Source organism: Apus apus, chromosome 2 (assembly GCF_020740795.1).
Source record: "Apus apus isolate bApuApu2 chromosome 2, bApuApu2.pri.cur, whole genome shotgun sequence".
NCBI lineage: Eukaryota > Metazoa > Chordata > Aves > Apodiformes > Apodidae > Apus > Apus apus.
Genome location: NC_067283.1, coordinates 46,031,775 through 46,514,840, shown reverse-complemented (window position 1 = coordinate 46,514,840; position 483,066 = coordinate 46,031,775). Strand labels below are relative to the sequence as shown.

General features: G+C 39.9%; 2 protein-coding genes across 4 annotated transcripts; one reads left to right on the top strand and one right to left on the bottom strand.

Annotated features, from left to right (window-relative positions):
- Nucleotides 1–30,359: 30,359 nt before the first annotated feature.
- Nucleotides 30,360–257,741, top strand: ULK4 (unc-51 like kinase 4). Of its 2 annotated transcripts, XM_051612808.1 has the most exons (37): nt 30,360–30,502; nt 31,299–31,398; nt 33,609–33,748; nt 36,388–36,550; nt 39,172–39,273; nt 40,090–40,173; nt 43,307–43,382; nt 44,006–44,101; nt 45,917–46,041; nt 46,162–46,231; nt 48,487–48,586; nt 49,063–49,167; nt 51,181–51,241; nt 53,145–53,326; nt 53,837–53,883; nt 54,666–54,744; nt 71,863–71,970; nt 76,178–76,261; nt 84,376–84,537; nt 89,582–89,764; nt 96,086–96,213; nt 101,108–101,241; nt 106,001–106,122; nt 106,430–106,486; nt 109,613–109,664; nt 109,755–109,849; nt 119,042–119,093; nt 119,193–119,337; nt 123,964–124,056; nt 133,738–133,786; nt 166,997–167,102; nt 191,523–191,689; nt 195,099–195,197; nt 203,900–204,085; nt 254,602–254,690; nt 255,947–256,012; nt 257,608–257,741. In XM_051612808.1, the coding sequence occupies exons 1-37, from the start codon at nt 30,365–30,367 to the stop codon at nt 257,690–257,692; spliced, it is 3,930 nt and encodes a 1,309-aa protein (XP_051468768.1). In that variant the 5' UTR covers nt 30,360–30,364; the 3' UTR covers nt 257,693–257,741. The 2 variants fall into 2 exon arrangements, with proteins under 2 accessions (XP_051468768.1, XP_051468770.1); XM_051612810.1 differs by lacking the exon at nt 255,947–256,012.
- Nucleotides 257,742–259,643: 1,902 nt separating this feature from the next.
- CTNNB1 (catenin beta 1) lies at nt 259,644–282,627 on the bottom strand. 2 transcript variants are annotated; one of them, XM_051609727.1, is made up of 15 exons: nt 282,364–282,627; nt 268,066–268,126; nt 267,350–267,577; nt 266,966–267,219; nt 266,638–266,876; nt 266,353–266,554; nt 265,878–266,022; nt 265,337–265,440; nt 264,908–265,246; nt 264,499–264,657; nt 263,421–263,540; nt 263,119–263,269; nt 262,906–263,027; nt 261,682–261,742; nt 259,644–260,419 (listed from the first exon to the last, which is right to left on the bottom strand). In XM_051609727.1, exons 2-15 carry the CDS (start codon nt 268,076–268,078, stop codon nt 260,403–260,405), a joined length of 2,154 nt encoding a protein of 717 aa, XP_051465687.1. In that variant the 5' UTR covers nt 268,079–268,126; nt 282,364–282,627; the 3' UTR covers nt 259,644–260,402. The 2 variants fall into 2 exon arrangements, with proteins under 2 accessions (XP_051465687.1, XP_051465686.1); XM_051609726.1 differs by lacking the exon at nt 259,644–260,419 and adding an exon at nt 260,707–260,927.
- Between the last annotated feature and the right edge of the window lie 200,439 nt (nt 282,628–483,066).

Sequence of the window (483,066 nt, the reverse complement as noted above, 5' to 3'; positions counted from 1 at the left end):
ATCAAACAAAAGGAATGCAGAAAAGCAGAGAACTCAGGAAACTGATCTGTCTTAGCTCACACAGAGTCAGCATTGGGATTTACAGGTATCTGTCATACTGATGTTGAAGAGAAACACCTGAGATTTCCAAAGGATATGGTTAACAAAACAGTGTGATTGACTCTGTGAAGGTGAGAACAAAGAAAGGAACGTTTGGTGAGGTACCCAAGACTTTCATAACACTGCAGTCCACCGTCTCTCCTCTTTACTCTTTCATCTACACAAAACCATAGGTAGCTTCCAGCAGTCAAACCAGGCATGAGTTCAGTTTATTTTTTTTTTATGAAAAGCTAGACCTGACCCTGTAAATGACCATCTCTAGCACAGACAGGAGAGCTGAGCATCCTACAGCCAAGTTCAGTCACTGGCAAAGCAGAAGGGGTGGCTACTTTAGCAAATTACTGTATCCACAGGAACAACAGACTGAATACTGAGCTTCAAATTCCAAGGACAACCCATTTAATCAGCCCACTATAAAATGCCACTATGTGACACTAACATCCTCATCAAATAATGTTTTCACTCTCATTTCCCATGAGGGACAGAGGGGGCAAAAATGCAAAGCAGAAAAAGGCAACACTATAAATTCCCACACTGTGCAACAATGTTGGCCCACTTTAAAATAAGAGCCAGATAGCAGATAATCTTTCTTAATTTGCACCACATCACTGAACAACAAAGGGAAAAATAAGAGAAAATACAGAACAAATTACTTCTTAAGTGCTTTTATATAAAACTAAGTCTGAGAAAGGCTAATCCACGAGATTAGCCCAGTTACAGTACTCAATTCGGCTGTGAAAAACACATCATCATCATCATCAGTTATGTGCCCTACTTCTCTGCTAGCCCTCTATTTGTTCCATAACTTTTCTTGTCTCAGAGCTAGAAGACCAAGAGTTTTAGGCAGCATATTTTCCTCAAGTCTCACAATTCGACTACTAAACTATACACATGCCCTTCTTTGACTTCACTATAAACCCAGTATATTTTAAGAAATTAGGCAAGCTGTCTCACCTTTTCAACCAAAATCTAAACTTTAGCACGAGGTCAAAGGAGAAAAAAACCTGCAGCAGAAGAGCATCTACAGAAATAAGAGTTACACCCTCAAACAATGTAAGTTTGATCATGAATTTTTAACATTACTGAGAATTGCACAACACAACGGCCTACAGAAAGCTGTATGCATGCAGCCATGCTGTAGATTACTGACAGTGCAAACAAGGCAAGCCCACTTCACTCCCACCTTAAACTGCAACTGGGGAGCTAACTATGCAATGGCAGCAACAGCTGTGGCACAAGTGTTGACTGTGGCAAAGATCTGGGCTGGCACCAATAATGAATGACGCTGCTTTTTAAAAATAAATTTGACATCAGACACATTAAAGAAGTCTCCTGTTGCTGAGCTGATGCCCTTCAACTTGGCAGAAAAGACCACCGTTCACAAAACAGGCAGCAACTCTCAGAGGCACACTGTGCAGAACTAACAAAGCTCTCCCACGTAAATCAGCCCACAATTGCTGGCTCAAAGTGGGTACATAAATAATGTTGTCTCCAGATTTTGTGTCCTCACTTGCTACAGGCCCAAACTCCTCTCCCTCTCTGGTGCCACGTGCTGTAGCTCCAAGTCCGATGTGACAGAAATCAGGTAAAAACAAGGAATCCTTCTACATGGGTTAGTACTTCCATACTTCAAAGAAGCAGAGACAGACCTTAACCATCTATTCTGCAGCCACCCTGCACTGCAGTTGCATTATTGGACCAGATGATCCCTGAGGTCCCTTCCAACCTGTTATTCTACAATTCTATTTCATTCAATACAACAATATCTGCATACAATTTGCAAGTGCTCAGCCTTACTCTACTAACAAGATCAAGCTGTTGATCAGGAAAAGGCCAGGAATACTAACCTGCATGCTTTCTAGCCCACCTGTATGCTCTGTCCTATCTCTCAGCAATTTGCAATTTATCCAGAAAACACTTTTCCCTTCCTATTTCATCATATCCCTTATTAAGCAGCTGTCCTGATACAACTTGTACTTTGCTATTCAGGAAACTACAGACTGGGGTGTAGGACACATAAGTACATAAGACAACAAAGACAGACATAATGCAAACACTGTATAACTGCAAACTACAGTCACTGATAGAACAGTTAACACAATCTGTAATAATTCCTGCTTGGCCCGATTCCCATTTTTCTGGAAATATGTTTCTGACAGGCACTTCTGCAATGCAGTCTGGAGAAGATTGGGTATGGGATGAGAGAGCTGTTTTACCATTATAAACTAATCACAACACTCATAAATAACATATTATCACAGATGTATGCAGCTATAGGGTAGTCTAAAGGTCTTCCAAACCACAATTAAGCTTGGATAATGAGACAGTTCCCTACCTTACACAGCTTTAATATTCAGAGTTACAGTTTGATTTACACCAGCTGAGCACTTTATATAAACAGGTGATAGGCATCAGTGGAAGTCACTTAGCTAAACTTAGCTCAAAGGGTAACAAACCCTAGAAGCATACACCATGGAATGACGAGCTATTTCACTATGTCTGAATTCTGTACCAGCTGACACCCTGTTGTATAAATATCAAAGCAAGTGTTAACAGAAGTTAATATAACATTCACACAATTGCAACTTTGTACCGATTTTTGAGTTGGGCATGCGCTGTAGGCAAAAGGCAAAAGAACAAAATATACAAGACAGCATCACTATGCTCAGCTGCATTTACCAGCACTGAGCTGAGGCAGGTTAACAGACTAAATCTGCCCTCCTGTTTACACCACCTCCCAGACAAACTCCCTCATTTGTAAACCCACCCTTCTAGGTGTAAATGGGAACGGCTTCAAAGATAGTGTCAGCATTGCCAAGAAATAAATTCACTCTTTTTCCTACCTGCTTCTCATCCAAACTGCACATGTACTTCCACAGAGTGGAAAAAAAAAGTGGAAAAAGTGGAAGCATTAGTGTAAAAGTATTACAAGAGCCTTTTATGAGTGCAGAAGACAGTTGTTTCATGCTCTCATTTGCTTTGTGGTCATTTAGAAGTATGCAACTACAAAAGCTACATACAGATTAAAACAAACATACACTGGGGTAGAGCTCATCTCAGCAGGGATCTCCTAACCTGAAGTTCATACTGTCAGTGCTCCTGCAATTATTTCCCAAAAGAGGAAAGATAGTCCCAAGGCAAAAAAAATAATAATTTTAAAAATTAACCAGACAAACAAACAAACAAATGCAGGGAGAAAAAGTAGAAAAGGTTTGCCAAAACGTCAGAATTCATAAGGGCATGTAGACATAGGACAAGAGGTGATGGCTTTAAACTGGAAGAGGGGAGATTTAGGTTAGACATCAGGAAGAAATTCTTTAGGGTGAAGATGGTAAGACACAGGAACATCATGCTGCCCAGGGAAGCTGTGGCTGCCCCATCCTTGGAAGTGTTCAAGGACAGGTTGGATGGGGCTCTGAGCAACCTGGTCTAGTGAGAGTTGTTCCCTGCTCATGCAGGGGGTTGGAATTAGACGATCTTTAAGGTCCCTTCCAACCCAAACCATTCCACCATTCTATGACAAGATGCTTGCAAATGTCCTTATTGCCCTTTAAGAACATCCAATGCTTTAATACTTGGAGATCTCAAGAGTTCAAAATCCTTTCACTTCTCCAGTGGTAAGTGATAACACCATTGAACAAAGCAGTGTCCAAAACAGTCCCTCTCAAAAGTCTATCCTTTAGCTTCACTCATAATAGATTCCAAGCTGCCACACAGCTGTATTGTAAGTTTTCTATCACAAAACAACAGTTTCTAGTTAGAAATCAGGGCAACCAGGAATCACCAATTCCCATTCAGAACAAAAATTAATTGCCTGTTGTAGCATTCACATCAGAGCCAGAACAGAACTTCTGGAATTTGAAATAACTATTCTATAGCTGTTCAGTTTAAGAGTTCACTAAATTAAAAAATTAAGTATTTTATTGCCCACATCACATCAACTGCTTGCTTTTCTTTTCCAGAGGAAGGTCTGAGAAACAAAGAAACCAACACAGTATTACATCTGCTATAACAAGTCATATTATAAGCTGATCATTTTCCTGACTTTGCAGCCCCTCCTATTTCCTTTTACTCATTTCTCCCGCTACAATATCATATAATGTTTTTATCTTCAAGTTATTCCTGCTGGTCATAGGATCAAAAACAATAGGCTTGATGCTAGGTGTATTTAGGAATTTCCTCTGAGCCTTCTTGACGAAGCAACTAGTGCTAATTTAGCATCTCAAAGAACAGAAACAGGACAGAGTTTCTTCCCCATTCTATTCTGCTAACCAAGATTACCAAAATTACGATTGCTGCTTTTATTTAAAAAAAAAACCAACCAACCAAAACAAAACAAACAAACCTCCCACACAACTAGCAAATGATACAATCTTGATAAGTCTCATTTTTAAAGAGAGCTAGGTAACTTAATGCACATATGATAAAAGGTGTGGTGTTACACACCTTAATCAAACTACACACTCATTGGCCTTGCCTGCACACTCCTGCCTTGCCTTCGTGCCATATCCAGCATTCATCTAACTCCCTGAGAAGTACAAACTGGCAAAAAACTAAAATCAAAGAAATAAAACTATTTTTTCAAAACATGTTTTTCCAATTTGCCTCCCTGGCTTGTTTCCCCACTGGGTAACAGTCAGCAAGAAAGATGTGTTGTACTGCATTGCCCACACAGCTGGTGACAAGACAGGGCTATTCCCACCTGAAAAGGCAAACCACGAGACCAGAAAAACCACTCTGCTTTTAGGAGATATAGTCAGCATCCACACCCAGAATGCAGTTGCATCAACCTGTCTGCTCCACCAGGGCCAACAACTTTTTCTTTAGTTAGGTATCTGAGTGAATTGTTGGTTCTATATGTTTACTCCCTTCAAACTACACTTCGTTATGACCTTTAGGCAAACATCTCTAGCTCTAATATGTTGCATATTCCACAAAAGCAGTTATTTAAAATTTCAGGTTTTTAAAAGAGAAATCAGTACTCTCATGAACATCACAAAAAAAGATTCCTGTCCAGACATTTCAAGTCAAATTTCTTACTTCCCTCCTCTCTTTCCTCCTATGCAGTATATCAGTACGGTACGACATGAGTAGCAAAACTTTTCATTTTTCTTCCTTCATGTCAGCATACAGCAGGTATCCTCTGCAAGTTGATAAAACAGGTGCAGTGCTTACTTGTGGAGGGGGCAGGTTAGTAAGTCAGGCTCAAGATGCTCTGAGACTTCTAACTTCCATAGAACAGTCACCAGTGAGCAAAACGAGATGGCAGTGTGTGTTGGATGTACTGTTTTCCCAGACTGTCAACATCCCAGACACCTTTTTTTAACACTGACCTTTTCCTAGCAATTCACCATGGTTAGCTTAACAGCTCATCAGTTTCACACAGAAATTTCACTAAAATCACCAACCACTGCAATAGCAGCATCGTCTTATCCTGAAAAACCTGTCTGCCAAACGTATTTAAAACTTTCCTAAAACGCACTCAAATTACTCAAGCAAAATCATACACTCTTCAAAAAAAAAAGTCTTCTGGCCCACCTGGAGTTTTTCTGTTATAGTTATTCTTCGTACTGCAAATAGAGAAGTGCAGCTATAGCACTCACGTCTACTGAGGAGGCTGCCTGGTTCAAGTACTATACCATGCCAAGCCCTAAACTGCTAATACCACAAAAGGTGTGCATCTATGCTGATCCTAAAGAGACTGATAAGCTTATAACAGTGATTGACAAGAACTGGATTTAATTCTGGTACTGCCATGAATTCCTGAATTACCTCAGTCAAATGGTTTGATCTTGCTGACCCCTTTCATCATTTGCAAAGTGAGAGAAGACTGCTTTTTGTGACTCATCAGTGCTTAAAAAAAAAAAATCTCAGTTCATCAGAAGTTACATTGAATGTTTTGCAGATTTTGCAAGGTAAAAGGGCAAAGTATTCAGAAAGTCACATTTGCCTGAGGTACAAGAGTCCCTTAATGAAATCTCGTTTAGTAGATAAAAGCAGTACAACTTACTGTCATGGAGAACTCAAAGTTCTCTACAGAAAAATGACAGCACAACATCCATCCAACAGCATGACAGTAGAGACCACTTTGGACTTTTTGTATCTTGGCAGGTAAGTGTGGTACGTAGCCTTTCTCAGCCTTTTCATTCTAATGGTATTGGATACCTTGCAAAGTATTGTTTTTTAGAAAGCCATTATGGACTAAAACCCTAGGCAACAAACACAAGAGTAATCAAAGGTTATAAACACTTCAGACAAACAGAAAAAGCACTTTCAGTTCAGATTATTTTATATCAGAAATTCCTGGCTCTCAGGTCAGTCCCAAGTCCCCTGGGTCAAATCACAACACCCTTACCTACCACCTGACAAGATTACACAATTGTCAGGAAATACAGCCATAAAGGGCTGATCTTGCTATGACCTTCACACACTTGGGTTTGCAGAACTCATTACAAGATTGAAGCCTTTAAAGAAAGTAATGTTTTTTGGTAAACATTGACCACCACCCACTCCATAAATTCCTGTAAGTAATCATTACTGTAGTCTTACCACAACAAAACATAACTCTACCATTGCTTTCTGAAGGTGGGACAATTTTTGACTACAGGAGATGATCTATAATAAGAAACCATAATACCAGGAAGATTTATTTCCTCCTCATCACCTTACAGCAACAGTGCATAACTCCTCAGAAATAAAGCTAGTATGATCAGTCACCACCGCAGAGAAAGAAATTCCATTCAAGACAGGATTAAAGGACCATCTAAGGATTTTAATACATCTTCCAGTTCTGCTCATTTTACAGATACTACTGGGGGAACAGGTTTGCATGGCTCTGAACTGCACAGTTTCTGCTTACTGCAGAGGAGTGGACAGTGCCCCCTTGAGAAGCATGCAATCATGCAGTATCAGATGGTGAAACTAGGCTTTCTGGGACCGGCAATGCTGTTAGTAATACAAGCTCCGCTTATGCAAACATTACAGTAAGTGTAAAAGTCTCCCATTTCCCACAAGCTGCAGAAATCAATGTAATTTTTTAAAAATACCTCTGTCTTCAAAGAAAACTGCAGTTCAGTATTCTCTAGGACATCAAATTCTTGTTGCTGCCAGACTATAATCAATGCAGAGTCTGAAACTGCATTGAAGTCCAGTATGACATTACCAGCACCTACCTTTAAAAAGCAGAATAAATTATACAAATATACAATACAGAAATGGCATTGATTGGTTCTAATTTACAATAATCAACTAATCACCTCAGAGGTGCGTGTAACTATTTCAACGTATCCACAGTTCTCATCTTCCTCTCTAGGCCATAAATGTTTTTGCTGTACGAACATTTTCCTAACCTTTGCTTCCTATTAAATGTGTGACAAGTCAACTCAGCATTATTTCAAACTTTACTGAAAACTCATAAGCAGTTTTTCTATCTTCTCTCTGAAGCACTGGAATTCTACATAACAGCGGTTGGAGGTGGTTTTCTTATGTTTTTCCTTGAACAGCTGTTAAGACAGATGGGAAACTAGATGAGAGAGGTAATCCTTCACCTCTGCTCAGCACTGATGAGGCCACACTTGAGGTATTGTGTTTAGTTCTGGGCTCCCCAGCATAGGAGAGACATGGACATACTGGAGAGTCCAGTGAAGGGCTGCTCACACAGTGAAGGGAGGGAGACCACCCCTCCTGTGAGGAGAAGCTGATAGAGTTGGGACTGTTCAGCCTCAGGGGGATCTTATCAAAGCATATAAATACCTGAAAGGAGGGGGCAGAGGGCAGAGCCAGGCTCCTTCCAGTGGTGCCCCCCCACGACAGGACCAGAAGCAATGGGCACAAACTGAAACACAGGAAGCTTCCCTTGAACACAAGAAGTTTTTTCACTGTGAGAGGGACCACACGCTGGTGCAGGCTGACAAAGGAGGTTGTGGAGTCTCCATCTTTGGAGATAATCAAAAGCTGTCTGGACATGATCCTGGGCAATCAGCTGTATATGGTCCTCCCTGAGCAGGGGGGATTGGACCAGATGACCTCCAAAAATCTTTTCAAACCTCAACTGTGTTATGATCCATCAACCACAAAGTGGCACGCTTTTCACAGAGCTCCTATCTTCACACAGGATCAAGAAGCCAACTTTGTTCTTTTACAACACAGTGCCTGCAAAATCCCAGAAATACAAACTCTTAATCACTTTTTCTCTTCTTTGCACTTTCTCTCTACACCAGTCATTTCTCATCTTGGTGTCCACTGATTTCCTTAAATGGTCTGCAAAAAAGAAACTAAGGAAATAACTTTTACATGCGTTACTACAAATAAGACTTAAAGATCTTGCAGACCTCCTGCAAAGTTGCAAGAGATTCACAAATAAAAAGCAGTGGGGGTGGGGGTGAGAGAGGGGAGGGGAAGTGACTGTCTTAATAAAATCTCTCACTTCCACTTTCCAAATCCTTCAGGAACACTCCATATAAGAGAAGTTTGGTTGGTTGGTTTGTTTGTTTAAAAAAAACCAAAACCAACCAAAACAAAACACTCCTCCCCCTGAAAAAAAAACAACTAACCAAATAGAACATCCATGAGCAATTTTCACATAGTTATTTCCCTACAAATGCAACATTTAATAAAAAATACCTGGATATTTTTTCCACAGAGTAATTACAAACACATATAGGAGTCTAAACTCAGATCAAAATACTTCAGCGCGCAACCCTAAGCTCATAGAATCAATAATCAAACTAAATCACCTAGTAGTTCTGCCTGGTCTTATGGTCTATGAAAAACATTTACCTGCTAATGTTACAATACCTAAGGGAAAAAGAAAAAAATAGCTCTGCTGATTTCTTATGATTTTTAAAGAGAGAAAGCCTTTGCAAAGAAGCCTGCTCAGAACAAACAAGTGAAGAAGGCAGAAGGAAAGCAGTTGTTTTTTTAAGGTTAGTTCATATTGCTTCATAAATATAAAATCATACTGGTTTAGACATTACATTTTGAGGATTGCATTATTCACAATAGAGACTATAATTTGTGGGCTCAAGAAAGTGCACTCAGTAACGCAGACTGAACCAAAAGTTAGCAAAAATAAAATAATCAAATTTATTCTTAAGCATATTCTTATTCTGTATCATAAAGGACAATGTCTCTGCATATCAAAAACTCAATATTTCTCTATTTTGTTTAGAGGTGCTGAGAGTCAAGAATATTCCGCAAATATGTAGCAGGTTATTATCAATGTTAGCATTAGCATCTCATCTACCGGTACGCAATTGGTGTTGGTTATACCAAAGCTTGGAGTGCAGCAGTTTCAAAATCAGCTTATGTTCACTGAAGACTTTCCCTCCTGACACCAAAGCCTCAGCCACTTAATCCTATTGCTTCCTTTGCCTCACCGCTAACAGCTGCTCAGCTGCCCAGACAACAGGATCTGCTTGAAAATTAACCTTAAAAACAGTTCTCAGTTAAGTAATTAAGTTTATTCCCAGCACCATGATGTGGGAGAGGATAGGAGAAGGAATCCACAGCCAGGGAAAAATCTGCTCTGCTCGGCAGCAACACAGTCTTCGGTCAACAGAAGCCAATAATGAAACTTTTCAAGACCTTTTTAACCAAGCTCTTCTTACATTTCCTTCCTTCTTTCTATTTCTCTGACTGCTACAGTGTTCTAAACTTCTGCTATAAATGTAAGGAAATAACAACAGGCCTCTAATATGTTCCAGTCACTCAGAATACTTAAAAACAAGACAAAACAAAAACCAACACAAAACCAACACACACACACAAGGAAACATGACAGTTAAAAGAATAGCAGCATTATTTGGGTTTATGGCATCTAATGAACTACAAGGTTAGACAATCCTGTCCAGTGAAGCTGCAAGGTAAGGCAAGGAATCTACTCCAGTACAGTCACTAACCAATTTAACTAAAGCAAATCTGCCAACATAATTGAATCTAAGAATTATCTCTAGGCTAATCTGTTTGTGTTATCAATAAGCCTCTTAGCTGGACAACCATAAGCAGGATGACTATACAGCATTACTTTTTGCACTGTAATCAATAGGCTCAAATAAAAACAGAAATATAGATTCAACAAAGTTCAAATAAAGGGCAGTTTTGGACAATGAGTACTAGCAGTGAACTCCTGAAATTTATTTAGGAGACATCATAACAATTTTGTTGTTATTCACAACAAAATAAAGTAAGAGTGCTTGTAAACTCTCACAGATATCTCAGTCAAACCACAGACTTAGCAGGAAGGCTTTGAATCAGACACCAACTGGTATCTTGGAAAGCCAACAGTAACAGGAAGTTAATTCTCAAGATTTTTATCTCTTTCAGTAGCACTGATCTCACAACTGAATCCACAAAACTGTGCAGCATTCCAAGGGGGCAACAGCATTGCTGATGAAGTTTTAATGATACGAACATGACTCAGAAACATACCTTCACAGCACAGACATTGTAGACCATAAATCAGTTTTAGTTTCAGCACTACAAGGCTCCATAAAGTGAGCTGCCTACAACTGAGATGCAACAGTTGTCACTTAGTGAATAAAAAGCATTTCTCCTACTTCACACACTTTTATGGTAACACTGAAAGTCACTTGGTGTGCAGTCACTACTGAAATGTATTCCTTTTAATAGATCTTGTGCAACATGCAAGTGACTGTCTCACTCACAGCAGAAACAAGGAACAATATGACCATCACACAGGAAGATGCCAGTATGCCTGTGGTCACTTTACATGCAACTGAAGTGTATTCATTCTTTAATCTTGCTCTTAGTGGCATCACTAAGCTTCCTACAGGGGCAGAACAGCTGTGTACATCTAGAGACATGCACAGTTCAAAAGGAATACAGAACAAGTTATAACAGCATACCTACCAACAATAGTTCTCTGACCTTCAGGCTAAAACACAGCTCCTAATATCATATTCTAGTTATCACATCATACTGCTCTTGCTGTTCTTGCAGTAATATGTAAGTATTGTGAAATAAGCAGCACATGAAAGCAACTGACAGTTTCACAGAGATAAATTTGTTATTCAAAAAGTTACACTGTTGAATAAGCATCTTGCCTAATATTGAAGACTTGTTAGATGAGGCACCCATTTTTGCAAACAGAACAGTCATTATTTGGGCAGAGTGAAAGGCTTCAGTTTCAAAATGTGAAGCAAAGAACATACCACTTTTTGCAAACTAACAAGAAACACTTCACCAACATTGAGTACCACTCATAATATACAACACCCAGACAAAACAGAACAAATTATGTCTCACAAGTGCTACTTCTAATCTAGCAGTAGCACTAAACCACCCCAGTTCTGGAAATCAACGAAAACTATTTTAAAGACATTAGAAAGAAACAGATTTCAAACAACTGTAACTCATACATTGCCTTCCCCCTTATTATCTCTCCCAAGGGAATTTTTAAGTCACAAGGGAAATTGTTAAGAAAAACACATCTTTTAGAAAGGGTGAAAGTTTTGGTTTTAACTTCTTGCCTTTTGAAATTGCAGATGCTGCCTCAGTAACTCTGAGAATTATTTCTACTGAGCTATTAGGAAAAAAAACCTTGCATGCAGCTTACTGTCTTATCATAGCAGATACAGTGGGAAGTTCTAGCATTTTTCCTAGTCCTAACTTCATATTTATACAGTGACAACACTAAGAAACAGTAGCATTGATCAAGTGCACACTTAAAAACATTTAACCTGCACTCATTTCTACAATACTAATCTTATTCCTCTATCCCAAAGTAGATTGGCTAGAATATTTTAAAACTCAAAATCAAATCTTCATAGGACACGGAAAGGTTAGTGTCATGTTACTTATACAGAAGCAGCTAGTAATCCATTAAGCAGGAGAAAGAATGTATGAAGCAACAAGGAACTCCAGTATGAGATGCAGCAGAGAGAAACAACAGGAGTTCCTAACAGTTCCAGGCAAGTCTTCATCTGATCTTACTCGCTGGTACATGCAAGTTCACTTTGTCCTACCAAATCTCGCCAGAGTTCCACAGACTGATACAGTGCCGAGTTAACATCCATGAATATACATGGCAAAACTTGCAGATCACATGCTGGTACTGCTTCATTAGTCAGGACTCTGGATTAAACCAGTCAGCTGTTTCAGAGATTGCAGCAACAACTTCAGATTTCACCAAGATGTTATGCATACGCAAATCAACAACACACACACTTACATACACGCCTAATCACTTTAATGCTTCCTTAACATACCGGTGTGCTACCCAGTGCTCTTGAACAGGTATCAAGTTCAGTTATGAACTACTAGATTTTTGCTTGGTTGGGGTTTGTTTTGCACTAGATCCAGAAAGACTCTACTTCTTTTCACTAGTCATCCACCACACAGTTTTAACTCCACTAGCAAGTGGAAGTCCATTCATGCAACTGACAGAAACGTTTGTTTTACTTCAACAGAAACTTACTAACTATCCACACACACAGCCATCTGGTCTTCCCTTAATTCACTAGCTGACACTAAAAGCTGAAAATCCTTGCCTTCCATTAGGATTTTTTCCCTTCTGTATTTCCCCCCTTACAACGATGCTCACTGAAAAACAGAGCAGTAATAGCTATAATCATGGCTTAATTTAATTTTCTTATGCGCTTCTAAAATTATTTTCTTATCTTTTGTCATCATAGGTTGCACTGACTCAATTAAACGGGTTACAGTGCCTCAGATAAGGCAGAGCTTTGTGAATATGGCTCCTGGGCTGGGGGACAACACTCCTTTCTCCAGGTTCCTTCCTTATGGAACTCCAGAAGTGCCCTACTAGGAACAACAACATTTAAATGCAGTTCATTTCCAGTATGGCCAGAAGCCAGGGCGTTACTTACAGTACGTGAAGCCATATAATGCACAGCAGTAAAACAAGCACATATGGCAAACTAGTCATCATAACCGTTGTTTGTTTTAGCTTGGGTTTTTTCCTGTTGCTTTCCCGATTGCAAAAACCATTGCACTTGTGCTTTAACCTCGGCAGACTGAAAGGTTCAAATAAGGTTACAGATTGCACGACAGGAAAGTGTCCACATGGGAGACTTCTCCGAAAGTCCGAGCAAGGGAGGAAAAGCCTGGGCTCCCACTCTTGAATGAAACAGATGTTTCATTTTTGGGACATCTCCTAGTCTTGCCCAATTTTACGTGAGAAGAAGCTCATCTAAACATTAAGTTTAAAGTTACCCGCTGCAGACCAAAGCAGGCACTAGGATTTCAAACTTGCAGCAAACCACAAGGAAATATTTTAGTAATTTTAAATTGAGGTATACCTCCAAAAGCTACCTGTAACCCCGGACATTGAATAAACCAAGTCAGTATTTTTATGTCGCTCTCCGAAGGCTATGAAAGCTGCCTCTACAAGCCGGGGTCCTTCCAAGTGACAGCAGCAGCAGCTTACCTGTAAATAATTCACCGGCCAAAATTTTGCAAGCGGTTCTTGACCTTCGGTAAAGAACTGCACCCAACTAACTGCCTCTCATTCTTTACGGGGGAGGAAGGGACAAAAGAGCACAGGCCTCAGAGCCGCGGCCGCTCCGCCCGCCCCCCGAACCAGCCGGCTGTGAAGGTCGCGGGTCCCGAGGAGGCGGAGCCCCCGCACCTTGCTCGCCCCCCCCCGCACCCCCCGTGTGCCGCTCCCCAGCCAAGCAAGCAGGCCCGGCCCTGAGGGCTGCCCGCCCCGTCCCCGCCCGCCCCGAACCGCTACGACGCCCCACTCACCCCGCGCCGGGCCCCCCGGGCGCGCACGCCGCCGAGGGCAGCGGGGGGCGGGCGGCGGCGCCCCCGCGGGCCGGGGGAGCCCCGCTGCCGGCGGCGGCCACCTCCGGGCCGCTCCTCCCCTCACGGCTCGCCCCCGGCCCGCGCCGCTGAGGGGCCGCGGAGCGCGGCGCGGGCAGAGCGCTGGGGCTGCTGCGGCCGAGCGGCGGCTGCTGCTGCTGCTGCGTCCTCCTGCCAGCGCCTCATGTGCCTGGTCTCTCCAAGCCGGGCCGCCGCCGCTTCAGCCCCCAGCGGTGTCCGGGGACCGGTGCAAGCCCTCTCCCGCCGGCCGGGCAGCGATGCACGTGGGGCGGCTGCCGGTGGGTCTCCTCAGCCGCTCTGGGGCACGGCGTCAGGTCCTCCGCTCGCCTTTCCCCGCTCCGCTCCGCCGGGCCGGGCCGCGCGGCCTCCCCGGGAGGCGGTGCGGACACCTTAGGGGGGGCTGCGGCACCGCCCGCCACTTCGGAGGCCGCTGGCTCGGTAGTCGCAGCGCTCCCCGCCCCCCGGCGGCCATTACCTCATGGCCCAGCCCTGCCGCGGAGGAGGGGCCGTGGTCGCCCGGCAACCGGTCCCCTGCCGCGGCCCGAAGTGGCGGGACGGGCTGCCCCGCGCTGGGGGCGCCGGGCCCGGGCGGGGAGAGGGGGCTCTCGGCAGCGGGAGGAGTTTGTCGCTGCAAGGACCAGCCCGAAGGGGGCCGCGGGCAGCACCGCTCGCCCCGGTCCCGCCCGCCTTCTAAGTTACTTACTGCTGCTTCGGCTAGAGATGGCTGCGCTGCCTGCGGCCGAACGCCTCCCAGCTTTCGGCGCTGCGGCTGTGCGGGGACCCCCTGCAGAGCAGCCGGAGCGAGGGGTACCGGTCCCGCGCCCCTCCGGGGCTCCTACCGCCCCGACACGGCTACCTCCCGCTGGACGCCAGCGGGCGAGTCCCGCGCTTGGGGACGGTGTGTGTCTGGGCCGGTAGCGGTGGCCTCCAGAAGCCGCCCGCGCCGATTTGGGAGGCGTAGAGGGACCGGCTGCGGTGCGGTGCGGGGAGGGCCTCCCCGGGCGGCGGGGGCCGGGCCGCCCCGCCCTTCCTTCTCCCGCTCCGGCCCACCGCAGCTCCGCGCCCGCAGGGAGGCTGGTGCGCCGCGGCCCCGGCTGGTGTTTGGGCGAGTGGTGGGATTTCTTGAGGGAGAAGAACCTTGACGTTGCGCCACCTTTTTACGTCTCGCTTTTGAATGACCTGGGCTGGTGGTACAGTCGGCTGGCTGCCGCTTCCACCGGTTCCTGGCTTTGTCAGAATGAGTGCAAGAGCGCTGCCTGCCTGAGCTGGGCAAAAGGCTTGAACAAACCTCCGGCCAAGCACCCAGCCAGGCTGCGGGAACGCTGGTGGACACAGCAACCGACGTGGGAATAGGAGAGAGAGTCGTGGCGAAAGTTAAGACATTCATAATCTGTGTTTCTTCAAATTTGGTAGAAGAACGAAGAGGAGGAATCTTGCCCATGCCCTCCTAGAGAAGAAAGTGGCAGTGAGTGCAAGACGTATTAGATACTAGAAAATCCTTAAAGGGAAAGGGAAAAAATTTATGCCCCACCGACAGAGGAAAGCTTCAGTCTCGATCTTTTACAAATCTAATTTTAAAGAGGAGAAAAACAAAACAAACAACCTAGAGGAAATAACAACTTCTTATTTCTGCAGCTCAGAACTATTTGTTGGAGGACGGTTTGGTTATTTTTGTTTACTGGCAGGGGAAGAACAGAATTGTGTCCAAGATTACAGCTGGTGAGACAAAAAGTTGTGGTCCTGGTGACAGGATTCCAGAAGCATGAGACGTGTGTTAACCTCTAGTGATTTTAAATGCATTCGGAGTTTGACCCTGAACAACCGTTAAGAAGTAATGATCCAGTGCTTTACAGATGGAAAGAAAGAGTATCCCAGATGGGGGTGACTTGGCTGATAGAAAAGAGAGAAATGTTTCAAGAACAACAGGATTCACGGCTGCCTGAGGAAAAGGCTTGTCTTTAGAGGAGATCCCCTGGAAGTGACTAAGGGTGCAGTTACATATAGCATATGAGTCAACCTAAAAGCTTGCAGCTCCCTGAAGGACCAGGCTGCTCTCCCCACTTCTCCTATGGAGGAGCCAGGCACTCCTGGGTTCCCCAGGGACTGCCTCTGGTGCTCCGTATTCCTCAGACTCAGTTTACTAACCTGAGAGAGAACTAATTATTTATTTTCCTTGTTGGTTTTCTGCCAGATTAGTGAACTGAATAGATTCATTTTAATGTCATACAAGTATCAGGAGTGAGTGCTAAGGAAGAGTGGAAACTGTATGTCTGGGAGGAACAGAACCGTCCCTTTGGTAACACTGCACTCCTCAGTCATCTCAGGAGCCTCATCTAATTTCTCCCTAAAATAGAAACTTCATGTTACTGCGAGGAAGGAGGTTCTAGCAGTAAAAAAGTTGGTCCTTTCCAATTCTCACCCACAGTTGACTCCTCCCATTGTTTCCTTTGTGCCCAGTCTTGTATAAGTGTGACCTTGGGGCTAGCCAGTGAGCAAACTAAATCAGGGGACTCTAAAAAAGGATAATTTTCTGATTAATTCCTGAAACAGCTAACAACAGAGTCAGATGAGTGAAAGAAGTTGCACAAGAAAAGAACAAGTCTGTGTAGTTGCAAACAAGGGATCGAGCTTTTCAGCAGCAGCTGGGCACTTGTTACAATGTGTAACATAAGCCCAAAACAGCAGTGAGGAGGAAGGGCCTGCATAGTGAAGGAGAAGTAGTTTTGAGGAACGGAATTTGCTCTGTGCTTTACTGAATATCAATGAGAAGCAAAGATAGGCTGGGAAGGGATGGGAGGGGGGGGAAGAAATTAAAATAAAAAAAAAGCCTTAAGTTCCACAAAACCAGAGGAAGACAGAAAACAATGCCCAGGAAGAAAATCCAATGTTGAAAAAAACAGAAGGCAGAAGGAAAACTAAGTACAACAGTGAAAATGCACACCAGGAATAGAGAGAAACAAGTCTGCACAGTTGGAGACTTTTTACTGAGAGGAACCAATTTACCTGTCATGTCTGTAAGGCAGAAGGATTTGTGATGTATTGCTGAGACGGAAGAGAGTTGTGAGAGACAGAAGTCCCTTACAGTGGGACAAATGGCAACAACATGCAGTACTTACAGACTAACACTGTGTGGGAGAACATCAGTAGAGAGAGCTTGGGGCTACAGGATTGCCAGCCCATTGCATGCAAAGTGCATGTCTGTATGCTGGTCGGGGTATATGGTAGCAGCTGTTGGGTGCTTGCTGCTCCAAATCCTCATTTTTTGTTGCATGGTACTATACTGCACATAAGCATACTCTGTTGCATTCTTACTGCTATCTCTATTCATCCATCTAGTAATTCCACAGCTGGAAATTGACACAGTAACCAGATACTTCAACAACGTTTCCTAGATTTCTCAGCTTGCTTTCTCTTGTCAATATCCTCTCAGTTTCCTCTCTTTTATTATCACATTATATTTATCACATTCATCCTCTATTTTGCTTCCCTGATTACATCTCTAGAAGAGACTTCTTACTTCCACCCTGCTAAATACACTTCTCAAATACACTATTCAGTGAGCATGCTGTTGCATGTTCCTCACTTGCTGTCCCTAGAACTTCTTTTACAGTCCCTGTAAAATAATCGAAGAATACAATATTGCTTTAAAAGCATTTGAAAATTCAGTTTGCCACCTGAAGATCCCAACTGCAGCTATGATTGTAGAATAGATGGTTTTAGTCTCAGAAAACAAGCTAATTCCAATGGGCATGAAGAGATGCCCCGAGGGAAAAAAAAAAAAAAAATCACTAAAACATATCCCACAAATGTGTTTCTGAATAGCTGTGCTATGAATTTAAGAAGAAAGGAATTGTGGTGCTTCCTTTTTCTGTTCTTCCTGCCCATACCTGGTGTTACTAGCCCCATTTCTCACACTTTTTTTACCAGCGTGACCTAAGATACACTTTAAGTCCTCTAAAAGAATCTATGAAGTGTCTGCATAATGCTGCTTGTACAACTGATAGATTTAATTTTTGTTGTTGTTTAAATGGTGTTTTCTGTAAAGCTATCCATGCTTTTACTTGAATATCAGAACACATAGATTCTTGCGAGGTGCCTGACCGGGCATGTGAAAATTAAAATTGGGAGTACTTTTGATTATATTTTCTGGGTTTTGTTTGTTTTGTTTGGTGTTTGTTTTTGGTTGTTTTTTTCTTGTTTGTTTGTTTTAGTGGCTTTTTGTTTGGTTGGTTTTGTTTTGTTGGGTTTTGTTTGTATGTTTTGCAATCAGATATGCAATGTTGCCTTTGCTGGAAGAATCAAATCAGCAGAAAAGCTTTTCTTGTTCAAAGCTCTATGCTTTGTTCAGTTAGCATCAGCCAGCTCTATGCTTTCTCCTTCTACTGCTTCTTTGTTGGAAATTTCCACCTTTCAGGAGCAATACCAGCTTATGACAAGTCATCTGATTTGAAAAAAAAGTGAGGAAAATGAGAGGCTAAATCAAAAAAGTAAAGTTTACAGTCAAGCTAAAGTTAAAACACAGGCAGAGGATACAAACAAAGATAAAACCACCTTAAGGAGGAAGCTTATTTTAAAAGACCTGCACAGAGGATCATATTTAATAATTATGGCAAAAGACAGCATTATTCCAGAGTTTATCATCTGAAAAAAAACCCCATGAAGAAAACAGTGACTCAGAGGATGGGATTTTGCACATATTTGACATTAATTAAATGTAAATTGGAAGTTTGTAAAACTCAGATTAGCATTATAAGTGAAGACAAGTACACAAACAAAGAGAAAATTAAATGCAAAATAGTGGGATAATGACAAATATGCCAGGCATGCATTTTGCAAGGAAGGAAATAAATGCAATCAAGCAAAGCCAATGAAAATTACACTGTGGAATGATGATAATACCTTAAAGATATGTGAATTCTAATCAGAAGGCAAAGGATATCCTGAGTATACTGGCTGAATCTTCAGAAAATGCAACATAAAAGCCATTGCTTTTTGCTGAAACAGTGACTTCGTACACTTGACAGCAAAGCATTTGACTCTTGCGCGAGTCCAAATTAGTGAATGTATTTGAAGAAAACGGGATGTCCTCCCATATGAACAGATGAAAGTAATTCAATCAATACAGCATCTGCTTTACACACTACCTATTTCATTAGAATAAGGAATAATAGCACTGAAATACACAGAAAAGCAAGCTTCAATAATAATTTTATGTAATCTCAAAATTATATAAACAGCATGATAGTCACTGAAAAAGCAAGATTTTGACAAGCCTATTATGCCTTCCTAGATGAGCAAGTTGGTTGGTTGGTTGTCTTGTTATAGTTTGGAAGCCAGCAGGTAGGCCTAGGTGTTGAGAATGCTGGTAGTAGTGGACTTTGCAGCAGAAGAGTATCAGCTGTGCCAGCCAGTTTCCCAAAATCAGCATCTGACCTAAAGATACTCAGGAATGTTGTATGAGGAATGCATGGCAGAAACTGTTAGTCTATAATAATTAACCCCATCTCATTAGCAGATAAAACTCAATATAAACAAACAACAAAAAACAGGAAGTTGGTATCGACTTCAGTATCATATCTGCAGCAGTTGCTGACTTCCCAAGGAAACCAAATGATTGTTTTATGCCAGATGAGCTTGTATTATGCCAGTCTTTAAAGGTAATTAACTCAGGGAGTATTCACATTTGCAGATTATCTTACCACATCTCTTTCAAACATTTAACATATGCAAAGCATTGAGACCATAATGGAGGAAGAGGCAACACAAGCATGCTATAAATGCTGTCATGGTGACCTTACTAGCTGATCCAGCAAGGGGAGATTTGGACCCCTGTCCTTATAATAGAAACCACTTGTAGTATTTGCCTCATATCAAATATCAGCAAGGACTGTTTTACAAGAATATTTCCACAGTGAAAAGGTCAACTCTATTGTTGAGAAAAATTTCCAAACAGAAAAATCCCAGAAGTCACCAAAAACATTTACAAAATCATTGCTACTCCCAAATATCAACAGCGCACAATACTGAAACTGTAGCATTTAATTTACTCTGAGAAGGACCCAGGAATACAGCAGCCTTGTAGCAGAAAAATAAGGTGACTAAATAATGAGAACCCTAATGTTACCACAGAAATGCAGAAATAAAGGAAAACACACGAAGTTTCACTCAAGCAATGAAAGTACGTGCTAGTTTCAAGAGGATATTGGAAAGAATCTGAGAATGAAATGCAGAGGAAAAAGATGTGCTTATGTTCATGTCCATTGTTCTGCTAAAGTAGTCAAAGACCAGAAAAATAGCCCTCCCAGGAAAATACCTTGACAGAACTGTCAAATAAAAAGGAACATAAAAATATATGAGCAAATGAATCATCATACCCAGGACACTGAGAATAGAAACTCTCTTGAGAATGGAGTCAGTCGGGAATAGAAAGAAACAGCATGTACCAGCAAGATAGGATAGAGCACGAGTAAACATGACAGCTGGGAAAAAAACTAGTACTTGTGGCAAAATAAACCAGAAGTGTCTAGCATTTTCAACAGGCACTGGAGCAAGCTGAAGAACAGATCTTCTTACCAAAGGAAAACAAAACATGAAAAAATACATTAGTATTATAGGCTACTAGTCCCACTTCTGGGAACCAGACAAAATGTCAGCAGCTTCCATGGTACCTATGGAGGGTAGAGGAGTAAAGTGTTTGTAAGCATTCCTGAACTATGTAGTTTCAATCACAAGATCACAGTTTACGTTAAATTAGATCATATATTTATCTGAGAACAAGAAGTTGATTACATCTGACTGCATTATATAATAGCCAGGCAAATAGCAAGGCTGAGTTTGCTGTACAGATTTCTAAGATTATTGAAATGGTGCAAACAGTAGAGAGAATATTTTGCATTCCTCTCTTGAATGTTGAAAACATTCCCACAGAAAAGTTTACTGCAGTTAAGTACAACTTGAAATCATGTTCAGTAACAGACTAAAGCAGTAACAGACTAAAGAAGAAAGAAAAAGGCCAGAGTCTTATAGTTGCAGCTCTAATTTATATTTGTATTTAGATTACTTCTTCGAGGTATCTCTTGTACTGGAAGCAAGTGACATGTTTGAAGAGAGAATTCCAGATTCTTATACCAAATCAAAGAGAAAATTTTCCATCTGGAGTGTATTGACATTATGTGTTCAGATAGTGAGAAAAATACAGATGTGTAGTGAAGTGTGTACCAATAACCAAAAAGTACCATTGTTCCTGACTAGGAAGAATTGGAAAAAAAGAGCTATAAATCAACATGTCCCCCTGTGGCTGCTGTTAATGGCACTGAAAATTCTTCATCGTGATGACATTTGATTTGAAAGATTCTGAATCTCTGACTTATTTATTATTAAAGCATTTTTTGTGTTTCTCTCAGTACTCTGAAATGCTACTGCTGCTGTTCTATGAAGATCTTAAAAGACTTTGTTAAAGTTCATACCATCTCATTCCTCCAAAATAGAATATTTATCCCCTTTGCATAAAAACAATCCCTAACCTGGACTAATTTAACAGGAAACTGTATATAGGACAAAATACTAAAAATTTGGAAACAAAGGCAATAACTTGCTAGTTACTGTGGCTTGGTTTTGACCTCCTGGACAGGGACAATGTAATTAGGTGACTTTTCTAAGATCTGCCATTGAACTGCTGTCAGGACCAATTCTGCAATTGGGCTAATATTCTATTTCATCTTCTCTATATCGGTCACCCTTATCAGAACCAAAGATAAAATGCACAGTTTCCTAGAATCCAAATAAATCCCTCTTCAAAGCATACTTTTCTTGTGCTTACTAAAAGAAATGAGGTGATGTCTATGTATGCAGTCAGGTTATTTATTTCTAGTCAGCTACTCTTCTACATTTAAAAAGAAATGGAAAATTTCTTTTGCTTGTGCAGTTTCAAAATATCATCTTCATTAGTAATTACAGGTCAACTCTGTAATCACTAAAAACATATGCTGCAAAATGGGACAGGATCTGAAATAATTAAGAACTGAGCAATTTTGCCATGCATACGCACATGCTGTTTTTCAGTACTTATGAGTCCAGTCAATTCTATGTGGATATCCAATAAACCAGCAAAAATTACATCTATTTTTAGCATTGATCTCTTATCAGTTCTGTAGACTCTCTACCAAACCCCTCAATAGCTTTGCACAAGTCCAGGTAGATGATGTCAGCTCCTCTTCCCTTGTCCACTGACGCTGGGACCACATCATAAAAAGCCACCAAATTTGTCAGGCTGGATTTGACCTTGGTGAAACCATGTTGCTTGCCACCAACCACCTCCACATTTTCTATGTGTCTTAGCAGAGCCTTCAGAAGGATCTGCTCCATGATCTTGCTGGGCACAGAGGTGAGACTGACTCGCCTGTGGTTCCCTGGGTGTTCTTTCTTTCCCTTTTTGAAAAGGGGGTTATGTTTTTCTTTTTCCAGTTAGTGGGAACTTCACCAGAGTGCCATGACTTTTTAAATATGATAGAAAGTGGCTTTGCAACTGCATCCGCTTGGTTCCTCAGGAGCCACAGATTTATCTTGTCAGGTCCCATGAACTCATGCACTTTCAGGTTCTTTAGGTAGCCTCGGACCTACTGTGGGCAGATCTTCCTTTTCCCAGTTTCTGTCTTTGCCTTCTATGAAACATTGAATCCTTTCTGTTAGGTATACTATATTTTTTATCAAATATGGTTGACTCTGGTTTAAAAACTGTTAGCAGGTCAAGGTGAAGGTGGGACAACAGACAAAACATAATTCTTTACAACTTTTTTAGCAAGACATGCTAAATGTTAAATATTTTGTCATGTAACATAAAAGGACACATAGCTGACTTGTTCAGGCACCTTAAAACCACCAAATACCAGACCACCCTGGGATTAAAAATAATACTGCAAAAAATGGAAACCACTTGTTTCAAGGGCTAAATTTTGTCATAACAAAGTGCTCACCAATGAGAGGATAGCCTCCCTTGAACTGCTGGCCACACTCTCCCTAATGCACCCCAAGATGTTATGGGCCTTCAGGGCCACAACGGCACATTGCTGGCTCATGGTGAACTCGTCCACTAGGACTCACAGGTCCTTCTCTGCAGAGCTGCTTTCCAGCAGGTCAACCCCTAACCTGTACTGGTACCTGGGGTTATTCCTGCCCAAGACGCAGAACCCTTGTTGAACTTCATGAGGCTCCTCTCCGCCCAACACTCCAGCCTCTCCAGGTCTTCTGGTGTGTCAGCCGCTCCTCCCGGTTTGGTACCATCAGAAAACTTGCCGAGTTAGCCAGGTCGCTAACGAGAACGTCGCACAGCACCCAGGGCTGACCCCTGGGGGACACCCGCAGCTACAGGCCTTCCCAAGCAGCTGCAGGGCCCCCGCGACCGCGAGGCCAGCCCTGGCGGTTGCCTGGCAACCGGGCGCCTCTTCCCTTCGCCACCGCGCCCCGCAACATCCGGGGCCCACGGGCCCTCTCTGACGCGGCGGCCGCTTGGCCCAATGGCGGCCCCGCTCCGTTTCCGGCGTCTGGCGCCGTCTCCTGGATACGGGCTCGGGGTGGCGACCATCCGAGCGCTGCCCTGGGGGGAGCCAGGACGGACCCTCGCGGGACCTGTCAGCGTGTTCGTGCTAGAGTAAGGTTTATAAAAATCCCAAACAGTTCCCGGGATCGCTCTGCCTGTTGCGCCGATGCCCCTCGGGCCGGCTGTGTTCTGTGGCGCGCAGGGATAAGTTTCTCCTCGGGACGCTTCCGAATCCTGTCTCCCACCCACTGGGCTTTGGTAGGGCTCCCTCACGGGGGCGCGGCTCCGCCGATTTCGGTGGATGGCGGCGGCGCGGCGGTTAAGAGCGCTGCCTGCCCCTTGCCCCTCGCCTCGCAGGTAGGGCTGTCGCTTCCCTGTCTGCGCCCCCCAGCCCCACCTCCCCCACCTCCCCCCCCCCCCCCCCCCCCCAGGCTCCCGTTCCCCGCCCTTTCCCCTCCGACGACCAACGGCCGTTACCTGGCGGGGCGCGCACGTGCCTAACGGTCCCCGGCGGCCCCGCGCCCGCCTCAGCGCCCGCCAGCCGCCGCCCTGGTCGCCGCCGCAGTCCTGAAGCGTGAGTGCTGGGGCGGGGGGTGTAACCCCAGGTCCCTCTGGTACCGCAGCGGAGGGTTCCCCGGGGGGCAGGAGACCCGCCGGGGGAGGGCCTGCCTTGTGCCACCCTCACCTCTGCTGCCGGCCGGCCGGGAGGCTGCTGTGTCCCCGCGGCTGCCGAGCCGGCCGCTCTTGGCAGAGCTTTGACTGCAGGAGATCTCGGGTCCTGCACGTGCTGCTCTGTTCAGAGTGTCCCGGCCATTCTCTCACCAAGACAAGGAAGGAATACGTCTGGAACCGTGTCTCCTTGGTGTTGTGGTCCTGGAACCTGCTCAGTTCCCTTGCCAATTGCAGTCGGCTGCTTTGGTTGCTTCTGTCGAGTTTCAGATCTGTTTCGCTACAGGTGGTGCTGTGGCAGGCTTCCACAGCAGCCGTCTCACCTCGAGATACTTCTCTTTGTGTTTTATGTCACTTTACTGGATCTCTTTGCACTTTATTTCAAAACCAAAGACTGTACTTCAGCTGTTGAAAGTCTGTTCTGTGGGTCATGTTTTGTGTACTGAAATTGATGATGTAAACATTACTATTCAGGGATGCAAGACTGGATGCATCTCTTTTCCCTGGAGCCTCTTGCGGGGCAGCTAATGGAGACCTTATTTGTAAGTCATGTGGTACCAATGAAGGCTTCCCTGTCCTGTGACTGTGACTACTCTGTCCCAATGTGTGTTTGCGTGTTGTTGGTCTTGCTTTTGTCAGATAACTAGTTATTTCTGTACTTGTCATTGAGCCTGACTTATGTTTGTACGGTTTATTGCATGAGTGGATGATAAGGGCTTTCATATGACTAACATGAAGATATCTTCCATCTGTCTAACGAATATATGCTTCAGTCTTGTGGTGAGGTGCTCATGTCTGGTTTGAAATATTGTTGGGAAAGAAAAAAGGCAAGGAAGGGGCTGTACTGTAGATTTTGGGGGTGGACTGTGGTTTGACAACCTCTTTTGCTTGGTACTATTCTATTGCATTACTCTTCTGAAATCTTTGTATGTGAGAGGATGACATGTTCTTTTTGGTAATTTTCTAACCTGAAAAGGGAAAATAACCCATGAAGAATGGTATAATTACCTGCATCAATCAGAAAAGAGAGGAAGGGAAATAGAGACCCCAATCTGTTCTTGATGCTATATCATTGTGCCTTATTTGGGGGTGTTTGACAAACTGATCATTGTATAATTACCTTGTTCTCAAAGAGAACTGTAGAAAAAAAGGTCTTTCTATATTACAATGGCTGTCCCTAGCTGTTTGCATGGTGCTAGGTAAAAATCAAAACTATTTTACAGTATTAATCTCAAAGCTTTTGAATTGTAATGGTGATATTCTTACTTCTTGTGGGAATAAAACCTCTGTCTTGGATCTTTGGTGGACAAAATTCTGGAATTATGAGGATCCTATGTATGTTGTAAATTCTGGATCACCCAAATTGTACTGTGGCACCTGGCTGATGTTTGGGCAAGAGTGATTATTTTCATGACAGACACTGTTTTCTGTTGCTCCTCAATGCTTTGTTGTATTTTTACTTAAAATCCTCTCTGAAAACTTGGAAATTATCTGGTCTTCATTTTGGTCTTCGATTTGTCACTCTGGGAGTTTGGTGTTTCATGAAAGTGTTAAAATGAAATTGACTTGGTGTTTTGTGATTAGGTATTTGTCAGCTGTATTGCTTAAGCAGCCCTTTCTCTCCATCCTTGTTTGATTGTTCCTGTTGCTGCACAGCCCTCTCCAATATGCTGCTTCCCTATGGTTTTAGAGTAACTACATTGAGAACCAGTCTTGCTAAAGAAAAAACAGTTTTGTAAACAGAATAGAAGTCATGTAGAGATGAGAAAGAGCAACTCCAAATGACTTGGAACTAGACAATGGGTAGTTGGAAGAACTGGACACTGAAAGTGAAGCAGCAGAAATAACTTACTACAAGGTGGTCAGTGAGGACTACCCTAGTTAAACCCTCGGACTACTACCCATTATTGATTTTTCAGGTAGGCAGTGATGAGATTGCTGCAAGAAGTCCAAGGGCAATGAAGAGAGACTTCAGGGCCCTGGGACAGCTCGTTAGGGATTTGGGAGTGCAAGTAGCATTTGCCTCTATCCCACCTGTTGCAAGGATTGATGAGAGGATAAACAGGAGGAGCCTACAGATCAATGCCTGGCCATGTGAGTGGTGTTAACGGCAGGACTTTGGGTTCTGTGACCGTGTCTTCTAGACACCGGGGCTGCTGGCAAAAAGAGGTGTACACCTATCCCAAAGGGGGAAAAGGATCCTGTGTCAGCAGCTAGGAGCACTGATAGAAAGGTCTTTAAACTAGACTTGGAGGGGTGGGGCTAAAACTGGGCTTACTAGAGAGGAGCCTGGGAATGCCATGCCAGTACCAGAGGGAGGGATACAAAACGGCAGTGATCACACCACCATCACCACTGCAACCAATTGGGGAAAAAAATAGGCCAACCAGAGTAGTGTAAAATGTGCCTCAGTTGTCTCCTGAAATAAGAACCAAAAGATCAGCCACCTGAAGTGTATGTATATAAACACATCCAGTCTGGGAAATAAACAGGAAGAACTAGAGCTCTGTGCCCAGTCAGATAATTAGATCATATAAAATAACTGAAGCATGGTGGGATGATTCACGTGACTGGAGGACCGTGATAGAAGGAAAACCTTGAATGTATAGAAGTAAACTGTGGTAATTGTAGTAGCCCTATTGAATGCATCTAGGTCAAAATCAGAGGGGTCGTCTCCAAGGGAGACCTTACAGTAGGCATCTGTTGCCAACCTCCAAATCAAGAAGATGTAACCAATGAAGCGGCACTTGGGTTGCTCCAGCAAGCTTCAGGTCAACAAAACCTGGTCCTTATGGGAGACTTTACCTAGACATTTGCCGGAGGAGCAACATTGTAGTTCACCTGACATCAATCAAGTTCCTGGAATGTGTAGAAGACTGCTTCCTCACTCAAAGCTTGGATGTGCCAACCAGGAATGGGACACAGTGGGACTCACTATCCAAGAAAACCTGCTCTGTAATATCTTGATTAGTGACAAACTTGGCTGTAGTGACCACAGTATTGTGGAGTTTGGGATACTGCTGAGCACAATGAAGGTTAATTCCAGGACAAAGGTTTTAGATTTTAGAAGAGCAAACTTTAGCTTGCTTCAGGCTCGGTTGGAAAGGATCCTTTGGGAAGCTTCCATGGAAGGTAAAGGAGCTAGTGAGTACTGGGAGTTTTTCAAGAACACTAGTCTAGATAAGCAAAACCAGTTCATCCCTTCTAAAGGCAAGGGAAGTAGATGGAGCAAGAGACCCCCTTGGCTTAGCTATGAGCTTCTGGGTCTGCTCAGAACCAAAAGGGAAATGTACCAGAGGTGGAAAAGTAGAACTTTATAGGTTAAAAATTACAAGGGCATTGTCAGCGCATGCAGAGAGATGCCATTAGGAAAGAAAAAGATCAGCTTGAGCTGACATTGGCCAGAGATGTCAAAAACTTCAATGAAGGGTTCTTCAGATACATTAACAACAAGCAGAAACAGAGGAATAATATTGGCCCACTATTAAATAGGAGAGGTGAACTAGTCACAACAGTGCCGAACACGTTCTTCACCTCTGTCTTTACCAGTACTGTTGGGTCGCAGACCATAGGAAAAAAAAATCCAGTTTGATGCAAACACTGACCTGCTGTTAGTGAAGGAAGAGCTGGTGTGTCAAGTCTTACAGGAGCTTGACCCATACAAATTGGTGGTCCTGAATGCCATCCACCCTAGTGTGTTGAGAGAACTGGCTGATGTTGCAAAGCCTGTAACCTTTGAGAAGTCCTGGAGATCGGGAGACATCCCTGAAGACTGGAGGAAGGCTAATGTCCCCCCCATCTATAAGAAGGGTCCAAAGGAGGACGCAGGTAATTATAGACCCATTAGTCTCACTTGAGTCCCTGGGAAAGTCATGGAGCAAATCCTCCTGGGGACAGTCACAAGTCAATTGAAGCACGTGATTGGGAAAAGCCAACATAGATTTACCCCCTGGGGCAAATCGTACTTGACAAACCTGATCACCTTCTACAAAAAAGTAACCTGCTCAGTTGATGCAGAGTGAGCAGTGGATATTATCTACCTGGACTGCTTGAAGGCTTTTGATACAGTCCCCCACAGTCTTCTTCTGGAGAAACTGACTCATTGTGGCCTTGACAAGTGGTCTGTGTGGTGGATGGGGAACTGACTGACAGACCAGAGGTTGATGGTAAATAGTTTCTCCTCGAACTGGCAACCGGTCACAAGTGGAGCCCCCCAGGGATCGATATTAGGCCCAATGCTGTTTAATATCTTCATAAGTGACATGGGTGTTGGGATCAAGAGCACCCTGATGAAGTTTGCTGATGACACCAAGATGAGTGGAGAGGTTGACACTCCAGAGTGGAGAGCCACCCTTCAGGATGACCTTGACAGACTGGAGGAGTGGACTAACAGAAACCTTATGAAGTTCAACAGAGAGAAGTGTAAGGTCTTGCACCTGGGAACACATAACCCAGGAGTGCAGTTCAAACTGGGACCCACCTGGCTGGAGTACAGCCCTGTGGAAAGGGACCTGGGGGTCTTGGTGGATAAGAGGCTCAACATGAGTGAACAGTGTGCTGCAGCAGCAGAGAAAGCCAAGAGGATGCTGGGCTGCATCAACAAGGGCATCACCAGCAGAGATAAAAAAGTCGCCATTCCACTCTCCTTGGCGCTTGTCAGACCACACCTGGAGTATTGCGTTCAGTTTTGTTCCCTGCTCTACAAAAAGGATGTGGACAGACTGGAGAGGATCTGGAGAAAGACCACAAAGATGATCAGAGGACTGGAGGACCTGCCATATGAGGAGAGGCTGAGAAAACGGTTTGTGCAGCCTTGAGAAGGCTTCTGGGAGACCTTATTGCCATGTTCCAGTACTTAAAGGGTGGCTACAAAGAAGATGGAGACTCCCTATTTACAAGGAGTCACATGGGAAAGACAAGGGTAAGGGGCACAAGCTATTTCTGGGAAGATTCTGATTGGACTCAAGAGGTTAATGTTTCACCACAAGGACAATCAAACATTGGAATAGTCTCCCAAGAGAAGTGGTAGATTCCCCCATGCTGGACAGTTTTATGTCTCAGCTTGACAGGGTGCTGAGCCATGTCATATAAACTATAGTAGTACCTAGAAAGGTTGGACCAGATAATCCCTGTGGTCCATTCCAACCTGGCATTCTATCATTCTGTGACTAGTTAAGAATATATTCTGTTTCTGTAATACACCAATATTGGGATTCTGTGTCTTCCTGCTTTTTTTCTAATGGAAAATCTGAGGAGCAGAATGGAAAGCTGATGAGGAACTCTTACTTTATGTACTATAGTTTTTTCAATATTTTGCTGTCATTCTCCCAGTCCTCCAAGATTCTCAGATTATGGAACAAAGAATTAACCAGACTTATGAAAAGCATCCAACTATTTAAATATATGAATGTCACTTGCTTGGTTTGCAACAAATGACAATTTTTTTGTTTGTTTCAGTATGTAAATTGAAGTTTATAAAATTCTTGAGACAAAAATTATAATTACAAATATAAATTAAATTCCTGTGGAACTGCCTGATTCCCACAGTGCAGCATTTGCCAACCAATTACCTTTAAAGGTCCCTTCCAACTGGAATCATTATACGGTTCTATAAATCTACACAGCTTTTATCTTCAAGAAATTGTTTCTATCTATGAAAAATTCTTAACACTGAGTCCTATATCTGTTAAAGCTATGTTCAGCTTTGCATTGGAAGGAACACTAATATCCATAGTCCTGTCCTGTGTTTTTCAGTTATGCTGATGAAGTCAGTTATTTGGCAGCTGTAAATTACATTGTGAAAAGTTGCAGAGACACATTTGCCTGAAGTACACTTGGGTAGAAATGACAATCTTACTTGGCAAGGCTTTCAGTCTAGAATATTTTCATTTGGACAGCAGTTTTATGTAGAACATAGAATTTTAAGCTTTGTATTCTGATTTTTTTATTTACAGATGAAATATTTAGAATTTGTAGCTACTGGTCCATCTGTAACTTTTTGAATGTTTTAAGAGCTTTGGAAATGGGAAATTCTGTCATCTCTTCAGACTTTGGGGCACATTTCCTGAGAGGAGGCCTTCTTTAAAGTAATCATGATTGATGTTGCTGGAAGTATATAATCTCTATTTTTAAGAATGGGGAGAGTAAATATTATACATCAATTACTATTAAATTTGTATTCTTCTCCCCTTTAAATGTTTGTTTATTAGACTAATACCATGTTTCCAATCCATTACCTGTAAAGCATCCTTAAGTATGGAGAATTTCATTCTGTATGAAGAGATTGGAAGAGGAAATAAGACAATTGTTTACAAAGGGAGAAGAAAGGGGACAATAAATTTTGTTGCTGTTCTTTGCACTGAGAAATGCAAAAGAGCTGAAATACTAAACTGGGTAAGTTTTGGTTTTTTCCCTGCTAAATCTGATTAAAGATATAACTTAAAAAATCCTTGTAGCATAGGTAATACAAAAGAAAAATATCATGTACTTTTTACATAGAGTTTGTAACAATTTAAATCAGCTACTTAAGATTTTAAAATATACTTTAAAAAGAGTCTTATTTTAGTATATTTATTTCTGCATCTTATTTTGTTGTTGTTTTACACAACGTGCATAAGCCCGTGTTCACAGGCTTATTGTTTCTGTGGTATGTCAGAGAACTTGTAAAAACAGTTACTTGCACATAGTGATTTGCTTTACTTTGTCATCAGTTGTGCAATTCAGTGGTAGTAATACCTTCCAGTAAATGATCAGTTTCTTACTTATCCAGAAGAAATTATTTTTTATGAAGGTATAGCATTTAAGGTAAGCAGATTCTGGTTTGTAAAAGCTTGGCAAAGATTTAAACATAAAATACTTTCTGGAAAAGAAACTGTAACCAATACATTTAGATGTTTCAAATATTCTGTTTTTTCTAGTAGATAAGTTGTATTTTCTGTTCCCTCTCATTTTCTCAATGCTCATTTTTTGGGTGATAAATCAATCTGCTCAGTCTGTCTGTGAGAAAAGTTACATACATACAAAACAAAAATATTTGAATTGGAGAATAAATTTAGTGCACTGGAAAGGTAAGAGAACAAGTAGTTGATCTTGAGTATAGTTGTATTGTCTCCTGGCCCCTTAAGTCTATATGTATTGCTTTATTTTTTATATTTTTTTCTCAGTTAAGTATGTCAAATCTTTGTTCTAGGTTCGCTTGACTCATGAAATCAGACACAAGAATATAGTGACACTTCATGAATGGTATGAAACAAGCAACCATCTCTGGCTTGTAGTAGAATTATGCACAGGTAAGGTCATCTCCAAATGTAAAAATTTATGGAGTGACTGTAACCAATTTCTTATAACACGTACTTAGGCCATTGAAAAGGCTTAAGAGTTACCTGATTATTAATTTGAAAATTATATTTACCTATAAAAATGGTTTTGCTTTTGTAAACCATTTCAGAAATAATATTTTTTTCTCTGCTTTGTAATGTGTTTATGTATGTTAGATGTTAATTCATGTGACGTAATGTTGGTTTTTAGTAGCTGAAGAGATAGGGCTAATTGAGGGAGCTTAAAAACAAACTGAATAGTTGGAGGGTAGCTAAGTAAAAATTACTTAAGAAAAGTTTTCTAAGGACTGTCAGCTTTCATTTTTCTCTTTTCATTTCACAGTACACACTAAAAAAGAGAGCAAAGATCAAATCAAGTTATAGTGTACAAATTACATAGCATTGTTCAAATAATTTTTCAATCAAGGGACAATTTTGTAATAAGAAAGTATGTAATTTTTCTTCCTGTTCAGTGGAAGTATTTTGACTTTTATCTAAATATGTTAATTTTGGAGCTTAGGGAACCCATAAACTGCATGAATTTTTTTCACGGAGTTTTGATAGGTCTTCAGCAATCCACTAAAGAAATCTTTTATAGCTTACTTTAATTATGATGACTTCATGCTTTAAACTCCAGGTGGCATGCAGTTCTCCACATGGAAAGAAAAGGTGGCCAGTTACGCAAATGATCCATGTTAAGATTTTGGTATCTGGAGTTTGTTTCATAGTAAAAGTCAGTATTACACACAGCCTTTTTTTCTGTCCAGAATGGTTTCAAATTTCTGAGGAAGAGAAGCTACAAGTTCTGGCAAAAAATAAATCGGGTTATTCTGTGATTGAAAGAGAAGTTAATGACTCATGTGGAGGCTCTGGGCTATTTGCTTAGTCTAGCGTAGGCACATATGTAAGTTACTAAACAGGCAGTCTTTTATTAAGTATAGCTTGAAATATTAAAACCTAATTTTACCTTGCAGTGTTGCAGTTCACTGCAGGGAGAGTGTCTTGGAGCTAACTTAGAATAAGACGTGGATTTTGTATTCATTTTGTAGAGCCTTGAAAACTGTTTGAGATATTGAAGATCTCTCTCATTTGTCTTAAGGTGACAAAATGAGTTTCTGTTATCAGGTGCAGCATACTTCTGGGTTGCTGGTTTTGCTATTTTTTTACTTGTATTTGGTTATATTATGGATTTATTCAATCTGTAGTCTTCTAAAATACATTATAAAACCCAGTAATTGAACACAATGGGAAATTCTTTACTATTGCTATGTAATATGGACTTGGTTTTAATGAAGTGACTGATTTACTAACCAGGATAAAAAAAAACCCTTTGAAATAAAATAATTCTAAGATTCAGTAGCGTTAAATAATAGGAAGAATACTGTGGAGAAAAAGATTTTAGTCTTGCTATTCTCTGAAATAAATTACTGAGCAAAGGGAAATAAGCTCAGGACAATGTATTAAATAAATTGGAATAAAGATCTAGTATCTTTTTCTATGGAAAGTTTTCGTAATCCCTACTTTCATTCAGGGACTTAGATTTGTGTCTTTTTTGGTTTTTTAATTTGTTTTTAAACTGCATGATTTGGCTAAAATATAAATTAAAGATAACCCAGGAAACTGATAGCTAATTTGTGAAATAGAAATTGTAGTCTTAGGGGAACAGATTTGATGCAGGAGTAGTAAAGGACCAAATAAGACTGAGGAAAGAGACTTTGGGGGCAATGTGAATGTGAATTTTAGGATAGCAGACTAGGACACGGAGGAGAGACTGAGCAATCATTTTGTGGGAAATAAGTGTAGGAGAAGTCAAAGTCTTAAAACAGTTAGAACAGGGATGGGTCAAATGGGATGAATCTGACATACCTGAGAATCAGTGGTATTTGAGGAAGCAGGTGATGGGGGAAGAAATTTTGCAAATTTTCCTTTTGTTTTCTTTGTAAAACAAATCAATACTAAAATAATATTGAAGTCATGCACTCAATTTAATTGTAGTAAAAATTAAGATTTTTGTCATAGTATCGGAAACATTTTTTTTCTGTACATCTTGGATTTTGTAACTATTGGGTTATAACAAGAAAATTTTGTCTACTGAATGATTTTTGCTTGACATCTTTTAAAGAAGTTTGTATAACGGCATCTTTTTTATATGCAGTTGCTGATAATGTGTAAACATGTTTCAGGTGGTTCTCTAGAATCTGTTATTGCTCAAGATGAACATCTACCTGAAGATGTAGTGAGAGAATTTGGTGTTGACTTGATTACTGGTTTATATCATATCCATAAGCTTGGAATTATCTTTTGTGAGCTGACACCTGGAAAGGTAAGGAGGAGTATTATGTATAGGAGACACTGCATGTTACTTTGTATGCCATCAGCATTTCATTCACTATTTCTATTTTACTGTTTGGAAGAGGCTTACCTCAGGTTTGAGGCCACTTGAGCTTTACACTGTATGTGAAGACAGTGAGAGATAAGTGTATAGTTTGATTGTTTTATGATATAATTTATTTCTTTCCCTTTTGTATATTTGGTACAATGTGATAGATTCTTTTTAATCTGGTTTGAATTAATGAAGGATTTTAGTTCTCTGACCTTGGGTGTATAACTTTGTTATGCTACCTATTCTATCGTGCTGCAGAATATTTTGAAGTCATAGGAAATGCTAACGAGGGAGTGAAGTTAACTCAACTTTTTTGTTAATAACCCTGTGTATTGTTTCTGAATGCCATCTAAATTGTCATCTTACTATCACAAAAAAATACAAATCATAGAATTGTAGAATGGTTAGGCTTGGAAAGGGCTTGCCTAATCTCCTCTATTTCAGTTTAAAATTGTTGCCCCTCATCCTATCACTACATGCCCTTGTAAAAAGTCCCTTCCCAGCTTTCCTGTAGGCCCTCTTCAGATACTGGAAGGCCACAATAAGGTCTCCATGGAGCCTTTTCCAGCCTGAACAACCCCAGCTCTCTCAACCTGTCTTCACAGAAGTGCTCCAGCCCTTGGATCTTCGTGGCCCTCCTCTGGATTTGTTTCAACAAATCTTTCTTGTGCTGAGTACTCTAGAGCTGGACACAATACTTAGGGGTCTCAAGAGAGCAGAGTATAGGAAGAGAATCACCTCTGTCAACCTGCTGGTCACATTTGTTTTGTTGCAGCCCAGGACATGGTGTTCTGGGCTCTGAGCCCACATTGCTGGCTCATACTCAGCTTTTCATCAATCAACATCCCCAAGTCCATTTCCTTAGGGCTTTTCTCAATCCCTTCATCGCTCAGCCTGTATTTGTACACCTGAGCCGTGTTTGGAACCTTGCATTTGGCCTTATTGAACTTTATGTAGTTTGCACAGGCCCACCTCTCCAACCTGTCAAGGTCCCCCTGGGTGGCATCCCTTCCTTCCAGAATGTCAACTGCACCACACAGCTTCGTGTTGTCAGCAAACTTGTTGAGGGTGTGCTCAATGCCACTGTCCATGTCACCGATGAAGATGTTAAATAGCACTGGTTCCAGTACTGGTGCCTGAGGAACATCACTTGTCACTGGTCTTCATCTGGACATTGAGCCATTGACCACAACTCTTTGAGTGTGACCATCCAGCCAATTACTCATCCACTGAGTGGTACATTCATCAAGTCCACGTCTCTCCAATTTTTACATAAATCTCTAGTTTCTGATTTGTGTATGTATATGAAATTTATGCATAGTTTTGTAAAAGCCCATGTTTGTTTTTATTAAGTAGTAACCAGAATATAGCTAACTAAAATTTTTGCATAACAGTAATTATTTTTGATATTGCTCAGTCAGTGGTCAAGTTGCTCTTCTCTGAATTTTCTGTGAAAACTTCCACAGCTATACTCAGCTTCTGTCATTTGTACGTCTAAAAGCAGTAAAAAAAAATGTACGAACAAAGCGTAATGGAGATGCCTCTGTATTCTTCCAAAGAAGAATGTTGCTGTGAACACAAAATAGGGAGTGCTAAAATAAGACTCCTTTTTTCTTTTTTTTCCCCATCTAGTTGAAGGGGCTATTTCCCTGAAATTTTTTTGGATTATGAAGCTTTTAATTATGGGAATAAGCAGTGACTTCGTAGAGAAAACTCTCATGATCATTGGACAAAGTCTTTGGCATTTTCTGCTAAGTAAAATTGGAAAGTCACTTTTCTTTTTCCTCATGAAACAATGTTTCTTTATACTGCACTTTTATCTTCTTCTGTCTTCCTTTTCTGTAGTACCTTTTTGGAGCTGTTGGAGAGGGTCCAGACAAGGGCCACAAAGTTGATCAAAGGGCTGGAGCACCTCTGCTATGGAGACAGGCTGAGAGTTGGGGCTGTTCAACCTGGAGAAGAGAAGGCTCTGGGGAGACCTTATAGTGGCCTTCCAGTGCTTGAAAGGGGCCTACAGGAAAGCTGGGGAGGGGCTTTTCATCAGAGATGATAGTGATAGGTTTTAAAATGAAATAGGGTAAATTTAGGTTAGACATCAGGAAGAAATTCTTCACCGTCAAGGTAGTAAGGCACTGGAATAGGTTGCCTAGGGAGGTTGTGGAAGCCCCATTCCTGGAGGTGTTTAAGGCCAGGTGGGATGAGACCTTGTACAGCCTGTTCTAGTGGGACTTGTCCTTGCTCATAGCAGGGAGGTTGGAACCTGATGATCTTTAAAGTCTCTTCCAACCTTAACCATTCTATGATGTAATAATAAGGCAACAAAAGTGCACATTAAAACTCTTAAGTGTTCTATTGTGAGAATCAGTAATTTTTTTGGTTGTAAGAAAAAAGAATGTGTTGGTGTTGACTTAGAAGAGAAACTTTTCAGCATTTACAGTTAGTGATCACCTCTATGTACTTAAATGGCTTGAGATTGTGTGGTTTGTTTTTTTAATTATTTTGTACTTTGTATTGGAAATTTCAGGAGTCAAAGTTTTAGTATATGATACTTTTATGTTGGATTATGTTTATTCTTCTAGATTCTGCTGGAAGGGCCTGGCACTTTGAAATTCAATAATTTTTGCTTGGCTAAGGTGGAGGGTGAAAACTTGGAAGAAGTTTTTGCTTTTGTTCCATCTGAAGAAAGCAAAGAAGATATCAGTGAAAGCACTCCACAAAGACACCTGAACAGTATATTTCAAGGTATGATATTTTTATTAGTCAAAACTAATTAATACCACAGGGAGAGAATGTAATTTGGAAAAAGTCTTTGTTTGAAGTAGTTTGGAGAGAAGACCTTGAAATAAAATAGTCGTTCATCATTCTGTTGGGGCTGACTAAACTTGTAGAGAAACTAAAGAATAAATTCCATTGTGTTGTCATTTGTAAGGATTAATGTGTTTGCCTTTGTCTTTGCAACATAGAGCAAGATCTGTACTTTTTCTGTAAGCAGGTTTTCCATGTCCTGCATATGGGACACTTTTAAAGTAAGCTCAAAACCAAAATTGTGTTCTTAAGGAAGATTGTTCAGAGAGTTCATAACTCTCTGGGAACACCAGCTGCAAGTGAATAGAGAGAAAATAAACTGTTAACAGTAATTCAAAGTTTCAGAAAGACAATTTACATAAGAGCTAGAATAAATACACTTCTGTCTGTCATAAAATAAGACATATTAAAAATTCCTGACCCTTGGTGCTTTTTTGTAAATAGGCTATTTTTATATTAAAACTTGTATGTAGGTGATCATCAACTGTAGTGCACCTGTGTAATAAACTTTCAACATAAGGTAACCTGAGGTGGCTCATTTTAAATTCCTTTTTGCAGCTTGACATCGAATCCCTACAATACAGTAGGGATTTACAAACTGTCTGTCTGACCTGAGCCTGTTTTAGTTATTTTATTAAATGTTTTTGTTTTTTTTTTCTTTGTGGAAAAATAATAGAAGCAAAATTTAAAAAAAAAAAAAAAATTAGCAACCGAAACAAAAAAAACACCCCCTCAAATTGAATGTATGAATGAGATCTGAAATGTTTCAAAGTAGCTAATTAATTAAAAATACGTTTTGCTTTGTATTTGCTGAGGAGTCTTAATTACTTGCTGTTTGAGTAAAACAATGAAAATGAAAAACTCTGTGAAAGACTTTTGTTCCTAGATGCATATCACATGTGATCAACTAAGTATGAGTAAAAAAATGAGAAGAAAGATTAGAAAAATAAGACAATCACTAGAACTTTTTAATTTCAGAATTTGAACTGGAACTGGCTTTCATAACTGATGCAATTGTATTTCTGGTATCTAGTTTATAGGACAGTGTATTTTAATTAAAAAAAAAATAAAATAAAGGAAGTAGCAGAAGGAATAACTTACTTTGCAACCTGCTGTTCTCCAGTTAAAAAAAGTCATGATTGGAGAATGAAGATGTAACTGATATTGGAAGTATAAAAAAGAAAATAAGTGATTTAAAATTAGTCTTTGTTTTGTCTCAGAAAAATTTGAGCGATGGAATTATTTGTGAACTTTTTAAGTGTGCTGCACAGATGTTCTTGTAAGGTATAGGATGAAATTCTGTTTATTTTAAGTGTATGCACAAAACTCAGTACTACACAGACCTGCTGCTTCTTTCATTACAGACTTCATACTACTGCACCTTCATTGTTCTTTTTTATTCAAGTGATCCAAGTGATTTCTAGGTTGAAGCTTGCCTGTTTCAGTACCATTTACTTAAGATTTTTTTTTTTTTTTAAGTATGAGAAAGTTACTGTGCTTTAAGTTCAACAGACAGATCCATGCAAATGCAGTAGGCTGCAAATACTATGTTATTTTTTAACTCAATAAGAACAATTCAGAAGCTTGGTTTTAGTCTTCCATATCTTTTATTAGTCATAATCTCAGAGCATATCACAGAACTCTTGTTTCCAAGATAATGGAGTATCATAGCAGGTACTGTTATCAGGAACAGTGGAATTCTTGGCAATATTTTATGGGAACAAAGAGAGCTTTCTTAATACTTTGCTGTACAGACCAGATCTTTACTCAGGAAGAAATACAAATCTAATCTCTTTCCTGTTGCCTTTCAGAACAGCTGTTTTGATGTGTATGGTTAATGACCTTTTGTCACTTAAAAAATAAAACCCAAGAACAAAAGAATAAAAAAAAAAAGTTTTTTAAGGACTGTGAAAATGATGTATTTACTGAGTTTGTGTAATTTTTTAGAGATTTTTGAGAATCAAGCTAGAGTTTAGATGGGAACTACTGTAGAAATGGGAACTGTATATTTATTTTTCTTTATCAGGATAAAAGGGGTTTGTGAATAAGCTGCTGTAATTGAGTATGTGATATTTTCATAATGTTTTAGCGTGGAAATAGCTATTGCTAGTTTGGATCAGTTATCCAGCTGGCTTACTACCTTGTTTTTCTAACAGAGTTTTCTAATTTCATGAAACTTTGTCTTGGGTTAGCTTTTACAAAAACAAAAGCCTGGTGTAACATAATTATTTCTGTTACATGAAAATTATGTTGATTTACCGTTCGGCTCAATACGTTTGGCTCCGGAAGCTGTCAAGGTATATAAAAACATTCTTTGCATTAATCACTGATGTAGAAAAGTGCAGCACAAACCAGCTTGGTTAACAGACATGAAATAAACAAGAAAGTAGCATATCTAATCCTACATAATTTAGTAACTTTGAAACTTATATTTGGTATCTCAGTTTTATTATACTAAGTGAAGAGCTCACTGAAGTGTGGAGACAAAGTTCAAAATGTTGAACGGGATAAATGCTGAATGAATAATCAAAGTGCATTATACCTATTGTATTTTGTAGGGTCTCCACTATACACAGCTCCAGAAGCAATAAGGGGAGAGGACTTCTCCAAAGCCAGTGATCTGTGGTCCTTGGGATGTTTACTTTATGAAATGTTTTCAGGTTGTAAGTTTGTGTGTCTATTTAATATCTGTGGTAGTGGAAACATAGATTGTGGTCTCAGAATAGATTCCTGTTGACTTCACTCAAAAGTTAAAGCGTAGAAAAACTTAAGGCAGGATTTAAAGATTTCTTGAAGAATGTGCTAATAGTACTTAAAAATACCCCCAAACTTCCTCAAATAATCAAGTAAAATAATACTACTAAGTAGTCCTTTTGACTGTATGCTAACCAACCTGTATTGCTTGGATACTGTGTTTTAAAATTATAACAGTCCTCAAATTCTTACCATGTAATGTTTTTGATATCCTCAGTATTAAACTCTAGATGTATTAATTTGACCTTTCAGAGGGAAAAATGTTTCTCTGCTATAAAACCAGTCATTTGGTATCCTGCAGATGAAGTATCCATTAGCACTGGCTGCAACTGGAAGGAAAACTTCATCACAAAAGAAAATGACAGTGTTACCTTCTAAAGTCTTAAACAATACTCTGATGGATCAACATAGTTACATAGTTATTGAGATTTCTGCCTGGACCTTCTCCTCTTGTTCATTGCTGATTCACACACAGCTATCATGGTGAACTCCATCAAACCATCTTTGGTGCCTCTTCTGTCCTTGGTCTTTTTCTTGTTTATGGTAGAAGAATTTAATCTGGGATTTTGTATTTGAATTTGCAAGTGAACTTGATAAATAGAATTTGGGTATTTATTTCTTTGGATATTTCCTTAGTGAAATGGGCTCATCGTATATCATTGCACCTGACAGTAATTTTTAAACTTGCCTAATCTGTGAAATACACTTCAATTTGTTTGTAGGAAGACCACCATTCTTCTCAGACAGCTTTCCTGAGTTAATTGAAAAGATTTTATATCAAGATCCAATGCCACCTAGACCAGAGGGTAACATTCTGTTATTGTTTGTTTAATGAATCAAATCAGAGTAATACTTACAAATTTTAAGTTTGTTTTGCAGTATTTCTTCTGAGGCTGACTGCAGGAATCAGTTAGCTGTCCCAAGGAAATGTTAGAATTACTTTCCTTTGATAAGAACTTTCCTCGTTAAAGATGCTTTTTCCATTTTGACAGATAGGCATATCATTTAATGTTAAGAATTAAATCTACCTTCTGGGGTGAAATTTTTTATCTCAATGATTCTGGGCATCAGTGGTGTTCATGGAGATACTTAAATAATAATTTCTCTTTTCAGTTCATGATAATGTAGTGAAAATGGTGACCTGTAGAATTAAAATGGTTTTTACTTGTTTCAATTCTGAGAGGCTTTGTTTTTGAAGTCTATAAAGTGCATTCCATAGATATGAGCTCTTAGAAGTAGAGACTTTCTCAGTTAAATAAGAATATTGGAAACCTCTGTTGTTTAATGGAGTGCATAAATGGTCCTCTTAAAATTGTCATGGTTGGGGGAAATTTAATTTCAATTTTAGCAGATATCACTTCCATGCTATTTCTTGCTAATAGCTGTATGATAATTGGAGGATCACAGAATTGTCAGAGTTGGAAAGGACCTCTAGAGATCATCTAATCCAACTCCCCCACTAAAGCAGCATTGCTCAGGACTGCATCCAAGTGGGTTTTAACTATCTCCAGAGAAGGAGACCTCGCAACCTCCTTGAGCAGCTGTCCTGGTTTGAGCCAGGATGAAGCCGCTTTTCCTTTTACTGATTTTTTTTCTTTTTTTTTCCTTCAGTAAGCTTTAACTAGTGGTAAATGTTCCAGTTAGTGGACTGACAACACTGGAATGTTTATGCTATTGCTGGGACTTCAAGGTTGTGTCTTTGCTCTGCTGGATTAGATGCTACCGGGAGATCTGCGACCCCCCTGTGGGAGGCTGAATTAGACAGCAAAACTGGCCAGAGATATTCCATCCCATATATCTACATAAGCTCAGAGGAAGGTCAGAGATCACAGAAGACAACTTCCTTCCTTCTTCTTCCCTTCTCTTCCATCCATGGCCAGAGTCCAGGGAGGACTCCATCCATCCATCACCGTTGACCCCCAGGCTGTGCATCTCCTGACCCTCATCACTCTGTGCTCTCTCCAACAGCTCTGGGACTTTTCAGGACTGTTGGCAGCTAAGGAGAGTGCTGTGGGAGTTGCTGGGGGTGAGAGGAGGCGAGAGGCCTTTGGACATTCCTGAACACATTTGTATATAATTGTATATCTTTTCTTTTATCATTAGTGTTTAATTAAAGCTGTGTAGTTTAGTTTTCAATCCAGAAAAGTCTCTCTTGTTCTCTCTCTCCTTGCCTACCTGCGTGGGCGGGGAGGGGATTGAGAGCACTGTTGTTGATCCTGAGTGAAACTGTGACAGCAGCCTATTCCAGTGCTTTGTCACCTTCATAGAAAAGAAGTTTTTTATCACATTTAAATGGAACTTTCTGTGTCCCAGCTCTCTCAGCCTTTCCTCATAAGAGAGATGCTCCAATCCCCCAGTCTTTCTTATTGCCCTCCACTGGATGCTCTCTAGTAGTTCCCAGTCTCTCTTAAACTGGGGAGCCCAGAACTGGATGCAGTATTCCAGATGTGGCCTCACCAAGGCAGAGTAGAGGGGGAGAATGATCTCCCTCTACGTACTGGCCACACTATTCCTTATACACCCCAGGATTCCATTTGCATTCTTGGCAATAAGTGCACATTGCTGGCTCATGGATAATTTACTATCTACCAAGACTCCCAGATCCTTCTCCTTGGAACTGCTTTCCAGCAGGTCTCTAACCTATGCTGATGCATGGGGTTCTTCCTCCTTAGGTGCAGGATCCTACACTTCCCCTTGTTGAACCTCACTTGGTTCACTTTGCCCAAATCTCTAACCTGTCCAGGTCATGCTGCATGACAGCACAGCCCTCTGTGTCAGTCCCCCCTCCCAGTTTGGTATAATCAGTGAACTTGCAGAGGATACACTCTGTCCCCTCATCCAGGTTGTTAATATGTTGAACAAGACTGGACCAAGTATTGACCCCTGGGGGACACTGCTGGCGACAGGCCTCCAACTCAGCCCTGCTCCATTAATTACAATCCTCGGAGTTCTGTCACACAGCCAGCGCTCAGTCCACCTCACTGTCCACTCATCTAGCCCTTGGTCAAGCATGATTTCCCTTTGGTGAATGCATGCTGACTTCTCCCAGTGACATTCTTTCACTTGTTTTGTGATGACACCCAGAAGGATTTTTTCCAACACCTTACCAGGGATGGAGGTAAGACTAACCAGCCTGTAGTTCCCTGGCCCATCCTTCTTACCCTTTTTGAAGACTGGAGTGATGTTAGTCCTCCTCCAGGCCTCAGGCACCTCTCCTGTTCTACGTGATCTCTCAAAGATGACGGAGAGAAGCCTAGCAATAACATCTACTAGCTCTCTTAAAACTTGTGGATGCATCCCATCAGGGCCCATGAATTTATGGATGTCCAGATGGGCTATGTGGCCTCTAACTTGGTCCTACTCTACCAAGGGAAAGTCTTCCTCTCTCCAGACTTTATCTCTTATCTCCAGGGTCCAGGATTCAAGAGGGTCAGTTCTTTCAGTGAAGACTGAAACAAAGAAGTCATTCAATACCTCTGCCTTCTTTGTGTCTTCCACTGCTAGGGCACCCACCTCATTCATCAGCAGGCCTACATTTTCCCTAGTCTTCCTTTTTTTTTACTGATGTATTGGAAGAAAACCTTGTTGTCCTTGATACCTCACGCCAGATTTAATTCCATGTGGGCCTTAGCTTTCCTGGTTGCATCTCTGCAAGGATGTTTTTTGACAAATGAACAACTTCAGTTTGGTGACTGAGCATTGATGGTTTGTTTGGATTGTTGTTGGGTTTGTTTTGGTTTGGTTTTGTTAATTTGTTTGAGAATCCTTTGAAATGCAAAAAATGTGTATTTAGGATTCTTCATTCCCATTTTTTCAAATGAAATTACTATTAAATAAAACGGTTTTTTAGCATGATCTGTAGATAATTACTTCATCTACACTGCATGATGGTTGGCTTTGCTGCCCAACGCATGTCTTCTCAAGTGCTTCTGTTTACAGGTTCTGCTTTTCACAAACCTTCTGCTGAGTTCATACGTTTGCTTGATGGCTTGCTTCAAAAGGACCCTCAAAAAAGGTTAACTGTCTAATCCATGACAGTTTTTACATAATCTTTTTTCACCTATGGAGAAAATGATTGCTATCATACTTTATGTATAATAATTTGTAGATCACAGAGTATGCAAAAGTAATTTAATCTCTCATAAAAGAACAAACTGCTTTTTTATTATATGAAAATATATGTAATCAATGCTTTTATTAAGTGTATCTTTATGTTTTTGTCGCTGGCACTAAATACATAATTTTATAACAAAGTGCTGTACAGTTTTGAAATTAGACAGCTTTGCTTTTGCAGAATAATGGATACATCTATTTTATGAGGCTTTGATTTGTAGCTGATAAAGTCATATTGTTAGATAACATAAAATTATAGTCTATAGGGTGGCTCAGATAATTAAATGTTTGGGTTGGCTATTCAGTTTCCTTCATTCTTAGTCTCATACCTTTGTATTCCATGAATTATTGATTCTGATTTGAGATAGACAGTTTGTCCTATAAGAAAACTTGTTTGTTGACCAAATAAAAATGAACAGGATTAATTGCTCTGTATTGTCACTGGGTTAAAAACTTGTTCTGGTATCTCTCTGTGGAGCTGTACTTTGCCACTGCTTTTTCAGCTTGTTTGTTGCTTTTCAAAAGGCTGAGTTGGACAGACCTATTGCAGCATCCCTTCTGGAAAGGATTGCTTAACCATTGTGGTGGTGATTCTGCAGACAGACAAGGCACAAGCTCAAGGTACCATATGTTCAAAGGAAGGCTTCTTGTATAGTGAATCTAAGCAAAGAAATTTTTATTTATTTTAATTATGGTTTTCTGTACATTTTCCTACTTTGAATTTTTCTCAGGATTAACTAATTGATGAATGCAGTTTCACACCATTTAGTGAACAGTTTTGGTTACTTAGGAAATATCCTCTTAGTGTTTTACACTGTCTGCTTTCAACAGACTCCTTCCTCCTGGCTATAGAATGTATTAAAATTTACTTCTGAACTAACTGCTCTCATTTTTGTTTCTTTGTTTATATAACAATGGTGCACAGTGATTTGACTTCTTTTTTTAAAGCTTTTGTAGAATCCTGTAAATGTGGGTCAATCTTATCTCTACTGAGTTTTTTTGTTTTATATATTAGGCTTAGAGCATCACAAAGCCTATCAGTGCAGCATCTTGGATTTGTCGTTCAGCCTTATATCCTTGCAGCTGCAGTTGACCCGTAGTCTTTGCTTATGACATACAGCATTAATCTAATGGGTTTTTTCCTAAATTTGTAATACTCTATGCTGCTGTATATATACAGAAGAATCCAAACTTTTTCGGAATCATAGGTTCTATGTAATAAAAAGTTAAGTTTCTTCAAAACTGCAGTTACTTTGCTGGTTTTGGTTTTTGATTTTTAATTAGGATATTTGGTGTTGGTTTTTATGTTCTTTTGGTCTAAATATTTGAAAGATACTTTAGATTCTAATCTATGGAACAAGTGTGAAAAAAGTTTTATTTTAGAATGCAGTATGTTTTTGTGTTCTGTCTATTTTAAAATTCTCTCTTATATTGTTTAATGTCTATTTCTGATACCCATGCTGCAGTACTTTTGTTAGTAACATTTTTTGTAGTTTGAGGTATAGCTCTTTGTCTTTTAATTGTATTACTGTTTTAATTTTATTGCTGCATTACTGCATTTATTACATGACCAAGGCAGATAAGAAATCAAGATTTAAAGTTTATACCATAAAGTAAGAATTTATTCAAGATTTTAACAAGACTTAGCTCAGCCTCCACCACAGTACTCATCTTTGAGGAATTCTCAGAGAACCACAAGAATCTTAATCTGCTATGAAATCTTGGGCTATTTTAAGTAATTCTTGAGGGTTTTCTAATGCCTCTGATGTATCCACTGAGGTATGCACTAACTGACAAGTATGACACAGGACATGATCCTGACATGCAGAAGAAGTCCAGTACTTTTCCAACTGTGAAGCCTGTGTATTGATATTCTTCGCAATGTAGGTTTGATTAATATTTGATATCCTGGAGCCCCTTCAGGAAGGTTATATGATCCAGTTTCATGTGAATAATAAAGGGTTTATTAAAAAAACCCAAGCAACCAAAATCAATACACTTGCAATTAAAATGTGACACATGTATCATTAAGAAAAAAAAAAAAAAAAAAAGGTAGCTTTTGATCTGAGTTTTTAGGCTACAGACTTCATTATTGGAAGTATGTTATTGTGACTTTTTCCTGTGAAGTTGGAGTGGTCTCTAAAGCTTTTAAAATTTCTTTATATTGTTGGTATTATGGGATAATGTTTTAGCTTTTCTAGTTTCTTTTCCGCAAGTTATACTGAAGGAGCTAGATAATTTTAAAATTCTTTAAGTAATTGAAGAATATTAAACTTATTTTTCATTATTCCCATTATTAATATAAAAAACTATGTGCAGCACATATTACAATAGTAGGGTGGTGAGAATGACAGTGAAATTGTATGCTAATAATTGCAAGAAATAATGGATATGATCCCTGTTTTTTTTAATCTGTGTTTATCTTGTATTAAACAGCAGTGAAGACACAGAGTCATCTATGTCTTGGAGTGCCAAAGAGGCAATGGATACTCATAAAAATCTAGATAACCTGTCATCTTCCAGAGTAAATAATACGATACCAAGCAGTTCTTTCAAAATAGGTAATATCCTTCATTACGCTATTTTGAATTATTTTGTGTGCTGTGAATTTTGTCCAGCTTACTAGCAACCTTATTTCCTATATCTTATTTATTTTTTATTTTTTAATTTCTTTTCAGTAGAAACTCAGACTGAATTGCACCCAAAAAGTTCAGTTGATGGTGAACTAAATGAATCAAGATTTCTTCTAAGGTATGAAAATCTAAACCAATTAGAAAATCATTGAAACTTTTTAGTTTTGAGGTTTGTTTGGTTGTTTTTTTCCCCTGCCTCTTCAGTCATTTTGTTGTGCTGTTAAATAACATTTTGTTAGTGTATACTAGCTTTTGAGTTCTTAACTGTCTGTCTAAAGTGAAGAATTAACTTAGAAATTTCTGTGCTCCTTCATGTATATGAGAATATGCTTTGAACATGCTTACTTGAAATACAGAAGAATAAGCATACATCTTACAACCCACTAATAAATACTGCCTGCAGCAGTTAATCATAAGCTATTTGTAACAATCCATGAAGTACTATTTAGGTATTTAAATAAAAATGTCATTGGTTTAACAATTACTTAAGTTGAGGCCTGATTCTGAAACTTTGAATATGCTTTCAAGCTAAAAAATTATCTAGTAAAACAGGTTTTGTTCTTGTGCTCATCAAGCATAAATATTCCAGTTTAAAATTAAATACACTTTCGAGTTACTTTTGTATCATGAAATAGTGCTATTGTGCATGATAGTAAGTGTACTTTTCTTGTTATTTCAGTTGGTTTTAATAAAGCATGACTTCATGTCTTGCTTACAACTTCTACCATCACAGCTAAAACCAGGCTCTTAGCAGTTTAAAGTGACATTTACTATTTGCTTTAGGAATGTCTAAAGAAGAAGGGCTGCAATAACATTGCAAACACTTGGCATAACAACATATAATCCAAATTCTGTCAGGAATGAGAGTAGGAAAAAATGTGTTTTAAGAACAATGTGAAATAATTAATGCAAAACGTGAAACGTAATACCTAGGTGTTTGTTTTTTTAATTTATTTTTTTCTGAAATACTTTGAATGATTTAATTTCTCAAAGCAACTTGAGCTACCTGCAAAAGTTTTAAAGCATTGACGTGGAAGGAAGCTGTCAACCTGGCACTTGGCACCAGAATTCCCTTAGCTGCTGAAGTGGTTGACCAGCTTTGCACATCAGTAGCTTCTTTTACATTGGCAAAGGGAATAGATCTTACTAATTTCAACTAGCTCAATTCAGTGATCACTAAGAACCAGTTAAGAACTGGAAAAATAGGAAACATTTTTGTCTCATACACATATGAAACAAAACAGGTTTAAAAAAAAATGTTTAACAAATCTAGGTTGTTTGAAGCATGTGGGAATCTAGAATAATTTGTTAATCCTCCTAGCAGGAAATAATACTTTTTGTTTTTGTTTAGAAAATAAAACTGTTTGAACCTTGAGGCAGATCCTGATTTATTTGTACTGTAAGAAATTGGGACATTTCATGTAGTTTTTCTCTAGCTAGTAGATAACATTTTGGCACTTTTTCATTGTGCCTTTTAATTTTTGGGGTTTTTTTCTGTTGAATAGATAAAAGATGCCTTTTTTAACAAAATACAGATAAGAATGAGAATAATTATGTTGTTCGTTTGATCATTCGTTTTTATGAGAATCTTTAATTTTGTTTGCTATTTGTATTTTTAATTGCTTTTTTTTCTAATAAATTAAACTGATTTGCAGCTTTGTATTAGTTTCTGCTAATCAAGAAAACATGTTCATTTGAAGTTCTTGATTGAATTAGTTTACTGGCCTACCAGTCTTATTAATTCTAAAGTTGATTTAAAAAACTTTAATTTAAATTAGTGTATACTAAAAAAAATACATTCACTATCAGTTTTATGAAAATTGCAATTTTTCAGTGTTCTGGTCTCTTCTTTCTTTGTTTTCTAATTACCAAGTGTCATTTTTTAAAAAAAAAGATAAACTAAAAATAAACCCAGGTAACATGAATACACAAGAATCAGGTAGCTTTTAATTCCCATTACCTAGCCAAGAGTTGTCAGTCAGAAGAGAATAACATGAAATAAATTGCAAGTTTTTGTCAAGTTAATTCTCTTTGTATGCTGTTTGTAGTTGGGAATTAAGATAATAACTATTTAACATCTAGTTTGGAGAAATGACTATCGCTGATAAAATAATGGAATTACATTCAATTAAAAAAAAAAAGCCACCCAGTTCTTCCCATTTCTGACTGACAAACACGTCCTGACCCTGTCCTGAGACAGGAGCTTCATGTTTAGTTTGTGGAGCAGGCATAGTATAATTTGTGTTTGTCAACTTTGGAAGTTTACTATGTGGCATGAAATTTTCAAAATAACAACAAAGTAGTTTGCAGTGAAACTGAATCTGTGCTCTTTGTTGGTTTATTTTCTCTTTTTCTCTCTCTTTTATATTCAAGTTCTCGTCCTACTTCTAGAACTAGCATTGTAGTAGAAGTGAGTGATGCTACTACTGCCCCAATTAAAAATTCTCCACAAAGAGATTCATGCTTGAAAAAGGTGAGTAGAAAAATAATATTAAGGGATGCTGGTACCTTTATACTTAGATTATAGCCTGGAGTCTGTGGTAAAGGCAACTTTCTTCTCCAGCCTTCCATAATTATAACAGGAAAGTGGTGCATATAGTGTGCAAGTTACTTAGAAAAAAACGTTTGCCAAACTACAGATGTAGGAACAAGATGCTGAGTCTTTTTTTTCTTTTTTTTCCCTCAGTGTGTAAAAAGGATAATGGTATCCTCTTTCTTGTCAGTCTACTTTTTCAAACTTAGTTTGGAAGTTTTTTTTGATCCAATACTTTATCTTTCAAATATGTTTCTTTGGAATATATTTTAGTTGACCCTATATGCTACTGCATAATACGAAGTGATTTAGTATGTGTTGTGTGGTAAAATGTTGAAATGAAATATTGTGGGAATACACAGACTTTCTTTTTGTGTGCAAAACACTCTTTAAAAAAAACTTTGTCCTTGTTCTAGGCTAAAAATACGTGCTCAAGTCAGCAGGATATGGAGTCAACATTGAAAGAGCTCATTTACACTGAATCTGATCTTATCATAACACCAGTCATTGACAATCCAAAGGTATAGCAAAATAAAATAGAAGATTTAGGAACTTCTGGGTGAGGCTATTTTTGCAGACAAATATTTAATCAGGGTGAAACTACTTTCCTGTATTTTACAATTCTCATTTTAGAGCAGTTCCACCCAGTCATCTGGCAAGCTCTCATGCATTTTTTGGCAGCCTTTATAATGCTATTGTGTTGCTAATTTGGAGAACTGAGTTATATTGGGATTGAATACTAATATTAAATAATATCTTACAAGAAATAGAAACTGCTAAATGCCATGTTCAGTGCTTTTGTAGATTTGTTTTTTGATAATTTGCTTTGATATCTATTACTTAAATGAACACAAAAGTGTGTTTTCATATACTCAAAACAAGGCCATCTATGAGGCCTTCTGGATTAGGTTTTATAACTTTACAGAATAACTAAACTTTGGATGTTAAAATGTTTCTAAGAAATACAAACTTATTTTCTTTGGAAGAGAAGACCTGAAGTTGCAAGAAATGTCCATCCAATTTCTGTCCTGTGGATTATAATGTGATAACAGTTTGTGATGACACTCTTGAGCAGAGACTGACACTTGAAGACCAAAAAAGAATCACAGCTCTGCACTGCAATGACAATGTAATATGCTTGTATCATGTGTAGTATTGGTAGAAGGAGTGATAGGCAAGCACCCCTTTAGTCTTTTTTTTCTGTGCAAAAAAAAAAAAGAGTAGCTTTAGCAACTTTCCCCAATAAGTGACCAGTGTGGGTAATGCAACGTTTTCCATTGGAAGTGAGCATCTAGCTCATTAAGAATGTCTTACAGCTTTTAGTTGCTGTATTGTTTTAGTATAATAATTTGTTTGCTCATGTTTAATTCCTAACACTCTCCAACTAAAAATCTTACAAACCTAGATAAAGTAACTACCCAGCAATACTGTTTTAATGTGTTTAGGGTGGGGGACATTGTTGACAATGGAGACTTTCAAAGGTAATGACACATTTGAATGCCACCTCTGTAAATCCTCAGTTCTGTCTCAGGACTCCTCTAAGACAAAGCGTTAGCCTTTCACTGCTTCTCTTATTACTACAAGATAAAATTAGGGGGAAGTGTAGATACTAATGTGCACATGGAGATGAATCTCCTTGCCATGCAATGCCAGATTCAGAATAATGCAAAATAGCCCACTAAATTCCAGGGACTTGTAATCAGAGTCATTGCATACTTGGCAATCTTCACCCTGAAGGATGATACTGACACTGGGTAAAGCTGAAGATCTTGCAATTTAATCTCCTGGAAAAGTATTTACCAGATGCTGGCAGAATTCTAAAAGCTGAAATGTCAACTTATATTGTAAATTTCCCTGTGTTATGCATATCTGTGGAATTGAAGACCTTTTTTAGAAAATAACTTTCTAGTTACACCTAGGCTTCATCTGTCAAAGGCTAAATTCCACTACACAGTTATCTTTTTTGTATGCCTTAGTTACTGAAAAATTGCACTCAAATGATCAGTCACTGAGCAGTCATCCAATTTCATGATATACCAGAAAATTGTATGTTGCAGGGGAAAAACCCCATGCCTTATGAATTATTAATTGGTGAGAATATTACTTTTTATATTCTAGAATTATCTAGCTTATATGTATTTACTGCATAGCAATGAGTTGCTAAAACATTTAATGAGCTCTCAGCTGCATAGTTCCTTTCTGTAGCTTTTGAAATCCAGATGTAATTACTTTTCTGCATACAAGCAAGAGAAAAATGTAAACTGAAAAAATCCTATCATTTTATATTCCCATTAAAAAAATCCAACACTTAAATGGAAATGCTAGCAATCTAATTGTATTAAAAATAGAGAGTTAAATCTCAAATATCTGCTTTGAAAAAATAGATAGCAGGAAACAATGGAAAATGCCTCAGTAATGAGCAGTTGTTTGTATGCCTGTTCTGTTTTTGCACCTTTTTGTTTTCATACTGAACGACTTAGAGATTTCCAGAAATAGATTAAAAATAGTTGTAATGTGTTTGTTTATTTTTCCAGATAATGAAGCAAGTGCCAGTTAAATTTGACTCGAAAACTTTACATATACCAACATATTCGGGTATGGATCGGCTGAAGTTGGTAAAACTTAGGTTCTCTGTATGATGGTGCAACTTGCTATCACAAGACATATACCTTCCCTTTGTAGATGATGAGCTGTCATAGTTGGAGAACTCATAACTTCCTGAAACTGAAGTTGCATATGTAATGTTTTTAGCCAAATCAATTTTGAGTAGAGTTTTCAAGTGCTAATGGTTATATGCCCTTCCTTTCTCTTCTTCAGTTACAAGCTCATGCTCAAAAGCGTTTAAAATAGGACAGTCAACACTGTTTTAGTGTGAGAAAAACATAGGTTGTTTTTTTTTTCCCCTGTGTTATTTTTTGTAAACAGCTGAGAGATAACCGAAATATTCAGCCAAATGGATTAAAATTTGGCAATGGTAGCGAAGCAAATGAAAATAGGATCTTAAAATGTACCATGTTGATTATCAGTAATACTTTAATCCACCTTTAATCATGAAATGTTATGAGAATGATGACCCAAAAGACAGAGTGGAGTTGTTTGGAATTTGTTTTTTGTTTGTTATGATTCTACGATTCTAAATGTCTAGAAAGGCTGCTGTTATTTCTGAAAACCAAAGGCTGGTTTCTTCTGGAAAATTTCCTCTGGCATATTTAGGGAAGTATTATGACACATTACTGTGCTTGAAGAAGGATGTCAGCCAGATATATAGTCCTTCCAGAATTCACACAACACTTCTTCCTAGATATAAAAGCTCCTTTTTTCTTTCTATAAGGTGTGCACTTTGGAGAGTTAATTTGTTGAGGGAATTTTATAGTTAGAAAGGAGCAAAACGTCCCCCAGTCTCCTAATCAAGACTCTAGAAACAGAAAATGTTTTTAATTTGGCCAACATCCTAGGCAAAAATTATCAAATTTAAGTCCCTAAGAGGGTGGGATTTTACTTCGCAGGGCCTTTAAGTAGCTGTTTTCTCGCACTGATGTTCTGATATGTTTAACTGTTTTCTGACAATGTTTTTTGTGGTTGCAACACTTCCAGGGTTGTAGCTTTTTTCTGGATAACTGTGATTGGTTTTGAAGATACTGAATTTGATGCTGCTTGTCAAAAAAGATTAAAGGCAGTATGGGAAAATTAACATAAATCCCTGAAATATGAACCTTTTTTCACTTTTACTAATGTAAATGTAACTGCCTTCATTAGTAAGCATTGTTACTTGTGTGAAATTGGAGTAAAAGACAGAAGACATACTCATACTGTACTGGAGCATATCAAGATGGCTGATAAGTTATTAATAAATAACTAACCAAAATTGAGGGAATGTGTGGCTGCCAGCGTAAAGTTATCCATTGAGACCAATAAGGAAGTCTTTGAAAAATCTTTATTCATGTACAGTGGTCAATGAATTGAACCACAGGATTTGTGTTAATCATCGTACTGACTTGACTTCTTTGTGTTTCTCTTGAAGTCATTTGTGCTCTGATACTGCTAAAGCTTAACAGGATGAATACCTAGCTATATGAGTAACTCTACACATTTTCAGTTTATTGGTTCTGAGGAGAACTGACTTTCAAATTTACTTTAGTGAAACAATACTTTTTTATTTAGAATTGGTAATGATTAAGGATAACAGCTACTACCTTTCCTAAAAGTATTGGCAACAAATGTTTGCTTAAATGAAGTCCAAGGATGTAGCAGGGTTGCACTTTTGAAAAATGGTTTATAGCTTTTATTACTACATTTTTTTGCTTTGTTTATCTTCTTGTGTCTTTTTAGACTTCTTCAATCTTCATACATGAATTAAAATATGTTTATTATTTAAAGTACTGGAATTGTGATTAGATTCAAACTTTGGGGCTAATTTCTGTTGATGTTACTTTCTAGTGTGTTAAAGCAACGCCAAACATCTGTTATCTTTAACTACTTGTTTGCTTCTTATGGTTAGCTGAGAAGTTATCATCTATGAAAGACATGGACTGGAATGACTTCTTGCAACGAGTGTGTTCACTGCTTGGTTCCACTGAGAAGAATACAGGAGCAGCACGGTCTAAACTGAACTTACTGTACTATCTGTGTACTGTGGTTGTCCAGAAAGAAGTTGCAAGCAGGCTAATTGGCTCTCAGCTGGTAAATAATAAGGATTTGAAGGGATCAACATGGTTTATGTACTTGCCATTTTAGGAAAAATCAGCTGCTTTTAGTTTTATTTTAAGAGATGATTGTTGTGTTGACTCTTTGTCCTTTCACACAAAATACATTTTTTATGAAGTACGTTGGGTAATACTATATGATGATCTCTGTGTTTGTAGATGAAAAAATAATAGTTATTTTCCTCTTAGTGTTATTCATAATGAAATAAATGTTGTTGTGTTGTGGTTGTTTTTTACCATAGTGATATATGTTTAGCAGTTAAGGCAAGAATATAGGAAGAAATTGTATTTTTACTCTCTGCCATTTTTTTTTTTTCTAATCAACTTTTGCACAATACCTATACTTGGACAGTATTTGCCTATGATAATTTTTGCAAATGTTATCTGATTAGATTTTAATAAAATGACTCATATTTTTATTGTTTATTATTGGGACATACGAGGTCACTGAAAATCACTAATGACATTTATCTTCTTTAAACTATAGTTTCCTATATTGATACAACAGCTGCGTGCAGCTGCCAACTGGGATATGTAAGTAAAAATTATCTTATATTAATTTTTCACATAAGGAATTACCACTGAATTTTAAAAAAATATTATTTAGCAGGATCTTTGAGGAATTTTTTAGCCAGTCAGACTGCTATGGTATCTGACTAGCATTTTTCTGCATTGAAATAATATATTGCTATTTCAGAGGACCAAAGTTTATAAAAAGTCTGTAAAATTATATTTAGAAGTCGTATAATTTAATGTATCAAATAGTGTTACTTAAAATCACTACATAAACCAACTTCTACCATAATAGTAGTGGAATAACGATATGGCTAGTTGTTTTTTTTTAAGGTCTGTCAGATGTTTCATGGTGATAGTGCCCTCTGCTGTTTGTTTTAAAAATGTTGATTTTTATTCCAGAAGTGAAACACTTAACACTGATTTCTTGAAACAGATTTAATTTCCGTTTTGTCAGCTACAGTGAAAAGTTTAAAATTATCTGTAGGGATTTTATGTGTGATAAGAAAACCGAACATGAGCATGACTGATCAGTAAAACTATAAAAAAATTAAAAATCTTTATCAGTGCTGAAAGAAATAAATGTCTTTATGGGTTAATTTATTGCTAAATTGAGGTGAAGTACCGAAATACCATGATGGTACAAATAAAATAGAACTAAGAAGAAAATCTGAGCTGTAAATAGCACTATGGTCTGCCCTTAGCATCTTTTTAAAAAATAAACAAGGCATACTTGGTTTTGTGATATTTTGGAAATATGTACTGGATATTTTGCACCTATTCAAAATTTATTTGATATGCAGACGTGCCAGAGTTGCTCGAGTGATTGGTTTACTGGCATTACACACATCTGAACTTGGAGAAAATGTACCTGTTTCTGAGGTAACTTTCATTCTTTTTTTTCTTTTTTTGAGGGAGTTTTGTTAAAGCTTTTATTATTTGTGTAGTAACACATCACTACCATACCTTTTGTGCTTGCCACAAGAAGAAAGTGATGACATATTTGGTTATCCTGAAATGTAATTATTATAATTAGTATTAAAATAGTATAATTGTTTCTTAGAAATCCGTTTTTCCAAAATTAATTGAAATGGAACTAGTTTGAGATTCCTCACACTTCTTGAAGAATGCATTTAATGAAGGGCAAGTAATTTTCTTTGGAGAAGAAAAAAAAATTAATCCCTTTTTCATTTTGCATGTTTAAGAGTTGACTTATACAGAAAACTGACTAGAGAAAGTGATCTTACTGTCATTTTTTGCATTTGACTCATGCACAGAAGTAGTGTAAATTTGACAGAATCTGCTATTTAGTATAGGTTTGAAGTGTGAATGTGACATTATTTCTGCTTCATGAGATCAAGTCAAGATTTGAATGTACTGGGTGTTTGAATGTGAGAAGAAACTGCTAGACACTCATAGTAAATATACCTCTGTACTATGCAGGTCTGGCATGTAGGAATGTGTAGTTAATAGCTGATGGTTTTTGGCCATGGAGCTAAGGCTTTTTTGTTGTCCTAGGCTTTTCTGATTTCTTCTTAATGAATATCAAGAATAGTTGTGATTTATCTTGCTATGTTGCTTAACATTTAGATTCTGCAGTGAAAGTTGAACTCAAAACATTATTGTTATTACCTATGGGTTTTGTTTGTTTCATAAAGTTACAAAGCCAGGAAAGAATCCTTATGGTTACAGTCACTGAAGTTTGGACAAAGTCTTTCCAGTATTGCCAGTTGCATGTCAATTGAATTCCGGATCACAATTTAGTGCATTCTTGTATGTGGCAATTTTTATTGACATTTAACTTTTTAAAGTTCCAGTGAAAATACTGAAAAGTAATTTTGAGATGTCCGTATACCTTTTAGTTTTAGATGTTCGTTCAAGCATTTAGCACTAAGATACTCAGCAGTCATTTCCCTAGCTTCCCAGTTTCCATCATAGAAAATACATATCCTAGTCTGCTTTGTGTATGTAAAAGCAATAGTTTAAACTAGTTTTACTTTGAGGTATACATTGAGACCAGTGACATTTAAACTGAAGGACTAGAAAGGAAAATTAATTTTCATTGTAAGTTTCTGAATCCATTCCTATGTGAATTAAAATTACTTTTTATATAAATTCAATGGGAAAATAAGTACTTATTTTTATAATTACCAAATCTGGGCTGTTTTACTGTTCAAAAGGCATCTGTCTGCTTGCTGTAACCACATTCGCCCCAAGTTTTTTCTCCATTTGAATTTTAAAAATATTTTAGAATGCTGACACAAAATTAGAATGAAAAAAAAAACCAAAAACAACAACAAACATTAGTCCTAATATTTCTATGTCTTCAAATTTATTTTTGCATATGTAATCTAAAATCAGATAACTGTAATTGGTACACAGAACTTGATAGCTCATTTATAGAAAAATTAGGAAAGAGTAATTTGGGAATTTCTGACCTAGAGTTGTGTTCCCTTCTGCTCCCCTCAAAGGAATGAAACAAACACATGGTTTTATTGAACATTCTTGAGGACTATCAGCTATTTTATGTTGTGTGACACTTTAAAAAAAAACAACAACGACAAACCCCAAACCCATAAGCTAGCATTATATACTGTATTAAAATATAATACTAGAATTTATCTTCTTATATGAGCCAAGTAATGGTCCAGCTGAAGTTTCTTAGTGACTGCTGTGATTTAGAAAATATGAAAACCAAGCTGTACCTAGTCAGAACAACATAAACTAAAATGGCTGTGGTCCAGGTATTACAGACTACAGATATAAGTTATCTGTCTATTGGTGGTTGTTTCTCCGTTTTGATTCCTCCTCCAGTCCTAGTAACTTCTCATAGTCTTTGCTTTTTTTGCCCCCTGGTAGTCAAAAGTGATCTCCCTGTAAAACTGTATCCCAGTGTTTTGTTCCCAGGTATGAAAAGTCAGTCCAGAACTTGTGAAGATGTGATTCTGGAATTTTTGCCCCCTATGTGTACCATGCTATGTACACCAAGTTCTCTTTCCAATTTTTATCACTGTCACAGCCCCTTTGCAATTCTTAGCTACTTGATTAGGTGCTCATCCAGTTATTTGTGATTTCTTTTGTGCTTTTGAAGAACCACAAATACTAATAGATTTGTGCAGGACACGCCTGCTGGCTCTTACATTACAATCTGGCTTGTCATTTCTACTCACTACTGTCTCTTACTAAGTTATGCATTTATTTAATGATACCCTTTTGGCTTTGAGGTTAAATCTGCACAATTTACTTTTTAGTTGTTGTTTAAACATTTTTTTAAAATAGAAACATTACTTCCAGAAGAAGCAGAAAAACTTGATTTAAAAAAAAGAAGCCTCATTCTCACTTTGCTGGCTAAGGTAAGCTTTCACATACTGTATACCAAAAGACTTTAATTTATTGGTTTTTGAAGAATTAATGGCTTTCCCTTTTTTAAAAAATAAGTTCTTAGGTTATGAGTGAAGAACAATTTGTTTTGAATCAAAACACTAGAGGTCACTGAAACGCAGAAAATAAAATGCAATTACTAATTTACAGACTAGATGAAACTGTACTATCTTATTCTCCTGCTGTATTCTAATATGTAGGTCATATTAGAAAAATAATCCTAATAAATGAATATTCATATCTATGCATTCACTTACAGTTAATCTTTTCCCAGGCAAGTGTTTTTTAGAAGAAAACTGCATTGATGAGGAAAATTGAGATTAATCTTAAAAAATACAATGGGGAAACTGGTCTCATGTATATTTTTCTTCAAATCATGTTCTTATACAGAAGATGAAGATGTTTTATGTGTAATTTCTACTTGGCAGTTATAATAAAAGTTGTTGATAAGTCTTTTTTTTTTTCTAAGCAGTGTGTTTTTTCCCCTTGGAATTGCCATTTACAAATCTGAAACATCATTTCCTCTATTTATTCCTTCTTAATGTTGAAGTTTTATCATTGTATTTAGATTTTGAAACTGGTTCTTTAAAAAACTAGATTCTATGAAAACAGGATTTTTTCTTTCCAGGATTCTTGGAAAGAAATATGTACTTTTCATCTTATAGAAAGTAAAAATATTGTCAAGTTATGCACCTGTAAACTCCTATGTAGACTCTAGCTAGTCTGCTTATATATATACGTTGGTCTAGGTCTACAGTTTGTTGTCATTCAAATTCTTACAGAATGCCACTTTTAAGTTGTGTTCCTAACTTATCTCTCTGATAACTCCTGTTTCTGCATCTATCCATGTCTCCCTGTACTGTAAGGAGATTCAAATAAAAATGGTTTAATTAGGAACTTATTCCCAACCAATGTAGCTTAATATTTTTTTAAATGTAATACAAGTTTTTGAGTCAAGCTCATAAATCATCATAATTTTAGCGTACCTTTGTTTGTTTGCTCCAAGGACACTTTTCTTGGATTGTCCTGATACCTCTTAGTGAAAAAAATCCCAAACACAAAAAATAAATCCCACCCCAATTAAAAAAAGTAAAAATCTGTAGGCAGGGAATGAAAGCTGGAGCAGAGTGTATGCATGAATACTTTAACATGTGCACACAGAGATCTCTGCTGTTTTGTAAAATTATTATTTTAAAACCTTAAAATCATCTTTCTGGCATAATCAGGATTGTCATTTAATACTTTGGTGCAATGAGAGGAGATTCCATTTAAGTTTTTTTAGCGACTTTTAGTAAACTTTCAGCCTCTATAATTTCTTCAATTTATTTTCAACAACCTCCATATAACTTAGATACTTGTTGGAATCATGTATGAGGAAAACAAAGAAAACATTTCAACAATTTCTAGGAAAACAATTCAGTATTCCTCAGGTAAATTAGACTCTGCTGGCAGAAACTACTCATGGTGTGTTTGAGAAAAGTTATTCCAAGTTAATAAACAGAAAATGTAAATATAATCACATAAACAACAATTAATCTGTCAAGCATAGTTGTTCTGGATTGTGGGAAAAAATATTAAACTCTCTCATCATAATTGTTTTTTCCTCCCTCAAATAATTAATTTTGCCAATACAATTAATTTGGCTTGAAGTCCAAAAAGAAATTGTTAGTAGAAAACGAGGAAATTTTCATCTAGAGAATTGAAAACTTACATTGCTGATTGCAGGGTTAAATAACTTTTTGTGATTTTCTTAGATGAAGAAAATCCTGCTGGGGGTTTAAACCACCCCAACACCTGTTGGGAAAGTAGCACGGCAAGCTGTAGCCCATCCAGGAGACTCCTGGAAGTGCCTCAATGACAACTTCCTAAGACAAGAATTTGACAGCCCTACCTGAGGGGATGTTATTGGACCTGATGTTCATAAATGCAAGTGAACTCATCAGGGATGTCAAAGCTGAAGGCAGCCTGGGCCACAGTGATCATGCACTAGTGCAGTTCACTGTCCTAAGGGGTATGTGGCAGATGAGAAACATAGTCAGGACTCTAAATTTTAGGAGAGCAAACTTCCAGCTCTTCATGGAGTTAGTAAGTAGGATGCTGTGGGAAATGGCCTTCAGGGACAAGGGAGCAGAACAGAGCTTGCAGATGTTTAGGGATGCTTTCCATAGAGCACAAGACATCTCAATCCCCAGGTGTAAGAAACTGAGCAAGGGAGACAAGAGACCAGCATGGCTGAGTCGAGATCTGCTGGTCAAACTAAAAGGCAAGATGGAAGTGGGGATAGGTATCCTGGAAAGAGTGTAGGGATGTTGCCTGGTTGTGTAGGGATGAGGTCAGAAAGGTCAAGGTGCAGCTGGAGCTGAACTTGGCAAGAGTTGTAAGGAAAAACAAGAAGGACTTCTACAGGTATGTAAACTAGAAAAGGAACATTAAAGAAACGTATCCCCCTTGATGAGCAACGATGGTGAACTAGTAAGAACAGATGAGAAGGCTAAGATTTTCAACAACTTTTTTGCCTCAGTCTTCACTGGCAACCCCTCTCCTCACGGCTCTCAAGTTGATGGCCCATAAGACGGAGACCAGGGAGACAAAGTCCTTTCCATCGTAAGCGAAGACAAGGTTTGTGACCATCTGAGGAAACTCAATGTGCACAAGTCCATGGGACCTGATGAAATGCATCCCAGAGTCCTGAAGGAATTGGCAGATGTAATTGCCAAGCCACTCTCCATAATATTTGAAAAGCCATGTCAGTCAGGTGAAGTAACTAGTGACTGGAAAAAGGGAAACATTGCTCCTATTTTTAGAAAGGGTAGAAAGGAGGACCCTAGGAACTACTGACCTATCAGCCTCACTTCTGCGCCTGGGAAGATCATGGAACAGATCCTCCTAGAAGACATGCTAAGGCACATGGAGGAGAGGAAGGTGATTCAGGACAGCCAACATGGCTTCACCAGGGGCAAATCCTGCCTAACCAACCTAGTGGCTTTCTACAATGGAGTGACTCCATCAGTGGACAAGGGAAGACCTACAGATGTCGTCTATCTGGACTTCTGCAAGGCCTTTGACACGCTTCCCCATAATATCCTCTCGAAGTTGAATAGATATGGGTTTGATGGGTGGACTGTTCAGTGGATGAGGAATTGGCTGGGTGGTCGCATCCAGAGGGTAGTGGTCAATGGCTTGATATCCAGATGGAAAATGATGACAACTGGTGTCCCTCAGGGGTCCATACTGGGACCAGTGTTGTTTAGTATCTTCATTAATGATATTGACAGTGGCATTAAGAGTGCCCTCAGCAAGTTTGATCATGACACCAAGCTGGGAGGTGTGGTCCGTATGCCAGAGGGACGGGATGCCATCCAGAGGAACTTGGACAAGCTGGAGAAGTGGGCCCAGGTGAACTTCATGAGGTTCAACAAAGCCAAATGCAGGGTTCTGCACCTGGGCTGGGACAAGCAGAGATATGAATACAGGCTGGGGGAAGACATGCTAGAGAGCAGCCCTGTGGAAAAAACCCTGGGAGTACTAGTGGATGAAAAGCTGGACACGAACCACCAATGTGCAATTGCAGCCCAGAAGGCCAACCCCATCCTGGGCTGCATCTGAAGAAGTGTGGCCCGCAGATCGAGAGAGGTGATTCTGCCCCTGTACTCTGCCCTGGTGAGATCTCACCTGGAGTACTGCATCCAGTTCTGGAGTCCCAGCACAAGAAGGATGTGGACCTGTTGGAGCATGTCCAGAGGAAGGCAATTAAAATGACCAGAGGGCTGAAGCACCTCTTATAAAGACAGGCTGAGGGAGTTGTGGTTGTTCAGCCTGAAGAAGAGAAGACTCCAGGGGGACGTTATAGTGACCTCCCAATACCTGAAAGGGGCCTAGAAGGAGGCTGGGGAAGACCTGTTCATAAGGCCGTGTAAAGACAGGACAAGGCGTAATGGTTTTAAGCTAGAGAAGGGTAGATTTAGGTTGGACGTTAGGAAGAAGTTCTTTAATATGAGGTTGGTAGATCATTGGAACAGGTTGCCTAGAGAGGTGGTGGAAGGAAGTGTTCAAGGTCAGGCTTGATGGAGCTCAGAGCAATCTGTTCTATTGTAAGATGTCCCTGCCTATTGTACAGGGATTGGACTAGATGACCTTTAGAGGTTCCTTCCAGCCCACTACATTCTATGATTTAACACTGTTTTCATGGTCCATTACATTTACTCTGTTTTATTTAAGAGATGAAATAGTACATTTTATCTTCAGTGGATAAATATCTACATCTCTAGAAGGTGAAAAGCTATCTGGCAGACTTTTGTCTGTGTTTTCAATATTTCATTCAGAATTCTAAGCCTAATTTATATTCTTCCTAAGTCATTGTTATAAAATACCAAGTTGTTGTTCTCCTTCAGCTACTTCTGTTATAGGTACAGTAGTGACCTGGACTATTTTAAGTAGAAAAAATAAGGGTAACATACAGTAGATGGAAAATTCAGACCCTAAGTTGACATTCACATAAAGACTTCAGGAAATCAATTAATTATAATATTCTGAATCCATTATTATATATGAATTACAATTAATTTGCTTGAGTTTTGTGGGACTGGTGTGAACCTCTGATCTTCTGATCTTTCTGCGTTTCATATGTATGTCTGAAATTCACGCTCTATTATGCAATGGAGAGAAGTATTATACTGTATGTACTTACAGCTTTAGAGCAAGAGCACGTATTTTGGGCTTCTTAAGTTATATCTGATTACTCTTAACGTTGATCTTTGGGATATTTGTGTTTTGCATTTCTTTGTTTTGATGAGATTAAGTTTTTTTTGTGGCAGGAATAGATGTCTCAAAAAAAACCCCAACAGTCGAAATTTATGAATCGTCAGTATTGGCTTTGATCTTAAGATGAATAATCAATAGAGAACTGGTCTTGTTTAGAAGGAGCTTTTCTTTTTAGGTCAGGCACATGTCAACTTTGTATCCATTCTGTCATCCAGCTTAATGTGCAAATGCTAGTGCCAGCCCAAAGGAGGAAGTAGAGCAAAGCTGAATCCCTTTTTATTGATGGTAGCACCAGTTATACTGACTTAAAATTACCTAAATTATGGTATCAACCTCAGAATTAATATCTGCATGCAGTAAATAATAACATGTTATAGACCACTGAAGTGTGCATCCTTATCATTTTCTTACTCCTCTTCCATACAAGGCATCTTACAAATATTGTGAGAGTGGTCAATATTAAAAATTCCACAGCCAATAGATATTTCTGTGTGCATTCCTTTTCTCTGCCATTTGTTCTCCTGTCTTGCATTTAATTCTATTACTAGAATTTGATGGAGAAATGAGAGCTCATTCTTCTTTTTTTTTTTTTTCTTCTCCAGAAATACATCAGAAATACACCAAGATACATCATCCCTTGTTTTCCATTTCAGAACTAGAAATACACAAACAAATTTCTGCTGTGCAAAACCTACTAAGCAACAGAGCTTGATCCAATAGTTTTTATTGTTAAAAAAGTAAAATAAGCATAAATGTAAGGCTAATAAGTAATGCTTATAGGGTCACCACTGAGTTATTATTTTCCTTCAGCTCAGCTGCATAAAAAACTTGTATAAATAATTATGTATGTTTTAACTTTTCTATCCCTAATTCTCCTATTTCATGTTTGCCTGGGAGCAGAAGTTGTTCTTAAGCAGGAGTGTAAGACAAGAAAGTAAGACTTCATGGATTAGTTTGTGCAACCTATCTTTTTCTAGGGCTGCAAAGAGTAAAACCTGGAAGCTTCTTTGATTTGGAAGGCAGCTGAAGGATTCTTGCATAGGGTTTACCTTTTCTGTCTTGATCCCAAGGTGATAAGCAGTTTCAGGTTAACTTATGTCCAGAGGAGAATGATGGTTATGTGAAGTGTGCCATGTATCTGACAGCTACTTCTATTATGTATGTATTGTGCATAGGGAAGCTTAGTTTATATGACTGTTGTACTATGTGGGCTTTTAGTTCACTATGTGAACTAATTTCAGTTTGTCCCACCTTCAGCATCACTTTCCTCAGGCTTTAGAATATACTTTTGTTCTATTCTGTGTACTGATGGGATAAGTTTGCCTTTACTGGTTGTATTTGGGAATCTAAACTGAAAATGCTCCATTATTTCCTAGAGGTTTTTTTTTTAAATTCATGCACACAGAGCAATATGAATTGAGTATGCTTTTTTATTTCTCTTAAATTAAAGCCAAAAAAATGAAGACAAGTAAAATCAAATCCCATATGGGAAATTTAAGGTACAAGGCAGGTGCTATTATTTTCACAAAAGCATAAGGGTGTCTATCCTGCAGCATTAAAAATAGATTCAATCTGTCCACAGTATTAAATGAATGTGATATTAACAAATAAACTGTCAGCCCCTTCACTAGTTACCTCTGGGAATATACCCATAGTTTTCTTGGTAAAGCCTTTGAGTGCTCTTGAGAGCACTGAGAACTGTCTCACAGAGAGGATAAATTCCAAATATTCTGAAGACCCGAAAGCACTTACTGCCTGCAGTTCCCTCTCTCTGTTTAAAATTAGGCAGCTAATTTTGTATGTAATAGAAATTTAAATTGGATATGTTCTTTCACTAGTATTTTTAAGCATTATGAATAGACTTTGGTCTTGGCTTGTAGCATCAGTTTTTGTTGTTACTTTCACTGGCATACTGTGGGTGAATTTTGTAGAATAGAAAATGAAAATTGAATTAAATATAAAAGTGAATAGTTTGGAAATATTATTTTTCTCTCATTTCTTATACTGACAAAAGATCTTGCACTGCCAACTTTAATTAAATCATAGGCTTGTAACAGGAGAAAAAAAATCCAGCCTTTTCCTCTAAAGCACATACTTGATTGACACAATTAGGCTACAACATGGTTTTGTGATAGAAATTGCACACTGGTGGTAGCTAAAAAATCTAATTTCCTGCTGCCTTCTGATTACAGCATAAAAAGACACTCAAACCAGGCTCAGTGTTAGGTCAGATCCATTGTTTATTAATTGTAGTTCTAGCTTTTTCTCTAAATAACAGCCTTTTCGGCTATTATCTGGAAAAAACCCTGTGATTTTAGTCTGAAACACATTTTAAAAAGACTTCTCTAGAGAAGAAGGAAATGTCTAGCCAGATGTTGTTTGGTCTCATTGACATCTTCACTGAGCAGAATGAAGCAATTTGTAATAATCAATAAAGTAATTTCAAAGAAAATTTTTGGAAAATCCTTAGATCTATCGAATTTGTTAAAATAAAAGAAATTCTACATAGAGTTAATAAATCTAAAATATCTTATATGGGTATTTTCTTGGATGACATTGGTCCTCAAGGTTGTCATCACCTTCAAAATCATGTGGATAACAGGCCCACTGTCTGGAAGCAGAAGATGATTACTTAGAGTAACTTTTATATAGAGTTATGAAAAGAGTAAAAATCCAGAAATATGATATTCAGAAAAGCCAAGGATGAATAGTGGTAGAAACCTACGTATAATGATGGAGCATCTTTGGATTCTTCTGCCAAATCTTATTATTTGAAGACTGGCTTCTAGTTCCAGTTTACATCTTTTGATGATCTCCACTCAACTCAGTTTTGAAGGCAGAGATCTTTCTAATGCAGGGAACCTTTTTGGGCTCCTGTGCAATCTTTTTAATTCCTGCCCTTGGCAAAAATGAAAATAGGATCTCTCTTCTGATTGAAGCAAATGTTTTTACCTGGTCCTTCCTGTCATTAGAAAGCTTCTAACCTAAGGGCTGGAATGGAAATCAAGTACATTAATGAACATCTGCTACTGATGTAATGTATTAATACATCTGTCATGACAGACAAGAGGAAGAAATAATGAAGAAGATAAAGAGTTTTTGTGATGAATCAATTTTGCATTGTATTCCACCTGGAAAAAAATGTCACAACACTTCTATTGCTCCCTAGAGGCACTGCATTTCTACATAAATTGTGCAATATGTTGTACGTGTGCTTATAATTTTTTTCTTCACTCTGAACAACATTAATACTATGTCCATAGTCTGATGGTCAGACTTCTCTTCAGTCCTCCTCATTTCATGACCCAGTTTATGGTACTGAACACAAAATTTGCAAAACCTGAATATTTCACTGACTGGCCTTTTTTCTTGTGACTGCACCCCACTGAAGAGTTTGACAAAAGCATCTTTTTCCATCTTGCCACCCAACTCTTCAGTCAAGCCACTTGTCTGTTTCAGGATATTTAACCAGTGTTCACTGAGGTGCAGTAGATCACAAGTACATGTAGACCAAACTCCTGATTAAGTACAGTTATCTTCTGTAGTGTTTTAACTATTTATGTTCTACTGAAAAGGGAGGTAGGTGACATGCTCGAGATATTCAGAGAATGCTGGTCATACTTTTATTTCATACACCATTTTAAAGATGAGTACTTGATATAAATATTACTGTAGTTTCTTTTACGGCTAGTGGCTTACTTTCTCAGCCTAGTGAGAGTGCTTTTCTCCAAGGAAAGTGGGTTTACTTTAGGATTACTTGCACACATTACATTATGTGTGTATACTTGCAAGAAAATGAACTGAAAGTAATTTCCATTCTGTTTGAGGCACAGACAGTTTTCATCACTTTAAAGGTTTGCAGAATTACAAATATGGCTTAATTTCACAGAATCACGGAATTCTAGGGGTTGGAAGGGACCTGGAAAGATCATCTAGTCCAACCCCCCTGCCAGAGCAGGGTCATCTAGAGCACATCACACAGGAACTTGTCCAGGCGGGTTTTGAATGTCTCCAGTGAAGGAGACTCCACAACCTCTCCAGGCAGCCTGTTCCAGTGCTCTGTCACTCTCACAGTAAAGAAGTTTTTTTCTGATATTTACAATCATTAATTAATTTCCACTAATACTTGCTAATAGTCATACTGACAAATGAAGGATGATATGTTGCCACTTTACATCTTAAAGTATAAAATGCCTTCTCTTCTTGAATATGCTGTAATTTCTGCTTCTGGACTCCTTTAACTTCAGGGAAGTTTCTAGATATAGCTTGAAATGGGTTGAGAATCTACTACAGGTCATATATAAATTCCACATGGTATTGTTGTAAATGAGAGTAACAACTCTCTACCCAGATATGAGTCTTTCTTAATTCTTCTTTTGTTATAAGTAGACTATATCCATTCAGTTTGACAGCTAGTGTAAAAACTGTAGGTAATTTATTAAATTTAAGATGTTTTTACCAGACAGTGTAGGACTTGCCATTTGTTCCTGTTCACTGAAGGGGAAATGTAGGTGGGATGAAAAGAAAAAAAAAAAGTACCGTAAGTAAGAAGACTTTATTTGTCAGATTATGTAATTAAAAGTTTCTTTTTCTGTTGTGTATTTTTCCAGGTAATTAACTTTCTTTACCTAAAATGTATTACCATCCTTTAACTTTGAATCAAAGTCTTTGGACAGATTTTTTTCAAGTCCTAGATTTTTCCTTATGAGAGAGTAAAAGAGTATTTTAAGTCTTTTGTAAATCACTGTTGTCAACATTAGAAGTAATCTGTGCACATGACAGAGCAGGAAACAGCTTGCTTCCTCCCTTTAAGACATTTGAAAGATGTTCTTATAATTTAATATTCATAAATGCTTTATGGTCTGTAACACCATATAAATGTAATTTATAAAAATAGGCATAGATATATATAATTGTGCTTATAATATAGATGATGAATCACAACTTTGTTTCATAGCTTCTGTCACAGAGAACATGTGAAGATCTTAAGTCTGATTAATGACACAGACACTTTACCTGTTCAGTATGTGAGATATTCTGAGAGCTCCTTTTTCATGAACTTGTGTCATGTTTGGTTACTTAAATGTGTTCGGTGAACAAGGGGAAGTCATAGGGAAAATTTTGGTGGTATGGTCTCTAAAGAAAAAGAGTACATTATCTGATTATGGTAAATATAGACTTGTGTTTGACCATAATCACTTAGGAATAGTGAGTATTGTCTATAATTACTTAACCTTCAGTGTGTTTTGCCATAATACCCCATACAGTTCTATTAGTCTTTGGATTCTGGTAATTTAATTGTTCTTTTCTTGTTATGAATCATAGAATAGAATCACAGAATCATAGACTCATTAAGGTTGTAAAAGACCTTCAAGATCATCAAGTCCAACTTGTCAGCCCTATACCCTGGTGACCACTAAAGCATCTCCCAAAGCACCATGTCTACCTGTTTGGTAGACATGAAGTTAATGACATTAACTATTAATAGACTAATTTAACATTAAATACAAAGATTATCAGTATATACGTTCATGGAAATGAACTTGAATTTATTGCAGTATTAACTAGCTTTTTGGCAGATTTTGTTAGTGAAAAGAAAAGCAAATAATTCTAGTTTTGTGAACTCATTTTTAACACTTTTTCATTCAAATGTAAGAGAAGAGTAGGAACTGGACTATCAGGAAAATATCCTTTTCTTATCACTTCTGAATAAAAAGAATAACTCGTTCTGCTGGTCCTAAAGTCTTGAAGGAGGGTGAGAAACCATAATTTTTGTTCACCTATATAAAATATTGTTCTTTGATTTAATTTTCATTAATTTTAAATCTTAAATTTGATGAGCAATCAAAAAAACCCCACAAAGCCTGGATAATCTACCCAGTATATCTAATGTTATTGGTAGTTTTAAAAAACTTCAAATGAGTAGTAAGGCAGCTAGACAGATCTTACTACAAGTGAGCAAAGGAATGATTTACTAAATGCAACATTTATTTCACAATGTGATGTAATAGAACATAGGATTCTGAGAATTTTATGACTGCATACATGAATCTATTTAGATAACAAATTGCTAAATTTTGATGAAACACTAACCATGCTTTGGGAACATAAATATTACAGGTGAAAAACAAGATTAATGTTGATACTAAATCAAGTTTTTCTGCTGGTTGAGATATATCGATAAAAATTATAAACAGCCTGCCCTGATAAGAAGCAAGATGTATAGCAGATGTACAATTTGTTTTGTATTTTCTTCATGAAGTCCTGCCTGCACACAAACAAGCAATGTTAGGTATTATGATGGTATAATGTCCTTAGCTAGTCTGCTGGGAACATTGTCTTGTGTTACCATGTGACTCATCAATTTTGTGCAGTCAAAATGCTATTTCATGGTGTGTTCACCCTCAGTCTAAAGAGGAAAAATTGAGAGGTGTTAACTGAGTGTGGATAATGTATTCTAATGCCACAGTGCTGGGGTACTTTTAGTGGTATTGATTCCACAGTGAAAGGAGTACTCAAAATATGTATTTCATCACAAAAGCAAGACTATGGCTAAAGAAAGCAAATCTAATAAAGGAGAAGTGCTGTCATTATGTCTTCATCATGTAGTACAGAATTCCACTTGAACCAGCTTGACTTCTGCTTTCTCAAGCTGATATATTAGAAGCTTTAAACCTGATACATTTATTTCTTCCCTTAAATATGAAAGTAAAACTCTCTCTGGAATGGCAGGCTATTTAAAGTTCCTCACTAGCATCTGAAGAAATGTTCTGGAAGCTATTAAAGGAAACAGGTAATGAACGTAGAATTACATAAAAAAGGGGGGAAGGTCAAAGATTGTTTAGGAGAACTTTTTGCTTTGATTTGAAGAATGCATTTCCAGTTTTTATATGATTTCTTTGTACAAAGACTGGAGTTATGTTATGAAGCTGTTAAGGTCAGGAGGTGAAGGAGAATCAAGGAAAGTTGAGGATAAAAACTCTTTAGTTCTCTGAGGAGGAAAAAGTGCTCTCCTGCCAAATATAAACTATTAAAAAAAACAAACCAAAAACTAACAAAGAGTACGCTTTCTAACTTTTAGGACTGGAATGGTTGTTTCCTGGGAAGACTGTTAAACTTTCCAAGCTCCTGGGTTTTTTTACTTTTTTACTACCTGAGTCATCTTTGAATTTCCTATATACTTATGTGAATGTATGTGACAGGATTTTCACAGAATATTTTCTTGCAAAGTCTGCTAAAATGAGAGTGATTTTCACAGATTATTTTCTTTGAGCTTTTGAGGACTTTGTGTCAATATTTTGCCTTTCCATATAGATGCAAATGACAGTTGGAGACTGGAATCTAGCCTTTACGTGCAAAAATATTATGACTTGCAAAAATAAATTGCATTTACTATTAACAAAGGGTCTAGGAGTAGAATATTTGTTCACTGAGCCACAGATTTTATGCATCTGTGATTTTGTCATTATAAGAAATGTAAACCTTGTAATTAAAAGCAGTTCAGAATCCAGCAACATCTGTGAGTAGCTTTTCAGTAAAGATCTCTAGAAGATGATGTCTTGCAGACTTGTAAGACATGATAAGCCTTGAGGCAGTTTATTATGTCAGGATATTCTGATATTCTGAACTGCAAGTCAGGTATCATAATGAATTTATTTTGTGATTTCTCATGATTATACACATTTTATTGGTCCTCTCCCAGAAATTTTTGTCTCCTGCCTAGCATCTCAGTTAAAATACTAAGCTATACTGTTTTGCTATGTGTTTGTTCTTTGTGGAAAAAGCATCATTTATGTTTTTACTATTTTTCATTGGTGGATAGATAGTATACCTGTATTTGATCAAGGATTTAATAGTGTATCACATTTTTTTGTTGGGGTGTATGCATAATGGCAAATTTGCTCTCTGCTTCGCAGCAATCAGCAGCCAGTGTATGTGTTTTGGCATTTATATGCCTTGCTTTATACAGAATGGGATACATGTTCAAAATTTCCATTTTGCTTAGCTTTCTGAAAAATCTCAGAATAACGTCTTCTTTTTAGCTTCTTGCTCACTGACTAGATGGGACTGTGTTTGGCTAGGCCTTCTGAGGTAATGAGAGCGTGTTTTAAAAGTAGAGAGCAAGGACTGTTTCAGATAACATTTGCCTTTGGCCAAACAGTTCTCATGATTTGTTAGAAAACCACAGTGTTGCTCTTGTGGTTTCTTTGGTATTGGTGGTTTTCTTGGTGTTGATGGGCTTTGCTTGCTTTGTTTTTTAATTATTTTATTTCTGTGCTACCCAAAGTAAAGAATGTGTGTCTTTGTAACTCTGAAAAACTTCTGTGTTAGGTCTTTTCAAAGTCATGTCAAATCAAATCCTTTTCAGAGGAAGAACTGTAGATTGTTTTGTTCTCCCCTTTGGAAGTAAGTACTGAAGTGGCTTTGGCCCACAGTTTTCTAAGATAAACTGAGTCTGTTACATCAATCCTGTACATTTTTCATAATGATTTGATTAATTAGATGATAATTGCTGTCTAAACATTTATGCTTCTTATCAGGTATTTGTAGCATTATCAATGACCCAATGACTTTGGGATAAAACTGTCACAGAGTTTTATACAAATCTAAAGTAATAATTAAGTTTACTGTTTCCAAGGTTTAAAATAGAGTAGTATGTGCAACATTACTGTTTATTTAAAGTACAAAGCACATAAAAATAACTTCACTTAGTGTATCATGTAAACTTTTGGAAATCACTGACTTCACCAAAAATATCTGCATATTTGCTGTATCTTCTAAGTGCTTAAAATATATAAGAATCCTTCCTGATACTAAAAAACAAATACCTACTTAAGTGACATAGGTAATATATCAAATCCATATTTGCTGAACTGTGTTCTCTTCCTACTCTTGCAAGGCATGAATATTTTGTAGCAAGGGGTGCTTGTGGATCCCTCTTTCTTAAAGAAACAATTGGCTTCTCTACTGCTATATTCTTGATACATTGCTTGGTACATATTGGAGCCCATTGGGATTTTGGGGAGCACACTCCAGCCAGCAGATAGCATATTTTAAATTTAACATGTGGTAGCTAAATGATCCTTGATTTCTTGAAAAGTTAGGTTGAAGTCAGATCCAGTTGTGTATGGGAAAGTTGTTTCTTACTACATCACCTACACAAGATGAATCAGAATTTTCAATTTCCTTCCACCTCCTCCTTATAAATACTCTTTGTGTATATATATATGTGTGTGTGTGTGTATGTATGCATTTTGTGAATGAGGTTGGCACTGGCCCACCTCTCCAACCTGCCAAGGTCCCTCTGGATGGCATCCCTTCGCTCTAGGGTGTCAACCACACCACACAGCTTGGTATTGTCAGCAGACTTGCTGAGGATACACTCAATCCCACTGTCCATGTCTCCAACAAAAATGTTAAACAGCACAATATATCTACAATATATCTACTCAAATGACAGAGTTGTTTATTTTTGTTATTCTTTTTGTAATTGATGGTGAGAAGAGATGTTAGATTATCTGATAGAAACATGGGAATAGCAAATAGGTTTATTTTTTTTTCCCCAGGTAGATCTACCTCTACTGTCCTGAAGAAAAAGGAAGAAAGGATGGTGATAGTTTGTCACTTAGGCTATTTCCTTATTTCATTTTTCTCCAAATTGCATATATAAACTGTTAAGTAATTATTTTTTTTCTTTTCTTTCCATGCATGCTATATCTTTTGCAAGGGGTTCTTTAGCATAAGGAAAGAGTTTATCAGGATGATAGCATTGCAGATAAAGCCTGTTACCTTTAGCAGTACGTTTTGCTTGAGAAAAGGTTATACGTATTGTTCTATGATGTATTTTTTTTATATTAGGCAATTATACTTTTAACTGAACTCATCAGAGAGAACTTCAGAAATACCAAATTGAAGCAATGCCTTTTACCAGCACTTGGGGAACTTCTTTATCTCATAGCCAGGAAGGTAAGACTGTCTAGTGATCCTTACAAAGTTAACAAATGTGAAAAAAAGTTTCCCACTGAAAAGACCAAAAAATAAAGTTCCTTTTTCATTTGCATGCCTAGCAGTTTCTTGTCCTTGTATATTCTGGGATACTTTCTCTACGTAAGAAACATGTTAGTCTGATCATGTGCTTCAAGTACAGAGTTTTAACTTCATAAAATAATTTCGTCAGTCACCATAATGACTGCTGGCCTCCCAGTGGCAGATGTGTTAGAACATCTTAGTTAGAGACTGATTGAATAGGATATATGAATACAGCCTATGATATCAATAATGTTTCTAGTCCATTTTAGATCATATCCTAGCACAGTTGGATTCACATGCTGTGGAAAAGGAAATAGAATTATCCTGACTAATTTCAGATGGAATTACAGTGATTGCTGACTGGAACTGATTTAAACCTTCATTCTAGAAACAGTAGTTTCACATTAAAAATAAGCATAGGTTATTTGTAGAAAATAAATGCTATTCATAGTAGGTGACATGCTATTCATGAAGATGACAGCTCCTCTAAACCCTTGCCTTCTTTTCCCCTTTTCAAAGAGTAAAATACTTAATGTTACTTATTAGAAACAAAGGGGACTTCGAACAGAAGAAGCCTAGCCCTAGCTTCTCTGAAGCCTTTTTATTAACTGCATCATCTAATTGCTCCGAATGCTATCATGTTAGTTACCAGTCCACAAGGTCACTTGAAAAAAGAATGAAAATACCAAATGGATCTCTGTTTTGATTTACTGCAGTTATGGCTTTGTGCTGAGCTCCCATGATTTCTTGTCCTCATCCCGTAGCTCCTTTGCATGTTCCACAAGATTAAATGGTTGCCTTGTTTTCTGTGGAATAGCAAGCATCGTCTTAGTCTGGTTAGGCAATTGCCAAAATATCTGTCAAACACACAGTCACAAAACTTGGTCTAACGTTGAGAAATCATATTGTGGAAAATACATCAACAGTCACAGTTTAGTTTTAATACTTCCCCAGTTTTTGTTGGGGGGAATATTTTGCACCTAGCATCATCAGACAGATTGAAAACCATGAAATTTTGAACCACCAGTAAAACCAAATAATCTTAAAACTCCAACTTGAACATTTGGTGACATTATTTTGCAGTGCCTGCTTTTATTATGAAATGAAACTTCAGTGATTGAAACAAAACTGTTTACACTGCTCTATAACAGCAACATCATTGACATGCATTGACCCTAATAGATTTATTTTTTCCTTCTGAAAATGTGAACTGACAAACTTTTGAGTTTATATGTATTTATGAAATTGAGTGTTTGAAACAGGATAACTTGTATTTAAATGACAGCTCTAGCATGTTTCAGAAAGGTCTGTAGCTATGGGTTGCATTGCTTAGACTGTTTATTTTAATTATTTTTTGTTAAGAAAAAGCCCTTTTTAAAGCTTTTCATTTCTCTATACTGTAACTACCTGACTTCAGAATACTGAAGTGTTGTAGGCATTTAGTTGCTCATGAAACTGCAGAATAGTAGTATTGAATGTCCTTGTGAAGATCACACACTAAGTCAATTTTATTTAATAAGATGAAATAAAAATATTTATTCCCTATTTATATATTTAAACAGTACAGCTTTATGCCTTGTCTAATTTAAGACAAAAAACATAACTGCATCTGACTTGTTAAGAATTATGCACAAAATGTATTTCTTTTCTTTTTTCCATGTTCTCTTCCATTTTGCTGTTCAACCTGCTTGGTTGTTTTATCAAGCTGCTAAATATTTCTAATATAAGCTGTAATTTTTTAGGAATAGGGCTGATTTTATTTATTCATTCCCTTTGGGGTTTTGCTAAGTGTTTCTAGGTCCAACTACAATATTAATATTAAATAGTGCTAAAGATTATTTTTTTTTCATATGAACATTCAGTAAATCAGAGAGTATAAAACACTTAAAATCAAGTTCAGCTATCTAGGTGTAGCATGATTCATTAGAGTAAATACAGGATCACTGGTTGCACTTCTGTGGCTTAGAAGATATGGGGGGAAAATCCAGATAATTATTAAGGTTCTCTGCAATCCTAAGCTCTGATATTATGCGTGTACTTGCATATGAGATCTCGTAAGTAGATCTTATGCTTCATCTCTGCGTTTTTTTTTCTGAACAGAAGCCAAAAGCAATGCACAAGTAGCATGAGCAGACCCCAGGGAGGATGTTCTTAAGTGAATTGCCTTGAGGAAAAACTTTCAAGTTCTATGTAATATTTTAATTCATTTCCTGCTGTTTGTGTTATTAGGGTGCAGAACCTAAAGTTTAATCAAAATCAATGTGGGCTGTGAGCAAAAAATAGGAAGATGCCCAAGTGTTTGGTGATATATTTAAATTTAGTAAATGTCAAATTGTGTAGGTATGTTTAGGTACATTAATTAAGAATGATGCCAAGTTTTATGCACCTTCTGCCTTTTAAAAATGTCTGATTCTAGTTAGAGTAAACCTTGCAGAAAGTCATTAATTAGTCTGAGGAATGGAAGAATTATTAATATTTCAGGACTGCACCCTTTCTTAAGACTTTTTATTTGATAATACATTTAATATATATGGTTATGGAAAAACTTTACATAATTTCTTATTAAATTAGATTATTAAAATGAGAAACAGACCCATGCCAGTTCCAGCATAAGCTGTCATTTTAATTCAGTCTTGACACTTTGTCTTGTCCTGCTTTCTCCAGGGGAAGAAGATTCTACTGTTGCCTGTTAGAAAGTAATCTACCATCCTTCTTTGAAACTTGGGCTGCATTTTCTTAAACTTATACACTAAGTCTTGGAAAGTAAACTGTGATTAAATGTCAACATGTTGTTACTCAGATTAGATGAAGGAACGTAGTGGATCTGATGTCTGTTGGAGGGCTAAACACTTTGATTATTATTGTCTGTATGTTACCTCCAAGAAAAAATGTTCTGTACCTCATAATAGAAAGTTAGCAGAAATAAAAATTAAAATAATGGGATATTTAACATACTAATTTTCTCTGTCAATGCATGTTGCAAATAAAGTTTTGATTTATTTTCAATAAAGAATGAAAATTAATTTTAAAAGGCAATTCAGTAATAGTGTTTGCTGCTAGTGTGCCATGCTGTAATTAAATGCCTGACATTACTTCGTCATATATGCTGAATTAATGTATTAGGAGATTCAGATGTGTTTCTGCATCATTAACCCCAACCTTGCCTATCCTATGCTTGTTATTAAACCAGTTAATTAGAAAGCTAAACATAATTTACCACCATAGTTGATAGAGTTCAGGAAATGTATAATTTCTGAAGGAATGGTTGCTTGTCATCTTTTCTGTACTTATTAAGACAAGCCACACAATAATTTTGTGGCTTGTCATTTTCATATCATCCAATGCCTATTATTTCTAACTTTCTTTCCTAGAAGAGTAAATTTTTTTTTTTCACTTGTTAATGTCTCATTGTTACTAGACTAGACAAGTTAAATCTTAATTATATCCAAGTGTCCTCTTTTAAGCTTGAAATTTTACAGTAGGCTACTGGGGGGTGGGCGGGAGTGGAGTCCATTAATCTCTAATGGAAGAATCAAACCCCTAATTCAACTAGCAGTGAATTAGCCTCTGCAACAGGGTGGTTTCAGGAAATATACACAAAGATCTTGGAACAGTATTGATATGTATTAAAGGCTATTCCATACAGTAAGTTTTATTAAACACTTTGTATTTCCCTGTATGATTTTGAATACTTTTTTTCTGAAATAAAAGTTTTGTGTTTTTTTTAAGCTGCCAGATAAAAGTAATTTTGTTTGGTATAATTAAATCACATTTCAAGAGAAGCATTACTATTTTTAATAATCAATTGTCTCTTTCTGTAATAATCAAAATTATTGACAGGAATGCAAGAATATTTTTTGTGTGTGTGAATAAGAAGGAAGCTATGAAACCCAGAAATATTAGGGCAAACCCTGTTATAGATTTTGCAGTCTATTTAAATAAGCTAATAAAACATCAGTTTCTGTATTACACATGGAATAAGATTAAATAGTAATACTTCTCTGGAATTTTCTAACCATATGCTAATTTGAAATGTGTATAATAAGAACCTTATTAAGAATCTGTTCTTCAGTTTTTATGTGAGGCTATTGTGATTTATTTTTTTTTTTTAATTCAATAATTTGTGCTGTTGGCTTGATTTCAGGAGGAAAAAGTGGAGCACACCAGAGAATGTTGGGTTGTTCCCTTAGCTACTTACACTGTGCTAATGAGGTGTCTTCGGGAAGGGGTAAGGCTCTTTCATTGTCCTCAATAGAATTTCTCCACTGTAATAACCCTTTAGGCATTGTGTGAAGTTTGTAGCCTGCAGCACTGCGGTGTCTTGTCAACCGAATATTGCTCTTGAATTTAAGTAATTGTGATTAAGACCATGACCTAAGCAGAAGGTTAATTTAAAAATGCAGTGTTGTTCTCCGTACATTCAACATTTATGTATTGCTGCTTTATTTTTTATGAATGGGATAGTACTGTTAATAAATACGGAATTTATTAATGCTGTGGCTTTCTTTAGAGATGTTCTGCACAGTTTTTACTGTGCAGTCTGAAGTGGCTGATACACGGTTTTTGAAAACTGCGTTGCTCTTGTACGGGGTTGTTAGCATTTTTTTGTGGCCAAAAAGTCATAATTAGTTTTTTTGTATTGCACATGTGCTATGCTGTGTTTTTCACTTTTCTTGGTAATGACCTAGCTGTGTTTGAAGAGGAGAAGAAAAGCATGCATATAGTTCCAATTTGTAAAATGAAAAAGATTTGAGTAGAGGGTTGGCATTTACTGTTTATATTAGACCACTTGGCTTTTTCTTTGCCCAAGGCAAAGCTCAAGGCAGAAAACATGTGGGAGGTTGCTGGAGGGCAAAAAGCAAAAGAAGTACCTTTTCTTCTTTTTCTTCTTTATATATATGTGTGTGTGTGTATATATATATATACACATATATATACATATACACTATATATATACACATATATATATACATATATATATATAATTTTTTAGATCTTTATTGTCTACAGATTGTGATTAATAGAGAAAGAATCTAGATGCATTTTAACATCTTCAAACCTCTATGTGATCAAGAACACACAACTTTGTTTCTATTGTGGACTATTTCCATCTCATAATTCGAGTAAAATGTCATTCTAAGGCACATTAGTGAAAAGCTGTTTAATTCTAAATTTAATAATGGCAGACTTGCTATTTCTAGGTATTCCCTGTAGAGACATCCGTAAGACCCTAATTTATTCCTATAGAATAAAAGAAATTCTTAGTTCTGAAACATACAAAAATTTTCTTAATAGCAAATCTTTATATATTTTTTCTTGAAAAAAATAGCACAAAATAGAAATGCATTTCCAATAAGCTCTTACAAAACATGTAAGAGCAGGACTACTGCAGTAGATCCATCCAGATGATAGTACACTAGTCTCTTCAGTCTGTTGCATTATTTAGTGAAAAAGTGGATCTCACAATCTTCTGCGCGGTGGCATCACTGACTTGAAGCACAACCACATGTTTGAGATTTTTTCTTTAAAAAAAAAACAACAAACATATCTGTTGCTGTGAAACTGTAGAATATTTTAGAATGAAATGGACCTCCTGAAGTCATCTAATCCACCCTCCAGCTCAGAGCAGGTTGGAAGAGATCAGATTGCTCAGGAATATCTGTTTTACTCTGGAAATCTGTAATGGTGATCCCACAGCCTCACTGAGCAAGACTTGGACAACTTTCATACTAGAAAAGTTTTTCCTTGTATATGTCCGACATTTGCCATGTTGCGACTTGTGGCCATTGTCTCTTGTCCTATGGCTGTGTACCTCTGACAACATCTGTCTCCATCTTCTCTTTATCCTTTGATCAGGTAGTTGTAGACAGCAATAAGATTTTCTCTAAACCTTCCTTTCTCAAGGCTCAACAGTTCTCTCAACTTTTCCTCACGTCATGCGCTCTGGCCCTCTGACAAGCCTGATTCCTTTATATGATGTGGACATGAGTGGCAATGTATGTTGTATGCCTTGACTTTAGGGAGGCCTTTGACACCCTCTGACATACTCACTTTATCACCACATTGGTGAGGTACAGACTGAACAAATGGAAGATAAGGTGGGCAGGAAAATTCACTCAAATGATCAATGATGTAGTGTCCAACTGGCAGGCAGTAACTAGCAGTGTTCCTCTAAGTTCAATACTGTTTAATGCCTTCAGTAATGACCAGAGTGACCAAATGGATAACACCAAATTGGTGGTGGGTGCAGCATCAATATGCTTGATGTCAGGGCTGCTAGTCAGAAGGACTAGGACAGGCTGGAGAAATGGGCTGATAGGAACATCATTAAGCTCAACAAAAGTGAGAGCAAGGGCTTGCTTCTGAGATGGAATAACCCACTGCAGCAGTACAAGCTCCCTAGGAAGTAGCTCTGCAGAAAGGGTCTTGGGGGTACCAAAAGAAAATTGAACATGAGCCAGCAGCATGCCTTAGCAGTGAAGGCAGGCTATGGCAACACAGGCAGTACGAGCAAAAGAGTAGCCAGCAGGTTCAGGGAAGTGATTCTTCCCCTCTGTTCAGCACTAATCATAGAATCATAGAACTATTCAGGTTGGAAGAGACTACCATCATCCCTGCTCTACAGAATTCTCCCCTTAACCATATCCACCAACACCACATCCAAACGACCCTTAATGAGACCTCATCTGGAGTGCTATGTTCGGTTTTAGACTTCCTAGTAAAAGAAAGACATTGACATTCAAGAGTGGGTCCAGCAGAGTGCAACCAAGATGATAACTGGAAGAAAAATCCCTAATGTACAGAATTGTTATGTTGTATTAAAAAGCATAATAAACAATATTGGCCCAAATATTGTCCCTTGATAGTCCCAGCTGCCACAGCTGATCTTTGCACTGCTGATCACAATCCTTTGAATCTGGTGGTCCAACTAGCTTTCTATGTACTTGGTAGTACGCTTACGTCGAGGTCTTTGCTAATTGGTTAGATAGGAAACAGAGAACCTTGTTAAAGCTGAAGTAAATTAAAACCACTACTCTCTGGTAGTCTACCCATAACTGAAGCTTGTCCTTTTGATCAGTGGGTTTTGCTCTTGCTAACTTTTGCCCTCTATGTATGTGCAAATAGCTTCCAGGAGAATCTGTAATTTTTCCAGGGTCAGAGTTAGGGATTCCTCTTCTTGCTCTTTGGAAAGTGGGCATGCCCTTTGTCCCCTGCCTCCCACTGCCCCCAGTCACCAGGATTATTTCCTGATCACTATAAACATTTGAAGATGTGTGCTCCCTCACAACAATGCCCATTGGCTTCCTCAGCAGTTTGGTTGCATCTTTTCTGATACAATGGATTTACATGTGTCCAGTTTGCTCAAGTGTCCCCTACCTCTGCCTTTTTGCCCTGTAGGTATACTTCACTCTGCCAGATTTTGCTATTTGTCACATGGGTATGGAAGGCCTGAGAACAGTAAAGATTGAGGCTGGGAAGACACTGACGTCCTCAGCTTTTTCTGTGTCATAGAACCATAGAATTTTTTGGGTTGGAAGAGACCTTAAAGATCATCTAGTTCCAACACCCTGCATTAGCAGGGACACCTCTGCATTCCAGTGCTGTTGAGGTGGAAATTGATATTTGGTTCAAGCAGAGAACTAGTGTGTTCCATGATATGTCAAAATAAGGAAACTGGCGCATTGAAATAAATAAGCCCAATTTTATGTGTTTGGTCTTGGTATAATGTTGCAGTCCGTGAGAACCCATGCAGTAAATATTACAATATTTATTTACTAATCTTTTCCATCAACTCTTTCTAGCAGCGGCACACACTTCCTGTTCAAGGCATCTGTATTGATTGTCTGCATTCAACTTTTAGATACTTGTGTGCAATCTCTAAGATATCAGAGTCCTGATTTCTGCAGCTGAAGTGCTTAGGCCTTATGCTTCCTGTCTTATGCATTCATGAAAGATATTTCTATTTCAGAATGGATATTCTCATTTAATATGAAGTGTCTCATGCTAATGTGAATACCCTTTTCCTTTCAAGCATTTTACTTAGTTTATTCAAAACTCTTTTATTAAAAGTACGCTTGTCTCCTTCCCCTCAAATATATTGTCTGTTATTTGAATCTCCTCATTGACTCTGCATATATTTTTTTTGTCTTTCATTATCAGATCTAATGTTTAACCTAATATGAACTGAAATCTCAGCTTTAGATTCTACTTTACATTTGCCCCTCTTCACACAGTTATGTTCCAGTCAATCCTTTCACTTTTCTGCTTCCACTGTTTTCTCCTTTACATTTGCTCCTCCCTACCTTCAGATCCTCTTTTAAAAACAGTTTTTTTCAGATAGCCTTCTTAGAACTAATAATCATTCCCATATCCAAACTACTTTTTAATGTCTCTTATAGTATAGTTTTGTTTGACTTGGTCTGGGTTATGTTGCTTAGACAGGATCCTTCATTGAAACTAGATAGCCAATTCAGAAACAGTGTGCAAGGCTAATTTTAAGTCTTAGTGTGTGAAAGCAGAGAGGAACCATAGAAAAAGCTTTCAGCAGCTTGGAATCTGTCAGGGCTTGTGAATGTAAGGTACACAATTATATAGAATTCCAGTAATAACTGAATAGAACCCAGAAATATTATATATGGGCAATAAACTTGCATGGATAAATTAATATATAAAGCTAAGCTAATTAGCTGTATCTGACTTATAGAATGTGCATAGTTCCCTACTTTTTTAAGCATGACACCTGGAGAATGTATTTCAATCAGAAGAATTTTGTCTCTTGGATGTGCATTTTTCAAGGTACTATATAAACAAGACTTTTAACAAATTAGAGCTTGCCAGTAAGCTATATAGTACACTTTACCCTCTTTCATATGGCATTCTTCCTCTATAAGGGAGCAAGATATAAAGCCGGAAGTTCTGGTTCTGAACTGATGAAGAATTTTTATAATAAAAGATAACTTTAAAAATAATTTGAAAATATATACGAGAAAGCAGTATGCTTTATAATGTATATTCTTAGCCAGAGCCATTCCTTTACAGTGATTTTGGAGGAGAATAAAGTCATAACTGTTTTCTCAGGAAATATAGGACAGGCTATCGTACAAAAGTGATAGTCTGAGTCATATGCATTATCACTTCAATTTCTTCTTTACAACTTAATTGTCTGGTTTACTGACAGAATTTAATATTTTTTTCCGTAAAATGTATTCAAAAATTTTTATTTCCAGGTGATCGTCCTTCTCTGTGAAGCCTTTATTTTGCAAATTGTTACCAAATTAAGGTTTCATTCTTAGGAGTGCTTAGAGTAATACAGCTTTACTTCATTAAGTTATGTTTGTAGTTTCTTTTTATTCTCTCATTTTAGATTAAAGGAACAAGTCTTTGGAAGTTGATTTAGAATAATGGTAGAATTCAATGTTACTTCCTGAATCTTTCAGCTTTTCCAATGTTTCTTTATCAGTATTATGCTGTTACTCAAGTCTATGTATTTATTCACAGTATAATATGAAATTATCATAAAACATTTTACTTAACTTTTATACGAAGTTATGATATTTTTAGGTATTATGTTGGTTACTGTGATTACTGTATATTTAGTGCCTCCAAAACTACTAGTGCAATGTTAAGTGTTTAACAATCAACAAAAATATCCAGTAGGTTCAGTTATTTAAAAAAAAATGAAGATAGGTTCCTAGATGACTTTCATTGTTCACCTCCCTCCCAACTGGAACAGAAAGACTTGAATAAAAGAAGTTTTATTTACTCTTTTGGTATTTGCTTTCTTGTCCTTAGCTCTAAACATCCATGACTTTGGAAACATATAGATCTGCAAGTGTTCAATATGGCTGAAAATCAGGAGCTGTATCTTTAAGTGCATTTTATAAAACTGGTTGAAATCTAAACACAGTGAAAGTACAGTATATGCTTCTTTTTGATGCAGTTCCATTCATAGATTTAGATTTGATGCAGTTCATGATATAGACAGAGTTTATATCATACTGCTTTACTCATCTTGAAGATCTGTATCTGTTCATTAACATATGTTATATACTTGTAACATGACAGGATGACTCCTTCAGTTAAGAGGAGAAATATTAGTTTAGGTCACGCTTCCCTTCTAGAGAGCTAATTAAGCAGAAAATATTACAAGTCTGGTTGCTTAGACACTGCTCTGGAATAGATCCCAGAGGAGCAAAGATGGACAATCTCAAATGACAGCAAGTGGAATTACTCCTTTTTCTAGCCAAAGCAGCAAGACTATCTGGCACAGGGTTTAACTCCTCTCAGTGATGACTGAAAGGAAATCAAGCACATCTTCATGGCCAAAGTTTATGAAGAAGAGCTTTCATTGTATCTGGATATTTGTTAACATTTGTAATAACAGATATCTGTTGTATAATGCCTTGATTATGATATCTTAATTGAATTACAGTGCACTTATTAGCTGTTATCTGCCTGCTTAAAGTAGCAGTGGAGTTCTGTTTGGCATTCTTAGTTATGACTTCATATATGAAAGGTTTAACTTGGCTATTAACACTTAAATTGTGGATTTGATTTGAAGTTACTTTAGCAAAAAAAAAAAAAAAAAAAAAAAAGACTGAAATTCAGAAGTATAATTAAAAGAAGATTTTTTGAGAAACTGAGTTTGGTAAATATATATATGTATTTGTGTATATAGGTCTTCAATACATCAAAATGATACAATATATTGCAGTAATAAAAACTGTAAAAACAGGGAAGTCTAAATCCTCCTTGGTTTCATGGCTGTAAATCAGAAGGAAGACCACAGAAATCAGCGGAGTTTTTTGAAAAAGTGTAGCTAGTTTAGATGGGAATTTACTTGGGTATTTCTTTGAAGTATTTTGAGTGGAGCTGCAATTCTTCAGAAGAACAGGAAGCATTAGCATGAAAATGGTGAATACAGGTGGTTTTTAACAGTATTATACTAGAGTTTCCAAGTATTTCTACATCAGTGTGTATATTTTAGAATACCCAAGTCAGTAGAATGAAGAGCAGATATTGAATATATTTTTAGTGAAGTGTAAGTTCTCTCCTTCTGGAAGGCTTTTATACTGCTTTCCGAAAGGTTTTGTTATCACTGCTCACAGTTGTTGATAGTTCTGATTGTGAAGATAAATGTCAGAAATCCAAAGGTTAGTATGATAATGTGAAGATTAGTTTAAGGAAAAAATCAATTAGAAATTGTGATGAATTATTTGTAAAGCCAGGCTATGAGCTCAAGAATGTAATCTAAGACACTGTTGAAAGACTTTACTTATTGTAAAGTTAAACATTTGAGATAAGGTGAGAAAATCAATGCACAGTCAAAAAAGCTATGAATCTCCCAGTTCTGATAAGGTAAAGACTCTAGTTTTAAGTGAAAGAAGAGTGAAAGAACCAAAACAATTGAACAAAAAGATAACAAAGAAAGGGCATGAAGGGGAAAAGAGAGAAAGTAGAGACTGGTTTTAAGTGATTTGTATACGTTCAGCTTCCGCTGGAGTCAGCAAGTTTTCTCAAGAAAGAACTGCTCCCATGTGATGTTTGTGATGTGCTGATGGCTTGTGATTATTCTGGCATTATGGTTTTTTATTCCATGGAGATGTTACAGTATGAGTAGCATTATGTAGATATTAAAGCTACATGTACAGTGGCTTTCTACAAATTATTTTGCAGATAAAATTATTTTATTAGTATTAAATATGTGAAGGATACAGAATCCCTTACAGAAATTTAGGAACTGGTGTAGTAAACAGGACCCATTGGCTTATCTTAAACATTAGTCAGTATTGTCTGTTTCAGAAGAGGAAGATAGGGGAGTTATAGAATAACATTACTTGCAAGAAGGCTTTTTCTTTATCCTAGGCAGTTTTTGGTTCTTCCAAATAAAGAGGGTTTGATGCAATTTCACTTTTCTGAATGTAACTATGTCTCATAGTCTTGCTAATCAGAGCCTGTTGTAGTGATGAGCTTGATATACAGACATTCATTCATAAAGCACCGATCATGGAACACCTCTAACATAAGAAAACCTTGTTATTTTTAGTGACTCTGTTTAATTTGGGTGGATCATTTGGAGCAGAAAGATTTTGTATTAAATTGTAATTACATTAAATTGTCTTTACAGTAGAAGAGAAAGTAGGGGGAAGTAGAATCTGTAGCTCTACATTTGTCACAAATTGAGGTTTCCTATAAATTACTTTGGCAAGTTTCAAATAAAATTAAGAAACCACGTTATGACAATATTAATGGAATAACAAGGACATAGGCAGCAGTTTAAAAAGAAATCAGGAACATTAGAAATACTTGCTTATGAGTTTTCCTTTCCTCTCCTTCCTGTAGGAAGACAAGGTAGTGAACCATTTGGCAGCAAAGATAATTGAAAATGTTTGTACTACTCTTTCTTACCATGCAAAAGGATTTATTACAGCAGAAATTGGACCTGTCTTGTGGTACCTTTTCACACATTCTACAATAGATTCTTTGAAGATAACTGCTGTTTCGGTAAGGAATTTCCTTTCATGATATAGAAATATTTTGGGGTTTATTTTGAAAAGCATTCTGAACTGAAATGGAAATTATTTTGAGCACAATTTCTGTATGAATGTGTATTTATATTTGAGTTTGTATTGAAATATATTTATAAAATTTCTGAATTTGAAAGTGCATGTGTTAAAGTTACAGTGCTTACAGAAAGTCCTTGTAATTAATCATTTTCTGGTACCTATATTTTCTGATGCTGGTGATGATATTATGCTCTCTATCCTGAGCCTCGTTTGAGATTCCAGATAATTTGATTCTCTCAAGACTGTAAGGTCAAGGTCAACCACTGATAAATCTTTTCTTTTCCATAGCATTTATGCTATGGATAGGTAGCCTCTCTTAAGCAATACTGGAATTGACTTTTTCCATAGCATCTGCTAAGAAGGAAGTCTTTATGCATCTTATCTGAAAGGCAGGTAAAAAAGTTTAAGACGAACCTAAAACATGAAGACTTTATTACAGCCTATTTTTTTTTTTTTCCCTGTGTCCATTGACAGCTACCACTGCTTACTAGTCAGTGAGGCTTTTTTAATTGTTCAGTTCAGAGGAACAGTGCTGGCATTTGTATGTCGCTTCCAAGTGAGGAGGTGGAAAGTATAATAGATTTTGAGTTCCCCAGTTTGTTCACCTCTTGTCACTGCAACTGTGATAGAGCAACCTGATCTCTATGGGCTTCTTGCTTAACCAGGGATGTTAAATGTGGTGACGTGTAGTAAGTTACCATATTTATATTGTAGTTAAAAATTGAAGCATCTGGCACTCCTGGGTTGCCACTGATACAACTTGCAATGCTATTTTTCTTTTGCCAAGCTCTTACCTCCTGATTTTTTTTAATTTTTTTTTTCCCTTTATAACACAAAGACTTAGTTGTCAAAGCCTATCAGTCCTTAAAAATGACTTTAGAAACCCTCTTATAAATTACATATATTGGGACAAAGCAGTGTGTTTTAGGAGGTCATGATAGGTTACAAACACCAGGATTCCTTATAGAAACTCAGCTGATTTGTGGGACAACCTTTCAATGGCAGTTGTCAAGCTAAGTGAGAAAGATGTCTTTTTTATCATTCTATTAACTTTTCTCTGTCAAAGTTCCTTAGGAGTGTGGGCTTCAGTGCCAAGGCCAGTGTTTTAAACAGATGAAGTGTTTTCACATCCTGTCTGCACACTGAGTTCTGTTGAGACAAAAATTTCTACAACATCTCATGCAAATCTGTGATATAAATGCACATATGAACAATATAAACAAAAAACTGTGAAGACAGTGGGCTTACTGGAGTTCATACCTTTCTTTTGGGTAGTTACTGAGGTTTTAGTCATGCTGGAGATAGGGCTTGCTCCAGACTAACATGTTGGAGAGTTGTGAGTGAAAGCAGCAGTGAGAGAGACTGCAAGAGTAAGAGATAATAACTCTTCTACATTCTGGGTCCAACTGCTTTGTTTCTTGTTTTTCTGGTCTTCGTGGAAAGTATTGCTATCCACGTAGTCCATTCCATTTACTACTTTCAGACAGATCATTTCACACAAGTATGCTTGGGTCTGAATGTGTTCCTGGATTTCCCTCTCCACTGTTTTAGAGATTGTGTCCTTTGTCTTAAGTCTGTGGTTTAATTATTTTACACTGCATATGACATGAATTGGACAAAGAAGCTTCTAAAGTAGGTTGCAGCAAGGTGATAGTCTAATCTTTTTTGCTGCTTTGTAGTGAAATACTAAATTAACAAGAGTGAACTTATTTATTGGTTTTATTACTATTGAGTAATAATGATGTAAATCATGGTTATGTGTTACTACTGCTGGGTATTTCGCTATATAATCTTTTAAAAACCAACCAACCGAACAATATTGAAATCATGCAGAGCTCTTCTAGAGATTTCAGTAGAGTAGTAATTTTTAAAGTAAAATACTAATGTATTCTCCAGGTATATTGGACTGTATGATTTCTATGTTCATTAAATTGTTGCTATAGACATGTAGGCGTCTTTATTCTGCATGACCACATAAATTGGGATCATCAGTGTCCTACTGTATTCTATCATAGGCAGTCATTCCTGCCTTGTTTGGATGTATCCTGAAGGATTTATTCTTGACTGACATCTATATTTACATGTAGAAATACGTTTCTCTTAAGAATTACGTGTGTCATATCTTTACCTAGAGCAAGCAGTCTGCTGAGTATATCAACAGTAAGACACTCTGAAATTTTACTTATTATTATTTTGATCAATAGTAAAAATATACAAAGAAGATTCTCTGTTTTCAATCTCTGGAGTCAAGCAACAACACTTTACCTTGTCCTGCCTGTCAGAGGTGGCAAACAAGGACTGTGTCTCAGTATTTTTGCTCACTTTAAAGTCCAACATGCCTCAGGTAAATATCACAGATTTTGCCTGTAGGAAAGCTAAACCTTCTTATCATTTTGCTAGACTCAGAGAAGAAATAATTCTGTAAGATGTAAAAGTGACATTCTGACAAGCTTAACAGCAGGAAGAATATTTTCTTACTGGAAATAACATATTATTCCAGAAAGTTTAAAAAAAATAAAATAAAAAAAAAAATTAATTTCACTTCCAAGAGATGGCTTTTTCTGCTGGAGGAAGGGTAATGAAACATGAGCCACTTCAGTAGAAACTAATTGAGGAAAGCTCAACGCAATCTACTGGGGGCTTGTAGTTTGTTTTTTTCTTAATAATTGGTACTGATTAGTTTATTTTAGAGACTTGGGTATTGCAAATACGTTAATGCATTCATTCTCAAGAGAGTCATGGAGTTAAACCTGAAAGGGTGAAGGTTATCAAGCCACTGTATGGCATCTTAGCCCAGAAGGCAATAGATGGGACATAGATGATCATAGAATATGTTGGGAGGGACTGATGAGGATCATGATGCTAGGGTTGGAGCTGCTGGGAGACAAGGTGCTGCTTAAGGCTGCACAGAAAGCAAGGGCAGAGAAGCCAATTCCAGGAGAGGCTCTGCCAATGCCTTACTCTCACTGAGATAATTTTCTTTTCCAAGACCTCTGCTGAGAGATGACGGTGTGAGATCTACTCTTGCCTCTTCTCCTCACTGGTTCCCAAATTCTGCTCCACTGCCTTTGACCACCTATCTCCACATGTCCACATGGATCTACTGAAGTGATTTACGATACTTTGTCTTCTGTGCCCCATTAAACCCTATTTTTTGCTGAAGAGTTTATTTACTCATGTAGCAGAGCAGTCTGTGCCATACAAGCTAATGTGAGTTTAAAGCTTCTCCTGTTTCAGCTGTTGGTGGTCTGGAGCTTTCCTGCTGTCTGTAAAACTGCAATATGCTCCTAGAAGACAGCTGTGTCTTTCCTACCAGATTTGCCTGGAGGTCATCTAATCGCCTGTGTCTATGGTCACCATTTTTTTACGAGGTCTGTAACAGAGAGCCAAGGCATTGCCAAGTCTGCATACACCACATTAGCACACCAGGCTAGCTCCATGTTATTTTGACACAGTCTGTCCATAGGTCTCAGCAGTCCACTGGTAACATGACCCTTGAGCATATGTTTAGTGAATTCACATACATCCTGCCCACTCCTTTTGGAAACTCAAATTAGAGCTGAAGGGCTGGACTGTATCCTTGGGGAAATAGAACATGCTGTACTAAGAAACTGAGTGCCCGTTTTAAAAGATGGGAGAAGAAGGGAGTGGGGAAAAAAGAAGGAAAAAAAAGGCTGCAGTTGACAGGGTTCTTGGACCAGACAGGACAAGGAAGAACAGAACCAGAGTAGATGAACAGTGTCAATAAAACAGCTGTTTAAAAATCCTAAGTTCTTGATTTATTGTCTTTTTTACTTGCCTTTTGAGTTGTTTGATTTGGTTTTAGTATGTTTTGAGTAATGTTTCAAAGGGCACTGGTGAACTGGGCAGTTTCTGAGGTTCCTACATGGAAAACATCTCTGATGATAGTATTGTGTGGTTATAATTGACTAGTTTCTCTTAAATTAGACCTCGGTATTGACTGCACAGCAAGTAAGCATCAATTTCTAAATATAGCTGGTCTGAAAAGAAGAAAGAAGTGCTAATATTCCCTCCCTCTCACAGAAGAAATTTGCCTTCTAAGTTTTTCCCTAAAACCAATTCTGATTTTCATGTGACTCAAATAATTGACATAATCTGTTTTCCTATCAGAACACCACATTCAAACCAAAGAAAACTAAATTTTAGATATCCAAAGAGTCTTATTTTCTTTCTCTGGAGAGAGAAAAAGCCATTGCATTATCTTGAAGGATGCATTTCCAGAGGTATCAAAAGGAAAACCTTTATTGACTTGGAGATTAATCCACCCTGGAGGTAATTTAGTAATGTTTGTTATGAAATAGCTAAGTTAGTATGCACAGAACAGGTTTGTGCTCACTTCAATAAAGTCAGGATCTGCAATTTTTTGTTAGAATTGTTTTAATCACTGATATTTGTAAATCAACCACTTGAAGAATAGCTTGCATGTTTACTATGCTAAACACTGTTCCTTAACAAGTATCTAGATCTGAAGATAGACTTCAGATAAGTGAGCTGCTGCTTATGATTATGATCCGTGAGAGAAAAAAGATGCCCACCTCTATGGGTGACCAGAATTTCTGTGGTGTGTGCCATCACTGTATTTTCTGCTGCCTGTTCTCCTTTCCAGTACAGTGTTAACTGATGCTACACTCATTCTGTGCTGATAAAAGACTCAAGCATGGACTATGCTGCTCCATCATTATTGTTGTCTAGAGGGAAAGAGTAATGGGACTGCGTTTGATGTTGATGTACCAAGTATTTCAGTTTCAGCTGCATGGAGTGTATAGCAATACATTAAGAAGAATTCAGGTCTCTAAAAATAAGTAGCCTTTTCCTCTAATATTTGTCTTAAGAATGAAACTGTGTAAATTTATATTCCTAAACTATTGGAAAACTAATCACCTGGTTTTATTCTGCATTTTTTTAAATTGAGATAATAATCCTATTAGATAATGATTTATTTATTTTTTTCACTTTTTTAGGCTTTATGCAGAATTACTCGTTGCTCACCTAATGCTTTCCAGGGTGTCATTGAAAAAGTGGGATTAACAGCTGTACTAAATTCCTTGGCAAATGGAATATGCAAAATTCAGCAGTACATGCTCACCATGTTTTTGGCAATGTTGTCATCTGGGATTCATCTACAGAGGCTGATTCAAGAGAAGGTTTGATTTCTGATTAATATTATTCACTGGCATGGAATTTCACTAATGGAAAGTCAAAGTTAGGCCTGGTAGTGCTTTTGTGTTTTTAAAATGCTTAACTCAGTGATAGATACATAGCTGAATAGACAAGATGAGAATGGAGTTATTTTATATTTTTATTTGCTTAAAATCTAAATTGTGAGGCATATAGTTTTTTCTTTCTCACAGATCTTCAAGAGCTGGTACTAATGGGTATATAAATTGCTACAGCAGCTAGAATTCTGTTGATTCTGAAAACTCTAACCTGACCATAACTGATAATGGCCCTAAGGAAAAACAATAAGGAATGCACAAGGAACACTATTTGACATAGCTCTCTTAGACATTTAAAAGAGAAAATAATGAGTGTCCTGATTGAATCTATAGCCATACTTCATGTTCTCCTTAAAGGACCTTAGGCCAATTTGTAAGTGAAATGTCTTGCAGAAATTAGCATTTTAATAACTTTGGGTTTTCTTTTTAGAGTAACTGAATAAAACTGCTGGTTCTGATTTATGTCTAATATAATTTTTGGAACAGATGATTAAAAGCTTTCTAGTTTGATCACCAAATTATTCCATGTTTAGAGGAATAGTGTTAATTTTTTTGGCAGTAAGTCTACACAATTCATAAACAACAGTAATCCCTCTCTGCTTGGAAAGTATAAAAGCCACAAAGAAAACAGGAACTCTAGCTTATGTTTTCATCAGATACTTTGTTGTAATGTATGCTGTAACCTGACAGTCATCTTGACTATAACAGTCTATTAGGCTTTAGTTGAGAGAGATTAATTTGGTTGCTATACACATTGTTTTAACAACAATGTTTAAATTAAATAATAATATACCGTTTTCCACCTGTCTCTTCTTGCAGCCTGAAATCACTCATTCTCTTGCAAAAGTCATATTTGTGCCTTGTCAGAACTGTCAATATGTTCTTCTAAATGTGTTTCAGCTGGCCTTAAGCTTTCCACTACAACAATGCTAACAGATGGCAAATTATGCAGTAATGTCAGTTTTTAATAGTGTATGTTACTGTGAGTTGGTGGTATGGTCAGAGAATTATGTTTAAAAAATATTCACTTGAATGTTCAGCAAAAAAATGCAATGTGTAGCAATGATGTGGCTGCAGGATGATGTATGCTGTGAAGAATTTCTTGTTTATACAGGACTTAGATGGCTAAAAAGGACTCCCTTTCTGATGGTCAAATTTTGACATTATAAAAATAATGAACTCTGGAACACCCAGATTAGTTATAGGAAAATAGAAAGTTCTTTGTTGGCATGTAGTACAGTAATGACTGAAACTTTATGGGTTTGAAATTGCTGCTTAATCATTAATGAGTTGTCATAGGTGTTTTGTGAGCAATTGTTGCAATTTGGCAAATGAGAAACTGAAATATAGACAAATACAGACCTTTTAACAGCATATATCAAACTAATAATAGAAGTGAGAATAATACCCAAAGTTGTAACTAAAAAAACATGGTGCTTTAAAACTGGTAAAGATTATCTAGTCTTCTGTATGTGCCCACATTTGGTAACTACGTCTGCCTTAAAGCTCAGATCTGTATCTTACACAATGTCTATTTTTCTGAAATTAGATGGTAGGATTTTGGAAACAGAAACAAGATTCTGATTTTTCTTGGAGAGGATCTAAATATATAATCCTGTTCCTGAACTGAACTGCCTGGTACTATCACATTACGTGGAGTAATAATATTTTCTTGTTGAAAACTGAATTTATTAATCCATGTTCTTCTCACTAGTCCGTAAGCATGACATGCAAGTCCCCCTTAATGAGAGAAGGGAAAAGAAAAAAACAAATTGGTCATGTTGGCCTACAAGGTGTTTTTCCTTCAGTAGAATTCTTCTACACTATAGCTGAAGGCCCAGAAAGACCTTGGTGTTGTACAGAAGGTATTGGGCAAGCTTTGTGACCATATTTTTAATATAACTCTAAACAAATGTATTAAAGATGCTTAAATATATACATTCAGGCTGAAGATAATTTAGCTTTGTATATATTACCTGGAAACTCCCTTACCTTATAACACTTAAGGCTGCTCTTGTTTTCTAAACCTTCAACAACAGCAATAAAACCAGTTACAAAATAAAAGCCAGAAGACAAAGGAAAAATGCAGTTGTGTGATCATCTGTGCTAGTATAAATCTTCAGAGAATGACTGTAGCTAAAAGGGACTATTTTTTGTTTCTCTGTGATACAGAACCTTTCTATTTTAGTTTCTTGTCTTGGAAGCAAGAAAAGCTTAAATGATGTTTTTAAAATAAAGTGTGGAAAAAGAACTCAAAATCAAAAACTATACTATAGCAGTAGATGGATGTCAGGATTCACCTTTGAATAAGTGAAAATCAGTCATACAACTTTTTGAATACAGTTAGGTTCTCCCAGAGGTCAGATAATGGGGTGGGCTGTTTTGTGTTTTTGATTGTTGTTTTTTTTTTTTTTCTCAAGTACTAATAAGTACAATTTCTTAAGTTACAGGAATACATGCTTACAACTACATTGTTTCTTTGCTTCCCTGCCCCATTGGCCATAGTCCCTTTTTGTCTTGGTCATATTCAACTATGACACTGAAAAGAAAACACTGTTAATGTGTTATGAAGGTTGTCCTCATATTTCAGTTACTTTTAAAAATTCTTCATCTTTTATCTGATTGTGGACAAGTAGCTACCTCTGATGTAGACGGTTTTGTCAGTATGAATTTATAAAAAGATAGAAATGCCTATAACAAAATCTTTCTCTCTTTAAACTTATCATATTATGAAAGCACTTGCAATGCATAGAAAGGGAATTTGAAAATACCCAGCCATACAACAAACAATTGCTATGGCAACTTCAGTTATTGTATAGTGAAATAGTGGTCTAACTGTTTTCCCCTTGTGTAGCAAATTTTAAAACATCATTGCTTTTCTGTTATTTGTTTTAAACTTGCTTTTCAGTATTACTAAGGGTATCCAATATAAAATCATGATCTTGTTGCAGTTCACAGTGTGTTCACTTGCAATGAAAAGAGTGTTCTTAGACTGCAGATTCTCCATGGATATATCAAACAGTTGCAGTGGAAGGAAGAACAATGTAACAGTGGAAAGATGAATAATTAATGTATTAGAGGGTATCTCAGCAATTTTTGGCTTTTCTTGTATATTGAGTTCTGCAGGTCAGTAAAGATGTACTTCAGATATTCTGTGGATAAACTGTTGCTGTTTTGCAGTCCTCAGTCCAACCAGAAAAACAGATTCCAAAATGTTACATTTATTTCTTAAGCCATATGGTTAGGAAATTCGCATTGAGGTCTGATGTTACTGATTTTAATTGACAGTGTTGCCTTAGCCCAGGATAACCCCATATGTAACACTGAAGTATTCTTGCTTTCCAGAGCATGAACACTAAAAATAGTCAGATGTGCTTCAGCTTGTAGTTGGATGTGCCTTTGTCGTAGTGTCCCTGTGCTTGGTCTGTCAAGTTCATTTATGTTAGCAGGCAGTGTTGCATTATATATACACTTTCACTAAATCTGAGGTTTTACAGGGTTTTTTTAACATAAAAACTTTTTTTGAGTAATTTAATTAAAAAACCCAACAAAATTAACAGGACCACACAAACCCCCATTTCATTAAATTTTCAACCTTTGCTTTTAGTAGATTATAATTTAAGAACTTTATGGCTGCAGGTTCATACTGGAGTAGGTGCAAGTCATGCTCCATGATCTGCTGAAATGTTTAGAGCAATAGAATTTATAGAGCTTATGCTTATTGACCACAAGATTGAGGAAGTCTTCTGTTTATGAAGCAAATTACAAAAATACGACAGAAGAGTTTTAGAATAATTGATAGCGCTTGTTTGTATTTTATTTCTGTAGTTTCTGTCTATGCTGACTGCTTTTGAAGACAATGTTAAAATGGTATCAGAATAAAATCTGAAGGCTTGTTGACCAACACTTACACTCATGTTGTTTCTCCATTCTCTTTAAACATGTATAGTTAATTATTGGAAAGACTGTCTCTAATAAATTGCATTCAGTGTTGATTTTCAGTTTCATGACAATAAAGTTGCCTTTCAGTTATTCTGTCAGCAAAAGAGGGAATTTGAATAATACTCGGTACGTTAAATGTACATCACACAGCATGATTTTAAACTTCATACATAACACGCAGGCACATACTAGGTACCTCTTTATTCTGTAGGGTCCCTCCCTTGAGAATGCAGCTGAAACGTAGTTTCTCTTGATGCTTAGATGCGTGATGCCATTTGTGCTTAGTCTGATTCTTGGATAGAGCTTCAATAGATACTCAGTTTGTAATTATGGGGGTTTTTTGGTTTCAGTTTTTGGGTTGTGGGATTTTTTTGTTGTTGTTGGTTTGTTTTGGTTTGGTTTGTTGTTTTTCTTTGAGAGGTATTTGAAGTAGTGTTTTTGTGTTTTCAGAACAAGGCATTCCAATCAAGAGCTGCCAGAAAGGTCATTTTTGAAAATGAATTCTAAAATTTTTTTTTGTTAACAAATGGCCCAGTTGGTCTTCATTGTAGAAGAGTAGAGATGAGTAGCAGATATTTTGATTCCTCAGAGGTAGAAGATACTCCATATGCATTTTGTCTTTTTTTTTTTTTTTTTTTTTTTTTTTTCTCTTTGGTGCAAGTGTTACCACATATCATTGGACACAGCATAAATGATCCTCATCTTATGCTTCTTACAATTCATAGCACCTAATCCTGTTACTCATAATACGAGAACTCCTTTCACTGATTCTGAAATTTATTCCCTTGTAAGATGAGGCAGTACACATGAATCTCTCATCTTTCCACATCAGGCCATATTCCAGGAACTAAAGAAAATCCTTTCAATATACTGGGCAAAATAGAGGGAGAAAAAGAAGAAAGCCGTGATTTCAGAATCCAGTCAGCTAACTGTTGTTAAACTTCTGAAGGGAAATATTTTGTGGTTATTCTATATTTCTCACTATCATTGGATCAGTGAATTGTAGGGGTTAGAAGGGACCTCTGGAGATCATCTAGTCCAACTCCCCTACTAGAGCAGGATCCCCTAGAGCAGATTACACAGGAACAAGTCCAGGCAGGTTTTTAACGTCTCCAGGGATGGAGACTCCACAACCTGCCTGGGTAGCTTGTTCCAGGGCTCTGTTACCCTCAGAGTTAAGAAGTGTTTTCTTATTTCTAGGTTAAACCTCCTGTGTACCAGTTTGTGACCATTGCCCCTTGTTCTGTCACTGAACACGCCTGAGAAGAGTCTGGCCCCATAATCCTGACACCCCCCCCCACACACACGCAGTCTCCTTTTCTCTAAGCTAAACAGACCTAGGTCTCTCGGCCTTTCCTCATATGACACGTGCTTCAGTCCCCTAATCATCTTAGTGTCCCTCTGCTGGACTCTCTCCAGTAGCTTCTTGTCTTTCTTGAACTGGGAAGCCCAGACCTGCACACAGTACTCCAGGTGAGGCCTCACCAAGGCAGAGTAGAGGGGGAGGATAACTATCCTTGTTAAGCTTTCAAAACTATTCTTTTGTTTGGATTTACAAGAAGGAAGGTGTTGGCAAGGACTTTAGCATCTTATAAATTTACTGTATCATAGAAATAGGGAATGGTCAGTGGGTTAGGAAAGTCATGGTTCCTTACTACTTGTAGTTTTTGTTTGTTTGTTTTTTCTTTCCATGTCCTAATTTGGGTTCCTGGAAAAGGTGTTCTTCACAAACCCAAAATAAAATTAGTTTAGATAAATACAATAATAGAAGGTAAAAGATGTTTTGCCAACTATTTGGAACATCTCCTATATAATTTAGGGACTGATGTCAACATGATTGTATCTAACAAAGGTGGTTTTAATCTTTGTGTCTATATGGGGATTTATAGATAAATATTTAATCATATTTGTGCTGAAATATTTTTGTATTCTGAAAATCCTTTAGTCTTCTTTTAAACTAAATATATTAAAATATGCTACATTTATCCTTAGGAGAAAACATTTTAAAATAGAAGCTCTATCATATTTTGTAGTTAATTTAGTACCATTTTGGATGCAGCAATTTAGTTTTGTGGCAGCTCTTGAAGATCTACACAGCAGCTTTGCACTGGGCTGTTCTGTCTTGGACAGAATTTATTCAGTAATGTTTTATGGATTTATTTTTTTTCTATGAGTGACATGAAAAGTACCTTACTAATACAGAATGCACATGCAAAATCAGCAAATTTTGAATGTATACAGTGTTAAAATACAGTCAACCATTTTCTATAAAATAACATTAATGTATTTGTGTTAATTTCCACTAAGGGTTTTGTGACTGCAATTATTCGTTTACTTGAAAGTCCTTCAATTTTTATTCGAGCAAAAGCCTTTCTGGTCCTGCTGCAAGTTTTCATTAATAACAGGGAGATGTTGCTACTCAGTTGTCAAGCAAGGTAAGCTGATAATAGAAGATAGTTAGAGATGTAATGCTTATTTTCGAAGTGCTACCTAAAATACTTTAAAATGTATGGGTTTTTTGAGTCAGTGTCTTAGGAGTGAACTGTTTTGTGTTTTATGAATCCTATTATTCGTGAGAATACAAAAAAAGAGAGCATCTTCTTTTGTCTGAGGTCATCAGGTGATTACTCACAGGGAGAGTCTGTCTGTCTTTCAAAGTAATCTGTGGTCCCCATGACCATGAACAAGGAGTAAATTTTGCTTTGAGTAGGACAAAACAAATACCGCAACAGAGAATTGGTGGTGGTGCTATGGTGGGAAAAGCAAAATAAAAAGGTCTGTCATGTACCTTCCTCGTCTTGGCACGGAGTATAATCCATAGTCTTTTCAGTATAGGCCCATTAAATGTAAAATAATATTTCCTACTTATATGGCTTGTTGAAAATATTTTATTTGTTTCTATGTTTTAAAATACTTTGCAATTATACTTGACTCACAGTGGAATAGTTATTTGGATTTTTGTGTCGTCTCATGGCACAAAAACATTCCCGTATCAGACAAGAGGAAATTAGACTCTGCTAGAATGTAATTCGTCACCATAACTACATTTACAGCAAATATAACTTTATAGCTTATATGGATGTTTAAGAAGAATTAAGATGTATGCATTGGAGCTAAAAGTCTGGATTAGAAGAAGCAGGTGAATTTAACCTTGAAGGCATTGTGAGAGGACATCTTGTGAGGTGCTAATATTATATACCCCTCCACTCACCTACAAATCTGTAGATACCCCAATTTTTGTAGGTCATAGAGAATAAGTACTGAATCCAAGTTTCCTTTTCATATGTGTCTTTTTATGCTTCCAGAAATGTTTTATTAGGTCATATGTTCTTGCCAGTGAAAAATGTCTGTAATGATTTGTAAGTCATTTTTTGAATGTATTCTGTTATTCAAATGGAATTTTTACTGACTGCCATTCATATACTTGTTATAGAACATAGAACTGAGCTGTGTGTTTGGAGAAATGTCTGATGGAAGTCCTGTGGTGACAGTTACTATTTGTTTCTTTCTAGCTAAGGTATTGTGTTAAGGAGAAGATATTTAATAATTTTTATCAACAATTTGATCTCTTTATTAAGAATGCTTTCCAATAAGCAGCCTCTCTGAAGAGAATATATTGTGAATTTGGGATGTTATTTTGTATTGTGAATTTTGGCTTTATCTTGCCATTGTACTGTGATGCTCCAGAGCTGATTAGGGACTAATACATGACATAACAAATTAGGTAAAACAGGAGGAAGCCTTATAGCAACTTCATTGAATTCATAAACTGTTTTTCTTAATTTGTAATGTTTTCTTCTTAATTGTTCTTCAGAGAACAGTATATCCCTTGACAGGATAGGTACTCTAGACTAAAATCTTTCTCTTATATCCAGAAAATAAGATGGCTGCAGTAGGATGAGAAAGGAAAACTGGCCGTTATATGTGGAGATGGCTACTTTCATAATACCCTGAACTATGGGAGAGTTGTATAAAACTCAGTAGAGATAAAGGATATATTTTGACTTATACTGTTGAATTCCTATAGATGTATTTTAGTTAAATGTTTCCAGTTCTGCAACCAAAAAGTTACTTCAAAATTAAGACTAATAAATTCAGACTTGCTAGTACAGTGAAAGGATATGATGCATATGATAAATCAGTCAGCAAAAACTCTTTCATTGCAACACTGCATATATCCCTACAGCTTCCAAGTTAAATGTTGTTCAGTTTGACATTGGAAAGAGTAATTTTTTTTTCGTTTATGAATCAAAACAAAACATACCTTTGCAGAGATTTTTGTGATTTTGTTTTTTAACAAATTCTTTGAATCAGTTGTAGCATATTTTATAATTATGAAATTCATTGTGGTGGGAATGTGTAATTCAAGAACTTGGATGTCACAGAGAAAATTCCACTAGGAATTTCCACTAGTACTTTCCAAAATACTTTCCAAAGTACTTAAAGATTTTGAGAGCTGTTTCTTTTTTTTCTATCTGTTTATGGTAGTCCATTACATACCTTTCGTTATTCTACATGTGATACAGCTGGAGAAGATATGAGAACTTTTAGGCTGATATAGCACTTGTTTGCTTATAATACGCAAATTAATTTGCTAATTGCCCAAGTTTTCATATCTCTTTGTTTTCTCTGTCATTTGCAAAGGCTACCTGTTAATAGGGGGTGGAATACAACCTGAGATTTTGTTGAGACTTACAGTTCCACCCTTTTACGAACTAGTAGTAATTTCCAATTACTCTCATTGAAATAGTATTTCTGCATCTAACTGGTTTTACATAATTTCTTAGGTGAACAGCGGCTGCCATGGAGACTGAATTTTCTCCCTGAAAAATTTATTTAAACCTCTTTTTCTACTGTCTGCAGAGGTGGTCACTTGTGGAAAGATAGTGTAGTATTCCTGACAGACTTTCACAGTCTGCAAAAGCCTAACTACACGCAAAAGTATAACTTTTGAGCAAAATCTTTCTCTGTCATCTGCCCCCAGTGCCATATTTTTTACATTTTAAGATCTTGGAAATGTCCTCAATGAAAAGCTTTACATGGAGAATTGAATTTATAAGTGAACAATTCTTAAACTTCTTAAGTAGTAGACCCCATTCCCCTTCCTGTGACTCAGGACTGTTAATTCTGCAGCTCTCCTTTTTGCTCAACTCTTCACACTTCTCAGAAAACTTGGGTTGATTTGCTTTTGGCGTAAAAGCTCACTGATTATCATATTATGCAATAAAGATACTTGCAGAAAATTTAAAAAAATCAAATCTGGCTTCACAGAGAGTATATTTAACTTATTTATAGTAACACCTACAATTTTTTCATGTATTGTTGGGTGCAAGACAAATGTGTGCATAATATGAATTGAAAAAATGTCTTTCCATAGGCCTAGTTTTACCTGTTGGACAGAACACTGGAGATTCTTTAGGGAATAAAAACAAATTGTTCAATGTATGACTGAGGAATTTGTCAAAGGGAAATAGAGATACTGATGCTTTCGGGCCTTTAGAGATCTGTACAATTTTCTTGAGACAATGTATAGATCAATGGTACTATTGAGGAAAAAATAGTTGTGCATATTTTTAGAAATTCTTTATGCGAAAAAAAAATTTTGTGGTGAGAAGAACAACGCAAAAAAAAATGAACTCATGAGTTTGTGAAATTTGTATCTTTCTTCTCTCAGAATAAATTGACATATTTTACATTATTCTCAAATGTGATTATCTAATTGAATGTGGTTTTAAAAGTGAACCTCCTCCCTCATTTCCCCCCTGCAATAAAACTACTCATGCTGAAGTCTGTTCAGCTGGTTTTAAGTAAAACTTAAGCAGAATTAAACATATTTCCATATAGAATCAGATGAATGTTGAATCATTGATGTTTTCTTAAAGGAAAAATCCCAGCATATAAACTCTGGTCTTTTGTAATGGTTTTCTTAAAAATCAAGCAGCTTTTGGGTAAAAATTACTTTTTTGTCTGGAAGGCTAAAGGTCGTTATACTATTTTTATTTAAAATACACAAATTTATATTAAAAAAAAAGTTTTTTTTAAAGGGAAGTTAAAATTGAAGCATAATGTCAAATTTTTAAGCAGTTATTTTACCCCAGACAAATCCAAATTCCTTGTAATTCAGTCTGATTTCCAGAGACTGCAAGGAAAATAAAAGATTTCCCCCTAGTCTCTGGGAAGTGCAGCCAAATGTGTTGCACCTGGGCTGTTGCAGAGGTGAAAAGTAGTTAATGAACAGGTCTTTTGATTTTTCACTATCTTTGTCTCTGTAGCACAGTTCAGGAAGGATAAGTTGTAGTATTCCATAAAGATTGTGTGTTATTAAGTGGCCTAATCCTTCAAAAGATTACAAGAAGGGTATTGAAAAAACCCCAACAAAACAAAACAAAAAATACTGAAGTAATCCACAACCCAGATTGTGAATTTCACTCACTAGTGCTTGATGGTTTTGTTGGGTTTTTTTCAAAGAACACCAGGGAGCTAAAATGTGAAATAAAGATGTCAGTATTATGCACCTAAAGAGAAATCTGGCCCTTCTGTCTATTGAAATGAGCATTTTAAAATATTGCCTGAAGCATTCTGTTACAGGTGTATTATTAAAGCAATCTCTTGTAAGTTAGCCAATGGCTAATAAATCAGTTATCATAGGGTACTATGAGAAATGTCATTCTGTGGAATGGCTTAGTTACACGGGACTTAACGGTTAGAATGTAAGCATTGAGTTTGTCTTTAGAAATCTTGAACACCAGATTTCTAGGGAAAGGATGTAAGGCTAGTTTGGAGTTTCATCTCTTTCAATATAGCCATTCTAACTAGTGCTAACATTTTTATAGGCTGTAGTATGATTTATGTAGTATGATTTTTCTTGACTGAAACATAGATCTCTTGTTACATCAACTTAAATTATTCTTTCTTTAGGAACTCTTACATGTTGAAAATGAATGTATTTAGTCTATTGCTCATATTGTGCTTATTTGTTTTACATTTAAAAATGAAGTGGATTTTAGAATTAGTCACTCTCTAAGTCTGCAGAGGGATTCACTCCTTTTGTTAGCATTTTGTGTCCACTTAAGCTAGTAGAGTTGCACTTGTAGTAGCTTAAGGGTTTCTTTCCTCTTGTTCCTTGACACAGTCATTTGTGTTATTTTTAAAATTGGTTTATTTGAAAGCAAAAATCTAATATTTCAACAAAACTACAGAGCCAGAACTAATGTCTCATCTTGTTTACAATCACAGATACTAGAAATGTCTGCTTCAGTAGTAGTATTGAGATACTGTGTCATTTTTTTTTGTTCTGAGATGTAAAGATTTGCACTTGCTTAAATGTAGACTCGTGATGTATATTGAAAGAGACAGGAGAAAGACCACACCAGGAAAAGAGCAGCAAGATGGCAGTGAATACCTGTCAAAATGCCTGCATCTTCTCATCTATCACATTGTGCAGGAGCTGCCGGGAATTCTAGGTAAATTCAGTTGGTTAACTGAACATATCTTTTGTTTAGTAACCATATACGAGTGGAAAGACTGTCATGTCTGATTACATAATGTTTGTATGATATGAGCTTCACAAAGTTTTTAGTTGTGTCATGATCAGATATTTTGTATTGTAATGCATAGTTTCCTATGTTAATGTTTTGGATTTGTTGAATGGTAAGCCACATCAGCTTAGTCAGGAATGAGGCCAAATTGTACGAGAAGTTTTATCACTGTTCTAAAGCTATTCCAACCACTGAAAAACCCAAGAGCCCATTTGCCTTGTAAAAGTGATGCAACAGGACATAGCTGTGAGTACATGCTAATCATATAGACTTAAACTTACATGTTGAATATTTGCTTTAGAAAATTTATCTGGAAAACTGCAGCCTAGATACTTCAGTTGTTCTAGATGTCTGATTTGCATTTTTTGTGAGAAAACATCAGTTCTACCTCAGACCATCCCTTATACTTAGAAATGAAGACTTGAAGCTTCAGAAAATTAGCTTTTGAGCCAAGGGTATGCATTTGGACAATTTTGTTAATATCTTCTCAAATTTCACTAGTATTTGAGCCTTTGGAATGATAAAAAGCTACTTTGAGCTTTGTGCTGTTCATATATTTCCAAACAGAAATTTTCTTGGGTATAGCACTTGAAGTCCTGTGATCACTGAATATGCTCAAACTTGTCATTGTGGGATGAGTTACGAGGGAAGAGGGGACTTGCAGAAGGAACAGTGAAAGGCATGTGTGCAAATAGACACAATTTGGACTCACTGGGCAGACAGAGAAGAGACTAGAGTAGAAAGAAATCAGTTTGAGAGTCTGGGAAGGCAGTCAAGAGAAGGTGATGAAGCAGGATGAGAATTTTGTCCATTTGTACGAAAGTAAGGAAAGTTCCTCTTTATGTACAAAAAAGGAACATAGGGTTGATACTGAATAAAAGAATTGTTGCAGTAATTACCTTAGATGAGTAAAACCAGTGGGATTGTATTTGGAAAAAAAACTATGCTGTATATTGTATGAGGAAAGACGAGTTTATTTGAAAGTTAATTAGGAGTGAGTGAAAGAAGAAAGAAAAGAAGAGAAGGAAAAGAGGGAGAAAAGGGAAGTGGGAGGAAGAGGGAGAAGAGAAGAGAGAAGAGAAGAAGGGTAGGAAGAAACAGGGAAGAGGAAGGAGGGAGAGGAAAAGGAGAGAAGAGATGGAGAGGGGGAGGGAAGGATGGATAGGAAGGAAAGGGGAAGAAGCAGACAAGAAGGAAGGAGAAAATGAGAGATGGGTGTGGCCAGTCTGAGTCATAGTTAAACTTTTTATTAAAAATTCCGGTGTGTGAGATCTCCCACAAAATAGAGTAAGAAAGCTAAATAGGAGGATAGGGAAGGACATGCTGGGAGGGTTCAAAAAAAAGAAAGGAAGTAAAACCTATCGTGATTGTGTATGCTTTGTCATATGGTAAAACATTAGTTTCATAAAAATATTTTCTGATAAGATTACACCCGATTTATTTTCCATCTTCTACATTATGAATATTGAAAATGAAATGGTAGCACTGCAAAGGTCAGTAGACCTAAATGTCACATTGCTATTTTAAAAGAAACTTTGCTTCCTGTAACTGCCAATTTTTGCCCTGCTGCAAATACCTGATCCTTTTTTTCTAAATAAATACCAGAAATACATATTGGCTATATTTCAAAAGCTGGAAGTCTCAGACTATAAATGTTTGAGGCAGAAATTCACCTCCTACTGTCTGTATATACTATATGCAACTAATATAATAGGCCCTGATATTTCCTAAGAACCTGAAGATAGAATCATAGAATCATTAAGGTTGGAAAGTAGCTTAAAGATCATCAAGTTCCAACTCCCCTGCCAGGAGCAGGGAACCCTACCACTAAACCAGGTTGCACAAAACCTTGTCTCAGCTGGTCTTAAAAACCTCCAGGGATGGGGCATCAACAACCTCCCTGGGCAACCCATTCCAGTTCCTCACCACCCTTACAGAGAATTTTTTCCTAATATCTAGCCTAAATCTCCCCTCTCAGTTTAAAACCATTACCCCTTGTTTTATCACTATAATCTCTGATTTTAAGTCTTTCCCCAGCTTTCCTGTAGCCGCTTTCAAGTACTGGAAGGTTGCTATAAGTTCTCCCTGGAGCCTTCTTTTCTCTAGGCTGAACAGCCCAACTCTCTCAGCCTGTTTTCATAGCAGAGGTGCTCCAGCCCTTTGATCACCTTGGTGGCCCTTCTCTGGACCCTCTCCAACAGCTCCATGTCTTTCCTGTGCTGAGGGCACCAGAACTGTACACAGTATTCCAGGTGGGCCTCACCAGAGCAGAGGGGCAAGATCACCTCCCTGGCCCTGCTGGCCTCAGTTCTTTTGATGCAGCCCAGGATGTGTTTGGCTCTCTGGGCTCCAGCACACACTGGTGGCTCATGTCGAGCTTCTCATCTACTACCACCCCAAGTCCTTCTCCTCAGGACTGCTCTCCAGCCATTCTCCCCCCAGTCTGTATTTGTGCCTGGGGTTGTGCCAACCCGGGTGCAGGACTTTGCACTTGGCCTTGTTGAACTTCATGAGGTTGGCACTGGCCCACCTCTCTAGCCTGTCAAGGTCCCTCTGGATGCTGTCCCTTCCCTCTAGGGTGTCAACCACACCACATAGCTTGGTATCATCAGCAAACTTGCTGAGGATACACTCAATCCCACCATCCATGTCTCCAACAAAAATGTTAAACAACACTGGTCCCCATACTGACCCCTGAGGGACACCACTCGTCACCTGCCTCCATTTGGACATTGAGCCATTGGCCACAACTCTCTGGGTGTGGCCATCCAGCCAATTTCTTCTCCACTGAGTGGTCCATCTGTCAAATCCATGTCTTGTCAGTTTGGAGAAAACTTATATATATATATATATATGTATTATATTATATATCAAATACATAGGTACTGTCATTACAATGCATAGTTCATGCATTGCTTTAACATTCTGCTGGTTTTTTTTACTCCTGATGTACAATTTCAGTGCATTATTGACAAATAATGTATCAAGCATGATTTTTTTCACTTTGTTTTCCTTTCCAAGCTAGATTTATGTGTTGATTTGCTTTATTAAGATAAAACTATCTCTCCATATTTGCCCACATTTGTCAGAAGGTTTTTTCTTTTCATTGCTGTGAGTATGAAAAAGGAACATGTTCTGCCTGAGCAGGTGAAAGTAGCGGGCTCCTAAGAAAAATAACCTGATTTGCAAAGTGGAACAGATAAAAGCAGTTTAACTGTTGATTTAGAATTAATCCTAGCTGACTTTTTCAATATGCATTTGTGTAAGCTCCTTACTGATCCCATCTTCTTCCACCAGATGTAGCTATAAACCAAACAGATTAAGGAGTTGTAGAAATCAACCTTAAAGATATATTTAAACTGAAATAAATTGTTAATCTGGTGGATAATTAAAAAAAGTCAATTGTAGGTAAAAAACCCCCTAAGTTTATTTCTGCATTTATATTTAACCTGTTTCTAGGAAGTAGACATAAATTGCTTAGATCGTGCTAAAAATTAAAATAACCATATATATCTATTTATCCACTGCAAAATCAGCACATGTGAGGATTATATAGGCCTTCAAACATAGAAAGAGAGTACATTGTTCCGTAAATTGTTTGTTGCAAACCACAGAGACGTTTGATTGAATTACGGTATTGTGAGTAATTAAAAACAAAAATGTACTGATGAAAAAACAATGTTTTGGTTTATGTATTTGCAGACTTTTAGGCAATGTATTATTTTGCTTGAGCATATGATAGAATTAGTCAAATCTTTGAGGCTAGGTATTTTTACAATCTACTTTAGTGCCAGGCTCTGTCATTTCTGCTTATGTTGAAAATTGAACTCCAGAGGGAAACATTGTTATTATTCAACATGAGTAAATCTGTGACTTACTCTGACAAAAAAAGGGCCTTTTCTGGCATGCAAATTGTATGAAGCCTTGAATCTTGTCCTTTACTTGTTTAATGTCTATGTGATTTCCCTTTTATGGTTTGTGCAGCTCTCTTGTTAGGAAAAATATATAGTAAGTTTTCTTTCAAGGCAACATTTGTTTTTTAAAATTTTAAGGCTATAGGGACAGTTTTCGTTCTTTGCACATGGACCGTGACTTTTCTCCCCAGGCTTCGGTTCTCTGGTCCATGCAGAAGAGATCTTGCTTTTCTGAGACAATTGTTAATGTAACACAAATTTAGCAAAATGCCCCTTAAAAAACATACTGCTTGAGCATTATGTCATCTACTAATCGTCATTAATTCAGATCTTGGTCAGCTGGAAGTCATGATAATTTTGCTTTTTATTTCACTGGAAAGAGAATTGCATCCACAGAATTTCAAGTGTATAATTCCACACATATGGAGTCATCTAAAGCCAGTATAAGTCCACCCTGCCAAGAGGGGCAATTTAATCTTTGCTTCTACACCAGCGTTATATTTTCTATCCTTGCTGTTTTGCCAGAGGTCACGTTTGTGTGCCTGTCCCTGCAACCAGAGCAGGAAACTGGCCTGGCTGAACACTGAGGTAGGAAAGAAAAGTGCTGGATCAGCCTAATTTCATGCAGTCAGGTGAACGCTACTTTCAGCAGGAGGGAGAAGTTCAGTATCCTGAACAGAGGATACTGGAACAGAGATATTTTATATGTAATTTGCTGTTGTTTAGTAAAGCAATTATGTTAGATCGGTCTGAAATGTTGTTTTCTATAGGTGACATTCTCACTGCTTTAACTAATGTCTCTGGACGTAAACACCCATCAACAGTTCAGGCCAAACAGCTGAAGATGTGCCTTCCTATGATGCCTGTAGTGCTTCACCTTGTTACATCCCAGGTAGATTTATTGTTTTTCCCAGAAAAAAATTGTTAAATGAAGCACAAACTCTTTCAGTTTCCCAAAATCCAAATTCTGCTGATCATGACCAGAATGGATAAAATAAAACTTTTACTATTTGTAGGTATGCTGATGGGTATTCCAGCTATGTAGTAGCATTACAGATGTAAGCCTTATTTTTCCACATTGTAAGACAACTCTGATGATAGCAGCAAATAAATGTCTTGTCCTCTTTTTTTTAACATGGGTGTGAAATGTGAAATATGAATTTAATGTAATTTTTTCAATTTTTCCTAAATTCAAATAGGTATTTCGTCCCCAGATAGTCACAGGCGAGTTTCTTTTCAACTATGGGACCTTACTTGTAAGTATAACCATCTAAGTTAAATCTTGTTTACAAAATATATATCTGCATACAAACTTGGGAATTATTTAAATATTATTATATTATATTAAATTTATAACTTGGAAGGATAAATTTGTCCTGAATCTTAAAATTAAGCTTTGATTATATTCAAAACTGTATATATTGTCAGAAAATATTTTCATTACTAATATATTTGGGTAATGGGAAGATATGCTATCCTATGTTCAAGTACAGAGAAACTCTGCACATATCTGATAAACTGAGAATTTCCTGTGTGCTTTATTTTAGAGTAGAAATTACTAAATTACACAGAATATTCTTTCTAGAATTTTACAGTAGTATTTTACGAGTAGAAATGAAAGATAAATTATAATTAATCTATATTTGAAGGATTCTTTCCATTTGTCTTCTTTTTCATGCCAGTACTTCTGCACTCTATGTAGTTGATGAAAAGCTGAGTATTATAAGCTCCAGAGCTGAAATATTTATCATAAGTAGTCATCTACAATCTATTCATGACACTAACAATAGGAAGTGAACTTTTTAACCATAGCATAGGATAGTATAGCAAAAATGAAGTATTACTACTGTAATGTAAGTTCCTCATATGACAAGTTGTTTCTGCTGAATGAGAAAAAGTTCCATATGACAAGTAAATAATAAAAAGCAAATACTAGATAAGTACATAGATCTATATATGACAACTAGTTATTTATTTCCACAGTAGCATGAAGAAATAAAGAGCTAGATTAAAATTTACTGTTCAAATTCCCTTCTCTTTCTCCTTTAATTCTTGATTCCAATAAAAGGTGGGTATAATTTAGTTCTACAAAAATATTTGTATAAAAATTATCATTAGAATAAAGGAAAAAAAATATAGAACTGTAGATGTTGAATTGAAAAGCTTTTTATCTGTGAAATATTTGTAACTAGGCAGTAGATTAATGTTTTTCATGATTAGTGTTTTGGATCAACCTTCTAGAGGGTGAAATTCTTCTGTCAACAGTGTAGGTACAGCAGATCAGGTACAATATAAGTTTTCTTTTGATGTTACTCCAGCTTGCTTGAACTGCTGATAGCTTTTCTCTCAGATCAAGGAGATTATTGCATCTGGTCCTTCTGTCTCTGTTGAACAAGGCAATTCAGGAACTTATAAATGTTTCAACTTAGATATAGAAAAGGGAGGGGAAGTAGTATATCTGAAAAAAATAATGTGACATTTGCTTTATGGAACTGTGTTATGATATGACTAATAAAATGACTTCTGGAAGAGTAACTATCCATTCTACCAGGCAACAGTCTACTTGGGAATTTTGTGTTTAGCAAATTTCCTACTGACATCTATAAAGGGACATTTGATCACCGGCTTGTACTTTTTAATGTACTGTGCAATAAGTGAGCCCTCTAAGACTTTAGCAAGTCAGTCTTTCACTTTTGGTTTTGGTTGGGTTTTGGGTTTTTTTAATTATTTAGTAAAAATTTTACTCTTAACAGTAAGAAATTATTAGGAGTAGAAAAGTGTGTGTTTGGTATCTGGAAGGAAAAGAGTGGGTATTTTCCTGTAACTGTTGTTCATTGAGAATTATTTTTTTCTTGCTTCTTTGAAGTTCTTTCCATCATCACTGTAATTTTCAGTACTGTTGTGCAAAGAAATTGAGAGGGAGTCAGGGCAGTCCTTTCATGTTTTCAGCTGTGAATAGAAATACATGGAGGAGGTGTTCTGCCCCAAAGGGAGAGCTAATAGAAGGCTCATAGCAGTGTGCATTGGGCACAGTCTCACCTGTAGTGGAATACAGATTCCATTCCTTTCTGTTGCTGAAAAAAAAATATAAAAAAATTAAATCCATCTTCTTGTGTTTCTAATATAAAATTAAGGAAATAAACATTACTAGCCCAAACAATTTTTGGACCAACTATATTAAATTTTCCAAATTGGTCTTGAGACTCTGGTTAGGTGTGAAACTGTCATAAATGAGTAAAAAATTTAATACTTTCTTCCAAAGCAAGCTGATTAGATAATAAGTAGTAATTTTCTTCAAATTATCAGGAAGATAAAAGAACTATTTTTCTTACAGAAACAGTTGTTTTTTATTGCTACCTCTGATATATGTTTAAGTGATGAAATATATTAATAGTTTCTAACTGTATTTTTAATCAGAAAAGAATCCTTCAGATGTTTCTTATACACTGAGAACAAGATAACACTTCTGCCAATTTCATATATAACAACAAAATTTTAATTGACAGTAAAATATAAAACAGGCATAATTTTCTTAATGCTTTACATCATATAAATAAACAGATATGTGTGCAAACCAAAAATGAGACAAATGTTAATCCATGATACATTCTCTGTGTATTAAATACTGCATTAACAAAAAAAAGCATACTGTAACTTCAGCTGAGAACTTTTCCTTATTTCACAAATGTTAATAACATATTTTTTGCATCCCCTATGAAATAAACAGGCATAGAAGTGAAAGCAAAAGAGCAAAATCAAGGTTAAAAGGCAAAAGAATAATGGTTCTAATTGTGCACTATTTACTTAATACAGATTATTAATATTTCATTGTCCCTGTTCCTCAAAATGATTACTAATTTAGGTGATTTTTAATAGATGGTAATGTATTTTTGTATGTTCTCCTGTGTATAACTGTTTCCATTGTGTATGTAGTATAAGCATGAAGAGCAAAAAGATGGTACAAGTAATAGAAAATTGCGTTTTCTAGAGGGTCTTTGTTCTTGTTAGTGAGTTCTTTAACATAGCCATGTCCAAGGTAGTTCAAAGTCTTCTTAGAAATTACAGTTTTCTTTTAACAGTTTCATTAATATTTAATTACTGCCTATTTAGCAGGAAATGTTATAATTCCTGATATTAGAGTAATAGTCTTTACTGTACATTTAATTGTCCTGCAGCTTTAAAAACTTTCAAAATTATGTTATAACCATGAGATCATGAATGCTTTCAGTCTTTCATATCTGAATTACTATGACATTAGTTTAATTAAAATTGTGCGTTTCCCTGAAAGTCCCTTAAAGAATTTAATGTTGTACTTATTCAGTGATTACGCTTCTCAATTTTTTTTTTTAATTTTTTTTATATAAATGTCTCTTCTTCTGTAGAATTTCATCAGATCAATAGACTCAGGAGAAACAAACTTGGATGGAGCGATAGGTAAGGTGAACTATGATACTGCTATGCTTTTATAAGCAGGCATTATAACTTTTGCATTTTATAAAGAAATACCATTATTTTTACTAACAGGGCAAGCTGCATCAGAAAAGTTCATTAAGACTACTTTATCAACCTTTGAAGCAATAACACAGCATCCTGTCTTGTTGACAATCCATCACCTGACTGTAAGTCTGACAATAAATGAAGTCACTGCAGGCTAATTTTCCTATTTCTATTGGTAATAGAATGTTTTGAAGATTGAGAAATATGTATTGTGATTCTGTTTGACAGGAAAAATCCTTATTTTTTTTAGAGAGATTTGATTTTCAAAGCAGCAGCATGGCAGTCAAACTCCATTTACTACATTTAGTTGATAAGTTAGAGAGAGAATGAGAAGGCCTTAAAGTTTAGAAATAGCTCTTCTTAAAATATTTTTTGTGTAAGTGTAACACTTAATTCTATAAGTCTTCCTTGAGCCTCAAAGTGGCTATGTTGCTATATGTTAGTGAAAATTTCATCACTTAATCTGTCATTATGCCTTTAACATATCTTGGAAGGACCACCTCTGAGGGTTTCAGATCCCTTTCCATCAATATTTTTCCTAATGAAATTATCATTAGAGTAACAGTTTATAGCAGTTATAGTGGCTTTTTTTTTTTTTTTAAGTATAACAGATTGCTTACTAACAGTTGCATTACAATTACCAAACCCACACACTGAGAGCTTCTTACATCACTAGAGATTTGCTCACTTCAAAGTTTTTCATTAAATTATTTACTTGAAGCTGAAGCCAGAGCAGTTTCATTATGAAACAGTTGTCAGCAAATCAGTAGGTTGGAATGCTTGAATCAGTGATTGACAAATAATTTTAATGTACCAGTGCATATCTCTGCCTGAATTCCTAAGAGAAGTGTAACCTACCATACTTACTGGGTGACCATTTAATTCAAACCAAAATGTGTGTGTTTGTATGGGCTTTAGGTTAAGGCTACGTTAGTCAAGAAAGGCATTAGCAACTTAATAAATTCATAAGGATGAGTGATCTTAGGGATTGTATTATATAAAGAATGATTGAAATTTAAATGTTTTTGTGTGTTAAGTGAGTATTTAGATTATAAAGCTTTAATAAGCAAAAATACTAAAATTAACAAAAAATATATAAAGATATTTAAATAAGTTTATTGTTTATTTTCATTAATGCTCATGGAAGAGCAAGAAAATGGTCCTTATGCACAAAGATCTAACCAATTAATGGTCAGAAGGAAATAATAGTTCAATTTACTTCAATATAACAAAGGATGTTCTAGAAAAGAAATGTAAATGTCAGTGAGGTGTGAACACCTATTGGTATCTCCTTAAATGTCTGTCAGCCAGCAAGTCACTGCATTATGACTGAATTATTTTAGAACCATCTACATTTTAACAAAATAGTAATTTGACTTCTGTGGGTTATCAGTATGTCTTATATTGAGAGAAATATATAGCATTTTCTAATGGAGGGCCATCAACAGTTACTAAAATTGCAATACCTTGCATCAGCACATTAAAGAAAATTCCACCAGTGGTTTGAACTTCAGTAGCCTCTGATTTTCTCCCTGAAAAAATAGCACCAAGGTGATAGCTTCCTTTTACAGCCCTTCTCCCCCTCCCCATCCCAGAACATTATATTGAAGCCAGAGCATGACTATCCCACTCTCTTTTAAATAAGACCTGGCTACCACTAGGTGAATTTTGTTTGAGTATGTAAATTTTCAGGTAACAGTTTACTTCATCACGTATGCTGGAAGTTTTAGGTCTTTACTCAAAATCTATGTGAACAGGTTTGTTAACCTTATGTAGCTAGAGAAAAAACTTACTGCCAGCCCAGTGCTTGTAAGTTGATGAGACACAGCATTCCATAGAATAGTTCCTGTGATTTAGAACAGGTGTATATTTAAATTTATGAAATAAAAATAATTATATCCTTGTCAATCAACATATTTTTTTTAGAAAATAAAATATATTACTTGCTCATTTTCATAAGTAACAGCTCTTCCTAATGTAGAAAAGCACTCCTGACACTCAACAAATAGGTATTCAGACACAAAATAAAGTGGAGAAATTGCCTTGTATTTGGTATGTTAAATTCTAGAAATTGTCCACTGTAATTAATAATCTCTAACCACATCTGCCAGTAGTGGTGCAAACAGTAATTAGTTTAATACTATTTACGAAGTCTAGTGTGCTAATTATACTTGAATGTACAGCATACATTACTTTAGTGGGAAGTGGTACTTCATCTTCTGTGATGCATACAGAATATTTTTAGAAATGCTGTTACTCGAGGGATATCTTCTAATTGCTGCTGGCTGAGCATGACTAGAATCTATGAATATAAATGCCAGCACCCAGTGGAACTTCGTGCTTTTTTAAAAAGTTGAAGCAAGACATGGTTGAGCTTCCAGATCAATATTTAAGTATAACGGTTGTTAATAGGAATCTCTGTCACTGGAAAGAAATGTGTATCCTAGGCTGATCTCTGAAGACTGGGTTGCTCATATAGACAAAGTTGGTTACGAACAGCACTTTATGGAGGGAGCTGGAGAAAGGCTAAAACCCTTCTTCAAAGGATGCATTTTTTTCTACTACACTCTGTCATTGCTTTAAAGTTTCTAATCAGAAATTAAATATGTTTCTAATTAAGTTTAATGAATTTAATAAAAAGTGAGGTTATGTTAAGCAAGCAGAACCAGTAAGTTTTTCAGTTCAGTTCTGGTTTTAGTCTAGCTACAATGGAAATTCTGGAAGTTAATAGGAATATAAGAGCAACATTTCAGGTTCTTTTCCATTTTGAGAAGGAGAGATTTGCTTTTTTTCTGGGTTGTAGTTTGTGTTTGATTTGTCTTTGTATTTGTACCTTGAGAAAAATAAAATTGAATAAATTGATTTTTTAATAAAATTTCTGATTGCTATCAACCTGAAGTCAGTCACTGAGGAGATTAATTTCTGTGGGGACTGACTGTATTACATATTGCTAAATGTGATAAAGTCAAGGGAAATTAATTGGAAGTGCTCAAATGAAAGCCAGTAGTGAATAGTAATTTCATTTTGCAGGCAGTTGTGTGTATTTTTACATGATACAAAGGCTAACACATGAAGTGTGACTCAGCAAGTTTTTCCAAAGCAGCAGATTTCCAGATAAGCAAATATGATGATGAAGGCCATCAAGAAGAGTGTAGAGACTGGAGTGGAAAACAAATCCTGGTTTCTTAAAGTGACAGAAGTCCAACTGCCTGTTTCCTGAAATGGAAAAATATTTATTAAATTTGGATAGTGTTATAAAAACATGTATTTTCAAAGTTTGGTGAAGATTTAGGTATAATTAAATGGACAAATTCTGTGCTGACTGCATCATTTGCATTTTTCTTTAGGTATATTTACTTGCCTGAAAAAAAGGATGTATGCTAATTCAGAGCACTTTGAGCAGTGATGAGGTTCATGATGGCAGGCAGATCCTGTGGGAGTCTTTTCTATACTCTTAACTAGCTCCCAAAAATCATCTGTATACTGCACAGATGATCTTTTACCTGAAGCATGAGAGTTCCTCTCTGAATGAGGCAAAAGTTGTCAGCAGTGATTCTACCCCTCAAGGTTTTAAAACTTCATTTAAAAAATCAGGCTAAAATCAAAGCATGCTGAACATGATGAGTTCCTTAATGGGAAGTGAAGGGAAAAGCAGTATGTGACACAGAAATGTACTGATTGACAACGTAAGAGTTATTATTTTCACCAAAGATGACAACAGAAGGGTTAGCAACTTCTGCAAGTACTTATTTCTGCTTGTCTTAGTCTTTTCTTGATTCAGCATCCGTGGTGTTCTTCATCCACAGGCTGTTCTCATCTAACTACTGACATGGTAATTTTGTCACTGTAGGATATGACTATGTGAACATATTGGACAGCTTTTCTTCTATAACTTTCATTTTCAAGTAGATTAAAATTCTACACCCCATGTGGCTTTCTATCCATTAAGCTAATCCACATGACATGAGACTTTTTTGTGAAACCAGTCATATTCTAATTGTCATACTGAATCAGTCAATAGTGCTGTCTTTTCCCAGAAGTAAGAAAAAAAATCCAAAATCACTTCAGTGTAGATTCTGAAGTTCTGAAGACTTAAAATAAATAAATAAATAAATAATTACAACAATGTCATTCTTCTCCCCAAGTCATTATAACATGCATTAGAATATTATTTTTAGTATGTTCTGAGAGATTACTGATGATACTAAAACACTGGGGAGCACGCTGTGCCTGCAGTGAATGCTTTAAGAAGTTTGAAGGCAGCATGATCATAATTCCATGGTCACTTTCATCAATAACTTTGTATGTGGAATTTTAATGGGAATAAATGTCAAGGTGATGTTGTGGATCATACATGTGACTGGAAAAAAGGGTTTGGGAGCTGATGGTCTTCACTTTTGTGTGTTCTATTTTGAAAGTGGATAAGGAGAAGGTATTTGTCAGTAGTTGTAAGTTAAACATATGTACACTGAAAACAACCAGATGCCTCTAGCAAAATCTCTGAAATGAAGTAATAGGTTTAGTCATTTGCGAGTTTAGAAATGATAAATGCATGGAATTGATAGTGTAGTTTCCTTGTGTAAGTTTAGTGCCTGGATCTGATTTTCACTTGAGAACAGCATGGTTCACAAATGCTACTAGACCAGGCTTTAAGCCTGCTTACTTTTTTTGTCTTCCCAGTGTAACACCAAATGTCAAGATTTTGCTCTTAAGCACTGATTTGAAGAGCTCTGAATCTCACCTTTTTAATCAAGGGAGAGATTTTTTTAGGTCAGTAATGTTAGTCATGTTAAGGTAAGTTTTGTGGCCTTGAGAAGAGGTTAAGCTATCTGTATAAAGCACAGCCTAAGTTGAGGGGAATAATGGGTAAGTTTGGTTATATGCTAGCTCATTTATAGATGATGGTTCCATGTGTATGTTGAATAGGTGAACTTATCCTTGCTGACTAGCACAATTAAATCAAAGTTAAGTTGTCCTTCTTAGGGGATACCTCCCACTAAATAGGTATTTTGTATTGGATCCTTCCACTGCAAGCCGTTGCAGTGTTACAACTGCCTTTTAATGGGTACTTGTGAAGCTTGGACTTTGCTTGGTAAGTTTAAGTAAAGCTAAGATGGTGTTTGTTTCTAACATAGCAAGCATATATTTTTAGAGAGCGGGCCTTCTGTCTAACAACTCCTCAACAGTGTAGACAAGAAGAGAAAGACTAAAACGACAGTTTTTCCTCTTTCAAGCACCTCCTAGTAACTAGTGAACACTTAACTACCCTGCAACTGTGGCTTCTATCTCTTTTTTGAAGGTTAAAGTATCATGCAGACTTTGCATAAGAATTTATATTAAGATTTTGCTCTGTTTCTGAAAGACCTGATTTTTGTAAGTAACAAAATACTCACTTTTGCTGGGTACTTATAATTCACTAGCAGAGTTTTCCTTGCAGAAATTGCTGAATGTTATGGAGACAGATCTTCTAGTTTTGGGTAGTATACTTGAATTTCCAAAATGTTCTTGACAACATCATGCACTAAAAGCTCTTCAAATCTGTCAGTGGCATTTCCCTCTTACCCTCTGACAAATCGTCTTCTATCTACTTAAAGGTTACTAAGTAAAGAATAGAGATTAGTTTTTTAAAAAATAGGTATATTAAGAATGGTGCCTTTCAAAGACCTGTGTTGCAACATGTGCTATTTATAACTCATCCAGAAAAGGGGATGAATAGGGAGGTGACACAACTGAGTGATGACACAATTATTCACAGTAGTGAAAATTAAAACTGACAGAAGAGTTCCAGAAGGTTTCAAGATACTGAGTGAAAGAAGAGCAAAATTACATGCAATTCAATACTGATAAATGTCAAGCAAGTCACACGGGGAAAATCATTCCAACTATGCACATGCAGTGTGAGGCTATAAACTAGTTCTAACTGTTCTGGAGATCTTTTAGCATCACTTTTCTAGGAAAATGATAGCTTTATACTCAGCAGTAATCAGAAAGACAAATAGATGATTAAAAATGACTGGCAGAAGATCAGACAACAAAGCAGAAAACATCACTATGCCATGGCAAGTTCACGGTGCCCTCAAGCCTTGAATACTGAATGCAGTTGAGGTCCCTCACTCTCAAAGGGAATGAAGATTAACAAGAAAATGCGTGGCTCAATGACACAAGAAGGAGCTGAGCGGATAAGAACTTCAGCTTGGAAACAAAAGAGTTCAGAATATACAATTATGAATTATATGGGAAAGATTGATTGTAAATAATGTAAATAATATTGTAACTAATTATTTTTCATAAAATAAGAATAAGTGGGTGTCAAGTTTGCAGCTTCAAAATAAAATTTTCATAAGGCATAAGTGTGGAATTCAGTGCCGTAAGTATTGCACGTGCTAAAAGCACAAGCACTTTTAAGATATGATTGGACAAAAGTATGGAAGAAAAGGCTAGTAAGCATTATTAAATGCAAAGATGCAGATATGACATCAGCTTAAGAAGTTTCTTAAACTCAAGAGTGTGCTAGAAACTAGAGTCATGCTCTATTCTTGGTCTGTTTATCCTACTGTTGTATTCCTTATAATTGAAAGAAACAGGACTATCAGGTTTGAGCTACTTTTTTTTTTGGTCCTACATATGTATTATAGCTAGGAGACATGGATGTAATGTGTATGGAAGTTTCTAGTACGTAATTGGTATTTTGGGTACGGATAACAGCACAGTTGTGGCAGCATAGCTTTTAAATTCCACCATTATAGAATTATACAATGGTGGCTTTGTGTAGCTAGAGATTTGCTATGAACAGGATATCAGGCTACTTAGATGATGGTAAAATCCCAGATATATCTATGATTGTATTTAAACTATTTAGTCTGTTTAGCTTAAAGAAGAGTATTTCCACCTGTTTGGGGTAAGCAATCTTAGTGATAAAGACTGAAACAATAACAATATCTAACTATCTGGATATTTGAGTCCATGTAGACATCACCAGTTATTTGAAAGAAGAAAAAATGGATCCGTGTTTGAGTATTCTTCTGTTTCTTTCAATCCATCTAGAAAATGCCAGAACACTAATGCCATGCTTCTGTATATACAACTTATAGAAACTTGTGTCATTCATCTCAGTAATTGTTCGTATCTTGTTTACAAATTTATGTACACATTAGGAATAAAACAATCATACAAATAGCATGGAGAGAAAATGAGGGTGGCAGAGTTAGGAAGTATCTGATTTAAGATTTATATACAATTTAATGCTTGCTTCTCTCTTCAGGATGGGCATACTGATACAGTCTTTCATCATAAAAAAACTTTCCAGAGGATTAGTGCTTCATATAGTTGATCTCCCTACTACCAACTGACATGAGACAAACACCTGCTATGGAGAATTCTGTTCTAAGCAGTTTGTTTGCCAAAATTAAAGTTTGTTAGAAAAAGTTCAGAAAAACTACTACAATTATTTAAGACCTAAAGAGTCTTCTTTACAATGACAGTTTAAAATATATTAATCATAGGAAAGTCTTACAATTGGCTTAACTACATTTGCTAAAGTGGAAAGACTACTGTTAATACTAAGTGAAAGTGAAAGATCTGATGGTTTAGAAACTGAATTTCATGATACTGCTGTATACTGCCATCTTAGTATCAGTCTGATTCAATATTGCTGCTGCTACCGAGTGATTCATGATATTCGGAGTCCCTGTGTTGCTTTAGACAATGGAGAGGTGTTTTTTTGATTCTTTTCTGTCTCACACCTTTAATTTACCTCTTCATTTGAGAAGTATTACAATAGGTTGAACTGTTTTTTTGGACTGAAAGACAGTGAATACAAACTTTTTTTTATCCTTCCTCACAGGTATGTTAATATTGATGTATTACTGTTTGTGGAACAGTTTAAAAAGCTGCAGTAATAGAGTTGTTGGAGCTCAATGTATTTTTATTATCTATCTTATTAACTGAAAGAGCATGAAATATTTCAAAATTATGAAGTTTTTAAAAAGTCACTACATCTATGATATGTAGCATTATGTTATAAGCATAAAGGCTATTTGTGCTTGCAAGAGTAGGTTGTCTTCCATACCTCCCTTGCTTCTTTTATTGTAAAAGTATGTGACAAAGGCATATTTTGGTATTTTTTTACTTTTTTTTTTTCAAAAGTGAAAAATAGCTAGACTAAATGAATTCCTTAATGTCAGAGATTTGTTTAACAGAGACCGTCAACTAACAATGAAATAGTTGCTAACTGTAGTTATTGCTGACTAGAGGCTTATTTCATTTAGTGACCCTTTTTCATATATACTTTCAGGTTCTATAGGTGTTTCTTAATAGAAGCTGCAAAACTGTAGAGAAATTCTATCTTCTAGTATTAATCACTAAAAGAAAACTCATGGGGGATAACAATGCAACCATATTACACCAAATTGTGACCATGATGTATGGAGAACCTATGCGGTAATGTTATTTGTAGAAATAAATCCAAGGACAAGTTGTATTATCTGTGATGCATGCTTAAAAATTGCAGGGCTGTCCATCCATCCTCTCCCCAAAAACAAAGTATGCCCTGTCTAAATCGATTATATTTTACCAATGACTTAACACTTAGCAATTCATTCACTTATAATACTAGTAATACACTGTTCTTGTAATTTTAGATATAAAAAACTAAGTTATAGCCTGGTTTGCCGTAAGTTAATTACAGATGAAACGAAGATGACTAGTCATGTGGCAGATTCTTAATCTGTAGCAATTCAGTCATAGATAATAAAGAGTTCACTGGTTTATCTTCTTTCATATTAGAAATCTTAAGTCTATAAAAGTGAATATTAATGGAAGACTGTATTACCAGAATGGAAAAAGAAAAAACTTTACAAGACCCTACTAATCTGAAGATAATTCATGAGAGTTAGTAGATCTTTCCTTATGCATTTTAGTTCTAAGGAGGTTTGTTTTAGAAGGAGGTTTCTTATGAATTCTATTTGATAATTAATTTATGGATTAATAGATGTTCTAATACTGTTTTTTCTTAATATCTTGCATCTGCACTGAATTCTGTATTTTAAATTAAAATTCATTCTTAATGAATTGTACCAAAGTTGCTGTTATTTTCATTATTAAAAGTACATTGCTGTCTGTAACTTTGACAGCTTACCAGAGAAAAGTGAACTTGTTGGCTTTGTAAATGTGATTATGGATGAATTTCCATGATTATTCATCTCTTTGATTAAGGACTCTAGCAGTGGAATATACATAGATGATAGTGTATCTCTGTTCATTTTTTTTTCCCCTGTGAATAATCTAAGCCAGATCTTTCTAATTCTCTGTTTTAGGTTAAAGATTGTATCCTCCCACCACTAATTTCTTTGGTCTACAGTCAGAATGGTAAGTATACAGCCACATCAACTGCAGTTTCCATGAATTCCACATTTTGTTTTAATTAGACTTCAGCGTAGTCACATTCTTGGCACCTTTATTTTCAAGTGGAATGGAGACTCCTCTGCTTGCGGTTGCTCTTGGAAACCACATCACTGCTTTTAAGCCACGAGGTCATGGCTGAAGAGAAAGGGGAGAGCCTCGACTCAAACAGCAAGCTTCTGTCTCTCGTTAGAGATTCATTGCTGCCTCAGTAAGTATATTATTGCTCCTGTAACAGGGCATAACTTGATACTCAATCCATTTTGACAGAGCATTTGTTTTAACTACCCTTTTTAAGTTTAAATGGCAAAATGAAAAGAGGAATAGCAACTAACTGTTGCCAGAATTCTCTGCCCAACGTCTTTCCCTGAGGTTTATTTAGTACTTCGTCGTATACAACACAAACACAACTTATGTGCGACACATATTTCCGATACTGTACCTCTGGCTGCTCGTGGAGTAAGGTAATTTTCCCTGAGCTTTCAGGCTGCAATTTAAATACTCCTCTTTGTTCCGCTAGTGAACCCAAAACATTCTCACAGCAGCTTCTTTTTGTCTATTTTGGATATTGTGCCCTCATATAAGATGTTCTGAAAACATATGGATTAGTCCTCCATGATCCACCCAAGGGTTATTGCCTCAAAATTGCTGTCCTTTCCTTGCCTTAAACAGCGCAAAAAAGCTACGGCAAAGTAGATGAAACTACAGCCTGTGGGCTAGATGTGGTCTGGAACTTCATTTATATGGTTTGTGATCAAATGAGGCCTGTCTTTTCAAAATGACTTGCAGGTGAGCGTAAAGTCAGCTCTCTGTGTTATGCACATGCATACTGTGGGCTGTTAACATCTATGAGCAGAAGGAGGGAAAGCATGCACACAGAATGAGTACAGGAAAGATAAGTCATAATTTATCTTTCATATTATTCTAATAATGTTACAGTGTATTTTAATGTGTGGTCCTCAAAAGTTACTAATTGTAAATTCTTAGCTGCCCTAAGTGAGGAAATAATTCCCCACCCCAACATTAAGTAAGTGGCAGAAGGGTGGAGGAGTAGATGCTGGTTTATGATCAGAAACACAATGCCTTCTTCCAAATGAGACTGCCTCTGACTCACTAACATTCTTACAATTTGAGGACCAAAGTCTGTGCAAGAGAGAACGGGAAAGAAATCTTAGAGCTCTCTAGAGAAGCTTATTTTCCCATTTCACACTATTTTTTTTCACTGGGAAATACAGAAATTTTATTATGAATTATTAAGGAAATTGAAAAAATATTTTTTAAAAAGACTTTATGCATTATGAAAAGCCATCAGATGCTTTTCTTCAAATAGTACAAGAGACCTGGTTTCAAGCACGACCAAGTTTATTCTTGCTCTGTGTAGACATGCTTATGTCATAAAGTGTTTCTCATTGAACTGGTGGGGAGGAGTGTCATGCTTATTCCAAACTAGAATGTAAACAGGCAGTATAAACCTGTCTCCAAGCTAATTAGCTCATTGAGTGGTAGAGGTTTTTTGGTTTGAGACTAAATATGGTCCTACCTTGGGGACTTCTGATATGCTTTCTTTGATGCGTTGCATTGTAGATGTATAAAAAAGGGTCTTGCAGTAGCTCATAATCTTGGTTCCAGGCTCTAAGTATTTTCTAAATCAGTTCCTTTATCCCAGTAGTAGAGGTGATGATACTTATATTTGAAAAGGACTTTGAAGTTATCTGAAGCAAATAATTATTGAAGTTTATTTTGTTAGGAATAGATTAGAACTTGGTGCAAACAATTTTTGCTCTAGCTTAGGAGCACAGTAAAGCAGAATGTAAATCTTCCAGTGATCAGGAAAAGTTAACTGATGTCTGTATATTTAATACATTACTTGAACCTGTGGTTTGAGCCAAGAAACAACAAAAAATAACTCCTTGCAGTATAGTACCTTGTATTTACAGAACCCTTATAAAAGGTAGTAGTCTGAATCAAAAGTAATACACAGAAGGCTTAAAATTGTTTAAAGTGGACCTTGTTTAGGGAAGATATTAGTGTGTTTATAATAAAACAAGTATATTGCCAAGTGTTAGATTTTTAAGCTAGCATGGCTGATTAATTCATTATTACTGTTAGGAATTACCATTTTGAAGACCTAAATCCAGGATCAGTGTCCACTAATGCATTATAATATTTTCTTCTTTTATGAAGAAAGGGACTTTTTAATTACCAATGAGAAACAGTTTTCTTTCAGGAACTGGTATATCCTCTTTATAAAGGGGAGATTTTAATCACTGAAGGCTGACACTGACTTCTAATTGGTTAATTGTTTAGCATGTCCAGTGTGGTTTGCAACTTGACAGCAGCACATTCAAGCTAAAATGTAGTAGCTGTGACACACTGCCCATAGGCTGTGTGCTTGTTTGGGAATGTTAGCCCATGTGCAGTAGGTCCCACAAGCTACATCAAGAATGCACAGCTGGTGTACTTCATCATCCTAGTCTTAGAGTTGTCCAGATCAGACGCTTGGCCAGAAAGCACCACACCTCCTAGATTTCCTTCTTGTGTAAATCAGAGTGATGAGGTGTGGTGCCTGGGGACACAGGATCTTCAGTCCAGTGAAGAGCTTAGCACACATGATACACACCAACACCCAGACAGTGGGAGGTGATCCATGTTCCTCAGTTCAGGCAGCAGTAGGGATTTCAAGATCTGAAGTAAAATTCTTAGTGAATTTGCTTGATTCCACCCCCTCTCCCATCAGAACCCAAAAAGAAAGAAATGCAGTGGAAGCATTTGGTTGAACAAAACGTGATAACCTACCACATTTTCCTACAAATCATCCTTTCATTTGTAGATGTTTAATTCGTCATGGTTCTTCTTTTACAAATGAAGAGATTTATGCTTCCGATTCTATTACTTCCACATGTTTAAAGTAGCACTATTTGTAACGAAAGACAGTGTTTTGACATGGCTGAGTCTGTGTTTTTTTATGCTTACATCTTTCTCTCTTCCATCATTGTATCCTATTGCCCTCCAGATAGGTTTTGAGTTAGACAAAATAAAAATAGCCTTGTTTGTTGGGTGGGCTTTACTGGAATGTTAGCAGCAACAACAAGGTCCATTTTGGTTTTCAGCAGGCCTGTTTTCCCTTGCCAAGATTTCCATGTGGTGATATTTGGAAATGTTTTATAGATGTATTTCTTGTAGTTGTACCTTCACTGCCATAGCTCTCAGTTGACATTATTTTAAAGTATTTTTCATAGAATCATAGAATTGTTTGGATTGGAAGGGACCTTAAAGATCATCTAGTTCCAACCTCCCTGCATTGGCAGGGACACCCACCACTAGACCAGATTGCTCAGAGCCCCATCCAACCTGGCCTTGAACACTTCCAGGATTGGGACCTCCACAACTTCCCTGGACAACATGATCCAGTGTGCCACCACGCTCATAATGAAGAATTTCTTCCTAATGTCTAAGGGCAAGGGGGAGCAAGGAAAGGCAAAGAAGGGAAAAGAAGGGCAAGAAAGGGAAAGGAGGGGCAAGGAAGGTCAAAAAAAGTCAAAGAAGGGCAAGGAAGAGGCAAGGAGGGGAAACAAAACAGGCTCAACTACACCTGTTTCACAGGTGCAGAAGCAAAGATGACTGAAGGGACCTGAGCAGTGCCACCAGGCAACAGGGGTAGGAAAAGGGACACAAGCAGCAACATCTGACACTTTGGTCTCTCAACAAGCAACACTAATGTTGGGCAGGGGTAACATGCTGAGACAATTTTATTGGAAAGTCAGACTTGCAAATATTGAGATACAAATCCAGAGTGAGGGTTTGATCCTGAAAATCATTCTGCCTGGATGCACTGAAATGACCCAAAGTAGACTCCTCTTAAGTTTAGGCCAGGGACATAGGTGTAACAATTGATAAACCAGGCAGTGCAGGATTCTTTCCTTTGTAGCAAACATTAGGCCTGAGAGTCCTGACAGTCTGGTTAGGTGCTGTTGGACAGTTTCCTTTCTGGCATTTGGCTGGGACCTCCTGAATGATGGAAATGCTGTTATTTTCCAGTGTCAGTCAGTATATATTAAAATAAACAGGATCCCCCCAGCTGTCAGGTGGGGACTATGCTAGCAGAAACCAAGTTTAAGGTCATCCACTGTTAAGGTTAGTCTGAGATTGACAAGAATTGGAAAACTGCCCCATAGAACTACAGCAGCTACACCCAGTGTTGCACCTGCTTTCCCTTTATGCTATCTTTCTCAATTCAGGATAGACAAGATTATTTTTTAACTATTAGCTTGTTGATTCTTTTCACATTTACTGCTAATGATTTCAACTCCATACTAGGAAGTTGAGGCAGTTGGTTTTGCCATGTGGAGCCATGTACAGAAATCTTGCAGACACACCAGAGGCATAGCATAGGCTGAACACCCAATAAATCTTCTGCCTAAAATTGTGAGGCTCCATTTCTACTTAGCTCTTGAAAGTTAGATATTTAAAATTTATATACATATATATTATAGATTGATAAATAATACAGAAAAATAACTTTTAATAAATGTTTTAATGTACTGTGTATTTTATAAATATATACGTTATTACATATTGTATAGCTGGGTATCTCTCTCTAGAAATAATTTGTTTTATTAATGCTCCTTTTAAAGTTAATCTGATGCTAGTTTTAAAATACTGTTTCTAGGTAAATTTTGTTTATTGCTTTGTACAGTTCCAAGTACTATTGTATTTCTATTGTGGTTATGATAATCTTTGGATATGGGAAATTATGTATTTTTTATATTAACTTTTTAATGCACATCTCTTGATTTTTTTGTCCCTGTTGCTACCCTGTGTCCCACTTCCTTTTCAGGTATGAGCAGATTCTAATGGCTCCAGACCCAGTACCAATGTATGCACTGAAACTCTTGGTGGCCCTGACTGAACACAGCCCTGCTTTTGTGAGGTGATACAACTACACATTCCCTGTTGTTCTGGGTTCTTTTTGTTTAAATTATTTTTTGTTTCCTTAGGAATTAACGATAACTTTGATCTCACTATCATAATACTTTGATTAGCACTTAGGAGATTTTGAAAATCCTTGGAGACTATCATATCTTTTGACACAACCTTGTCTCTTTTGTGCCAATTTTATACAATCCTGGTTATTTTAATGTGGATTTAGCCAGTGAAGCACTAGACACAAAGTCATAAGAATGTTAACATCTAAATTATCATTTAAAAAGTAGAAAAAAAAAATAATACCAAAACATTTTCAAAAATGTTGTCCAGCTAAGCATGTTTGTACTAGGACAAAGGTAATATGTTTGTGAAAGGCTTAGAGACCAGTCAATTAACTTTAAAGCTCTTCAGGTTTTCTGCAAATATAACTGCCCTTTTAAGGTCCTTAGTATGGATTTTAATGTTTGGCATAGGTTAACGCAGAATGAGTGAACTTAATGTCTTAAAGTATCTTAATGTCTCTTTCTTCTTTTTTTGAAATTTAAGCTGTCATGGACACAGACACACACACACAAAAGTGGCATAGAACTTATGCTGACTTTGTTCATAGTAATAAAGAACGATTTTGTCCACACATGCAGACATTCCTCTTCCCAGACCTGCCCAGAAAATCAAGTTGTTCTTGTACCCACCATTGTCTGTTCATGGTGTCTGATAATGTCAGGGCTAAGAAGTCACTATGCACAGTACTGTCTTGCTTTGGGTGATTGAAATGAGCACAAGATTAAAAAAGCATAAGAATGGAAGTTAATTTTGTTTTCCCACTGTTTTTATTACTAAAGATGAAATAATCCTCTTTTAATCTTTTATCATGCTACTGTGAACACTGCTTTAAAATACTAAGTAGACTAAAAATTGACTAGGAAATAGAGTAGCTTGAGATTTTAAATAGTTTGAATACACTGAATGTACTTAGTTGTGGTTTTGTTTTATAGAAGTTGTTTATGCTACTGCAGGATTTTATGTATTATACAAATAAATAGTACAGCTTTCTAATTGTACTATTAACCTACAAACATTCTAATACTTTAAGAGTTACAAAAATATTTCTGTAACTAGAATGCTGAATAGTACAGCAGCACTTTTCCTCTGCATAATTAATTATCTTTGAGTAATTGTGTGTATTTGCCCTTATGCTTAATGTAGGTAGATTGCCTTCTTACAGCAGACAGCAATTCATTTTCTTAATATTATTAAAGAGCAGCTGTGGATATCCAATGAACTATTAATAATTTTAAATATCAGTGTATCAGATACTGTTATATTAGGATGGGCTACTATATTCCAGATACTAACAGACCTCTTGTTCTGTTTCTTGCATGTCTTACTGGCATGTTTCTTTTACTTTCACTAAATAATTTATTTGGCTAGCTTTCTAGAGGAGTGGAATTTAGGCAGTTCTCTTGGTCTGCCATCTTCCTGATCCCGTGACTTACTAATAACTTTAGCTGGAAGCATCAAAGCATGACAGAGGTGAATAATATATTCATATTTGCACAAACTGCTGGTGAACAAATTGGGAGCCAGATGCATGCTATGCTGAACACTAGATCACAACTTATTCTGTTTTGGTTTGATGTCTAATCAATCTGTACACATGGAGCTCAGAGTTACTCAAGCTGTATGCTCTCCTTTGTCCCTTTCATTACGCACACGGAAATTACTTGTCATTACTGTGATGAGAGATAAATAAGTAACACTGAACAAAAATCCTTTGGGATTGAATTTGTTATTTGTGGAAAAACTCTACTATATTTTAGCAAATGCCTGCAGCAGGGCAAGAGCTGATTTAATTATGCAAGTTCTGTATTCAGAAAAAACAGTATCATAAGATACCTTGTCCTTCATGTGTTTATCAACTTAATGTATAGGTTCTATGTATAGATAGAAAGTCAGACATAATTATTCATTAAAGGTTGGGGTCTTTTTGTTCCAGCTTTGAGTCTTGTACTCTTATCGTGTTGTGGTCTGTAATGATCAAATTGCTAGATTTTTCTAGTGGTAAGGGGGAGTTGATATGAATTTCATAGTTTCTATTCCTATGGTGTATCAATTAGCTTTTCTTATATGTTTTGACTGTTGTAAGCCATTCTGTACTGTCTCTCTATGAAAAATATACTGGATCATGGTTCTTAACTTAGCTCATGGTCTTATAGCTAGGGTTATGAAATATAGCTACTTGACTTACCTTTAGTCAGAAACTTGTAGTATTTAATGACATTAATGTATCTGAAAGATAAACATTCAAAACTATGGAGTCTGATTTTTATGGGTTGCTAAAATAGGCATTTTAGGTTGCAAGGAAGGAAAACAGTAAAGGAAACAGAGTGGAGGTAAGGGAAGTGTCAGATATTACATCAGATAATAATCATGACAGTGGGACACATTGCAGTTTTCTGTTATTAAGGTCATTTCCTGAGGGAGAAAACGTAGTCTAAAAACTGATGATGTGACCCTTAGATTTATGGTGGATAGAAGGACAGGGAATCAAATTAAGGAACCTCCTCCACCTCCTGTCTTTACTGTGAATTTCCCAGGCAGACATTAGGCAGTGCTCTAGGAAAGGGGAAAAGGTGGCAGCAAACAAAATAGGAAGGTGCTGAAGAGCAACAAAAATATCTGCTGTTTCTAAATGCCACAGATGTAGTTCCTGTGAAGATGATAGATGGATAGACCTTGTACATCACAGCAGATTGTCTTGACTAATTAGAGTAACTCTTAGTCACAATGTCTTTGGAATCATCCAAGAATTGTCCAGTTTTCAAACTTCATTCACACTGTTTGTAGCCACTCGTTATTTATTAAAGACCATTAAGGCACATTTTAGAGATGGTGTTAGTAATGGATTGATCATCTTCTCATACATCATTATGTTCTGTATTAGCATTTGTTTACATTTCAGTATATTCTGAAATGATCTATGTAATATCCACACCCTTGACTGAAAAAAACAAATAGTAAAAAAAACCCAAAAACATCCTTGACTCCTTTATGTTCAGCATGTTACTTTTAATGAGTTTGTGTTGGTACAATCGTGATTCGGTTCACAACCACTTCTTAGCATTGTGCACAGATTATCTTTGAACCTGCTGTAGTTTCTTTGCCATTTTATCAGGGGGCTAGCATGTCAGTGCTTTCCTTTCCTGGTGAATTGATTAATGTGGGCTTACATGAATTGCTTTAAAAATACTTTGTTCTTCTCATTAGTAATTTTAACTTTCTAGTTGAAAGTTGAAGTGCTCACTTTAAAAAGAAGATCCATTTGCTTCTGAATTACTTATCTGGTTTTATGTGTTTTCATGTTTTCTGTAATGAATATGATATGGAGTAGTTCTGAAAACACATAAGCCTGTAGAGTCTAGTCCAACTGTACTGAATTATGTTAGAGGCGTACAACATGCAGATAGGTTGAGTAAGATTGTTGAAGGATGATACAGGTTATTTAGAACTCTGGGGAATATTTATGTAGAGTTTGAACCTGATTCTTATAATAACAATTTCACATCTGTGAAAATTGTGTTGTGAAACCCCTCGTTTTCTTGTTAGAGAAGTAATGCTGATATAAACCAGCAAGGAATTCAAAGGATCTTGCTAACCCTCTTGTTTGGTAAAATATTTGCATGTATGCTGGTCTATTGAATAACATTAGGCAGGAAGACTTACTCAGAAACAGACTCTTGAAATGTTGTGTGCCAGCTAATAACAGTTGTCAAGTCACACATCATTGTAATTCGGATCAAAGGCAGTGGTTAAAGTTCAGTATTGGAAGTGAGTTCTCATAGTCTATTCACGTACTGACTGTAATTCTAATCACCGTTTTTAATGTAAAACACAACTCAGTGCTGCATTTTATAAAAGTTCCCCTTTAGTAAAGAAATTAGCTATTAACCTTATACCTGTTACTTTGTTTCCTCTTTTGTGCTGCTGATCAGTTGCTGAATGTCTGTTTTAAAAATGTGAGGCTATTGTTTGATGTTACTGTTAAGTCAAGTATTGAAAAATGTCATATTTTAAGGTTTGTGTATTTACTCTCTTAATGAAAGCATTAAACTGAACTAGAAAATACCATTCATTCTTGGTTATTTTGCTTGCAATGGTGAATTTTTGCCATTGTGAATATAAACAGCAAATAAAAAACAAGCAGATAATGAGGAAGAGTCAGCAGTAGGAGTTACAGACTTGAGTGAATTCAGTTCTGCCACAAATCCCCTGTTCACCATGAAGTAAATCTAAACCATCATCCAAACCACTGTCTTGTGCTCAACTGTAGGTGCCTATAAAAGTCTGTAGGAAGAAGAGAAGTGAGTGGCATTACTTTCTGCAAGCTTTCTCAGCCCGCTGTCAATTGTTTTTTTCAGAAATCAAATAGGAAGACTTGGTGCTCTCTGCTATTGATGAGTAATTTTAATTTCATTTTATGTGGGTTCAAAAATATTTTTTTCAAATAACTTTTGGCATTTATAGTTCTCTATATGCAGGTGATTGCACTATGGAATGTTTATCATGTTTAGGAGTTTTCTTTGGATTTCTTTTTTCCTCTGGCACTTGCCACTTAATTTGATGCCATCAAATTCTTACAATGAAAAAGAAACACACTGCTTTATAAATTTCTGGCATGTTATCTCCTTTAGCTGTACCTTTTGCAATCTGGACAGTCTTGACTATGTTTTAAGAGCCTTTAGTAGCCTTATAAAATACATTTTGAAAGCTCAAGAATGCTATACCGCGCAGCTGTCCTGTGTCCAAGTGCTGACTGGCTTCTTCAAAGATCTGTCATGGATTTGACATTTCTTCTCTTTAAAGTGAATGTCTTGGTTTTTGCTCTGTGCATACCCACCAATTCTGTTCTTCAGAATAACTTCTACTCTTTTTTTGGCTTTGGATGCCTGTAATAACTAAATTTTCACGCTGCCCCATCAGATTTTTCTCAAAAGTTAGCATCCAATAACATTATATTTTCTGTCTTTTAAATCTTTCCTATGAAAGAAGAGAACTCGCTCGCTCCCATTTTGCCCTGGTCAGCCATCTCTTTATCAATCTAAAAGGTTTTTTTAATATTTTTAATTCAGTAAGATTTATTTTTTTTTTTGGGGAGGGAGAGAATATTTAGAAGGATTTACAAGACCTACCTTACCTTTCTTATTTTGTGCATTGAAAACATAGGTCAGTAATTTAGCAGATGAGTGCATTTATGTTTACACCTCACAGATCACCTTTTGAAAAACCATATGGATTCAGAAACTTTCATTAACATTATCTGACTAACGAGGTGTTGGGAGTCTGAGGTGTAAAGTGAATGCTGTCAGATTGTGTTTGTAATTTCTTAGGGATGAAAATAATAACCAAAGATTTTAGTTGATGTAAAAGACTACTTGCAGTCCTTATTTGTGCAAATAGTTCTCCATGAAGGCCAGAAGCAAGAAAAAGTTGCTTGACATTCTGTTGTGTTTTTCATGTCATTGAGTCATAGAATATCTCAATTTGGAAAGGACGTGTAAGGATCATCAAGTCCAACCCCCTGTTCCTCACAGGACTATCTAAAACTAAATCATATGACTAAAAGCATAAGGATTTAAGTTTTTTTCAAAATTGTCTGAAGCTTTTTCAAATTTCAAATCAGTTTAAATTATATAGCAAATTATGATTTTTACATTTAAGAAATTGCAGCTACTTAGGGCTGAAATCTCAGGCTTGACTTTGAAGTTATAAATACATAAATGCTTAAAAAAAAGAAGTGTCTGAAATGTGGTTGAAATAACTTCACTAACAAGCTGTTGATTTGTTCTAGACAATATTATGATTTTGTGAAATGCCAAAATGTATTTTATGTTAAATAAGAATCTGAAAATTAACTTACAAAACTTTAAGACAATTTTTATTTAATATAATGTTAAAAAGCAGCACAGCTGGAGAAAGGACTAATGTTGTCCTTCCTTGCCTTCAAAAAAGTCTTTAAAACTCAAGGAATAGTGGAATTGTTTTTCTTATTTTCCAGTTGGGTACAATAACAGTCTAAAATATGTAATCACAACATGGCAGAAAACATTAGTCTTCAAGCTTTGACAGCAGCAACATCAAAAAAGCTCTGCTAAAAAAAATAAAAATATTTAGGATCCTTAAATGAAGTCCCTAAGTGGAACTTTTTTTTTTCTAGTAAATTTTAATTTCCAGTAGCAGTCATGTAGAGCTCAGTTTTGATTGCTACATGCAGTCAGAGATAAAAACCTGTAAAATGATCATGGAAAACTGAACTAATCAGTACTACAGTTAGTGTCAGTTTATGGCTTTGTAAATCAGTTTCTGTCATTTTTTGCAAGTTTGTGTAATAAGTAAATTGATGCATAGTTTTCCTGTTTTGGTTTCCTAGAGATAAGTGTAATAGAAAAATTACCAACCATGTATCCATATTGAAACGTCACTAAACAAACTGAAATTTATGAAAATTGAAACTGAAAAACAAGCTGTGGTTGGTAGATATTATCACTAGCAATACTGGAGTATTTTTGTGGCCCACAATGAAACCAGCTACATTTATGATATACAGAAAGCTAGGCTCTGTATATTAAGGAAAAAAGGAAAGTAAATACCTAATCTCAGGAGGAACTTTGCTTTATTTTTTATTCTGATGGGACCAGTCAAGTAGGAATAGGCTGGCATATTACTTTACATTATAGATCCTAGCACTTCACAGATAGTCCATTCAGAGAAGTAATTTGCCCTTTGTAGAGCGTCAGCAACAATGTGAATTGAAACACTTCAGGCTTAAATCTCAAATCCTTGCTATTAGAGTAAATGAAGATATTTTATAATCTCAGCAAGGAAGAAAATAGGAGACTATTGAAAAGGACTTGAATATGTATTTTTCATGCTTTAGACTAAGTCAATTCCTTTTCAAAGCTAGGAGGAAACTTCAAATCATAGGTGTCAAGAGACCATGAAGATAACACATAATGGAAATATTAATATAAATTTTTCAAGCAAAACATCCCTCAGGATTTAGTATTCAAGGGAAAGAAATACAACTTTTTAAATCAGATATTTTTAAGGACCCGAACCTAATGTAATTTCTTTTAAAAAGTGAAACAAAGATTATATACCCTAAAAAGCAGGAAACTTATGTAGTGCCAGTAAGGCAGAAGTTTTATGTTGTCGCTGAATGTGCAGAGCAGAGTTGCAGAGGCTGCAGCTTTGTCAAAGAGCTTCAAACATTTTTCTTTATGACTATAACCTTTTGTGGCCCTCAAGCTTTTGCTTATAGGGCATTCTTGTTTCATACCATGTTGTAGGACTGTAATATTTGGGGCTGATAACACATACACTTCATTTCTACGTTTGAAAAAAAAATATCATGCACTCTTGCCATTTCTGCTTCATTGACTGCAAATCCTTTTTGTATTAAGATTTTATATAGAAAGAGGGATATTTTATTTTAGGATTATTGGTTAGATATTCAGTACTAGTTACCAACAGGCAAGGGTAAAATTGTAGGAAATAATGGGAAATTGGTGAAACACATTATGTTGTGGTTTAGAAATACCAAAAGAGAAATTTTCCTATAAAAATATGAAATCTGAAGCTTGAAAATTATCAGGAATTTAAACTACAAACTCCTTTCCTTCAGTAAGCTTGCTGAGACTGCTGGCAAAATGACTGGGATTGTTTTGACACCCTTCCTTTAAACGTGTGCCACAGACACTTTTTGAGCTTATGCTGGGAGTGAAACTCAGCCCCTTTCATTTCACCACATAATTGCTGGAAGTTATTAGCAATTCATCTTCTGATGTATGATAAAACCAAAACTGCTGTGGTTCAATACATTGAATATTAATCTTAATATTGAACTTATTGAAAAGTATTTATCTTGAATTTCACATCCTTGACAGTTGTAGAAAATACTCAAGATATTTGAAAGAAGAAATATCCTACTTCAGATATTTTTCTTACCATGGGGATGTATGTTTATTTTAATTCTCAGATCTCATTCCTTTGTGTGTAAGAGTACCAGTCAGCCTTTCCTTGTTAAATTTCCCATATTAAACACTTGTGAAACATCTTTAAAACATAATCTTCAAATAATGATGATGCATATCTCTCTTACATACAGATCTTCACTGTTGTGTTTATCTTCCTTTTCTGTCTACTAGAAAAAGTTAAGTATTAAATAAAAATTGGATTATTTTATATCCAACATAATTTTCTGCCTGCAGACAGGCCAAAAGTCCTCTCTTCCTCCTTTTCCCATGGGTAATTTGAAATGCAAACTACAGTAGTGGAGAAGGCTTAGGAACTGGAATAGAAGAATAACGCTTTTCAAGAAAATTAATTTTTAAATAATTGGACCCCTAAAGATAAGGTTGATAGATTTTCTCACTGACGCATTTTATGGTAGATACCATTTTAAATTGTGCCTTAGTATAACATTTTTTAAAATCAAGGTCTTTGCCTTTGAACAGCTACTAAGGGGCATGGTATGAAAGTGTGACGGTAAGATGACTTTGAACTTTTCCAGTTTAGTGATGGGTCTTTATTATTTGAGATACACCCAAAAAGAGTAAATTTATGTGAACTGTTCTCCAATTTATTCAAGATAACAATGTCCAGAGAGGCTATTCTGACTTTGACTCATATCCCTGAGTTTACTTGCTGTTTTTGAGAGTGAAACTCAGGATACAGTCACAGTGGCCATCCTCAACACTTGTAGATGTACTCTCTGTGCTTGTGTTCTGCATTTAGTACATGCACTTCATTATGCAATCTTTTCTTATAACTGTATCCTAAGGCTAAAACCTACCTAATCTTTATGAAGCAATTCATAATGGTATAAAGACACAAGAGTCAAGTGGTGAATCGGCATCTAGTACAATGTGTAAGGAGAAGAAAGAATCATTCGTCAATTCAGACAGCATGATGTGGGAAAGTCAATCATGTAATTCATGTCAGTGTAGTGTTTGGGAGAGAAACACATGCTTTACTAATAAATAAAGGTGTTTTGGGTTCTAAGAATAAAAAAGAGTGCATTAATATCAAGTATTACTGTTTTTTGAGAATATTCTTCTTATATATGTATATATATACATAGACACATTATTTTGAAATTCAGAAGAATATAGCTAAATTGTTTTGAGTAACCCTGCCTCAGTATTATCAAGAGAAATGCCTGACAAATCTACCCTATTAACCTGTTAAACCCAAGAAGTTAGATAATGTAGCATACTTTAAAAATCATGGCATATTTAAAATTTCACTATGTGTGCTGAGTCTCTTAATTAAAATTCTTAATGGTGCATGCTGACTGTTTCATAGTATGTATAGTATTATATTTCTGTATTTTGATTAATTTCTGCCATTTAAAAATACTAATTTAATTACTGTTCTGCTCACTTGAATCATATCAGTGAAGCAGACCTAGAAGTAATTTCCAAAGCAGTATAACATTGCTGTTTCTATTTAATAGCTGAAGTGTAGAGCCCATTTTTGTTGAGAGCTAGTCAAAAACTGAGGTTCTGGGTCATGGATTTTGGCAACAGCTATTATACTACTCTGCTCCTTTTGTGATTTTAGTGTGTTAAACAAGAATTCACTTCCTCTCTTTCTAAATAAATCTTAAAATGTGGTTTTTTTACAGCCTTGTGGAAGAAATCCATCTTTTTCCAGTTCTTTTGCAAGTCATATTGGTAAGAATATTTTTTATATATATATGTACACTAATAGATTAGTAGCATATCTCCCAAATAATGTCAAACTAGTAAGCGAGTTTAATAAGAGATGATGACAAATTAATATGTTGATAAAATTAAACTGAACAGCTTATCAATGCAAAAGAATTGAGTGTAACCAAGTGTGTGTGTGGTTCTCACCAACTATCTACTATATAAAACTTCCTAAGTAATATTTTTTTTTTCCAAACAAAATAAAAACCTGGAAAATAGAATTCATGAACTTGAACCTTAAATAGAACAATGTATTTGCCTAACCCAAGTAACAAATGCTGGGAAAGCTGCATTTAACACAAATTTGCATAAAACCTGAATTTTACTATGATAATGCCAATTCTCACTATTTGCTTTTGCAATTTATTTCAAGATACAGTATCAAGGATATGACTTTTGGGTAGTCACATGCTGAATTTCCGTCTCTAAGTAGAATCTGCCGCTTATGAAGACCATGAAAAAATGGTGGTGGATTTGTATCTCTGAAGTGTTGCTAACCAAATATGTTAATGAAGAAGAAAAATTGGTAGACTAGTTTGGAAGCTGGATACTGTGCTTCCTTCTGGCCTTCTTGTGGCTGAATTCCACAATCTCTTATTTATTTTTTCAATCTCTTTGTTCATTAAGTTTTATCAGATTAGTGTCCTGTCATGTAAGCATGCTCCTGATGAACACTAAATACACATCATTAAAACGTATGCATAATTTATGCAGCATGAGCAAATTGCATACTTGGTTTTGTGTCATCCTTGAAATTCAATTGTAAATTAGATTCTGGATCAGCTTTGATTTTTCCTTTCTTAGATTTAAGTATCTTAAACTTTCTTCCTTTGCAGTGACTTATTTTACTGCCTATCATTTAAAATCTCTTTAATGCTGCATTTGAAGATAAGCCCTTTTTTATTCAAGTTACCTCTGTAGTGGTGATAGATTTTTGCAGTAGGATACAGAACACAAGCTTTATGCTACTTCATGTACATATATGTACAAATTTCTTCTTGTGGTACTAGCGATAAAAATATTTTACAGCATTGCGTAAATAGTTTTGACCCAGTGTAAGTACTGCTTTAGGTAGAAACAAAAGAGGAACACAGTATAATATGAAAGTCAAAAGTCTAATGTTAATATCTTCAAATATGAAATTAATGTTTGAAATGTCTCCAGGTGCTTGAATCTTTGACTGCCAATACATATACACACACATGTATATATAAATGTCTGTTAGTATAAAGCTATGGGTATTTGAGCATTGTTATTATCTCAAGAAATATTCCCAGACCTTGAAAAACTTTTTATAACATATCTATAGTCATGGTATTTAAAATGTTTGTGTGTCATGCCATGCAAGTAGGATAAGTTGGAGTCAGTCATAAATACTGCCTCTTGACATCTGCACACAGTGTGACCTCATGAGTTCTAGAAATAATTTTTTTTTAAAGAGTAAAAAGCAGCTAAACTCAAAATCAACTTCATGGCTGGTTTTTGTTCCAGGTTTCATAGCTCTCTGAAACCTCTGTAGCTATCTTGAGTCTTACAGTTAGACTTGTAAGGGAATAGCTTATAGCTCTTAGGGAACAAGAAAGTAAGTCCCTTTTTGACATGAGTTGCTCAGGGAGGACACCAGTACTGCCTTCAGTTACTATTTATAGCAGTTAAACTGTATCAGTGAATTGGATGTCAGCTGTGGTTGTGATGTTAGGGATGTGAGACCCTAAATAAGTTGATAGTGTCCCCAGTGTTCCCCTACAAAAGAGTGAATTCTGCAAAGGAATGTTAGGCAATTGGGAAGGGTCAGGAATAATCAGACTGGAAGGATTAATTGTTAGGCTGTTTTTCCTCATGAACAAAACAAACTAGCAAATGCCTTTATTATACGTTTCTGAAATAATTTTCATGGTCATATGAGTGAAAGGAGCTGCATATAATTTACTTGCTATTTACAGTCCATAAACTAGTCTTTGTCAAGGTTTGCACTTCTATTGTTTTCAAGAAACAGCACATCAAGCCCTGGTGTTGTGCCTAGAATTTTGCCAGACCCTAAGCAATTGAATTTATGTTATGCTTCAGTCAATACACTATTTTGTACTGTCACTAAGAAAATGCAGAACTGTTACTATCAAGATCAAGGAATATCGCTGGTACTTCGTAATTTTCTCTGCTGAGTCCAAATATCCAATATATTTTCTATCTATTATTAAATGTAGCTCATGTTATTTCCAGCAATGCCAGTGTCAGGACATTGGCTCTTTTAGGCTCTGAAGGGAAATAACGTAGGCGCAGAATTGTATCTCCAGGAGTAGTCTTCATTTCTAGACTGTATCACAATCAAAGTGGGATTGAATGTACTAGCTTTAATCTAGCTAAAACAGCAGGGAGGCCATGATGGCTTGCAGATTCTGGGTAATACACAATAAATAGGTTTTAGTGGGACTGCTTCTTGCTCTTCATTGATACCTCATGTACTGCAGGCTGCCCTGTGTTTTGATCTAAGCAGTAACACTGAAATTTGGTGATTTTTTTGCCCTTTGTTGTGTATCTGGACCAGGTACATCTCTCAACTCAGATGGATCAAACCAAATATATTCTTTAATGTCATTTATCATTGTGATTCTGTTAATATTATAGTTGCCAAACAAAAGGAACTGTAGCAGTGAAAAAGGCTGTTACTGTCTACCTAAGAAGTTCTTCTAAGAGAATAGCTATTGCTTTTATTCACCTGAGTGAGGTTTTAGTTACTGGTCTATTAGTCAGAGGCTTTTAAATATAGTTGCTGTTCCCCTGGTAACACTCAACACACATTTATCACTCAACACTCAGTTACATTTAGGAAATGCAAATTAATAGTGTACTTTGTGCATATGTTAAAGACCTGGATACAGTTCTTTGTTGCAAAACTTCAAAGGAGAATTTCATGTTACACCTGAATGCAAATTAATTTCATCAGTACCCTGATGCCAGATCCTAGGGCTAATGCTTATGTAGGTTATGAGTAGTTATACAAAGCAATATAAAGGTATGACTGCATTATGAGTTGGCATTTATCTTGTTACAACGTCTAAAGGCATTAGTGAAGATGTAGTGATATATATCTGTGGAAAAAGGGAGACAAATCAAAAGTACACGAGTATATTCAGGCCAGTAAGTGACTGAGAAACAGAAGGAAAGCTGGCATCATAATATGCAAAATTTAAAAGGTGCAAACTCTCCTTGCTAACAAGATTTAAAATAATGAGCCAAATTCCATTATAACATAAGTGATGCCAAAATTTGGGTTGATGTAAGGTATAAATATGAAATACCACTGCTCATGAAGTAGAAGGAATTGTAGCACGAAAAGTTACCGTAGGAATATGTTTCATACTTTACTTTCTTGCTGCCTTTTTCTGCTACATCCTTATTATTTTGTTTCTAAAATATTTAAATATGTCAAAACTGCAATCTATCTGAAATATCAGTATATTATATACAAAATATTACTTTTGAATAAAGTTATAGTGCTGGACTGAGCTTCATAAAGGAATTGGAACTGTCTTACTCTCTTATTTATAAATTATGGTAATTTTTATTTTAAATTGCTCCCAAGATTTTGTTGAGTAGCTGCCTATGAAGTTGGCATATGTTATTTTCTGTGCTATATTACTTTCTAGAAGACCCTCCATACATCATAAATATTACCTGTCCTTCCTTCAGGGTTATCTGGATCTAAACTATGACATAGAAATTCTGTGTAGCTAGTGAAATTCTATTTTTCTGCTAATAAATTTTTAAACTAAAGCTAAGGATGCTTGTGATTAAGAGCTCAGTGCTATCCTCTTTTTAAAGCTCAGTAGCCAATAGTGTGCTTATTCTATTAAAATCTCTAGTATAGATTTCAATCACACCAGGATCTCACAGAATTGAGTTTTTGCTGCCAAATTTTTTTTTACAACTTTCTGTATTTTAGTGGTCAATGACCACATGAAAAATGTGGCAACATGGATTTTAAAGGATATGCTTTTAATAGAAATTACTTTGTAGTAAGTTTGAGAATTATTGTATTTATAAATGATATCTTATTATTAAATACCATCAGTATCAATGGTAGATAGTGTCTTAGTGTCTAAACTGTACAATAAAATTTAAATGTAAAAATACCAGTATTATTTTATTCATATTGTTGTTCTATCCCTTCTGCAAGTGAAGTCTACACCTTTTCTTCACATTTTTGAAATAATTAAAATTAATTTTAAAATTAAAAATTTCAATTTGTTTTCCTGAAATACAGTGGAAAGCTGTTACTATGGAAAGAAAAAACATTTCTTTTTGTAATCATATCAATATATTTGTTTATGATTCCTAGTTGTGTCTAGGTTTGAGGTTCTATACTGTCCCTGTGAATTTTGGGACAACTAATGTGTCAATTTTTAAAATGTTAATGACAGAATCAGACATCTTAAACTAAAGGGTCATTTATATTGTTCGTGTTTTTGATACACTGCAGTAAACTTGTGCTTGAATGTTCAAAATATGCCTCAAGATAATTGTCATGCTGGCAGATACTGATCCTTTTGGAAGCTGTGCTTTGCTCACTTGGTTGTAATTGCAGTTGAAAGTCAAATTCATTATTCCCCTGAGCACTAAGGAAGAGACTATGAGCTAGGCGTGATTATAGAAAATTGGTAACAATTACATTAAAATTGCTTAACCGTATTCATCCTGTTAATACAAGACAAACCACTCCAGTTTTATTTGGGTAACACCTTCTTTTCAAAACAGCTACTCGTTTTGTGGAAATTTTCTCTAAATAAGAGATACATAGCCATGTATAACTAGATTGCTTTGTTGTTGTTTTTTTAAAGCAGTAAAATCATTTTAACCAAAGCCCTTCAAGAAAAAAAAAAAAAAGTTGTGAGAAAGAAGTCGCAGAGCAGCCAAGTGGGATCCGTGGCTGGATTTTATATTTCATTTTGAATTTTAATTGGAGGAAGAAATTCTAGCTAAAGGAAATGGTTGTGATCAGAGATTTCATTCCTTGTCATCCAGTTAAAGCAGGAAGCCACCCACTTAGAACCATTTAAAAATAATACTTGTTTACTGACAAGCCTTTCCTGTGAAAATACTATAAAAAAAGGAAAAAACATTGGAGAAGAAAAGCAGGAGCTTCATAATTCCTGTTTTATTTAGTTTCTACTTTCTGCTGATAGACTGCAGTCAAATATCATGTGAGGAAAGAGGTAGAAGTGTTCTTCTGTTTAGCAGCCACTTGGATGATAGGTACAGAAAATGCTGCATCAGAGGTTATTGCAACAGTTGAAGCCTTAGATTACCTCTGTGTGCTAAACTAAGCACCTTTTAGTCCAGTGTGGTGCACCCTTTTGTTGGCTGTCTAGAGGAATGGGAAGCATGTTTCTAACTCTTCCAAGATTATCCAGGATGGGTACTTGAAACATAGAGTAAGAGACTGTTCTTATATTCTGTAGAGAGTACAAGTTTATGCTGCTGAACTCATCTGCTGGAGAAAATTAGGGTAGCAAATATGTCAAATGATATAAGCTCCAGCACTTAGTGGGGATAGGTTGTTGGTCCTCTATGCTGTAAATGAGCTTTGAGCTGAAGTCCCTCATTGAACTCTGCTTACATGAGAAGATTGCTACTGGTAGTAACTGATAGATACCAATATTTCACACCAATCTGCTGGCATACTCAATCCTTAATTTAGCCTCAGCCATCTATTAAAAAAATCAACACAAAGATCTCTGGGAATGGTTAGGAGACACACGTTTTAAAGAACAGGAAATAGTATTTATTTTAATAGCTTTGTGTGTAGTATTCCTGTTCCTGACTGTGTATTCAATGTTGTTATAAAAAAGTTCAAAGCAATGGCTCATTTTGGTGTATTTAATCTGCTCATTACTGCTACTAGGGAAAATCTGCATTTATAAGATATCTAAAATTAGATTCTAAGAGTGGTTTTTGTGACTTCTATAGGATGGACATTTGTTATAGTTAGGAGTCTTAAATTTATCAATAAATATAGTTTTGTGGGGGGGTTTTGTTGTTTGTTTTTGGTTTGTTTTGTTTTTCTGTTTGTGAAGTATGCATATTTCCTAAAATCTGCTAGATTTAATAGCCAAATTGTATGCTGTGGCAAGATATGTAAAACTGCTGTGACGGATTAGAAATGTAATTTATGAGGATTTCTGAAAGAGAAAATGCCAAAATCCTATTGTAATGCATGACTTGTAAAGCAAAATAATTGCTTATTTTGAAAGAGATTTAATACCCAAGATGGATTAAGGAGAAACCAGTGAAAAAGTGTTAGGCTATCTTAGAATTTATATGTCTGAAACTATAAAAAATTATGAGATACATTTGCATTACATGTGTCTTATTTAAAATGTAAAAATTACTATGAGTAGAACACTTTAAGAGTATGGTCTAAGTCTTTTCAAACAGAAAAGATTCTTGCTAATATGTTGAAGTCTTGTGTCAACATTCAATAAGGTATTGTATTTATTTTCTTTTTATTGCTAAATCAAAAGAATAAGAGTGTTTCTGAAGACTGAAGAAGGCAGTGTAAAAGGCTGTAGGGTACAGTATGTTAATTTCCAGTTTTCAAGTACTAAAATATGGCTCCTCTGGTAGAAATATTTTTTTCATTACTCCGTTAACTTGCTTAAACACTTTAGTTTAAGGATGAGATGCCTGAGACTACTTATCTCTTTCAAATTACTCACATGAAAATAGTGTATACTTAAAACGGATAAGCCTGCATATCAGAATGCATACTTTTGGAAATGTAAGTGAAGCTCTCTTAAGAATCCTCGTGCAGGAAGCAGAATCTCTTTGTTTTATTGATGAGTATCTGTCATCTTAACTGAAGACAACAAAACTATTAGAAGCCAAAAGGCATAGTACAAAAGCCATTTCAGACTGAGGTTAATAATAAGAACACATGGTATATTATTTGTTTTCCCACATATTGTTATATGATGTGCAGTGTTTTTTCATATAGGTATAGCAATGACAGATTCATAGAATATCTCAAGTTGGAAGGGATCAGTAAGTATCATCAAATTTCTGCTCCTTACAGGACTGCCTAAAACAAAATCATAAGACCAAGAGTATCACCCAGACACTCTTTGAACTCTGACAGGCTTGGTACCATGACAGCTTCTCTGGGGAGTCTGTTCCAGTGGCTGGCCACCCTCTCAGTGAAGAACCTTTTCCTAAGGTCCAATCTGAATTTCCCCTGATGCAGCTTCATTTTGTTTCCTTGCATCCTGTTGCTGGTCATGGAGATCAGCACTTCCCCTTCCACTGCAGCCCTTGAGGAAGTTGTAGACTGTAATGCAGTCACCCCTCAGCCTTCTTTTCTCCAAGCTGAACAAACCAAGTGACGTCACAGGCTACTCTTAAGTCTTTCCCTTGAGACCTTTCACCACCTTGTGTCCTCTGGACACACTCCAATAGTTTGATGTCTTTCTTATATTGAGGCACCCAAAACTGCACACAATACTTAAGGTGTGCAATATAGAGTGGGACAGTCACCTCCCTCAACCAGCTAGCTATGGTGTGCTTGTTGCACCCCAGGACATGGCTAGCTCTGTTGGATACCAGGATACACTATTGACTCATATTCAACTTGCCATCAACCCAAACCCCCAGATCTCTTGAGCCTTTTGTCCCCCAGTGAAAAGGTCAACAGAAGTTTCCTTTGTGTAGGCATTTTGTTACAAACATTAATAGGAGAAATAATTCACTTTTTCAATATCATTTTAACTTATGCAAGACTTCAACATTTGCTATAACTATGAAGCTTGAAGCTTGTCTGTGCTGCAGTCATTGTGTCACAGCAATTCATGAAGATGTCTCCACCTAACTTTCAGCTAGTAGCTTAGCTAATGTTATTAATGTGGGCGCTGCAACAGAGGGCTTAGAAAGTGCAAAGCCTTCTATGAAGCTTAATAAATAGCTGAGCATTTAGCTGCTGCAGCCATCCTGCCTTTGCAAGTTCAAAGCAAAGAATGTCTTCTCAGTGAATGTATGGGTGTTCTTCTATACTTGCAAAAGACCAGTCTAATTTCAAGTAATCTTATGGAGAGGACTGGAACTGGAGTGTCAGAAGTGATGGGAAGATATTCTAGGGACTTAGGGACCACATTGCAATCATTTGCTGCTCCTTTGGAGGGGTGGCATTTACCTCTGAGGTGAAGTGTGCAACTTGTTTTGTATTCTTTTTATGAATGTCATGAGGTTGGGATAATGAAGGAAATATTATACAATTAAAACTTTTGCATCTACAAGTTTGAAAACTTTCTAAAAAGTTCCTCTTGAAAGCTTCTAGCTTGAAACAGGGCTGCAATGATTTACTTTCCCTTCCATAACCTTGAAAAAATTGTTGTTAGGGGTTTTATGTTGTTTTTCCAAGTAGTATTAGTAGCTGATTATCAGCTGTTCTTGTAAAGTTGCTTGAGTCAAACAGTTTTTGCTGGTTTAAATTCAGTTTTCTAATATTGGAAGGTCATTAATGGTAGCAGTTAAATGCGTATTTGTTAGAAATTAAGAAATTTAAGATCAGAGTTTCAGGTTTTTCATTAACCTTAACTACATGATTTGTGACATGAAGAATGGGCTTGTTGGCAGAGCACCAAGAGAACTGAGAGTGCTGTTTCCTATTCCTGATGATGATCCATGTTTTTTCTTGAACCAGGCAAAATGTATAAGCCTTCTTTTTCAGATGTGCCTGGTGTGCTTCTAGCCTTCATGTGTGTGATGAATACATTTACTCTTACAAAACTGTTAGAAATTGGTGCACATCATTCTGAAACTAGACCTGGTTAAGGTCTCAGCTTGACCTTATTCAAGCATAATTCTTTAATTAATTTTCTTTATGGTAAGGTAATGTCTAAACTATAAATGTACATCACAGAGATGTAGGGATGATAAATTCGTTAGGATTTATAAGGTACTCAGGTTTTGTTATGAGGAGCACTGTGCAAATCCTAAATAAATGTAAGCAGCCCATTTTATTACTGTGTACATCTAACCCCAGTAGGATTGCTGGTGGAAAACAGAAGATATGTGAGGGGAAGCAGAGCCATCCTTTAAATAATTTTAATGTTATAAATTGATATTGGACATAATAAAATGGCTTTTAAAAAGGAAAAATATTACCAAAGCATATCTTATCACTCTTTTTCTTATCTGGAAAATTATTCTGAACCAGTGCTCCTCTAGGGGAGGGAATACAGTTATTTACAAAATCACCTCCAAAATCAGCTCCACCTCTGAGAGAAAAATTGAGTCCACACTATTTGTGACAGCATTATGTCTGTTTATAAGAAATTTTATAAGGAAATTCAGCTCTTTGCATTTTGAAGAAATTGCTTTCTATTGCTAGGCTCTGATATTTAAGTATGTATGCTGCATAACTATTTTATTTTAAATTTTATATTCAGTGCTAAGGGATGTAAAAAAATGTGCATATAAACAATATTCTTATGTGTTTCTTGTTTTGATTTGGTTTGGTTGTTTCTTTTTTATCCTGTCCCAGAAGTTGAAAATGTTACAGATAATAAAGTTAAGTCTAAACTACTTTAATAAGGTTTTAAAGCTAGCTATAACATACTGGAAAAGAAATCACAAACAAGTAGTGAAGTGTGTAGATCTGCTTTGCAGAAATACTGACCATAATTACTGCTGATACTATAACACATTTCTAAGTTTTATGATGTTGTGACTGTTTTCCTTCTCTTTGATCTCACTGTTCATGTTTTATTTTACTGGTCTCCTATAGGCAAGCAAGCATAATGTGTTTGTAGTGCTTGTTTTTTTAATAAAATATTTCTAAACTAGTCAAAAGTTGATGGTCATTTTGTGTGTTATGCTAGAATGTCTTATAAATTATCTTTTGAAAGAAGTTTTTTCTTCAATGCATTAAAAAATTGTTTCAGGGTAGCAATCACTGTTACACCTTGCATGGGCAGATCTCTGACTTTATCACTTCCTTGCTCTGACTGTCTTTAAAACATTTCAGTGTTGCTTTAAAGTGACTTACAGCCCAGATTAAGTCTCTGTCCTTTTTGCTGCTTCTGCTGGTTGGGACAAACAGCCCAGTGTTATAGTGATGCATGGTGATGACACAGATTAAACTCTCTCCAAAACAGTTAACAAGTAACTGAACCCTAGTATTTGTCCAGTGTTATGATATGGAGTACAGAACTCCTGTGATCCCTACAGGAATAGATTTGGGATCCAACACAACAGTTGTCCAAAGGTTTCCATCTCTACAAAGAGTGGAGGATCTTCTCGTGATTGTGTGCTGGCCCTTGGCTGTTCCTCAAAATCCACAAGGTTCCTAATATATCTAGAGGATTGCTTGTTGTCTTTTGGTGTTTGCTGGACTCTGGTAGTTGGTGCTTACCCTAATCCCCTCCAATTGTAAAGGCTGTTTTAGTGCTTAACCTAAAAAACTTATAGTTTTTCTTGAAAGGCTAAACTGGTTAGGAGTACCCTGTTTGTTCAAATGCTCTGTTCAGAGAAGAATTTGAAATATATTGTAGAAGAGTGTAACAGTGCTTACCCTGAACCTTAGACATCTTGGAGCAAACCCAGTGAATATTACACTTTGGTGATCAACGGAACCTGGAGCACATGGCAGACACAGAAAGGCTGAGAGATCAGGCTTCATACAACCTTTTCAAAGGTGGTTTGGGGGATCTTGTTCCTGTCTGTAGCTACCTCATTGGACAGAACAGAGAAGATGAAGCCTGACCTGTCATAGCAGTGCACAGTGGAAGGACAAGAGGATGAATGCAAGTTGAAGATGGGATATGCTAGCTTGATATAGGAAGAAACTTTTTGCTGTAGGGTGGGTGATGGAACACTGGAACAAGGGCCCACAGAGATTGCAGCATCTCCGTCCTTGGAGGCTTTTCAAACTCAGTTGGATGCAGCCCTGAGTCAGCCTGCTTTGACAGGAATGCTTCGATCAGGGGATTAGACTAGAGAGCTCCAATAGTACCTTCAACCACATCTGTTGATATACATATACAACCATCTTCTGTGGTGTGATTGTCCTAATCTAGTCCATCTTCTGAAAAACCAGCCAACCAAAAACTACCTCACAGGTTATCTCCTAGTCACTATCCATTTTATCCTATCTGGGGTTAGATACGTTAACTCTCTAGAGTAAGATCCCCATCATTAGTCTCCCAGCTGAGTTTGGGTTTCTGAGCTCTTCATCTATTTCCTGCTTCCAAATCCACAGTGAGAAAAGATGGATGGACTGAAGCAGCAATGCTTACTCAGCTGGCTTGGCTCTGCTCCCATTTCTCCCTTATCTGAATCAGCTACATTTCATACTGCAGGAGGATGTTCTTTTATGAACCAAATCCAAGACAGACTGTAGGCCAGGACTGGATGGATGAATGAATGCAGGCAGTGAGTGTTTCTGCCAACTTTCATTGTCTGGCAATACTCTTGCACATTATGCAAGATACCTTATATATGAGTCCTACTTTTGTGTTTTTTGAAAAACAGTGCAGTTTTTTAACTTTAAGGGAACATGCTATCTTCAGCTTTGCACCTGACAGCTAAAGTTAATGCTATTAGATTTCTCTTTGAGAACTGAAAGAGTATCCTTTAAAACTAAATGGGAAACAAGAGTAATCAGATGCTAACACCTTTCTTTTGAACTTGTCAAGATTTGTAGAATATTGGGAAGATGTATTGAGAGAGAAAATTTTTATAGTATTTAGGAGAAGAATTATATGTTTAAAAAAGGTGAAATTAAGGACTGGTTAATGTTTTCTAATGTAGTTTAAACTATGGTGTTAAATATATTCATTGGTTTTCTCTGTACTGCAAACGTCCTCTAAAAACCCATTGTTTTCTCACACTAAGAAAGGAAGGCTTAAATCTGTCCATGGTTCAAAAGTCTAAAAAATAAGAAGGAAAACCATGAATTTTCAGCCTGAAAGGGAAATAATATTTCTTTTGTCATTTTGTGTTATATGTAGCTTTAAATAATAGTGTCCAGTACTTAATTTTGTAGTGTGTTCTTCTGTCTAGCCCATTCCATCAGAAATATTTTTTTTAGTGTTCCTCCAGTTTAATCTGAATGAGAGGAGTTTATGACCTTTATCTGTGGTCACTGAACATTGTACTAGTAATTAAACTTCAGTCATCAGATCAGTCCATCAGTCTTGGAAACTTAAGGCAGAAAGGTATTGAGTTTACGTTCCATCGTGATGGATGTCACTGACAGCATGAGTGAGAGAGCAGGACTGACCATAACCACAGACTGCCCAAAAGCATGGATAAGCACACAACTGGAACTCATGTTCTCTCCCCTCTCAGTTTTTCTGAAAGCATGAAATACTTGAAGATGTTATAAAGTCTGTGGTGAGGAGTTTCCAGATCAAGGTTTTTATCCCCTCTTGAACAGTTTTGAGCTGGGTCAGGTTTTTTTGGTAGTCATAAAGCTGTTCATAATCCACATAGTCTTCTGTGACACTTGATTTGAGCCTTTTTTTAATGTAAGATTTGTACATAACCTTCAGGATCTTGTGAGGTTCTGTGCAATTAAAATCCTCACAAGTTTTTTGACACCTAATACTACTCACTTTCAGTTTAATTTGCACTTCTTTTCAAAGCAACTCTGAAATGTGTTCTGAAGTATTGCACAATGTGTGTCTGCTGTCAACAGACCCAACTCTACATGCAAGGTTATGCAAGATGTGTTGCCATTATCACTCTGGAATGACATATCATGGTTAGATAAAAAACACATTCTAATGAAAACATCTGCTTAATCCTTAGTCCTGCTAAAAAAGCAAACTGAATGTTATGGATTGTAAGACAAAGTATTACAATGGTAAGTAGAAAAATATGGTGCTGTGTTAATAATCCATGTGTGGATTTTGGGTTTCCTGTCTCAGAAGGTTGTAGTAGAACTGCAAAAAAAAGTGCAAAGAGGGGCACAGATGATCAAAGGCCTGGAATGGCCACTGTAGAAGAGATTACTCTTCCCTGTGCTTTAATCTGGAAAACGATGACTGAGCAGGAAGTTTGATAGCATGCAGTCAGGAGTGACTCGTGCAAGGTGAACAGGAACAGTACTGCTGTTCACTGTATCTTCTGATATAAGAACCGTATTATAAGAACTAAAGAAAATTTGCAGTTGGGATCTGAAAAAAAATGAGGAAAGATGCTACTGCTAGCCTTTAGGGTGAAGTTCAGCTGTGCCATAGGATCCTGGATTTACTTGGATTAAAAAAGAGACTGGACAAATTAATGGAAGAAAAATCTGTTGAGAGCTATTACATTCAAACAGAGCTTCTGGCTCAATGTCCTTGGGCTGTGAATTCCTAGAGGCTGGGGAGTGTTCTCAGTGTGAGTAGACTATGAGCACCTGGCTTGTGCTTCTAGGGCTGCTTCTGTGGCAGAGTGTTTTAGATTGATTATTTGGGTAGGTAGATTTCCAGTTTGAACAGAGTCAGGTTCTGCTTTATATACTGAAAAGACAGGCATGGGAACCTTTCTGTATTGTAAGTTTTTAGTTACTAGCTGTAGAAGTTTGTCTTGCTACTCCTACTTTTGTATGAGAAACTAGATTATTTTTCTTACTTAAACAGATTGACTTGTTTTCTGAAACAACAGTTGTTTCTTTGAGAAATTAGCAAGTTAAAAGTACACAGTATTAGTTTTGAGTTATGAGGTTAATTTTCAGTCTGTGCTGTCTATTTGGTTGGATGTAAATATGTTTGTATTAAGGAGTACATTAAGTAAAAATACTAATTTTGATAGTTCTGAGACAAAATGGGGCATAAAGTTCTTATTTAAGCTCTTCTTTTTAGTTGTAGGAATTATGAAAAATGTAGTATTTAATATCAAGCTCAGTCACAGTCCTTTGACTCCAGCATGGTTTGCTTGTGTGAGTGTAGGTGTCTGTATCTCTAGTTGTACCTGACTTAAGAAATGTTTTCAGGTTTCTTCTTGACTAAAGAAGGTAATAATATTTTTTTTTAAATCCATTCCTATTTTGAAGTTGCATCCTGCTGCACTTCAGTGTGAGTTACTAAGTAGGCATATCCTAAATTTTTATCATAATCTCCTAAGTATTTCTAATTAGGATGTTTATATGGTACAAAATATGTATTCTTAAGCAGATGACATATGTGAAAAGGTATTTTTCACTTGCTCCAAAATCCTTTTTTCAGAATACTAAAAGGAATTAGGTTCTGTAATTTGATGCAGTGTTGATTTTATTTTTTTTATGAGTGTGCCTTTTTTACTGTAGAGAAACTTGTTGGAAACTGTGGCCACAAAATGGAATTTGTACTCATAGGAGTTTTCATGCTAAAAATTATGTATGTTTTTTTTCCTCATCTTTAGTTGAAGGAGAATTAATGACAGGTTATTTGAGTTTTAAGTCCTTTTGCATTTTTAATTGAATAATTAATATCTATGATAAAGCTATGGGTTTAATTGTGTTGGTATAATAATATTTAATTATTCTAAAATTATTCTGGAAACTGGTATGGTTCCAAAAGTATGTCATTCACAGATAAGAAAAAATAATATTTTCTACTTTAAAATGTTATTTATAAAAAGTCAATTTTTAATCTAAATTACAGTTGGAGATTGAATATTTGTGTGTGTAAGTGTGTCTATCTTGCTCTGTATTTAAGTCATTGCAGTTATACCTAAAAGTCATGTGGTACCTAAACTACTTTCCATGTTAATTCATGTTTGTTTATTCTAATGGGGGTTTGATTCATCTAAGGGCTCTTATTTGCATGAAAAACATTGGAAACTTCTGTTTGAATAGACTTCTTTGAGGATTTTTCGTTCTTTCTTTGGCTGTTGTGGATTACTTGGACTCCATGTGAAACCTGATTTTTGTCATAACTTTTTTCTTTAGGATTTTTTTTGAAGTGTGGTGGTGACATGTTATCTTTTATAAAGGCAACTAGAAAGAAGAAAGAAAAGGCTGCACTATGTCATATGAAAGGTCTTGATTAGCCTTTTAGTTTTGTATCTCACAGCCCTGGCTTTACTTAGAGTGAAGAAACTATTTTTTTTTTTCTGTATTGAACATGGCTCCTGTCAAATTAATTGATTATTTCTTGTTTCTGTATTCAAGAAATCAGCAAACAATGGATCTTCATCCACTTACAACACCCTTGATTTTATAAATCTCAATATTCTCCCTCAGTTTCTAAAACAGTTTTCTGGACTACAAGGCCATCATTACTTAGGTATTTCTAAATGGAAGCTGTCCCACAGTTTTGATCATTCCTGCTGCTTTCTCAGAATATTTTCCACTTCCACAAAATTTTTTGAGATGTAGGACCAGAGTGGAGTGTTGAAAGGGTGGATGAGCTGTGGGTTTATACAGTGGCAGAGTGATGTTCAGGGTTGTTTGTTTTGGTTTGGTTTGGTTTGGGGGAGGAGGGAGTTGTTTTTTTGTTTGTTGTTTGTTTTGTGGTTGGTTTGTTTTATTTTGTTTTAAATTCTAGTTATTATTCTTCCCTCTTTTCCTAACATTTCACTTTGGGTTTTTCACTTCTAACATTGAGCTGTCATTTGTGTGAAATTGCTTTCCTAATCTGAGATTATTCGTTCATGTATAAAGTTAGGACTTTTTCCCCACTATGTGCAAATTTCAGATGCAACTTTGATACAATCTTCCTCCCTGAATTTACACACATTCCCTGTCTGTGAACAAGTTTCAAAACATTTCAGTGGGATTTGTATTACATTAAAGCTCTTTTCACTCTTTCATTATAATTAGAACATTTTCACACTTATTAGAGAAAAAGTATTTGGGAGATGATTGAGGATGTGTAAAGGGATAATTGTACTTCCTTTTAATTAGAGATTTGACTGGTATCATCATCTTCAGAAACTGCATTATTTCTTCATGCCCCTTTCCTCCAAATATTCCTTAGCATTTGCAGCCTTTCTCCTACATTTTAATCTACTATAGCAGCACAAGTAGTTTATCTTCTGGATTGGTATCTCATTCTGCTCCGAATAAAATGAAACAAATTAAATTCTTTATCTTTTATCCCCATCCTCCCCCACTTTTATGAGTAACTGGTAAATCTCACCTCCTGTTCTTTAGGCTTTTCTTTTTTCCTTGTTCTCACAACCTTGCAGTACCCACACCTTGAACACATTTTATTTTATTTAGCTCTTCTCCTATGATGAGTTTGTAATTTTGTAGTATTAATATGTACACATACATATACACTACACACACAGGTCTGTGTGACCTGATAGGTGTTCTTTGTAGTGGACTTTGTGACATAAAAAACAAGAAACGTGCCTACTCCCAGGAGTTACCTATCAGCTGATCTTGAGCACAGGAAGAGGGAAGGGGAGGAGGACAACTGCTTTGGAAAGCTGAGGGAGCTGCTCTTGTTTGTAACTGCTGCATGCCCCAGGGCTGACCGGAGTGCAGCCCTGCAAGCCTTCCCTCAATCCCACCCCGACTTGGCCAGTCACTGAATCACGGATCAAGCTAAAGGGCACATGGAGACCTCGGGAAGAGGAGCAAATGCTGCAAAAATGTGAAATGCAGGTACTGCAGAAAGAGTGCAAGTGACTATTCTTAGTGTGGGACTTCACAAGTCTAGTACCAAATTATATGCTTTGTGAATTAGGAGTTACAGGGAGAAATCCTCATTTTACCATAGTTCGTGTGAATTTTATGAGGAATTTTAAATGGATCATACAGAAACAAATCATACATCAAAACTTTCATCCAAAGTGTTTAATTTCTACATTTAAATATTCATTCCTTTCTGCTGTAGAAGCAATATTAAAGCAAAAATCCCATTCCTCCCAAAGTTTGTATTTGTCAGGCTGATTAAGACTAGTCTGCCAATCTACTGTTCCTGCAAATGCAAATATCAAGGCAGAAAAAGCATTTAAGGAAAAAATACATAATGAAGTAAAGCTGAAATGCATGCTTTTCAGAACATGAGTTATTGGCCTTGTGACCAGAATTTTACTGTGCCGTTATCTCTGCTCTGTCAAATGAGTGAGGTGTATCTCCTGATCTCATCTGAATAAATATTGGTGTGGGAATGTGGCAGTTGCTGACTGTATGTTCATTGACCAGCTGCGTTCTGATGACTAAGGTAGTAGCTATTGTGTGCTGCACAATAGAGCTTGTAAAAGAATATTGAGTGTCCATAAACGGTTTCTGGCTGGCAGAAGTTCCATATTATGCTTCTGAACTCCAATAATTTATCTAGAAATTTGTCTGGTTTGGCTTCAGGAGCTTATAATACATTCCTAATTGTAATGCCTTGCTGTAAAATGCCTTGTTCATATTGCAGGATGGTAATGAGATTTTAGAATTTCAGTGTTCCACAAAGGAAAGCAATTTAAAACTTAATATTCTGCTTTCAAGAGTAATTTACTCATTGTCTTATATGCTTTTTTCCTAAACATATTTTGGTTTATAAAATGATTTTACAGGCACGCTTAAAAATCATAACTTTGCTCAAGTAGATTTATAGTCAAATATATGCAAAAAGATTAAACCTACTATGATCTAATCTTAGTTTACCCACTGTAACTTTCTAATTAGGATTATAACGGTAGCACAATCTCAAGGAGTCAGCTGAAATTTTGGTAGTCTCTTTTTTTTTTTTTTCTATTAGGTTTGTCTTTCAGGTCCTCTATTTGTATTACAATATTATGTTTCTGCCCTTTGCTTGCTCTGAGCAAGTAGTTGTTCACTATTCATGTGAGTACTGGAAGCAAAATTGTGCCCTGGAACTGTTTACTTTCTTTGTCATTCACTTGGTCCCTTTCAAACTCCTGCCTACTAAATATAATAATAACAACCCACTCAAACATGATCCTACACATGGTTGCTGATGACTTCCACTCTGCTGTTTAAGTGATAGCCATAGATTGATCTCTCTGGCAGATACATAAGCACTGTTCAGTGGCTGACCTTACTTTTAATTTTTCATTGCTATGTCATATGATTTGATAGGGTGTGTGTGATAAAGTAAATTGCATACAAGGACAAAACAGATTTCTTTGAGATGCTTTAATAAGTAAAGTATGCACCAAGGAGGAAAGATGCATACAGGGGTCAATAACTCTTTTTGCTACTGCAGAAAGCCAAGGATTATTCTGTAATCAGGCAAATTATTTTGTTACTGTATATTGTGAAGTTCCATATTTGCTTGCCCTGTAACAAGTTCTGGAGCAGGATTTAAATTCGCTGCACGTAGCTGTCTTTAGGGCTCACATCTGGATGGCACTGCCGGAGCATATTGCTGAAAGCAAACAGACTAGCTGTTTTGATGGTAACAATGGAGTCTGAGAAAACACTGGATGCCTGAATAAGATTCCATTAAAAAAGGGGGAGCGAGAGGGATGTCTAATGCAGTCCATTTAATGCAGAACTCTCCAGAGAGTGAAGTGGGGATTATGCCTGCTGCCCTTCTTATTAAATACTGGTATAGAAGATGCTTGTTGGGCGAATGGTATCTCCATAACAGATGCTCTATTACTCATGAATACGTTTCTAATTATATCTTAATGATCTCAGCCACAAATAGGAAAACAAAAATCTTTGTCTGAGTGGTTACCTTAGTGGCTGCAGGATTGGCAAGGTTTAGATTATCCGTCTCCTCACACTAGTCCCAGGGGACTTCATTGTGAGAAATGAGACTTGTTTATGATGGTGAATTAAATTGCTGTAAAAGGTTATTTCAACAGACAGTTGGGAAATCATAATAAAATAATATAGTAAAAATGGGAGCTAGAGTATGCTTAATGAAACATGATTAGATTTAATTTTCTTGCTATTTCAATCATTAAAGGTACATTATCCTTTCTCAGACCTCATTTGGGCTCTTTGCCACAGACTCACTCTTAGTAACCGACTGAAACTTGCATGTTCCATTAGGGTATGAAAATGGCTAATGATACCCTACTCTCCTCTCCCTAGCTTTTGTAAAACTTGTTTCCAGCTTTTCAGATACATTTTAGCTGTTTTCCTCTTTCATCCTTTTATCCCCACATCTATTGTACACTTTTCAGTATGAGTATCTGTTCAGGGAGTGAAAGTTGAATGCAATGAAGGTAAATAATAATACAGTTACCGTAATAACTGAAAAATAGCTAATTATGAGTAATTAAAAATTAACTCCTTCAGTTACTACTAGGACCCTGTGTTCTAACAAAGCTAATATCTTAATCATATAATATAAAACACATTTCTATGCTATCCTAATTCAGTGATCCAGTCATCGGGGGGGCTTTAGTTGTTTTGCTTTTTTCTTTATTCTTTCCTATTACAGTGCAATGACACATTGTATGACATTGTATATTGGCTAAAATTTCTGTCTGGCCTCTAGTGATAATAAATGTCATTCTAGTTGATATTTTGTGGCTCTATCAGAATGCTACTTTGATCTAAAAGTATTCAGCTTCTTTCAGGCTATGAGTTCATACTAGAGTAAAACTACTCCTTGTTGTTAGACAACTTGGGCAGTGCAGCCATATCTTGCTGATAGGAATTGGTCATGGCTCCATGGTTTTCAGGACTCAGGTGTGTTGTTTGAGGGAGGAAATATTTTACTTGTTTCAGCGTTTCATGATACTGTTCCTATTTGTATGTAGGTTTCACTGAGAAAGGCTTTTGGTGTGAAATTTCTGCACCAAGTAGCATGGGAGACAGAAGAGAAAGGCAAACCTCAGGGGTAGCCAGTAGCCTATTAATCGGGAATGCATTAAGGGAGGGGGCCAAGTGAAGATCCCAAGTTCAGAGTCACCCAGAGGGAATGGCTGACACTTTTTCCAAAGCTCAAAATAAGTATTTTGACTACTAGGCAAGATGTTTTATTAGCATCTCTCACCATCTCCTACTGAAGTTACTTCGGTTTGTATAGATTAAATTTTCATTGTAGCAGAGACTTCTGATGATCTGAACTTTCACTTAAAATGAGGAGAAACAGAAGAACTTCAGTCCTCTACACTTCTGTGAGACAGTGAACCACTGTAGGTTACAGCTAGTGTGAGAGCCTAGGGAGTGCGTTAGTGCGGACTGGGAATATTTTTTTGAAGTTCTGAACATTTGAGGGAATGAAAAATCTAGCTCTGTTTTGAAACAACACAGTCTCAAGTCATTCATTTTTCAGTGTTAGAATAGTTTCATTTGAATTTTGTATGTCATGGTTTAAATAATTTACAAGGAAATGTGTGTGTATATTTATATTTCTGTGTGTTTATGTACTTAATGTATCCTGTCCTCTTTTTAAAGCAATAGATGTAAATTCTCTTAAAATCATTTAGTGTCTGTTTACTACTGAAATGAGTAACATGAGGGGAAAAAAAAGGTCACTCCTTGGAGGTTCAAGGCACCATGTTTTCAATGTCTTCACAGTGTATCTCCTATAATTCCAGGAGATAACTTACTTAACAGTCATGAAAAACAGGAAGGTTTGAATTAAACCTGTGCTCAGAAGAAAACATGAATTGATGACTGGAATATATCTCTGTCATTAACTAGAATTTATTTTTGTAACCTATACCAATTTTCAAGTCTGTATACCTAAAGTTTATTTTTTGAACCAATATGTAGGCACCTAAATATAAATTACTTGGGGGGGGAAGAGGTGGGCTGAGACTATGAAGAAAATTCTAGTAAATAATTTGGAGATTACCCTGGAAAGATGCACAAATTACAGAACTATGTTCAAAATAATAATTATAGTAATAATAATAATAATTATAACAACAACAACAATAATAATAATAACAACTTCTTTTGTCTTTGAGAAAGAAATAGGGCTTTTTTAGAAGAGCTTCCTATTTTGCTGATGTTAGTAAGTCTTGATTCTGTCTTTGAATCATCTGTTAATCTCCTATAAAAATGGAACAAATTATAGGTGAGATTGTATGCAGCAGCAAGAGCTATACTTGCAAGTCATAGCATTGGGTACTGCTTTGCAGATGCTTATGAGAAGCAGAATTGTTGTCCTTTCCTTGTATTCTTGAGATATGAGTTAAGACCAACTTTGAATTTAAAAGTTGTGTCCTTGCTCCTCTTTAAAGTGTAGGAGTGAACTTCAGAGGAACTGAGAGCGAGAGTGTTCGGATTTGGTGCTTGGCTTGTGCCAGGCAAGTGCACAAAGTGTGCCTTAGGGAGTAGCAGAGAGATACCAGCTGACCCTGTAGTGCTGAGTAGATCTGTATCGTGAATTTTTCAAACTGTCTACTGCCTGGCACTGTTGAGATATTGCCAACATGGCAGCAAGACTCAGACCATTCAAAAATCCATTGTGCTACACTTTTTTTAAACACTCAGTGGAGTAATTTATTTTCAGTCTTTTCTTCCTAGTTTAATATTCTGGATGATGAGAACTATTTGTGCTCTGCGTCTGTGCCTTTTTTTTTTAATAGCAGCTTTGGTGTGAAAATGTGGATGTTGTCATTCAAGTAACTCAGTCATAGAATGTTTTGGGTTGGGAGGGACCTTTAAAGATCACCTAGTTCCAAGACTCTATCTTAAGCAGGGGATCTTTCACTAGACCAGGTTACTCAAAGTCGCATCCAACCTGTCCTTGAAAACTTCTGGGGAGCAGACATCCACAGCTTCCCTGGGCAACCCGTTCCAGTGTCTCACCAACCTCATAGTTAATAATTTCTTCCTTATATGTAATCTAAATCTACCCTCTTTTAGTTTAGGTACCATCTTAAATTCATAAGAGCAGTAATCTATTAGAACATAAACATTTATATTATAAACCTCATATTGCAAATACTTTTTGAATAGTAATAATTATTAATTATTAATTCTTATTGCTAATCTTGTTAGCTGTTATTTCTTCTGCCATTTTACTTCCTTCTTCTCAATTCTCATTCTCCTTAGCAGTTTAGCATCACTGGCAAATCACTGCCAGCTAGCTAAGAAAACTTGTCTTCTAATACCTGTGAATTCCAGCAGCTAAAGGATATAACTCCTGTGACTGATATTTCATTCACCCTGCCAGTATTTCATAGAGCTAAAATGAGGCTGTCACTTCTTAAGTATTTTGCTGTAATACATACCTGAAATATGACCTACTAAAGAGAACTTCATCTGTTCACATTTTCTAGGGTCACAGGTAGAGACAGAGTTAAGTATGAAGTGTAAAACAGGAAGAAAAAATAAAGGAATAAATAAAGATCATGATGAAAGGAAAAATATGTTTTTTTCTGTCTCAGACCGACATAACCAAGATAAGTATGCTGTCTTTAGTTCTACTGCCAGAGGCAGAACTAATTAAAAAACAAACTCTGTGGAGTCTGGAAACCAGCAACATCCTTGAACAATTTAAGCAAGGAGGAGGTACTGCCATTAAACCTTGCAGTTCTGTCTTTTTAGCCCCTAGATTTATTTATTTGTTTTTGTTTTTCCTCCTAACTACATGCCTTTCCTTCTGGTAAACAGTAATAAAACAAAATCAAGTTAACCTTGCATAGAGTTTGATTAAAGAATAGTGTTGGTGACTTGTTTGTTAGACAGCAATTTAGGCGGATGAGTGGATCAGATCTTTTTGGGAAATTTTTTGGTAACAGCTTCCTTCCTGTACTGTCTACAAGAGAAAGTTTGATAATACTATTTGCATAGAGTAAGAAAACTGAACTTCCTTTTATTATTTTTTTATTATTATTTGTTCCAATTCAGAAGTAGTCTGGTTATGAATCCCAATGCCTCCTTCCAAATACTCTCAAATGTGGCTTTTAGTACCAGACTTGTTTCTCTGAGAGCAGTCAGTTATTTAAGTGGATATGAACACTACATTTTTAGGCCTGGATTTCATAAATACTTTTGTTTTTGTTTTTGTAAAGTGACAATAGAAGATGTAGCAAATGCTTTAAGTTTTATTTAGTTTAAATGTGTGTATCAGACTCACCCATGCTCAGGAATTTTAGTCACTGTGGCATACACACAGTTAGCACTAGTATGAATTGTAATCTTGCCTTCAAATTCAGAATCTCTGCCCCAGTGTTATAATTTAATTCTGTTCAGACCATTGATTTTCACTTTCACCCCAGCTCTTTTTATTTTTGGACTTCATACACACAGCTTGGCATAAGAAGAAAACACATTCATCCTTGAGTTCTTGAAAGGATGCCAAGATAACACTGTGGTACATGGGGTATGAAAGTGTGTTTGTGTAATATACTACTGTTTATCAGGGCTTATTAACTTGAGATGGAGTTGAGAGTAGAGAATTATATACCACTGATTCATACGAGAATAAACACTACAGGCCCATCAAGCCCTATTCCTATGTTTCACAGAGATTTTGTAATACACCTAAAAAAAATTTATTTCCTGGATTTGTATTTAATAAATTTATTACTGTAAAGGTTTGCTAATGTTCATAGTCCTTAATTAACTAATTAAAAAAACCCAAACCAACTAACCAAGCATGTATTTGAGTCTGCCACCCATTAGACTTTTTTTCAGTGTTCAGCTGTCTGGAAACAATAGTTCTAAAATGGAGGCAATACCCAATTCTGTAATGTCAGAAGGAAGGGAAGAGGCTGGTGATTTGAAAGGGCATTGTTATAATTTAAGTGTTGGGCCAATCATTAGTTGTATTGACTGGGAATATTAAGCAAAGAAAAATCATGCCAAATAATATCTCCCTGTAGTATTTCTTTAGAGTATATATGGATTTCACTCTGAGCAAACAACTTTTGTGTTGAAAGATAATGTTTACTGAATATAACACCAGAAAAAAGCACTATAAGTAGAGTTATTTAACAACTTTTTATTTACGTTTAATAATCACAGTGTTTTGCTAGCTGGAATTTTCACTTATAGAAATCAGTTAATATTTTCTCTTGCCTTGTTTGCTTACTGTCATAGTAGGAATGTAGTTTGCTTAGAGCATAATTACTTGTCTATCTAAGCCCGGGATGGGAACATGAAAGGGATGCTCTCCCTCATGGGACAGTAATGAGGGCTGTATTGCTCTTCAGCACATGTGCCTGTCTGTTCGTTGAAGAATATTAGCTCTCCCCAGTTTTCTACCTTGTGAATTGCTGCCTTGGTGTAAACTAACAGAAGGTGTAGCTTGCTTCTATAGGAACAACTTGAGTGGGGAGAGGCTGGAAGTTGAATTTGCTAGGACATCCATATGTAGGAGTATGTGTGCCTTGAGCTGAGTGAAATATTGATAGCTGATACAGTCTGACTGTTGAGTAGGTTTGTTTTCTGAATGTATGTCTCCTTGGGAAAACACAAAACTAGGAACAGGTGTCCAAGATTGAGGTTAACAGATTGCCTCAAAAAAAAAAAAAAAAGTAAACTTCCTGATGTTTTTTCAGACTAGTAATGAACTACTTAGAAAATTCCAAAAATACCTAGTAATAACAAGAAGTAATAAAATTATTTAGAAAATGCCAAATATAATAAGACTATCCCATGAATCTTGTTAACAGAAGATTCAGCAGATGCTTCCTTTTGGTGTAACAGCCCTTCATTGTTTTCAGGATTAATGTAATTTGAATAAATTAATTATCAACATTCTCTGTTGCATTTACAGTTTAAGTAAAGGTCAATGTCTGAAAAAACAATCTATTTAAATCTAAATATTATTTTGGGGCTAGAAAGTAGAAAGCAAAGGGTAAAAAAAGCAAAAATTAAATATGTAAATTCATTTTTCCTGCCACTCTTGATGCCATGACTGTGGTGTGTTGACCCTGACTGGAGGCCAGGCGCCCACCAAAGGCACCCTGTCACTCCCCTCCTCAGCTGGACTGGGAAGAGAACATAGAACAAAAGGCTTGTGGGTGCTGATAAGGGCAGGGAGAGATCACTCACCAGTTATTGTCGTGGGCAAAATGGACGCAACTTGGGGAAATTAGTTCAAATCAAAGTAAGATAGTGAGAAAGAAAACAAAATCTTAAAAGACCTTTCCCCCACCCCTCCCTTCTTCCCAGGCTCAACTTCACTCCTGAATTCTCTACCTTCTTCCCCACAGCAGCGTGGGGGATGGGGAGTGGAGTTGCAGTTAGTTCATCACATGTTGTCTCAGCAGCTCCTTCCTCCTCAAGGGAAAGACTCCTCACATTCTTCCTCAGCCTCTAGCATAGAATGCCTCCCACAAGAGACAGTTCTCCATAAACTTCTCCAATGTGAGCCCTTCCCACAAGTTGCAGTCCTTCATGAACTGCTCCAGCCTGTCCCTGAGGAACTGCATGCAAGCAGTTCCCTGAGGAACACTCCAGCATGGGTCCCACACAGGGTCACAAGTCCTGCCAGCAAAGCTGCTCCAGCATGGACTCCTTTCTTCACAGATCCAACAAGAGCTCCCCACAGGGTCACAGCGTCCTTTGGGCATCCACCTGCTCTGGCATGGGGTCCTTCATGGCCTGCAGATAGAGGTCTCCTCCACCATGGACCTCCATGGGTTTCAGACAGAGAGCCTGCCTCCCCATGGCCTTCACAATGGACTGCAGGGGAATCTCTGCTCCAGTGCCTGGAGCACCTCCTCCCTCTCCTTCTTCCCTGACCTTGGTTTCTCTGGAGCTGTTTCTCTCACATATTCTCACTCCTCTCTCTAGCTGCACTATTCTGCTGTGTAGATTTTTTCCCCTCTTCTTAATTATGTTATCCCAGAGGTGCCACCACTGTCGCTGTTGGGCTTGGCTTTGGCCAGTGGCAGGTCCATCTTGGAGCCAGCTGGCATTGCCTCTGTCAGACACAGGGGCAGCTTCTAGCAGTGTCTCACAGAAGCCATCCCTGTAGCCTCACTGCTACCAAAACCCGGCCATGCAAACTCAATACAATGACTGTATCTGCCCTAGATCTAACTGCATTATGGTAGAGGAAAGACATTTTTTTGTCTTTCAGATAGTTTCCATTTCTCTGTGTTTCTTTGTCAGCCTATGGCTTCAAATTCAACATCTTTTTCTCCAGCACCACTGAGTTTAAGTCTATGAGCATGCAGAATAAAAAATTCAATTTGAGATTAAGAGGGACAATGGATATTTTCCGATCCCTTTCTACTTTCTCAGAAAAGTCTAGTCTTGTATCAGTTGTTGGTTTTTTTTCAGTTAGGGAGAATGACAGGAAAGGAATTTCAGTCTGGATCTTGAACACCTCAGTAGTTAGTATAATCACTGAGTCATTCTCAGTTTCTGCTTTTGACTACTAATTTAGCAACTAGTTAGGAACAGAGAAGGGAGAAGAGGAAGAGACTCATTCCTTAACAGTCGATGATGGATTTGAGAATGCAGTGTTAAGATGACCAATGTTCAAATCCCTGCACAGACCAATTCTGGCAGAGACTTGAAACTAAATTTTCAGTCTCCTAGGTGAGTGCCCTAACTTAATACCCTATTCAGCATATTACTCTTTTTATGGTTTTAAGCAGAAATTCCATTCTGAACCCTTCAAACCTTTTCCAGTCAAAATTTTTAATATGATCCTTTGAATAAGTCTAAATTAATCTATGTTCTCTAAATTAAAAATATCACCAGCAAATTCCCCTAACTCATCTAAATTTCTTTCCTAGTAATGGCAAACTGTCTTTTGCATCAAAGCAAAATCCATGTGGAAAAAAAAAGATGTCCATTGATTGGTGTCTGTCATTTTGAAGTTAAGAACTAGTTTTTAATTAATGCTGAGAACACAAGTCTGGTAAGTGAATATTTTGGTATGGAAATTTCTTGGTGTAATGCTTGATTGCAGCTCCCGAGTGACTTTGCAGTTCAGTGCTTCACTGATACTTGAGACTCTACAAGGCATCTACAGATATATGATACTAAAAATTAAGTTACTGCTGTAGTTTTATCAATTACTTCTACAGCTTCGCTGCTTCAGAACATACCAGCAGGAATGCTTCCAGGGTGCTGGGATCTTCCTTGATATGAGGCAGTTTAATTCTCCAGCGTAAGATATGTATATAGCTTCTTTTCCATACTGTCTCTTCAGATTTGTGCAGTTTTTTCTTTTAGGGGAGTTTCTGATTGTTATTCACAATTAATAGCTTTAGTACTCAGGAAGCTAATTGCTTGAGTTCTCCTTCTAGGTAATGAAGAAAATTATGTTTTTATAAGAAATTCCTTCAGAGTATCCTTCCTCTCTAGACAGGAAAGAAAATCTCTCTTGAGAATGAGGGAGCAGAAGGAGAAGCTTTGTTTCATTAGTGCGAGAAATTCAGGTGCAGTTCCATAGGAAAAAGAAATGGCACTGGATTTAGAGGTTTGCTGCTGAGCTGTTTTGCACTTCATCTGTTACAGCAAATGTAAGATTGCATGGCTGGGTATTATTTTCTGTGTTGTGCTGCATCAAAATTTATCTAGTCTTTGTCCAGAAATTAGACAAAAAGTGGTACATGAATTTCACTGAACTGGACCATTAGATTCCTGTTGCTGGCTTGTTTTGGCTTTGTTGGTTTTTTTCCTAAGATGACTGATTCACTGAAAATTGACGATCAGAAAATTCCATGCCATGCACTGGGGTTTTCTTGTTAGATAAATACAAAGCAAAAGCAAGAACAAAAAGGAATTTGTACTCAAGATATAGGACTTTGGCAGTTTACACTATTAAAAATATACATTAATTTAAAAAATGTATTTATATCCTGGCATCTTTCTCTTTTCATCCTATATAAAGTAGCATTGATGACTATCCTTTGTATGTTTTCCCTCTTAATAACCTTGAAGACTGTCTATCTCTAATTCTGAACAGATTTAGGCATTTTTCTCTTTATATTGTTTATAAATCTCATGCTTGCTGGCATAGGACAGTTTTGTTTTCCTTAATTCTCTATTTAAATTTTTATTCCTGGATTAGGATGGTTTATCCAACTTCCACAACTTTGAAACATGAAGTGGTCCTCTTAAAGAGGGAAAAATAGTAAAGCTATGAATAGGTGGTAAAAATACTCTTCTTCACATGTCCATTCTTTGAAGTTGTATTCTCATAGGATTTGGGAATAAAATGAGAAGGGACACTGGCCTTATTTACCTTTTCAGTTCTTAGTGTTTTTTGTACAAAAGAAGTACTTGCGTGATCTTGACAGAAGCTGCTTTTTCAAAAGTAACAATTTTCATCTCTTCAATTCAACAGAGACAACGTTCTTGAGAGCTCTCTTTGTTGTAAATGTCACTTTTCCTTCTTTATGCCTCATGAGGCGTGTTCTGACCATTAACACAGATAAAATTGCACGCTTGTCTCCAAAATAACAAGGAATTTGGGGAAATGAAAAGAATGTAACAAATGAGTTCCAGAATAAAAAGAAAAATTATTAGGTCTCTGAAAATCTGAACTTAGTTATGGCCAGAGAATGCACTTGTAAACTGATACACTTCTCAGAATTGGATGTACTTGTCAAAAAGTATCTTGAGAAGTTTTGCATCACTTGCTGCAATGGAAAGGAGAGCAAAATCTAAGATTAACACTACTGTGTTCTGTTGGTTGACACAGAACTTGGCATCGTGGGTTTTTATTAATTGTATCAATTTTACTTAATCAGTCCTTAAAAATTACTGCTGTTTCCTTGTCCTTGATTGACTTTTGCCTAAGCATTTGGTGACTAAGTATACAGGGTCTTTTTTTTTTTTTTTTCTTTAATACTACAGCAGGAATTTCTGTGAAAGTGGCAAGATTTCTCATCTTCATATGTGGACTGAATAAATCACTGTTGTGATACATCTGCAAAGCATGATTATTCCAGAAATTGCTTGCCAGATTAGTAGTTGCTCCTTATTGTATGACCATACCCAGAGGAAAATATTTGGAAATATTAGCTCTTTCAGTACTGTGCTTTTGAAAAAGGCTGATTTTTGAAAATTAGAGTTGCAAAAGACGTGACTGTGCTTATTTCTGACATAAACCCATCAGTAAGGAGAATAGTTTTACATTACTGTTGGAGATCCATATTTATAGGCTTTCAGTTTATGCATAACTAGGCTTATGCATCAAAAGCCACAAAATGTTAAATACCAGATTAGCCAACAACATACATAGATGGATTAATTTTGTTTCTTGGTAATTGTAAAGCAGTGCATATGCTGCTGTGAGTATCCCTTAAAGGCTGCATGCTGATAATACTGTTTCATACAGAAGAATTCTACTGTTGTGTCCAGGAAAGTGTCTGATCCTCTGTGTTGTAAACACAAAGTATCACCATATATCAAAATAAGCCAGGTTGAATGCAATATTAAACTGTGCTGTTGTCAGAGGTCCTCGTTAGTATCAATGCTTTGGTTTCTTTTATCTCAATTGTATTATGCCAAAGAATCATAATGTAAAAAATGGCATATTTAGTAAATATAATTTGGGTATGGCACATTCCTATAATTTTCTTCTTTCAATGGATTTAGTGTATGAAAAATCAAGCCTCCATATTATGTCCCCTTACTTACTTGACTTGTATTCATAGGTCATATGCAACCTTAAGAAGGAGAGACCTTTTACTGTTAAAGTCTAATCACTCTGATTATATTGAACGTACAGTAGTACTGTGGTATACAGGTTGAATTACAGCATATCTGTAAACACAGTGTTTAGTGTATTTTCTTCTGGATTATTAGATCCATGAGTAGGAGGCATGTATGTGAAGTCTCCCAAATCGGTAACTTCTTATCACAGCTACTATCTGTTTTGTTATCTCAATGTAATTAAAATGCTGTAATTTGCCTTTGCTGTTCTAAGTTCTAATCCACTTAAAGGAAGATAAATGGCAGCTTAACCATAGTATCTCACCAAGATTCAGACTCCCACTTTGCTAATTCACACCCACTTACCTAACAGGCCTTAAAAACATACTTCAACTGATTTCTTTTGTGAGTGTACGACCCTTCAAAATTAGAATGAAAAGTTTAATGGCCTAAATACAGTGCAGTCCTATTTGAAAAGACTGATTTATCTTCTGTGGTTCTTTTTTTATATACTAGTATTTCCTTGTTATGCCCTTGGTATTTCATAGCTGTCCTTTTCAAGCACTGAAGCAATTAGTTTTGAGAAGGCTGATTCTTCAGGGTCCAGTGCTTTCCTGCCTTTCATTTGCTGAAGCTGTACATTTTAATGAAGTTGTTTCATCTGTGTTGCCAAACACTAGAATTTTGCTGCTTCAGTTCTAATTATCTCTGCTGGCAAATGCTATGTTTTATTAAAGCTGTCAAGTGCACTGTTCATTAAATGTCCACAGTCTGTGGCACTGTGCACACAAATTAGATCAGCTTTACTCCTTGATAGATTATGACGAAGTTAAGTATTTTTATAAAAACCTCTAAAATAGACTCTAACAGCAATCAGTGATGACTTGGATAAGTAAAGCATACCTGTGGCTTCCTGAAACCTAGTATCTTGTCAAAAACCACCTATGACACATATGTTAAAACCCTAGTAGTGCAGCTGGGTATAATATCTGTAAGATTATTTTGTTCATTAAAAGACCATTTTCCTTCCTTGAGAAACCTATGTTATATCTTGAATTCTAGTTTTTAGGAGTTTAGGGTAAGATAAGTTTTGTTATCTGTTGATATAAGTAAAAGGATCAGGGCTAGTTTTTCAGTGGAGGGTTGTATAGTATATTTGATCATTAAAAGCAAAGATGGCTTCATTTTAATGTTACTAGCCTGCTGAATGCAAAAGATTGCTATTGTAAACAACTACCAGCTTGTCTTGTAATTGCATATCCCAAAAGGGAATTTCACTAGAAGATGTTTACTTCAAATATATGGGGCAGTAACAGAAATATTGTACTTGGAAAGAAAACATTAGTCAGTTCTCATTTTGGCACTTCTGGAATTTTTTACTATCTTCAAAAACACAAACAGTCTTACTATTTAATGTATTGTTTTCTAAATGTTTTTTAGAAGACTTAATGAGATATTATGATCACAGACTACCAGATAAATAGGTGGATGATCTTTTGAAAAAATGTCTTTCTTACTCTTTAACTATCTGTAGGAAATAATTTCAAATTTATTTTTAGAACCATGGCTCTATGGTATGTCTTTTCTGTATTGGTTACCCTGTCTTTTGAAGAATGTAGTGTTTATACTTTCCAGCGCTGCTTATAAATTTATCAGGCTGTATTATAAACCTTCAGTGGAACAGATATTTATTGTACTCTTTGTAGAAGTAGTAAATGACATAACAAAGCACTATCTAAAGTAAACAGAATTTTGGGGCTCTTGGATATATACCCTTTTTTAAGGTTTCATAGGAAATTACAATCCTTCAAAAGGCTGTGAGACACTCTTCCTTGTGTCTCCTCTTTATGATCCAGTTTCAAGAGCTCTAGTACAAGTAGAAAATTCACACAGGATGAAGTTGAAGAGGAGGCTGAGTATGTTTATATATTGCTTGATCTGTTAATGTGTTATTCCTTATCATGTATATTTCATGGTATTTACAGGGAAGAATAGCATTTAGTTTTTGAGTGCAGAAGCAGAAATTATTGCTCTCATAGCAGCCATCTGAGCCTCTGTCTGTCAAAACTTTCCCTTCAGTAGTTAAATGTTTAAAGAAAAACATTTGTCCTTCACATAACATTACCCTATATACCACTGTAACAGAGGACTCTCCAAAGTGGCATTGAAGATGCATTTCATGGTATCCTTCATTGTATCAGACTAGTCAAGAAATAAAAATCAGGAGTGTCTCACTTGAGAATTTCTTGCAACCCGTTATATGATTTTTCCAGGCAGGGATTCAAATAGTGTGGCTTATCCTAAATGCAGTCCTGATGACTTATGCCTGTCCCCAAAAGTGGCTTATAAACTAGAGCTAGCACTCTGAGTGCCATTCATACGTTGACTTGAACTGAATTCTTGGAAGAATAATAAAATATGTTCTTGTGATTGCTGCTGGCTAACAGTCAAGCAGCCTTGTTGTGCACCAGCTATGGTATTTAGATGGTCAATAAGATTATTCCAAAGAAGGATAGACTGCTCCTGTTGTTTTCAGGCATGCATCTGAGTCAGAAGGTCATAAAAACCTCAGCAAAGAGATGTAGAAAATAACCTGTTCCTCTCTACCAGTGCTGATTTCCTAAAAGAACTTTAAGGGAGAGTGTTCCTTTGACTGTATTCAAAGGCTGAAGTAACTTTCGTCAGGCATAATCTGTTTTCTTATTTGACTTAAAATTTGACTTTTTTCAAAGGCCTGCTGTCAGACAGGAGAGGGATCAGAATAGATGGCGTGTTCTGTGGCAGTGAAGAAACTGAGTGATCAGTGTATTGAGAAATGTGATGGGAAAGGGAAGCATGGAAGTCATAGAGGTGCATATGAAAAGTCTACAATATGTGAAACATGACAGTTTTTCCTTTTTTCTTAATGTTGTTATCTTTGCTTTGGATATATGTTTCTATTTGGCTGAAGAACTGGTCAAAATATTTCCTGGATCATCTAGGGACATTTGAAATGTATTCAGGTTAATATTTATATCTAGACTCAGATTTGGAAAGGCTTCTTCTATTTTGGCTTCTTGGAAGTTACTTCAGTTATTACTGTCACTAGTGTAAATAAGTGAATATTTTGATTGCACTACCTTATCCACCCATATCAGGTTGTGTTGACTACAAGAGAGGAAAGTAAATTTCTTTATAAACCCACACATCTTACCTTTATCAGTATAGACTCAGAAAAATTTTGAAAAAACACAAAAGCAGTCATCAAGCTTAAGAAAGGCATCATAAGAGTGATGCAATTTGAGATAGAAATAGGACTGTAATGTGCATGTGAAATTAGTTTCATACTTCTGAAAGTATGTGAACAAAACCAACAAATATATTTTAAGATTTAGCTGTGTGTTATAAAGCTGAAACTGAAAAGAGCAAAATTAATACCATTAATAAAAGAAAAACCACACAAAGGGAAATATTCCTGGTTCTGAATGTATAGAGATGACGTTGATAAAGCTCTAGGCCATTTCTAAAAGACCTAAGATTTTAAACCTAACTAGGAACTCTTACAGTTCAAAGGAACATGGAAAAAAATTTGGTCCAAGATTTTCCCTTTGGCTCCCTACTCAGATATTTGGCAGTTTTTCCAGTATTTTAAATGTTGAACCAGAAGAGATTTAGAGGGTATTGCTTTTGTGTTACTATATTTTTGGAAGGAAATAGTCATGTAACCTGGCAAAGGAAAACCAGATTATTTTTCTTTGGGTTTTTTACTGTTGTTTTTACAGGAACACCGAGACAGTATCCTTGGGAATACAATGCAAACTGCAATTGCCTTACTGAATAACATGGTTGCTAGCAAAAGCACAAACATGATGTTACTCTTGGAAGAAGGTATGTGTCTTTTATCTTTAGTTATTCTCTTTACTATAGATGTTTCCCAGTCTGTTGTAATGCTTGAAACTGCATGAAACTGCAAACTTGTGTGTATTTATGTTCTATCGAGGTTGTTAGATAATTGCATTGTAACTGATTGGTGCTACCTATCACTTCATCTACCTCCCTTCCTGATTTTATTATAAATTAAATTTTTAGAAAAGCAGGAAAATGTGGTTACAAAATAATTCCTGACTGAAAGGTATGCTAAATCTGTGAAGAATGGCTTTGGAAAGGGCTGGATTAGAGCTCTGACCACAACAGTGCAGAGTGCAGGCAGAGAAAGTCTCTGCAAGCTTTTACTTTTGTCAGTGCTCAGACCTGTGAAATAATTTGTACTATACTTCTGCACTTTAAAAAAAAACTAGCTTCTGTTCCAGTCCAGTGATACAGACTAATGGATTGGAGCCCAAACTGACTAGGGAGTCTTAGTATACAAACAATTCCATGCCTTCGTTTCACTGTATTTTATTATTGAAGCTCCTTTTGTCTAGAACTTGGTTCTGATTTACAAAATGAAGTGTGAGTTTCTGCTGTTGGAAATCTATATAAATTTAAAACACGTTTATAAATATATACATTGATTTCAGTACTTTCTTTGATCTGTAATGAGTAAGTGACATTCAACAAAATAGATCTACACTTGTACCTGTACTATTTGTAGAGAATAAATCAAAGATGTAGACTACTGGCATAGCAGCATGTAGCATACTCCAGAGGGAAAAGGAAGACATTTTCATCTAGAGAGACAGAGTGAAGAGACAGATAAGTGTCTTTTGAAACCAAGAGCTAAGAAAAAAACTTTTCAAAATCTTTAGGAAAATGTTGGGTGGGGTGTGAGGGGGAAACTTCATCAGAACATGGCTTTTCTGTGGCAATCACATCAGAGGAAAAACCAGATGAGACATAGTATGTCTAATGGTTGAAGTATAGACACTGATGGGGATGGGGACACTTAAAGAATTGGATCTGCCTTAGATATGTTATTAAAAAACAAACAAACAAACAAACAAACAAACAAAACCACAACTAAACAACAACAACAAAACCCCAAACAGAACACCTACCTGCCTAAAGCTCCATCAAGATTTGCAGGAGTGGTCATGCCTTCATTTTCATAATTACCTTAGTGTTCAGTGGGAGACCTGAATTCATGGTTTTTTACTCTGAGGAGACTGACTGGACAATGTTATCACTCAGGAGATGAACTGGAACTTAGCAAAGGTAATAATGTGCTTCTTTCCTCTGTTTGAAATAGATCCACCCTGAAGTTAGTGGTGTGAGAATAAGACCAGAAGAAGAGGAAAATAAGGCTGAATTGGAGACGGATGGTTCATAGTATTCTGATTAGTTGGTTATTTCTTAGAAAACTACATATCACACTTGGAATTTCTTGGGGTTTAGATGTAAGTGCTGCTTTTATTGTCTTGAGGCACGTTTGCTTTTTGTTGGGCAAAATCCTAAGCTGGCGCTGACCTGAGCTGCAACAGGATAACTTCTTAAACGTACTGCAACAGGATAGTTTGTTAAAACTACACAATGACAGGCAAAGAAGTTAGCTTGAGCCCCACAAACACTGTAACCACATTATTGGTGTGTCTTACTTGAAGTAATATACGTAAAAAGCTCTGCCTTTCTGCATGGCAAATTAGGTGCTAAACTATTTAACAACATGGCAAAACTGCATCCATTCTCTCAATATCTCCTCTTTATTATCTCACAGAGCAAACTCCCATGTACCTTTTATGCTGCTGGTAGGAAATCAGTGTTGTTTCACTTCTCATCTGCTCCAAAAATAAAATGCATCTCTTTTTTCATGCTGTTTTCCAAATTAAAGGAATGGGATAGAAACATTATTGAAGTCTTTTATAGTTTGCTTGTTATATATAACACTAACTTTAACTCACAGAACTTCAGCATCCTGACTAGGAAAAAACAGCACAGCAGCCAAAAGTAATCTATCTCAAAAAAAATGTCCCTATCTTCTCTCATCCCATTTCCTCATTGACTAATCTTAAGAGGACTGGAAACTTGGCTTTTGACCAGTGCTTTATTGACTAAGTGCCTAATTGTTCAATAGGAAACTTCTGAAATTTGGTTTGCAAGAATGTTGTGAAGATACTGATCTTGTAATTGTGGACTGTAAGATTTTCTTTTAATGAAAAAGGAAGAAAAGTTAGTCCATACAAACCTGAGGGCTTTTTATCCTTTTCATTACCAACTGTAAATGCCCAGTGTTCCCTACAAGAAAATACCTTAAACTTGGTCTGCCACTCTCTTTGATGTTCAGCTTTGTTATTTTTAAATTATTTTTGTATGATGGAGAAGGCATGATCTAGTAAAATGTTCACTAAGCTCCCTCTTGCAGAAAAGGATCCTGGAGTCCAAACGGAAAAGTTGAACATGAGTCTGCAGTGTGTCCTTGCAGCAATAAAGGCAAATCAGGGCAACCATATGAAAGAATAATTGGAAGACTGAGGAAAGTGATTATTCTCCTCTATTTGGCACTTGTGAGAATGCATCTGGAATTCTGTGTCCAGTTTCGGGCTCTAAGCTAAAAGAAAGACAATGAGAGACAGGAGCAAGTCCAGGCAGAGCAGCCACAACATTTAAGAGGGTGGCCCACATGGTGTGCATTTCCAGCCTTTTTCTGCACTATTACATGAAGTAATTCCTTCCCAGTCGCAGAACTCTGTTAAAGTTTAAGAGGTTTCTGGCAGCCCTTTTCTTGAGCTCAACCCTTGATCACATCAGCCACTTGCTGCATTTCAATGTCATCTTCAAATCTGCTGAAGGTGCATGTTATTCCATCCTATTGATACTCTATGTCCAGGCTGTTAATGAAGGCATTCAACATTCATGAGCTATTCTGCTGTCTTTAAAAAAGTGCTGAAGACAGCATATTATGGGCCATCAATTTCCCTTATTTCTGCATTACAGTGTGATTATTAATTCATGTACATATATGAAGCTTAAGAAATTAAAAACTTTAAATACTTGCTAAATATTATGAGGAACTCAGATAGGGCGACAGTCCTGTGAAGGGTTTTGGTTTTCTAAGAGGCCAGATGTTAGCAATGAGGATTTCTTTCCAAATCTGTGTATGCCTTTCTTGAGCTGCCAAGAAGCAGTATTTTTGCAGACAAATCATCTGGGGACCCTCATCAGTGTTTCCTTCTGTGCCTCTTAGCCTTCAGAACTCTCTTCTGCTCGAAAGGGTTGTATTAGGTGACAGAGATTTTTTTAATGGGTTGCAGCTTACATGTTGAACTTGCCCCTTTCTCAAGGAAATTGCATGATGGCACTTGCCTCATTACTACTTCTGTGATTTCCTATTAATTACAATGATATGGTTGTGCATTTCAGCAACTTGCCTACAGAGTGGATTGCCTAGTATTAATTTCTCTCTCCCCTGAACTGCGCCCTTTTGTGTGACAATACATCAAACATTTAATGATAACCCCTTGTAATGTTTAAAGGTGAAATGGAGAATAACATATGCAACTAGAGTCACAGAGGGAATTTAAAATGGCCTCTGCTGTGTTATCAGCTATTAAACATTTGTTCTGTTAACATTAATAACAATATTCACTTAATAATCAGAGGGGAATAATATCATTTTGTTCAATTATTGAGACTGGAATTCAGCAAGGAGACTGGGATTAACGTATGGTCTCTAGTGAAAAGTTAAGGCGAGATGCTAAAAAGCCAAGGCAATAGTGATAATTTTTAGCATGGTCTTCTAAGAATGTGAAACATACTCTCTCATCTTCTGCCTGTCAGTCTTTTTCTTTCCTCCCTTTCATCATCTTTTAAAATCATTGAATAAAAGCATAGAGGTCCAAATATTCAAAGTATGTAGTGGCTCTGTAATAATCAATAGCTGAGGGAAAGGAGAGAGATGGAAGTTATTGCCATATCTTAGAAAACAGGATGGGCTTCTCAAGTACCTGTTCTTGGCTAATGTACAGAAAATCGAGTTGTGCTTGTTTGCAAACAAACAAGCAATAACATATATTCTTTACAGAAAGCAAGGGAACTTAATACCTAAAGTTACAAAATTTTTAAAAGCATTGTTTGCATCCTTTATCTTGCACCATCCTTATAGAAATCAGATTGTAAAAATCCAAAAGATGTCATTTCACCTTCAAGTAGAAAACAAGGAATGTAAATGTGAGAGGACCATCATTTAAGAACTGTTTTCCTTCTCTTATCATAAAGGTAAGACATGATCAAACTGGAGCTAAGTGGTCTGAGTTTATATCCTGGACTAGAACAGTTCTTCCTGATGCAGGTGAAACCTTCTCATCTGTGATTCTATTTTCCTTAGCATTTTTTAAAATTAATGTATAAAGCGTGAAACTTTCTGGGGCACCGGTTATCTTTTCGACTCTTGTTCCAGTTGCAGGCGATGACACTGGAATGAACACATCAGTGGTAAAAGGAAGAATAGGGAAAACATGGGCCCACTGCTGAATGAGGTGGGAGCCCTGGTAACAGAGGATGCAGAGAAGCCAGAGTTACTGAGAACCTTCTTTGCTTCAGACTTTACTCCTAAAACCAGGCCTCATGAATCCCAGATCCTGGATGTAAGAGAGAGAGCCTGGAGGAAGGAAGACTCTCCACTGGCCAATAAGAATCGGGTTAGAGATCAGTTGGGTAAACTGAACATACACAAATCCATGGGCCCTGATGGGATGCACCCATGAGTGTTGAGAGAGCTGGCTGTTGTTGTTGCTCTGCCTCTCTCCATCATTTTTGAAAGATCATGGAAAACAAGAGAAGTGCCTGAGGACTGGAGGAAAGCCATTGTTACTCCAGTCTTTCAAAAGGGCAAGAAGGGTGATCCAGGAAACTACAGACCAGTCAGCCTCACCTCCATCTCTGGAAAAATGATGGAGCGGCTCATCCTGGAGGTCCTGTCTAAACACATGGAAGAGAAGAAGGTTATCGGGAGTAGCCAGCATGGATTTACCAGGGGCAAATAATGTTTGACTAATCTGATATCCTTCTGTGATGGTGTGACTGAATGGGTAGATGCAGGGAGACCAGTGGATGTTGTCTACCTTCATCCTAGCAAAGCTTTTGGCACTGAATCCTGTAACATCCTCACGAGCAAGCTCAGGAAGCGTGAGGTAGAAGAATGGACAGTAAGGATGGACCAGGAGGCTGTGTGACCATTCAGCAAGATTTGGACAGACTGGAGAACTGGGCAAAGAGGAACCTGATGAAGTTCAACAACAGTAAATGTGGAGTCCTGCACCTGGAGAGGAATAACAAGATGCACCAGTACAGATTAGAAGCTGACCCTGCTAGCAAGTAGCTCCGTGAAGAAGGACCTTTGAGTCCTGGCGGACAAGTTATACATGAGACAACAAAGTACTGCTGTGACCAAGAAGGCCAATGGTATCCTGGGGTGTATTTAGAAGAGTGTGTCCAGCAGTTCGAGGGAGTTTCTTCTCCCCTTCTACTCTGCCCTTGTGAGACCCTACCTGCACTGTTGTGTTCAGTTCTGGGGTCCCCAGTTCAAGAGGGACAGGGATTTGCTTGAGAGTCCAACAGCAGGCTACAAGGATGATTAAGGGACTGGAACACCTGTCTTATGAGGAAAGGCTGAGAGCCCTGGGGCTGTGTAGTCCAGAGAAGAGAAGACTGTGAGGGGATCTTATTAATGTATATAAATACCTGAAAGGTGGGTGTGAAGAAAGACGGGCCAGTCTCTGTGACAGTCATACCCTGTGGCAGGACAAGGGGCAATGGACACAAACCAGAACACAGGAAGTTCCACCTCAACATGAGGAAAATCTTTAATTTAAGGGTGATGGAACACTGGAATAGGCTGCCCAGAGAGGTTTTGGAGTCTGCTTCTCTGGAGACTTTCAGGACCCATCTGGATGCATTTCTGTGTGGCTTGTCCTAGGTGGTCCTGCTCTTGCAGGGGGTTGGACTCAATGATCTTTGGATCTTCCAACCCCTACCATTCTGTGATTCTATGATTCTATGAAAACTTATACTCTCGTATAGTACCCTCAGGAAAAAATCTATTAGTACTGCTATATTTTCCCTGGCCTTTTTTGAATTCACTTCCCGTTTGCTTCTTAAGATATCTGCAATCTTTTGGTTTTGGTTTGTAACCATGGAGCTCAACAGTGTGTGTCAGTGACTGAGGAGGGTACCTATGTAATGATCCCACAGGATCAGTCAGTGCATGGGAGCACGTGCTTATAGTCGGGTGATGTAGGATGAACCAGTGCTAAGGTTTTAGAAATAGGGAAGGGGAGTCACCAGTGACAGAGATAGAAAGTTATTGCCATGAAGATAGGCAGGGATATAGGATACAAATCTGTAGGAAATGGGGTATTGTTAGTTCTACAGGCCATGAAACAACCAGCTCTGTATTACTTTGTCATATTGAAAGGGTTAATGTTTGTTGACTATAAAATTAACACCCAGTTGTAGATGCTAGAATCATCAGCTCTTAAGCAGGTGTTGTAGGAGTACGGTAGGTGATAATCTATTTCTGAGGTCATTAGGACAGTCTACTGGAAAGGTATAAAATCTGTGTTAGACAGGTTGTGTCTGTTGACAGGTGTTGACATAATGACCAATGTAGGCATGAAATGAACCACAAAGTCAGGTTTGGCTGCTTGATAAGTGAATTGTGTTAGTATGCAAGACTGCTTAATTAAGTGGAAAGTGATGACTAGTAAATAACCAAGTGTATCACAGCACATAATGTAGTAAAACAGTACTCCAAGACAACACACAGATTCAGAAACTCTTATTTTGCTTTCATTTAGCTTGTTTCCTTGTTTCTTTTCTTTCTGGGTTTCTGGGTTTGTTTTACAGGTAGTTTGCACAGATTAAAAATAGAAAGTGTTATGCCAGCTTAATTGTCTGAAGTTAGTAGTTCTTTCAAACTTTTTTATCCTGTTTGTCCCTAAGTCATATTCAAAGGCAAGAAAATGCTTCATTTTAACTGTTGCATCATCTGCATTTTGTCTTTAGGAAGAGTTTGGACACTATATTAGAGTGTAGAGAAATGTGTTTCAAAGGCTTTAGCTACTTCCGCAGGATCCTCATTCTGAAGATCTGAACAAAGCAGGTTACTAGAAAATAAATCTTGTAGGCTGCAATGGCTAACCTCTGATTGTCTGCAGCTATTTATTCCTGAGAATGCCTTAAATTTATTACACGCATATAAGCAACTACTTTCAGAAGTCTTTAGGAAAGGTTTCCACTGAAATTCAAAGCTGATCTAGTAAATTGTTTGCAGCCCACTATTACCTACTAATGTGTTTATATTTTTAGCTTTTTTGGAATCTCATTATACTGCATAAATGGTTTGTTTATTTATTTATTTCATTATGATCTTATAAGAAGATGATGTGTCTATATAAATTTCAATCCAGTCATGTTGAATGGAATGACCTTTCCCAGGTCTTCCTGCTGTGATCCTGTGTTTGGCTGCTATCCCAAAGTAACCACCACTAGCAGTGTAAGCAGAGGTGTTTGTGTGGATGTTTAAACACAGTTTCCATTATACAGTACACAAAATCCTAAATTTTATTCACATATATATTGTCTGTTGAGTCTTGGGAACTAAAGTAAAAGTGAAAATGTGGGTTTAACACTTCGAAAAACAAAACTAGTTCTCAAGCTCTTATTTAAAAATGCAACAACTATTTAGTATGACATGGTACTTCAAGTAGTTTGACTAAAAACTAATGTTCCTAGTGGAAATGTAGAATGTCAGCTACAGCAGTTGTTATTTTCAATACCATATTAAGAAAGCATGGTAGGTGCTCAAAGCAGTGACAATTATTAAAAAGGAAGAGATCTGCGATAAACTTTGTAGTCACATCATCGTAACTCATTTGCACCTCATGAAAGAAGGATCAGCCTTCATGGGTGAGGTACCCTTCCTTATTCATCTTGTGGTCCACAGCTTTGACTTTTAGTCAAATATCAAGAGATTAATTAGATTTCAAATGTCTTCGTGTGTCGTACTGTTAAAGTCTATTAAATATTGCATGTCCAAAAAGTGGCACTTATGGGACCAACATCCAACTTTAACCACTTTCTTAAAAAAAAAACAAAAAAACACAAAAAGTGTGTCAATCTTTTCCATATGTAGATCTTGAATATAATGATATGTGGATGACAATGAACTCTGAGCTTTCTAGATAGATCCCACAGGTTTCTAACTTACCTAAATCTTTGAAGGATATTCTTCTAACTTTCACTTCCTCACAGATAATTGTGTTTCAGCTTCAGTCTCCAAAAGACATTTGATTATGCTGCCCATAGAACACTTCTTAGGAACAGCTTCCAGCTTCCTAGCCAGCTCTCTCTCACCTGCTAAATTTTCAGAGTTCATGAAGTGCAGCAATAGATTTAGCTAACTTGGCAACTCAGATCTTCCTCTCTGCTGCACCCATTTATGCAGCACTGGTCTGAACTATGGTAAAACACTGAGAAGACATTGGTGTGACATTGCATGGCCCTTTGCTTTGAGGAATAAAAGTGAGTTTTTGGAGTTACTGGTTTCAAAATTGCAGGTTTATCTTCTAAGATTGGAGAAACTAACTCACTTTAAGACGGCAATCAAGAAAAGGACCATGAATTAGTCACAGAGAAGAAGTCTACTTGCAAGGGAAAGGCAGTAGTTATGAAATTCTATAGAATAAATTACATAAAATAATATGCCCTCAAAAAAAAGTCCAAACCAACCAAACAAAAAGTCTCCAAAAATACACACTTAGTTTGTGAAGAAATCAGACAAATGTTCCTGCTAATTCTGAAGCCATTTGCTCATTCTTTAGTACCCCCTATTTATTCCTAGGAAGCTGGACTTTTCTACAAAACTTTTGCAGGATACAATATAGGAGTATTTGTTCAATGACCAAAGATAGAAAATGTTGTTTCTTGACATTACTTTATACCTGCTATTGTGCAGCACCCTAAGCAAATAAATAACTTCACTCATATGCAAAATATTGTGATTTTGGATGGAAGGAATGACAGGGAGAATACGTTAGGGAAAACAGTATGGCTTAATATATTTTTTCTGTATTTAGTCAATGTTTAGAAACAAAATGCTCTCAGTTAAAAATAATTCAGGTAAGAAATTATTTTAAAATACAGAAAATAAATGCAGACAGACTTGCATTATCCTGAACAGTTGCAGATGTTGCTTCTGTATCATTTGGATGTGACATGGCAAGTCCCTCAGTTAGGAGGTTTGCACTTTACGGCCTCTGCCATGCAGGATGTAAGCCTTTCACACCTCCCTGCCAGTACTGTAGTAATCAGTTCAGCTCTTGAGCACAAGAGATGTCTCTCTGAACATCTAAAGATAGTAGCCATGTGTCACTATGTTCATTTGAGTTGCAGCTTATATGAGAAGTTAGTGGTGGTTGAGCCTGAAGAAGTCCCTTCTATGATGTTATGAAGTTCAGAATGGTTTTTTTAACAGTATGAAGACATGTTTTTCTGACCCAAAATGCCAGTCACTCAGGTGGAAGCATATAACATCACAAGGGCAAGCTTAGAAGTCTGGTATCATAAAAGATAAGTGGGAATCATGTCAAAATAGCATGATAGTAGTGAAGTCTTTGAGGAAAAAATAACCTGTGTCATCCTGTGATATTCAACAATACAGCCATCTGAAAAGAATGAAAATAGAAACAGTAATTGCTGTGAGAAACAGTTATGCCATTCAAGTAGAACCAACCTTGTTGTCGTTGAGAGCTGTACCCATAAAGTACAAAATGTCACAGCATGCTTGCTAAGACTTCAAAGGATTAAATAAGTTAATAAAGGTTCAAGAGTTGTTACTTCTTGTCTCACTGGTGCTCTACTGCAAAAGAGGACTGGCCTTCTCTGTGGCTGAAGTAGGCTTGCTGATACTATCCCTGTGGCCAGCCAAGCAGATCAACTTGCAGCATAGCTGCCTGATTAAATTACCCAAGATATCTCATTTTAACACTTCATTGATGGAAGTGAAAGGAGTTATAGCAAAAAATGTTTTAAATATTTTCATTCCATTATATTCCAGTCTTAGAGGCCCTATGCAGAAATCTGATGATTTAGCTGATCAGCTTAGTTTACTGGTGGGAAGTTAGTTCAATAAATATAGCCATTTCAAAACTTAGATTGAATTTATGTTTGTAATATGCCAACCATAATAAACATTTTTTATGCCTATCCAATTCCTAGAAAAAACTAAGACTTAAGGTTTTGGATGAGCAATTACACTGACTGATAATATTTGGAAGTAGCAAACTCATTTTAAAAATGAAAATTTTATGCTAAGATGTAAGGCATTGATTTTGTATTTGTGGGTTTGGAAATCCGAAGGTTTCCTGATGACACACTGAGGACTGGAAAAAAGAAAGAAATCTGCAAATCCTCATGCTCCTTTTCACTCACAATCCCTCTCTTCACAGCTCTCAAGTTGGTGGCCAACAGGATAGAGACCAGGGAAATAAAAGTCCCTCCTACCGTAAGCAAAGACAAGGTCAGGCTTGATGGGGCTCTGAGCAATCTGTTTTAGTGTGAGATGTTCCTGCTTGTTGCAGGGGGTTGGACTAGATGACCTTTACAAGTCCCTTCCAACCCAAGACATTCTATGATTCTATGCTATTTCCACCTCACGCCCCCACAAGACTCTTGTCTTTGCATGAATTCTGGGTGCTGCTTTTTCTGCAGTCTAATTAAAATGTTCCTGTTAGACACACTAGTACTCTGAAGTGCAACCCAAATCATATGTTAGGACTGGTGAATTTGTTCAGTTTGTGGGAAAATGAGTGACTAGGTGGAAGTGTAGCTATCCTAGGAGCTACAAGTTAACTGATGATGACACAAACTATTTGTTACAGATAATTAATTAAAATCTAATTATAATGCTGTCCTTGTGTAGCTTGTCAGATATATTTTGTTAGCTAAAAAATCATATGAAAGGATGAAATAAAAAATGTAACCATGTATTTGAAAAGAGGCTCAGTTTGAATACAGTTACTATGCCATAGGTGTCAAGAGCATTCATATCTTTTTCTATTCTAGCTGTTAGTAAAATCTCAGTATGAAAACAATGTATTGCTGCCAATTGATAATAAAGTTGCAAAGGTACAAAATACAGTACACAAAATAAAACTACATCAATCATGACTTTGTCCTCAGGATAGTAGTCTTCTTGAGGTGCACTCACTAAATCCTACCGAAAGAAGTTCACTTTGTCAGTTGCTAAAAGCAAGCACTAGTTTTGGCAGGACCAGATCTATGTAGTGGTCTGATGGTTTTCAGTAGTTTAAAGAATGGTTTGGGGTTTTTGTTTTGTTTTAGATGTTTTCAATACTTGTCACAGCTCCCAGATGGCCAGATATTTTCCTCTTGTAAGTTATTTACAGGAAAATTGTGGTTTGAAAAAATGTGTTCATCTCACAAAGCAATCTGCTTAAACTGTTTGTGGACACTTAAACTTTAAAATATTTTTTTCTTTGAAGCAGAAAAGTTATATTATCATGGAGAAACAGAAGCTCTTTACATTTTTAAAGCCTTTTGAGAGTCCCAATTTGTACTCAAAGTAGTAGTCTATAGTACTTGAAACTTTTCCTGTGATGTTCGTGTTTTTCCATGTAAATATAATTTATTTTGGAAATTTTACCTAAAATACTATGTTCATATATAGTCTTTATAGTTAGATGTTTAATTTTGCTATTTGGGATCTAGTTTGATAATATTGTTTAGCTTAGTTTTTCCAAATGTTGTAAGTTATATTTTTATGTGCGTTTCATATTTAAAAAATAATGTCTATAGGTAAATTTCTTTTGAAGTCTAAAGCCAGAGATCCATGTCTATACATGGATTTTCCTCCATCTTAAGGCAGAATATATTCAGGTGAGTGTGCTCTTGTTATTTAGTCAAGTTACCATGCTCTAGCTAGGAGTTATAAACTGAGTTTTTCCTACAGCATTTGGTCAATGCCTTGTAGATTTGATATGGTAATTAATTACATGTATATTTGTATGCATGCTACATTGATGGCCATGTATGTGCACACAGTCAGTTTTTTAAGTCACCTGTTGCGGGAACCTTTGATGTGCAGTTGAAATGTCCAGCTGAGGGACAGTGGTTATTTAAGCTGCTCTGACAAAAACGTAGCTGCTTACCTCATTATACCATTTGATTTTTAAAAAAATACTTGTCACAAATGTGGTACAATCTTATCTGTCCACCCTTTCTAAAAAAAAAAAAAAAAAAAAATAAAAAAATTGTCTTATTTTAGCCTAAGTTTTTTTTTCTAATTGGACCAAGATTATATTAATGTAAGAAGTGTGTCAGTAAAGACCTGTGCTCAAGCACATATGGTGGATTTCAGATCTGAGTTTTAAGCAAACCGGTGTAACTTTTCATTTAAAGAGGCCCTAACTTGATAAACACTGCGGGTTTTTGTTTCATGAATAGGATTTAAAGGTTTCTATAAATATCTCCACATTGTTAGAAGATATTGCATCAGCTAGCTATTCTTTCTTTTTGGCTGAGAAAAAGATATGTGCTTCCCTTTGAATTTGTAATATGAATAGGGTAAGAAATAGGATATCTTTGTAAAATCTAATGCCCTTATCTGTCTTTTAGGAGACTGTAAAAAGTGGGAAGTGTTGGGGTTTTTTTTTCCACATTACCACCCACCTTTTGAAAAGGAAAAAAGAGTGGAAACCTCTTGTTCACCTGCAGCCATTTAGTTTCAACTTGTCTTATCTTTCCTGAGGGCCTTTCTTTCTCTGCTTATCATTGCAGTTTGTGTATTCAAAAACCTCTCACCTCTGTTCCTGTGAGACTTGAGAAAAATCCAGTGAAGTGTTGTTAATGGTTTTATTCACACTTTTAAAAGATATTATGTCCTAGCTAACATGTCCAGATTGTAAAATAGAGCTTTTTAGCCAACAATACAGCCATGAGATATGACTTATGTCCCTGGACATAAGCAAAACTACTGCTGCTATTTGTATTACATAGAGTCTGAAAAGACACTAAAATTACCCATGATAGCTCACCAGTCTTTCCAATACACATTTTTGCTGAAAAAACTAGCTGTGTCCTTTTCAAAAACAGACAGATATTGTATATTTTGATCCCACCAGCCAACCCAGAATGATGTGAGGTGTAAGTTTATGCCATTATTCATCTTACAAGAAAAACAAAAACATGCTTGAACTGTTACTTATCATGATTTTTCTTCAGAAATTACATTGAATTTTTGTTGAGTTGAGAGAGCATGTGTTTCAAACAGCAACAAAAGAAGATGAATGTAGTGGCAATACTTTTTCTATACTGTGAGGAAAAGTCATAAACAAGGTAAGGAAAAGGCAGACAAAATACCCAAAGTAACAGATTGTCATGACAGGTTTAGGGATTTTGACAGAAGATGTGGAAAGCACAGCATTGCTTACAAGATTTTGCCTGCCCAGGCTTATGGGTCAGGCAGTCACTCAGCCTGGCTCTGTACATTACAGGATCAGCCTGGATACAGGGGTACTCAGTCTGGACTGAGTGCAAGAATTGACTGGGGCTCTGCCCCATGACCTGCAAGAAAACCTCTGTTTATGAAAGGTGTGCCTATGGTCATGCTTGTAACCAGTGACAGCAACACATCCAGAAGGCAATAAATGACCACTCTTTACAATAACTTCCTAATTCAGTTCCATCAAGCTGGCCAGTGTTGGTGCTGCCTGTGGTGCCCAGTCTCCCACACTGAGTTGTAGCCCACTATCCCAGTTCAGCGCAGTATTCTGGCAGGCCAAGTTGTGCAAAATGTTTCACCTCTACTTGCCATGAAATGGCTTGTCTAGCAAACTTAATTGCGTATGCCTCTCATTTCTGCTATCTACGTTTTGCAGCTTCTCTTCAGTTCTTGCATAATTTGTTGACAGTCCAGTTTCACAGATCTTAATTCCTCCAGTCTCCCCATCAGAGCTGCTTTTACTTGGCACAGATTCAGACTTCACTTTTTGTAGCCTACTTCAAGTCCCTTTCACTTAATGCACAATCTTCATTAAGCCTAGTCAGTTCTCTCTTTCTAAAAATGTTGATGAACAAAGGCAAAGCACAAGCTACTTAAAACAGAGCAGAGCCAAAAGTTTGAGCAGATCTCAGATATTTACAGGTAGCAACTGCATATTGGTTCCATCTGGAAAAATGTGTATGCTCCTGTACTGAACCTCATTGGGCACACCTAAAGCTGTTTGACATACTCTTTCTGAACCAGAAAAAGTGTTTCTTCATATAAGCAAAGGGAATTCCTATCAAATATGCCCTGATGCCACCATTCTGTAGGATATCTATTGCAATTCTGAATCCTAGATGGAGCAATGACCTGTATTGAATCTGTTGCTGAGCATATTATTTTGGAAAATACTGAGGATATTACTTCATTGTTTCAAGCTACTGTTCAATTTTTTCATCCTTGATGTTTGTCTCTTCACTTGTGATAAAATGAAGGAGGAGTAAAGGAACATGAGCCTTTAATTGCAAGTTCCCCCTTTTTTCCCCACACTCCCTTGTGTATCTTATAAAACAAAAAGATTGAACTTAATTTATTTGCCTGAATTTGTTTTCTAGAATCAGTGGTCTGGGCATAAGCAGACTGGAGGAGAAATGTAGGTGCATAGTGGTAGTGGCTAAGGTGCATAAGAAGTGACACATGAAGCACACTCTGGGGGCAGCATGCTGGAAGCTCCCTGTGTGGGAACAAGTTGATAAAGTTACTGGGACCCTGTAGGACATGAATGTCTATTAAACACCTATGGCCAGCAGAGCAGACATGGTAGAGAGAAGAGGAAAGGTACTGTCATGATTTAACCCTGACTAGAAACTGAGCCAGTCTATTACCCAGTCTGTTACCATATACACAGGTAAGGTTGAAAATCATGGATAGGTCAAACTAGAACAAGCATCCATGCAAATAAAACCAGACATATGCCTAAGGTACCTTACTTAGAGTAATAATAACATAGAATCATAGAATGGTTTGAATTGGAACCTAGTTCCACCCCCCTGAATGGGCAGGGACACCTCCCACTCGATCAGATTACTTGGAGCCCCATCCAGCCTGGCCTTGAACACTTCCAGGGATGAACAACTTCCCTGGACAACCTGTGCCAGTGTCTCACCACCCTAATGCTAAATAATTTCTTCCTGATGTCTAACCTTAATCTCCCCTCTTCCAGTTTTAAGCCATTACCCCTTGTCTTCCCACTTACATGCCCTTGTAAAAAGTCCTATCCCAGCTTTCCTGTGGACCCTTTTAAGATACTGGAAGGCTGGTATGAGGTCTCCCTGGAGCCTTCTCTTTTCCAGGCTGAACAACCCTAGCTGTCTCAGTCTGCCTTTGTAGGAGAGGTGCTCCAGCCCCTTGGATCCTATTTGTGGCTGGACTTTCAACAGGAGCTCTATGTAGTTCTTATGTTGGGGGCTTCAGAATTGGTCATAGCTGCACAACAAGATTTACTATCATGTAACACCCTGACCTCTGTTTAAGGCTTTTGGTCATGTACATATAGATACACCAAGGCCACCTTGGACAGTTGCAATTACTGGTTGTCAGCTTTCATTTCTGTTGTAAACTTAATTGATGAATGATGCAGGATGTTACAGAAATCTGTGGTATAGATTCAGTTTTGTTGTAATAAACAGCAGCAAATTCCATTTAGTGGGTACTCTAGCCTTTGCTTTTGTACTTCAGTCTGTTTGTAACAGTTGTAAAAGACTGTCACTTGATCCAAGTATTTGTTCTCTGTAAGTTTTCATCCTATGGAACACGGATCTAAATAGACCAAGAAGAGTAGGAATATTTAATATATTTTCTTGCAGAGCTTGACTTTTCAGTAGGGAAATGTATAGAGTTTTTACCCTTATTCTTTGCTGAATATATGTGGAACCAGTAGTCAGCTGTGTTTTATTTCTGCAATTCAAAACTGTTGGAAAACTTTGGAGAATTTTCTGAAGCCAAGGTTCATTGGTCCCTATCATTCTCAGTCCAGGGACTCTTGAAGGCCTAGCTAGAGCAGTTAGTGCTGGTAATGTCATTCAAAGCTGTCAAATGCTGTCAATTTGTGACAACAGTTTAGGGCTATATCTGCATTCTGAGGCTGTTCATATCTGGGCTGCACAGCTTTTGTCAAAAAGGCAGCTCTCAGAGTTTGAATGTGATGTCTCAAGGATTCTCGTAGAAAGGAAAGTTGATGCCAAAGCAGAAGCATGTTAAGATATTTGAAGTAGAAAAATAAGGTTTAATCTTGTGTGACAGGTAGTCTATTATTAAAAGGGCAATCTCTTTAGAAAAAGTTCTAGTTCTAAATTAAGCCCAGGATATAAATTCCCCATGTATTTTATCACCTAGTAATTGTTGCAGGCTTGATCTTTCTGAGGAAGTAAGTAAAAATTCTATATCAAAACTTTACTGCCTCTGAATTTTGCTGAATACAAAGAACTCCTGATTGAACAAAAATAGATTTTAATCTAGTGAAGAGCTTTTTGTCTAGTTTTTGCTATTAATTTGAGGACTTTATGCAGCCTCTGTTTTTCTAAAAAAAGCGTACACTGTCTATTAATTCACAACATGCAAGCAGAAGTTTTTCCGTGTAGCTGTGAACTACCAACCACTAAGATCTCGGGCTAGTTTTAGGGGAGGTGTTAAAGACTGTTGCCTCTCAGAGAGTAAGGTTCTTGTGCAGATCATTAAAACCTGCTGCTTGGGAAATCTCCTAAGCATCATCTAACTTCATCTGACAAAACCAAGACTTTTATTATAGTTGACACCTTGTAGGGGATGAAACAACACATAGCAGGATCCGACTGTAGAAGTGCTATGCTATAAAACATATGCTATAAAACATGCTATGAAACAGACTGCCATCTCTAATCTATCTCCAACATATGGGGAAAAATATCTAGCTGAAAAGCTACTATGAAGTTTACTTTGCAGCAATAATAGTCAAGCCAGACAATGTGATTTTATCTTATTGCAGGTCTTGGTTTATTTAATTTTTTTGTACGATGGAAGTTTGTGCTTGCAAGTACTGCACAACTGACACTGAAAAACTACCTACAAAAATGCTTAAATCCCTATGAAAAGAATGCAGGTTGGGTGTTTAATATATGCACAACTTGAGACAGAAATATTTGAAAGGTATACTCCATAAAGTCATTGCATTACCTCCATCCCTTCACAGATCTTCCAGCTAGAAGGGCCATTTGAGTGTGTGCATCTGTTTCAGGCCGAACCAGAAGGGTTAATGCAGGCTGCCCGATGGAGCAGTTCAGAGCAGCCTGACACAGCTTGTCAGGGGAGACTACGGAGTACTTGCATCCTCTCTCTGTCTCACACATGCACACTCACACACAATTGTAGGGTTAATAACCTCCAACAATGGATCACTAGCAAACAGCTGGGAAGAACTAGTGTTTGCCATCAAGAAAGCTGTTTACAAAATCAATGTCTGTCAGGCAGACTTGGCATTGTACTCTACTGCATTGTCAGATATCTCTTGGGATGATTGCACTCGATTTTACATGCACCAAGGGCCTTATGCTCCCCAATCAACCAAAAAGCAGCCTATTTGTGATGTACATACCATATGCATTAGTGACAGAACCGGCAGCAAAGCCTACTACTCTGCTGGGTACTAAATTTCCTCTCTGAAATGCAAAAGTTTAATTTTAATAAATAATTTTAAAATAAATGTTTCTTTTATATGCAGTCCCACAAGGTGCCTGATATGAGCATTTAAAGTTTGTGTGTGCATCTTCAGTGGATCCTACCTTTCTGCTGTGTTTTTCACTTATCTTTTTCTAGCAAATGCCCAATTATTCTCAACTACTTACAGAACCTAAGAAGCAGACAGCATTTCTAGAGACTGTGATGCCAAGCAAATCAAACCTGACTACTAAGATGAGACACTATTAATTTCCTATCAACACTGTGAGTGTGTCCCCTGAACATCATTACAGTCCATAGTTATGTAGTATTATTTCATATAAATCTTGACTATTTCTTTTTCTGATAGACCTAGAAAGTATTTGGATGTTTTATCATTATTTTCAGAAGAAAGTTACTGTCTGATTCTTCATTCTATCCCTGTTGAACAACTTTGTGTTCATGTTCAATGAGTTATACTCCTAGGAATGAGAACCATCTCAGCAAATCTTGTCTGGAACAAAATCCCCTACCTTCAAAACTTTGATGCTATGTAAACATGTGTGCTTTGAACTTAGTTTCAAACAGCTTGGATATCTTTTCTGAATTAATTACAGTATGGTTGAGTCAGTCTAACACAAAAACTTGAATTCAGTTGAAATTTTGTCACAGAAACCTTAATGAGATTCTAAGATGGGAAATCCCTTTTTTTCCTTTTTCTTTTTTGTTTTGGGTTTGGTTTTGTGTTTTTTTTCATTTTCAAAAGCAGCAGCAAATCAGGAGCTCCCAAAGGACTAGTGGTGATACTTTCAGAAGTATTCCTCTTCACATCTTTTCATACAGAACAACCACAGTCTTACCTAGTTGATATAATTTCTTGTATTTTACTATTTTTGCATTGACCAGTCAAGCATATTTAATGGTATGTGATTTTATTATTCCTAAATTGTTCAAGTTGCACTTTTAGTATCTTTCATTACACTGAGATACTTTTTTTTTTTTCCCCTTAATGAGAGAATCCACTTGATTTTCTATCTTTTAGTTTTCTGTTCTAAATACTTGTTGGTCTGAATCACCTACAAATTTGTTCCATATATTACACTTTAGAAGAAGGTAAATTTCCATGTTGGCAGGATTCTCTTTGGCTGGGGAGAGTTTGACATGGTTCCCTGGGGAGTCATCAATTCTGCTCTCTTTTTTCACAAGTGAAAGATGCCACCTATAAAATACCTTTTAGCAATAACCACTAAATGTTGCCAGTCCTGAAAAAGTGAAGTAGAGTTATGTCATGCTTTGAGTTAAAGCAGAAAAATCTTGCCATTGAGAATGTCAGGCCTCTGTTCTTCTCAGGCATCCACACTCAAGCTAACATAATACTTCCCAGTCTACTTTCAACCCAGCCATAGAAAAGGTGATGACTGGCTTTTCTGTGATTGTTATAATCCTTACCACTCACATATTAATGTGTGTGAGGGTAGGAATGCCTGCTTGGGCACCACTGGTGAGTGCCCTTACCTGCCATATGCAAAGGAAAAGCAGAGCCACAGACTCTTCCCACAAAGGTAAGCTCTGGAGAGCCTTGACCACTGCCGCATGACAAATTCGAAGAGGTTTTTGTTCCTCGAATTTAGCAATTCTTTATTCAGTTACAAAATGTCCAGTCATTATCCCGGTACTAGGAAGAGACTATCCAATATGTACAAAATTTTCCTCTTTAGGTGCTGTTAATTTTTAAAATCAGACTAGAAAATAATTTTCAGGGCATCAGTCACGCAATTGATATGTTCAACAGCCCTACTGTTTTCTTTCCACTTGATCTGGCATTCATAATTCACCAAATCTTAAATCTGTGGTGACCGAATTTTCTATCCTAGTTTATTCTTCCCTCAGTAATATTGTAGTACTAACACAAATAGTACCTAAAACATGAACAGTAACAAATAATAAAGAAAAAGAGCAATAAAAGCAACAAGCCTCTCCAAAAGATGCCATTACCCTAAAGATACCATTTGCTTTATGTTGCCTATTTGCAGTTGTTCAAGAGAGTAGACCTTGAGTAGTATGCCTGTGATGCAAATTAAATCCCAGGTTTATGTAGGTAATTAAGTTTTTCTAATTAATCTTTATGACATGGTAAATTATATTAAGTGGTCAGTTACTGAGAAGCTAATTCCTATGTGATAGAATCTACTGGACTACAAGCCTGTGTTTCTTCTTAACCATATTTTTGAGTTTTAAAATTAACATTAAAAATACTATGAAATACATTTCCTAGTTAGTCTGGTGGTATAATTTCTAGTTCCCAATGTGGTATTATTTTGAGTAATTAAAAAAAAAATATAACATAAAACTCAAGCAGGTCCACTCTGTAAGTAAAGAAGGAAGAAAAGTCTAGCGGATATATATCCGGTAATACCCCTGGGTAGTCAGTTATGTGGGTGTGATACAAATGGGAAAAACAGCTCTCCAGAGAGCACCATGTAGAGAGGAACAAAGAGAAACCTTTTTGCTGGGCTGAGGGGTTTGCTGCTGGCTGTGTGGCTGTGTGGTGGCATTGTTCAGAGGAAGTGCACCTGCTCCAACATTTTCTTCAGCTGAAAGCAGGCAGGTTTGTTGAATGCTCTAATTGCTGGTAGGCATGAAAGGATTGCCTAGAAGATTGCTTCCTCGGCTGGCCTTTTGATGTTTCATATGATTTGGAAGTGAGGATTTCTGTTCCTTTATCCGTGTTGCTAATAGGTGAGAATAAAATATCTCCTCTCAGCTTTCATTCTAGAAAGTATCACGGCACATTCTGTCCGATGAGCTGTATCATGGGCCAAAAGACTCCTTTTATCTTTTGAATAGATTTGTAAAACACAAGCATAGTCATCACAGTCCACGTTCATGAAACACTATCAGTGACGTGTTCTTTTCATTGCAGGGGTCTCTGGGCAGGAGAAATGCTCTGCTGTGAACGCTAGGTTTGTCAAATGGTATAAAACTGCAGCTAGGGATTTTGGATGCAGTCCTTTTGGTATATATTATGAATCTTGGACTGCCATTAAAACAGCTTCTTTGTTCATTTCATTCCAGATATGTTACTTTATAAACACAATTATTCTAATGCAAAATCCAAGTTTTACACTATTTTTCTGCAAAATTTGAGTAGCAGAGAACTGCACTGGGACTTGATATTTTGAAGATCCTCCTTTTACAAATAAATATAAGGCATGACTAGTGCACTATGAAGTACTGGAATAATAACTATAGCTACAAATTATATTATATGTTCTATTTTGTTGGCTGAAATTTTCAAATTATTAGAGTAACAAAATACCCTATAAGTTAATTAAGTTTTTAATTAATCACTAAATTATGATGCATTACCATACCTATGTAAACTCACGCTAACACTTTTCTCTTGACAAAGTGGACTGTTGCAAACATATTTGGAAGTAACAGCATACTTAAAATATGTAGTTTATCTCAGTAGAGCAATATTCCTTGGGTTTAATTTAGCTGAGCTTAACTCTTCTCTATGGTACAGAATTCAAATTCAGATTCACCACTTCAAAAGTTAGGAGTGCACAGGGTGTGCTTTTTGGATGAGCTTATTTGACTTTTAATGAAGAGTTGAGAATTACTGCATAAGAAACTTATGTCTGTTAAACAGAACTCAAAAATATATTGTTGGAAGTGGTTTTTTTAAGAGAAACACTTTTTTTAGGCTTTATTAGAACTTAAGAAATATGTGGTTCTTGAACCACTTTTAAAATCTGGCAGAAAATCTTAAATGTGTCTTCTGAAACTTGGAGATCCATATGCAGTTTTTATATGATGACTTAATAAATTATGAGTACATTTTCCTTTTTTTAGAGTTGCATCCTCTTTTTTAAGACTATCTATTTTGGGATTCAATTTCTGAAATGCTGAGACATTCCTGTGTTGGTCTTCAGACCTTTACCTTTTGAGTAAATTGGTTACAGTACCATTGGCCAAGGGTGTTAAACTTCTATTGAATTTTGTCATGGTCAATGTAAATTATACCAGGTTACCAATCTTCTCTTTTGAGGGCAAACAATGTGTATTTTGTCTTGTGGTGCAAGCAAGAATTATATTTATATGTCTATAACTGTGGCCTCCAATTTTCATTTTATCGTGACACAAGAAAGTATTTCAAAGAGTATGTCTAGAAATTTATTTACTTGGCAGGAGGTCAGTCTGGTTTATTTTTTTATCTGTGGAACCAAGTGTTTCTCAGCTTTCTGTATGAATCATGCAGAGTGTGAGGGAACATTTTGCACCAGTGTTTTATCTGAAATGTCTTTATAATAAACTTTTGAAGTGTTAAATTTTCCTAAGGTATTTTAAGTCCAGGAAAAGCTGTGGGTTTTTTCCCCCCAGATTTCCAAATTTAGCGTGTATATCTTTGTACATGTAAGTTTTTGTGAGTATGTGTAAATCTATATAAAATTTGCCAGTTCTGATGTTTTTGTTAGCTAAATACATGTGAATGTTCTAGTGTATTTCAGGTGTTGCTAATGCACGTGACCTTAGGATGTAAATACTTCAAGAGAATAAAATCTAGGTGATTATATTATTTGTATCTCTTCATGAGGAGAAGGTTGAGTGATGAGTTCACCTCCCCATTCACCAAACAGCAGGAGTGAGGCAGTTGTGAGATGCAGGCTGGTACAGGCCAGGGAATAAACTAGTTATTCTCTTCAAACTTGAAAGGGAAACAATTGCAGATCAGAATCATAGGTCCTGTTGTTCCATTCACTACTAGTCATTCCCTACTTAGTGCTATAAATGCAGAGAGGACTACTGCCTAAAAATTATTTTTTTATGATCACCCATACAATGCCTTCATTTGAAAGAGGTCTTGGCAGTGATAATGTCCAAGTCACTGTCTTAAGTGTTATATGTAAGCCATCTAGAAATCACAGACATGACACGTTCATTTTGATGTGGCAGTGGTTTTTGTGGCCATGAACAGAGAGAAACAGAGTGTACTTGGACATATTTCTGCAGGCAGTTTTGCAGATCCTGCTTTGATAGGGACCAACTGTTACTGGACTGTTTCCTTAGCTTTATTCTAATTTAACCTGGTGAAAAAAGGCACAGAGTAACCTCAAGTTTTGTATTGGGTAAACATGCAATTATATCTGTTTGTTTTCTTCTTGGTAAGTATTGGTGACATCACTGAAATATGTCTCTTCATGCTGTCTCATTTTTGCATGAAGTGTTCAGAACTGCAACAGAAACTGTACTTTAAACAGGGGGAAAGAAAATTAAATGTGCAAGATTAGACTGATATAATGTTGAGAGTTTGGTTTATGCAGACAATACCCCAGAAATTGAAAGCTTAGCCTGAGCTGTAGTCCATCAATCAAATAGTTTTGGAAGAATAATGTTAGTCATCACAGAAGCTCAGAAAGATGTGAGATATAAAGAGACTGTAACTCTCAATGATTGTGACCCATAGCTGTATTCTAAATGAATGTTTTTTAATTAATTTCCTGAAGAAAGTAATAAGAATGATGAACAGGAAAAAATTTCATGGAAGTTTAGTTAATTGATGGAGCAGCTTTCAAAGCAAAAATAGTTTGACACCCCACAAATTTGACTACTCTTAAAAGCTGAATGGTATAATTACATATTATATTCTACAATATCTCATTCTAATCTTGCTCTGCTGTTGTAAAAATATATACAATTACTTTTTAAAGGACAATTTATAAAAGGGGTCTTTTTACTTCAGTGAAATCAATTGAATAATTCAGTCATTTTTGAAAGTCATGGGGACAAAGCTAATATACTAATATAGTACAATGTTACTACCTGTGTGCACACAAGTCTCAATATAGCTAATTGTCAGTTTAAAATAACATAGTTTATAAACATTATTATGTTCTTGGTGAGGAACAAAATATCTTTCCTTTCTTATGAAACTCTGAAAGAAAAAGATTACGATAAAAGAGAATAAACTCAGTCACTTTGTATTTGAAACTAAGAAATATTCTAAATTGTATTAGTGTTGCCTTGAAATGGATTATATTTTTTCTGTGAGTTGATTTGTGGGTTAAGCAAGCTACAGAGGCTGATGTTATTAACTTCCAAAGAAGGTGAAAAAAAACGAAAAAAATCTTGAAGACAAGAAGGTATTTTCAGGAAACTTATTACTACCACCAGTCAATCAGATCTTAATAACATTTTAGATGTAGTACTCAGTATTTTATTTATAATACTCTTCTGAAGCTACTTTATGTTAAGCATAACACCGTTCAATTCTACAAGGAAAGCAGATGAGGGTTGCAATTGGAAGACCTTAATATGTCATTTTGTAAAAGCCTGGAGAAATTGCTTAATTCTTGTAACCAGGAGTGTTGTGAAGGAGCCTTCTGTAGCAGCATGCCACAGAGAAGTTTAGGATTTAAAGTATGCATTTAATGAAAGTTACATAATTTTCCATGCAGTTAGCAAATTTGATTGTATCGGTTTAGCTGTCTTTGTGAGCTGCTCCGAACAGAAGAGGAAGTAATTATAATGATGGAGAAAAAAAGGAAATTTAATAAATATTCATAATGTATGCAAAATTTGGTTTTAAGCTAATCTATTTTTTTTAACTGGGCTACTTTCCATATTGTTCTTCTCCTGACAGTCTATTTCTTTTTTTTGTCTCCCTTTCTATCTAGGACTGACTCGTCACATATGTAATCTCCTAATAGAAACTGTGGCTCTGTACTTGGAGGCAAATTACAAAAGCAGCACCAAAACTGCAAATGCACTGCTTCTGTCCTTGCTTAACATTTTGCACTGTATGCTGATGTATACAGTAAACATTGTGCGCCAGACTTTACAGGTATGGATTGTATTTCCTGGAGTCATCACCATCTTCAACAATTTTAAGATACCCACTATTCTGATTGTGTTGAATTTGTAGTTGGTTGTGAAAAGAGTGTGTCTTTTCAACTGCATATCACTGTTCCATGTGCTTACTTGGCTAGACTATTCATACCAGCCTCACTATGCTGGAAACACAGATCCTAGCTGACTCTCATTTCTGTACTTCAGCATTTGCTCAGTGATAATTCAAAGCCTTTTTCTTCCATTCATTTTAAAAGAAAAAGATTACTCAGCAAAACCCAGTATATTTTATTATAAATTGCATGTGATTACTGTGCTTGAAAAGCACGTGTCACCTCTGCATGTGTGTCGACAAAAGTATTCGCTCTCTTACACTGATCACTTGGTCTTCCAAGTTTATGTCTGAGCCACTGTGAATCATGGCATTGGTAGGACTTCCTGTTCCAGTGAAGACTTCCACCTCTTTATAAAAGGAGCTCAGAAAGATATTTGCCATGCATCTACATAATATTCCACTATCCAGGTGTCACTAAATGCATCACAGCAGTGATAACAAATATTCTTAGACTGTTTTTATAGGGATCTTCTTAATAAGATTCCTTATAAAACAAAACTTGGAATACAGAATCAAATTTTCTCCTATTATTAATTTTTGACATTTGAATTTACTTTTACAGATGATACTACCTCCACTTGGTATCCTCTTTATTGAAACTTTTTATATGTAAAGTGATAACTGTATCTGGCTGTATAGGCAAAACATGACACCACTTTTCCTTTGCATTTCAGTACTTTATGCTGAATGGTTCTGATAGCTGTATCCAGCTTCATTCAAGAGTTTTCTCTCTCTGGTCCAAGTACTTGTGTTTTGGCACAAAGGTTCAGGTTAATTTACATACCTGTTTTGGAGTGGTTTCATCATATCATGTTCCACAGGTGATCCACAGTAGCTGAGTAATTTGCAGTCTTGATTTGAGAAGTAGACTGTGTGTAGTGACTTCATGTAGGTTTAAATGTGCTGTGGTGTGTATCCTTTATATACATACATAAACTTTAATTCCTTTAGTGATGTTCATTCTCTTTCCAAAGACACTAAATACATAACAGTTAAAATAAGTAGTCAAGTATCCCTGAGGAAGGATGTCTTTATTCTCATCCAAGCATTAATCAGAAAGAGCCTTTGTAAATTTTGCCCAAGTGAACGTGTCTTGCTTCCCTTTCTTGATTAATCTAAACACTCATTTTTTTTTGTCTTCTCTGCACTGTCTCTTTTACCCTTCTTGGACTTCTACATTCAAGGTGTTTGTGGTGATTCTTAGGGAGGAAAATACCAATATGTCTTATTACCTGGAGAAACAGCTTTTCAGATCTCTCTTATTTCAAAATTCTTCCCTTTCAACTCATCAGTATCAAGAATAATAACGTCTCCTTTCTCCAGGGCCTTGCTCCTGTGTTCACTTAGCCAAGCAAAAGTCCCCAGGTATTACATTTGGATGACGGTTTTTGGATTAAGCTTTAAATGAAACACTATACAAAAAGATTTTTAATGAGTATTTCAGACAAAATGTTTACATTTTTCTCTAACTGCTAGACTGTAGAGGGTCATGGTCCAAAGTTGCATGGATCTTGCAAGCAGACCTTTCTGAAGTCCTGGGGCAGAGATGAGTTGTAATTAACACTGCCTAGGATGGCAGTGTGTTTTGATGAGGGGGGATGTTTATGGTCAGAATTACGATCAGGTGTGTCCACTGCATTGTTCACCTTGGTGTAATCTACAAACTTGCTGAGAGTGCACTTGATTCCACTGTCTATGTCATTGATGAAGATATTAAACCGTATTTGTCCCAGTACTGACCCTTGAGAGACACTAGTTGTCACTAGTCTCTATCTGGACATTGAACTATTGACCACTACCCTCCTCCACCAAACAATCCACCCATCAAACCCATGTCTCTCTAATTTAGAGAAAAGGATGTTGGCGGGACCGTGTCCAAGGCCTTACAGAAGTCCAGTTAGATGACATTCGTTGCTCTTCGATTGTCCCCAGATGTCTATTCTATGTCTCCATCATAGAAAACCACCTGGTTGGTCAGGCAGGACTTGCCCTTGGTGAAGGCATTCTGTTTTGAATCACCTCCCTGTTCTCCATGTGCCTTATTGTAGCTTTTAGGAGAATCTGTTCCATGATCTTCTCAGGCACAGAGAGGAGGCTAACAAGTCAGTAGGTCCCAGGGTCCTCCTTTCTACTCTTCTTAAAAATGGGAGCAATATTTCCCTTTTTCCAGTCACCAGGGACTTCACTGGACTGCCATGACTCTTCAAGAATCATGGAGAGTGTCTTAGCAACTACATCAGCCAATTCCCTCAGGACTCTGGGATGCATCTTGTCAGGTCCCATAGACTTACATATGTTCAGGTTCCTCAGATGGTCACAAACACGATCTTCTCTTACAGTGGGTGAGACTTTGCATCCCCAGTCCCTGCCTTGTGGTCCATCCACTCTAGGGGGGTAGGAAGAGGGGTTGCCAGTGAAGACTGAGGCAAAAAATGTTGCTGCGTACCTCAGCCTTCTCCTTGTCTGTTTTCACCAGTTTGCCAGTCTTGTTCATCAGGGGAGGTGTGCTTTCTCTGACCTTCCTCTTCTTGCTGACATACCTGTAGAAGCCCTTATTATTCTTTGCATCCCTTGCCAAGTTCAGCTCCATCCATGCATTGACTCTATCCCTACAAAGCCAAGGCTCTGAAGTCTCTTGTGATCACCCTTGGACTACATATTGTGGCTTCATTGCCACCCATATGGAAGAGCAGTAATGGTAATAGTTTGAAGGCAGTACCAGGCTAGGAAGTTTCCTAGTGGTGTCCTTAACCCAGGACCCAGAAGGACAGCTAATTTAAATTATTATAATATATTATTAATATTTCAGGATACAAAGTGAGTCAGAAGGACAGAACTGGATATTAATTGCTGAGTCACCTTGATTTTCTTGTTTTGAGTTGCTCTTAAAATTGCTCCCGATAAAGGAAAAAAGAGTAGTTGAACTTCAATGTTAACACAGGCATGTCAGGTTGAAAGACAATACAAATGCATAAGACATTTCTGGCTGTAGAGGTGTCTTTTGCATTTATAGTTTATAGCATGTTGCTGAAGAAATGTCATGTAGGTCAGTATATTCAGCTTGTGCAGAATGGGCATGACAGCAGGAGTCCCTTCTGCTTTGTGCTTATTGTTACAGACGCAGGGAGCGTTAACTGGTCATTGGGAGCCCAGGAATACTTAACTAGAAGAGAGTGTACAAGTCGCCTTCAAACTTCCATTCAGACTTCAACCACCTAATGGAATTGATTTGTTTCTCGTAATGGAACAGTTACTAAGGTTGCTTGTTGTTTTTCCTCATCTTATTAAGGCACAGAAATCTGGCGCAGGAGGGGACACGCAGGCTGCTGAAGACCTTCTGGTTATCAATAAACCCTTGGCCGACCTAATTAGCCCGCTTATTCAGCTGGTGAGAATTTGCTTGTTTGTAAGCCTTTTGGAATGTTGCTGAAGTTGGAATTATTCAACTGAATTCAACATCTTAGAACTCAGTTTGTTAGTTTTTCACTGTTTATAAGCTCCCACCTAGTATGAAGGAAGTATTCTAACCATTTTTACAAAATTATAGGTCACAGTGACATCAGGGTAAGTCTGTCCCAAGCACAAAAGTGGAACAAGGCACAGGCTGCAGTTTCTCACGTCAGATACATGTGTATTGCCAAATTTTAGCCCTTTAGAAGGAACTAGTGATCACTGCATAGGGAAAGGGTGGTATTCAAAATTTAAAAACAAGAACTACTACCATTAGAGAAGTCTGTAAACTTAAAATTAGTTTGCTGTGAGTGATGACAATATAATTTTCTTGGTTTTGAGTCTTCTGAGTTTTTCTCAAGAGCTGAGTTTTTTTTAAACATGATCGTGAGGGATTTAGGAGTGAGGATGGTCCCTGGTGACCTATAAATGTCTTTGAAGTCTGTCTGTCTAAAGTCAGTCTTTTCCAGGGTTTGCTAAATGTCACAGCACTGCATTGAAATCTCCTCAGAGTGCTGTATTGTGGCCCTGACTCATCCCATCAGCTCAGCCTCCATCGTACTGTGCCAGAGATTTGTATTGGCTCTGCCTGCAATAGCTTGTGCTAAAGGAATGCTTCTCGAGCTGAATGGTTTTTGGAGGGTGCCTCAGCCTTTTATTCAACATAAAGCCATTAAAATGGTATGTGAGAATTTCCCTGTGACACTGTCCTTTCTGTGTTACTTCACTTGGAGGCATGTCACATTCACTGTGTTCTACTCCCACCCCAATTTTTGGTTTTGTTTTTCATTTAAGCATAGGTGTTCAGATGTATTGTGATATGAGTACCTGTGGCCCTTCTGTTTTGGGGAAAAGTGCAATTCCTTTTTTATTAATTTTTGGCATTGTACTTGTTGCTAACTCCTCCTTTGATGGATTTATTTTAACCAGCCATTGACAAAGGTTTTTTGGAAATATTCACTGAATGACCTAAAATAAAGTGACTGAATTTCAACTATATAGTATTTCATATTTATAAATTATTTTATTTTCTTTTAATTTTTTAAATCACTGTATATGGTAAATAGTAAGACACGAAGAGATGCAAATATTCCTTTAAAGTGAAATAAGACATAAATTTAAATTCCATTAACTCTCTAAAGAACAGAAAATTAGAGGCCAAGCTTTGCTCAGGCTATACCACCTGGAAGTCTTTTATAACTTTTTAATTAAAGGATAGGATAACTGTATAGTTAGAATGTACTGATTAGATTTTGACTTGCTCTTGTATTTCAGAAGCATGGCTGCAAATTACCACTAGGTTTTACTTTGTTCTTTATTTCTACATAGTATGTTTAAAATTCTTACTTAAAATCCACTGATTTTAACATATGAAGAAAGATCTTTGCTGCTGCTTCTTTTTGTTTGTCGATTTTTTGCTTTAGAATTTTATTAAAGATTTTGTAAAAGTGAGGGATTTTCTCTTGTAACGTGTGCATACCATTCTGTACATGTGCTTGATTGGATATATGAAAGATATTTTAGCTAGGTTTGGTAAATTTTGTAACCTTTACCCAATGCTGCATTAAACTTTTCCTGTTAAGGCTGGAAGAGTTTGAACAAAGGAATAATATTTTTTAACATTTAGGACCCACTTGTTTAACACAGTTTATGCTCTAATTTTGAATAGGACTAGATTCCTTGTGAAGTCTAGTGGGTCTCTCTAGATATATATGCTCCCTACCCTTCAAAAAGACTTGGGCTTACCTAAGCTCATGTTCTGTGGAGCTGCTATCAGTACTTCTACATACTCATTGAGCTGTGTAGTGAAGCAAGAGCCTCCACAGTAGCTACATAACCCTTTATTACTGTTCTGAGACACTCAGTTATTTGTGAACTTTATTTTCTGGAGATAATGGAGTCCTTAAATTCTGAACTAACTATCACTTTAAAATATTGAAGTAAAATTATTTTATCTGATTTGCTATTTCTACCTCTCTTACCATATTTATAGTTTCTTATGTCACTTTGAGTAATTGCTTTCCCTCACTGATATATATATCGCTCAAGTAGGTGAGTGTTCCATGCCCCATTCATTTGTCTGTTTGTTTATTTATTTTCCTCAAGTTCTACATGTTTATCCCTCTTAATAATCCCTCAAAAATCAATGCGAGTTAAACTTGAAAATATCAAAAACTTAGAATCAATTTTCCCTTCCTTGAATTGTGATTTGGTCTGTCACTTAGAGTATAGCAAAACAAGTATAGGAAATGTGGATTGCATGTAAATGAAACTTCAGAGATTTTAAGAATGCAAAAGAAGTTATAATGACAAATTCTGTCATGCAGAAAACTCTGCAAATACGGAGAATTCAATATTGAATCCCATGATCAGTCTGCCTTTAATTGATCAATAAGAGAAAAACAAATTGACCAGTCTTCTCCTTGGCAGCTTTGTGTTTAAAAGTTAATTACACTTAGCTTTTTGTGTAATGTTTCTCCACCTGAACTTAAATGTAATTTGATTAGTATAGTGGAACTTGCAGCAATATATAAACAGGATATAAAATACCTTCTACTTTTTGATGTACTATTATACTGAAAAAAATTTAAAAGTTTACTTTTGAACTCAGTTCAGTGTGGATTTTCAGAAACTTTTCAGAAACCTTGCCACTACCTATATAAGGAGTTTAATTTGTCTGTAGATCCTAGATTTAGACCCTAGGCCTAGATCCTCTGCTTTTCTGTGTCCTAACTGTGAGAGAACTTTCCTTGTCTTTTGGTGCTAAGCTGCTTCGTTATAGTATTACTAGTACAATTTGTAGCCAATTACTGGCTTCTGTGTATTATTGTTGAAAAAACAGTTAATCATGTGCAAACATGAAGAGGACAAATACGAAGCCTCAGTGCATAGGGATGAACGAGATGATCTCTTCTCAGTCCTTTCTGTCTCTGCATTGCCCTGATTCTAAGGCTGTGCCCTCACTTTTGGTTGAGAGCATGTGAAGGTACTTGCCAATGAATAATGAAAGTAACTGCAGAAGAATGATAACCCAGGAGACTGTAGAATTTTGTTTTGTATTTCTTAGGAATACAGACAGTTCTGGGCTCAGATTGGAAAGACTTATGTTTATTTCCTGTATTGTATTTGAAGTATTATCTGTGAACTACATTTGAAGAATTCTTTTCTACAGAGCTACCCTAAAAAAAAACAACAAAAAATAAGCAAACAAAAAAACAAACCACAAAAAGCCCCACACACAACCCCCCTAAAAAAACCTACCAAACAAAACACACCAGAGGAAATAAGAATATAATAAAATACATTTGGTTTTGAAATATTTTCCCTTAGGTAGGAGGACAACAATTTTGCCCTAAGGCAAAATATATTTTTTTTTTTCATTTAAAACTGTGCATGTTTATACATAAGAATAGCATAGTAAAGTTTTAGTGATTTAGTAATGGTGTTTTGCTTTTATGTTTTGTTTAATGTTTGCAAAATAATCTTCCCTATAGTTCCCAATGGTGCTTCCTTTACAGCACATTCTGTAATCACATTACTGATTTAATGAACATCTATCTCTTATCGTAATAACTCTCTTTGTTTATAACCTCATTAATGCACTGAAATAGTGTCCCCTCTGGGTAATCCAGACAGTTTCATTGTAGTTCTAAAATTAGATGCTGTAACAACTCCAACAGTGTGAAAACTGCCACTTCAGCTCAAATGATCACACATTTCTTGCAATGGTTTGCAATTCATGAACACACTGCAACTCAGTTCAAAATGAAGGCATTTCTGACAACAGACTGCAGGAATTTAGATGTAGAATAGGAAGAAACTTCCCGCATTTCACTACATTAACTTTAAAATACAGAAAGCTGGTTCTTTCTAGAAAGGAAGAGAAGTAGAATGTTATGCTAGGAGACTGTTTACATGTGACTGTAACATGGCTATAAAAATTAAGTAAAAATTTATACTTAATCTTCATTGCACAAAAGTCTTGTCATGAGGCATTATTCTAAAATTTTGAAGTGAAAAATATATCAATGGTTCTGAGTTAAAGAATGGCAAAAATTGTGACTTTTGCTGTTCAATAATTTATTGTAAGGTGCTGGATTTTCTTCAAGTTGTACACTAGCCCAGAATATTAACAGCTGCAAGACGTAGCACTAGTGTTTCTACCTTGCTTAAGGGCTGAATCCATAATCCCCTCTAAAACAGATAATGCAAAAAGAAATTAAAGGCCACTGGAGTTTTACCATGTAATTATGAAATATTAAGGGAGAGATATTTTCTGAGTTAGAACTCTAGTTTTTCATGTGTTTCTCCTTCACTGAAAGAACAAAAACTTAAATAGCTGCTGTCATGAAAAACTACAAACACATTTCAAAGACTTGAAATATAATTCTTTGTATCAAATGGAATTGTTAAGATTAGAAAAATAATTAGAACACTGTTCCAGCTGATTAAGAAGTGAACTATCTGTCTATATTCATTGTCTAGCATGACATGATTCTAGCTTGGCTGTTCTAATTATACATGAGATACTACTATTCACTTGAAAGCTGAATTTTCATTACTTCTTTTTTATATTTACAGTTATTTATTATATTTTCAGTCATTGCTTTTGTTCATACCAATAATTTTCTTCAGATCCCCTACTCTTTATAAGTGTTAATTAACTGACTGGCAGCCATTGTTAAATTTCAGGTTACCAGCTCGTGACTGATATTGACATCTAAATCTCTACTTGTTGGTAGTGAAACAGCCAAAAGGTGAGAGTTATAGAGAAAAATTCTGATGGGGACATATTTAAAAAGGTATATTGCTGGGAGTTCCTCTTCCACCCTAATTTCTCATGGGTTAGACTGTAGGCAAATTATTCTCATCCCCTCCAGAGCAAATATGGTCTTTCGTATTCCAAGCTTTTTTTCCTATTCATTCAAGACCTACACTGTTACTGTTTTACCCTGCAGTTTTCCAGGATGACAGCAAATTGCTCCAGAAACTCTAGATAGCATTGAAGCTCATAAAGACTTGTGAAACAGAGGAGGAGAAGAGGCTGAAGTACAACAGGTTGTGAAAGACTTCATTGTCATTTGTGATTGAATAGGATGATGTCATGACTGGCAAGTACTGTGAACCCTGGTGTGATACTGGTGGCTAGGTTTGGAGGATGGTCACTGGCAGCTGGATACCCTGTGAAAAGCAGCAGCAGTGACAAAATGTTGGGTGTATCAGGAGGAGATAAGTAAAGCCATTGGCCCGAGCCCAGCTCCTCCTCACCTAGATCAAAGTGTTGCACTGTCTCACTGACTGGGGACTCCTGCTGAAGAGACCCTTCCTTGGGAATAATGCTAACAGGTTGGACTTGCTAATTTGCTTCCTTGGAAGTCATGTACCCACCTGGTCTCAGGAAGAACTGCAAAGGACATGTTGCTTTGTGTTTCTTCATGCAAGGTTGTTGCAGGGACAGTCCTTTGCAGGGAACAGCACATTTCCACTCCTGCGTTTGATGTCTGTAATACCTCAGAAAAAGACCTGCAGAACACTCTTGCTTCCATATGTGGCTGTTGTGATTACACATGGAATTTTTGTGCTTATGTACTCTAGCAACTAGCCTGCACTACTATACCAGGGCAAAGGTGTACCTGTCCAAACATTCATGGACTTTTTTTTTTTTTTAATTTTTGGTTTTCCAACAAAAAAACATTTGAAAATTGACTATAGTTCCTGTGCTGTGATTTTCTTCAGAGAGTGCTTGATATACCTGTCTGCACTGATCTACTAACAAACTGTGAATTAGTGTTGCTTTTAGAAAGAATAAGAGATACATTAAAGTAGTTTAATTTTTCCTTCATTTATGCAATATCTTTCTTTTTTGTTGAAGGAAATACAAGCTGGCTCAAAGCTGATTTTATTTTACTTGATATGGATTGAAGATATTAATGGAGCTATAAAGGTTGTTTACTGTTTATAGTTTTTCCTCCTTTTTTCCCTTGCTGTTTCTGTTGGTGATGTTCTTAGGTAGTTCTGGATGTTGGAAAGGAAACAGTCAAATAGTTGGCATTTAGGTTGGAATGAAGAAAAACCACCCAGCAAAACTGGGGAAGAAATAGCTGCTGTGGTGCTGTCACTTGCATAGCATTAGGTCAAATAGAATGTGATATGTCTTGGGGCTATGTATTCAGAGCTTACATCTCAGTTCAGTATGTTTTAAACAGCCAGCTCTATGAAGCTAATGGAAAACAGGATTGTATTTGCATGCAGATCCCTGGGGAATTGCTGCTTGAATATTTCAGGAGTGTATATATATGTCTGATGATATGTTCCCAGATTGCTTTACAGTAACTGTATGGATTTTCCTTAAAATGAAAAAAAACTTGAGAAGTTCATACTGCAGATTAAATAAGTAATGGTTATTAAAATGGTTGAGCATATTATAAAAATGGTTGGATAGATGATATAATTTGTTTCCTTTTAACTGTCAATAAGGGTAGTCTGTTAACTGTACTTTGTCTAGCTTCTTTGTATTTAAATAGTATTTTTTTAGTTAAAAAACTGAATAGGAGTGATGAGGTATCTTTACACTTCTATACCTTCTTGGTTGAGATCACCACTGGTATAGTTTGTTCCATTCATAGACTGTAAGGCCAGAAAAGGCTATTCTAGTAATTTATTCTAGGATCTTATTTAAGATTGTCAAGGTTTAATGCTTGGCCAGCAATTAAACAAGTGACAGATGCTCTCTATTAACCCCCCGCTATCCCCAGAAAGGGAAGGAAAAGAGAATAAGGGAGAGATACTTGTGGATTGGAAACTAAACTGCAAAGCTTTAATGAACAAATAATGATGAAAAATAAAATTAAATATGTACAAATATATACAAAATCACTATCGTGCTCCCTTCCAAAAATGCTCACATCAGCCCCGAGGCTTCAGGGCAGCCCTAGGAAACTCCCAGACTGAATTCAGTGCCAGGCAGGAGCTGGATCCAGGAATGCATGGATTCAGGAGCACACAGATTGGGATCAAAGGCAAAAGACTGGATGGAGTCCTCCCAGGATGCCAGCCATGGATGAAAAGAGTTTGACCCTCATGATCCTTCAGATTTATACTGAGATTTATACCGATGGAACACTTAGTTTGGTCAGTCGGGGTCACCTGTCTGGTCCACTCTTGCCCACAGGAAGGTCGCAGGTGTGACCTCTTTTCTGCCCTTTTGTTTCTGGTGCATAAGAAGTTAAGCAGAACCAAGCAGTGCCTGTGGTTCTGCATACCATTCTCCAACAGTAACTATAAACATTAAGCATTACCAGTCCTAGAAGCAGACACTGACTGAAAAACATGCCGCTAATTTCAGCAAATGCAGTCACTTCGAAGAGACTTGACTGGAAAGTAGAACTGCTAAAAAGAAATCAGGACATAGGACTTCCCTAAGTACATTTCTCATTAAAGCATTTTGTTATTTTTTTAGAAAAAAACCTGATTATTCTGATATTCTCCATCACAGGCAATTTATATCTGTCTCAGTTCTAAGGGAGTTGTTAATTACCCTTATTAAAGAAAGAAAAAAGGAAATCAAAGTCCTATCTTCCTTCTAATCTGAATTGCTTTAGATAAAGTTTTGAGCCATTGTCTCTTATCAGTCCATTTTCAGGTAAAGGAATTAACCCATCCTCAGCCTGCTTTTTCTCACTTGTAACCAGAAGAGTATGATCAAGTGCCCTTTAACCCCTCCCTTTGATAAATTATAGATATTTAATTAGTTCAGTCTTCTGCTGTTAGGTTTTCCAATCTTTTATCCTCCTGCCTGTTCCCAAGAAACCTATATGATTTTTTCACTAGCTTTTGTGAGCTATGTGCCCTAAAACTAGGCATTGTGTTCCTGTTGTCATTCCAACAGTGCCAAATACATGCATAATATGATACCTCTACTTGTTATTTTCAGATGTTACTTTCAAGAATTATATACATAATTTTGATAGCCGTGTCATTCTACCAGAATCTCATCTAAAGATTATTATTAGCCATGCCCCCGTGTCTTTTCCATAATTTTGCTTTCCAGGAGTTTTTCCATCCCATTGCTAAGGCCTGCTCCAGTGCTCTTCAAAGAAGAGCAGAAAAGCTAGAATTTAGGAAAATATTCAAATTCTGCAAAACATACATCCTAATGTGCACCTACCTAAAATCTTTTAAATAGCTGGATAGCCTGTGTACTACCACAACCAGAAGCTGTAGACTTGATTTAGAAATAGTTAAATAAAGTTTTGTGGTGTGGGTTGTATAGGAGTTTAGACATCCCGGCTATAATGATATTTTCTGCTATTACTACTTCTATTTAAAGCAAAATATACTGTCTGAAAATAAGAGAATTTGTAACAACTTTTTCAGTGTTTTTTGATGTCACTATGGATAGGGTATTTGATAGAATTGTGGTGGAGGTATAGTTTTACTACTGCTTAAGAACATGTATGTTTTAATTATATTTTCATCACTTTATTAAGCTTAGTTTAATGGAACTTTGAGTCATCCAACTAGAAATTACTCTTTCCTGGCACAATGCAAACGTTAATACTGTTCCAATTCCTCAGGGACATGCAATTTTTATTAAATTGGAATTTGATTTTTGTTTGTTCATTTTTTGTTCATTTTTAGCTTCCCAGTGAAGAGACCGAAATGTTTGAGAGTGCCTCACAGTGCTTATTGCTGCTGGTTCAGCTCTATGGAGGGAACAGCCAGGAGAGTATGTCTCCAGAAAACATGGACAGCTTTGCTGAAGTACTGAAGTCTAGAAAAGATGCACGACAACTGAAACTTTTGTTAAGAGTGCTAAAGAGACTGGTGAGTTGGCTTCCAAACATTTTAAAAGTCCATGTGTTTCGTTTATATAATTGGATTTTTTTTTTTACAATTTTTTTTTTTTCCCTCTTAAAGTGAAAAGAGTACAAAAGAGTTTTGAAAACAAATTATATAAAGTTAGATTTCATGTCTCTACATTTCAGTTAACCTTTCTGGAGAAGATGGCCTTCTACACTTAAAACCTCTTACAAATGATTGCTGAATTTCTCCTATTTCAGTTAACTGTTCAGCTATTTAACTCATGTTATTTATGTAATTGTTTAGCACTTCAGCTTTATGAAGAACGATTTTCTGAATGCCTTCTGAAAGGCAACTAACCTTGTAGCATTAAATAGCTGTTCAGAAACACAGTGCTTGGTTTCATGGTAAATAAAATTCCATTTTGTGCTTGAAATAGGTTTGTGCATAGACTGTCCACTCCTCATTCTCAGCAAGCAATAGGGACCGCTTCTGCTGGAGTGGTTGTAATGGAGAATACCAATCAGTGGGAATCGTGCAGAAGGTGACAGGTGATAGCATCTTGTGATGCTATTGATGGGTAGGAGTTTCAATTCTGTCATGCTTTGACATGGTGGCATGACAGCAGTGTTTCGTCTTTCAAGTAACTTAAGTTGAAGACCTTCTGTATCTGTAACATTCTCTCAGATAATAGTATGTTTCTATCTTGAAGTGTCTTGATAAGAAGCTTTTCCTGCATTGTCACCTTGCATTGGTTGATTACTTCACCCTTTACTCTTCAAGAGAAGGAGTTTTCAGTTAAAGAGTGTAACTTCCACAGTGTAAGAGAAAGAAGACACTTGAATTTTACAAGTGCAGTGCTGGCTGGCAGAATTAAGGCCATAATCCACAGCAGCAGGAGTCATCCTACTTACAGAGTTAAGAAGCAATCTTTTTTGTAGAGCTTTCAGAGCTGTTCCTGTCCTCTTTTTCCTGCCTGCTGTATTTACAGCACAGGAAAGTAAACACCATACCCTTCTTCCCAACTTTGCTCAGTCCTCTCTCTCCCTGAAAGAAGCATGAATATATAAAATTAAAACTGAAATTATATTTAACATTCATATTTTCTCTCATTCCTGACATCACCTTAGGTTTAATTCCTCTATTTTCTAATGCACTTCCTGAAAAGAGAATTCTAGCTTTTTTTTTTTTTTTAAAGGCACTTCCTACTGATTTTTGCTTGTACCTGTGCTTCTCTTTTTGTGTAATTGTTGTGCTGCTGATTTTTGCTTTTCCCCAATAAATAAGGTTGCATTATACATATCTAGATTGGCTGATTTTTTAGCATAACTACAGACTGGTTTCTGTTCCCTCCATTTTGAAGACTATGGTTCAAAAGTTGACCTAGCAGGATATTTAACACAGAAACTTCTGTTGATTATTTTAAGAGAACAAAGCTATGCTATCACCTTTTGAATCTTGCAAGTTCCTGTACTTTTAGTTCTCTCCTTTGTATGCTGGTGATACTGGTACTTGTTATTTATAACATCAGGCATAGATTTGCTGTAATTATTTTAATGAGATCATAGGATTTCTTTTGAAAGCAGGGTTCATAGATAATTTGACAGATTATTTAATAAATCTTACATTTTTTCTCTAAACCTTAAAAAGTCCTGCTCAGAGGAGATAATTATCTTGTCAAAATTGTCATAATCACAAAAGACATTGAAATAAAATAATATCTATTTAAGAAGGCTTCAGCCCACATCAGCTGTTCATGCTGAATTTTGAAGCCTAGAGCAGTGTTTTTCTTTTATTAATGTCTGAACAATATTTTAATAGACAGATCATTAAGTGCACCAGTTTCCATTCTTGCCAATCAGTGCTTGTGCAGAGCATCTTTCCAACCTGTAGTTACATTTAACTTCATGGTTACAGGCACAGTTGTTGCTTACATAGGACAGGGATATACAAAAAGAGTTTAATGTGTTTGTGCTGTAGCTGCCTTTATAGCATGTATTTCTGGAAATAAGGAAAATACCTGGCAGTATGACTTATTAATCTTTTCCCAAGTGTTTTATATGACTCCAGTGGATCAATGAAGACAGATGTCTCAGTTTGAGAGTTTTCAGTTTAAAGCGTGTCAGAGAGCTTGTTGATGTACATGATGACCTTACCCTGATGAAAAGGAAGCTAATATCTATGTGTTGCTTTAATTTAATGGTATTCATTAAGTCTTATCTCTAGTGGTTGGAGGGTTTTTTGGGCAAAGTTGGAAGGTGGTTGGAAGTTTGTTTTTTCTTAAATAGTCATCATCAATTTTGACTAGCAAATTGACTGCAGGACAATATAAATTTCTTGCAATATTTTCTTCACTTATTTTTGCCCTACAATTTTGTGATATTATTTATTGAACAGAGATAAAGATACAGGCCAGGCAGGGGTAAAAATGTATCTTTGTACACACTTACTAATGGAATCATAATGAGGAGCCCTTTCTACAGACTTAATGTTGCTGTACAAAGAAATTATTAGGAGTGAAAACCAGGAAAATATGCTCTGAGCTACCTTTAGTAACTGTATAAGTAAGAATAATTCAAAAGCTTTAAAGAGGCAGCAATGACTGTAATTTTTCTGTTTTTTTATAATCAGCTCCTGGCTTTCAAAGCTTTTGACTGTCTCAGGCCCAGGTTAACCAGTCTTTTCCAAGAATGTTCTCTCACTGCTATTGATATGATAGACAGAAATGGAATATAATCATTAAATTGGAGAAACAGGGTTTGGTGGTTTGGATTTTTTTCCCTTTCAGACCTTTTACTAATTCTCTTATTCTGGTTACTTCATCTTGGGTCAGACAATACTGCTATTCAGATATTCTTCATCTTTTTTAGCATCATTTGTATAATCCATCAATGATGTCAGGGGAGGAATCTTGTCCTTTTGTTTGGTTCTGGGAGCCTCTCCTGCCACACTTTATGGAAATCACTATCTTATTACTTTATCTCTTGTATGGAGTAAATAATCTAGATTAAAGTATTTCTTTGTGAAGTGGAAGAAATTTCCATTAGAGAAACAAATAGTTCAATTTTTGCCTGAAAAAATTTGCCTGACATCTCAATTTACCATCTAGTAATCTGATAGTAATGTAAAGGCAAGTGATTATCACTGGAATTTGTACAGAACTAGTCAATATCTCCACTGGGTGTGGGGTTGCAGCTGTGTACTTAAAATGTTTCAGCTTTTAAACCAAGAGAACACTCTTTTTTATTCCATCTAGTAATAAGGAAAAATTCCTCTGAGAAAAATGAATTCCCAGAAGTACCCCTGCAGGGAGCTTGCCTTAAAGAAGGTGAAGCAAAATCCCGAGAGATTTTCGGATAGCGTCCCTTTTACGGCTTCAGCTCCAAGGATTCAACACCACAAGGAGGTGCTTGGGCAGGAACTGCCAGCAGATCCTGCTTTCCCAGAGTCTTAGAATGCTGTGGGAACCTGTTGGCTTGTCTCCTGCTGAGAGGGCACAGCGCTCTCCAATAGGCTCCGTTATCTGGAGAAAAGCTTCTTATGCATCTTTCTGCTAACTTGAATCTTTTAAGTGTGCCTTTAATTAATTTAATTAATAAATAATCCATAATATTCTATTGCTCTGAGGAATAAATTTGTAACAGAGATGCTTTCAGACTGTGAATACAATACTCACTTGTGGGTTGCTGACATTTATAGGTGTACTCATTATAAATGTACATGTTGTTATATATGTTTTCCTTAAACTGCATGTCTTTTTAAAATCAGGATGACTCTTACATGAATAATTTTTATCCTTCATTAGTATTAGTCTCTTATTTTCAAATTGTTAGAAAGCTTGCATCACTTCTTTATAGACCATCTTGTGTTGGCTTCAGTCTGATAGAATAATGTCCCTGGTGGGATGGAACATTTCATTAGAAACAAACAACTTAAGATCCTCTCAAGAAGAATAAGCTAATCACCATTAAGATACATTATGCAGATCATAAACAAGACAGGTTTCTCAAAATGCTTTGGAGCAAACACAAGGCAAGGATAATGCCTGTCCACCCTTCTGACTGTGGGGGAAACTCCCCCTGTTTTCACACTCGAACAGGTCCTTGTTTTAGGGTTTTAATGAAATTGGAGGGAGTCCCCAGAGATGAGTGATGGGGAGGCCTCCAGCACCCACTGTCCCTTGGCAACCTTCTGCCATGGCATTTCCAGGCCTGCCATACCATGTGGGCACATTGCCAGAGACTTCCCCCCTCCTCCTTCACTTCTGGGTTTTAATCTAGTTGCAAAGTAAGCTTTTAAGTATAGCTTCTTGTATTTGCGTATATTATGTCTGAATTACAATCTAATGACACTCCTTTAAAAAAAAAACCTCCAATGTCCCTGATGAATATTATTGGTCAGCAGGGATGTTTGTGAGGCAGAATTGCTGGGCCAGACCCTTCCCTTTAGTCAAGGAACAATGTGTTTTTTGAGTTAGCAATGAGATAAGAAAAAGTTGGTTTAAATTACTCAGAAGGCAAATGCAGCTGATCATAACTATGCTACTACAATTTAAACAACAATTGAACAATGATTTAAATAGTGTATTAGGACAGTGCAATTTAAAGAAATTCAGCATTTGACAGGCATAGCTCTCTTGTGGCACAGCCCCTTCGCTGTGGTTTATGGTTTACTGAACAGAGAATTGAGCCAACATTGATTAATTTATCTGAGTAATTTGGATATATGTATATTTAAGCTGTATTTTTAACTTCATGTTCAGTTTGTAATGCCCTATGGGCTCTTCCAAATTGTCATGGAAATGAAATAATTTCACTTTCACTTTAATGGTGAAGTACTTTCACCATTAAATCCTGATGGAAGATTTTTTTTAAGCTTAGTAAAGCATTTTCAGTAGCACTAAGAAGGAAAACATTTAGTCAATGAAAGTAAGATTTTTGAATAGTAATATCTGAGTTTGTTCACAGGCATTCTGCAAGCAATGTCAAATCCTAAATTACAGATTATTTTGTTTATAAATATTTGCTTTATGTTAAGAATAACATAGATTTTCAAAAAGTACTTTTTAAAAAGTACTGTATGAAAATGTTATTTGTATGTCTACTAATACTTAGGATCTCCAGATGTGAGAAGGATACTGTAGTTAACTATCATTTGAGATCCCAGGGCATTCTTTATAGTATGGTTAATGGTTATAGTAATGGTTAATTTTAACTTGACTAATTGCATTCTGTTTATTGAAATCCAGGATACAAATATTCACTGTACAGATCTGATAACAATTTTCATTTTCATCTGAAATGGTTAGATACTGTTTCACCTTTGAGGTAAGAACATGTATATGACCTGGTTTACGTAACTTGTGAAGGGCTAAATTCAGGTTCATTTATACTTTGTGTAATTCATAGAGTGTTTTGAGGATGCTGGGAAGTAGTACAGTATGTTAGCACTGTCCTTGACTTTCTCTTTTGTTTTGACATTGGCATCCTATGTTTTCTATCATAGGAGAAGGAAGAATATTTTGGTATTTAGATTTACACACTTGGTTAGAGCACCGAAAGAATTTTAATAGGCCTTTTCTGATTAGCCTTCCTTTTCATTTACCTCTAAGTTTTACAATGTCTTTCTTTCAGTTGGCTAAAATTCTTAAGAGCAGCATTCTAAAGTTATATACTGGTGGGGTTTTTCCCAGTACTTATCCTTCTGTCTTATGAAATTAAACAGAACAAGTATCCATGGGTAAATCTCAGACACTGATGCAGTCCCTGGAATTCTTATCTTCCCCTATCTTGTCACTTTTGATCCTGTCCAGGAGTTCTGTGGCTGATACCAGATTGCAGAGAACTTTGCTGTTTTTTCACCCAGAGCACCAGATGGTACAGGAATTCTCTGTTTATTTCTTCTTATAGAAAAGGCAAATATTTAAATCTCTATAAATGGCCCAGAGTTATAGGATCACTTATTTCTGGCTGTGTCAAGATCCCCTTCTGCTGTGTCAATTTTGTACTTCTCTGACTGCACTTGCTCTAATTGACTTTTTGTGGTATAATTTGTATCCCTGTGTATGTATAACCATAAACACAGTGTATTTTATTTTTGTATTTGACTTGGGGTATTCTTAACTGGAAGTGTCAAGAAATTCTTACCTGTGAGAGTTAGAATTTATTTTAGTCAGATCTAAGCAGAAAATTATTTTTTCAGCTGGTCACTGGACACCACGAGCCTATTTTATTAAAAAAACAAACAAACTAGGTTTCATATAACCAGTGGTAAAATCAAAACATTAAGTAATGATACGTTAAGTCATATGGTGAGAACTTTTTTATGCAATTAACTTATCATTTTGGGAGTTTGATAGGATTTTGTATAGCTTGGAAGCTTTTGGTTAGTAAATATTTTCTGGGACTTCTACTTTCTGATGTGATTTAGGTCCTACCTTTTTGCACCTGGTGATATGTCTGGAATATCCATGGTTATCTAAATCTAAAGTGCTGATTCGTTTTATACATTTACACCTCTGCAATGACTAATTTGCTGTCAGTGTTTTAACTGTAACTGTGGAGTGCTCTCTCCATATTGAAGAGACCACACTATCCTTTGGTATTTCCACCACATACACAAACACCTGCTTTGCAACTAAACCATGTTTTGAGTTAGTATTTCCTTGATGCTGACAACTTCCTAATACACAGCTGGACAGCTCCTACTTCTGCTGCTTTCTGCTTTGTCCTAGCAGCTTTAGGTTTAATATTACTCACCTACCCTCACAAGCTGTTGTGGTGATTAATGTTGGCAAAATATTTCATGGTCCTCAGATAAGGAGCAGTAAATATCAACAATATTTTCAAAGAGGGTCTACCAACATGAATTGATTAGGATTGAATTATTTAAAATGTTCTCTCAGCTTGAATGTTAAGACCAGGTTGCACATATTTCCAGGGTTTGTAGAATTAATGGGAGTTTTTGAGCAGTGGTTGCAGCTTTCATTGTTATTATAACTGAACTGCATTAGTGCCTGTAGACCAGGACCTCATTGTAGAAAGCTCAGTGCAAGCACAGTAAAAAGTCATTTCTTGCTCCAGAGAACAACGCAGCTTGTTTCCTGTATTCAAAATAAGCCCAAGGAATTGTTTGAAAGTGACTCTCCCAAATAGGAAATAATTTGACACTAAGATGAGCATCCAGATAAAACAGGTCCTTGGGCAGGGTTCAGTTCTCTGCAAGAAGGAATGAGAATTTAACTAGCTACTCCTGATTATTAATACAAAGGTATCTTCATTTTATTCTAAATTTAAATTATGTGGATCATGGGAGAATTTAAAAATCCTTAGTCTCCATCGAATCTCCATGTGAGGCTGTTACCAAAAACTAAAATGGCTTTGAAAGATTTTGGTCTCCCACGTTGAAGATGAGGTACAGGTAAGAATAGAAACCAGTTTTACTGCGACTTTTTGCAAACTCATATTGCAAACCTTTCAAAAAACCCCTCCCTTTTTAATTACACCTATGCTCTTAAGCTCAGTCTCCTTGCTGACCAGTTTACCGATGGAAAAATCGTCTGTTATATTTCAGCATGTAAGTAAAATGTTAACTATCACGTATCAGGAGGAAACCTAATGTAGGAATTAGTTTCCCTACTGGAAGGGCTGGACCTTCCTTAGACTCCCAGATTGCCTAGTACTGGACAGAGTAAAAAGGTCTTGACATATCCTCTTTGGTAATCCTCAATGCTCCCTTAATATCCTTGTCAATGTTTCTATCTGTTAATTTTTTTTAATGTATTACAAGTTCTGCACTTTAATATGGCATCTGACAAACATCAGCTGTGTTTCACTTTGTCTAGATCCTTATACTCTTTATCTTATAAGGCTGGAGCACTGCTGTGAAGCTGGTATTTTCAAAAATCATGCCACAAGCATATCTGCAAGTTACATAGAGCTTGATTTAATGGCCAGTGTGTGGATGCAGATAAACAGGGGATATAGTTGGACTGATTAAAGGGGTGTATTGTAAAGGGAAACAGTCCTTGGACATCAAGCTATGAGGATGTGGGACTCTGAGGCACGTGAATTAGGCAAAGGAGACAAATAAACTGATAGGGCATTTCTGATATGGCTTGGCTGTCAGATGGAAACTGTGAGTAAAAATATAGGATAGATATAACAAAAGTATGCTGGTCATGATAATGAGACCAAGCAACATGACCATATAAAGCAAAAGGAAGGCAGTGTTTAAGGAGTTAGAGATTGTTGGAAAGATCAAAGATGAAAATTATTTTAGAAGCATCACTCAAAACATACATGCAATGAAAGAAAACAAACCACCCTAAGGTTTTTCTCTGGATTTCTCATGCATCTAGTGGTTGGTTGATATATTTATTAACAATAAGAGCATATATTTAAAGCTCCCCAACAGAGGGCCCATGCTCACTTACTAATCCCTGGCAATGATAACCATATCTGGGCATTATGAACACGGTGTTGCAGAATTTCAGATGAGTCTGTGATTCATGTAAGTGTTCTGAAATAAGGTTATGTTTAAAAATAACATCTGTGTGCATTGAGGTTAGACTTTCTACTGTAACTGACCCCCACTTCCCAAATTCAACCAATGATGCAATCCAGCACCTTCAGTGATGAAATCTCCACATTTTACATTACGAAGACTCTACTAGTTAAACTTTTATAAAGTGCCCAGTGTTGTCACTTCTTTAAGCTATTAAAATGTAATGTTTTTATAAAAACATAATTATAAATTTATAACGAATTTAATATGTGGTGATGCAGTGTTCTATGGGCTGTCCTAAATTTCACACAGCAGATGTTTTCTCTGGGATGCAATGCCCAGTTGATGAGTTCATATGATGCAGCATAAGAAGATCTCATTTACGTATTAGCTCTACTCTGCTTATACAGCTTGCTTTTTTAGACCTTTCAGGGGGCATTTTAAGGGCAGTGAAGTTGACACACAAACCTCAGTCTTGTCAAAAACAGATCATCACCTAAATCCCTTAATATCAGTAAGAGAGTATTTCCAGTAATATGTAGTGGGCATTTAGAATTGGATCCACAGATGCATGTAATTTTATAGTATCAAATAGTTCCAGTGATTTATAATTAATTTTTTAAGGAAATACACTGATGTACTTAATTGCAAGAGAACTGTTATAGAGCTTAACCCCAGTATACATTGAAAAATAAAAATGGTATGTTCCATAGTGCATAATATTGTGCTTTGTGGATAAAAATCTTATCTTTATGCTGTGAATCCATGGTAATTGTCATGAAGAGACTTACTGCATATTAGAATTGCAGCAGAATTGCAGCAGTATCAAAACTTGCCTCTACCTGTGCTAAGCAAAATGTGTATATAAAAATGTGCCATAAATACATGATGTGAGGTGTGTATATATATATATGTGTGTGATGTGAGGTATATTTACTAAACCGTGGGGTCCATGAGACTAATAATTTGGACAAATGGCATTATTTGTAACTGCAATTTACTATTATCCCATTTGTCACTTAAAAAAAAAAAAAAAAAAAAAAAAAAAAGAAGACATCATCAAGGCAGAATACTTTGTTCTCATTCTAACTGAATGCTTCCTTTGTGGCTTTTCAGCAAGATGCCATCATTTCCAGGGAAGTGGCAGCTCAAAACTCTCTACCTGTCCCCCAGAGAGAGATTTTCTCTGTGGTGGGTTTGGAGGGATACAAAGGCAGGAGTTACGAGGGGAGCTTAGATAGAGAGTTGCTGGCCCTGAGTGCCAGACCAGAAAAGCTCTGCTGAGCTTAATTGGTAAAGCAGCATGTAGTCAGCCCTAAAATTTTAACTAAGATCCCTCAGTGACTAGCTGTGTGTTGCTTATTCTCATTAGAGCAAAAGTCTAGACAAAGGAGATTAGAGCTAAAAACAAAACCAAGTTAATCTTTTACAATCTCTTACAATTCCCATGGAAATGAGTATATAAAAACATCTTCATACTGCTACTTTTCTCCCAACTATTGCTAGTGATTAAAGACTAAAAAGGTAATTCTTAGTATACTTTATAAAATAACAGGCTTACATAAAGCATAAAGGAAATAATTGTTCATAGATCAGGGTCCTCTTTTGTAATTTTAAATCATTAGTACAGTTTATGTATTTGATATATCAATGGGAGTATATTCACATAATGGCACACAATATTTATTTTCAAAGTAAATAACTGTAAGATGGCTAAGAGTAATTTGTGCCCCATATATCAGTCAGACATGTGTGACCCTGACTCTGCAAATATACCAGTATTTCTTTTAGCTTGGTAAAGAAAATTCCTATTGCTGAAAAGCAAATTACAGCTGTTGTTGAAAGATTTAAATACTATGCCCTCAGGACTGCTCAAGTGGACTGTTGCTCCAACTGAGGAGCTCTGATGACATCAGAGAGATGTTCATGCATTGCACCTTAGAACTACAATGGAATATATTTTATGTTTTGAAGCTGATGTTATTTAACAATTATTTATTTTATAGACTCATCTAGTCGCTTTATCACCTTCACCAGTTTATCTGTTAGTATCCTTTTCTCATCATGTCTTTTTTGTGTTCTGTATTTCCACATCTACTGGTATGTTTTGGATTCTTCTCTTCTGAACCAGATGGTCCTGATTTTTCTTGAAACTTACTTTTTTTTTTTTTTTTTTCTCTTTTAAATGAAGCTGAAAGCTTTGTGGGAATTGATGTTGAAATCTGGAGGAGCAAGAATGTTAAAATGCCTACTCTTATCCTATATTTTGACCACTGCAGCTTTCAACAAGATTCTCTTACCCTTCTTGCAGCTTCATATTTGAATTATGCAAAACTATTTATGATCTCAAGAGGACATAATTACATTAGCATTCTGGGATGTGTTTGTGTGTGTACACATATTAGGCTTATATACTGTTCTGTAATCCTTTAAAATTTTCTCATTCAATTATAATTCTCTTGCTTTTTAGTATTTCCACCTACGTAATAGCTAAAAGTTTCTAAAATTACTAGGGTTAGAAATACCTTAATTTTTCAAATTTAGTTGCAGGGATTCTAAAGGATATCTAATTTCCTGAAAGTACAAATTACTTACTCCTGAATGTCAAACCTACAAAAAGTCTCTGGTTTAGCATTTCAAATCATTAGGTATTTTAAGTCCTAGGAAAAAAAAAAGAAAAAAAAAAGAAAAAAAAATTCTCTTACAAAAGGATTGAAAGAGGAGACCAAAAAATTGACTGGGGAGAAGAAATTCTATAGGATACTAAGTACTTTAGTTTAACCATTTAAATTCCATTTGAGTTTAAGGTTGTGGGGGTTTTTTCACTGTTACATTTCAAGAAAATTAAATGGTGTGAAATAGGGTGCTGTGATATGAGATGGAACTATTTGGGAAGCCTAATAGTCTTTCCTAAGAGCAAAGCTAGTACCTGTAGGGTTTTGGCTTTTAAAGCTTGTGTCTGTGTCTTTTTCCTCCCTTCCCTTCTAATAAAGTGTTTTAAATGGGAGATTAAGCTAGTAATGATGTAATCAAGCTTTTACTCACAAAGTTCAGATGGCTTTGAAATGAGGTAAACTGAATGTGTCCATTTCTATTAGAAGGTAATAGCAGCCAAACATCAGTCTGCTAAGATTGCTTTAAGTCTTGACTGATACCTTCTAGAATACTTCAAGAACTTAAAAGATTATGATACTTCTGGTTGAACTTGGATGAGAAAGTAGAATGCAAATGTCATCACTCTGATGGTGATTTAATGACTCTGGGACGTCTGGGAGTAAGGGAAGGTACAGAGGACAGTGGCAGGATGTGGACTGGAATGTGAAAGGAGCAGCATTGACTACTGCTGAATATGTGTATTTGAGAAAAATGACGTCTGGATTCGAGGTGAGAAATATAAAGCAATGATGAACACTGTCTCTCTACTGTGCTATCACTGCAGTTCTGTGTCTGTGTAATTCCCAAAATAGGAAACGGATTAGATTCTGAGGCTGGGGAACATACTGATTTTAGTGTGAAGTGAATCCTGGGACCCACTCTGTACAGCCTGTCCCCTCTGTGCTGTTTTGATCCTTCTTCCCCCCCAACTTACAGGGGTTCAGCTTGCAGCATCTCTGTCCAACAGAGAGAAAGAGAAGAGATTGGAGGTGGTTGCTTTGGAAGTGGTTGCTTTCCTTATGTAACTTTTTGTTCCTCTCCCCTCTGATGGAAAGGGATGCATCTCCCAGTCAGAGGCTGGATCAGAGCTGGGCTTTTGTGTTATAATATCCGCAGTAGGGAATGTGCTCCAGTGAAATTGTGTAGAATTTGGGAAGACTGTAAGCAGAGAGAAGGAGCACCAAAGCCACCATGTTTTGTAGTGTCATTGTATGATGTCTTCTAGGGACATTTTCTAACCATGACCACATTATTAGTAAGAACAGAGAAGTTCTGGTAACCTTACTTGAACCCTCATCCAACAGACTGAACGATATCATATTTAGTGGCATCATGCCAACATCAGTGGAGATGCAGACGTTATTACCTATCAACTTGCTTAAAAGGAAACAAAAAGAGGGTTTGTGTTTTAAACAGAAGTTCAACCAAATTACATTAAACAGCCAGACAAGTGTTGGTACCACACTAATAAAGCACCTGTAGGTGCAGTAATCTCCGCATCCCTCAGATCCCCCAGCCTTCCATCAGTGCTGTTGCTCTGCAGGGCAGGAGGTGCAAACATGCCGTCCAGGTGGCTGGGGCTGCACTCCAGCCAGACCTGATGCCGTGCTTGCAGTGTGGAAAAGATGTATGTATGAAAGGGGCCACCACATGATGCCAGCATCACCTTTGTGTCTCAAGCTGTTTGTGTCAATGGTACTCAGTACAGTCTTGGTTTTGACTGGAAGCTTAAGACATGTAACTAGAAGGATTAATCAGATAAAAGGAGTGAAAAGTAGCAATTCCGTAGCACTTGAGTGGCATAAAGGGCCCTTTCCTCTTTATCATTCCCTGGACAAGCATTGTTTTAGGTGCTGTGTCTTACCATTAGTCAGAGTTAAAGTAACTTTGTCAGACTAGTACAAATTACTGCAGACCAAACCAATGTTTCTTAATGCCAGTTGTAGAACAAGGGACAGAATAGAAAGGAAACCTGTTGCCCATATTTAATCACATATTTCCAGATGTAAGACAGACCAGCCCTTAAATTCAGTGGTGGTGATAGAGTTGCACATTTTTTGCTTTCTGTTCACCAGCACAGGAATCACAGTGAAAAATTTAGGGAAACAGGTTATATGTTTCTTACATAATTGATAAATTGCTAGATCTAATGCCTGAATTACTGAGATGTCTTATGGGAAAGTTGTCACAGCTTTCATATAAAACTAGAAAAATCAAATAAAGAAAACTATAATATTTTCTGCCACTCAAAAGGCTTGCAAAGCTCATTATTTTTGTGTTATTTTCCTGACATTGATCTTTTTACTAAACTATGTGGTTGAAAATAGAGGGATAATTAGCATTAGCCCATTTATGAGAAACTGCTAGTGACAGAAGCTTATTTATTGTAGCATACAATTAAAATATGATGTGAACACATGAGAATTTACATTAAAACAAGATTGCAGTTTGTCAGCAGTTTCCTTTGTTCAGCTGTATGTTTATTAGGCTACAGCTGCTCACCTACTTTTATGTGACTTTGTAATAATAGTAGCAACATCTTCATTATTAGGGATGTCTAATCCAGTTTGATTACACAACATACAAAGAAAATATATCTGATATAATCTTTGTTAAAGAACGAGATCTGGAAGTAAGATTATATGTATATTAAAAAAAAAAAAAGAGAGACCTTCCTGTCTCATCTCTTTACCGGTTTGAGTTTGTTTTGGTTTTTTATTCCTTGCAGTAAGTGTTGTTTACTCATAGCCCCCAAGTGATTTATGTAGATAATTTTACTGTTTTATTTGGACAACTTCAGTGCATCTACAAATTAACAACTAGAGACCTGTCCAAAAACAAAAAAAATGATTTTTTTTCCTAATTCTGTTGTTATACAAAGTGATTTCTGCAACATAATAGTTCATCTTGGTTTACGTATTTAAGGATCTTTGGGACTCGGAGCCCTGTTGTTAAGAGGATCAGCTTATTTATCTTCCTTGGCATAGACACATTATGGGGGGAGCTCACAGTGATATACCCACACCCTTTTCTGGCTCCTGTAACTGAGTGGATAGTATTTCAGGGCCTACAAAGTAGGAAACAAAAGTTTTGCTATCATTAGTGCCCTGCTGACACACAACATCCTGAAAGAAAACAGGACAAGATTCAGGGCCCTTATTTCTGTCTGGCCTAGAGATGTGATGAAGCATAGAGAAGCCATCAACAGGTCCCAATAAGAAGATGTAAAAGAAAGTTCTCTTCCAGGAGCTTTCTAAACAGCAAGGGTTTGTGATTTTGAGAGTAAAATAGGGCCATCCGTCTTCAACATGCCTAGGGGGCATCCCAGCACTATTAACTTGGGATGAGATTCACATTGTTCTCCAGAACACTCAGAGACAAGACTGGTCATATTAATTTCTTCTTTTTTTTTCTTTTTTTTTTTTTTTTTTTGGTCACTATGTGCAAGCCTAGCTATCATGAAATTTCTAAGAAGACAGATGTTGACTTGCACAGGTTTCTTGCAGGCTACGAGTCTCCTCTAGTTTTCGTATTTCCATCTAGAAGGTTTTTTCATAGTTCTCATACTCAGCATTATGCATAGATATAGGGTCGTAGCTCATGACTTTGAGCAGAATCTTAATCTGGTTTTCTGGGGCAGAAGCAAGATAAATAAATTAATTAACAGGAACTTGGATCACTGTCAAAATTAAGACCTTAAGCATATGTTTCAGGTTCATTAATGTGAACAGAAAGAACTGTGCTTAAGTGATTTCTTGTGACTTTCCTAAGAGGAAGCAAAATTTCCTTTCTTCAGCTTGCTGATGTCTGTGAAAAGACCCTTTACATCCCCACCACACCACTCCATTTTTTACTTTTGCTACAGATGGAAAAGCAGTAAAGTCTTACTTGTTTGGGAAGCAGTCAGAGACTACTGGAGCTATGATAGTAGTCAGTCTGGCATGTACAGCCACTGAATGCTGGCTGCATCCTTCAGTATGCACTGTTCAAACTACTTGTATTTTTTTTGTTTGGGAGTTGATGAAAAGGCGTCTCTTTGCACTTTGTTACTTCCTCTGTGAGTTTCTAATGTATCATAAAGTTTCACTGCCCTATATGAACATTCTGTTTAAATGCCAAGCAGCACTTACAGCTATAATCTAGATTAATCACTTCTGATTTTAATGACACATTTCTGCTATTTCTTTTTACCTAAATGTGGTATAATTGACATTGATTTAAATGGGTTATTTCCCATTAATTATTATACCATTTGCATAAAATAATTTATATAAGAATATCTTGACATTCTAATGCTAAAATTATGTTGTTTCTAGTTAAGTAATTACAAGTGTCAATAATTTTCTAGAATCATATCCCATACAGAATCCTGTCCTTATGGTACATTCCTAATTCATCTCTAGTCTCCAAACCTGGTCTGAATATGTGGGCAGAAACTTCTGAGTGACAACGCTAGTGGTTTGCCCTCTGATGGCACTTTTACCTTTGCAGCTTTTGCTCAAATCTGATTATTAATTTAAAAAGGTGGAACAGCTCATTGTAATTACTATACACTCCTGTGAAGTCACAGAGGAAAAAAGCCACACATGTTTTGATACTCTCACATTTGAAAACTGAGATTTAAAAACCTTTGGGTATGTGCATGTTTGCAGTATGACTCCAGAGGAAGTCTATGCAAAGATTTTTGTTTGCATGTTTATTCTGGTTCATCTAGTTTTAATCCACTCAATTTCTTGCTGTTTGGTCTGGATGAATCATCATACGAAAGCAAAATTCAGATACTATCCTAAAATTTTTAGGTTAATTGAAGATGCAAGTAAGTTCAAACTTGGGATCTGGTGACAAAACTCAAAGCCAATGTTTCTTTTTGTACAGCTCTTGTCAAAGCAGCAATAAATAGTGAGAAAACACAGTGTGAGCCAAATCATTTTTTTTGTCATGGCCATTTGTAAAACAAATTGTGTTTCTCTTTACAGAAGCTGGTATCTGTTAAGTAAACTGGTTTTTTGCAAGTATGAAAAATTTGAAGAAGGAAATATATGGTTTTGTGTCAGTTCATATTTTTATTTCACTTGCTTTTTAATTTTGAACAGTGGAATAGTATTAAGTGTTGTAATCCATACTTTTAAAATATTTAAGATGAAAAAAATTTTCCTTTATCTACGGAATGTAGATACCTTACTGCTGAAGTTTGGAGCCTTGATTTAGCTATAAAGCTGAACATGAATTTAAGAAAAGAAAAAAAATTCAGTGTAGGTGTTTGAACTTGGTGAGTCTGCCATCCTAACTTAACACCCCTGATTTTTTATTATTTTTTTTTTTTCTGCTCAGCCAGCACTGGTTTATTGATCAAAGAAAAAGACTGGGGAGGGAAAAGGATCTGGCCATATGAAATATAATTGTAGGGGAAGAGCTTTAGCATAAAAGAGGAAGTTTTAGTCCTAAATTAAATATTTTATTTGTCATTATTTAATCATTTTTCCCTTATGAAATGCAGTCAACTTTTAAACAAAAAATATGTTTAGAAACTATATGCTAAGATGCCTTGTACAAAAGGTTAAGGTGCAAAAGACCATTGAGTTTCAAAGCTCATTCTTGGTGGGTTTTCTTCATTGGTGTTAATTGTAGTTCACCAATTAATCAGTGTTAATAATTAGGTGGATTTTCAATAATTTTCAAGCCCCTTCCTCTACTTCTATTGTTAATCCAAATAAGGCCACTTGTTTCTATATTAACTTCTTTGAGCTTTAACTAGCAGATTCTAAGCAAAATGTATTACTCTGTTTGTGCTGATATTACTGCAAGTAGAAACTGGAGAGGTCATTTGGCTTCAAGCAAGAAGAAATTTCCCTGTGTTATCATTTATCCAGTTATCAGAGAAAGATCTCTGTAAAGTGTCTGTACTTAATTGAGGTAATAATTTGAAACCACCTGTCTGCCCCATTCAAGGTCCATTCTGCTATTTCATGCTTTTGTAGATCAGTAGAGATGGTTTCTGCTTACCTTTAAACATAAAATATCAAAGTCTTTATCATAGCCTTAAACCTCTTCTAACTCCTGTGCAAGTGCTGACTAATCCTAATAGATGCTGACAGACTGACGCAAGGAAGGGCTCTCACACTCCTCTAGGACCACCAACTTGTGCGTATTTCTTGGGATAGCAACGTTAGAACTGTCTGCAGGTCACACTGGGCCTGTTGTTGCTGCACAGCTTTTTTCAGCCTGCTGCAGCTTGGGTGTTTGAAAAATTAAATTCTGGTGGAATTGTCTGAGGTGCTTCTGCTTGGCAGTCTGAGCAGAAATGGTGCTTTATGGCCAAATATTATATTGTCTATTATGGGAATATGGGAGGTGGTTTTAGTCTCTGCCTGCAGACAAAGAAAACTGTGAAAACAGCACGTTGTTGGGAATAGCAGGGTTGAACTGTACGGATCAGCATCCCATTGCTTGTTCACCATGTAGTCACAGGAAAGCCTTCAGTCACGCCAGTCATGGACATCTCCTTAGGCTTCCTTTTTTGGATAGAGACAGAGACTAGGACAATTCCCAGTGTGACCACAGTCCTAAGAAAAGACTCAATTCAGATGCTTAAGTTTCTAATACCTTAATGATAGGCTGTCAGTACAGCAGAATGGGGCATCTTGATCGGTGTGTGGAGCAGACAGATGATGACTGCCTAGTGATTCACTCTGTGTTGCTTTTGGGTGACAAATAGAGTCTAATTCAAGATTTCAGACTTTTACTTGTAAGACTTCAAATTGGCTAAGTCTTAAACCGGTATTGGCTTCTGACCCATCCAAGTTGTTTTTTTTTTTGTCCTTTGTGAGAAGCAGCCAATTATATCTACTGAAAGCATGCTAAGACGAAAGGTTATTTTTGGCCTTGATAACTTTAACCTCCTCCATTTTCTGCTCAGAAAAGTGAAACAGATTTGATTTCTGTTAATCTTGCTTCCAAGTATTTTTTACTCTATTCTTACCTTTAGAGCATTGTGGTTTTCAAAATACAGTGCCCATTTGAAGCAACAAAATAATTTTAAACTAATATTATATACTGAGGCTTCTGTCAGTTGTTCTCATAATGTCAGAATATTTTAGGCTGTCATTTTTCGTTGTTTTAGCCAAGATGGCTAGTGATAAAACTGAAAATAAAATTCTTAATTCCTAATCCTGTAAGGTGACCACAGAAAATAATGCTATGTTAAAAAGAAATTTAGAGCAATTTACATTAAGGGAGGAAAAAAGGCATGCAAGAAGGTCTTAAACTGGTGTATATAGAGAGTATTATTCTTCACAGATTCTGTTGGACAGCAAACGTTCTCAATTCAATTATTGGAAGGCTGTTGGTGTGGAAGGAGATGAAACTTAGCAGGACTAAATTTTTGTTACTTTCAGTAGGAACTTATAAATAAGCAGTGAGAGGAAAAACACTTGTTGATCTGAAGTACCATTGTCTCAAGGAAAGTAACCTGAAAAGGTCAACAGATGTTAACACAGTCCTCCATACTCTCTTATGATCATACTATTGTGGCACCTTTCTGCAGAATGGTATGTGACTGTTAGAGGGGACAGGTTTCAGTGCATACTCTGATGGGATGAAGAGTTAGAAACTATTCCAGAATAGGCATTTGTCAAATTGTCTGCAATAGGGAGCAATAATATTGTTTCCACTTACAAATAGATTTCATGCTGAGATACCTTCATCTTAGTTTGTCAATTGAAACGCAAACTAGAGATTAATTTCTATTTTGAGATATTGTTGCATAAAAATTATGGGAAATGTGTTAATCAGGGTTCTCTTTCAGTTACACAGCTCTGTTGTTCTTCTGTACAACTAACCACACAACAATCTTCCAAGATACAGCTGCAGTATGAAATAGGCTTTCTTATTTATTTAAGCACTTCTCACCATCACTGGAGTAAGAAAAGCTCATCTATTGTAAATTAGCAGTGTCAGTGACCTAGCAGAGCTGCACCGGTTTATGAGCTAAAAAAGTGCTGCTGTATTAGTCCAGAAATGCCAGGAGTGGGAAACTTGTACATTATATTGAAGTGAGTAGGCTTTAGGCTTACTGCTTTGCCTTGATGAGGCTCACAAGCTCAGCATTCCTAATTTTCAGCTATACAGACAAACTGCAACCTCCTAATAATGAGAGAAAGCCATGGCTACATATCTTAAGACTGTTGCTAGTAGAGCTTGCTGTATTTAGAAGTGCACTATGACTTTTCATCTACCTCTCATGGCTCTGTATGGCAGATGTGTAAACTGAAAATATGTAATAGGTCTAGAATAGTGCTTTAAATATAAAAGGCTTTTAACAGCTGTAGTTGATGAAGCAAAATGGGAATTACAGAAGCCAAGCATTTCAATTGGTGTATCTAAGTTGCACTTTAATAATGGAATATGTGTAGGAATGAACAGCAGAGGTGTGTTCAGAAGACCTGTCTGAACATTGTCCATATTAACTTGTAAGGCACCCTGGTCTCCCCATGGAGAGGCCATAACCAGTAATTGAGATCAGAAGGATGACACTGAGGCCAGCAACACCAGCTTACTGCTGTATGCATGGGCTGAATCAAATATTGTCAGTACATAATGAGCAATGCTTCTTCATTGCACATCGGTGTGTTTACAAACAGTGGTTAGTTCCATTTCTACTCAAAGTGCTAGAGTCTTATTCTTAACCATGTCCTTAGAAAAACCTTTTTTTTAGAAGAATGAATTCCTCCTTGTGCCAGTCCCTTCCACCCACACACCCTGCATTTGCACACAGTAATTCAGCATGACATTCAGAAAGAAAAAACACCGTTTACAATCAAGACATCGACTTATGTTTTAAAATTCAGATTATAGAAGTTCAGTGCCTGAATTTGCATAGAAAATGTCTGGTTTGCATAATAACTTAATCTTTTTTCCTTCTCTAATATTTGGTTTTATACTCCATTTAATCATATTTCTTTCTGGAAGCTACTGAAGCACTAATACTTAATTCTGGTCAAAATATTTGGGCTGGTTATTTTCCATCCTCTTGGATTGCAGTTGGATCTCTTGCAGGCCTCTGGGATCCAGAAGATTTTCGTCTGTTCTTGCTTTGTTCTAATGATTATTCAGGCCCTTCTGGTGCAGTTAATAACGGATGCTGGGAACTAAGTTTGTATCTCAGCTGAGATTGTACCAAATGATGTCTGTAAATCAGCAAGTTAACTCTGGGATTTGTTTTTTTTAGAGGATATAATTTGTAAGGATTTTTCCAGCCTGTCAAAATAGTATCAAAAATATAATTTCATTGAGTCAGCAAGGACTTTGTATGTATGACACACTGTAGCCAAACTGTACTCTTCTCAGAAGTGTATAATTTAAGATGTCAGCAAATTGTAGGTTAGTGCTTGTAAAAAATCAGGCACATTAAAGTAATTCTGCTAAGCCCCATTGATTCTTAGGATTTTCATTCTCTCCATAGATAATGTTTAGCTATGTAATTACCTTATTTGGAGGAATAATTTCTTTTCACTCCTTTCCCTTCAGTATTTTTTCTTAATTTAGTGTTTCAGTGCACAATAATTTCTTAGAAAAGATCAACAATTCTGTAACTTCAGAAGTGAAAAACTTGCATGTCTGTGAACAGCCTAGTCCAAATACAATACTGCAGATTTTTCTGATCCAGTACAGATGTCAGAATGTGAATTAGGGGAGGTAATGCCTGCCTGCATCCTGTTTTTTTTATTACAGAAAAATATTGCAAAACCAGAATGATTGAAGGACTTGAGGATTTTAGTTACTCAAAAATATTAGATCTGTGAGGACTGAATTCCTTAGGAAAGAGTAGAGTAGGAGGCTGTACTGATTTATTTTGAATCCTGAGAAGATGGAAAAGGATGTTATCAGGTTATTTAAATAAAGTAAGACCAGTACAGGGAGATACATTCATTTCTCTGAAAGGAGATGGGGACTAAAGCAATGCATGTAGATTTCATTTCACTTAGCAAATAGCTGAAATATTTAGTAATTTGCCAGGTGTAGCAAATCATAAAGTTACTTGCCATTAGTAGTTAAAAGTAAGGTTGAGGTAATGATCCAGATTTATTAAAGCTGAAGTTTAAATTAAGTTTGGAGTGAAGTTCAGATGCGAATGTTCATAATTTCAACAGCTCATCTTTGGAGAAGTCATCTGCCAGAGCCAGAAACAGGTCACAAGACTGTATTTTTAATGGGTCAAATTTTATGAATTCCATCATTTACTTATGATTCCAGATATTTCTGCAAATTGGATTTGAAGTTTTTGTGTAATATCTTTTCTAACAGGCTTTCATCAGAACAGATCAGAAAGTAGATATGAGTAACAAAAAGCCAAATATGTGAGTATGTTTGAATAGAAGTAGTGGGAAAATATTCCTTTGCCCCTTGAGCACAATTTATGTCACAGCAGGGTATAAAGACTGAGGTTTTCTCATGCCACACTTACAAATGTGCCAGAGTAACAGGGTTGCCCCAATTGTGGTGCAAACCTCCCTAGTGCTGATGTAGCATATGCTGAAAGAAGAAACTTTTTGGTTGGTGAAGGTACCAGCTGCCTCAAGTCTCTGAGTGACATAAGCCTACCTGATTAAGTGCACTCTCATCTTGATCTAGCTGTAACATCAAGAGCCAAATAACCTGCTCCATTGAAAAATGAGGAAAACCCCTAAATCCCACCTAGGAGACAGAACTGTTTTTAAAAACAACAGCATTTAGAAAGATGCTGGTTTAAAAAAGACAGACTGTGTTGTGTACCTGAAAGAGTGTTGGTTGGATGCCAAGCCTTTGAGGGGGCCTATCCGCCCAGTTCCAGATGCAGTGTGGGAAGTTAGGTTTCTTATCTATCTGACATCTCCAACAAGTATTTTCAGATTGGAACCAAAATTTCCTCCTTTGCTTAATATAAATTGTTGCTGAGGAGAATTTCAGCTAGCCATGCTGATTTTGGACTGCACTGCATGAAGAACAGTCATGATTAACTCATCAAACCTGGAGAATGGTAGCACACAGTCTGGTGTACAGCAGTATCTGAAAACACTGTATCTATTTTTGCCCTGACTGTTAGACTGGGATATTACATGAAATTAAAATTTTGATAAAAAAGAAACTCAGTCTTTAGCTTCTACACAAGTCAAGTTTATATAAAGACTTTGGGGGAACAGGAGCTTCACACTTATCTGTTAAGAGGAATGGAGAAATAATTTGAATTTTTTTTCTGAGTTTTCATAAAATGGGGTGTGATTTGACCAGGTTTCAGCTCTCACCACAGCTGAAAGAGAGTGGGCTCACTGCTCTCCCTGGCTCTTCTCCTTCCTGTCCCTGCCACCCAGTTCTGCTTGTGCTTCATGTCAGCTTTCACGCTCCTCTGATCAGAAGATGTACCAGTTCCACTTGCTGACCTGGCAGAGGCACTGCCTCCTAAGGTAGTTTTCTGCCACTTTAGCAAGATGAATTAGTTTAATGTGAGATCAGATGACTACTAGGACCTGTCTCTTAATTTGTATGAGGTGATTAAGTAAAGCTGTGCCCTTAGGGTGACGTTTCACAAGGTGCTTGAGCCATTTAGCAGCTTGCTGCTGTCAAAAGGAAGAATCCCCCAGGTAGGTGTTTCCCACTGCTTTCGCAGCTATTTAGCACTTGCTCACTCTTTCACTGGTTCAACTCACTCAACTGGCAGAAAATGAACCCAGCTTTACGTCAGTTTAGTGAATTGAACTCACAGAGGTCTCAGACAAGGACCTGAGCTGGCCCAACCATGAACCTGCACTGGGCAGGGAAAAGGAGAGGGGGCAGCCTCTTTCAGCAGTAGAGGGATGCAAGGTTGGCTCATCTGGCTGGTAAAATCACACATTACTTCAAACATTAACACAACCATTTTCTGGGTGGGAAGATGCACTCTGGTATTGTATTGCCCCCTCCTTGGAAGTGTTCAAGGCCAAATCGGATGGGGCTTTGAGCAACCTGGACTAGTAGGAGGCCCATGGCAGGGGGGTTGGAACTAGATGCTCTTTAAGGTCCCTTCTAATCCAAATCATTGTATTATTCTATGTAATTAATTCTAAAGATTAAAAAATATATATATTCTGGCACTCAAAGACATCAGAAGAAGTTACACTATTTTTTTCCACGACAAAATGGTTCCAAATGAAAGAGGAAAAAGAATAAAAAGAAAAGTAGTTTGGAGCTGTTGGGAATGAAGGGCTATCTACAGTGTGTGCTGAATAAAGGCATTTTTAATGCAGTCTAACCTTTCTGCTAGGAATTCTGTGTTTTCAGTGGTTCCGTCCTTGAAATGAAATGAAAGGGAGGGGAGGGGAAAGGTAGGAGAGCTGATGGAGCTGTGGCAGCTGGAGGTAAAACTTTCCTGGTGAATAGGCTTGAAGCATTAAAGGGTAAAGAGCAAAGGAAGGGAGAGCTTGGGCAAGGTCCTTGGAGGAAAAAGTATAAGATATTGAAAAGAGGGCAATGAATACAAATCCGTATGAAAGCACTAGGGGCTGGATGTCACTTGGCATTGCTCTGCTGAAGTCTGTCCTGCAGTGCAGCCGTGAGGGAGTTTTGCCAGCAGAGCCATGTGGGGAAAACCTCCCCCTCCGCTCCGCAGCCAAGAGCCACCTCCACTCGGTATCCAAATGAGAAAAGTCACTGGGGCAAGGCAACTTTTTTGTCGGGATAACTGCGTCTGTGGGGAGGTTTCTGCCAACATTGTTACTGATAGGGTTTCGGGACTGCTTTACACCAGGCTGTGTGTGGGCTGGCGTCAAAGAGGGAGGTCCCAGCTGCGTGTTTCTGCCGCCTCTCTGGTGCCAGTATGAGCGCCGAGTGGTAAACTGCAGAACTAACCTAGGGAAAAAAGGCATGGGAGGGGTTGGCCAGATCGCATCCCTGATTTCTCACCATCTGATGGATTGCACAAGTGCTGGTGCTGGCGCAGGGGAGGGCTGGGGAGATTGGCGGGGGGCGGAGGGAAAAGCCCCTTGGGCAGCAGCTCTGGCTGAGGCTGTTTTACAGTGATGGAGAACCTGCAGCCTGGGGGGGCGGGGGCGAAAAGTAGGGCTGCTTTTTTTTTTTTTTGGCCTTTTTTTTTTTTTTCCATTCTGTCTACATGAATGGCATCATCACAGCACATTTCAGGATAGAGCTTCCGTCTGAGGGTCGTTCGGCACCAAAGAGGTTGGCCCGGATCTTGCTCCACGCAGGTCAGTGAGGAGCGCGGTCTCTTGTTCCCAGTGTATCACTACAGCTACTGCCAGCGAGAACGCAGGGTTTCTTAATTAATTTTGCTCTGTGTAATACGGCACACACCTAAGCCTCTGATGGAGCACAACCATAGTTTCCAGTTTAACAATGTATCAAGGCGTGCCATTAATACACAGTTACATATGCTAAGTCCTGTCTTATGTAAGCAATAACACACAACAAGGTGTGTTTTTGTCAGCTAGTATGCATACATCTTGGGTGTACTGGGGCAGCAGTGTTGCTGAGGGCTACAACACACCCAGGGTGTGGGTGTATTAGCTGACTAATACACATTTTGTAGTTGTATTGCACTCATTAAATATATTGAAGGGAAAAGTTTTAAAGTAAATTAAAATTTAAATTACAAAGAATCAACACCCTGTGCAACTGGAAGTGAGCAAACACATCTCAAAGAAGTAACCAAGGCTGCAGAACTCTTGCCTTTGAAACTCCCCCTTTTGTGCTTCTTCACTGCAGGTGGCAGCCAGGGCTTGTGGTTATTTGGCTGTGGAACCAGCCGGCCCATGTTTGCAAGAGCCATTAGTCCCTCTCACATTGCCTTGGGTCACTGTCCAACACAGTAAAGCACCAGCTATGCCTATTGCAAGTAAGGGACAAGTTCTACTACAAATATACTCTAAATTGGATCCTCTACTTTTGCTTGGCAATTGGTAGGGGTGGTATGTGAGAAACGGAAAAAAAAAACCACCTCTTGTTCCTTATCACTTCTGCCTCATGCACAGTCTGGTTTCACTGATCCTTCTCCTCATCTTGCGTGTTTGTTCATGGAAGAGGGAACAACCTTAGGGCTTCAATACTGCATCTGCACTTTCCTCCTCTCTACTTGGAAGCAGCATGAAATCCACAGTGTAGTACAACTTCCCAGAGAAGGTATCTTCCCAACCAAATGTCTGCCACTGTCATAAAAACACAGGCGGCTTATTGTGATGGAGCTTTTCTCTATTTTCTTCTGTCTGCTGCAATGATTAGATTGTATAATGAAGTTAAACTTTATGTCATTGAGTACAGCTGAAAGTTATTTGAAATAACTTTCCTTAAAGGCTTGCCAGCCTGCTCTGTCTAAAAACAGTGAAGTTGTGGTGAGTCCCAGCTCTAAAATAGCTACATGTATATATGAGAAAAAGGTTTGTGAGAACAACTAATTTTCTATATTGTTTTGATCTGAAATACTTTTTTTTCCTTTTTTCATATATCTTAGGAATGAAGCATCTTTACCTTCATATTTGGACCCTTGGAATTTCAGAATTATGAGATTTTAAATTAAATAAGTGGTTACTTTAATCTTGTTTATGGGCAGGTGATTTTGCTAGGAGTTAGATCCTGTCTTACCGATGAGTAATTTTCAGTTAATTGATGGAGAGGTGTAATCTGTGAGAGTTACAGCTGCACAAGAAGGTGATAGGATTCTGCTAGCTTTAGTGCTCTTTGCTTGTTGGGTGTCTGCACTGCTATCTCAGATATTTTTGCTCTGTACTTGTAGTATGCCTAGACCCAGCATCCAGTTCCCAGCTCAATTATGCTTCATTCTTGCTCAGAGAAATAACCTGTCATCAAGTATTTTAAAAAATACAATATTGTAATGTTTTTTTCAGTCCTTTTGCAATGTAAGGCTTTTTATGTTTAAATAATATAATAATACTATTTTTGTATTTAATGTTGGCGATCTTGTAGTGCAAACACCTGTTTGCCTTCAGCTCTGAGACTAATTTTTGGCTCAGATGACATCTGTTAGGTGTTCACTTTTGACTTGATGCTAGAATGATCAAGGGTGGGCAGGCTAACATATAGCAAAGTGCTCAAGTGCCTGTTTATATTCACTCCACCATTTATACTGTTCTAGAAGTGAAAGAACCTTCAGTATAACCTTCCATTCCTGCACAGTCATCTGATCTTCCAGCACTCTCTTTACTTATTTATTAAAACAAGTTACTGATTAAATGAGAAACTTGAGAGCATATTTAATAGGCTTTGCCCCTCGGTTGACTGGAGCAAACTAAAAATCATTCTGCTGCTGTCAAGGGCGATATAAAGGAGAGTCAGGACTGTAAGAGCTGATGTAAAAGACTGACTCTTTCCAGTAAAAGTACCAAGGAGCAATTACACACCATGGTATCTCGTGTGGTAGCAATACGCCCATGCACATAAACAATAGAAGTTGCACAACCATGCAAAGGACAATATTTAATTGCCCTGACTTAGTTTATCTCTGGAGTTGGCAATTTGATTACATTCTTAGCCTAATTTTGAATGTTATTTTGATATGGTTAAGCCACTATTTTGCTTCTCCTCTCCATTACTGCTTGGTTTGGGTTGTTGCTGTTTTTTTCCATCTATTCTTTGTGCCCAGCCTAAGGTCTACAGGAAAATTTCCTGTATCTAGACCTTGCCTTGCACACTGTGGCTCAGTTCTTGCAAGCCAGACCCTTGACCACTGTCAACAGTATAAATAAATAATATTAGTGCCTGATATATTTGTGGATGTGAGTTTCTGATCAGTTTCTGCTTTTTCTAATGCAGTATTTAGGTATTTTAGTTGCACAATATACTTTTTTTTTTTTTTTTTTTTTTTAATTCCATCCCAGTTACCATGAGTATGATAATAGGTGAACTGGTTTCTTACTGCGAGTATGATGGGAAAATATCACCTTAACTAGTTATACCAGAAGGTTTTACTGTGTGAAAGGTTTTGGTGTTTTGGAAGTCTTCCTGGAAAACACACGTAAAGAAAATTATATCCTTCAGAATGTGCTGTTTTATGATTTTCCATCTTTAGTTAATAGTCCTTGACAGGACAAAAGTAAAAACTGAACTTCCAACAAATAGATTTACCCTGAGCAATTTGACAGTACTCTTAAATATCCTTTGGGGTAAAGTGACAAAAATGGTGCCAGAATGTGAAAAATTATTTCAATTGTTTTCCTTCAGTCACAGTAAAATTATTGTAAGCTGGTATAAAAGAGGACTAGTTAGCATCTAACTCTTCAGCTACCTAGCCAGCCATTACTTCTGTTAGAAGGAGCAAGGTAAGAATTTATTTGGTGTTCACCTGAGTGATTGGTTTGATGTACATCAATTTCCCCAGTGTTCTACTTCTAATAGCCAGGGATTAGGCTCAGTGCACAGAGCCCCTAAGAGTCTGGATCTATGACTTTCCTTGATGAAAAAGAAGAAAAAATATTTCAGGCTTCACTTCTTCCATGTGAATAGGTCATGGTCTTATACCCTTCCCAAAAAGTCCCTGTTTATCAGGAGCACCATTGACCTTCACTGTATGTCACATAAAGGGCAAATGCACAATATGTAGGGAGTTGGTGTTTGGTTCCTCCATCATTTATGAAGCACAGCCTCATCGTGACAAGGTCAGCTGAAATGAGGAGGTGTGGGTGGATTTGAAACTTCATTGGTAAAACATTTTTGCATTAGAGATATCTGATCACAAAGAGTTGGTAATTTCTTATAGGGAAACTTTAAAAGAAAAATTATGTATTTGTAATGCATTCTGTTTATATTACTACAAATATTCTGTAACTGATTTGATACTGCTTGAGAATGTCAACTATTCTTTAGTACCTGGGCAATATTCCCACCACAGTCTTGCTCATTATGTTGATTTTTATGTATCTGGATTTCCTACAAGGGAGGTAAAGTTAGAAGCCCAGGAGAACTGTTGTTCAACTGGCATATCAAAAGGGGGACAGGTCTGTGTGTCCCCCATGGGGTCTGCTCAGTGGAGATGAGTCCTCTGAATTGTAGTGGGCAGGTTGTGATCATTGCAGCTTTTGTGCAGTGCTATGGAAACTATGGTAGCAATAGACAAACGTCTGTCACCCATGTTACTCTAGTATTATTTCTAAAACAATATGGAGACAGGCAAGAGAGACAAAGCTATCCTGGGAAGTAATTTACTGCAGCGCAATCTTAAGGAGAATACTGTGATGGTACTAGGGAGAGAGAGCATGCTAAAAGCATGGTATCCGAAAGACAGCAAATATAGATATATAGATAGATATTATTTTTTTCCCCTTGTGGCATAGACAGAGCTTAACATGGCATGTGTGGTTGCTTATTGTTGGGGTTTTCTGACTTGTCCCATTATATAACAGTTGCCTGTATCTTTGGGGTGTTTTGGCTCCCATTTTTCATAATAGGTGGTTGACCTTAGGTTGAAATTTTCCTAAGTTATTCATGATGCAATTTCCACAGTTTCCTGGAAGATTACAAAGAGATATTGTGCTGTTATTGTTAGTAGTATTATTATTGGGCAACAGTTTTTAAAATTCTGATTAATTTTTTTTAACTCTGCTTTTCTGAAAAGTTATGGCCTGTGGCAAGCGTTTGACTTTTGTTTTGACAATGGGACTTTTGTCATCCTTTGAAATCCTTTCTTATTTGAAGTTTTATAAAAGCTTCAAATCATTAAAAAAGTGACAGTTTGTTATATGCACAGGAAAGATATCTTCCATATTAGAAACAGAAATACCTGAAAATTCTCTTCTCCCTAAGTTCTCTGAAGCTTCTTGCAGCTATGTGGCTGACTGAATAGTCACCCAACATCTGCTATTTCTATTAAACAGTGCATGCATCTTCCCAATCTGAGACTGAGCCTGGACCTTATCTTCTCCACTCCTATGTGTAATAAGTTTGTAAGTATGCCGTGCCTAAAAATAAGTTATGTTCCCGTGCAGGGCAAGAAAATGAAGCAAGAGGCTGCACTTTGTGATTGTCGCTTTGGGCTAGAAGGAAACAGAGCTACAGAACTGACAGCAGAACTTTAAATTTCCCAGTATATTCTGGGTCACAAGAGCCAATGGTCTGGAAAATGTAAATTTAATGCCTGAGCTAATGTTTTCATGTCTGTTGATTTATTGTGATCTAATGTTTTAATTCCTGCTGGATGGTCTTCTTCATGGTCTCATGGAATCAAATCAACAACTGGGGCAAAATCAAAGTGCTGTCTTTCAGCCAGCTCTTTAAAATGTGCACTTCCTTTCCTACATGCATATTTTCTGTGCTCCTGTTAAAAGTCTGCAGCTGAAAAAATAGCTAAATGGTTCCAACAGTCTTAAAAACTCTCAGAAGTTTGCTAAAATGAGGATTGTTTCTTCCTCTAAGGCCTATTCAGAAAAGTGTGTGCTAAAGAGAGCTATTATAATAAAATAACAGTCCTGCAACTTAAACTACAGAATTAATTATCAGTTACACACTAACTGAAATTACTAATAACATTGTGGTAACCAATGTTTTGGGCTTTGCTATTTTATATGAGTCCATCCATGTATGTGTAGAGGTCATAGCTAAAAGTCAATGTGTGTATCAAGCTCAGTGATAAAATATTACTGTCAAGGACACTACCTCTCCTCAAGCTGTTTGATAAAATCAAATAGAAGATACTGATTTTCAGAGATCTTTCACCTCTGTCTGTCAATTTAGAGGTCATGCAGTGCTTCAGAGACTGCACTGATTTCATTGCTTGATGATCTTTGCTCTGGAATGAGAATGACTGGTTTTACTGACTAGTTGCCCATGTTACAAACTGCTGGACTGGAATGATTTCTTACTGAAAGGTTATACAAAATGGTGTATGACTGATCTTTCATTCATTCTGGATGAGGTGCTACAGTTGTATGCATTACTGTTAAGCATAAGTCATGTTTGTTTAGTCCTGCTGAGTTTGGAGGATATTCAATACCTGAGGGATACACCCCTGGGCAATTGAAGGAATTGCAGTGTCGGGGTGGGCAGCTGAGCAGTCTGGCAGGGTAGAACCCGTTTTTTTTAACTGAAGAGAAGAAGGGCATTTCACGTTTGTGGCTTGAGGGTCTTCATTAATCATTAGTGCTTCTGAATGTCCATGTGGCAGTCTTTTTTGTGTTTGTCTATTTTTTTATCTACAACTCACGAAAATCTTAACCGTTTCAGGTGCATGTCTGCAAAACCCACCCCTTTGTCACATTGATCTCAGAATGCTTTGATGTGGTTAAAGGCTTCTAAAATAGTTTTAACTGTTTGTTACATACTGTGTCTTGCAAATAGTGAATTTGGTTTGCAAGTTACATTTATGCATGATTTTCCTTGTTACAAAAAGCATTTATTGATTTGAACATATCTTAGGTACATCAGGTACTCACTCTGTCCTTGTGCAACACTGAAACACTTGTTAAATATGAACATAATTTTTAATTAAGTTTCCCCAGTGCAGAACTTGCCGCAGTCTGGTCTGTTCTCCATTACTTTGCCGGTCAGAAGTTGTTGACCTTTAGATTATGCTGCAAAATCCATCTGTTGCTGCAGGCTTTTGTGAAGAGAGATGTGAAGAAATAGTATCTCCTGTCAGTCAGCCATGTAAACAAAATGAATATAGGCAGCAGCTCAGTTTCTGAGATCTGAGTTCATTGAAAATAAGGAATGAGAGAAGAAGCTGTGAATAAGTGCTCCCTATCCACTGGAGAATCCTTTCTCAGCTGTTGTGCTGGAATAAAATGCCATTGTCCTATTTTAAAATCCTTCTGCTCTCTATGGGAAAAGCTGCTCTGCAGATAACCCTAACCAGTAATCATATCCTCTCCTGTGGTGTAGGAAGATGAAGATCATAACCCCCCTTTGCCAGATATCTCTCCATTGCCTCCATATTGCCAGCTTCCAGCTCGTTCTTAGGGCAGTCTCACCCATGAGACTTCCTTGTTAACAATCTGGTATTTGTGCTTTTTGTGATGTTACCCATCAGCTGTTAGCTTCCATACCCTAACCACTCTTTGACATTTTCCTTAATTTAGCACTTTCTGTCCCACAGCCTCCAAGACTGCCTAGAGAATTTCCCTCCCTCCATATTGGTTGGTGGCATATTTGAGAGTCTTTCTTTTAGTGATAAACTAGAAGTTAGTTGTCCTAATCTGTATTAAATACAGTTGTTCCAGTAACTTTTTCTGATACAAATGCCACTGATGTATCTGAATTTTCCAAATCCAATTTAAAATGAGACTAGCAAATAGTTCTCCTAATTACAACACAATGTTCTTACTCCTTGGGTTGCATTAAGTAAGTTATCAATGCCTTTTAATTATGCAAATTTCTCTCCACTAACACGGTAAGCACCCTGTTCTCAAAACTGTTTTGGTTATGTTCTCAGGTATTTTCACAACATTTTCTAATGTTAGCTTTCTGTGTTTTATTTGTCTCTAAACCTGTGATTTCTGCTTAACCTTGAAATGCGCTTGTGTCCCAGTTTTCCTGCACTTGCATGACCTATGGCAATAATATCTGATGCCTTTATTAGAAGCTTTTGTTTCATTCAGAAAAAGAAGAAAGGGTTAGGTTTTTCATGGCTCTGAGCATCTATTCAGAAAAATCCCACAATCTGCACCCATCACAAAATTATCCTCTTCTCATAGTTTTGTGAATCTTAGTCCTGTATACTGCCTGATTACCCTTTTAAAAAGTACTTCCCAGTGGTGCTCACATTATGCAAGACCTAATACACCCACAATTTGTTCTCAGAGTCAAAAGCTAGATATGCTGTTGTGATATATTGTATTTGTGTGCTTCTCATACGTATGCTACTAATACATGGAAACATGATCTTCAAAAACTCCTCTTACTTCTGTTTTCATGAGCGAATTCAAAACTGTGCCGTACAAGAAATGTCACTCTGAGTGTCAGTTTTGTGGAGAGTCCCCATGCTGTGGGAAACTTTTGGATGGAAATGTGATAAGGTACAGACACAATCAGTAAGAAGTATCTTATCTCCAGAAGCTTTATCCAGGAGATGTTTCAAGAGAGATCATAAAAAATAATTTCAAGGTGATGAATCATAGAATCATAGAATCATCAAGGTTGGAAAAGACCTTCAAGTTCATCATGTCCAGCCATCCACCCTATAACCCCTAACCACTAAACCATCCTATGAAACACCATGTCTAACCCTTTTTTAACATCGCTAGGGATGGTGCCTCTACCACGTCCCTGGGCATCCTGTTCCAATGCCTTACCAAAAGAGAGAGCCTAATGCCAGGTGAGGCATCCATTAGAAGGCTTCCAAATGCCTACAGTTTTCTATGTATCTTGGAGTGTTTCTATCCATAAAGGGCTGCTAAGACTTAAAAGGTCATCAGAAGTCTGTAGTGGTAATTTAGATTATTGTTTGTGCAGTTCTACCATTATCATTAGTATGTGTTACTTAGCAAGGTCAGTTATCCAGGTTGTGTTCTGAGGTGTAAGTTTTTCAAATAACTGTCTCATGATGGAGACAAAGATGCCATTCTTCATGGTCTTAGACAATCCTCATTAACAGCTTATCAGTTCATCAAAGGAAAGAATACATTGTCTGCAGTGAAGGTAGTAATTCATCACTACTTACAAAGGTTTTGAGAAACTACTCTATCTTTGCATCAAAATTCATTTTGTAGTCTGACGCATGGAGTATTGCTCTGAAGACAAGAACAGAGGGAGTCTTGTACTTATACCCCAAAAGTCACTTTTCAGACTTTTTATTTTTTTGCTACTGAAAGTTAAACAGTTTCGTCATCTCAAGCCATTATTTATATCTAAAAAAAAAAATAAAAAATGTTACAAATAGAGATTTTGAAACAATTTGATCAAGTGAATAGTAACAAGGTTTAGCTGCCGCCAATGGTAATTGTCCAAGAAATTGCTGAGCCTGTAATTGTGTTATGCAACCTATCAGGTAAATTAGTATCTATACTAAATTTTTTTTAAGGGCTACAGGGTTCCTTCTGAGAATTGCAAACAATTAACTCTCACTTCTGTAAGGCTGAACTGTTTGGTATGATAATAAGAAAAGGATGTGTAAACAGAAAGATAAATGTAGCACATTATGTAAGAGTCAACATGATATCTGTAGAGAGGGGTAATATTTCTCCAGTTCTTCCAAGTGAGTCAATAGTGTGTGAAGAATTGATATAGTTGACTCAATTGACTTGGGTTTGGAAAGGCTTTTCTTAAGGTTTCTCAGTAGAATTTCCTAAAGGAGCTAGGTTGCCATGAGAAAGAGGAAAGTTCTTCTCACAAATGAATAACAGTTTAAATGATGGGAAGCAATAAATGCACCATAAATGTAGATTACTGTCGTAATCCTAGCAGGGTATTTGCTTTGCAATGCCTTCATAAATTGCATGGGCAAAGAGATGAAGACTACTATGAGAAAGATTTTTGATAATACAGAATTATTCAAAACAAAGACTGATTGTGAAGAGTTGCAGACAACTCAAAATGTTGATTGAATGGATGACGGAATTGAAGATAACATTCAGTAATTATCAACACTACATAATATAGAGAGGGAAAAATCATCCTAACTCTGCAGGGCTCTGGGCTTGGAGAACTTTAGTCCAAGAAAAATGCCCATAGTGCCAGAAATTAGTAAGTAACTCCCCTCTGGCTGGTCAACCCCTTTTATGGACTGTTACCTGTCTGTAATGGTCACAAGGTTTTAATCTTGCCCAAAGTCAGCCTATGGTCATTCTTAAAATAACCTGTCAGAGAATGTAGGCTTTGTGGAGGCCTTTTGAAAATTTGGGCTTGCTTAATAGGGAAGAAATAGTGTATTTTCCTCATTTTAAAGGTGCTGAGATGTAGAGAAGGTATGTGTCAGTCTTTGTACTAAAACATGAAAAGGGCTAGTTGGTGGAGTGCCAATGATGTTTAACATCTTTGTTGGAGACATGGACGGTGGGATTGAGTGTATCCTCAGAAAGTTTGCTGATGATACCAAGACATGTGGTGTGGTTGACACCCTAGAGGGAAGGGACACCATCCAGAGGGACCTTGACAGGCTGGAGAGGTGGGCCAGTGCCAACCTCATGAAGTTCAACAAGGCCAAGTGCAAGATCGTGCACCCGGGTCGGCACAACCCCAGGCACAAATACAGGCTTGGGGGGAGAACGGCTGGAGAGCAGTCCTGAGGAGAAGGACTTGGGGGTGGTAGTAGATGAGAAGCTCAACATGAGCCACCAGTGTGTGCTGGAGCCCAGAGAGCCAAACACATCCTGGGCTGCATCAAAAGAAGTGTGGCCAGCAGGGCCAGGGAGGTGATTCTGCCCCTCTGCTCTGGTGAGGCCCACCTGGAATACTGTGTCCAGTTCTGGGGTCCTCAGCACAGGAAAGACATGGAGCTGTTGGAAAGGGTCCAGAGAAGGGCCACCAAGGTGATCAAAGGGCTGGAGCACCTCTGCTGTGAAGACAGGCTGAGAGAGTTGGGCTGTTCAGCCTAGAGAAAGAAGGCTCCAGGGAGACCTTATAGCACCTTCCAGTACTTGAAAGGGGCTACAGGAAAGCTGGGGAGGGGCTTTTCATCAGAGATGATAGTGATAAGACAAAGGGTAATCATTTTAAACTGGGAGAGGGGAGATTTAGGCTAGATATTAGGAAGAAATTCACTATAAGGGTGACGAGGAACTGGAATGGGTTGCCCAGGGAGGTTGTTGATGCCCCATCCCTGGAGGTTTTTAAGACCAGCTTGGACGAGGTTTTGTGCAACCTGGTCTAGTGATAGGGTTCCCTGCTCATGGCAGGGGGGTTGGAACTTAATGATCTTTAAGGTCGCTTCCAACCCTCATGATTCTATGATTCTATGATAAGATATTTTAGAGCCTAAAGGCTACAATACACCCTAGTGTATTGAATGATAGGATAAAGAGGGTAAAGTCTGGGTCCAGAAAGACCACTGGGCGTGAGGCACATTCTTCTGATCACACAGCCAAGTCCTTTGGGAGGGGAATTGGAGCATGTGCATTTTTCTGCTCCTTGGAAAAGCAGAAGGCTGCCTCCTGGCAGAGGATGATGCCCCTCTTACAGATACACAGGAAATGGAAGAAGAAAGGACTTTCTATGTTCACCTTTCCTCTCTGGATTCTGTTCATTCTGGCACTTGCCAAGCCTTGTGGGATTGATCACCAGTGATCATCATGGAGACTGGGAACTCCTGTATGAGGAGGTATAGGCAGGGAAGACGAGACCGAGTGCTGGTGTTATCTAAGCACCTAGATGAAGACCTAATGGGAAGGCAGGAGATTATCCCTTCCTCAGGTGACACAAGTCAGACCTAAGACCTTGATTTTCTGGAAAGGTGGTAGCTGAGTACTTCTATCTTCGGAATGGATTTTTGCTGACATCCACTAAGGCATTCTTGTTCTTCTCACCAACCATATCCCAGAGGACCATATTCAAGGCCCCAAGGTCTCTGTGAGAGGACTGATGATGGTAGAATTACTCCTTCGTATCAGTGTCTCTACACAGAGGCTGTCTTGGGAGATGGGGATGTGGATGCATCAGTGACCTCCTGTAATGATGTGAAGGAACCCTGCCCCCTGCTATGAGTTGTGTTTGCAGTTTTTGTCCCCTAGGACAAATTTTCAGCACCTGCTCATGGGTGTCAGTGAAGCGATGCCCAGCAAAACTGAACTTGGGGTGAGCAGGATCAAGGAGGCAGTGCACAAGAGGAAGAGAGTTAGGAAATGATCAGCAGAAGAGATGTTATCTTGTCTGAAGTTGCCCACTTCCACACATTGTGGAGTCTTTCTTCATGCCCTGCTAAAGAACCTGTCTTGTATTTAGTGGCATTGGTTAGCTGTGCTTGCCAGCTGTAAGGGGGTGTCTTAGAACCCATGTGTGATTTTTGATGGTGACATAGAGGGAGGGAAGGCCTCTGTCCTTCTGGACACCTTACATTAAAGGGACTAAGGGGGGATCTCTCTGGATTTGCCCTGGGACCTAGCACAGGAAGAAGCTGTTTTACCTGGTAGAGTATTTAATTCAGTAGAAGGATTCTTTGAAAGACGCTACAAAGAACTCCTCTAGCCTCCCCCATTTCATGCTGTGCCATTAGGTCTTGCTCTGGCGGGTTCCCCTCCTGATCGCAGGTGGCAATTGCTATGGGGCTGCAAGGGACATTCCTGCAGGTAGAAGTGGCTGGATTTGTGGGGTGGAAAGAGTACTTTTTGGGAGGAATAAAAGAGGGAAGAAGGCCAAGAAAGGGGAACAAGCTCTGCTCCTGCTGTGGCAATTAGTGTATGCCCAACCCACTGATTCATATGCAGGTAAGGTCAGTCCATCTGCCTGTACTGGCTATGGGCTTGGTTGGCATGGTAAGCATTTGAGATAGATAGCCGTGTCATGTACCAAGAGCAAAGAGCTCTAGGCCAAAGAGGTGGACTCTGTCTGACCCAGCAGTCAGCAAAGAGCAGCAGTAATGTCATGCAGTTGATCTGTCACACATCCCATTAGTAATTCAAGAATTGCAGTAATAACAGTTGCAAATAGTTCATGGACTGAAGTCTGTTCAAACAAACAAAGCTTCCATAGAACAGCTATGACTAGTGTGTTAATTAAAATTATACATTTACTGTAATTTATGGGTGGAACTAGGGTCTAAATTCACTGAGAACAGAAATGATTGGAAATTATTAATTTACTTTTATTAAATAAGAGGGAGGACTAAAAAGTGCTATGTTCTGAGCCACTGACGTGATAATGACTTCTTCTGCAGAAGAGCATAATAGAAAGTTGTCTGAGTCACTCATTAACATCTACTACTGCCCTTTCTGTAAATTATAAGTCATTAAAGCCCAATGTAGCTACTCTGGAACTTAAATATTATTTTTTACCTTGCTAAAATGTTTCATTGGGATTTATTGCAGTAGTCTGAAACTCTTATTTTGAGGAGGTTAGGGAAAGTAATTGTGGTGTAAACCTGATCCAGAAGGCCAAAGCCTTATTTTATATTACTGTATTGAGGGATAAAGTTAAAGTATTTCATTGTCAATTCATTCCTTGTTTTCACTGTAAAGAGTGCCAATTTGGCTGGCAGTTCAGTGCTCTTAAAACATGTATCTTCTAAGAATAGAGTGAGAACATCACCTCATTTTGTATGGATCATCAGATGTTCACCAGTTGGGGGATCTTTGTCTTGGAATGAATTTAAATCAGCAGTTTAGATGTGAAAGACTCGATATCTCATTAACAATCCCTTGATCCACCCAGTTCCCCTGGGTGCTCTTTTAGAATGGAAATCCCAATCATTCTTCAAATCTTTATTAGCAATCAGTTTTAAGTGCAACTCTTAGAAGATAAGACTTTTCCTGCTAGTTAATTCTAAAAAAACAAAACCCCCAAAAAACCAAACCCAAAACCAACACAGGTGGGCTAGAGGCTTTGATCAGACACGTATTCTTTTTAAGTCAGATTTCGTAATTTTAGATTTTGTTTCTGCATGTCTGATGCTATGCTAGAAAGTAATCCAAATGCAGTATTTATAGATAGATAAGAGCTTCAAAATGAACCTCCTAGCCAATTTAGATTGGGTTGAGTGCTTGAAATAGTGCAATAAATCTCTTCTTTAATGTACAGAATTATTTTTAACCTGACATGAAGGTAACTTCCAGGTACCTTAACCTTACCAGAAAGGATCATAGATTTGGCTAAACTTCAAAACTCTTTTAAAATTCAAAAATCTTCTGACAAAGCACTGAGACTTTCTTTAAAAGTCTCAATGTCACTATCTAACATTAATCGTTTCCTTAATAGGGTGACACTCATTTTGCTTGTTCTCCCTGTTATGTGGTCAGGGCCTTTGTAGGTCTTTGCTGAAAGCTAGATTTGCTGGTGTAAATAGGAATTGAGTTTATTCCTTTTCCTGGAACAGTAATAAGATCATCACATTAGCTTTGTGTTGTGATGTGATTAAGTTTGCACTGTGACTCAGTTACCTTGTCCTGGAGGACAGAGTTGTAAGATTGACAGCCACAAGGGGTACAGGAGCAAAAGATTGTATCTTGTGGCAGACATCCAGATGCTCATTCTGCATCTGAAAACATTTAAGTCCTATGTTTTTTAAAACAACACAGTGTAGCAGTATACAATACTTCTTTTTCAAGAAGAATATGCCTGCTTTCATTTCTGTAACTGTGTTAATATTTAAATTATTGACCTAATCAGGTTAAGTGTATGGACTGCAACATCTAATTTTAAGGCGCACCTTGTTCATGGTAATTGTGCAATAGCAAATGCAAAACAATGATGTAATTCGCTACACATCAACAAAAATGTATGAGGAGTTTTAACTTGAAACCTCTTAGAGAAAACAAACTGCTTTATTTGGGACATGTGTGTGTTTGTTATGAATATTACCATTTGATCACAGTACTTCAGAATAGTGAAAAAGTAAATGAGAGGAAAAAAAAGCCAGTCAATATCCTGATTAGATCCCAGCTGAAAGCTGGGATGTTGGTAGCTGTTTTGTACACAGCTTGATGTAATTGTCTGCTCAACTGAAGCCAGGGCTGCAGAAGTGGCAGTGCTGTGAGCCAGGTCTGAGGTTCGGTGCCCCAACAGCGTGGGCGAAGTTTGTCAGAACCCTTTTGCCTTCATTAGCATTGGCTTTAGTCAGTGGTATCCATTTTGTGGATGTTAAACTCACCCACAAGAGAAAACCAAAAGGTGATGCATGTATAAAATAAGAAAATGTTTTTCTGATATTGAAATACAATATATTTTGAGGCAACACAAGCTACAAAGGATCATTTTCTCCCTGAAAGACTTAATCGTATAATTCAAGATTGAAGTTTAACTTGTCTCAGCAAGCATTTCATGGCCAAATAAACACTGCATCACAAAGCTGGTTAACATTCAGCCACAGTAGCTGGACTCATTTATGAAAATTTCCCTAGGACTTGCTCTGCACTTTTAGAGAAAAGTCACTTCCCTAATTTTTTCTCTGTAGACATTGACTTCTAGGTTGTTTGTTCAAGATAAGCATCAAAATGAGGATGCAAAGTTCAATCTCTGCTGTATTACAGAGTTACAAAGAGAAACAGTCAGTTTGTGTTCCAGAGAATTCTTCTACCCAAATTAAACTGTTTACTTCCTATAGGAAACAGGGTTTCATATTTGGGATTTCAGCAGCTTTTGTGTTTATGTCCTTAGCTAAAATTTGTTTACCTAGGCAATGGAGAAGATAAACTGTAGTATCTGTAGTACAATGCAAGACAACTTCTGTGTGGAAAATATTTTATCACTTCTACACTCATTTCTTGACGCTGTGATATATCGTGCCTTGCCTGGTCCCACTTTGGTTATCAAAACTAGACAGCTGCATCAGGACAAAATTGTCCTTCCCGTGCCCACCAGTTGCACAGACAGCTAGTCTCTTTCATGGCATCATAAAGTCATAGAATTCTCCTCACTCCATGTACCAGGAGGTGTTACTCAGGGTTGTCATGCGTTGCCCTTCTTTTTATACTCTCAGGGATACGTTACCAGCTACTTGAGTCTATCCTTAAATAAAATGAGCCTTGGTCTTCCCTGCCTTCTTATATTAACAGTAAAGCAGTACATTGCCATTCATGTCACTCGTTAGTGACACCATGTTGGACTTGCAGTCTTTGTATTTTTTTCTTTTACTGTTGATAGAAGACTGCCAGGTTGAAGAGCTTGATCCTTTTTGCTCCTGAGCATAATAAGAGCACTTCTTGCATATGTTGGAAATGGCAGTTGATAAGAAAAGATGAAGATGACTGTACAGCACTATATTGAGAGAAAAAGGTGATTTATCTTCTCTTTGCAAGTTTCTGCTGTAAATCATTTAACCTTGTCTTGGAGCCTTTTGTTTTTTCCATTTGCAATAAAAAACTCCGCAGTATTTATATTAATCTATATCTTCAAATACTATTGTAAAGAACAGTGAGATGGCATTATTTTGGGACCGCTGCAAGGGTTTTTCTTATACCCAGGCTGCCAGGAGCTGGAACTCAATGAATTGATAGAAGCATAGGAAAGCTACTTAGGAATCTGTTCCTGCCAGTCACTGATGAAACTGTGATAGTCAGACAAGTGCAGGTATATGCCAGTTGAGGTAGGGAGAGGAAAACTGATTTGAAATTGTCGAGTCACTGGTTTCTTGATGTCGCTAAATGTGCACAGCTCCTGAAGGGTGCAGCATGTGGAGTCCAACCAAAACTTAATAAAATGGCAAGTGTTGATGAAAAACCCAAGCATGAAGGTAGCTATGACTTGTGTGAGGTGCAGTGAGTGGGGATTAGCTATGAAGTAACTGAACACTTACTGGCAATTTGGCCTATTGAACCATTAATTCTACATCAAATCTTGTTCTGTTTATTTGGAACAAGTAGTCTATGTCAGAATGTATATGTGTGTCTGCATTAAGTGCAAATTTGGGTTGCCATTTTGGTTGATGGTTGTTTTCACGACTGACATTAGAATATTCAGTCAATCTGTAATGGCTGCTCTTTAATGACACTGATGGAGAGGAGATCAAATAGGGACCTTCCCTTAATTTGAGAGAGCAGCAAGAAATAAAAGTCTTTATTCCAGTGGCTAACATACTGTGAACCCATGTTCCTGGGGGATGTTTCCTCACCCCCTTGTTTGGAACATGTTGGCTTTCTGAGACCACACACACACAGTGATTAGTACTGTGCTGGTATTTGGGTACTGGGAGCCCAGTATGATTATGAAGAGATATAGGAAAACAATACTCCATGGTCAGCAATGAGAAATAACGCTCTTCTTCCACAGGGACAGATGTTTTGCTTCGGGTCATACAGTGAAACTGGCAGTTCTGAAATCTACAACCTGTTTCTTCAATTCAGAATTCAAAGCCAGTGTAATTCTTGGTGACTATCACTGCTGGTTTAGTTATGGAGTCCTAATTCATTGTTTCTGTGGGCACAAAAGGATTGCTGGACTCATTCAGTGTTTCAGTGCACTGTAATTTTACGTAGTGCAATACTGTTGAGATTGCCTCGCTGTGTCATCTGTTGGACTCATCACTATTACTTCCTTTTGACCTCCTCTGTAATTGCACACAGATGACTTAGTAGCTGCCATAAAAATACTTACATGCAACCAGATTCATTAAAATAAAAAAGTGAATAGACCAAAATTATTCTCTCCGGGGTCAGCAAGGTATCCGTTTGCTCTCTGCCAGGCAGTCAGAGCCATCTGTCACATGACAATAAGCAAGTATCAATTTCAGAAGTCCATTTGTTTTTATGACAGTTTTTACAATTTTATGGAAATTGAACCATTACATAAAGCATAATTTTCCTCAGAAATTGTTTTTTTATAGACTTATATCCCTGTTCAGTCATTTACATTCCTAGTTGCTTTTTACATAAAGCATAAATATAATGATGCTTTTCTCCACTAATAAAAAATAATCAGACCCATTTTTTTTGTCTTTTTTCAGTATATGAAAGACTGTCCATATTTGGTACTTAAGGAAAACCTCAAGGGTTTTATGTCCAAGTTTTATATGTCCATAGAAACCAAGTCTATAGGGACTACAAAGGTACTAATGTTTAATGCTTTAATATTTAGCTTATCATAGTTCATGATGAATTTCTAAAAAGATTTTGCTACTCTTTTGAATCTTTCAGTGTGTATTTTTCATAATCTGTGTAGTTCTTAATTTAACTCATCGTGTTCCTACTGTTCTTGGAATGGTAAATCTAAAACATTTAGTCAAATCATACAGACTTTGCATTGTTGGATTCTTGTATTCAAGTCCAGATTATAACTCATGTGAGCATGAGCTTTCCAGTTTTGTGTCATCCTCCATGAAAGTTGATCAATGCCATATGAAGTTCTGCTGGGGATTTTGCATGCTACATCAGACTTGAATTGTACCAGTGGATGTGTACAAGGACAACTTTGCCAGCATCTGTTCACATCACTCTGCCTTTTTCAAGGCATAGTACTTTTTAAATCTTTATGAGGAGCATTTTAAAGCAGGAGAAGGGACAATGTCAGGTTGGAGGTATTGTTTTGGAGGGAAGTCTGTTTGCTTTAAAACTCAAATTCTTCAATAAACTGCTCGACAGTTCCTAGGGGTTTGTCCTCATGTCCTGAGCATCACAGGCATGGCTGCTCTGGAAGGGGGGTTGGACTAGATGATCTTTCGAGATCCCTTCCAACCCCTAGGATTCTATGATTCTGTGATTCTATGTTTGTGTGCTTAGGTATAAAAGCATTTATGAAGTTGGTAATTGCTTGGTTGCTTTCACACTTCTTCTGTATCGTAATTGCCATTTAAAGGTCAGCACTTTCCAATACATTCTGGGTGTCACTGGTTTTCCTAATACTGAGATGATGAATTATCTGTAGTAATGATTCTTACCTGTAGAAGTGTATAAATATCTTAAGTTATTTGAATCATCATAGCATGAAATATGGCAGAGAAAGATCTAGGTTCAGCTGTACTAGATGAACATGAAAATCGCATGTATGTGAAAAGAAAAGGTAGCCATCTCTAAACCATGGAGGATGTCTCCAAAAGTTGGATATAACTCAAAAAAAAACCCTTTTGCAGTCAGACTATTGTGATTTTCCAGGGCAATATAAGGGATGGTAGATGAGGGAGTTTGGGGATCTTATGAATAAGTTTAATTATTAGGCTGTAAAAGATGGCAGCGCTGGAAAAAAAGAGTTATGGGAATCAGGGACTGGGAGCTACTTGTCAGAAGCTATTTTAAGAGGGAAGCTGATGAAGAGAAACTATGAAGGACATTTGAATATGAGAGATCCAGGGAAGTATGAACTTGAGGAGAAATCTGGATATACAAAGACCCTGTTGCATTGTTTTACAGTGTGTGTTCCTAACTGCTTTTAGGTTTGGGTTTTTTTTATTTCTGTAAGACAACCAGGAGCCTCTATAATAGATCCTAAAGGAACATAAACATAGGATCTGTGCCTAAATTGTCCTGTGAGGAGTAAGTCACATGAGACCACCAGGGTGAAGTGTACCTGGGAGGTAGTGGTCTCATTAGACCCAGCAAGGTGAGGACAGGCAGCTGGCATGGAGCTGGGAGATGAGGGCTCTGAGGGTCTTGTGAGGTTTGTCTAAGCTCAGTATGTGGCCCCCTTTGCTAAAGCTGATGTTTGAGGCCAGCTGGGGTCATTGTTTGGACAGAGTGAAACTAGGCTGAAGTAGTACCTCAGGGAGTTGTTGCCATGCAGATGACAGATGAACCTGTGTTTGTAGATGAGATCACCAGCAGCAACAGGGTGGCAAGTGTTTATTTTTAACGTCATATTGAAATTGGGCTGGCTTATGAGCATGCGTAACTTGTCAACACTACCCTGTGTGGAAGTCTCCTGTAGGACCTCTGAGATGGCTTTTGTCAGGCAGGACTGCAGTTTACTTTTGCTGATGAAGTTGTTGTGGACAGCTGGTTCTAATGGATGTGAAGAAGTTGCCCTATCTAGTTCTGTTGTGTCAAATATTTTAAACAGAGGGTAGAAACTGCAATAATGGATATTTTCTGGGTTATAAAGACATCTTGTTTTTCCTGAAAGCAAGCTGAGAACATTGCTAGCAATAAAAACCAAATTAAAAAATCAAACAAGACAGAGAGCAGTCTTCTGTTAAAAAATTCCCCCGTGGTTTTATGAGTCTTCTCTGATGCTTACACAATGCCCCTTAGAGTTGGTAATTTTACAGCTTTACAACAATCACAGAGCTTACCTTTGTGTGCGTTATGTATATGCTGAAGGGCAGGAATAGCCTCAAAGTGGAAGGTATCAAAAAATATCCCCAAACAATTAACCATTATATAGGATGTGGGAATCATTCCTTGTCTCTCTGTGAGTAGTCCTTGAGACAGTGTGGCTTTCAGGCTGCAGGAAAACTGGTACGTTTCCAAATTACTGGTGAAAATTACTTTGAACTTAGAATAAACCTGCACACAAATTAGAAGAAAACAAAACATGTTGAATGAAATCTTGGCCTTATCAAAGTAAAAAAGAGCTTGCTGGGGACTTCAGTGGAACAAGAATTTTATTCATAAAGAGGAAAAAAAAAAGATTTTTGAACTCTAAAATCAGAGTTAAGCTGTCTGATGTAGGGTGTTGGGGTTTTTTTGTCACAGCTGCTTGTTTTCACATGTATTTGCAGGATCTGAAGGCCATGAAGTCTTTGTAATTGTATGTCTGCAATCCCTGACTGCAATGTGATTGCCAAAGCACACCTGGAACACTCATGCTTTTGTAACTCTCATTTCTTGTTTTTATGGTCCAGCAACATTGCTTAGGCCTGTTCAAATGAGTTGGCAATTAGTAGCATAAATATAACTTGTCCGACTTGATTTGTTCTTCCCACACACATGTTCTGTGTATGTCTCTCTATGGCTGAACCATGCGTAGAGAGGAGCAAGGAAGCATGCTGTGTTGTGGGGGAATGCCAGGAAGGATTTTGCCCTTTTAGAATGAGCTCTCATGCATTATGGAGAGCAATGATAACTTGTGGCTATCCTAGTGCCTAGTGTCTCTGCAAGCACACTGTCCTCAGATGTTCCTCTGCTACACTTGTACAGCCTGGCAAGAGATGCTATTATTTTTCATTAAAAAACCTGTAAATTGGTTACATCTAAGTGCTTTGAAGGGTCCGGTCCCATGTGCAGGCCTAGAGCACATCTACCAAATGCCAGACTGAACACCTCACAGAAGAACACTGCAGATATCTGGGATTTGTTGTTGTTGTTGTTGCTTTTTTTAGTTGTTTTGGATGTATTGTTTTAAAAAATCCTGCCACAGATATTAAATTGCCCTCATATCTGGAGTGCTTCACTGGTAAATGGGAGCTCATGCTTAACTTCTCCAACCTGGAGAGCTGTGCTGCCTCTTGCCCTCCTGCCAAGTTCCCATGTTGTGGTATTATTCCTTCACTGCATGGGAACCATCCAAACCTTCCTGCCTCTCCCTGTCCAGTAAAAACTGTGTTGCAGCAACAAAAATGTGACCTTCACTTGCCTAGAAAAGGAGAGAGGTCTACAGGAGAGCACAGGAGCCCATAGCCTGGTGCGGAGACACTGAGAAAAGAGTTGGAGTTGTGGTCTCTGCTGTCTCAAGCATGAGTTTCCATTTGCTGTGTTAGCAGTCTGAGTGCCAAAGAGAGGGAATTCAGATAACTTTGTGCTCAACGTGCAGTTTTCCACACCCTTTGGCAGCTACATACTCTCCATGCACTCCCCAGGTATCTTGGTCTCTGCTCAGGATTCCTCTTTAGGAGCTGACATCTATAACGTAATCATTACAGTCTCTCCTTCATAGGCTTCAAATGTTTTATTTGGTCTGGCCATTCATGTTTATAATTATGAAGTCTGAACACAATCAATGGATTATTAGTTTTACTTCATAGATGCTCACCCCAAAGAATCCCTGTTTGCTGGATATTGTTTGTTAGTGTGTTCCTCCACTAGGAAGGAATGGCTGCATATTTCTGGCCATGTCGTCATGATTTCGAAAGACAAACCAAGTGACATATTTTATTTAGTTGTTGCAATGCTTGTGGATAGCTCAGTGCTGACAGGCTGGGAGGAAAAGTACCATTCAATGCCGTGGGAGAGGCATAGGATGGGCCACAACAGGGGAAAGTTTTCTCCTCCAGCCCAGGCACTGTGCCTCCTTTCTGAAGTTGCCATCTCATTGACTTATTTGCTGGGTTGTCACGTCAGCTATAGCAGTGTTTTTGACAGCACTATATTTTGTGACACTTGTTCCTTAAAAAATGGGAATAAGGTCACACTAAGTAGCTATGAGCAGCTATCAACTTTCAATCACCACCAGCCCAGATGACATTTGAAACAGCAGGTTTGGGTGCCTATTAAAAGGTTCTGTGTCCCACTGGCAGTGCCTTCAGCCAGTCGAAGGTGGAAGCAGGAAGGAGAAATCTGAAATGCACAGTTAAAATTGCAGAGGCAGCACTTCCTATGAAGACATTATTTGAAATAGTGTCTTGAGGGCAATAGGAGTGTGCTTAGTTCTTTTTTTTTTTTTAGTTGCAAAAACTTGATTTTTAAAATTTGTGTCCTACATAGGGTCCCGGTTAGTGCACTGTAAAAACGTCATTGGTGATTGGTTTTGCTGCAGTATTACCTGAAGACAAAATTCCCACTCACTGAAAAGCCTCCAGCTGGGGATAGGTGGTACTTTATTTACAGCATGTGTTGATATTCAAGTGATACCAGAATATCTGGTGGTTCTGATAAACCAGCCCACAGCAGTTCCTGTGTTACCTGTGGAGGTGCTCTCAGCTAGTGTTGGTAAAGTTGAGCCCGAACTGGAGCTACCTAATCCTGCAAAGGTAATTAACTTAAATGTATTAAATTTTCAGGAAAAAGTAAGGAAGAATCACTGGATGTGGTTAAAATAGTGAACGTGTTTGGGAAAGAGAAAAAGCCAGTCTGTGGAAAAGAGCATTTATGGAATGCCTTGCTTGTGTCTGTGTATGCAGGTGATGGCTTGTAGAAACTCATCTACTGAGCATGGAAATGGTAAACATCCTCAGCAGTGGTTTATCTGAGAAGGTAACACTTAACAGTGCAGCTAAACATGCTCCTAAGGCCTTTCTTCAGCCAACAACAGGTTCAAATAAAATGCTTCTTATTTTTAGCCAATAAATATTTTGCATTATTTCTCAGTTTATGTCATAGACATGAAGTTTATGGTTTTCTTGAAACCTCAACAAAGCAGGAGAATTTCTTTGTCTTCAAAATGGTGAGAAAGTAGTTTACTGCTTGGGCCATTGAACTCAGTTCTATATTACAAAATGTGAATTATGACTAATCAGAGAAAACAATTCAGTAGTATGAAGCCAGCCTTAGGAAAAGTAATTGCCCCTTAGGTTTCCATGCTTTCTTGAAACTTGAATTGCAGGAATATTTTTTACTCAGACCAAGAGTCCAAGACTCCTCAATTTATTAGTGAAGATGATCTCCTAGTGAATGTTTTATATTTTTTCCTGCACTCACCTTTAGCAGCAGCATAATACTTGAACAACTCTCCTAAATTTTAGGAAATACTGATTAAGATATTCCTTATGTCTCATCCTGGTTTAATAGACCTGAAGAGAGGAAAGCTGCTGAATGGCTATTAGCTTAATAAAGAAAAATAATTTTGAATTTCTTGTTATTGTGGTGAGTGTAGAACTAAACTGAGATTTAATTGCATTTTTAATTAAAATAATAACTATTGATTATGTCATTGGATGTCTTGTAGCCAGCCCTAACAAATAGCAAAATTACAGGAGATAATTAAACTAGTTGTTAAAATTTAAAGTGAACTAGAACCGGTGTGGATAGAAGATACAGCAATGCTGGGCAGAAGAAAAAGATAACGGAATGAGTGAAAAATACATTAATTTCTAGAAGTTTGTTTACTGGCAATTTTATGTGCTGCCATAATTTGTTTTTATCTATGAAACAAAATGAAGATAAAGCTGGAATAATGTTTAAATAAGAAACGTGGGTAAAGTTTTATCTTGGGTCTTGGAAGAGAACAGACAATATTTCTCAGAAGCTTTATGTGAAGCAGGATCTAATCTGCCGTATGTGAGAGGCCTTCTGATCACTCAGGGAAAAATCAGATCTACTACACAGCCTGGTATCAAGGGCAAATAAATGCTGCCAGGTCAGAGCAGTAGCAGCATGGGAGTACTGACAAAAAAAAAACATAAGCAGCTGTGGCCCAGCCAGTTATGGGGCACTGGCAGCTCACCCTGTGGTCAGTCTGCAGCTTTCCTGCTACTGCAGCCTTGATCCTCTGCCAGGCCCTAGGTGTGGTTGTCCCGGTGGTAGATAGAAGGCAGTTTTATGGACACTAGTGATCGAGAGCAGGTGTGGAAACCCAGCTGACTGCAGAAATCTGTACAGCCACGTTCTGTCTGTGCAGGTTTCCTGTTTGTATGTGCGGGTGGCGTAGCTGGCTGGACAGGTCTGTTCTTCACCAGCACTGCTTGGCTTCTGGGAAGCTGTTGATGATCTTGAGAAAATATGTCCTTTTTTTTTTTTTTTTTTTTTTTTTTAAACCTACTTTGAAACGTGTTCAGGCTGATCATGTTGTTAAAGGTCTGATCCTTCCTCTCCTTGTGGTTCCACCTTTACTGTTGAAAGGATCTTATTGAAACATTTTATTAGAGAGGGGAGGAACCCCTATGGATGGGTATCACAGCAGCCCACTGCATGTGGCTGAAAGCTGCTCTCAACAGTGAAGTGTACGAGGGTTATGAGGCAGATTATTTTGTGGGTCTTTCTGTTCTGTCCGTTGCGATTTCTGTGTATATAAAGCCTATTTAATCCTTTCCATTCAAATGCATTGTATCCACAGAAATGTATTCTGTGAAAGTTCATGTCTATTCATGACACAAAGCATGCTGCAACATGGGCAAGCTTACAGTCAGACCCCATGACTCAGGTGGACTAAGTTACTGTTTGAAATACAGCATTTTAGAATTAAAAACTTTTTTTTTTTTTTTTTTTTTGGTACCAGATTTTATCCTTGCATGTATTTTGAATGTTCTGTCTGTGTGCCATGCACAAGGATTTATTTGTTAAAAGACAGTGAGGGTTGTACAGATGTCAGCAGTCAACTGTTAGGATGCATTAGAAGTAGAAATATCTGTAAACTTTAATTGACCTCATAGTTTTACAGAGCATGATCCAGTCTGCAGTGACCTTCCACCCTCCGCGATCTCTTTTTCTTTCAAGTGGGCTAGATAAACAAGGGGCATAAATTTGGCAAGTGCAAAGAATGTGGCAGCAGCTGATGAGCTGCAAAACTCAGGGGAAGCATTTGGTAGAGGCCTGAGCACTCTTTAGGAATGGAAAGCAACGTCTTGTGGTGAAAGCATTTTTCTCACTGTATTGCTACTACTATGTGTTCTCACAATCAGAACCTGGATTGCAAAACATGTTCTGTGTCTAGTGAGTGAGGAATAAACAAGAATGGATTACTGAACTATAAACTGAAAGGGTCAGATATAAACCTCAAGAGAGTACAAAGGCTTAATGACCTGTAATTAGGATTTACCAATGATTTGTACTTAGGTAACGGCATCACTGTTTTTTCCCAACACACAGGATACATTTTAGTTTACTTCAGACAGATCCCTGTTCCCTGTTCTGCTTAACTACAGGGTGTTATGATTATAAATGTAGTGACAGTGTTGTTGCAGAATTGCTGCTGCTAAATTATGGTGGGATGGCAGCTATAAATACAGCTTCTCTTGTGATTTAAGAGGGAGATGTGAAGGCATATCACTCAGATGCTTGGTCAATGGTAAGTAGGGCCAGTCACAGCATGCTAAACCTTAAAAGTCCTTGCCAGATTTTGGGATTAGAAGTCATCCTTTCAAGCATTAACTCCTCCAGTATTGAAATAATCAGTTGCTCTCGTCCTTCCCCTTTTCCTTTCTCTTCAGCCAAGATTTATGTACCTTTGCAATCAGGAACAGACATACAAACCCTTTTTTTTCAGTAATTTTTTGAGGTAAGAGAGCTTCTTCAGCAAGCTGCCAAATGTTTGTCTGTGCCACGGTGCTGTGCAACTTCATGTCATTTCCCTCATGACCTTCCCATTCACCTGCTTAGCTGGTCAGGGATTGTGTGACCGCTGGGAGCTTTGTGGTTGTACTACTCGAGGCAGGAGAAACAATAAACCAGTCATTACAGATTAGTGTGATAAAACACACCAGCAGAAAAATCAACTATAATCAGGATTCACTTGACACAAAAGGGCACAAAGCTTTGGTCACTCAGTTCCCTGCTCTGTAGGTGACAGTCCTGTGCAGGAAATATTCCTAATGACTGAAGAATAGCAGGAAAAATGTCAATATGCAACTGCTAACATTGCAGTGATTTTAACCTGGCTTCTCTCAGAGAAACCCCACGTGTCCTGATCTGAAGGCTGATACAAGCCTGGTTATTTTTTCCCTGAAGTGAGAAATGAAAATTACTGCCTCCCCAAGATCTCCCTGGAATTCAGACTAAATGGGGCTTGTATTTGCATTGGTACTATGGATAAAATCAGGATTGGCAGACTGTGATTTGTGAATTTGCACACATACAGGGACTTAGAACAAGAGTGAATCTCATTAATTAAGCCAAGGCATTTTAGATGGTCTGTGCCTAAAATTCAGTCCTGTTCAGTAAGAAGGACTTTCTCTTGGGTCTCTTTAATGTCACATTCCATTTACAATTGTAATAAATGCTATAACTTGTTTCCGTCTCCCCTATCCCACACAAAACGACAGAGGAATTTCTTGCTAAGCCTTTGATAACGACTCTTTCTTTTTGTTCCAGATAACTTCAAACGAGAAGCGCTCAGGGAGCCTGAAGAATGGTGGCGATGCTCTTATCCAGACTCTGGAGAACCTGGCCCAAACTGCCAGGTGAGTTCCCTCAGGCTTCCAGGAATTTCCAGGGCTGAGAGCGCTCGCCTCCTCTTTTGTCTGGGATGGTCTTCTCCTGTAATAGCTTTCCGTGCAGTTCAAGCTTCTCAGGTTTCTCTTCCTGGCCCCCCTCCCTACACTGCTTTCCTCCAACCTCCTCTCATTCAGAGCTTGCCGGCGTTTTTCCCGCTGCGGCAGGGAGCTTTGATCCACAGCTGCAGCGAAGCACAGCCCTGCTCGATGCCTGTGCACATGTGGAAATGTCTTCTTTTATTCTGAACACTTGGTCTCTGTAGTGGTATATTGGTCAGTGGTTCTTGGCGGAGTGGGCTTAGTGTGATGTTTGTGCCCTGTTTTAAAGTAGTTGTGTTTGGTGTGCTTTCAAGCTGATTACTTTCAAATGTACAGCTGAAGAACAGAACTGCTTTTGTTTAAGAATACCTGTGGCTTCTCCAGGAAGGCACAAGACTTTGAGGAATGCCGTGGCCTCTGCAAGAACGGAGGTGCTAGTCCCAACAAGTTGCCAAACCTCAGCTCATCTCCCGTAGGATTTCCCTCATCTAGTCCCCCTTGGACATATGAATGAATTACTGTTCTCTACCCCTTAAAACAAATTTTACACTTCTGCCATGGGCTGTTAGGCTGCATTTTACTCCTGGCTGAAATAAAATCCACAGAGAAATTGTTGTTTATAGATCAGTTTTTGAAACACTAAGATAATATTTTCAGTGGTATTTGTGGTCCCTGTTGCAGGCTTTATGTGGGTCAGTTGTTTGGGAAAATTGACTCCTAAATATTATGGCAGGGTGTAGCCTGTATTGGAAAAAAGGAGGGATGTGGGCAGATGTGGAGAGGAAATGTCAGGGCCTGGTGAGGGAAAGGAGATGCACACTAAGGACTCGCCGAACCTGTTGAGAACAGTCTGCAACTCTCTTGCACACTCAGCTGCTGACTCACCGGTTTTCATGTGACACATAAAATTATCTAAAATAAAATGTCAGCTCTTCCCCAAGGGAGACACTGGCACCATCACTGACAATGACAGTGGGGAAAGATGGGGATTTCTTCTTTTAGAACTAGGTTTTCACTCTGTCTTGTAGCATTTCAGACTAAGATGCGCTAGACAGCCCAGTCACTGTCTTTGAGTCTGCTTTTCTGGCTTCCTTTAATTGTCTGTTATCTGTATGTTGCTGTACACAGAAAACCACATACCACAGAGCCCAAAATAAACAGCACCCTCTCTTGTTTTACACAAGATGCTCAGTAGACCAAATTCTAGCTGATGCCAATGACAAGTGTTTTGATACATTGGGGAAAGACAAGTTCCTTTGCTGTGCTGAGCCCGAGCACTGCAGCAGCAACAGAGGAGCTCCCAGAGCTCACAAGTTTCATTTCCCTCCTCCCCTTCTTTGGGGAACACATGTCCCTGTTCATTTGCCTTCAGAGGAAACTAGGAGGGATTCAGCCTGGATCTTGGGGCTGTAATGGACTAAGACATGGATAAATTGGCAATAGGCAGACAGGAGAAGCCTGAGGTTAGGAAGCTTTATCAGCTTTAGTTGAATGGCCTTTTTGTTTACAAGGTTATGGATCTTCTGCTGTCTCCCCAGGTTCCCTTATTTGGCCTAAATCCCAGAATATTCCTTGTGACCTAATGAACTTGGTTTCCTCACCTGTGCTTTGAACCCTGTTAAGAATCCTCTCTGTGTCTCATGCAGAATTGGAAACATTTTAGAGAAGGCTACAAGTGAGATCTTGGATCTAAGCCATCCTCTGAGTAGTCTAAACTCCCAGGCCCTTCCACCCACATATCATCACTGGGTTGCAGTGATTGAGGACTGTTTTTGCTTTACTCATTTTTTTGCAGACAGGTTTCTAATCTTCGCTCTGCCTATGCCATGGAAGAGGGATACCAGCCACTCAATGCTCTCCTGCTGCTGTGTAGCAGCCGTGGATTGCCAAACTCCTTCTCTGCCCTACATCCTCAGCTAGTCAGCACAGGCAGGCTCAAGAGTGACATGTAACCAACCCATTCTGCTGAGTAGCTATGTGAAATCAAACCTACACTTCAAAATGTGGTATCGTAGCCACTTATTTCTCAGCGAAGAGAGTTGCCAAGATTAATTTGTTTCAGATAACTAAATTTTCTGGTTTAGACTGCTGCTCATTAAGACATTGGCTTACACAGTGGGGAGTGATCATTTGGATTTCCTGACTAGTTCTGTGTTCCCCAAAACATGGAGTGTCGCAGTGTATTTGTCATTAGCAGCAACTGAGAAAGTTGCAGATTGATCTACCAGCATCCTTTGTAAACTAAAGATGAGGGATGGTAAGTGTTTAAAAAAAATCTGACTTGTTTCTTTGGATCATCACTAATGCATTAGAGCCTTTGTTCCCATGCTAGAAAAAAACTTGTTTCCAAAAGGAAAAAACAGGCAAAGTACATATAATAAAAAAATCATACTAGTTAAGCAAAGGGGGAAGATCCCACCATGCAGCCTCAAACCTGCGGAGCTGTGTGTGGTGGGGCAGTGGGTCCTCCTTGTAGGAGGTGGGCAACACTGTGAGTGGAACTGCCTCCCTGTGTGGAGCTGTGTTGCATTAAGAGGAAACACATTTTTCTGCCAAGCTGGAGGTGTCTGTGTGCAGATTCTTGGGGGGGCATGATAAAATGTATATTCTCTCTTTACAGAGGAGATTGAGTGAGGTAGCAGTTACTGTGAATTTGAGCTGAAATTCATTTTTACACAAGATTTCCCACACTAGTTGCATGTTGCTGCTTAACGGGAAAGCAGGGCTTACAGTGCAGTTAATGTCTATTAAGAATTTTCCAGCATAGATGAAGACAAATATGGGCTTTGAACAAAAAGTTTTCTCCTGAGAATGTCTAATAGGTGTTACTGTTTTTAATTCCTAGCTCTCATACTGGTGTTACCATTGCTTCCTTGGCATTCGAAATTCTGAGAACAGTGGGACATGAAAAGATCAAGCTCACCAAGTGAATTGTTTTCAACCGGCCTACCAAACATGCGCAAGTATATGCTGCTCAGCACCTCTTTTCTGCAGGAGCATCTGCAAACAAGCAGAGCAAACATATCTAATGTAGCAAGCTGAGCTGTGTATGAACATAATGTGACTTTGGGAGGCTTCAGGAAGGGATGGGAAATGGTGTTTGGGGGCGGGGGGAAGAGTTGGCTGGTTGGTTGCTTTTTAAACCCCTGTAAGGATTAATTCTTGGTTACTATTTTACTTTGCGAGCATTACACAATGTAGCTTAAGTATTTTAACAACCAGAGTTTCAAGTCTAAATTAAATAAATAGTATCGTTATTTCAAATTATAGACTTAAAGCGGTTCACTATCTTAAGCTGCTGTTAGACATGTTCATGTATTTTTTCTTGCCCAAGTAAATACCTTGACTTTTCAGCCTGATGTGTCACCTCAGGCCTATGACCGGCACTAGACACTACATTTTCATCAATGAAGACACTCTGCTTTATCTCATCCAACTGCAATGAATCCCTGCAGTCACATTAGAAGTTGTGTGTGTGATCTATGTGCAACAGATTATCAGCTTTTTACTCAGTAGCATGGACTTTTTGTGCAAGAATGTGTTCCTCTGCTGCCTAGCACTGCACAGCTCAAACTGCATTGATGTTGTTCTCAGCGGCCTATGCTCCTGGCTTGAGCTCCTCTTTGAAATCAGGTGAGATGATGAGCAAGACTGGCAGTTTATTTATCCCCAGTAAAACCAGATACTCTCAGAAGCACCCTCCTGAGCCAGCAGATGCCAGTGCGTAAATTTAAGTTCCGTTTCTCCCCATGTCCCCTGAGTGAGCATAGGGTGGCTGATTCCACTTATTTTTAAACGTTCATCTTTCCAAGTTAACAACAGCATGGTCCTGCCCCACCTTCCAAACACAGGCACCTTACTGAGTTGCTGCTGCACACCAGCTCTTGGACAGCCCAGTTCTCCAAAGTATGTGGAAGCAGGCAAACACCCCAAGGTAAATAAATTCCCTTTGCCTTGTGCACTTTACCAGAATTGTTTTCTTGTGTTACTTTCACTGTCCTCTTCATAGTTTAATGGCTGGAATTGGAGCTGGAGTTACAGAACTGGGGAAAAGCTAGCTGGGGCCCATGATTTTGGTAAAGTGTTTTAATAGTAACAGTCTTCTAGCAGGAGTGTGGCTGAGAGGAACTAAGCTGAATTCCTGAGTGCAACTTGCCCCTCTGCAGTCGCACTGCCTCTGCTCTGCAAGCAAAAAGGGTCAGTCTGTTTAGTTCTGTTCTGCTCTCATCATCTTGGGTTCCTCACTTAAGCCATGATCCTTTGCAGCCAAGATAACCTCTGATCTGCTGGCAAACTGCTGCACTGAAGTAGGGTTGCTGGGGAGCGTTTGCTCAGCCGAGGCTTGCGGCACTGGGCAGTTGGGCACAGTCTATGGATTTGCCTGCAGTTTGCACACGACTTTCCCTGCCTCAAGTCAGTTACACACAGGTCGTATCTCACACAGCAACCACGGACACCTGAAAACATGTTTGAGCTACTGCACCAGCTAACTGTACCCAAAGGATCTTCACCTGACCCTAGTGACAGGGCATATCTGAAGAGCTTTAGTAATGCCCTGTGCTCGCTTTTTGAGGTGGGAGGCCAGGCACAAAGTGTAGTTGCCTCACATCTAGCTCGACCTGCCCCATGCTGAGGAACCTGCCAAAGCAAAGTGGCAGCAGGTCAAGGGGAAGAATCCTGGCCTCAGAGGAGCACAGTAGGAAACCTTTGTCACTAGGACTCGGGGCTCTAAAGGGTAATTATTCCTTAGGGGGATGAAAGAGGTAAACCATTCTTGGCTTCCTCCTCTGAAGTACTGAAGTTGTTTTGCAATCCCAGGACAATTTTTAGAAAACTTAACACACAAATAGGCTTTATGATCTGAAATAATTTGACACAGAGTGAATTAAAAGTTTACTTTAATTTTGAACCATTTCATAACTGCATTTTTCTCATGAAGCATCTGTATCACAGCAGGCTACAATAACTTTGGGATAAAAGGCAACTGGTAAACTGTCCAATACAAGGTTCCAAATAAACAGTTCTTACTGGCCCCTACCCAGACATATCCCAGATAAAGTTTTTGATCAAAAACATGAAATAGATCCACCTGCTTATTTTAAGCATATTAAAAAGGAAACTAATTGGACCATTTCTATTTGTCTAGTTTTTTATACAAAAAGGCTACACAATGTTACACTTTATTCAGAATACAGTTAGAGCGATTATGAATTAGTGTTCTACACCTTTACTCAATCCTTAAAAATTAGAAACTGCTGTAGCATATTCACTATAACTTAATACTACGAGAGACTTAAAAAAAAAACCTAACAACAATTACTGCAAAAAGAAAGGCTACTTCCAAAGCAAGCAAGGTCAGTACCATTACAGAGATTTAAAAAAAATAATAAATTTTTAACAAGCAAGGCTAGGGTTTGATAAATTCCATCTTGCAATTCATTCTTGTGCATTCTTTGTTTCTTGAATCACTCCCAAAATCCATTTGTATTATTACTCCTCGACCAAAAAGGACCAGAACAAAAAGTTTACTTCAATTGTTCCCATAGGAAACTCAGCTTGGTTAGTGTGTCAGGCACTTTCTGAGATACTAGCCCACCCCTCGAGCCCTCTCAGCAACTCTACAGGCCAATCAATGCAAGTTCATTCAGATGATACAGCTGCAAAGAGAAAAAAAAAGGTGTCAGTGCTCCTGAGTGAAGGGCTGTTCTCACATACTGTAAGACTGCGTGAAGCCAGTGCACAAGACATTACAGTTAATTACTTCCACACTTCACGGCAGAAGTCAGTTTGGAGTGTACTGATTGTGTTTCCAGAGTGTTTATTCACTGTTCTGGCACACTGGGACCCAATTGAGCCAATCCCTCCCTGCCAACCAAGTCCTCAGTCCAGTCATCTGGTTTTCTCTTTTTGTTTTGTTTTGAAATTCAAGGTTGGAGCTTCTTACCTAAAGGATGATTTACAGGTCAGTATCGAACCAGGCCAACTGATTACTGTCACCTGGAGGCAGCCCATCCATAAGGTCCTGGGCATGGCCAAGATCTGGCAGACCATCAACTGGGTAGTCAGCACCAGGGTGGTGGCCACCCATTTCATGTTCCATCATAGGGTCCATACCCAAGGCATCCTGACCGTATCCGCCAGAGTGGAAAGAACGGTAGCTAGGATCTAAGAAAGTTAAAGGTGGCAGAGGGAAAAAAAGCATAATGTTAACAGATGTTAGATGCATCAGAAGCTGCAAGTATCAGTGTGTGAGAAGATCTTTGTAGCCATCTAATTTTTTTTTCTAGTTCAGCCAAGTTCAAAACAATCTGCTGCCTGCCCTTAATGGCTGTTTCATTGTTCGAAACAGCTTTTCAGTACGATTCTGCAGACAAAGCACACTGCAGTCAGAAGCACGAGCAGATTCCAGCCAAGCCATTAGTCTGCACAATCAACACTGCTAAAATTCAACAATACTGCAGCAAAACCAGGCTCCAAGACTGGCCTTGCTTCTGAAAGACTCGTCAAAAATAGCTTAGAATCCTTAGGGATAGGCTTGTGTTCAAGTCTATAGACACTTAAGAGACTAATACATTCAATACCAGCTTTTGTTTTAAAGAAAAACTGCACTATTGGAATTGTCAAGTACATGTGTAAAGACTTTAAAAGATTTCTGGAAACAACAACTCCATGGGAGGCTCTCCCACAAAGATTCAGACAAGAGACACCAGTTTTGCACGTTCATACAGCTCCCATTTCAGTGCTGCCAGTGGTGCTGCAAAAACTGGTTATTTGAACTGGCAGTTCCCCATCTGCCTGGCAGTTTGCAATATCCTGCTGAAGAGTAATTCACTCTTTGCTCATTTGCAGTTCTCCTTTAAAATCTATGACTTGACTTCATCCAACTTAAGTTTAGTCAAGGGGAACAGAGGAGACATACCATCTGGGCGGTATCCAAGAGGCTCTCCCTGGGCACCAATATCAAGTCCAAGATCTGCTGTCTAGAGGTACACAAAAAGTTACAGAACAGTTTTAATGTCAGGTCTTCGGGACAGTACTAGTAATTCTGAGTTTAAAAAGTATTGAAGCTTGCCCCAGATCCCTTTCTAGCAGCTCTTCTGCAGTGAGCACTGCAGCACAGTACTTGTGTGAACAGGAAATCCAAGCATCTGTATCCAATATATAAAAGACAGATTTAGGCACAGGAATCCCTAGATCACTGGAAAGAGAGTTCTCTTCGGGTACAAAAAAGATGGGGCAGGAACACTCCGCCTCAGGCACACCTGCCCAGCTCCTGCAAGTCAGCTGTTCAGAGATTCCTGAGCCAGCAATACAGTGGTTTGAGTTCTCAAGGGAACTCCTCCAGCTTGTCCGAGAAACAGAAGTAATTGCCTGTCTGTCCCGCAATTGCATAACTCCAATCTCAGAGATGTGTAATTTTAGCTTTTCTTTTTTTCACATTGCTGTGGTAGATACATATTTTAGGAAAACAGAAAGGTAAGCACCAGAATAGTACAAATCAAGGGCTACTGTCCTTTATTTAGTAAATACATACAAGGTAAGACAAACTAGGCTCCTGAATCTTAAGAATCTGAGGGAAGACAGAGACAGTGTGAAACTTCCCTTCTATCCCACAATGTTTTCAGTCTCAATTCACTGTGTAGCCCTTTAAGCCTTAAAAAAGGCAACATGTGATCACCAGCCTGCAAATATGTTAAAGTCTGGAAGGAGAACACAAGTTGCATCCCCACCCCAAGATTATTAGTCCCATATAATTTGTTTGATAGAAGCCTCAAAGGGTATTTTTATGTTTATGCTTCTCTTGTATCACTCATGCACTCAGAATTCATTAGGTTCTGACAAGTAGCACAGAGATGTACAAAGTTCTTCTATACAGCTTTGCACACTAATGAATATAATGAGAAATATAAAGTTCAGCAGCAATAGAGAATGCTTCCTCTCTGCAAAGGAAAAAGCAGCTCTAAGGCTGCTTGCCACAGGGTTTACTGAACCAGAACATGTAGAGAGAGAGCAAAGAAGGTACAGCCATATATAAAGCTGAACCTGTATCACTGTTGGCATCTACACTGCACTACTGGAAGGAGGTAGGACTTGGGGAAGCCAGGTGTCCCAAAGGAAGCATTAATACAAAGACACAACTCACCTCATTCCAAGCCATTGGCTCAGTCCGAAAGAGAGAGCTTGTCAATTCAACTGAAAGTCGCTTTTTATAGTCTTGTGGTTTGTCCTCAGACATTCTGAACAGCACTGCAGCTGCATACGTTGCTGTTGAAAGTGGGAGTGATTTTAGGAGATGTAGAATCTTCTACCAACTTCTCTAATACAAGTATGAAACCTGTATTTTAAGTTCACTTACCAACACCCTCATTCCTAGAATGAAGCAGTTCTGTTAAAGGGGCAGTTGCACCTTCAGCTTCAATTGCTTCAGCTGCTTCCTTGTCTTGAGCCAGTTCACAGAGTACACCTGCAGCTACTCTCTGGATATTCTCAATGGGAGAGTACAACAACTGCAACCAAAACACAAGTGTTTCTTTAGCATTTCTACTTGAAACAAGTTCTTCAGGACAATCTGACTTCGTAATTCTACCAAGGAAGCATAAGAACATTTTACTAGTTTTTCTAGTACCCACTGTAGCATTTTCCTGAGCTCTTGCTTACCTGCACAAATAGTGGAATGGTATTTAGACCCCTGATTACGATTCGATTATGAACATCACGTGCAAGAATATGCAGGGCTCCAGTGCAGCCCTCAACAATTTCTTCCATACGCACCCCTTCCTAGTTAGGGAAAGAAAAGACACTTTTTGAAGTTGAGATATTGCATGCTACATTCTAAAATGATTGTCAAGAAGTTTATCACCCTATAAACAAATCCACCAAACTCATCCCTCACACACACCCTCTTCCCCCAACAGGTTTCATATCCACTGTCTATTGCTGGCCTTCAAACTTAACATCCCTGCTAGGAGTCAGCCCAGTTTATCCAACTAAATTCAGTAACTGCAGAAATCTCAGTGGAACTTTTCCCAGTGTTCTTGTTTCTATTTCAGTTCATTATAAACTTCATGTCTGACAACACTGGCTTTTTTTTCCCCAAGCTGGATTAGTTTGGCAATTTACTGTTTGAAACAGTAATTATTGGAAACAAAGAGGCCCCCTCCTGCCTCTGCAAGTATTAACTACACTCCTGTACTAATAGGTACTGCTTCCATTTTCCCATGCTAAGGCAACCTCCCCTTTTTTAGTGTGCTTAATAGGGCAAAAAGGAGACGAATCTTGCCACACTGACCTGGAACCTAAACAAGTAACAGGTATGAAGCTTGTGTAACTTCTCAGTAGTGTTACATCTTTAAGCACTCTTGAAAATACACAATAAGCTGTGATCGCATTCTTAAACCTGTACTTTTAAGAATGATGAGGCAGTTCTGGTTTCCTGGTAGAGAACTACTTCCCTTGCCAGAGGAGGCAAGACCAGTATTACTGTGATCTTCAGCATTCAGAATTAAATACTCAAGAGTTTCTTAGTAAACTAAGATTTTGACAGTCTTGTTTATTTAAGAAAAACTTCAGGTCTGCCACAACATAATTATCAGCACACTAAGAGAATAACATGACCTAGAGCAGGTGATAAGACAACAGACCAAACAATACATGGCTGTATTTCTCAATACACTGAGAAATGAGGAGTTGGAGAGACAAGCTTTATAAGTAACTTCAGTTAGTGGTGGCCACTTACCACGAACTGCTGCTGTGTTCCACCCATTGAAGTGCGTCGCTGGGTATCTTGATGTGCTCTAACCAACAACTGAACTAGCCTTGGAATAGCACCTTGCTCACGCAGCGGGGCGTGGTTTGCAGGGCAGAGCGCGAGGTTGCGGATCAAGCCAACAGTAGCCTGCAGTGAAGGGAGGGGGTGGGGAACAGAAGAGCATGAGGGGTGTGCTTGCTGATAGCCATTTCTTCTTTTAGCTGATCCCAAATGCTTGCATCTCTAACAGGAAACTCTAGGCTGCTCACTTGAAGCAACTTCCCCATCAGACCAATTACATTCCCTAACACCTTTGAAACAAAAGTATTTTTCATGGCTAAGGTCACCTTAAAAAACCACTAGTTTTCAGGGCTGAAAGCTGTTAACTATTATTTACCTTGATCAAAGGCCAGTGTGATGGTGGGTGCAACAGTTTAACCACCACTGGGAGTCCGTAATGGAGACGTACTGCGTTTTGAGCCATCTCAGCTTCTTGATGTCTGCTGGTGAGGTGACGGAGCGCGCAAATAGCAGGTTCTGTGATGTCTTCCCTGTCCCCAGCCCGAAGAACCGTGCGCACGAGAGCTTCAATGCCGCCAACCTGGCACACCATCATCTTGTTCTTGTAGTTGTTGCAGGTAAGGTTAGAAAGGATGCCAGCAGCACAAGTCACGACATTAATATCATCTGATCCTAGAAGCTGAACAAGAGTTCCTAGAAGGCCTTCCATTCCCTCCTGCAAAAAAACAAAAACAAACAAAACTTAGTCTCTCTCCTCTTCCACAACATTGGCTTTTGATCCTGATGCCTCAGAAGAACTGTTTACCTGCTTTGTTGCAGCATCTGACAGATTTCTCAGAGTCCAGAGACAGTTCTGGACAAGACGCTGGCTTGGATCTGTGAGGTGGAGTCCCAAAGCTTGCATCCCACCTAGAACACGGTAGAGATTTGACACCATTACTCACTCATCTTGTGAAGTCAGGTCCTTCTCTTCCTTAAAGTCTGAGTGCATATCTCACAAGCTTCTGGATCTTTCTTGGCATTAGTGTCATAATATGGCTAGGCCCTAACCCTTTATCACATAGAATAAAACCCCCAAGATTCTTTTTGTGAATGTGTGCAGATTCTAAGGAGACCATTCTGACAATGCTCAGTCACTAAGCCATCCAGCTAAAAACACAGCAGGCTTACTTAAAACAGACTGCCATTTACACTTCTGTATACTAAGGGACTCCAAAACTAGTTATGGAGTGAAGGACCAATCCAAGTTCAATTTTTGATGCTGGCAGCTTCTGTTCTTGCATGGAATGTACTGATGCTGCAGTACCACATCGATTTTTAAGTTATCATGGGTAAAAATTACTTACCAGCTTCAACAATAGCAGGTTTGTTGCTGGAGCAGACTGACAACACCTTCAGCACTCTACTTGTGGTCCACAATAGTTTCTCATAAGTATAGGTCCTCATTATGTTTACTAGAGCCTGGGGTCCACCACTTGCCAGAATAATCAGCTGAAAGCAAAAATCACATGTATCTTTCACTACCTGAGCATTCCAGTAGGCAGTAACTGTTGCTGGCTTACACCCATCACCAGTTTCAGATGTCTAAAAAAATGTTCACATCTGCTGGTCAGGTCTGTAAGTTTTGGTGTCTCACTAGAAGCATGACTGCATTTCTGCAAAATAATTCCTGCATCCCTCACCTCTTGCAAGATCAGGACTGGCTGGCAAAAGGCCTACATGGCTGAAGACTCAGAACAAGGAAGAGAGTACACAGGAACTGTTCCGACCATTTGCAGCAAGCTTGCTTATTTTAAGTGCTTCAACAGCAGACGCACCTACCTTACTTTCTTGGTTGCCATAGGCTAAAATCTGAAGACAGTCCGTTGTGATGGCCAAGAATTTGACATTTGTCTTGTTCAGCAAGGCAACCATTTTCTGCAGCCCACCAGCTAGACGGACAGCCATTTTGGCTCCTTCCTGATGTAACAGGAGATTGTGAAGAGTTGTTATGGCATAGAACAGCACAGAGTCCACTGGGGACCTGCAGAAGGAAAAAACCTCATGAGTACCTGCACCTACCAGTACCAACTGAAAATACAAGTACTGTCTTAGTAGTCCACATACCCCAGCATTTTAACCAAAGCAGGGATGCCTCCTGATTTGAAGATTGCCAACAAGCCTTCACGGTGATGTGAGAGGTTGTGTAGTGTGCCTGCAGTACAACGGGCTGTCTCCACATCATTTGTGTTCTGCATGGTACGTACGATAGCAGACACCATCTGAGGAGATCTCATAATAGCATGGCGAGACGCTTCCTTCTTGGATAACTGATGAACCATAACTGCAGCCTTGTTCACCACCACCTAGAGAAATATTTCAAGAAAGCTTTTAGTTCTAAGGTCATTCAAGAAGTCCCACAAGCAAGATACACTGAGACAAAGAAAATGCTTACCTGGTCCTCATCATTTAACAGTTTGGTCAGTTCTGGGATTGCACGAGTTGCAAGTTCAGCATCATCTTGGTAGTTTATCAAATTAACAACAGCATGTTTTAACATCTGGGATGGCTCAGCCAGGCGTTGCACATTAGTTGGATGAGCAGCATCAAATTGTGTGGATGGGATTTGCATTCCTTCATCCAGTGTTTCAGGGAACATAGCTGCACGCACTCTCTGAGCTCTAGTCATTGCATACTGGCCATCAATATCTGAAAAACAAGGTAAGTTGTTACTTCAGACTAGGTGCTTATCCTCTAGACTGGTAATAATTCACTATTAAGGTTTCTGCATTCTTAAGCTGCATCTCTAAGCAAACCAGTGGAACAGGAAAGGCCTTACCAGCAACTTGCTCCTGGGTGAAGGATTGAGAGAACCCCTGCTCCCACTCATACAGGACTTGTGTTGTGTCCACATCTTCCTCTTCAGGATTTCCCTTGCCACTCAAGGAAGGAGCAGTTGTTGTGGCACCAGAATGGATACCAGAGTCCAGATATGATTGTTGCTGCCAATGACTGACTGCTGCTTTTCTGTCTGGCTCCATTGCCATATCCAACTCCATCAAGTCAGCTGTAAGAAATAATTGTTAAGCAATTAAGTTTAGTTCAATTACTCCAGCATGTATTAATCCTTCAAGAGATTACACCAATTTTCAACAAAAATAAACTGTTATAAAACAACTACTCTGATCCAGCAGAGGTAGCCCTGCAAGTGAGACAGCAGTTTTAAACTGTGGCTTTATGTCGAATCAATGCAGACATCTGTAAACCCAACTAACAGGCTGAGCAATTACTGCTGTTGTCTTAGTCTACTGCTTAAAGGTTCCCTTTCTGTGATTATGTACTCAGCTGTACACTTAAGGGACCCAAAATGCTTATGATGACAAACTTGTTGGCAGTTTTGAATTCCACTGTAAGGTATTAATTACTGTAGTAAAGCAGACATTATTCAATCCAAGTGACTTAAAAAAATTTAAAAAAGGGAGTAAGGAGACAGTTAAGCTGCACCTTATTAGAACAGCTAGATTCTAATAACAGAAATTATGATGCATTATATACCTTGGGTAGCCATATTCCTTGTTGTGCTCCCAGAGCTCTTTCCTGCTACCTTTCAGAGATCCTAAAAAAGAGCAAGGTTAGAACTTTTTAAACACTAGTCAGAGCTAGTAAGACAGGATTTTGTATTAGAGCAGTATAATTGCAAACTAAGAATTCACACTTGCCATTTCATTCCTACAGTGAGTATATTTAAATGCTAATTAGCGGGCCCCCATGGACAAAGACAAAGAAGAATTGAGATGTATCACCTACACTTTTTCTGGCAGACTATAAGACATATTCTCCTCTTGAAGCTACAAGAGAATTGAAGACTGAGGATGACTGAGCCATTTTTTACTTCTCTATCCTTGCATAAAATGAAGTCCAGACATTAAATTCTACAGATTGGACATACCATGAAGAAAGACAAGGGCTAAGCATCAGACTTCCTCATTTTCCTCAAAAACAGCTATTCATAAGGTACTAGCAAAACTATTTGATATAGGGCTACAACATGGATTTTCGAGGGGAAAGCTGAAATGACCATTTAAGGCAAGGTGCTATTATTTCAGTGATACAAAGACTATCTGAAGAGTTATAACTGAACCTCCTCCTCTACTCCATTCCCATACCACAATAAGAAATGTTTCTTCCTACACAAAATACTCTTCTCCTTGAAGTTCAACTAAAAATTCAACCAGCCTTATAAACAAGTGATCTCCTTTAGTTGCATGCATTAAGTCACCACACTTTTGTGTGTGCAGAAATCCAAGATAACTGGGGACAGGAGGCTGAAATATGATCAAATGCCCTATCAAAATCTTCAGTATGCACCTTCATTTGATATCACCAAGCAGTACAAATTTATGTACCATAGATCTGTAGCTGTCTCTTCACTAACCTAGAAAGAGAAATTTGAAGCTACAGCTTCACAAGGGGTCACTAACAGCTTTAGAAATTTTATTTCTCTTGCTCCCCTTCCCCCCCCCCACTCCTACCTCCCAAGTCCAACACTGTCTTCAGCACAGACACAGAGCTGGTGACAGCCTATTCTGGGAGCCAGCCAAGCAGAAACATTTGTAGTGGGAACTACTGCGGTGAGCAAAACCATCTCTTCCAGCAATCAGCTTTTAATGTGCCATTAGGTATAGGGGCTATGCTGATCAAAACACTCCTAGACAATGAAGTAAAGGCAAGCCACTAATCTCTTTAAAGGACTAGCTTGCAGTACTGTGTCAGAAGAACAAAGTCCATTTGACGTATTTGTTTGAAGATAGATTTCCCAGTTTAGGAGTTTCCTTCAGGAGTTTAGAAAATTACAATTAAACAGAAGACAGGCCTGCAGTTTTAAGAGTCTCACAGAATAGGTTAGGCAATTCTGAGGCAAGCTTATATTTCACTGTCTCTGAGCCAGCTGCAGGATATTCCAGCAGCTCCTGAGCAAACTCGTTACTTTGCTGTAAAAATGCCAATGCTATTTGTCCTGACTCTGCACTCCCACAACTTTTGGCAGCAACCCTTCCCCGGCTCTTTTAAAATGGACAGCAGATCTGCATCTGCAACAGATAAGCAGCATTGATCTCGTTTAAGACATAACACAACATATAATAAGTACCCTGCTATGAATGCTTAGGTCCCTAAACCAGTCCTACTCCACAGCCTAGAAGAGACTGGTCAACTCATATTACCCACAAACTGCATGCAGGATGTACTTATCATACAACTAGTTTTATCCAGTCCCTTGAACACTAGTCTTCCAACGTGCTGTTAAGAGTTTGGGAGTAGCAGTGGTAATGGGAAGGAAAAAACAAAGTCTTATTGTCAGTCTGCCATTAATACAAAAATTCCTGAGTAGCTAAATTGGAAGGAAGTATCTATACAAAAGCTTGATAGCTCCCTGCAGGTCTTGCATGTTACTTTGTCAGCCACACTAACATTTCCCAAACAGAAAGAAGCAAACAGAATTTGTATCTTTGCTCCCCTTAGTCCTCACTGTAAGTCAGATGTGACATTTCTAACAGAAAACTGGGCAAGATGTAGCTGATACGCAATTTGCAATATGCTTAGCACAAAAAGATCTATTTTTATTTTAGCCCTTCTTGTCTCCTCTTATCAGGAGGCTGCTAATAAAAATGATCACCAGTTTTGAAGTTAGCACACTAGTAGATGAACCAGCCAAGAGCATCAACTATGCTTTAAGATATTTACTACCACCTCAAATTCAAATATGAAATGCGGGGCTTGGGAACAACTTTAATTTCCTCCCACTGTTGAATTCTGCACAATTGAAGGCAGCTGGCCTCCAGCAACTGCACTCTGAAATGGTTGCTTTAATTTCTGCAGCCTGAGGAAACCAGAGTAGCTGTACCATTTGGTACAATCCACAGGATCAGACTAGCCACTGTACTGCAACACTGTTTCAAAAAAGCTGAAGAATGTCTACAAAATAGCAATGAAGAACACCAAATTAAGTGTTCACAACTGCATGATCAGTCAAGATACTCAAGTCTTCAAAATGCTAACCTTAGATCAGCCTGCTAGCGGCACCTGAAAGTTTCTAACATCCTCATCTGCATTTGTACACTTGTAACCTCCCCAGCAATTCCAGGTAGTGTGGCTTTTTAAATTATTATTATTATTATTTATTATTATTATTATTATTATTTAGATAGGAAATTGGTTTTAATCTTGAAGAGTTCAAAATAACTGCAGACTAAAGGCAGCCAGGGAAAAGGGGTGTGGTGTTCTGTTTGTTTTCAGGGTTTCTGTAACTGAACTGTATGTGTGTAATTCTCCCATATTTTTCTTCCCATTCCCATTTTACAAGTGAGTCCATTTTAAACCAAGTCCTGACAAGCTGCTGACTTGTCTTCCCAGGTGTCACTGACAAGGTTAACCGCTATGCTCACAAAGGGAGCAAAAAACCCAAGCTAGGTAGAAATGTTTGTGCTGGTAATTTTCCCGACAGAAACTGGATAAATAAATGCAGGGCAAGTGAGGTGGAGGAGGAGTGGAAACAAACAAACCAACCAACCAACCCAAAGTGCTTATAGTCTTCAACCATGCAGCATATATCAGCTTCTTTAACTCAAGCTCCTATTCAAATTTAGTGAAAGACGTAGGAGTGACATTGTCACTCCATTGTCAAGGTCAGTAATACAGATTTCAACCATCAGGAACAGACAGAAGGAACTTGGCATAGTTTACAAACAAACTTTAGCCTAACGGCAAGCTTCTGTAAGCCTCCCTATTTTTAGAAGACCACCTGGTCCTCAGAACTAAAATCTGAATTTTTATAAATGTTCTTATATACAAGCTCATATGGATCTACTGCCAGGAGTTATGGGACAGTTAGCTTCAAAACCTCATCCTCCCCCATGACACTACACGCTTGCTTAACAAGTATGATCAGCTTTAAATGGAGGTTTGTTTGTTGCTTTTGTTTGTTTGAAATATACATTACACTCCTCACATAAGGAGCAATACAAGCTATTACACTAGTATGTATTGTGTATCATCAGTCCCAACCTTACATTTGAATTCTAAAAATCTGAGTGTTCTGCAAGCCTTGCAAGTTTATGAGCTACTAATTTCAAGTTACTACTGAAAAAAAATTCAGGTGTCTTGGTTTTCAAAGGAATGAAAGAGGTAAGTTTTATTCATCATCAAAACACAGGTATTAAATACAGATTTTCGAGAAGTGGAAGCCAAGTCAACAAGCCTATAGCATTTCTCAAATCTGAATAGCAACTCTGAACAGCTTCATTAAAACCTAGATAGATTCTTCTCTTTCTAAAGCAGTTAAATTCCATTAGAACCCAGAGCACAGTGAATTGTTCACTTCTGCTGTGTCTTACAGAGGACAAGAACTACAAGAACAGCCTATCTAAGCAGGGTGAATATCAGCCTGACAGCTACCTGCCTGATGTATCAAGATTACAGTGCATCTGCACCTCTGCTGCAGTTTATCTAAGACTAACCCATTTTAATTGACACGAATGTATTTCATTTGCCTATGAAACAGCTCATATTAACAGCTTGTATTAAACAAAAACGTATCCATCTTCTTTCAAGGTTACTACCTTAACCTTAACAGAATCTCTTAATTAAAAGACTCCATTACACCTGACTGATAAGCAGCTCCCCTTCCTTCCCTTTGTAAAAAGCAAGTCAAACTTAAAAGTCTGCAAGTCTTCCAGCAATCTTTGAGAGCAGCATTTATTAAACCTTGTATGAGAAATTAAGACTGACACATCCAAATCACCATGATCTATTTAAAGCGAACCTGTCTACTGACCACATTTTCATGTATTTCTCTATGCCTCATCTAGGACAGGCCAAGCAACCGCATCTTTAAATTAACCATTGGTGCTGAATGACACACATTCATAGGTAGAACAAGCAGATCTTGATCTTATGACAACCAGAGCAGTTACAAGCACAGGTCATCTACACACAAAGTGAAGTACAAGTGCCACAAGACAGCTTTTCTTCACTTTCTCAGAAGCTATCGAAGCATTCTTTGGATCTAGTTTTATAATTGGTCCTGTTTCAGGCAGCTGCTGGCCAATGATGTTGCCTGTGTATCTGCTTTACAAAGAGTCAGTAGCTAAAATACACTGTCAACATCAGTTCCGCAACTAGTAACACCAGATAACTGCAGCACGCATTCCTGTGACCCAAGAACAGAAATATAAGAACTTAATGTTGCAGAAATTTCCTAATTAACCTTAGTTTTCAAGTCAACATGGGGGAAAGACATTCAATTAGGGATTTTTAAACAAAAAAATTGTTTTCTCTTATCCTGGAAGTTATTCTGTTTTCTCAAAAAGGACTTGGATAGGAGCCAGGAAATCATCTAAGTAAGACAATAGTGATCACGAAAACATCAAAGCAGCTTTTCAGGTATATAAGCTCTTTCAGGCTTGAATGACTGACCTTTCTCCTTAAGCAATTTTTTGTGTAATCCACCCCCACAGCTATAAGCACTCTCACAACAAGGAAGCCTACTTCTACTGCTTTTAGTCTCATGAAGACATGCTGCAACTGAGATAGTCACTTGAATATTCATTAGCAATAGCACTAAACTGATTAACAGGAATCCTAAAAGAAGCAGGTTTTTTTCTTCCTTCAAAGGGGCAAGTCTATAATCAGTTTATACCCACCTACTAACAATTTGGTTTTTTTAAGGAAAAGCCAAAAGTCCTAGATTAGCTGAAGAAAACATGACAAGTACAACTGGAGAGGGAGAAGGGTGAGAAGTTACAGGTTACCTATAAGAACTGATTTATAGATTGCCTATCTGCAGATGAAAACAAAGACACTAATTGTGTAAAATAAATTATCCAGGGTATTTGCCTTCAGTTTCTAACTTAAATTATTCTAGCTTTGGATTAAGAAGGAAGATGATAACTTGAGAAGTTAAAAGGACTGTCATTTGCCTCGTAGGTCTTAATTTAGGAAACTTTCATTTTGTATCTTGGAAGGTTAAACAAGTTCAGGGATTTTTCTCACCAGAAATCACTTTTAATTATTCCTTATGCAAATGGAGATCAAGTCCTCTTCTCCCATATCCTCCCAGATATTCCAAACAATACTGTGATTATTTTTATCTGGTTTCTATTGAGTTCTGTGGTAACATATGGTTTGTAGGTAATTCTGGAGGCCCTTCATGTAATAGATGTTCTGTAAGCTTAGTAAGAAATCCTGCAAGTACAAGTTCAGTGTTCTGTGTCTGATTTGGAAAGCTTGCTGTAGGAATGATAGTTGGGTTTAACAGTTTTTCTACACAATGAACAGAATATGCTTTATTTCAAAGTAGGAACGGGTAACATGCTTGAGGTTCACTCTGTAGACTTTTATTTAAGAAAAATACTCGTACAAAGGATTAAATACAAGTTTTTCATATAATTCCATATACATTCTATATCCACAAAGTACTGAACAGCACTCCCACATTTTGTCTAAAGTAGCAGCATCTGCAGTCCTTACTTTGTAGGAACAGCGGTGTGCAATGAGTGAAGATTATTTTGAAGTCAGTCATATACAAGCATTAGAGGGCCTTGATTATTGTCAAATTAGACACCAGTAGTGACCTCTGGATTAGGAAATTGAATTTTTAAAATCCTTCCTCACACTAGCAGTTTAAGGACCTGAATGGACAAAAAACAATTATGAAACTCCATGAAAACAGGCTCTCAAACAGGGGTTTAAGGATATAAATTATCACAATAAACAAAGCAATGAACCACTTTCCTGTCTCAAATATATATATATGGTTTACCTTATTATCTATAGTAGGAATCAGAATAAAACTTCACAATTTACATATTAATGTCAGGCTTCCCTCAGCTTTCAGATGGCTGATACTTAATACTGGGTAAAAATATCTTGTCACAGGCCATCTGAAGATATCCTAAGAAAATAACTTATGGAATATGTAACACAAAAAGGAAACAAGTCAATCCATGCAAAAAATCCAGTCAAAACAGATGCTGTGTTTTCCCAAGCCTGAAAGAAAAAACACACCATGGTTTTTCACAGCTCTGAAACATTTCTATCTTCTTTCAGCTTCGATGATCAAAACACTCGTCTGTAGCCTTCACTGCCACGGCAGAAAAAACGCCACGGCAAGATAGAGCAGCACTTCTAGATATGTAAGCGCTGTGCTAAAAATGTAGCAACTGCAACTCTTTCAGTAGTTCTGCTGAAAATTAAGAGCTACCAACAGTGACAGGAATCCTAACCCGCATGCACTAACACTTAAGTCCAGCTTACTGTTCCTAGACTACTACAGAACAAACTCATTCATAAACTTTAACTCCCACTAAACTGCTCAGGTCATTTCCTCAAGTGACACTTGCTTAACATTATTCCCTCCAACCACTCAACCACTAAGCGATAAACTCCTGTGATAAACTCAGCATCCTATGTAATCCATCCAGCTCAAATTTATCCAAGCTAGAATACCTCAGACAATGCATTCTGCTGATAACTGCAGGAAAGTAGATTGATGCCTTCCAAAAGCAGTATGTTCCATTTTAGATTTGGCTAATCTGATCACCATAAATTTGACTCTGAACCCAGACCATACAACAGTCTTAAATTGTTCTTTAGATCTCTCAACAGTTAAGACCTGAAAGTCCGTTTCTTCTGTAAAACATAAGGAAATTAAGAAACATGAATAGTAACTGGTTTAACTGACCTTTTTCAAAGGTTAACACGTTGCAACTTCCAAGTTTAAATACCCTTAATACATGCTGAAAGAGGCAATACAGTAGCTCAGATAATCCACAGAATTAAACGTGGAAAAGGGAGTATCTGAAAGCACACAGTTTTCTGCTGCTTCATTTTCATTTAATTATTTCTTTTTTCCTTTCAGGCATTCCAGTTTGCTGTCACATCCAATTGTGCTGGCTTTTCAGCATTTGTCTCCTGCCTTAGAAATTATCTGTATTTTCACTCATCTCCGCAATCTAAGACCAATTAAGAGCACAGAGTAAAGTTTCTATTCACATGCTCATTACCTAAAGCAAGCAGCATGCAAATATTTCTGCTCCTGCTAGTCTTCTCTAGGAAAGTTGATTACAACTGCTTAATAGAACTGAAGTGCAGTCATCTGTGGTAGTCTTGACTAGACTTAAACACTGAGTTAGCTGTATTAAAAGAGGATTTACTCCTAAAAAATCGTCTAATGAAGAAAAGACTAGGGCTACAAGCACAGAAAACAGGTGTCATCTTCAAATCCATGCAGACTTAGGCACACATGGCAGAAGGGAGACCAAGAGGCCACAGGAATTTTACAACACGGGCTCCATTTCTTTGCTTCCTTTAGGACTGGAGAATTAGAGTGTTCCAATACTACAGGACACTCACCTGTTTAGCCTCTCCTTCGTTTCAAAGGAGATAACAGGCTAGTAAACAATCACACCTCTTAGCCAGCTTGCCAAATTATTAACAGTGACAATTAATTAATTTTCAAGTGCGACTGAGACTACAGTGTAAGCACAGTAAGATCCGATTTTTGTTCTGCCCACCTGAAGTACAGAATGCCACCCAGAACGTGGGTAGCACTAATCGATGACTGAAAAACAACTTCAGTCACTGACTGAAAGTTCAGGAGACAAAGTGCATCAGAAAAGGACTTGGTGAGCTTTACACTGCCAGATGGGATACCTTTCAACTGCAGGCATTTGGTGCCTGCTGAAACACAGCGAATTGAGGAACTAACAGCATTTAGGCTCTAATGGCTTGTGTAATTAGTCAGGATCTTCACAGGTACTAAGGTTTAAGTACCCTTTTAAAACAACCCATTAGAAGTTTCAATAAAACAGTTAACGTTGGTTTGAGCCATGGCTGGCCCACAAATACCTGAGATAACCAATCTATAAAATGAGAAGCTGGAGAATTCAGAACAAGCACACCAAGTAAGTTATTAAAAACGGTCATACATTCACCTGGGTACTGATCTGCACGACTAAGATAAGAACTTTCAAACTTCAGAGCCTGCCAAGAAGCTTCCCCCAAAATTAAGCTAAGAGTATCACATAAAGGTTCTCTAATACCTTTGATGCATAGTACTTTACTCTTTAGGACAGCCATTTTAGAGAAGCTTTGGTGGAAATTACATATCGATAGGACACAGAGATGATCAAAAGTACTTTGCAGCAGTTACCTAGCACGATATTTTTTTTAAACTATCAGTGGTGCCCTACAGAATTTTGTTTGAAGCTGGCCAGAGCCTAAGGCCTCCAGAGTCACATGGCTGGGCATACTATACAAAAAAAAAAAGACCACACACCTTTTGCATAGTTCCATACTATTTGCTACTTAAAAGGATGCTTAGACTGTAGTATCTGAAAACTTACAGAACTGGATCTTGCCAGTTCAGAGAAGTTACAATGTTTGGATGCACAGAATAATTATTTTGCCCTTTACCTAGGGAAACATTCTGGAGTTGCAAGATTCCTGCAACACAATCCTTCATCTTCAACATCACTGGCAAGTATACCAACAGCTTCTAAAAAGATCTGCAAACAAAAGTGATCTTCTTAACGAGCTTTCTGCAGCTTTTCTAGGTATTTGTTTGTCCTGTCTAGAAGTCCAGTTGTTTCCAAGAGTTGTAAGAACCAGCTGTGCTCAAGCTGACAGAAATTATCAGGTCACAATTGAAAGTAATGGTTTAAGAGAGGTTTTCACTGGCAAGTATACTGCAACACTAGCAAATCTATCACTTTGTTAGTAGACAAGATTGCCTTCAAGTACCTATATACCTCCTTCTTCACTGTTCAAGAGAAGAGCTAATGAAAATCTTAACATTTAAGATGAGGTGTGAGGAACTGTCAACTACTCATCAAATGTTACATGTTCAGCTTGAGAACAAAAGTAATCTTCTCCACATATTGTACATTACCAATCATTCACAGTATTAAAGGACTGGTATAGCAGTTTCAAGTTTACGAACTTGCATTAAGTTCATAACAAGATTATCAACCCAATTACTCTTGTGTCTTAATTGTTTTGACCAACTAAAGCACCACCAACTCATGCAAGTGACCTCAAAACAGTTACTATGTCACTTCTGTTCATTTCCAATTAGGGTTTCATGCAGCAGTTATGTTTTATTATCTTCATGGCTGGGCAAAACAGCTTAGAAAGCTACCACCTCTTACTTGTGAGAAATAGTTAGGTATCTACATTAGGCACACTCCTGCCTTTCTTCTCAGTTAGGGATGAGCTAGTTTTAAGTTTTAGTTCTGCAGCAGTACCTCACCTAATCAACTTACAATGATTTGCAGCTTTTTGTCCATCTGCCCCTACTTTTACTGAGTAAGATGCCTGTAGCAGAGATGGCAGTAGCCAGGATCAAACATAATTCTTTAGTCTTACCTAGCCATACAAAATAGCTGCCATAAGCAGCATTTAGAGATAACCTATGGGAGCTTAAGACAAACATTATACGATATTTCACATAACACTAATAAAGTTCAGCAACAAACTACTGCCAGCCCTCAAGCTTCCTGTCCACTTCAAGTGTCAAAGAGATACTTAAAGGTTCTGCAGGCATTTAAAATGATCATGTATATCACTAACAAGAAGGCAGGCAGCAACTGTGGTACTGAAGCATCTTTCCCTCCGGTTTGTGTAGAACTTAAAACATTCACTTCCACTGTAATACAGATCTATTTAGCAAACAATCTCCCTTCCAAACCAGTAAGTATCTACCCATAATTTAGTTTCTTCTTAGGCTGCAACTATGTAGCCAGCCCCGAACAAGGATGTTAAATATTAATCTCCATGGTTTAAGAAACCAGCATGATTAGTCATAATTGTACTGACACTAATGAAATACTTACGAATCTGAAAGTGTCTGCCGTTGCTTGTCTGTCAGAACAATTATGTATTTATATTAAGATACACGGACACTCTAAAAAGTACTGTTTAAGCAACAAATATGGTAACAAAGTCTGACACTATTTTTTTTCAACTCACTTTCAAGGAAAACTGACAAAACAACCGTATTTATCAGCACACCTTTAGGATGTTAAGATTTCTGGCCACTGGAGGGCACCTGAATTGTTGCCAGGATAATACAAAACTACTTGCTACAGTTACTGCAGAGTTGGCAAACTTCTCCAATTTATACAAGCCTATTTAGCACAGTAAGTCAGCCTAGAAATGCTAGTTCCAGCAAATATACTTAACAGTGCACACCGTGTATTTGCCAACTCCAGTAATATCCAGCTAGCTCATACTACCTTTTAAAAGCAGCAACCTAGAATATTAGCTTCACTCTTTCAACCTTTGAGTGAATTCATTCCTTAAACAAGGCCACAGAGTTGATTTACTATTAATATGGCAAGTACTTCACTTCTGAAATACTAATCCACTCAGTGTACATTGTTTCCTAAAGCAAAGTGGAACATTAACAAAAAGTTCTTCTGTAATGAAAGCGGTAAAGCAACATCTAAACCCATACTTCCCAAGGCAACAAATACATTTGCTTTCCCATCAAATCAGAGTTAACAGATTAATGAGGGTAGGTTGAGCTACGGGTACACATTTCACCTCCTCACCTTACCCTATCAACTTCATGTTCCACATAGACAGAAATGCCGGAATAAGATTTTCATGGATTTTCTCACTTGCACTTGAAGTTATGCTTCAATGCAAAAAACCTTCTCTGGCTCCTTTCTTCTCAGGAAAGGCAACACAGGCCACACAACACTCGTGTATTAAGACATTACCCTCTTAGGCTAAAACCACAGCAAGTTTTACCTTGGAATCAAGTGTCAGTAATGGATATTAAAAGATAAACACTGTCAGGCTACCTTATGTTGGCAAGTCTAACCGATTCAGTTGGTGCTTAACATCAAAGCACCCCCAAAACAAGCCTTCCAATGCTCAACCAGAAAGTCAGCAATACTGCCTGGCCCATCTGACCAGAATAATCATTTTATCTACAGAGACAAGAAAAATCACATGCAATACTTACTGCCAAGGAATTTGCACAATCTTGCAAAGTTAACGCAGTGCCTTTTTTAAGTTGCCAGTCACCGAGCAAGTCGGGGGGTGGGGGGGGGGACGGGTTCAGAGCTTACAAATGTGTGCTGTGAGGACCCAAGAGCAAGTCTCAACTGCCTGCACAGTTTCTCAAAAAGTTTTATCAGGCTTCGGGAAGTAGATGTTCAAGATAAGCGAGGTCGGTCCTGATTTTCCTGCCACAGTATGCAGCCTACCAGAGCCACAGAACAAGTTTTGCTGCAAGCAACTGCACGATCACCACAAGCCCGGCGCTACCAGCTTTAACTACGAGTTAGAATGAGTGATTTTGATTACTGCTGTATTTGCACACTAGTCTGCCTACTAGACAGTATTTTGCAGAAACATCCTTAACCAGGATTTTCAGACTGCACTTACAAACTTAATTTTATCAGACTGCAGCCTACAATAGCCATGTTTCCTGCCCCGTTCTTGCTACCCCTCAAAATACTGCAGAATTAGCTTAGAAAGCCATTAGTACTAATTTGTTGGCTTTATATCCGAATTGACTTGGAATTGAAGGAATGCGTTCTGAAGAGTTAACATCACCAAAACTCGACTTTTAAGTCATTAAAGATCAACATCTGTTTCAGAAAGAAACCGTATGTCTGAAGGGCAACCAGGCTTCATGGCCAAGATTTGATAAGCCATTTACTAACACACCACACAGGCAAAGCAAAACACTGGTGTTCACAGTGGGCTATGTTATCAAGCAAGAAGCCCAGCCTATTTACTGCTCAGGAAAGAAAAAGGAAACTTGCTTTACTAAGGGTGTAACACAACAATTGAAGAACTGACTTTTTCCATCAAGCTTTGCTTTGTACTATTAAATCCTTGCTTTTAGAAGCTATTGTGCACTGCTTTGTCCTTTCCATCAACATATTTTTACGCATTTCTTCCCTAGACTCTGAAATGATCAGCCATACAGACCAACATGAACATTCCCACGCATATCAGTTTATGCCTCAACAGAAAATATCTGAACTATAGCCAAGCCAACATGGCATTTCTTTAGAACAATCCCAGAATACCAAGATACTTGATATGATTTTATATTGAATGGCTGAATTTAGAGAGCCTTAAAGCCTTGTCTGAACACCTAAGTAGCCTCCTTTTCAACAGTACCAGCCATTAGGCAATTGACATAGTAGTCACATACCTGCAGCTGTCAGCACCTTTTTATTAAAAGTGCAGTATTAACATTAGGTTCCTGGTCTGTCAGTTACTGACATTCACATTATACCTTGCCCCAATAAACACCAGTAGGCTTTGCCCTTTGTGCTGTTTTAAAGCCTCGCAGTAGTACGTATTTGTCATTCAGAAGCAAAATCATAACTGCTAAGTTGCTCTCTGGTGTGTCTGAACTCAGTATCAAGAAAATTCTTTCAGGTAGTTTTCTCCTCTTTGCCTTTACAATAGTTTCGGCACATAAAGATCCTGTTTTACTAAAACCCCTCCTTGATTTCAGCCCATCGACCTCAGCATACCAGCCCAGCCTCTTTCCATTCACCACTTGCATACTTTGGGGGATGGGAGAACCACAGATGTCTGGAATATACAGAGTGTCAGAACAATGGCTGCTCCATAAGAAAGAGATCAAGAAGTAGCTGATTACAAAGATCAACACTGCTATTCCTAAAGTCACAAGTTGCCCATAGTACCTTCAAAGCCTGTCCTTTCTTCCCTGAAGGGACAATCTTCAGTAGAGGTTTTTGGGAAGCGATTCAAAAAGCAGTCCGACGTCCTACCTCAAGTTTTAGCTAGCGAATTTAAGCTTTTGCTAGTTTTAAGAAACCTCGCCGTTTCAGGAGCAGCTATAACCACGCACAAGCGAGAGACGGAGCTCCCCGTGCCACGGGAAACCAGAGCCAAGTACCCTATATCCTACTGGGGGTACCTGCAAGTTGCCTCACGCCCCTCAGACGCGCGTTAGCTCGGGAGGCTGCAGCCCCCGCCGAGCCCCCCAGCCGGCCACGGGGAGCAGCAGGCGTCTCCCCCCGCAGAACGCGAGCCCCCACGCTGCTCAAGTCCTGAAAGTCATTCGCTGCAAGACTCCGGTTAACGTGGGTGTTAAAAACTTAATGCGATTGCTCCCAGCTCCGGGGAGCTCCATTTCGGTGACACCCAGAAGAAGCATAACCTCCCCAGCAAATATGCATGCAACTTAAGACCGAAAACCCACGAGGCAGCAGACTTAAGTTATCTCCCGCTGGCTGCAGCGACCGTGATTAGTTAATTACACTCGGCACAAATAAACCCGTCCCCTACTCTCTTCCCCCTCCTTCCACCACTGGTGGTCTGCAGCCCACCGGCGAGTAAGCACCCTCCTTCCCCCCCCTGTAGAAAAGAAACGTAAGAAGCCACCGAAGTGCTCCGGCCTCGGCTGCCAAGGCGAGCGGGGACCCGCGGCCACCCGACCGGCAGCCTCGCCCCCTCCCGCGGGGAGACCCCAGCAAACCAGCCCCTCGGCCCAGGACGAGCTTCCCAAGAGACACCTCGGGAGCGGCAGCTGCCGCCTCCTACAACCGCGCAGCTGTCCGGACCTCCCCAAACAAGAGCCCTCTCCTCCTTTCCTGCCCGCACCCCCGCCCCCTCCTCCCGCGCCTCTCTCCCAGCCGGGCAGCGCCCCCCGCCCCCCTCCAGCCCCGACCTTCCCGCCTCGGCGCCGGGCACACCCCGGAGCCCCCGACGGCGGCGGGACGCGGCGCCCGCCCCTGCGAGAAGGGAGAGCCCGGCCCGAGCCCGCCCCGAGCCCCCGCGGGAGAAAGCGGCACTAACGTTGCAGGGAGGCGAGAGCGCAGGGTCCCCCCGGGGCTTCGGCTGCTGCTGCTGCCGCCCGGGCGATCCCAGCCCGGTCCGTCTTTCCTTCCTTGTCCTCCCCTCGCCTCGTCCTCGCTCGGCGCTTGGGTGACGGCGGGACCCCCGCCGCTGCCTCCCGGGTGGCGATGGCACGGAGCGGCGGCGTTAGGGTCCTCCCTGCTCCCAGCGCCGCTGCCGCCGCTGCTCCCACCGCCGGGCCGAGCGAGAGGCTTAAAATGGCGTCGCTCGCGAGGAGGCTCTTATAGCGGGCGCCGGGCTGGGCTGTATCCTGCCGCCGGGCCCAGCATTCCACAGGCTCCCGGCGCGGGAGGAGGAGAAGTAGTGCCCGGCTCCCCCGCGCGGAGGGAGACGGCGCGCGGCGACGGAGGGACGCGGCCGGGAGTGGGGGGGGGGGCTGAGGGGAAGGCCGCGGCGGGGGAGGGAGGGAGGGGAGCGGCGGCGTGAGGGGCGGGCGGGCCGCGGGGGGAGGGCGGCGGAGACACCTCGGTGCGGAGGTGGGGAGGGAGGCTGCGAGTTGCCGGCTGGGAGCGGAGTTGCTGCCTGAAGGTGGCGGAGGAGCTGGGGGGAGGGGTGCGTGTGTGTGTGTATGTGGTTAGGCGGGGGTCCCGCTCTGTGTCCGTGGGGGGCCAAAGGCGAGTGCGGCACCTCCCGCCCCTCCCTTTTAATTTGAGTTTCTTGGGGTTGTTTTGTGTTGTTTTGGTTTGTTGTTTTTTTTTTTTTTTTTAAGGCAGGCCACCAAGTGTAATGAAACCCCGTCCTCTTGTCGTTAAGCCCGGGAGACTCCCGGGATCGTGGGAATCGCTCTGGAAGCGTGGGAAGACGGCAGCCCGCCCGGGCTGCTCCCTGGCCCGGTTCGGCCCGGCCCGGCCCGGCCCGTCCGGCGGGGAGGCCGGGGCAGCCCGGGAAGGGAAGGGGGCGGCGGGTCCCGCTCACGTCGGCGGAAACGCGCTCCGCTCTGCCCTTGTAAATATTTGTCGGGAAGCACTCGCCAAGGAAAGTATCTCGTTATGCAATGTATTATTTTAATTTTTTTTTTTTTATGGAAGAAGCGAGCCTCCCCCCACCCCCGCCCCCATCTCCTCCTCGCCTCCCCCCCCCCCACAGGTCTCTTTAGTCAGTCGTAAACACAGGAAAATGTGAATTGCACAAGGTTTTTCGCGGCGTGCGGAGCCTTGTGAGCGGGCGTACGAGCAGCCTGTGCCTCGGCGTGTGCGGGCTTGCACAGCGGAATTGTTCTGCAGACTTTCTGCCTGCGTGTCTCGCCGTGGCAAACTGTTACAAACACATACCGGGGGAGGAAAAAGAAAAAAAAAAATACACGCACGTCCTCCCCTCTACGTGAAACAAGGACCTTATGTATCGACTTGTTCATGTCAAATATCTGTCGCTAGTGAGCGATGGATTTTTGTACCACCCCCCCCCGGTAAAAATTTTCTTTGGCACTAGCGGGTGTTGGGGGCTGAACTCTTGTTCTTGCCCTGGAGGGTTTCGAGCAGCCTCCAGCCTCTGTGTTTCTAGCAACGGGGAGATGTGCAGTTCAGCCGAGGGTCCACCTTTACACCTGGTTTTCCACTGATAGTGCTGTTTTAAATGGGCTCAGAAAGTTACCCTGGTGATTTATTCAGTAACATGTAGTGTTAGACTGAAGGAGCCACTTCCACAGTGCTGCTTGATTTTCGCATCAACTGCTCCTTTTTTTTATTTATTACTGTTTTTATTTTTGTTTTGTTTAATTGATGCTTTTCAAAACAATGGATTTCTCCCTCTGGTGGGGGGGGGAAATGTAGGACTTGCTGCACACAGAAGGCATCCCAACAGGCAGGTGGACCTGGCGTGGGTAGCAGGGGGGTCACAGCCCGATGGGGCAAGTGCAGGGGAAGGGTCCTGAGTCTGCAGGTTAGCTGTCACTATGAAAATGGCTCTGGAATGGGAAGACAGTGATGATAAAAAACAAAACAAAACACACACAGCCTGTTTCTTCCCTGTGTCTCCCGCCGCTGCATGGCACGTAGCAATCATCCATCTGCCAGGCTCCTTGTGCAGTGGGCAACCTCAGGTCTCCATTAGCATGGAAATGAAATGCCACCTGGACAACCCTGAGGTCGGAGGTTCAAGAAATAAAGCTCTCCTTGTTGGGCTGTTTGGTTGTTGTTTTTTTTTTTTTCCTCTTAGGACAGTGGTCTGTTTTGAGAATGGCAAAAAGGAGGGCAAGAACGGGGGCCGCTGTTGGACTTGGCAAAGTAAATCCTGCCGAGTCGGCGCCAGCAGGCTGTGAGTGCTCATCACCTTCCCGAGGAGTTACTTGATGCAGCTGTGCAGCAGAAGGACCTTGCTGATCTTGACAGCAGAAGTTTGATTCCAAATTTCCGACAAGAGTCAGAGAAAGTATTCCTGGAGATTGGTTTGGGCATTAAAAAAAAAATAAATTAAAAAGTGCTACGGGGAAGAGTTAATTTATTTGTCCACCTCCCTTTTTCAACTGCCTTCCTCTGCAACCTTGGGAAAATCTGGTCTGCCCCTGTTTCACTTTCTGTAAAATGGGGACAGGAGTACTGACAGACGCCTCCTTTTAGATCCCTAGATCAAAGGTACTATGGAAGTTCGATTTGCTATTTCTATGGGGCATTATTGCCAAATTTGCTATAAGCGATTCCATTGGGTACTTGATAACAACAGTAGAATCAGTCAAATGCCCTTGATGCATTGCATGGTCCCAGATACCTTTCAGAGCCTCTTTGTGTGCCATCCCACCCCCTGAGGTCTGCAGGGATGGGGCTTTTGGAGCCTGGATTTTGCAGGAGCAGGAGGGGTACAGTCTGTGTCTTTGCTTCTGTCCCCTGAACTATGGACTGCTTTTCTTTTTGACCTGATGAGGACAACTGGAGCTAGCCCTTTTAAAAACAGGTTTAAAACATACAACTTATATTGTGTGTGTGTATATATATATAAAATATATTTCCTAAGGCCTTTAGCACATAATGCTAAACTCGTGTTGATTTTTTGTTGTTTTTCCTCTTGCATGGTTTGTTGTCACTTTAATCTGTATTTGTTGTGTTGCAAAGTGGTGAGGATGCCTTTGGATCTAAACACATTGCTAATAGAAATTGGGTTCATATCGTTGTGATTTTTAGCTATTAGGTAGCTAAATGCTTTCTAAAATTTCACCTTTAAAAAAACCCCACGACTACCCCAGGAAAACTAGTATCTTAATAGCTGGAAGTGTTACAATTACGATGAACTTGTTACACTGTTCTTTCAATTACAAAAGATCTTTCTAAAGTACATTGTGTTTCTAATTTTTCTGAAATATCCTGAGCTGTGGTTCTCTGCCAAAATAAGAAGAGTAAATGTTGTATCTGATATTACAGCGCTGGTCTTCATGAGTGAATTCACAAGTAGTACGGTTCTTCTACTTTTCTTCCCCCCCCCCGCCCTCAAGAAGCACTAAGTGTGTTACAGGCAGCTTCAGAAGTTTCCTTAGAGCTCTTTTATACTTTAATAGGTTTGTTTTGGTGGCTGTTTGCTAGACGAGTATGCTGCAGACATATTTTTTTTCAAAAGGTCAAGCAGTCTCCTAACATGTCCATTGTGTATCACTGCAGTAAGAAATCCTCAGTGCAAAAGAGAGCTTCATGGTTAAATTTTAAAAGATAATTATTTAAATCTTTTTGTGAGGCTTTTTTTTTTTTTTTCCTCTCCCATCATTAGCACTGCTTTTGCTTCTAACAGGGTAGAAAGCAGGAAGCCCATTAATTAAAAATAACAAACAGCAAAAGGTAAACTTAGTTGGTCACCTCTCCGTCTGAAATCCTGGCATTTAGCTACGTTTTGAAGGAACATAGTAACGAATGAGTAGCCACAGCCCTAATATAATGACAAAACCGAATTACCAACTACGGGAACACCTAGGACTCTGGGCCTGAATCTTTGATTTCCCACATGTATCTTAAAAACATATGCATAATTGGTTTCTAACCGTGCATGTTCTAGGAACATATTCAAGAATCAACTACAGATATTTTTTCAGGCACTGACTAAATAAATATTCACTTGTCAGAAAAAAAAAAAAAAAAAAAAAAAAAAAAAAGGAAAAAGAAAAAGGAAAAAAAGACATAATTCTGATCAAATAAAATGGGGGGGCGGGGGGGAATAAGAGGAATCTTCTTCTTCCAGTGAAGCAAAGTTGTAGTGTATTAAAAAAAGTCACGTATTTTCACTTTCATACAGGAGTGACAGGGAAAAGACAGGAGATGTGTGTAATATTTAAACACTCTTTGAGATACAGGACTAATAAGTGTAAATTCTGTCTCACACTTGAGACCTACAGTTTATTAATACACATCAGAATCTTTGCTATGCTAAAGCAAACAGCTGTGCCATTTGGGGTCAGTTTCAGGAAAAATAAACAAAACAACAACAAAAAACTATTTACAGATAAAGAGAAAGAAAATTAGCCAAACTCAAAATACGGTTGAGATTTCAATTTTCTCAAAATTTATACAAAATAAATTATGCCAGTTGTAACTCTGGGTAATTTTGAAGGGAAGGAGACCCTGAAATTTATTAATACATTAGTATAGAAGATACTGATCAAAATATTTTTTAACTCGTTGGGATGACATAAATTGAAGTAGACTATAAATGTTGCAAGCATCAGAAATAGAACTACCATTAAAGAAAAAAAAAAAAAAAAGCTATTCCTTCCCTCAGTGTTCCTGTTTTGGATATATTCAGTACGCCTTTGTGCGTCCCTCTTTAATTCAGTACACATGAATGCCTACAACAGTTTAACTTTATATATCAGGTATGTTTCAGAAACTGAAAAAAGTCTCCAGCGGATTTAGCAGCTGAGGCATTACTCATCAGAACATCTGATTACTAGCATATTATGCAGTGGAAGAGAATCAACATAGAATGATAGAATCATAGAATCCTAGGGGTTGGAAGGGACCTCGAAAGATCATCTCCCAATACAGATATTTTAATTACTACTAACCAAACAAATATCAAGACAGCTTTATATTAAAAACTTATTGCATGATCATGTAAACAGAAATCCACAATACCGATCCTTTTCCAAATGTTGTCATCGTCAAGCATGCCACAGCACCTACATTTTCCATAAAATTCCTCTGTGTGCCTGTCTCTTAATGATTATGGGTCTCGTACTCCTCATTTAAAACAATTGCAACGTTGTGTTCAGGCACCCTGGCAGAAAAGCCACCCAGAGACACAGGCAAAAACAACAGTCTCAGAGGTGTGACACCTACCTTCTTCTGCCCTAATCAAACCCCATCCACATGAGCCCCCTGATTTCTCAGACGTGCAACCGTTAAGTGTCTATAATCTAAATTTATAGCTGTACTCAGATAGAAAGCTGTTTCTAAAAAGGTAGTTGATACATGCATTTTTCCTTTTTCTTTCAATAGCTTTAGGCCACGTTTCCTTATATGGAGGAATTGATTCTAACATGTCATCTTAAAACACAGGATAGGAAATTATTAGGACCTGATTTTTCTGTTCAGACCACTCTCTCTTAATTACTGTGCAGCCTGAAAATATGAGCGTCAGGGAAGGAGTTTCATTTCAACAAATCTCCAAACAGGCTGTGCATGGACTGGGCTTCACATTTTCCTTGCGCAGCAGAAAAATGTCCTCTCTCCTTCCTAGCTGAAACCCCCGAGCAGCTGTAAACCCCTCTTGCTATCTGGATGCTTGGCTCCCATAACGCAGTCCAAGCATCTTAAGAATCCACTGGTCAAATGCATTTCAACGACTGGCAATCAAAATTTTCCTGAGAGCCTGCAGCATGGAGGTAGTAGTTGTAGCATTTGTGCAGTTGTGGCAAGGAAACACTCTTATTTCTTGGCTCTCCATTTCCCACCCGCGTGAAATATGGGTAACACCACACTCCAGGCACATTTACGGACACCGCTGAAGAAAGGGTAGGAGCAATGGAGACAACTGCTAGAAGCTCCCAACGCCACAATGCGATTACAGTACGTTTTCCTTTCCTTGTTCTTTCGGTCAATTCACAGCAAATTTCATCCCAGCTTTTAGAAATCATCATCCTTTCCCCCTTTTTATTTCAAAATGGTTGCATATTTTTCATTCACGAAAAGGTTAAAGGCGTTTCCCCATTGCAGGAGGGATTATCTTACCAGAGGATTCTGGGACTGCAGATGTATACTGCGGCAAAATCCTAAATTCATCGGCAAAAAAAAAATCATTTCCAGACCCCAGCTGCTAAAAATAATAGAATTATAGTAAATCATTGATAAGATTAAAGACATAAAGCCATTTTTACGTTCCAGAGTGCCCCAAAACATGAGTCTTTTCTCTTAATTCATTTCTTAAATAATGCAAATTTTAAAGTAGCTTTTCTATCCCAAGCACGCAGCGCCATGAAATCGATAATTTTTGATCTTTTGGTTAGTAGGCAACATGGTGAGCTATTGCAGTGACTGCAGGCAGCAGACATGTTCTTGTCAGCTAAAAATTTTCATATTGTTTTTGAGTCCATGGAGATTTGCGGATGGGATACAGCCAGTTATAGCTTCAGCTTGCACTTTGCTGGGGGGACGTAAACCAGCACCGTTTTAGATGCATCTATAGATATAGATATATGTTTTAAAAGCAAGAAGCATTACTGGATTTTAAACAAAAAATTATGTAAAAAGAATGGCTGGTGTGATTATAATCGCATCATGCAGGGTCCACGGTTTCCATTTAGTGAAATTTCGCAGAGGGCAACTTCTTAAGAACATCCCTGCTGTGCAGAGTGAAAAGCATGAACAAACCAAAGACAGAATTCATCTGTGTTTATATTTTACAGACAATGAAAAACCTACTCTTTGTATGCCTTTTTTTCCACCTTATTATTTCACGAAAACTGCAGCATTTTCCCCACCCCCACCCGAACACTCACCACCCCAGCACTGCGGTGTTCGGTGTTTCTTTCTTTCTCTCTTTCTTTCTTTCTTTCTCTCTTTCTTTTTTTCCACCTCTTCTTCTTCTTTTTTTGCTTTCACAAATTCTGCACGCGCCATCTTTGTCTATTGTTACTCTTTTCTAATTTCTCTTGCCCATTCTCTTTCAAATCAGCTAATAAACAGAAGGCTAAATGCCTGATCCATGCTTAGTATTATATTCTCCCCATCTTTTTCTTCCTGAGAGAAAAAAATTATTTAAAAGAAAACCCCAACAACCAACAGACCAACACCCCACTCCCCAAAATTCCTGTATTACCATAACCTGTTGTATACAGTGGCGATAAAAAACATTATTAACATAATAGCAACAGCTGCAGCCTAAATAGAAGCTATGAGATAATAAATGTGCTACAACAAATTAATTTGCTGCAGGTGCTTGTGCTCTGAACTGTGTAACCCAAGCCATTTCAAGTCTGAATAGAATTATTATTCCCCCCCACATGCTAAAACAAAGTGCAGAGTGAAATGTTCTGTTATTATAAATATCTTGTCCTGTCTCCTGAATATTTCCACCATCGGCAAAGAGTGGAAGAAGGGATTTTAAACCTAAGTAGAAAGTATTTAAAAATATTTAAAGAGGCTTCAAGTCATGTCCAGGCTTGAAGAGATAATGTCTGTTTATACATTAATTTGCACCTATTGTCTCTTAACCAGAGCTCTATAGGTAGTGATGCACTGAGGTATTACATATGTGCAATTGTCAAGGCAGGGGCTGTAAACATCTCATTAGTAACAGATGCATATTTGTGTAAGTTTGCTCTTCCATTTACTTCATTGCAGAGAAAAAAAAAATCTCTTTGCAATTTGGCTTGTGAAATGTGCAGTGAACTAAGCAGGGATTTTTACTGTTTGCTTCTTTTTCCTGGTAAATAGAGTGTTGATGGAAGCCAGTTACTAGTTACCTCACAGGCATGCACCAGTAGCACGTTGCAGCATTCTTCAGAGTAGGAAGATGGGAAGTTAAATGAAGCCAAGTGATCTGTTTTCACTTGGGCATCATAATGTAAAAATTAACCATGTGCTTTTTAAATTATTTTTTTAATTTTTTTTTTTTCTTCACTCCCCCTTTTTTTTAAATTTTTTTTTTTTTTTCTGCTCACAGACCTAATTATCTGAAACCTGGTGAAAAGGCAAAATTAAGGGCTTGGTTGTGCTGACTTTACTAGCTTACACAGCATACACAGCTTTTTTTAAATTCTTCTTTTGCTTTTTTTTTTCCCAAATGTAATTATAGAACTTGTGTGTTTTAAAAGATTGATTCTTCTCATGCAGTAACCTTGAAATGGTCCTTCTGTACCTTAAAAAAAAAAAGGAAAAAAAGAAGAAAAGTCTAATGTGTATCCTAAGATAACTAATCAAACTAATTCCTCTGTGTTTTGGCATAGCTTTGTAAGGATGAGGGAAGCTGGACGAAGCACTTGTGCTGGAGCCTGGCAGACATGGTTCTGTCTGGGAGGGTGGTGCGGATAGAGAGGTGCACTGAAACCCCACCAGTTGTGCAACCCTTGCTCGTTGGTGGTGATGATGATGATGAGCTCTTGCTCACATGAGTCGGCCCAGGGAGGTCAACTGGATTACTCATGAGCCGGCGCGGTGTTGCACAACTCGTCCCCAAGCTAGAATTTGCATGTCTCAAATCCCTTTTACCAGAAGAAGAAAATATATAATCAAATAAGCAAAGATGTATATACCCTGTGCTGGTGAAAACTGTTTTGTTTTCAATGCTGCTTTTGTATCAAACTCTTGTTTCTACTCCAAAGATCTGATTTTTAAGTTGTTAGTTGTGCTCAGCTCCCATCTGTGTCCATAGCTATTTTCTCAGAGTAACAATTGGGACATGAATCCATAAATTTGAGGCATTCATTTCCATAATAGTTTGTGGTAATGGGTCTCCCAGTCATCATCTAAATGAGTAAATAGTATAGCATTTCTGCATATGAAGCAGAGTGAAAATGTGCTTTCGCAAACTTCTGTGCAGGTAATTCCACAGCTCAGTGTTTCCTTTCTCCTGAAGTAAAGCTGATGCAAAAAACAAGTGGTGCTATGGGCTCTGTCCTTCAGACCCCACCTAAAGAAATGTGTTGTGCAAGTATTTCAGTATCATGCTCTTAAGAGGCAGGGTTCTATTCATGCTCTCAAAGGATGTCTATATTTTGCCGGCAGGTGATTTCAGTAGGTGAAATGGGATCAACATTTCATAACTTGCTCATCCATCTAACTGGTTCCTGCTACTGAAGTCCCTGAGCCTGATTCAGGTTATCTGGACCATACCACACCATAGGAAAATGCAAATCAAAACTGGAATTCAGGTTGTTTAGGCAACTAGTGGAGTACTGCATAGCATCTCTTGTTCCTCCTAGCAGGTGCTTTTGAAAATTTGCCATCTGCCAAGCAAAATTACTTGTTTGACACTCAGTAGGAAAACTGGAGGAGAAACCATGGTTGACCTAGCCCTACAGAGGAGAAATGCATGTGTTGGAGAACAGTGACTTTACCCAACAAAGCATTACATGATGGGAGTCATGGGTGGCTTTATTAAGAAAGCATATGTATGCAAATACTTTTGGAAGTAGTACACCACCTGATTAATTTAGTGTGGGGTGGGGGAAGGTAGGTACAACAAGCTGCTTTTTTTTCCATTGTAAAACACTGTTTCTTCACCAAAGAACAAAAAAAGGAGGAGATCTGATAGCTAGCTCTGGAAAAAAGGAGACAGTTAAATCTAAGACAACCTATGCAAGGCAGGTAGTGTGATGGGCAGCTTTTTATTGCTGTGTGTATGGCTGTGACAAAGCAGAGATTTTTATTTCTTTTTTCCACGGGCTAATGTGCCTTAAGATTAAGCTTTGTTGTGAATGTTGAATGTGAGCCCAACCCTGTCAGGTACAGATCACCCAATCCAGAAAACATTTTTGGGAGTTAAGGAAGACCAGACTACACATATTAAAAAAAAAAAAAAAAAGCAGCAAAAAAACCCAACAACCCCAGAAGCAAACAACCAATCCCCCTTCACCCCCCAAGAAACCGCCTCAGAAATAAGACTTAGTTATTGTGTTAGCATTTTATTATATCTGGTAAAATCTACCCATAATTATAAGTGACCACTTTATTTATTTGCCTCATCTCAGTTACTGTAACCTGTGCTTACACGGGTTCTGTTTGTGCAAGCACATTCTTCAGCACAGGAGATGTGAACATGAATGCATGAGTCTGTAGCACTTTCCTGGGCTGTGCTCATCCACAGACTCACCCGTTTATTTGTGTGGGTTTTACAATAATGTTTTGTTATTGTTTTGTGTCAATATTTGCTACTGTGCTGGCTCTGCCTTTTTCCTTCCACCCACCTTTCTCCTCACGCGTGCGCTGCCAGAGAAGTGTAGTTTGACTGAAACCATTCCAAGATATATTGCCATCTACAGCAGCCTCACTGGGTATAATTTGCCAGGCTACATCCATAGGGTTGGGGGGAGGCAGCACGTGGACACACTGGTCCTGTCTGTCTACCTGCAGGGTCCCTGCAGCCCATCCCTAGCCAGCCCACTGGCTAGTCGGGAGAGGGCTGTGCCATGTCTCAGAGCATGGATGTCGTATAGCTGGAGGATTTTGGGCTGGGGCATGGGTTCACCATTTCTGAGCTCTTCTTTTGCCCCTCTGCAAGGCTGGAAAAGTCAGACCCTTTCTTCTTGCTCCAGATTACCTCCAGCACAGAGGGATGGCTTCATAGAATCATAGAATCATAGAATCCTAGGGGTTGGAAGGGACCTCGAAAGATCATCTAGTCCAACCCCCCCTGCCAGAGCAGGGTCACCTAGAGTACATCACATAGGAACGCATCCAGGTGGGTTTTGAATGTCTCCAGTGAAGGAGACTCCACAACCTCCCTGGGCAGCCTGTTCCAGTGCTCTGTCACTCTTACAGTAAAAAAATTTTTTCGGCTTGCAAAGTGTCTTTGGGTAAAGGACTTAATTCCAGGTACCCAAGCCTCTAGAAGCAGAAGTGAGGAAAGGCCTTTGCCAACAAGTTCACCTATCCCTATGCAGGAACTGGCAGCATGTGAAATACAGTAGGGCAGAGAAGAAGCTACCGTGTTTCTGGGGAAATCCCAGGTGAGAGGGCAGCTATTTCTTCTCATAGGCTTCTTTCTTTGCCCTTCTGCTGTGTTTGCCACAGCCTTTCTCAACCATCAGGTTCCTCCTCCCATTTAGAAGCCACACAAGTTCTCAAATAATTATTTTTTTGAAGCTGGTTAATGCCACTGCACAGCGGAGCCCCTCTCCCACATAAAAAATATGGCAGTGCCTCCTGATGTGGTGCATGGTAGGAAAGGACTTGAATATGGCTGAGCTTGTGCTGTGAAAGGAAGAAGAAGCAGATCAGAAGGTCTGTCTGGGGAGGGATGTGCAGTGTGAATGGGAAACAAACCCAACAGGAGAAGGGGGGGATGTCAGCTGCCAGCACCATCTCCTTTGAAGATCTCCACAAACGGAAGGAGGATCAGGTTGCCAGCAGACTCTCTCTTCCCTACACATCCTGCCCCTAAAAAAAGGAGAGTGAAGCACAGATTGCCAGAGGCCTTTTCTAGTCGCCCCCTCACCCTGCGAGTCTCCTATCCTGCCAACACCACCACGGAGAGTCCTCCCTGATGTCTCAGCTGTAGCTGGACTGGGGTGCAGGGGCACATGCCTTGGCTGTGTAGCTTACTAACCTGTTCCATTTACTCACTGCATTTGGGATGGAAAAAGCCAGTACCTGGGGTTTTTTTTGCTTTCAAATGCATTTGTTTCTAAGGTATTGTCACCTCTGGGTAACTAGCAAGTTTCACCCCTGTGTGTTGTTTTGTAAACTCCTTGGCTGCATTATTCAGCAAGCCCAAAGTACAAATCACAAGGTCAAAGATGGGGGAGGGGGTGCTTTTCTAAACAGGTAACAATGGGTGAGGAAGAGTAAAACCAGCTTTTTTGGCATGAATTTTCCAAAGAATAAAAAGTGTGAGCAAGGGGGGGGAAAAAAAAAAAAAAAAAAAGCTTTTGGCATGGACACAGTTAAATGTGGGTTTCACATTTTTTAAAAATACAGATGATTTGAAATTCTTCTCTGGTGCTGTGCAAAACTGATACTGACTTTTAGGAATGTCCCTGAAGACCTTTATACACCTACGTTCTATTGCTTTTCCTTTCATCCTCTTGTCAGTCAATACTTAACCCTTTTGGATTCTGACCATTTGATAGTGTGAGGGCTCAGTATAGAGCTGATCAGATAGTTAAAAGGATATTCTTGCATATTTTCACAAATCAAAGCACCACGTTTGGCTTGCTGTGATTTGTGGGTTATATTAATACAAATACACAGGAGCTTGTTCACTGAGGCACTAAGTCTCTCAAAATCTTCCCTGATTTGTTACACAAGCTTTTATTTATTTGGAAATCGATCCCATACATTTATTATTTTTCATTCTTTCTCGTACATTAAATCTGATATTTAAAAAGCACCCCACACCAAAGCAGCAAGTGTGAAAGTTTCCACACGATTTGTACAGCCCCCCTAAATACTCAGAGTGGACAGTTTAAAGAAGAGCATATGAAGCTGGTTAGTAAACACTGGTACAATTTTAAAAAATCTTACCTGAGTGGTAGTAAATGTGCAAAATAGTGACTAAACAAAAATATTCAACCATCTACAGACATCTAAAAGATTTTTAAGTAGCTACCAGTCTCAGGCTCATAGTAATATCCTTGACTGTTGTCCAGTTTCAGGAGTATAAGGACATTGTTATGGAAAAGGTGACAATAATATGTCTTGTTGAAACTGTGAACCAAAATGAAGCAGCTGCACATCAGAGAGAAAATCTGAACCAAGAGACTGATAAAGAGAGTGGCAAGTATTTTTTTCTTGCTTATGGGTGCAAAAGTCAGCAAAGACTCCGTTTGAAGACAAAGCACGTAGTTATGTGATCATAAAAATCTCCTAATGGGGACTATGTGATGTACAGTAAATGTATTCCTTTCAATACATTATTCCCTCTACACACAGCCTTTCAAGGTTGCCTCAAACTGTACTGGGGGTATGATAGCATTGGTGTAGCTAGATGTGGGCAGAGCTGAACCTCCTGTTCCATTGCTATTGCTGTTATTTGTGCTGTTATTATTTAATATCTGTATCACAGCAGCTCCTCAGAAGCTCAGATGAAAAACATCACCCTGTTTTGGTAAGGCAGTGTGCAGACACTGCAAAGGCACCATCAGTGCTCTGAAAAGCCTGCAATTGATGGAAATGAGTGACGTGGAGAGGGTGGGGAGAGCAGTACAGTAATTATAGGTGGGGCTGGTAGTATTACCTGTTATTAAGGGCTTGCCTGACACTTCCCATTTTAAGACCTGGTTTTGGTGGTTTGTAGCTACCTAGTACACTCTAGCCATTTGTCTTTCACTAGGCTTCTGTCCTTGGCTGCTCAGGTATTATTAACAGGCTGCTTTATTTCATTTAGGTCTCATGGCAGGATTGGGGTTGATGGAGGGAGCAGCAGCTTTAAAAAGAACAGAAATAAATTTTTCCACTTTCCCTTTCACTGTTTACTTGAAATCAGGACTCAGATATTGTAATGTCACCCTGTTTCCTTTTTTTTCCCCCCTAGCTATCTGTCTGCATCCATCTGTGAGCTCTTGCCTTAGATTTAAGTTTGTCTTTCTGTCCTGCATTTGTACAGTACTTTTATACAGCTGGGTGCAGGTCCATGACTGCTGCACCTATAAGCTACAGCAGTGCCAAAAAATATTCTGCTTTTGCTTGGATGAATGCTTTTATGGGAAGCAAAGAAATATTCCCTGTCCAGAAATTCTTCACGGTCTCTTCCTTATTGATTGTGACTCCTGAGTTGCTTACTTTTCCCCTCACACCTAGAGTGTTGGAAATATTTCATGTTCAAATATGAGGGGCTTTTCTTGTCAACAACAACTCCTTTTAGTAAATGCTGCTACTAAAAATAAAAAAGGTTGTTTTTCAGGCTGTTTCAACAGGGACACAGTGCTGTTCAGGGACAGAGCAGAGCAAAATCTTATTTTCACTATCTATGCATCTGGAAGCAGCACAGAGAGGAAGGGATTGAGCTACTGAGTTCATGTTTCCACTGGAAATGCAGAATACAGGGCCAAGACTCATTAAGATTGTTATATTATGTCAATATGATCTTTCCCTTTGTATTTAGCCTCCTTCGATTGACTTGAAATTGGACTAAGTAGCAAGCACCATATTCAAGACTTCTGAATTTCTTCAGCAAAGGTCGATGTTTTCAACTGTAAGGGGATCATTGTTTCAATAGTGATTTTTGTGTTACCCATAAGGCCTCACAGGCCATTTCATTAATCCCTGTTATAGTCAGTATTTTTCACCCCCATTAAACTAAAGAGTTGACAAAATCTTACATAACAGGATAAATGCAAAAATCACTGGATTCACGTTATAATACCAAGTTGCTAACCTTGTGCTTTCCATTCTTGAAGCCAGATTCTGCAAAGTGTTTCAGGTTCTTTTGCTTTAGTTTTAATTATGAGACTTTTTCTCCTCCAGCAAAGTGAGCACCCCTGGCATTTGCAGGATCAGTTCCCACATTTGAACAAGTAAATCACAAAAAAGTCTGAAGCTGAATATTTGAAGCTGCTCCTCTTGGGATTAAGGATGGTTTCCTAAATGCAGACCTGCGTTCTCTCCTTGTAACCTGGTTATAAACCATGTAATGTACAACATACTTTTAGAGCATAATCATATGGAAAAGTCCTTGGCCAAAAAAAGCAAGCAAACAACACTAGATCTCAACAAACCACAAATGTCCTTCAACGTTTGAGTGTGGGCAGACCCAGGAGCTGAAGACTATGCCGTGCATCATGCAGAGGGTAATTTTCTGCTGATTTAAAACAAAACAAAATGAAACAAACCAAAAAGAACCAAACACAATATCCTCTAACAAATCTCATTTGACCTAAGATCTTTATGTGGCTGTAATTTGTGATTAATTTGTTCTTTCCCTCCTGGGTGGCCTCTATCAGCTTTCAATGATGCAGTAAAACACATCCCCCTACCCTTCCACCATTGTCTTTTAAAAGCAGCCCTCAGTCCTTGTTCACTGGTCTGCCAGATGAAAAGGCAAAACTGACTTTTCTTCCCTTTGAGGACCCTTTACACACGTGGACATGCACAGAACTCCTGCAGGGGTCAATGGGAGAATATTATGCAGGGATTGAGATGAGAATACGACTCTTTCTTGCTGGTGTGTTTCCTAAGATCAGCAGGAAAGAAGGTGTTTGCAGGACACAGTTTGCTGGAACCATGCTAGGTTCATGCCAGCTGCTGCAAATGCGTGGTAATAAGCCTATTTCTATGCAAAAGAACTTATTGCTCATAATTTCTGTGAGCTTCTAACAGATTAGTGTTTAGGGTTGTTGGTTTTGTTTTGTTTTTTTGTTGCTTTTTAAAATTTTGTTTTTAATCAGATGTTTACAAGAAGTATTTTATTTTTTAATGCAGTGTTAATGATTATCAGCTCCATCTGACTCACCCAGCTCAGAAACATAAGTTGGTTTCTAATGATACATTTCTAATGATAAAAGCTAAAGTAAAAAGTGAAATAATAAAAGAAATATTTCTCCAAATAACTTGGTTTTTCCTCTTATCTGGAATTAACATGAACAAATTTCATTATAAGAAGCAGAATCTGCATATAGCCAGGCTGTAACCATTTGAGCTCTAGGTGCATGGCATGCTGCTGGGAAGGGGCATCACAGGGTGGGGGAGCCTCCTAGGATTCAAGAAGACACAAGTCAAATTCTTTAGAAACTGTCAGCCCTAAAGTCATGAGCTCATGATCTGATCCATAAGGGTACTTTTGAAGAGCCATGTTTTGGCAAAGTATCCATTTTGAGCTGGTCTAGTAAGATACAATAACTAGATGCATGGTGGTAGATCCCATAAATGTTCCTGTGAGCATGAGACAATCCCTGTTCCTTTTCTTGTCGTGCTACAGCTTTTTTTTTTTTTGCTTTTTTTTCTTTTTTCTTTTTCTTCCCCCTCTCCACACATCCTAAACAATAAGGAGGAAAACAAGGGAAAAAAGAGAAGTGGCTGATACCTGTCTGGTTTCCAGGTAACATATATCCATATCACAAAGTAGGCATCAGAGTTGGCATAGGCCATCAGAATGCCCCAGGGGCTAAATTGTTCATAAAGACCAGAACTTACCAGGAGCTGGTCTTTCTTCCATGGCAAGGCTGAGTGGGGTGGAAGAACCTGAATTTCTTGCTGATCCTATGTGTGGCTAGACAGGTCTTCACCAGCGTTCTCATGTTTTTCATGAGTTTGAAATACACATTAACATTTTAAAATAAAAAGCAGTAACTGTGTGAGCTTCCAGGCTTTCCAAAAGCCTATTTATAGCCTCATATACTGCAAACTAAATTCCTACGTACACTGCTATCCCCAGCTGATTTTAGTAGATGAGCCTCTGTTGGATCCCCATCCCCAAATGACACTTCCCATTCTAGAGGGGCCCTCAGATAGTTGCATCTTGCCTCTCCTCCAAAAAAGATTTGTGAAAGACTGATCTTTATTCAAGCAGGGTGTGTCAGATTTATTTCTGGTCTCTGTGACGGAAGGAAGCTGGCTTGACTTCTCCATTCAAGCCTTCCTAAAGTCTTTATCATCCCTAGCAATATAGTTTAACAAGTAAGGTGGATTCCTTTGGCATCTTGCCCAACATAGCCTAGGACTGTCCTCTGAAACATCCAGTTTGGAAGAAAAGTCAACAGAAGCATCACTGATGCTCCCATGGGGATGCACCCACTACAATGAAATTTTCTGGAATGGGTAAAAGAAAGGAGAGCTCTGAGTGGGCTTCATGGAGTTACAGACTAGGAGGTCAGAGGTACTGCTGTTTAATGCAACTGATTGTGTTCTACAAGGATCCTAATATAGATTTTTAAATTCCCAGGGACAGGAAACCCAGCAAAAGCTTTGGGAGGTTCTTCTCGTAGTCAGACATCAGCACGTCTAAAATCTAGTCTGAACTTGTCCAGTTTCAACTTGCAGCTTCTGGGTGATGATACACCTCCATCTTCTGTACCACACAGCCCAATATGAAGCTCTGAACTTACAGACCGATGAAATCTAGTCCTTCATTTCTCTGTGATAAAATGTCAGCCTTTTACTATATAAGACAAAATTTCCAAATCTGTTGTGATTTACAGCTTATTGACACCTTTCTAGTCCACAGACACCAGGATGGGAGAAAGCGGCGCATCTAGACTGTGCCTGAGCTACAAGGTGATGTGTTGGGCTTGCTCACAAGGTCCACACTTCCACGTGGCAGCCTCTGGGTTTCCATAACAGTAGTGTCTGGTGTTCCTTTCTGGAAACTCAGATGCTGGAAGCCCCTACATCCAATTGGAGATCCCAGGAAGCAAAGGCCAAGGCACATGGCACAGCTGGTCATGACTGAATGAGGCACATGTGTTGCTCACTTGCACAGATGCAAGTTAGATCCCCACCGAATAGTTGCATTGAGTCACAATTTCTGCTCCCTGACAGTTCCCCAGAAGCGGAGTTGCACCAAACAGACAGGTTGCTTTCACAAAATGAGGCTGCAAGGTTGTTAGAATTCACAGCTGGGCTTAGGCCTTCACTGGATGAACCACTGCCAGAATGTGAAACTTAGCCTTTGTATCTTAAGGATCTCCCAGCCTTGTCTTACAGACTTGGTCTTTTGGCTGCTGCATTTGCCCAGGGATTAGTACTCAGCTGGCTGTTCACCAAGATTGGGCTGTCATTGCTTTCCACTACAGAGTCCTCAATTCCATAATGACCTCCTGCAGTCACAGTTTCTTTACACTTTTATATTGTTTTAGAAAACGTGTTCTTTGCTTACTAATAGCTCGCCCTGCCTCAGTGACCTCTTCTCTGTGTTCACCCCCCACCTCAGTGTCATCTGCCAACTTTATAGTTGAGAAATTTTTATTTTCTTCCAGGTCACTGATAAAAATGCGAAGCAACTTGGCTGTTTTTGCTGGCAGAAAGGGCCCATGGGACTGCCCCTTGCAACTCGTGGGCTCTTAAAAAATTTGGGTTTCTTATTATATCAGCCACAAACTTGCTCCAAAGGAAAGCTGCCTAGGAAAGGACTCCTATCAATATCCCGCTGGTATTCCAGAGCACAGCTCTACTGCACAGGGAGAAGAGATTTACTCATATTGAATTCACTGTTATTACTTTGACAAATAGCATAATCCCTCAGTGCTAGTTCCCGCATAATCACTTCTGTGTGTTTTTACTGACCTTAGAAAAAGGACTAGAGATAAGAATAGTTGAGAAGATGGAGGACAGCTCACCAGACCTTCCTTTGCTCTGGGCTGATACAGGCTGCCTAGAAAACGTTAAAAGATGTGCTCCAGCTTCCGGAGTTTTCTGCAGTTTTGTGGTGACAAGGACACCCGTTGAAGGGTTTGGGTTAAAAGAGTGATGTGTTTTGAAGGAATGCAAAGAAAGAAAATGCATTTATATTTTGCATAACAGCCCAAATAGTTGTCTCTCTGTGTGTGTTTTAATCATGGTATGGACATCAGATGCTATTCAGAGGGAGGCAGGCAGGGCTGCAGCCCCAAACAGATGGATTAAGTTTAATGATCAACTGAAATGGGAGCCAGCATTGTCTGCTTTAAGGCATTTTAATGCCCTATCTTTAAGAGTCTGAGTTAAAATTGTGATGATTCCATGTTGCCTGCTCCTTGCAGTTAAGCATTTTGCAGAACTGTATTCGTGGTGTGATTACATATCTGGGAGTACCTATGGCTTTTGCCCCCCAGCATGTTCTTAAAAAGAATATGCCTTCACATGACCTTTAACTCTGTGCTGTTCAAGTGGTATCAAACCAAGGTTTGTAAAACTAATTATTCTTTATTTTTTGAGTTCTTCTTCTTCCACTTATTTCGAACACAGGATTTTTATTTATCTGGCTTTCTGAAATCTCCAAAGAAACAAAGTCAAATGGGTGAAATCCGCATTTTCTTCTAAAGGTGAAGGTTGCCTGCCATAGCACATGGGGCTAAAGCCAGTGAAGTTTTAGCTAATGAAATTGTGACAGTGTCAAATGCATTTCATGTCTTTCTTTGAGAGGAACATAATGGAGCTGATTGAAAGCTCTGCAGACACCAAAGGCCATTCATGTGTTAGCAATATGGATTCTGTGTGGTGCTGTATCTTCAGGCTTACTGTTGTAAAAGCATTTGTAACATTTCCAAGGGTTACAGCATGAAGAAATCTGAGCAATTGCATTTAGCAGAGTCTGTCAACAAGTAATCTGAAAAACAAGAACCAAGTTCTCAGATCAGATTGATTTATTTACTAACACAGCATACTACATGCCCATATAATACACAGGCCACACAATCAAATGTTTTCTGCTAAAAATGAGACTCAGTAACAACCAATACTTTATTTTTCACACTCCAGGAAGTGTGTACCAGCATGAAATTTTATGACTTTGAGAGAGAAATGAAACCTGGATAACATGTTTGACTTTGTTTCAGTTTTTTGAATGTCCATATGTGCTTCTCCCCAGCACATATCATGTCTGTTCCAAAACCTAAATGCTAACAGACATGGCAGAGCAAGGAGAAACCATTGAGATGTCTTGTGCTCCCCATAAAAAAAGTTTATTAAGTAACATATTGCTAATCCACGCTCTTTAGAGACCACCCAGATATTTCCAGTGCTGTCATATACCTGCAACTGTTATTTATATGCATATACATTCAGATTGAGTGAAATTTAATTGTAATTGTTGAAGACCACAGACCAGGACACACTGTGTTCTTTTGTTTAGTAGCATAAAGGGATCCCAGCTTGACTAAACATTATTTTTTTCAGTGGTTTGCCCACGATTAGTGCCTCAGTGAGGCTCTACCATAATTCAATTTATTATAAGCAATGTCATTTTATCAGTAGCATGCCACATGTGTTGTCTGTGCATTTTCTTAAAGTCTAATTAACCTTCAATATCGCACGGGTTAGTTAGTGTTGAAGGCTCGAGTGTTGGGGTTGTTCTAGCTTGTGTTTTCTTTTAACACCGACCTTTTCAAATTCGCTCCTAGATAATGGGATACAACTTTTAAATGGAAGATACAACTTTCAAAACGATTCAACATAACAAGAGATGAAACAACTGAGGAATTGAAAAAGCAAATAGTGCCTCTGACTTGAAAGGAAAACAACTATCAGTGCCCCTAGCGATTGTCTAATTTGGAGACATTTGAAAGAGACAGGTCTTGAGAGGGGGAACAAAAAAAAAAAAAGCCCTAAACTGAACACCACTGCTTCAGAGTTCTGAATTTCAGCTGACACGAAGTAAAAAGGGTGCAGATAAACAGTACCTGATGTAAAGCTTCACAGCACAGAGATAACCCACCAGCACTTTCTTGAGCTAATTTGAGCAGGAGGAATGAAGTCAGGCTGGACCAACACTCCGTCTCCTGTAGCCGCGGCATCTTTGATCCTGCATTACCAACCTCAGTAGGAGGAAATGGGTTATACTGGGGGAAGAGGAGATCCTATGATTGCAAAAGAAGGCTGGAGTGTGCTGTTCTAAATTGTGCTCTGGCCACATCGGCTGCTGGGTTCAAACGGCGCAGGAAGACCCACGACTCCTGTGGTGCAACCTGAGCTCTGCTCTGAGCTTTCTTGCCTTCAAAAAGGTCTGAAGGACCCAAACCAAGCCCCACGAGTCATCACCAGGAACTGCTGTTGCTCTGAAAGTAAGGTCTTCTTTTGGGGTAGGGTGGGGAGATAATTTTATGAAGGGAGCAGTCTTCAGCATGTGCCAGAAATAGGTATGGTCTCTGTATTTTGTTGCCATCTCTCCAGATTTTATTTACAGTATTTAGCACTGTTTACTCCCATTCCCCCCCTCTTATTTTTTTAAAGAAAGAAGTCTGCATCTTTCAGTGGTGGAGACACCTGGAAACCATTACCTTAGCACACTCCAAAGCCTCAGATAACAGAAAGCAAATAGAACAAACACAAGTGTATTTATTTGGAGGTTGTAATCTTACACATTTAAAGCAAATCCACCCATCGTTTGAAACCTCAGTCCTGATCTGCAAAAGCTCAGGGTTGCCAATAGTATTAGCACATGTTGAAGAGTTTCAGCTGATAAAGTTGTGAGTGGTATGCTCTCTGGCATGCTCTCTCAAGGGAAAGTCAGGCTCAGGAGATGAGGTTTGACTTCATTTACTCCATGTGACCTTAGACTGCTGCTTGAAACAGGCTCCTCTTTGTTTCTCCAACTGTCAAATGAAGATAATGATTCTTACCCATTCTTAGGAAAGTGCTTTGAAATTTATAAATTAAAATATTATTTATATTCAAGAGGTTCCCAGACAAGGAAAGTGAATGATTTCCATAAATGCAATATATTTTTCCTTGCATCATTCCAGTCGGGGATGTCATGTCTAGTTTCTGACACTCACACACACCAAGGATGGGTGTGACAGACAAGTACCTATAAGCCTTTTATATATATACAGTCCCTCTCTCTGTCAGGCCTCTGTGTGTAGTTTTCTGCATATAGCTTTATATGTGCATGTGTATAACTGATACATAGAAAACCACTTGAAGTGAACGTGAACCTTTCCCATCTCAAGTCTGTGGGGTGGATTGCCTTTGTAGAGCTTTCAGATAGCAAGGCTGGTAAATATTCTGTGTGACCTTAAAAGGTCAAAGACTCTATTAGTCTGTAGCCTGGTGAAATATATACATTAAAAGCATTATTAGTTAAAAGCATGATATAATGTTTGTCATAGGACGATGCCAATGTGCTTACTTTAATAAAATATTAAACTAAGGTCCAGTGTGCATAATTTTGTTTTCTGACTGCATGGTAATGAGAATTCCCAGTGGCTGTCTCTGAGTGAGTGCTCAGATGCCCAAGGAGCTCCAGTGAAAAGGTCTCTTTTTCAAGAACAGCCCATTGCACTGGGCAACGGTGTCTCTGTGAGAGAGTCTAATATCCAAGAGATCAATTGCTGCCTGTAAAATGGCTACTGCATCTCCTTCCTTGGTCAATGGACCAGCTTGGAAGCTCACCTCTGCCTTCTGCTGTGGGTCTTCAAGCTCAGAAGATCCACTGATAATCTAAATTTTATTCTTCTGACTCCTCCTGACTCTCTGTATTTCTGGCTGTGGTTACATTGAAAGGAAGATCTACTTTTTTTGAAGGAATCAGTAAAACTATGTTCATTTTCCCATAGCCCTTACTTGACCCAAACTTGATCCAAACTTGTATAGATTTCAGTTCAGGTCCCTCTGTGGAGCTGATCTTTGCAGCAAGCCTTGAAGGATGCTGGCTGCTAGGCCTGGCTCTGTGCAGGGCTGATGTTCCCCAAGTGGCTAAAAGGTTTCAGTGGCAATGTAGTAGCTGCTACAGAAAGTGCTGTGGAAAACATGCAAACAAAAAAAAAAGATCACGGCACTTTTTCCATTTCACAGAGAGGATCTTCTTCTTCAGGGAAACAAAGTTTCCCAGCATAGGTAATTTCACAGCTGAGAGACACTATCACGTTTCCTTAAAGTGGCTAAAAAATAAGCAAGAGGATCTATTGCTTGTTTTTCCTAGCCTATTTTGTAAGGTGTCATTTAATATGGATGTGTTTTGGTTTTTTTCCGGGGGAGTGGAGAGGAAACTAAATTTGCACTGAGAAGAGGGACAATGAAAAAGTATGAAATGGCTTATCCTCGGGAGCCCAGGCTAAGGAAATTACCTGTGCTCAGCTCTGGAGAAAAGTAGCACTGTTTTTGCCATTGTGAGGGGATGGCAGCAAGAACAACAGAGAAACGTACACTGAAAACTTGCTGCTAAATACACCAGATCAGAAGCCAACCCAACTCACATCCCCTATCAGTAATTTATAACCAAGTCTGCACAGTGTGGAGAACCAATTGCTTGAAATCAATAGAGATTTAATGACCTATGAAAAGAAAGCAAAGCATTCTGCCAAAACACAGGGTGTACTGACAAAGCCTGCTTGTGCACTGGGGAAGTGAGGGAATCCTGAGGGAGGCAATGAGCATCCTGTGTTTGGGTGCAACTGGACTGCAGGGTCAGCCCAGGAGCCCTGCTTGGCCAGTACCTGTTGTCACTGATGGGTGTCTGCAGCATCAAGGGGTGGAAGATCTGTTTGTCAGAGGATCTGAACTTATTTTCCATGACTGCAGTGGTGATGATCCATCACCACTGGAAGCCCTGGGCTTGGGTAAGGAGAAAGAGGAAGATGTAACTTGAAGAGGGCACGACAGAGAAGCTCTGTGATAGCAACAGTCCCAAGGAGATTTTAGTAGGCTTAAACCCCCCACATGGCTGACCTGCATAGCAGTTGTAGCAGATCCAAAGAGTCTCCCTAACACTACCATTAGGGACTGCAGCTCATGATTACTGAGTGATTTATTATTTATACTGTGTAATGTTTCACTGCCCCAGACAGGCAGAGGTGGAACTGTGAGATATTTAGCACCTGAGACACTTTGAGGCCCTGAGGTGTACTTCAGGAATTATCTGGGCTTTGGCCAAATAATACATTAGACAGTGGTGCATTATTTATTACCAGGTTGTCTTGTAACTACTTGTCTCTTGTTAAAAGTTTCTAAGTTAGTGCAATTAGAAAGGAGAGAGACCCACTAAGCCATTTAGTCTATCTTCTGTCCAGTGTAGGATTGCTCTCTTGAGCACAGTCACTTGAGCTTTGCAGGTGTAGTTTGAAAAGCATCAAGAGATGCATCACTTTATTTATAAGAGTTATTAATTCCCTAACAGACCTGTCAATAAGTTTCCATTTTCTTTTTCATTTTTGCCTTTAAAAATATCATCCTGTTGTAAGTTATGCCCACTGGTGTTAATAACCCTCCCAACACACATAGATGTCTATTGGAAATTCCCCTGTTCATTGCTTAGCCAATACACATATATTTAGGGCCAGACTTTTATACACTTACCCATAATATTTTGCTTTGTAACTAGGCCTGTTAAATCAAAAGGGGAAAGAACGGAATAAGAATTAAAGTGCTACTCCATGGGAATAAAAGGTGCCCCAATCCACCCCTAAACTATTTTAATCTTTCCTTAAAAGTGAGCCCAGACAACCCCTTAGACACTATTGTTGCTCTCCACTGAACCTGCCTTTTTAGATGTTAATAAGGTACCCAGGAGTGAATTTAGTATTCTTAGTGTGGTCACACCAAAGCCATACAGAGTGGAATCTTTTCTTCCCTTTTCCAGGAGGTGATGTCTTTGAGTCTGCAGCCAAAAATTTCCCTTTCTCTTTCTTTTTTTTTTTTTTTTTTTTTTTTTCTTCTTCTCAGTCACATTTAATGCACTCTCTACTATCACCCTCAGGCTTCTTTCAACACTACTTTCCTCATTTTCCTTTCTGAGGAATAACTGAGTTTTGGATTATTTTCCCTAGATGTCTAAGCTTGATCTTCTTCAAGTTGAGAGTCTTTCTGTTATTTTCTCCCCACAGGTCATATAATGTCATCAGCTATTAAGCACAATTCTAAATCTGGATTAGAAGTTACCGATTTAATTTTCATTGATTTTCAAGGAGAAAGAAGGAACTGACAATTACCAATGTGTCTGAATTTACGTTCTAACCCTCTGCTATCAGCAACAGAAATAATGGGAATTTTACTCGTTACAGCTTAATATATGGTATGTTATTTCAGATTCAAATAGTTTCACAAATGTTTACAGCTTAGAAATTGAAAATCTTCTCCTTAATAATCCAGGAAAGAGACCCTTTAAGCCCTTATTCCTAGTTGAATGCGAGGTAGAAGATGTCAAATATAGGGTGTGCAATAACTAAGTCTCAAGGAAAACAAGCATTGGAGTACTCTTTAGGATGGATGTAGGATTGACAGGGAGAAAACTGTAGTCTGGTAATTACAACTCACTCTCGATCCAGGAACCTGTATTTGGCTATGCTATATGTAATATATTTTAAACTAAATTTACGGGTGGTGTAAACAGAAAAATTAATCCAATTGAATGATATATTCTCCAGTGGGTAAAGCTATCTTGTCCAATTCTTGCAAAAGTTGAAATAAGGTACATAGATGTTGGTTACTAAAGAAAGTGTCTGTCACACAGGGAAAATTTCCCGCTCATTTGCACCTAGAGGGAAAATTCATTCAAGTTGCCTTTGTGAAATTGAACAGAATTTGCCGCTTTGTCTGGATATATCAAAACACACATAATCCGTGTTGCAGCTCAATTTTAGAAGGTAGAGATGTTCCTGGCAGCAAAATTTCTTCTACTTCAGATTAATTCATCAGATTGGATTGCCTTTTCCAACATAATCAAACTGATACATGTCCTAAGTTCCTATGCAAAGGCACTATAAGAAGATGGAAGGCTGTAAATCACTGGAATGAGACAACTGAATTAACTGTGTGTCAGCAAGCAAACCACAGCGTGACTGTTTATAATCTGTGTGCACACATCGCCCGGTATAGAGCATTCCACAGCATTAAGTATCAAATTTTTGGGGAAAAAAAAAGCCTAGCAAAGCTACAGGATATTTCAAACGGTCAATTGATGTCAGTTCTGCTTGAGCATTTTGTGAAAAAAACATTTAAACCTTAGTGGATAGTGCTGTGAGTTACTTGACACTCCTGTACAGAAATAAATAAAATAAATCCAGAATTTACAAGGAACTTGCATAGTTACACTTAGGTTATGCTAGGCTTTGGTAAATTTTTGATGTAGACTTTCTTACTGAAAAGTGTGGTTTTGTGTGAAATGATATTAATTTGACAGCCTTTTTCTTCTACAAGGAAACAAAACTGATATAAAATCGGAATGCATCTGAAAGTGGCTCTTAAAAAAGCTGATTGAAGTCCAAATGTTCTTCAATGGCCATAATGAGCAGCCAGAACTGGGCATAAATATTCTCAAAATAACCCTATGTAATTGTAATGGAGGATCTCCAGAGCACTGCTCTGCCTCCATGACAAAGAGACACGTCCCTTCCTTCTTCAGCCAAGGCAGTATTCCACAGATGGACAAGGTAATTTCACTGGAAAAGTTTTCATTGTTTAAGACAAATCTGCCTTTCAAATCCAACTCATCTCACACCCCTATCCTTACACAAACTCAAGACCTGACATGTATGTATACCCCCTGAGTTATGCCTCAGTGTCCTGGCTTGAGCCAGTCTGAAGCCAGTTTTGCTTTTTACTGATTTTTTTTCCTTCAGCAAGCTTTCTTTTAACTAGCAACAGTGTGCTCTAGCTAGAGCTGATAAGACAGAGAATGTTTCTCTAACTGCTGGGGCTTCAAGGTTACATCTTCACTCTGCCGGCTCAGACACTACGGGGAGATCTGTGACCCCCCCGTAGGAGGCTGAGTTAGACAGACAGCAAAACTGGCCAGAGATATTCCATTCCATGTATCTACGTAAGCTCAGAGGAAGGTCAGAGATCACAGAAGACACCTTCCTGCTTCTTCTTCCCTTCTCTCCCGTCCATGGCCGGCGTCCAGGGAGGACTCCATCCATCCACCACCACCAACCCTTAGGCTCAAGCTCTCCTGACCCTCATCACTCTGTGCTTTCTCCAGCAGCAGCTCCAGGATTTCTCGGGACTGCTCCAGCTGAGGGGAGTGCTGCGGGAGTTGCTGGGGGTGGGGGGAGGCGAGAGGCTTTTGCTCATACCTGAACACATTTGTATATAATTGTATATATTTTCTTATACCATTAGTGTTTAATTAAAGCTGTGTAGTTTAGTTTCCAATCCAGCCAAGTCTCTCTCTTTTTCTCTCTCTCCTTCCCTATGTGGGTGGGAGGGGCAGGGGATCGAGAGCATTGCTGTCGGACCCGAGTCAAACGGTGACACTCAGGCATCTTGAACTTTTCATGGGGAATCCCAATATCCTCAGCCAAGAGCTCTGCTGGTGTCCAGTCTACCATGACAGTGTCATGTTTGACTGGACCTGGTGTAACCATGGCATCACCAAACCTAACTCAAGTCCAACCCAACCCCAAGGTGGTGAGAGGGGAGCTGTTCCTGTTTCCTGGCTGCCCTGTGTGGATGCCCTGTGCAACTGTGCTGGGGACCACCATGGAGAGGATGAACAAATGTGGGCGCTCGTCAGTTGTGGAGGGACACACACTTGGCCGTTGTCTACAGCACTTTCAGCAGTGTCAGCTTTCTTCCCAAGAGAGTTAAATGAGACTGTGCTGAAAAGAGTTGACCATCAACAGGTACTTTATTCTGAGATCCCAAAAAAAATGCCTTCCTGGCTACCAGTTCTTTCTGCAGAGGAGGCCTTGCACAGGTGCCTGGCTGAAGACTTAAACTAGGCCCTGTCAAAAAAATTAATTTACTTTTCTTTTTCTCTAACTACATCCAGAATCTTAAATGATGAAATACTGTGGGAATAATCTTTTATATCAAGCAAAAAATTGCAGTTCCTGACTTAATTAGCTCATATGCCCTGAGATTTTTAACACTGACCATTGAAGAAAGCCTGATAATAAAGGGTAATGATACAAGATAAACACTCTAAATTAACAGAAGCTATGCAGAAACACATTCAGTAGGATGCTGTGTCTCAGTTTTAAGGAAATTGTCCCAGAGATGGGAGGTACTAGAGTCTGTCCTTTAATTTGCCCTACTTTGTCTGATTCTTCCTCTTTCATATGTTAACTTGTATTTGTTTCCAGGAATACAGACAATTTTGCATATTCAAAACTTCTGGAAAAGCATCCAAATTGTTTTATATTTATCCAGACCAGATCTAACACAGAAGTTTCCAAGCAGTGATGAACCTAATAACCAATAGAGCTAAGTAATAATTAGCAGTAACAATAAAAAGAAATATATTACAATAATAATCCTGTACTAATAGAATAAAAATCCAAGCTTGATCTGGGGAGATGGAAGGAATATTTAAAATCCACATGTGAGTTCCACAATGAAAGTGCTGTATGCCTCTTTGTAGTAATAGCTCCAAAAGGTATGACAGCATCCAAAAGCATGGAGCACTTGGCCCGAGTTGGAATTTTTTTAAGTAAGTGGTAAAAGTGTCTTTGAAGAGCAAGCCTGGTGCTTGGAAGCACAGGGAAGTGCTGCTGTGGGCAATGTGGGTGGGAGCACATGGGATAAGGATCTGATAGAGGAACCAAAACATCTGAACTGGAGAGATTTGGAGTAACGCTGTGGTGGGTGGTGGAACCTTGCAGAACAGGGACAGCAATCTCTGGATGCAGTCTCCATTGCTGGTGGGGTTATGGATTTGCCATCAGCAGTTGGTGCTGTGGCTTGTGGCACAGCTCTGATGGGAGCCCAGGGGAACCTGGCCCGCTGGTGTGGGCTGGGCTGAGTACCCATCAAGGCAGGGTGAGAGGCAACCTGCTGAGTGCTGCTATAGAGTCCACATCACAGTCACTTTTATTTATTGGAAAGTGGCAGTGGCTGGGGGTAAAATACTGTGAAATTTTAAATTTGTTTTTTACATCTATTTTGTTCCCCTACATGAACAGGGGACTTTGGCATTAGAAAGTTACCCTCTGGGACAGAAGTAATAGTGGGGAGTGTGTACGCACACCTCAGCCATTCTGGTTTGTACCTCATTGTGTATTAATTATTTGAAGCCACCAAGAAGGAAGAGCTCATGCTAAGGTGCTAGACTGTGCAGTGTCTAAATTATAATGATTGAGACTCAGACACCTGATCCCTCCTGTTGACTTTATTGTCATTGAGATGGTAGCCGAGCAGACGGGTGGTAACAAACAGCTGGGAGGCAAGAACATAATTTACTGCATGAATGTGAATGAGAACCCTATTTTATTTAAAGTTGTTGTCTGCTGACATCAGTATAATGCCATAAGGCAGTGACTCCTGCAGTGGTTTCATATCTGATCTGGGGGAGTGGAACTTGCACAGGTCCATCTTTCAGTCCATGCTGAAACATCACTGGGGTTTGACATATTGCATGCAGGGAGCACCTCATGGGCCCAGGGCCCTGCATCTCATCACCTGTATTCTTCAGTTTTTCTTGACAGTAAGTTGGGACCATGAGTTGGTAAAAAAAAAACCTGTCAAAAAAGGGAACAAGATTCTGTTCATCAGTTAAAACAAACCAGTGAAGGACTTTGTGAGCTACCCACTTTTTTAGCATAGTATATAACACCTGTTAGATCAGTACTGCTCTCCATTAATACTTTGATCTCCAAGAATGCAATAGTGCAAAGGGTTTTAAACACATGCTCAAATTTCAAGACAGTCCAAGGGAGCTAAGAAAATGCCTAAATGTTTCCACAAATGTGTGGTTTGGCATTATCCTACAGCCTCATTTTTATTCACATAGCACGATGGGAGGCAGATTAACTTTGTCTTTCCAGAGTACTTGTGAGAAAAGACTGAATTTCGAAAATATGGTGGTTGGCAATGTGGATGGAGTCTTGGAGTTACCTGGAGATGGGTAAATACAAAGTGTGTGATTTTAAAATAATTTTTGTTACCATAAATTGCCTTTCAGAGGAGAAGGCTTACTTAGTTATTAAAAAACATGAAATCCAGCAGTAACAGAAAATAGCTATATATACATGTATATATAGCACAGACATGAGCAGCATAGTTTATAGCCCTGAAAGATTGGGATGTTCAGCTGAAAGACTTTGGACTAACTCCTTAGGATGTCAGTAGAGTCTGTCCCTTGATTTTGTGGGGTGTCCTGTTCAGCCAGCTCTTGAGTTTGAGCTCAGTGACTGCCTAGGGATAGACCATAACCTTATAAGGACAGGATAAGGCTTTCTGCACATGGAAAAGAGGCCAAGCTCTTTTATATCTGCAGCCATAGCTCACACGAAACCTTAGGTTTCCCTTTCAGCTGACTGAGAGAGAAAGAAAAAAAAACAAAATCAGCTAGGCACTTTGGTTTTAGAGACTTTTCTTACCAACACCAACCACTGCCTCCTCTGAAGCCTGTGCTATAGTACTGTAACCAGAGTAGCAGTTGCTGTGCAGGTTTAGTGCTGTCTGCATTTTTCCAGGAGGCCAAATGTGTTTTCTGGCTGCATGGTAAATAAAGATTAGAAGTAAACCAAGTGAAGAAAAGTGTGTGTATGTCCAGAAAGAGTATTTCTAAGTCTGTAACAGATCTTGATTTTTACTGTTCTTCATAAATTTAAGATCATAAGTACTGGAGTACGGAAATATTCTTTTTTCCCCAATAACACACGTCAGTTGAAATGATACAGTGAGTTTGTCTTCCTTTAGCCACTTGCAAACTTGAAGAAGAAAACAACTGGAATTCCTCTGAATGCAAAATCACATAATGCAATGTGATGGCTAAATGCTGATATATATTTATTAGTTTAGAAACCCATTCCTTGTGGTATTTTTTGCCATGAGCTCTATAAGCATCCAAAGTCTTCCTCGACATTTCTTCATTTTGTGCAACCACCTGAATTGGGTGGAGGTGCAGTTGCCCTGTGCACATTTCTGTTACATTGGCCAGAGTGCCCCCAAAAAAGCATGCTATTTTCTGGCTTGTGCTTCATTACCTCCCCAAGCTGACCTTCTGGAGATGTTTGTTTAAGTGAACTTGAGCCAACAAAACACCAGGCAACAGACTGAAAACCTTGCTTTAATTGAGTCATCATGCCAGTGATTTTCCCAGAAAAAAATGGTACCTCCTGCCTGAAACTATGTGTGTGTGTGGGGCGGGGGCTGTAGATTCCCATTAAGTGGGAGTGTGTATCACCCAAAGGCAGAGGCTTGGCAGATCTCCAGACTCAGAGCCTCAGAAGTTACAAACCAAGCTCTGCCAGAGCCCTGGGGGAGCTTTTTTTGAGAAAACAGTGAACAATCAAGACCCGAATCCCAAGAAGACTGTGATCCCCTCTGGAGGCAAACCAAAGTAAATGTTCACACCAGCTTTTCTGCATAAACCCAGGGTTTTGGTGTTGTTCTACTGGCAGCGTAGTCAGTTGCCTGGCTAGAAAAGTAGATAAAGAAGGAGCTCCACATCTTTCTCATGCAAGTTTTGTTTCCAGAATTGCAGAGGTAATAGGAACATCTTTGAAATCTCTGGTTTCACAAGGACTGTGTAGGCAGAAATTAAGCACAGCTGTACCTAGTAAACAGAATTTAATAACAGCTCTGTGAGACTTCATGAATTGAGATCTTTTTATAAGTAATGCTTCAGCCATGTATGGGACTAATTTGGAGAAGCAAATGCGGGACATGTGTGGCTGTGCGACACTCGTGACAGACACAGTAGATGTTGTGATCTCCTTTGTGTTCCTGATATGGCTCTTCTTTCCTTAGGCTTCTTACATTTGTTCACAGCACACACACACACCTTCCTAGTCTGAAGTGCTGTCACTGCTGAAGTAAGTGGCAATTTTTCCAGTATCTTTTATGGGACTTAGATTTCAAAGCTGGTGTATGAAATACTTTCATATCTGGTATATAAAATAATTGCATACTCTGTATGTAAAATGAGCAACATTTACTGTCCCTGAGAACTAGTTAAGACTTACATGTTTTCTAGGTATGATCTAGAGTTAACATGCAGGCTATAATTAAACAAAAAAACACAAAACATTATGCACTAATCACCAAAGAAGCATTTATTTATTTTGCCTACAGCATAAGTTAGCCATTTCAATATTGGTCTATCTATAATTACATTAATATAAATAAAGCTGGAGTGTCTGTAGCCCAACTGAGGGCTACCCTCGAGTTTTAGCAGAGCCAGAGGGATTAATCTAATTTGTTTAACAGATCAGTCATATGGCAACTGGCCTTGTAATACAAAGGTGATAAACAGAGATGCCAAAAAAAAGCTAGCCACCTACAGACTTGGATCAAACAGGACCTTCTGCATGGGGCCCTGCAGTGCACTGATGACACCTGTGCTTCAAAGGCAACCCACAGAAGAAAAGTGAGCCCCTAACCTTTGGTTCTTCACAACCAACAAAGCCCAAGAGAAGGCTGTTGGGTTTTCTTAACTCCATTGATATTACGTTGGGAATATGTAAATTGCTAGACCCTTAACTGGTTGGATTTGCTGTTTCTCTGCTTTGTCTAGAAGCCCCCCAGAGGAATCTTTCTGGATTTAGAGCTTTCTTATCTTTCTGAAGGGCCAGGTACACATGGAAAGGACTGCACTTCCGGACCAGTGTGCGAGTGAAACAAGTTGATCCAGTAAAGCACAGCCCTGCTGGCGTGTCTGGCCCTGGCACACCAGGCATGGATGGAAGTCAGCTCTCCAACCAGTTTCATGTCCCTGACAGACACTGCTGAGTCAACAAAGTTCTGCTGGGTGGACTTGGCCAAAGTAATTTCTCCGTTCCCCTGCAAGGCGAGTTATGAGGTGAGTAATTTGAGTTACACAGGTAATGACAAAACTGAAAAAGGCAACAAACTATAAATGCTCTGGCTAAGAAATCCCTGTTCCTGACTGTGTTGACTTGCACTTCCCTGCCTGTGTCCCTGTGACGTTATAGTCCTGCCAGTTCTTTGGTGTCCTCAGGGTGTTTTGGAGACAAGAAGCAACAAGACTCAAGTGTCTAATGCAAGTAAAATTTTAAATATGTCTACATTTCAAAATTATAAGGTGTACATAGAAAAACAGGCAAAAGCCTATTCCATCTCTTCTCCTCTGGCGTCTTTAACAGTATCAAGGGAGAGCAGCTTTAATGTATCCTGGGACTATCCACACTGTGGGTACCAAATCAGACCCCAACTGCTCACAGATTTTGTTCTGACCTAAGTAGGGTCCCAATTCTGCCTGACTGCAGGAGATGCTGTATTTCTTGCTGCTACCACCACCAGCCATGTTAGTGGCTCTCTCAGCACTGTTGGCCTTCCTCATTTACTGCTCATGCTCCTGATCCTCTACCCTTCCTTCAGCTTTGTAGCTCCCACAGTTCCCCAGGCCCAACCAGTAGCTGGCACTGGAGAATTTGCACCCCTAGCAGGAACACAGCAAGGAAAGGCAAAAAGAAAAAGGCTATTTGCAATCCAAATCTCTCATTGTTTACTGTCCATCTGCACAAACTATTGCTGAAGGATGTTGCAGGGGTGGGATCAAGTGCTTGGCAAGGACGGGGAAGAAGGACTGCTCAGGATACAGCCCAGGAAAGAATTCCTGAGGGAACTAGAGACTCAGGTCTCTAAGAAAGGAGCACATGAGAGCAGGCCATCTCGCTGACCAGAAGCACTGCTCATTTCCACGTGAGCAGCCAGTTTTGGAGTCAGTTTTCTCATAGTTTTCCCCACGGCAATAGCAGTGAATGCATTCTGAGTACTGAGGAGTTGCAGAATTAGCTTCTGTCTCTTCCTTGATGAAAATACTTACATGTGACCTGCATACTACAGAGGAATTGGCAATTTTAGATCATTACCGGGGAAAAGCATGGAAGAGTTTAACTTGTCTCATGGTAGCGCTAGTGTCTCCTGCAGCACCAAGGGAAGAAAAGCCCTGACACTGCACTGAATCCACTTTTGTCTTAGCATGGTACTGGCTGCATATGTTTGAAAGGCTTGCATTGTATCACTGTTCTTTGTTATCAGGTTTCCCATGGTGGCCAGTGTTACACATCTTACATTGTTTGAGCTAATTAAGCCAGGGAATCAGGGAAAGCACATTTCCGGCGGGGATTTATTGCCAAAAGATATTTCAGCTGAAGGGGAAAAAAAGGAAATCTCCCTTTATGTCCAGCATTCCTGAGCTGTTTCATAATATTCAGCATTCAGTTTCATGGAAATAAACTGACAACAATGTCAAGAAGTTTGAACTTGAGCAGTTTTCCTTGTTTTTGTTGAATTTACAAGGGCTGTAAAGAAAGCAAGGGATCTGTATAGCCATAAAAATAAAAATATTTGAATCATCTTGGTTAAAAACAGAGTTAGACTCATTTGTTAATCTTCTAACAAATGATTTTTTGCTCTCATGGTGCTTTGTGCTGCTCCATTAGTTTCACCCATTTTTAAGTTTCTTTACTAGAGAAATGCCAGTGGCAGTGTTTTAAGTCTTCACCTGTATGTATTTGGGGTTCTGGCAGTGGGTCACGGTCCACTACTCTCTGCACCCAGTGTGGTCCTTCACAGCAGCACAAAGGGATGCTCAAGGTGCCCAGCAGCTGGACATGCTGAGCCCACTGTATTTGCCCAGCACAAAAGCGCCAAAGCACATTTTCCAGCACCTTCAGCTGCCTCCTGAGTGCTGCCCGTGGGGCAGAGCCTTGACTGCAACACGGTTGTCGGCCAAGCTGAAAGGAGAAGCTCTGCTCTTACGTATGGGATGTCGTACACAGGTTCATTGTTAGGAAATCCTGTGTGTGAACAAAGCCCTGTGTTTCTTCCAGATAATATTAACAGTCACCGTCAATGGGATGGGTGATGATGACAGTTTTTTCATTTTCACCAGTAGGTCTTAAAAGGCTTTGCTGGAAGATGTGAGGATGGTTATCCTCTGCCTGCCAAGGGAAACCTGAGCAACTGGGGAGCACTCTTGACTTTTAAAGGCATTCAGTGTTTCAGATGAGAAAGTTCTGTTTTCAGCTACATTTAACTTTTGTCAGGCTTTGACTTTTCAGCATGAAATTGTCTGCAGATGTCTTCTGAAGTGTGCAGTGTTGTTTTTTTGTTTGTTTGTTTCGTAGGTTGTTTTTTTTTGATAGGCATTTTCAGCTGAAACATTTCAGCTCATCCAAACATAATGCAAAAAAGGTTTTCACTCATGGAAAAAGAAAAAAAAAGAAAAGGCTGGCAACTTTATTTTTAGAAAGCATTGACAATACCCTTTATTTGAAACAGGGACTGAAAGTCTGACGTCACTGCACCATCAAACAACATTTACCCTATTTGTAGGCCCCTGAAAAGTTGCAGGTTGCACATGTTTGCCACGGAGGAGAATGTTTTAGCAAAACTTCATATTTGGCCTGCAGTCAGCAGGCTAGAGTGTAACCTATCATTGCAATCAGTTAATCCTTTAGGTCAAGTGAGAAGAGTCTAGTAGAAAAAAAGATTCCAGCTTTGCTGATGATAAACACAGGTGTCAGTGTGAAGCTGAATGATAACACTGCAGTCTTTCCTAAATATTTTTTTTCAAAACAGGAAATTACATGACAAAGCTGCTAAAAAGATTTTGTTGAGATAGAAAAATCAGAGACTTAGAGTCAAATAGGAAGAATTCCACAATTAAGGTTCTTTTCATAATCCCACACCAGTCCCTGTGTGCAGATTTTATTATTATGATCCATCTTTAATTAAATGATGATGCTAATTTTTTCCCTAAGTCCCCATCCTCATGTAGTGCACAGGAATCTGCTGCTGTTAAAATTAATGAAGACTGTATTATGAAGAAAGCCTTTCGCTGTAGGGTCCTCACCCCAAGTGCTCCTGTAACAGGAAGATGTGGAGCCCATGGGGCCTCAGGTTGCAAGAAGAGAGAAGATGACATAGTGTCTTAGGAATTCGACTACTAGATGGCACACCTGCTGCTGCTGCATCCATATATGATGCTGACCAAATCACTTCAAGCAAGTTATTTACTGGTGGATGCTAAATGGCAATCTTTCACTTTCAGTGTGTCTGCCTCAGCACCCAGAGACTCCTGCCCCTGCTGCTGCTTTTCCCAGATGAGGCCCATGGTAAGTGGCACTGCAAGAGGGGGTCCTCACCAGCAGGCCAGAGCTCCCTGCTCAGTTTTCCTATGTTTGTTTTTATTTTTCCTGAAAGTATATGAGTTAGTGCAGAGTATGTTGATACTGAGCTTGCTTTCAGATAAGTATGACACATGTAACAAGTGTTCATGTGCAGAAAATTACCCTGGTGCATGCAATAAGGGCAGGAAGGAGGGAAAGATGTGGGGAAAAATGTGGTATGGATTGGGAAAAACTAATCACACAGATAGGCCCTTTGAGCTGATAGAAAATAAGAAGACAAATCATCTGAAAGCAGCCCTGGAGATTGAGAGGAAGGCGAGTGGTACATAAACAATTCAAAGTCTGTGAAACGAAACCATTAAAAACATCTCTGAGCTGTTCATCTTCTCTCACCTCCTCTCCACTATGAGGAAAGGGAAGGCAAGAGGAAGGGGACGGAGAGAACAAGCACTGAATATTTTCTTTTATTCCGCAGAAGCTCAGGTGCTGGACTTGTTACAAATTTCATTATGAGCAAAAAGGATGTCCTGATGTTTTCGAGCTGTTTCTCCTCTCGCTCTCCAGTCCCCACTCCTGTTCCATTGAAATCCATTAAGAGTCTAATGAGTGCCAAACACTTGGAGAATGAGCAGCAAAGCCAGTAATGCTGCCTTCTCCCAGCACCATGCAGGTGAGCAAGGAAAGAGTGTCCTTATTGCCTCCCCTGGCACAGCAATCTGAGAGCTGAGAGCAGATCATCCTCCTGGGCTGAGAGCAAATGAAGAGCAGCAGCAACTCCTGAGGTTTGAGATGGAGTTGCTGCAGCCTTGACAGAAGCTGCAAGAGCCATGGCAAGTGTGACCCACTGCATTACTGAATTGTGCAGTGCTGTTTTGCTTTTGCTTTTAATATTGGTAATTATGCAATTTTTAGATGACTTCCCTATCATAACCAAGGCAGCAATGCTGACAAAACAGGCTTTAAATAAGCACTTGTCAAAGTAACAGCTATTTTTGTTTGCCCTATTTAGCACTGTGTTTAAGGTCTGGAGTGGAAGTCTCAGACAATTTTAAATACATGGTGCAGTTACTTTATCATACATCACAACATTCAAAATCCCTGAAGCTTGGAAAATAAAAGTCTTTTAGCAGAACCTTTTGGAGGTTCCTGCCTGCATGTAAAGGTCACAGCTTTTGCAAGACGTGCTTGAGATCCAGGAAACATAGTCAAGCTTAGGGTGAACAAGCCCCTCTTCAGGCTGTGAGGCAGACTGTTGGGCAGAAAAGATTCAACAGCCTGATTTTTTTCCACTTCTAAGACCTTTGGAGGTTTCTCCAGGGATAAAAAAGAAGAAAAACACCAACAGAAAACTTAACAGTCCCGCTGTTCCTCAGGTCAGAGCCAAGCAGAAAACAAGCTGAAAGCCTCTTCGTTCATAACTAAGACAATATAATAAATCCTTCTTCCCTTCCTTCCTGAGCCCTGTCTGAGATGATGATCTGCCTTGTTTGCCTGATGCTGGGAGCAAGGAACATAAATACCACTTCAGCACATGACTAGAAGTTTCTTACCCAAGGTGCTGTGAAGGGGCAAGGCCTTGCTTGGCTGGGCAGCAGAGGAGGGATGTACCCAACCCAAAGTACATGGAGATTCATTCTTCAGGTAGGGAAAAGGAGGCTAGATGGCCAGTCACACAAGTGTGACAGTCACTGAAGGTGCTTCCTTTAGGAAACAAAGACACCTGCCAAGCACGAAAGGATAAGGATGGCAGAGTAGCACATGGAAGCCACTGCATACTGGTTTATTTAGGCTATTCCTTTTTAAAAAATTTTTCCCCCTCTCTGTCTCCAGACTATGCACTTCCTAGCCTGTCTATTCCCAGGAAGTTTGTGGTGTGTTTCCAGAGAGTTTCTGGAACTCTGTTAGGATAGCAGCCTCACACAGTAACCTTAAGAAAGCTCTGGGGTGCAATAAAAAATGTCCAGGAGTATTATGGCTACCTTTAAGCAGAGGGCAACAGAAGTAACAGAATTTGAGTGTCCTGACTTTTGAGCAACACCTTTGCCTTTTAGTCCTGCTCATTTCTACCAGCGGATGCCAGAGAGACAGCCAAAGCAAACATAACACATGGGAAATGGTCTGTAAATCCAAAACAAAAGAGGTTTTCTTTTATCAGCTGCTTCCTGTTGTCAAAGAATAAATTATCATTTTAACTGTTTTGTTTTTTTTTAGTGTAGTGTGCATGGAAAGATGGTAAGTTGTTTAACTTTTTGAGCAGAATTGAATTTTATTACATGTATTAAAATAATCCTGGTATGAAAATATTATCATCTACATCTATTTGTCCCAGTTGCATTCTCTCTCTTCTCTGGTTCAGGGGATAAAAAAAGATAAGTCGGTAGCTTAGCAGGTTAGGTAAAAATGCTTTAAATTACTGTAATTTAATGGCACCTGCCTTAATTCCACTAAGCCTGTTCTGCTCCACTGCTGGAAGTGTGTGGAGAGGCTGCTGCGGATGCAGGGTGACCCCGTGTTCCCGGAAATCCCTGGCTGCTTTGCTGCTGCTCTCTATCTCCTGACTCCTAAATGAGTTCCTGCAACACCGGTCACCCACAGCTCCAGAGGGTGAGCTAAGAAGCTGAAAATAGCCTCTTTTCTGATAATACCAGGGTCTGTTTATAAAGGCGACATTCTGGCATCCCAGATAAGATGCACACAGCCTCCTCTGGTTATGTTTGCAGCCTCCCAAGCCTTTCTCAGCAGGCAGAAGGGCTCATGCCATGCTTTTCCTTATATGTGGGTGCTGCTGAAAACCCCTCTCCAGGAGATGCTATCGGTAGGATCGGACAGGTCTGATGAAATCATGGTCAGCAGGACCAGGACTGTGAAGGAGGGTAGGTTTGCTTTGCTCAGTGGACCACTGACAGGCATGACCAGGGCCAGAGGAGCACTTTTAGCCCTGTGCTGTGTTACAGAGAAGCCCAGAGTTACACAAGGTGAGCACCTCCTTGTTGAAGACAAGAATGTTTCTGAGCTGTGGCCCACGGCCTGCTGTGGGTACAGGGTGATGGGAAGCACTTTTTGCAGTTTTCATAGCATTGAGGTGAGAGAGAGGGTGAACTGTGAAAAAAGGGAATAGGTCCCTAAAATTACGGGAAACATGGGCTTGCTGGGCTGATAATCCCTGGGCTAGGGAAGCAAATGTAATCTCTGAGATATGACAATAATATTATCTGACAAGCATTAAAGTATATTGAGCTTGGCTGAATTGCTGTCTGTAGATACATATTGAGCAGGTCCTGGCTTTTGGAGCACTCACAGGGGTGTATTTTGTAGGCAGAGCACTTTGTTCCCCTTTGGTGCTGGTATTTGTATTCATATGAAACTGTGACACTTGTGCAAGTCTATCTTGAACTGGAAGGGTTCAAGGCCAAGTTGTATGAGGCTTGGATAAAACTGGTCTAATGGGAGGTGTCCCTGCTCACTGCAAGGGGGTTAGAACTAGATGATCTTTAAGGTGCCTTCCAACACAAACCATGCTGTAATTTTATTATATTCCAGAGCAGGGAAAACAGTGGACAATCAAGGGTAGACAGTGCCTTCCTTCAGTAACCAGGTCAGTCATGCACCCTGGGATTAGTTACTGTTCCTGCAGAAACAGTGCTAGTTAGGAAACACTCGGGAAAGTGGAATTCCCTGCTGTTCCGGGAGCTCCTCCTCTTGCCATGGGAGCCTCTGTGCTTGGCCCGGCATGACAAAAGTGGACATTAGCACAACCTGTCCCCTGTATTGTGCCTTTATAGGTGAAAAACCCAGAAGATGAGCTGTGGTGCTCTCTGGGGAAACCTGCCACAGTCATCTGAAACAGGTCTCACCTGCGCTGCTGCAGCACTCACCTCTCTCAGGTCAGAAACTGCCATGGTATCATCAAATAGTTAAAGTGCTGCAGAATATTCTGGACAAGATGAAGGTGTTTTAATATACGCTGACGCTGGGTTTTCAGCCAAGGGATTAACATATGTTTGCATACATGATGTGAAATTCTAGTGTAAATAAGGCATAGATATGAGCTGATAACCACGTTCTAGAATAAAATATGACTAGAAACACTGGTTGCTTTAAGATTCGATAATCATGTCGTCTAGCGAGCGTAAATCAGGACACAGTCAACCTGCATAAAGTATTAGCAGCAGATATATCTTGAACAGACCCTTCCTTTTGGAGTCTCTACAAGGTTGTAAGTTTTTTTTGTGGAGCAATATATTCTTGCTTATGGAAACAATTGCTCCCAAATCTGATTCTTCAGGGATGTGTTTCCCTCTGATTTCCATCAGAACAGCCCAAGAATACCCAGGGCAAGCAGCAAGCTTGTCTGAAGCACAACTATTCTTGGAGGCCTCACTTCTTAGAAGTGAGGATCTTAACCACACAGCTGAACAGTCTGCTAGAACTTCCATTAGCTGTGTGAGATGCTTCCCTACCTCAAATGATGGTCCATCGAAGGAATTTTGTTTGTAATCACAGCAGGGGCAGATTTCCTAAGCCCACCAAAAGCCATGCTCAAGGTGAAAGAGTCTATTTAGTGTTGCTTAGCTGGTGGCCCAGTGCTCACAGTGCCATGGCACCATCACCCGAGGGCTGAGGCAGGGACTTAGCAGGGTGATGGGCACCAGTGCTGTGTTTATGGGGGTTGGAACAACAACGTGTGTGGCCGTGGTGTCATTAAACAAGCAAGCTTAGAGACACTAAGGAATATTTTGCTTCTGAGTCTGTTCCACGTGTTTGTAGCTTAGAAAGGCTCCTATTACTTTTTACACTTATCAAGCCATGAGCACCAACAGGACACAAGAGTCTAAATGCTCTGTTGGGTTGGAGCCTGCTGTACCTGTCAGATGTTTAGCTTGGATATTTTTGCTTTTGGTTTTAATATATTTTAAGTTCTTTCCCCCAGGATTTAGTTGCAAACAGGATTTTCTCAGACCCTGTGTGTGCCATGTTCAGGGGAAAACAGCTTTGCAGATGCTGCCTCCAATGGGAGCAAGTGGAGAGGGACTTGGCCATTCCTCTCTACTTCATTGCAATGGTCTTGTTGTGACTAGTAAGATAATGGAAGACCCCACATCTTCAGGAAAATCACCGTGATTTTTTTTTAGTCAAAAAAATAAACCTGCTGATTCCCATGACTCAGTTGGGCCCCACCAGCCTGGGAGCCTGTAATCCCAGTTGTTCTTGCAACAAATGCAGCCAGATGTATATGCAGAAAAGCTCTTCTTAGGCACTGTGCATCAACGACCAAGTAGAACAGGTGTTTTCACTAGATCAACTAAACAAAAAAAGTTTTTCTTTGTTTTCCCTGACTCAGCTATGGTATTTCTTTAATTCTCCTGCCTGTGCCTGAAATCCCCATGCCTTATCATAAGTAAAAAAGGAGCCCTTTGTAAAAATTCTATAAAATTTGTAAATGTTATCTTAAGCTTTTTTACTAAAAGACATATCATCAAACGTGTGGACCCATATGAAACCTCTTAGGGAGCAGAAGGCTGAAGGTGAGACTGAGTCTTGACCTGACATACTAGACATTATTTGATAATATTCATCACTTCATAGCACAGAGATGATACACTAAGTAAAAATGCCTCATTTTTAGTAAGGGAATATCCAGACTCCATTCTTTCTAGTCTTGAATTTAATAATATAACGTCAGCTGCTTGTCCTTGGTAGTTAAGTCCTTCCCTGAAACAACATATTTATAGCTTTGCAAACTCTTAAAAAACAGTAGGCCAAGCAAGTTATTGAATCAGCCTGAGTGGTGATGTTTTAACTGGGGACCTTTTCAGTTAAATGAAAATGCATCAGGATCTGCATCTGTATTGGTGAGGCTGCATCTGGAGTATTGTGTCCAGTTCTGGGCCCCTCAGTTCAGGAAGGACAGAGAAGTGCTTGAAAGAGTCCAGCGCAGAGCCACAAAGATGATTAAGGGAGTGGAACATCTCCCTTATGAGGAAAGGCTGAGGAAGCTGGGTCTCTTTAGCTTGGAGAAGAGGAGACTGAGGGGTGACCTTATCAATGTTTACAAATACGTAAAGGGTGAGTGTCAAGAAGATGGAGTTAAGCTTTTTTCAGTGATGACCAGTGATAGGACAAGGAGTAATGGATACAAATTGGAGCATAGGAGGTTTAAGGTGAATATCAGAAAAATTTTTTTTACTGTGAGAGTGACAGAGCACTGGAACAGGCTGCCCAGAGAGGTTGTGGAGTCTCCTTCTCTGGAGACATTCAAAACCCGCCTGGACGCCTTCCTGTGTGATGTGCTCTGGGTGATCCTACTCTGGCAGGGGGGTGGACGAGATGATCTTTCGAGGTCCCTCCCAACCCCTAGGATTCTAGGATTCTATGATTCTATGATTCTATGATTTGTAGTTCCCCCCAGGAGCAAGGCACCAGGGAAACAATCTGCCCAGGACTGTGTAGACTAGGAAGGAGAGCTTGAGAAGCTTGCAGAAATGGAAAACAAGAGCTAGAACCTCTCTCCTTCCCTTGTGAGCCAGGTTTTAATTTCAAGGGCAGCATTACCTTTTCTCAGCTGGGTGTTTAGACTCTGGTTTGAAACAGTTATCATCATTCCCATGAAGCACTTTATTTTACATTTAAGACTGTGTAGCAATAGTGATTGAGAATTCATGTCTTCCAGGCATGGGGTAAATGAGTGCAAATAAAACATCTCCCCACAGCTGTTCAAAGGTGTGGTCTTTTATTTATTTTTCTCAAGAGTAGAGGGTCACATTATTTTTTTGAGCATCTTCATCTTTTGGAGTTGCTGCATGCAAAATTGAGGAAGACTTTTGTTGCAGGGCTAGGATCAGCCCAAACTCTGCAGTGAACTCATGGATCAGCTGCCACAAAACACCTCTAGCTAGCTCAAGTACCAGCAGCACATAAAGGATTGGTCTCAAGACTCCATTCTGAGCAAGGTCAGCCTGAAAAATGAATAGATTCTCCCTGCGTGCTAAATGCTGATCAAGAAGAAGGGAAATAAATATTTCAGCCTATCTCAGGTGTAATATGCAAAATTTTATATATTAAACAAAACCCTGAGGTCTAAATTCCTGAGCTGTAGCGGAGAGCTAATTAAGAGGTCTTGCAAGCTCATTAGTATTTTCTTCCTGCCATGCTGGCCAAGTGTCCCACATGGTACATGGCAGAGCAACCTGAAGACTTGGTCCAAAGAGCTGATGTTGCCTGGTACTGAGGCGGGTCCAATCTCTGCAGCATGGTTGTACTGCACACCCACCACTCTCTGCACTGAGGTCCAGAATGGGGAAAGGGCAAACTCATGGCTCTGCTCCTTGCCCCCTCTCTTCACCCACATTCATGGCAACATCATCCTCAGCATCTCTCCCTTCCTGTGACTTGCCTTAGGTTTCTGTCCCTTCTTCAGGTGGGATCCTTCCAGCCTAATCCACCTGCAGAAAAAGGTGGTGTTGAAACCACAGAAGAAGAAGAAGAGATGATCTGCTAGTTCTTGGGCCAGTGAGTATTTTTGGTAGCAGCTCCTCAGACTCCTGCAGGGGGCAAATGAGTGCTCCATTGACAAGCCTTCGCTTTCCCTCCACTGTATTTACAGACCAGCCAAAATTTCGTAGCTGCTAAACATGTACACTATGAAAAGAAAATAACAGCTCACTTGGTGCTTTCCACATGCCATCCTGATGTCTTGATGACATCAGAAGAGGATGCTTTTAGAAGGAAGCTTATTTCAGCACGGAAAAGACAGGACTTGAGGGGTGAGGCCTTTTTTTTTCAGTGATGGGTGATTTTTGCCAGAGGATGTACTGCTTGTCTCTCAGTCCCATGCTGTGGCTTTTTATTTTTAGTCTGGATGTTGGCTATTGGCAATCATGATTGCAGTCTTTCAGAGCATTGCTTCGGGTGACATTTATCTGGAGAATGTTGAAACATAGGGGAAATAATTATAAGCAGCAGCTGCAAGACATTTTTCACCCCAAAGGACACAGTAAAAAGCTAGCACAACTTTGAACCATGAGGGTTCAGCTGGGGATAGGAGCCAACCCCTTCATCAAGCTAGCACACATCCCACAGGCAGACAGATCTGTGCAGTGTGGCAATTTCTGAGTAAGTAGAGTTATTCTTGATCTGTTATCTCAACAGTGGATTTGGACTGGGATCAGCCCCCTGCTCCTGACATCGGGCCATGTTGTACCTCCTCTGCCAAGCTGCCCTCTGTGTCTGGAGCAGCACCACAACCTCACAGACTGGTAGTTGCTCTTCTGGTCTCACAGTATGGATCCAGCACAGATCAGAGTGGCTTCATCCTGCCAAGGAACAGGAGTAGCAAAGCTGTAGTTGTGCCTGAAATTTTCTTTACTCTTGTTCGCATCCATGTGGGCCCTGATGGTAGGGAAAATAGTTGGCTTGAGCTACTCAGGAGTCTGCTGGCACCAGGAGTGTTCCTTCCTTGCAAACTGGATGTTGTTCCTCTGCTGCTGCAGAGCCACAGACAACCCACACTATTCAAAATGAGCAGAATGAGCTCCATGCTGGGATTGCAAGGTGCCACCTAAATGTCCCCTTAAACCAGTTTTTGCATTTAGCACTGGAGAATAACTTAGGTTGGGAAGGACCTTCCTGTCCTGTTAAGCACTCAAATCAGGGCCAACTTCAAAGTCGGAACAGGTCTGAGTGGTCTGTGTTGGACTGCAAGAGATGCTGCCTATCTGCCTGCTACCTGTGGGAAGTCAGGGCTGCCCGGCCCACATCTGCCATGGACACGCTTCTGAGAAACAGAAATAGGATGTGTTTGGATTCACCTGCAAAAAATACTTGTTAATTTGGATACCACAGACTAGGAAAAGACCTTGCTCTTGCATTATCATGGTCTTTTTTACCTGGCTACCCTTCAAATAATACCCAACAAAGTTTTGCTGTTGTGACTTGGATTGAAGACAAATAATAATGAACCAAGCTACCTGAGCGACCCGCTACGTTTCCCTGTTCTCCTGAGACCTGCAGAGCAGGATCTGGGGCCAGGCACTCAGTGAGGAGAAAACTTGATGGAACCTGAAATGGCTGCAGCCTTCTCAAGATACTTAGGGGTTTACAAGTCAAGTCAGTATTAAAAAGCTCATGTAGCTTAAAGGCTTTTCTTCTTTTTTCCAGTGTAAGGATGTGTATAGCTAGCTAATTAGCCAGCTAACCATCCAGCCATCCTAGCCTGTTATTTTTCAAAAAGACACGGACATATGTATTTATACACATACATCCATACATCCATACATATGTCAGCATTTTTTGCAGCCTAGCATTTACAGGATGCAGGACACCTCCCAGAGCTAAATCTGACATAATAAACCATCTATACATTCAGAACCATTCATGGTACCCATTAGAATATGCATAAATACTTTCGTTATTTTTGCTGTCGAAGGCAAAGTTCAATCCCCATTAGTCTGATCACACTGTCTTGCACTCACCCTTGGGCATTTGTACTGCACACCCTTTGCTCTGAACCACTGTAGGATTCTTTTCCCCTCATTGGTATTAACTGCAGGAGAACTTGGAGTGCTGGCGTGAACGGGGGGAATTGCAGACAAAGGCACTGAAGCTCAACTGGCACTCAGGCAATCTTGTCTCTGTCTCCCCTAAAGCAATCAGGTCCTGGCTTGAGCTAAAGCATAGCCATGCAAGCAATCACAGGTTGAAAGTGCAAATAAATACATGCTTTAGGGCTCCCTGTGGGGATGGAAGGTGAGCAAAAACAGAAGCAGAGACATGGTAAACATATCCAGCTTGTCTGGAAGGAAAAACAGGTTTGCATAGGATGGGGAGCCAGAAGAACACATCAACATTCTGTTTTCTGAACTCTGGCAAGTCATCTGAGTTTCCATCCTTCTGACAGACAAAAAGCAATATATCTTATTAAGATGGAAAGGAGGTTCATATAATTAATATTTGTGAAGTATTTTGACTTAGACATAGCCTAATTCAGTCATTTCTGACGCTTTCACTGAGGTGCAGGAGGAAGACTGTGGTAACATCACTGAATGAGAAACTACCTCTCATGTCAAATCTATACTCTTCCTCTGTATTGCCTGTTTGTACCCATACACTCTCTCTCTGTCATGCATATATATCTGGTCTCCTAACAGCAGGCACTTGGCATCAAAAGGACAGTGAACAAACTGGGAAGGCGAATATTGTTGCTGTGGGTAACTAAGGCTTCCATGGGGTAGGGATGGATATTTTCACTTTTCCCAGGTGTAGGTCCATTCAAAAAAGCACAGAAGAAGTGTACTCGTTTGAGATGGCCAAGATTTTCTATAGAGACAGATGGGTATTCTTGTATGATTTCTTTCCCAATGGAGGCTCCAGAGTGAGGATATTTAGGGCACCCCAGGTCCTTCAAGGGGGAAGGGGCACAGATCCTGATCAGAACAGCAAGGACTCCCTGTTGAATTAAAATATTGACTGAAAATCAAAGTGAGTGAAGTTTTGCTTTGCTTGATGGAGTTTCACCATGCCAGTTATTGTTTTAAAAAGTGAAGAGATACCTACTACATCTCCTGGGAAAGTGAGAAGCAGCTTGCTTTGGAAAAGACTGCTATTATAACAAAGTTCTCAGCTTAGCTTTCTATTTTTGGCTTTATGTATTCACGTCTGCTTGAATTTCTCCTGCAATAACAGCTTTGTGATTAAGTGACTAGAATAAATGGTTTCAGATCATCTGGGGATAGGCAGAAATGTAATTATTCATATATCGATAGATAGTGAGGTATGTACAGATTTATATAGGATATTAAATACTCTGGAGCAGGGGAATGGATATTATTAGTATTTTAAATGAGTCAATATTGACACCTTGTTTTCTACTTTTAAGCACCTGTGGGGAGAATGTTGCTTTACTAATGTTAGGCCATTGGAAGGCTTTGAATTATTTAGGGATCTTGAGTATAGGCTGGTGGTGCAAGTGTAAAAGCTTGTCTATAAGTCAAATTTGTTAAAAAACCTTACATGTTCTTCCTTAAGGTCCTTTATTGTTAGCCACCTACGGTACTTGCCTAAAGGAACTAGAGCCAAGCAGAGAGTTCATTTAAGAAATCTGTCTATCTGTCTACCTACCTATGTATCTGTTTGTCTCTCTCTCTCCTGCTCCATGGATGATGTTACAATTGCTACGCATCGCATTTTTATAATCTTTATTTCAAACTAGGCTCTCGTAAGCATCCTGTTTCAGGCGAAATACATCATTATCCCTGTTACAGTAGAGCACTAGCATTATAAAGAAAGGGAAGGACGAGCAAATTCAGCTAATACATGAGTGAGTTCCTACAGAGCAGAAGCAATGAAGCCCAGGGAGGGACTTATCTGTGTGGATTTCTGATGCCTAATAACAGCCTAACTCTTGTAGTCAGTCCTTCAGCAGAGAAGCAAAGAGGGTCTCTCTTCTCTACTTAGTCCTTCATTTTCACGAAACCTGTAGGGATGAGTTATTTCTGAAACTTCATCCCTCTGTCAGTGTGCCTGAAAACAAAAGGCTTCAAGAATTACCCGGGGATACTCATGGACAGGCTTTCAGGCAGGTTGCATAAGCCTAATTTGTACGGGACAGGAGCCTAAAAATGGATCAATAGCCCTTGAACCATGTGTGCAAGAGCAACTATGTCATATCTCAGAGGAGGAAGGCCGTCATGGCATGCTCACCCCCATCCCACCCCCAAAACAGACCAGCACACTTTCAGGTGTGCAGGAAGGCACGTGTGGCCTGTGACCTCCCCAGGGACCTCCTGTGACCTGCAGGAGAGGCAAAGCCAGAGATCTCCAGTACATCCTTCTTTCATCTCACCATCTTCCCTGCTTGCTCAATGGCCTCAGAAACTCCTTCATCCTCCTCTGGCTGTTCCCCTCCAGGAAGCTCCCCTGCTTCCAAAATTACTGACAGATCCTTCTGGCCAGTGTTTTCCCCCTTTGTTTTCTTTTCCTAAGCTTTTAATGTCTTTTCCAGTTCTTCTACAAAGGGGTTATTTTTCACCACAGGGCTTGCTTTTTTTGCAACCTTTTGCAATGTTTTATCGTTTTTGCTGCTGCAAAACAAAATGCTGCTCAAAGTTGTGTTCTCCAGTCATGCATGTTTCAGATACATCACTGACACATTCAGAGATGCAACAAGAGACATTTCTCCCCTTGCAGCATATTAGCATTAACAGGTAGGGATTGTAACCACCTACTAGTGCCAGTCTGCCAGAGCCTTCCTTCTGGACAGCATTAATGTTCAGTAAGGTCTCTTTTCATCCCTTTTAACTTGCTCTTCAGCAGTCCATTTAAGGTTGCTCAAAACTTAAGTTTTTTTGGCAGAAAGTGGCTTAACAAATCCACACAGGTCTCAAAAAACCAAAACATTTGCTCTTCATGGATAATATTCAGTGTTTCTCAAGAGGGAAAGAGAAGAAAGGGGTTAGAGCGAAGATGAAGCAAGTGCCTCCCAGTTTGAAATAGGAGTATCTACAGAGCAGAACCATCTGCTTTGAGGCCTGATTTGTGCTTCCATTCCCATCAGTTTTGTCAAATCAGTGCTTACATTATCTGGGGACAAACACTGCAGCTCAGGTTGAACACTGGTATATTTTCATTTACTGTAAGATACTGCCCAACGATCAGACTCACAGCCCAGGTTACCTTGTGCCAGCCCAGTTGTGACAATCAACTTGGACCATCCTAAATGTCAGACAAAATCCATCTGCTTAAACCTCTTCCATCAACATGCTTCATTTTGTGAGCAGTAGCCATGTCTCTGTGACCTCAAGGAACTGAAGTATGAGAATCTGAACTGTAAGTCCCAAGCATCCTAATCTAACTAGTGTAAGCTAAATACCAAACATACAGCTCTCTGAACTGCTTTAAATAAATCTGTTTAAAACCACACCCTTGGGGACTATCTACAGGAGAAATCTACTTCACGGCCTATGTGGGAAACGGTAGAGTAGTTTTGCCTGTGATAAACAGGGTCCAGTTGCAGTGGGCACAGAGAAACAAATGCTTTTGGTGCAGCACATCATCCTTTCAAAAGTAAAATTTCCATAAGCATTTCTGTGGAAGTTAATTTATCTCAAAACTCACAGTAGTATGTAATTGTCCTTCCAATTTAATGTAGGTAACTATAAAACTATTTTGAGTCTCTCTGTCTATCTACCTAATAAGCATGTTCTCTGGAAACATGAACTTCTGCATTTACACTGTACAGTATGTCTCTGTGTATCTTTTCAGTCAAACTTTTCCATCTTAACTTTCCTTTTTGTTTGCAAGTCAGTGATACTGATGTCTTGCATTTTCTCTTTCCCCATATTTTAAAGATAGTTCAACAGAAAAAAAACCAGTCAGCTCCCTTAACAAATAGTGCAGCTCCATCTCTGATCCAAGTTCATTAATAAAAAATAAATACTATTTCAGATGAGTGCCTAACAATAACTTGCATGTGCTACTTCTACCCATAATTAGGAATACATTTTTTACATCTTGTTTCTTACAGATACAAATAAAGCTCACTTCTTCCCCTCCCCAAAGAGTTGTAGAGATATTTTCTTTACACAGGCTTTCACATTTTTTTCCAGTATCTTATGTTCCTGTGACCTAAATACTCTCCAGAAAGGCACTATGTCTAAGGTCAATGAAACAGGAATATGAAACCCTGAGAGCAGCCACAGAAACTGCTTTTACACTCACCACTTTTTCCAGCAGCGATGGTAAAGTTTAGCAGCAATCTCTTATTAAACAGACCAGGGCACTTCAGTCTAGAGAGATGACTGGGGCCAAGCTGGACTGCAGCAGTGTGCTATAAAATCACAAATGGCTGTAGAAGGTATAAACAGAGGGATTATTTACTGTTCTTGACAGTGAAAATGGGACACCCAGTGAATTAATCAAGGAGTGGATTTAACACAAATTGAATAAAGTCACCAGCACAGCCTTATGCTAGGAAGTAATTGCCATAGGACATTTAGATGGCAAAGGTAAAAAAGGTTCCAAAATTTATTGCATAAATTTGGGGGTAAGGTTGATTAAACATGGTAAACACAAAAGCAACCATGAATGTCATGGAGAAGATGGGCAAAGAATGGTTGTTTTCTGTTTCTTATTGTTTTACTTGGAGTCCAGTACCTTGGGGCTTTTTTTTTTTTTTTTTGGTTGACCAGGCAATAGATTTCAAACACATTTGTGTAATTAAGCTGTGGAACTGATTGCAAGAGGATGCCAGGAGGGCCAAAAGTGAAATGCGATCAAAAATGATCGGTCAGATCGAGATCAGAAAAGACTCTTGAGGGATGTTAAATACAACAATATGAAGACATCCCTCAGCTTGACTTGTCAGAAGTTGGAAGCCTGCACCAGGGGAAGGATGAGTCTGAATTTGCCCTTTTCTAGCATTTCCTGAAGCATATCCTCTCACTGGCTGTCAGAGACAACTTTCTGGGCAAGCTGGTCTGACCTTGCTGGACGTTTTGTAGGTTTGTACCCAAATGATCAGTAGTAAAGTGGCATTTCTTCTTTCCTTTCTGAGCTGATGCTGAAAGGCAGGGAAACAACAAAGGTAGTTTACAATCCTCCTGCAGCCACGGCTTGTTTCTGGGCTCAGAAGGATGACAGAACATCTCTGTGTGTATTGTGAGCCTCGTGAATCTGGTCACTGAACTTCATAAAAATCTCAATTTACCTGTTTTGGAGATTTTTTTAACTGAAAGTTTTAGCTGTAAGAGTTATACAAAAGGTGATCAGTTGCTACAGCTGCATTAAACCTTTGTGAAAAAGGTAGTTTAGAGGTATCTTTCATTTTAATGGCTGTAAGAAGCATTAAGCATGTGCCATTGTCCTCCTGCCTGATCCACTCAAAAGGCAGACTGGGTATTTTTTAGGGATTCAGCAACACCTGGGCTGAATCTTGTTGCAGGTTTGTGGTGATCATGTTTGTTGCTGTTGGGGAAAATAAAAATAATAAAAAAAAAGGAAAGGTGTACAGGGAATAACAGAGCTCACAGAAGCAGAAGGAAGTTTCAACAGAGCACGATGATTATGGGATTTTGTGGAATACTGGAGTTAGTTTTGGGTCAGAGTGTTGACCAAAGGAGGTTTGGAGTGAGTGTTAGGGAAATTAACTCTTTTGTTTTGTTTTGTTTTGTTTTGTTCCTCCTGTCTTTAAAGAAGCAGGTTTTTGTAGTTTCCAACAGAATTGCAGCAGAGATACCTGATTGCATCACTCGTTTCTCCTCTTAACTAAAATAAGCTGGAAGAGTTTGAATTTTCATTAACCACTCAGCCTAGAGGGATAAAAAGGCATTTTACAGAAATCAGAGAGACCGGCAGGATGGCCCAATTCTGTTTGCAGTGTGATGCAAGGTGTTTCTACTGATTGCAAGGAGATTTGACTTTGTATTTTTTTGATGCCCGAGTTTCCAGAGATGGAAGGAAGATATTTGGGATGGCAGCTAACTGCACCAAGAAATACTCCCTGGTTTGCAAATAAGCTCAGTGCAGTGGTGTACACGCAATTTTCAAGAGGACCCTCACAGTGAAAAATCAGCCTCAAGTTGGTTTTAAAGTGAGGCAGACAAAGTCTTAGTTTGTGTTCTTTTAGGTACTCTTCTGTTTCTGGATCACCCAAATTCTGTGCTCTTCAGTCTGCTTGCAGAACAGCCATGCCAGACTCTGGCTGGGAACCAGGGGGAGGAGAGGGGTGACCAGGCTGGTTACCCAGTGCAACAAATTGTATCTCCATACATCCAAGAGCATCCCACAGAGTTTAGAGGGGGGTGTTTCAAAAAGTTGACCTGAAAAGCAACAGTTTAGGAGTTCTGCCATATAGATAATTTTACTTCTGCAAAAGGAAAGGGAAAAAAAGTCGAATGTAGCATTGTAACCCAGGCAGAATCAGGATCTCACCCTATTTCTGGGCTTTTCTTCTTCTTTTTTTTTTTTTTTTCTTCTAGTATATAATGGGAAAGCATGTTAGGCCCAGAGCTCAGACGTGGGAGTCTGTGAGAGAATGGCAGCTCCAAGACAGTAAGTGGAGGTGACAAGTTCCTGGCAATATTAAACATTAACGCTGAATATTTTGTTGGTATTTAACTCCAAGACTTTTCATGTTTCCGTGCAGAAACAGAACATCCCCCCTCACCCTCACTATTTTGTTCTTAACTCCTCTGCTCTGCATGTTCAGAAGGCAGGAATGTGAGATGCCAGCTTCTTCAGGGTTCAAATGGCTTTATATAAACTAACAGAGAGGGTGAGATTATGAAGGGGAGACAGGATCTAATTCTGTACTCTCCTGAGACTGTGACTTGAGATGGGGAATACTTTATGTACAAGGTGGGCGTGCTTATGTATGTATATGTATGAAGTTGAACACAGGAGAAATCCCCTTCATTTAGAAATCATATGGTGGCAAGCAGCTGAGGGGGAGAGGTGGAATTTTAAGGTGATTTAAAAAAATGTTTATGTATATTTTGTCACTGCTGGAAATGTCTGTTTGCACCTCAGGGAGGTTCCTGACCTTCCCACCTTGGGAAGCAGCTGGCCCAGAGGGGCAAATTAATTTCTGCTTCCAGGCAGGAAGAGTTTTATCAGGGAAGCAGCTGCCCTGAAGCACCCACTGCTCTCTGTCTCCCGTATCCAAGTGAAAGCAAGATCTAGATCCACTTACCAGGTCTGCCTTGGTGCTCCTTGTGTTTCCAGCCTACAGCTGTGTTCCTGGCACACAGCAATCCTCAGACCTGCCATGGCTTTCAACACCCACCTAACATACAATTCTGATTGACTGGTACATTTCAGGAGTACCCATTACAGCAGTGTAATTGCCACCCTGACTGAGAGGCAGGTTAGACCACAGGGAGAAGTGGTTTCTGTCAGCAGCCCCAGCACGGGGCAACGGTGTGGTGGGAGCACTGGGAGCAAAGTACGGGAGCACAACCTGCTTCTTCTCCCACTATGAGCATCCCATGGGCTGCATGGGGTGACAAGGAGCCAAGGGAGGAAACATTCCCCTTGTGTAAGAGGAAATGTAAACAAGGAATTATATTTACCAACAGCTCTGTCTCCAAACACCCAGGCTGCTCTGTTCCTCTGAGAGAGGCGTCCTGGAGGACCAGCTCTGCAGCTGGTGGGAGCTGCTGTGCTTCTGCTGAGCTCTGTTGTTGTTGCCCCATAGCGTCTGAGGAGCTGTTTCTCACATGCTGAACAGAAGTAAATGCATACACTCCTACAGATCTCACCTACTGGCCCCCAGACAGCAAAGTGGGAAATCAGGATGGCCTGGGGAGAATGGCACTGCTTACTCACCCAAATGCTCCTGAGGACTCCTCTCTCATCCACTCCACAATTCTGCAAGAAGCTACTCTCTCTTCTGTCTGCTAATATTTTTTCTCCAGGAACTGCCATCCACTAACCCCAAGCCCTTTGTATGAGAGGTACTTCTGCCTGACCAGCAACATTCGCAAGGTGCCCACACTGGTGTCCCGGGCTCAGCTTTTGGGGACAGAAAAGTGAGTCACAAACCAGAGCAACCTCCAGTTTGACGGGCAAGGCTGATTTCTGTTTAGCTTTGCATGACGTGTAAAGATGGATACACTAGAGCTTGCACCAACCTTTAAGTCAATTGGTTTCTGAGTGCCCTCCTCAAAAGTTGTCAGCTTGTTTCTGTCTCACAGGTTTCTGTGCATGCAATACATGCCCCTAGGATTTGGTGTGTGTTGTCTTTATGTAAAGGGCAGAGCAAAGTATCTCCAGTGTGCACCTAACAAAGACTCCATAGGTTCAAGCTATGTAAGAGAAATGCTTCTAATGCCCCTGAGACACATGGAGAGAGGTTGGGGTGAGGGAAAGGTAAAGGAACCTGCTGACATGCTGTGCTGTGCTCTGCAAGATGTGCACATTCACTGAATTTCCACTTCCTCTGCCCTGGCAACCATGCAGCTCCTTAGCCTGGGTGATTCTGGTCCCCATCCAGGGGTGTGATACTGCAATCAGGACCCAGCTCCCTGCAAATCACGTCCTCTCCAACTTGCCTTCTGTGGTCTTTAATTCACCTTTCCATTTACACTGTTGTAAATCAAGATTAACCCCATTAAGTCAATGGACATGCATGAGCATAAAAGCAGTGTGAGTGGGAGGCGAATCAGATCCAGTCTCTTTATGGGGATGTTATCTGATTATTTACTGTGCTGTTAAGCAACAAGTGCTATCCATAGCAAACTTAATAGGAAACAGTAACATGGTGCTGGTGAGAGATACACAGCAATTTACTGTTATTATTTGCACATTTTACAACATTTTAGGAGAACAGTTCCGGGTTTTTTTAAGTAAGTATTTTTGTGTTATCTCCTGAATACAAAAGATCATTGCTACCCTCTTATGTTTTTCACAGCTTTTGTTTGTCTTCTGGTTCCTTTCAGAGAAACAGGAGCTCCCTTCTGAGAGTGAGAGGTTTTTGAGAAGCAGCAGCACAAAGACACTTACAGCCTTGAGGGAATGCTAAAGAATGATGATGCCAGGTGATGCCTGTGGCACACAGGGAACTGCAGATACCTTTCCTGACATATTTTTGTTGCGGATCATGGATCTGATTCCACAGTGGCCACAGCCTGAATAAAAAGGGATGGCCTTTGGGATACTTGGCAAAGATGTAAGGACACAGTAAGTGACATACAGCTCAGGCTTTCTTCTCCCTCACACTTACTATGGTCTGTAGCTCCATGTCTTGCTATGCTTATGTCAGCGTGACTTGGTTCACTAACGGACAGGGCACAAGATGTCACAGTTTATGGGAAGGAACAATGGGTGCATCCCCAAAGTGTTTGTGGGGGTGACTCCCTGACTGGGAGTGGCAGTGGAGGCAGGCACCATCCTCATTGCCTGCAGTGTAAAAGCAAGGGCAGAGAAGGAGGAGCTGGCCCTGGGGATGGGGTCAGAGCACCGCAGAGCTGAGTCTCAGGGCTTGTTCATGCAGGATACAGCTGTAAACAAATAGTGGTGGTTAACTCAGCAGTGGTTAATGTGTCCATTAGTGCATGCTAAACGTGCACAGTGTCACCAGCAAGGGGCTGAATCACTCAAATGCTTTTAAAATTAAGTGCTTTCTAAAAATAATATATTTTATTTCCTTTTTAACCTAACATCTTGGAGAGCAGACTCTGAAACATCAGCACTGCCCCCCTGAGACTCTTTTAACCACAGAGTTGTGGGTATTCCCCTCCCTGGTGCCCCAGCTGCTACCCAGCTATGAGCTAAGCTGGACGGAGAAACTGGTTTGGGTTAAAAATTAATCCAGATAACCATAATGATTAGTCTCCAGCTGCCTCAGTCCCCTGCATGGAAGAACTGACGCTGGCTTTCTCAGAGAGCTGTGCTCTCCTCACCCCTCTCACTGCTCTCCAGGTGCCTGCATCTTTGCAAGTGAAATGTCTTCCTCTGGACGCAGGGGACCCTCTCATCTCCCTGAGAGTGGCTCTCACAGAAAGCACAAGGTCAAATTTATGCAGTTTTCCTGTTCCTTCACTGCCTTCTTGCATGTTTGTCTATAGAAGGGTTCATCTGCTAGACCAGCAGCCTGGCACTTGCCCTCTGAAAACAAGAGGAAAGAAATGATGGCACAGGCCATCATGTTGCCACTCATGCTCTGCCTCCTCAGACTCATTGCACAAAGCTAACTGGGTCATTTACTTTCAGTAGCAAGGTTGTTTTTCTTCCCCCTCAAGTAAAACTGGCTTTTATGTAAATAATTTTTGGACCAGCTGCACTGAACTAATTATCTGGGTCATTCAAATTTCTGCTTCTGGAAGTAATTATGGCCTTTGGGAGTATACTGTATAATACCGATTTATGATTGGAGACTGAGAGTCTTCCTTATCTGCATGAATAGTATAAAGCAAAGTTAGCAAATCTTCCTTACATCCTCAGGGCCGCAGAGGCTCCTCTCCCATGCACACAACTCCCTTTCGGTCTAATAAGCATCTCCCTTCTCTCCTTCCTTCATATGCACGCACTAAGGACTCTCATTCTGGATATACATCAGCAGGCTCTGATCTGCCATTTGGGATACAGCTCCAGCAGCGTCCTTATCTACTTTTTTTTTTCTTTTTCTTTTTCTTTTTTTTGCCTGCAGCTTCATACCCCATTAGCTCTTAAATGGGACATCAGTGAAAAACAAGGAACAAACTTTGTAGAGAGGAGCAGGCATATGTGAGGAGATGAGCAATTGGAAAGACTGGGTCCACTGACACCCACTGGGGAATAAATTAATTTACACATAGACATAGATGGCCTCAACTTTGCTCGTAAAAGGCTCTGAGATGCCAGGCTTGTAAGCCACCCTACCTGTGTTCGAGGGCTGTCCTGCACTGTTGGCAGAATGGAGACTTTGGCAGGGAGAGTGAGAGGTGGTAGCAGTTCATGCCACATCTTGTCTTGGAGTGGCTCCAGACCATATCTGTCCCAAAGAGGGTAGAGCTGCCTGGGGCTGCACTCAGCTTGACAGTGCTGCATGACAAGGAGCACAGAGCTGGTGTACAGCCCCTGCTGGTTTCTTGGTCCCACGGCCAGCTCCCATGCTGAGGAAAGCTTCTTTAGCTCTGAGAACTGGGCTTTCACTAAAAACAGTGACCAAAAGCTCAGAGCTAAAACAAAGCTGTGTAACACTAGGGCAAGAGAGGACATTAGCCTAGAAACACAGCCAAAATAAATTCACAGAATGGGGTAGAAAGGAAATAACAAATAAAGGGAATATCTATCTGCTTTATTTTATTTTTTCGTTTTATGGATGTTACATGTTTCACATAAAATATAAAATCAGAAATATATGGCATATTTTTATATCACTAAACATAAAGACAAAAATGAACACAGACTCGGGGTACTTCAAGCTTGCTGAGCTCATTTTCAATTCACACCTGCACTTCTCAGCAACCTTTCCTTTGACAAAGACTCCCCAACCACCTTTTATTCTTTTTTTTTTCCCCAACTAGTTTATCCCTTTCTAGCTAAACTCAATACAAATAAACCATAAGGCAGAAAAATGAAGGAGGGTGTCAAACATGAGATCTGTTCCTGTTCCAGTGCTCTACTTCTTGTGCATTGTAGCCTCCTCTTGTTGGTGTCCAGCTTCACTCTTTCAGCAGAAGGGACTGCCTGATCTTCTGTGCTCCTTCTGAGCCCAGAGCCACAGGATCCTGGCCACAGTTAAGCACTCTCAGGCATTGCCATAGTAAATATATTTAATTATAACAGCAAGAAATAATTCTTCCTAACTCAGAAAAATCACTGTAATTAGCTGTCCCAGTTACATGCCACAAATTTAAAAAATGAAGTTAAATGAAAAAGAAATGAAAACCTGGTGTAAGATGATCAGAAACAGGTAACATTTTTCAATGAAAATGTTCTTTTTCTAGTGGGCTGTGGTTAAAGGAGGGGATGAAAAAATTTAGATTTACCAGCTACAAAGTTACACTTTGTACTTACTGGTTGAGTTTTCCTAAATTATTTAATTTTGAAAAAACAACCACCCTAAAAAATTCCAACATCCAGTTGGATCATTTGGGAAGTAACATTTCTATGTACGTATTCAAAAGTGGCTTTCATTTAGAAATTTTCCTTTACTGTGCAGCTAAGCAAGTTTTTAAACACTTTATGGTGTTTTAGACAAAACTGAAACTACCATGTCAAGTAAGGAACAACTCTATCAGATCCAAACTGAAAATACGTGATTTTATGATTCACCAGAAAGTGCTGAATTTTTTTTCTTCTTCAGCGTGATTGAAACCAACAGCTCTTGCTTTCTCCTGATTTTTGGGACTGGCAATAAGCCAAAACCTCATTTGCCTAGCTGTAGAAGGCATCATTAGTCATCAACATGGTTAGATGGAGAATAGCTGGTGCTCCAGAGATCAATATTAGACCTGATCTTATTTAACATTCTCACTAATGATCTGAAAGTGTGTATGTGTTCTCTATATTAATTGTATTCATTGATGCCACTCAGATTCAGTGGGGTTGTGAACCCCAGTGGGGAGAATGGGAGATTGAGTAAATGGATGGAAAATTAATATCCTTTCAAATTGATCCCATTAAGGATGTTCATTTTGAAAAATGCTAGTGAATAGAGCTGGGGAAAATAGCCCAAAATGCAAATCATAGTTGAAGATAAATACTCAGCAATGGTATTCAGAAAAATACCGGATACTGGGTGGCTGCAAACTGAAAAGCAGCCTGGAGTGAAATGTAAAGGCAAAATGCATCTCACCAGTTTGGGCTGAACAGTTAATACAAATGATTCCAAAAAGAAGTAAGACAAACTAATGGGAAAAATTCCATCAAAGACTTTCACACTCAAATTCCTGACACAAGTATCAGCTCAGATGCCACCAGGGAAAGCTCTTATTTCTTTACTTACCCTTTTTATATGCTTCCTCAATTCACCTGCTGCTGGCCACCTTTAGGGGCATCATCCTAAGACCCTTTTGGTTTTGTTCAATACGACTGCTCTTATTTCCCTGTGGACATCCCAGTTTCCTGTAAGCTGAAAGTCCGTCTTTGATAGAGGATCAGTAAAATGGTGTTCAGCTGGGCAGCACAGCACAAGAGAGGAGCAGCACCAGAGATGAGTGGAAGCACGTAGATGAAATAACCTATGGCCACCAGCAGGCCAAATTACAGAAGGAAATTCCTGACACTGGAAGCTGCCAGGTATGCAGGAAGAAACCCTAACCCTACATGTCTACAACATTTCTGAAATCATATAAAAGTGGAAGTGATATTTTGTTGACAGTTGTATGGGAGAAACACCTACAATAGCAGATCACCGGCAAATGGGTCTAGTAAGTCTTCTTCATATTTAACCTCTTCACCAGTTGCCTTTTACCTTTGATCTTGCTAGAAATCGATGAGCTCATCTAATCAATGAAGAACAGTGCATATAGATTGAAGGCAGCTCTATGTGAGCCTTTGAAGCTCCCAAATGTCAACTAAAACATCGTAAAAACTTTTCTAAGGGTATTTATTGGCTCATCATTTATAATGAGACTAGTACATAGAGTCAAAGACTCAGATCATAAAGTCTGCAAACAGATGTGTCTGGAGCACAGAAGTCCTGCAGTGGGGTGGGACTCAATATTTATTATGGACAAATAAATAATAGCTGAGAACAAAGATCAGTTTTCCAGTGAGCATGGAAGGAGAACTCACTCACCTTTTCTTAGTTTTCATGCCTCCAGGACTGCTTGAACAGCTTTAAACAATCATTAGATGAGGGTTCTTTCCTCACTTTTTTATTTCTTAGTTACTTCAAAATATCCCCGTCTCCTCTTCTCTATCATTTAAACCAAATGGAAACCTCTCCATCTCAAACAAGTTGCTCTGATTTTTTGCCTGAGTTCTGACTTGCTGAATAACTGTGTGACTCTGGTGATTGTTTCTCCATCTCCTTCCCAGGAGCTGACTGCAATGCCATGATTAGCACCACCTGCCAGGAGATTCCTTGAAAGGTGGTCCTAAAACAGCTCCAACAACCCCACTCAGTGGCAGGGCAAATGCACAATAGGGGACAGGCTGCACTTTGAGTTGTGGCAGCAGGCACTGAAGTGCTCTTCAGGGCACAGCCCCTTCTGCTGTCCTTTTGGAGGGGTCAGGGTTTGCTGGGACAACATATTCATGCCTGGGGCAGGCAAACAGAAATAAAGAAGAAAATTAAAATATTCACTGAGAAGGGGGGAACATGTCCTTAGCCCAGATCCTCACATGCTTTTTGCACTGAGCCATTACATTTGGAGCTGTGATTTCCTTTTATGGCTGGGGTCTAACCAATGCCAATACTGCTGGGATGCCCTTTGATGCCAAGCCCCATTACAGCTCAGTAGATTTCAAGCCAATGTAGTAATGTGGTCCAAACCCTGCTACAGGGCACAGGGAATGGCTAGAGAGAACACAACACTTACAAATCAGCTTGATGTGAACAGAGTCCTCACAGGCTGCAACACGCACCGCTGGTGAGACTGGGCAGTGAGAACCTGATTTACACATCACAGGCTTTGCCTGCCAGCCTGTCCTCCTACTTTTGGCCTTTTCCAAAGAAACTAAGAGTGGGCCATGCCCCAGAAAATGTAGGCAGCCCTGTCTGAAGAGGAGCCTTTTGCTATAGCCAAATTCAGCAGAAAGAAAAGTGCTTGAGGGTTTGGACTTGTGTGCACTGATCAAAGAGTTTGGGTAGCAATGTCTGCAACCCTGCAGCTTGTGCCTGTCTTTCTGCCAGCATTACTGCCCTGAGACCACCTGCACCAGTCCCACCAGTGCTCTCACTCTCAGCTTGGTGACTTAGCACAAGCTCATGGTCCTCAGGAGCCTGCAATTATGTGCCAGGGCTGAACCTGAGTGACTGCAATGCAGGTTCAGGAGCTGATGTGAAGATGCTGTTGTATGGCTGGTACCTCTTTGCAGAGGGATAGGGACAGCTGGGGGCTGGGACACTTCACACGCCTGCAACATGATCTGCTAAAGCTCATCCACCAGAGCCCTGCAGTGTTCTTCTCCAGGTGAACCCTCCTGTCTTTTTCTGCTGCAGAATCTGCATTGCATGTGCAAGACTACCACTCCTATAGAGACAGACTCCCAGGGAAGACAGACACCTGGGAAGTGTGCCAGACAACTGCAAGGACAGAGAGGAGAGCTTTGCCTAAAAGGCTGCATCCTCCGTGTGTCCTGCATCCACTGCTCTGGCTTCTTCTGTTCTTCTGCAGGAGTCACTGGGGACAGTTTCTAAATTACAAGAGATCCCCAAATTGCTTAGAACTAGCAGTGGGTCTTTATCATCATTAATCTTTCATAAATCTTAAGCCTAAAATAAATGGTGTGACAACTCTGAATGTCAGGAACCATGGGCTGTGGCAGTTTTGTTCACAGACGTTGTATATGTGCATTTAGGAATGTAGCTGGCAAACCTCCTCTATTATTTGTTCTGGCTGCACATTGTTTATACTTTCCTTCCTGTTTTTGAAAACAGAAATTACTGTCTCAGTGGCTAGATAAAATATTTCTCTTACAAAAGAAAGTGCTGGTTGAAGAGAAGCATTTTATTTTTCTCTCTCTTTTTTTTTTTTTTTTTTTTTTTTTTTTTTTTACAGCAGGGGAGAAGAGGAGAAATCTTGGGGACCTCTCACATTAATATTTTATGAACTACTTGAGAAAAGGTTTAAAGAACAAACGGCTGAAAATGAGAGATAATGTGTTGCAGTGGACTAAAGGCACCCTGGGAGTGAGTTAGTTCAGGCTGCCTGTTTCCACCCATCCATTACAAACCAGGTAGGGCCTGCTCTTAATAGCCAGAGTCTTCGCGGCCAGTACTTGACATTATTGAAGCCACCCACAAAACAAAGCAATTGGCTCAGTCATTGTCCCTCTGGAATTGAAGTAAATTTGGTGACAAGGCTAAAATACTATGAAGCGAGCTGCAATTACTCATGGGAGTGAGTACACCAAGGCCAGTGAGACTCCTGGCATGTATGAGGGCTGACCACACCAGCAGGCACTGCAGACTGAGGAGGGACATGCCTCGGGGACCCTCAGTGCAGCAGGGGCACCCCCTTTCCCTTGAAGTGCTTGGCAGAGCTGTTGGGGCAAGTTGAAAGCCAGGGTGCACGCAACCTGAGTTGCCAGACCAGTAAGGGCAAGGTGGTGATGTGAGTAACCAAAGTCATTCTCTGGATCCACCACTAAACCAGGAATATAGTAGACTTAAAAAATATAGAGGATATAGAGTGTAAAAATACACAGGACTATGTTGATTGGTCTGTACTTGCTTTTATTTGAAGACCCGTGTGTTACCAAGGACTTCTGTTTTACACCTTGTGAAGGCAGACCAGAGCAGGTGGAAATTCTCCAGCTCCTAAAACAGCCAAGGGAGGAGCTGAGTGAAGTCTTCTATCAGGTTTATTTTTCTCTTCTGAAATATTTCTCTCATCTATTATGACCTTGGTTAATGCACCTAAATAACAACTTACCTAGCCCACATCTCGTAAAACCAAACTTCTCCTGAGGACACAGTTTATCACTATAATTATTGTCCATTGCATTGATACTGACAGTAGCCAGTATGGCTGCTATTGTCACCTTTCGTGATGTAGTGATACGTCACCTATCATGATACATCCATCACCTTCTGGGGGAAGCTGAAGTGCCCAAAACACCACCTTCTCACTGAGATCTACACACGGCAGTTGGCATCAGACTGAATGCCACAAACATTGACAGAGGTCTTTTGTTGTTGTTAATAATCAAAAGACTGAAGCACTTAAAGGTGAGCTGGAAGCAAATAGTGTCGGTTGTGGCACCAAATCACAAGCATAACTCATCAGTGTAATAAGCCAAGAAATACGCATTTGTAGGGCAAAGTTTTACTGCACGTAATCTCCCTCTGGCTTCCTGATGTCAAAGGTGGAGTGCACAGACATCCTCTTCTTCTGCTCGTGCCCAGATGGTGAGGCACGGCAGCTCATCTTCAATTGCTGTTAGAAGAGGCTCTTCCACCCACTGTGTCAGGGAATCAGCTCTGGCTACGAGATAAGCCAAGTGAACTCTTGCCACTTCACTGAAGCCAAAGGATGAGAACAGCTTTGCATGAGCTGAGAACCCACCTCCCTCCACCTCCAAATTTATTACAATGATTTTGGATAGCAGCAATGAGAAAGTCCCATAGTCAGAGCAGAAATACTCACTTCTGTAGCTCTTCAAGTGCCCAGCAAGCACTAACAGCTCACTTTGTATGGCCAGACAAAAAGGCATTAATTTAAACAAAAAAAATCTATTATAATGGGGTACTTATTCAGTTTGCTCTCCAGTGCTGACTGAGGGACTGAACGCTTTGTCACCAAACACTCTGCAAGTTCCAGGACCAACTGCATGGAGTTTTGCTGGTGATTTCCTAGTGGTCCCCTGAGACAAACAGCTCTGTGGAGGTGGTTCAGCTTGCAATGGGACTGCATCCGAGATGTGCAATACTGCTGCACTTCAGATGGGTCTTCCTTCTCCCTCACTCTTCACCAGGTTTTCCAGCTGCACAGACATGTTCTGTGAGAAGCACCCAAGAGTCTATGGAAAGGCAGATGCATCTCTACAGGTCAAGAGACAGGAAAAATTTGACATCTCCCCTCTCGTGTGGCTGTGGTTGGAAGGCAGCAGTCACTGTAGATAGCAAATGAACTATGATTTCCAAAGGAAGTGCATGTGAAGGTCACAGAGCAAAATCAGACATTATTTCCATCCTGGAGAGAGATTAAGAGGATCCAACTTTTCCTTCCTTAGCTTATTCCTTCTTCACAAATGCAAGAGCTCTTTTGTCTTCTATTTTAGTTGTTGTGACAGTAAATGCCTGACACCAAAACTTTGGAAAATAAACACTGCCTTTTGGGAAATTTCCATGACAATAATTCCTTTGGTTTCCCCATGCTGTTGGCCATGGTTTGAGGTGACATCCATCCTGGTGGCAATGGTGTGTCCCTCCCCTTCTTCAGCTCTGATTGCAGTGCCACATAAAGCAAACCCAAAGACCAGCAGCTTCTGTGAAAATACTCCCACCGACTTCAAAGAACTTGGGATCCAGCCTCACACAATGGCCAAACACTAGACATACTGGGGTAACCAAAGCAACCATTGCTCACAGCTGCAGCTGTAGACACACATAAGGATAGCAGAGACACACGCTTAATGCATTTGGGCTCAGATTGCCCCAAACAACACAATGTGGGTTTTTTTGAACATGAACATTTTAGTCCTTCACAGCATCCCCATGTCTGAAGTTATTCTACCAGGACCTGTTTAACAAATGATTATTCTGGGCTCAAACTGGGGTAAATAACAAGCAAGAGCCTCCTCGCCTCCTGAAGCAACTGGAAACTCTCTGCTTGCTTGTGTTGCTATGCATCCATCTTCTGAGGAGAGATCCAAACAGCAAAACACAGTATCAGTGGATTCCTGCTATACTGATGTGTCTGTGCACCAACAAACAAGAGTTACCTGCATGGGTGCATGCATTGTACATTCAGGTACACATACACATAGAAATAAGCGTATACGTATATGTACGTGTGCCTTTGGCCATTCAAAATAACCTACTATGTAAACCATATAGTTCATATCTTATTACCAAAATACAGGTCTAAAGCAGTTACTGTGCCTTGCAAAGTATCTTCATTATATTAGTTCCATGGTAGCATCTCTCAGAGAACCCAGTGGAATGACAACCTGACACCAAGACAGTGAGAAACGTTTGCAGCAAGTCAGCCATTCAGAGGCAGACCCTTCCCCCTGTGCAAGCAGCACAGCAAACCATGGAGCTGCACCACTGTACCAGCCAAAAGTACCACCTCTGCCATCCAGCAAGGGGGCTGGCATGGGCCCCTTCCCCTCTGACTTGGCTGTACCTCAGCCTGGAGGATATGTCCCTTGCAGGAAAGCTACTGTGGGATGGTACAAATGCTGCAATCCCCTTTGAAAAAGTTAATAAATAGTATGCATTCATCAGCTACATAACACATTTGTGATTTTGAGGAGCTCAAAGGGAAAAAAACTATAGTAAACCTGGAGATACATTCATTCTAGCTGTGTTATGGAAGAGGTGTCAGTAGCTCCATAGCAGGTTTTGGACTCTGAGGAATCTGGCTTAGCATCCTGGTGGAGCCAAAATACAATACATTCATTTATTTATTTGTTTGTTTGTTTTATCTGTCTAATTATTTTCAGGATAGAAAGCTCTCTTTACATTTTCAGGGAACTTTTGGAGGGCATTTTGGTCACTGGCAAGTAGAAAAAGAAACATAAGTTAGAAAACCCGTCACCCATTCACTCTTTCACTCTGAAGCAAAATTGTAGTATATCGAAACACTTGCCTGCCATATTGCTGTGCACCCAGGAATTTTATGCAGAGTTGTTCTCCTTGATGGAAAATATGAGGCTGCAGTTTAGGTCTGCATTAAAGTGCAGTCTCTGGGAACGAGATCCATGCATTGCATCATTGTACACATTGGAATCTATGAAAAGATGAAAAAAGAAGGCAGTAAATCTGGTGTGCAAAGATGACGGTGTGTTAAAAGTATTACTGGTTTTCTTTTAAGTTGTGGTGTACTGCCTGATAACAGTTTCTAGGCTGTAGGTACAGCCAGATATTACCATTAAAGTTGCAAAGCTGTTTCTCTTTTCTTCTTTTGCTGTCAAAGGAAACAGTTTTCTCCATTTCTTTCCCATTAAGCTGAAATTTTCCAACCTGAATCTCACATGTTTTGGTGTTTTTGATTGTTTCTAAGTATCAACAAAATTCCTTCAGCTTCTAAATCTGACATAGGAAAACTGAATGTAGATTTTTTCTTTCTGGCTGATAATAGGTCCTTGTAAAGGTGGCTTGTGTCGTAGGAAATAACATACTGTCAGATGCCTGCATTAATGTGTTTAAACTTCAGTACAGAAAGGTTGGTTCCTTTCAAATGTATCATCAAGTAGAGAGTCTCGAGGATTTAGGTTGGGATGGAGGGAGTTTTAGTATGATTTTTAGATCCAGCTGATCTTCCTAGTCTATTCTCCTAAGGAGAGGTGGCAAATTCCATCCTGGTTGTGAAGTCCAGGCAGGGAGCCAGGAGCCTTTTGCTTTGTTCCCAGCTGCCACAACTCACTGTGTGAACCTGACAAAGTCAATTAACTCTATTAAGTTTTTGTATGTAAAATATGGATGCTTTTTAAAATGAGTGACTGAGCCAAACTCCAGACACATTCATGGAAGGACAACTGTTAACTTCAAGATCAGTCTCAGAGGTATGGTGAGACGTGACTCAAATCAAGCTTGTAAAGATGTTGGAGGTTCTTAAATGAAGGATAATCTGAGCAAGTAGAGGATTTCAGTGACAACTCTTAATGAACGCAAACCTATTAATCCTCTCCCCCTCCCTTTTCATTTCAAAGTAGCAATAAGAATGAAATTCCTAGTATTGAGCTGTTGAGAAAGCCAACCTTGGACTCTGTGCCTTAGAGCAGTGCCTGGGGTAGGCAGTAATTGTGCAGAAAGGCACTGATAACATGTCTTCCTATTGCTTAAGAAAGGTCTTTTCCAATTTGCTTTGTTCACTGGCTGATGTACCAGACTTGAGATTCACAGCTATAAATACAGTGAGCTATATATAAATGCAAACACATACATACACATACAGAGAATGTGACTCAAACACATTACCAGCATGTACTACAGTCCAAGTCAGTACAGCTGAAAAAAATATATAAAAAATGAAGGAAAAGGTGATAGTTCAATGTATTTAATAAGCAGTACCTGATCCCAAAGTTACTTCAATTGGTTTTATACATGTGAGTATTCAGACCTACTAGGAATAAAGTGGATCATAACCACAGCAATTTGTGCTAGACCTATACATTGAATTGTACAGTCAGTTCCATATCATACTGATATTTTCAAGATAAAAAAAATAGACTGGGATTGTAGAAACCATATTCAAATGTTCAGACCTGAAAAGTTTTGTTATTTATTGATTATGAGTAGAATTCCTCAGTGTGCAGAGATGTTGCATTTGGAATATGCACCCATTCAATCCATTTATAGTCCTTGGACTGAGAATTGCTTTAGGTTAATTTCTGTAGTTAGGGACTTGATGTACACATTTGTGATAATATACTATATGTGTATATATAGACGTACATATATACACAAAAGAAATCTCCCAGTATATAATTTAAACCAATGTTTTTTACCACTGTCTCTGGCAATAAAACTTGATATGAGAATAGCAACAGGAAATGGATATCAAGAACTATAAATAAATTCAAAAGAAACCAATTTAAAATATGAATGTATTTCTGAAGCTATAGTCCAAATCTTACAGAAAAACTGTCACTCGAAACACAGTGGGACACATCCATTATTTGACAATGTTTCTGAAATGCAAGCAATTTAACAGTTTTCTTTACAAACTTACTGTGATTTTTCTTTCAGAATGAGCAAATGGAGTTGCTGGTTTTGGCCCTCAAAAGGCTGTTAGGAGAGGCAGAATGTATCATACTTTATAAAAAACAGAAAGAAAGCCAATCAATAATGCTTTTCTGCTCTCCAGTTTGAGAGCCCTCAGATACATGTTGTCAATTGAAGTTACAAATAGATGTTTCTGAGGACAAAAAATCTGACTTTAAAATGCAGCAAAGAGATCCAGATTTTGTTCTCAGTTATACCTTAGTGAATCAGGAAGGACTCCATTGACCATACACAGCATCAAGACATTTAATAGATTTTCTGCTAGTTTTCCTTAGTGCTGTGGACTGCAAAATTTGGCTTCACCTCTCTGTATTCAAAGTTATATCTGAAGCTTTCAGCAGCAAAAAAAAAAGTGTATCTTTATTGCTTGTACAAATCTAGTTGCAGTACAACTCCAGGAAAGCAGGAGAACTATTAACTAGGTGGCAAATACTAGTTCTCCTTTCTTGGAAAAAACGAACACAAAACCTACAATAAAATTGGGAACCACCCAGTAAAAAGTAATTTGCCGAAGACCAAAGGAAAGAAGAAATACATAAAGGCTGGTGGCTTCTGTCTTGGAAGGTGTGTTAGATGTTAAAATGGAGTATTTATTTTTTGAAATAAGCTTGGTGACCACCAGACTTCTGACAGACCTTTTAAGCAGCATTACTGGAAACCATGATCTGCCTCTGTTGAATATATAAGCTACAGGGCATACCATGGTAATCACCAGGGCATTGCCATACCCTCTCTGATTGATTGTGTTATTGCAGTGGCCCTCAAGGCATAAGTACAACTTCTGTAAGGCTCAAATGATAGCATTCAGGCAGTACTGGCTGTCTGGAAGGACTTGCCTTTTTGAAAGACCTCAGAAAACTCCAGGCTGAGGACAACCAAGCGTTCATTCCCCAACCTTTTGCTCCTCACAAGAAGAAAAACCTATGAATTTGGCATGATGGACCACTGTCCGTTTATTATTTATGAGCAGATTTATTGGCTAAGGGTGGACTCCTGGGTGAAAGTCATCATCCAACAGTGCCTTATCAATGAGATGAAAAATGAGGCCTTAACTGGTTTTGAACTTAGACTCTAGAACCAGGTACAACACTGAGGAAGTGAATAATATATCAATAGAATAACTTTAAGCAAGGCTGAAATAAGTGATACTCTGAGGCTTGATAGATATATTAGAGAAGGTGAATCTTTTTCTATTTCTTACCACTTTTTTCTGTCTTGGCAAATGCATGGCGAGAGAGAATCCATGTTGCTTAGCAACTCCTTAGGATGCAGAAAGAAATCAGTCAATACAATTCTGAATTAAAGCAGCAATGTCCCACAGAAATGTTTCTAGAGAAAACCCAGAATAGCTATATATCCTCTGTCTTTTTCCTAAAGTCACATTAGCTCATGAGTCAAACTCTTCAAAATGAAGAATCATGGAAATAGGTAGGACTTTCTGAGGTGGGAGAAGGGACTTAACTTATTGCAGAAGTCTGAAAAGGAGGAACAGATTTTGAATTCTAGCAATGCTGATTATTTTAGTTCAGGCCGAGTGACAATTTAGTCATTCTGGCAGATGAGTAATTTGTGAGCCACGAGATATGGCAGATTAATTCCTCCATTTGTTTGCATTGTCATTGATTGCACTGGTATTGCATCCATAGCAGGTGAAGCAACTAGTGTTTCACCAGTAACAACTGAAGACGTAGTTTGCTTGCACATAAGCACATGCATCCAGCCCTCAGGAGATCATGTGCACCTCAACAGCTGAGCTAAAGTATGGTAATCTTAGTCTTATACCGTGAGTGAGCATATGAGTCTGAGAGTCCTGTTTCGGTATTGGATGATCGACTGAGCATTTTAAGAACATGTTAAGAATGGTGTCATTCACCAAACACAGCCAACATTTCTGCAAAAATCAACAAGATGATCAGGATTTGTGAACTTTCCCATCAGTACTAACAGGTTTCAGAGAGGTCAAAACCAGAGACAAATGTGACTTCCTAGAAGTCCAAGAGAGGCAAATTTAGTTCCTCTACCCACAGTAGTATTTATATACCCATTTATTTGTCTTTACTATTTGACCAGAACTCATCTGAATTTTCAGTAAAACAGGATTTGGTCAAAGTGGTAAAATAACCGAGGAAAATAAGTACATGAGGAAACCAGTGTTGTTTTGCTACACACACCTCTCAAAACACACCTCTCACTTTGCAGTCACTCCTTAGAACTTGCAACATTCAAGGGATAACCAGTCTCATAATCACTTTTTAGACCAGCTATTGCTTCTTGTTCAGTGAAGGAAATAAACAGGAGAAGGCTTTCTCTCTCCTGTTTCTTGTCTCTTTGGGATGTTATTAATAATCAATAAAATCACTGTTAATACAGTAATGATTGTGTCCCCAGTTGTATTACAATATAGTAATAACTCTTCTTGTTTCTTGAGTATTCTCAGACAGACCCACTGTCAGGGCTGCTGTGCGTATGTAACCTTCCTCACCTTCAAGGAATGTGCTGTACAGCTGGTGAGGCCACCTTGGTGTGATCAGCATAGAGCCACCACCTGAATACAGTTTCCGTGCTGCAGCTGTGTGGACCCTGTGTGCTTTGCAAAGTCCTTTTGATATTTCTAAAAGAATCTGCAAAGGTATATGTCTATGTAGAGCAGATTCTGCCTAGCAAAATCTCCACCCAACCACCATTTAAAAATACACTTGTCTCTGCCTTGCCTTTGGTGGTGTGAGAAACACCCTTTGTGGGTAATCATCTCAATTGTCTATGTCTATACTACTGAATGTTTGTCCTCTTCACTCACAGTTTACTTCCCTGTAACTTTTACTTATGTGAACTGTGAAAGATTACATCTTGCTGTATCTGACAATAAAACATAGGCTGTTGATGGTGTTAGACTGATACACGATGTCTTACAGAATGATATACAGAATATTTTGTACTGTTTTATAGTGCATCTGTCATGTTTATATCACATGTAGAGTTATGATACATAGAGAGGTTACTTCTGCTATAGGCACATTCTGTTAATGCAGCTATATATATGATGCAGAAGTACATGATCACATTAATAGAAATACAATGTCATTTAAACTTAAGAGAAGTAATTTCTCCTTGGTATCTATTAGTATTAAAACAGTTCTGTAAGTGTAGCAGCAGTGAGATATTTAAGCCTGTTCCCATGTTTGCAGACCTGCCGATACAAAAAGGTTCCTTACCCATTGGTTCTGGAGACAGATCCATCAGGGACAGAATCCTTTACAGTGCCTTAAAGGACCTCAGGTGAAAAACTTGAGCTTTAGCAGTAATTAGTTCTGGTTTTGCTAAAACCACTGATATATTCTGCTCTGTTCTCTTGTCTCCATATTATGTAAACAACATTCTGTCATTTTTAATGAAACAAACCTATGATTGTGTACCAAACCAAGGGGGTTGGCCATATAACTTAAAAACTTTTGTGCCTTTTAGCATTTTGAAGCGATTTGCTGTTCATGGTGACTGTGGTGTGTAAACTTCTTACCCATATGTTTTTAGAGTAAAGCAATTAATCTTGCAGCATTCCATGGCATTTAGCTTGCTTCTCTCCAGGTGTCTCTTTCTCTGCACACCAGGATACAGTGGCACTGCCAGTCAAACCTATGTGCTTTTGGGAAGCAGCCAAAAGATAAGGGCCTTGGGGTTATGCATTGCCACATCTGACATGCATGAGGCAATTTGATGGAAGATGGATGCCTTTCATGAGCTATTTCTCATTTTTGGTGGCTTTGGAGATGATTTTTACTGGTGTATATAGAAACTAGCAGGGCCAAACAAGGACATCTGAGATTCATCTGTAATACACTGAAAATGTGTGGTATAATCATACCCTGAAGAGTGTAAGAGCTTCTCTGTAGTTCAGCCTTCTGCTTGCATGGAGGAAATAGACACAAGTGGTGGCAAACTGTCTGCAGCAGTGCGAAGGGGCAGCAGAATTCTACTTGCACAATTTCAGCAGTCTAAAAGAATCATAGAATAGAATCACAGAATGGTTTGAGTTGGAAGGGACCTTTAAAGGTCATCTAGACTAACCACCCTGCAGTGAGCAGGGATATATTCAATTAGATCAGGTTGCTTAGAGCCTGGTTCAACTGGGTCTTGAACAGTTCCAGGAATGCTTCCACCTCTCTGGGCAACATGTTCCAGTGTCTCACCACCTTCATAAAAAAAAATGTCTTCCCTAAATTTAGTCTGAATCTAACCTCTTTCAGTTTAAAACCATTACCCGTTGTCCAGCACTCAGTTTAGCGACTCTACTTCTGTAGCCTTCCTTAGGCATTTCCTTAGGTCAATCCATCTCATTACAAGGCAGGTAATTAAAACGATGGCATGGAGGCTAAACTGTCCACCAAAGTTGTCACCTCCCACCGCTGCTTGTGGAAAGAGCTGAGACTGGGTATCTGGCAGCTTTTGTGTCACTGACACAAGATGGGAAAGGAGTATTCCTGTGGGGAGAGATTAAGTCAGTCTAGGGTTCATCTTGAGCACCCTTGCCTCTGTCCTTCTTCTTCTCCTTGGGAGACCAAGGCTGCCTTTGCTGTGACAGAGGAAACATAAGAGAATTGCAAAGCAATGTAGTCATTAAAAAATCCATGGGAAGTTACAGTGTCATCCCCATGGGATCACTGTGCTAATCTACACACACCCACTCAGGCACACACACAGCAGGGCCAGGGTGTTCACACTGGTTTTGGTTCCATGGCAAGAGGGTGCCCTGCAGCCCTTCTCAGGATGGGCCAGAGTGGGCAGACTGCTCGCTCTGGGATTTTCCAAGGACTGCATAGGGAGATATTTTCTTCCTTGAAGCTACTTCACATCTCCTCTGGGGCTGCATGGAGTTAAGCTGAGGGAGGAACTGGCAGCTGGGGCAACATCATGCCAGCTTCCGTATCTGTGCTTCCCCACCTTTCCCTTCACAGCTAGAGCAGGAAGGGTAAGGAAAGGGAAAAACAGGCTGCAAATCAGCCAGTGAGCTATGTCGGTATTCCTTTCTTGGTGTTGAATTGAATGATTCTTAGTCCTTTAGTTAATTTGAAAGGGCACATCTGGAAGTGCTTTACATAGCCTCAGTTTCTGTGGCAATTTGCCTGAGTAAGCACCTCAAGATTTAGCCAATAGAGAACGTGCACTGTATAGATCATTCAGAGCCTAAGCACTCTTCTCTGGGTCAAATTGAAGTGGCTTTTAAAATCAATGTATTTATTTGCCAGGAAGGGTGTTAAGAGGTCATAAGATGTATATGAAATGTGTCCGGGAAAAATGACATTGTGGTAAGAGCACAAGAAAGAGCCAGAGCTGGCTTAGATGCCACCTTATCCCTTGCTGCTCTTAGATGTGGGGATTTCTGCACCAGAGAGAGGGAACACGAAGGGTGTCAGCTAGAGGAATGATGAAAATTTCTCACAGTCAAGTGACAAGAAGCCCGTGGCACATCAAATAGCAGAGGAGGACTATGCAGATAACAGCTGGCTGACAGGGGACCGTTTCCTCTGATTGGAGGCTGTCTCCAAGGATTGTGGACTGACTCTTTGCTTACTGACCTTGAAAATGGAAATAATTTCTGAGGCAGCCTTCTCCCATTTGAGGAAGTTTAAGCATATTTGTTTCTGTCAAATTAATTTGAATTCAAGTTGCTGTGATATTACAGGGAAAGGATCGTTCCTCATTTATCAGAGTGTTTTGGTCTAAGTGACAGACATGTAAAAAAAAATATTTTCAATGTGTGACTTTGCCTTGCAAAAAATATGATGCAAGTGGCTGTGGGCAGAGATGAGAATGTGAGGAACCAGGGGAGGGAGCATCCTCTAGGCAAACATCATCCAACACCCAGTGGCTGGGGACGTGCTGGGATCTGGGAGGAAAGGGTGCGTTTCATGAGGAAAAGATTCAGTTGCAGGAGAATAAGAGGACATCCTTTCTTGGCATTCTGCCCATGCATGTAAAACAGATATGGTGCAAACCTAAGAATCCATCTCACTACACAGGCATCTTCAACCTCCCTTTCCCCTTACTAAAGAATCTTATGAAAGCAAACTCTTCCCAGAATGACTCACTATTTTCCCGAACAGTGAACTTTTCTGTGGCAAAGTCAACAAAGTCCTGCAGGAATTCTTGGAAAATCTCCAGAGATATGCAAAAAATCCAGTAATTTGTTGTCTACCATGGTATGCTTTCAGGCTCCACAGAGGCTACTGGGAGCTGAGGGCAGTCTGTATCTCAGCAAGTCAGAGTTCCTCTGCAGATTTTCTCAACATCACAGAGCCGGGTTATTTTAATTTACTGGCTTATTCTTTATGCTCTCATTTTAGTGCCAGCTATCACTGCAAGAAAAAGGCAAGGTGACTGAAACATCCAGTTTGGTTTATTAAACTGAACTGCTCTCCTCCACTGATGGCGAGGTCACCTTGCAGGTACCAGAGGGTAGGATCAGGAACATACTGCTGACTAGCTGCTGGCTCTGCAGGTTTACACTCTAATTTCCCTCATGGTAATTTCCTCAGTTGCTGTATCAAGCAGGATTTGCAGATCCACCAGCTAGGTCCTGATTCTGGACCAGCTGCAATGCAGAGGCTGAATTAACTTTAGCCAACTTTGCTCTGAAGCCTCAGAGAAGCTGAGTATGAGGCACAGAGCAGATATGGTGGCCTGGCTCCACTTGTTGGCGAGTGTCTTCACTGTGGTTGCTGGTCACAAAAAAACCTCTAAGCCTGGCTAATGTTAACATCAGTAAAGTAGGTGTAGTGGTATAGATAAATTAGATTTTACTTCCACTTGACCAGTTTATTTTGCATGGAGAAGTGAAGCTGACCATGCTTCTGGATTTGTTTCTCTTCTGCTTCTATCCCACAGTCTACTTGTAGCTGTATTTCCAGGTCTAACTCCCTCTTTTTCTTGCTTGGAATTACCTGCTCCATTTTTGCTGTACAGCACTGAAAACAGCATGATACCTCCAAAGCGTCCTCATCTGGGGAGGCTTTCCTTGGCTACAAGTCACCTGAGGGTGGAAGGTGCCATGGGCTGGTGAGGAGCCCCAGAAGTAAAGAGCTAAGGGAAGAGAAGCTTTGGGTGAGCTGCTGCAAGCAGGGAGCACCAGCAAAACAGGTCCCCTCCCAAGCTCACTGGGCAGTTGAGAGAGAAGAAGGAAGACGCAGCTTAGCTACATCAGCCACATCTGTGCACCACACAAAGCTGCAGGAGGAAAGGCAAAATCAATGCTGGGAGAGGACAAACCGACTGCTTAGTGTGATGGCAGCAGAAAGTGACCTCTGTGAGAACTGCTGCTGCCTGCACCAGACGGTGTTGAGGTCTCTGGTCCACCAGGCCCTGGCAGGTTGCCAGCAATCGAGGCGGGGAAGAAGCTGGGAGAGGATCACACGGCTGTGGGGAAGGAGGTGTATAAATAGTGCCTGTTTGGAAGACCAGGTGTGTCCGTCCAATTCGAGCCAAACATAACAGGAGGGAGGGAGCAAGGAGTGCATGTTCCTCTCCAGACCTGGTTCCTGAAATTCATTTCCTCCTGTGTGTTTCTGCTATTATGGTTGGGCGGATAAGGGAGGAAGGAAGGAAGAAAAGAAAGCAAAAATCTGTTTTATTCTTGGGTCTAACACCCCTGAGTATTTGTTTACATTGTACCTGCTCACTTGTGCACTGTTTATCCTGCATATGTGTTATGGCCAAGCCCCACTAAGCCCTTGCTTCTGCTGCAAGGGGAGCTTTGCTCCTCTGTCTCCCACTGCTCTTCCTCACTCTGCCTTTCCCTACTGCCAGGTGCATAAGCTTCTCTGTCCCCCTAGTCCCAGGATCCACTGGACCTTTCTCCAAACCAATTCAGCTCACTTACTTGGCAGAAATCTTCTTTTTCTGGGTTAGTGAATAGAACTGGTGCAGAGCTGGTTCAGACAGGCCAGGCAGAGAGAGAGAGAGAAAACACGTACTTGTAGTAAGAAAAGGGGAAAACGTTGGAGCACACAGACTTTCTTCCTTAACTTTGGTGACCTTCTATATTGGTTCCCACTCTGTGTGTAATTTAATCACCTACTGATATCTTGGTACACTGTTATTTTCTGTACTCTCAGGGGGCACCTCCAATTCAAACATCACCCCTTCAGCCTGGAACAAAGCTTCAGCTCCCATGTACTTTTCAGCTTTCTACTGCAAAGCTGGCCTCAGATTGAACTCTCTGACAGAGCACATCTGGCCAGCTCTGTGGTCACCTTTATGGTCATTCCTGCCAACATTTTTTACAGCATGCTAGGCTGTTATGATGAACCCCTTGCAAAACAAGGATGTGGCAACAGATTTCCCTTGCTATCCTGGAGGTAGACCCAGATACCTCAGGTGCTCTTTCTGGCTGTCTGATCCTTCAGCTTAAAGCAAGTTCTGGTATTCACTCACCCCTGAGAAAATACAGATGATGCCAGAGAGCTTAGGATCTCAACAGTCTTGTGTAGAGCATCAATTAGCTTACAATGCCCAGGCAGCTGGTTTCTTGCAAGCATGTAACAAGCGAACCACCCTGCTCCTGCCATCTCTTGCCTATGGATGCAGGGTATGTGGGCCTGTGGCCACTGAGGACAGGAGTGCTGGGATGGAGGAGTGTGTTGTTAGTGGGGCTGAAGGGTCAAACGTTTATCCTGATCATTGTGGCTTTGCTGCTCAGCACTGCATGCTCAAACACTTTCCTGGCCATGGAATGCCCCAGAGCCTGAATCACCTCAGAGAAACCCAGCATTGCCCAGCTGCATGGAGGAGCACAAACCAAGAGCTGGCCCCAGCTATCTGCCAGTGGCTGTGTTTGAGCATGGTCCCGTCCACCCCGTGTGCCTCTCTCTGCCCTTGGGTGATGGGAGTTGTACACACTGGTCAACACCCTGCCTCCTCACCAGCTGAAAGCACTCTTGCTAACTGGCTGCCACCTGATTTGTTCTCCTTCCTCTGCTCTCTCTTTCCTCCAGCTTTCTGAAACGGGAACACTATTTGAAAAATGGGCAATGCAGAAGGAGGCTGTGCAACCCCAGGAGTGTGGTGTCAGGCAGAACAAAATCATCCCCTGAGGAGGTGCTTCCAAGACTTTGAAAAAAACTGGAGCACACGCGTTCCTCTTCTCGCTCTGTTTTTGTCACATCTCTGTAATAGAGTGGACATTTTGCCAGCTGCTTGGCAGGGCTGACAGCGTGTTGTCAGGACGGGGCTGTGTCCTAAATAGAAACTCTGCAGGTTTGGAAAGTTCCCTTCTTCTAATTGGAACCGACTCACGGAGGTGAAGAAAAGCTGCAAAATTGTTTTAAGCTCTGAGCAATTATAACAACTCTTACAGTGCCAGTGACACTAAGAGGATTTGTACTGGATTATACCTAACGTTAACATGATCTAATGCCACATGAATATCGCAGCCCGCAGCAGGCCCAGCTCTCAGAGTCAGGTTCCTTGTTCTTCAAAGTCATCTGTGGTTTGGGGAAGGAGGGGAACGAAGCCATGCAGGGAGCATTTTGGTGCAATGCCATGTCTCGTTTAAACATGGCAAATAGGCAGTGTTATTGTATCAGTGGAAGGCAAAATAGATTTTAAGGAGGGATAACCAGCCTCCTTCTCTGTGTCAGTCTCTGTGCAGGGCAGGCACTGAGGTGACATGGCGGTGTCACGGCTGCAGACGTGCTGGGGCACATCGAGTGTCCAAACTGTGCACCTTTCTCCTGCCTCGAGGCTGCATCTCATTGTCTGAGGTGGCTTTAAAATGTGTTTTAAAATAATCCTTTATTTTATAATGGCATGGAGAGACTTCTGCCAGTGCAGGCAGAGGGAAAAGAGATTTAATTAAGGTATGCCCTCCTAGGCAGAGATTTCAGCAAGAGGAAATTCTGGCAGAGCAGGCTGTATGCAGCTAGTGATTGTGAGAAACACTGTATATAGGAAAGAGGGGAGGAAAGGACAGTGTGGAACCTGAGTCTGCAGCCTGGAGCCTTGAAGAATACCTGCTCTGCTACTGACTTATTATCTGGGCTTGCAGGGAGTTGTTTAATCTCTCTGTAGATCAGTTCCTCAACAAGCAGAATTAAAGCAATAACATCTTGCTCGGTGGGAAGGGATGAAGAGAAACCTGCATCAGTGTGAGGCACTCAAACCCCAGAGTGACAGGGGAGGACAAAGATGGAAGACAGGTAGAAAGGAAAGGAAGCCACCGAGTGAAAAGAGGCACATACCGGCCTTGAAGGTTTTCCTTCTTGTCTTGGATTTTGCTAGTGAAATCAGCAGAGCCAAGAAAAGTTCTCTGGGAACTTAAAATTCAGGTATGACTGAAGGTCACAGAGTACAGATTCTGCTTGGGAGCTACCCAAGATCTGCCTTGGAGCAGCAAAGGAGCACCTGATACAATGGATGTAAATTTTTTTCTTAGCCCAGACTTCATGCATGACGGAGGGATTTAATGGGGGTGAAAATAGCTTTATACCCAAACTGGGAAGCTCCTCCCTGCTAGTGCCTGTGAGCTCTGCAGTGCTGAGATCTGCAGCAGAGGTGAGGAATGAGACCAAGAGGTCTAAACTACATTGCTGTATATACTGCCTTTGAATTTGGCCCCAGCAATAGGCTAGGTCAGCCATGCTCCTTACCAGCAGCATGATTTGACTGATGAATGGAAGAATTTCATATCAGGCCCTTAGGAGATTTAATACCACTAATATATTATACTTATTTTGCAGAGACATGTCAAATAGAAGTATACCTATGCAATGTTGAACTCCAGTCCACCCCACTGAAATCCATTATGGGAGTAAGTTCAGACCCCAAAATAGGATATGAAAAATACCAGACAGCTAACACCAGGGAGTGTGGCTCACATTGGTTTTTGCCTCCCCATTCTCCTACAGCCCATCTTACTACAAGCCCCATGCATCTCATCGATCCCAATTAAGCACTGAAAGTTTAGGCACAGTGTTGTTGTACCAAAGGGTCAAAAAACTATGAGCTAAAATAAGTAGTCACAAGAAGATGAACTTAGCTTAAAAAGGAATGTATTACAAAGACAATGCAGTGTAAATCAGAAGGGAGGTTGGAGATTTGGGCCTTTAAGCCCTACGGTTGTGAAGGGCAACTATGTATGTTTTAAAATGGGAGCTGAGATCTCCTATGATTTCTATGAGAAAATATGGTGGAGAACACTGTGACATCATGAAAGCCAGTGATGTTATAAGTGTATTAAGAAAAAATTGTAGACTGGAAAAAGAATCTTACAATTCTCACAACTTAATTAAAAAAAAAAAAAAAAGAAGAAAAAGAAAAGAAAGAAGAAAACCAGCCTGAAATATTTTGGCCAAAAGAGGCAAAAGATTTATCCTGATTCCCAAAAGCACTGTGGGAGTTGCAGATCTGGTGCTTGATGATTTCAGTCTCCTCTGTCATTAGCCTCCCAGCTAGGATTTCATCTTCTGCAGTGAAGGTTATGGCTCCTCAGGAAGCAGGAGGAGAAAGACTATGGAGAGGAGACAAAGAAGGGAGGGGAGTCCTAAAGCTGAAGAAAACAGTGACATTAAATCTATTGGAAGATTTGCCACCAGCTTCCCAGCGCTGGGATGAATTTGACCCACTGTGAAGTTTCTCAGAACTAGTGCTAATATCCTGGGTTTGCAGCACTTAGACAGCAATTATCACCTATAAAATAGGTGCTAATGTAGATTTTCACATTCAGAGGGCCAGCTGCTAAGCTAGTAGAAATGGGTGGACCTCTGTGGACTCCACTATAGCTTGACTGGTTCATGCCAGATGAAAATGCTCCCCAGAATTTTTAAGGCTCCAATTAATCTTAAAATCAAAATAAAGAGAAGAAAGAGTGCACATTTATCCCTCCACTTGAACAGGAAGCTGTAAGTTGAAGATGGTTGAAATTCCACCTGATGAATGATTGAGCTGTGAGAGGCCAGGAGCATGCAGCATCACACACTGGTCATTTTATAGTAATTGCAAGAGAAGTATTTCTGGAAGGGAACCAGTAGAAAATTAGGGTGACCTGGCAGAATACAACAGCTAGTTTTCAGCCTGTGCCTTTCCATCTTCACAGGACACTGTTTTCCTTCCTTCTGTAAAATACTCAAATTGGTATGATATAGCTTTTTAAAATGAGGTCCTAAAGAGAAGATCTACCAGCATCTGAGGGGGAAAGCAAATATACTGATTTGTGATTTTAAAGTGTCAGGGACATTTTTTGTATAGTTACATACAGCTGCCAGGTCAAAGGGCTGCCTTCCTTCAACTGTAGTTCAGCATACATTTGCCCAGTAACACAGTGGCTGTTAGTTGAACCTCATAGCAAAGAATCAATAAAGCCAAGGCAATTTCCTTAACATGCCATCTGTAAGAGATTATGGAAGGGATGTGGGAGAAGGGTTTCCCTTAGTGGCTAATGCTTTGCTAAAGTTCAAATGAGGCAATATATAGTAAAATAAATTCAATCTATATTTTCTCTTCTTTCATTTTTAGTGGGGACTAAATGAAATGGAACTATGTTGATTCTACCCGGTTTAATGTATCTTCGCTTTCTAATAACCAAGGTCATTTTTACCTTCATGGAAAAAGAAGGCTGATATAAAATACTCACCCGAACTGAACAAACACATATTCACACTTTTTCAAAAGCCAGGTTGATGCCTGATATATTATGTAATTCATTTCATGGTACACTGCTGAATGTTTTTTTATAGATAGTGTTTAACCTTGCCAATTTTGCTCTGAGATAATCACTCCTTTGAGGATAAAATCTCACATTAAACATTAGAAGAAAAATCAACCCCCACCCACCCAAATCTGCAGTATACAAGAAATAATGGGAACTTACGTAGCCAGAAAGATAACAATTAGAGCAGTTTTCACTGCTGACTCTGTGATTAGCCAGTGGTTTTCATAATATTAACCAGAAATATGGTGATAACTGCTCAGACTACATTTTGATACAGCCAGTGAGCAATGACAAAATGCTTGGAAGTATTACAATAATGCATTTCTGCCCTAATAGAAGTGGTAGATAAAATCATAAAACCCCCCTGTATTTTGCACTGGAACTATCCTCAGAGTGCAGGCACTTTGCTTGTGGTTTTCTGGAGTTTATGATCAGGAATATTAATAGTGCCTGTGTCTCATGGAAAGGATGCAAACCCTGGAAAACACCTCTGAAATACCCAAGGGAAGGACATCAGTGGTAAAAGTCTGCAGGATCAACACAGTATCCATTTGCTCTGTGAGCCCTTATGCTCCCCTGGAGACTACCTTTGAGAGACAAACAGTGCAGAAGGTCAATGCAAAGTGAAATTTTACCAGGAGGGAGGGAAAAATGCATAAGCCCAGATTCATCCTATCATGCTCTAGGCACGTAGCCAAGGTGGATAAGTTTGGAGTGCTGACAGTCCCTTGTTTCCTATCATAGTCAAGACAGAGAGGCACAAATATCTCCAGAGGGCAACTCAGCCCACCTATGATGTGAATTACCTTTGGGAGAGCCTTTGTTTCACTCCAGGTGCTGGAAACCATGTGCCATGAGGTGAATTCTGGCCTTAACTCATGAGGATGGGACAAACTGGCTCTGATTGAGAGCCTCCTGCCAGGGAAGAACAAAACATAAATCAAACGCTCATCTCAGTTACTGAAATGAATGATTTAATTAACTTTTAAATATATTTCACAATTTCCTCCACCCTTCCTTTTTGGGCACACATTTGGGACCATTACTGGAAGCACTGTTCATGAGGTAAAACCATGTCCTTACGGCATTTCCAGTTCAAACAGAAGCAAGCAGTACTGGGGCTCCTGGAGGACCCTGACTCTTTCATAGGTTTTCTCCTCAGATTTTGCAGGCTACAAGAGATCCTGGAAAACATCCAGTCAGGACCAGGCTCAAGTGTCTTAATCTAAACAGTCAAAGAGGCATTTTAACCCACTTGTTCAGCTAAGAGTTTTCACTACCAGGATTGCCAGATTGGGCTAGATGTGAACAGATGCAATGGAGAGGTATAAAAGCACTGTATGCAGTAAAGCCACTTAAAACCCTCCCTATTTTAGGAGGAAATATGCAGCATAAGGCTATGGAGAGGCTTTATGCATGGGGACAAATTTTCCATAGATGGCAGAAGGAATATTCAGATACTAATGTGGGGTCTCTACGTTTTGTTTTTATTCATTTATTAATTTTATTAACTTAAGTTTTTCCCTTATTGAAACACCATCTCAAATCCATCCGAAAGTAGCAACTAACTTCCAAAATACATTGCAAATAAAAGTCCCCCCCAAAAACACTCCTTGTCTTAAGACATCACTTTAAAGCATGCATAAGATCTCAGGCAAAATTTCTTTGTCTGTAGAAGACTGGTTTTGTTGTTTTTTTTCAGGATCTCTTCTTGTTTATTCTAATCCATTTGACATAGGTTTCATTGCAGAAAAAAAAATTAAGAGCACTCACTTCTCAAAGTGTGCTTCATTTTGACACTACATAACTCAGAAGTGTAGACTCTTTTTCCTAAGTTTACTAACCCAAACAGCAAAGATCTGAGTTTCTCTGGAACTACTCAGGTAGAGTAAATAATTAGACCTTGATCTGTTGAAGGCACTTAACAGCAGGCTTATTTTTAACTCCGTGAGTGCAGGCATTGAATTCTAAAGGGATTCTTCAGATGTTTAAGTTGAGTTCATATTTAAGTGCATTGCTGATTGCAATGTCCTAATCCTTAAACTGTGCCATTTCGGCAGAGCCACTGGCAGTCAGTGATATCACAGGGCTGTGGGCAGCAGAGCTGCAACCATGGCTTGTTGAAATCATGGGGAGCTACTTTTTACCACTCCGAGACCCAGACCCTCTCCAGAGCCACTAAGGCTGTGATTTTGTTTTGTTTTGGTGGATTTAGGCTTTTGCTGGAGTTTTTTCCCTTCTAAGTTAGGTTAATCCATACCCTCCCCATTCCAGGGAAATACTACCTCAGCCATATAAAATGGAGAATACTCATCATACCCCTCATAAAACACCTGGAAAACAGGACCAGGGAACTATCAGTAAATACATTGCCAAACCCTGCGATTTTCCACTCTTGTGCCTAATCTTGAAAAGAGGTTAATTAAGACCCAACAACACACTCCTCACCAGGCAAAGATTATTTATCAGCTTAATTTGACACTTTTACAGACAGCTGACATATGGTTTCCTCCTCTCCCACCTACCCCTTCCTGCACTCGAGTTTAAATAAGGTTGAAATGGACTACTGCTCTTCCTTGCTTCTGGGCTGAGTTTCATGTCATGTGGGAAAGAACTGGTGCCATTGGGCTCAAGGACCTGATCTTACCAGGAGGAGCTTGCTTTCCCTCAGAACAGACCCATATGCCTTTTTCTTCCTAACAGATGTACTACCAGAAAAGCAGATTGGGGAAATGGAGCTTGTTCCTTAAAGGTGAATAGAAATGCTTATCTACTGTGTGTAAAAAACAAAGTCTGCTTCTTTGAACCACACACTTTGTAGGGTGCGTATTTGATGCAGCCACACCACAATCATCCTTGGAGACGTGACTAGCAGGATGAGAAAGAGATTTATGGGCACAATTTTTCAGAGCTACAGTAGCTCAGAATTATTGAGTTCCCCCATTCAGGGCAATATGAGAGGCCACCCTAAGTCTGATGCAATTTAAACCATTCCATAGATCATGCTGGACATCCTCTAATATTTGTCATTACAGCCTTACTGAACCTGATAGATGTTAGCTGGGGAGGACAAAGTGTACTCTATTACATATGCTATGAGCCTGTCCTCTTTCACTGCATCATGTCCTCAGCTGATGCAGATGGGTGAAGCTCTGGTGAAGTGAATGAGTTTTGTGCCAGTTTTCACCATTTGAGGATCTGGACCATGATGTTTATTGTGGCAGCTCAGAGGGTTTAGATTTTGTTGTTTTTAACAAGCCTTGTGGGGTATAATTTTCTGTCCTGCCTGTGTGACTGCAAGAAAGTCCCCCATGACTCAGGTTCTTGTTTTTGCACGGGGTCAAGTCTGCATCCCCACCTCCTAGCCTACACCCTGGCTGCAGGCTGCTCCCTGTCCTCAGACACGAACAGCTGGGAAACTCAGCAAATCAGTGGCAAATCCCGAAAATCAGGCTGCATGGCAGACTGTGATACAACTACACCACTCAACACTGAAGTTATCACAAATGGGTGGATCTGATATCAATCCCAGGCTGGTCTAATCATACATGTTGGAGAGAAAAAAGGTTCTCCCCATGTTTCTTAACACACTTTTGTACTAACTCAGGAGATACAGGTACACTCACCAAAGCCAAACCAAACATGTACCCCAAATAAAGTGCATGCTGTTGCTCCTTCCACAGCACTTTACTTCTGCTGCCCCTGTTTCTGAGGTCTTAGGTTTCAAATGTGATGAAAACTTTTAAATAATTTTGAAGTGTTAATTAGGAAACTATTTTTCAGTCTTTGGCTTACATGAGATGCATTCACTGTGATCAGCTTCAGGTACTTCTGGGCAGGAGAGAGTTTCTCATAGCTGTATAAATAAACACTTTTTGCAGTACACCCATGACTGATCATCATCTCCATTTGTGTATTTATGACTGTGACAGTTACAAAGCTTGCACAAGAAGATACATTTTTTAATGATGTTTACACTCATTTCAGCAATCATAGTTATATATAGCCGCATATTTGAAAGTCCTAAATAAACAGGTTACAGCTCACATAAGAAGTAAAATGCAATGAAAATTTAAACTGGAATCAAATGCATCATCTGAAGACAGAGCCCTCAGCAAATACCTGGTATATTTTGTGTGTCTGATAGGTACATTTTAAAGGCATTATCTATTTGAGTATAGGTATATTAAATAAATAGAAGTATCTGTGTAACTATTGGATACAAAAATATAAAATTAAACATATGACAACACACACCTGTCTATACATGCATGTGCAAGTGCAGGCATGTACCTATGCATGCATGTCCACACATTTGGTACCATAATACTTTTGAATCCTTGTGTCTGGAAGGTCTGTGTTATAATAACACTTGGGAGCTTAAAATAACATAGCTGCCTTGCTACTGCATGCCAGAGGAGCTGGTAGCATTGCAAGTCCTTTCAGAAAAGGGACCTGTGAGATCAGCAAAGAAACCCTGTGGTCTGTATGGAGGGTTTAGGGGCTGGAGAAAGTCGTTTGGTGGATGTTGTCATTCCCCACATGATGCCCGGGAATACTGAAGGGACCTGGTGACACAATGAGAGCCCACACCTTTAGCTGGTGTGCAGACATTAGGCACACACACATACCGTCAAAATGACCACCATGTGCATGTGCTTGAAATGCATACTGCAGGTGGGACAGCTTGCGTGCTGCTCTTTGCACCACTAGACTCCTAAGGGAGCAAAGAGGTGGAGGTGTTCAGGATGCTGGGGAAGGGTGCCTGCAGGCATTTGGGTCCTGTGGAGGGGGCTGCGTGCTGGCAGGGAGAGGCTCACTCTGGTGAAGTTGCAAGCAGGACTTACATGGTGCAGCAAGGAGAAGGAGGGTGGCCTGGCTGGTGTGGCATCATGCCACATTCTGTTTTGTTTTTAAACTGCAAGGCTGAAGGCATTAGCTAAAGATGGGAGTTGATCGTGAGTTGACTCTGTGCATGTGAGCCATCCTGTTCTGGATCTGCATATGGTGGCTGGGACCATTCAATTAACCCCCACAAAACATGCAGGTCTTCACCTCTTAGTCACCTTCAAGGTGACTGAAGCTGACAGGAGTCTGTGGTGGCCCCTGCTGAGAAAAGGCAGTGCTTGCATCTCCTCCCAGATGGCTCCTCATGCCTCAGACCTCATTCTTGCATGAGGTCTTGCCTCAGACCTGCACCCTACAGCATGTGGTACCTGCCTGCCGCTCGCTGCCTTGCCTCTGCTGGGCTCCTGCTGCTGCCTCCTGCCCTGCTGGCTGCAAGCACAGCACAGCACAGCACGGCCTGGCACAGCTGGCATAGAACAGTGCAGCACAGCATGGCACCGGGCAATGGATGCTGCTCCTTGCAGAGCTTCCCGCCCCACTCCCTTCCTTCTTTCCCTGCCAGCGGTTGCAGCCAGCACCTCCCTTCCTGAGTCTAAAGGAAAACTATTTTTGCAGCAGTACTTAGCTGGACCTGCTACAAATATTCCCAGGGACACAAAGTTTTTCCTTGGCTGTTCTCTGGTAATCTGGAAGGGGGTTTCAGCTGTTACCCCTTGATGCCAGGAACTTCATGCAGGTAGTGGTGGAGACCCGTCCCCTCATACCCCTTCACTAGCATGGCTACAGGTGCTGATCCTCAACCACAACCACAATCTGTGGACTCTTCCCAGACATCTTCCTTCTCCACGAGTTTGGTTGCTCACACTGCCTGAAGACCACACCACCCATGGTCTTCATTCCTAGCCCCAGAGCTGTGGTGTGTATCATTGCAGTACAAATGACTCAGATGACAGTCCAGGATCAGCTGGATCTGAGATTTATCTGAAAGCCAGGTTTACAGCACCTGCTGTGGAGGTTGCTTTTTCAGTGCCCAGCAACTCCACTGGTGTCAAGGCCTGCTGTGAAAACATAGCTGCTGATGCTGATGGTGATTCTAATGCTGAAGAAGGAGCTGAGCTGGGCTGAAAAGGCAGACCCAGCTGAGAGCCATCAGGTGGCATGAAAATAAAACTCACAAGTGGGATTGCATGTTCTAGACCCAATCCCTTCACCTCATTCAAGCAAGAAGACCCATTAAAAGGAAAAAAACCTGGCTGTGCGTGCACACGCATTATCCTTTTCTGATCAACTACCCCTTCGCTGATACACCTAGTAGAGCGCTCGAAATCCCTATAAATGTTACATGTCCATGATAAAAGACAGCGCCCTCATTCAGCCCGTGTCTGTTTTCCATGTTTATTTGCTTATTTGTTTCAGTTAAGTGCAACGCGCCGGTTGATGCGCAACACCCGTGTGCCGCAATACGGCTCCGGGTTGCCTTGGCAACGGGTGGAAAGGGTTTTGAAGAGCCAGAGAGGCCCATGCTAATGAAAACAAGCATTCAGGGGGCCTCTCCTCCAGGTGGGCAAGGAGAGGCTCCCCGCTGGGCTCCCTCACCCAGTGTGCTTTCAAATAGTCTGGTGCTTTAAACAAAAAACTACAAAACCCAGCAACAACAAAAAAGCCCATCACCCAGCCCCCTCTGCTATTTTTTTTCCATGCTAAAATGCAACTACTGATTAAAAGTTCTGAGGCAGTTCTTTGAAGCCTTTCATTAATAGGTTTCCTTTATGAATCCAAATTAGACGGTCAACACATTTTCCTTCAAAAAAAAGAAAAAGAAAAAAGAAAGAGAACTATTATGGAAATGGCTGTTGTTGTTGATGCTGCTGGCTTTTACATGTTTAATCTCCAACATGTACATCCCTGCCAGATGGCACTGCCTGTAAGATGGGAGATAATCTTTGCACACCATCTTTACCAGGTTGACGCTGGTCGCCAGGCTGCTGTGGGCTGCGGCTCTTCTTTGGATATGGTGGAAGCCATGGGCTTTGTCATGGGCTCTATGCAATGGGGCTGACCAGGCCTGGGCTCAGCACCCACAGATCCCACCAAAAGTCTCAGGTAAGATATTCACAGGGGTCTTCTAGGAGTAATTCTGTGGTACGGAATGCATGGCAAGATCTCTCCACTTGCTTCAATGTCATCAAGAGAAATGGTGTCCAGCGGGCCAGCAAGGATGTACCCATAGAAAGCAATGGGTGCAGGTGTCTAATTTCTCCACCATGGGCAATGTCATTTGCACACATCTTGTAGTGACACAGCAGGCAAGTCCTCCAGCAGAAGGCCTCTTCCACCTCCTCAAAAGCAATGGGAGGTGACTACTTATTTGGCCTGGTGAAAGGTTACAAGCTCTGAAGGAAAGAAATTGGGACGACTGTCCCTTTCAAAAAATCTGTAACCAACCCCAATCACATGAGGCTGGGGACAAGATCCCAAGAGTGGATGGCATAGCTTCCAGTGTTAAGCAAAATGTATGTATCTTTTTCAGTAGGGATCTTCACTGCTTGTAGGTGACTCAGTGCCAGAAACTGACTCATGATGAAACAGCATTACAGAGAGACAAAGAAACTGTGTAACAGACCACCAGACTTTTGGTTGGATAATGCTGTCATGGAAGGAGTGTTTTACTGTGCCCTGAACTGCAGTGAAGCTTATCACCAAGAGCAGTGACAGACTGGTCAGTTTGTTAATCTAAGCAAAGGGGAGTGAAGCTGGAAATGTTTGTAAGTGATTTCCCTCTGCTGAGGAAGGAGATAAGAATAACTATGACAATTTTCCTAAAACATTTGTTGAAATTTTAATTCTAAAATGAAGCATACCAAAAAAGAAGGTGGTGCCTGAGAAAACCCTGCTCCCCAGAGATGCCTCCCCTGGAAAAGAAGCATTGCAGCTAAAATGTCCACTAGTAGTTTTAGGGTGCCTAAAGTCCTCAGATCACCAAGCTGGACTCTGGAGGAAGGACATTCAAAACTCTGGTAAATAGGTCTCTTTCAGTAACACAAGAAGACAAGGATCCTCAAAACATTAATTTACGTTTGAGATTACAGGCAACTGTGATTTCAGTGGCAAAAAGTTAGAGCCTATGAAAAACTGTGGCTGAATTGCAACATTTCTGGAAATTTTAAAAATCCTTTTCTGAGCTGGCTCTGAAATAGGCCATGAAACAAATTCATCAAGCCATGTGGGGTGCCTGCAAGAAAGCAGGGAAGGTTGACTGAAGTGGCAGCAAGAACATCTGCAGTGTGTCATACATTTAATTTTGCAGGTGCCACGCTGTTGTATCCCTGCAAACTTCTTGTGTCCTCAGTGTGATCCCAGGAGCTGTGATCTTGTGTTCTACAGCAGCATGAGGGTTTGCACAGCTCCAGCCAACTACAGCTCTGCCAGGCTGGGAAATGAGGCCACGAGCTGCTGCTGCTCTTACTGTTGCCAGGACATGGAACAGGGCTGACCCATCTACTGCCCTGCCAGATCTGTGAGGGACCCTGAGTTGTTCCTGGCTTGGCTTATGCTCCAGAGCTGCCCCACGTGAATAACCCCATGCTGTGCAGGCTTGCTCATGGGCTTAGGTGAACAGCCAAGATCTGTGTTTACTTTTTTTGGGTATGGCAAAGACATCTAATTGCACCCACAGTGTATTTCAGCGCAGAACTATTTAACGCATATGTTACAGAATCTATGGCATGATTTGCTCCTTGTGGCTTCTAAAATCTGCAATATAGCCCTGCCAATGAAAACACAGAGACTTGGCTATGCAAAGAAACAGCTAGCTCAGCAAAAATGATGGCCTGTTGTTGTACTTGCAATGAAGAAGCTGAAAAACATCCACTACCCACAGAAATGCTGCTCCATTTTGTTCTTGAAAGTGGCAATTTAGAATTAAAGGCAGCTGAATTACGTGGGAAACATGGGAAGAATTTGTTTTATGTGGGAGCCTCTATATATACATAACTTTGCTGTAAGATTTCTGTATTGATCGTGGTAACCTGACTGGGTCACCTTGCTCTAACCAGTTATGGGGATAATCTGTCAGTCTCGTAGCATACTCATTTTATCTGCAGTGCTCTGCACAAGTACTCATAAGCCATCCGCTACTATAAAACAGATGTTCTAATGCCCTCAGTCATTGCTGTAGACTATGTCCCTAGATTGCACTGGCATGTAAAACAGAAAGAAAGGACATAAAGACCTGGATATACTTACCTTGGAAATTATTTGAAATTACTGTCTTCACTGTTTGTTTTCTGTTTGTTTGTATCGTTTGTGGGTTTTTTTGTTTGTTTGTTTGTTTGTTGGGTTTTTGAGGGGCTTGGGGGATTGGGTTTGTCTTTTTTTTCATGGAAAGACTTAATGACATGCAGCTTCACTGATGAGAAAATCCTAGGTGCCTCCTTCATGAGATATAAATGGCAAGGTACTTGATTTTTGTCACCTGTAATGTGTTTCATCTAGGTAGCTTAACACTGATGTTATTGTACGTACAATAAGATTGGACAGGAGCTCCATTTGATATTAATGTTGGGAAGTCTGCTGGAAAAATGCTGGGTCAGAGACATCCCTGCACAGAGGCACATGAATTGGGAGTAATAGTTCTTGAACTAGAGGAAAAATACCTCCTAACTTTAGGATATTTAGGAAGGGTACAATATGTAGCTGTTCAAATGTGCAAGTAGGAGCCTGGCACAGAACCGTAACTGCAAGTTTCCTCTTCTTGTTGGAGATTCACTCTAGCAGTACCCTCCACCCAGAGAGAATCTTGGAGGCAGCCTTTTCCTGAATGTGAGGTCCATGGGTTCATACATTCCCCTTTACTATAACTTCTATGTACCCACAGATCATCAGGGGAGAGCTACAACCGCTGTAGCTATGTGGTAAATCTCCTTTACAGCATAGGCAGTGATATGGTACAAACATTATTTATTTAGGCACCACACACTGATTTACATTAAGTAAATACATGCAGACTATGGCTTAGTTCTTATTAATTTTTGCATGGTTGGTTTTCCGTGAAAGAAGGAGCAAGCTTTTTCATTAAGTTTGAAGTGGAAGCTGGTCATTGCAGAGGATGGAGGATAACGTGTGGAACGGATTTGGTTTTGTTCTTTTCAGGTCTTGCCTATTCCCCATAGCTGCCAGACACTTGCCTGTACTCTTTTGGCAGTGATATCAGCATTATCCAGCCTGAGGTTTAAAAAAATCCTGAAAGAGACATTTCCTCAAATCAAAGCGTGGACAGTAAATTGGTTTAAATTAAGTAAATGGAAGGTTTGTTTCCCCTCAATTCTAAAGGAATGCCATGTCCAGGTTTTAGTGCTGGGCTTCAAGAAAGATGTGGAAAAAATGGAGAGGGGGGGCAGTCTTAATAGTCAAAGGTCTTGAAAACATGACTTGCAAGGAAAAGCTGGAAAAAACACTAGTCCACTGATGTGGCAGGTAGAAGAAATGGGTTTAATTTGAAGCAAGGACAGTTTAGACTAGATATTAGAAAGCATTTTGTATTAGCAGGGCTGCTCTAAAGTGCTGGAGTAGATTATCTGGGCAGTCCTCCGGAGTGGAAGGTGCTTATGAGCAGCTTGGACCAACATGCATCAGAAGCGACATAACTAACCCTGCCTTGACAAAGCCAGACAGCCTGCAAATGAAGTTGACTGTTCAACTAGGAGGGAGTTGGGTGATGTGTTAATAAAAAGGCTGTGTTTTCAGTATTTCAGCAAGAAGCCAGCTTCCAAGGGGTGAGCCTAAGTTGCACACATCCGTTGTATACATCCAGGCTGGCCTGGACTAGGATTCTCACTGTGTCCTGCAAGTGATTTCTGTGTCAGCAGAAAGCCAGCCCAGTTGGCAGGACACACCTCTTCCTATTGAGGGAGAGCACGGATGCTGGTGTTTTCCTGCCTGATACTTCCTTTTGCATGTCATGGGTTTTTCTGCAAGCTAATTGCATGCAATAGCTTGTGCTACAGTATGCAAGGCTCACTGTCCATGGAAAATGTCTTCATTTAAAATAATAGTGTGGAGCCTCAGTGTGAGCTCAGACTCACTTTTAATTACTGTTGGACAATTCCCCTCTGTGCTGAAGCAAGTCTAACCTGCTCTGCACCACAAGAGTCAGCAAGAGGGTAAGAGAATTCATTGGGATGCCATTTGATGAATCGACCAAGGGACTGCCCTTCTGAGAATAACCCCAGGCATCCTGAGACGGGACAGAAAGCCCTTTTCCCTCCCTGGCCTCTCATCCCTGAGGCATGAATAGGAGGAAGAAGTAAGAAGAGGAACCAGGACAAAACCAAACCTACAGATGCCAACCACTTATGTACCCTCCCCTGACCTCCATCTCCTTTGGAGCTGCCTTCCCATGTGAGCTTTGGGATCACCAAAGAATATGGGACACAGAATTTCCAGGATAGGACAAATATGAAAAACCCACAGGGATAAACTCCACTAAATACATTTTGATTGTTCCCCCATGAAGTCCCTCTCAAGGAACTGGCCAAACACCAAGCAAGGTGATGGATGAGAAGAGCAGAGTGAACCGTGATGTCTTGCACTCACTTCAGAGTCTGGTCAAGCAGATTGTTTAAATTTTCTCTTCACCACCTTTGCAGTGTGTAGCTAAACTTATCTCTCAGCTAAGCAGCAGATCTCAGGTAGGCACAGCAACACTTAATTCAAATGAGTGACTGTTTCCTGTACAGGCCTGTACTCAAAATATTGTCAAAGGAACATTAAATTAATTACTTATTAATTCCTGGTCGACATATTTAAGGAGATTACTATGGCACCATAAAGATTTAGAAAACAATTGAGAAGGTTAATTTGAAAATTAAGACATGATGCTTGTGAGGTTAAAAAGAACCACTTAAATATGGGCCAGAATGAAGAAAAAAAAATTAAAAATAATAATAATTAAAAAAATGAGATAAATTAGTTTTCTTAAAAGAATACTCACTGAAGTATGTAAAAAACCTAATGGCTAATTTCAGATGTGGTTCATACTTTCATTCTATCACAGATAAGCACAAATAGAAAAGAAGCACAAAGAAATGGAGGGCAGTGTCAAGAAGTACTTCCTTACACAAGCCGTAATTGGCAAGTGAGGTGACCTGTGAGGCAATGTCATGAGACAAAAACATTACTGTAATTAAAAAAGCACTTAGATGTAATATGAGGAGAAAGGATGAATGAACTTTGGCACAGAATGCCTTTCCCAGCCCCTCAGTCAGCCCACCACGACATGTGCTTGGACTCCGACAGTCACGTTGGTTTGAACCACTCTCACTCCTACCACAAAACCCAGGAAAGTGGAAACGACTCCTTTAAGCTGTGGCTTCCGATTGCGCTGAAAATATTAACATCGATGTAATGGGACTTAGGTCAATCATTTCTCATTATGGACGAGAAATGGATGGTTTGCCGAAATGCAAATCCATGCTGTGTGTGGGAAGAGGACCCATCCTTGACCCTGCCACTGCTGGGGTGGAGTTGACGGGGGAGAAGGGATGAAGCCATGCCAGTCCCTATTGCTGAATCACTGGCGATGGGAAAACCATCAGCTTCAGGCACAGGCTAATAGCATGTTTGTGCTCATCCTGATTCATGCCAGCAGCAAATTCCACTCTTCCCCCAAGCAAAGGGTACCTGCCCTGCACCCCCTGCCTGCGGGCTCGGGGAGGAGGGAGTAGATGTCCCTCCTGCCCTGCACACAGACTCACACTTGCACACGCTTGTACACAAAGACCTTTTGGAAAGCACAGCCCAGCTCCCAGCTTTTATCCTGAATACTGCCCCCAGCCTGGATTTGCCACCTTTGGTCCCACTGAAGCTTTACATATTGTGCTTCTTCCAGCGCACAGCTGCTTCCCTGTGAGCTCTTCAAATCGTGGGGATTAAATTGCACCGGTATGGAAACCAAGAGAACATTTATCACTAGCAAAAGATGGCAAGGATTTTTCTAAATCACAGATTTTCTTACAGTAGAACTTTTGTTGCTGGAGCAGATCTATAATAATATCACTACTGTTTCAGTATTTTTATAACAGTGCTGCTGGGAAGTGCAGCTCTTTTAATACAAATGCTGTCATTTAGAATTGCTGCTGTGGTAGAAATCTTAAATTAACCACTGTCCTTTATACAAAATACAGCACCACCTGCTTGAACAGAGAGCTGATAGAACACTGTATTTTTTTCCAAGCGTCACATTAAATTATCCAGCAATATAAAAGAAATGGAAGTACACAAAAGTCAGGGCTTTTCTTCTGAAATGGCTTCACCCGTATCTTCTCCGTCCAAACACAATGTGCTGGGTGGGGTGCGGAGATAGACTGAACAGACACTTCAGAAAAAATTCCTTCAAAATGACCATTTTTTTAAAGTCAAAATGCCATGCAGAACCACAGTTCTGGTGTCCTTTCAATTCAGATGCATAACACATTCCCAGCTGCACGAAATGTATGTGAAGTACAGGCATGGGAAAAGGACTTCCAGTATACCTGTACAATAAAGTTCTCCTAGTGAAGGCAAAAGTTAATTTGCAATATGGCTTATACCAGTTTCCCTAGTGAAAAATTACTGTCTGGTAGATCTAAATCAATCTTGTTTTTTTAAAAACGTGTTTTGGTTTGTTTTCCTGTGTGATAAAGTGCCACTGTTTCAGCATTAGACAGGGAACAGAGGAATGTATCATCAGTTGACCAGGCTCGGTGGGGCATCCAGCTCCGAGAATGATAGCTCCTTGGGAAGGCAGAGCAGCTCCTGCCCAGCCCGTGCCTGGCTTTCTTACCCACTGAAACTAGGGCACATGGTGGCTGAGGAGAACCCAAAACTCAGACTGGCATGCAGCAAGGCACTTAAATGCGAGAGCGGAGCCCCAGATGTGCCAGTGGAGGCTGAAGAACAAGACAGAGGCAAAACCTAATCCCTCCATGTCCACCGTGTGTAACCTCATGGCCAGCCACTCCATGTGCTGCTCTTTGAGGTCGTCCTCTGCACACTAGGTCAGGAGAGTTAGGCTGGGAAAAATACAAACCACAATACCAAGTCTTGTGCCTGAGTGTGTTTCAGTAATTTTTGAGGTCCTCTTGACACCTACAGATTATTCCAGCAAAGGCAACACGCTCATGACACATTCCCAGGAATTACACCATTGCATAATATTTATTCCTCTGCATGTCAGATAATTGACAAAGCTTACTGATGACAGTAATTTCTTCCATGGGGCAGTGTGCATTAAGACTCCTGTGATGGGGTATATAAAGCCTGACTTAGATTCAGAGAATTTTGGAGGACGTGCTGACAATACACTCATTAATTTACAATTACGTTCCTTCAGAGAGCCTCCTGGCACTTTCCAAATACTGTTTAGAGCACATACCTCTTCTATGAGACAAGTATTATGACTGTGAAAGTCAAAAAACAAGGACAGAGAGGTTTAAGTAAGTTGCCCATAGTCCTACAGGAAGGCACTGTCAGGAGTTATCATAGAAATTAGTCTTGTGCTATAACCACTTATTCACGCTGAGTTGAATTTTCAGAAGAATATTCAGGATATATTTATGTTTGAAAGAAGTGTATTATTTTTGCTACACTACCTTATGCTGCTTGAGAGAAAGCAAGGATATGGTAGTAACTAAAGATTCCTTAGTTACTGAAAACTGTATGAGAGCTTGACATTAAGATGTGACAAAATGGAGTTGCCATTACAGATCAAGCCCTGATCCAACAAAGCCTTTTAAGATGGTATGTTTTGACTTGCTGGAGTCACTGAAGTTTCCAAAGGACATGAAGTATATGCATACAACCCTGCAAGGTTCTGTCACAGTCTCTGAGGGTCTGCCTTCTGGTGTCCCTGACTACTGGAAGTATGAGAACCGCAGCAACCTCCAAAAGTTGCTAAAACTCCAGTCAGTCCTCCAAAATGTGTCACTAGGAATGTGTCCATTATGGTAACAGTACTTAGGGATTTGGTATCCCTCAGGGATCTATTCCCCAAGTTGTTAGGCATGGCACAAACATATATAAATGACTGTCACAAAGAGCTGACAATGCAAGTGGCAATACTGCTTAACAACTGCCACAGAGGTATTGAACTGTGATTAATAAAGTATTTTAATGACCTCTTTGTCAAAGTTTCATCGCTTCCTTCTTCCAAGAATCTAAGCAAAATACCAAGTAATAATTAAAATAAATAAATGCAACAAACCACGGAGCAGTAGATTACAGTCACAGCAACACCAAACTTGACCAGTTTGAGTCTTGCCCCATCCCACCCTCATTGCCCTGTTGGCCCATTTTCTGTTACAGTTCTGCTGTTTCATCTGGCAGATGAACCCTTCTTCTATGGCTTTGCGAGAGAAAGACACAACTCCCATTTATTTCACAGAATTGTAGAATATGCTGAGGTGAAAGGGACCCATCAGGATCATCAAGTCCAACTCCTGTCCCTGTGTAGGGAACCCCAAGAATCACACCATATGCCTGAGAGCATCATCCCAATGCTTCTTGAACTCAGGCAGGCTTGGTGCTGGGACCACATCCCTTAGGAGTTTGTTCCAGTGTTCAGCCACCCTCTGGTTGAAAACCCTTTTCCTGATATCCAGTCTAAACCTCTCCAGATTCAGCTTCCTGCCACTTCCCTGAGTCCTGTCATTGGTCAGAGGAGTGAAGAGATCAGTACCTGCCCCATCTTTTCCCCTCTTGAGGAAGCCGTAGACTGCAATGAGGTCACCCCTCAGCCTCCTCTTCTTCCAGTATGGAAAGAAACTGACAAAAAACAACAACTACATATATTCAGTGCCATCTAGCACTCTGAAAATGATTACCTGGTCATTTTTTTGGTTTACAGAAAAAAAAAGGTTGTGCTTTAAGAAACCCCAGCCACTGTATTCCTGAAGGTTAATGAGAGATAAGCATGAGGAGCATTTTAAAGCTAAATCACATCCCTTAAGGATTGTCCCCATCGTGTCCCCTGTGCATGATATTGAGCAGGCACTGGTAAAATAATAATAATTGCCTTGGCAAGGTCTTTCAGTCAAACTGTACCCATTTGGGCTTGGAGACATACCAGTGGTGGGGCTTTTTTAATGCCATACAACAAGGTTAGACAGTATTTTATTTTTTGTCTCCGATACCTTGAGGTGGGTTTGTACTGATAATATTTTCTGCCTTTTCAGATGAAACAGAATCTGTTAAAATGACTTGCCTGGTAGCATAAGGTTAGCAAGGATCACTTGTTGCCAGTCTATTCATAGACTGTGAGTCCATAGTCCCATGAGTAACAGACTCAAGTGAGTAGCTGTATTGGCTCAGCAGGACTAGTGTTCTCAGCAAGAACAAAGAGTTTAAGCAAGACTATCTGTGTAAATGAATTATATCCTGATTGCAAAAAAGCTAAGAAAACTTCATAACTTTGTGAATTTTCTGTCAATTTTGCCTTTCTTAAAAAAGTCCAAACATTAACTACTAGAGTTATAAATTTTACTTGCTTGGATTGTAAATTAAAGCATTTTCTCGAGAGAAATAATTAATCCTTAATTGTTCTTTTTCTTTTTTCAGCCTTATCTCATGGAATAAGTTGTCATTATGAGAGATCAAAAACCTAATTTTTCTCAGGAAAGCCTAATTTCCAGGACATATTGAAAACCTGATTGTAAACTGGATATTTGGCAATAGTAAAAAAGCAGGGCCTCTTTTGTATGAAAGATAATCCAGCAGCAATGTCACTTGAATACCCCAGATAAAAACAATTGTCTGCTTTACAGGCATCTGGCAGATGAGAGGTCAGCTTTGATTTAGGTCATATAGGTACTTATTTTATTTTTTTAATAATACTTTCTTGTAAACAGAACTTCATCAGACTAAACCAGCTCTATATTTTTGTGCTGCTGCTCTGTTTTCCCTTAAGCAAATTCTTCACATGCCCAGAAGGAATCTTGTTTCCAACATCTGGGAGTGCTTTAGAGGCTTTCATTATTTATATGCCAAGATAATATCTCTTGCACATGAATGTGCTACTGTTCCCATTGGTTAGATGTTTGCTGATTAGTGCCAACTGCAGTGGGGGCTGTAGCTGGGATGCTACTCTCTGGGCCCTCGATTTACATCACAAACTATGGGTCTCCAAATGCTCATCTGACCTTCAGGAATTGGTTAGATTTTGACTGCTGCTGACTTGGGAAGGCTAAAAAGTGCGAAGTTAGGGGGGGAAAAAAACAGAAGCAACCAAGCACAGAACCTGGTGTTTAAAATTAAGGTTAAAGACACACCAAAATGAAATTGTAGAAAATAGTAACTTAAGTGGGGAAGAAAAGAAAAGAAGAAAAAAGAAAAAAGGTAGTGCAGGGAGCCCTTGTGAGGACCACATGCACCCATCTCCTCAGGGTCCCCAGGGCTCTACCCCATCCCCAATGCATCTGGCCAGACCTGGCCCCTGGCTTGTCTCAGCAAAGATGGAGGGGAAGCAGGGAGAGGAAAATGCTGATAGGGCCAAAAACTGCCACGCAAAGGGCAGCTCTGGAACCATAGCAGGAAGCTTTGCAAGAAAAATGAATGCACGTATTCAAAACAAGAGAGAAAGCACAGCTTCCCTGTAATTTCCTCATCACTTTGTTAGGAAATGTTTCTCAAGCCCTGTGTTGCAGCAAACCACCCACAATTATATTAAGAAAATGAATTTAAAAATATCACATAATGGTAAGACATTTTTGAGTGTGTGGGAATTAGCAGGTCTTTGGTGAGCTCACCGAGTTCCTGGGAGGACTAGTTTGCATCTCATCATGGACCACTGGCAGTGCTGGTAACATGCTGCTCTATACTCTGTGAGGTTAGTGACCACCCTAGCCCTGCTACCACGGGGAGGTCTGTAGGGATAGATCTGAATCTTCACAGCCCAATGCAAGCAACTCACCAGAGCAGATATCACTGCAAAATTGTTGCCTGTGTCTCAAGAATGACTGGATAAATATGCTTGTTTGAACCCCTCAGCAATAAATGCCTGTTTAACTTTTCTTTTGCAGCCAGCAGTGATACATAAGTGCACACTGTGTTTGCAGACAAGCTGCCCAGATTTATCCAGATTTACCCAGATCAGTTTCTTTTTCTTTTTTTTTTTCTTTTCTTTTTTTTTTTTTTTTCTAGGTCACTTATGTTGCTTGACTCAATTTTTTGGTGCATCTTGCATCTTTAGAAGCAATATTGATAATTCATAAATTTTTCCAAGGTTGATGGCTCAGCACAGATACTGTATGCTTCCCTCTGAAGCTATTTCTGGGACAACTCAATGGTTTTGTTTGTTTGTTTTCACTATTGCTGACAAGGACCTGATCCCAAACCACTCAGGTTGCTTTACTCTCTTCATGTAATTATCACTATGATCTAACCAACAGCTTGATTAATTTGTTTTTTAAAGTTTCTAGACATTTAAAGACTACAGTGTTTTAGATACTCTTCATTATATACAGATGTCCAGCAATGGAAACCCAGACATCAGCTCTTCTGCTGGCACACACCGGGGTAACTCTACCATGATCACCAGAGCCATGCTAATTTACTGCAGTTGTGGATCCAGCTTGCTTCCAGAGCATGCACTGATTTAACCAGAACTCCTTATTTCTTGGGTTTCAGCCATTTGAATGTAAGTGCATTTGACATTTTGGGAGGGTACAAATCATTGCTGTGTCAGTCTTGATGTTATGTTAATGATGCTTTTGGACAACGAATAATAATACTTGGCTAGCTTGGAAATTAAACTCCTGATTTTATTCTTCTAGTCATCTAGATTAGCAATTAAATTTCAGGTCATTTAAATACCTGAAGTGTCTGGGAGTGTAGAGAGTTCTGACTTGAAACATTAATAAACAGTGTTGAGGAAAATAACTTCGGTCAGCAACAAGAGCTTTGGTGCTTGAATAAGTGTAAGGAGCTCCCTTCTCATCTGCACATCTGTGGGACAATGTGACTGCTGAATTTTTTTCACATAAATTTAAGTCTTCTATTACTTCCCCAGAAGGTATATTCAAGCCCAAACTATTCGAGTTCATCTCCCTCTCTCCACAGCTGCTGACACACGCAGGCTGTGCTTCCCACTGATGTCCTCACCTCTTTCATTGCTCTTGCAGCAAGGCTGTGGGTGGGCAGAGTCTTTCTAGGGGGCATTACTATTCTTGGGCTACCATTCACTTGATTTCCAGCATCATGACACTGACTAAGGGAGCGTGCTGTCACCTGCACCTTTGGAATAAAATTGTCACTCTAAATCCTTGTAACGAAATGATGAAGGTTTCACATAAGAGAAATTCTCAGCAGTGACTATAAAACACCATTTAGGCAGATTTAGAGCTCTCTAGCTGGATTCATATGAAATAGGAGCTGGCATTGTTTCAGGGGCTTTGAACACACGCCAGTTTGCATCACACTGGGGGCTGCTAAGGGCTGTCCCTGGCTCCCCTGCCACAGCCCTGTGAAGTTCCAGTGCTAGGGAAGCCTCTTGCCACTGCAACTGGTACAGGTGGAGTCTGTGTTCCCTTTGGTGAGTGTGCAAGAAGTGTCTTATGCATGGGTGTTGGAAATCAAAGGTCTGCCTATTTGGTGCTGATACGCCAAGCTTTGTCCATGCTTGATAAGAACTGAGGGTTGGCTTCAAAACCAGCTTCACTGAAAGTGACTGCAGATATCATTTAAAGAGTTTAGAGATAAAAGCTGCTAAGGCCATGACAGGTATAGTTATTAAAGGGAGGTTTTGGCATGTATCTAAAAAAGAACATATCCCTAGTTATTTGTTCTTTCCCTCATTTCCAACTCACCAAGCTACAGATCTGAACATATGCACCAGAACTAATGCATTACTGTGCGAATTATTTCACAGCTTCATTTTTAACATTACTAATTGACCCACTGATGGATGCTTGCTCTCCTTACTTTATCACTGTAATGTTGTTCTTGCTAATTCCCTGCTGAAGCAGCAGAGCTACCCATTAAGCAAGCACTATGAGCTGATAAGGAACAGCAATATGGTGTATGCATTGCATCAGGAAATAGGGACAAATATTGGCATCAAGGTGACTTATTTGCCTATGAAGACCATAGCGAAAAGGTCCTCAGCAGGGAGCACCAGATATCAGTTCAGTGTTTTTGCCATAAGCAGGAAGCTAAGCCCTTATTTTCTACTCTAAGTGATACTCTGTTCAGTGCAGAGGATGCAAGTGAGAAGGCAAAAGACCAAGGGCAGCGCATCTGCATCAAAACGGTAGACACAGGGAGAGGAAAGCCAGTTGTCAAGACTTGTATGTGAGTCTTGGTCCTCGGGTGCTTGCAGGAGAAGTCTTGGGTATAGCAGCAGAGGGCTAGATGGGAGCATGGTTGGAGAAAAGGTGCTGCTGTGCCTGGAGCAGGGGGAAGCCGTGGTCAGTGGGTCACTTGAGGCAGCACAGCTGTGTGCCAGGCAGAGTACAAGATCCCACAAAGGACCCAGGACACCACTAGCAGAACAGACAGAGTAACAAGGTATAAATTCATTAACTTGTCTCGGCAATAGGAAGAGGTTTACCCTTTCCTGTGTATGGAAACATTAACTTTGTTGACTGTGAACTACCATATGCATTTGCAGAGAACTAGGTAGGTGGTTAAAACAGAAATCAAACTGGGCAACAAAAACCATGACAGTCTATTTTTTTCCCTCTCATGTGACATGGTATAATTTTTTATTTGCATGTTGACAACTTTCTTTCCTCTACTCCACAGACATTACGACAACCAGCTTCTTAGTGCCACAGCCCCTTTTAAACCACTATTTCACCCAAATCCTTATGGGAATATTAGAGAAGAATAGCTGTTCAGGACCAGACCTGAGGTGTGTCTGCCCCAGCATCCTGTCTCTGACAGCAACTGCTAGCAAACACCTAAAGAGTGCAATAAATCAGTGGGCATCTGCAAGGGATATTTTCCCACTAGCAAGCTCTAGCTCCTGGAAGTCTGTCATTTAGTGAGTCCCTGAGCTACAGACTATATCCACAAAGTTGTGTTTAATGGTCCTTGCTGACTCTTTCTTCCACAATGTTTTTCATTGCTTACAGAGATGGTTTTGCTTTTACCCTCCACAGCATCCTGAGTTCCATTATAGAACAGTGTGCTTTGTGAAAGATCACATCCTGATTCATTTCAAAGAATAGGTGAGATCAGGCACATTCGGGACAGGACATTATAGACCTTCTAGTGCCACACAGCACTAGACAGAAACCCAGATGACAAATCCCTTCAGTTGTCTATATACCCATCTTCATATGCTTTTCTTCACGTGATACTGTGGGTTATAGAGATCTATAAGCAGCTTTAAACAGAGGTCAGCAACTAGCACTCCAGTAGCTGCCCCTCGTAACACCATCTCGTAGGTGAACATGGAAGATGGGAGTTGAGACAAAATGTGTCTTAATCTTGCTTCCACATCCAAAAGTAGTTCACTCTAAGGTTATGTCACCTTGCTTAAAGGGAAATTCGATAGGTCCTGGAGAAGCTGGTATTTCCTCGAAGGATCAGATTGCTGAACTAGGCTGTGTCCTGCTGACCTTAGTAGCAATTAGGTACCTGTTCTGTGTTTTTAAAAGCCCTATATGACATCCATCTCCATCTTTTAGACATAGACTATCTAAAAGCTGAGCCCTTATTCTGGACTGCTTTTATGTGATTTGAAATGTTTCATTTTTCTGCAGGATCCCTTTTTGGAGCAGCTCAAGCTGAAGTTCACAGCAGTTGGACAGATGTGAGCTGCAAAAAAGTGTATGCACTGATCCTTTAAGTGGGGCAGAGGAGTACAGAGTCAGGGCCAGAGGAAGACTTGTCCATGGGGAACAGGAAGGGGGATGGTCCCTGGGTGCAGACACAGGGGCACTGAGTTTCAGAAGCTCAGCCTTTGAATGGGGGAAAGGCAGAAAGAAGGATTGCGTTGTCATTACAGTTGGGAGCAAAGCTTCCAAACAGTGGATGTCAACTTCAGGAGCAGGCTGTGATGTTTGAACGCTCTCTGTGGTGACAGGCCAAACCCCCTCCAGCTCTGCCCCATTGCTGCAGCTGCTCACAGCTTTGAGTCACCACTGTGCACCATGTCTGAGGGCAGATGTCCACAGAAAGGTAGAACAGAGAAACGCTTTCAAGAGGATTAACCTTAAGCTCTTTGCCCATCAGCATTCTCACCTGTAAGGGAGAGACAGCCAAACTCAGCAGCTCACATGTTCTTGTGAAACACAGACAATTAATGCTAGGGAAGTTTCATGAACTATTGAAAGAACCATATAAATGCTAAATATTATTATTGAATTACAGTATGATTGAAGCAAATTGATTTGTTAGCAAAGTTTCAATGAATCATGTTCATTACAAATTCCATTTAATTTACAACGGTGAGTCATTAACTGGCTCTTCTGCTGATTTATTTATACATCCTGCTGGAAAAGAGAACTGATTTTAAGAATCAGATCTTAAAATAACTGGTCCTCAGAACTGTGGGATCAAGTATATTGTAGAAAGTGTGGTAGCATCAATCCATATATAGTTATCCCCTTTCCATCATATTTAATTCTGACTAAGGTTGTGCAATGCACCTGCAATAAAATGTACCCCTTTTTGTGTGTGCTCTGAGCTTGCCCAGAAATGCAGTGCTTCTCCTAAGGACCTGTTCTTCATTAAACTTGGTCCAAAATTAAATGTAATATTTTCTGATTTTCTGCAGGCTTTGTTATGCAGGGTGGATACTGAGTACTGGAAACCCAAACTGCTACTGGACTGAGACCACACTTAAATGTGTGTGCTCACTTCAGGAGAATGATTCAAACCACAGGATGGAATAGCTTAGGAAGGTGACTGTTGTGCCTCAGTTTCCCCCTCTGCAAAAGACCAGCAGGGCTACTTCTCTGTCAGTATAGAAAATGTCATTTGGATGACAGAATCCAGTATCTCAAAGAGCTACAGCAGCTTGTATCACACACTCATTATTAACAGCTGTGTATTAATAACCCACTCTGAAGTAAAATGCTGCTAAAGGGCAGGGGGGCCAACACTGCAGGAGACTTCAGAAAGGGAGCTTCTCTTGGAGATAACAGGAAGATTTTACTGTTTTTTTCTAGAGATGCTGCAGTGAGGAAGGGGAGCAGAAAGGGAGTGAACCCTGGTTATACAGAGGGATGGCAGAGGGGAGTGCATGCAAAAGGTGGCTGGGTCACAGGAGAGTGGGTACAGGGGCAGGGGAGGACATGAAGGATGAAGTTGTGCTGTGAAGAGCTTGGCAGAGCAAAACTACATGTTTCAGCTGAAAAAGCACCAGGGAAACAGCATCTCACATCTTCACAGAGAATTTGCCTATTTCTAAATAAAAGCAATAAATCAGGGTTCAGCAAATGGAAAAAGGTGACATGAGCTGGCGAGAGAAAATTTATACAGAGGGCTTTCAAGAGACAAAGAAAAGAGGAAATTTTCAGGTAAAATTAGACACAGCAGGACAACATTCTTCTCCTATAATAAAGATGAAAGATCTGCACAAGAGCTTTCCTCTTCCATCACCTCCCCTGGGTTACAGAGCCCCTCATGGTACCTCCACTCCAGCCTTCAGGGGGTGGGGTAGCTGGTCTGGTGCCAGAGATCTGGGACAGTCACTGTTGGATCACACCAAACAGGCTGGCATGGGGTAGGATGAAACTGTAATAGACAACATCAGAATTTAATAGTTTTTCTATGGTTGGTGTTGCTTTCACTTAAGACCATGTCACTTATCTGGCAGAGGAATGTTGCTCAACATTAACAAAAGGGTTTCTAAAACCAAAGTAAGAGGAAGGCAAGTACTGGCACAATTCACAAGGATTTTGTACATTTTTTTTCTCCAAGCCTGAAAGAAACCTGATGATACTTCTGAAATAACAGGAATGAGACAGTTAAAGTGTTGTACAAAAGCTGCTTTTAAAACTTCCTTTTTATTTTCTGATCATCATTTTTGATCTTCTTCAATCAAATGGAGCATCACTTAGGAAATGATGAAAAGAGAACCTTCATCTGGTTATTAACTCCTTGATGAAAGACCTGCAAAAAGTGCATTGTTCATTTACAGGGCTTTGGAAAATATTGAAAATTAGCTAAATTCTTTATGAGATACATGGCTTCTTCCAAGTTATAATTGGGCACAGACATTGGCAGACCAGGTATGATTGTGAAGATGGGAACAGTGTCATGTTGTTGCCATTTAAATAAGCTAGTTACTAGACTCCTCATTCCCTTCTTCACTGCATGTATAAATTCCCTCCTCTAAATGACACTGATCTGAGAGGCTGGAGTGGCAGTTAGTAGGCTAGCTAAAAATTGTCTGTCTTAATAAATCCTAACAGACTTTTTTTTTTTTAAATACCAAATCAACATACTTTTTTTAAGTTATGACAAAATTTTACCCAAAGAAAAGATCATCTTTGACTAGAAAAAAACAGCTTTTATTTGAAGAAACATGCACCCTAAAAGTGACCTGGAAATGTTGCTCCAGCACTGTCCAGGAGCTGTGTTTCTGTGCTTTTTGGTCTCTGATTTCTCTCGCCAGCCTCACAGCAGGGCTACACTTCCTATGATGTTTTGTGGAGACATAACCCACAGGAGACGATTGGTGCAGGAAGAGGAAGGACTGGCCCCAGTTCTTTGCTGAAGTCTCAAAGTTAGAGCTGGGCAAAAGTTTCTTTTAACTTTATTCCATGATTAAAAAAAAAACAAACCAAAAAAACACAAACTTGAGCAAAAATGTAAGGGCAGCTGTGTTATGTGCTACAGTGTTTCAGTTCCTCCCTCTCTGGGAAAAAAAAAAAAAAAAAAAAAAAAAAAAAAAAAGAGGGGAAAAACTAGAAAAATTTCAGTCTTTCCTCCATATTGTTAAAAAGGGTTATTTAAGGTTTGTTTTTTTTCAAGATCATGCTTAGGTTAGAAGGATACTTAAATCAAAATAAACATAGCCCACTGTTGCTACCATTGAAATGTTTTGGTTTCGGTTGAGATAAACATTTGACCCAAATTTTGACTGAAATCACATTGTTTCCTTTTTTTTCCCACATGAGAAAACAAAACAGAATCACAAATTCATTTCAGGTATTTCAGAAAAAAGAACTTTTTTTACTCCTTTTGTTGGATCAGTGTGCTATGAAACAAACAAACCAACACAAGGAAACTGACATCACCAATCATAGCCCCAACAGGGAAGGAATACTGGACCATCATTTTGGCTCTTATTTTAGTTATGTTTTGGATTTCTATGGATCTTGGAGATTTAACTATTTCTAATTCTGCTGGAAGTGAGGGTGATATATTTATATAGCTTCACTTTCATACCTAGGCATTTGAATTGCTCTTGCTGTGACTAGATTGGAAAGTTAAGGGTTTGCCAATGGCTGTAGGAATTTTCTTGCTTCAGAAAAATTTCAGGGACCTCACCTGGGTGATTGTTCTGCAGTGAAGCTGGGGTGGCAAACATCCATGTTCTGATCCAATTTCTCCTGGCCTGGCTACTCATTCAGAGAGACTGAACGGTGTTTTTCAGGAGAGCACAGAGTTAAAAATAAACTCCTTGAGAAATGAAAAGCTTATAAATTCTTAAAAGCTTTTTAATAAAAGGAAATTGCTGCAGGAAGTGATTCCTTATGTCCCAGGCTCTGCCAATTGTTTCAAATCAGTGCAGCTTGGGGTAGTTATTATCTCGCTAAGTTGTATTGATGTATTTGTTGCTGCTGCTTTTCCTTTTAAACTAATCTACAGGTTAACTTGGGTTGTGCCGTTTACCTTGTGCTTTGCTTGTCATAAAAGCTGTTTCATGGAGCCCCTTTCACAGCTCTCATCCCTCACACTAGCATATTATCATCCCCTCATATTATTCTTCACTGGAAGGATAGTGGATTAGGAGCATATGGTGCTCTTAAATGCTTCTCCCATCCCACTTGCCCAATCACTTTTCCTTCTCTAAACCCAAAGACCCTGAGAACAGCTGGTCCTCCACCCTGAGGATCTGAGCACTTCCATGCAGAGCCATCCCTGCTGAGACCTGAGAGCAGGGAGCAGCTCATTGCATGGCCGACATAAGAAACATCCCTTGCTTTTTCTTAAAGGCTGCACTGGTATGGACACTGACACAGCTTGCAAAACAATCTTCTACTGGCTGAGCCAACTTCTGTCAGTTCTGCCACACCGACAAGGTTTGTACCCAGACACTTGCAAGCACATGTGCCTTTTTTGATGATGTTCAAACAGACACACACATGATCAAGTACCAAAAAGTCTTGGCACAGTCACACAGGACATAAGGGATGAGGAAGAAACAGAGATTTTGAGGGCAATGCCCTCAAAAACCTGATTTGATCATGGTCCTGTGAGGACTGCTATGGCTCATGGAACAGCTTGGGAATGGATGTTTTATGAGTTTTGTTCTCGTGTTACATTCTGCAGCCTCACAAAAACCTCAACCCAACTAGATAAATGTCTTATAACTTTTTAACTGGCAAAAACTTAAAGCTACTAGGTGATGACTAGATGAAGATTAAGGGAACTCTTCCAAAGTTTGTAAAGATGATACCTTGATTCAGTGCCCTGAGAAACACGCAGCATGTCACTGCCAGTACCAATGACAAACTCCTTCTCTCCTGATAAAAGTTGCTTCTGCATTACAGTCTCAGCTTGTCCCTCTGGTCCTACTGAGGCTGGTCCTGACAACCACAATGGACCTTCAGTCCTCAAACAGTGACAGGCTGGCATAATTTCCAAATCTTCCAGAGGTTTCAAACATTACCCACTTTTTAATAACCTCTACTATTAAAAATTGTTTCCTGCTTTCCTTGAAAAGACAGATTTCTTTCCCCTGGTGACTGAAGTCAAAGGAACTGTTCACATGAGTAAAAGATGTGGACTCTCCCTTTGGTTTATAAATACATATTGTCTGTCTGGTCATACCAGTGCACAACAGCAACTGTGCAACCCCCTGCATGGGAGACCCACAGAAAGAACAGGGTAAATGTATAGGTAAAGCAAAGAATCATTTCTACAGCCTTAGAAAGAAGGAAATACGAAACAGTATATCAAAAATGGGATATCGGCCCCAAACACCCTGTTCCATCATTGAATGCCAAAGGTTGATTTACACGCAGCATTTTAAATAATGAAACAGCAAAATGATGATACCATCTGCCAATGTCCATCTGGTGGAGGGAACACAAAGCCCTGAGTGAGAAGCCAGCACAGAGCAAGATCCACTAACAGAGAAGATCCCAGCAAGCAGCTCACGGATGCCTTGCGGTGCTGTCAGCTCTTCATCTCCAAAATAGCTGGAAGTCTTGATAGCCCCGTTTACACAAGGCTGCTGGTAGAGCATGAAGATTTCCTTGTAGAGGTAGAAATGTGTCTTCGTAGCATGTCCACATAGTAAAGCTTACAAAAAATATTTTGTAATCAGAAACATTGTAATGGCATTTTTATATACATGAAGCCACAAAGATGCTCAGAAAGCTGGAGCACCTTTCCTATGAAGACAGGCTGAGAGAGTTGGGATTGTTCAGCTTGGAGAAGGCTATGTGGAGATCTTATAGCAGCCTTCCAGTACCTGAAGGGGCTACAGGAAAGCTAAAGAGGGTTTTTTTTAAAAGGGCATGTAGTGATAGGGCAAAGGGTTCCCAACACTGGAATGGGTTGCCCAGAGAACAGGAAGTGTTCAGGGTTGGATGGGGGTTTGGAGCTATCTAGTCTAGTGGGAGGTGCTCCTGCCCATGGCAGGGAGGTTGGAACTAGATGATCTTTAAGGTTCTTTCTGACCTAAACCGTTCTATGATTGATTCTATGATTCTATGATTCTTATATGCAGGGACATGAATAGCTTCAATATCCTCGTCCAGGTCTGACTACTCTCATTCCTGCACTGTGATAAAAAGTAACAGCAGCCAGAGAGAGGTCTAGAAGTTGATGATAATGTTCAGAGACGCAGAAAGGTCTCTGTGAGGAAGTATTGAGAAAGTTCAGACTGTATTTTACACAAGAGAAAAATAAGAGGCGACATGACAGAGGTAGTGAAACAACAAAAAGTGCAGAGAAGGCAACCTAGCCCTTCGCAGTTACTCTTTCAAATACCCTTTCAAATGAGAGTGAGCAGCAGCCTACTGAAATTAAAAATACATTTTATACACATCAAAGGAAATTTTGAGGCTGGTTCACAGCTAGTTGTGGCTGCAGCACAAAGCAGATTCATTGAACAGGAAAATTGCAGCACGGTATTTTTTCCTGATCTTTCTTAAACTTTCGGAGCCCATTGTTTTTAGCAATTTTATAGGGTCCTGACACAGTTACAAAAATATTTCAAGTTTACACAGTTACATAAGCATAGGTCCAGAACTGTAGAGGATATTGTTACTCCTGCTGTGCTCTGCCGTAGAGTAAGAAATGTCTGCTATAGAGTGATGCACACATCCTTATTAGCTGTAGATAAGATGAGGAAGAACCAGATCTTCCATCTGAGAGCAGATCCCATCACAGACTGGGGTGACAACTGTGGGGTCACAAGCAGTATCATAGCCAAACATCTGACAGGATCAGAACGGGCAGAACATCCTCATCCTCCATTAGTAGCACTACCACTGAGCTTCACTCCTGCAGCATCGAACAATGCCAGCTGATGCCAGAAGTCAACAGCAACTGAGGGCACATGCTCTTTTGCAAAAACAGGCTCATCTCTTTCAAACGCCAGAATAATACAGTGCTATTACTGGCTGCCATAAGCAGGAAGCTCATTTTAGGGAAGAATACCTCTTCACTATGCGCTGTGCCTGCTATTATTTGTGTTGCAGTAATGCCACAGTGCTCCAGCCACTCTGTAGATGGGCACAAAGAAAGTGATATGTCTGGACCAGATAGCATCGCTTCTTACTGAAAATTTGCCAGCTGAATGTATTTTCCCACATCACAGTGCATCCAGTTTCAGATTCCCATTTTATAAGCCTAGTGGTCTGACACTGGGAGGTACCACTGATTGCAAACAGATGAAGAAGTAGACGCGGCAAGGGAGTCTTTGAGATTGTCTGGGGGGAACAGGGATGATTTTCCCACAACAGATGCCCAAAAAACATCTTTAATTTTGTCAGCTGTCTCAGTTGCAACTCCACTTTTTGTTCGTAACGAGGAGATTTTTCTGTACATTTGCCCCCAGTTTTCACTGCTGCTCACAATATTTTGCAGAAGGGTGATGAAGGTACCCAGATCAATGAGCTCCCCTCATCTGCCAGAACATTTAAATGTATGAAGTTTTATTTCTGGCTCAGGCTCTCATTATTGATGACAGGTAGCATCTCAAACTGTGTCCTCTTTCTGGCTCCACACTGCTCTCCATGGCTGAGATGGACAGAATAGTGTTTTTGGGGGATTCAGTTTTCTTGAATGCTGAACAGATGTAGCCAGAGGAAACAGTCAGGTGGAAGCAAGCCAAGCATGGACAAGGCCCTGGTAGGCTACTTTTTTCCAGGCAAACCACATTTTTCCCCCAGAATTTGTTTTTGTTCAGGGGGAAGGATGTAGTCAATCTTTTCCCAAACAGATTTCTGGCAAGTGGGCAAGAACTTTTCTGGGGATATTTGAGAGGTGCCACCTGCTGATCTCTGCTCCTGTGCAGACAGAGGGACTTGTTGGGGGTGACATTACTAAAGCAGTATTGCAGCTGGGTATTGGGTGTCAGAGCACCTCCCACTACTTCACACATACATTTACATGAGTTTCTGCTGGAATGTTCCAGTTAGCCAAGTACCTGAATGAGCAGAACTGGAGAAGGCAGCTGACATTTTTCTCAAAGTTTTGATGTTTTTAATGTTCAAGCAGAAATTTTCTCAGAGAGATGAGTTAGCTTTCCTATGACTTTTATTTTTTTCTGGAGTCCCAGAGGTTTTAAGGACAGAGGGAATTTGTTGATATAAAATAGAGTCAGGTATATCACTTTTCATTCATAAGTATTTATGTGATTTTGTGAAAAAAGTAACTTCATATTTCCAGAAAACAGTTGCCCATATTGCTGCCATTTTAAGGTAATTGTTAATTGAGGTTAAGTTGGAGCATTGGTGGTAGGTGCTCTCACCCTAAGGGACTTCTCTCCAAGCTTTCTGGTGTCCTGTTGTCTGATTGCCACTGCTGGAGATGAGCAGTCTCTTTCTTCTGTGGGACAAACATTGCTCATGGTGTTGTAGAAGATGCAGTTTACATCCCTTACACTAACTGAAGTGAGCCTACTCTGATGTAATTTGAATCACTATAACAGTATTTGGCACTTTCCATTTAAAAGGCAACTGCTAAAATAAATTAAGGCAACTTCTTATTTAGATACTAGGACATTGCAGGATAAGAAAATAAAAGAGCAAAACAAAAACAACCCAAACCAGGCCAAATCCAAATCTGTGTTTAAAATCTCCCTATCTATTTAAGTTACTGTACCAGCTCAGCTCAATATCTAAAACAAAGAAAATGAATTATGGAACAGTATGAGGAGAGCTTGTTAATTTTCTCACTGATGCACTGTGAAATGAAAGCTTTATTCTAAGAATACCATATCCTCAGGGCTCTGTCTGGGGAGACACTGACAAATACAAATGTCCTTACAGTTTTTCTTTTATTCTTGCTTTATGGTGTATTCCAGACAGATTTCCAAAATTATATCTAATAATATATAATCTGTGGCTGTGGTTTGGTGGAGTTCAAGGCTGTGATTTTCCAAGATAGAACTATGCCCTGTTTGAAAGTGGAAGATCAAGTGCACATAATGAAAGGCAGATAAAATTCTAGAAGAATTTGTTTATTTCTTAATCAATATTAATATATGTGACTTTAATTTCAGTGTCTTTTCTCCTGTTGTGTACCAAGGGAACATTAACAACAACAGCCTTACATTTTTATAGAGCCTTTCATCAAGAAGGATTCGAAAGTGCTTTACAAACCTCGGACAAAATTCTCCTTTGATCAGCACTGAGAATCTCTTAATCCATGGTGCAAATCTCTGTTGCACTTTCTGTGCCTTTTTCTGCACATAGGACTCCCATTGATTTCTGCAGGAATCGTGTGTGTGAAACAAGTGCAGAATGTGTAATGGAAATCTGCACTGCAGATAAAAAGGAAAGAAAAAAATAGTGCATCTATGGATTCCCTGCCCACCACAAAGTGCACCACTGCTAGAGTGGACCCCAATTGCCTTCTGTATGCATTAGGGGAAAAAAAAAAAATACAGTCTCAGTTCTCTAGCTAAGAATATACTCTGTGGTGTTGCAGAATAGGATATGCCTTAGAGAAGGAAAAGAAAGAATATATGCTCCTGTACACAAATTTACTTCTTTGTCACAGCGAGCCTTTCAATCTCTTCCTAAAAGCAGAGGGTCAGACCTGACTCTCACTTCCTGGTAAGCAGCTACTCCAAGGTGAGTGCTGTGGGTGCAGGGCAGCTTTTACCCCTCCAACTTCTTCCATGGCACTCTTGGAGCCTGCCTATTGCAAAAGTGCTCACATTTTCCAGAGCTTCTGTACTGCCTGTGTGTGCAAATCTTGCTAAGCTAAATGCTAGCTTGGAAGGTCTCTCAGGAGGTTCCTCAGAAAAGGGTAGATTTAGAGATGCCCTTCATGTGTCAGTTTTCTAGTCTGCAGCTAAATCAGGAGGTGCAGAGAGGATGCAGAAAACTGAGTTTCCCAAACTAATTCCAAGCTTGACTTTGGTAAAACCCTGAGTTGTGCCTGTCTGATAAAGCTCTTTCATCTTTAGAGCTAATGTTGTGTCTCTGATTGGAGTTTACAAATGCTAAGGAACACTTTCCTTTTTAATCATCAGAAAATGATGAGCAGCATCCCACTGAGATGAGTGGAGAACCCAAAGTTATCATTAATTCTGCAGACACTTCTCTTCAGTAATCAAGATTTCAATCCTTGTGCTGAACCCATAAATCTCTGGCCCTGTCATGTCCTGTTTTACTAGGACATTTGTTTCTCATGAGCAGAACCATACTTTTTAATGAGAAAATCATTCAGAATTAAATGTCCCCTAGGGATGCTATTTGAACAAGTAAAATGCCTCACTTGCAAAGACAGGTGTAATAATGTGATGAGGGATCTTTTAATGACTTAATTTGAAAAAGAGAGAATATTTGCTATATGAATGTGAACAATATTGGTCTATTTCAAAATAAAGTTTGCAGTCTCTGGCATTACTCTGATTTATCTCACCTGATGAGCTGCCCCAATCAATTTAGTCATATCTGTTTAAAGCTTTTCTCTTCCAAAGGGTGGAGTTTGCTCTTTAAGTGATTACTTTCCTTACATTTCCTCCTGTTGGTACATCTACATCTGAGTTTTCATTCAGTTTTTTAACATGTGTTAGCTAACAGAATTGCCAATTAACATGCACACCATTAGCATCAAAAGTTCATGTTCTATCACTGGTGCTAATCACATGTGCTAGAAACACAACTGTTCACCTTAAACCCAAAATGGTTTTCCTTTTAATTGTCAATGTAAAAGAGGCCTAATTATACACTGTAAATTTAAAGGGGGCTGGAATTCATTAGGAATGCAATAGGAACCCTTCTTTAAATGTTTTAAAACCCCAGGGGCAGTAAAGTCAAAGCCAAGGTGTGTATGTGGAGCCCATGCTCCAGCTGCAGACCAAGAGGCAGCAGTGAGCTGTACTGCTCCTGCTTTGCTCCAGTCCCAAAGTCCTCACACCAGTTTCTGAAACTGCCTTGGACTCTTTGGCTTGCTCACCAGTTAGAGAGAAGAGTTCAGTGGTGTTTGAAGGTAGCTAGTGAAAGTCTTAAGTAAAATGATGCGAATAATTAAACGTAGCGATAAATTGGTGCTTTTCATCTTCAAAGTGCTTGACAAACATTAATTAGTTGGGCTTAGCAAAGCTCCACGGAGTGGAAGCCACTCAATCCCTATCTCCTGTGAAGTGACTTCCGTGGCTGCCCCCACAGACACACTATTTTTGGTACCTGCAAGAGCCCGCCTCTTGCTTCCTTGCTTTCTCTTTATGTGGCACATACCTTTCCTGTGATGAAAGACACGCCAGCTTAGTAATGGGGAAAGGGGGGAAAAGTTTTAAAGTTAAATAGTCTTTTAAAACAGCAATTAGCTTGGGTTTTCCTGGAAGAACTGAAGCATATGAAGATCAGAGGCAGACACCCTCATACCTTGTGCCAGCCTCCAAACCTCCCGTCCCCTTTGAACATGAAAAGCTCCATTTCAGGCTCACCAAGAGGTGGATCTGCCGGCTGATGGTCAGCGTGAGTGTGTGTCCCACTGTGAACAAAGTTGCAGTGAATTTCAGCACACGCCTGGCTGTTAGGCTTCCTTGCCCAGTAATGGGTCTAAAAATATGGCCACAAGGAAGGAGAACATCACCTTTGTGGTGCTGCCATCGCTTTGTCAGTGGGTTCTGCTTCTGCCCCAGCTTCAGAAATACATGTCTGTCTGTCCGGAGTCCAGTGTCCATGAGGAGACAGATTCAACATTTCTTGCAGATCTGCCCTTTTTTTGTGAAATGCAGTGAAAAAAAAAAAAGAGGTTTAGCCTTTTTTATCACTCTCCTTGCACAGGTATGTGCTTAGCCCTGAACTGGCTCAGCCCTTCCTCCAGGAGAGCTGCTGGGGTTTTCCCCATTCTCCCCTTGCCTTCCTCTTTCCTTTGAGAACTGCTCTTTCAGCCATTTCCAGCTTAATTGGTGCTCAGAAGTTTCCAGCTTCTGTGGCTGGGCTCCTGATGACCTTCTTCAAATGTTACACTATTGCAGTCATGGTGAATAAATGTTCTCAACAGGCTGGTTCAGGCACCAGGCCTTCAATTTACTTGCCTGCCTGCTTTTTCTGAACTTGAGGTTGGCTTTACCAAAATAATGGGCAGCATTCCTACTACAAGTGAGAACACATAAATGAAGACAAAGGCCTGGTGGCTCTCAGTGTGGGATTTGCCTTCTGAAAAGAAAAAGGCAGGCTTATTTTTTCCCCCTTATTTGTTTGTAGATAGGGCAAACAAGCAGTAGGGCCCAGTATAATTGATATATTCAGTGTGGCAGATTAAAAAATCTTGCTGAAAAGCTCAGGTCTTCTGGTTGCACAGCAGCCTATGACAAGAAAGTCCAAGGAACAGCTGCATTCCTGCTTTTCTATGTGACCTTCACAAGGCTGTTTTGCTTCTTAGCATCTCAGGTCCCCACATGACAGGGTGTTGTGGGAATAAAGAGGGAAGGTGGACACAGAAGGGACGTGAGTGGCCAAGTTCATCCAGAAGGCACTGAGGGGTCTCACGCTTACAGACTTCCCCACCATTGCACTACCCATTGGGTTTCACTGCTTCCCATTGACAATAGCTGGACATCACTTCCTGGAACAAAATGAATGTATTAAACTGAGTACTTCCTCTATAGCTTGTAGTTACTCACCGACTTATTTTTGGCCAGCAATGCTAACTTAAGCTCTTCATTTAACTCTGTTTCCTGACCAACCCCAATGTATTGTCTGTCTTCTACTGCAATCTTAAAATAGTCTGTCCTGGCCTCTGGGAAAGTAGCTACTGATGGATTTACACACTTACCTTGAAAATTTTTAGCTCTTCAGAGTTTTTGCAGAAAATATTTGCCATGGAAGTTGTGTGATACTTTAATCTTCAAAGAGAAAAAGTTCATAAAAAGCATTTATTTTTAATCTTTGGTCCTTCAGTTGTATCTCTATAGAACTACTTCAAAACTCCAAAAGAAAGTGCAATGTCTCCCCCAAAATGCTCCATAATGAAGTTCCTTGCTGCATGCCTGCAACAGTCTCGTGTATCACTCTGGGGTTTATCCAGGAGCATGAAATGCCTCCAATAAACAGCATCAGCACCAACACTGACAATGCAGCTACTGAATATAGTCCTGGCAACTCCCTTCATAGCAATATTTTTACCTGAAATAAAGCATGTGATTTGGTGACAATAAAATGGTTTGGAAATTTCAGTGGATTTTTTCTGTTGCTGCAAACAAAAGCTGGTAAAACCAATCTAAACCTCTCATTTTGTTATTGAAAAAAAAAACAAAAAAAACAACCACGAAATAGTGCCATGTCTGTTCCACTGACTTCTGTCACTTTTGGTATTTCTTTCTATTTATTTTTTAATCAGAAATACTGTAGATGCTGAAATTACAGAAAAAAAAATTTAACCTGAGGCTGAAGAAAATGTTACAGTTAAGTTAGAGTGATTGCAAAAAAATGTTTGAAAGAATTCATGGTATGTTAGCTGCATGAGGATGAATTTCTCAGGATTTTTCAGCCTAGCCAGGAAAAATCAAAATCTCAGTTATTCACACAGCTCTGTTATTGATTCTTGTCATTGTTTGTGTCTGATGTCTTTATAAAGCAAAGTAAAGCAAGCTGGAGAAGACAATGGGAGCTTAAGACCACTGTAACTCTAGTAGGATTATATGGGCTTATTAATTATTTGTTTGCCTGGCTGTGCCTTCACTTACAGCTGAGGGGCAGCTATTTCTTAATAAATCAATCGCTTGTGATCACTTGTCCATACCTTCTCCTTTTTGCAATTCCATGTAAAGGATGTCAGCATAAATGAGAAGAATGCCCCATTAAGTTTGTAATACAGAAGACCTTCCAACTTCACCTCATCATTAAAATTGTTACAGACCTCCAGAGTTGTCTTTGAACTCACCTTGCTTTGCTAGATAGAGGCCAGCAGGTGAAGAATCACAACAGCAACAAACACAAATGAAGGGGATTTAAGAGAGCCTCTATTTCAGAAAATGACTAATGTTCACCTCACACCACTTCGGGGCATGGCATTTTACAGACAACTAGAAAAGCAAGCATCAGGTACAAAGAACATTTTTAAAGACCCTCAAGTGGAACTTTGGGTCAGTTTTGACTGTTCATTGTGCCAAGGACGGGGCTGTGAAGAACTCCTCCAGTCACTAGCCAAGGAGCTGAAATGCTCATGAGGCCAAAGGTTTCCAGCTTCAGGTTCTTAAGAGGAATGGTGCAACCTGTGCCGCACCCCAAACCACAGGCACCCTCAGCCATGCACAAGTGCTTTGACGGGGCACATGCAGTTACAGCACAAACCAGCCATGGAGTCACCATCCTGAGAGGAGGTTGTCAGTGAGACATTATCTTTTGAAGGACTTCTTTGCACTGAATGAAGGAAACCAGCCTTTAATCCGAAAACCAAGCAAAACTTTCTGGCTAGTCCCATGTTTTCTGGCCTGAATTGGTTTAACCTTAGCACTTCTGCCCAAGCATCCATATCATCACTTGTTTTGCAACTGAGAGTGGGGTTGGGAAACATCTTCCACTCTAGAAAATTCAGAATTAAAACATTAAGCAAAAGACTTTCTGGCATGAGGTGCAGCACTAAAATGTAGACCACACTAATAAGGCTAAGAGTATTGTTTTGATTAAATACCAAATTAGCCGTCTCTCTAAAAATTGTACCATTTACCTGCATGCTTTCACATGTAGTTGCCGTTGGAGATGTAGGTTTGAGGAGGTTTTTTTTATCTCACATCCTTTCCATAGCAGTAAGTCTTGCATCTCATCCAAGGGGCAAAGCATGCTGAAGAATTGCTCTCCCTCTCTTTCCAAAACCCTGGCACTGCTGTCAAAAACTACAGCAAAAGGAAATGTCCACTCTTGAACAGAACCTTCTGATGGCAGGAAGAGCCTTCTGTGAGGATGGGAGGGCAGTAACGCTCTTCCTTGTGGTGGGCAGTGGGCATCAAAGGGGTTTGAGCCCTGGCTGGTTTCTCAGAGGAGGAGACAGCGGGTGACCGGGAACAAAAGGAAAGAGGGAAGGACAGCCGGGAGTGCCAGAGGGATTTTCACATGAGCATTTCTTGGCTTTTCCCTGTTTCCCTTTTTTGAGTAAGTACCCTTCCAAAACAGAGGGGTTTTCTTGCCCAGCACATATGTTTGGTTTGCCTCCTCCTGAGCTGCAGGGTGCTTGGGGATTCAGATGGCCAGCAACACTGCCTGGGATGGCTTGCCCAGAGGGTAAAGAAAAGCCTGGCCTCTCCTGTGGGAACTGCAGGGGGGAGATGCTAGAGACAAATGTATTCAGCCGGAGCCGAGCTTGGGCAGGCCAGAGGGGCTATCACCTCTGATCCAGGGAAAACTGGGAAGAGATGTTAGTAACTGTTGCTGTTGCCACCTCTGGATCTGACTCACTTGAGAGGCAGTGCCTGGAGCTGCTGGAGCAGCAGATGCACGGGGGCTTCTTCACATAGCATGTTTTTTGTACGAACTCCAAGGAAATAATGTCACCTACCCAGCCACCAGCCCCACTTCCACAGTGCCTGAGTTTTTCCTTAGAAGTTTCCTATTCAAGCGCTTAGCCTGACCAGGGCTGACCTTGCTTAGCTTAAGAAATGTAACAAGATCACCGCCTGAGGTGTGAAATGACACTGGAATGAAGGTCATGATCTTATGATGAGCATCTTCTGCCTCTGCTGCGATGTCTCCTCCTGGTTCCCCTGCCCCAGCATCCAACTAATCAGGCAGAAACAACTGCACCATGCTTCTAGCACACCACTGTCAGAATATAAAATATATGTCGTCCTTTCTACTATTCAGCCATCTCAGCACTATAGATTTTTTTTTTAAGGTATATTCAACTGAAGATCAAGCAGTTCCTTTTTTTAGGATTTTTATTTATTTTTTGGTCACTACTTCAACAGAAACAAAGTGTGTTTGCTGTAGCTCTATCTCTGCAAGATGTCAAAACAGATTAACAGACAGACTAACAGACGGTGGCTTTTAAACAATGTGGACAGCACACCAAATCAATCATTCTGGATGAATAATACATTTAAGAACTGCAGCAATAGGAACAGCAGAAAATTCATCTGCATCTACAGTGAAACTACCTGGACCCAATTCAAGGTAGAATATTCTTCAGGAAGTACAGAAGGCACATTTATTTTAATATTTCAAATACAGTAAGAATGAGTTTGTGTATGTGTCAATCTGTCACACACTAGACAAGGCTGGATCTGTGAATGAGCATTACTGTGTAAAGCTTGAGAGTGAGCTATGGACAATAGGCAGCTTTTTTATTTACGGGGCATTAAAAAAGCACAGTATGCAAACAAGATTCATAAAGGACTTCCCATATGAACTGCTATGAAAAAACTTTTTGTAGGGAGCCATGGGTTGTATAATATTTTTATTGTGATGTAGCAAAGAATGAGCTTTAGCAGAATAAACTTAAAGATAAATCAAGCCTAAATTAGAAAAAAAAAAAGAAAAAAAGGAAAAGAGAGAGAGAGCATTGAAATTCAAGTACAGGTTTCAGTGGCAAGGCTAATTGACAAAAGAAAGGGGATGAAGTGCCCCTCTGCCATGTTAAACCAGACTTGTATCCATGGGGACATTTCAATTGCTTTGTTTATTTTTATCACTGAAGCCAAGCTGGCTTTCTGAAGGGAAGGAAAAATGTAAAGCCCCAAAGGCTGTTAACCTTTCTTTGGAAGCAGAAGGTGAGGTCATCAAAAGTGTTGTGACTCTTAGGGGGAGTTCAAGCACAGGTGGATGGTGGAGGCTGAATGGAATGGGTAAAAGCTCCTGCACTGCTCAGGGCAGCATGAAGGGTATAGGGTGGTAGCATTTTCTCCTTACTGTGGAAGAGTAGTTATTAAATTAAGGCTGATCTGGTCAGTATTGATGCATCTGCCTACAAAAGTCCTCTTTCAGGAGCTCTGCTGAAGGCAGCACAGCCAGCATGCAGACAAGAGGTTTCTACAGGAGAGAACTGCCTTCAACTTTGCTTTGGGTGGTAAATCCCTCTCTGCAATGAGGTGATTGATAGGAAACCTCAAAGAAGCACCTCAGTGTTTTCCTTCATCTGCTGTGTCAGGGTAACCTGTGTTATAGGAGAACATGATGCTGTTGAGTTGGGCAAAGATTTGTTTGTTCATGTCTGTCCAATGGTGATTAACTTAGAAAGGCTGTCACAGAGTAAACTAGGAGGAAACAGCTACCATTCATCAGCTGCTGGTCTCCTGATACAAATCCTGTTTTCAGAGCTCCTACTGCAGGAGGTTAAAAATGATGTTCAAGACAGCAGTAGGACAGATTACTAGGGTAGACTCTTGAGCCTTTCAATGAAACTGATTTAAGAGGTTTTGAGTGATTTAGAATGGAAAAGAGAAACCTTCACAAGCTTAAAGTGAAGTCTGATTTCCTGTCCTTAGGGGTAATCCCAGAAAGTGTAATGGGTACTGAGAAAGGGATGTAGCCAAAGACACAAAGAAATCACTTTCTCCTAGAATATTGCACATTTCTGATTATATTTGGGACCAGAAGTAGTGGACAAGGACTAATCTCTCTAGGAGTGAATTATCAATGACAAAAATGATGCTTCTCTTACTGTTGTCTATTGCTCTGTTTCTTCTCTGCCCAGCAGATGGACAGCTGAGAAAATGGACCAGTGTATTTGTAAAAATGCAACCCGAAAAAGAGGAGAAACACAGCCTCTGCCAAGTGGCACAACTTAATTCCTTTATGTTTTTATTTAAATTACTAAAATAAAGCAGATTACCTGAGACTGATTTTGTTCACCTTTGCAAATGGCTAAGCTACAGGGAAACAAGGGCGTTTAAAAAAATCTCAGTCAGAGAGACAGCTATCCTCAAGAGATCAAATAAGCACTAATCAGGAAGAATGTTTGGTTATTAAATGCATCATTGAGTCCCTTGAATATCACTCATTGGGTCATAAATTCCTATTAAACATAGATAATCCATCATTGTGTCATGCAGATAGAAGATAAAAATAGTAAGGCACTTGCCAGCAATCCACCACTGTCTCTCATTCTCCCCTTCTGCACACTTTAAGACAAGTGATACTGCTGTAATCTTCTACTCTCAACTCAATTCACCATGCTACAGCTCACACAGTACTTTCTCTGGACTTCACACCCTGCTCTCTTATTTCTTTTTCAGGTTCTCTTTGCATTGATCATGCACTCCTGTTACCCTTAGTCTCTCCCACTCTACACAAAGGTCTTACTGAGTGCTTTCCCAAGCTGGGTGTCCCTTATAACAAGCTATCCAGTTTTTGTAAGCTGTTCTTTAATGGTTTTTTCTCTGTCTGGGAACAACAAGCATCATCAGGAAGGGAATTCCCAAATGCTTCAAATCCAGCCAGGCTTTCTTCCCTTCATTTCACCTGACCACACTGGTGCATGTGCTCACCATATGACTTGACATCTCTGGCCTCATCCATTTTAAGACAAGATAGTAAAGTTGTTTGTATGAGAAACCTGCAGCCTTGTTTAAAGTATAATTGTACTCCTGCTTCTGAAGTGCTCACGGCAGAGCAGCTGGGAAAGCTAGCTGGTTTCCTGGAGTGCGTGGGAGGCTGTGAGTAGGTGGTACCTAAAATTTGTAACCGAGTTAAGCGGCTTTTAAAATCATCATTACTATTATTTTGGACTCTCCAGCAAGATTACCTATCTTAACAGCTGCTTAGCTGTATACAGTTTACCTACAGATACATGCTATTAGATACATTTCTCACAAACAAAATCTACATCAAGAATAGGAGATTATTTATCATTCTGTTCATGCTAAAATGGTTTTCTTTTCAGTCTCCAACAGGGCTTTGGCAAGATGATTTTAAAAATAGCTACAGTTTGGAACCCAGATTGCATTCCCTGCCAGATTATAATGATCACTTCAACCAGGGCTGGGGGAATTTCAAAATGCTTGGGGACTCAGTTCAAGACAGTGCCCTCCAGTCTGTGATATTTTTAGTGATGGGCAAACCCAAAAATTTGGGTGGTTATCCAGAGTTCATCTGGACTGCCCAAATGCTTACAGTCTGCAAAAATGGGCTGGAAAGTTTTCAAGGAAGATGGGTTTTGCAGTATTTCCCGTACTGCCCATTTCTGCTCAGGTCAGGAACCCTAGGAGAAAAACCTCTTTCTTCATACTGTTTTTCTGCATTTCTGTTGCCAGTCATAGCCGAAAAGTGTGGAGACTGGCAAACAAACTTGGAAAAGTAACTAGGGAAAAAATTAACACTTCTAAAAGTCAAAAGGGTGGTTCAGGTTTGGGTGGTGGTCCAGATGTATTCCTACCTTGAGATGCGACCCTACCGCTACCAAAAGCTGAGGGGAGCTTGTGTTGCCAATGACCATGGAATATCTTTTTTGCTCATTCCTATTAAAATAGCCCCAAGTAACTTTCTGCTACTGAGGTAGTTCCAATTTAGATAGGAGCAAATTCCCCAAGGATTACAGCTTCCTAGTAATTTTGGGTAGTTTGTTTTTCTTTCCCTCCATGCCAGATACCGGCCATGATGCAAAACTGTTTTGCAACAAACAAATGAGTATTTAATGACTGTGAGCTACCCAAACCAATTAATGACTCTGAGCCAAATTCATCCCTAGTTTAAGCTTAAACAATTTCAGTGAAGTTGCACCAGTGGGCAACCAGATTTAATCTAAATTTAATCTTCTGATTTCATGGGAGAGTCCAGGCTATGTGAGGTCTTACCAACTAATCCGCTCAGCTGGCTTTTGGGGTAAGACTGTAGATGGAGAGGGAAGATGGCATAGATGGGTCACTAAAGACTAAGCAGATACTCTGGAAGAATTTCTAAATAAATAATGTCTTAGGCCTCAGCAAGGAAGAGTTTGAAATGCTTCTGTCCAGCATGCGGTACTTCAGCAGATTCTTAATGACACAAACTCAGCAGTTGAAGACATAACCTGCTTCTGGTCTTTGGGACACGAGCCCTTGAATCTCAAGAAAACAAGACTCCGTTCTTATTTTCTTCCAGGTCACTAATGTTGTTTTTAAACTTTGCATAAATATTGCAACATCATGCTTTTCTTCCTGAACAGCACTTTCCTCCATGGTGCCTATCCCAGCTGCTGTTAGCACAGCCTCTGCCTGGCTTTCCTTGAGATAGCAATTTCCGAAGAGGTTAAGGATCCACTTCTCAATTAGCCCTCTAATTGGCAGCAGCAGGGGCTGAATTCCGGTTGCAGCAGTAACAAGCAACTGGGTTCAAGTCATGCCTTTGCCTGCTATTTGTTCCTGCAGAATTTCAGCAATAAAGACACACGGAGAACTCAGACCTCAGCACAGCAGGGACCTTTCAAGAAGCACATACTTCTTGTTTCTGCTCTGAAGGCGAAAACTTACATTATTTCATACCATGTTATTTCTTGCATTAGTGTCCATTTTGGAGTACACAAACCCACTTGGAATAAAAACAGCAGCACAGCTGAACAACACCCCTCACCAAAAAAAAACAAAATATCAAACAACAAATCAAACCCTTCTAGATCCAATGAAAATGTGAGCACTTGCTTTTTGGAAACCAAGGGGTTTATGCAAACCCAGAGGTTTTTTCTCCTTGTTTTGAACTCTCTTTTTTTTTTTTTTTTTTTCACCCAAATTTGGGACAGAACCAGAAGCTAAAATATTCAAAAGCTCCAGATAATATTTTTACAGTTTATGGGTTTGACCCTTCAAGATGTTAAGAACTTTCATTTAGATTTGAGGACCTTCAAAGCTAACTAGATGCTGTTGGCTTTAGTGGAGGGGACAAAGTCTCCAACTCAACTGACCTTATGCAAAATATAGTATTGATCTAGTTTTAGATACTTCCTGGAGAGTGGAGACCTCTTCCTTCAGTGATGATTCTGCCTTTTAGGTTTTCAACTTTCATGGCTCACAAATTTGAGAATGTTAGACTGAGCACGTATGACCCACGCTCAAACTAAAAAGAGCTTGGTAGCAGCTCTGAGAGCTCTGCCCTTCCCCAGCTCTGAGTGTAGTACATTTCTGTGATGTTTGCCCAGGCTAGCTTATTTGAAATGCAGCTTCTGCCTGGAGCCACAGTTTTCAGAGCTGGTCTCCTGCCTAACTAAAAATTCAAATATGAGCAGCCAGATTTGGAAGCCAAAATGTAGCTGGAAAATTTGGGTTCCAAATGAACCACTTGCCCTTAAGCTGAAGATCATGACAAATAAAAGGCCCACACTGCCTTTTTGTCCAGGCAAGGATGCCACTGGGATGGAGACAATCGTTTGCCCAGGGCAGGGCTACTAACCTCAGTTTGGAGGGTTGAGCAGCCCAGCCTTGGAGGTTTGACCTTTGCTTGGTACTGTCTCAGACTGCAACTCAGCTAGACACATCCTGAGCTTTAAGCAGATGCTGAAGCACTTTGCTGAATTCAGGACTCAGGAAAACAGAGCTTGTTGATACTGACATCATTTGAGTGCTGTGTTGTTGAAATTTTTCACAATTTATTATAACAAGAGAGATAAAGTAGAGTCTATTAAGCCTAATTAATGGCACATGGAGTAATATTGATATGTAAAAGTGGAGAGAAGTGAAGCAGCTGTAACACATACTGCTGCCTCTCTCCTTCTTTCCCTTTACAGAGCAGTTGGCATGAAGAGTCTGATTCCATGCTCCTTTAAAGTGAAAGAATTTGTCTGCAAACCTGAGCCAGGACCAGCACATAGACCGCGTTGCTCATCTTCAGCATTGCTCAACCTCCATGCCACAGCCCTGCTCTCTGTGGCAGGCAATCAGGCAGAGAGGTGGCACGTAACCTCCTTATGGCTTGAAGCATCAACAGACAGTGATGTCCATGCTCCTCTCCCTCCACTCAATATACCTCTCACAGCACTTCCTAGAGGACAGGGAGTATGCCAGGTCAATGGTCTCCTGTAGCCTCCTCTGTTTACTCTTTCTTCCTGCCCCAAGCCTGCTGGATGACCTCTTTTGGAGATGAAACCTCTGCCTGAGGTTTCCCCATCGGGTTCTGAACATCCACATGGGGCAGTGGTCAGCTGGGTTAGACACTGACAAACACAACAGACACAATCAGAAGGATGCTTAAGAACACATGTGAAATAATTAACTCTCACTGAAGCCTGGTGAGGCAGGATTCCCAGTTTCATAAAGGGAACAGGCAGAAGCAGAAAGTTTTGAGCCATTTGCTCAAGGTCACCAGAGAAGTAATTGTCAGTGCAGGGATTAAGACTTTGGAATTTATAGCTACTGGTGCTATGTGTGGGCCACTAGATCACCGTCCCTGGCACTCCAGAGAGCCAGGCTGCTTATTCTTCCAGTAAAATGCTAAACTAAATGCTCTGCCCTTTCCTGGTGTTATCAGATGAAGTGCTTGCTTAACTCCAGGTTACAGAGGGCAATGGAGGGGGAATGAGGGTGGGAGGAAGTGACAGACAGAAACTGGTATGTGCAACGCCTCTGTAAGGGGATTTTCCTTGACCCATTTGAAGAGTGCTTGTGATCTGGCAGACCGCAGCATGTGAGGGAGAGAGCACAGTGACCAGACAGACCTTTTGGGAGTATTTGTCCTGTTTTCATTTGCAGACACTCACAAACTATTTCAGAGATTCTGCTGGGGGTGTGGGCAGGCTTCTATCATTTCCAGGAAGTCAAGTGCTGCCTGTGAGCTTGGAGTACTTGCAGAATATATAAATAAGCTGTAATGCACTGCAATATATGTACGGAAATCTTGTGGGAAAGCTCATATGCAAAATTACTGTTATTATTCTGAGAATATGTGGAACTTCAGCTTAGAAAAATCGTGCCCACCTCTCTCCTTTCTAGGAATCTGCCACTATTCAATTACTTCACCTTGTTTCTGTATTAGCTGTTAGAAAGCAACACCTTTGAGGTGTTCAAGGTCTGCAGGGCTACAAGCAGTGTTCCCAGCTCTGTAGGCGCAACAGCCAGTAAATGTGTGACTGGCCAGGAGAGGAGAGCTCTGTGGATGAAGGTCCACCATGCTCAGGACACCTTGCTGAACCTGAGCTCCTGCTTAGAGGACCTCCTGAAACAGGTGGCTTTCCCACAGTTCATCAGAGCAGTTATGCTACAAGAAGATGTTGGTTGCCCCTGCTGTGTTTATGGTCAATAATTCAGTAGGAATGTGAACTGCTGTGCTATACTGGCAATTGCCTCCTCTGTGGCTTTTCTTCCACTTGCCTCAGCCTGATCTCTCTGGACCTCAGACAGCTGTTCCTCAGCCCCATTCATCCACTTTTCACACAGGCACTGCAGTATTTGGGAGATGGGACCTGTGTTTTTGGTAAATAGTGACATATGCCTCTCTGTGTAGACAGTGCTGTGCAGGGGTTGAGCAGACACAGTTTCCTTTTTTCTTCAAACATGTTTCCAGAGCTGCTCCAGAATTTGGGAAGAGCCATATGGGATCTCAGGTTGGAGCCACATCTGTGCACTTCCATTTTTCTCTGCGAACCTCAATAGTTTGCAGTGGCCTTCTTGCCTGCTGGACCAGGAGGAACAGCTGGCCTGGGAGTCATGCCTGCCCTTTCAATAACCAATCTCATGCTGCCTTTGATAACTAGCAACAAACGTAGTGCAAAACATAAGTTACACAGATCTGTGAATCAGTGGACCTGAAGGGTCTCCTTCTGAGAGTTGATGCAATAGCACATGGTGCCAACTCCCGTCCCAGGGCTTTGTGAGACTGCTCTTGAGGGTTGCAGGTTTGAATGGTACGAGAAAGGAAAGGGTACATGAGAGGTGTTAAATGGAAACAATCCCTGACTTTGTGACATATGCAGCAATTTCACCAGGATAGCTTCACAAGAGGGTACAAATGAGAAGTGTCTGTACATATATATATGTCCTAATTTTTTTATACATACATACAAATACATACAACTCCTTATCTTGGAAAGTTCCTTTTTGATACACGATTTGATTCTGCCAATCTTACATCTCATCTGAGTGTGCAAGCCACTTGACAACCTTGTGCCTCAAAGTCAGGCAGTTAATTCAGGCTACATTACAGCTAAACACTTCTCTCTGTTCACTTGCCTGCTCTAAATACAAGCCCATGTGATTTGCTAATTTGCATAATATCTTCTGACAAGCTGACTCTGAAGTCTTCTTGGGTGATTTGCCTCTCTTTGCAAAACAAAATGGGAGACAGTAACATCCAAGGGAATGAGTGTATCTATTTCCCTTGGATTGAGCGACTTGGAGCTCTGGTTCCTCTGGAGGTAGCAGGAACAGAAATTATGCAGCTGCCATGGAGATGGAGGCAGAAAACCTAAAGAGATCTGGAACTATGTCAAGTGGGTCAGCTCTCCAGCCTCCTGTTATACAAACCAGAGGAAGCTCTGAGATGCTCTTCTTCTCCAGACAATGATAAAATGGCCTTAATGTCATTCATGCATGACAACTGGGAGGGTGTCATGAGCTGGGAATTCAAGTATGTGCTTTCTCTCCCTGAAATAACATGAAGGGGTGTTCTGCAAGAGGCAGAGCTGGCAAGCAAGACAGATTAATCTTTGCTAGTTTTTTGCGGTGTTTTTGTTTTGTTTTGTTTTAAATGATTCCCGTGGATTATGTTTTCTCTGAGCCAAAAGCCTTTGAAAATTTGGTCCCAACATATCTTGCCTATGAAGTCAATTAGCTCCTAAAATGACAACACATTAGAAATAACCCAGAAGCGGATACAGAAATACCTTGCTTTATTAAGCTTGGCCAATTTTCTGTCAACAGAATTATGCTTCTGAAGTGATGTGAAACAAGAATCAAACATGAAAGCATACAAGTATCCACTTTTGAGCCCTTGAACAGTTATAAGAAGACACTTCTTTTTGGTATTTCTGCTACACAGAATGAATTTTCATTACATGAAGTATCTATTATCTAATGAATAAAAAACCTGCATTATGCATTAAAGTAGCGTATGAACAAAAACCTTGGAAAACGTACATTACTTAATGGTGAATTCTTGTGCCAGAAATGGTATTTTTAGTAGCTTCTGTGGCATGGATGATGTGTCACCAACTGTATTACTGAGCTTGCAGTCAAACTTCACTTCTAACGAACAGAAGAAATTTATTTCACAAATAAACATATTCTGATCAGGGAATATATAATTTTTTAATCAGAACATCATGCTCCAGATCGGTGGTTCTTGTTGAGGAATGCAGTTCCCAAATTCTGAGTAGTTCATGTGTGGTCCAAAGCCTACAGTAAATTGAGGTTGTAGCAAACCAAAATGGCATAAACTGCCCAAAACACCAAGGCCAGGTCTGGAGATGTCAGGCCAGCCCTGTTCTGGGAGGAAAGAGTTGTGCATTAATCCAGATGTAGGCACAAAATCCACAGAGATTATAGTCTAAAGAACCTCCAAATGCTCAATCTGTCCTGATGGCTTTGATCTTCCCTTCTTAGCACTGTAAAGGAACTTTGTGTAAAATACATATCTTCAGCTCTGCAGGAAATCAAGGCTATATTTTAGGTCTTGAAAGCTTTAGCCATTGTTTGAATATTCAAGGATGGTGCTCTGCATCTGCATTGCATACTGCTTCCTTGCTTGCCTGTCATGCCTTTCCTAGCAGCAACAAACCCAGCAACAGGGTCTGCTAATACTTGTGAATTTCTCACAAGATATGTCATGCTCAATCCCATCCCGCCTACTTTATCCCAGTTTCGCACACAGGGAAGTAAAGCCAAGTACACTTCCAGTTGGGAACTTTCAAGAAAAGGTAGCCTTAGTGGCAGGGGCAGCCTGAAGACCTACTAGGCTAAACACAGAGTTGATTAATACCATGAAGCGCTTTGGCCTCTCTGTCAGCTGTAAGAAGAACAAAAGATTTAGCTGTTTGGGGAATGGTGGCAATTGCTGAGTTACACCTTGGGCCACACAATTAAAAAGTGCAAAGGCTGAGAAAGGCTCAGGTGCAACAGAAAGAGGAGTGCAGGGGTTGTGGCTGGGTCAAGTGCTTTTAACCTCAGGTAGCAGACATGGAGATGTGCAGGGAGCAGTGCAGTTAGCACCATGTTCCGAGAGGTGTGAGGAACCATACAGAACAGCAAAACATTGTTTACAGAAGCCAAACAGCTGAGGTCGAATCTGTTGTGATAACAAATCCATAGTTATGCAGGAGTGCCAGTCATGAGGAGCAGGAATTTGTGCCTGTGACCATGGAAATAATTGGTATTTTCAGTTAGGTGGCCAGAACAAAAAAAAAAGGACAAAAAAATCAGGTTGGGTTGTCCACCACAATCTTTCCCCTTTTTTTCAGCAAGGAAAAATTAAACCATCTTAAGCCACAGAAACATTTCCAAATTCAAGCTGCAACATTTTGTTTCCCCTTATCTTTAGCAGAGCAAAAGAAAATGACAGTGCAGGGGTAGCTTCCCTGATTCGGTTTTAGGGGTTATATTCTAGATGCTGAGCAACGTGGGTGAAGGGTACTGTGGGGGGATGAGCCAGAGAAGCCTGAAAAACCCCATTCACACCTTCTGCAAGATGCTGTAAGCTCTGCCAAGAGAGGCACAGAGAATCAAGGTCAGTGTCACTACAGAGAGATAATCCAGAGCATGAGCATCCTTGGCTGCCAGATTTTTTGACCCATGATGGGCTTGGAAGCCACATAAAGGAAAGCCTGAGGAAGAAGTTCAGGCATGAGTTGCTGTCTCTTGTGCAAGAAGCTTGTAACAAGGTCAGGCTCCAGAGAGGTAGATGGAAAATACAAAGTTACTCTATAGGGTGGAGTAGGGCCTGTTGTGATAGGACAAGAGGCAATGGTTTTAAACTAAAGGGGATAGATTCAAACCAGATTTAAGGAAGAGATTTTTTATTATGAGGGTGGTAAAACACTGGGACAGGTAGACAGGAGAGGTGGTAGATGCCTCATCCCTGGAAAATGTCAAGGTCAAGTTGGATGGGGCTCTGAGCAACTTGGTCATTGCAGGGGAGATGGACTAGGTGGTCTTTAAAGGTTTTTCCAACCCAAACCACTATATGATTCTATAGAGGACCCACGATGAACTAAACCACTCAAGATAGGGTAAGAGGAGATGATTAGCTTTTTGTTTATTTTTTTGGCTGGGGGGTATAAATTAATTGGGGTGTAGAGACAGAGGAAGGGGACATTTCAAACAACAAACAGAAAGGGAGTGAGACTGAAAAGGGTAAACACTCACCAGCTCAGACAAGGTGACAATAACTGGGTGCTCATACAGCAAGGGTAGCTGAGTGTCAGGTTTTTGCCCGAATACTCAAGCAGTTTTTGCTCTGCATATTTAAGTATTATTAACCAGAGTGAAAGAATTTCTACAGAAAATAGAGTAAATATCAAAAAATATCCCTTCCAACAGTACAAATCAGATGGAGAAGGGACCAGAGCTCAGCACTACCCTGTCCCAAGTCTGTCCTCACATTTGGATGGCGACTGTGCATGTAAAGATGTAAAGGAGCAGAGAGGGGAGAAGGAAGTAAAAAGGGTATTTTTTATCAATAACTACTGAATTTTTCGAAGAGTCTTTCAAAGTCACAGCAACTGCAAAAGGAATATCTCTGCCTTGAAAATCCTACTACTAAGTCCATTGAATGCATCTACCTTTCAAAATATTTATTTATTTATTTATTTATTTATTTATTATTCCCTGAAACTATTTGTTCAATTGTTTTTCCTGTCCTGACACTGGAATAAATTATTTTCTAATGAAAATATTTTCTGGAGACTAGTAACACTGTACACTTCCACTCAATATGTCAGCCAAGTAGAATACAGCATCTATGCCCCTACACCAAAGCATGCATGTAAATATCCAGCTGCTGTTGGAAGCTGCAATTTATCTCATGTAAAGGAAAAAACACAAGCCAAGTCTTGATTTAAATGCCATAACTTCAGTTACCTGCCCTCCAGTCAAAGCTGTGTCTTATTGCTTTCCCTCCCCTCTGCCTGGTAGCACAAGGTAGCCAACCAGAAGATGAGTGACAGTCATACAGTCAGAGAACAGGGCCTGGAATTGCACAAAATTCATTTCATCCTCTTCATGCTTAAGCCAAATAATTCAGACGATCATAAATTACTCCTTCCCAGGGAACACTGAAAACCCTCTCCAGCAAATATGATTTAATACATCATGTTCTGTTTCCATACAGCTTAATTACTTTTTTTTTTTTTTTAGAAAAAGTGAACACAAATAAGACCTCAGCCTTCTCAAACTCCTCCTCAAATCCAGGTCTATGCAGCGCATTAGAAGCAATATAGAAAAATGTTGAGTTAGAGCCTATTGTGATTTTGTCCACACTGTTAGGAAGAACACAGTACGTCAGGGATCTCACCCCAGCCTGAACGAAGTATAATAACACCATCCCATTTCCCAAGCCATGCTGTCACAGATAGGTAGCAAAATGTATCTTCAATATTAGGGCCACCCGTTTGATGAAGCCAGTCATGCTCTGAAGAAGAATTGGGTCCCATCAGTTTCTGTGATACAATTTTTATTTTTATTTTTTTCCCTAGAACTGGTAGCACTCTTACAATATTTAGGTAAGGAGACTTGGAAGCCTTTCCCCACTGCACCCTAAGCCTTGCAAGCTGGATGTTCATCAACAGTGACATTGGTGGGTGCGTGGTGCACGTTGTCCCTTTTTAGGGCACACTGAGGGCAGCAGCAGCCCAGCTGTCATCACAAGGGCATGCTGTAGTCTCCACTCCCACGCACAAGTTGGGGCACCACTTAGACCAGTTCCTTCTCACGCTGCCTGTACTGTCATTTAAACCTTCCTCCAAACTCCTGGCATTCTTCTTCTGCTCACACGATCTGCTACGATCAGCAGAAGCATTCCTTAGATGAACCCCTGTTTCCATGGCATGATCCTGCTCTTACCAGTATGATAATTAAGACGGCAAGTCCTGGTTTTCAAAAAAACACCAACTTGGGAAGTAGCCAATTAAAAAAGAATAAATCTGGTTATTTCCTCTCTCCTACTGAGATCGGTCTGAAAATGAAGCACTATTCAAGCACAAAAAGTTATTATGTGACTCGCAGCCTCCAGCTATTCTGACTTCACTGGATGCCTTACAAGTGTCTACTGTTCTTGGAGATAGCCTGAGAGTGCTTTCCAGAGAGATTATTATATATTCTTGCTACAAGGAGGAAAAAACGCTCTGATACTGTGTCATGTCATCTCTTTAGTGATCTCTTATATTCTATATGCTGTGAAAATAGGAGAGGGAAGAAAACAAACCTGTTAGACGACTAGTGGTGTTGATCCATTTACACTACGGACCTGGAAGCCTATATTTTACTCATGGTTGACTCTGAGTCCAGCCCTGTGCTGTTTGCCAGCTCTCGGTACCTTTACACTTGGCCCTCCAAAGTAGTAAACCTTTCTGTTTGGTTGTAAAAGCTTTTTTGCCAACTGCAAAAGAGATAATTCTGCCATCACCCACCTCCCCGCAGCAGCTGCACTTGCAAAGCATCTGAAGGGCTGCATCCATCTCCATCCAAAGAGCTGCTCCTTCAAAGGGTGGGTCGCTTGCTGTCCCTGCACTCTTTGGCAAACCCCTGCAGTGCTGGCAGAAGCTCTCCTGCAGACTTCACATAGCCTTGAGTTCAGCCCTCTGTTTGTGGGCTGCTTATATGGTTGGCCTATCCATGGGAATGTGCAGCAGGAGGTGGTGTTGGGAAGCATGTGCAAACCTCTTCATCCACAGGGTCAGCTGTAAGCTTGCTCTGAGAGATGGTATCCAAATACTCAAGAACGAGTTGTGACTGCAGGATATGGCACTGAGACTTTCCAACCTCAGTAAACTTGAAAAAAAGTTTTGAACCCTCAAATTGGGTTGGTAATTCATCAACAAGCAGCCACACCTGCTAGCACTAAACACAGAACAATTTTTCTATTCAGATCTGGCTTTTGAAGAAAGGAACAAAACTCCTCAATGAAGGAAGGCACCAGCTTTGTTCAGCAAGGCCAGGAGCTACATCAGTTCAACACAATGTTACAATGCAGTAGGAATAAAAGCTTCATCTCCAGCACCCTGAGGTGGAGATGAGGACACTCAGAAACAACACACAGCTGCATTGCTGATGGCTACATTGGAGCACTATTTCTCAGCATGCCATGGTGTTACTTAAAGTGGTATGGCAAGCAAAAGGGAGCAAACAGCAGGTGAGAGGGCTACTTTCTCCTTCCCACCAGAACTTCAGCTGCTTGTACTAGAACCCATCTTTCCCAAACGTCCTTTTAAAGAATGTAACAGGAATCTCTCCCACTGGACTGGGGTTTGCAGGATAGGTGAGGAGATGCCCTGGGTCCCCTTTCCTGATTAGATTTAATCTAGAGAACATATTACACATGCTATAGCAGATTATGATTGAACTAGCAGTTCAAGCTGAGTTTTTACATTCCAGGTAACAGTTAAATGCTTTTGAAGTCTCGTAATCTCATCCAGCACAGAGGTGGAAAGCTAAAAACAAGAAAGTGGCAAAACATAGCAAGAGAAATCACAGTCTCTATAACATAGTAACAGAAAATCTCCCTTAGATTTTGTTTTCATGTTTCTTTTAGGCCTCAATTTGTGTAACAGGTTGTTACTACCTTTGCTTGGTCCTGATGTGCTGCTGCAGTTACTGCAGTGTTCTCCAATGCCTCTCCCAACTATTACTTCTATTATTATAGTCTTAGAGAACAGACAGGTGCATGGGGAAAGCAAACCAGACCAAGGGGGTAAGGAAGAGAGGCAAGGGTCTTTCCCCCATGTGAGAAACCCAAGCAAATATCTATTTATTCTTCTGGGAGTGTGGTTTACAGCTACTAGAAAGAGAAGATTTTAATCCTGAAACACATGCATCAAAGCAAAAGCACTGCAACCAAGGCAGGAGTTTATGCCCTGGCTGGTCTTGGCTCACTCTCAACTGGGAAAACCAAAAGGACAATAATGCTGTTCCTGCTTTAGAGGTTGTTCACTGGGGATCCTTTAAAACAAACAAACAAACAAACAAACAAACAAAAAATGCAGGCATTGAAAAGATCAAGGTGACAAGCCACTTTAGGGTAACTGAGTGGGGAGGTTTAGTGACCTAATTTGTTTCCCCTGCCAGACTGTTTCTCCTCATTTCTCCATGTCAGTCTGTGAAGTTGAGGTCTCCCATATCTCCCACCCTAGGGTGCTTGAGGCAGGATGAGCCACATGGAGCTGCAGCACTGGGGGTCCACAAGCTGTGGCCATACCCCATTTGGAGAGGAACCTTTACTGGTGACACTGACCCAAGCAAGGGGGATCCCTGGGCACACAGGAGAGACAGGTAGGGGAGACAGACATACTGCAAATCTAGCAGTGAGGCAGGAGCAGAAAGCCAAAACAGGGCAGACACTGAACTGAGGACACTTTGAAGGTTGGGAAGTAGAGTTTTCTCATCTTTTCTTTCTGCTTGAACCGGTTGCAAATTCATCATAATATGTATCAGGTAGGAAGGGGGAGTCTAATAGAGATAACAGCATAGATAATTAGCAAAAATGGTACCAACATGCAAAAAAACATTAAGCCTAAAAGCATCTGATTACCATGTACTCTATAATCTTTTCAGCTCCAGAGATGAAGAGGAACATGAGATGGGATGTTTGGGACTATGATTACATCTAGGGAGAGGATTCACATAGCTACTCCAAAATTGAAGCAATGGTGGGAGGTGCTGTAGGTGAGCAGGGCCAGTTCTTCACCCACAACCATGGGGCAGGCATGAGAAATGTTTCAGAAGCTCTCAGAAAGTCACTTCTGGGGATTTCTTGTGCATGACACAACTGTGCAAGAGACAACAATTTTTTACCACACTGCTCAGGGACTGCTCATTCTCTCCATCCCAAACATGCTGCTCCAAAAGAGCTACTAAAACAGGGGCACAGGAACTGCCTCAAAGATGAACCCATGGATCTTGCATGAACTCCCTGAGTTTGGGGTTAAGGGCAGGGTGGCCCTCACTGGTTCAAAGCATTTCATCGAAAATGTGTTGAAAAGCCTTCATGGACACTCCAGACTGATCTGCATCGGTAATAAGACATTTATAAAATTTTATACCTTCTCTTCTAAGACTAAAAACCATATAACAGACCCTCACAGCATCCCTGTGAGATCAGCAGCGATTATAACCTTCATTTTATTGAGACAGGAATAGGCAGGGACTGAGCATGAACCACTTCAAAATTCATATCCACACGATAACTAAGTGTCACAAACATAATGAGAAGAAATCACAGGAAGTTAAACACCTGCACCAGTGCTTAAGTCTTGAAGTGTCTGGACAAATGACACTTCTTTTCAAGTCTCTGACACAGGTGAGAATAAAGCTCTCATCTCCTGATCTGCAGAGAAGTCCTTCAGCCAGGAGATGCTTCCCAAAAGAGGTTATGCTAAAAGCAGCCTGTTCACACCAACCAGCATATCAGCACTTAGGTGAGATTGCAGCCTCCTCCTTACACCCTGGCTGGATGAACACTGGTCTAAGTCTCTCCCTCATTCTAGGTGGTAATGACCACTACTTTACATCAGGCACAGAATTTCAGCCTTGTATTCCCTCCACTCATGCTGTACTGAGGGTCATGAAGAACAAATAAGCTTCACCTGCTTTACATCCAACATTTAGGACCTTACACAGACTAAGCCCCTTGTTGTTACTCTGCCAAGATGCAAAATTAGGCTTCACATGAGATTCAGTGGCAGGAGAGGCAGGAAAATGACCTAGATTTCATGTCAGTTAAAGCCCCCTTTTGCTTTGAGGTCACTCTGGAGATGAAGGAGAACATGAGTATTCATAAATATTTTTAATTAAAGTTCTTCAGATTCTATAAGTCGTGTAGAGGAGTTCATAGCCTGCCATGCTGGAATTAGAGGTTATCAGCTTGTGAATAGTCAAGGTCCCTCAGAGCTACAGGAGTAAGAACCAGAGCTGAGCAAATTATTTGCAACTAATATTTTTTTCATGAATTTCACCTTTGTCTGAAAATTCTCTAGAAACAGATTGCAACATTCTCTAATTTATTAATTATTTATGTTCAGTAGTAATGTCAGCAAATAACTTTCTCTCTGTAGAGCAGTCCACTGTAAGTTATAATATGCAGTATGTGCTATATCCATCTATTTCCCTTTCTACTCCCTGGTAAAGGGAGTTTAGTAACAAAGTAGCACAGAGCAAATTTTACAGGAAAATGAACTGTTCAGAATTCACTGATGGTCAGTCCATGAGCATCTTTATTTAAAATTCACTTGTCAAGCCCTCACGCTTGTAGAACTTCAATATACAAATAACTGCAGAAGTCAAACACAGAAGGACTGCTGAACTCAATCAAATCAAAATTCACCTTCAAATTCAAATTATTGCATACATTTTTTTTCCCTTTTCATATTCACCGTACTCTGCTGGGTAGCAAAGAAGTACTGCACATGGCAATTTCAGGCCCAGGAGGGTCTCATGAAGCTTTGTTTCCTCTTTTTTTTTTTTCTTTTTTTCTTTTTTCCCAGCTAACCAATCAAAAGATCTCCAAAATTCAATGCCCAATTCAGTAGAAATCATGATGACGCTTATAATAACTTAAAATCATCCTCTTTCGCTGAAACGAAATGATTTCAATATGAAATTAGACACTGGCTCACTAAAAAAGTTCTCTTTCTCGCCTCTGCCCTCCACCAGGTCCCCTTGGAAAGCTGAGGTGGGGCTAGAAATTGCAAGCAGGCATGAAACCAAGCAGGGCTGAATTTCGTAAGGAAAGCATTGCTCAACTAGCACCATGCAGGGCTGGTCATTATGTGCATGGAAAGCATAATCCATTGCCAAACTCCCAGGAACGTCTGAACCAAATTTATGCCCATTTTCTAGTTTGTTTTATACCTGAGATGCAGACTTCACCCCAAGCATAGTACTCATAGTACACAAGCCTGTATTGCATGGTTTTGGGATCCCACATGAACCAGGACTCTGGTCTTGGCAGGCAGGTCACCAAACAACAGAGTGTCCACCTGAAAGTCAGCCCTTGGTTTATCTACACAAACCTTCCTATCTACTGGGTGGATGGATGTGATAAGCTATATGGTGTGTGCAAATATGTGCCTGGGGACTGAAACAGATCTTGGGAAATCCGTGGCACACCAAATACACATAGTATATGTACCTTGCACTGTTTGGCAGCAGCACCCCCCACGTGTCCTGGTACCCTCCTTTATAGTCCCTGTAACTGTGCTACGTGCTGCATTTCTATGTGGTGTGGGAAAACATTCCCATTTGAACCATGTTGAACCATCCCAGTCTCAAGACCACTTCACAGCATGTATGTCTGTAGCATCAGGGCCACACTAAGGTTTGTTGCAGCTACAAAGAAATATTTAGCAGGGCAGGTTCTTTGCTGCACAGTGCTAGAAGGACTAAATCTTCTTCTAAATGCAGATTTTTATTCAATATATTGCAAATGTGCCCAAATGGACCCTTCTAGGAAAGGCATTTACTATGAATAAATATTGCATGTTCCTGGTTAGCTGTAATTTGTTCAAGTCTTGCTCTGCTTTGAGATTTTGAGGCAGAACGTTGAAAAAGAGAAAAATGTTAAAGATTTTTTTCCAAAAGAAACACTCTTTTGAAACTAGGTGCACAGATCCTAATCCACTACATGCACCACCTCTGCTGAAAATCAGAATTTTTATTTTATTGGATGGCTTGAATGCCCAGTTGCTTTAAAATCCAAACAAAACCACATAGTGGTCTCCAGCACAGCCCAACACCTGCATAATCATGACCAGAGGTCATTGAATTTTCCCACTGTTGTGGAGCAATGTCATTTCATAGACAGATTCAACTCCTTTGCTTCAGTGCAATAGACAATGACTGCTCACTGGAGGCCAGATCTTGCACACCTTGAACAGATGAGTCATGCCCATTGATTTCAGGCTGTCACCACAAGCTCTTCCACCTCCTCACACAGTCTGCATCAGCACATGTGCTCCAAGCCTGTTCGCTGGGTGAGGCTGATGATCAGAAGTAGCAGCCAAGATGGAGCTGTCTGTACACACTGCTTTGGGGAGGAAGTGTTGTAGTGGAGATGTCAAAAAGTGATGAGCCTTAACGATTTTTGTGTGTGTTTTTTTTTTTTAATCTCACGCTCCACTACAAGCTTTGCTTCCTGTGACCAAACGCCGGCACAATGGAGATGCTTTCATATTAGCTCCAAGCAGCCTACATGACAAAAGTCTTTGTTGCCATGTGCAGTATCAAAGCTCCCTCTGTGTTTAAAAAAAAAGTGTTACAAAATTTTTAGTGTTGTTGAGTTGCTAGGGTTCATTCACTCACTCCCGTGCTCTTGTGGCCCTTTGAATCCACTTTCCACTGATACATTCGGGCTTAATATTCCAAAAACAGCTGTCTGCAGAAAATGCTGAGAGTTCTCAGTCTGAGAAATAACAGGGACATCTGTTGATCTGACTCACTGAGGGTGGGATTTCCAGTCTGTGTGTTACCAGAGAGGAGGAGAGAGACACAGGGAGAGAGTAGCACTTCTCCCAGCAGCTCCCTGTGGGGTCTGCAGTGGCATTTGTGCATGTGGAGGTGGCTGCAGACTCTTACGAGTCACTGGCTCACAAGCACGGTGAGTGACACACAAACTGTGAGTTTGTTATCAGCAGAAAGTCCTCAGCACCTCTCAAGAAGAAAAGTAAGAAACAAACCAAGCAGTAATGGAGATCAGTTTGTCCTTGGACTGTACTGGTGACCTGCTCCCATGCTCACTGAGACTAGAGGAAAGACCCTCATGGACTTCACCATGCTTCAAAACAAGCCTCATTTATGTCTTTTGCTTTCAGAAGTAATTAATGGCACCTGATCTTTACTTGTCAGCTAATCCACTTTCCTCATTTGCTCTTGGAATTAAATACTCATCTGGTCTTCAAAGTTTCTGAAAAAAAAAAAAACAAGTATGAGCCATGCATCTCCTTCCTTGACCTAGTTTCACCTCTGCCCATCTGGGCCATCCCCTTCAATGACTGTTCTTGTTCCTGGTGAATTCCACTGTTGTACAGCCTGGAAATTGTGATATGGTGCGTACATACACACAGAAATTAAATTCAAAGTCTTCTAAACTTTGGTGTGCAATTACATCTTGCCAGAAACATTGATTTTGAGTCAAAGTAAACCATGAGAAAGGGCTGGGCCAGGGCACATCACAATTTTGCCAATAAATGAAAAGAAACTCATGTTGTAGATCATCACGTTGCAGATATTCTGCCCACCCCTGCAGCCAGCCTTCCTTGACCATGCTCTGGAAGCTAACATTTTGAAAGACAAACTGGGAGATAGATATTTCTGGCCAGCATGGGAGAGAAAAGGAGGAAACTCCACGTTGTTCTCTCACAGGAATAAATGTGGGGGAAAATAATAAGGGAAAAAATCCCACTCATTCCTCAATAAACCAAAGACTGAAGGTTCTTAGAAGGAGAATGGGACTGGCACTGGCACTGGCAAGCAGACCTTTCCAGGGGCAAGGGCAGGAGGGCTTGCTCTTTCACTCCAGCAAACACAGTGCATACCCATCCTAATTAGGCTTCTGTAGAAGTGAAGAGTTTTGCTTCATGGAAATCTGAATAAACATGTTTTTTCCCTTTCACCTGTAAGATTTACCATTCCTCACTGTTAAAAAAACAGTGAATGGGTCAGAAGCGAGCTCCCAGCCACTCTGCAACCCTGGGATTAAGGTGCCACTTTTAGGCTCAGAGCTGAGGCCAGACCTGCTGCTGCTGTCCTTAAAATCTCTCCTTCCTCCAGGCCTGTGGTGTTATGTCAGTCAGCCTTTATGAGGTGCTATGACACTCCAACGTGGCATACCTGGGGAAGCCTAACCTTAGGGATTTGTGCTGTGACCCATGGCAAGTTGCTGGAAATACAGCCATTCCCAGTTATTGTCTTGGCACAGTTTCACTCCCTGCTGCAAACGCTTCCCACATTTCTGAGCACAGCAGTCACCTTCTCATTCACCCCATGGCAGTATCAAAATCAGACATGGGTCAGATCCAGCAATAGTTAACATGTTGCATTCCCTTTCCTAGGGTTAGCTCCTCAGCCATAGCAAGAAGCACTTCACTGCCTGCCAGAGCTGAATTAATGAACAGGAGAATGAGAGACAGTCAGCTAGCAGTCAGTTCTGCAGGGGAAGAAACAATTTGTGCCTGAGTTGTTGAGTGCCTGATAATAGAAATTTCCAGCTTCATGAGGAAGCTAGGAGCTGATGGACATCAGATGAAGCCCCAGAGAAAACAGCAGGAGAAGGTACATAAACAGCTTGGCAAAAAGCACTGAGCATGCTTGCACTCATGACTGACTTGGCATAGTGTGTCTTGGTTTAAAACATGAGTCCTGAGATCACCCACTGCTGCATTCCTCTTGGCAGGGTAAACCAGCATGCTGTACCTCATTCGCAGGCGGCAACATGTTTCGAGCACTGTGCTGGCCTTCCAGGCTCTTTCCTCTGCCCTGCTTTCCCTCCCTGGTGTATGAGGTCTCTCTGGATGAATGAGTCGCAAGGCTCCTGCTAACTCTATGTACATCTTAATGATCAGTCAGAATGGTAATTAGGTGCACATATATTGCAGAAAATGATCTTGTTAATTAGAGAAGGATGTTAGACATGAGCAATGTTATTTTCCACTGAAACTTTCCCACTTATACACAACAGAAGTTTAGTTATGATAGGCATATCAGATGCAAGAAGGAAGTGTGACCTGTTACATATTCATGTGGGGCCAAGCTTCTTGCAGGGAATAGCAATTCCCCCTTGGAGACATTGCTACAAGGCTTTACATATGGGAGGACCGTGGCCAAGTGCAGTGGCACTGCCCAGAGCCCACTTGTGGCAGAAAACGTGACTGCCCAGAGACTGGGCAGAGCAAACTCCACATCCCAGTGGGAAAACCTTCCTGACAGCAGTGTGAGCATCCACACAAACCGTCACTGCTTATATGGTAATTTGTCACTGCTGTGGGCCAGATATCCCAAACAAGTGTGTTCATACTTGAGCAAGCCGTGGTTCTGCAGCCTGTCCATGAGCAGGAGAAACGGAGTGCGGATGTGTCTTAATTTACCCACCTTGAAGGAGATTCCCACTAATTCTTCCTCCTGAAGGGTCCAGGGATGTAAAGGAAAACAGAGTGAAATGGTCCCAGAAGCTTTGTTCTGCACAGAGCAGACTAATGAACTCAGAGACCCCAGAGCAGAAAAAATGGAAGGGTAAAAGTTTGGATTGAGCTCAAGAAATAAATACTATTTGTGTGAAGTATATTTTCAGGTGTTGAAAGGAAAGAGCTTTTAAAAACAGCTGCCAATATCTCAGTATTTCCTCCATTGCTACCATCTGAGTCCTTCCAGAGGAATTCTGGGTGAAGGCATCTCTAGTGGACAACCTCTGAGCAGGACAGAGAAGCACTCTGCTCCCCACTACCCAGGAGGAGCAGGAAGGGAGCAAGGACTTTCCTTGGGACATCTGTCACCTCTGCTCCTGCATGGGTTTGTCCCCCCTAAATGGCTAACTGAAACCACCCCCACTTAGTGACCTTTATCCACCTCTGCCCCTCCAACAACTCCTACTCTTCATACAATCACAGAATCTTTTTGGTGGAAAAGACCTTTAAGATCATCAGGTCTGACTGCTAACCTAGAACACTGCCAAGTCCACCCCTCTGCCATCCCTAAGCACCACATCTACACATTTTTTAAATACCTCCAGAGATGGTGACACTTCCCAGAACAGCCTGTTCTAGGGCCTGACAACCTTTTCAGTAAATAAATGTTTCCTAATACCTAATCTAAACCTCCCCTGGCACAACTTAGGCCACTTCCTCTGGTTCTGTAACTTGTTAGTAGGGATAAGGGACCAAACCCCACCTCAATACAAATTCCTTTCAGGTAGTTATAGAGAGCAGGAAATCATATCCCTTAGCCTCCTTTTCTCAAGACTAAAAAAAACCTATTTCCTTCAGCTGCTCCTCATAAGACTTGTGCTCTAGACCCTTCACCAGCTTTGTTGCCCTTCTCTGGGCACACTCCAGCACCTCAATATTATTCTTGTAGTGAGGGGCCCAAAATTGAACATAGCATTTAAGGTGTGGCCTTCTTTGGAAAAAGTCCCATTCAACAGCAGTGCTGAGATGGGTGAATTATCACAATTGGACAAAAAATCTTGAAATAGCACAGTTCTCTTGGATGGTATTACAGGTTTCCCGGCAGTTACTTCTGGAGATCAGAAGAGCTGGAGACCAAGGAAATGCTGTTTCTTAGTGGGCAACTCTTCCCTCAGCACACCGAGAAAGAAGCAATATTTATAGCTTGCGGGAGGCAGCTTCAAGGTCAGCTGGGGTCTGGCTTGTACTCACCCTGCCCACAGCTGTGTTCCCTGGTCAAAAAGCCCTGAAAAGCCCAGGGAATCCAGCCAGGGCTGTGTTGCAGAGGAACGACCCAGGCCCTGGAAACCTGCACAGATGGTGTCTTTGGAGAGCAAGCTGTATCTGAATGCAGGCTGAGCCACTAAAGGAAACATCGCTGCATGGGGTCTGGCAGCCTCATTGTACTGCCAGTCACTACTCTCCCTGACTTCGCTCCTGCTCCCAGGTTGATATATCCAATATTAATGAGGCATTTATACTCCATCATGGAGCCCTCTAAGAACATGCACTTATTCCTAATGGGGTGTGCAGTTAAATCAATTAATCTCTTTTTATTTTTTTTTTTTATTTTATTTTGAAGAAGACAAAGTATAGCAGGGCTTTTTTTTTTTTTTTTTCTTTTCCTGTTTTCTCCTCTCTGGACCAATATAACAAGCAACAGCAGGCTGGATATTTTGTGCTGCCTGTGGGCTGGCTAATCAGCACAGCTGGCTCTAAGCAAGCAAGAGTAAGTGCTTGCCCCATGTCATGTGTTTCTCCAGGTACTCCGGGAATATCAGTGACACAGGAAGTGACAAGAGCATCAATGACATGAGGACAAAAGGAAATTAACTGTGAGCTGGTGAAAAGGACAAAAGGAAATAAGTTTTCCACTCAAATGGTGCTGCCTGAGTCAAACACCCAAGCTGGAGAGTTTTTTGACCTGCAACATTTGTTGTGACAGATGCTAAAATGAAACCATAGCCAAATCCATCATATCTCACATGCTTGGTGACTGCCACTTCACCAGAATAGGTGGGTACCTTGCCCCCAACATAGAGATGAAGAACAATTATATTGATTCATCCCATGTGCCAGAGATACAGCTCTTGCTCTAAATGCTAAAGGATTATGAGTCTTAGAGAGAAATAACAGGAGCAAAGACTCCTCTAGGAAGAGCTGAGCTGAAAAGGAAGCTCAGGCTCATGAGTGTTTATTTCACATAGGCAAATAATTAAGAAAAAACCCCATGTGCATGCATGCACTATAGTAGGAGCAGGAAACAGCATGGACTTAGAGGCATATCTGGCCACAACTATGCAGAGATTTTAAAACACACAGGCACACAGACTTGTGCATTCACAGACCCAAGCAGGAGACCTTCCAAGAAGAAGAGACTGTCAGTGATGTGCAGAATTATTTCCCCATAGTTTTGCATTACATCCTTGCAGGTCTTTAACTCTGGGATTTTGATAACGTTATCTAGTGAAGGAAGGAAAGCACAAAGTTCAAACAGGCTCAAATATTACAGGTAATTTATACCCCGCTTGCAGATGCTCTTGCTCTTGCAGCATACTCCTCCAGAAGGCAGCGGCGGCAGCAGCAGCCGGTTTTGCACATCTGATTTGCAAGGGTTTGCAGGGAGGAACACAGGATCATCTGGGCATCTTTTCAGTGTGAAGCCTGCTATTACCTTCCTGCTCAGGATGTTATCATTGCTCTCAGGAAACATGCTCAGACTGCAGAAGAGGCTGGAACTGCATTAATTCTGCCCAGCACCTGGGTAGTCAGTACTCCTTCGTGCTAATATTTACTGTGCATAATTGCATCACAGAGGTGGATGCTGGACGTTTCAGCAGCTCTGCAGGGGACATTTGGAGATACAGTACTTAAAGGCAGGGAGGAGTTTTGAGATTGAAGGACATGCAGTTTAGAATGGGTGGGTCAGTGCACAAATGATTTCACCATGGAGATATAAACTGTCATTAGGTTAAGAGATGGAGGTGAGTTCATCCACCTCTTACAAGGATTTTAAGGGCTCTCTAAATATTTATTTGATGTTGAAATTGTGAGCACACCCTCACATTGTTAAAGATTTCTTCATAGCCCTCATGACTTCTGTTTTTTCCCCCCACTTTTTAATTTTATTTTTTTTTTTAATAGAAGTGTACATTTTGAACCACAACTCACTGCAAGAGGTGGAGCTTGTGGCAAACTCTGAAGCTGAGGAGTGACAGGAAACAGCATGAGACCTGTTGCAGAACACACGTGGTCTCAACATGGAGAGCAAACCACATAAAGACAATGCTGTTAATCTTTCCTGTCTCCATCATCTCAGACTCTGGGGTCTGCTCCATCTCTCACTGAGAACTTTGACTGAAGTCCCAGCCATGTGCTGATCACCAGAGGAGTCTCCCCCAGCACATCCTAATGCTGCTTTTATCAGGGCCCACCTGAATTCTCACCAGAGCCAACTATGCTGCACCTCAAAATCCTCAGACAGCTGAGAAGTGAAAAATTTTCTACCCCTTGAATTAACAGAGAAGTGCTTTTCCTGCAGCCATGCATAACACACTTTCACCTTCCTCCAGCAGACCTGAACTGGAAGATGCGTGGCCTGGCATAGAGAGGGGTCCCAGGTGTTGGTGGGCAAAACCACTGTGCCAGCCCCCTGTGCAGCCCCTGCCCTGCCTATCCCTTCTGCCCTCTGCAGCCTGCCCACCTCCCCAGTGACAGCTGGACCCTTTGCAGGCAGGTGCTCAACACCAGTCATTTTTCTCTCTCACTGTAGGCAGAGTGATAATTTAATAAGCAAAATCATGTTTTGAAGGCTACAAAGTCAGCAAAAGGAAAGCAGTTGCGAGGAGAAGAAAGTGTCATGCCAGCAAGCAGCTTTCATTGCATGATGTCAGGCAGGGAAAGATTCCAGAGGAAAAATGCCACTCCTGGCTAAAAATAAAGTCAGCCCAGGAAGCCTAAAACCAACAGCTTGTCTGCTGCTAACTGAAGCAGCACTAGCTGAAAGAAGATATTGATCAGCTTCTGCAAGGAGACAACAGAACGCCTTCTGCATTTGAATATATTTCAAATTCACCGGTTCATGGTGGAGTATAAAATGTGAGGGCTTTGCTGTTTTGACAGCAGGATGAGATTTTCTAATGCAAATCATAGAGCTGAAAGCGCAAGACGACACCCACCTCAAGGCAAGGATTTCCTCCTCAAGTGGTAGAGGCTCTTGGGTTTGAAAACCCAGGTTCTGTTCCACAAGCACCCACAAGGGCTGGGTGCTTGATGCTTAACTCTTTCACTGAAACTGGTGCAAGGTTTCCCTGTATCACCCTGCCTCAGCTGCAGAGAATCATAGAATGGTTTGGGTTGGATAGAACCTTAAAGATCATCTAGTTCCAACCCCCATGCCACAGGCAGGGACATCTCCCATTAGACGAGATTGCTTGAAGTCCCATCCAACCAGGCCTTGAACACTCCAGCTCCGGTGCTCCAGCTCTCTCATAATCTTCGTGGCCCTCCTCTGGACTCACAGAGCAGGTCCATGTTCTTCCTGTGTTGCACGCTCCAGACCTGGACACAGTACTCCAGGTGAAGTCTCACAAGAGCCAAGTAGACAGGGAGAATCACCTCCCTTTACCTGCTGGCCACACTTCTTTTGATGCAGCCCAGGATACAGCTGGCTTTCTGGGCTGTGTGTGCACATTAATGGCTCACGTTGAGCTTCTCATCAACCAACACCCCCAAGCCCTTTTCCTCAGGGCTGTTCTCAGTCCATTCTCTGCCCAGCCTGTATTAGTGCTTGGGATTGCTCTGACCTGGGTGCTCTGACCTTGCACTGACCCTTGCTGAACTTCATGTAGTTTGTATGGGCCCACCTCTCAAGCCTGTCAAGGTCCCTCTGCATGGCATCCCTTCCCTCCAGCATGTCAACTACATCACACACTTTGGTGTCTTCAGCAAATGTGCTGAGGGTGCACTCAATGCCACTGTCCATGTCACTGACAAAAATATTAAACACCACAGGTTCCAGTACTGACCCCTGAGGAACAGTACTCATCACTGGTGTCTATTTAGAGATGAAGCCATTTACCACAACTCTTTAAGTGTGACCATCCAGCCAATTCCTTATCCACAAAGTTGTTCATCCATCAGGTCCATATCTCTCAAATTTAGAAACAAGGATGTCACATGGGACAACATCAAATGCTTTGCACAAGTCCAGATAGATGACACCAGTTGCTCTTCCATTATCCACCAACACTGTAGCTCTGTCATAGAAGGGCACTAAATTTGTCAGGCATGATTTGCCTTTATTGAAGCCATGTTGGCTCTCACCAAAAGAGAAAATTACGATTTGTTTGACTTGGTGTCTCTGAGGTTACATGGTGTCCTGCTTACAAAGTGATCTTGACTCCGAAGGCATCAAAACCTGCTTTCAGTGCACAGCCAGAAGTAGTGACAGCATCACCCTTTCTCAGACCTCACAAGGACAGTGAAAATCTCATCCTTCATAAATGCCACTCAAAGGGAAACTTAAAAGGGAAAAACCTCTGAGAGAGGTTTATTACACAAACAAGCAAAAATGGCTACTGTACGCACTGCACAGGAGGAAATACATGACCAAAATCAGTCTGGGGATTTCCTGTCACTTAGAGCTACTCAAAGCTGTGTTCTCGAAGTTCATGGAGACATTAGCAGTTCCTGAGCGTGTTCTGGCTCTCCACCAAACCCCCACCATTTGGAGTCTATCTACTGTATGTACAATGTGAAGTACTGCATACACCTGTAGCCTTCATGGACCTCCTGTAATGACACAATGATGAGGGGCCATCAGACACATCTGGAGAAGGAAGTGACACCGAGGAGCGAGGAGCAAGGAGTCCACATCGTATCTGCAGCAAGGACAGATCTTTCCTTTATATTTAATGACAGCTTAAGTGCGATATTCCCATCCTATTTTATCTCAGCAAGCCACTTCATTGAAATTGCAGTTGAGGTAGAACTTAGCACCACAACATTTGCCAGACACGATGCATCTGTTTCAGCACGCTCCCTCTGACAGCCCCGAGTGCTGCAAACAGGAGCCGCTCCTTTAAGAGAACAGTTTGCAGCTACATTAGCACTAATCCACTTTCAGAAGCACAGGTATCTCCCAGGGCAAAAGAGGTTCCTGGTACAAAAGGTGGAAGGAACCTTTTGTCATCATCATCTCAGTCGTTCTCACAAGACACCAGATTCCCCGGCAGCATGGCGAGTACAAGCGCGTGAGACTCGATGCCTGCTGGAGTTGTAGCAACATGGAGAGAAAAGCTTAACACTCATGGCACTGTTCCTCACATTCAAAGGCTCTCAGAGGAAACTGCCAGGAAAGCAAATATGGTTTTAAGCGGGGATGTCTCCAGAGACTTAGGAATCTTTCTACTCAGTGTTCTGACTATGGTTGAGAGTCTCAGAAATCCTGATAAGAAAGTTCCTGCTGAGATGTTCTGTTGAAGTTAAAATGTCTATATGGAGCCACTGGAAATCAGCAAATAAAATGTGCATTTGAAACTTGTCATGCACATTTCTGAACCTTTGGAGATTTGTGTTGTGTGCAAAAGAGGAAGAAGGACTTAAGGAGATTTGCAGAACTGGTAAACATACTTATTTTTATTATTAACATTACAACCCTACATGTTGTGCGTGAGTACTAATCCATGCATTAAGCTGTGAGGCTTTTTCTGTGTTTTTCTTGGTTGTTTGTAGAAAGTAAGAGATTTGCTGCATTGATTTGTGACCCCATCCCCTTTGCTCAGCCATGACATTTGCTCTTACATTCAGCTGTGACTCAGAGATCTCCAAAGGATGAGGACATTCAGTTCCCAGGACATACCTTTAGTCCATCTCTAATTTTAATGAACCAGAAATGGAACAAGGAACAGAAAAAAGAGGTGACTGAAAACCAGGGCAGCTTCTCCAGAGGTACTCTGATAGCTGGAGACTAGGAAAGCCAGCTAGAGCACAGTAATAGGCTGCTGCCATGGTGCCTGCAACTCATTTTATTACAGAAGCATATTCTGTTTTGAATGCCCACTACAGATATGCTTTTAGCACATCAGGCAGTCAGAGACACTCTCAAAGCTCTTGTCTACATACTTCTACTGTCTACTGTCATAAAAAATGCAAAAGGGAGAGATTTTGGTTTTCAAGGATATGGAAAAACAGGTTTGCACTCTGTTCATGCAGAGAAATGCTCCCTGCCACAGCTTCTGGAGCTGTGGGCTGGGTAGAAAAAACCCAGTGGATAGAGGGCAAGCCCTGGCCCTGGGAGGAAGAACAAAACCCGGGTCCCAACCACCAGGCTTCTGTCTGCCATGTCAGGGGAGGGAAGAGGCTGAAAGGAGGCATTAACACTGTGCAGTCTGATGGCTTCTTCCCTCCTCTACCACTGCCCTGTCCTGCTGCCACAACTTCCCACGGTGCTGGGGCAGCTTCACCTCTGTACGTCATCCTCTTCACAGCAAAATTCTGGGAAGTGGGCAAAGGATGGGAAACTCAGAAATAAACCAAGGACTAACAAATGCATAGGGGCAGAAATCACTGAGTGGTGTTTGCCCCAAACAAAACCCCACCACTAATGCAACAGTGGGCTGCAAGAGGTGCCAGGTCAAAAAGAGACCTTCAGCAACCTGGTTTTTGAAGGAGAAAATGGACATTTGTGGGGAAAGGGCTGCAAATGATGAAATGAAGGTAGAATAGGAGAGAAATACTATATATTTATGTAGACTTATCTATATAGGTGGGACAACAGAGAACTGCCATTGCTGGGGAGGTTGGCTTTTCCTCTGAGGCACAGGGAACTCATGTAAACAGGAAGCAGTGAGCAACTTGGTCATCACAAAGGTATAAAAAAACCCCTTTGTCCTGGCCCTGATCTATATAATGACACATTTATATGGTCTAGATAAGACTGTACAGAGGCAAAGACTTTGTTCTAATCTAACTGCCTGATTAATATGTCTGCAGTTAGCAGGACACTGGACTCAATAAAGGCAGTGAGTGGGAAGGAGATAAGCAAGGGCACAGTGATATATTTGTTCAGGTGTTGGCATGACAAACATTTTACACCTGCAGACTTCCTTTGTTTTAAATTAATTCCCCTCCCATTTGCTGAAGGCTCAGGTCTCTACTGCTGCCTTTTTGGAGAAGCAGATAAATGGCTTTTCTAGTATCAGGACTAGGCAGAAAAACTGGAGACGCAGCCAGAGAGAGATTCCACTGACAGAACTGAGAAATAAAGACAAGGGAATTTCTGGGGTAAACTCTGCTTCATTTTACAAGCCAGGTTCTCCTCCCATCTTCACCAGTAAAACCCCTCAGCACTGTAGAGCTGACATCTGGGAGATGGTGTGCTGCCTCCAGTCTCACTGACTGCTGGGAGCCCTGAGAAATAAAGATCCCTGAAAATCAGACTAGTGACTTTTAGGCTTTTTTACATTTTGTTTTCAGGGGATTTCCTAGAATGGAGGCATTACCTTATTAATTCTTCAACCACAACAATCTTGTAGTAGATTTCTGGCTCATTAAAAATAATGCAGTATGTCAGCCAGTGCCAAGTTAACATAAAACTAACTCTACCTAAAAAAGTAACTTGCTGAAAAAGAAAACTTTGTAGTCCCTTATTGTCATGATAATGGTATGAGTGGTGCAAAACTCTGACTTAGTAGGGTGTTGTGGGTGGTTGTTTTTTTTTCCTTTTGTACCAATGCAAAAGACTGCAGTTGGTGAACAAAGAAAATTGTACTGTGATAAATATAGTGTATCCCTTCAAGACCCAGCTCTGTTATGGACCAGCTCTCTCCACAAAGACCATCTGAAACATTTTATGACTTCAAGGCAGAATGGACCCCTCTTGCTTCTCCATTATGGTCTTATGAGGAAATAAAAGAAGCAGGTGATTGGAGACATTTAACCCTGGCTCACTGAGGCTACAAGAGAGGCCAACAATGAAATGTCTGTCTGCCAGTGAGCTGGGTTTGTTTTGGACCATAGGAAGGGATCCTGGATGACTTATTTATCAGGCAGCTTTCCATCACCATTCCATTCTTCCTGGCAGAGAAACTATGTGAGGCCTGGCAAATGTGTGGGACAGGCTGACAGTCCCACTGGCAGCCAGCATCAGCAGCTTTGTGGCAGGGGAAAAGAAACACTCAATAAGATATCTTCAGAAAGGATTAGAGGAAGCCTAAATTTGCAATCTTAAAAATGCAAGAAGGTTTAGACTCTTACCATTCCCTTTGTCACTACCATCTTTGTTTTTTGAGTAAGTCTAATGAAATCCTGTCCCTGGTTCTGACAGGAAGATTTCCACTGATCTCAGAGGGCATCTTCAGTGTCACCCTCTGCATACTCAGACTTTCTGTCTGCTGCAGTTGCAGCCAGCATGACTGAAAACCGTGGGCCAGAAAATCAGCAATCTGGTATAACATCCCATACACAGCCCAGGATCTGGCCTTGCCTTTGCTAATTGCCTTTTGTGGCTTCACAAAGACTCCGCTGCAGTCCTGGCAAAACTGACTGTAAAAATGAAAGGGTGTGAAGGAGCAATTTTTATTCCAATATCTGATGCATCTTTCAGCAAGATGTTAGTGTAAAACACTTGGCAGCATCTGATCTCCCTTTTGCTTCCCACCTGACAGGCTGCCTTTGCTCTTCACACAGGACAGTGACAGGGGCAGCTCATCCTGCACTCTGCTGAGCAGTGACCCCACAGGAACAACAACTCTGTGTTGATGCTATGGATGTGAACACTCCTCCTCACTTAGAAAACCTACTTTGCTGTTGGTGTGAATTCAGAAAGGAGGAATGTGGGCAGCAGATGATACAGGGAAGTTTTATTGATCTGTGCTTGAATGAGGTGAAAGAGAAAGGAAGGGAGAAGAGAGTTTCTTCCGTGAGAGAGAGATCTGCACAGCAAAATGAAGGATATCTGGACAAGCCATGGTTTCATCAGGAGAAATACCAGCAGCATGGCAAGGGCTACCCACCAGCTGCAAATGCAGCATGTATCCCTTGGTACAGGTGTCCCCTGACATCTTGCTCCTCAGCCCTATGGCTATATTTGCCCTCCTATTGTTTTCCATGCTCTGGAGATTACCCTTCCAGAGATATGCCTGTCCACACATCACCCACAGTGCAGATGTGCCCATGGGTCACTTCAAGATGTAGCCTTTCATACTGGCTCTTACTTAGTTGTTCAATTTCTTAGGAACAAAGCCACCCAGGCTGCAGGGGGAGGGAAAAGCAAAATCAGATTTAATTCTGGAGATAGATAGAAAACAGGCCAGGATTTCCCATCAAGTTGTAGAAACACCCAGAGGTTCTGACCAGAGGAGATCGGAGTCCTGGTGTGTCTGCACAGAACCTCGTTCATGGTGCAAGGCAATGGCTGCCCTGAAGAGCTTTCTATCTGTCAATCCAGCTTAGGTAAGGCAGTCATCTGCCAGGCATCCTCTATGGGCTGCAGCTTGCCCAGCAGCTGGGAGTGGGGTCTGCATTTCAGGAAGGTGAAGCTCAAACTCAGGGCTGGAAGAGAAAATATTTTAACCAAAACAGTGTGGTTCTTGCAGGGCATGTGTCACCGTTTGACTCAGGTCTGACAGCAATGCTCTTGATCCCCTCCCCCTTCCACCCAGGTAGGGAAGGAGAGAGAGGAAAAGAGAGAGACTTGGCTGGATTGAAAACTAAACTACACAGCTTTAATTAAACACTAATTGTATAAGAAAATATATACAATTATATACAGATATTTTCAGGTATATGCAAGAGCCTCTCGCCTCCCCCCACCCCCAGCAACGCCCACAGCACTCCCCTCAGCTGGAACAGTCCCGAGAAATCCCAGAGCTGCTGCTGGAGAAAGCACAGAATGATGAGGGTCAGGAGAGCTCGAGCCTGGGGGTCGACGGTGCTGGATGGACGGAGTCCTCCCGGGACGCCAGCCATGGACGGGAGAGAAGGGAAGAAGAAGCAGGAAGGTGTCTTCTGTGATCTCTGACCTTCCTCTGAGCTTATGTAGATATATGGAATGGAATATCTCTGGCCAGTTTTGCTGTCTGTCTAACTCAGCCTCCTACGGGGGGTCACAGATCTCCCCGAAGTGTCTGAACCGGCAGAGTGAAGGTGCGACCTTGAAGACCCAGCAGTTAGAAAAACATTCTCTGTCTTATCAGCTCTAGCTAGAGCACACTGTTACTAGCTAAAAGAAAGCTCACTGAAGAAAAAAAAAAAATCAGTAAAAAGGGAAATTTACTTCATCCTGGCTCAAACCAGGACAGCATGTCATGTGCTTCTCTAGTGTGCTACCAGCCTGCAATGGAGCCATCATCTCATCTTCCAAAACCTCCCAGAAAAATGCCCAACTCATTTTATCACTCTCTTCTCAGACATTGAGACCAGAATGGAAGAATTTTGGCAGCTCAGGTATTGAGCTTATTCCAGTGGATTATCATTACATTTGACTCAGTCCTGACCCCTTTTTTTCCTGGTTTTTCATGTTTGTGTGTCTGAGAGAAAGACGTGTTTGCACATGTTCAGCAAACAGGTAGCTTTAATTCACCTATCTCCAGTATTGGTTGCAATTGCAAGGCACACCCAACAGCTGTGGTTGATGTGAACATCTCACAGCAATGCACCTTCAGTGGACCAGCTGGTTATTGCTAAGATGCAGATTGCCTCAGTGCCAGTGCAGAGACACCCATAGGTCCCCTCCCCGTGTCCCTGCACAGAAAAGCAATGGCTGCATGTTAGCAAGGGGGCACAGTCTGAGCAGGTGTTGATGAGCACCTTCATGGGAAATGTGGTTCTGCTTTGGGGTCAACTGGAATGGGCACCAGGGAGGTACCATCCATTTTCTCTCTGTGCTGTGCCTCTCAGCATCCTTTCAGGATCAAGCCCTTCAGACTGCTCAGAGTGTCTGAGATTATGCAAAGGCTGTTTTAATGATAAAGCAGAAATATCTGGCACAGGACATCTCAAAGCAAACACCACAGAGTGATCCAAACAGACTCAGAGCACAGCACCCCACCAGGAGACAGGAAATGCTTGCTTTACATTTATGCATCTTAGCAGTAGACATCTTCTGAAGTAAGGATGAGGACCAGGTCTCCATACCTGTCTTTTTCACACAGTAATAGAATATTCTCCAAGTGCTACAATCAATTTCCAACTCAAAAGAACCTGTACAAAGGAAATGAGTAATCTTCCCAGCGTTTACATTCATTACACTGAATAAGTCTCTACTGGGCACTGTTCAGAACTGTATTTTGAAGGGCAAACTTAATTCAACTGGGTTTGTTATAGAGGAAGAAAGACGAAGAGTTTGAGCAAATTACAATCAAACATTAAGCCTCCGCTGCAAAATAAAATTAGGTTTCAAAGTGCAAAAAGTATGTAAAGGTCCAAAAATTATTTTATCTCCTTTTATTATTGATTGCCTCTGCCTTTCCACACCTTGGACTGCTCTGGAAGCAGAAAAACTAGGAAATATGTCTTTCAAGAGCTTATTAAGTTTATTGAGAAGACCTAGTTCAACTGAAATTTGCAAGTCCATAGGGTAAAAATCAGTCAAATAAGAACAAAAGCTCACTTGATCTTTTTTTTTTTAAAAAAAAACAAACACCAACAACACAACAAAACAAAAACAAAACACAAAACAAAGCAAAACAAACATGCCAACTCAACAGTGAAATTCTGATCTGGGGACAGATTTTGGATACTGCAAATATCTTGGCTTCATGATCAAACTTCACTGTAGCACATAACTAAAGCAGAGCAGTCAAGCGGCTTTGACCCAGATCAGCAGGTTAAATTCCTTCTGAAGGGTTAAAAAGTCCTCATGGGATCTTGGCATCATGGGATACCAGGGCTCTGCATTTGGTTCTTCTGATTCTCTGCTAGTTTTGTCAAAAGACATTTCCCCTTCGGCTTCTGCAGCAGGGCAGGTATGAAGCCCATTAAGTTACTGGCAGCAAGAGCAGACCTGACTTTGATAGTTTCCCTCTAGGTGAGATGAAAGGGAAGGGAATGCTCACCAGGTGATGCTATCAGTATCAGTCAGCTGTCAGGATTGTCTGGGCACATTGCACTGGACTTTCAACTCCCAATAGGGAGCACCGGTAGTTTTTCCCATGTATAATTTGTGACACATACCCAGTGAGTCACTCCTAACAAATAAAGTTCTTCAATAGTAGCAATACCACCCCATTACTCCCACAAGCATACCAGCAAGATAGCGAGGCCAGTCTAATTACCTCTTCCCCCAACTAATGATCATTCATTGGATGTGAGATGACTCACAGCTGGCCTTTGATCATCACCAGTCCTGCACACCGCACCTTCCTGGCAAGGTGAGAGCTGTGGTGGCTGTGCAATGGACTTGGCTTGCTTGCGAGGCTCTTACCCTGGCAGGTCCCATGAGGTTTTCCAGGGCAAGTGTGGGGGAGGGGAGAGTCAAGCTGCCCCCACGCTGCCACAGTAGGATGATATGCATGGCTGAACACAGTGGAGCTGTTTTGGCTAAATGCATCCCCCCACCCTCAGACCTTAGCTTGGTCAGAGGGTGGGGTCAGCTGAGGGAGGCAGGAAGATGAAACATGGCTACTTTCAGCGTCCCTTGATGCAAACTCCCCACTTCACCTTTGCAAGCTGTAACAACCATGGCAACAAGGCCAGTTACACTGAAAATGAAATGGGTTCAAGGTCCAACATCAAAGGGGAGCAGTTTCTACCCGCACTGCTCTTGGAGTGCGAGGCGCCACAGCAGGTCTCTTAGCCTGCTGTAAGCCCCCAGGAATCACTCAGCCAGTCTGTTCTCGTCAACGAGGAAATTCCTGTCCTTGGGGTTTTGGGTTGTTTTGTTGTGGGTTTTTTTACTGCTCTGTCTAATCTAGGGTAGGGTTTGGGACAAACAAAGCAAGGCCAGGTGCTTCTGGGCCTTCTCCTCCCCTAGCCCATCACACCATGCCAAAAAAAAAAAAAAAAAAAAGCAGCAGTGGAGCTTAAGATCACAATTTGCTGCAATTTGGGTAGTGTGATCAGTGTCAAATGTCTGCCTTCCCTTCATAATTTTTAACAACTCCATACGCCTGAGTTCTTTGTTTTTTTCATGTCATTTATCAGCCAGTTACGTGTGAAGAAGTCAAATAAAGCAACCATTGCACCCTCCTTGCACTGACCTCCAACACCTGTATCCCAAGCAAACTTCACAAAGATCATTAAGGAAACACAGGACTGAACATGAGGGAGGAAAACCTCATTTGCTACAGGATAAGTCCTTTCCCACAGCTATGTTCCTCTGTAAGTTAACGAAGGATGCGTTTCTCCTCACATTATGAAGCTTGCTTTCCACTAGCCCTGAGCTGGGGAGCACTGGGGGTGGTGTCCTCACACAGGTGTTCCCATGCAGAAGTTAAAGGTTGCATCCTGCTGTACCTCCTGCACGGAGAGGAGCACAGCTCAAGGTTACCCTATAGCCTTGCTGCAGAAGGGAACTGGGACATGACTCAGGGATTCTTCATCAATTGCTCGCCTACTGTGTCCAAAGCAACATCTTCAGTTTCAGGAGCCTTTAAGCAGGTGCACAATGAATCCAGGATTGTAACGGTGCAGCAAGGAAGACCTGGGAGGCACCTAGTGTGTGTTCAGTGTCTCACGCTCTTGCTCAAGTGTGGGAAAGAGGAACAGGAGCTGAAGTTCAGCTGTACAGCTCTCCAGGCTCCTCTATAGGACAGGGGTTCCTTGGAAAAAATATGCTGGGAGAAGAGTTACAGAGATGAGAGATAACTGATAGCTGTGCAGCATGTTTCGAAACAGGACATTTTTGTAGTTGGTATTCTGACTTTGAGCTTCTCTCCCCTATTGTGGGAGCACTGTGTGGGAATGCCAATCAGGCAGCTTTCAGTTAATGGTGCTAGGATATATTTTAAACCCTTTATGGGGTTATGCATATTTTTAACTCTTGGAAGAAACTTTGTTTCCAGAGGAGTACACTGATGATAAAACCAGTTCTGTAAACAAAGACAAAAACATATTTTTCAAGGTGGGAGTAATTTGATGCTCAATGTGAGCAGGAAGGAAAGATTTTCACAGAGTATTTTCCTTAGTGCCAGTCTCGCCAGTAGGCATAAATTGCAGCACCACAGAGCAATACTTACTCTCTGAAAGTAGAGACATATCTCTATGCTCAGGCAGAGCCATGACTTTTAGGGAACAATTCAGCTGAAATTTAATCCAACTTCTGCTGCAAAACTTCACTAAGGAATTTGGAGACTAAAATTTTAGACCTTCTAGCTGAAAGAAATATTGTTTCTTTTTAAAAGTTGAAGTAATATACATCTGTCTTCCTGAGTTTGGAAGAGGCTGCTGAAGAAACAATGAGACAAATGTTGCAAGGTGCCACGACTACAGTGCATGTATGACAATACCTCTCAAAGTCCTGACTCCCCAGATCTTCACACAAGCTCAGCTGTCTGTGGCGAAAATGATGATTCTTACTCTCAGTTTTAGTGAAAGCTTTGAAAGTGCTGGCACAGAAAGATCAGGAGCTAGAAAGCAAAATGAAACACGATTAATCACATCAGTTTTGAAGGCTCATAGTATGCAGACTCCTGAGTGTTAATCCTCAAAGTTTAATTTGATCCTATGGGTTTCAACACTGTTATGTACAAAAGTGCAGATTTCTCCAGCAGAACCAGGCTTACGCTGCCCAGCCTGAAACTGCCTGTCCCATCCCTGCAGTGAGAAGAGCCCAGCTGCCCTGCTGCCAGCACCTCCCTTCTCCCCCAGCAGCTTTGCCAGTGCACTTTGATATGGGCTCACATGAAAATAGACAAAAAGGCACATAATTTTCAGCTGTGGCAGGTGAAATCAAAAGCTCAGGGGAAGAACATGAATGGACGCTGAGACAGGGATGATACAGAAGACTAGCCACACTTAATATTACAAACATATCTTGTTAATTTAATGGATCTGCTGGGGTGTTGTGTTTTTTTCACCCTAGTGGGAAATAAGCTGCCACAGGATTTTTAATTTTATGCATCAGAGTCCTGGTTGCCATCCAGAAGAGGAGACCTTGATAACAGGGTCTTGCCACACATCCAAGCTGACAACGCACAAGGGCTGGTGTTAGCAACGTTTCTTCTGGGTACCATACAAGGCATCCAGATGAGATGAGGGAGACAAGAGGTTTCACACCTTTCACTGGATAGCTGTTATCACCACTGTGTGCTTATCATATGTTGTGCCTTGTGTGCTAATTGCCCCTCCTTCACCCCAGACTCAGCGTCACTGCTCAAGTTCAGTAGGATGGGGTAGTGGAAAATGATAATCAAACATTCAATAAACAGGGAAGATACAGAGAGGTAAATCCATCACCACCACCAATGGCACCTGATACTGCATCTAGGCTACTGGATCCACTCATGCTTTGGAAAAGTGGTGGTCTCCCATCTGCAGAGTAAACTGAGGAAAAAAATCCACAACCTCAGAGAAGGGCATGAAAAGCTCTTGGAGGCTTTGGAAAACAGGTATTTGCACTGGATGAGCTGCAAAGACTTCTGGGCATCATGAATAGTTGGGTTGGATGAAAGCTCAAGGCAGTGGTGGAAGAAATAATAGACTGGGAAGAGGGGAAATAGAAAATAGGAAGTGAGCGGACAATAAAAGGAAGAAGGAGGAGCACGTGCCTAACAGGATAATGTAACTGGATCTGAGAAGCATCCTCAGTGTACAACCACAAAGACAATCTAAATCCTTCTCATTTGCTTTAACATTTTGCTGATTGATCAATCACAGTTGCTGTCCTGCTCCAAAATTTTACACTTCCTATAAAAAACCTGTTTAGGCAGACTGTCAGTGTAAATTATTTTATTTCCTTTTTTGTTGTTGTTTTTTGTTTGTTTGTTTGTTTTGTTTTGTTTTTACTAGAAATTTGAATCTGGGTCTAGACTGCTTGGAGACAAGCATTTCAGAAAACACTCCTTCTTCGTGCCTTATCCTTCCCTAACTCCAGCTGTGCCCGTCTGATGGGCTCTGCATCATGGCACCTGCCTAAAAGATGGTAATACAGGCTGGTTTTGATCTTCTACTTTTCAGCTCAATCAGCCCGGCTGTACTCACCCTTTCCTCCTGAGAGAGAAGCAAAAAGAAAGAGAAAATGAGCATGAAGATTCCTGCAAGCTGAAGTGTTATCTCAGGAATCACATAAAGCTCAAGAATGACTTTCACTGGCTGCTGCCAAAAGCCCAGGCTGTACCTGTGGAAGCCTAGATCCTGGCTATACAGCAGCACTACAGCACAGTTTGCTCTCCAGCAGCCAAACAGGCCCTGCTGTTCACCTCTTACCCCCTCCCCCAAGCCCTCCTTTCCTAAGAAATCGAGTATAATAAGTTTCTGCTCTGCCTGACTAAACATCAACCTCAGATTTCACACCATTAAATGATAAAGTACAGGAAACTAAACTTTGTTCCTTGTTCTCTCCTGTCTCTCTGCTATTCCCAAAAGGGCAAGTTCTAAAAAAAATATGAAAAATGGTGCGGTGAGTTCAACTGCATTTCTCTGGTCTTGACACTGCTCCAGAGAACTCAAGGACACCTGACTCCCTAGGTCAGTCTGCACAACCCAGGGCATCCAGAGCAGTCCCACCACAATGGGGGTCCTAGCATTCCAGAAGAGGAACTGCTACTTCTTTGAAGGACCAGAAAAATGGGTGGCACAGACAGCGCTCCCTCATTTATTGCTTCAGCCCAGTCTTCAGAAAGGGCTTTTCCTTGTCCCAGGAGAGGCTGGCTTTGCAGGTGACAGAGAGCAGAGACGAGATGCCCTTGCCCTCCCTGGGGGTCTCTAGGTGTGAAGCAGGCTGAGATTAACCCAACTGATTCTGTGTTCCCAGGAGACATGAGTCAGAGTGAGTCAGCTCCCATGCGGCCGCCCTTTCCACTCTCAGCTGCACAAGAAACACTGAATTATTGATGGTAAGCTTAATGAGGAGAAGGAAACAGCAGTGGAGAACAATTGTACTCCACAGTGGTGTGCAAGCAGGCTTTGGTGCCCAGAAACACTCCACATCATCTTCCCCACTGCCCATAAACTCAATGTGTGTCCCAAGGAGATTTCTGACCAGGGCTGCTCCTTCTGAGATCTGCCCCTCCAAAAAGAGGTGTTTCTTCCCTGTGCAGAATGACCAGTTTTCCCCTTTTCCCATCAGGAAGCTAACCAAGACCTGCCAAGTCAGAATCCACCACCTATGGAGACCCGCCACCAACCTTCTCCCCATCTGCAACCCTCTTGTGCCACCTCTCAGCCAAAGGGGAAAAAAACCACCCAGGCCAAGATACAAAGAAACAGGCTGTCAGATACTGACTCTGCTGGAGTTCATGGGAAGTGATGAACCTACAGGAAAGGATTAGGATGCCAAGGAGCACAGCAGGCTCCACCCCAGAGCCATACACACCACAGAAGGTTGTTTGTGAGGGAGGGTGAGTCTGGCCCATGTTTTTTTAAGGTTGTATTTCTGCTTGGTTTAGCATACATTAATCTATTTGAGTTCACAGCAATTGAGCCACCCTGTTTTAGCCTCTCAATAGGAAAAAAAATGGCAGCTAGGTCAGTGTCTGCAAGACAGCGGAGTAAATTTGTGTGAAAAGACGGAGAAACTTCTGTTAGTGACCCTGCAGCTGAGCAAGAAGATTTTCCTTGTGGCAGCTGCCATTGTATACTGCAGACTCTTTTCCTTCGGAAAGGTGGTAGTTTAAATTGGAGTGAGACAGGCGGTACCTGCCAAGTTCAACATGCCTCCGAGACAAACACGGCTGTGTCTGCGAGAGGCCCCGCGCGGCCGAGGCTACGCAAAGGCCAGCTCAGCTATGGAAAACAGCAGGGAGAGGACTTGGCTGTGTGAAAAGGCAACGGCTTCTTGTAACGTAGACATAAACTTTTCAAGGAAGGGTTGCTGGAAGGGCAGAGAGAAATGCGAAATACAGGCCCGACTGTTTTTTTAATTATTATTGTTGTTGTTTTTGCAAGAGTTCATTCCCAGTTCGCCTGTGCTGAGCACAGGCACTGCTCTGTGCACTGCCTGCCCCTGCGCCAGGACCGCTCAGCCCCAGGACCAGCAGGATTCAGCCCTTTCCAGCAGCCACACCACATGTCCTAGGCTCGGAGCCCATCTCACCGTACCCCTCTTCCCACCAAGCTGTGTCCTCAGCAAGAAGGGATAGAGAATGACTGGGACCCACACGCTCTCCAGGATCTCTGAACTGCCTCTCCTTGGTGCTGCTGGAGAGAAATGAAAGCACTCCAGGCAACCCTCCTTCTACAGGAGTTTGGGTGGGAGGCCAGTTTCAGAAGCATTACATTCTCCCTTGATGTTTAAGGGGAAGAGGCAAAGCACCCCAGTCTCTCCCAGTCACTTGATCAAACATCCCAGCCGAGAGCATCAGTGGGTGCAGGACCTGCAGCACTGCATAGGAAGGGGCAGCTTGCTCCCTCTTCCTCTTCCTGTTTCTCAGTTGGGAATGCCCATGGTTTGCCCTCTTCATCCTTAAAGCTTGCTGTAGCCCACACAGAAGTGCCAAGCTCCTACATACAACATAAGGTTAGGATTGGTGATTAAAGTGACGTGACCAGCAACTAAGTCCATAAATCAACATAGATCAGCAACTAAGCTCATAAATCCATTCTGTCATTATCATTAACTATCCCAATTATCTGGCAGACCCCACCAAGAAGGCTTCTGCAAGCAGAAGATATCTGAACCTCTGGAGGCAGAAAGCCTTTTCAAAGAGGCCACGCTATGTGGGGATCCCCAAAATGTAATGCCAGAAGAAAGAGCAGAAACCCTGGGAGATGATCTACATGTCTTTTTGTGAGCCCTTCACATTGTAGGCATCCAGAAACAGCAGCACAAGGGTCAGATTAACCCAAAGTAGTCTAAAAGCTCCTTGTGCAGCAGGAAAAGATGAGATGATGGTTTTTGCAGACCATGCATGAACCAGCCCAACAGCATGGTGAGAAGGATGGGGTGAAAAGGGGTGTGCTGCCAACGCTAAATCTGCTGCAAGAGGCAGGTTTAGGAACCCCATGGCAGCTTTTCCCCTTTCTTCTTCCTCCCTAGCACTCACTCCCAGAACTATGTTAACAAGCTCAGCCCTAAATCCTTCAGTGTTTTCTGCATGAGCAGATCAGTGGGTAAAACTCACTGAATCTCAGTGGCCTTTCTCAGGTTGGGCAGGGAACAGCTCTTGACCAGAAAGGACAGAGATGCTGGGAAAGGAACAGAAGGAGAAACAGGTATGGAAACATTTGGGCACAGTGCAGCTGAGGCTGTGCCCATCCAGACAGCATGAAGGTACCAGCAGAAGGGACTTAATGAAATGCAGAAGGGATGGTGTGGAACTGCTGGGCAGGGGCCTTCTGACAAAATGGCCATGTCCTTGGAAAAGTCTGACTCAAAAAAATTTATATTTCCCATGGAAATGCATCCATGCTTACAAAAGTTTCCTTAGGTCCCTGACTAGACCTGGTCTTGCCTGACTCGTCTTGCTGGTTCTCCTTCTCCACATGGTTTTGCCTGGAAAAGCCCCAGAGTGTCTCCACAGTTTGAATGCTGCTGTGCCTAGCTCCGAGCAGGAATGTGGTGGATCTGGGTCTCATATCCCAGCTAAGTGCCCCAGCTGCTGGATAGAATTTTTTTTTTCTCCATTACATGCCTCCTTCTCTTTCTTTCCCCGACATCCAGCACCCAAGCAACCCATCGAATTTTCCTTATTTTCTCTGCCTGTACAACTCACTCTCAGACTACCAGTAGATCCAGTTGAATTATTCACTGCAATCATTATCATTAATCCAGCCTATTTGCTGAGCCATCCCTGATGGGTGAATATATTTGTCATTCCTAAGCATTTGCCAAAATAGCCTGGGTGAGCCATTTAGCCCGGGGCCATTCATAGTAGTTATTTGTGTTCCTTTCCATTAAAACTCATCCCTTCCATAAAGGCCAGCACAAGCCCTGTGCAGCACTGAAACCCCAACTCAGGTGCTCTTTGGAGCACCTTGGTGCAGGGCACGTTCCCCTGTCCCTTTTCTGCCTTGGCAGCTTATCTGCACTGCCAGGATGGCACGATGCAGCTTAGCAGAGTGCAGCACTTCAGAGGCAGAGCTGTAACTCCTCAAACTAGTGTATTTTCCCCACTATAGCTATTACTTTTTTTAAATTCTCTCCAGTCAGAGCTTTTCCTGGCTACAGACACCAGAGTTACATGGATTTTCTGTTCGCTTCTTTAAAAGTGCACGTGCATATGGGTGGAGAATATGTACTAAATGCCAAAAATTATATTTCTCCAAGTGTTAGAGGAGGTTCTATGGTTACTGTCACAGAGAGCAAAGGAAATGCAAATGCTGAAGTGGCCACAGGAGCTGGAGCTGAGCCTCTGTGCATAAGACTGGCATGTATTTAACTTGAGTAGCTATAGGCTAGGTGATCTGTTTGAAAATATAACCTGTGCACTGTTGAAGCCTACTCTGTTGGGGGAGTAATTTCTGCTGATAGGTCTCAAAAAATACACATTGTGTTCCTTGTTTATTTCCACTTCCTAAACCCTGGTAAAGCTGTGCAACATCCTCAGTTGCACAGAAACCTTTATAGTCACCATGTAGTTAATTGTTATTTGCTAACTATTCAATATGTGTTTCATGTAAATTAAGCTATTAAGTAAGCATGTATATTGCAATTTGAAGGATTCACCCCCTATTAAATATGGGGTAGTACAGGAAAAAAAAAAAAGCCCTATTAGTAACATATTTGTTGTAAATCCTGACAAGTGAAAAAGATCCTCCGTTAATCAGTCAATTTCTGATAAAAATATGAATATTTAACCCAGAAAGTGGCAAAACTGAGCCTAGCCCTATCCCTGCAAACGTAAATAAACTTCAGTTTTTGAGATGGGTGATATTTGAAAGGAGCCCTGGATTAGCCAGACAGTCCTAACTTTGTTCCTTCAGTTTCCATGACCATGAAGATCTCAATGAGCCATAACTGCCACATGTAATATGACCAAAGAGACAAACTGCTTGGACCCTCTTCAAACTGTAAACCCACAGAAGTCAAAGCTGATTACCCCAGATGTGCATTTGGCCTATAAACTGCTGATAAGCAGAAAATCAGTTATATTTTTTGCTTGCAAGACAGAGGGTCCAGCATCAGATGTGGCTACAACACATGGTCCGTATGAGGACCACACTCCAGAGGGACATGGGAACTTAGTTCTATAGCTATGCCTCTCCTGCATCCACACTGACATCTCCTCCTGGTATCTTTTCCCACTCTCTGTTTCCTACAGCCATCCCCAGATCCCACAGCCTGTCTCTGATGAACTGCTTCAACCATCCTTGGCTTAAAGAGAGCTCCAGGTGTAGCATTGGTGGCAGGATGCACGCAGGCTGGTGCTCCAAAGCTGCTGACACACTGGCAGCTCACGCTGATTTACTTTCTGTCCATACCTTGATGTATGATACCTTTGCCTGTCCAGAGAGCACTCTGCTTTCACCGCGCCTCCTTCAGGGCCATAGAGCAAACAATAAAAACTTAGTGTGTCAAGACATCAGATTTCAGAGGTTCTGCCAGTAAACTTTTTTGTCTCTGACAATGACTTTTTGCAAACAGGTGATAAAAGCAATTGCTCCCTCCATTTTAAGAGAGAGCAGTGTACGATAAGCACCCCCAAGAAGAAGAAATATATTGTTCCCCAGCCGGGTATATTCATAGCTTTAGACCTACACATTGCATTAAATGAGTTGCCATCAATCAACTAGGAAATGCTTTGGGTCTGTGAAGCATGCTGTGTTTTAGAGAACCAAAAGATGTACTGCAGAGCCCTTCATCATGAGGATGGGGACACTGCCCTGGGAAACGGTTGTTTCCAAAGATAAAGCCTCATGTATCAAAACTCAACCTGAGAAATAACAGTAAAATTATACTGATGCTCTGCAATGGCCCTGGACCAGCTCCCAGAAACACACCATTAACAAAGGCACTGTGGGAAGTCTCTACTCACCAGGCTGCATGGTGGCTCCCCACTCCCCTCCCTTGTCCTTCATGTGGGCTGAAACCCCATTGGCACAAGTGGCAATGCTGCCCAGGTTGAAATAAAAATGTATGTAACGTGGAGAATTCCATAACTGAAGGGGGAACTTTACCACAAGACCTTTTTTTTTGTTTTAATAAACGGGCAAGCCTTGAAATTTATAGTTGTTAAAGTTTGGTGTCTAGGGCTCATATTTTCACAAAAACTACACCAGCCTTGTGCACCTGATCTCCACAGATCTTTTCTTGCAACTTGGATGTTAATATAAAGCTGGGAATTAGTAACTCTGAGAGGAATAAAATCTTTTCTTGCCTTCATCCTGCAGCAGAAACAACTCCAGGAGCAAGGTGAGCACATCATAGCGGTGGGAGGTGTAAACACCATCAACTTTCCCCAGCCTTTCTTGTAATCAGATCCCAAGGATCCACCTTGGAACTCCCTGCAAGTTCAAAATTTGTCTTTTCAGGCGAATGATGACAAAATAAACCAAGTGGTGAATGCAGAGCCCCTTCACCATTGTAGAAAATCTTCTTTCACACATGGTCTTCTTCCAGAGCAGAGGTGTTCAGAGAGCAGCAGAACAATGTTGGTCTGTGTGGACCAGACCTTGTCAGGCTTTCACAGGGCAAGATTAGTACTACACTCCTGCCAGCTCCCTGGTTGCAGTAAACTGAGAGGATATTGCTAGAAGGAAATTTTAAAAGGAATCCAATGTTGCCGTCTCTAGGCTTAGCTTAGTAAATCTGAATCAAAATAAGGCCGTGGAGCCTGATGTACTGAAACCAGAAGCACAAAGCAAAGTATTCAACTGTGAATGGACAGAGGGCAAGCAGAGAAGGCTGGCAATGACACAAAACTCCTGAACTCCACTGGTATTGCCTGTTAACTCCCACTTAAAGGAAGTTATTCTGGAGTAAGAGACAGGAATGGTGCCACTACAGCCCCAGGTTCCCTGCACGATTTCTGCCTGTGTTCACCATAGTGTGGCAAACCCCATCACTGCCCACCCCAGGCCCATGGTGCTCCCAGCTGCAAGCAGTGGGCCTGAGGATGAGGATGAGGAGGACCATGGGAAGGGGCCAGCAGCTGGAGGGAGGAACAGATGGCCTCAGCCTTCCCACGGCAGCTGCAGTTGCATCTGTTTGGAAAATGCTGCAAAGTGCCAGTTTTCATTATGCAAAGAATACTTGTCTGGTGGTAACCACATTTCATCACAACCTATACAAACTGGATCTTTAATGGCAACCTAGAGATGAAATGAAACCCTGCTAGCCTGGATCTATTTTTAAATAAGGTTTTAACCATTCTGTCACTTTTACACCTGAGAAATTTTCACGCAGACCCTCTCCCTGCTCACCAATGTAAACACATAGGAAGCTGAGCCCTGACAACCAATATTGGACAAAGTCACTGGATTTAAAGAAGACAGAGAATGTGTGGGGTTGTACCCAGCCCTGGCTCTCTGCAGCAATACTGCCTGGGGACCAGAGCGTGGCTGTGTTTAAGGATAGGGTCGGATGACTGCACCTTCAGAAAATTGCCATGCTTTCAGCCAAGTTATGGTATTAGTGCACACTGGTCACCTTGGATAAAGAACTACTTGAAAGGAGTTGTTCTCACAGGAATAAAACTCACCTTGCTGCCTGCTCTCTCTGCCCGCTTCCAGGCAGAGATCTGCAACCAACCGCAGGAAGAGGAGGGGCGGGTGAGGGAAGGGAATTGAATGCTTAAACACTTGGCTGCATATTATGTAGTGTTTTACATGTAAAATAGGTTAAAGAACATCATGAGGAGGAGATAATATGGAACAGCAGGTTCGTGATTACCAGTGTCCCTCTAACATGCATTTATAGTAAGGTCAGAGCACACAGGAAAACCTCATCTTAAGGAAGTGGGGGGGGGGGAGGGGGGGAAAGCTCAGATCAGATTCTTCTATATCCAAGAGCTTCAAGTCTTGTGAAGAATTATGATTAACTTGAATGACAGCGTTCAGAGCACCAGGATAGCTCAGTGAAGCAAATCAGGCTGAACTAAAATTAGCAGCATCTAAAATGCAGCCATCTACTTGGCATCCACATTCGATGCTTCCCTGGCCCCAGACCCATCACATCACTCAGCTTTCCCAGCGCCGTTTGTTAGCTCCTTGCTTTCAAAAGCACTGCTGAGTGAACTGCTGCTGTTCACATGCAGCTGCCCCTGCCTGGCGGCAGCAAGCCCAATTGCTAGACACCTTTTGGGTTTTCTTCTTCTCCCCATATTTTCTCCAATGTTTATTTGGTGATTGCTTCCAGGCAGCTGGAATTCAAGATGTGAAATGGGGATTGTCTATCACTGAAAGGACGGAAAAAGAACAGAGATAAAAGGACAAGATCATAGGTCTAGAAATACACTGGAATCTGATGTGACTCAAAATGGACATGAGCTGCATCCTGAGAGAAGCAAAGAAGCCTTTGTCATGGTCCACAAGCTGTAGGGCAGCAAGACATGAGTTCAAGTCTCTTTCTAAGGGCACTTAGCACTGAGAGTGAGTATGGAAATGAAGTTTTGTCACTCTGCCCTAGACCCTGTGAGTTCGCTGCAACTGTGCACAGAGTACAGCTGGGCTCACTCACCCTAAGCATCTTTGTAGCTCCAGGACTAATATTCCAATTTGCTTCCTACAATCCCATAGGCACACAGGCCAAGGTCTGAGCAGTGCTTAAGCACTCCCTGCCCTTACCCAGGCCCACGCTTTCGCCCACAGGGTCTGGAGGTATTGGTGTGACAGCTACAGGCCAGTTTGCTAGCAGTAATCCCAAAGCCAGCTCCATCTGGAAACTCTGAGCCCAAAGCATGGCTTAGCTAAGAGCCAGCAGCATGGATGGAAAGTACTCAGGTAAAGGGATCCAGGCTTTGTCACCTCACTGCACTTAAGAGTGCCTTGTGAGGAGTAACTTCTAGGGAGCATGAAAAGGACAACAAAGGGCATTAGAGTGGAGCAGAAATCTAGCCTCCCATGCAGCATTAATTTCAATCTGTAGAAAACCCCTTAGAAATCCTAGGAAATGCTAAATGTTGGTTGTTTTGCATGAAGAAGCAGTAAGGTAGGAAATTTTGCAGTTGCTGCACAGTGCACTGGTAACATCTAGAGACTAAGGAAACTTCACAACAGCTTGCCAAAAGGGTAGACAAGCAACACAGTAGCAGTCAAAATGCCAGGCCAGCAAACTGTGTTGAAACACTCCATGCAGAAGGCAAACCAGAAAACTGTATCACTTCAGGGTGATGGCAGGATTTCCAGCAATAAATGGAGGATGAGGCAGGGGAAATCCAAAAAGGGCAGAGAAAGAGGAGTAGGAACAGAGATTTGCACACATTACAACAGAGGAGACAACAGAGCTAGGTAAAAATAAGACAAAATTTAATGGTATCTAAAAGCTATACTGAATTTCTCTTCATATCACAATACAGACATCATTCAAAGAATCTGTCAGGAAGCAAAACAGTGTCAAGGAAAGACACACATACTATGGAGCTCATGGCCATCAAGGCCACAGATCTCTTATTACTCATATCATGAAATCTTCATATGCATAACTAAATACCAAGAGAGTTTCAGGAGCAACAAAGCACCATGTGTACCATGATTACACAAGTTTCAACAACAGACATGAGGAGAAGCCTCGCCTCTTGTAGAAGGCTCCATATCTACCTACTGCAAGGGCTTTTCATTATCCCAGTGAGCACTTCACATCAGAGACTACTGGACCTAATACAGTAATTTCTTTGCTACTATTTTTTATGGTAGTCTGTCTTCTGATGTTTTACAGTGGAGTTTCTTCTCACCTGTACTCCCTTTCTGCACAGAAATGTGCTACCTGCATCCTTGTGATGAGGTATTTATCCAGGGTTGTCCAGGTACTTTGAAAGAAGTGCTGCAGTCAGGAGGATGTTACTGGGTGCTAATGGTGCCTGCTGTGGGACCACCTGGAGGAAAAAGGCACAACTTAAGGACACAGAGCAGCAGAAGCTGTGACATGAGAGAGAAGAGAGCGAGGAAAGGCGAGGATCCAGATGATGGTCCTGCCTGACACAGCAGCCAGCCATGTGCTTCAATTGTTCCACCTCCATGTCCTCCCAGGCTCCATTTTAGTGTCTGCAAACACGTTTTCCTGATACCATTTGCCGTTGAGTGCAAAGGAGTTTGTTTGCCCCCCAAGCCCCTCCACAGCAGCTTCCTCCCTGCCTGCACCAGGCCCACCACTTTATTTTATGTATCTTCCCATCTCCTCAAGGCAGTTCACAAAACACCATCAGCACTAATCTTCTCCCAGGTGGACACAGGCAGTGCAACTCAAGGCTTTTATCAGCTTTGAGAGCAGATTTCTACCCTGATGCTCAGCCATGACAAGCCAGTATTGACTTCCAAGGAAACTTCCTGTCCCTATAGCCATCTTACCTCTCCACAGAATGCAAAACATGACACATTTCATCAGGATCACCAAATCAAACATTTTTTTATGGTGCACTAACAGCAAGTAGGATCCCCAGAAGCTGGCAAACCAACCAAGGTAAAGCAGGGAGAGGAGAACACTTTTGCTTAGGAAACAGGCATAAAAAGCAGTTTAAAGCACAATCATTCAGGCCATTACTCCTGTATCCAGGCTGTCTAAAATTTTGCATGGTAAAAAATTTGTGCCGGTTTCTTGAAATGCTTAGAGATTACTATTATTTGCAGGGGATCTCAAATGCAGCAGGTAGAGCCCTCAGGCTAAAGCCATGCCTTTTCCTAGACTTGCAAACTGCTATCCCAATTTTGTTACAGTAGATAAGGCATTAAAAATTAATAACTCTTTTACTGCCCCTCAATCCCTCCCTCACTACTCTTCTTCCTCCCTACCTGAATATGCCTCAGAAACCTATCAGCACTGAGCCAAAATACCTCACAGCAAACTAGTGCCTCTTTTAAAGACGCTGAGGTCACACACAGCTTGAACACCAGTGCCACATATTGCACTGGGGGTGCTAGGGACCACAGGAAGAGGAAAGCAGTGGGGATGAAAACAAAAGCAAAGGACAGAAGCAGAGAAGCAGGGCTTTGTCAGGGCAGCCATTCTCAGGCCTGGCTTGCGGGCTGTTGTTTGCTATTGGGAAACTGCATGCAAAAAACTTCCCCTGAAGCAATGTCAAGAAGTGTATGAAGTCAAACACCTGGGACTTGGGAAATGCCAGCTTTCCCAGAACACCTTTTTTTTCCACATACACATGTGCAATGAAGAGCTGTATTTTTCCACATGACTTCTGCCTGATTTTGAGCCCAAGATGGAGGCAAAGAGGAGCAGAAACCAGGCATGAACAGCCACTTACAGCACTTCCTAACTTTCGACGGATGTCTGCGGGCCCCCACCACAAGAAGGTCGTGGAGCTGTTGGAGTGAGTCCAGAGGAAGGCTACAAAGGTGATCAGAGGGCTGGAGCACCTCTCCTATGAAGACAGGCTGAGAGAGTTGAGGTTATTCAGCCTGGAGACCTTATTGCAGCTTCTCAGTACCTGAAGGGGCTACAAGAAAGCTGGGGAGGGGCTTTTTACAAGGGCTTGTAGTGACAGGATGAAGGGGAATGGTTTAAAACTGGAAGAGGGGAGATTTAGGTTAGACATTAGGAAAAAATTCTTCACTATGAGAGTAGTAAGACACTGGCACAGGTTGCCCAGAGAAATTGTGGATGCCCCCTCCCTGAAAGTGTTGAAGGCCAGGTTGGATGGGGCTTTGAGCAACCTGGTTTAGTGGCAGGTGTTCCTGCTCATGGAAGGGGGGTTGCAACTAGATGATCTTTAGGGTCCCTTCCAACCCAAACCATTCTATGATTCCATGATTCTATGACTTTGTAACTGCAGGAACCCTCTTTTACCATTTACCTGTGTCAGTGTTGATGGACACACACATATGCAGACATGGACAAGGCAGATTTTTGGCTTCCACCAGTGTGCAGAGCCCTGCTGGGAATGGGAAGTTAGGCAGGTTGTGCAAGCCGAGAGGCAGACTCCCTCCTGGAGCAGACAGATAACACATTTCCCACGCAGATCAGCACTACACTCATCAGCTGAGTCACAGGGCTTAAGTACCCAGGCAACTATTTCAACTCTTTTGTTCTGGTGTGGTTTCAGAGAGGCCTGGGAAGAGGCAGCACAGTTACATGGGACAGGAGACAGCAGCAGCACTTGCTTCTGCCATCTTTCTAAGGCTTTCCAAATGAGCGGTTTGCGTCAGTTATCTTTCTGTCAACCACCAGAGATATCCTCTCAATGTACTGATTTAGCAGGCAATGAAGAAACAAGCTTTCTCTCCTGCTGTGCATGTTTAAAGAGAGGGCAGCATTGGCCAGAAACATGTTACCCGACAAGACACTCATCGTGCATCAGCCTCTGGCAGATTGCAGCCTCCCATATTTATTTGAAGTTACAGATATTTTTCCTGGTTTTAGGGAAGGACTGCCAACAGTTTGTTGCAAATGTCCTCTCTGGTAGCAACAGGCCACCCAAGTCCCATGGCAGTATTAGTTTCCTGCCCAGATAAACACAAATCTGGTAATCAGGAGAAGGTTTTGCAAAGGCCCTGAGTGGCTTTCATTGCCTAGGGATATGAGGCAGATAAGCCCTGACTCTACAAGTTTTGTACAGATCATTTTCAGCTTTTCCTCTCTGGGCCACACAGCAGACCTTTGCCCGAGGCACTGCTACTTTAAAAAAAAAAACAAACAACAACAAAACAAAACAAAAAACAAAGCACAATCCAAACTTAAGCAGCTCAACAGATTTGTTGGCAAGATATGGATCTCACAGTTAATTCTGTCTGAGTGCTTGTTAGACATACTTATGTACGTGCATGTTTTTATTTACAGAAGGCTGGCACACCCAAGTCTGGCTGACTTCATAGCCTTTGTTCCAGAGACCTGGCAGGGCTTTCTGAAAACAGGATCCCACGTTAAAACCTATTATACCATTTGCAAGTAATGAGGTTTAATTTTGCTTTCGGTAGGTATCCAGAGGAGTAAATCTTGACTGTTTCATGAGTGTTCACAGCTCATGAACACAAAAGAGGTGTGAAGGCAGATAACACAAGCATATTTTTAAGTCGGAGTAAATGCTTACAGAAAATGTACTGCATCCTTCCAGCCTGGTAACCAGAGAGCGGGCTGGGCTGCTCTGCTCCGTTTACTCTGGAACAGAGTGACTCCCATCTGTGCAAGTTAGACAGAGGCTCAGAGAGCTAACCAAGTTATTTGTCACAAATAATTTTAGAGATTACAGCCTTTGCCATTTACAGTTTGTTTGCAAGCAAGGTTCTGTTTTAAACAACCTATTCTGTATTCATAACTCTTCGACAAACACTCCGAGCAAATAAATTTCAGCCTCCCAATTGTTTGCAAGTTGTGTCCCTTTGCTGTCATTAGTTCTGTTGCAGAGTGGTGGACTCCAAGTTCCTGCATCAGAAGAAACAGTTCCTCCTGGGCTAGGCAGAAGCAGGCAGCCCAGCCTTGATCAACAATGCTCTGGTGGAAAACACACCCTGCCTGGACAATTGTAAATATTCACCACCTCCTCCACTGTAAGACAACCAGTTAACAGGTCTGTCGTAAATTCCAAGGGACACAGAGGCAACTAGTGCTGTTGTGATAGGTGCTTTTGATATTTTTGGCTGGTGAATCATTTATTTCCTGGAAATTAAAAAAAAAAAAAAAAAAAAAAAAAGGTGGTTTAGGCAGTTTCAGGGTCACCAAAGCTATTTGTAAGTTCAGGCAGCTCCACTCTGCATGGAGTATTTGAACATTTAGCTAGCTGGATATAGGCAGACTGAGAGCAAACTGTTCCAGTTGCTGCTGATTGAGGTGAAAAGGTTACCACTCCCAAGCACACTTCACTGTCACAGCCTTTCCCCACACTAATGGTAGTTATCACATTCGGTTTTTTACCCAGTTTACACAGTTTGTTTGATTACTTCTGAAGTAAAACCTGTAAACTCTCCAGTTTAATAATAATTTAAAAAATGAACCTAAGAACATGCTATTATCAAAAAAATTTTTTTTAATTTCCCAGACCTTAAGCATACAATCAACAGAAAGTGACACAGTTATGAAGTTACACAGCAGTAAAGAACTGATGACAAGAACGTGGGATGAAAGTTATGATAATCAGCTGGGGATGGAGAGGAGAGAATAAGAAATCTGGACCAACAGCTGGAACAGGTCATTAAGGTCAACAGCTGGAGCAGGGATTCAAAGGGAGAGCAGGCAAGTTCATGGAAGAGAAATAACTTGGGTGTTACAAATGCATAGAAACTGCATTTGACTCAGAAAATCCCTGAAGGTAGTTAAAGGTTGGGAGCACACCTAGGAAATGTATGCTTGGTATGCCTAGTCTTCTCCAGGCATCCACATCTGGCCACTGCTGGAAGCAGGACACAGTGCTGGGCAGATCCTTGGTCTGGCACTAGAGAGATACTTGACATGGCTAGACAGATGTGGTGGGCAGCCCACGCATCGGAGAAGATGGACAGCCTAGTTCAAATCTCTTCTTCAGTTCCAGCTGAGAAAGTCTGGTGAAGAGGCTATTGATTTGGGTAGTAGTGATGTGGAGCTAAACTGTGGGAAGAGGTGGTGAAAGGTGAAAATGGGCCTTGAACACTACCTGCTAAAGATGCACCCAGTTGAGCAGTGCTTTTTTTAAGGACCCTTAAAGACTGTGAGAACACGTGATGTCAATGTATGTGGAATATATAAGCTGATGACAGATATGTTTTCTACAGCTTCTACCAAGGACACGGGTGTCCCTGTGATCAAGTAGCATTTGCTTCCAATGAAGCATTTTCCTAGTACTTAGAACCTCTACTAACAGTTTTCCAAAAGTAAGATCTCCTCCACTTTTTAAGGTCAAAAAGACCGTTTTGGTTTTTTGTTTGTTTGTTTGTTTTTTTACAAAGGCTGTTGGAGCAAGTGGGATAAGTGACAGCATCTAGATTTGATCTGCATCATTAATACTGACTTCTAAAGACGGCAGTTCACACAGGGCAGGTGACAGGATCAAATATATTGTTTAAGCAGGCTCAAGAATGACCATCCATCTTCCTTGCATCCTGAAGCTCTGCAGAGCGTGTAAAAACAACACTTTCATGTCACTAGATCAGTCAGTTGGAACAGTTCTGGGACCACTTATTTTCTTCTACCACATCTTTCTCTAGACGTGCAAAGAGAACTAAAGCATCACTTCTCAGAAGTACTGCAGCTACCTGAGTAGTTTGTATTAATACTATTGACCCCTGCCAGGAAAATTTGAGTGAAAAGTATATAGCGGGTCACACTTCATAAGCCAACAAAACGTGTTTTCTTCTGGTATGGTGGAATCAAGTTTCTGGAGTATCAGGAATATATTCAACCCTTGATGTCACATTTAACACCTGTCCAGCACTGGCAAATTTTTAAACATATTTAGCTCAGATATGAGGACACTGAGAAGCTAAATGTTTGGTAGAAATCTCAGATTAGCTTCAGTGTGTGTTCAAGTCATAGAGCTTTAATTTTTGAAAGACATTTGGGACTCACACAGACAAACCTTGAGGGATCTGCAACTTGCACTGAACTATGGAAAGCCAGGTATCACATCGAGCCATGAACTGGACAAAACCCATGCCTCAGGCACTGGGTTCTGGGAGCAGTTTGCCAGGTCAGCCTAATGTTCAGCTTTTCCCAGATATCTGAGTTCACTGGCCATTGCAAAACTGCTGTCCAGAGCCATTAGGAATGCCTGTCTTAATGAAGAAAGTGGTAAGCCCCACAATTTGTCTTGTGAGAACTGCATGTATCCTCCCATGCCAATTGCTGCAGGCCCTTCTTGGGGCTCTTTGACTAGGAATAGTACCCAGACAAGAGTATAAGCTTATCAAAGGAAGTGTTTGTCCAGCACTAGTCCAGAAAACTCTCTTGTACTGCAGACATGAGATTTTCCCTCACATTGCATTATGAGGATTTGAAAACTTCCTCTCTCAGGATCTGATTTTTCTTCACTAACGGTGTCAAAAGCGAGTTGTAATATTGACCCTTTTTCCCCCATGGGTATGGCAGTGTGGAAGCCCATGGGCAAAGACCTACACAGCCTACACCCTCTTGCCTGCTTCAGGGAATGGGTAAAAACCACACTTTTTGTTCCTAGGAGGACCAACCCTGCTGGTGGCAAGAGCCCCTCAGGCAGATGCTGTGAGCAAGAACCTTCTGCAGCAGTATTAGTGGTGAGCCTTGCATATGGGGATCCTGATTAATTTTCTGCCTGTCAACTCATTCAGTAGGAATTCATTACTCTGTAGGACAGATTTTGCAGTCAGAAACCCTAACAGCTAGCAATAGATTAAGCTGGAATTGGAGCTGGACCAAGAACAGTTAAGCCTAAGCAAGATCCCCCAAGACAGGAAAGAGACCCTTCTCTAGAAAGAGACCAGTCAAGTGTTGGTGGGATGGCCCAGCAGAAATGAGAAGACATTAGAGGCCATAAAGTCCACTGCCAATAAAGGCTGTTATAAGCACAAGCCAAAGCATGAGGCAACTTCAGCTGCAATCAAAGCTTTGTTAGAAAGAGAAAAAAAACAAACACATCCTTCAGGACCCATGGATTATTTTTGTGGCTCTGTCCTGCAGCATCTTCTGCTGTTGTCTTTTCCCAAGTACTTGTGAGAGAACAGGAGAGGAAAGATAATGAATCTCATGCATAAATGAGCAGGCTAAGGTTGAACTGAAGCCCCTTGGGTTTATTTCCCTCTTGCCACAGAATACGCTAACACCACACCTGTTCTCAGAGCAAAAAGTACAGGAAAAAAAGATACACTGCCATGGTCTAGAGGTACATCCTGAAATCAGAGAGGCCAGGGAGTCTTGCAGCTGTTCTTATCACAGCCTAAAACCACATTACAGGTGCCTGACCAGGGTGGCAGGGACTTTCTCCAGGATTTTACAGGCCATTTCTCAACTCAGTTCTGCTTTTTCTCTAGTGCGACAGTAACAATCCTGAATTCAGAAGTTTCACCTCTACCAAGTAACTCCACAGACACGACTGCCCTGTCCCTCACTTCACATTATTTCCACACTGAGCAGGGCACTTTGAGGAGGACAAGGGCTGGCCAAGACACTTTGACCTCCCCCAGAGCTATCACTGGCTAACAGTATGCAGCCCACTTCCCATCACAAATCCCCCAAAACGCCAGAGCAGCACTTCTCCTGCTCACACACAGCCCCATCTCAGCTTAATGACATGGCTACAGAGGACAAGTAAATTTCTAGCAAAAATACCATTAGCTATCCTTACCAGGGGCACTTCCTGGAGGTTCATTGAGGGTCTGGGATATAGGAAGGTGTGTAAGGATAGAAGCATAAGAAATCTGAGCAGAGACAATGGGGACTTGTATCAGAAGTAAGTGGGAGAGGATAAGGAGTGCCAAGCTTTTAAGAGGAATTGGAATTTAATGAAGTGATTGAACAAAGAAATTGAAAGCCTCCTTTGCCTGCTGCAAGGGTCGAACAGATCTGAGCAAGACTTGGCTTGGCTGCATTACAGGGTTGTTATTTAATTTTAAATAACTTGGAAGCTTTCAATGTACTTCATAATTCTATTGACATTTATGATTTGAGATACTTAATCTTGAAAACACAAACACAACACTGATCTGTCTCTCACCCAAGAGAAGTGGGAATCAGTGCCTGCAGCTCTTTAATTCAGCAGGTCTAGGCCTTGCTTGCCACGGGCCAGCTTTTACTTATCTCCATCACTGATACCAGACAGGAACCTTGGGCTTTACAGAGCTGAATTATTCCATCCTGAATAATTTTATACCTGTAAAATTATCTTGTTTCATATTTACCTTGCAAGGCTGTGACTCTGGTCTTGCTCCTGGAGAAAGGCCCCACCCCTCCCACGCTGTGTTCAGGCTGGGACCCTTCCTCCTATACAAATCCATAAACCTGGATGGAATAAGTGGATCCACAGCCACATCAGCCTTCTCTTGATAGATCCTTGACTGCATGGTTGGACCAAGCATTCAACATTCCAGCCTGGCTCCTGGGTATCCCAGGGCATCCACACAGCTTCAGCTGACCCTCTCTGTGTTGGGGTATGTGCACATGACATTGTACAACTGAAACTGGCTGGGTACTTTTGGGTCATTCTCCCCCCCATGTTAAAGGATCCCACAGAAACCAAGGTGAGAAATGTTGGTACACTAAGTCTCATATTAAGACCAATATCCAATTCAAATATTGCAGAGCTCAGGTCTGTACACATGTGAGGGCAGATTTTGCCAGTAATAATGTGTCTTAAAAAGGAAGAATATGTGTAGCAAGCCTGAAATTAATTAGGGTCTGATTCTGCTCTCATTAACAGGCATGCAATTCCCATTGACTAAACAAGATGTTCTACCCTTAGAACAGACTTTGGTCCTTAATTTTCACACCATGAAATTGGTGCCGACGTTTCAAAGGCATTACAGAAGCTGGAAGCTTGACCCTTGGTCTTTGCTACCAAAATGTATTTTCAGAGTATGACCAACTTGTAAAGCCTAACATCATACTCATTAGTTAGTGAATGAAGAGGGCTTTGAAGATCAGAAGTGGGATTATTATTTCCATATTTTTGCCAAATGGAAGCTCTCATGCTGAAGCCATGTGTGTCAAATACTAAGCATTACCTCCAACGCTTGCTTTCTGAGCAGACCCTCCCCATGTGGCCCTGTTGTTCTGCCTCCATCTGTGATTTCAAGATTATGCTGTGAAGATGCAGACAATGACATGGCAGTACTGCAGGGACAGTGGAAGGTGCGTCCAGACAGGATGGCAAAGCAAGTTCTGATGTTGATTTCACAACCATGTTAGGGAGCAGTACCCTAACAGATCAATCAGCTGTCAGTAGAGATGAAGGATGTGTTGGAGACGGGGCAGTGGATCACTGCTGCTATGGGATGGCAGGCTTGAGGTGAGGAGAGTAGGGGGGAAACAAGAGAGCAACCGGACATGAGGGGGAAAAGGAAGAACAAGAAAAAACATACTCTCAACTGCCTTGCACTCAGTCTCTTGCCTGGTGGTGGCATGTTATGATGTGGGTGTGAGCATGGGAATGCAGATGAATCACAGATTTGCACCAAGCGGAAAATTCAGCAGCCTCGCTCTTTACAAAGGGAGACAAAGGCTCCCCTTTGTGAGTGGATTCACCAGACCCCCCCTCTGAGCTCCCTCAGCCACCCTGCATGCCTATACAGCCAAGGGACATAGCTGGGTGGGAGCTGGAAATAATCCAGAAAACAGCAAAGCCCATGGAAATTTTCCCATTGATTTTAGCAGACTTTCGATCATACCCTGAACGAAGCAGAAGTTGTGTGTTTGATACCACATTCTATTATGGCTCCAGGAGGAAGACTGGGTAGAAAAATGGGAGAGATAGGAGGTGAAGCTGCCCCACATTTTTGTCTCTTCTGTGAAGCTTCTGCTGTTTCATGAACTAGCTGGTGCAGAGGGAAGGGGAGACGAAAAGGGCCAAACCACTACGTGAAGGAAGAATTTGCAGTGCTGATATTGCGAAAGTCTGCCCTTTGCAAGACAGCATTTGTGATCTGCAGGCACACAAAGCCTTCATAATTGCCGGAGTCATTATTTGCTGTAGATGGCAGAGACTCATGACAGGTACTGCAGGACACATAATAAGCTGGAATGAGCAGCGTTGTTAATCCAATACCATCAAAGATCACGCTTATCGCTGGATCCAATTTAAGTCCACAACAGCAGCCCTGATATCTTAAGAAATATGTTTCATCTAAGTGCAGACATCACTCAGTGCAGACTTCAGTCCATGGCTCTACGTTTGCTATCTCCTCCTCTGCTCCCAGATGCTGCAGCCACAGTCTATCCACCTCAGTTTACCCCAACCACGTATCTGACCCACTGTTTGTCATACAGCCTGGCAGCCTGCATTTTATTTCTCTACCTGAACTATCTCCAGTAATGAGGAGGCTGGTAACAGCCTTAAACAGTGTATGCTAAAAATGCACTTATCTTTCAGCCCAGCTTCCAAGGCTGCAGGTGCTGTGTTGCTCTCATGCACTTAGGGACTGTAAGCTGAGTTTCAGCTCTCAGACACTTTCTATTTATCATGATTCCCAGATGCAGCATCAGTGAACCCCCCAGCATACCTCCACACTACCCCAGCATGCCAGGTAAGGAGAATGTGTCTAGACAGAAGGCAAGGCTGAAGCTAGGGATAATTTTACCTCCAAGCAGCCCCTTGACAGCTTTCAGCACAGGAATGACAGGTAGGGATTTATGGATAGGTTGCCAAGCCCAAGCAGACAGACACCTTACTCAGGTGCTTTTGTGGGGTTGGAAGAGGTAGGAGACAGCTGCCAAAACAGCACAGTGTAGAAGGTTGTATTTAGTCAGAGCTTTGTGAAGCACATTCCTGAATGTTTATTAAGTTCAAATTTGACTGCACAATTTATGACCACTGAGCTAGATACAAGCATTCCTACAGAGGCTTGTACATAAGAACTGAAGCTGAGCTTCAGTTAACTTCCTTGGAATTTCCACCCAAATTCTTGATCATTTGGCCTGTTACTTATTTTTAGCACTTGACTTTTCCACTGTGGTCTCTCTCTGAACTTTACCACTTTGAGAGGAACCAGGGTGCTCCAAGTGAACAGAAGAGTGTAAAGCAACTACAACTTTTAAATACTGTTGTAGGGGAAGCTGCAAAGTGAATTTATACTGGAAAACTTAATTAACTGGCAGATTATTTAGGAACTATAGCAGCATGACCTAATAGCCCTGGTATGCAAGTATTCAGTAGCAGAGTACTGGTTTGGATACACAAATATACTATAACACTATAAAACCAAAATGGCACTTATTTTATTACATTTTTTGAAACTATGCCTTTTCCTCCACTTTTAAAGAAGCAGAAAATGCCTCATTTCAGTTACTGCAATTAGCTTCCCCTGTGAAATGGGTGTAATTGAGTCTACTCATTTTCCCTCCTTTTCCTTCCTTACCCTTCCTTGCCCCTCCTTGACCTTCCTTGATTTTCCTTTCCCCTCCTTGCCCCTCCTTGCCCCTCCTTGCCCTTCCCTTCCTCTGCTTTCCCCTCCTTGTCCTTCCTTGCCTCTCTTTGCCCCTCCTCTCCCTTCCTTTCCCTTAGACATTAGGAGGAAATTCTTCACTATGAAGGTGGTGAGACACTCAAACAGGTTGCCCAGGGAAGTTGTGGATGCCCCATCCCTGGAAGTGCTCAAGGCCAGGTTGGATGGGGCTCTGAGCAACCTGAGCTAGTGGGAGGTGTCCCTGCCCATGTTAGATCTAGATAATATTTAAGATTCCTTCCAACCCAAACCATTCTATGATTCTATTAACACAATTAAAATAAAGACTGGGTCCCTATGGTACTTAGTGCTTCTGTCTTCATCTGTTCAATGTTTCTGTACAGTTAAAAATGAAACTCCTGTGTGCCCAGGCTGTATTTGAAGAAATTAACTTGTAAGTAAGTCAAGCTGGTAATGATTTATATAAAGTGAGGTGAGTATATAGATTATTTGCAGGGTCCACTCAACAGAGTTCAGAGGAACTGAACATTTATTCAGCAATAGTGGCACCATTGCCCCTGCAATTAGAAGTCCTCTTCAGTCTGTTAAATCACCAGAACAGCAATATTCTGAATCATTTCAGATAAAAGCCAGTGATATGCTCTGATTTCCAGGAAATTTGTTATCTTTATTAGAAATATTTCCTGAGGTCAGTGTTCAAGGCTTACAGGATGGCTTGCACTGCCAAAACCAACGTGTGCATTTAAATCTTTAAGCAGATATAGTATCCTTCCAAACATCAATGTCTTGTTGCCTGACCCCTACCATGCCAGTAAATCCCATGTGTCTCTCAGAGCTCACTTGTCACCCTGTGAAAGGTGGGAACAATCAGTAGCTGCAAACGTACTCTCAGAGGCCTCAGCCCCATTCTCATATATCTCTTTTCACCCTCAGGGGAGACAAAAGTATAAACAAAGAATCCCTTGCATTTCTTCACACTCACCAAAAGAGCCCAGTACAGCATATTCCTTAGGATATCCAGCAAAAAAGCCTTCTCTGCCATCCTCAGGAAGGGTTGCCCATGAACTCTGGAGTGAGTGGGAGCCAGCCCTTTGTGTTTTGGATGCACATGGAAAAGTGAGTCAACGTTATTTACTTGGAAGTGATCAAAATCTATCCATGGTTCCTGAGAGTCACAGATAAACACTGAGTCCTAATGAATAAAGTCTTTGTTCTTCCTTCTGACCTGAGCACCTGCTAAAATGCTCAGGAAAACAGTATCAGAGCTCAGACAAACAATCCATACCATGCCCAGGCACTCACCCTTTCCACTCCAAACCACCCAAGCCCCCAAGGTTTTCAGAAATCCTCAGCCATAACATCTCAACCAGCATCTCTAAATGAAAGCTTTGCACACCATCCTGGTGGTAATAGATTTGGACTCCTGTTTGGCAAGCTGAGAAGCTGGCTTAAAACATGAAGGTGAGTCAATTGGTTAATAACCATTTCCACCAGAAGGCTGTTACTTTGGACAACATTGCACCACACTGTCCAGATACCAACTCGAAGACTCCTGCTGCCACTGCCCAAACAGTGAGTGAGGGGCTGTCCCAGTCTCACCCAGGCACAGCAAGCTCTGGCCCTGGAGAGCTCAGCTTTCCACCCCTGCCTGCCTTCTTCCAGTCAGCAGAGCAGCTTTAGGTGGTGGGGTTTTTTTTAATAATCTCCAATATGCAAACCATAGCCCTTTGCAGTGAATTACATTTGGAAGCTGCAGTCCAGGTCCTACCATTGTGCAAGTTTTCCTGCTTATCCTTAAAACCTTTACTTCTTATCTGCATACATATAAAAATTGCCAAGGTATAGTAAAACTTTCCAGAAAGTGGAGGTTTGGGAAGAGCAGAAGCATTGGGCAATTCAATTCAAATGGAATTATTTCAAGCCCCACAAAGGAAGCAATTATTTTTTTCAGTATTGAAACATTCGTTTTCAGCTTAAGAAGTACTTCATTCCTTTCAACACTTCTTTCTGAGATGGCATTTTTAATTTAAAAAGCATCCCAAGTTACAAGTGAAAAGGTTAGGCACCCCAAAATAAATACTTTCCAAATAAAGTACTACAGGTCAACCCAAAATTATTTTTCTGGTTTTCTATTTTCCTGGAGAGCCTAATAAAACCTTTGAGTTTTGGTTCAAAACCCAAATTCTTCCAGCCACTAGCCAGACAAACCGCTTATTTTCTGAGCTCTCCTTGCACAGGTTTGCTTCCACCATCAGATCTGCATTTACTGCCACCAGCTTCTCTGGATTTATCACATGTAAGGTGATTTTATCCTGGAAGAATACAAGAAACCCCATCAATTTGCTGACTGCCCAACATGTACCCCTCTTACTGGCTGCAGAAAGGCAGCAGGTCACAACTGCTACAGGAGATAGGAAAAGCTGAGAGGAGATTTTGGACTAGATGCCTAGCAAAGGAAGTAAGCAGTATTTTCACAAGCAGGGAAGCAAAACCATGAAGCCCAGTTGAACTAAGCCTGCAGCTGCTTTGTGTCACCAGAAACAGTGGAGGGTCCACCAGAAGCCTGCTAGACCTTCAAGTGGGGACAAATGTGGCTCTGACTCTGCCATCACCTTGAGGGTGCCTTCTCCATTCACACACCCACAAAAAACATGTGTGCCAGACTCCTCCGACTCAGAGATGCCTTTTTTTTTTTTTTACCCTCGGTTCTCAGATACCACATCCATGGGAGGGGGAAGAGGGGGAGGTGTTAATTGCATTTCTTTAAAAAATTAAGAAGTTCAGCTTATCTCTTTGCCTGCATATGGGGAGGCGAGTGTCCTGGACGAGTGAGCTGAGGCGAGATGGTTTCTAGGCAACTTCTACAAGACATGTTGAAACAGGAATATGAATTAAAATGAAAAACAAAACCCAAACAAGTAAAACAAAACCAGTTTTGACTGACTCGTAAGGTTCATGCGAGGTCTTTTGTGGGATTAATATCGCTTTACTGTTAAGGAGAGAAAAACTGGCACCCAGCATCTATTGTGAGACATGTGATAAGGGTGTTTATGTGGACAACACACATAGCTTGTGTGTGATAAGGGGCCTGTCATGCCATGTCTGGTCGATGATATTACTTGATTGCTGAAATGCCACAGCCCAAGTGTTCCAGGAACACCAGCCTGAGTACATCAAGGGGCTGGGAAACGATGTCATCAGGTCCAGTTCTTTCCTCTTTCCCAAATAATTTTGCTTTGTATTTATCAATTCATTATACTTCTTTTTTCAAGGTAATGTTTAGGCAAAAATCAGTGTTCTTAGGACCTGCTTTTATTTGTTTCTTTTCTATGTAAGGAGGAGGACAACTCATTTGCTTAGGTTATTCTGCAATACCAGGAATTGATCACTGTCCTTTTTCATTCTCAGCCGAAGTTTCAGAATTAAGGTGAAGTGATCCCATTCCTCTCAGAATTGATTCTTCTAACATCTTAACCAATTTACTGAACTACTAAGGTCTCAGATAGAACATGACCTCTTCCATGTAAATCCAGAGTTCCATTTTTTTTCCAGTTTCAGAGTAAAATTTAGTCCTCAATGCCTCAGCTGAAAATTAATGGTTTCACACTCTGCACTATCAACTTCGTTTCTGAGCCAGCATAACAAGAGGTAATGGATGCAGTGTTTGGAGCCTTCCCTTAAGTTGTGGGAGGCAAGGGATGCCTTCCAGGGATTTTAATTATCAGGATCTCATTCTGCTGCTGCATTCGCCGGTGTGAATGGAAAACCACCAAAGTCTGAACTTGACAGAGATCGGGGAATTTGCATTGTCAAACAAAATTGCTGACAGGTGTTTTAAAAGCCAGAATCACCATCATTATTTCGAAGCATGTGTTCAGATTTCAAGAAGCGGGATACCAAAAATCAACTGAAGTGATTAATAATCAGGCATCCAAAGCAGTTTCGTTTCCAAACCACCATTTTTTTCCCCTGACAGTTTGTATGGCACCATTTGTCTGAGTGTAAGACTGTTTTCCTCCAAAGAAGTAGGTTATAAGCAGTGACAATTCACAAATTTTGTTGTTCATATGAAGTCAGAGCAGATCAAAGTAATGGCTAGGAAACAAAATCTCTAAGCCTAACTCAAGCTCTTCTCCCAGGTCTAAAGAAATAACTGACCAGCAGCACTCTTGGGCTTTCTTCCAATTGTTATGGACCCAATACTGGCATTACCATCAGTGTTTCCTCTGCTCAAGAACCCAGAGCAGCATCACAGATAATTCAAATCCAGCTTCTGATACTTCACAGTTCTGACAGCCAACCAGTAAGTGAGTGCTCCTGGGCTGTTGATGGAAGTGGACTCACCTCTGGGTCAATGCTGGGTCATCACCCCTGGCAGTGACACACTCCGTCTGGCTCCATCATCTCTTACTAGTAAGAGGGCTAGACTTCCCTGCCTTAAGCATCCTGTGCAGCAGGACCCTGCTGGCTTTTTCCATAGTTGCTCCTGTTGGTGTTGACTGGAACTTGTAAACTCAAATTTAATCACACTAGTGCTTGATCCCCATGCATTTGACCTCAATTTCTGGAGTTAGCCTGTCCTTAGCACTGCTGGGTGACCATGCAATTACTCTTTTAAGCCCTCCCAGATTTCCTCATGGCTGCTTTCTTCAGAGTCCCCACGACTCATTTAGACCTCTAGGACTTTGATAGGCCCAGCTCAGCCTGAGTAAAGCTGAGGTAGACACTGAGACTGGCCTCCTTTTTCCCACAGTCTTCCATGTGTTCCCAAATTAGCATCTCTGCTCCCTGCAGTAAACACTGTCGCCTGCTGTCATCACTGGAAAGCTCACTGCTGCCTTGCCTGCAGACAGAAAGGGGCCTATATAATAAAATAAGAAGTAAAATTAGCACCAAAGCCCTGCTCTGACACCGATTATAGGGAGTACTGATAGCAGAGGCATCCGTGGTGTCATTCAGTGATGCAGTCTCTCCATCATCAGGCTGTAGCCCTTCCAGAGGGATAAAGCCCTACGACCACTCGAGGTGCCTCACAGCCTAGGGACCAAAGCAGTTTTCTGCAGAGGCTCCTCCACTCCTCACTACCTTTCACCAACTCTCCACCATCTGGAAAACATGCCAAAGGCTATTTTAGGGGAGGTCTTGGATTAGTCAGAGAGGTTGCATCAGAACAAGGAAAGGCAATTTCCCAGGAATTGAAGATATTGCCTCAGGAAGACGTACAAACAGCCAGCCTTAAGGAACCCAGAAAACCACAAAAACTAAATGTCACTTATTGTAGTTCTAACCGAGAACGAAGTACACCAATTGGGTATGAAGTGCACTATTTTAATTTTATTTGTCTTTATTATTATTATTATTAATATTATTACTACTACTGCTATTACCACTACTACTAGTAATGCAGAGTGAGAATGCAGGTGGTACCCAAGATTGCTCACATATTAGAGAAGATAAGTACAGTCCTGCATTAGCTTTTGGGATTTTAGTGTTTTCCAAGAACACTAGCTTAGCCACAAGTGAAAATTAAGCAGCAGAGCTAATGGAGCTATAGTTGCTCCAGACTGCACACTTCCCTTTCTCTCTGCCAGCACAAGAGGAAATTTGGCATGAGGTAATGCTGGAAGATGCTCTTTGGAAAGTTCAAATGGAAGATTTGTGTCTTTCAAAATTAAGTTCCAAACTGTGGATGACTCAAATCTAGGTATTATCATATGTGTACCCTGAAAGCCTGCCAAGGAAAAAGGGCTCCAACAGGGGTCTTACTTTACCTCTGCCATGTAAGGAAATACATGGCTATGTATGAAGAAGTGTCTCAGTGACAGGTAGATGTGTTTAGGAAACATTTGGTGTTTTTAGGAATTTAAAAGACCAGTCACCCTTGAAAGGCCTTTACCACATTGCCCAATTAGCTACCCAGAGCTTATCAAATCTGCTCCATAAAGGAACCATCTAACCCAAAGGCACTGTGGTGCTGCATGGGTCTTACCATTTCAAGGACTCCACAGAAGAAAATGACTGAGGTTCATTTCTTAACTATATTGGACAGCCATAAAAAATTCAGAATACTCTGTTGTTATATCAGCAAGTGCAGTTCTTACACTGCAGATTAAAAAACTACCATGTCAAAGGATTTTGGAGTAAATATCTACCATTTGTCCATGCCTTTTTAAGTAACTTCTGTTCTGGATCTCTTCTAGAGATCTGAGGACATTGCAAGCTACAGGCACATCTGTTTCCTGAACACGGACCTACAAGCAATGACAGCTTGCTCTGTCTAATTGCGTGTATGAGTTTGTGGATAGTAAAAATACAATTGCATTATGCACACACACGTACACACTGAATATTCTGTTGCTGGCTTAAACTGAAGCCTTAAATCAAAACACCAAAGGTATCAGAATCACAAACCTATTCTGTAGGCTCATCTCAGACACGATTTCCACGTAATTTTACAATGCCTTGCCTTGCAGCTTGTTCTTGATAGCATTTTTCTAAAGGGAAATTGTGACTAAAGTACAGTAGAGAAGCCCTTGATCAGCTTCTAGAATCCGGTACCTACTTTTCAGCAGAGTCTGAATCAAAATAGCAGGAGAGAAAAGATTAAGATGTCTTTTCATCCTGCTTGCTGTTTTAACTTAGTGGTGGGATGCTCAGGGCTGTACATGGTACAAGTTAAACAGCACAGGGCTATGGGGGTAACTGCCTGTGGAGTTATCTGGTCAGCAGAATAAATGCCCAGCTGTGGTGTGAATGAAGCACACCATGTAAGCCCACAGCACTCAGTGTACCCTGACATATCTCAGCAAAAAAGCCAAGCTCGTCTCTGCATAAGACAGTTCAGCCCGCACTTAATGTCTGCAACAATTAACTTTTACATGCTAATTACCTGGCTTTTCTGTCATCAACCTACTTAATTACAGCCCATCACTCTGGTTTTCATTGCTCAATTGTTTTTTTTTTAATGTTTGAGGGGGTAAGCAACACATCTTGACTGCTTAGAGCACATGTTAGGCCAGGGATGCCAAGGGGAATTACTGCTTCAGCACTGCCGGCTCCATGGAGAGATAAAGATAAGCAGAAGTTCACATAAAACATCTCTGCGTGATGTTATGAGCAGCTAAACCTCAAAAAGGTCTGCAAAATGTTCCCAAGCAAGTTACAGATGGGTGACCATACTGTCACCTCAGAGAGATGCTGAGCTGTTTGGTGTAATTTTCTGAGGTACATTGGACTGCAAGAGGGAAATTCCCATAACAATGTGAATAGTAATTTCTTAGATATTTTTCTGACTGGCTATTTCAAACCAAAATTAGAATCTCAAACCATTTCTTAGGCTGAAGGACAGGGGCAGCTAACCAGCATAAAAATAGATTCCTTTTGAATTGCTTTATTTATGTTTTATGTGGATTTTTTTCTAGATTAATTGAAATCCACCAAGATCTGCTACTCTAGATTTACACTAATAGGATTAAAATCTTCCCTGTTCCTTAAAGAGGGCCCATTAAGGTGTCTGTGATCCAACCATGTAAGGTGTATCAATGTAATGTAAACAATTCCTCATTAGCAGCATTGTTAAGCCTTCCAAAGACCTGAAGGAGGACCAGAGCTACTTGGAGCTGCACAGGAAGCCAAACACATGGTCCTATCTTGTCTCCAAGTCTATTGCTTCTCCCTAGTAAAGACTTCATGTTCTCACTTAGAGTAAAAGCATTTGCAGGTAAATCACTCCCTGCCCAGTCTAACAGATCAATTTCTGTTTTCATTTCTGGGGATTTAAATCTTAGGCTGACTTTTCAGACAACACAGGGAATTTCAGTGTAAGACATTTTATTCAATGACCTCAAAACCCTGTGTGGTTGCTTAACTTGGAGCTTTTTTCAGAGTTCTACAGTTTATTCTTTATATGATAACAGTGTACCAAGAGGCACAGCAACCTTACTGCAGATGTCAGCAGCTTCCCCAAACAGACCTTTCCAGGACACGTTTTGAAACAAGAAGGTGCAACACAGATAGGTCTGTCTTCAGCCCAGCTCTGCCGTCGGCATTTAGCAGCCAGCAGAAGAGCAGTAATGGGCCCAAGGTGTAATGGCTTGGTGGAGGAGACAAAGGAGGAAGAAAAATTAAGCCTGAAAAGCATCCATCATGTGGGTTACTGTGTTCAGCATCTGCAAAGGAACATTTTTTTTCAAACATCTTCTTTTTGCAAAAGGCTCATACTGCAAACAAGGTGCAAACTTTATTTTAAAAAAGCTTTTAATGAAGCTGTTTCAGTAGTGCAACAGACTGCCTCAGGAAGGAAAAACATTCACTTGTTTCTGTCTTCTGCTTCTGTCTCTTTGCTCTGATGACTGACACTCTGCCAGCATGCAGGAAGAGCATCACCACCCGACGCTCAGCAGCACAAATGCTGTGTTTTCTGAGAAATATAGTCACTGCTATTTTCTCCTGCAAGAGGTTTAAATGAATAGCTATATGTAAGAAGAGAGGGTCTGATCACTACTGCTGGTTCACTAAGAAAAATGTAACTCAGAGGACACCAGAAATTAAGCAGACAGCTAGTGAGGGGTGCAGAAGCCATCTGCTGATATCTGTGCAAAGTGTTGTTGTTTACCCAGGATGGATGGCCACTGTTTGAAGCTCCCAAGTTTTAAAGTGGTGAGTCACTTGCCTTTCAGAGTTCTGTATCTGCTGATCTTGGTGCTGGAAGGAGAGCAGAGTAATCAGCCACTTTTCCACACTGTGGTACTTGCCATATAAGTAGCAAGTGAAAAGTGGTCCTTAAAAAGGCACCTGGGATGGTGCTGGGGGAAAGGGAAGGTGCACTATCAGGGTTTTCAAGAGTCTTGTACCTGATAGACAAACAAGGGTAAATTCAAAGGCAGATATTTAAAGGCTAAAATAATTTAAGAGATTAAGCCTGAATTTCTAGCATCTAACATAAAACACCTGCATGAAGGCGCTGCATGAGCAATGAAGAAGTTTTCATCACTGGAAAGGAAAGGGAGGACTATCTCCTCTCCATCAACCATGGAGGAAGCTTCCAGGAGTACTCTCCTAATGGAGGACTCTCAGCTGCATGCTTGAGGCTAGATGTTAGGAACAGAGGCCATGATTAGTAAGCTTGGCTGTAGCATTCAGGCTTGAATTAAGATAAAGACTCAATTATAGGCCTCACTACTTGAGTGATGGTGCAGCAGGAGTCCAGCTGCTGTGCAGATATGGAGCCTCTCTCCTCCTTCATGATGCTCTGAATTATGCACAGTGGTTAACCACAAAAGAGAACCTGGTCATCTGGAGAAGCAGAAATAAGATAATGGTAACCAGAAAGTACTGAAGGAAACCCATCCACTACAAGACAGCCATCAGCATTTGCTAGCCTTCAAATCATGTGGTGAGTCTCAGTCCTGGTCCCAGTGCACTAAGTTCTCCCTTGCAAGAGGCCTTCATGGTTAGTGATCATGAAATGAGAGGGCCGTTACCATTACAGTGAATCTTTAGTGGGATGTCTTCCAGCTCTATGGATCTCCCAATGCATGCTGTCATGAAGGTGAAGATTGAGTTAACAAAGGCACCGCATGAACTGCAGATACTGGTCTTGTTGACACCTGTTCCTCCAAACCCTCACTCCCACTGTGCTTTTTTCTAGCATATTTAAATTTCCTTTCATGTAATTGGCAATTTCCCTTCCCTCCCTCCTACAGGTTTGGTTAAAAGGGGCAGGAGGTCCTTTTCTATATTGATTTGTTTTCCTGACCTTTCAGATACATGCAGAGAAGATCAGCAAAAAAGGCAGTGGAAAAGGAGCAGAACAAAAGCACAGTGCTTGCTCTCATTTAGAGAAGTAAGAGAAACACGAGACTTAGCATTGAGTGGAAAATAAACTGTCCACTGGGGAAAAGAGAGAAGGTGTCCATATGGAGAAGAGACTGTGAGGAGCACCAGTATGCACTGCAACACCCATGGAGCAGGCTATGAAAATGAAGCACCCGCCTTCAGAGTGCAGTCACTAGCTCAGAGGTTTTTCTATTTTTTTTTTCTCTTTTAATGTAATTTAAATAGATTAATCCTATTTCCAAAGAAAAGGAAATCAGATAAATAATTTTTAATCCTTGATATTCACACCGTGCTATTAAATCATTCGCCACCTCAGTGCACTGTGTGTGGTACTATTATAAGTGTTGCGGATTTGGTCAGACAGAAAGCAGATGTCTTGATTGCTAAAGCTCCCCTGATGTTTGCTCATGAGTGCATCATGGTGGCTTGACCAAATTTTAAACTGGGTAATAACATTTTTTTTTCTTGCTTAATTCCTTCCATGCATTCAGTAAGATTTGATATTCATCTTCCCTCCCATCTTGTAGCACTGCTGTGCCTTGCTGTATTCCACACTAAAAGCAGACATAGTGCAGGACAAACACAGTGATAGTTACAAAGCCTTTACCAACCTCACTGGGACATAGTGAGGATTAATTAACTGCTTATTCAGAGTTTTTATATTGTAAGATTAAAAATAGCATAGCCATAATAAAAACAAATTACTACATTATCAGAATCAGTTATTAAAAACCCCAGTAAAGACAATACAAGTTTTCTACTAAAAAAAAAAAAAATAGAACTGTAGTCCAATCCCACTCCTGCTGGGAGACACAAAAAGATTAACCCAGACTAACTTCTACAGTCAGTAAGTCATACCTCATTAAAAGCCCATGTGACATTCTCTTTCATAATTATGCTGAAACAAATTAGGACCATTTTCATTCTGAAGAGAAGAATCTAAGGAATCTATCCATTTATGTGGCATTACTAATCCACTTTCAATTCACACATTTAGTTAATTCAGATTAAATTTTCCTCAGTGTCTCTGCATAAGAGACACTGCAAGTCCTTATTCTGAAGTAACTACATCCCATCACGGATATTCAGCAGCAGCTTTTGTAATTACAGTAATGTTCTGGATTTATGTGGTTGAACATGGGTGACAGTTTCTTCAAAGCCTTGAGCCTCTGGGATTCAAATCTGAGCACCAGAGATGAGAGGGATCTACAGAGGAGATTCCTGTAACCTCTTGCTCAAGATGTGACCTGGGGTTGCTCCAGACATGCCAGATGCAGTAACATTTTAGGGCTGTCAATCAGCCAAGAGCAGATGGCCTGCAGGTCCTCCAGTACCATTCCTTCTCATGCTTCACTCAGCCCTGATGCTCAGAGGCAGCAGGAATCCATCTCTCCATGAAAATATACTCCTTCAGTTGTGACATCCATCCTAAAGATATCCTCAGTGGACAACTTGTGTTCATATGGCCAGAACGAGATTTAGGATTGAGACCTCTGTGTCCAGTTTTTGTACCTTGAACAACTGCCAGGTCTGCAGGACACCACTGCAGGCATAACTTCATTGGTTTAGAGAGAAAATAACTCCGTCCAGTTTCAAACCCTCTGAAAGATGTCACTAATCCCCTCAACTGTAACACTACTGCCAGCCCTGTCTTCTGAAAGGAACCAGCATGAGGGCAAAGAGCCCAACAAACGGGAAACTGCAGCAGAGTACCCTCACACACTAAGAGCCAACTCTCAATTCAAAACAGCCAAAACAATATTTTCCTTGTGCCCCGAGGCACTGAAATTCTCTCTGAGAGTGACATTCTTTTAAAAGAAGAGTAATCAAATATAAATGCTTTTCAGCACTGAAGCTGACGCCTGCAACCCACGATGCGCAGGAACGAATGCACCTGTGAAGAAAATGCCTTTGTTCCTTTCCGGCTCACATCAGAGTTGTAGATGGCTGCAACTCCTGGAGCAGAATGTAAAGGCTCTGCCCTAAAAAAAGAAAACAACATTGCTTTTGTGTACAGTTAAATCTGGCTTGCCACCACGGATTTGTTTAAGATACAGGGGGTCCTGAGGCTACATGCCACTGATGCATTTTGAAGTTAGGAGAGATCTATTCATTGCAAAGCAAACCTTTACAAATATGTTAGCACACCCTGAGTAAGCCATGGGAGGTGTTTAGGAGACTATAGAGGAGCATTCATTAGAGCTGCTCAGTGGTGAGGAACTGGAGCACCAAGGCATTCTGCTGAGAGAGGAACAAACGCACTGCTCAGAGCAGGTTTCCTTATATGTACACCATTATAAAGTGGTCTTACCTCAGTGTTATGACCTTTTCAACTTTTCTTGTGTTTTCTCCTTCCGTTCCTCACCTTCATTATTCCCAATTGCTCCTCTGCCTTTACCTCCCTGTTTTCCCTCTTTCCTTCGCACCTCTATCTGCGAGGCCACTCACCCTCCCATGTGAGCAGTCCAAGCAATACAACAGCAGCTACTCTGACACTTCACTAGCTCTGTAGTCCTCTCTGGCAGGACTTGAACACTTTCAGGTACACAGACCTGGGTGCATGTCAAGTCAATGCATTACCTGAACTTTGCATTACTGACTGGTAAGAGTTTTATTTTTCTTCTCCCAAGGCAGATAAAGACGTCCTTCAGAGTGATTCATCCCACTCTCATCACCTTCTGGAGGGTTCTCACTTGCACTGGCTTAGGTTAAATGCTTAGATGATGCTCTTGAATCAGGCAACTCAATTAGACTTCCCTTTATCTCAGGACAGCTAGGAAGAATTTGGACTTCATACCCTGCCATTACCCTTTGTGGTAGGTTTGGGGCTGATGTATATTTTTGCCAACTCAGGCTAAGGATAAGTATTAAATCTGTGTACATGCAGTTTGCATTGGGTTCAGTCCTTTTCTAACTATAAGGAAGCTCAAAGCCACCGTCAGCTGCACAAACAATCTATGAATTCATAATCTATGAATTTTTGAGGATGGGGAACAATTACTGTACAATGGTGCACATGTATTATTCAAGCTCCTGAAGCCACCCAGCTGGCAAGACAACAAAAGAATAAACGTTTTGCAATAAAGTTCATTTTAATTGAAAGACCAAAGAGTCACATGTGCCTCTCCTTTTAGCCTTAAGGACAACAGTAAAACTAATGTAATTTTCAGAGCCACTGCTATTGAAAAAGGAGCGGGGGGGGGGGCTTTGTTTTTTAACTATCAGAGAGCCATATTCACTTTTAATGCCCACCTATGCTACTCTAGCATTATATAAGAGAGTCCATTTTGGTGAGACTATGTTGCTGTGTACTTTGCCTTTAATGGATGATGTGGCCTGTCACCTCAAATGTTAATCCAGATATTACCAGAGAAGGGATAAACATAATAAAGGTCTGGTTCTGTAAACTCTACCTACATCCATGACACCACTATACAGAACCAGTGCTTGGTGGGAAGCCCTTTGATATGTTATCCCTGGTATAAGAAACAGCTCAACAACTAAATGAACTCAGATTCTCTGATTTAGAGGCAAGTGTACATACGGCTGCCTTCAGGACAAACTCACACACCAGGCTAGATTTCTGCCGTTTTTCTTTCTTAGTTTAACAAATCACTAGAGGCAGTTTTGCATGGTACATGTCTACAGTTTTACACAAGTAGAGGTTGAAGTCCCAAAGTGTCCAAAACCACTGGTACAAACTGTTCCAAGCACACATATTTATGAGGACAAAGCTTGTGGGATCAGACTCTTGTGGAGACCCAGATGAAGCCAGCTTCTGGATAAATAACTGCTGCATCCCCCAACAGAAAACCAAGTGCTATAGGTTTCACCTTCCTTATGCAGCCTCCTAGAGTGACCCAACACTATTAATACCCTATTACCATCAGGATCCAGCATGGCATATGGAAAAGACAGACAGCTACAGCGTTCCCTGCCCAGCATCTCTGAGCTTCTTGCTCTGCTGTACCTTATCCATCCAAGGGCACATACAAGTGGGCATCTTCATGGGTTTAAAAGGGTGTGAATCAAATGAGTTATGTATAAATAAAATGTGGATTCTCTGTGCTAAGACAATTGTAGTAGATGGAGAACTCCTCTGTGACACTGCAAGAGCAAGAGACTTCCATGTCTGCTACAAAGCAGCTGTCTTCCATGTCTGCACTGCTGCAGCTCCTGGGAAACTGCCCTCCTGAGGCAAGGGAAGAGGTATTTCCTGCAGAAATGAGTTTTGACTTTTTGCCGGGACAGCAGGATCGGCTTGATTAAACAGAGGTGTTTTGCCCATATCCTATAGGACAGCTCACCTGCTTTTTTTGGGACCTAAGCCTTTTATTTAGGGCTGACCCTTGTTTGACCAAGTCAAAAGTTCCACTACCTCCTAATAGTGTAGGATCAGGCTCTTAATCCCTCAACACATTCAGCAACACAGAGTTCATCAAATTTCACTCTTTCACTAACATCTCTGGCCAGTGAACCATGTTTTGCTCCATCCTGAGTTCCCTGTAGCATTTTATTTCAGATCTCCAAAAATGCTCACCCAATTTAAACTTTCTCACATTCCTTTCCACTTTTTGGTTGGTTTATTTTGGGGGATTTGGTTTGGGTTTTTTTAGCTGTGGAAATGGATTGTTTCTGAATAGCTGATTGCATCGTTGATTCCTCCCCTTCTATAATGCAGGGTGAATCTAGATGTTTTAATAAGACTGCATCTAAGACTGCATCTGCTCTGAACTGGAAACCGCTCTTTAGTTCTGTTCTGCAAAATACATATTAATTTCTTGTTGTTTGTTGGCCTCTGGTGAAAGGACATAGCAAATGAGCACACAAAATTTAAGATCAGGGAGAAGAGATCTTTTGGATGTGGAAACATGTCTACCAGCAATTTCACAACCCTGCTCCACTTGCCCCAGCCCTTCCAAACGTCTTCCCCCTCCTGACTTCCAGGATATCAGCAGTTGTGGAGATGTGGAGAAGCCAGACAAATAACAGCTGCTGAAATCTGGCTTCTGCAAACAGTCCAAGGACAATCTGCTCCTTTCCAGACCACTTGGGGGAAAAAAATACCCTTCAATTTTTTAAGCATACATTTTGTATTTAAAAGACCACACACAGTCCAGAGCTTTGAAACAATACTGTGGGATTCAAAGGGATATTTTCTGGCCATGATGATTTATGATGCTGCATCAGAGCTCTCTTTGAAAAAATGAGGTGAAACTAAGTGGCTTTGGCAGGAAGGGAAATGGCCATCCAATGATATGTCCAGACATCAGGTTTAAAACAAATAGAGACCCGACCATCACTGCAGGATGTTGCAAAGGCTGGAATTACAAATGGGTTAAAAAAGGGATTAGACAAATTCATGGAGACCAGGCACACTGGCAACTATTAAATATGAAGTTCTAGCTGCAGCCTCTGCCTTGTGGAATTCCCTAATTCACCAATTGCCAACAACTGCTAGGGTTTATTGAATGGAGATATCTCTATGTGCCCTGTCATGATAATCTTTCCTTAGGCAGCTGCCATCCACAGGAGCTAGGCAGTGTGCTGGTACCAGAGCCCTGGTCTCCTGCAGAGGAAGGGAAGTGCTGATTTGCTGTGAGTTACCCTGGGCTGTGCTGGTGGGCTCTGCTGGCTGCTTAGGGGGCTCTGTGATAGACTGAATATGCAAAGGTGTTCAGTGTACACTAAGTGCAGAGCAGGTGGGACGGAGCATCCTGTGCCGTGCTCACTCAGGAACTGAGCAGGTACATGCATCCTAACCCAGCTCCTGGAAGGATGACAGCTACAAGAAAATAAACTCGTCAGGTTTCCTGCAGGATGTCTGGAAGCAAATACACACATGCACACAAGTCAAGTCTTTAAAGCTGAACACAAACACTGCAGTGTATTCAGCAGGAATCCAGTGCAAATCCAAAATACAGGCCAGGACTGAGAGATTGTGCAACAATATTCTTTATCATATAGGTGGAGAAAAAGTACCAGAGAGTCTCTGATGTGGCAGCCTGGAAAGCAGAAGCTGTGGTCCAGTGAGAGCCTTCTCCCAGGCTCTCCAGCAATGTCCCCAGGTCTCCATACCTTGCTGAAGAACAACCCAGATGTATTTTCAGAAGAGATACAATTGATATCAGACTTCAAAAATACCTATAATCTTCTGTAAAACAGAAACTCTATGCTATGAGCATCTCCCTGCATGATGCAAAGCACCCAGTGTTGGTGAAGACCCTGGCAAGTAGCTAGCTACTCAGGCAAGAAGAGAAATCTCCTCAAAACCTGGCCCCCTTCTCAAACAAAGAGCATTTGAAAATCCAGATTCTCACTCGAAAAATACACTGATCGATCCCTGCATTTTAATAATGTGCTGTAGGAGAGTTGCCCTGCGTTCTGAGAAGTTGTGTGGTTTTTTTCTTTTCAAGTAAATGCTCCCTCCCTAATACCTTACACACGCAGACTTTCATGCTGATCCCATACAGCACCTGGAAGCCATCAGGAAGATGAACAGCTACACAGACATGAGCAGCCTACCCCAAAGTTATGACAATGAGAGATAATGATCCTGGCTCCAAAGGGAGAGGCAGAGCACTATTCTCAGCCTCATCTTTTTAAAGTCTTCTTTCAGCCATAACTCTTGTGCCACACCCAGCCTGGTCTCATTTTCCTCATGTTTACACAGGTGTAAACCCAGGAATATATTCATTACAGCCAGTAGTGGGGATTTTCCTCCATTCTCAAGCAGCAGAGTGGCATTTTACTAAATCAACAGCGGGGTCACTTTGCCAGCTAGCAAGAAATAAATGGTACTCACTGAACTCTGTGAGATTGCACTTCAGCCCACACATCTTCCAGTGCACAGCACTAAATGTCACCACAGAGGGTAACAGCAGGGAATGGTCAGACGGTCCCCAAATCAGCATGTTAGTGTCATGCCAGTGGTGAACATCTGGAACATGGCCAGCTCTCTTACTCACCCCCCGCCCCCGGACTGATACAGATTGTACCCAACTGTGAAAACACCAGGCACTGCCTACATCTCAGGCAGCAAAGCCCTAAGAGAGGTGAAGTGCACAGAGGAAAAAAAAAATGATGTGATGACTAGAACAGGCACCAGGGAATCCAGGGATGTGGGTGATGGGTGACACCAGGCAGTTCAGTCCCTGGTTCTGTGCATCTTCCTGCACCACGGCAGTCGTGGGAGGCTTAAAGAGTGCTTGGGAATCCAGCCTTTTGTCTTTTTTTTAATTAAATTGTGCTGTACTGTGAGCTTTTGCTATAGCATGCCTGGCTGAAATACCATGCACAATGACCTGCTCAAAAGTCACCTCAGTGTTAAAAATTATTGGAAAAAGTAAGTCTCGAATTCTTTCCAATGTTCATATTTCAGTGTGTTCTGTTTTACCTCCCCTATTTTCTCCTCTCCCTTCTCCCTCCTTATATTTAAGTGCAGCCTTGTAAAAGGCTGGTCCAGGTACCTGTCTTCTGGTTTCTGTGCTGTAGGTCTTATGTTCAAATTTCCAAGTGGCGGCATTAGGTGGAGGAGAAGTAAATGACCTCTTCCGGATTTTTAGGGTTTTAAAATGGATGTTGGACCACTTATGAAAGGGATTATATGCTTTTTCCTCCAGTCCAAAGGACTTAAAAAAAAAAATAATTAAAAACCACTAACACATGCACACACAAAATAAAACAAAACCACACAAAACAAAACAAAAACACACAAAAAAACCCTAAGAAGTGGCCAAAGGAGAGGAAAGACTTTAAATACATTATGGCTTCCCAAGGAAATGAGACTTGCAGACTGATTCCCCAGACATCTTTCGGGCTGGCTGGTCATACTCAGCCAGGTTTGCCAAACAGGCAGACACCTCAGATTCCCATAAGATTCAAAGCAGTCAGCAGAGAAGAAAAGCCAGTTATGTCATCCATCATGCTGACAGCTATGAATTGTGTTGCTACTTCTCCAGCCTCCCCAGCCAAGCAGGGATGTGAGTGGGGAGGAAAAGGAAAGAAGCAGCTGAGAGCAGTGTAGTTCCTTGGAGGGGAAGGAAGCAAATTTAGGGACCTAAGGATGTTTCAGTGAGCCTCTAGCAGGGTTTTGGGGAATCAGCTACAGCTTCAGTAGCCAGCTGGAGTGCCTTGGGACCAATAGTGTCTGTCTGGAGGTCAGAAAGCACCATGCTGGTGGGTTTTTTTTAAGATAACACAACAGGACCAGTGGTTCCCAGTCTTGTAAAATCTATCTCAATGGAAGCAAGTAGAACTCATCTTACTGTCCACATTGCAACACAGAAGTCTGCCACTAAGATCCCATTTCTATTTACAGAAAAAGGGGGAGAACAACATAGTTCTAAGGTGCCACGACCTGTCTAGGACAAGAAGGGGAAAACCCAAGACTGTGTTAGTTATGTTTATGCTGACTGTAATTGAAGCCAAGGGTCATTGCTGCAGAAATCTGGGGTAGGGACATCCTTCAGACAGATAACTCCCATCCAGTCATTCTCCTAACCTCTTTTTACTTGAGCCTGCTGTCCAAAGAGCAATTCCACTTCCACAAGCAGGTATTTTCAGTATCCCAAACTCCAGATGCACTCACTCAAGGCACTGTACTCTAGATACAGAGAAGCGCGGCCAGTGTTCCTTTTGCAAACCATCTCTACAGCACCATCTAATTCCTTATCCTTCAGCCAGGGACAAGGTGTGAAAGCAGGAGAGTGAGTACACAACCAGGCTGCAACCAGAAGCAGGAGAGGGATCAAACAGTGCTCTCTGCAAAGGCAGTTCCCAGCCCCACACTAGCTGCCTGCCAGCCGTAGTGAGCGGTGCAGTGGCTTGTCTAGCCAGTAGCACCACACCCCAGAGACCTGGTTTGCTAAGGCTGCAAATAACGAAGAACATCTCAAGTAAAAAAAAAACAGCAAACTATTAAAAACTTCTCTTTTTAAAAGGATTTTCACAGTCCTTCCGTTTCACGCCTTTGACCACAAAGCAAAGGTAAGGGTCAGTTTCATTGCCCAAGCACCCCCTGGCAGCAGCCGCAGTGTGGCAGAACTGCGACCTCTCTTCTGCTTCTCTCCCGTGTCAGTAAATTCCCTGCAGGCGTTTTCTGAACAGCCTCTGCAGCTCCTGCACAGCGTAAGCAGATCTTGACATCCATCAACAGATCCACCAGACCTCACCCTTGCTCTCATGCCTAGGCCTTCATCTGCCATCCTCCCCCACACGCAGCCACCTGCCTTTGCCACAAGACACCATCCCACGTTACTCAGCAGGATGGATTTCTTTAGCCAGGAAGAGTTTGCCATTCCACATGGTCTTTTCCTCTCCCCTTGCCAAGTAGCAGACAGGATCTCCAGGTGCCTCTAGTAAAGGACAACCAGAGAAAGCAGCAAAGGAGCTGCTGAGCCAGTCATTGGTCTTTTGCAAGCCCCAGAAGTATTTGGGGAGATACACAAGATGAATGAAAGTCTGCGTAGTAATGGGCTCATGCACTAGTACCAAAATAACTGCCTGCTCCTCCTGAACACAACTCGTAGATGCCTGGCTTCAATAACACAGCAATCAGCTTTGCAGCGGTCATGAAGACACACTCTGACCTTGAAGCCAGGGCTCTTGCAAGCTTGGGCCTGCCACGAAGGTTTCCAGGGAAGTGAACCGTGGGACCTCGCCGACCTTCCCTACCCATCCAGTGCTGGCTCAACGGAGATGGTGTGCAACGCAGCAAGCCAGACGCCAGACCCAATCACTCTGACTCGACCCTGGAGAAATCTCCAGCTGAAAACTCAGAAGGAGATGGGTAAGCACATCCCTTTCCAACCTCTGTATCGTGACAGCTCCCTTTGATAGTCAGTTAGTGATTTGAATCCTTTTGGTCATGACCCCATCACCTGCGCAGAGCAGACAATCCAGCGGGTCTGCCGGCGCTGTTCAGCAGCCACCTCCCCAGCTTACAACGTGGAGTGCTGAGTGGAAAATTTTAATGACATGGGGCTGGTGAAATCTAAAATTGATGGCAGTATATGGTGAAGCCTCTTAAATAATGTGAAATGCTCTTTTTGGCTGGAAAGGGGTGGATGAACCTGTGGTTGATAACTTGTTAAATTACATGCCATGGCTGGCTGCTTGTCTTGGGAAGGCACTGAATGATAAGTGCGCAAATTATCATTACTGCACGGAGTGAAACTATTTCCAGCAGGGATGATTTGATAAAAGAGAAGTTATTTATCATGATTAAAAATGGTACATTTGTACTTCTCCACACTGAGCAGATCCTAACTGGCAATCATCTTCCAAAAAGGTACCTGAGCCTGATTTAAAGGGCTTTATGACCATTTTGATGGATGGATGTCTCATGGAGAAAGAAGATTTTAATATCTAAATTGTTGTGTTTCTCAGAATTGTTTTCCCTTTCATTGCAGGCAGTTTTATTTCTTTTTCCCACACCCTGTTGTCATGTTTGACTTTTTCTCAAAAAAAACCACAAAGAAACACACTTTCAATAAACAAGGAGGAAACAGGCTGCTACATGCAGTGGTAGAGGAGAGCTTTGTCTTCTACACCTTCACTTTGGGACATGCAGATACAGACAAGGGTTAAATTAATTTTCAGTGGTTGGCTGCTCAGTGATGGAGGGGATTAGGTGGTAGAGTCAGCTTTGCTGCAAAAAACAGAGTGACTTCAGTTAGTTTTAACTACCACAGCTGGCAGCTAACCACTAGCCACTGCCCAGTGGTCTTTTGAACCTCTCGGAGGACAGCTCAAATGAACTTGATACGAGCTCAAATGAACTATCATTTGAAATATGAGCTTCCCATAGGGCTCTACAGGGTACCAAAGCCACACTGGGGAAGGTGAAGCTGGCAACATACAGTGAGTTTAATGGATTAACAAAGGGTGTTATTCTCCAGTACCGTTATTGCAGGTTCCCTTACTATGGTAGCATGGATCAGTCAAATGAAGCTGTTAGATAGAACTGCCTACTAAGTACCATGACTGCCACAAGGAGCTAGCAAGAGCCATCCCTAACACCATCATACAGCAACCCTTGCACAGAGAAGAGTCAAATCGTACTCCCAAACCATTCACTTTCCCTTCTCTCAGGTCACAAAGGACTTGGCCTTTCTTCTTCCTCAAAACAGCATGAAAAATCCCACTTCATGGTCATGTTAAGACTATAATCCAGCAAGGTAGCTAAGCATGTCGGGGCCAAAAGACAAGAATAAATCGTACAACATCAGTGGGACTACCTCTTCCGCATGGAGTATATGAAGTCCAGTTTGCTGAACTATAACCTCCTTCCAGTATTTCTTGAGGTCTTCTGAGGAAAATGCCATTGTTGGCATTTTGGCATCAATTTACAAACCTGCTGTAATTTACAATACTACTATATCAAGAGGACTTCATACAGTAGTAGCTGGTTTAGGTTTGATTATCAAATCCCCTAATCTGACTTTCCATCTAATGAGGGCCAAGGGCTAATACAGGTCAGACCTTTACCCTCCTACAGTTGAGCCAAGCTCCCCTGCTACTGAGAACAGTGCTACTTTAAGCAGAGTCTTAGCCTTGACGTCAAGTCTTTCAAAGAGAGGATTCAACACCAGTGTGGACATTTCAAAAAAAAGTACCTTTGAAAAAGGGGAAAGAAATTGCATTCATAACAATATAATGATAATGCTGGAGTATTTAGAGCATCCTTTGTGGTAAGATCCACATTCAAGGACTTATAAAAATTTTTACTTTCTGATATTGCAGGAGCCGTTACAGGTTACTCCTTTCAGTATTTTTCCTCTTTCTCAATTTCCTTATTTATTTATATTTCAGAAATACTCTATGCCAATGAAAATTAGACATTCTTTGAGATTTTTCCGATGCTCAGAACAAGTAAAGCCCCAGTAATATTTTATTCACAGGGAGAGTGTTCAACAAGAGAAGCTTAAAATAAGAGAGATGGAATTAAGGACCAATTGGAGAATCCGAACGTTGCTCTTTAAGTACTTGCTAGACAAACAAGGACAGGGGAGCAGTAGGATTTCATAACTAGGTTCTCATAGGGTTCCTCACATTGACCTGACAGGAGGCAGCATGGAATACTTCTCTTCAGCTGTAGCTCAGTATCAAACTCAGCTCCATCATGCCTCAGTAGAGTCACGCCTTCTCAAACGAGTGAGAAATTTGGCTACAGAAGCTTTGGTGGGAGCAGTAAATACATAGACCTGAGCGAAGCTCAGTCCTGGAAAAGTTCACCTTCTGTCTTCAATAAAAAAGCATGCTCCAGCATACTATCGCACAACTGGCAAAATGTGGGTCTCCTTTAGCATGCAATTCATCAGAAACCAGCTCCTTCAGTCCTGACCTCTTTTATTTGCAGTGAAAGACCAGATATCTCAGCTCAGTGGTGGCACAGGTAGGGCTTATGCAGGAGTGGAACAGTGTCACCAAGAGACTTCTGTGCCACTTCTGACCCAATGTCATCCACACCTCCAGACAGGAGTCAATACCCAGCTGTCTTTCTGTGTTCCAGCTGGGCACCTCCTCATCCATTGCCATCACTATGTTGGATGATTTAAAACAAAGGGCAAAATTCAGAAGCTGCTCCAAACTTGGAATTATTCTTCTCTGACCGACTTTATTAATCAGCAGTATACCAGAGTCTGGATTCCTCACAAATACATGACAGTCAATGACAGACATGACAATATTAAAATAACACCAGCTGTTTAATTTCTAACAGTGCTTGGAGAATTCACCCAGGTCTTATTGAGCAAAGAATTCCCCTGCTTGCTCAGCTTGAGGTGCACTTAGACAAGTGGGCCTGGATTAAAGCACATGCTTAAAATAGCACAAATAAATGATTGGTTTGTTATTTTAGGGTCTTAAAGTTGAAAAGGTCCTTTTACAAACTGAGGCTAAAGATACGATTCTGATTTCCAAAGGCATCACTAAGTGTAACTGCTGTCAGATGTTTATGTACAGTGAAAATATATGCAGCAGTTAACCTAAAACTTCATTGACTCAAACTAGACACCATGAGTAACAGTTTCAGTGCTCAAGCAACAATAAAACATCCCATGCTCCATTTATACTTCTGCTCCCCCGTGTCTCCCATATAGGAAACCAGGCAGTGATAAAAAACAAGCTAATACCCACCCCAGTTTCCCAGGATTCTCTTTCCAAGACCCCAGAGTAACAGGGCAAGCTCTTAGTGCCATTCTGCGTTAGCAATCCTGCCCCCATGGAGGATGAAATGAATTTTCATTGTCTTGACTCGCAGAAATGGAGAGCAAGGGCCTTGATCTCTTG

Bases quoted from the DNA above. Each gene is read 5' to 3' on its own strand.
- CTNNB1 (XM_051609726.1), bottom strand. The intron at 267,220-267,349 runs GTAAGGCCTTTC...CTTGTTTTTCAG, and splicing joins CACCCAGGAGCAAGTTGCTG to ATATTGATGGCCAGTATGCA. The intron at 266,877-266,965 runs GTAAGCATTTTC...ATATTTCTCTAG, and splicing joins TGTTAAATGATGAGGACCAG to GTGGTGGTGAACAAGGCTGC.
- ULK4 (XM_051612808.1), top strand. From the start codon at position 30,365: ATGGAGAATTTCATTCTGTATGAAGAGATTGGAAGAGGAAATAAGACA. The intron at 30,503-31,298 runs GTAAGTTTTGGT...TCTTTGTTCTAG, and splicing joins GAGCTGAAATACTAAACTGG to GTTCGCTTGACTCATGAAAT. The intron at 109,850-119,041 runs GTAAGTCTGACA...TCTCTGTTTTAG, and splicing joins TGACAATCCATCACCTGACT to GTTAAAGATTGTATCCTCCC.